The following is a 576,716-nucleotide window of genomic DNA, read 5'->3' on the forward strand; positions in this document are numbered from 1 at the left end:
CCGGTGAGTACCGTTGCTGGGGTAGTATCTAGACAGGGTCAATCTAATTGACTCTGGTCCGTGGGTTTGGTGGTACACAGACCCAACACGAAGTGTCCACTCCGGTGGATGCGGGTCCTGACGTGTCTCTTTATGAGACCGGTAAGTTTCGTACTGTTTCAGCAGTGCATCTAGTCTCTGTTCTAGTCAGTTCTGTTCTCGAGAAAATTCATGTATTCTGTTTTCAGTATTTCCAGGTAGTATTCTGTTCAGACTGTTATTTTTTAAATGTCACTTATGTATTTTAATGTCGTGGTATGAAAGTGGTGTAATTATCGTGTTTATTGTGTATTGTATTGTGTCTAGATTACAGTTCAGTCATGCCTTTGTTTTCCAAACTACGTCAGTTAAGAACTAGAAAAGGTCTGTTAGAAGAAGCAGTTCCTGTCCCGCCTAGGGACAGTCCAGGTCATTTTATGTATCAGAAGCATGGCATAAGTGCCATATTATATCTAGATTTATGGGTGGAGTACACCAAAGAGTTAGAAGAAAAGTATAGATGGCCCGTATCAGGTACGTGGGATGCCGAGTGCATCATGCGAGTAGAAGAAGCATTATGGAAAAAGAAAGCCAGACAGTCACAGAAAGATGCCATCGAGTTATGGCGCAAAGAATCTCATAAAAGAACCGAAAAAGAAATCAGAAAGTCAGAATTAAGTAGAGAATCTTTAGAAAGAGCGCAAGAAAGGGAATTAATCGAGATAGGTGAGCGAGTTAAAACCGAACAGTCAGACAGGCAGAGGAATGCCCTCATTAAGGGTATGTATCCTCTTCTTGCCGAGGGCTTGTTAAAAGCGACCCTGGAGGCATCCAGTAATTTTCCGCCACCATTAGTTCCGACCAAGCTACGTCACAAACCGACCGCAGCTGATATTTTTCTCTCGTCCTATTTGGACGACACAGTCCCAGAAAATGCAAATCCTGTTCCACCAGTTCCTGTAAATAATGCAATTCCTGCTCCTCCAGACACCGGGGCACCTTTTGCAGTACCTGCTACGGTACCCCCGGTCCAGCCCACATTACAATTTCCCGCCGCGCCAGCACGAAGAGTATCAGTCGACGATTCTAGTTTAGGGGCCGCAGGAGGAGGTCCTCCTGGTACCCCGCCACCACACCAACGTGTAACGTTAGTCGAGTTACATGAACGTGCGTTACAGTGTACGCCCAAATATAAGTCCGTTGCAGAAATCCGACGAGCTCTTACTGAATGCCGCTATGATCCAGTTGCAGGCGATGATAGTACAGTTATATATTCCATACGTGTAAGACGGGTGACCGGGTATTTGGACACCCTACCGGATATGAAAGAAGATCTAGACAGAATATATCGTTTCATCCGTACAGGGGATGATCCAGAATGTATTGGCGAAACCATGTCTCAAAGGAAAGCTGAGATCCAGCTCATGATATTAAAGTTTCTGATTAATTGTTTAATAAGGGAACAAGATTATCCGACCAAAGATCCGGCCGAAATGAGAACCCTGACAAGGTGGAGTGATAATATAGCCGAGGGTAAGCACAGAACCATCAGTAGTATAGAGAGTATGTACAAGAAAATTTGTAAGGAAATAATAAGGTTACATGAACAACGTAAAGCAGCACAAGTAAGCGAGAAAGAGAATGACTCTCCTACAGAAGAGGTAGAGGACGAGAATACCGCCAGAATAGCTTATGTAGGTAAATCTAGATTTCCAGACCGCCATTCACGTCTGGAACACAAGAAAATCTTTCATCATCCAGCACCAGAACAAGGTTCTCTAGAACAAGTATTTCAAGCCACCGATCACATTCTGAAATCACGAATCGGTTATAGTGAGTTAAGTACTATGCATGAACAAGAACTAGTCCGATCAGCAGTCCGATGGACTACTGACTCTACCACTTTTCCAGATGAAATAGTGGCACAAATGTTTCTGAAATTGCCCCCAGCCGAGCAACGACTGGTGGGTATGTATATGATTCAGCACCTCATTACGCTGTATGAGGGTCAACATTCTGATCCAGGTCCGTTACATGATGTCCTGAACGAGTTACTCCAGTATAGATGGAAAGGTTTAGGTACCGATTTAATTAGTGTCATTCTAGAACAGCGCCATAAATATAGAACGTTCCTGAACCCGCATTTTGTTCATGTCACACCTCCAGAAAGTAAACCGTTTTACATAGATAGACAGAACCCGCTACGAGAAGTACACCCAGTCAGGACAGCAGATGGTGAAATGCAACGAGTATTTGTTTACACCCCGATTACAAAGATGGAACTCTTAGAGATGAAGAAATTAATTCCTTGTCATGACAAAGATCCAGCAGGGTTCCACCGAGAATTAAAGGACATGCTCCGTATGGGAGAATATACGTATCCAGATATTATTAAAATGTTAAAGGTCCTGTTGCCCGCAGGGGTATACGAAAAACTCAAGGAAAAAGAATGGGAGGTGGGAGAGAAAAAGATCGATTGGGCAGTTCTAGAAGCTGAAGATAAGATACGAGTACCAGGTACCGGTCTTGGAGAGAAATGTAAAGAATTACCAGAACTGTTAATACAAGTTTTACCCAGATTGTTAGCCACTAAAAAGGAAGACTGGGATGCAATCTCAGCCTGTAAACAGAAACAAGACGAAGACACTAGTGATTTTTATTCTAGATTTGAAAAATGTTTCATTATAAACAGTGGATTGAAGACGAGTAGTGAGTCATACCCTCATCTTTTTGTTACTAAATTAGTCGAGAATTCAAGTCCACAAGTTAAGAATCGAGTTTTGAAAGTCGAAAGTACATGGCAAGCTAGTACCCCGTCCCAGATGTTACAGATGCTCCAGTATCACCAGAATAGAATCAGAGAAGAGCAAGAACACGAGAGAAAACGTATGAAAGACACGAAAATGAAAGTACTAGTTGCACAATCTGTTCCACAAGACAGTCAGAAGAGGGGTCCGAATCAAGCCAGTCATCCTGCAACTCCCGTTAAAGGGACATGCAATTATTGTAAACAGCCAGGTCATTTCATAAACGAGTGTGCAGTTCTGAAACATAATATAGCCACTGGTAAAACTGAAGAAAGACCACGTCCGCCTAGACAAGAACAAGTTTCACAGACTTCTCAGTCACAGAATGCACAACAGACAGTTCCAGCACCGCAGCCTATTGCTGCAACACAGCATGTTACACAGCAGATGTACCAGTATGCTCAGACAGAGTATCCAGAGTATCAACAGTATTCATGAAACAGCCTAGAGAGGGAGGTAGGCTTGCCTCTCATCGAGATTCCTGTAGATCAAGAAGGTCCCTATGTTCATAGTCAAGTATTAGGGAAAGACAGAAAGTTTCTGATTGATACAGGGGCAAGTAGGACGACTATTAGTCACGCCGAAGTTCCAGGGGCTCCGCTCTCAGGCTCTAGAAATGTTTCCCTTGGATTTTCAGGAAAGCCTATTGTAAACGAGATATCTAAGCCAGTTACTCTAGAAGTAGGTCCATTGTCCCGCACTACTGATTTATTACTTACTAAGTCATGTCCAGAAAATCTGTTAGGTATTAAGACACTGAAAGAATTAGGTGCAGTTATTTGCTGTTCCCCAGAGGGAATACGATTGTTTTTACGTGACTTCAAGGGTCACTATGTATTACGAGATTTTGATCCAAGATTGTCAAATGTCCCGCAGCATCTATGGGCGCAAGGTCCAACTGATGTTGGCTTCATGCAAATCACACCCCATCGTGTGACTCTCAAGCAAGGTGTAGTGTTACCACGAATCAGACAGTACAGATTACCACCTGAGGCTGTAACAGCCTTATCCAAAATTATTGACGAGCTCATGGCTCAAGGAGTAGTTGTAGAAACTGACTCCAATGTATGTAACTCTCCGATCATTCCAGTCATGAAACGTACTGATCCAAATGCACCCCCAGTATATCGATTAGTGATTGACCTTCGAGACCTCAATAAATGTATTATTCCCCAGTACCCAGTTGTCCCAGATATCTCTTCCCTATTGACAGCCATTGATTCCGAAGCCTCATTTTTCACAGTCATAGACCTCAAGAACGCGTTTTTCAGTGTCCCCATTCATCCAGACAGCCAGTTTCTTTTCGGTTTTTGTTTAAATGGAAGGAGCTATAAATTCACACGAGCTCCTCAAGATTTCACAGAAAGCCCTAGTATTTACAGTCAAGCACTTAAGAGACAACTGGACAACATTCACATGCCAACAGACACTGCCCTGCTCCAGTATGTCGATGACCTACTGATCACAGCCCGTTCTGAACGTGCTTGCGAGCAAGCATCGCTTACAGTTCTGTATTTCCTAGCCGAGATGGGGCACAAGGTGTCCCCTTCGAAGCTTCAATTCTGTGTCCAGCAAGTGATCTACTTAGGCCACTTACTGTCCAAGTAGGGTAGACAGTTGACACCAGACCGTATCCAGTTAATGGCGAGTCTTCCTCAGCCCAAGACCCAGAAGGAGGTACGTGCTTTTATCGGCCTTACTTCTTATTGCAGACAATGGATTCATCAGTATGCATTTCTAGCCAAACCACTGATACAGTTAACGACACAGGAGGCAGCCGTATCGACTGTCCTCCCTTGGACAACTGAACATACACTTAGTTTCAATGAGTTAAGGAAAGCTTTATGCCAAGCTCCTGTTCTAGCTACACCGAACTACAGTAAGCCTTTTACGCTTTTTGTCACAGAACGTGATGGTACAGCATTATCTGTTCTCACACAAGATCAAGCAGGACAATACAAGCCCTGTGCTTATTTTTCTAGCACATTAGATCCAGTAGCCCAGGCTCTGCCTGCGTGCCTCAAGTCAGTTGCAGCCACAGCACTAGCTATCAGACAAAGTGATTCCATAGTATTAGGACATTCCTTGACAGTACAAGTTCCACACTCCGTGGAAGTTCTTTTGAACCGAACACAGACTCAGCACTTGACAATTGCACGTTTGACAGGTTATGAACTGACACTGTTCCAGCCACACATAGAAATCAGACGCTGCAACGTTTTAAATCCTGCTACACTGTTACCGTCAGTTATTTCGAATCCTGCCACACACGACTGTGTGGAAGTAGTTAACACAATGACTAAGCCAAGACAAGATCTGACAGATATTCCATTACCAGATCCTGACCTGACACTTTATGTGGATGGTTCATGTATGAGAACAAGTACAGGAGAACTAGTAGCTGCGTATGCAGTGACTACTGACACCGAAGTTATAGAAACACATCGTATTGACACCCTGTCTGCTCAAGCAGCAGAGCTAGTTGCTCTGACACAAGCCTGCATACACGCCAAGAACCTGAAAGTGAATGTTTACACAGATTCACGCTACGCATTTGGAGTTGTACACGACTTCGGAGTGCTCTGGCAGGAGAGAGGTTTCATGACTTCTCATGGAACCAAGATTCAGCATGGTCTCCTTATTCAAGCTCTGTTAGATGCAATCCATTTACCGACATCTATTGCTATCATGAAATGCAAAGCACATACGAAAGTTACTGACATTATTTCTCAAGGTAATGATCTAGCAGATCGCACAGCCAAGCTTACAGCACAGACTCCAGACATGCCAGTTAACAAAACACCGACATCCACTCCAGATCCGACTACTTGTATGACAGTTAAGGACCCTACTCAAGATGTCATAGATATCCAGTTACATGCTACTCCCGATGAAATTAAGAAATGGTCCGAACAAGGAGGGGTCCAGACAGATCAGGGATGGGTGACGAAGGGAAAAGCCACATGGTTTCTCCCCGACTCTATGGTTCAAGTCATTATCAATACCGCACATAGTCCAGCACACTTAGGAGAAAAAGCTATGTTAGACAGTATCCAGAACATTTGGTTTAACAAGCATTTACGAGCTGCAGCCAAGCAGAAAGTCCGTACCTGTATGATATGTTGCCAGTTTAATCCAGGTAAAAGTGTCCCGGTGGAACAAGGTGGATTCCAGCCCCCTGACCACCCTTTTGAAGTCCTCCAGATGGATTATATTCAGATGGAGCGATGTCGAGGTTTCAAGTACGTCCTTGTAGTTGTATGCGCTTTGTCTAGATGGACAGAAGCATATCCAGTCCCTGATTACACAGCCGCGACCACTGCCAAGCAGTTGGTTCGTGAATTCTTCCCCCGCTATGGACTCCCTAGGGTCGTATATTCTGATAACGGCCAGCCATTTTCATCTGAATTGATGAAACACGTTTCCCTTTTGTTAGGGTACCAGTGGAAGTTCCATTGTGTACGCCATCCTGAAGCAGCCGGTCTCGTAGAGAGACATAATCAGACCCTGAAAATCCGCATTGCCAAAGTCTGTCAAGAAAAAGGTGTAGACTGGTTAGTTGCTCTGCCAGTCGCTCTGTTTTATATGCGCATGGTCGCACATTCCAGATCAGGTCTGTCCCCCTATGAGGTCGTATTTGGCCGCCCCCCTAATATGTGGGGTACACCTAGACCCCGAAGTATTACAGATGTTTCAAGTAATATGCTGACAGATTACCTAGCTTCCTTGATGTCTGCCCTACACTCTTGTCGTTCACAGGTTGCCGCCGCCTTTCCAGACAATACCGAGGTGGCACCGCATGAAATCGTTCCCGGAAGTCTGGTCCTCGTAAGGAACTTTGATCGTTCAAGTCCGCTGGAGCCCCGCTGGAAGGAGCCCAAGCAAGTCCTCCTGGCCACCCGTACTGCCGTCAAGCTGGAAGGCAGGAAGGGCTGGGTCCATTTGTCGCATGTAAAGAAGTTTTATGGACTAAAGACTGTTTCCAAGAAAATTTCCGAGGATTTTAAAGACTGCCAAAGTACTATTCTCAAGGACTGTCCCGCAAATGACATTGATACGAAACCCTCCCTGTTAGAGAAAACTCCGCAGCAGGAGTATAAGTTAAAATTAAGGTCTAGTAAAATAAGTCAGCCAGTTTGATTGTCTAAGTCCTCCCCTAGGTGAAACGGTTAGACCGGTTTCTGACATGTATAAAATAGACCCCCATAGAGAGAGAGTTAGTGAGAACTCTAAAAGTTGCATTATTATTTTATGTTTTCTGCTATATCTCAGCCTTATGATTGCCTGCACGAGTTATGCATTTTATTTATGTTTTCCACTTTCTCATGTAAATAAGTCTTCTAATACTACAGTAGAGCATACGTTTAGTGATCTGCCTCCTCATGAACTATCTTATCGTCTTGCTATGCGAAATAATTCCTTTATCCGCATGTTACATTATTCACACCAGACCAGCAATGCCACTAATTGTTGGGTGTGTGGTCGACTCCCCCCTTTCCAGACACCTAAGGGAGCTCTGCCACTCTTTCCTTATCCATTTTCACATAACGGTTCATGTGGAGCATGGTCCACGTTAACGTCATCCTCGACAGATATGTCTTTTCTGAACAGTACATGTTTTCCAGACAAGCAAGGTCTTCCCCATAGAACAGGGTTAGATCTAGAAAATGAAGTTTATAATTTGGGTAATTATTCTTCGAATTTCATGGTCCTGAATGTTCAGTCTGATCCTACTCCAGACTTACCTGCTATGTCAGTACTACCAGTCAAAGGTGAATTATGTGTCAGAAAGAATGGTTCCGTACATGTAGGACATAGTGATTGTACTACTATTGTCAAGTATAGTGACAGTGGGAAATCTATTTTCAAAGCTTCACGTCATTCTTATTTTGTTTGTGGTCAGACCGCATATGTTCGTCTGCCCCTCGATTGGGAGGGAACCTGTTACATTGCATTTCTACTGCCACCAGTTTTTCTAGCCCCACCTGACTATCATAGGAATTCCCACCTAGTACATACTAGACACAAGAGAGACCTCCCGATTGTTGATTATACTGAAACTGCTCTAGAACAATACATAGATATCAATAAAGGTGTCTTTCCCTACTTAGGTACTGTCGTAAATAGTAAACAGATACGTAGATTAACCAGAACACTTGAAGCAGTAGTGATTGAGACTACCTCTGCTCTAGGTAACTTAACCGAAGAACAATCCTTTATGAGAATTGTCGTGCTCCAGAATCGACTCGTCCTTGACGTCATACTGGCCGATAGGGGCGGGGCATGTAGAGTCATCGGATCTAGTTGCTGCATTTTCATTCCTAATAACGCGCCGTCTGTTTATTCAGCTATAACCAGACTCCATAAAATTGCCCATCTGTTACACCAAGATCCGGGCACCTGGACATGGTCCGGTTGGTTCTGGAATATAATTTCCGCCTGGGGATGGAAAGTGTTGTCCTTTCTAGGTATTGCAGTAGCGATCATATTCAGTTGCTGCCTCTGTATACAATGTGGCCCTGCGATTTGCGGCATTTGTGCTACCTCTTGTATTCCTAGTCCCAAGTCCCGTCCTAAAACCCGTTCCAAGAATATTCGAGACGAGCAAATGATACTGTATGAAATAATAGATGGTATCATGAGTATTGATGTTTCCTGATGGAAACGTAGTGACAAGGAGGGAATGTGGAAAAGTAAATTTTGCCATGTTCTGTGTCCCTACGTGTCCCCCATCTTATGTTATGTGTGCATGATTAATATGCATATGTATCCCCCATGTTCGATTAAAGACGCACTTACCGTTGTGTCCATTTCTAGTATGCCAGTTTCCAGTTCTCGTGAAAGCTACGAGTATTAGGCCTATGTAAGGTTACGTTGCCACGTTTCTCAGTGTGCACGTTATTTCATTGAAAAGTCCCCGTTTCTAGGCCTCAAAAGGGCCCGGACACCAGATTCAGCTCCTGTCTCCTGAGCCCTCGCTGAGGAGCGATACAGCCCCCACCTGTATTCCTGACCCTTCACTTACTTCCTGCCTCACAGTGCCCGGCTCGGCCTGGCTCTGCCTGCTAGTCTGCCAAAAGTATGTTATGATTCTAGTTATCAGTCCAGCCCTCCTTCTCTGCGTTCCTAAGCTACTGAATCGCATCAATAGTTTCCGTCATGGACTAGCCTTTACGTCTCCATGTAAGAGAAATACTGTATTAATGGTCATTTAATATTCTTCAACACGCACTACATGAAGAATAATGCATGCACCAGTCTTAGAGTCTGTTAGCCTTTACCCCGATAACTTTTAGTTTATATCAACATGTTCTCTAAACATCAGATACTAGATAGTGTTTAGGTACATGTCGCCCTGACTCTCCAGACTTCAGTCTCTGCTCCTAGCGCAGAAGTCATAGCCCCAGCTTCTCCTAGTAACACGTCATTGTCAGTTTGCGCGCACCATTAGGTTAGAGGTCCCGGCTCCTTAGGTAGCCCCCTCCATGTTTCCGCCCCATTTATGACATATTCTGTTACGTTTACATCACATGTCTATGTATACGCCTCCTGTTACACCCACTTTCACCCTTATCTGTCGCGACTGCTATGCACCACACCCCCTGCTCCGCCTATCGTATGTACTGTAATGCAATTGTTTTAGTATATATACTTGTGCACTGTTATTAAATGTTACGCCGATGCCGATCCCGCCCAGTGCTAGCTAGCCATCCCAGATCTTGCAGGTTGTCCTGTTCCTGTCCTTTATGCTGTATTAAACCTGCAAACTCCTACTACCTCGAATCATGACTCTTATTTATTGAGCTGTCTGTTATTACCATATCCAGTAAAAAATAGATCCGGTATTATTTATTTATATACCACAGTAGAAGCATATTTTACCCTGCATTGTGAATGATAAAATATATTGCTGTCTGACAAGAGGGCAGGAGAGGCAGGACAGGCAGGACAAAAGGGCAGTGGAGACTGTTAAACAGCTGCGGCATGTGGCACAGCCCAGTTAATGAAAACACATAGTTACATCCAAGAAAGTGTCCAGTTTAGATGCACAATCATTCAGACTCAGTGGTTAAATGTGTCATTTTAATGGGGGGGGACATCAGGCTACATAACCTGGTTGTCAATTTGCAGAATGACATGCTGTTATCTACACACCAATAAGTAATTTACTACAGATGTAATTGTACTGTTTTGCTGATATTGTTGTCAGTAAATTGTATTACCTTGGAGTTCTGTTCTGATTGAGGATATGGCTCTTCACTACCAATTCTACAAAGGGCTCTTCGCTAGTATTACTTATCCACACTTTTTACTTTGTGTCCTCTATTATTCCTTACTTTGCATTCATATATAAGAATTACCATTCAACAAACATGGCGTTTTTCCACAAAGTTGCTTTGCAGGGCCTCCTTGGCCCAGATTCACTAGTACTTTGTGCCAAGTTTACATCACTTCACAACCCTTCACAAAATTTATTTTCCAAAGCAAATAATAATTTGCATTGGAAAATCGACGAAAGTAACGCAAAGTAGAGTTATGTGCTTTGCATCAAGAGGGTGTGGGTGGCGCCTGAACATTCCCATGCAACCACCCAAGGGTTTTAACACAAATCCCTAACTACTTAAATTGGTTGAAAGGGATTTACACCAAAAGATCACACTACCTCCCAGCATGCTAACAGTGGATGAACTTTTGGAAGTCACCACATTTTTCCAACTGTGTAAGTTTCTGCAGTGGACAACAAACTAGAAAGTGGCAAATGTTTTAAAGCATAGTTTTTTTTCTAGAATGGTCCGCTGCCAGTATAAAAACTTTGCTTTACAAAACGCTGAATCCGCTAAACCCAAAAGTCCATAAGCCAGTGGGATTCAAAGTAACATCATGTAGTATGAATATACCCATTTGCAAGAATACAACCCAACCTTCTTCGTACACCAATGAATGTATATGCATAAGACATCTAAATTCAAAGAAGGTCAGTGGTTTTCAATGAAATGTTTACTTCTATCTACCAGATAGGAAATGTTTTAGGACAAAGAACCAACCATGGATTAAATGGACCAAGCCTTCATAATAACCTAAGCCATATGTCAAACAGTGTAAATGGTCCTTAGCAAGAACCTGCACAACATGGGAGTCCACAATGATGCCATCAATGATTTAATATAATGATGGACAGGCATCCCACCAAAGGAAAGAATCTCAGAGTCATGTTAATAACAAGCCCATGAAATACCCTATGGAGAATGCATGGATAGGTATTACCTTTCCAGTGAAGCATGTAATAGCTACTTCTTGGCCGGATTACATTTCATTTACATGTTAGTAGACACGCCATGAAGGACATATCCAATCCAATCCAATCCAAAAATTCTTTATTTCGGCCTCATGGGCCATAAAAGAAACAATAAAAATACATACAGATAAAAGACAATATATACAATAAAAACCAACTGGACCTGCAGTGTTTAGAGAAGCGTGGTAAAATAGATTAAACAGACATTTTCTTTCTTATTATCCATGCTGCCATTAGGAATTTGGAAACCGCAAAGACAATGTGGCCCAGGGTATTAGTTTTCAGCACCCTGTAGGCTTGTAAGTAGTTACTGAAGCCCAGATTCCGACAAAGAGGGGCTAACCAGCGCCTCCTCGGACTCCCGTAGGCATGGCAACAAAACATTATGTGCAAGTCATCTTCTTCCTTAACTTTACAGCATGGGCAGAGCTTGTCGCCCCCTAGCGACCACTTATGGGTAAAAACTTTAGTAGGGAGCGTACCAAACCTCCATTGCAGGAACAGTTTCCTCGCCAAAAGAGGGTAGATAAAATCCATAAAAGGTTCAAAAACATAAGAATTTTTGGAAACAATAAAACATCCTGTCAGGGTGCCACTATCATATGCACTGTCCATATCAGCAAGGGTTTTGTTCTTGTAAAGCTGTGCCAGGGTTTTGCGCGGAATCCTTCTACATCCCTGAGCTGGGTCATCCCATAGGTCTGGCAAGTTCAAGCTGGAACATTCCGATTTGATAAGTGCCAGCCAAGGGATCTTACCATTTACATCCAGCCTCAAGACATGTATGAGGTCCTGCCTATAGTGGTGCAGCTCCTCAGTGGACCATAGCCGATGCCAATACTTCACCGGTTTCGACCGCAAGTCCTCTGCGATTGACGGGAGACCCAGGTCAAGTCTTAGGGGGAGGAGTGGTGTACCCTGCGGAAGAGCAAGAAGACGTCTAAGGAAACAATTTTCCACCCCTGCCATGACCTTCCCAGCTTTATGGCCCCACAGCTCACTGCCATACAAGGCAGCCGCCTTCGCCTGAGTCCTGTACATTTCTAAGGCCGGGCTGACAGGCTTGAAGGTGGACTTATTAGATACCCTCAGGAGTGCGCCCGAAAGCTGGGAGAGTTTCAGCCTAGATCTCGCCACCTGGGAATCCCAAGTCAGATTTTCTTGAAGTGAGACCCCCAGGTATGTAAAGGTAGAAACCCTTTCCAGACTGATTCCCTCGAGTTTTGGGTTGGGTCTGGTCTTGGTCGGAGGGTTGAAGATCATGAACTTAGTTTTTTCCGTGTTCACCTCCAACCCGTGTTGTCTACAAAAGTGACCAAAACCATCCACGATCCTCTGAATCCCCATGGGGGATTTGGAAAGAAGGAGGGTATCATCGGCAAACATAATTGCCGGGACCCTCCTTCCTGCCAAAACCGGGGCATCATTGTCCCCGACAGCGTCAAGGTGTTGAATGACGCTGTTGATGTACAGACAGAACAGTGTCGGAGCCAGAACACAGCCCTGTCTGACACCTCGGCGGACCGGGAATTTGCCCGAGGGCTTGCCATCCCTCCCACACCTTACTACCGCAAAGTTGTTCTCATGCAGTCTAATGATGATTCTAAGGAGGTGGGGGGGGACTCCTAGCTTCTGCAGAACCTCCCATAACTTCCCCCTCGGGACGAGGTCAAAGGCTGACCTCAGATCCACGAAGACCATGTACAGTCGGCCTCCCTCTAACGTAACCGTCTTCCAGTACAGAAGAAGGAGGCGAAAGATTTGATCCATGGTCGACGTGTTCTTTCTGAAGCCAGCCTGTAAAGGGCTCAAGATGTCATTGGCCTCGACCCAGTCTAGGAGATGGTCCAAAATGAGGCGCGCAAAGATCTTTTGGGGCACATCTACGAGGCTTATAGGCCTGTAATTGGAAGGGAGCAGAGTAGAGCCCTTCTTGTGGATGGGCACAATCTCTGCCCCCAACCACGACCCAGGGATCGCCATACCTCCAAGAATGGCATTAAATAGAACAAGAAGGTATGGACCCCAGATATCCGGGTGATGCCTGAATAGATCCCCGGGTAGCCTATCCAGGCCTGGCGCCTTCCCCACTGCTAGACGTTCTATGGCAAGCTCCACATCCCCCAGGGATAATTCCATTCCGGACTCCTCAGTACCCAGTTGCATCTCCACGGCCGGGCAGGAACTGGTATCTAGGTAGAGAGCCCCAAAATGGGACTCCCATACCGCAGGGGCTATGTTAGGCTCAATCGCTTTACTAAGATTCCCTGACCCATTATTTACAAGTGCCCAAAACTGCCGGGGATCCCTGGATTTGAGGGCATCATAGAGGTCCTGCCAGTACTTCCAATCCCACTCGGTCCTTGCAGCCACCAGCACTGATTTATGGAGGTTCCTCAGGTCACGCACTTTGGCCTTATCTGACCCCTCTTTTATGGCAGCAATAAGGTCAGATTTTGCTGACCTGCAGTCTGGGGTATACCAAGTGGGAACAGGAGTCCTTTTCTTTCGAATTGGGACCTCCGGATGAAATACCTCGGCCAAGTCCCTCACTAAAGCCTGGTGAATGTTTCCCAGTTTCTCAGAGTACTCAGCGGTTCTTGGTTCATTCAGGAGGGTCTCAACCTCCATGAGGCTAGGGAGCGCCAGCTCGTATAGTTTCTTAATTGACTCCTCCGAATTTACAAGCTTCCCCCACTTAACTCGGCGCCTATTTGTGGTCAGGAGCAGATCCCCCGTATCAGCCCCTTGGCCAGCTGGGGATGAGTCCGTCAAGGGCGAAGGGCACAGAATATTTAAACAGAGAGCGTTATGGTCGCTGTCTGTCCTCTTGATAACCCTAAAGTCCCGCACTTTGGGCCAGAGTGAAATATCCACCATAATGTAATCTAGCCTTGACTCGTGGCCCCTCCTGTTGAATGTACACATCGAGGGGGTATCGGAAGGAGTACGACCGTTACACGCCCTCAGCGCGCCATTCAAAGTAAGGGACATGAGCTGTAAGGCTAGAGGGGACCAGGCTTTAGGGTGAGGGGAAGAAGAGGGTGGAACCCCCCAATGGTCGTCCTCGGCCGTAAGGGCACCATCCAGTAAACCTTCCAGGGGTTCAAAGTGGCAATTGAAGTCCCCTCCAAGTACCACCTTGTATTCACCCGGAAGTTGACCCAGGAAGGAAGCTAGATCATTTAAGGTAGGTGATTCACTTGGCGAGGCAACCGGGCGCGAGTAGACATTGACAATGACCCACGGAGTTTTACCAGGCCAAGTGAGCCGCACACACTGGATGTCCTGCGAACACGTATCTACCCGCTCCGCCTGACACCCAGTGTGACTCGCAATCCAGATTGCCAAGCCACCAGATGGCCTCCCCCTCCCAGCCCATGTGGCAGGGATTTCAAATACCTCAAACCCTCTCCTGCTCTGAGCGACCCTCGCCCAGGTCTCCTGAAGGAGAACAATGTCACATCCACCCACCAGGGAGTCCCATTCAGGAGAGCCCTCCTTGTTCGCTATTCCTGCCACATTCCAGGAGAGGATTCTCAATCCTGGGTCAAGTGGCAGGCTGCCCTTAGCTCCAGCATGAGGTTGCAGGATAGCCTTGGGTGAACCGACGTCAGAGGCGCCGGTTCCGCCGACAATGGTGACGGCGCAGCCATCCAGCTCTGCTGCCCCTGCTTGGTGAATGTGGACTAGCCCGGTGTTAGGTGGGGGACTCAGTCGGCACAGATTATCAATCATATCAGCCCCTCGCTCATTAGCATCCTGAAGCCGGGTTAGTTCCGACATGGGGATCACACCCAAACCCACGTGGCTTTGCGCCTCATCCACCCCATTTTCATGTCCAGACAAGATTGGCCTAGTTTGTGGTCAATCAACCTGGTCCAGACAGGAAAACCTGTTGTGATGGGTGAAGTTTGCCTGAGCAGTTGGCAAGGAGGGCCTTGGTCTGTAACGGGAACCATCTACGGCAAAGCCCACCCTGGTCCATCCTTTCTCACTCCCTCCCACCGTATTGCTACCACTAGGATAGAAATAAGAAAGGGGTACAAGATCTATTGTGGACTTATCTGGCCTTACAAGCCAGTTGCAGATGTAATTAGCAACATGCGGGCTCCTGAAACTTAAAACGATACAGTCCCCTGACCTGTTCTTTTTGGTAGGGCCAATCCACGGGATCCTCCTTACCATCAGAACCTCACCCTTCAAATTTGGGGGCAACGGCCTATTGATGCTGAGCCAGCTTATAACCTTATTACGTAGGGAGTCTTGGGACTCCCTAACACCACCAGCTAGCTCAGGAACTCCCAACATGATTGCCGTGTATGGGACAGCCTCTGGGGGCAGATTGACCTCCCTGCGTCTATCTAGGGGAGGGACACAACCATCACTTCGGGCGTTTGTAGGACCCACTGTCACCCTTATCTGCGGCACAGGGGGTGGCTTAGATCTCCTAGGTGCCGGAACAGGGGGCCCAGGCACTGAAGGTAGCAAAGTGCGCGTCTGGGAAGTAGACACACCATTTGCTCTAGGCAATGCCCTGCTTGAAGCCTGTAATGATGCAGAAGGAGGTAAACTGTCCCCAGATGGTTTCCCGGTGGCTACAGGGACATTTGAAGCTACGTCAGGGCTACACCTAATAGGAATATTTCCCCGGGACTGAAGTAAGTTCTCTATAGCCTCTAGTCTAGCTAAAATGGGGGTTAACAGGTTCTTGATAGTGGCTGTGAGGGAATTTATTACTGCATCTGAACTATTAGATGATAGCCCACCAAAGATAAATGGGCCCGCCACCACTGGTGATAACACAGGAGCTGGCGAGGCCCCAAGATCCGACCCAGAACCAGGTGAAATAAGCTCAGGGGAGACCGAAATGTCTGTACTGTCTTCGAGTGTTGATTCAGATGCAACAAATTTTGCCCTTTTTGCCCTCTTTAATTCGACTGGCCTTTTCCTTTTTAAGGGCTGGGTCACCCCACTGTCAACAGGGACAGTTGTCAAAACCACTTGGCCCGCTTCCAGCGTGGTTAAACCCATACTATCCAGGACAGCAGAGTGGTCGAAAGTCCCTGCTGGCCGTGGGGAATCTCGATCCCTCTGCGTAACCGGAGTTCTTAGCTGCCGGAGTACCGACTCGATAGTCTGGTCGATGCTGTCCAGCAGAGACATGTGGGTAACGTCCGTAGTGATGGGTGTGCTAGCATCATTTGAGGCAGATTCCTCAAGGTCCAAGAACACACTTTCGGGACCCGTCTCAAGGTGCGAGTCCGTGGATAGGTGACACTTGCTGATTTGGGAGGTCGCCTTGGGGAAAAAATTTTCCAAAGTGCTTGTGCCATGTTGTACCGACTTACTCCTTAGAGCTCTGGATGCCATAATGAAGTAATGAAGTAAATGGGGTGCAAATTAGCGGGGGCGTTAGAGGGGTGGCCCGGTCCGGTCTCTACCGGCCTGTAACGGCCTAAAACGGCCCGCTCTTTGCCCGGTCTTCGCCCCGGGCTGCGTCCCGCGCTGCGGGAGATCTGAGTCAATAAATAGGTGAACAGGTAGACGAGGGGGCGTGGCAGCGGGGAGAGCGGACCGGAAGTTGATGTGTGGTCTTGCAGGGACTCCTGGGCAATGGAGTCCCCTGCACGCTCGCAGCCCCGCTGACCGCACTCACCCGTTGGCTCCGCAGACCTTCCCCTGTGTCCCGAATGCAGATTGCACGCAGCGGCACCCGCGGAGCGGGTGCGGCAAGAAGTTGTGAAGATCCTTTAGTGAGGCGCTAAGGGCAGATCAGTCTGCCAGTAAAGTGCGTCCGTGCTCCTGGATAGTGACCCGCAGAAGGAGAAGAGGTGAGGGTCTTTATTCACAACAGCTGCAGAGGGCGGGGGGCGGCAGCGGGGAGAGCGGACCGGAAGTTGATGTGTGGTCTTGCAGGGACTCCTAGGCAATGGAGTCCCCTGCACGCTCGCAGCCCCGCTGACCGCACTCACCAGTTGGCTCCGCAGACCTTCCCCTGTGTCCCGAATGCAGATTGCACGCAGCGGCACCCGCGGAGCGGGTGCGGCAAGAAGTTGTGAAGATCCTTTAGTGAGGCGCTAAGGGCAGTTCAGTCTGCCAGTAAAGTGCGTCCGTGCTCCTGGATAGTGACCCGCAGAAGGAGAAGAGGTGAGGGTCTTTATTCACAACAGCTGCAGAGGGCGGGGGGCGGCAGCGGGGAGAGCGGACCGGAAGTTGATGTGTGGTCTTGCAGGGACTCCTGGGCAATGGAGTCCCCTGCACGCTCGCAGCCCCGCTGACCGCACTCACCCGTTGGCTCCGCAGACCTTCCCCTGTGTCCCGAATGCAGATTGCACGCAGCGGCACCCGCGGAGCGGGTGCGGCAAGAAGTTGTGAAGATCCTTTAGTGAGGCGCTAAGGGCAGTTCAGTCTGCCAGTAAAGTGCGTCCGTGCTCCTGGATAGTGACCCGCAGAAGGAGAAGAGGTGAGGGTCTTTATTCACAACAGCTGCAGAGGGCGGGGGGCGGCAGCGGGGAGAGCGGACCGGAAGTTGATGTGTGGTCTTGCAGGGACTCCTGGGCAATGGAGTCCCCTGCACGCTCGCAGCCCCGCTGACCGCACTCACCCGTTGGCTCCGCAGACCTTCCCCTGTGTCCCGAATGCAGATTGCACGCAGCGGCACCCGCGGAGCGGGTGCGGCAAGAAGTTGTGAAGATCCTTTAGTGAGGCGCTAAGGGCAGTTCAGTCTGCCAGTAAAGTGCGTCCGTGCTCCTGGATAGTGATAGATGAAGGACATATAGCAGACCACCGATGATTATGAAGGGTGATGTGATTCCAACAATGGTGTTACCCATTGGATAACAATGAACAGGGATGTAATACAATTAAAGTCTGACAGAGATTACTTGCAAAAGAGGGAATTTCAACTTGGTTAATAAAATATTGGAGGCCATTTGGCACAAATAGGTCTTGATTAATAGGCGTGATTTAAGTGTTTCTGTTGGTTTACAATCGCTGTGTAATACATTGATTAGAAACGTTTGAAAATAAAATTCTAGACAAAGATAAAGATTTGTCAGTTTGGAACAGCTGTTTGTGATTCGAGTCAGAGATTAGCATAAAATTATACTTAATGGCAACAGTGTCAAGGTAGCGTTAAGTGTAAGAAGAATGGAATAGTGTCAATGTAGCGCTAGCAGTAGCAAAGCAGTAAAAAATGAGGATCTACCAGACAAGCTCATATTAAAGAATGTTTCATTCATAACTTAACATCTTGCTTAGGGTTTATTACTCTAGGGCCATACTAATTAATGTGGGTCGAAGCACAAGCAACGGATACCTGAGAGCTCCTCCTTATATGGTTGTGTGATAAATTACAGGAATACTGGAGGAGGTCCTCGAGGCACACCCTGGGATTCTGGGATGGGAGATTAATTAGGACCCTGAAGCATCTCATCCTGGAAACATTGTCTAATAGAGAGGTGGGAGGCAGAGTAGGGTGTTCTGGGGCAACATTTATAGTTTGAAAAGAGTTATCACAGGTAATGGAAAGCAGACTCTGTGTCTGCGAGGAAACAGTGGGGAATTCTATTGAACAAAAAGTGTCCCACCGGGAGTGCGACCGGCTCTTTTGGAAAATTAATGTGGGGGGCCACTGGTACACCACATGATGCCACACCCACTATTATGGGCGAGCGGGGAAAGTGGCCCTTTTCTTTATATAACCCTCACCCACTCTAGTAGTGGCATGCTTCATCATCGGGTTCACCCTGACTCATAAAAGGCCGGGATGGGCTCATCCATATTCCAGGGAGCACTTATGAAGATAGAGTGTTTGAGGGAGTAACTTTAAAGATAACATTCCTCACTCACTCTAAAGGTATCCTTTATTAGTAGAGTGGGAGGGAGGTGTAAACATTTATATATATAAGGGTGTGAGGATGTGATGGTCCTATGACTCTAGAACACCAACATGTTTCAACCCGGTTGTACCGGCCTATATGACGTCCTGGGCTTTCGCCAGGGTGGGTAGCGAAGAGGTCATTCTCCCAATGATGTGACTAATGTGTGGTTATTATAGATAGCATGCAATTAGCATGCAAAATATATACAGATGACTTGCCGCTGTAACAGGGAGTCAGGGTGAACCCAATGGAGAAGTGTACCAGTGGTCCCCACCTCAATTTTCCAAAGGAGCCGGTCACGCTCCAGATGGTATACTTTTTGTTCAATAGTATACTACAGGGAGGACGTATCCCTCCACCCTCATATTAGAGGACCTCTCTACCCTCTAAGAACTGTTGGCTTTTTGTTGTATTCTTAATATTGTACAATATGTTAAATATAAGGTTCTGGTGCTTTAAACATATGGTTCTATTATAGTTCCCGTGTTGCTAGGTTCTATGACAGAGCTGTGTTCACCTACTGTCAGTTGTTTGCTGGCTGCAGTGGAAAAACCAACATTATCTCTGACGCTTCCAATAAAGAGCATAACTGAAGAACCTAAACTATTGATGAAGGACTGAACTTATTTACAACAGATGGCGACGATCAGCTAGCAAATAGAAGAGAAACTAGAAGAAGAAGGAAGCGCAGAGTGAGTTATCCACTCCATTGGTCATCAAGAACTCACAAGTGAGTGCAGGAATCGACCTGACACTTAAAGTAAGGAATTGACCTTATACATGAAAATAGACTTAGAACTTAAATCATGAATGAAGGATATTCACGCATCTTTCTGGCTGATTGAGAGAAAGTTTAATATATCAACATTGCTGTATATTTTACTGGATGTGTGCTGATCGACTGTAATTTCAAATTGAAAGACGTGAAATTGCAGAGTTTTCATCAGTATTTATAGAGCAACTTTGATGGTTTAAACGAAGCTTGTCGACATCTTCGTGTGATATCGATATTGTGTATGCGGATCGGTGCGAACTTTTAAAAAAAAAAGAGAGAAAGTGGAATTGCCCAGTATACACAATATTCAACATCCCGAGTTGTTTTAGTGAAATGGACATTGTCAATTTCATTGAAAGATTTGTTTAGGTTTTGGGCAGCACAACATTGCGTAAATAATGTCAGTTACCGTTTGGATGTAAACAGCATCACGTTTTCCCTCGAGACGGTGCCGGAGTCCAACTGTATTCTTTTGTCTTTGTGCATTCCACGTATGACAACAATCTTCAAGACGACGTATACGTGGTGATGTTTACGCATGACGATGATCTTCAAGACGACGTATACGTAGTCATGTAAAGACGTCACGATGTACTTGGTGGCCATATTGGATCCCTGTAGTGGTTGCTAGGGAACACTATACATGCTGTTTTGTGTCTTGTACGTGTATCGGCATTGGATATTGAAAACGAAAAAAAAGAGGAGGTATTATATATAAAAAATCAACAGGCAGCGTAAGTGGAATAGTAAGGATATCTGAAAACCAAAAAAAGAGGAGGTATTATATATAAAAAATCAACAAGCAACGTAAGTGGAATAGTAATCAACAACCAATGTTAGTAGACACATATTTGTGAATTTTCACTTCCGTGAACAAAACTTCAGTAATTGATATATGCTATACGTGTACTGTTTAAGATAGGTACTGTGGGAATTTTAATTTAAATGTTTATACATTTCACACATTGTTGGAACAGTCATGGAGGCTGCTACAGTAATATCACCACCTCTATTTTTACAACAACCTGGTGATCCCCCCATAGAATGGGATGAATGGGTAGACATTTTTGAAAATTACATTGAAGCTTTGGACGGTAAAGACTTTAGTGCGGCAAGGAAGAAGGCTTCATTATTGAACACTCTAGGAAAAGAGGGACAACATGCACTTAAATTTCTACCTGCTGGAACTGATGCTGAAGGAAGAGCTATTGCTAAGTTTTACGTTGAGGCAAAGGCTAGGTTGAAAAGACAATATGCTAAAGAAGTTAATATTGTTATGTGTAGACATACATTTTACACACAACCACAGAGAAGTGATTAAATTATAGACCAGTTAATGCCAGTTTGGTGGGATGAGAGATGAAATGATCAGACATCAACTCATTGTACAATGTTGTAATAAGAAAATGCAGGAAAGATTATAGGCTACGAAAAACCCTAAGTTAGAAAATGCAATTGATATAGCTAAAGTAGTTGAAGAGTCAGATGCGTGCATGAAAGAGATGGAAAAGAAAGATGGTACAACAGGTATAACGTGTGTGGCACAAGATGATGTTGCTGCCGTAAATTCGAACAAGAATGAAGAGATGAGTGGAGAAAAAAGGGCTATACATTAATAAGTATAACAACTCTGGTGTAAACTCAGAACAGAACAAGACGCATGAGAAAATATGCACTAGATGTGGCAGCACATACCACACTGCTGAATACAAAAAATGTTTTGCTATAGATAAAGAGTGTACGAAATGTGGACGTAAAGGACATTTCTACAAGATGTGCAAAACGTACAATAGACCTAAAGTAGCTGTAGTGCAAAACTACATAGGGGGTGTCACATCAATATGTGATGTAGAAGGTGCAAACAAAATGTTATGTGTAGACGAAGAGAATATAACTACTGCACCAGGAGGAAAAACGAGACCTAAAGCTGTTTTTGATACAAGGGAAGGAAACCGAATTAATGGTGGATTCAGGTTCATTTTGGACAATCGTTCCACAAAGGTTGTTTGAAAAAGAATTGGCCTAATGTAAATTTGTTACCCAAAGACATGAATCCAGGTGGATGCAAAGGGGAGAAAATTGATATTATAGGTTACATGTTAACGGATATAATTTTTCATGATAGATGTGTGCAAGGAAAAGTGTATGTAGCTCGGAGTGGACCACCAATACTAGGGTGGGCACATCAATATAATTTACACATAATCTTAAATCCCAGGGCAACCCACCAAGTAATGGTTGTTGATGAAGTTACGACAGAAGCCATTGTTGAAGGAATGAGTAGTCTATTTTCAGAAGAAATTGGTGAACTCAAAGGGTATGTACACAAGATAATGTTGAAGTCCGAAGTAGTTCCTATGCAACATAAAGTTCGTAAGGTCCCTATCATTCTAGGCAGGAGGTAAAACGTGTGCTGTGTGAGATGGTTGAACAGGGTATCATTGAACAAATCAAAACTTCTAGTTGGATTTCACCAGTGGTTATCATGGGTAAACCTGATGGAAGTTACAGGTTCTGTGTGGACTTGCGCACCCTTAATCAAAATATTGTTGTTGATAATTTCCCATTACCAAATATGAATGAATTAATTTTGTCTTTGAAAGGGGGATTTTTTTTCAAAATTGGACTTGCGCAGTGCATATCATCAGATTAAATTGCACAATGAGTCCAAACCATTAACAGCACTCATCACAACCAAAGGGATATTTCAATTTACTAGGATGCCATTTGGTCTGACGTCTGCTGCAGGAGTATTTAAACGAACGATGGGTTCAGTTTTGAAGGGAACAGAGAATGTTGTTTATTTTCAAGATGATGTATTGTTATTTGGTGACACTAAAGAACATCACAATGTGATTTTAAAAGAGGCGTTAAGCAGATTGGATAATGCAGGTTTAACCCTAAAAAAAAAAAAATGAAGAAGTCGAATATTTAGGTTATACCCTGTCCGCTGGTGGGATTAAACCAAAACGTGACCTTCAAGAGGCAATAAGGAAAGCTCTGGCACCGCTAGATAAAGATCAACTCAGATCATTTTTAGGTCTCATAGAGTATTATGACAAATGTGTACACTATTTTGCAGAGAAAACAGAATAAAAATACTTCTTAGGAAAGGGTAGAAATTTGTATGGTCTGACGAGCAACAAAATGCCTTTGATAAAATCAATAGTGAAATTTGTGAGGTAAAATGTTGAACTCCATTTGATACCAAGTTAAAATCAATTCTTACAGTGGATGCTGGTGCGGTGGTATTTGGAGCTGTTTTGGCACAAGTGCATACCTCTGGAGTAAGAACTGTTGCTTTTGCTTCTCTCACAAATTCTGAAAGAAATTATTCTGTAATAGAAAGGGAGGCCTTAGCAGCAGCATGGGGAACTGAGTATTTTCGTATGTACTTATGGGGTTTCCAATTTACATTAAAAACAGACCATAAGCCTCTTATCAAGATCTTATCACCTGGTGGTGCGGGTAAAGGGTCAGCAAAATTGGCCAGGTTGGCTGCCCGTTTGCAAGAATTTTTGTATAAAATTGAGTATATTGCAGGATGGAAAAATTGTCAAGCTGATGGATTATCTGGACTACCATTACCTTGGTTTGAGGTGGATAAGTTAAAGGTTGAGTCGTTCCAATGTGAAGGTGCAGTGGCAGCAATTGATGATTTAGTAGAATTGTGTTATGAAGCTATTGATAAAAGTATGTGGAATGCAAGTATGTCTAAGGATGAAACTCTATGCATGGTTAAAGATTTAATTATCAAAGGGGGCAGACGTGAAAGTACCCTTCCCATTGCTGTAAGGCCTTTTGTAAAGGTTTTAGAAGATTTGTCTATATTTGATAAGGATGTCAATGTTATAATGAAGGAGGATAAATGTGTTCCAGCACAAGATTTAAGATTGGTGTTGTTCAAACTGGCTCATGAAGGTCATTTGGGCCAATCTCTCACCAAGAAAAGATTTTGGGCTAGATGTAGGTAACTTGGAAATACCGATTCCTAAATACCGAATTTTATCGATTCGGTATTTAGGAATCTGTATTTCAGATGTATGTAAGAATTCTGTGAAAAATACCGATATCTAAATATTAATTATTCCCGAATCTGTAATTGATATTCGGTAATAACGAATACCTACCCATTCATGCCTATGGGTTGGAGGCCCATAGGAATGAATGTGAAGACATTCTGTATTACCAATTCGGTATTACCGAATCTGTAATACCGGGGGGTATTTCAAGGGTGCCAGGTTGCACCCCTGAAATGTGCATGTGTGCACATGTGGCACACATGCATGCCCTTAGGGCAATGATGTGTGCCACATGGCAAATAAAAAAAAGCAAGAAAGTGCTTTTTTTAAGGAATTTGATAATTACCACCAACTTAAAGTTGGTGGTAATTATCGATTCCTAAAGGCACAAAAGCACTCTTTTAAGTGCTACCTACATTCCATTTAAGGAATTAGTATTACCGATTTCTTAAATGCAAGGCCATAAGGAATCGGTATTAAGGAATCGGCATTTACTGATTCCTTAATTCCGAATCCTTCCTACATCTCAAATGCCTAAATACTAACCCTGGGCGGGCGGCTACGTTCCGTGCACGGAGTGTGCGTAGTGCCGGCTTCTACGCATTTTGCGTAGCAGGCGTAGAATCCGGCACTATGCACGCTCCGCAGACGGAGCGTAGCTGGCCGCCACCCGCCTCCCTCCCGCCCTCCCTAAATACTTTAAATTAAAAGTGTAAAAGAATTAAAAGGCACTTACCTTGCCCGCCGCTGCCCGCCGCGTCCCCGGGGCTCGCTATCTTCATGGCTTCCGTCTTGTGTATCTAATGCGCATGCGCGAGCGGCCGCGCATGCGCATTTCTCACGAGAAATGCGCATGCGCGGTCGCCCGCGCATGCGCATTAGATACACAAGACGGAAGCCATGAAGATAGCGAGCCCCGGGGACGCGGCGGGCAGCGGCGGGCAAGGTAAGTGCCTTTTAATTCTTTTACACTTTTAATTTAAAGTATTTAGGGAGGGCGGGAGGGAGGCCTGCGGTGCGTAGTGGGGCTACGCGGAGTGCGGAGGTGGGCGTAGTTTTTCGCCCACTTCACGTAGCTCCACGAAGCCCCACTACGCCCACTACGCCCAGGGTTACTAAATACCAGTCGGTAACGGTGAAATTGAACAAATTTCCCCGATACCGACCAGTATTAGGCCATCTTCATCTAGCCCTAAGAGAGCACTTTTGGTGGCCTGCGATGGATCAACAAATCTCGGATTGGGTGGAAAGGTGTGTTGAATGCAGGGAGAGTGAAAAGAGAATGAAGGTAGGCAACCAAGCAGAATTAGGAAAAATTGAGAATCCGGGTTTACCTTGGCATACAGTGTGTTGTGATTTTGTAGTTTGAAATTTGGGGTGGTGATGGTAGATGATATGTCAAAATGGTTAATTGTGAAATTTGTTAAAGAGATCACTACAAAGAACACAATTAATGTTTTGTCTGATATTTTCAAGGAAGAGGGTTATCCAGTTAAGTTAATTACTGACAATTGATTTCTACTGAAATGACAACGTTTTTGAAATCATGTGGGATTATTCATACTAGAACATCTTTATATAACCCACAGAGAAATGGTGCTGTGGAAAGGGCTAACCGCATGGTGAAGGGAGCAATTCAAATGGCAGTGGCAAGCAGAGGTGATGTTAAAGGTATGGTCAATTATTTGGTATGGGCCTATCGCACAACTGAGAATACAGTTTCTGGGGAAGTTCCTTTTCTTGTCATGACGGGACGTCCAGCAAGCACGAAACTTATTCCTGCATGGATGAAAGATTGAATTGGTTTGGCAAATCTAAAGTGTGATAATGTGAGAAACAATGAAGTTTCAATTCATAGTAGGAACATAAAACCGAATGACTTAGTAAAAGTTAAGCCTGGGCGTATTAGTGCTGGGTTTAGCAAATTTCGTGGCCTGTACAAAGTTAAAACAGTTCATGACAACCATGTGACTTTGTACAATGGGGAAAATTGAAATTTGAGAAGAGTGGCTCTTTACAAAAAGGGCAAAGGTGTGGCCGCACTGGGTGCTGAGCTGTGGAGGGGGGGTTGACCTCAGGGGGGCGCTATTTTTAGCAATAACTTATGTTTGGAGAGATGAGGGTACTTTTGCCTGGTGGCAGTGAGAGAAACCAAGGAGGCGGTAATGGGGTGTGGGGATGTGCCAAAAATGATTGTTTCACCAGGTGCCACCAGCACTAACGCCGACCCTGTGTACAGTGGCGTAACAAAGGTGGTGCGGGGCGCGAGCTCCAGAGGGCAGCCTCAGCACAGCAGCCTGGATTGAGAGATTCTGAGTGAGTCCAGAGGGGGGCCATCCATATACTTTACCCACAAGTTTCCTTACACCACTGTTTCATATATTAATGGTCCAATAGGCTGATTGCCTGAGCAATGAATGGTGCATCCTTCCCAAATCTTCTTCAGAAAGGGTCCTTTTTCCCTTTTTCCCCATTAAAAAGAAGCATGGGTGATACAAAATCTGCATATGTTACTCATTTGCACATTTTCTTCAATGGAAGTAGCTCTGCTCCTTCTTCCATTAAAATTTCTTTTTGACTTGATCTCATTTCTGTTGGATGACTTGCTTTTCTGAATGCTCATTCATTAGCAGTGGGTGTCTGTGATACACGTGACCCACTGCCTGCATTTTGTTGACTGATACAGTCCTTTTAGTGCTAGCAGAAGGAGGCTGATGCCTGACTCTAAAGTTGTAATTTACTGGAGGAGCATATTTTACCCTGCATTGTGAATGATAAAATATATTGCTGTCAGACAAGAGGGCAAGAGAGGCGGGACAAAAGGGCAGGGGAGACTATTAAACTGCTGCGGCATGTGGCACAGCCCAGTTAATGAGAACACATAGTTACGTCCAAGAAAGTGTCCAGTTTAGATGCACAATCATTCAGCCTCAGTGTTTAAATTGAGTCATTTTAATGTGGGAGAAACATCAGGCTACATAACCTGGTTGTCAAATTGCAGAATAACATGCTGTTATCTACACACCAATAAGTAATTTACTACAGACGTAATTGTACTGTTTTGCTGATATAGTTGTCAGTAAATTGTATTACCTTGGAGTTCTGTTCTGATTGAGGATATGGCTCATCACTACCAATTCTACAAACTGCTCTTCGCTAGTATTACTTATCCACACTTTTTACTTTGTGTCCTCTATTATTCCTTACTTTGCATTCATATATAAGGATTACCATTCAACAAACATGGCGTTTTTCCAAAAAGTTGCCTTGCAGAGCCTCCATGGCCCAGATTCACTATTACTTTGTGCCAAGTTTACATCACTTCACAATCCTTCACAAAATGTGCTGAGATTTATTTACCAAAGCAAATAATAATTTGCATTGGAAAATTGACGAAAGTAACACAAAGTAGAGTTATGTGCTACTTTACATAAAGAGGGTGTGGGTGGCACCTGAACATTCCCATGCAACCACCCAAGGGTTTTAACACAAATCCCTAACTACTTAAATTAGTTGAAAGGGATTTACACCAAACAAGCACACTACCTCCCATCATGCCAACAGTGGATGAACTACTGGAAATCACCACATTTTTCCAACTTTGAAAGTGTGCTGCAGTGGACAACAAACTAGAAAGTGTCAAATGTTTTATAGCATAGTTTTTTTTTCAAGAAGAGTCCACTGCCAGTATAAAAACTTTGCTTTACAAAACGCTGAATCCGCTAAACCCAAAAGTCCATAAGCCCAGTGGGGTTCAAAGTAACATCATGTAGTATGAATATACCCATTTGCAAGAATATAACCCAACCTTCTTCGTACACCAATGAATGTATATGCATAAGACATCTAAATTCAAAGAACGTCAGTGGTTTTCGATGAGAATGTTTACTTCTATCTACCAGAGAGGAAATGTTTTAGGCCAAAGAACCAACCATGGATTAAATGGACCAAGCCTCCATAATAACCTAAGCCATATGTCAAACAGTGTAAATGGTCCTTAGCAAGAACCTGCACAACATGGGAGTCCACAATGATTCCATCAATGATTTAATATAATGATGGACAGGCATCCCACCAAAGGAAAGAATCTCAGAGTCATTTTAATAACAAGCCCATGAAATACCCTATGGAGAACTGCATGGATAGGTATTACCTTTCCAGTGAAGCATGTAATAGCTACTTCTTGGCCGGATTACATTTCATTTACATGTTGGTAGACACACCATGAAGGACATATAGCAGACCACCGATGATTATGAAGGGTGATGTGATTCCAACAATGGGGTTACCCATTGGATAACAATGAACAGGGATGTAATACAATTAAAGTCTGACAGAGATTACTTACAAAAGAGGGAATTTCAACGTGGTTGATAAAATAATGGAGGCCATTTGGCACAAATAGGTCTAGATTAATAGGCGTGATTTAAGTGTTTCTGTTGGTTTACAATCGCTGTATAAAACGTTGATTAGAGACGTTTGAAAATAAAATTCTAGACAAAGATAAAGATTTGTGAGTTTGGAACAGCTGTTTGTGATTCGTGTCAGGGAATAGCATAAAATTATACTTAATGGCAACAGTGTCAAGGTAGCGTTAGGTGTAAGAAGAATGGAATAGTGTCAATGTAGCGCTAGCAGTAGCAAAGCAGTAAAAAGCGAGGATCTACCAGGCAAGCTCATATTAAAGAAAGTTTCATTCATAACTTAACATCTTGCATAGGGTTTATTACTCTAGGGCCATACTAATTAATGTGGGTCGAAGCACAAGCAACTGATGCCTGAGAGCTCCTCCTTATATGGTTGTGTGATAAATTACAGGAATTCTGGAGGAGGTCCTCGAGGCACACCCTGGGATTCTGGGATGGGATATTGATCAGGACCCGAACCATCTCCTCCTGGACACATTGTCTAAGAGAGAGATGGGGAGGCAGAGTAGGGTGCTTCTGGGGCAACATTTATAGTTTGAAAAGAGTTATCACAGGTAATAGAAAGCAGACTCTGTGTCTGCTAGGGAACAGTGGGGAATTCTATTGAACAAAAAGTATCCCACCCGGATTTCGACCGGCTCATTTGGAAAATGAATGTGGGGGGGCCACTGGTATACCACACGATTACACACCCACTATTATGGGTGAGCAGGGAAAGTGGTCCTTTTCTTTATATAACCCTCACCCACTCTAGTTGTGGCATGCTTCATCATCGGGTTCACCCTGACTCCTAAAGGCCAGGATGGGCTCAACCATATTCCAGGGAGCACTTATGAAGATAGGGTGTATGGGGGTGTAACTTTAAAGATAAAATTCCTCACCCACTCTAAAGGTATCCTTTATTAGCAGAGTGGAAGGAAGGAGTAAAAAAATATCTATAAGGGTGTGAGGATGTGATGGTCCTATGACTCTAGAACACCAACATGTTTCAGTCCTGTTCTACTGCCTATATGATGTCATGGGCTTTCGCCAGGGTGGGTAGCGAAGAGGTCACTCTCCCAATAACGTGACTAATGTGTGGTTATTATAGATAGCATGCAATTAGCATGCAAAATATATACAAATGTACTTGCTGCTGTAACAGGGAGTCAGGGTAAACCCGATGGAAAAGTGTACCAGTGGTCCCCCATCTCAATTTTTCATAGGAGCCGGTCGCGCTCCAGATCGTATATTTTTTGTTTAATAGAATACTACAGGGAGGATGTATCCCTCCACCCTCATATTAGAGGACCTCTCGACCCTCTAAGAACTGTTGGTTTTACCACCCCTTAACTTGTTTAGGAACAGTAGGGAATAGCTAGGGATGAGAGTATGAAACTGGAAAACCTGGTAAACAAAAACAGACGCTGTGCCAAGATAGGACATTTTACAAGGTATGGGGTATATGGCAGCTTCACGGTTGATTTTTGGAATGAATGGTCTAGGTTGATGTTAAAACTTAGTTGGCAAAAGTAAGAGTGAGGCATGTTCTAAATGGGTGACTGGTTTCTGAACTGAGATTGTAATGGTAAACAGTCAAATTAGGCTCACTATTTGGAATTATGCAATATATGGATTTAAAGTGTAGTTTTCTGATAACTCTGCTGTGTGGTCCTATCTTGCTTCCTGTTTGGTTGCTAATTTATGATGAAAAGGTAAATGATAATAACACATGAAAAGGAAGGTTTGAAAAGAAAGTCCTTGGATGCATAAGTGTGTACTAGGTGTGTACCCAACATCAAGTAAATCCTCTTAGATCCAGGACTTCATAACTTCTCAAGGACATAGGTGGCATAGCCGGCTTAATTGTTTTTGTGAGCAAGTGTGAAGTGTAATTGATAAGACACATTAGTAACTTGTAAATTCTTATAAAAGCTCCCAATTGGTGATGATCTAGGCTTATCTTTTGAATTTTCTTGCCTTAGAATGGCTCTGCTAAATGGGCTCTAGGGCCTTTTGAACTTACAGGCAGGTCATAAAAAGTGAGTACTGATTGTACATGGACTTTTTGCGACCCGTTTCTCATTTCACGATGAGACCAATGTACAAATAGGTCATATCACATAATATCCATTCTGAGAGAGTCTCAAAATGAGCTGTCTGGTGAACGTTAATTAGGTAGACCACTATTTGCAATCCCCTATTATTGGATATACAGGGATGGTGGGCTGCAAGGAACCACAGACTTCCATCCCTGTGTTCACATTCCCAAAAGGGAAACCATTTATGAAGCGGTCTGTGTCTCTTGAAGGAACAGGTACTGCTTTAAAAACAATATGTTTCCCATGAGAAAAGACAGTGGAGGAGTATGCAGTGGTCCCATGCACCACTGTCTGCTCCCTCTGAGCCCGCAATGATTCCCAAAGGACAAGGTGCTTCACAATGATAGCCTCTTTTTTTGTGAATCAAACAGCTCCCCACCTCAGGTGTCGTTAGCTGATCAACGGTTTGTAACCACAATTGCGATCACTAACTATTAATACATGTCACTGCGAAAGCGCAATTAAGAAGTACTGTCCTTTCACACCACATCCTAAGCGTTAATCAATATGACTCACAGAGCCCCTTTTCAAGTCGGAAAGTCTTTTCCATTTGCTAACGAGGTTTTATACACCAAACAAGATATTTTGTGTTGCAAAAACTGGAATTTTGTAAATCGCCTCATTCACAACCACAAAATTCTTTTATAATTGAGGCCCTTGGTTCTTGGTGGATGCCATTGGCCTGAATTCTACTATCTCACTATTCCAGTAAGCAAAGAGAACAGGAACACAAAGGGCCACCCATTTTCTGAATGGCACCCTACCTAATAGCAGGAACTTGGAGAAATATGCACATTTAAACACTTGCCGAAACTTTAGAAGCTATGTTAACAATCAAGTATGAGCAATAAAAAATCAGAGCAGAATTTGTGGAGTAGTAAGTCACTTGGTTAAAGAAGATGCTATAAGTCTGATGCTAAATGTGATCATTGTAATACGAGGAACACTTAGCCCAGAGAACAAATGAATATGTACAACCATGAGGAGGTGTCCAATTGGGAGGAACAGCTATTGGAGAGGTTGGACCCTTGGATGATCTCCCGCAACTCCTGATGGAGTAGCGACTGGCCCGATGGGCACACCATTCATTGCGGTGCAGTTGGCATCAATTTGGAATGGGCAGTGGCATATGTGGTAAGTGTGCCCCATATTTAAAGATGCTCTCTCTGTGGTGCCTTAAGTCCTTTGTGCACCTAAAACGCACTATGAACATATGACCCTGAATTAAAGGGAACTGCCGTACTGCAGGCGATTTATATCTAAATGACTTTGGCAGAAGTGGGCAAACTGCTCGGGATTGACCCTGGCCAATTCTTACAATATCCGCATCTGTCATGCTCAGCTTGTGACGTGTGGACCATATACCCCAATGAGCCAGTGGAGTCCCAGACATTAGGTGTCCTGTTGGAACTGGGGTTACAGAAGGTTCTAGTTTCCAGCCTGTATTCAGCTATGAAGGGGGATAGTACTGCTGCACTGACAAAATCACATCGTAACTGGGATATGGATCTGGAGGTTTCAATGACTGATGCAGAATGGCGTAGAGCTAGAGCACTAGTTTATGAGACTGCAAGTAATGCAAGATTTAAGCTCAGGAAATGTCATTATCTTCATAGAGCTTATTTAACTCCTCAGCAACTGAGTCGCATATACCCTGCTAGAGCGGCTGATTGTGGAAGATGTGGGGTGTCACCGGCCGGATTTACCCATGTTACATGGGATCGTACTGGGGGGAGGTCTGTTCCACGGTGGTTCAGGTAACAGGGGTTCATTTGGCCCTCACCATTAAAAATTGCCTGTTGGGTCTTCTACCCCTCCCTAGGGAAGGACTGATGATGGGTTGTAGATTTGCAATTTTGGCCCTAGTGCTTGCCAGGTGTGGGGTAGCTATTCATTGGGCTCGGATAGCTCCCCCAACACATAATAAGTGGAGATCTGACCTACTGGAATGAGCTATTGTAGAGGGGGTGCATCTCCATGGGGTCCATACTGATAAACATGCAGAGAGAGATCTTGAACTTTGGGACATGATGATTGATTGCGTGGGGGGCGACCACAGTGGGGAATCCGCTGACACAATGCGGACCACTCCCGCTCCTCTGTGGGATCGCAGCGCTCCACCGCTCCCTCCAGATTCTAATTAAAGATGTGGGAATCACATGGATGGTCCTTGCCTCTTTTGGGGCTAATGTATGTACTGCTGATATTGTGTAGTGTGTTGTGGTTTTTGGCGAGAAGGGGGCTGTGGCAGTGATATTGCATTGGCCGGTGGTCACATATTGGTGCGGGTGGCACTTGAACCCTCTTGTTTGCCTCGCTGAGTGTGCTTCTTATCCAGGCCACAAATTGGGTCCCTCCATTGTCCCCCCATGGTTGGTAGAAGTATAATGTGATTCTCTCTATTCATTCTGTAAACTTTCCTCCATCCCCTGACTCTCTCCTATGCTGATTTAATTTGAAATTCCTTGGAAGTAAAATATATTGTAATAGATCCTGATATAAGATTGAAGGAGAATATGCTGTCACCATCCTATGGCTGATTAATAATCTGAAATGTAATAAAGACACACTTAAAAAAGATATGGTAAGCTACTATACAAGTTAAATTACTATTCTTTCTGTACTACTAATTAATTATACTATTTCTGAGTGACTGTGAGACTGTCTGAATCTGTGTGCGATTAGCTGTATGAGTGGCTGTATGGGGGTGTGAGTAAGTGTGTGAGTGTGTGCATGGGTGAATAAGTGAGAGTGTGATTTGCTGTATGGGTGAGTGAGTGGATGTGTGAGTGGCTGTATTGGTGAGTGAGTGTGAGGGTCAGTGAGTTGCTGTGTGAGCGGTTGTATGGGTGGATGTGTGGGTGTGGAAGTAGTTCTATGGGTGAGTGAGTGGGTGTGTGAGTCGCTGTATGGGTAGGTTAAGTGACTATAAGGGTGGGTGAGTGGGTGTGTAAGTGGCTTAATCAGTGAGCGAGTGGCTGTGGGAGTGGCTGTATGGGTGGGTGAGTGGGTGTTTGAGTAGCTATATAGGTGGGTGGGTGGCAATACGAGGGGCTGTGTGGGTGAGTGTTTGGCTGTTTGAGAATGTGTTTGGTTAAGTAAGTTGGTGTGAGTGGCTGTATTGGAGAGTCAGTGTCTGTGTGAGTGTCTCCATGGTGAGTGTGAGGATGTGTAGGTGGTTGTATGGATGTGTGAATGGGTATTTAAGCAATTGTGTGGATGTTTGAGTAGTGTTATGTGTGCGTGCATGGCTGAGTTCAGAGTTTGTAGGGGTGAGTGGATAGCTGTGTGAGTGGTTGTATAGAGGAAGAAGTGGGTCTGTGAGTAGCTGTATGGGTGAGTGTGTGGTTGTATGAGTTGGTGTATGGTTGACAGACTGGTTGTTAGTGGCTGTGTAGGTGAATGAGTGGTTGAGTGAGTGAGTGTGTGAGTGGTTGTATGGGTCTGTCAATGGGTATGTGAGTGGTTCTGCTCATGGAGTCATCAGTGATGTCATTTGAGAAGTCATCAGTGATGTCATTAGAGATCTCATAAGTGATGGCATCAGTGAGGTCACTGACCCTGTCATGAGTGATATAATATGTGAGGTCATAAACAGTGCATTGCAAGGCCGTAGGTTATAGTTAGCTCAAGTAACTATAACTGCGGAATTTTATTGGATTTGTACAAGTGAAATGTGAGCCTTACTATAACGTCCCTGTAACCTTTGCTTTTTTCAGTGACTTTAAGGTTTTTTTCTATTTTCTAACTATAAAATCGCTGTAGCCTTTGTGTTTTTTCAGTGAATTTCAAAGGTTTTTCAAAAAATATTCTCTCAAGTTTATTAACTATTTTTCTTTTTGTTTTTTCAGAAAAATTCAAGGCTTTCTAAATAAATTTCTTTTAATTATGATCTTGCTTTTTTTATGTCAGCATTTTCAGAATATATTATAATATGTTTACATAGTTTCCTTTTTTATGGGTTTATTTTTAACTTTTTGGGTTATTTAAAACAGTTTATATTTTATACACTTTTTCTATATCAACGTATTCTTAATTGCCTTTTTTTAAAAAAAATATTTGAAATGTACATAGTTTTCTTTTTTTATGGATTTTGTTTTTTAAAACATTTTTGGGTTATTTAATAAAGTTTATTTTGTGCACTTTTTTATTTCAACATATTGCTTTAATGGCCTAGTTAAAAAAAAGATTTGAAAGCTTCTATATTTTTGGTTGAGAATTCGAGGGAGCAAGATGGAATCAGAGTGAAACTTACACCGCTTGGCCGCACACGCCAGCCACATCGATTATCGGCTAGGCGCCCTGCGATGCGAGGCAGATGCTGAAAGTGAGGAGACTGCAGATGATCAGCTTAAGCCCTCGGCCAGCCGTTATCAAATTGTTTATCGCGAATGCGGTAAATTCCAAAGAACACAAAAGTTGCCGAGTTGTGCCAGCGCCTGCACAAGTGTTTTCGGGGCTTCAGACGCTGCGCTGGCTCACTGGTACTTGCTCCAGCCCTCTCTAACCTTGAGATCTGTGTACATGAGAGAGCACAGCCGCATCGGCACCTTTCCAGGATCATGTCGATCAGAGAAGCCAAGACAGGGAAAAACAGCAAGGCAAGAGCAGCTACTGCCAACACTAAGACTGGAGACACAGGACTAGCAGAGAACCTGCCCAAAAGCAAGCGTGAGGTCAGTGCCAACAAAAAGCCGGCATGGAGGCACGGGGGAGGTGGTGTACATAAGAAGTTAGTAGGATCCCAGCTTTCAGTCGCTAAGCTATTACCTGGGGCCAAGGGGCCACTATCTACCACAGACTCTAAGACTAACCCTGTACTTCACACATCCCCCCCCCCGAGAGTGCCCCCATGGACTCGCTAACTGATGAGCCAACTACGCGGACCACTCAGCAAGGAATGTCCTCAGCCAAGGGAAACCCTGCAGGGGTACAACAACCTGAAATGGGGACAATGAGTGGACTGCAAGAAACAGTCGACAACTCAACCGCCCCTCCCTGTCTTTATGTGGTAGGGGATTTTGGGGGACCGACCGCTATGGGGAACTTGCTATCTTTAACTCCTGTAGCCCAAAAAACAGGAGGTGATCCCGACCCAACGACAAGTAACCTGGAGAATACTTCCAAAATTCCTGAAGTCGGTATTGATAATTATATCCAGGGCCTAGAAGCTGCCTCTGGCCCTCAAGTCCCTTTGACACCGGAGACAGGCACTGAAAACTTCTACTCAGTATCAGATGGCACTGGGACCTCCTCGGATGAGGGTGGGTTTAACACAAGCGAAGACAATAGTGAGGAGTCACTTAAGGACACAGGAACAGTATAACACCCTAGGAAGGCAAGAAGCAAGGCTAAAAGACGCAGCCAGCTCAAGTAGGACTACTCAGACTCACAGATGCCCTACCCTCTTGAAGAAGATGACTCTCACACAATGCTGTGAAAACACACAGAGCACTCCGAAAGACACTGCCGAATCCTCACTAGCTTCAATCCTAGCCTCTGTAAAAGAATTTCAAGAAGAGGCTCGGGCGGATAACAGTGCAGCAAAAGGGGCTGCTAAACAACTACAAAGGGGCATGAGAAGACTGAATAAAATCTGCACTGACATAAGTGACCGTGTCATCATGGTTGAAGGGCGCACCAAGTGCTTAGAAACAGAGGTCACCTCCTTAAAAAGTCAGAGCGACTCCAATACCGCCTGTCTGCTTGATCTAATGACAAAGCTGGAGGAGCAGTAAAATTGACAACGTAGAAACAACTTTCTCCTGCTTGGAATCCCAGAAGGGAAAGAGGGAGAAAATCCTAGATGCTACATAGTGAAACTTCTACAAGATTCCTTTCCTGATCAATCAAGCTAGGACAGGGACCATAAGGTACAAAGGTCACATTGTTTCCCTTTTAATCTGAGACGACAACGGGATGGCAGAAGCACATCTGGTGGACAACGAAGGGCGTTCCTCGTGTACTTTGGAAACTTTCTTCTTAGGCAACTTGTATACGACCAGGCCCGCTCAAACTCCATTAAGGGGTCCAATGGGGTAGCTTTTTTTGCGAAACCCGACTTTTGCCATCAGACGGCAGAACGAAGATGGCACTTGCGTCAGCTAATCTCCCCGTTTCAACAGATTGGAGCTCAAGTGTATTTAATGAACCCTGCCAGACTTAAAGTTATCTTTAATGGGGCTTCTAAAATCTTTTTGTCCGAGATTAAGTCTGGTGAATACCTGGGAGAAATCAAGTCTAAGAAGGGCTCAAGTTAACCTTAAGGAGATTATCTCCCTGTTTTTTGGTAGGGGGGGTAAAGTAGGGAGAGGTGGGGAATCTCTTTTTTCTTTCTCTTTATCACTATGTGCTCCCTTTTTGTTGATTAGTTATATCAAGAACCTAGGGAGCACCTATTTAAATATTTTTATATAAGGTGTGATTAGACGCAGCCGAAGGCTTACGTAAACTTTCTAAGGCGTGGTCTAGCGGCGGAGACTTACTCCTGACAACCATCCCTTAGGTTATTCCTGATTGCTCAACGAGAGCAGGGGAGGGTTGGGTGGGTAGGGGGAAATCGCAAAGAAATGGCTGAATTGAGGACACTTTTTTCTACACACAATCACTTGTTAAAACGTTTGCTTAAGTAAATAAGTTCACAAAGTCAAGCGTATTTAAGGGAACAAGAATTTATTGGTTTCATCTTTTTAAAATGCTCAATTGACTAAGATAAATACTTTTAGATTTGTTTCAGTGAACATATGTGGGTTGAATGATGCTACAAAGAGACAAAAAGTTACGATCACCGGGGGCCACTATTGTCAGCCTCCAGGAATCACACATAGAGGGTTCACAAAAGCACTTATTGAATTCACAGGGTTTAAAACTATAGGGGACACTACACAGGGTCCGAAGATAAAAGGCGTAGGGGTGATGGTTGAAAATAGACTACCTTTAAAATACCCTCACGTGAAATCTGACTCATTGGGCAGATGGGTAGTCATAGAGTGCCACCTGCCACCTAACCCCCCTTTTACCTTATGCTCAATCTATGGGAGCAACGCAGATGACCCAGGGATCATTAACTGGATTACAGGGGAGCTTGCTCATTGGCCTTCCCCAATTATTATCTGTGGTGACCTTAATATCAATCTGCCCTGTAACTGGAAAATGGACAATAAATGCACTTATGTGGGAAGGAAGTTCAGTGTATATCAAGCAATAGTTAACCTAGTTCAAACTCATGGGCTTAGTGATGTCTGGGCTAACCTAAACTCCACTCTGTTAGGCTATATCTACTTCTCTGCCCCACACTGGTCATTTCTAGAATAGATTATTTTCTGATCTCGTTCTCTCTACTCCGCGAATGCTCCATAGATATTGCTCCGCGTATTATGACAGACCACAATCCACTTATACTAAACATTGGGGGACCTATGGAACTGGAGAGAAACTCTGAAATGGAGCTTTGAGAAAGCACTATTACAAGATGCAGGTTATCGGACACATATGCAGGCTTGGGTTCGAGAAGTTCTTAAGATAAACATGGCATTGGCCCCAATTATGACTGTGTGGGACACACTAAAGGCAGGTATTCAAGGGGACACACTCAGGTTTTCAATTAGAATAAACAAGAAAGAAAAATTATTGATCTGCGAACTTCAGGAAAAGCTGAAAAAGGCAGAGGAGAAACTAATTTGAATTGTTCAAGAGGGGGGGGACACTGAGTCTACCCAAAACGAAGTGACACTCATTAAAGCTGAAATTGGGTCAGCATTTGCAGAGAAGGTTGCAGATAAGTGGGTCATGACGCAGGAACAAAACTACGAATGTAGTGATCTTATTGGCCATCACTTGGCTATAAAAACAAGGCAGCAGGGTACAGGCAGTGAAATACTGTCACTCCCACTTGCAACGGGAGAAGAGACTAATGACCCCAGTAAAATATAAGAGGGCTTCCAAGATTTCTATTCCAATTTATATGCAGAGAAGAATAGTAGTTCAGTAGATGTAAAAGAGGACGAGATCGCTAAATATATAGAAGAAGTTACTCAAACCCAACTTAGCCAGGAAAGTCGCGATCAGCTCGATGTTACTCCAAATTGTGAAGACATTGCCGAAGCTCTAGCCAGTTTACTGGACGCGAAAGCTGCAGGGGTTGATTGTATCCCTGTGGAATTTTATAACATTTTTGCTCCCCCAAATAAAGTCAATTTCCTCCGCTTTAGTAGCCTTTATCTTTAACGGGGCCTCTCCACCCGCTTCCTGGTCCAATGTTAAAATATCCATATTCCCTAAAAAAGATAAATCACGGTTAGAAATGGGATCATGCAGGCCAATCACGCTTATAAACTGTGACTCAAAAGTCTTCTCTAAAATCCTAGCAATGAAAATATCTTCAGTAATTGAACGCCTGGTCTCAGAATGGCAGCATGGATTCATCCCCAAGAATGGCACCACCGAACTCATTAGGTGGGCCATTACTTTGTTTGACGCAGCACAAGTAACAGGAGACCAGATGTAATTAATTCTATTAGATGCTGAAAAAGCATTCGACCGGGTCTCCTGGCAGTTACTCTGGGGCGTAATGAGAAGGATGGGATTCGGACCAAAGTTAACACAAGCTGTTCAAGCTCTCTATCTGAACCTGACAGCCAGTGTATCAATAAATGGGAGGCTAACTAAGCAATTCAAAATATCTCGGGCACCAGGCAAGGGTGTCCGTGCTCCCCCTTGCTTTTTGCCCTTTACATAGACTCCCTGATCAAGAAAATAGAGAAAAATCCGGCTATCCAAGCAGTAAGCAGATTTGGATGGAACACTGAAATTATGGCTTACGCTGATGATCTGGCCATAGCTACCCCAGAGCCTGAAAGTGCTATTTTGGCATTGGAATTGGAGGCCCAAGATTTTGGGAAAATTTTGTAGCATGCACTGAATAAAAATAAAACCCAAATTATTGTTAATAAAAAAATAAACTGGATAGACAGACGGGTTGTCACAAAAGCCAAATACTTGGGGGTGACTGTGACGGCAAACTTGGATGAAGTTATGGCAGATAATCTAATCCCATTGGCCCCTGAAACAAAGAGAGCGCTTAATCGAATGAACAATCTACATTTGACCTTAGTGGGTAGATGCAATGACTTACTTTCCAAAATTACTTGATTTTTTTATCTATCCCACTAGAATTTAACAAAACCATGTTACAAAATTTCCAGCAACACTTTTCACAATTTATATGGGTTTTCTCACATCCCAGACGGGCGCTAAAGCAATTGGCTCTTCCCAGAGAGAGGGGTGGATGGGTTTTCCCTAACATAGTGCTCTATTATTGGGCTTCAGTTTTCCAATATAGTGTGGAACTAGTGAAGGAACATTCCTTCCCTCCTTCTATCGGGCTACCCTCGCCTTTTCAATTACTACTAGGAGAAGAGGCCCATGGCTGCCTCATAAGACAAGTGTCCTTTGGATACTACAAGCGCGTCAGATTCAAGACACTGATGAGCACCTTTAAGGTCTTTCGTAATGTTCGTAGGATTTACGGGCTAGGGAGATTGAATTACTTCTCCCCTATCAACAAGAATTCTAATTTGCCTGCTATTTTTGGGAGGTCTTATTTGCAAGATTGGTATAAAGCCAGTATTCTAAAACTGGGAGACCTAATCTCTATTGAAGGAATTAAATCCTTTGCTGAGTTCCAAAGCAAATATGGATTGAAAAAACAAGACGCTTTCAAGCATATCGCCATATGCGATTATCTGTCCCGAAAAGCTGGAGGACCCGCCGGGTTTGTGAAAATAGAGTTTATCGAAAACTTAAGGGCCCCAGTTACTCCTCGGATTGGTTCTATCTACTCTGCACTAAACAGTCAAACTCCTGATGACCTACCCAGAATAGCAAATAAATGGCAAGCAAAGTTAGAGGTCCTGCACAGCACATTTTATAATGCGCTGAAACTTGCCCAGAGCGACCTGCTGTCGGCCAAATTACAAGTGCAATATTTTAAAACCATTTTCTTTTTATATATTACTCCTAACAGAGTTGACAAATGGGGAACAGGCAATGGAACGCTGTGCCCTAGGTGCTCGGAGTTTGGGGCAGACACAGTACACATGTTTGCCACCTGCCCGAAACTTACTCCACTTCTTTTTAAAATACAGGACTTCCTTGGGAGGGCTATCCCCCAGGTCTTAGAATTAACCCCTACAACTGTCTTATTAGGGACCCAAGAGGAGGTCAGTAGAAAGAGGGGCGGGCCCTCATATTTGGGGTAATGACGGTGTGGAGGATCTGCATAGCCTCAGCATGGGTGGGTGCAGATCCTCCTCCATCATCCCAATGGCTGGCTAGATTAGTCGTGACCTATCACCTTGAGAAGGCCATCTATGCCAAGAAAGGCTGTAGAGGGCGAAGGAAGGGACTAGACATCTGGCAACCCCTAACTAACTGGCTGGATCAGACTGGCCCATAGGGCTAACTAGTCTATTTGTCAACCTAAGGGCCTTTGTCCCTAATTGTCGCATACTAAAACCTTGATAGCTTAGGATTTTGCCATATTTTATCCCTGTTTCCTTTGGTTTTATGTGACTTTATTGGGTTTTTTTCTCATGTCTATCCATTGTATAATTTGCTTCATTACTTACTTCTATGTCCTTGATTCGTATTGTTGCCCAAAGGAGGGTGGGGGAACCTGGAGGTTTCTTTGACATTGTTTTACCTCTGTAATAATACTTTGGAAAACTAAAAATGGATTTTAAAAAAAAGCTTCTATATTTTTGGAGAGAAATATTAAGTTATTTTTATAATATTGTTAATTTTATATAATTTTGTAGGTCCGGGGCATATCCACAGTACTGATACAGAGACAGGATAGCAATAACTCTATGGTTCCCTATTCTGATCACATTATCGCAATATATCTGTGGTTTCTGAAACACAGATTCACCATAAATTTAAGGGATGGGAGTGTCAGAGTTTCTGAGTATATGAGTGGGTGTTAAAGTGTCTGTATCAGTATGTGAGTGTGTGTGAAAAGTGAAAAGTTGATAAATTAATAGGTTCTGCCACAGCACTATCTACCTTGAACAGCACTGTATTTTCAAGATATTGTTGTTTCTTATATTTATGCAAAATAACATCATGTATTATGTATGAGTACTATGTTTTTAATGAAATAAATTATTTAATGAATAACATATCTTTAAAGTCTTTAATATTATTTGCTTTTTACCTTTTCTAGTTATTTATATGTATAAGTTGCCTTACATTGACTCATTTGATATAATATTAATATAGATTTTATATGTAATTGATTGTCTAGGAATTTACTCCACACAGTGGGTGTGAGAGTGTCTGCATGGGTATGTGAGTGGCTGTGAGAGTGTCTGTGTGTGTGACTGAGTGTTAGAGGGTCTGTATTGGTGTAACACTGGGTTACACTGGGTATGGAAATGACTGTGAGCGTGTCTGTATGTGTATGTAAATGGGTGTGAGAGTGTCTGTATTGGTATGTGAGTGGGTGTGAGAGTGGCTCTATGGGTGTATGAATGTATGTGAGAATATCTGTATGGGTGTAATAGAAGATGTGAGAGTAAATACATATTTTTTGAGTCACACGAGATCCGTGGATCCATCGTAGATTTACACAGGGCCAGGCTGAGCCCCGCGATGGATCTGCAAAAATCATGTGTGGCCCAAATAAATAATTTGTGGACATTTTACTGACCATTAAACATGCTTTTACCCTCATGTATAATCTACACAAGGGGTCAGGAAATAATGTTGAAAATGTCACGAAGTATCATCAAATGACGTCAAAGTTATTGGCAAAACAAAAAACACTTTTCCTAAAACACTTTCCTATAAACCGCCAGTAGGATGTAGTATATCTATCTATCTATCTATCTATCTCTCTCTCGCTCTATATATATATATATATATATTACCTACTGGCGGTCGCCAGTAGGTATATATAGTTAGGATTTTTTCTCTATGGGTTTTTTGAAAATTCTATGTCTAATAACTTTGGCGTTTGTGGACGGAATTGGCTGAAATTATCAGGAAAATGGCACATTTTGTTTCTGAGCAGCCTTTGAAAATTTGGGGGGGGTTCGTCCAGTGGGGGCCGAGAAAAAAGGGGGTCCCAAAACGTGTTTTTAACATTGAGTTTTCCATAGGGCGGTTGGCCTCACTTTTAGCCCGAACGGCTGAATGGATTTGCACGAAACTTGGCAAAATTGTAGGGACTGGTAGCCCGATGTGCCTTTTGTAGGTCTCAATATATGTGCTCCAGTGGATTTTGAGAAATTAACGTTTAAAAAAAGATATATATCTGTAACAGCGGACCGGGCAGCGCTCTGGTTCGCGGACTTTTCGCGCAACGGAGCTTTGTGAAGCGAAGCTGATTGGTTCTCCGGCGTCTGTCAACATTCCAAACAGTCCGTAGCGGCCGCCATCTTGTCTCTCGGTAGGATCGAGAGACAAGAGGAGGCCGAAGCGAAGGGGCAAATGACCATAAGGGGGCATAGTACATTGTCGCTCACCCCCTAGGTTTGATGTGGAGGTTTTAAAAGGGCCCCGCGGGGCAAAAAAAAATAAAAATAATAATAATCGAACAGCTGAATGGATTTGCACGAAACTTGGCAAAATTGTAGGGACTGGTAGCCCGATGTGCCTTTGCTAGATCTCAATATATGTGCTCCAGTGGATTTTGAGAAATTAACGTTCAAAAAAAGGTATATATCTGTAACAGCGCACCGCTTCGCGTACTTTTCGCGTTACGGAGCTTTGCGAAGCGAAGCTGATTGGCTCTCCGGTGTCTGTAAACATTCCAAACAGTCCGTAGCGGCCGCCATCTTGTCTCTCGGTAGGATCGAACAGCTGAATGGATTTGCACGAAACTTGGCAAAATTGTAGGGACTGGTAGCCCGATGTGCCTTTGCTAGGTCTCAATAAATGTGCTTCAGTGCATTTTGAGAAATTAACGTTCAGAAACAAGATATATATCTGTAACAGCGCTCCGCTTCGCGGAGATAAAATTATCTCTGTATTACCTAGCTGTTGCTAACACCAGTTAGCGACGGCTAGTAGGAGATAGCGACCATCTTGGGCCCCACTTTGCATGTGAGTGATATTTATCACTAATGACATGCAAAGTGGGCATGCCAAGATGTTAGCGACTGGAAACAGTCGCTAACATCGCTATCTCCTATTATCAACTTTTGGAAATATTCGAGATAAGGGCGAATATCTCTAAAAGCTACCACCTGCCCTGAGCAGTTCTTAGCCATGTTATCCAATGGGAGGTGGATAACATGGCTAAGAGCATTAGCTCGGTAATGCATGAATATCGCTGAGTTTTCAGCGATATTAATGCATTGCGGTCGTTTTTTATCGTATTTCCGATAAACCTTGATAATAGCAAGGTTTATCTGCGATAATTTCTGACGGTAAAAAAATCGTTGCTAAGCATCGTTAGGGATAAATATCGCTTAACTTTGGTAATATGCCCTAACGTCTGTTAACGTTCGATTCGAAGGAAATCAGGAAGTGTTGAAAAACATTGTCTGCGCCATCTTGTCTTTTTTCAAATGCCACACTTTTGTCGTGCACGGCAGCCATTTTAGATGCCTTGACCAGACCCACTCTGTGCACGCTGTCGATCCTTAGCATGGCTCCCCACCCTCGCAAACATCTCCCCCAGGCAGTGGTCACCCCCGCTCTCTGTCTTATGCATGGGTAATAAACCTCCCCCATCTGCGCTGCTGTTCCCTGAGAATCACACCCTGTGCCCGCCCGACACCTCCCTTTCGCCCTATTCACTACCGCACCCTCTGACACTCCTTTTCCTCTGTGTCCGATTGTCCAGGCTGGTCCTAGGGTATCAGCTAGCCCTGCAGATGTAGTTTATGGCCACAGCTGTAAAGAATCACCCCTCTTCAAAGGAGTTATAGTAGATCAAGGCCCACACTCGATGAGATTCGTCACAGCAGAAGCGTTGCTATTATCTGAAAACCATCCTGTATTGTGATTGGGGAGGGGACCGAGCCTGAAGCGGAAGATTCCAGGGATGACTGTTTGTACATCAAAGTTTTTACAATTATGTGTCACATTAAAAATATATAGCACTCCGACAAAGTAGTAAGATTATAAAACTTTAATAATTTATGAATATATACAAGAAAACAAAAATAGTAATAACATATAAACATTTTTAGGGAAAAACAACGAAGTAGCGGTCGGCTGTGCGAATAGTCCCAACGCAGCACAACGTCCAGATTTCCGGCATGGGGCGTCGCGGGGGGTGGGTCATCAGTAGCAAACTGTTGTGCGAATAGTTCCAAGGCAGCAGAACGCGTTGAAATCTAGATGACACGAAAGTGATGTCTAGTAAGTTGCCACCCAGCAAATAACGGCATGGGGCGTCGCGGGGGGTGGGTCATCAGTAGCAAACTGTTGCGCGAATAGTTCCAAGGCAGCAGAACGATGGCACCAAGGTGATGTCCAGTAAGTTGCCGCACTGGTTTTGGTATCCTACAATGCTGCTCCGAATAACGGCGTGGAGCGCCCCGGGGGAGGCGGCGTGAACGGGCCTCTCCAGGTGGAGTGTCATCTGTTGTAGTGGGGCGCCCCTTTACCGTTTCAGTTGCCATTCCGTCTGTTTTTGGTCCACTGTGTCAAAAGCCGCAATTCAGCTGAGTTGCGCCCACTCTTGCGGTGCAGCGATAGGCGGCTGTCACAGGACTCTCAAAATGGCGGCAGGCTGTTTCCTTTTTGGGCCTGGTCCACTGAAATGGCCCTGGGACACCTTGGAAATCGGACGCTTGTCTGCTAGGTCTTGGACCTCATTCTCGAAAGCGTCCCCTCCGCCTTGAGAATTCATCAAAAGTTTTGGGGGCTCCGACTCCTGCAGGCTTCTGGTGGGGAGCGGCTGCCATGATTGCTCGCGGAATGACCACGACTGAGCTACGAGATGGTGGTGCTTTCATGCTGACGCCAGCTTCAGTCTGAAACATCCAGAAACAAGGTGGGGCTTTCATCGTTTGGGGAAAAAAAAAAGTTTTCATCCTATGAAAAGTGTTGTTTTTAGGTCACATGATCAAGCCTTCCATCATTAGGAAACCAAAAGTAAAATGAACCAATGAAAAGTTTTATAAACAAGTCACATGACCTGTTATGCGGCATAGGGTGTAAAATTAGGAGAAAATACGTTGGCACGTGAGGCGGCGTCAGTAGCGGACCGATGTGCGAATAGGCCGAAGGCAACACAACGCGCCAAGATCTGGATGGCACTGAGGTGGTGTCCAGCAAGTTGCAGCACTGGTGTGGCCATCCTACAATGCTGAAAGTCGGCGTGGGGCGCCCCGTTGGCCTGTGAGTTTGCGTCAGTAGCGGACCGATGTGCGAATAGGCCGAAGGCAGCACAACGCGCCAAGATCCGGATGGCACCGAGGTGGTGTCTAGTAAGTTGTCGCACTGGTGTGGCCATCCAACAATGCTTAAAGTCGGCGTGGGGCGCCCCGTTGGCCTGTGAGTTTGCGTCAGTAGCGGACCGATGTGCGAATAGGCCGAAGGCAGCACAACGCGCCAAGATCCGGATGGCACCGAGGTGGTGTCCAGCAAGTTGCAGCACTGGTGTGGCCATCCTACAATGCTGAAAGTCGGCGTGGGGCGCCCCGTTGGCCTGTGAGTTTGCGTCAGTAGCGGACCGATGTGCGAATAGGCCGAAGGCAGCACAACGCGCCAAGATCCGGATGGCACCGAGGTGGTGTCTAGTAAGGTGCCGCACTGGTGTGGCCATCCTACAATGTTGAAAGTCGGCGTGGGGCGCCCCGTTGGCCTGTGAGTTTGCGTCAGTAGCGGACCGATGTGCGAATAGGTCGAAGGCAGCACAACGCGCCAAGATCCGGATGGCACCGAGGTGGTGTCTAGTAAGTTGTCGCACTTCTGTGGCCATCCTACAATGTTGAAAGTCGGCGTGGGGCGCCCCGTTGGCCTGTGAGATGGCGTCAGTAGCGGACCGATGTGCGAATGGGGCCAAAGGCAGCGCAACAATATTTTCTGATTTGAAGACACCACAAGGCGCTGAGATGCCAAGATCCGGATGGCACCGAGGTGGTGTCTAGCAAGTTGTGGCACTGGTGTGGCCATCGTACAATGGTAAAAGTCGGCGTGGGGCGCCCTGTTGGCCTGTGAGATGGTGTCAGTAGCGGACTGATGTGTGAATGGGGCCAAAGGCAGCGCAACAATATTTTCTACTATATTTTCGGAGTAGAAGACACCACAAGGCGCTGAGATGCCAAGATCCGGATGGCACCGAGGTGATGTGTAAGTTGCGGACGGATGTGCGAATGGGGCCAAAGGCAGCTCAACAATATTTTCTGAAGAGAATACACCACAAGGCGCTGAGATGCCAAGATCCGGATGGCACCGAGGTGATGTCTAAGTTGCGGACCGATGTGCGAATGGGGCCAAAGGTAGCGTAACAAGATTTTCTGTATGGAAGATACCACTAGGCGTTGAGATGCCAAGATTCGGATGGCACCGAGGTGATGTCTAGCAAGTTGTGCCACTGGTGTGGCCATCGTACAATGGTAAAAGTCGGCGTGGGGCGCCCTATTGGCCTGTGAGATGGTGTCAGTAGCGGACTGATGTGCGAATGGGGCCAAAGGCAGCGCAACAATATTTTCTGACTGACACCACAAGGCGCTGAGATGCCAAGATCCGGATGGCATCGAGGTGATGTCTAAGTTGCGGACTGATGTGCGAATGGGGCCAAAGGCAGCGTAACAATATTTTCTGTATGGAAGATACCACTAGGCGTTGAGATGCCAAGATTCGGATGGCACCGAGGTGATGTCTAGCAAGTTGGTGTGGTCATCCTACAATGCTGAAACTCGGCGTGGGTCACCCCATTAGCCTGTGAGATGGCGTCAGTAGCGGACCGATGTGCGAATAGGCCGAAGGCAGCACAACGCGCCAAGATCCGGATGTCACCGTGGTGGTTTCATAGTTGAGAGGCACTTCATCTGCAGTGGGGCGCCGAGATCCGGATGGCACCGAGGTGATGTCTAGCAAGTTGCTGTACTTGTGTGGTCATCCTACAATGCTGAAACTCGGCGTGGGTCGCCCCATTAGCCTGTGAGATAGCTGTTCTTTGGATTTGGGCCTGGTCCACTAAAATGGCCCTGGGACACCTAAGAACTCGAACGCTCGATTTTTTTTTCCTTTCCTGTACATGCAAAAAAAGGTAAATGCCCGGTATGTTACACGCTTCATCTGCCACGATGAACTCTCCAGAGGAACCGAAAAAATATATAGTTGTGGTAACTATACCATGCATCGTCATATGGAGAGGTGGCACCAATTAATTATAGTGCTGCATAAAAGAGAGATTTGGAGGAGAACCCCTGACCTGCTAGTACATTCATCAAAGAAGTGGCACTGAGAGCTTCAGAGGCAAGGGAAACGGTCCCAAATATTTAGAAGAACTTTGGAAAGATTAAAATGACATGTTTAGATTGTGGTAAATTAATTTCATGTGGGCAGATGAGTGTTACTCTAATAAATACAGCATATGAACATCATCATAGTCGATGGTTGGTAGAGACATTTTGACTATATCCTGGACCTGCCCGTCCTCGCCCAAAATGGCGCCGGAATAAATGGGACTCGTAACTCCTTGTTGTGTACTGGTTGCAGAACCTTGAAATCACGAGATACGTATGCAGTTTTGAAGCACATGGCGGGCGGGGACGAGAATTGATTGAATATTTCGACATCCCTATTGATATTAAGTTCTGATGTGTTATTGATTACTGTACTGTTGAAAATTCGAATTAACGTCACCCATGGTACTTGCCCGCAAATGTATATCTAGATAATTTTATTGTAACTGGCCCTGTCGTATTTTAATTATAAAATGTACGTCCACCGATTCCGTAACTGTTAGACACCTTAGTTTTTGCAACCTAATGGCCCGCCCGTTACGTTCCTCTACAGTGTAAATGTCTATTCATCATATACGATTACAGTTTGCTCCGTGGCAGGCCCACGTGGTTATAGGCTCGTATTTGTATAATGAAATTTTCACAATAAAGGTTTTTAAAAGAAAACATGGTAGTAGTGTATACATTGGTAAAGTTTTTAATAATAGTCACTGTTTTAGAATCATTAAAAGGCAAGTGAAATAAAGCAGACCAATTACATGAAGGGTAAAAGGTATAATACGAAGGAACGCAGTAAAGATAAATGGTCAAGGGCTGTTGTGTTTTCTATTCCTGCAACATAAAGTGATCGATAAGAATCTCATATTCAGGCGTATCGGCGACTAAGACAGCAGGTCGACCCTCTTTTGCTCAACGGCTCCGTCATGGGACGAAGAAACGCTCTTTTTCTCGAAAAAAGAATATATTTTACTTGCAGGACAGTTGTAAAATTTCCGGGAAAGTACATTAGCCTGGAACATTATAACATATATTTAAGAGAAAATAATGTTCGGAAGTAATTAAAAGCGTAATTTTTAGGTGATATGACCAAGGCTTTCATCATTAGAATAAGAAAAGTAAAATGAACCAATGAAAAGTTTTATTAACAAGTCACATGACTTGTTATGCTTACGTTACGCGCTGCGCGCCCCGGATGACTTCCGGATGCGCTAACGCGGCGCGTCATATGACGCATTACGCGACAACGTAGGTCCAGAATATAGTCAAAATGTCTCCACCAACCAGCGGTCGAAACACAACCCCTTTCAGCAGGCTAAATAGTTCTGTTAAATGACAACAGAAAGGACAGGCAACAAGAACCATCAGTCAAAGAGGGGAGGGCTAGTTCTTCTCTACCGGGTTACATTGGGGCGCTACCGGAACTGATCGAATTGGTAGTCTACAGTGTTTCTGGATGTTTCAGACCGAAGCTGGGGTTAGCATGAGAGCAGCACCATTTCGTAGCTCCGTTGTGGCCATTCCGCAACCAATCATGGCAGCCGCTCTTTATCGTTATTTTGGGCGGGGTGGGTGGCGGAGCCGAGCTGTTTTGCAGCCATCATTGTGTGGAGTTCAGTTCATCTCACTAGTTTTGTATTTGTCATGAGGGGTTGTTCCTAATGTTTCTATTTTAGCGAGGTCAAAAAGAGATCCCATTAGTGGCCTACTGATTTTGCTCGATTCCTTTTCTTTTTTTTTTACACGATTTTTCGTTATCTGCAAAGACTAAACAGAGTATTGCGACTCTGTGTTTGTTTGTAAATAGAGAATGAACCAAAGAGAACTAATTCTAAAACAGTAAATACTTGGATAACAATCAATCAAATGGAGAGAGAAGCAGGCACGACGGATTACAACGGGGGCAAAGGCCTGCGTTAACTACCTTTCACTATCTGCAAAGAGAGAGTACTCCTAATAGAAATGAGGGGGGGGGGGCACCATTCAAAGCAGATCAGTGTGCATAAACGCGAAAATGTTTTCACTTACCACGTACTTGACATTCGACAGCTTATGATATTTGCTATTAAAAAACCATTGAAATTCACTGAAAAAACCATAGGTTATAGACCATATATAGTTAGGAATTAGCATTTACAAAACCTTGAAAATTCACTGAAAAAACCATAGGTTATAGACCATATATAGTTAGGAATTAGCATTTAAAAAACCTTATTTTACTCACACAAAACCATTGAAATTCCATATATAGTTAGTTGCACTAACTATATATTGCGCACCCGCAATCCACTGCTGATCATGTCACATATTACATCATTCATGACATGGTCAGTGACATCACTGATGACATCACTGATGACATCTCAAATGACATCACTGATGACATCTCACTTGACATCAATGATCACATCACTGATGATATCATTCATGTGATAATACAATGCATCTCCTCACACTCTAATATAACCTCCGTTACACCCAGTGTTAAATACAGAGTATAATTTTTGAAACCATTGACACACCAATACTAGTTACTACATACGCACTCACTGATTCCTATGTCTACACACACATTCACTCATACAATCATTCATACATACAATCACTCATCTTGACAACACTATCATATGCACTCATACACCTATACAGACAGTCACACTCTGCCACTCATCCATGGAGTTACTCACACACCTAGTCAGTCCTGAAAAGAATCAATCACACTTCCATTTTCTCATCTATACAGTTAAACACAGAACACCTTACATTTTTTAAACATATACTAACACATACTTACTCTCTTATAGAATCACTGATACAAGTACACATTGATCTGCACAGAGTCACACACCTCCCAGCCAGCCATACACACACTCAGTCTCCCATACAAATACTTGTGCAACCAATCAATAACCCATATAGCTACTTATATAGCTACTGATCAACACATGAAGCAGCTTGCACAACAACAGACATACTGATGCACACTTTCAGACAGTTTAGTCACTAACCCGTGCATTCAGTAAGACGCATTTAATCACTCACTCATACAGTCAATCACGCACCTACTAAAACCTTCATTCAGACACTTATACATCCACTCATTCTTCAATATGTAAAACATATTTAAACTTTACAGAAACACATAATCACTGGATGTTGTCATCAGTGATGTCATCAGTGATGTCACTGACCATGTCATGAATGATGTAATATGTGACATGATCAGCAGTGGATTGCGGGTGCGCAATATATAGTTAGTGCAACTAACTATATATGGAATTTCAATGGTTTTGTGTGAGTAAAATAAGGTTTTTTAAATGCTAATTCCTAACTATATATGGTCTATAACCTATGGTTTTTTCAGTGAATTTTCAAGGTTTTGTAAATGCTAATTCCTAACTATATATGGTCTATAACCTATGGTTTTTTCAGTGAATATATATATATATATATATATATATATTTATATATATATATATATATCTCCAAAAAGTGCCCAAAAGCTTGAGGACGCACACAGCAGCAGCGTTTCATACGAACGTTTTTATTGAGGGGAACCGCAAAGGTGTCCTGAACTCTCTCATGCCCGACCGGTTTCGGAGCCCCCTGCTCCTTAATCATGGGCGTGGCTTGACTGGCCTCTGCAGGTGAGTGTTTCCAGGCAGTTTTACAGGGTTGCATGCTGATCGATTTTAACCCCTTGGTGGGTTGCTTCAGTGCTGAGTTCCTGCAAGGCATGCTAGACCCTGTAGTCCGTCTAAGGAAGCACTGTTCCTTTCCCTCCGGTGGGTCCTGCAGAAATGCCTGTCTGTTTAACCAAATTATTTCCCTCTGGTGGGCTTCAGGGCAACAAAAGCACAGTTCGATTTTTAAAAGGGCTGCTTCTCCACGCTGAAACAGTGGAGAAGCAGCCCTTTTAAAAATCGAACTGTGCTTTTGTTGCCCTGAAGCCCACCAGAGGGAAATAATTTGGTTAAACAGACAGGCATTTCTGCAGCACCCACCGGAGGGAAAGAAATAGTGCTGTACAACTTGACAAAGCCCTACGGCGAAACGCGTTGTTGCTGTTTAGTTCCTCCACGAATAAACTGATTTGGAACTACCCCCTGCGAGTGCTGCTTTCCTTTTGGATTATTGTCCTTGGATTTGTGGAGCTGAGATATATATATATATATTCACTGAAAAAACCATAGGTTAGAGACCATATATAGTTAGCTGGACATTTTATTGACATAAAACCAATGAAATTCCATATATAGTTAGTTGCACTAACTATATATCGCGCACCCGCAATCCACTGCTGATGATGTCACATATTACATCATTCATGACATGGTCAGTGACATCACTGATGACATCACTGATGACATCTCAAATGACATCACTGATGACATCACTGATGACATCTCAAATGACATCACTGATGACATCATCTAGTGTCTGTGGGCCCGATGTAGGTCGGTCGGTAACGGCCGAAAATCGGTATTTTCGGCCGTTACCGACCGGTATTTACAAATCGGTATGTAGGGCCACATATTTTACAGATTCAGTAAATTTACCGATCGGTAAATTTACCGAATCTGTAAAATACAGAATCGGTATTATTACCTATTCGGTATTTTTGCTATGTAGGTGGGACTCTTCTGAGTCCCACAACCCTTACCGATTCGGTATTTTACCATCAAATATATTTGATGGTAAAATACAGATTCAGGTGTGCATGCACATGTGTGCATGCACACCTGTGCCATATGACAGGCAGACCTGCCCTTAGGGCAGGTATGCCTGCCACATGGCCCCCGAATCTTTTTTGGGGGTGCTAGAGGGTGTCAAAGTGACACCCCCTGCACCCTTGTCAAAATCTGTATTTACCGATTCGGTAAATACCGACCGGTAATGCCCCATTCATTCCTATGGGCTTCAAAGCCCATAGGAATGAATGGGGCATTACCGGTCGGTATTTACCGAATCGGTAAATACAGATTTTGACCGATTCGGTAAAAGGAACATCTGGATGTTCCTACATCTCCACCCCTTAGATTTACCGATTTTTAATTACCGAATCGGTATGATTCGGTAATTAAAAATCGGTAAATCTATTTTACCTACATCGGGCCCTGAGTGTTTTTGTAAAGTTTAAATATGTTTTACATATTGAAGAATGAGTGGATGTATGGAAGACTGTGTGTGTGGCTGGCTGGGAGGTGTGTGACTCTGTGCATATCAATGTGTACTTGTATCAGTGATTGTATAAGAGAGTAAGTATGTGTTAGTATATGTGTGAAAAAGTATGGTGTTCTGTGTTTAACTGTATAGATGAGGAAATCGAAGTGTGATTGATTCTTCACAGGACTGACTAGGTGTATGAGTGCATATGATAGTGTTGTAATAATGAGTGACTGTATGTATGAGTGATTGTATGGGTGAATGAGTGAATGTGTGTGTAGACGTAGGAATCAGTGAGTGCGTATGTAGTAACTGGTATTGGTGTGTCATGATGTCATCAGTGATGTCATTTGAGATGTCATCAGTGATGTCATTTGAGATGTCATCAGTGATGTCATCAGTGATGTCACTGAAGTATGGTGTTCTGTGTTTAACTGTATAGATGAGGAAATGGAAGTGTGATTGATTCTTTACAGGACTGACTAGGTGTGTGAGTAACTCCATGGATGAGTGGCAGTGTGTGAGTGTCTGCATAGGTGTATGAGTGCATATGATAGTGTTGTAATAATGAGTGACTGTATGTATGAGTGATTGTATGGGTGAATGAGTGAATGTGTGTGTAGACGTAGGAATCAGTGAGTGCGTATGTAGTAACTGGTATTGGTGTGTCATGATGTCATCAGTGATGTCATTTGAGATGTCATCAGTGATGTCATCAGTGATGTCACTGACCATGTCATGAATGATGTAATATGTGACATCATCAGCAGTGGATTGCGGGTGCGCGATATATAGTTAGTGCAACTAACTATATATGGAATTTCATTGGTTTTATGTCAATAAAATGTCCAGCTAACTATATATGGTCTCTAACCTATGGTTTTTTCAGTGAATTTTCAAGGTTTTGTAAATGCAAATTCCTAACTATATATGGTCTATAACCTATGGTTTTTTCAGTGAATTTCATTGGTTTTTTAAAAGCTAATATCTATAGCTGTAAAATATATTCTTTATTACGTGACGTATCACGTAGCCACGTGAGACGCCTCATGACGCGTCGCATAACCGTGACGTATCGGCTCTGCAGCGCAAACAAAACCCGTAACGTAAGCGTGCCGGAGCACGCTTACAGATACATATATTTTTTTTAACCTTAATTAGACAAAATCCACACGTGCACATATCTTGAGGCCTTGCAAAGGCACATCAAACAAACAGTCCCTACAATTTTGCCAAGTTTGCTGGAAATCTATTCCCTTAATTTTTTTTTTACTGTTTCTCTTGGTTTTCCCCTTGTTACGCTTACCGGGACGCTACCCGGTACACGAACCGGACGCTCCAAAAACACAAGATGGCGGACTCCCGTTACGCTGCCGGTTAGCTGCCCGGTTTGCGTACCGGGAAGCGCCTCTACCGCAAAAAATCGCGGGGGACTTTAATATCCCCCTCATCAATCCTAGGGGGTCAGGAGGGGTTTACCTTGCCCCCTTTCCTTCATTTCCCCCTTCTTTTTTCACCACATCTTGTCTCTCGAACCTACCGAGAGACAAGATGGCGGCCGCTCCGGACTGTTTACAATGTTGACAGCTACGCTGCCGGTTAGCTGCTCGGTTAGCTGCCCAGTGAGCTGCCCGGTTCACGTACCGGGACGCGCCTCTACGGCGTAAAATCGCAAAAAAAAATGTTTTTTTATTTTTTGCCCCGCGGGGCACTTTAATATCCCCCTCATCAATCCTAGGGGGTCAGGAGGGGTCTACCTTGCCCCCTTTCCTTCATTTCCCCCTTTGTTTTTCACCACATCTTGTCTCTCGATCCTACCGAGAGACAAGATGGCGGCCGCTCCGGACTGTTTAGAATGTTGACAGACACCGGAGAGCCAATTAGCTTCACTTCGCGAAGTTCCGTTACGCGTCAGGTACGCGAACCGGGGCGCTAACCGGAGCGCTGTCACAGATATATATTTTTTTTTAAACGTTCATTTCTCAAAATCCACTGGAGCACATATATTGAGATATAGCAAAGGCACATCGGGCTACCAGTCCCTACAATTTTGCCAAGTTTGGTGTAAATCCATTCAGCCGTTCGGGCTAAAAGTGAGTCCAACCGCCCTAAGGAAAATTGCATGGGAAAAACACGTTTTGGGACCCCCCTTTTTTCTCGGCCCCCCCTTGACGAAACCCCCCCAAATTTTTAGGGGCTGCTCAGAAACAAAATGTTCCATTTTCCTGAAAATGTCAGCCAATTCTGTCCTCAAACGCCAAAGTTATTCGACATAGAGTTTTCAAAAATCCCATAGGAAAAAAATCCTAACTATATATACCTACTGGCTATCGCCAGTAGGTAATATATATATATATATATATATATATATATATATATATATATATATTCACAGAAAAAACCATAGGTTATAGACCATATATAGTTAGGAATTAGCATTTACAAAACCTTGAAAATTCACTGAAAAAACCATAGGTTATAGACCATATATAGTTAGGAATTAGCATTTAAAAAACCTTATTTTACTCACACAAAACCATTGAAATTCCATATATAGTTAGTTGCACTAACTATATATCGCGCACCCGTAATCCACTGCTGATGATGTCACATATTACATCATTCATGACATGGTCAGTGACATCACTGATGACATCACTGATGACATCTCAAATGACATCACTGATGACAACATCCAGTGATTATGTGTTTCTGTAAAGTTTTAATATGTTTTACATATTGAAGAATGAGTGGATGTATAAGTGTCTGAATGAAGGTTTTAGTAGGTGCGTGATTGACTGTATGAGTGAGTGATTAAATGCGTCTTACTAAATGCACGGGTTAGTGACTAAACTGTCTGAAAGTGTGCATCAGCATGTCTGTTGTTGTGCAAGCTGCTGCATGTGTTGATCAGTAGCTATATAAGTAGCTATATGGGTTATTGATTGGTTGCACAAGTATTTGTATGGGAGACTGAGTGTGTGTATGACTGGCTGGGAGGTGTGTGACTCTGTGCAGATCAATGTGTACTTGTATCAGTGATTCTATAAGAGAGTAAGTATGTGTTAGTATATGTTTTAAAATGTAAGGTACTCTATGTTTAACTGTGTAGATTAGAAAATGGAACTGTGATTGATTCTTTACAGGACTGACTAGGTGTGTGAGTAACTCCATGGATGAGTGGCAGAGTGTGAGTGTCTGTATAGGTGTATGAGTGCATATGATAGTGTTGTAAAGATGAGTGATTGTATGTATGAATGATTGTATGGGTGAATGAGTGAATGTGTGTGTAGACGTAGGAATCAGTGAGTGGGTATGTAGTAACTAGTATTGGTGTGTCAATGGTTTCAAAAATTATACTCTGTATTTAACACTGGGTGTAACAGAGGTTATATTAAAGTGTGAGGAGATGCATTGTATTGTCACATTAATGATATCATCATTGATGTGACCATTGATGTCAAATGAGATATCATCAGTGATGTCATTTGAGATGTCATCAGTGATGTCATCAGTGATGTCACTGACCATGTCATGAATGATGTAATATGTGACATCATCAGCAGTGGATTACGGGTGCGCGATATATAGTTAGTGCAACTAACTATATATGGAATTTCAATGGTTTTGTGTGAGTAAAATAAGGTTTTTTAAATGCTAATTCCTAACTATATATGGTCTATAACCTATGGTTTTTTCAGTGAATTTTCAAGGTTTTGTAAATGCTAATTCCTAACTATATATGGTCTATAACCTATGGTTTTTTCTGTGAATTTCATTGGTTTTTTAACAGCTAATATCTGTAGCTGTAAAATGTATTCTTCTTTAAATCCAAAAATATATTTTATATGTTTATGAATAATTTTTTTTTTTAAATATTTTTTTTTCTTCGTTCCCGCTTCGCGAATCGGGAAGCTTCCCGTTAGCTGACCTTGATGCTGCGAAATAGACCGCGAGCCGGTAAACGTTTCTTTACCGCAACTGCCGCGTTAGAAAACAACATCGTGATGCCTCCCGTCCGCATGACGTTTCGCGTTGTCGCGTGATACGTCATATGACGTGCTACGTTAGCGAACTCGTACGCTTACCGAGTCGCAAAGCACAGGTTTCTGGAAGCAAACCGGGAGGCCCTGCAAAGCGCGTAACGTAAACACAGCAGGTCATGTGACTTGGTAATAACACTTTTCATTGGTTCATTTCACTTTCGGTTTCCTAATGATGTAAGACTAGGTCATATGATCTAAAATGAACACTTTTCATTGGTTGAGAACTATTTTTTTTCCCAAATGGTGAAAATCCCTCCTTCTTTCCTCACTCTGACTTTCATCATTGTGAGAGAAAGACCCTTTGTTACCAGTGAGCAATGGCTTCTTTACTAGCTTCAGCTGGTGCTTCCCCACCACCTCCACCACATCCAAGGAAGAGTGGACCACCTGCTAAAGTTATAATTCAGCAAGAAGAGGAAGAAGAGGAACAGGACGACCTAGATAATCTCCCTATTATGGCCAGAAGATCTGTTGTACCGGAAGTAACGGGACCAGAGGGCAGGGAGATGGTGCCAAATATACAAACGAGATTTCGTGAAGTAAAACAAGTCTGCGTACATTGCAGTGGAATCATTTGCTACGCAGAAAGTAGCATCACTCTGATCAACAGAGCTATTAACAATCATGCTCATGTTTGTCCGAAACTCCCCAAACAATAAATTCTTTTTTTTGTTTTCTTCCTCCTGTTGAGCCCTTTACAATGAATCGTTTTCGTTGCCCCCTCCGAAAAAAAAACAAAAAAAATATAAAACTGTTCAGAAAAATTCAAAAAAAGTAAAAAAATGTTCAGAAAAATAATAAAAAAAAATATAAAACAACAAAAACAATTTAAAAAAAAGTTCTTTTCAGAACTACCTCCCCGTTATAAAAAAATTGGTACAATATTTGCAACTGTGCCAACCTCTATTTCTCTTAGTTCGCTTCCCAGTTCGCTCCCCGGTACGCGAACCGGAAGCGAACCAAAAAAATTTTTTTATAAAAAAGAACAGTAAGTATAAGGGAAGGAAACAGACAGTTATGTTAAAAGAAAGACAGCTATAGGGGAGTAAACTAGAGATACTATTACCCGTAATCCACTGCTGATGATGTCACATATTACATCATTCATGACATGCTCAGTGACATCATCAGCAGAGGATTGCGGGTAACAGTATCCCTAGTTTATTCCCTATAGCTGTGTTTCTTTTAACATAACTGTCTGTTTCCTTCCCTTATACTTACTGTTCTTTTAAAAAAAAATTTTTTAGATCTGTCAGAAACAGTGAAAGTAATGAAATATAAAAGACTACGTAGAATATGAGCACTGTATGCAACAACTTTGACACTGACAGAAGCCTCACCTTCTCCATGCCTCCTACACAGTTCTACATGTACATCATAAATGCAAACAGAACAGAATTAATTATACATGTTAAATGGTTTATTTTTGCTGTTCTCAGAATGTATCAAATTTCACTAAAACAGTGACTTGAAGGTATTCATCATATAACAGCGGGGAAAAAAAACACAATCAAAATGATTGTGTTTAAAAAACCCATACATTACAAATCAGAATTCAGAACTCCTTAAAGTTAACTTACTTTCCATGACGGCCAAGGATGTCCTATGAACAGCTTACACTCTGTTGTGCTGTTATTACTTTCAACCCGCCACTTTCTGAAAGAAAACCTCCATCGTTTTCAAAAACATGTTACATACAATAAATGACTTCTCGCTCTCTACCACACGATTCCACAAGGCCAAATCGTGTCAGAGCCATGTATAACTCTTGGATTTCTTGTAAGTCAATCCCGTCTTTTCGCATTTCCGCAACTTTCAGAATTAAAATGTTGAAGATCATTTACACAATCCTGGACTAGTAATATCTTCCCCTTCTTGCTCAATCATGTTCTACATTTCCTATCACACTGATACTGCTTACTATGAAGCAGACTTACACTACCTTTATGACTAGTACAATTATTTAATTCTCTACATCACTTTTAATCACAAAGCAATGTAAAACAGTAGACAGCATTGCAGACTTACATTCCCTCTACTCCATGTTTTGATTCGCTGCTTCAATTAGCTTATAAAAAGAAATAGTTTTTCTGAACTCATTCAAAGTGCACGTATTTCTCAATAACGTCCAGTGTTATGGTAAAAAGTTATGTCTCTGTACTACACTTATCCTCAAGGCCAAATAGTGTAGGAGCCATGAGAACTTCTTGAAATTCCTCAGAGCACATCCCGAGATTCTTTCCCTAAAATTTTGGTTTTAAAAACACCAGGTAAGAGTTTTTAAGGTCATATGGCAATTTTTTTTTGAAAATTAAAACAGAATCATTGCAGAATGACCAGCCATTTCTACACTTTAAATAAGCTGTATAATGTCCTGATGTTATTGAAGGACCATCATGATATATAATTGCTACAGTTACAAAAGTCCTTCCTGATATTGACAACTGTGAAGCCACAACATTTTTAATTAAAGTTGTCAATTTTGTTCCATCAGGCCTACATCGTTGGAACATTAAAATGACATACTGGCCATATGTTCGTATAAATAAAGTGGACATCATTTCAGATTTACATTGGCTACACTCCATGTTGTGATCAGCTGCTTTTACTAGCTTATTAAAAGAGACTGATTTACTGTCTGGCAAAGTTAAATATATAAATCTTTCTGAGTCTACACTAGTAGTAGCTGATACCCTACAGTTCTCGCAGTCATGCTGCCATTGATAAGAAAGCCCAAACAGGTGATCTACATCTACACCTTCATCATGCAATACATCAAGCATATACATTAAAAACTCCTGACAATCTTGCTGACTATTTTGAGAGAATTGTGTTTGGCCTGAACATCTGTCTAACAGATTTCGAATTTCAGACACACTTTCTATGTTTGTTCTATCAGTGCTACATTTCTCTAACACAGAATTTAACAAACTGCAAAATCTTTGATCCGAATTGACCACAATCTGTTCTTTTAAAGTTTCTAGAGAAAAGACAACATTAACCACTACATTAGCATAGCAGTTGACACCAGAACTGTTTTCAAATTGAAAACCAACAACATCTTCAACAGAATCCTTTTTGTTTCTGCTTATAATTTCAGGTTCATCAACTTTTCGTCTTTTTGCTACAACCTCCCCAGTATTGGTCACATTTCTTCGTTTCCGGCCTACCACACGTTTCTCAAACAAAGGATACTGAGGCAAATGTGGCGCATACTCTCTTCTCAACCTATTGTATTCCTTAACACAATCTAGATCCGCACAAATGTTTGTGACATCACACTCAATCAAGTACAATCCCGATAAAGTCCTAACTCGTGACAATGCCACATATGCCATACCCTCCTTGAACACAGAACTGCCAATATTCACCAATGCACAGTCTACACTTAAACCTTGCGATTTATGGATTGTCACCGCATATGCCAAGCAAACAGGAAACTGCTTACGACGAACATATAAGTCTTTTACAAGCAAAAATCTAGCAGAACAACGAGCAATTAGCTGTACTTCCTCAATGCCATCAAATTTAATTTTTAAAAATTCAATTCCATCTCTATTTCTGTATTTCACAAAATCAACAACATTACCCATTGATCCATTTACCAGACCTCTTTCAACATGTAAATTCCTTCTTAAAATTATACGGCAGTTCAAGCACACATTCAGAGTCTTTTCAAAACCCGCAGTTTTAGATATACTCTTCTCTAATGAATCCAATTTTGTTTTCAGATTCTCAGACAAAATAATTGTTGATCCCATATGCTCTACTCTGTCAATAGCTTCCAATTTCACAATCTCTTGCTTTTCTAAATGCAACATTTTGTTGTTGAATTTGGCACATTCTGCAAGAGTTGGCATCAAACATATTCCAGATTTTTTCTCAGTAACTTTCTGAAAAATATTCTCAGGCACAACATCTTCGTCTGGATATAAATTTGTCAGTAATCGTGCATGTAAAGCTTCTTTCCCATGCTCGGTCACTTTTCCAATTCTAACATTTGTAGAATAGTCTTGTAAACTTCATCCTTTGCCTGACGCATATTTTCATGCAGTTCAGCATAATTGAAGTTTAACCATATATTGACGTTGCCAATACTCCCTAAGCACTTCCTGGTATCTTCATGCGTGAGCATTTTGAACACAGGTTGCCCTTTCACTGGTGTCAGCTGCAGAAGATCTCCAAAAACAATGATGTGTTTGCCACCAAATAACACATCATACTCTGTTTTGAGAACTTCTTGCATTCTCAAATGCACAAAGGCAAGCATAACATTGGAAACCATGCTTACTTCGTCAATGATAAGAAGTTTCATTTTCCTCAAGACTCTTGAAACTTCAAAACAAGCATCTCCAGATAGCTTGTGATATTCTAATTTGTTGTCATGCTCCACTGGCAGCATCAGTAAACGATGTAAAGTAATCCCTTTAATGTTATGTGCTGCCAGTCCAGTTGGAGCGGTGACAACACAAGACAGCGATGACTCTGTCCTTTCCTGCAAATAACATGAAATTGCTTTAATAAGGAAACTTTTTCCAGTTCCCGCTTCTCCACTCACGTACAGTCGGACAGGCTTCAACGACGTACATGAGCACTCTTTCTTATCATGACTTAATCCATGATCAATTTGCATGGTAAGTTCGTCATATATTTTCCTCTGCTCAACGTTGAGTTGTCTTTCCAACTCTTCTAAGTTAACCGCATCCTCCTGAGCATGTGCCATGGCTCTTTCCACTTCATTCATAGCAGTGGCAGCTTCATTTTCGATAAGAGGTCCTCCTAGTGGATCCTGACTCAATGAAGCAGAACTCTGACTGTCCTGAGAACTGTCTCTGGCAATCTCGGCTGCAATCGTTGCTTCCTGCTCAATTTCCACATTCAACATTTCTACATATTTGGGAAAAGCAGGACATTCTATGGTCTCCTTGGCAGCATTGAAAGAGTCTTCGTAACAGAGGAAATCTCCAAGCAGTTCCTCTTCTGCACGCCAAGGCTTAAAAAGTTGCAAAAGTGCTAAATAGAAAAACTCCTTTTTTTCAGGAGATTCGCCACTCAATTTTCGATGGTTTATCAAGTGGCATTTTCTTTGCTTGACCAGACATCCCTCACTTCCTATTACAGCATACACTCCTTTCTCAGTATCTTCTTTGATGTTCCTCTTGAATATGTAATTTTGCAGAACCTCATACAGACAAACATTCTCGAGGTGACTGCTTCGATTTGGATAATATGTATCCAACATGTTGCTCTTCAAAATGTCGGTACTGTTTGGCTCCTTTTCCGCCAAATACTCAATTTCCCGCACAGGTTTCAGAACTCGATTACGCGTTGCAGCAAGACCAACACTCGCCCAAACGATACTCCTGGACTTGGCATAGAGACTTGCTGAAGACAACCGGTCAGAACATTCGTAAGCTCCGATTTCTCGATGCGACAACATCTTCAGACTGAAACTGTACAACTTCTTGCTGAGGCTCTTTTCATGGGAAATGTCCTCCCACATATCCTTCAATTCTGTCTTCTCTTTTTTGGTGATGTAAGATGTCACATACCTAGCCACAGCCATACAGTTATCAGCCACAAACTGTATATCCATGTTAGCATTCCACATGGACAAAATCACCGGGTTGTAGTCGTTGATGTACTTAGACTCTTCGTTCCTCTTCAAATTGTATGTGTTTTTAGGTGATTTCTTCATCACATTATGTCGCAGCGAAGACATCAAACTGTTCACTCTTCCTTTAGAAATCACCGATCGTGGAAAGCCGAAACGACATTTGGTGTAGAACTTGTCTTTGTTCCGGAATTTACGACGACAGTACTTTCCACATCGATGGCTTTGGAAACGTAGAACTTTTTCTCTTAGGCTTTTTTTCTCCTTTGCGTTTGGAACAGCACACGTAGAATACTGTTCTATGAAACTCATCACTGAGTCGTCTGCATCCGTTCCAAATTTAGGTGCATCCTTGATCCACAGCAACATATGTATATGAGGAGCACCTCTTGCTTGGTACTCCTTCCTCCAGAAGAAATCCAACACCTCTCCAAGAGGTGGATTCTTCTTATTCATGATGAAAGACATCATACCTTCAAATCTATGATTGAAGTACCTACATACATTGACTGGATCCAAAGAGCACAGTTCTCCGGGTGTCTTGAATTCGATGTTTTCTACGTTAGCATTTGCCTCTCGTAGAAATTCAAGTAAGTCTTCCCAGCCATACTCAGCACAGCTCAAAGTGAGGAACCATGTGGGAGTTCCTAAGTTCCTCAGCATACATTTTAAATCACCATGACGACGGTACCAGTACTCATTAGTACCACGCTGACACGCCATGAGATTAATCAGGTGAGAATCCAAAATACTGTCTTGGACATTGACTTTATCCATAAAGTCACTTGCCGAGATGTTTTGCATGTGTATACCACTTTTCAAGATGTGGTTCACTGCATATGACAGTCCAGACAGGTCGCTTTCAAACAGGAGATGAAACAAATAAGGAATGCATTGTCGAAACCTAGGATCTCCTGCATACAATCGCAAAGTCCGGTATTCAGAAGCAGGAATTTGATGAGGTCGCTCATCATATCTTCCTCCCTGACCTGTTGGAAAAAGCTGTGGGAAACACCGAGCTTCCAAACTTTCCTCCCAAACACTAATGGGACTCCCTTTCGCTTGTTTCATTTGAAACAACTCAATAGCATTCCCCATGACTTCCTTGGAATGCAAAGGATGAACACTATAATGTTCATATATTTCTTCACTAGTACAGGGTTCTACTTTCTCAATTTGACCAGCACACAAATCGCTATCCTCTTCCTCACTTACTTCCTCTTCTGCAACATATACATTTTTATAGTATTTATTATATTTTTTCAAATACAATGTTGCCCTTTTGACTTTCCTAACATCTACTAAATCTTGCCATATTTTCTTATTCTTTGTCGGAACCCCATTAACTAAGATAACCAGAGGTTCCTCTTCCACTTTTTCTACTCCAATTGTGTTAATGTTTTTCTTCAAATCTAGAGGCAAATAAACAACTCTTCCCTTTAATCCTCTCTGTAAATCTGATGGAGGCAATTTCCCTGTCTTTGGCTCCATTCTTACAATAGCCTGAAAGGGATGGATACTTTGAATCAAAATAGATTCATAAGTATTTAAATCCTTCAATTCAGAAGGAATTTCAACCAATTCCAGATTATTATGAACTGCTCTAGCAGGCATCTGGTTTTGATTTAATTTGTTACAACAATAAGTACACACACGTTGATCCAATCCCAAATCAAAACAATTTTCTACCATCAAGTATGTTGTAAAATCCTTCCATTCACTATTATTTTCCCTTTCACTTTTTCCATATAAATCCACTAACTTAGTCTGATTCTTATAATAAGTGCGTCGACAACACACACAAGTGAAATTTGGCCTCTCACTTGATTTCACCTCAAACGTCGCAATTTCCCTCTGGAAATTATCTGTACTGGAAACCTGTACACTATCTTCCACATTACTCTCTTCTTCTTGGTCAATTTCAACATTCTCCTCTTTACTTCCAAAGTAACAAAACTCAATTTCTTCACATATATTCTTCACATCTATTTCAGAACCATGCAAAAGAGCAGCGCATAATTGTTTTAGCATAATTGCTGGACTCTTAGCATAATACAACATTCTAACTAATTTCCTCACTTTATTATGATGCACTGCTAGCATCCTGAAATGATGAAAAACACTCTGGCATACTCTCCTGGAAAGACAAGCCAGTGAATGACCATGCAAACCTATCACTTCTCTCACTCTGCAAGGATCTAAGTCTTGCAACAACTTCATTTTCTGCTTCAAACTTTTCTTACTAAATGACCGTATAAAATCACAAAGCAAATTGATGGAATCCTGTCGTACACTGCAAATACTACTACACTTCCAGGTGTACACAGGACCCTTAGGACGTCTCCCTAAAACCTCATTACCTAACACCTCTTCTATCTCTGTTCTCACAAGTTTTTCTTTTTCAACTGGACAACCATCTTTCACTTCATAAGCTCGACCACTGGTGTCAACTGCATGCACCAAATCATTATCCTGGAAATAACTCTCCTCATTAAAAAATGCCTCAGAGCTTGAACTATGCATCCATTCTCCAGAAAAAACTTCACAAAAATTACTACGATTAACTATTCTCTTCCATCTACTATTTCTTTTGAAATCATAAATTACCTTGTTTAGCTTCCTAATTCTATTGATTGTCAAAATAAATAACTTACGTTTAATTTCAAATGCCTGATCAATAACTTTCTCAACTATTTTTTTTCTCTTATAAAAAACCACTTTCTGCTGACCTTTCTTAATATTTTTTAACAAATTCCCAATTATCCTGTTGCGGAACATTCGTTTACGAATATCCCTAAACTGTTGTTTCCTTCTACTTTCATGCATAGAGTTATCTCTTACTCTAGCAGTAACATTTCTCATTGGCCTTTCCTTACCATTTGAATTCGGTCTCCTTTTCTGGAGTGAAACATTTTCTGTAGTAATATTTTTTTTACTACACATATTTCTTATGACTGTTTTTCGACTCTTACCCGGTGCTTTCTTGGTGACTTGACAAATCTTTTTGTTAGAGGACTGCTGCAATATTCCATGCTCCTGCTGTCTTTGACGTTTTCCAGCCTTTCTTACTCTTTCTTTGCTAGGCATCCTAAAATCTTGAAATAATGTGCAGTTGAATCTGTGGTAAAATATAATAAAAAATGTTATTAACCACTATTACCCAACAGTAAATTAATAACAGTCATCAAAAACTTAACACACTACTTAAGTATATAATATACTGAAGCCTATCTCCAATTTTTCACTGAACAGGACTCATCTCTTCTTAACCTTGGATAAACCTCACCTACTCTGTGTCCCCTGCACATAATTAAATGTAAAGGGGCAGATTTATATTAACTAGCACATCCCCAGGGATGCACCAGTTAACGTGCACCGCTGCTCTGCCACCCACGGTGTGCCGCATTTACAATCAGATAGGACAAAGCTACATCAAAACCCTGCGCCTGCTTGAAGCAGGCATAGATCTTAACGCAGGTAGGCTGAAAGCTAAAGCAACAACTAAGTGTCGTGTGCAGAAGTTACAAAAAAGGAAAAATGGCGTTTAAACCAGTAATGAGACCATGCTAACGTAATACAGAGTAAAAATATCCAGGATCTACATCAGTTTGGGGTTCACGAACCTGGCAGGTACAAGGCACTGAGGCTTTCCACCGTGCATGTCTCATCCCAAAACATATGTTGTTTGTGAATGAAACAATTTCCCAGACCAAATGCTTTGGATTGGCTACTTCTAAAAAATTAAACACCCCTACTATCCCGGAGTTAGAGGAATACGATGGTTGGAGTAATTTTACTCGTTGTCTATTAAAGATTTACAGGCCCTACTCCGTAATTCTTCCTTTAACATTTCCAGTATAAATCCAAAAGGTTGACTGCTTTGGCAACGTGCCTTATCCACGGTTTAATAACGCTGCCTTTTGCTTTATATAAGTTTTCAAATTGTATGAAATATATACCAATAGGTCGTTATTAACCTTTAGGTAGTGGTTTTCTTCATCAAGTCTGGTCGCTTCCATACACATACAGATTTTCAAAGATGATCAAGAACTTTATCTGAATGGAGAGGAATGCACTGAGACGCCAGATCATTCACTAATGTGTAGGCACAGACAGTTACACGGTTCATGCAACAAACACCGACCAAATATGGCTTGCGTGTTGCAAGGCACGCCAGTTCCTGCTATCATCCCCGCGTTCAAGTTCTTGGAAAATGGTAGTTATTTGATGCTCAATAATGAAGATTGTTCTGGGTTAATTAAAAGTATTCATTTTATCGTAACAGTAAATGAACGGGTTATTTGCTGCAGAAATGTTCTATTTCCTCCCACACATGAACATAGGGAGTTTTCAATCTGGCCACAAATACCAACCTTGGGAGCACATTTCAACAGCATGGCAAGAATAAGAGCTCTTTTGTCTCAGAGAGAGGTGGCCTTGAGTTCGGCCCGTGAAACTTTCGTGCTTCACATAGCGAACACCCGTACAGAGGTGCAGACCCTTTTAAATACAGATTCGACTTTGCATTTCAGCAAGATTACCCATTCATTTCCATGCAGCAGGAGGCCCATAGGAATGAAGGTGCAATTTGCGATTAGCAATTACCTCATCGCAAATTACGAATTTTTCCGACGGTGCAGGGGTATCTCAAGAACACCCTGCTGCACCCCTGAAAAAAAAATTTGGGGTCATATGGCGCACATAAATTTTGAAAACATTCCTTTACCTCAAAAACGATTTTCAACTCATAATTTGAAAACACTGCACATGGGGAAATGACTTAAAATGTCCTTAAGACACATAAAAGCATTTTTTGATTGCCTTTGCAGCATGTTTCAGTCACCTTTAACATGCCTATGTAACGGAAACATTCAAAATCTAAATTTGCCATGCACAGGTGGGAGCATATTTACAAGCAATTTGCTCCACAGACAAACTTCTTACATTGAAATGGGAAAGACTCTCAATTACCTTATAAAGAAGCAGACACCATTATATCCTTCTCATCAATATTAAAACCATTGCTTTTTCTCAAAAACGATTTACAAGTCATAATTTGAAAACACTCCACAGCTCCTATGCACATAAAAACCCTGTCAGTACTAATACTTCACATTTTCTCCAATTACAATTTCTCAAAGAAACAAAATCTATTTGTGAAACACTTGAGACAAAGCAACATTTGAAAAACACAACTTTCTTCATAATTTTCTCCTTAAAGCACACTATTTTCTATCTAAATTAAAGAAATTTTTTCTCACCTTAGCAAATACTTTGAGTTTCAAAACAGTCTCAGAAACACACCAATTTGTCTTCAGCAGAGCAAAAGGTATGCACTCCAGAGTCTGCAGCTATCAAAAGCACAGAAATGCTGTAATTCCTCACACAGATCTCTCATGTCACCCAATCAAAACTCTTCCCTCACTTTTTTTCAAAGCAAAACCCTTCCCCCCTCTGCCCCCTCTCTGCTTTTTCTGCATAGCAACCACCTCTTGCAAGACCTCTCACACAACAATGTTGCAATTGAACTCTGAACTCTCAGTGCACCTGCATATCCAAAGCATTCTTTCATTTAATGATTTTTTCTTCGCCACTCAAAATACATCTTTCAACGAACTCATCCATGCACACTAACTTTCTGTTTTCAGCAATCAAAATCCACCAATCACTCTTACTGCTTCATTAACACAGAAACTCCTCAGTTTTTTTCATTTTACACTCTCATTTTTTCAACTGCCATTTCATTGCCACACTTCATCTGACTGCAGGAGAACCTTCTCTCGCCATGTTTTCTGTCTGGATTGTTGGACATAGCTACATCTATTGGGCTCAAAGGTACGCTGAAAACAGGAATTTACCTAACCTCAATTTACAAGATGTGGAAATTAAGTGGTTTGGCCACAGAGGATTAAAATGTCACCAATTGATACCATTGGTGAAAACCTTTATGCATTTGCCAAAACCTGACCTGTTAATTGTGCACTGTGGAGGTAATGATTTGGGCACTTTGACTGGGGTAGGTCTGGAAATGCTTTTAAAGGACACCTTTGAGCAATTGATGGCACTTTTTCCTCAGACTGCCTTGGTATATTCAAATATATGCCAAAGACAGAAATGGAGGTGGTCGAACCAATTTTGTCCACAAATTGAGAAATCGAGGAAGCATGTAAACAAATCTGTTTCAGCTTACATGAGAGACCATGGAATGGGCTCCCTGTACAACAATAACTTGCGTTACTACATGCAAGATATCTACAGAGGAGATGGAGTTCACTTCTCAGATGAGGGCAACAGAGTTTTCACTCTGAATTTAAGAATGTGCATTGGTACCTACTTATAAGTACCTAAATGTACCATAAACCCAAAAGCTCTTCTCAGAGCTACCCTACATCTGATCACTCACAATTATTATTGTACTCTAACTTTTTTCACTAATTTTCAAGAAAGTACGCTCCCCAGAACGCTTCCCGGTTCGCGAACCGAGCGCACTCCACGCAAAAAAACTAAAAAAACGGTATATATTTTTTTGCCCTGCGAGAACCTTTCAAAGCCTCCACATCAAACCTAGGGGGTCAGGGACGATCTACTATGCCCCCTTATGGTCATTTGCCCCTTCGCTTTGGCCTCCTCTTGTCTCTCGATCCTACCGAGAGACAAGATGGCGGCCGCTACGGACTGTTTGGAATGTTTACAGACGCCGAAAAACCAATCAGCTTCGCAAACCTCCGTAACGCGAAAAGTACGCGAAGCGGAGCGCTGTTACAGATATATATCTTTTTTTGAACGTTAATTTCTCAAAATCCACTGGAGCACATATATTGAGACCTAGCAAAGGCACATCGGGCTACCAGTCCCTACAATTTTGCCAAGTTTCGTGCAAATCCATTCAGCCGTTCGATTATTATTATTATTTTTTTTTTTGCCCCGCGGGGCCCTTTTAAAACCTCCACATCAAACCTAGGGGGTCAGCGAGGATCTACTATGCCCCCCTATGGTCATTTGCCCCTTCGCTTTCGCCTCCTCTTGTCTCTCGATCCTACCGAGAGACAAGATGGCGGCCGCTACGGACTGTTTGGAATGTTGACAGACGCCGGAGAACCAATCAGCTTCGCTTCACAAAGCTCCGTTGCGCGAAAAGTCCGCGAACCAGACCGCTGCCTGGTCCGCGCTTACAGATATATATCTTTTTTTAAACGTTAATTTCTCAAAATCCACTGGAGCACATATATTGAGACCTACAAAAGGCACATCGGGCTACCAGTCCCTACAATTTTGCCAAGTTTCGTGCAAATCCATTCAGCCGTTCGGGCTAAAAGTGAGGCCAACCGCCCTATGGAAATTAACATGGGAAAAACGCGTTTTGGGACCCCCCTTTTTTCTCGGCCCCCCCTTGACGAACCCCCCCCAAATTTTCAAAGGCTGCTCAGAAACAAAATGTGCCATTTTCCTGAAAATTTCAGCCAATTCCGTCCACAAACGGCAAAGTTATTAGACATAGAATTTTCAAAAAACCCATAGAGAAAAAATCCTAACTATATATACCTACTGGCGACCGCCAGTAGGTAATATATATATATATATATATATATATATATATATATATATATATATATATATATCCAACACACCGCCTCTCCTCTCACGCTCTGGATCCACTCCAGCCAAGAAGGGAAATAACGGACACGGACCAAGTAACGTGCTTCAAGTTATTTAATAGAGGTGCAGGTTCAGTCTCATGACGTTTCGGCTTGCAAGAGCCTTGTTCACATGACAATGTCGTAATGAGTGATGCATCATTATATACAGCCAGTGATTGGATGAAAGTCGTCACATGAGAGGGTAGTGTAAAGACATAGTAGACATAGAAGAAATACTTGTAAGTCATACTTGATCAAATACAGACCCATCTTGTTAAAATCTCGGTAAAATACCAAAATGTTGTCTGATTCAAATCAAAATAATAACATGGAACAGATAAAGTCTAAATAATACATATCATATCAAAACATCAGGATGAATGCAATGGGAACCATGTTGTCTAATCCCGGTAAAATACAAAAATCATATTGCAATAATTACAGCTCACTGTTGATCAGTAAAGTGCAAATGCATGTTGAATTTTAAAGTGCAAAAGCTAATTCAGTGCAAAATTTGATATGCAACATGTCGCAATAGTGCAAAATTGGCAAGATATACAGAAAGTGCAAAATACCGCAAAAAAGTGCAAAAATTGCTGCTGTCAACAGAAGGGTGACAATATAATCAAATAATCACTACGACTGCAATGCTGTTTGTGTCATATACAATAATAAACACAATCAATTAGACAACTATCTATACTAAAAAGTATGATAAAAGCAATTATAGTATCAAATATTCGGTCCCATATAATAAACCCGATGTAAAACATAACCATAAAACATTATCCGTCCACAAGTCCATGTTTTCTAATGTCACTATGTAAAAAATCGATAATCACTGTGATTAAAATATATAGTAGGCTGAATTTAGTAGACTGTCAGGGAATAAGGACCCATCAAGTCTTCTTAAATTCAGTCTTACCCATCAAATGTTGAAATTTTTCTTAATCAAAATAGCAGCAGCAACTGATTCATGTTAGATACCAAAAAAACGTTACAGATTACATTTTGTATTTACTTCACCCAGTTGGGGAGATCCTATAAAGATACAAGTTTCTCATCTCTAATCCATTAATAGTATATTCATATGTTGATAATTAGGGTAAACATGTATAAAGGTCTTCTGTCACATTTAATCCCCCAGGACTCTTGGTGTTAAGCAAAAGGATATATTTAGTCTCCAGCCTCCTCAACTTGCCCTCTCTATCCCCACCTCTCCTACTGGCTAGTACAGAATCAATCACCCAGTATTTCAGTAAGGTATTATTGCTCTGGTGTGCCTCCCTGAAATGTCGGGCTACTGGGTATGTGTTGTCACCATTGGTGATTGCACGTAAGTGCTGTAGGATGCGCTTATGTACAGCATGTTTCGTACTACCTACATATCTAAGTAGACAGGGGCATTGGAGGACATATACCGCAAATTCGGTCTTACAGGTCAAAACCTGTGTGATGGTATGAGGATGGTCTGAAAAACCGTCCATAAAGGTTTTTGTGTTTTCCCCATGGACGCATGCCTTACACGTCTTGCAGCGAAAAAGTCCTTTGTTTTGTTGCCACCAAGACGTTTTATTGAAGGGTTCTGGACTGGTGTCAACTATTTTGTCACGTAATGAGGGAGCCTTACTGAAAGTGAGGGAAACTTTCTTAGGTAGGGAAGCACCAATTGTAGAGTCCCGGGTCACTAGAGGCCAGTGTCTATTCATGATTTTGTAAATTTCATGATGTTGTCTACTGAAACCTGTTATAATGCGGAAATTGGTCTTTTCCGCATCCTTCCTACTCTTAGTCTCCACTGCTCCAATTGTTGCCTGATCCACAGTTTTAACGAGGAGGTCCTCTCTAGTTCGTATCATGGATTTTTCTATGGCTTTCCGAACCGTATGTTCAGAGTAACCACGTTCCAGAAACCGTAACATACTCTCCTTCTGGGCCAACTCAAGATCTGAAGGGTTACTGCATACTCGGCGTAAACGAAGCATCTCCCCATAGGGGATGCTCGTTATTAAATGCGCCGGGTGTGCACTAGCAGCATGAAGAATACTGTTTCCTGCAGTTAATTTACGGTGAATTCTGCTTTCAAGGTGACCATTGTCGATATATATTTCTGTGTCAAGGAAAGTGATAGATTCCTGGCTAAGGGTTGCTGTAAACTTAAGATTGAGATTGTTCTCATATATATATATATATACTGTGTCACCTGATTGAGACTGATGACAGTTTTTGCATATTACCCACTCATATGCTCAATTCTATGAGTTGAGCTGTAGAGATCTGTGTGTAATTTAATTGCTGGTTCTTCCTCAGCTATACATGTCCCGTGAAATGTTTGCTTGCACTCCCACTGCCTGAGTTCTACCACTCCTTTGAAAGAGGGAAGCTTCAGCACTGCTGCTCTGCTGTACCTATTATTTGAAGAAACAAATATCTCCACTAGTACTGCACCATTATTACCTATTTTGTGAGGTAGAGAATGCACTGTTGCTGCTCTATAAAAAACTGAAATGATTGGCCTTGGTAATGCTTGTTTTATTCTTACTGACGCAAGTGACTACCCCCAAAATATGAGGGCAGGGTCTACTACTGTTTTTCATGTAAAACCAACACTTTTTTTTAACAGGACTAGATCTTATTGCAAACTGTTAGAACAGAGCTGCCAGTTGGCTTCTTTTCATTTGGGCCTCCTTCAGTCAAGTTACTTTTCAGTTTTGCTAAAAACCCTATAAAAAGCAGTCTGTCATTGTCTACCCTTTTCTGGGGGGAACTCTTAGTTTAAACAGTCCAGTGGGTGGAGGGGCAAAGGCAGCCTTTCAAGAGCAAATACAGTCATCCCATTATTAATAGGCCAAAACTTCCCTAAAACAAAGGAGAATGCTGGCCCTAGTCTATAAAATTATTCAAGGGTTTTTAATCAGGAACACCTGTTTACGTCCACCACTGATCTGGTATTGCTGTGGCAGCAGGTAATGTCATGATGAAATAAAAGAAATACAAAACAATGTTCGGGTACTCCACTTCCTGAGGCCATCCTCAGCCTTTTGTTAGGTATGTTTAATGGGCCACATTTGCAGCACCTCTGTTAAGTACCCTTCCTTGAATAGGTGCAGCACAGGCTGAGGGTGCTGCCCCACTATGGCCAACAGTGCTTATATGCATGCATTTATAATGGAGAAAGCAAAACATTAAGGGCCTTATTATGGACAACCCGGTACTCACGGTGGTGGTTGAACCACCACAACCCGTCTGCAACTATTAAAAGGGTGGAGGTGAGACCACTACACTGCCACAAGACTATCACCTCTGCTGGGATAAAGGATCCGGCAGTGGTGGCGGCATTTGAAGGGCCTTAATATGCTGGCAGTGCTGATGCCGGCATCGCTGAGCATATTACTACCTGCATTTTCACTGCCCATTTCATGGCAAGGAACTCGCCATGAAAAGGGTGGCCGATAAGGAGGCCCTAACAGGGCCCCTGGCCTAATCTGACCATAGAGGTGCGTGCAGGGGAGTTGCACCTTTGTTCCTGCACGGTGTGGCATGCACGACATGGTGCATACCACACCATGTAGGACTGTGCTGCAGGCTCTCTCACAGCGGCAGTATGCTTTGTAGGTTCTCCTATGAGCCTAACATACCGCTGCTGTGAGTCCACCACAGAACAGCCCGCCCGCCCTGGATTAAATTTGTAATCCGGCGGTTGGGTGCACCACCGGTTTGGAGGTCTTCCTGGGACTAGGTGGAGGTGTAAATTTCCACCAGTCCTGTTCATAATTTTATAAAGAGGGCCAAGTGTGATGTCAAAAAGGGATTTCACTGCCACTGGAAACCCTCCTACATAAACCCTTGGCTAGCCCATCAACACCATCTTTATCAACTGGCTCACCTCAAATTTCTATTTGAATAGGGTAAAATCAATATGATAATGGTTTGATTCAACTTATGTTGCATGCATGTATAGAGGATGCATGTGGAGAGTATATGAAACATATGGCCGAACTGAGTAACTAAGATGGAGTCTTGGAGAGAAAGCAAGACAGCAGATAAAGATTGCAGGGCTGCCTATAGAAAATTGCAGGAATCCTTCATAGTGGGTGTAGGAAATTGGACTATTAGTTGTGTGGCCTGTACAAGTAATAGGTCCACTATCTGCTTACTGGGAACCGAGCCCTCAATGTAGCACTTTACTCTCTCAGGATAGCGAGGCAGAGTAGTCCAAGGCTTACTAAGGAAAGGTGGTGTGGGCTAGCAATCACTGCTCACAGGCACACAATAAAAACACTGAATAAATGATTGTCCAGTCAGTACTATTTCTTTGGAAAAAGGAGAAGTACAATATTACACACACAACCAAATACTACGTAATAATTAACAAGTATGTACTTTGGAAGATGTAAAATACAATTTATGACTAAAGGGATCACACTAGCAATTGGTTTTGTCAAGGTTGGAGAGCAAAAACCATATGTTAAAATCACCATTTTGTACTTAAATGGAATTATCAAAAATAATAATCCTGTGTGAATGCACTTAATAATACTAATCAAATATATATATATATCGTGAGCAGTAGTCATTGTCATAATTATAAGAAACAAATAAAGCAGTTATAATAATTACAACCTGTGTCTGTGTATTTTTTATATACTTCCAACCATCAAACTATAATTATAAAAGCAGCCCCAGAGGGCATCACATTTGAATGACATTGCAATGCAGCCTTACACTTTGCCCTCAGAGGATGCTTCAAGATATGTATTTCCGGGGGGCGTGGGTTGAGCCGCTACAAGATGGCCACAACTCCTTAAAGTTCAGCACTTCGACCGGGACCGTTTTCTCCCCAGAGTGGCAGCATTCGTCTTTGGGCATCATGAGGTGAAGGCTCTGGAGGCGCGGAAGCGTGAGCGCAGGTAGCTGATATGTTTTTATTTTCATAAGCTGTTTTTCGACCCTGTTTCCCCCGCGTCGCATTGTCCTCAGGGATTCTGGTGCGGTCACCATTGTGACTACACCATGAGACAGTGGTGAATGGCTACTATATCTACAATTTTTCTGATACTGGCAATGCTCTAAATCCTACGGAAAGTAGGTCCTAATTGCCTACTGGAAATGCTCTGGCTACATTGACCCTCTTTCTGTCAAATTTAAAGCCTTCTATTATTAATGGGTCACTAGTGACTTTTCCTGGTAGTCTTTGTCTATTCTCCTCGGCCTATCTCTTATCTGCTTATGGGAGAGGGGATAGGAAAAGGAAAAGGTCAGTGTCTAATGTTTGGCTCCCAGTAATTTTTAACAAGTTTGTGATTTCACTATTGCTAACCAATTGCTAACCAAGTGACTTTTGAGGCAGCGTTGCATCAGTGATATATATTCTTTTGCCTATATATGGAGGCTCTTTCCGCTTTCAACCAAAAGGGTGCTTCTGCAACCATGTCTTTCCTCCGCAAGGATTCCACCACTGCTGCTCCATAACTCCAAAAGAAAGACCTTGGCTCTCCTACAAAATCTCCACTACCCATAACGCTGGATGATCTCATGGAGGAAATAAAGCTTATGAACCCCTTTGTTATTGACACTAATTATACTCTTCATAAACTAGAGGAGAAATGGTCTAATTTGAAGTCAAGGGTATCTGTGGTGGAGCAGAAGATCAGTGATGCTCAAGATGTGATCCCTAAACTTGAAGTTATGTCCAAAGAAATAGCTCTTCTTAAACAACAAACGAGGACTTGGAAAACCACAACAGGCGCAACAACCTTAGAATTGATGGTATTCCTGAAGGGGAAGACGGGCCTGACATGCTTGCCTTTGTTAAAATTCATATTCTTAAAATAGTTGGTCTCAGGATAGGTACCACACTTAACCTGCAAAAAGCGCATGGTATTGGACCCAAGCTTGGGGGGTCTCCCTCTACATCGTCAGTTAGTCACCCCAGAGGGATAATTGTCCTTTTTTGGGAATATACTGAGTTCTTAATGGTTCTGTCAGCTGCAAAGCAGAGAAAGCAGATGCTGTGGTCTGGCCAAAGAGTTTTTCTTTCTCAGGACATGACTCGTGCCACTGCTGCTCGTCAGAAGGAGTTTCTTTCCTATCGCCCTGCTCTTCGTTCCATGAATGCCAGATATGGTCTTGTCCATCCTTGTTTTTTTAAAGTCACCTACAAGGAAAGGACTCACTCATTTGACTGCCCTGAGGACTTATGACAGTTTATTTTTTGCCACAAAGGAGAAGAAATAGACTTTGGGAAAACATGAACACTGACTTTTCTATCATGTTTTTGCGTAATGTTCCCTAATTTATAGGCTCTAATGGTTTTTGTCCTTTTTTTCGCCCTTATCTGCTTGTTTCACTCATGGTTTTTGTATGTTTGTCTCTTCATGAGGTTATTCCCTATTAAACATGTGGTTTCTTTTTACAGACCTCTCTTGTCTAGCACAGACACTCCTCCTGGATGTTTCCTCCTTCCTGTTCCTCCCATCCCACTCCTAGTGTTTATAGTTCTTCCCCACATGTGGGTACATGTTACTCCCTCCACTAAGTATGCTCATATCCTATGGTTGTTCGTTATAGTATTTATCTCTCTAAGCTAATTCTGTCTCCCTTACTTTTCTAGCTGTTGCTCCTCACTTTGGGGCTCATTACGATGGTGTAATGATCGCCACCAGTGAGATGGCGGTGACGACCGTTACGCCATTGTAATGAGAAATACCCCCTGCCATATCCTGGTGGGCATCATGGCGGATGCAAAGTCTGTACCCCGCTTTTCAACCGGTCGGCAATCGTTCCGATTGCCAACTGGGCTGTGCTGGGCCAGTATTATGGTGGCGATGCCTAGCAGGCATCGCCAGCCATATTATGATGCGGGCCCCCCGGGGGTGGGGGTTGCCCCCCTTGCAGTTCCCTGCACCAAGTGGCAGGCACCGCGTGGTAACTGCCACGTGGTGCAGGGAAATGCTGTGCATGCCATTTTACCATTGCTGACAGTGCTGAAGCCAGTATCACCGTCCGCAATGATAAAAGGCCAGGATGCGCCTGCCAGTATGGCGGGCACATCCTAATTGGGCCGGTGGAACCGCTGCACGTCTGGTGGTGGGTCCCATCACCGTAATGGTGGTGGGCGGACTGATGTCCGCCCACCATCATAATGAACCCCTTTATTCTTTTTCATTAACCTCTTTAGCTGTCTTTGTTGTCTCTCTTTGACTTAGTTGAGTCTGTCATCTGTCTTCCTTTGGTGGCTCCCCGCTTCCTCATGCTGTTCTTTTCAGTCTGGAATTGTATTTTGCTCATCTTGACTGAAGTCTCTTGACTTCTTGTCAACTTCTCTTTTTCTATTATTCATATCCTCTTCTCATTTCTTTTTATTTTTCTACTCTATTCTGGTTTCTTCTTTCCGATTCTTTTTTTAAATTGTGGTTCTTTTCTCTTTTCTTTTTTCTCTAAATTACTATCTCAGATCATTTCTGTCTAAGTCTCTTACCTTGTTTTTTACTCTTTCAACATCCCTTTTTTCTATGTATTCTAATTGTATTATTTATTACTAGTAGGCTTAAGATGTTTGCACATCGAAATCACAATTTTACCAATTTTAGAATGCTCATGGTTGTGCTTACTGTTTTTCCCTACTCATTATGATTGACAATGTTCATCTTGTGTCCTGGAATGTGATGGGTCTGCGTAATCCAATCAAGAAACAAAAGGTACTTACCCATTTATCTAGATTACATTGTAAAATTGCAATGCTACAAGAAACTCACCTTACAGAAAATGATATTAGCTCTCTCAAAAAAGCACTGAGTGGGTCATGTTTATTTTTCTCCAGCTAGAGACAGAATAAATGGAGTGGAGACATTATTTCAAAAGTCCCGTTCCCTTAATATAGAAAAGGAAGAGAATGATGTTGATGGCAGATGGTTTCTTCTTCACCTTGTTATAAACTGTTCACCTATTTCTCTCCTTAACATTTATGGTCCCACTGGTATCGACATACAGTTTTGGCAGTCTATGTCGCATGGACTTCACTCCTGTCCTAATTCTAACCTCATGGCGGGCGGGGATTACAATCAGGTTATGAACTCCTTCATTAACAGGAAATCCACTTCTAGGTATATCCCTTATAAAATGCAAAAAACCTTTACGAGCACTATTCGCTCAAGATGTTTGGTGGATGCTTGGAGGATATACATTTCAGATAGTTTGGAATTTACCTTTTACTCACGTACACATAATTCTAAATCTAGAATTGACTACATTTTTTTGAATCCTCTTCTTCTCACTAACCTAACTCATGCCAAAATTGGATCCATACTTATTTCTGACCACGTTCCTGTTTTTATCGATTTAGATCTTCCCTCTGAATCCTCCAAACCCCGTAGATGGCGCTTTAATAATTATTTTCTCAAAGATCCTATTTTTATTGGGCACTTCAAAGATTTTCTATCAGAATATTTTCTCATTAATACCAATCCGGACATGCCTTTCCATACCATTTGACACGCTTTCAAAGCAACAGCCAGAGGATTTATCATAGATTATGTGACTATTAAGAAATAAAACTTCTTAAGGAATAAACTTCCCTATTAACTTCATTAAGAAACTTGAACATGCTTACTTCTCTTCTAATGATGATGTTATTCTTAAACAATTATTCCAACCTAAATTACATTTTAACAGAGAATCAATGTAAGCAGCTTCCGGGACGTTATTAAAAATCAACTCCAAATTCTACGGCAGATGCAAAGGAGCTGGAAAATTGCGAGCGAACTATTTGAAAGTCAAATCTCAAAAATCTAAAATAGTCAATATCAGTGATGATAAAGGCATCAATCACTTAAAAGATGAGGAGATATTAAATTGCTTAACGGTATTTTAGAGAAACCTATAAAGTCCTGAATCTTCTCCTTCTGACACTACTTTGGATTCATTTTTTGATTTGTTGCCTTCTACTTCTTCCCCTTCCCACAATTGCTCTTTCTTGAATAAAGACATGTCCCTCGCTGAGAACAAGTTGGCCATAGCTCAGTAACCTGAAGATAAGGATCATATTTTACCCCCCTCGTCAAGGCTGCCCTCTTTCTCCTTTGATTTTTATATTATCTCTTGAACCTTTTCTTTACTCTTTACGATATTCTTCCTTATTTTGGGGTTTCACTTACAAATCCACTGAAGTCAAGTTCACTGCTTATGCGGATGACATTTTGTTATATATCTCAGAGCCCATACCTCTTTACCCACCTTTACTGACATCCTTTCTTCATACGCCGTCTTGTCTGGTTATAAGTTAAACTTCTCTAAATCTGAATTGCCTCCACTAAATAGATATTGCTTAAAAAATGTGTTTGAAGGAGCAGGTTTCAAATGGAATACCAATTAAATTACTTGTTTGGGGGTCAAATACTCTTCTTCCATTGTTAAAATGGTTCTACCTATTTTCGAGGATGTTTTATTAAAGGTGACTCGTATGGCTGAGAAATCATCTCCCTTTGGTTTGTCTTGGTGGGGTAGATTAGACACAATCAACATAATGATGCTCCCTATTACTAACTTCTACCTATCCATGTTACCTGTGAGGCTTCCATTAAAGTTCTTTAAAACTCTTAATAGCACGTTAGGTAAATTGCTCTGGAATAACCAGAAACCTGCATCTCTTCATTTTCTTTGTGAGACCTATAGATCGGGCGGTGTCAGTTTCTCCAACTTCTGACAGTATCACTCTTCCTTTATAATTCGTCAGGTTTTACCATATTTATCCTCTTTCGAAACACCCTTCTTATTAGTCGCATAGACTGGAGGATTCCCTGATTCATCCCTTACCCTTTTCCTCGCTAGCCCATCCTCCTCACTCATTTAAGTCCCCAAACAACACACAATTCATGTTGACTTTTAATCCAGTTGTTAACAAATCTCATTCATATTTGTAAGTGTTTCTGGATTCCCCGATATGGCATAATAAGTCCATAAACTTTCCAACCATACTATTTTTTGGATAGACTGGGTGGCCAAAGGGATAATCCAAGTTAACCATTTACTCCAATGTACGCAACTATTATCCTCTTAGGTAGTACAATCCGCATTTTGCCTGTCCGCCTTCTCCCTTCTTAAGTATGATTCTTTAAGAAGGCTCTTAACCCAACACCTCTCTCTTCTCTCTAGATCTCCATCTTTTTCATTAGCCCCCCATTAGAGCCTTTATCTACCTCCCGTTCTGTTCGTACCTCCCATATCTAGTAATATCTTAATTTTTCACTTCCCAATCGTCCCAAGAGTAAAACTGAACTTTTATGGGAATCAGATTTGCAGCATACTCTCTCTGTACACACATGGAACTCTATCTGGACATGAATACAACACACCTCCTGTAATGCCAGCACCACTCAAACCCTTTATTACTTTTAGCAAAGGTTATATTTCACCCCATTTCTATCTCCAAATACAGCTCCGAAATATCCCCTAATTGTTGGTCTTGCACAAACAACCCTGGCACATGTTTACATTCCTTTTTTCTTTGTCCTAGCATTTCCTCTTTTGGGCAAAGGTATGTAAAGCAATTACCCCTATCTGCTCTATTAATTTTCCTTTTGACAGTTGCTCCATATTCTTGGGCAGTAATTCTGCAAATTGGTTTGGTGCTCACAAGATGGGGATGTTTGTGGATTTGTTGCTTGCCCTTGCCTTTCAGGTTATTACCTCTAACTGGAAGGACTCATATAGGTTACTTTTTCTAGCAGGTGGAATCTTCTCTGCTATCATCACCGGCTGGATAGAGCTTCTGCCACTACCTCTCAGTAACTTCTTCCAAAAGAAGCCTTCTGGTCTCCACTCACCAACTATTTATCCTCTTCTGTAATACACAACAAAGACAGTACTTTTGTATTCCAGTCGCCTTGAGTATTGTGCTGTATCCTTCTTTTATTGTTCATATTAAGATAATATATTACTATCACTTTGCTATCTGAAAGTTTTTTGGTGCCCGTAACGGTTATTCTTATTTAATATATTTTGTAAGGATGTTGACTTCATGTTGTTTTCTTTTTCTTTCTTTTCCTCTCTCTCTATTGTTTCTTTCTTTATCTACAAAATATAAAATGCTTCTTTCCTATGGTACATAATTCTTTATTATTGCTCATAGCTTTTAGTTTTACTTTTTGTCAACAGTAGTTATAGCTGGTTTTCATTTTATCATGTTTATTTATATTATATGTTATTGTTAGTAGTTTTTTATAATTGTTGTTGTAATGTTGTACCTTTGCTCTTATTTGCTTCAATAAAACTCTCTAAACTAAAAAGCTATGCTTTGTGCCTGCCCTGTCTTGTAAAATCCGTAAGGGCTGACTGAAACTTGGAGGACAGAGGACGCTTGATCACGCATCACTGCTGTATACAGCACTGCGTAAGACTAGAGCTTTTCCCGCAGGTGCCTTGTATCCCGCGGTAGCACCCCAGTTGGGGCTTAACCAGCTGGGGGATTTCCCTGCTCTTAATTATCATTGTGCTGCTACCGTGCCCACCCAGCCCGGTAGCTGGATTGAGTATTGGTGCACGGTGGAGCAAGCACTTGGCCCACAGATGGCATAAATAAGAAAAATATTATGCAAAGCGATGATCTGAAGACCCTCAAACACTGAAGTGTGAGCAAGTGTGGAGAGAGACATTAAGGCTTATTAAATTTAAACCCAGAGGAACTTTAAGGAGGCACATCTGTATCTAAGAAGTCCCAGGAAATTGGAAGGGTGGTGGTGGCTGCAGTTCCCCATAAAGCAAGTCAGTAGGAAGGAGGCAAGTGTAATCAGAAGTTACAGTTATATGAGCATGTACTGTGTCTGTGCTGTAATTGGGAAGCGCGAGGGGGGGCACAAAACTGATGGGCACTATGCCTGCCGAGCCCCCTCCTCTCTTTTTTTCACTCAGGTATCAAGAACAAACACTTTTAAGAGGCGGACCGGAAGTACAGAGTGAGTAAGAAGGGCACAGGTCATGCTAAGGACAAAATTTACAACGGAAGGGGGAAAGAATGCCACAGAAAATAATACTTGAGTAGGTGACCCTAGAGAGCAAAAAGCAGGGGCAAGGTACTACTCGCCAAGGGCTTCATTGAAAAAGAACAACCAAAAAAGCCTGTTACTGAGTGAGGCATGGGTCAATCAGTCTCCAAATCAATCAAATATTTTATGGACAAACTTTTTTTTAAAACGCAAGCACAAGCTGAAATATCACACTCAGGAAATAAGAAAGGGCCAAGGAAGCACTAATGCATCAGGTAAGAGAAGACAATCAGGAAAGGCCCCTAAAAATATCCTACAAAGAAGTATACATGGGGTTCTAAATAAGCGGCCCATGGAAAATATAATAATAAGTGGATGCCAGGGGCTGATAAATTGAAGAATCACTGCATGTTAAAGAGAAAGATGGCCTGCTATGTAACAAAGAAGGGGTCGGGTTAGTAAAGAAATGGACAGGTAAATCAGGGTGGACAAGCTTAAAAGAGATAATAGTAAAGGGGAAGGTAAATCAAGTAAAGAGGGGGGAGTCCAGTAGAACAATGATTAAGAACAGGATCGGTAAGAAAATAAGTTATGGGTATATGGGTATATTTAGAGCACATACAAATGGAGAGCAAAGGTAAAAGAACAAGGAAACTAGTCTCCCATGAATTATTCTCAGTTACTATTTTACCTCTCGGAATGCCCAATCTTGAAGGCTATAACATCAAAAGATCTAAGACAAGTAGGGTTTGTCAATGACATTAAGGGCAATAAGGTAACAAAGGTGTTATTCTATTCAGAAATAGCTACGGCAACACTTGAGAAAGCTGAAGCAGAGTTTCTAAAAGAAGATATTACATTTGTGATGGAAAATGAAATCCTAGAAATAGGAAACACAAACACCTTAATGAAACACCATGCAGGGCTAGGATCAGGGCAAGTCATCTATGACAAACAGGGCATCATGAATAGAATACACATAGAATGCAGTAAAAAAGGTGCACTAAAAGTAATGGTTCAACACCATGGCCCAGAAAAATATAGCAACAGTAGCTGCAGAGGGAATCGGTATCCAGCTCTGGCAATCTCTGCTACTAATGAGTCAGGATGGTTGAGTGATTTGGATTAGGAAGAAAAGGAGTCACATAGCTCAGGAATTCTTTTGTGGAACATCTGTGGGTTGTAAGAAAAGATAAGGCTAGTAGTGCTTAAGGAAATCATGGAATTATATGAGATTATATGTTTACAGGAGACTTGGCTGTGAGAGGAACCTCCAGCATTAGATGGGTTCTTGGAGGTTAATAGAACCACCAAAAAAGTGGGTCCGGAGTGCCCCTTCAGGTGCTGACAACACTTGTATCCACTAAGGAAGCTAAAAAGGTTGCATAAATAAAAGTAAAAAGCAACTGGACTGTGGCCTATAGAGTCCACCTATACGTTGAAGACCCTAGGTATGACGGGATGACAATAATTAATGTATATATCCAAGTGGGGGACGGGGAAGAGTATAGATTGGAGCTAAAAAGATTTAAGGTAGTTGTGGATGAAATCTGTTCAAACTATTTTAAGGACATATTCCTTTTGCTGGGAGACATTAATCACAGATTGGACACGAAAAAGTCTGATACCTGGTTCAAAGAAATACTGCCAGCATATTATTTCAGCACTGCTAGATTTACTGCAAGCACAATAGCAACATGTGATGCTGAATTTGTGAATTATCTAGGTTCACAGGAGATGTTTCATATAAACGGGGGTATGAACCCAGATTACCCAGCAAAACAGACCTTTCAAAATGAAATGCAAGTGTGCTGGATCAATTATATTTTCATGCATGCCTGTTTTTTTTATAGAATTGAAAATTTCATGCCTAAAGGTGGAGTTACGGGCAAATAAAAGGAAGCAGAAAAGGGACCCAGAAGACCTTAGAAAAGAAAATGCTTGGTTTGATAGAGAATGCACAAGTAAAGGGGAGAACAAACAAAAGATAAAATAAGAGTTTGAGATGTACTCCAGTCTTTTGAACACCACACAAAAATGATAAATAATTTTTTTTAAGCGCCAATTAGGAGAGCTGATAGAAAAACATGTTAGAAGCTATTGAAACACAAAATACAAAAGTTATGGCAGCTTGAGCAACAGGGGTCAGGGATGAAGACAGGGGCTATGAAATGTGTTATAGAACAAGAAGCATGGATAGCATACACAAAGGAAATGCATTGAGTTGGTGGTATAATAGAGAGGAAGAGTACAAAAGATTGGACCGGGATAGATGAGGATATTAAATCACAATTCTCCCTGCAATACATCAAAGACGCTATGGAAATTGACTACAGACGCAGACCCAGACAATCTACCAGCGGTCATAATCGAAACTAAGACAAATTTGTGGGTTACATTTTTCTTCCTATCATTCCAGGAAATTCTATCGGAAGGCCAAGTTTATGAAAATTGGAAGGGTGCAATCATAAGACCAATACATAAGAGAGGAGATACAAAAACCCACAAAAATATAGATTGATTAACCTCCTTGATGTAAATGAAAAATTGTTCACAAAGATCATTTTAGACAGGCTTTAGGAAAGGGCAGAACTATACCGAACTGCATAAATAGAATGGGAGGGGGGGTAAAAGAGATCACTCTACAAGAGACCATTGTTTTAGTCTGTGACTGCTTGCACGGAAGTCAATGTAACAAAGGAGCAGTCTATGTTGCTGCTTTGTAGACTTTTTTGCAGCCTTAGGTTAAATAGATAAGAAGTGTCTATGGGAAATGCTGGCTGACAAAGTTGAAAATCCCAAGGAGCCTCCTTAACATCATAATGGGTCTGTATTCACATAACCGTGCTCAGGTGATCCCCGATATAGAAGCAAGATTGACCCGTATAACCCCAATTAGGTACTCAGTCCGCCAGTGATGTATACTGGCTCCCCCGCCTTTTTTCTTTATTGATCGCAGATCACCATTAGTATTAACCGCATCAAAAGGCTTTAGCCCTAAAATGAATGGCACCCACGTACCTTGCTTGCTGTACGCAGATGACCTGGTCATAATTGATATGACTGAAATAGGTCTACAAAATAATTTGAATACATTCTTTTAGTAGGGCTAGTGGTAAATATGGATGAGACCAAGGTACTGGGATTCTGGGAAAAATCTGTAAAATGTGAATGGGTAGTTGGGGCCTAGTAAACAAGAAACAAAAAAAATCGAAGTACTTAGGGGTATGGTTTGAAAAGAGACTATTATGGAAAGATCGTATTAAAGCAATTAAAGTGTGAGCCTTGGTGTTAATAGGTGAGCTTAAAAAATGAAATAAATGTTATGAAGATATGTCCCTAAGACCTGTCCTGGCTGCCTATGAGGCTATGAGCTGCCCACAATTCCAGTATGGGGTTGAATTGTTAGGCCTAAGTGGCAAATTGAATTGGGAATATGAAAAGGGGAGATGCATGACAAGCCTGCCTTTACTAGCACTGTCACCAATGACCCAGGCAATAACAATGGAAACAGGAATAATATCCTGGCGTTACCAAGCTATGTTTAGTCTGTAAGATTCTGATGCGCTTGGGAGCAAGGGAAGTGCTTAAACTGTTGTCACTATGTAAAAATGAGATCATGGACTGTGAGTTGAATTGGACTAGGAGCGCTAAAAAGCTCCTGATGGGAATACGTAGGGTGCTGGAATTAAATATAAGCAACAATCTTCAAATAGGGACAACGAAGAGTGAACTCCGTATATGGATGATAAAATAAGACTATAGTACAGGACATGCAGTAATTAAAGGAGATGCCATCAATCCAATTTACGTTGAATTCATCACAGAATGAAGAGTGGTATCCTTATGTTGACGCTATACCGAACCCCACACTTAGATCAAAGATATTAAGATTTAATTAAATTAAGGTCTAAACCCCTGCTACAACAATATGAGGACAAAGTGGTTAGGATTGATTAAACACAGAAAATGCATTGGTGGAATAAACGTAAAGTGTGGCCACTTACACATTCTTTTAGACTGTCTAAAGTTCCAGACACCGCAGAAAGGAATTTTAAAATCTCTATTTCCTAAATATGGTATGCATTAACGGCGACAAGCAGTAGCCCTTTTTTCTGAGATGTAATGTTTGAATGTAACATGACTGCATCAGCTTGATGGATTTTAATACGCTTGCATGATGATTTTAAGACTAAGGTCAAAAATAAACATTTTCTGAATAAACCATCTTTACATCTTTCAGGCCATAATGACTGCAACTATAAGCTAGCCTGCCGACTAAAAAATCCAGGGGTGTTTAAAAATATAAGGAAAATTCTGGAGAGGTAAATGTTTTTAAGTCCCTCACCAACTTAAGGTGATGACTCCTCAAATGTGTCCTGGGAGATAGCTGCATCCTTCCTAATAGTGTTGGTGGTGACCCCGTCGTTCTGGGGTCACCGCAAAGAGAGAAACTTCCAAAATTGGGGCTAAATCGTGCACAATGCTCTGGCCCAGCAGGACATTATGGGGCGCTCTTTCTGGAGTGCTATATATTTTATTATTTCCTGAGCCAGGAGAGCCGCTATAATGGTTTTCCGCATTTTCTCCATGTTTTAGGGGTGCCTGGTCCCAAGTTTGATGATCTTGGGCTCGTTTTACTCCTGTTAGTGACCTTTCGAGCCACCAGGGGCAGTAGCAAAATACCTCCTCACCTTCAAAGTGGTGCAGTCCTCAGGGAGCTGGTTCTCCTGGCTCTCTGCACCAGCTCTCCTCCTGATCTTCGGGCTCAAAAAGTCCAGGGTTTTTCCCCAACTGGTTGTCAGGGGCTATAAGGGGGTGAGCCTCATTGGCCCTCGGGGAGACCCACTGGTCCTGGTGTCAACTAGGTAGAGTCCTTAGTCCTGTGTGGGTATCAGGGGGTTCCTCCTTCCAGTTCGGCATGGCGGTCCCAGGATCCAGCAGTGAAGTAATGAACAATCTACTGGAAAGAGAGTTTCCCCCTTGTGCAAGAGTTTTTAAAGGGGAGAAGAAGCATCAAGAAGTCAGGCTCCACTAGCCAATCTTAGGGTGTCACTTCACTTCTCCACCCCTGTACCATCACTCCTGCACAGCATGCTGGGACAGTTCAAAATGGCTTCATCCGGGAGTCACTGCTCACATCTGCTCCTGAGGTCTGAGCTCCTCTCTTTGCTGACATTACTGCCAGGGTCTTGCACACTAGAAATTCAAAGAGAGACCCCCTCCTTTGTTCAGTGGGTTGGGCAGGGGATTGATGCAGATCATTTCACCTCAACCCTTTCCTCCTCAGGAGCTGGGTGAAGTACTTTTAATTGCTCTCTTTGTTTGGGGAGGCCTTTGTTTCTGCTGATGGAGAGAAATGTAATTAACTGGGCACAGCATGTTGACAAACGGCCTGGGCTCTGCTGAGCCAGACAAACATTACAACTCTGGATGACCCATAAAGTGTACAATTATCATTTTAAAAAGTACAGGATGGATTTTTCTTCACAGGTTACGCCCCCATTCAAAACTTCAATGGTCTCTGTAGGCCAAAGGGAACTGAAAGTGCACTCTAAAGCAGTTCTCTCCCTATGTGTATAATAAAGCTTCACTAAAGACAGAACAGTAAATCACACTGACTTTCCTTAATAGAGTACACTCACATTATAAGGCCTATCCAGGTCAATATCTAATGCTGCAGAGTCCCCATTGCTACAGGCTACCTGTGCACAGTTACCAGACTGCACACAACAGTAGTCTCCCACGTGCAGCCCGCACGGGTGAGCACCCGTGTTCACATGTAACCAGCCAGGTGCTCCTTACCCTTGCTACGTGGCAGCACTGCTTGTCATAAAAAAAAGCTGTTGGTGAACACGAGTAGTACATTTGCTATTTTATTAACGTGGGTGAGACACATGTAGTGAGATTCACCAACAGTAAAAAGTCCAAAACCAGGTGATCCAAAAGCAAACTAATCCAGGCATACTGAATGGGCAGAACCCAATTGTAACAGTGGATCAGACTGAGGAGTGTTAAGGAGGGATACAGAGGGACTCTTTGAAACTATGCAGTGCCCTTCTGCCTTTTCCAGACCTAGTGTTCTCTTTGAAAAGTTACCCCACCCAGGTTAACAGGTAGTTAGGTGGAACAGCCTTCCTTGTCTTTGTGCTCACATTTATTTACTATTTATTTAATCATAGCATTTGTAATGCATGAAAATGCCCTTCAAGTAAGATGTCCTGGTGTTAAAAAGAAACTGGTTTTGATGCAAGGTTCCGGTGAGTGGAGCGGAGAAGTGTGGCTCTCTGGTTAGAGGAGGCAGACCCGGAAGCAGAGGTCAGCCCTGGACCAGGGTTCAATTCCCAGCTCGGCGGGGTCTTGAGTCCTAAAATGTCCATGGACTCGACAATTCTCGCTCCGGTGCCTACTCGATTCACGGGTTCACACTCTGCGACTCTGGGCAATAGCTTGCTTAATCTCCACAACGGCCCCTCGCGGCGGGATGCCTGGCTTTCACCTTGCGGATACCCTGCCGGGGTTATCTCACAGGGGATTACCAGGACGGGTTCCCTAAGCAAGCGCTTAGAAACCGCTTGGTGATTTGCGCTATATAAATTCCTGTACATTTACATTTATGAGTGGCACGTTTACTGATCTTATTGTCAAGAGAAGAAAAAAGACGGAATTTCAACTATTTCCTAAAACTGTTCAATTTAGAGTTGGATCTCAAATTAGGAGGGTGAATTTCTGGTGTTAGTTGTGAGTGTAGAGAGGGGTCTATTTCCCAGAAGAGCTTATGATAGTGAGGGGCAATAGCGAAGTTAGCATTAGCTTAGTTTAGCATTCTGCTAGGAATGGTTTATACAGGTAGGGTGGAGAGCTATAGAGTACTGTATGACAAATACAGAGATTACATTTTCAAAAGTCTACTAAATCAATCTTGTCAGTATACAACTTCAGCGATTTAGAATTAATTCAGTTGGCAATCCTTGAAATTTAGTTGAGGCACTTACTGTTACTGTCCAGACACAGAACAAGTTGGGAATCATCTGAGTAATAATACCAAATTGGGGTAATCGCCCACCTAAATGGCACTGAATACACTGACGCCCCAAGGTTGAACGGCAGCAGGGTGCCTGCAATCATGTTTGCAGATGCCACCCTGCTGCTGTCCAAAACCCCCATGGGGATACAGAGGATCCTTGACTCATTTGTGGCTTTTTGTACAGATAGGGGCTTAGAAATCAATGCTGCAAAAACTAAGTTTATGGTCCTGAACCCAACCCAAAAATTACGCCCGAATCCCCTATTGGGATCTTCACGGTTAGAGAGAGTCTCCACCTTTGAATATCTTGGTGTAACGTTGAATGAAACCATGTCCTGGGGATCACACCAGACTAGGGCTAATCTTAAATTTGTTCAGACCACTGGGGGCATTACCCGGATGATGAATAGTTCCACATATCGTCCGCTGGGGCCGCTCATCCAGATCTACAAGGCACAGGCCAGGGGTGCTAGTACGTATGGGGCGGAACTGTGGGGTCACACAACTTCCCGCAGTCTGTCTATAACCGAGAACAACTTTATTCGACAGATAGTTGCACTTCCGCCCAGCAGCCCGCCCCTTCCCCTGAGGATGGACCTGGGACTGAGACCAATAGCAGATGAATTAGGTCTCAGACCCATAGTCTTCTGGCGAAGGCTATGGAGTAGCGAAGAACTTTCTACTTACAGGGCGGAACTGAGGGAGCTTCTAACCCACCCCAAAGTTTTACAGATCCCTGGATAAAATATATACAAAAGTCTTGTGTGAAACTGGGGCTCCCTGACCTCTGGTCCGATCCAGCTAATGCCTCACTAAAGATCTCACGGAGAGCACTGGTCAATGTTTACCATGAGCAGAAATTAGCTATGGCTTTGGACTGTCAGGGTGAGGGGTCATTAACATCTGTATTTGTACAAAGCAAGGACTCATACAGGCTGGAGAGGGTTCTGGACGCCATGTCCCCCGTGCTGGCCAGGAAGCTATTTCTCCAATGGAGATATGGCACACTGCCTCTGCGATCCTATACTAGCTCCTGGTCAACACCGCCCTCTACCAAGCAATGCCCGGCATGTACTTGTGATGAGGAAAGCGATTTACATGTGGTCTTGTTTTGTCCAACTTACAAGGCAGCAAGGAAATACTGGCTCCTCCCACTTATTAGAAACCTTGGTTGTAGGGAGTATCTCCCGATGTACAGAATTTTAAAAACTGATGTTTCAAGTCCAATTGTGTTTGCACTAGCTAAATTTCTTACCAATGTCTGGCATACTCGCACTCGTATCCTAAAGTCGCAGGTTCCCACCTAATTTTAAGTCTAAGAAATTTTAAATGTACGGTCTTTTATCTGTTCTCAATCTAGTAGTATTCCATTTTTAGAATGGAACGATTTTATATTGTACAATATCTATTTGTTGTTTATTCTTGATGATTTATAACGTTTGAAATGTGTTCTTATTGTATATCTTTGATGGTCAAATCGGCCGAAATAAAGATTGAATGCAAAAATACTAAATTGAGGCTGTGCAAGTAAATACAGCTAATAAAGCCACACAGATATTAAACAAGGAAGGGATTAGGGCCAATTCCTGTGGCCACCCGCACAGTATATGTTTATATTTCAGTTGAAAAGATGTAATAAACACTACTTGAAAGCTGTCTTTTAATTATTGTCTTTTAGCTTCAGATACATCAAGAGTGCACCAGTCACAGAAGACTGACTGTTGTGAGAGACAGAGATTCTCACAGGCAAAGAGTCATCCAGAGCAGTAATATTTCAATTGCTAAAAGTGGCAGCAGCTTCATCGATTCCTTTGCTACTAGCCAGTTTGGCTTTCGATTGATCCCGAGAGGAGGCTCCCAAATCCACATTGCATCTTGCTCACACTTGCAATAGAGCTCATGGCTGGAGCAGTCTGTGTGAACACACAGATGATAAGTGCATAATTGCTCAGAAATGACCACAGAAGTGAACTGCTGGAATGCACAAGGACTGTCTGCAATTTGGGTAAATAAATGGAATAGCAACTACCAGTCAGATTTCTTGACCAGGGACCTCATTACACTTTAAAAAGGTGCACCTGGCGCTTTGAAGGAAAGTGCGACGCATTATGGGGAATGTGCTACCCCCAGGACAGCCGCAAACTTGTGCTGCCCTTGGGGCAGCGCATTCATATGAAATACAGAGCCGCTCAATGTTTCACTGTGCAGGCGGTAACCTGCTTGCACTTTTAAAGAGGAATAGAAATCCCCTTGCAGGCGGGTGCAGTCAGGATGTCTGGGTGGTCCATGGGACCCACTTTACCCCCTGCAGACAGCTGCTCTCAGGAGACGCACTGATGGTGCCCAAACCTTTTAGGTGGCACACTGTCAGTGCTGCTCCTGAGGGCTTCTTTGCCTCTGCGCCCACGTCGGTAATACAGCGGGGGTGCAGAGGCAAAGGGATTCCCTCATTTGCATGGGGTAAGCGGGCCCATGCAAATGAGGGAACGCCCCCCTGACGATAGCGCTGGAACTTTATGTGTCTAACCCAGGGTGGTGTGGAGTGAAAAAAACGATGGATTTAGGCCCAGATCCTTGTACTGGGGTGAATGTATGACATTGATCTACATTCTGTCCATCAACTGTGTTTTTTGTAATTTTCACCCCGAGTGGGCTGGGTATGCTCAGACGTGAGTCCCAGGCTCTCCACACCACTGGAGTCAAGCTATCTAGGCTGAATGAAGGCTGATAGCCAGAAACCGGTCCTTGGATGCTTGATTCCGGTCTGGGAAAGACAGGGCTTGGCAGTTCGGACTGGACTTTTCCCATGAGGCAAAGGGTCAGAGCTGATTTGCATATAGCCAGTGTCTAACCCAGGGTGGTGTGGAGTGAAAAAAACGATGGATTTAGGCCCAGATCCTTGTACTGGGGTGAATGTATGACATTGATCTACATTCTGTCCATCAACTGTGTTTTTTGTAATTTTCACCCCGAGTGGGCTGGGTATGCTCAGACGTGAGTCCCAGGCTCTCCACACCACTGGAGTCAAGCTATCTAGGCTGAATGAAGGCTGATAGCCAGAAACCGGTCCTTGGATGCTTGATTCCGGTCTGGGAAAGACAGGGCTTGGCAGTTCGGACTGGACTTTTCCCATGAGGCAAAGGGTCAGAGCTGATTTGCATATAGCCAGTGTCTAACCCAGGGTGGTGTGGAGTGAAAAAAACGATGGATTTAGGCCCAGATCCTTGTACTGGGGTGAATGTATGACATTGATCTACATTCTGTCCATCAACTGTGTTTTTTGTAATTTTCACCCCGAGTGGGCTGGGTATGCTCAGACGTGAGTCCCAGGCTCTCCACACCACTGGAGTCAAGCTATCTAGGCTGAATGAAGGCTGATAGCCAGAAACCGGTCCTTGGATGCTCGATTCCGGTCTGGGAAAGACAGGGCTTGGCAGTTCGGACTGGACTTTTCCCATGAGGCAAAGGGTCAGAGCTGATTTGCATATAGCCAGTGTCTAACCCAGGGTGGTGTGGAGTGAAAAAAACGATGGATTTAGGCCCAGATCCTTGTACTGGGGTGAATGTATGACATTGATCTACATTCTGTCCATCAACTGTGTTTTTTGTAATTTTCACCCCGAGTGGGCTGGGTATGCTCAGACGTGAGTCCCAGGCTCTCCACACCACTGGAGTCAAGCTATCTAGGCTGAATGAAGGCTGATAGCCAGAAACCGGTCCTTGGATGCTTGATTCCGGTCTGGGAAAGACAGGGCTTGGCAGTTCGGACTGGACTTTTCCCATGAGGCAAAGGGTCAGAGCTGATTTGCATATAGCCAGTGTCTAACCCAGGGTGGTGTGGAGTGAAAAAAACGATGGATTTAGGCCCAGATCCTTGTACTGGGGTGAATGTATGACATTGATCTACATTCTGTCCATCAACTGTGTTTTTTGTAATTTTCACCCCGAGTGGGCTGGGTATGCTCAGACGTGAGTCCCAGGCTCTCCACACCACTGGAGTCAAGCTATCTAGGCTGAATGAAGGCTGATAGCCAGAAACCGGTCCTTGGATGCTTGATTCCGGTCTGGGAAAGACAGGGCTTGGCAGTTCGGACTGGACTTTTCCCATGAGGCAAAGGGTCAGAGCTGATTTGCATATAGCCAGTGTCTAACCCAGGGTGGTGTGGAGTGAAAAAAACGATGGATTTAGGCCCAGATCCTTGTACTGGGGTGAATGTATGACATTGATCTACATTCTGTCCATCAACTGTGTTTTTTGTAATTTTCACCCCGAGTGGGCTGGGTATGCTCAGACGTGAGTCCCAGGCTCTCCACACCACTGGAGTCAAGCTATCTAGGCTGAATGAAGGCTGATAGCCAGAAACCGGTCCTTGGATGCTTGATTCCGGTCTGGGAAAGACAGGGCTTGGCAGTTCGGACTGGACTTTTCCCATGAGGCTAAGGGTCAGAGCTGATTTGCATATAGCCAGTGTCTAACCCAGGGTGGTGTGGAGTGAAAAAAACGATGGATTTAGGCCCAGATCCTTGTACTGGGGTGAATGTATGACATTGATCTACATTCTGTCCATCAACTGTGTTTTTTGGAACTTTATGTGCGCCAGCATTATTGGTCTTACAGAAGGGGCCACACAAGCGTCTGCAGCCTCTTCTGTGATACCAAAGTGCCCCGGGGGTGCGCAAAATGGGCACAAATGCCCATGGCGCCCCAGGTGCACTTTATGTAATACGGCCCCAGAAGTCACGGTTTCCACACTAGTGACGACTGTGAGATTTCTTTGAGAGCAAGGGTTGCGTGATGATGGTCAACGCCCCTTGCCAGATTCTGGTCCAGTAACCTGAGAACAACTTGACGAGTCTGCCAAGAGGGGCTACATAGCGCCTGCCTCAATTGAGGGAGCTAACTGCTCGAGGAAGGTGAGGCGTGGGAAGTGCCCTTGCATGGTATAGATGCTGGTCTGAAGTAGAGGGGACTGTGAAGGTGGGCCACTTGAGACAAACCGACACTGAGACTGTGACACAGGCCGAATCCTGCACAGCTGCATTATAGGTGAGGTGCTCCTGCCCCGAGGTGTCTCCACAGTATAGGTGAATGAGATTGATGGTGTCTCGGAGCTTGAGAGGGTGAGTTCCTGGGTCAACAAGCACTAAGAAGTGCTGGAGTACTATTGACTATAGTCTGAACTAACTGCAAAGAAACAAGTCTAGAGAGAAGACCAAGACTGTTGAAAGAAACTGCTGCTGCACAGTCTTTTCAATGTTGTGACCTCTTTTAGACGGTTACTGCCTTGACTTTACCAACAGGGGCTTTCTGACATGGGTTAAAATGTCCATTAACTGGAATACTGAATATCTAAAAAATAGAGTTGCTGGATGTGCTATGGCTGTCTGTAAAGGCTAGTAATGGTCCCTAAATCAATATCTACAACATTTACAATTGCAGCGTGGGTTTCAGCAGTCCCTCTCCTACACTAATTATTCTCAACAATCATCTACAGTTTTTGCCCTATAAACCCAAGCTATTTCTTGGGTGTCATTTTAATACCACCTTCGAGCTGCTGAATTACATTATGCTGGTAACCAAAGCAGAGGACGCAGCCTTGGCCATCCCTGAACTGAATGCGCCCCCCCTTAAAAATGTGCTCTGCAGTGGCAACGCAAATGGCCCTGTTTACTATTGCCTATAGGGTTTGGACATGTAACTGCTGGACATATTCTGACCAGACTAGAGCTTTTACGTTCTCCAGGGGCCCAGATAAATATAGGATTTATTACATATTGTTGTCTCTTGACCTATGGGATTGGTTGGTGGTCTTTTGTGTCACCGACAGGCCAGAGAGTGATCATAATCCTCTCCACCTAACCCTTAAAGAAGGGTTGTATGAGATTTTGGATCAGACAAGGCTACGGGGCATGTACAAGTTGGAAATTCTAGGAGGGCTGTTAAATGGCCAAAAATTAATTCCTGCGCTTGCGGCTTTGCCCTATTTACTAACTTTATGATACAGTTATTTCTCCTTACAAGGATGTCGACATAGAAGACATTCCCATCACTACCATCCATTGCCACTTCTTTGCCTCTTTGAAGTAAAGGGCCACAGCTGAATCTGCCCCCTGGTCTCCAAAGGCTGCAGACATGCTAAATCACGTTTGCGGATCACTATCAGTTCTCAATGCCTCTTGCAGATTTGTGAGGCAATGTATTCGTATAAGAAGGTGTTAGAGGCCATCAAAAAGAGTTGGGATGAGCAAAATTGGCAGGACTTGCTAGAAGCCTTAAAAAAAAAAGCATGTTTCCTCCTTTTGTCATAGGAGATTGGAAGCCCGAACTTCAACTGTCCACCCTATTCAACTGCAGACCCGGGTCAAACTCTTTCGCAAATTCCATGATTTCTATAGTCACAGGAGGCTGGAGATCAATGTTAAGAAAACTAAATTCATGAACCATTGGCCGTAGAAAACTAACATTGGAGACTGCCATACTTGAGGAAATCAAACACTACATTACCTTAGCTTAAGGTTCAGCAGCTCCATATCATGGTTATCTCACATTGAAAAGTCCAGGGCTATTTTATTACACAAATCAGCTGACAATGGAAAGATGCAAAGGGCCGTCTCTCCAGCAGTGGAGGTTTATAATGTCACAGTCCACTCGGCCGGACTCTATGGGGCTGAGGTTCGGGGTACAGGTCCCTTGTATACCCTCACAGCTAGAAAAAAACCCTTTTATAAGGTCCTTACTTCCCCCAATCCACGCCACTCATTCCACTGTATTTTGAACTTGCTCTAAAGCGGATTGGTGACTTAGCCGCTCTGAGACCCTTGGTATACTGGGTGAGGTTATGGTCATGTCCTGAGCTTGAATCATATAGGCAAGGCCTTCGTGAAATTCTCCTTTATGACAGGGACATTACTGTGCCTTGGCTAGCGCATATTAAAAAATGGCTCTTTACTCTGGGTCTGGAAGCCTTGTGGACAATCCCGCTGCCATTAATTCCTCAAAGAAGGTTCTTTTGTGAAAAAAGTATTTTGGGGAATACTAAAAGAGAATGCATATGGAAAGCTCATAGTGACAGCCTTACTGGAAGTTTTCTGTCTATAAAAGCCACTCCTCAGTTTTAACTCTTTCTTCATGAGGTCACTCCGCAGTGGGCCAAAACACTTTTTATTAAATGTAGGGTTGGCACGTTAGCAGTGAACAGTTCACATACAGATGGAACAATGCGAGCCCGAACTGAGCGACAAATGATCGTGTTCCATATGTCTGGATAGGGTGGAGACCATAGAACCCATTTTGCTTTGTTGTCCACTGTTTTCTTCAGCACGGGCAAAGTGGCCAAAACCCTGTTGTCAGAGCCTGGCGCTCCAGCATTATTTACCCGCTTTCCAAATCTTGAGCCCGTACACCAGCAGCCAAACTGTTTTCTGCATATGTAGATTCTTACTGGCAGTGGGTGTGATTAGAAAGCATATACACTAGAGCTTTGAATTTTAGTTAAATTGACAGTGGGACTGATTAGGATGCAACTCAGCCTTATGCCTTAGTAGCAGAGCGCTTGCACTTCATTTAACTAGGTTGACTCGGGGGATTATGTAGGGCGCATATAAGCACCTGTGTTGATATGAGAGCCACTGTCGTTACCTGCTAGCTTACATAATGCCTACGCAGTTATATTTTAGATATATGTTTTATCTTGTACCCTAAGGAGTCTATTAATGAATTTTACTTGTGAAATGCATGAACTTTACCTTTAGACATGGTGGTCCATCTTAGGTTTTTGTCTATGGTTTGCACTGTGTATTATCTTTTATGTAATCAGGCAAACAGTGAAGCACTTTATGCAAGTTTGTTGTATTGTTTTTATGAAGTTTATGTATTGTCTTTTAAATTGTCCTATTGTGATACTCTCATGACCTACGGATGAAATAACGTATTTTACTACTACTACTGCTATTACTAGTATACTAGTACTGCTACTACTACTACTAATACTACTACTTCACCAATACTCAATGTGTGAAGCACAGTGTAACCACTTTGTCTAGTTCAGAGCAAAACCATCAGCAACCCTGCCTGGTGAGCTATGCGGGGCACACACCAATGGAGTGGGTCTGCTCCCACTGACAGTAACACCGGCATTGTGCTCTGCCTGGGTGAACTTCACAAACTCTACACCAAGGAAATAGAAGTATAGAGGCATTGTAAATTGACAGGCAAGAATGAGTGTTCATCTATTTGAAAAGCTGAAAGCCTAATTTTGAGAGATAGAGAGAGATAGACCCTTACAAACCTACAATATAGAGCAAAGCCATTACCACAAGAGGCTGTCTCAATATTACTGTGGGTACTTTTCCCATTAGTACACTTAACCCTTTGCGTGCGCACGACGGCCGGGAGCCACAGTGCGTCACAGTGCTCGTGTGCGCAGGACGGCTCACGGCCGTCCTGGCACATGGCACCGGAAATCCCTTTGGTGCAGGCACCAGAGGGATTTCTTTTTCTTCTCAAAGCCTCAGGAGCTAAGGAAAATCTTCCTCAGCTCTCGAGCCCCCCTCCCGGTTTCTATGAAATGACGATCAGTGCGCACGTCGTGCTGACGTCATTTCATAGAATTCAAAACGGAAATGAGCCTTAGGGGTCATTTCAGTTTCACTTTCTATGTGCTCAGGCGGCTATCTCAGCACGTAGAAAAATGGGAGAGCTTTCCAATGGTACCCCTCCCCAGTGGATCCCTACTTGGGGATTGCTCCGGGAGAGCAATCGGCAAGGAGGGATCCACCCACTAGACACCAGGGAGGGGAGGAGTGCCCCTTGAGCATGGGCCTTTGCTCCCACCAAAAATAATTGGTTAAAGTCAGTCTTTTTGCCCCCGGGGGGGCAGATGGTGGTAGTAGCCCCTAATCTGCCCCTTGGGGGGGGGGAAAGCCCACTAGCTGCCAGGGATTCTTTTTGATCAATTTGAATTAGGGTGGGGGCTGCCCAAAATAGGCATGCCTGCCCCCCACCCCCTGCCAAAATTACAGTCTTTCTACCCTGCCCCTGGGGGGGGCAGAAAGCCCACTAGAGACCACGGATTTATTTGGGCAAGTACAATTAGGGGTGGGGGCTGCCCAGAACAGGACTAACAATGCCCACTCCACCTCTGAAAATTAAAGCCTGTCTGCCCCCTGGGAGGCTGATGGGGCAGTAGCACCAAAGCTGCCCCCCCCCGGGGTCAAAAAGCCCACTAGGGATTTTTTTTTGCCAATTTGTATTAGGGGTGGTGGCTACCCAAAAAGGGCAAGCCAATGCCCACCCCACAAAAATTACAGTCTTTCTGCCCCCGGGGGGGGAGGGGGCAAAATGTCCACTAGACGGCAGGGATTTTTTTCCAATTTGAATTAGCGGTGGGGGCTGCCCAAAATGGGCATGCCAATGCCCCCACCCCCTGGGGGGCAGATGTGGGCAGTATCCCCTAATCTGACCCCCCCCTGGGGGGCAGAAAGCCCACTAGAAACCATGGATTTTTTGTGTTCATGTAGGGGTGGGGGCAGCCCCAAAAGGGCATGACAATACCACCACCACCCCAGTGAAATTCGAGTCTTTCTGTCCTACAGGGGGCAGATGCGGGCAGTGGCCCATGATCTGCCCCCCAGGGGCCGAAAGTCCACTAGGTGCCAGCATTTACGCTGGCTTTATTTATGCGTGGGGGTGGGAGCAGGCCAGAATGGGCATACCAATGCCCCCACCCCCCAAAAAAATAGCCACAGTCTCTCTGAACCCCTTGGGGGCATATCTGGGCAAGCCCCCTCCCCCTCTGATTCCCCCGGGCGGCACAAAGCCTATTAGGCACAGGCTTGTTTTTAGCAATGTTCCTACCTGTGGATTTTGGGCCCTAGTGCAGCCAGCACATAGGGAAACCTAGCAAATCTGTACAATTTTGAGAACTAGACACCAAGGGGAATCTAGGAAGGGGTGACTGGTATGCCTCTCACCAGGTTCTGTTACCCAAAATACCTTGCACACCTCAAACTTAGTTAAAAAAAAACACATTTTCCTCACATTTCTGTGAAGGAAAGTTCTGGGATCTGGGTTGATTCACAAACTTCCACCCACCCGGCAGGCTCCAAAGTCTTCCAAGAAAAATGGTACCTCACTTGGGTGGGTAGGCCTTGTACCCGCGACAGGAAATGGCCCAAAACACAGCATGGACACACCACATTTTCACAGTGAAAACGGACCCTTTTTTGCAAAGTGCCTAGCTGTAGATTTTAAACCCTAGCTCTGCCGGCACCTAGGGAAACCCAGCAAACCTATATATGTTTTAGAACTAGACACAGAGGGGAATATAGGATGGGGTGGCTTGTCTGGCTCTCACCAGGTTCTGTTATCCAGACTCCCTTCCAAACCTCAACATTTGTAAAAGAAAACACTTTTTCCTCACATTTCTGTGGGGGAAAGTCCTGGACTCTGCATGGATTCCCAAAAATCCACCTGCCCTGCATTTCCCAAAGTCTTACGAGAAATATGGTACCTCACTTGTGTGTGTAGGCTAAGTGCCCGTGACAGGTAATGGCCCAAAACATAACTGGGGCACACCATATTTTCACAGTAAAAACTGACCCTTTTTAGCAAAATGCCTAGCTGAAGATTGTGAACCCTAGCTCTACCGGCACCAAGGGAAACCTAGAAAACCTATACATTTTTGGAAATTAGACACTCAGGGGAATCCAGGATGGGGTGACTTTTCTGGCTTTCGCCTGGTTCTGTTACCCAGAATCACTTGCAAACCTCAAAATGTGTCCAAAAAAACACATTTTCGTCATATTTCTGTGGTGGAAAGCTCTGGAATCTGCATAGATCCACAAAACTCTACCCACCCCGCATTCCCCTAAATCTTCTGAGAAAAATGGTACTTCACTTGTGTGGGTAGACCTAGTGCCCGCAACAGGAAACGGCACAAAACGCAATCTGAACACACCGCATTTTCACAGTGAAAACTGACCCTTTTATTGCAAAGTGCCTAGCTGTAAATTTTTAACCCTAGCTCTGTCAGCACCTAGGGAAACTTCGCAAACCTATACATTGTTAAAAACTAGACACCGAGGGGTATCTAGGGTGGGGTGACTTGTCTGGCTCTCACCAGGTTCTGTTATCCAGAATCCCTTGCAAATCTCCAACTTTGTAAAAAAAAATGCCTTTTCCTCACATTTCTGTGGTGGAAAGCTCTGAAATCTGCGTGGAGCTATAAAATTCCACCCACCCCGCATCCCCCAAAGTCTACTGAGAAAAATGGTACCTCACTTGTGTAGGCCTAGTGCTAACGACAGGAAATGGCCCAAAACGCAACGTGGACACACCACATATTCACTGTGAAACCTGACCCTTTTTTTGCAAAGTGCCTAGCTGTAGATTTTGAACCCTAGCTCTGTCAGCACCTAGGGAAACCTAGCAAACCTATACATATTTTTAAAAACTAGTCACCAAGGGTAATCCAGGATGGGATGACTTGTCTGGCTCTCACCAGGTTCTGTTATCCGACATCCCTTGCAAACCTCCAACTTAAAAAAAAAAACATATTTTCCTCACATTTCTGTGGGGGAATGTTCTGGAATATGTATGGATCCACAAATTTCTGACCACCCAGCATTCCCCCAGGTCTCCCGATGAAAATGGTACCTCACTCGTGTGGGTGGGTCAAGTACCCGTGACAGGCAAGGGCCCAAAACCTATTGAGGCCCAAACAAAATGACCTATCACAAAATAACTTGGTTTTGCAATTGGGGTTCCCTGGGCCTTTGGCTCCAGGCTCGGCGGCCATTTTGGGAAGCTACCAAACCCACACATTTCTGAAAATTAGACACCCGAGGAGTCCAGTGAGGTATGGTTTGCGTGGACCCCCAATGTTTTCCTACACAGAATCCCCTGCAAGCCTCAAATGTAGCTTGAAAAATCACTTTTTTCTCAAATTTCTGTGTGGGAAAGTTCTGAAATCTGCGTGGATCCACAAATTTCCTACCACCCAGTGTTCTCCAAGGTCTCCTGATAAAAATGGTACCTCAATCGCGTGGGTCAGTCAAGTACCTCGCTGGACTCTCGTGGGTGTCTAGTTTTCAGAAATGTATGGGTTTGGAAGTTTCTAAAGATGGCTGCAGAACCTGGGGCCAAAAACCCAGGGGCCCCTCCTTGCAAAACCAGGTTGTTTTGTGATAGGTAATTTTGATGTTGCCTCAATAGGTTTTTGGCCCTTGCCTGTCGCGGGTACTTGACCCACCCACGCGAATGAGGTACCATTTTTATCGAGAGACCTGGGGGAACACTGGGTGGTAGGAAATTTGTGATCCACGCAGATTCCAAAATTTTCCCATACAGAAATTTGAGAAAAATCTGATTTTTCCATCACAATATGAGGTTTGAAGGGGATTCTGGGTGAGAAAACGTAGGGGGATCCACACAAGCCATACCTCCGTGGACTCCCCTGGTTCTCTATTTTTCAGCAATCTGTGGGTTTGGTAGATTTCCCTAGATAGCTGCTGACCCCCGGGACCAAAAACGCAGATGCCCCTATGTATACAAACAGGGCCTGGTTCTGCAGGGAAGGTCACATGAGTTTTTGGTCCCGGGCTTGGCGGCCATCTAGGGAAACCTACCAAACCCAAACATTTCTGAAAACTAAAGACCCAGGGGAGTCCAGGAAGGTGTGGCTTGCATGAATTCCACAACGTTTCTCTACCCTGAATCCCCCGCAAACCTCAAATTTTGTTGACAAAAACAAGAATTCCTCAAATTTCTGTGTTGGAAAGTTGGAGGATCACTGGGCTGACACAAATTTCCTACCACCCAGCATTCCCACAGGTATCCCGATAAAAATTGTACCTCACTCTTGTGGGTGGGTCAAGTACCCGCGACAGGGAAGGTCCCAAAACATACTGTGGAGACATCAAAATTACCTATCACAAAACAACCTGGAACAAACTCAAGCTGGACGAGTTTTTCCATCTCCTATCGGTTGACCCATTTGACAACTCGGGACCACCTGATCAGGTTTATGACAGGTTTTGTAATTGGGTATCCAAGGCTTTGGACACCCTCATTCCCTTGGTGGGCTGCAAAACTGGAGCTGGCAAAGCCAGTCCCTGGTACGACGACTCACTGCGGGCACTGAAGGTCACTTGCAGACGTGCAGAGCGGGCCTGGCGAAAAGCCTATTGCACCATGAAGAAAGCTCTCTACCTGTCGACGGTGAAAGTGTATCATCGGGCGGTATGTAGAGCTCGTGCCGCTTTTTATGCTGCACAATTTAGGGCTAGTTCGAACCCGTCTAAAGCTATTTTTAAGGTATTGAAAGACCTTACTGCCAAAAAAGCAACAACTACGTACCAGAGCTCTGTTGAGCACTGTGAAGAATTGGCAGAGTTCTTTCTGGAAAAGGTGAATGCCATCTACCGGGCCTTTCCTTCGGTCATTCCCTTGGCTAATCCATCTCCTAAGCCATTACCATCTGTGGGATTGCACTGTTTACCTATGTTAACACCTGATAGCCTAGGCACTCTGGTCCGCCGAGTGAGGTCTGGGTCCCCAGAGGATCCACTCTGCCCAGAGGTGCTCAGGGACGTAGCGGTACATGATATCTCACCGCTATGTTCCTTGATCAACTCGTCGTTAACATCTGGCGAGGTTCCACTGAAGTGGAAGCGAGCCATGGTTCGGCCTATCCTGAAGAAACCCAGCCTGGACGGTAGCAAGCCAGAGAGCTATCGACCGATTTCTCTCTTGCCGTGGCCGGCCAAGGTTATGGAGGCGCATGTAAATGCTGTCCTCTCGGAACATCTTTGCCGCGCAGATATCCTCGACGCAACGCAGAATGGATTTAGGGCTGGTCATAGCACGGAGACGGCTCTGCTTTATGTGGTGGAGCATCTTCGCTCCGTGCTTGACGCGGGACAAACGGCAGCGCTTGTGCTATTAGATCTGAGCGCTGCCTTTGACACCGTCTCGCACCCAATCCTTCTGCAGCGCCTAGAGGAGGCTGGGGTCACGGGTACCGCGCTCCAGTGGTTCCGGTCGTTTTTAACCAACCGGGCCTTTAGCGTGACCGTCCCTCCTTACCAGTCCAAATTCCATCCGTTGAACCTGGGAGTTCCCCAAGGCTCCTCGCTGAGCCCTACGCTGTTCAATCTGTACGTGGGGCCGCTAGCTGAGGTTGTCAGGCAATGGGGCATGACGATGGTGTCATATGCCGATGACACACAGCTAGCGGTCACGATCAGCGGGGATGCCGAAGTCGATGCCCCCAGGTTTCAACAAGGACTGCGGGCGGTCGCCAACTGGATGACGTCCAACTGTCTCCAGTTGAACGCTAGTAAGACCGAGGTCATGGTTTTTGGTAGACAGCCGGAGCTGTGGGGAGAGAGGTGGTGGCCAGGGGATCTGGGTCCTGCTCCCATCCCAGTCGCCGAGCTTAAGAACCTCGGGGTCTGGCTGGACCCTGCCCTCACGTTTGTGTGCCATACTAAACGCACGGCCGCAAGCTGCTTTGGCATCCTGCGCGGACTCCGTCCTGTGCTTAAGTTCTTTGATGCCCCCACCAGGCAACTCATGGTCCAAGCCACTGTCATCTCCAGGCTGGACTATGCGAGTTCCTTGCTGGTTGGTCTGAATCAGGCAGAGATCGGGCGCTTGCAAAGGATTCAGAACGCCGCAGCTAGAGCGGTGGTAGGTCTTCCAAGATTCTGTCCTACCTCCAGCTCCCTGCGGTCATTGCACTGGCTTCCGGTGGCCCAGCGGATCCAGTTCAAGGTCCTTTGCATCGCCTATAAAATTCTGAAGGGGTTTCCAGCAACGATTCTTGTGGCCCTTCTTGCCAATTATACCCCAGCGAGACCCTTAAGATCGGCGGACCTAGAACTGGCTGTTGTGCCGCGCTTTAAGCGAGCTAGAGCCGGAGGACGCTCTTTCCGAGTGCGTGCAGCGGTTCTATGGAACTCCTTGCCCCCGGCAATTCGCGCTATATGAGACTTACTTTCTTTTCGTCGCGCGGTGAAAACCTTTTTATTCCCTTAGTCCGTAACACTTGTTTGTTTTAGTCTAGTTGTGTTGTGCAGCTGCCTTGTCGGGCGCCAGGACGCTCCTTGGCTGGAGCATCTGTGCGCCAAATAAAAACGCATAACATAACATAAGATAACATTTTGCAGGGGGGGTCACCTGGATTTTTGGTCCCGGGTTCAGTGGCCATCTTGGAAAACCTACCAAACCCACACATTTCTGAAAACAAGACACCCGGGGGAGTCCAGCGAGGAATGGCTTGTGTAGATCCCCCAAGATTTTCCTTACCCAGAATCCCCTGCAAACCTCAAATTTAGCTGAAAAAAGCACATTTTCCACATGTACTGTGGTGGAATCACCGTGCCGGCACAAATATTCTATCCCACAGCATTCCCATCAGTCTCCTGAGTAAAATTATACCTCACTTGTATTGGTGGGGCAAGGGCCTGTGACTGGGAAGAGCCTAAAACTTAGAGATCAAGGGTATAGCACCGAGAATTCTAAGTGCTAAATTTTTTTTTAAGTACGTTTTTAGCCAATTCTGCATTGGGCATCCACACAAGTGAGGTATCATTTTACTCAGGAGACTTAGGAGAACAGTGTGAGATAGAATATTTGTACCGGCGCGGTGATTCCACGTAAAGGTATATGGAAAATGTGGGGGTTTTCTGCTAAATTTGAGGTTTACAGGGGATTCTGGATAGAAAAACATTGTAGGATGCATGCAATCCAAACCTCGCTGGACTCCCCCGAGTGTCTAGTTTTCATAAATGTGTGGTGATGGTAGTTTGCCAAGGTGGCTGCCGAGCCCGGGGCCGAAAACCCAGGAGACCCCCTTGCAAAACCAGGTTGTTTTGTGATAGGTAATTTTGATGTCTCAATATGTTTTGGGTCCTTGCCTGTCGTGGGTACTTGACCCTGCCACGTGAGTGAGGTAACATTTTTCTCAGGAGCCCTAGGCAAACGCTGGGTGTTAGGAAATTTGTGGATCCATGCAGATTCCAGAACTTTCCCACACAGAAATTTGTAGGGGATTCTGGGTAGGAAAACATTGAAAGACACATGCAAGCCATACCTTGCTGGACTCCCCCGAGTGTCTAGTTTTCAGAAATGTGTGTGTTTGATAGATTTCCCAAGATGGCCGCCAGCCTGGGGCCAAAAACCAAGTTGACACACCTTGCAAAAACAGGTTGTTAATAAGATTAGTAATCTTGATGTCTCCTCAATACGTTTTGGGCCCTTGCCTATCGTGGGTATTTGGGGCACCCAAATGAGTGAGGTACAATTTTTAACAAGAGACCTGGGGTAAGGCTGGGTGGTGGGAAATTGGTCGATCTACGCAGATTCAAGAACTTTCCACTACAGAAATATGAGGAAAATGTGTTTATTTGTTTTACAAAGTTTGAGGTTTGCAAGGAATTTTGGGTAACCTGGTGCGAGCCACACAAGTCACCCCATCCTGGATTTCCCTGGGTGTCTAGTTTTCAAAAATGTATAGTTTTGCTCGGTTTCCCTAGGTGCCGGTAGAGCTAGGGCTCAAAATCAACAGCTAGGCACTTTGCAAAAAAAGGGTCTGTTTTCACTGTGAAACTGTGGTGCGTCCACGTTGCGTTATGGGCCATTTCCTGTCGCGCCACTACACCTACCCACACAAGTGAGGTCTCATTTTTATCAGGAGACTTAGGGGGATACAAAATTGTGGAGCAACTGTTATCATCTATTGACTTTCAATGCATTTCTGCCTTCCAAATGTAAGACAATGTATAAAAAAGAAGTCACTTAGAAAAATGACCTATAATTCACATGCTGGTATGTATACCCACAATTTCGGAGATGTGCAAATAGCTACTGTTTCTAAACTCTATATTTTTTCCCATTTCGGAAATACATAGGTGACTTTCAAACCGTTTTTTCCCTGGTTATATTTTTCCAAATTAATTGCTATGTACCCGGTACACAATAAACACCATTGCAAGACGCTGCTCAGTTATTGGCTCTGGGTACCTCGGGTTCTTGGTGAACCTACAAGTCCTATATATCCCTACAACCAGAAGGGTCCAGCAAATGTAACAGTATATTGTTGTCAAATATCTGTCATACTTAGTAGAAGTTACAGGTGAAAACGTTGGCACAAATGGCTGTTTTTTTAACTCATTTTCAATTCTTTCTATTTTTAACTGTTAGTTTCTATACAAAAACCTTGAAGGATCTATACAAATGACCCCTTGCTGAATTTAAAATGTTGTCTACTTTTCAGAAATATATACTTTCAAGGATCCATCATTGCTTTCATACCCATTTTTACCATTAACTGGAAGGAGGTTGAAAGCACAACAAAATAGGAACAATAGACTAACAGGCACATGCATCAAAGCTTTTTGCAATCGCAAACGGTGCGAATCGCAAAAATCGTCCGTTTGCGATCGCAAAGTCAGCTTTTGGGATGCATCAAGGGTGAAGGCCCTCGCAATTTGAGAATTCGCAAATATTTGCGAGTTCTCAAATTGAGACTGCATTTAAGGAATTGCATTTTGCGATTCCTTAAATGCAATGCATGAAAGTTTTAAAAATAGCGATTTCGCAATTAGGGGGAGCAAATTGCCATGAGGTTGAACCTCATGGTAATTTGTGAAAACTTTGAAAAATGCACAAAAGTGCATTTTTCAAAGTTTCATGTTGTGCACACACATGCCCTTAGGGCATGTGTGTGCACAACATATGTGCACAGATCAATTTTGGGGGTGCAACAGGGTGTCATTTGGACACCCCTGCACTCTTGAAATTGCATTTTCAATTTGAGATTCGCTAATTGCTAATCGCAAATTGAGAATGTCTTCCCATTCATTCCTATGGGCCTCTAGGCCCATAGGAATGAATGGGGAGGTATTCCTTAATTGCGAGTCGCAATTTGCGAGTCGCAATTAAGGAATGTTTAGAAATCGCACATTTTTCAGCGATTTCTTCATGCATAGGCTTTTGCGATTTCTTAATTGCGATTCCTTAAAAATTGCAATTAAGAAATCGCAAAAGCCAACAATGATGCATGTGCCTGTATGTCCCAGAAAAATGCCAAAAGTGTGTGGAAAAAGTTGGTTTTCTGACACAAGTTTACTTGTCCCTGAAACCTGGGAAGATGGTAATGTCAGCGCTACAACCCCTTTGTTGATACCATTTGCAGGGAAAAAAATAGATGCTTTCATCTGTAGCACTTTGTTCCCATTTTCCCAACAAAAACTAAAATTTTGCTGTATTTTGGCTAATTTATGGGTCCCCTCTAGGGAGATCCACAAATCCTGCGTGCCTTTAGAATCCCTGTGATGTTGGAAGAAAAGGAAGCAAATTTGTCTTGGATACCTTATGTGGTCAAAATGTTACAGGGGCCTAAGCGTCAACTACCCCAAATAGCCAAAAAAAGTCTTAGCACGGGGGGTGTAAAGGGCCTAGCAGCGAAGGGGTTAATGAAACCCTTCTATTCGTTATGTACAGCACCACTGTGTATGGTAGCATTAAAGTACTTTTCTCTCCAAAACGAAAGTACTGGCTGGACCTTACTTTATTGATTGTTAAATGATGCATAGGGAGTGCTGAGTTTCTGACCCCACGTCAACTTAAGGCTTGGACTGCTCGACTTCACCACCCAGAGAGCAAGGGCCAGTTGTAGGTAGGATTGATTTACCACTTCTTAAATACCGAATTTTACCGAATCGGTATTTAAGAAGTGGTAAATATGAAGGGGGGAGATGTAGGTATTTCCAGATGTGGAAATACCGAATCGTTAAGATTCGGTATTTACCGAATCTGGAAATACCGAATCGGTATTTCCTATTGATTCCTATGGGCTGTGAAGCCCATAGGAATCAATGGGCAATCGGTAAATACCGATTTTAGCAAGGGTGCAGGGGGTGTCACTTTGACACCCTCTTGCACCCCACAAATAGGCATGTGCGCCATGTGGCACACAGACATGCCCTAAGGGCATGTCTGTCTGTCACATGGCTAGGTGTGCATGCACACATGTGCATGCACACCTGAATTCGGTATTTTAACACCCAATTGGATTGGGTGTTAAAATACCGAATTTGTAGGGACTTTGGGACTCTGAAGAGTCCCACCTACATATGGATTTACAGAATCGGTATATTTACCGATTCGGTAAAATACCGAAGTAGTAAATTTACCGAATCGGTACATATACCGATTCTGTAAATTCTGAACCACCTACATCTCAAAATCCAATTACCGGTCGGTAACGGCCGAATTCGGCCGTTACCGACCGGTAATTGGCCACCTACATCTGGCCCCAAGTGCCACAGGGGTGCATTTGCTGCACGGTTCAGGGCTCAACAGTGGGAGTAATCCACAAACCCCAGTGGTATAATTCTGTGACTGTCCCAATCTGAACACAGTAACAAGGTAATCACCTTGAGACTTAAGGAAAAGTTCCCACAAGAAAGAAATGTTGTTCTGTGTACTTTATTTTAATTTGAGACTGTTTACCTTGTATGTCAATAACATACACATACATTTGTTGGTGTGATCTCTTAAGTAAATATCATATGTTCTAAAATGTGAACGTATAAAACGGAAACATTTTTTACACATAAATATTTTTACTATATACACATTACAATGTTAAAATAGATAAAACATTGAAAATCAATCGCATTAGGAACATAATGCGAAGTATGGGCCATCAAGCTTGGAATTCCTTTCAGAAAATATTAAACGTCCATTAATCATCTTTAGGCTGCAGGAATTTTCTCAGCAACAACTGAATCTCCCTAAAATAAAAATAAAAACAGTCTCGTATTAACATGCATTTTAGCACATTTTTTATGGAAAATAGGAGTATGGTAAGGGATGACATTGATGTACAATTGTATTTCTTACAAAGAGCTTCCACACTTGCCTCATCAGCACTATATCATCATCATTATCACCTTTCTTCTATTATTGATAAATAATCACATAAGTAAATAAACAATACAATTAAAAAGCAAATATGATCAACACTATTAACATTTTCACATACAAAAACAATCAATTTACATAAATCACGTGTATTGGGTCTCCATGGTTAAAATTTACAAGCATGCACACTGTGAGTCAAAAGAGCAAAGAATTTCAGTGCCGAAAAGCAGGTTTTAAGAAGTGACCACTGCTGCCCACACTTCAGGCCTGGCGAGCTTTTGCAAAAACACAGTGCTGCTTTGATTATATTGAAACCATATCTCATCTGTAAGAGGAACAAAAAACCTGCGCTATAAAGGTACGTAAAACGTACAAATGAAAGAACATTGTAACAGGATTTAAGGTGAGTATTCATCGCAACAGCAACTACAAATCAAAGCATTATTAAGGGCCACTGGAATTATGGGGCAGGAGAGGGCAAAATTATGAGAAATGACATCTTTTAATAGTATTACTTCCTTATTTTGTACTTTTTACACTTCTTAACACTGTGCATTGGCTCAACCTCATTAGTATAAGTTTAATACCCAAATATAGCAATAAGCAACAGAGAGGCGACAATTTGAAAGGCCCAAAACTGATCAGCAACGCGTTCCACTGCATTTTTAGTAACTTTTGAATCGTTTGAACTAAAAACTATTTGTTTGTGTTAAAATCTGCTGTATAATCTGCAGATTTTAACACAAAAAATAGTTCTCACCTCAAACGGTTCAAATGTTACTAAAATTGCAGTGGAACGTGTTGCTCATCAGTTTTGGGCCTTTTAAATTGTCGCCTCTCTGTTGTTTATTGCTATATTTGGGTATCAAACTTATACTAATGAGGTTGAGCCAATACAGTGTTAAAAAGTGTAAAAAGTACAAAACGAGGAAGTATGTATTATGTGGCAAATCTATACGAAAATTGCTGCGGCAGCACAATTCCATAATTCCAGTGGTCCTGGTCATATTGTATTGACCTAAAGTATAAGAAAGTCATACAGCGAATGATACATAATCTGAATCTGGTGAAGAGTAATCGTTTCGAGGGATATACCACAGGCTCTATGTCTGGATTCAAACCCATTGAGGTTTGGATAACTACACTGGTATGCATGACTTTAAAACGCGGTCTTTACACCGCGATATGTTTACAACACAGTCATTACAACGGAAGTCGTTACAACAACTTGCGCTTGAGGCGCTGGACTTAGAAATAGTATGATCTACTATTCCAACTCCAGCCTCCGTAACAGTAGGGAAGGTGTTGGAATAGTAAATCATACTATTCCTTAGTATATAGCGCCATCCAGCGCAAGTCGCTGTAACGACTTGTGTTGTAATGACCACGTTGTAAACGTATCGCGGTGTAAATGCCACGTTGTAATGGTTGTCTCCCCTACACTGCAGTTCCATCTCATCTCTGGTTGACTGCCTACCGCCCAAAACGACAGCTTCACCCAGGACTTGTCCTTAGCTCTTATTAAGGAGGGTGAAGTAAATAAGGACTGCCAGTCAAGCTCTACTGTTGCAGTTTTAATGGAGCAGAGTCAAGGAATATCAAGACCATAATCACAGGATAAGCAATCTTCTATTATTGTTCTATTTAGTGAGGCGTGGTCAATATTTCAAATATAAATCCATAATACTAACAAAGGTAATTTTATCTGGTCCCTACACAACCTAATCCTATCTCTTCATGTACAAAGTAGAGTGGACTGGTGTGCCAGAAGGCATTGACAAAAATAATTTTACTTCACTTGGAGGCTACCCTCATCACTGCACCCCCTAAAACCAGTAGCATACGTTAGGATGGGAAGGCATCTCCTTTTACAGTAGAGCAATGGGATTATTATAGATATTAGATCCCAAGTTAAACATCGTTGCTTCCTAGATATAAGCCAGGGTGTCCGGGAACTAAAAGTGTCAAACGTCACACGCCCAAGTATGGAAAGTGAATAACTTTCTCAATGGTCTTACCCTTTACTTTACTGAAAGACATCTTGACTTCTGGCTCTTGGGGCATCAAGGCAATCAATAAGTTTTTGCCATATTGGTCTCTACTACAAGTTCTCCATAAATAGAACAAAAGCATCTATCAGCTGTTGCAAACCATTGGGGATACAGGAAAGTAGTACTGCATCATCTGCATATAGCAAGGCTGGCAATGGCTTAGTTTTAACAACAGACATATCCTGCCCTTTTGCAATCAAAAAGGTAATACGATTAATAATGAACATAAAAAATAGGGTGGATGTTAAGACACAGTCCTGGCAGACACCACAAGCCAATTCAAAAGGATTTATATATTCAAGTGTTCCCAAATCTGACTGAAAGTGTTAAATCACTACACAGGCGATAAAGAAAATCCACTAAGGTGTCCAGTCACATATTTGTTATGAGCCCCCCACTGCTTGGACCTGTTCACTCAGTCAAAGAAGCTATTAAGGTCCATGAAGGGCAAGTCATTTGCACTAGTTTTGGCAACACTATGCCTGCTTATTATCAGTGGTAAATGTAAGCATTGTTTATGGATCCCAGACTCATCCAAAACCCATATTAGTCTTTAGATAATATCTTCGACTCATCTATCCATGTTAAATTATATCTAGGACAAGTCAGGCAACTATCTTTACTATCAGGTCCAGAAAAGATATGGGTCGGTAACAAAGTCGATCATGGCATTTGCCCTTTTATACACTAGCACAATTATAGCAGTATGCCAGGACTTGGGCAGTTCACTTTTGCAAGCAGAATTTAAAATGTTCGTGATAAGTGGGGCCCAGAATTCAGTGTTAACTTCATATATATCCATCAGCACCCTGTCCAGGCCTGGAGCTTCACTAGGTGGATATTTAAGTATAGCTAATTCCACTTTGCGCCGATGAAACTGAATAGATAAAGGGCAAGTTTGTATCCCTGAACTAGAGGTTATTTTCCCAGAGACAGTAGAGACCAGTCTATATTATTGAAAAGAGCAACACATTGGTCAGCCTTAATGTGTGATCCTAGTACATGTATTTGCGTTTTATTTTAATTGAATGCCTTCCACAATGCTCAGGTATGCTTACAGTCACTAACCAAACTCTCTCAAAATACTTTTCAGAAGTAATTTTTCTTCTTGTCCAGCGCAAGCTTGTAAGCAGTTTGGCAATCATACTTTTCTTCCGGATCCCTGGGTTGGCAATTCGGTGCCTTCCAAAGTCTTCTTTTGGTTGTACTAAAAGCTGTTTCATACCAGCCAGGATATTGGCGATTAGAAGTCCTGATTGGTTTCAGAAGCAACTTCCTTATATGGTTGCCCAGTTTTACCAAGGCGTTCATAACATAACTTGGCCTACACTCTAGAGATAAGCACTAGTACACACAATCCAAATTTTCCTTTAGTAATTTTGGTGACTAATTTAGGGAGGTAGGGTAGCTTCCACGCTAACCTCACCCCATTGTCCTTGGTGGTGAGATGATCAAACCCCTTAAAGGGTTACACATCTTGCCCCCAGGAAAGCTATTGACACCACCAAGGGATTATGGTCGCTACATATGCTCACTCTTGTGCTCCGTTCAGGATATAACTATACAAATTCCTATTACCAAAGAGGTAATCAATGATGAGCAGCTGTCCTGACCAACAAAAGTAAGTTGCTGTATATTATGAAAAATGCCTACAAGTTCTTTTATATTGCATGAATCATAATCTAAATCACGCAAGCAATTAAAAAGGATGTTCCCTTTCTGCTCAGAGGCATTTGCCAGTTCATTTTTTTTTCATAAGCAGGGAACGGGTTTGCATACAGAGATCTGTCCCCTATTTTGTTCTTTAAGTTCCTCTCACCAACCATCTAAAACCTGTAAGTCATTTTATACAGCTATTTCTTAGGTCATGAATTACATCCAAAAGGGTTTAATATTTACAATTATCAACATTAGAAAAATCATCATTATAAAAAATGAATTAAAAAAATTCAAACTGCCAGACCATTTTAGCTAAAAAAAACTTGAATACATGATTTGCTTGCAGGGATTGGTATTAAGGCACATTGGAAATCAACCTTAAATAAAGAAGATAAGCCAGCCCTGGCTCAATCCAAAGCAGAGGTAAGCAATAGCAAAACAAGCATTGGTAAATGCATTAGCTTTCACCTATGTGATTAATGATGAGCTGCTTTTGTTATAAGTTATAGCTTCCTGAGTAATTATACAATATAAGGTACAGAAAGTTTGTTAAAGTGTAATGACTTGTTTATGAACAAAAAGGCAATATTTTATGATATTACTAGTGGTATAGTGCAGGTAAGTAATAGCAACCATTTGAAAAATGTAATTAAAAGGGGAAATAATAGAATTAATTGATGGAACAGCAGTATTATGTGTTTAGAGGAGTTCTGACAAGTTTTGGGCCCAGTGCCGCTGCACCATTCAAATCATGCCTCTAATGTATATGAGTCTGCCTGTTTAGTAGTAAAAGTAGCAATATTTGGTGTTTAGAGGAGTTATGACAACTTCTGGTCCCAGTGCAATTGCACCTGCTGCACCATTCAAATCATATTTCCTATACAGTAACTGCTCTTGTAACTGCCTCTTTAGTAGTAAAATATTGCAATGTTGCAATAGTTGGTATTTACAGGGGTTCCTAGAGCTTTTGGCCCAGGTGTCACTGTACCTGCTGCCCCATTGACATCATGACCCTAGTGCCTGCAATATAACTGCAATTGTGTCTTCCTGTTTAGTAGTAAAATATATCAATATTGGGTGTTTAGAGGAGTTCTGGAAACTTTTGGGACCAGTGCCACTGCACCTGCTGCACCATTCAAATCATGACCCAGTTGTCTGCAAGGTAACTGCACTTGTTACTGCCTGTGTAGTAGTAAAATATAGCAATAGTAGGTATTTAGTGGAGTGCCTAGAGCTTTTGGTCCTGGTTCTACTGCACCTGCTGCACCATTCAAATCATGACCCTATTGCCCGATAGATAAATGCACTTGTGACTGTCTTGTTTAATCTTACATTTTAGCAATAATCTGGGTTTAGTGGGGTCCCTAGAGCACCTGCTGCACCATTCAAATCAAGTCCCTTCTAACTGCAAAGTAACTGCAATTGTAACTGCCTGTTTAGTAGTCAAATATAACAGTATTATGTGTTTAGAGGCGTTCTGACAACGTTTGGGCCCAGTGTACTGCACCTGATGCACCATTCAAATCATAACCCTGTTCTCTGCAGGGTAACTGCACCTGTGGCTGCCTGTTTAGTAGTAAAACAGAGCATACCTCTTGTGTGTTAACTACATTTTTAACGCGCTATGTATATCACAACATTTAGATTTTGATCATAATGACCAAATAGATTAAATTGAAAAAATCTATCTGATAATGCCTACAAAGTGCACAGAAAGGTACTGAGGCATGAATAAGAAATGTCACAAATGTTCTAGGACTAAAGCCTCTGCTTTACACAACTAAAAGAAAGCATTCCAGTATACTGTTAGAAGCTGTTTGCCTTTTCCTTGGGAACAGATCTTATCTTGACAGAAAATGGGGCTTAAACAGTGTGAACAGCTGTAGTAGAAGTATCGTAAATATGTGCAGCCAGAAGAAGTTAACAAAAAAAGTTCCACACAAAAACAAATGAATACAGTCATTTGCAATTTGGAACTGATAAGAGCCCCCCTTTAAGATATATTAAATAGAAGAGATTTCACAAGCACAGCGCAAGCACTGTGCAGGCGAAAAAACGTCATAACAACCAACATCATCTGTAACCCAAGTCTCCCGCAATATAACTATGTCATAAGGGCGTATATATTTTAGCCAGTTATCCACGATTACTTTAGATGAAATATTTACTATATTACCTTACCCTATAAAAGGGTTAGTTGAAGGTAGGCTGGCCTGTAAGGCTCTCCTCGCTACGCGCTGCGCTGTGGCAACTAGGCGCATTGTATTTTTAAAAATTCCCGTTTTGTGTACTTTTGTTTAATTTAATTTAAAAACACTTCGCCCTGTTTTTATCCCTTTTCCACTTACTTGCACCATAATTGTGCCTTCAACCGCGGCTTCAGCGGGTTTGTCCTGGTGATCTCGCACTCTCTATTAGTATAGGCGCCATCTTGGGGGAGGTAGGATCGCCAGTCCAAGGAGCGCTCTAGCGGTCAGGCTGACCGGGTGGAGGCCTATTTAGACGCGTCATGCAAGCGCGCGGCGTGTGCGCGCGGCGTGTGTGCCGCAGTAACGCCGGAGTCACGCCAGAGTCCAGCCCGTCTGCGCCCGTCCGCGCTGAGGACGAGCTGGACGGCTGGGAGACTGGACGCACTGATGCTGAGTGTTTGCACTTCAGCTATTCCCGGCAGGAAATGTTGACTCTTAAGCCACCCATACGGCCCTGTCATCATAGGTACGCCCCTGAGTCATTTCAGACACGTTTGGGCTGCCAATGCTTCCGGCATATTCATTTGGGGCCGGTTCCATAGACGGCTTACATACCGCTAGCACCGAATACTGAACCAGGAATCCTGATGAGGAACGATCAGGGGTTCCTCATAAATGCGAGGTCTTTGATTAAGAACAACCTTGCTTTTAAGGATTTCGTTCTGCTTAGACAACCCGCATGGGTATTTATCACAGAAACGTGGGCCAAGGACTCTTCGGGACCGGACCTGGTGGAGGCAGTACCTGATGGTTACTTATTGGTGAGAGAGGACAGAGTGGGACGTGTGGGGGGTGGGTTGGCCATCCTCTATAGAGATTGCTTCTCCTGCCACACTATCCCTCTCTCTACACCGTTAAGGTCCTCCCAGGCCCTCCAGTTCTCTATCAGTGGACCCTATGTAGCTCCGTTTACTGGCCTTCTCATTTATAGACCACCGGGTACCAGGACAGTTTTTAGCCAACATATGCTCAATTTGTTAGAGCCACATTTTGGCTGTGAGCATTTTACTGTCCTGGGGGATATGAATTTCCATCTGGAAAATTTGGAGTCAAAGGATACTTTGTCCCTATTGGACACCTTCTCCGGCTGTGGGATGAAACAACTAGTGAATGATCCCACCCATCAAGCAGGTCATGTGCTTGATGGGGTCTTCTCTAACGATCCCCGGCTTACTACCGGGACTCCCATCCCTCTTTCCTGGTTGGATCATTTTGCGATCCCTTTAGAACTAACATCCCCTACTGTCAGGATTAAGGGAAATCAGCCAAGTACAATGGAATTGAGACGTAATCTCAAAAACATTTCTAATGAAATGCTTGCCTTTAGACTGCCCAGTAGGCTGATCACCACAGAAGAGGATGTAGGGAAAGTAGTAGACAGATTTGACACTGCTATCAGAACTGCTATTGATGATCTGGCCCCTGCTTCACTCTGTTATTCCGCGAGGAAAAGTCCCTCGGCGCCATGGTTCTCCGAACCATTAAGACTCCTTAGACAGGGAGTTCGAAGACAGGAACGCCTGTGGAGGACTAGCTGGGATCCGCGAGAGAGGGATAATCATAAATCCCTCTTAAAAGAGTATAAATCTGAGGTTATAAGGACCAAACAAGAGTATTTTACCTCGTTGACCTCCTCGCTCTCCTCGCCTAAAGAGCTATTCAAGATCGTTGACACGCTCACCTCTTTGAAAATACTGGACCCCGTGGTCAGTTCTCAGCAGCTCTGTGATGATGTCGCACAGTTTTTTCAATCAAAAATTGTGGACATCTATTCGGCCTTAGAATTTCAGAGGTCAGCATTATCTCCTTCTCCGAGCGTCTTGGTCCCTCCACTAACACCTTTGGAGGTGATACCGGTAGGGTGTTTTTCTAGATTTCCCCCCCTTGCCCTGAAGGAACTTGAAGCTCTCCTTTTGAAGACTAGGTCGGGGTCGCCTTTAGACCCTTGCCCCTTAAAACTTCTCAAACAATGTAAGGAGACTCTCCTGCCCTGGCTGCTAGAGATTATGAATAGGGCAATGAGAGAGGGGATCTTCCCGCCACATTGGAAAAAAGCGGTGGTTAAACCACTGTTAAAAAAGCCTACCTTGGACCCGGGTGTTCTCAAAAACTTCCGCCCCATTTCACTGCTCCCAGCCCCAGCAAAGATGTTGGAAACCCATCTGAACCAGCATCTGGCTGCTTTCCTGGAAACCTCTGGCCTTCTAGATCACTCGCAGCATGGATTTCGGAGAGAGCACAGCACGGAGTCGGCCCTTACCACGGTACTTGATAACATCCGTACCAGGGTGGATAAGGGCATGACCACCCTTCTTATCCTTTTGGATCTTACGGCTGCGTTTGATACCCTGTCTCCCTCAGTGTTAACATCGCGGCTGAGGGAGATAGGGGTTGAGGGGCCAGCACTTAGTCTGCTATCCTCTTTTCTTGGCCAGAGGGAACAGAGAATCAAGCTGGGGGAGTTTCTATCTCCATCCCTCCCTGTGCGATGTGGGGTCCCACAGGGGTCGGCATTAAGCCCGACCCTTTTTAACATCTATGTGACCCCCCTCGCCAGGCTTATAAGATCTTACGGGATGGAGGTAGTCTCCTATGCCGACGACACACAGATAATGATGTCTCTCGCCCAGCCGGTCATCTCGGCTGCCTCCAACTTTAGACACTGTATGGAGGCAGTGGCTCAATGGATGATTTGCAATTCATTGAAGCTTAATGGCGAGAAGACCGAAATTCTGGTGTTCGGAGGCAAGGAGGATATTTGGTCAGCGGAATGGTGGCCCTCATCCCTGGGAGTGTGCCCCACACCCACGGCTCTGGCTAGGAACCTAGGAGTCATGATTGACCCTCATCTGGGGCTGGGTCAGCAAGTAAGCAGGACCATTTCTACTTGCTGGGGCATAATAAACATTCTGAGGAAAATAAAACATTACCCGTCCCCCCCAGCTAGAAAGCAAATAGTAGTTGCATTGATAGGCTCAAGACTTGATTACTGCAATGCCCTATATCTTGGCATTAACAAGAGTCATATAACGCGACTCCAAATGGTGCAAAATGCGGCGGCAAAGTTTGTACTAGATCTGCCTAGGCGGGCCTCTGCTACGGCTGCTAGGAAAGCACTGCACTGGCTTCCAATCGATGCCAGGATTATGTTCAAGTCTCTTTGCTTGATCTATGGGCCCCTGGCCACAAACAAGTCAGGAGGCATAAGGGATCTGCTAAAATCTTACACCCCTTCTAGATCTTTGCGCTCGGCCAATAAAGCCCTGCTCTCTATCCCCCGTGTTCGTAGAGCCAGGTGGGGTGGCAACCTTAGCTCCAAGGCTGTGGAACTCCCTGCCCTCTGACATTAAAACCCTCCCATCAAAGCAGGCCTTTAGAAAGGCCCTCAAAACATGGCTTTTTGCCAGGGCATATCCTTAGCTTGGTTTCAGCCTTTTGATCTTACTTTGTTAGGCGCCTTGATGCCTACGGGCTTAGTTGCGCGTTATAAATTTCATTTCATTTCATTCATTTCATTCCAAATAGTTAGATTGATAATAGTGGACTCTATCCTTTTGCCCTTCGTGTCTGGCCCCATAACAGTCAAAGGAGAAACAGAAGTGAAATGACCTTCATTTAGCATCAAAGACTCCTGGGAGGCGTTATTGAGCCCACCGGTTTCACGGTGAACTTGAGCAGTTGTTAGGACCAGTCTTTGTGGGGTCATACTAGGAGGCTCAATTGAAAGGGGCCTGTCAGCACGCTCAGTCTCTTTTGACACCCACTGCACATTCCAAGAAGCAGTGAATAGTCGATCCCTCATTTTCGATATTGGGATTTTTTCTCCTATTTTGCGCTAACTTATCTTGGCTGTGGAGTAGATAAATGGGGTGCTATATAGCGTAGTACCTTTCCACCGAAATACCAGGGTGTTGTTGAAGATGTAGCTAGTCCCTCAAAAGATGACCAAACAACCAAGCAGCCAGATTAAAATGAAGAATCGAATACCAGAGGTCAGAAGTCAAAACAAGGCCAAACCGGAAAAAAACAGTTCATACACAAACCACCATCCACCATCAAGAGAGCAGTAGCGGTGGCAGTGACCATGGCAAATACGGAGGCTAAAACAAAGATTGTTGTAGATGTTGCTTCTCAAAACCAGAATAATTAAATTATGTCAAAGTCTATAAAGCATTAATGGGCACATGCATCAATATTGCATTTTGCGATGCCTTAATTGCGAAAAATAAGGAATCGCAATTAAGGAATGGCAAACTGCAATGCATCAAGAAATCGCTATAAAAATATCGATTTTTTAAAATTCCATAATTGCGATTCTCTAATTGAGAATCGCAATTAAGGAATACCTCCCCATCCATTCCTATGGGCCTAGAGGCCCATAGGAAGGAATGGAAAGACATTCTTAATTTGCAATTCATCATTATAAATTCGCAAATTAAGAATGCAATTTCAAGGGTGCAGGGGTGTCCAAAGGACACCCTGTTGCACCCCTGAAATCTGCTTAGAAGTACATTTTGCACACTCACATGTGTGTAAAATGGAACTTTGAAAAATGCACTTTAGTGCATTTTTCAAAGTTTTCGCAAATTACCATGAAGGTCAACTTCATGGTAATTTGCTCCCCTTATTTGCGAATTCGCAAATTTTTAGAGTTTGATGCATAGCATTTAAGGAATCTCAATTTGAGATTCCTTAAATGCAATCGCAATTTAAGAAATCGCAATTTTGCGATTTCTTCAATTGCGAAAATTACAAAAATTTTAATGCATCCCAAAAATGGGAATTGCATTCGCAAACGGCCGAATTTTGCGATTCGCCCCATTTGCGAATGCAATTTACTTTGATTCATGTGCCCATAAAAGTTCCGATCATTAAGCCTGTCAGGGAGTTAGGTAAAACCTCTTCGACTCCTGTGGCCTCAGGTTAGTATCAATGGATGTATAATCAATGGATGTATAAAAAAAATACTAGGAGTTAAAATAAAAGAGCAGAAAAGTAAGACTCTTCTTCCCTGGGGCCTTCCTACACCCACAGGAAAGGACCCTGCACTTTCAAAAGAACAGAGGGCACACTTAGAAGTGCTTAGGTTGGCATTAAGCATTAAGACCGACTGTGTACAAGGCAAGTTTATGTCGGCAGGACAGCCCCTCAAGTGCTATGTAATCCACAAGTTGAAAATCCTGAGGTCTCAGGCCCCAGATCTCCAAGTGCCCTGTGCTCTCATGAACCAAGTCCAGGACGAGTGCCCAGCAGGATAGCTGCCAACTTCTTGGGAACCATGAGGGAGCCTGCCCCAAAGCCTGCGAGCCCAAATTTGGACTAACCACAGCATCTACAGCAAGTCACTGCTGACTGTCCTGCCAGTCCTCCTGTTAGTTTGACATCTGTGCTTCCAGTCACTCAGGTGTGATCTACCGGGAAGCTACCCATGGCGTAACATAGGTGTCATGTTGTTCTTACTTTTAAAATTGTTTTCTTTCAATCTTCTTTTCCTCGTTCATTCTAGCAAGGTTCCATATTCCTTGCTGGATGCCAGTTTGACTGGGAAGAAGACTTGTGTAGGCAGCGTCCTACCTTGCTCCTGTGTTCCTCTTAAATAAATACTACAACTTTAATTATCTGCCTCGTTTTGGACTTTACAAATTGGCGACGTTGTCAAGGAACACCAGGAACCCTGAACTCACTTTATGGATTATTTTCATGGATTTGACTTTCTTTAACCTCGTTGGATTTATTCTTCCGCGAGGATGTAGAGAACGAACTGGAAAAACTTGTCAATGAGGATATCATAGAACCAATTGAATCCTCTGAATAGATTTCTCCAGTGGTAGTGGCCAGATGCTCCAATGGTAAAAATGTGTCTTTGCATTAACCTCAGACATCAAAATGAAAATATTGTTATTGATACATTTCCTTTGCCAAAAATGTTTGAGATGTTATCCTTAGTGCATGGTGCCAAATTTTTTTCTACTATTGATTTGTCCTCGGCATATCATGAGATTGTTCTTGATGAGGATAGCAAACAGCTAACTGCGTTTATCACACCCATGGGCTGTTTTCAATTCAAGAGAATTCCTTTTCAATTGGCATCCGCCGCTGCCATTTTTCAACGCCTTATGCATCAATTATTTGGCAAACACCCCAAGGTAAGATTTTTTTCAGGACGACATCATTATTTTTGGAAAAGACAGAGATGAACATAATACTGTGCTAGAGGAAGTTTTAAGTACTTTGGAGGATAAACGTTTAACAATAGAACACTCAAAATGCAAATTTGGTGTAAAATCAGTTACTTATTTTGGTCATGTACTGTGTGCTGATGGTGTTGCAACTAAACCAAAATTGGTGGATGCCATAAAAGAAGCTCCTCCTCCTTCTAATAAAGAAAAAGTTAGATCATTTTTGGGAATGGTAGAATGTTATGCTAAGTTTGTAGAAAGGTTTTCAAGCAAAGTTTTTAACATCAGACTACTCCTTAAGAGTAATATCACGTTTTCATGGTCTGAAGCGTGTGAAAATGAATTCAACTTTATTAAGAAAGTAATTATCCATGCCCCTCTACTAAGTCCTTTTAACATGGACTATAATTCTATAATTACAGTTGATGCAAGCAATAAAGGGTTAGGAGGAGTACTTTCTCAAATTGATGAATCTGGCAAATAATGCATAATTGCATTCGCTTCAAGAGCTCTCTCCACTCCTGAGTGCAAATTCTCTATGATTGAGAAAGAAACTTTGGCTGTAGTTTGGGCTTTAGAACATTTTCGCTGTTTTATATGGGGCAAAGAATGTATTGTCAGATCTGACCACAAGCCACTGGTTAAACTTCTTACCACTGAGGGGCTATTTAAAGCTTCAGCCAGAATAACCAGAATGTCTATGCGCCTACAGGATTTTGCTTATAAGATTGAATATGTTCTTGGCAAAAGTAATTTACTTGCGGATTTTGCACTTGTTCATGATGAAAGTCATTTTTGTGTGGAGAAGAAAAATTGGAACGAAGAATATCTTAAAGATAATTTAGTTGGTATCTGCTACTTCTTTTATTCGCCAAGGTTGGCCAGAGAAATCTAAAGTATCTTTAAACTTAAGACCTTTCTGGGAGGTAAGAAATGAGTTATCCATTTTGGATAGTACTATTTTTCGTGGTGACAAAGCCATTCCTCCTATATAATTAAGAGAATCGGTTTTACAATTGTGTCATGAAGATCATTGTGGTATTGTAAAAACTAAACAAAATGTTAAAAAATCGTAATGGTGGCCTAGAATAGATATAAGTGCGGAAAGAATTGTGAGAGAATGTGCTGTGTGTTCCAATTCTGATAAAGCACTTAAAACGTTAAGGCCTGACATGTGTGAGCCAATTATTCTTGATGGTCCATGGCACACTGTGGCTGTTGACATTATGAGTCCCATTGGTGCCAATTCTAAATATATAATGTCCATTATTGATATCTTTTCAAGATGGCCAAGTATTACCACTGTAGACAAAATTGTCTCTATCACTATGTTAAAGTTTCTAGACAAGGTTTTTATTAAGGAGGGTCTTCCAGTTCAAATAATTAGCAATAAAGAAGTATAATTTGTGTCCAAATTAGCTAAATCCTATTTCGAGAGAATTGGTGTTACTCATAAAACCACATCTTTATATAACCCTAGTGGTAATGGTATGTGTGAAAGATTTAATAAAGTACTTAAAAATGCCATTCAAATTGCCGGTATGAAGGGGGTAGATTGGGAACTTCAAGTCCATAAAGCCATCTGGACGTATAGAACTAATATATATGATGCTTTAAAAATGTCTCCTTTCGAAATGATGAGAGGTCCCACTGCCAGAACTAAGTGTAATCCTGATTGGTTGCAAAATAATCTTAGTTTAGATAGCTGCATGAGCAAATTTAAAAATAATATTTTGGATAAACATTTACAATATAAGCGCATTTTTGACAATAAGTTTGGAGCTGGTTCTGTGGATATCAAGGCTGAAATGTGGGTCAAAGTTAAAAAACCTTTAGAAAAATCCGAAAGGGCGAATCTCAATATTCTGAACCCTTGATCAAAAAAGTTTTACGTAATGCTGTTCTTTTGAGTGATGGCAAGGTGTGGAATATTAGGAGGATTCCTGTTTACAGAGGGAAAAAATAGAATAATTTAAAGAAAGATTATCCCCCAGATGCATCAAGCACCCATTTTGCGGTTCCTTATTCGCGAAACATAAGGATTCGCTAATAAGGAATAGCAAAATGCTATGCTTGAAGATCTCGCTTAAAAAATAGCGATTTCTTAAAATTCCTTAATTGAGACTCACAAATTGTGAGTCGCAATTAAGGAATACCTCCCCATTCATTTCTATGGGCCTAGAGGCCTATAGGAATGAATGGGAAGACAATCTCAATTTGCGATTCTCAATTAGAGAATCGCAAATTGCGATTACCATTACAAGGGTGTCAAAAGGACACCCTGTTGCACCCCTGAAATCTGCATATGGGTACATCTTGCACACACACATGCCCTAAGGGCATGTTTGTTTGTAAAATGGAACTTTGAAAATTGCACTTTAGTGCATTTTTCAAAATTTTTGCAAATTACCATGAAGTTCAACTTCATGGTAATTTGCGCCCCCTATTAGCGAAATCGCACATTTTTTAACTTTAATGCATTGCATTTAAGGAATCTCAATTTGAGATTCCTTAACCGCATGCGTGCGGGCGGAATTCCGCTCGCACGCTGAGATTTTTCAAACCGCACTTTACATGACGAGCTGGGCTCGTCATGAGCGTGCGAGGAGGCTACCTCATGACGAGCCCAGCTCGTCATGAGCGTGGAAGGGGTTAAATGCAATAGCAATTTAAGTAATCACAATTTTGCGATTTATTAAATTGCGATTTTTGCATTTGGGATGATGCATCCCAAATGCAAAAATACTGGTCGCAAAGGGGCAGATTCTGAGAATCTGCCCCTTTGTGAGCGGATTTTAGCTTGATGCATCTGGGCCTTAGTTGTTTCATCTTCTTCTGGAATCACTTTTGATGTTGAGGAACAAGGTGATGTTGTTACACCTGAAATCAACACATCTGGAACCATCACCACTTCAGAATCAAGTAATGCTGATTCCTCTTCTGGAAATGTGACTCCTGTTGTTGCACCTTGTAACAGTATTGATCCAGAATCTGGAAATGTTCTTACTGCATAGCGAAGTGTTGTGACTTCTAATGTTATTGATTCAGCTGAGATAAATGTTAATAGTGATGGGTCTAAGAAACGCATATGTTCAAAACCCAAAAGGTTAAAAGATGTTGTATGTTAATTTGTTTTTGTTTTTGTTTTGTTTTCTTTCTGTGTTTTTTTTTTCATGAGGAGAAGGATGTGTCATGTTGTTCTTACTTTTAGAATTGTTTTCTTTCAATCTTGTTTCCCTTGTGCCTTCTAGCAAGGTTCCATATTCCTTGCTGGATGCCAGTTTGACTGGGAAGAAGACTTGTGTAGGCTGTGTTCTACCTCGCTCCTGTGTTCCTCTTAAATAAATACTACAACTTTAATTATCTGCCTCGTTTTGGACTTTACAATAGGTCCCCACAACCCCTGTGTTGCGGGGGCCCCCAAGCTCCAGGGGGCCACCTCAGCACAGTTCCCTGGCCTGAGAGCTCCTGATTGAGTCTGGAGGGGGCCCATCCTTGTAGCTTGCAAGGGGGCCCACTTGCGTTTTGTTAAGCCACTGGAAGCTAGGGTGTCCAAGGCTTCAGATGATTGCAAAACTGATTGAAAGAGTCAAACATCATGACTTTGGTGTTTATGTTACAGACATGAAAACGAATACCCCTACTACAACTTTCAAATTAATCAGCAGTCTTTCAGTGTGCCATACTGGGTAGAATTGCCATCCACTATGATGTATATTTGTGTGCTATAGAACTGGAATGTAAAGACGAAGAATGACACTATTGCCCTTGTTATACGTTTTGTAGGAAACTGAGGAGGTAGTACCACAGCCGAAATTACCAGCTGCGTGGGATATGTTTAATAACACCTGCAGTGTTACCACATCATCATCATCGCAGCCTTTCAGCTACAGACTGGGGAAAACTTATGAGAATTGTATTGAGTGCACTGATATATGGAGTTTTTTTATCACTTTCTGCGCACTTTTTCCCCAGATAAATTCTACCAGATTTTCACTGAAGAAATATCAGAATTGTAAATTGTTCCTGCACAATCAGCTTCTACCTAAATCGAATTAACAATTACATTGTATAGAGGGCCCATGTGATTTGTACAGGATAAGATTAAACCTAGAGCTGTGATTTGATAGACTAACTGGCAGGGGACTGCAGTTCATCCTGTAAAACGACATCCTCCACTGCATCAAAGAAGGTTGATTGATGTCTGATGCAGAAATTGACTTTTCTTTATTTGGATGAAGCTAATCATGACTAACAGTAAAACCTATGAGTTGCTACATCTCTCATGTTCATCTCAGTAGTAGGCGTTTAGCAAAATCACAATTGCCAAGTTAAGAGATCGCAAGTGGTGATGGGTTAAACGTTTTCAGAATTTATGCTAGGGGAGGACAGCCAAGGCACTTTGCCATGGGCTCTGCTTATTTTGTGGCACCGCTCTCCGCTTACACATTTTTGAGTAATAAAACAGAAAGCCTGACCTGTTCCTTCATAATGGAGCTAACCTGGTTGTTATGTTTAGTATTTATGTTACCTGGCAACTGGATGCTGTTCTCTAGCGACGTTATGCTCCACTTCTGGACTCCAGTGTGTGGATTCCGAGACGCTGTGTGGCAGATAGTGACTGAGATCAGGGACTGATCAGGGGCAGTTTCTTATAACTTAGTAAAGAAAACTCTTCATCAATTACCACAGCGTTCTATCTTCAAAAAAGTGGCAATGAGAATGGGATGCTGAACAGGAGTATGCTGGATGCTGTGCTTTGAAGCATAATTGTTGAGTTTTGGAAATATTAAAGTTTACTCCGGATTGGAGCATGTACGAATAGAAATTTGAAGAGAATTCAGCCTCTGGTCCAGCACAAGACCTATTGATATTTTGCAGACGTGCCAAGCAGGAGAAGGTCATTCCGAGTGCTTTTGGAGGATGAGAAGTGGTGCTACTGATAACTTTACCTTTGAAATGAGGAATCAACTGTATGTGCTGCATGAACTTTCTTTACTAGCTGCTAGTGCCTTTGTGGGGTGCTTGATCCTGCGATTATCTGCAAAACATGTGAGGGGCAAGGATTATTGGGGGTCATTTATTTGCCTCACCTTCTGTTAATGGTAGAAAATGAGTGGTGACATTTGAAAGTGCAAGGGAATGATCCCTGGCCATGCCGGAAGGTTGTCTTGCTGGAACGAGCTTGCCATTAGCATAATCCTGACGATGGATATGCTGATTGTGGAAGGGTTGCGCATGTGAGAGTGTACATCACACAGGACATTGTGATCCTTGGCAAAAAAAGAAGCCATTGCTGGATTAGCGACAGTGTAGTTTTGGCGTTACGTATCGTAGAGCTTGGTGGGTGTGGTGATGTCATTGAGACAGCCACGTTTTTCAACGCCATTTTGAATAAGGGAACAGTTGAGTGTACATCATGCACTTCATGTATAGCTTTGTTTGGAGCAGACCGGGATACATGTTGGGGGCACTGGTGCAAGTCACAAATTTGTTTTCCATGCAGGATGTCAGCGCAAAGCACATGTGTTTTGTGATTGCCAACGAGTGTGCTGCCTGTTGTTTTACCCAGTAATTTTACCAGCTGTGAAGCTTTTGACCTTTGTGTGCCGCATCAACGATAGGCATGCTGAAGGTGTTTTGTGCTTGGTGACAGGCACACCACCTATCGACCTGCCTTGCTGTGGAACCATTATTCCCTTTGGGCAGCACCAGCAATAGACATGTTGTATATTCAGTGATGGGCACACCTGTCATTTGCTGTGCAGTAATTCCAGGAATTTCTATGACTGATGTTACAAAGAAGAACGATGCGTAGACCATGTGATGTAGAACAGGATCACAGCTTTATTAGATGTTAGTCATATCCTATAAAGTGCCCCACCAGGAGCAGCCTCCTCACTGCTCAGCCCATCCACACCAACTGATTCTCCCTTCCAATCCAAACACACTCAACATTCCATCTGACCTCATCATAGGCTGAGCAGCCAGGGAGTGAACTTCTGTAGGGAGAGTGCATTGAGTAAAAGGTACATTACAACACATCTCCCCCCTTATAGTGATGGAAAACATTTAAAATGTGTGAAGGTGATAAAACACTCGTTTCAGCAAAGGAGGATGCATTAATAACAAAATTATACATCACCCCCTGCTATAAAGATCATAACAATCAAATAAATGAAAGTTATGAAATATACAAATGAGTGTAAAGGAGGATGCATGAAATAACTAAGATTACTACACCCATCTCCCATTAATAATGATCACAAACAACAAGAGTGCAAATTAAATAAATACATTCATATAAACTTAAAAACAGTGGATACCATCCACCATAACTCACACTCCAACTGCGGGTACAATACAAACTAAGGCACAAAACTGCGGCAGAACAGGGATCTACAACCCTCTACTGCACATACTAACGACAGATCTACCACAAAGAAGAGTAATAACACAAACCCCTCTTGAAACACTCTTGAAACATAATATGGGTATATATAAACCCAACATGCACAACCAAAATGCACATTCCAAACACCTCCATGAGGCAACAACCACATACAGGATATCACCAAAACCAATAGGAGAAGCTACAGGAGAGGTAAACTTCCCACGTGCGTACCCGTAACGCACAGTCCCCAAATGCACATTCCAAACACCTCCATGAGGCAACAACCACATACAGGGTTTCACCAAAACCAATAGGAGAAGCTACACGAGAGGTAAACTTCCCACGTGCGTACCCGTAATGCACAGTCCAGTACATACTCAAAAGGTAACCGTGCACAGCCAAAATGCACATTCCAAACACCTCCATGAGGCAACAACCACATACAGGGTATCACCAAAATGTTCGTCGCCAGTGTTACAAAGAAGAAAGATGCATAGACTATGTGATGTAGAACAGGATCACAGCTTTATTAGATGTTAGTCAGATCCTATAAAGTGCCCCACCAGGAGCAGCCTCCTCACTGCTCAGCCCATCCACACCAACTGACTCTCCCTTCCAATCCAAACACACTCAACATTCCATCTGACCTTATCATAGGCTGAGCAGCCAGGGAGAGAACTTCTGTAGGGAGAGTGCATTGAGTAAAAGGTACATTACAACACATCTCCCCCTTATAGTGATGGAAAACATTCAAAATGTGTTATGGTGATAAAACACACGTTTCAGCAACGGAGGATGCAATAATAACAAAATTATAATCACCCCCCTGCTATAATGATTATAACAATCAAATGCATGAAAGTTGTGAAACATACAAATGAGTGTAAAGGAGGATGCACGAAATAACTAAGATTACTACACACATCTCCCCTTAATAATGATCACAATCAACAAGAATGCAAGTTAAATAAATACATTCTTAAAAACTTAAACACAGTGGATACCATCCACCATAACTCACACCCTAACTGCGGGTACAATACAAACTAAGGCAAAAAACTGCGGCAGAACAGAGATCTACAACCTTCTACTGCACATAGTAACAACATATCTACCTCAAAGAAGAGGAATAACACAAAACCCTCTTGTCTTGAAAAACTCTTGAAACTTAATATGGGTATATATAAACCCAACATGCACAGCCAAAATGCACATTCCAAACACCTCCATGAGGCAACAACCACATACAGGGTATCACCAAAACCAATAGGAGAAGCTACACGAGAGGTAAACTTCCCACATGCATACCCGTAACGCACAGTCCCCAAATGCACATTCCAAACACCTCCATGAGGCAACAACCACATACAAGGTATCACCAAAACCAATGGGAGAAGCTACACAAGAGGTAAACTTCCCACATGCGTACCCATAACGCACAGTCCAGTAGATACTCTAAAGGTAACCGTGCACAGCCGAAATGCACATTCCAAAAACCTCCATGAGGCAACAACCACATACAGGGTATCACCAAAATGTTCGTCGCCAGTGTTACAAAGAAGAAAGATGCATAGACTATGTGATGTAGAACAGGATCACAGCTTTATTAGATGTTAGTCAGATCCTATAAAGTGCCCCACCAGGAGCAGCCTCCTCACTGCTCAGCCCATCCACACCAACTGATTCTCCCTTCCAATCCAAACACACTCAACATTCTATTTGACCTTATCATATGCTGAGCAGCCAGGGAGAGAACTTCTGTAGGGAGAGTGCATTGAGTAAAAGGTACATTACAACACATCCCCCCCTTATAGTGATGGAAAACATTCAAAATGTGTTATGGTGATAAAACACATGTTTCAGCAACGGAGGATGCAATAATAACAAAATTATAATCACCCCCCTGCTATAATGATCATAACAATTAAATGCATGAAAGTTGTGAAACATACAAATGAGTGTAAAGGAGGATGCACCAAATAACTAAGATTACTACACACATCTCCCCTTAATAATGATCACAAAAAACAAGAATGCAAGTTAAATAAATACATTCTTAAAAACTTAAACACAGTGGATACCATCCACCATAACTCACACCCTAACTGCAGTACAATACAAACTAAGGCACAAAACTGCGGCAGAACAGGGATCTACAACCTTCTACTGCACATAGTAACAACATATCTACCTCAAAGAAGAGGAATAACACAAAACCCTCTTGAAAAACTCTTGAAACTTAATATGGGTATATATAAACCCAACATGCACAGCCAAAATGCACATTCCAAACACCTCCATGAGGCAACAACCACATACAGGGTATCACCAAAACCAATAGGAGAAGCTACACGAGAGGTAAACTTCCCACATGCATACCCGTAACGCACAGTCCCCAAATGCACATTCCAAACACCTCCATGAGGCAACAACCACATACAAGGTATCACCAAAACCAATGGGAGAAGCTACACAAGAGGTAAACTTCCCACATGCGTACCCGTAACGCACAGTCCAGTAGATACTCAAAAGGTAACCATGCACAGCCGAAATGCACATTCCAAAAACCTCCATGAGGCAACAACCACATACAGGGTATCACCAAAATGTTCGTCGCCAGTGTTACAAAGAAGAAAGATGCGTAGACCATGTGATGTAGAACAGGATCACAGCTTTATTAGATGTTAGTCAGATCCTATAAAGTGCCCCACCAGGAGCAGCCTCCTCACTGCTCAGCCAATCCACACCAACTGATTCTCCCTTCCAATCCAAACACACTCAACATTCTATCTGACATCATCTTAGGCTGAGCAGCCAGGGAGAGAACTTCTGTAGGGAGAGTGCATTGAGTAAAAGGTACATTACAACAACTGACACAACTATTCACGGTATTTGACTAGATATATAATACATATGATGTTTTAATTTTGACATAAGGTGATTTGTGAAAGGGATTTATTGCGTTTTAGATTAACACATAACTCTAGGCTTTTCATTAGAATTGCTATGGTGCCATAAAATATACCTGCGCCTCCAACATTTTTAGTAAACCTGGTCTTTACTACATGGTATAGGAGTGAAATAAGCAAAGGAATACTGGTTTCAGAAGTTGTATTATTTAATTCAAAGTTTCCACCCACTACACGGTGCGACCTCCTGGCCCGGTGATCAAACGGCAACTGACAAGATGCTATTCGAACCCTGACCAGTGACCACTCCATGCGCGGGCCATATTCAAGATTATATACACATTTGGTTCTAGTGTATCTCGCGTGTGCCGCACGATACACTATTGATAACAATACTACAACACTTTCCCCCTTACAAAAATGAAAAAGAAAACGCCATACCAAAATGGCTACACATTATCTAAAACTCAACAATAGGAGTTAATTCTAACAACTAATAGAAACATCTATGTAATTATAATCCTAATATCTAACAAAGCCCTCAAACCTTTTTGGTGTCTTATTGACACAGCCCCTGGTTGAACTACTTGGGCACATGAAGGTGCCCTCTTGGTTCAGAGCAGACAATGATGTTCCCTCCATCTGTAACCAATGCCCCCAATCAAGATCGTCATCAACACACTTCTTTCTATGATGCATGATATCAGTGATGGAGCAGATTCCATCTGGAGTCAGGCATTGTTTATTTTTGTGCTTCAGATAGACTGCATTTAAATTGCCACGCACATTTTGGTGCAAGTTAAAAACATGGCACATGAAAAACATGAAAGTGAGGCCTAGTCAGCCTGAAATGCATTTGCTGAATTAACAAGTGTTTTTTTTGTAGTGTAGAGAAAAGTGGCCTTTTTACCTTTGAAGATTAATAGAATGTGTTTCTCTCTATTCACTATTCCTGTCTTAAGAGACTTTGGCTTGTTGCATATTTTGATAAACATTTTCAGTTAATAACACCTCTTTTTATAATGTGTGTGAATTAACAAATGCACCAAACACTACACATGGGGCTAAATGCTTGTTTGCATGAAAAGCTATCTAAAACACTAAAGCATGTTGCTGTGTGCGCTGTATTAACTGTATGCGCTGTATTAACTGTGTGCGCGTTTAAATTTTACACTAAATGCATAATAATGCTATGTTTCACATTGCACATTTTTGCATGTTGTCATAAATAATAAAAAAGCTGATTTACACTAATAGCTTGGCTAAGTAAACATTTATAAGGGGTATTACTATGAGGGAGGGAAACATAATGGCTGATTTACATGAAATTAATATTCTCTTTGAGTCTGTTTTGTTTTTGGGCCTACAATTAAATGGCTGCCTGTGAATCCAGCAAGGCTATGACTTGCATTTTCAGAGAAGAGTGCATGTGCAGACTGTGGCAGCTTTCCTCAAACCACGAAGGAGTCAAGGCCATTTTGAACTGTACATTCTTGTGATTGTGCCAATGTACCAGCTAACTAAAGTATCCGTCCTGCTGCGCTGTGACAGGAAGGGAGAATTAGAATGAAACATTTTTCCTAGTAAATGTTGCAAAAACAATATAAATGTATTTGCTCATGTATGCTTCTTTTGTTAAATTTGGTATAGTCAGGATTTTAGAATGAGTCAGGATTCTGAGACCTCTTGCCATCATGACTGACCAATCACGTACAAGTTTTCCTGAACAATGAAACATTTTTGTGTAGTCTGCCAAGAATTAGAGTATAAATAATGACCTCTCTGGAGGCGGGGTTGGCTTCTTGCTCATTTTGGCTACTAGGTTCATTAGGCTTCAGGGGGGCGTATGAGCTCTTGAGAGAAGGAACAGATTAGACCAGAGATTCTATGGGTTAGGTACGAGATCGTCACAGGTGCAGCCTTGGGCGTCTGAGGAGAGTCAGGTGGGGGGTTCCCTGGTGACTTTCTTTTTCCAAGTCCTTGCACGTCATATTTTGGCACTGCAGGCCACATTCCTTTTAGGTCTGGTGAAGGAGGGGGTGCTTTCAAGGAGCAGCTCCCATCAGACACACAGAGATGCAGAAGAGCAGCAACAGATAGAAAGGCTATTAAGATTTAGATGCTAAAACTTTAAGTTTATGCTTTGACTAATTAATTAGGTTTAAAAAGATTTATTTGACTTACGCATTTATTTCTCTTTATGGGAGATTTTTGCAAACTATTTAATTATTGATTAGCCTTGCAAGACTATTTTTCTTAGAAACTCTTTAAGAGTTTTTGACTGATATTTTGCGCCACATTTTCTTTCCTACATGTAATGCTTATATTCAGACTGTAATATGTTTTATATTAATGCTATTTTTCCTGTTTTCCAAATTCTGTAACCTGATTGATATTTTACTAATGAATAAAGGGTCAGAGAAAAACTTAACTTTTGACTAAACAATAAAACCCTTTAAAATACTCAACAACTGTCTTTATTGGCTTAAATAATAATTCAACTCAACTCAAACAATCTTTATTTCGATCGTTAAGATCATAAAAGATATACAAGCAAACAACATTACACCATTGACAATAAATTGTGTTTAAAAATTGATTCATCAGTTTTAGAGTCCATAAAATCATTTTCTAAGTTCCAAAAATGCATCTTTAAGCTAAAATCATTTTCTAGGTTTCGGAGTTGCATTTTTAAAATATATTAGGGACAAATTGATCGTGGGACAGTGGAATCACTTATAATTCTAGCGCGAGCTCTCCACATTGCCGTCAGGAACTTCGCCATTACAAACACTGTAGGAGATGCAAGGTCAGTTTTAAGGACTCTATAGGCTGGGGCATAAGTTCGAAAGCCCAAGTTCCTTAGGTACGGTATGAGCCAGTAGCTCCTAATTTTGCGGTAGGCTTTGCAGAATAAAACCACGTGTACATCATTTTCTAACTTATAGTTACACGCAGGACAGTTGGGTGAGGCCTGGTTACCATCCCAGTTTTTCGTAAGCGACCTCAAGGGAAGAGAACCATATCTCCATTGTAGGAAGATTTTCCTAACGTGCACAGGGGACATGGCATCGAGGACATATTCAAAGCTATAAATGTCTTTTATCTTGATGAATATATCAGTTAAGCAGCCCTCCCTGATTGAGCTAATAGAACTTTGCAGCATAAAATCATAAAAAAGTTTAGAAAGTGCTTTCCTGGGAAGCCTTAAAGATGTTAGTTCAGGATTATTCCATAACTCTGGGACTCCAAGGGTCATACACATGTCTCTTATATACTTGAGCCATTGAATTTTAGACACTTGTATTGTTCTGAGAAGCTCCTGTAATTCACTTCTATAGTGGCCCAAATCTTGGCTACTCCACAGGCGCTTCCAATAAGTCAACGGTTTGAGGCTCACTTCTTCGCTGATTGGGCACAACGCCAAGTCCATTCTTAACGGAAGTAGTGGAGTGCTCGAGGGAAGAGCCGTCAAGTGTCTGATGAAGTTGTTCTCGGCCACTTGTATGGAGTGAAGCGGTGTGTGTCCCCAAAGTTCAGCCCCATAGGTAATGCCTCCTCGTGCTTGGGCCTTGTAGATTTGTATTGCCGGTGCCAATGGACGAAAGGGGGATTTCTTTGCGATTCTTGTGATTGCACCCGCCCTCTGGATTAGTTTAGTGGTTGCTTTTGTTTTGTGTGGCAGCCAGGTTAAATTTTGATTGAGTGTTATGCCCAAATACTCAATCACTTTAACTCTCTCCAGAGGTGTTGACCCCAGACGAGGGTTAGGGCAACTTTTATGCTTGTGGCTCAGAATCATAAATTTGGTCTTCATTGGGTTTATTTCTAATCCCCTTTTATTACAGAAGTCCAAGAATCCATCCAGGATCCTTTGCAGCCCCATTGGTGTCTTTGACAGCAGCAGGGTGTCATCCGCGAACATAATCGCCGGCACCCTACTGCTGTTCAATTGCGGTGCGTCAATGTTGGGGATTCTACGCAGGTGCTCTATCACCCCGTTTGTGAATAGGCAAAACAGGGTCGGGGCCAACACACATCCCTGTCTTACCCTGCGTTGGACAGGGAACCTATCTGTAAGCCTACCTCCTTTTCCGTATCTTACCCGGGCGTAATTATCTGTGTGGAGCCTGATAAGAATCTGGAGGATGTCTCCAGGGACACCCATGTCCTCGAGTACCGCCCACAACCTGACCCGGGGGACCAGGTCGAAGGCGGCACGAAGGTCCACAAAAACTGCATACAGTGACCCCCCTTCTACATATGCAGTTTTCCAGAATAGAATATTTAATCTCAGTATTTGGTCCACTGTTGAGACACCCTTCCTGAAGCCCGCTTGAAGGGGACTCAAGATCTCTGTCTCTTCCATCCAACATTGCAACCTATCCAGGATCAGTCGTCCAAACAGCTTTTGACTAACATCAATGAGGCTAATCGGGCGATAGTTGGAGGGGAGCAGAGGCGAGCCCTTTTTGTATATCGGTACCACCTCTGCTCCCAGCCAAGTATCTGGTAGCCTCATTCCCCCCAGGACTGCATTGAATAAAATCATCAGATATGGAGCCCAGATCATAGGTCCCTGCCTAAAAAGGTCGCCTGGGATCCCATCTAATCCCGGGGCTTTTCCAGATGGCAGGCCCGATATGGCCACCTCAACATCTTTCAGGCTAAAAGGGGCTGATTTATATGTGGTGATAATACTAGGTACAGATAACTCTAACTCCTCTGTCTCGGGGGCGTATAGCCCCTGGAAGTGATCTTGCCAAACATTGGCTGCAATGTTTGGTTCAATTGCGGATGGAAGGTCTGCGCACCCATGGTTGATGATTCTCCAGAATCTACGGGAGTCCCTATCAGCTAGGGACTCTGCTAGATTCTCCCAATGTTGTATATCCCACTCCATTCTAGCGTTATTTAAAAGTGACTTATAGGCACGCCTTTTAGATCGAATCTCCACCATACTGCCTCCCTCTTTTATGGTGGAAATAAGGTCTTGTTTAGCCAAACGGCAAGAACGATTATACCAGGAATTGGTAAATTGCCCCTGTGCTTTCGAGCGGCCCTTAACAAAAAAATCTACTTCAAGCTTCTGGATTAAGTGAGTATGAATTTGAGCTAAGTCCTCATTTCTGCCTGTTGTGGAATGTGGATCCCATAAGTCAAAAGCCTCCTCAAGAATGGGAATAATCCCAGCATAGAGAGAGGTAAGCCTTTCTCCGCTGGAGGCGAGCCTATCCCATTTTATCCGCCTCCTGTTGTTCTCTAGAAGGATTCCTCCTATCTGTTTCTCTTCGCCAATCACTTTCTCCCAGGGGATCGTGTATTCTAGCTCCAGGGTATTATGGTCACTGTCATGTCTTGATGTTATTTTAAAATCAACCACCCTTTTCCATGCCTTTAACTGTACGAGGATGTAATCAGTTCTAGATTCCCTCCCTTGTTTATTGAAGGTACATTGGGAAGGAATATCGGACCGAGTGCGGCCGTTGCAGGCTCTCAACCCATGAATGAGATTTAGGGTGTTGATCTGCACAGCCAGAGTTGTCCATGCTCTGGGAGGAGGTGCTTCCGTCCGAGGAACCTGCCAACTCGAATCCTCCTCTAGGGAGGGTCCATCGAGTAGACCAGGTAGAGGCTCAAAATGTGAGTTGAGGTCACCTCCTATTAGATAAGACATGTTCTCGGGGATAGTTTCCAGTAGGCAAGAAAGAAGCTCTATAGTTTTGGAGGTAGACCCATTTTTAACTGGCCTTGAATAGATGTTAATAACCAACAGCTTCGAAAGCCCTGGCCATTCAAGGACAACAGCCAATATGTCTACAGAGTCTACTGGATATCTTGAGGCTCGGCATCCTATATCCGAGGCCACCCAAGTCGCTAAGCCTCCAGATGGTCTACCTTTCCCACCCCAAACCGCAGGGATTGAGAATATATCAAAGCTCCGAAAGGGGGTCTCGTCCCTTGACCAAGTCTCTTGAAAGAGACAGACACTATTTAATTGCGTTAGTTCAGCCCATGCATCTGTGTCTATTTTATTTGACAGGCCAGCTATGTTCCACGAAAGAATATTTAAGGTTTGTGGGGCTTTCTGGATGTCTGGTTGCTTTGGCATAGGGATTGTATTTTCTGGCGGATAAGGGCTTTCTATTTCCCCCTCGGCTATCAGCGCGACATCTCTAATGATATCCGCTTTGTATAGAGCGTCAGGTAGTTCAGTAATCCCAGAAGTATCCTTCTCCTGGGTACAGATTGGGGGGGAACAATTCGGACATTTGTTTCCTGCCAGTCGTACCTGCAGCCCAGATGTGGAGGCCAGCTGTCAATCAACCATTTCAAGACAATCATAGTGGTTGTACAAAGGTAGGGGTGGTGGCTGATAAACTCTCAGAGGCCATGGTTCCTCTCTAACAACTCCGCCCCCTCCCATCCTTCTTCTCTGGACAGTTTCCCATCCGTGGGAATCACTATATGTATTTGAGCGGAATGGGGGTATTTGTGGTTGAATGAAGGGTATCCTCCTCCTTCCTTGATTGCCCTGCCAGTTTCCCTTAAAATTCTGGTAGTGTCCTCTACTCTGGGCCTTGGTCGCATATTCGTTAGGTGGGTAAAAAAACGAGAGGGGGACTGGGTGAATGTTGCTACCTTCGTCTTCTAATGATGGATTGCAGACAAAAGTGACTGTTCTTGGGTCTCTAAAGCTCACCAATAGGCAATCACCGCTGATTGTTTTTGGACTCTTGCCTACCCAGGAGACCCTTCTGACCATGCGAATATCGCTGGTCATGCCTCCAGGGAGTGGTCTGTGCGTTGAAAGCCAGTTGATGGCCTTGTTTTTCAAAGATTCTTCAGTTTCATATGAATTTGATTTTAATTCTGGTACCCCAACTAAGATGACAGTATATGGAGCAACCTCGGGTGGTAAATTGACAGTAACCGTTCTCGGTGCATTTGCCTTTATGTGTTTGAGATCATCCATATCATGGTTAGTGTTTAGGGAAGGTGTAGAGGAATTCATTAATTGCGGGGTAGGGAGCACTTTGCCCTTATCTAAGGTTGATTGGTGTTTTGTTGCATATGGTTGTTTAGCTGAACCGGTAGTCAATGTTGTTACAGGTTTAGGGTTTGCTGTTGTATGTTGGTTAGTACATGCATTTGAATTATTTTTGCCTGTCGTGGATGCTATTACTGCCTCATTACTTGTTACAAGTTTTTGAGTGACCGGACTGCTATTATGTTGTATGTCTCTGTTGGAAGGCGTGGACCCTACAGCCCCAGGTTTCCAGCTGTCCATGATCTGCATGGCTGTTTTCTCTATTTTAATTATTCTCGCCTCCATTTTTATTAGGCGTGCTTCTAAAGGACCTATAATTGACTTCAAGAGGTGGCCTATATCAGCTAGGGTTATATCCTCTTCTGGTAACTCTAGGTTTTGGTCAACGGTAGATGGTGTATAGTCGGTGGGGATATTACTATGCAGCTGCTGCGAATGGTCAATTACTATCACTGTCGAAGCTTTTTCCTGGGTATTATGGTTTAGGGTGGCTAGGGTAGGGGTGTTCCCTATTTGTTCTTTAGGAATTTTGGTCTTTTTTTCCCTAGTTGTATTTTTCCCCTGTATCCTTTTTTGGATAGCTCCTTCCCTTGTCCCTCGGTTAGTACTTGGCGTCCCTAACAAAATTGGGTTAGTGCTTGTTACACTCAATTCCTCCCTGGTTAAAGTGGGGCATAGATTTGGTGTGGCAGTAACCTCTCCCAGGTTTTTGTCAGTAGGCAATTGGACAGTTTGTATTGTGGGCAATGGGAGAAGACTCATATCCTCTACATCATTTATTGTGTCCTCGGAAAGATCTATACCATCGGATTGCTGAGCCCCACCCTGAGCACCATCTTGTGATGTATTTCTAATCTGCCTATCTTCGGGGGTTTTCGCCATAGCTATAGCACCCATTGATGACCGCTTAACCCACTCTATCTCCTGGGAAATGCGTCTTTCCAGGAGATGGATGTCATCTATCAAAAGGGAGCCTGCTTTCAGGAAATAGTTATCAATTGTGCCTTGGGTTGGGGCCGTTGATGTATGGCCGGTGGCTGCCTGATTAGCTTTGCTCCTGGTCTCCATTTGGCTCATGATTGGAATTAGGCCTCAATAGGAAATGCAATGGGAAATAATACTTTAAACTGGAGGACGGATATAATGTCAATACCTGATGTAAATGGGGTGGGCCAGTCCAGTCACTCACAGTCTCGAACGGCCTCAAACGGCCCGCTCTTTGCCCGGTCTTCGCCCCATGCTGCGTCCCGCGCTGCGGGAGTATGGGACTCTAATATAGGCGGGGGCGGGGGCGGGCCAGCAGGGAGAGCGGACCGGAAGCTGGCACTCGGTCTCGCAGGGACTCCTGGTTGTTGGAGTCCCCGCTACGCTCGCAGCCCTGCTGAGCCTCCTGCACAGACCCGCCTTTCCTTTTCTCGCCTTTGCTGGTGCTGCCCCACTCACTGCAGGACGATGCGGCACCCGCGTAGCGGGTGCGGCGAGGCTTGTGCTGCCTGAATATGAAGGACGCTGCTGGGCTTAACTCCTTCCCGATTCTGCCTCCGTGAATAGCAAACAAACTGCTGGTGTCCCAGCGAGGGAAGGCGAGGGACGTTGTTTTAATCCTCAGGTGGGCGGGGCGGGCCAGCAGGGAGAGCGGACCGGAAGCTGGCACTCGGTCTCGCAGGGACTCCTGGTTGTTGGAGTCCCCGCTACGCTCGCAGCCCTGCTGAGCCTCCTGCACAGACCCGCCTTTCCTTTTCTCGCCTTTGCTGGTGCTGCCCCACTCACTGCAGGACGATGCGGCACCCGCGTAGCGGGTGCGGCGAGGCTTGGGCTGCCTGAATATGAAGGAGGCTGCTGGGCTTAACTCCTTCCCGATTCTGCCTCCGTGAATAGCAAACAAACTGCTGGTGTTGCATTGCATTTTTGACTGTTCAGGTTTATTTAAATCTCCTGAAGGTAATACATGGTGTGAAGGGCCCAACACCTTTTTCAACGGTAAATTAGAGGTAGCATGAGGGTTTTGCATTGAGAAATTACCAGAAGAACTTACCGCTCCATCATCAGCATGACATCAGCTTGCTCAGGGGACACTTTCACCAGTTGTCTCTTGTTCCACCATCCTTTACTTCCTACAAAAGCAGACCCCTTGCTGACCTCGGTCACCCGCTCAGGCATTGAACATTTAGACTCTCCTTTCCTTACCTTGATTGATTTCTTAATTAAAACCCTGTCCCCGACCAAAGTCTCCTCACTTTTTAAGCAACTTTTCCTGTCAAAACTTCCCTTCATAAGAGTATGTTTTGCAGATAACCTTTCGACACTTCATTCAAGTTGATGTTCCTGCCACAAGACATCTCACTCAACCATGTACAGAGGAGTATGTGCTTCTGTGCCTGTCAACAAGGTAAAATGAGATACTCCAGTAGTGCAGTGAGGGAAAGTATTGTAATTCCAAACTTTTTGTTCAACTAACTCACCTACATCAAAACCAGACACTAATGCTGACTGGATCCCTTCTGTCACAACTTTATTACCCCTGTCCACTAAACCAATGGATGTAGGAGCGTACAATGCAACTTTTAGATGCTTTATGTCCTTCTTGCTTATAAACCTACACATTTTCTCTGATATGAAATGTGTGCTGTGTCAGTCACAAGAACCTTGGGTGCCCCCTCTAACAAAAATATCTGATTTAAACATGTGATGGTAGCCTCAGTATCTGATGCCTCTACAAAACTGAAATACATCCATTTCAGAGAAATAATCAACAGCTAAAATGACATATTTCCTTTCATGATTGAGGACAGAATACAGTCCAGAAAAATTAAGACCTACTTTTTCCCATGGCGCATTAGGGAACTCTGTTGGATGTAAAGGGGTTTTCAATGTCTGCCAATGCTTGTCTGAAAGAAGGCACATTTTTAACCTGAATATCCAAATAGGGCCACTAAACATGTTGTTTTATTTTAATTCCGGTCTTAGTAGATCCAAATGCCCAAGGTGGGCTTTGTTTATAATAGTACAGTGTAACTCAGCAGGTGGAACAAATCTGTCCCCCTGACGTACTATACCATTTTTCACTGTCAATTCATCAGACACCTGAGTGAAAATCCTCAAATCACCACCCAAACATCTTGAAACAGGCCAGCTGTGAGTAGTGTATTCGATTACCTTATGCAACACCTGCTCACAGGCTACCTTCCAGCCATCCTCAGATATCACAGAATCATATTCACGCACAACATCCACTAAGGCAACACATTCAATGACCTCCACCAATGAATTATTCTTGTCATCTTTTTCCATAGTCATTCTGGATAAACATTCAGCACGGAAATTCCTCCCGTCTGGAATATGTTCAACTGTAAAATAATATTCTTGAAGTTTGGACACCACTCTCATAAGCCATGCTATTGTTGTTGACCTTATTGAAAATATAAACCAAAAGTTTATGATCTGTAAACAATTCAAAATTGTGTCCCCAAATATACATCTTAATCTTTTGAAAAGCCCACACGCACACCAAAGCCTCACACTCTATTGTGCTGTATTATTGTTCAAACTGTTTAAGTGACTTTGATGGAAACGCCACGGTCCGTTCACAACCTTCCACTCTCTGACTAAGCACAGCACCAAGCTCGTAAATGCCGGAGTCCCCAGTTATAAGGGAAACACAATCATCTGTGCTGTTACAATCAACGTTTTCACTTTTCCAAACACTACATTCAACTCCTTTGTCCACTTGAAACTCTGGCCTTTTCTAAGCAACACCCGCATCGGTTCTACAGTTTGTGCAGAACAAGGTATAAGTCTGGTGTAATATTCGGCCAGACCGAGGAACGAGGCTTCGGCCTCTTCAATCGCCCTCACTAATAAAAATGTAGGTTTAATTCTGTTATAAGACACCGTGTGGCCTAAGTACTCTAACACTTGTACGGCAAATTTACACTTATCAGCCCTCACTGTCATCTCTCTAGACCTCAGGATAGATAGTACACTTTTTAAAATGGCATTATGTTCTTCCAAAGATTTTGCATAGGTCAGTATATTATCCAAGTACGCTTGTACCCCTTTGATATTATGGAATAACGTGCCCATAAGTTTCTGGAACATGCTACCTACTGATGCTAGACCTAAAGGCAGTCGTAAAAAGTTGGACACACCAAAAGGGGTAACAAATGTGGTCAAGTCTTGAGACGCGACAGACAAAACCACTTGGTGGTAAGCTGGCATTAGATCAATCAAAGAAAACAACTTCTCGCCTCCAAGGGTTGCCAACAACTCTTGGATTCTGGGCAGTGGATGGCAATCCACGATTATGTTTTAATTCAGGGTGTGCAAGTCCACACAAAGTCTGATCCCACCGGACTTCTTGCCTGCTACCACAATGGGAGACACTCACTGAGACAAATACGTAGTTTGAATGATGCCCTGCAAACATGAGCTATGCAGTGCACTCTTTAGTTCCTCCCTGACATGATTAGGAATGGAATGCACTTCATGAGCCACGGGCTGGGCATTAGGTACTAACTTTATGTGGTGTTCCATGCCCTTCACTAGTCCAACATGATCACTAAACACAGATTTGAACTCAGAAAATACATCCTTCAACACACCACCTTCAACTTCCGCCCTAGTACACTCCACTTGACACACTGGTAACTCCCCCACTTTGATCGGGTTTTTATCCCCTGGGACTCTAAGTACAGTCCCATACGAGCCAAGTCTCTCCATCTGACAATGTTTTTCCCTTTTTCTGCCACATAAACCTTCGTTACAGTTCTCTTCCTAAGCATTGTACAACACCTATGAAATATCCAATCATGTTGATATCTTTCTCTCCGAATGCTTTAGGGTTAACATCAGATTGTAATAACAATTTTTTTTTCCAAAGATCATTAAACGTGGTATTCCTTAAAATAGTAATTGGAGAACAAGAGTCGGCCATCACTTGAGAGGAATTTCATCGATCGAGCTGAACATAAAGGAACCTTTATCGTTCTTGAATCCCCCACACAATCCAGTGTTACTATTATGTTACTAAGTGTATTCGTACATGAACCCACTTCTGTTGCTACACTGCTAACATTTACAGGTTTTCTATTGCCTCTACACCCCCCTAGAAATAGCCTACTTTCTTAGATAGAATACAATGCTTTTTAATAGCTGGACAACCTGCAAAATTACTAATATAGTTTTTTTAACTGCATCTGAAACAACGTTGACTGTCTCTTCTGAGTATCTTTTTGTGGTTTTCCTTTCACATTAACAGTACATAAAGAGCTCTCTAGTTTTAAATCAGAAGTAGACACCACATTAACCCCAGGGTTGGAGTCATCAGGCATGACTTTACTAAATATCGCAGAATGTTTGATGCTCAAGTCTAAGTCAATCACTTCAATCAATGGTGGATTCTTGCAACTCAGAATCCGTTCTTTGATCTTGCGAGAGGCACGGTTGAATACAAACTGGGCCCTAATATAATTGTCTGCTAAAAGTCCAAAACCGCATGTGGTTGCCAATACCATGAGAGCTGAAATATATTCTTCCACCTTCTCTTCCTCCATGTGCTTCCTTTTATAAATATTATGTCGCTCCTGCAGGATATAAGGCTGATCAGAAAACTGTTTCTTGAGCCTCGCAATAGCCTCCAAATAAACATTCCATTGTCAATCTTCAGAACGAGACCGTGGAGGGGGAATGGGTGCAATGCTATAAAAATCCTTTGTGCTGCTTGACCCAGACTCCCGAATAGCAAAGCAAATTTCCGTGCAGGACTGTAACCCACTGCATCTGGCCTCCCGGGCTTGCTTAAGAATGGAGGAGGTTGTGTAATCTAGTTAGCATAAGCCATGACAGAGGAGAATGTACTTTAAAGAAACAAATCCCAAAGAATGTAAAAATAGTAAGTTTAGAAAAAATCCAGGCCAGGCCACAGTTCTTAGTTAATAATGGCCTGGGGAGGGGTTAACTGTAGATAAAAACTAACCTCTTCCACCCAGACCACTCCTCACCTTCAAAGGTCACTCCTCGATAAAACATAATTATCGAAGAAATGCTTATGTCCCCCCAACTTATGGCATTCCGGTATCTTCAGCAGGAATAGAAGAGAAGGATTTATTCAGAATGTGGACGTCACATCAGCTGTTACAAGCTCCCTCGCTGTTATGTTGAATAGTGTACATACCCTGTAGCTAGCCCAAACCAAGATGGCTGCTACGTTGCATTATGACGTCAGCGCGCCTACTGACTTTGATGCAACCTCGGTGACTTTTGGGCGAGTGCTCGAGCTGAGACACACAAGAAGCTGACGGATGGCGTGGTGCTCTCGGCTTGTGCTCAAGCTGAGCACCACTCAGTCCACTCCGAAAACGACAACCACCAACCTTTAAGATGACAACAGGCAAAATATCCAGCAGAGCTTCCCTTGCATCTGATCACAGCGTGGAAATGTCCACCTGGAACACGGAGCTCCGATGATCTGTGTGTTCCCCAAAACAGAAGGCAGGTAGACCTTAGTGCTGCGTGGGTGAATTAGTGGGTGGAATACTTTTCCCATTCATCACCAGATGAAATAAGCGAAGGAATACTGGTTTCAGAAGTCGTAGTATTTATTTCAAGCTTTCCACCCATAAACGGAGCAACCTCCTGGCCCGGTGATTGAACAGCAACTGACAAGATGCCATTGAAGCCCTGACCAGTGACCATTCCATGCATGGGCCATATTCAAGAGCATACACACATTTGGTTCAAGTGTACCTTGCACTTGCTGCATGATGCACTATTAATGGCAATACTACAGGGAGGATTGAAAAGACGCTTTCGAGACATACGTGGAGGCCATGGGGGGGGGGGGGACAAATATGTAGCGAAGATGAAGTTGGCAATATTAAAACACTGCTTAGGGGTAGAAGTAAGGAAGGCTTTAAAAACTTTTCCCAGGCAGTCAGTAGAGGGTAGAAGTGAAGATACAGGGTCAGACACAGAATATGTGTATGCTATGGCTTGGAATGCATTAGAGAAGAACTATGGGAAAAATATAAGCATAGTGGTTGAGAGGCATATGTTTTTTCCCAAACTCAAGTACAAGGCAAATCCTTCGATCTATATGTGGCAGTGATGGAGCAAGAATTCGCACGTAAAGCGTCTTGCTTGTATTCAAGAACCTCGCATAACCCTAATAAAATATAACCAACATGTTTGTCTTACTAATTTCCCATTTATTCTGACATTTTGGGTATCCTAGTGATGCTTGCCTATGTGTTTATTAACCGTAATACATTTGCCACTAAATGGCCGCTGCTTGGCGGGGTTTTCTTCTGCGCATGCGTTGGTCACAATCACGTGACATGACGTATTCGCAGTTCTGGTGGGAATATTTGCGCTTGCGCACTCGACTTAAGATGGCCGCTATGTGTTCTCACATGCCGAAGCTTGCACTGTCGCTTTCCGCATCTCTGTTTGTTTGCACTAATATTAATGCTATAAGTTAGTAAAGTAAGGGGAGTCATATAGGGATTCCTGGTATACAGTGTATTCATTTATTTTCTGTGTTTTAATTTGTTTTCGCTTACTTTTCATGTATCGAAATCCGTGGACATGAGGGATGGGAATACTCCATATTGAACAGCCTTTCTGCGCATGACAGTTTTCCACCAGTGGATGAACTCTATGACATTGAACCCTTGCCAACCCGAGGTCCCAGCCAAGATGTGCCTGGAAAGATGCACCTTCGCCTAGCAGAAGAAGCTGACATGTACTAAATGTATCATAATTCATAGATGCGCTATTGTAATATTGAGACCTCAGTCATGGGAACCACAAATTCAATAGGCGGTCCCAAAAGATGTAAATTAGGACTTGTGAAAGTAAAATCTGGTTGGTGTGTTGACCTGTCCTACTTGAGGACCAATCGAAATTGGGGATTCTTACACTTGCAACATTTGGGGGGTGGTACACTGACCCAAAAACAGTATAACTAGCCTAGGTTTAGCTAGAGAAATTGTCCGACATGTCCGAATAGCTGACCTGTCACTGACCCAACGCACTCAATCGGTGACTGATACAGAGAGCTGCGGAGCACTCTGTCCGTAATTTCCACAGACCCAAGCGGGCTTTTAAACCTTAAGTGCTGGCGGAGCACTTTTCTGGAGAAGTTCGATAACCCAATCGGGGTTCTGACTGATAGCTGCAGAGAGGGTGTAGCGCAGGCGTTGCTACCGAACTGCGGGTGCTGGTCCTTTCCTTGGTGGTCCTGTCCTGATCCTAATCTGGTTTTCCTGTCCTGTCCTGGGGTGTCCATTCTGCACCTGCTGGCCTACTGGCGACTGTCCTTCCTTGGGGTTTCACCTGTCCTAACTGACCCGTGGCCAGGGTTGGTCTTCACACCGTTCTAGGTAAATATAGTGCTGGGAAATCTATTCTGCATCTTTCAATTTTCTTTTGCTTTAATAAAGACGTACTCTTGCATATTTGATTTTCCATGCTTTTCGCACTACTAAATGAAAAAGTCATACATTATCGTTGTTATCCTAGCACAGTCCAATTTTTCCCCCATCCCTTACGTACACTTTTCCATACAGTTCATGATATATAGATGTTCCTTTTTCTTTACCTTCCTTTAGCTAAATGAAGTGATTGCTCTGAAATATTAGCGTGTTCCACTTTTTACCCTCCCTATAGTCACATGTTACTTTTTGAGTCTCCATAGACTAACTAAATTCTCGTATCGTGTTCCCTTTTACCATAGTATACTTTCTAGCATGCTCCTTATTTTTCCCCGTCCTTTAGTCACTCCATGACTAGTCTAAACTCCTGAAAATTCTTACTAGCATGTTCCCTGTTCTTACCTTCCTTTAGAATTCTAGATGGTTGGCCTGATTTATTTCCTATATGGATATGTGCTCTTTGTAATCTTAGTTATTGACAGTTTATTGGTTGTAAACCTAATGCTTAATGAAACTGACGAATTTTAGATAAAGGTTTTCAAAACTTTCCGAGTTTGTGGTAATTACATGATTCAAATAGAATATAAAGCATATGTATTTTGGTGTCTGCCTTTCTTTTACAGCTAGCTCCCTGATCCATTGTGGTCATTAGGTACCCGTAGCAGTGGAATGGTAAGTCGGGTACACTGAAAAATAAAATAGGAAGGAACAAGGGTTACTGGTAGTAGAGTGCAAGGTTACCCGATTAATGAATATGGTGAATTGAAAATTCTTTGGGCCCAATGTGCATATGCTAAAATTATAGTCGGGTGACCTGCGCGCTCTATCAGTAATTTTCTGGTAGCAGAGCTATGGTTAGGGACTAGTTAAAGTTAGGTAGGACTAGTTAGGATAGGTAGGTAGGTTATTTGCTGTTAATTGTGAAAATAATATTTTCTGTTAAGATCGATCGAATATACAACTGATGTTTTATTGCTGTGAAAAATTATGAAATGTTTTAAATTGTTTTTTTGCTGCTATATTGATATATGTACTAATCCACTCGTTAGTGATTGTTATATGTTTGTTTGGAATCCCTGGGGAAAGATTAGCGGGTGGTGAGGAGAATCCATCGCGCAGTGAGGTCAGTGGCTTGAGGAAAATTGGTGCAGGTTAGGCAGAACTGGAAGCACTAATTAGGGTTTTCTGTATAAATGTATGAATAAATGGTAGCAAAGAGTTCGCTGGCAAAACTTCTATTGTGATATAACCTAGGAAGGGTCACACGGAAGGAGTAGCAGGTTCATCTAAGCTTGATTGGTAGCAAAAGGTGTTCACTAGTGAAACTTTTGGCTTAGTATATATCCCAAAGTGGATGAGTCGAAGGTGTAACAGGTTCACTGATGCTTGTGTGAAGAGTAGGCAGAAGGGATGTACTCGTAGTATTTGAAAAGTAAATAGAAAAGTTTACTTGCAGTGAAACAAATCTTTTCTTTCTAGACACTCGAGTACAGTGGCAAATGTGTTCACGTTGTGAATTAAATAAAGCACTTGCACTTTAAAGGGTAAAAATCGAAGCGTTTCTTACCTTGTGAAGGAGGGAGTCAGTTGCGGAGCTGCGCTGACGTCACTCAGTGCCGCGCTGGTATTGGTCGAGACAGTGGGCGTGTAGCTGAGTCAGAATTGTAAGGGAGGGGTGAGCACAGGAGCGTGAGAGCTCGTTTACGAGAAACGCCGCGCACCCATTGGTTGAATTATTTTGAAATCACGCAATTGATTGGTTTGAGAAAAATTGAAAGACTTGTTAGCATTGGAAGAAAATAGTAAACAGAAGAGCGCATTTGCGCACAATCTAGGATTGCAAAGTATATGTGGTATCCAGAATTTTTACCTGATCAGAAATACTTACGGTTCGCTAAAGAACAGATGCTAAAAGGCAGACCTTATAATATGTACGGAAGCAAGAGAAAAATGACTTTAGTAGACAAAGTTAAAAATTATTTCAAGAAGGATAAGCCCATCAAAACTAGAGAAAGAATTTTCCACCACCTAATACTCCCGCATCATTCATGTCATTTGACAAAGGGTATCACACCTGTGTATGGTTGGAAAATTGGGTGGAATATACTAAAAATGACGGAATTTTGGCATTTCCATTAGATGGTACTTTTAATAGCCGGATTCTGTTCAATTTGAGAACCCGCATGCATGATTTACATCCCAGACCCAGACTAACGCAATATGAGGCCTTAGAAGAATGGGAGATAGAGGCTTTTGAACGAGATAAACCTAGAATTGACAAAGGAATAAGTAAATGGTACCCGAAAATGCATGGAGAAGCCAAAGAGAAAAAGATGAAGCAGTGGAGAGAGAACATGATAACAGAAGGATTGTACCCTATTATGGCACTAGAAGAACCCATGGGAGGGGAAAAGACAGAAAAGACAAAGCATCTGATGGCTGGTGGGGATTTTAGATGATGATTATTTGGAGGAATTGTTAATGAAAAATCCGCCTCCTTATAATGAAGGACTAAGACCAGTAAGCGCAAGAGACGGCTGTCTAATACCTCCTTATTCGAAGGAGCCGAGATCTTTAAGCACAGGGAATCCATTCCTGAAACCTAATTATAGTGACGGACCAGGTATGACACATCCAACTGCCCCGACTTATGCCCCAACCCTGACTCCGCAAGTAGTGCATGAAACAAGCCTGGAAAGAGTACTGCAAGAAAGAGAGAGAAAGGCTATAGCTAAACAGAGAACTGAATTAATTCAGAAAATCTCCCAACTAAATACCAGTCCTGAAGCCTTGACAATCCCAGTAACTATTGGACCAGTTGTTCCTTTGTACGGGGATAAACAGGGGTGTCCAAAGACTCCAATTATTACCCCAGCTGTAGTGCAACCGAGAAAAGAGCCCTTAATTGTAGATGATCAGGCAAGTGAATGTGAATCTGAGGTTTCTTTGATGGATTTACCGATAAGGGAACCAGAAAGGGGTTCACGGAGGAAGAACACTCCTTTCAATTCAGGAGAAGTGCAGATTGAGTCAGCTTCTGGTACTAGAAGTGCCACCGTAGTGACTCCTGAAGAAATTGAAAGATGGAGTCGAGAATTAGAGAAACAGAATCCTCAGTCAAAACCATTAGATATTTACAAATTGAGAATAGAATTGGAAGAACTAATGGCTGGAAATGTGGGGTTAGACAGACTAGATACTTTTTCCGAGGAAGAATTACTGTTTATCTGTAAGAGTATCACCCGTAGTACCAGAGTGTTCCATGAGAAATTAATGGACACCGCGGCTAGTATGGGAATAGATATTGGGAAATCTAAAGTGTTGCAAAAACCCTACAGAGCAGAGTTCTCAGACAAGGATTTAGAAAACATGAATGTGTCAGGGAAAAAGGTACAGATCAGAGAATTATTAAACCTGCTGCAAAAATGGGGAGAATTAGAAAAATGGAAAGCCAGGTGGGCAAAGAAAAAGGAGGAGATTAGATCAAAACAGATGGCTTCCGAGTATGTCTTAAAAGAAGCAGACAAGGCAGAAAAGTAATATCCTATGCGAGAGGTGCCAGGTGGAAAATATGTGCATGTTCCATGGTCCCGACAGGATATTGTGTCCTTTACCAATGACTTCCCGAAATTACGAGAAAAGCCTGTAGATTGGCACAGACAGGTAGAAAGGTTTGCGAAGGTACAAAAATGCCTTTGGAAAGATTTGGATGGCTTCTTTGACATTGTAGTTCCTGTAGATTTGTGGACCGAATGCAAAATTGCTATTGATTAGCCTGGTGAGGAATTCCGGAGAGACCCCAACACAGGGGCTTCTTCCTCCGAGGTGATGAAAAAGTACAACCAGGTGATGTTGCATTTGAAGGGAAAAGTGCCTGCAAAGGAAACTGATTGGACCCGAATAGATAGAACTACCCAGAATAGAGATGAGACTGTGCATTCCTATTATGAACGACTGTTACAAGTGTTCAAAACGTACAGTGGCCTGGATAACATAGAAATGAAGGACATGACCCACTTTATCTATAGATTTGTGCTATGGTTAAGACCTGAGATTTCACAATGGATAAAAGACAATAAAATCTGTTGGCAGTCTAAACCAACTGATGAGGTCCTGAAGTATGCCAAATATTGTGAGGATGAGATGGCAGACAAACGAAAGGCATTAAAGGAAAAGGTTATGTGGGCACAGGTAAAGTTGGCGGAACAACAGGAACAGCAGCTAAATAAATTGACCAGTAATCAGAATTAAGGCCCCAGGGGTTGGAGTAAGCCCAGAGTAAAAATGAGCAGAGAAGAGGCCAAAAAGAAGTTCCCCTGTCACGGGGGCGGACAGATAGGGCACTGGAGAGTAGAGTGTCCACATGTACAGAATGGTAATGTCCAAATCACTGATTTAAATCCACAGACGCAGAATGAGAAACCACGAAAGACCCAGCAACAGGTAAAACAGAATCAGTTGCCTCGTGCACCTAGACAAAATTTTAGGAGCAAAGCACAACAGGGTGAAGACACCGAAGTGTGGGAAGTAAGGGAAAATAAGAATGCAGCAACCTCACAATTTCTGTTAAGTGACACGTTTCTCTGTGATGACACCTACTGACGGTGCCTGAGGGGGGAGGACGAGGAGTTCGTGCTTGGCGCCTCCTTGCCGGTGGACCAGTCAGGGCCAGACATTGAAGGAAAGGTTGAAGGAAATGACGTCACCTTTCTGTTGGACACTGGTGCTACCCGTTCTACTGTGAGAACAGCAGACGTTCCTAACCTACCCCTCTCGGGAGAAGCGATCCAAGTAGTGGGCGTTTCTAATCAGCTAATTAGTACCCCAGTTACAAAACCTATGAAAATTAAAATTGGAAATTTTAAAGAGATGCATAGATTTGTGGTCTGTGACTCCAGTCCTGTAAACCTATTGGGGCAAGATTTGCTGTGCAAAATGAATTGCACTATCTTTTGCACACCAAATGGCGTTGAAATTCAAACCCCTGACGAAGATGGAATTTACAAATTAATGTTAGCACGACCAGACTCTGAAATTAAAAGACTGACAATGCAAGACTTGCCTGAAGAACTTCAAGGAACAGTGAAACCAGAAGTATGGGATTTTACTGGAAAAGATGTAGGATTAATGGAAAATGTTGACCCAATTAAAATAGCCATAAAGGAAAATGCAGCATACCCAAATATTAAACAGTACAAAATGAGTGCAGAAGTTAAAGCAGGAGTTGCCATTGAAATAAAAAGATTGTTAGAAGCAAACATCATACAAGAAGTAATGAGCAGCCCATGTAATTCGCCAATAATTGGAATCAAGAAACCTAGTGGAAAGTACAGGGTAGTACAGGACCTGCGCAAGGTTAACAAAATTGTGGTTCCTTGTTGTCCTGTCGTGCCAAACCCTGCAGTGATTCTATACCAAATTCCATGGAATGCTGGATGGTTTACCGTCGGTGACCTATGTCATGCATTCTTTTCAATCCCATTGCATCCAGACAGCAAATTTCTTTTCTCATTTGAATTCGACAGTCACGTGTATGTCTGGAATCGCGTCCCTCAGGGGTATACAGAAAGCCCCTCAATCTTTAATAAGATTTTGAAAAAATGCCTTGAGACCCTAATTTTGCCCGGAAAATTAGTTTTGGTGCAATACATAGACGACCTCTTGGTGGCGTCTAAAAGTCGAAGAGACTGTGTAATCGACACCATTGCCTTGCTAAACCATCTAGGTGAGGGGGGCATAAAGTATCACCCGAAAAGTTGCAATTCTGTACCACATCAGTAAAATATCTGGGGCACCAGATAGAGAGAGGTATCCGGAAAGTCACCTCAGAAAGAATCAGGATAATCCGAAACATGGAATTACAAAATACCCAGAAGGAACTCAGAATGTTCCTTGGAGTTGTAGGGTACTGCAGGCAGTGGATTGTGGGATTTGCAGTCCAAGCAAAACCATTAATAAAAATGACAAAGAAAGGAGCAAGTGACCCTGTGGATTGGGATGACGAAAGCATAACAGCTTTCACAAAATTACGAGACTGTCTCTGTACTGCTCCTGCCTTAGGAATGCCCGATTATTCAAAAGATTTTGCACTGTTCTGTGACACACAAGGTAATTGTGCACTCTCAGTCTGACCCAAATTCATGGTTTGACTCGACGTCCAGTGGCATACTTTTCTTCCACATTGGACCCAGTAGCAGCTGGATTACCTGGATGTCTGAAAGCTGTAGCTGCAACCTGCATGAGTCTTGAACAGAGTGAGTCCATTGTTATGGGACATCCAGTAACTGTGTATGTTCCACATTCTGTTGTAATTTTATTGACAAGAACAAAAACTCAGTACCTCACACCTAGTTGGCTGACTAAGTACGAGAGGATCCTTGTAGGTGCAGGAAATGTAACCATCGAACGATGTAACATTTTGAATCCAGCTACCTTACTGCCCAGCTCATTTGCAGAGGAAGTGAGGGAGGAATTTGCACATAATTGCATTGACCTGACTGAGTTCAGTACCAAACCACGCCCAGACATCAAAGAAAACCCTCTGTATAGAGAAGATTGTGAACTGTTTGTAGATGGCTCATGCATGAGACATGAGGGAGGGGGCCTGAGCGCCGCCTACTCAGTATGCACTCTAGAACGACCAGTGGAAGCATCCTATTTACCTGGAGTTAAGTCTGCACAAGTAGCCGAATTAATTGCATTGACAAAAGCTTATAAAATTGGGAGAAATTTGAGAATAACCGTATATACTGATAGCCAGTACGGTTATGGGGTTGTGCATGACTTTGGCCAATTGTGATTACAGAGGGAGTTCCTGACTTCTTCAGGCACCCCTATCCGAAATGTGAAATTCGTGCAGGATTTACTGGAAGCAATCCAGTTACCAAAAGAATAGGCTGTGGTCAAGTGTGCTGCTCACAAATCTGGCAATGACGATGTGACAGCAGGTAATTGTTACGCTGACCAGTTAGCCAAACATTGTGCAAAATACAAAATGGCAATCAACATAAAGGTTGGGGGAAACGGAAGCAGCTGCCAACTTTTGATGCTAGAGGGAGTGAATACATGGGAGGAAGTGAGAGACTTACAGGAAGCAGCAGACCCACAGGAGAGGCAAAGATGGAGAAGCTTTGGTTGTCGTAGGAGGCATGAAGATGGTGTCATTGTTTACCTTGATGATATGCCTGTGTTGCCAGACTGTATGCTTGCTCCTATGGCTAGGCTGATCCATGGAGACACCCATGTAGGCAGAGATGCGATGATTCGCATGTTCCGCCAAACATGGTTCAATTCGAAATTCAGAAGCGTAGCAGAAGCACTCTGCCAGAGGTGTTTGACCTGCCAACAATTTAACCCTGGAAAGAAAACCATAGTATTGCCAGGGAAAATTGGAAAGGCAGAAGGCCCTTTTATTAGATTACAACTTGACTTCATTCAGTTGCCCCCTTGTCGAGGAATGAAATACCTACTTGTCATTGTCTGCCTGTTTTCAAAATGGGTGGAAGCTTTCCCTGCACGAAGAAATGACAGTATCACAGTGGCAAAATTGTTACTTAGGGAATTAATACCTCGTTACGGTTTCCCATTCTTAATTGAATCGGACAGAGGAAGTCATTTTCAGAATGAAATAATAAAACAGATCTGTGAAGCATTCAAAATCACGCAACATCTGCACTGTGCATATCGTCCAGAGGCTTCTGGAGTGGTAGAGCAGATAAATGGCACAATCAAATCGAGATTGGGAAAGATGTGTGAATACACTCAACTGGAATGGCCAGATGCTCTTCCTCTAGTGCTGATGGGACTCAGAAGTATTCCAGATCGGAACACGGGCTTGAGTCCCCATGAAATCCTGATGGGAAGAGCAATGCGGCAAGCATGGGTGCCAGGATACAAATTAATAAGCATATCTGATGATTTGGTACTGGAATACTGTAAGGAACTGGCTTACCAAGTGCATTCTATATCTCGCCAGGTTGGGGGAGAAGATGTCGCCAGACCAACGACTCCAGCACATAACCTGAATCCAGGTGACTGGGTCGCAATAAAGAAGCACACTCGGAAAAGTTGCCTTGAACCCAGGTGGGGAAAGCCACGACAGGTGATCCTGGTAACCACCACAGCTGTAAAGTGTGCAGGAGTACCTCGCTGGATCCATGCCAGCCACACGAAGAAAGTGACTGAACCAGACCTAACTGAAGCTGAAGGTTGCGCAGCTGAGGGATCCCAAGACATCGGTCCTGAAGTAGCTGAAGAACAACCGAGCTCCAGTCAAGAAGATTGGGTTCCAATTATCGATCTGACAATCGACCCTATACGAACTAGGAGTCAAGCTCAACTAGATAGACAGTGGGATAATAGTGAGGACGAGACAGGTGAAGAAGAAGCTACTCAGATCATCGAAATCCATGTAAAATCTGATTCTGAGGAGGAACAGGTAGGGAGAGAGCAGGTAATTGACACTCCTCCAAAAACACCTGCACCAGAAAAGGGACAGATAGAAATTAGGGCGGAAGTTCATGCGGAAGAAAATCAAGAGTTCGAAGAGCTTGAACAGGAACAGGTAGGGTTAGACAATTGTGTTCAGGAAGAAGAGACCGAAACAGGTCAAAGCCAAGCTCAGCAAACACCTGAACGAGGCCAGTTTAGGGACCAGGCAGAAGAAACAGATGAAAGACCTGGACCTAGTCAGTTAGGGAACAATACAGGAATAGAACTTGAATCCAATGTGCCACAGCTGAAGGAAAACAAAAGAGTGTTTGAAAAAGGCCAAGACACAGTACCAGTTAAAAGACTCCGAAAAGGTGACTCTGTTCCTCGATTTGTAAAAAGGCTAAGATTGCGTTTAAAAACAATAAACGAAGAACCTAACCAAATAAATGAGGTTTCGAGTCAAACAGACCCAGTGGTGACAAAGCAAAGGAGAAGAAGTGCTCGCATTAAAAAGCTGAATAACAAGTATTCGAGCCCTGAATGGACTTACTATGTACTGGAAGAATTTGAGAATCTGGAAATAAGTGACGCAAGTACTGAAAGTGACGGAGAATTGATTGCTGAACAGAGCAAAGACGAAGCAGAACCACCCTGAAAAAGTTACTCGAGTAAGCAAATTGTGCAGAGTTACAAAGAGGAGTTGAAGCTTCTTTTGAGACGAAATGTCTGATTCTTCTGAGAATGGGAGACCGAGACGAAGTTGTTGTAAAACATGCTGCCAAGTATGTTTATGTAGTGTAGCAATAGTACTGATCCTCTGGATAGGACTAACAATAACCCTTCCTTCTATGATGAGCAAAAACCCAAGTTTGTACCCAAATAATAATTTACCTGACGACACTGTAGAATCACATACTAGAAGGACACCACGAAGAGTAGATTCATTGGACAAATCACTTAGCCTGAAACGGAGACAATTAGACTTAGAAGCACCAGATGAGGAAGGATTACACTTTAACAAAATTAAGAACAAGACACATTTAAATGTTTTCGCAAACCTGTTATTGCATTATGTAGAAACTATGGAAATAGACGACTGTTATGTCTGCATGAAGCTACCTACTTCTGTAGCTGAAGGCGTGACTTATCATCACCTGCCCTTAACCTATGGAATTTCCTGTAGTATACTAACTAGCTTATTTTACAAAAGAGGACCTTTACAGTATTACTATTCAAACTCTGACGTGACGTTTTCTGAACTTCCTGTTCGAAGAAACCTGAATCCTGTACATACGACTAGAGATGTAGCTAAGTACATGAGTGATTATTTTCTAACAGTAGGGAAAATTAATATAGATGATGCACACATAAATAACCTGACCTGTTCCTTACATGAAAAGGAAAAAGAATTTCTGGACATGGTAGAGAAGAGAAGAGAGAGTTTCCAAAAGAAAGCCAAAGACAAGAACCATAAAGTTCCTAAATGGCCAGAGAGTATAGGGAGCACCCCAAATGGTGGAGCTAATGCTGCAATGCTTCTGGATTTTGAAAAGAAAGGGAAACTCTGTCTTACAAGAGAAATGACTAGTTATTATAACAAATATTTCATTGGTTCCAGTGAGTGCGAACATAATTACAAGGTAATTGGAGGTTGGGGTTTCAAAGATGGGACAGAGCCTGTGTTTCCTGGAATTTATTTTATTTGTGGGAACAAGGCTTACTTCAAATTGCCCGACCATTGGTACGGGAGTTGCTATTTTGGTATTGTCTTCCCAAAGATATACCATGTGGGGAAAATCACTGGAAGCAATGAAGAAACTAACCAATTAGTACGCACTAAAAGAGAAAGTGCTGGTGAAATTATAGGAGATATTTTAGTGCCTTGATACCTGCAGTGGGAGTGGTTCTGAACACACACAAAATGTGCAAATTATCAACAGTAGTAGATCGGTTATCTACCGACACTGCTGGAGGTTTCCTGATGGTCAATACCGAAATGGTTGCGGTCAGATCAATGGTTTTACAAAACAGACTTGCTCTTGACACCCTATTAGCAAAAGAGGGCGGAGTCTGCAGAATGTTGAAAGCGCAACATTGTTGCACTTACATACCTGATAAAAGTGTAGAAATCCAAAGGTATGTAAGGAACATTACTAATTTGGCAAAGGAACTCAAACCACTGGAGGTTGATAGTGCCTGGAAGAGACTCACTGATGGTCTTTCCGCCGTAGGTCATTGGTTTGCTAATTTAGGTAAAAGTTTTCTGATTAAAGTACTAATGCCAATTGCAGGAATAGGTTTAGTAGTATTCATCGTATTCATCTGTTGTAAATATCGAAAGCACCAGAAAAAGTATTCTGTGAACCAGAGAGGGGTAAAAAGAAATGTGGATGAACTTGAATTAGAAGAGATGAACAATCAGATTTATAAAAGGGTGAAGAATTCTCACCCTAATAAAGAGACAAAAGAGAAATTGAACCGAATGTTTGAAGAAATTGAATTGGACAAGCTGTGAAAAGTTGGCATCTGGTTCTACTGATTTGTGATGATATAAAATATCATCAGAGAGGGGATTGATGGAGCAAGAATTCGCACGTAAAGCGTCTTGCTTGTATTCAAGAACCTCGCATAACCCTAATAAAATATAACCAACATGTTTGTCTTACTAATTTCCCATTTATTCTGACATTTTGGGTATCCTAGTGTTGCTTGCCTATGTGTTTATTAACCGTAATACATTTGCCACTAAAATGGCCGCTGCTTGGCGGGGTTTTCTTCTGCGCATGCGTTGGTCACAATCACGTGACATGACGTACTCGCAGTTCTGGTGGGAATCTTTGCGCTTGCGCACTCGACTTAAGATGGCCGCTATGTGTTCTCACATGCCGAAGCTTGCACTGTCGCTTTCCGCATCTCTATTTGTTTGCACTAATATTAATGCTATAAGTTAGTAAAGTAAGGGGAGTCATATAGGGATTCCTGGTATGCAGTGTATTCATTTATTTTCTGTGTTTTAATTTGTTTTCGCTTACTTTTCATGTATCGAAATCCGTGGGCATGAGGGATGGGAATACTCCATATTGAACAGCCTTTCTGCGCATGACAGTTTTCCGCCAGTGGATGAACTCTATGGCATTGAACCCTTGCCAACCCGAGGTCCCAGCCAAGATGTGCCTGGGAAGATGCACCTTCACCTAGCAGAAGAAGCTGACATGTACTAAATGTATCATAATTCATAGATGCGCTATTGTAATATTGAGACCTCAGTCATGGGAACCCCAAATTCAATAGGCGGTCCCAAAAGATGTAAATTAGGACTTGTGAAAGTAAAATCTGGTTGGTGTGTTGACCTGTCCTACTTGAGGACCAAACGAAATTGGGGATTCTTACATTTGGGGGGTGGTACACTGATCTGAAAACAGTATAACTAGCCTAGGTTTAGCTAGAGAAATTGTCCGACTTGTCCGAATAGCTGACCTGTCACTGACCCAACGCACTCAATAGGTGACTGATACAGAGAGCTGCGGAGCACTCTGTCCATAATTTCCACAGACCCAAGCGGGGTTTTAAACCTTAAGTGCTGGCGGAGCACTTTTCTTGAGAAGTTTGATAACCCAATCGGGGTTCTGACTGATAGCTGCAGAGAGGGTGTAGCGCAGGCATTGCTACCGAACTGCGGGTGCTGGTCCTTTCCTTGGTGGTCCTGTCCTGATCCTAATCTGGTTTTCCTGTCCTGTCCTGGGGTGTCCATTCTGCACCTGCTGGCCTACTGGCGACTGTCCTTCCTTGGGGTTTCACCTGTCCTAACTGACCCGTGGCCAGGGTTGGTCTTCACACCGTTCTAGGTAAATATAGTGCTGGGAAATCTATTCTGCATCTTTCAATTTTCTTTTGCTTTAATAAAGACGTACTCTTGCATATTTGATTTTCCATGCTTTTTGCACTACTAAATGAAAAAGTCATACATTATCGTTGTTATCCTAGCACGTTCCAATTTTTCCCCCATCCCTTACGTACACTTTTCCATACAGTTCATGATATATAGATGTTCCTTTTTCTTTACCTTCCTTTAGCTAAATGAAGTGATTGCTCTGAAATATTAGCGTGTTCCACTTTTTACTCTCCCTATAGTCACATGTTACTTTTTGAGTCTCCATAGACTAACTAAATTCTCGTATCATGTTCCTTTTTACCATAGTATACTTTCTAGCATGCACCTTATTTTTCCCCGTCCTTTAGTCACTCCATGACTAGTCTAAACTCCTGAAAATTCTTACTAGCATGTTCCCTGTTCTTACCTTCCTTTAGAATTCTAGATGGTTGGCCTGATTTATTTCCTATATGGATACGTGCTCTTTGTAATCTTAGTTATTGACAGTTTATTGGTTGTAAACCTAATGCTTAATGAAACTGACGAATTTTAGATAAAGGTTTTCAAAACTTCCCGAGTTTGTGGTAATTACATGATTCAAATAGAATATAAAGCATATGTATTTTGGTGTCTGCCTTTCTTTTACAGCTAGCTCCCTGATCCATTGTGGTCATTAGGTACCCGTAGCAGTGGAATGGTAAGTCGGGTACACTGAAAAATAAAATAGGAAGGAACAAGGGTTACTGGTAGTAGAGTGCAAGGTTACCTGATTAATGAATATGGTGAATTGAAAATTCTTAGGGCCCAATGTGCATATGGTAAAATTATAGTCGTGACCTGCGCGCTCTATCAGCAGCAGTAAGGAGACTTGGCTGTCACTTGCAGATTTAAGGATCTCAGAGGTGAGATGATAGAGATCAAATGATCAATAGAACATGGAGCACAAATATTCAAATAAAATTGCTAGTCCTGAAGGACCCCACACTTGACAAAACTATAGAAGTGGCAAAACGTTTGGAAAATACCTCCTGGCATGTGAAAGAATTGGGAGGGGTCGCAGCCAAAGGTAATAATGATTCAGGAAAGGTTATTGAGGTATATGTTGTGAAAAAGTTCATGAAAAAGTCTCAAGAAGAAAGCATCAAGAGGGTAAAGGCTAAAGAGGGTGAAAAAGAAAAGACATGTTTTAGATGTTTCAGCTCAAGACACACTTCAGAAGCAAATAATTGTCCAGCTGCCAAATGTAAATGCTTTAGGTTTAAGAAGCTTGGGCATTTTTTGAGGGTTTGTAGAGTGACTGATGCACCTAGGTACAAGAGATTAGTTAATTGGGTGAACAATGATGGACAAGCACACCAACGGGAAGAATCAAGTGAAAATGAAGATGAAGATGTAGAGGTACTGTTGGTGAGTCTGAGCCTTTGGGTGAAATCTTATCACCCCCAAAAATGTGTAATTTACATTAATGGGAAAGAGGTGCAAGCGTGAGCAGATTCAGATTCCCCGTTGACATTGACTCACAAACCTACATGGGAGAATTGGTGTTTGGGGAATTGTCTCTTACAGATCTAGAACCTGGACTATACTGTGGGAGAAAATTACCAGTCGTAAGATACTTTGTAACTGGGTTCAGATTCCAACATAGAACTGCTCAAGGAAAAAGCATATGTGGTGGAGAAGGGGAGGTCCTGTTAGGATGGAAAGAGCAGTAGGCGTAGGTGTGATTGAAATCCTAATCATCCTAAACAGGTGTTGCTGGCAGACACACAAAGTGCAGGTAATTGGGTCAGAAAGTTTCCTAAGCTGTTGAGTAAAGGGTTAAGGTGTTTGAAGAGGTTTGAACACTGAATATATTAAAGTAAGGGGCAATATATGAGGCGAGAAACATCCTTCTGGCTCTAAGGGCTTTGCTGAAAGAAGAGTAGCCCATTGAGGCTTCAGAGTGGCTTTGCCCAATTGTAATCACAAGGAAGCCTAATGGAAAATGTGTGTGGACCTCAGAGACCTCAACAAATGCATTTGGGTAGATCATCATCCCCTTCCGAGCAGAAGTGAAATGCTTGCAAGTGTGAAAGGAGGTAGATTTTTCACCATGCTGGACCTGTCCAACACTTATCATCCGGTGCACTTACAGGAGAGTTCTAGACACTTACCGCCTTTTATAACACCTAAGGGAGCTTTACAGTCCGTCGCATGCCCTTCGGATTAGCTTCCACGTCAGTGGTTTTTCAAACGGTTATGCAAGATGTATTAAAATACATGTCAAAGGGGCTGGTATTCCATGACAATGTATTGGTTTGGGGCGACAGCAAAGAGCAACATGATGTGGTTTTGAATGAACTGTTCTGGAAGTGTGTGTGGACCTCAGAGACCTCAACAAATGCATTTGGGTAGATCATCATCCCCTTCCGAGCAGAAGTGAAATGCTTGCAAGTGTGATAGGGGGTAGATTTTTCACCATGCTAGACCTGTCCAACACTTATCATCCGGTGCACTTACAGGAGAGTTCTAGACACTTACCGCCTTTTATAACACCTAAGGGAGCTTTACAGTTCGTCCGCATGCCCTTCGGATTAGCTTCCACGTCAGTGGTTTTTCAAACGGTTATGCAAGATGTATTAAAATACATGTCAAAGGGGCTGGTATTCCATGACAATGTATTGGTTTGGGGCGACAGCAAAGAGCAACATGATGTGGTTTTGAATGAACTGTTCTGGAAGTGTGTGTGGACCTCAGAGACCTCAACAAATGCATTTGGGTAGATCATCATCCCCTTCCGAGCAGAAGTGAAATGCTTGCAAGTGTGATAGGGGGTAGATTTTTCACCATGCTAGACCTGTCCAACACTTATCATCCAGTGCACTTACAGGAGAGTTCTAGACACTTACCGCCTTTTATAACACCTAAGGGAGCTTTACAGTTTGTCCGCATGCCCTTCGGATTAACTTCCACGTCAGTGGTTTTCAAAGGGTTATGCAAGATGTATTAAAATACATGTCAAAGGGGCTGGTATTCCACGACAATGTATTGGTTTGGGGCGACAGCAAAGAGCAACATGATGTGGTTTTGAATGAACTGTTCTGGAAGTTGGAGGATGCAGGTCTCACATGAGGTCTGGATAAATGTAAGTTTAGCATACAGGAAGTTGAGTATTTAGGTCATTCCTTGACTTATGAGGGTGTGAAACCAAAATATACTTGGTAGAAGCGATTCAAAAGTGTGAAAGAATCTATTGTAAAAGCGAGTGCCCTTAAACCTTTTTACCTTTTTGCCCCAACGATAAGACTATTGTTGTTACTGATGCCAGAAATTGTGGATTGGAAGCTGTATTAATGCAGGTGCATGAAGGCAAAGAAAGAGTATTCGGTCGTGGAGGGCATTGTGAGGAGAAATGAGAAACTGGTGGTAGCTATTGATTTAAGAGAGAGACTGCTGACTTTGCTTCAGGAGGAACATGGAGGTATGTCAGCAATGAAGAGGAAAGCCAACATCTGCTTCTGGTGGCCAGGCATGGGTAAGCAAATTAAGAGGCATGTCTGAGATTATATTTCTAGTGCCTCCAGTGATAAATCACACGTGATGCAGAAGACACAGATTAGCCCAATGCATTTGCCTAAATGCCCATGGGAAAGAGTTGCAATAGACATCTATGGACCATTTGAGGGTTAGGGCGGGTTTGAGAAATAGGCTACTGTAATTATGGGCAGGTTTTTTAAATGGCCTGAAGTGGCATTCATATGTGAAGTGAAATCCAGTAATGTAATAGCCTTTTGTGAAGACATTTTCAGAAAGGATGGGTGCCCTGCGGACATTTTAACAGACAATGGTACCCAGTGTCTGTCCATAGAGTTTTGCTCCTTTCTCAAAAGATGAACACTGGATCAGGATGAGAGAGTAAAAATAATTGGGATATCGGTTTTGGATTCGATGGCGCTATAGAGGGATTTACCAACCATTGGATCTACCGGAGAGCCACTGGAGGTCTTAATAGTACACTAGAGGTTTTTGGAACTATAAAAATTGATTGTAGACAGGACGTCCCACAAGTTGGAGTGTTGCCCTGAAGAAGTCCCATGAGAACAGGGACGAAACACGTAGGCTGTTCCCAATGTGCATTTGTCTTTTTGTCTTATTGTAAGATTTGAGAAATTTAAGAATAAAGATGATGAAAAACAATCTGGCAATTTGAGTGTTGTGGAAATAGTACAACTTTTCCTGCTGTCATTTATGTAAGCTTAAGTGAGGTACTTGCTGTCAGTTGCTTGAACAAAAGTGGAAAACAAGCATTACGAAATATTTTGTATTAATTCTGGACTCTTTGTGTAAGAACTATATTGTGCTCCTCAAAACTGTGGAACTTCACGAAGAGATTTCGTTTTTTTCGGTTGACCCAAAAGAGTGAGCATTTTTTCGAAAAATATTAGGAACAAGCAGTGTGCAGGCAAAGTTTCAGCCAAAACTGTTTTTTTGTTGTACTAAAGTGCAGACTAAGACACAATGGAAAAATAATGAAGAGGTATAAGGTCTTTACCAAAGGGATGCTTGTCAGAGTAGATGTGGGCAACGTGAAAAGAAAGGGAAGTTTCAAACTATCTACCAGAAGACTGTGATAGAAGTGAGGAGAATACTGGCAAATTATCAGCTGTGAAGTGGTGGAATACAAGGACAGTGGCTGTGTGCAGTAATGTAGACGAAAAGGAATGGTCAAGAACATGTGATGATAATGGCAGAGAGGAGCGACAGTACAAAAGAGTACTGAGCTTCCTTACAAAAAGAAGACCAAGAGTGCTGGAGGATTATATTTGTACATACAAAGGTGGACTAAAGTAAAATAGCATGCCAATATATGTTTGTTAAGGAAAGATGTGTTATGTTTAGTATTTATGTGACCCTGCAACTGGATGCTGTTCTCTAGTGACAACATCCTTCCACTTCTGGAATCCTGTGTGTGGATTCTGAGAAGCTGTGAGGCAGAAAGTTACTGAGATCAGGGACTGACCAAGGGGTGTTTCTTGTAACTCAAAAAATAAGACTGTTTTCAATTACCACAGCATCCTGTCTTCATAAAACTGGTAACACCACTATGTGGTGCCAAATACTGTGTTTGTACTCTCCCTATATGCCTTACTATTCCCGAGCTGCTGCTCAGATCACACTCATAAGAGATACCCCACACAAGTTTGGCCCTGGCCCCACCAAAGTTTCTGTGTTGTCTGTAAAACGTCATACTCACTCCTGGTCTTCCAGGTTAATGGTCTGTTTATCCAGGGCCGTTTGTACATCGGATTCAACAATCTATTGGGAAAAAAGACATTGAAAAGAATGTATCATGAAATTTGCTTCTGTCATGCTCATAACAGTAGGTTCTCTTACTCATGCCCAAAATTCTTTTTCCATATTTTTATGCCGTTTTTACTTGTAAAACGATATTTCGCCCGCAATTGAATCAGAAATGCGTTGAGTTTTTTCAACATTTTAAAATTAGCATTCAATTTTACCTATTACATCCATAGTGATGAAAAAAGTTATGGCATGCTAACATATGGGTTTCAAGTATGTGATTAACTAAACCTTATTGCACCTGACAGAATTGCTGCGCTTGCCCGATGCTCTACAATTCTTTCAAAGCACCCTGAATTGTTCAAAAAGTGAAGGAAAACAACACAAAACGTGGATAAACTTTTTGCTTTGCCGTAGTAAATTTCTATGAATGCCAGCGGATCACGCACTTTATTGTGTTTAAGAACTGAAGGGATTTTGTATTTGAATCCATAAATGAAGGTCCATAGTATGTAACCTGTTCATCTAAATGAAAATTACAATGACCAGCCATTCATGAATCCCATTTAATGTGCTCTTTCATTAATGGAGCCTGACAGGTTTCATTTTATCTAATTTAAGTGGGAGGTTTAACCGCTCCCAGAACACAGAAATTGAAATTGCAACCAGCTGTACTACTGTCATTTCCCAAATGCAATTTAGGTCACAACTCACTGTTGTCCAGAGAGTCTAAGCAACCTTGTCTTAAAAGAGTAGAGGCTTGATCTCTCCTGATCTGAACATTCTGTATGGGTTCACTTACATCTGGATTTTTAAACCTGACTATGGTTGACAACAACAATTGAGGTAGTAGCCCCTCCTATCGGTCAATGCTTTACCAAAATGTATACAATCACAGTTGAGATACAACTGTCTCTACATCTGCCAGCAGACTGGTCTGGATACAGATGAGAGCTGGGAGTGAAACTTCAGGTGCCACCCTGCTAAACATCCAGCTTCCTCAGGGTAAGTAATGCCTCCCCTGAAAAAGCCACTAGTCAAAGACAGCTGTAGGCTACCGTGGAGCAATGGTCAGAAATAAGGTTTTGGAGGTTTGTGGGATTTGTGAATGATGGCTTTTACTGCATTCTCTTATTATAAATGGAAGATAAAGCTTCCAACTAAACATAGAGAAGGAAGTGCAAATGTCCTTAGTAACATTCTTGTGTTGTTTGTCAGGATACAGTTTTACCTTTGGTATTTGGTCATGCCTTTCTTTGTTTCACTCTTGACCAAGTTCGCTGAGTTCTTGCAACCAACGTCCGCCCGGAGAAAATCAGAACACCCAGGTAAGTATATCCAAAAGATTTGAAAACCAAAATATTCCTGTCTATTCCATCTATTGAGGTATGTTTCTCTCTTACATAGTCCTCCCCATGAACGTCAGGGTTCAATACCTACACCTTTCACCATAAAGTGGGCATACTTTTAAGTGATGTACTATTCAGCTTTGGGCAACCCATTGTTGGAAATTGGGTCATTAGTTGACTGGGGTATGAACTCTGGTCAAGCAGCAACCACAATCCTAGTCAGGATAAGAGGCATGCTAACCCTAAATTAACCTGTGCTCAACTTCTGGTAGCTTGGCACAGTGCAGTCAGGCTTAACTTTAGAGCTAGTGTGTAAAGTATTTGTGCAACACTTCAAACAGTAAAACAGATTCCACAGCAGCTTAGATTTTAATAAATAAAACAAGACCAGAGCGACAAAAATCCAATTATTAAAACTGGAGATATTGAATTTCAATGTTTTTAACTAAAATAGCGCCAACAAGCAAAAAGTGCTATCAAAAATATCTGGTCGCACCAGACTGGGATAAAGTCACAAGTTCAGGCCGACCATGATGGAGCGCAGGCTACAGGGACCCAGTTAGGCCTGCTAAAAAAAGTATCTTAAATCCTGGTTTTGGAGCATTGTGTGGGTCCGAGTCAAAGATACGTTGCGCAGCAGAGGCAATGCGTCGCTTACTAAGTGTGACAAAGCTGTGGTGCGGGATCCTGATGCATCGACATCGAGGATTCAGTTGATTGGAATCTTGATGTGAAGTCCGGTGTCAAGGCGATGCGTCGATTCCGTTGTGCAGTGTAGTTGCACTGCGGAGTTTAAGTGTCATCATCGAGCCTGCCGGCAAGGAAGGATGCAAGGAGCATGCGCCAGGTAAAGCGTTGCTCAGTGGAGGTTCTGAAGGTGATGCGCCAGCCCAAGATGCGGGAGGTGGTGGCAATGCGAGTCTGTTGCGACTGGTCTAATCCAAACAGCAGCAGCGAGGCGTCGGTCCTGTTCGAGGATGCGCCGCTCACCGCCGCAGCTGTTGCAGGTAAGAGCCATGGGGTGGTGGGGCCAGGTCAGGGAGGATTTGGAGAGACACCCATGAGAAAAAATTAATTCATTATTTAATTTTCCCTCAGGGTCGTCTCTAGAAATCTCCCCTCAACCAGCCCCACCGCTTTTACCTGCAGCAGCTGGCTGCTCAGCGAAGGAGATGCATAGGTTCTGCTCGGGATGTGTCACTTCCACTGGCAAGCACCTTACACCCTCTTCCAAGAGTCCAGGACTGGGGTAGCACCGCTTGGCAGGGTAGACTCACAGATGGCAGAGTCCAGGTGCAGGTGTTGGAAGCCTGTTATTTCCCTGAGACTTAAGAGCAGGAGGCGAGCCAGTTAGCCCTTGGAGTCACTCTGGGTTCTGGGGTTAATGGATGCAGATCCAATCCTTCTCACCCAGGCAAGAGGGCAGCAGATCAGCACAGCAAAGCAAGAGTCCAGCAGTGTTCAGTCCAGCAGAGTGGAAGTCCTTTCCAGCACAGCAATCCTTCTTCCTGGCAGAGTATCCACAGGTCCAGAAGTGTATTGAAGTGGTGGTGGCTGAGTTCTAGTACTTATATCCAGTAATGCCTTTGAATTGAGGGAGACATCGAAGACAGGACTTTAAAGAGCACAGAGGTTCTCCCTTCCTGCCATGGCTCCAAAATCAGTAAGGGGCTATGCAAACCTTTGTGTGTGGACAGGAATCAGCCTATTCATGTGCAAGGGAGGCCAGTCAGTCAGTCAAAAGAACTTTATTCGAATGTTCATAGTAACATCCATAAAAGCATATTTCAGTAAATACACAGTTAACACATAAAATTCATATATTACTAAGAGTCATATAAAGTAAAAGATCACACACAGAATATACAGTAAAAATTTATAAATATATACAGTTATATTAGTTAAAAATATTTCTCTCGGCACAACACAGTTATCCCTCCATACTTCCCCTAAATTTGATTGCAAGTTTTAAAAAGCTACATACAAATAAAGTGCAGTCACAGCTTAATAGTTGGAGGTAATAAAGTGCTGGTCGGATTTGTGCAAAATTCAATTGTTTGAGGATTGGTTTTAAATATAACTTCCTTGGTACGAGATAAAAAGGGCAGATGAATAAAAAGTGTGCCAGGTCTGGCCTCGATGGACCCCCCTCGGTACGGCCAAATAAAAGATGGAATAGATCTAGGCGGAACCTTGAAAGCAAAAAGCGATCATAACCTGACAGGGGCCATGACAGGTACGGTTCCATTTGCAGGCAGGTTTTTAGTAACACATGTTTCCGGACACTGTCTTTCTTTAATTCGGCCTCCTCCCGGGCTAAATAACTAGAAGCAATGAAGGTCTTCTTCACAAAAATAACGTCTGATTTAGTAACAAGCTCTGGGGTTGCAAAAAGGTCAGGACGCCCTAGTTCAGATAAGCATTTGCTTATATATTTGAGCCAGGGGACTTTGGATCCATTTTCCCACGTTAATGCTTCTTTCAGGATTTGTTGAGTGAGGGGTATTTCAGTATTTGTCCAACAGTTCAGCCAGCAAAGTATAGGATTTACGGCTATTCTGTCACTCAAATAGGGCATACCTAATTCTTCATGGACAGAAAAGTTGCCTGTGCCCCTTGGTACCCTCAAAACCCATTTTAAAAAGCTATTTTCTGCAACCTCCAGCCCTCTAGGAGAAGTAAACCCCCATAGCTCACTTCCATAACATGCAATAGATATGCTTTTTGCTTGATAGAGTTGGAGCAGTGCAGCCACCGGACTATTGCCCATTTTTCTTACAAAGTCAAGTATGGCTGCATTGGCCCTGGTTACCTCTCCCGTTTTCCTCTGTACTGTGGGTCCCCAGTTCAGCTGATGGTCAAAAAGGACACCCAAAAAAGAGAATGTCTTGGCCACGGGGATTTTTTCCCCGTTAACATTAAAGGAGTTTGGCTTTTTATTCCCCAAGCCTACCTTCATGACATAGGATTTTGAGTTGTTAATACTCAGGTCTCGTGACTTCATGAAGTCATGAAATGCTTTTAACAGGGTTTTTTAGGCCTATTGCAGTCCTGGATATCAGGACTGCATCGTCCGCGTAAAGCAGTACCGGCAGTCCTTTCCGGCCAACATAGGGGTAGTCAACTCCCGTGCCCAAGAGATACTCCTCTAGATCGTTAATGTACAGGTTGAAGAGGAATGGGGCTAGAATACACCCTTGGCGAACGCCCCGGTGTATTCCAAAGTCCCTTGTTACTTTTAAGTCTTGTGTATATCTGACATTTGCTCTTGTGTCAGAGTGCATGTCGACTAATAAGTTAATTAGGTTTTGCTCTATACCCATTTTTGCCATGACATCCCATAGTCTACCTCGATCTACACAGTCGAAAGCCGACGATAGGTCCATGAATGCCATATGAATTGTACCTTCCCTGGCCATGGTATATTTCCCCGTGACCGTCCTGAGCCTCGGCGAAGCGGTCGCTCCCCTCGCTACTCCCTGCACATCAGCCTGCTTCTGCTGGTATCGTTATAACCCTGCTGTGCACGCTCTGCTCTCTGTAGACTTGGTTATCACTGCTATTTATTTATTTACTATAGCGCCGTACCCCATCTCGTCCTGCGCTATTTGAACCTCTGCCATTTTGTGTGCTTAATTGTTGTTGTTGTTGTTGCTTAGCCTCGCCTACCAGCCCCGCACCTGCCTCCCGGCTGCTCGCCCCTCCCCCCTCCACTATCTATATATGACAGATGCTTTTACGCGCAGCGTCCACGCGCAGCGGTCGCGCCCCAGTTGCGCCGAAGGTGCGCCAAAGGTAAGCCCGTCTACGCCCGTCCGTGCCAAGCCCGTGCCCAGCGCCAGACCCCCTGGCCCCCATCCCACCCACCCCACCCGCATTACATACGACGCCTCCACCCTCGTAGCCCTAAATCCCGGCCGTCTCCCCAACTGCGCCCAAGCCGCTCCTGGACACACCCATGGACCCTTCACATGCAACTCATGCAAGTATGACGGCACCAAGTCCAACTCCACATCCACGAACACCAAACAGAGATCTGATACCAACCACCTAAAATGTATCCTGCTCAACACCCGCTCGGTCCACAGACACGCCATCGACCTTTGGAATCTACTAGACACCATCTCTCCGGACGTCGCCTTCCTAACAGAAACATGGATGAACGCCTCCTCAGCCCAAGACATCGCCATTGCCATACCGGAAGGATACAAGATCATCCGTAAGGACCGCATCAAGCAAACAGGAGGAGGCATCGCCATCGTCCATAAGAACTCCATCCGCATCTCAACCAGCTCAGACGCTAACCTCGCAGCCGCCGAACACCTTCACTTCCAGATCCACACCGACCCCAAGACCACACTCAGAGGCACACTCCTCTACAGGCCACCAGGACCCCGTGCACAATTCAGTGAAGACATCACTGACTTCATCACCCCACACGCCCTCCCCTCCGAGGACTACATCCTACTGGGAGACCTCAATTTTCATCTGGAAAAGAGCAATGACAGCAACGCCACCACCCTACTGGACAATCTCGCCAACCTCGGACTCAAACAACTTGTTAACACCCCCACTCACTACGCAGGTCACACACTCGACCCCATCTTCACCTCCAGCAAACATATCTCCTTCAGTCACACCACAGCTCTCCATTGGACGGACCACAGCTGCGTTCACTTTGTCTACAAAAAGACCACAACCCACAACCATCCTCAACCTACTCTGCGAAGAAACTGGAACAAAATCACCATCGACCAGATCTCCTCATCGCTTCTTCAAAACCCCCCTGCCCACTCTTCGAACCCCAACCAAGCAGCCACTAACTTCACTCAATGGCTAACCAACAGCGCCGACAACCTAGCACCTTTGAAAAAACGCCAAAACAAACTAGGCAGCAAAAACGCCCCCTGGTTTAACGATGATCTTAAGAAATCCAAGAAACTCTGTCGCTCCCTCGAGAAGGCCTGGAAAAAAGACCCAAACACCAGCACCAAGGACGCCTTCAAAAACGCCACCCGCACACACCACCAACTGATCCGGACTGCCAAGAAAGCTGCACTTAAAGACTGACTAGACAACAACGCCCACAACAGCAAGGAATTATTCAACATCGTCAAAGAATTTACCAACCCCTCAGCCAACTCCAACGACATCACTCCCTCTCAAACCCTTTGCGACACCCTAGCCTCGTTCTTCCATGACAAAATCGCAGACATCCACAACAGCTTCGACAACCAACCCGGAGACCAACCCTCCCAACCTTCTGCCGTACCCCCACACCCCCCCGAACATCCTCAACAACTGGAACCCTATCTCCACCGAGGACACCATTCGCCTGATGAATTCCATTCACTCTGGCTCCCCTACAGACCCATGCCCTCACCATATCTTCAACAAAGCAGACTCCATCATAGCACCACACCTCCGGGACGTCATCAACTGCTCCCTCAACTCCGCCACCTTCCCGGAAAGCTGGAAACACGCCGAACTCAGCGCCCTTCTGAAAAAACCCACAGCCGACCCTACCGAACTCAAAAACTACCGCCCCATCTTGCTCCTACCATTCCCGGCCAAAGTCATCGAGAAAGCGGTCAACAACCAGCTCGCCGCCTTCCTCGAAACCAACAAATCCCTCGACTCCTCACAGTCCGGCTTCCGAGCCAAACACAGCACTGAGACCGCCCTCATCGCAGCAACAGACGACATTCGAACTTTACTGGACAATGGAGACACAGTCGCCCTCATCCTCCTTGACCTCTCCGCAGCCTTCGACACAGTCTGTCATAGCACCCTCCTACAACGCCTCAGAAACATCGGAATCCAAGGAAAAGCACTGGAATGGATCACCTCGTTCCTTACCGGAAGAACTCAGAGAGTCCGCCTTCCACCATTCAAGTCAGAGGCCACTGAAGTCATTTGCGGCGTGCCACAAGGATCTTCACTCAGCCCCACCCTCTTCAACGTATACATGAGCCCCCTCGCGACCATCGCACGCCAACACAACCTCAACATCATCTCCTACGCTGATGACACTCAACTGATCCTCTCACTCACCAAAGACCCGAACACCGCCAAAACCAACCTACATGAAGGAATGAAAGAAGTAGCCGAGTGGATGAAGCACAGCCGTCTGAAACTGAACTCAGACAAAACAGAAGTCCTTATCTTAGGTACCTCCCCCTCCGCCTGGGATGACTCTTGGTGGCCTGAGGCTCTTGGAAAAGCACCCATCCCGACGGACCACGCACGGAACCTAGGCGTCATCCTGGACTCCTCACTCTCGATGAACAGACAAGTCAACGCCGTTTCATCATCCTGCTTCAACATTCTCCGCATGCTCAAAAAAACATTTCGCTGGATCCCCACCGAAACTAGAAAAACGGTCACCCACGCACTGGTCACGAGCCGCCTGGACTACGGTAACACCCTATACGCCGGTACCACCGCAAAACTTCAGAAAAAACTCCAACGCATCCAGAACGCATCAGCCAGACTCATACTAGACATCCCGCGTAAAGATCACATTTCTAGCCACCTGAAAAACCTCCACTGGCTCCCCGTCAATAAGAGGATAATATTCCGCCTCCTAACCCACGCACACAAAGCACTTTACGAACTTGGACCCAAATGCCTCAACACTCGACTTTCCTTCTACACCCCCTCCCGCCTGCTACGCTCCTCCAACCAAGCCCTTGCTATTGTACCTCGCATCAACAAAACAACCATGGGAGGAAGATCCTTCTCCTACCTGGCAGCTATAACCTGGAACTCACTTCCCACTCACCTTCGCCGCACTCAGAACCACCTTGCATTCAGAAAGCAACTTAAAACTTGGATATTCGACAAGTAACTCCCCACCCCTCTTCAAGCGCCTTGAGACCCTCTGGGTATGTAGCGCGCTATATAAATTATTTGACTTGACTTGACATGATCATGTACAGGTTCAGACACTGGGTAATCGTTGAATGACCAGGCCTGAATCCGTATTGAATTTGGGGAAATTACATTATTTTCATCTGCCCAGGCTGTTAATCTATTTAAAATTATACCCCCTACCACTTTTGCTACAGAATTAATTAGAAATATTGGTCTATAGCAGAGTGGGCTGCTACGATCTCCTTTTTTGAATACAGGTACTATAGTGGAAATCCCCCACGACTTGGGGCAACCAGAAGCTGCTGCCGCATTTACTACAGCGGTAAGGACTGGGGCCCATAGTGATGGACAGGATTTAAAGAGATCTGGGGGGAGGCCGTCAGGCCCAGGGGCCTTGTTACAGGTTAGGCCTTGAATTCCTTTTTCCACCTCATTTATTGAAAAATGCAAAAAATTCTCCATAGGAGTAGTAAATTCATGCTCTGCCTGTGGCTTATCACTTTTAAAAATGGTGCTGAAATGAGTGACCAATTCTTCCTCTGGAATATTTGTGCCATGGACCATATTACTTGGGTCATCAAACAAAGGTTTGTCGATAATTTCCCAGAACCTAGCGCTGTTACCCAAGATTTTGGGATCTAAGAGAGACTCCCAAGTGCTTACCTTTACCTCTTTTTTCCGTAATGCAATAATTTTTTTATATTGTACTCGCATAGCCTTAATGCATGCCGGGTCTCTGGGTCTGGCTTTTAGGGCCGTCATAAGGTCTCTATTAGCTTTGGAACAAGAATGATCAAACCATTTAGGGTTGTTTCCAGCATGCCCTTTTGCTGGCACCATCAGCAAAGACCCTACTGTTTCTACAACCCCCTCAAAGGCAGACAAAGTTTGACCGGGAGATGATGTGGGTGACACACAAATTGAAACATCAGAGCTACAAAGGTTATTTATTGAGGTGTACAGGTTATCACAGTCCACCATTGTCCATTTTAGGCGGCGTTTTCCATTTATGCACTTTATAGTTCCCCGGCCTTCGCTGCGCTTTCGCAAGTCAAGAATGCCTCCACCCAAATTGATGGAAATCGGATTATGATCACTGTGGGCATTCAATTGAATGCGAAAATCCGAGGCAAAGTTAGGGAGGTCCGTGGATAATAGGATATGGTCTATGTATGAACCGTTTGTATTACCTTTATAAGTGGGAACTTGAAAAAGTGTATGCTCCGCCATCTCAGACATAGCTGCAACTAAGTTGTTTTTGTCCATCAAGTTGTTAAGCTGAGTTCCGCACCAAGAGTGGTCAAAATGAAAACCTTTTATGCTGTTGCACCCTAGATGACCCATGGGCGTCTCTCCTGGGTTCCCACAGGGATGGGTATTGAAGTCACCAGCGATCAACAATTTACTCGACAAGTTCCTCCCATTTTCTCTCAAAAAGTCACACAACTGCAGTAAGTTGCATTCTCCATACTGATTTACTGCGTTGTAAAAATTGATCAAGGTCAAGGTATGTTTACCCCTTTTCAACTCAAGTACTTGAATGTTCCTATTGCCTGTTTGGCGGATGTTTTTATGGTAGATAAGAGCCAAACCTATGTAGATTGCCAAGCCCCCTTTTGCTCTTCCACTACTTGAGGGTTCTGCTGAGGTAAAAAAGCTTTGGTATCCCTCGATGTGGACAAATTTGTTATCTACCAGCCATGTTTCTTGCAGACATATCACTGCGTGTTGTTTAACAAAAGACAGCCAGGTAGGGTCACAAACTTTGTCGGCCAGGCCTGCCGTGTTCCAGGAAACCAAACTTGCGCTGCAGGACAGTCTAGTATCTATGTCTGTCTCTATATCTAGGTTTGCAGAATTAGTGGCTTTCGGATGGATAGGCTCTGTTCGTGTGACTACCTGTTCTTCAGTGATGTTGTAATTATATTCTATATTAGCTGGTTCATGGCTGAGAGCTTCTGGATGGTCTGTGGACGACTCTGGTCTATTTTGTAAGAGTGGGCTCTCTGATAAAGTTCTTATATCTGGGCCCATCTGCTCGGCCGATGATATACTCTTAATAGTGTTAGATTAATTTGGGCCCTTTATACCATCACTTTTGTCACATGTTATCTCATGGTTTGCATTGTCTTTATGTACAGAGGGGATCCGCTGTTCAGGTAGTCAATCAACCCCCTCCAGGTCTTACTGCTCATAAAAGGCATTAAATTCTTTTTGAAGTAGGAACATTGTACTGGTTGTTCATATGAGTTGAATAGGAGTATTCCTGTTGAGGTACCTGATATAATCCTTCCCTCCTATCTGGGTTCATTTCAAAATGATCTATATTTCTATGGTCCCTGGGTATAGCCCGACCTGGATATAATAGATCATCTGTATTGTAATGGCTATAGTTACCTGTAGTATCCCAATTTTGATGTTGATTAATGTGAGTGTAGGACCCTCTCTGTTCCCCTGGGGGATGTGAATACCTATTGTTTGACCCGGGACCATTTGAAGGATAAAAATAACTGAGGTCCATTATGCGGATCAGACTATTTGTAGAGCTATCCCTCCATCTGGTGATGTAACTTGCCACGCGAGTGCCTTTAAAGGTTACAATGATGCAATCTCCTTCAGTAGACTTAAATCTATGTCCCACCCAGTCTACCCTCCTGACATAGGCTATACGACCATCAAGATGTAGGGGAAGAGGTCTATGTGTAGTTAGCCAATGGCTCACCTTGTTTTTTGATTCCCCATATGTTTCTATTTTCCCCTCACCCAATTTTGGAACGCCTATCATAACTATTGTATATGGATGAGACTCGGGGGGAAGGTTGATGCAAATTGGCTTTTTGGCAGGTTTTCGATTTGATTTTTCAAGGAGGTCATTTGTGGGCATATTTTGTGACACTATGGGCCTTAAGGATCCGTGCTGATCAACTTGTTTGTCCAGAGATAGGCCCTCTGCCGCCCATTCACTCTCATCAATTTCAACTAAAGGAGACTCAGGAGCAGCATTAGGGTCTGAGACTGCTACAGGTACAGTATTATTGGGTGCATTGGAGTTTTTATTAGAGACATTTGAAGCTGGTCCTAATGATAGAGGGAGTGGTGACTGCTTAATGTTATCATTTAGAGATGAATTTTTTGGTCGTACGGTCTTTTTATTAGTCGATTTTAGTGGACATTTGGCTGACATCTCTTTTACTGGCACTGATCTAAGTGTTTCTAACACTAATGCTGTATTCTTATTTTGTGTGACTTCAGATTTCTCAATAATTTCTTCCAATTTGATAATTCTTTCTCGTATGGGCAACAAAAGGGACCTTATTAGATATTCTAATTGTATCAAAAGTGTATTATCACTTAAAGTTAGTGATTCAGTCTGACATGACCGGTCTGTGCTGCCTAATGTATTATCTAGCTGTTGGGATAACATCAGACTAGGTAGTGGTAAAGTCTGGTAAGTAGGTGTCTTACTTGTCTGTTTGGTCAATCTAAAAGTAGACCAGATGTCCTTAGCTAAAAGCTTATGTTTACAAATTGGTCGGGAAATTAGCCTCCTATTTGGTTTTAACTTTTTCCTGTGCCGCCTTTTTGATTTGGTTATCAAACTGTCTTTTTCTTTTTCGCCCACAGCAGTTTTTATCGGTAATAATCCCCCCAAGTGTGCCTCGCACGATGAAATAATGGGCATAACTTTAGGAGAGGAAGAAGTGCCTTGATGTGCCTGTAGGCTACAGGTCAGTGGCTGGCTACTTTCCCCACTGTTACAGATTATTGGTGTGCTTGTATCTGAAAATGAAGTTTCTCTGATTTGGGTATTTGGCAGACCTGTAAAGGATTGCATTAAGAGCGAATCCTGTGAATTTATTGTAATATCGAGGGTATTATTAGCAGCAGTAGTATGTGATGATAAGTTGGGGAAGCACAGGTTAGGGGATAAGGAAAGGCATCTCTCTGTGTTTTGAATTGCGTTTGCCACAACGCCTATAGTTTTCTGCAACATTATATCTATAGCAGTGAGGGTGGGAAGAGGTGTAGTAGGGGCCACTTTGTTCCTTGTAGAAGATCTGGTAGCGATGGGAGTTTTTTTGACTTTCATCATGTTATAATAAAATATCCTTAAATATTCAGTATATCTATGGCAAAACGGTTCAGTTACCTCTGCTCTGAATCGTAGATATCAATCAGTGGCAGAAAATGCACTGTACAAGAGGCCAGGAAATAAGATGAAAATTGTTTATAAGTCTGTCACCTTGCGCCGTAGTTCACGAAACAGGATCAAAGGGAGGTGGTCCGTCCCGTCCTCCTTGGGCCTCTGAGGGCCACAGAGGGCCCGCCCTTTGCCCGGGCTTAGCCCGGTGCCGCCCGCGCGCATCCCGCGACGCGGAAGCGCTAGTTCCCTTTGAAAGCGCCGCCGTGGGCGGGGTCGGCCGCGAGGAGCGCTAGATGTTGTGGTCTCCCCCCTCGGCGGCCGCGCACAGATGGCAGAGTGCAGCGGCGGCGGGGGAGACCAGCAGGAAAGTGCAAGGCGCACGGTGTACAGCGCCCGGTCCCGCTCCTCCTCACAGACCACAGCAACCCCGAAATGCTGTCAGCAGGAGCAGTGGGGCGAAATCACAGGTAGGGCTGAAGCAGCAAAACGGCACAGGTTTGTAGCAGTATTAGTAATGGGCAACCGCTCCTCAGTAGCGCTAGTTCCCTTTGAAAGCGCCGCCTGGCGTGAAATCCTGGCGTGGGCGGGGTCGGCCGCGGGGAGCGCTGGATGTTGTGGTCTCCCCCCTCGGTGGCCGCGCACAGATGGCAGAGTGCAGCGGCGGCGGGGGAGACCAGCAGGAAAGTGCAAGGCGCCCGGTGTACAGCGCCCGGTCCCGCTCCTCCTCACAGACCACAGCAACCCCGAAATGCTGTCAGCAGGAGCAGTGGGGCGAAATCACAGGTAGGGCTGAAGCAGCAAAACGGCACAGGTTTGTAGCAGTATTAGTAATGGGCAACCGCTCCTCAGTAGCGCTAGTTCCCTTTGAAAGCGCCACCTGGCGCGAAATCCTGGCGTGGGCGGGGTCGGCCGCGGGGAGCGCTGGATGTTGTGGTCTCCCCCCTCGGCGGCCGCGCACAGACGACAGAGTGCAGCGGCGGCGGGGAGACCAGCAGGAAAGTGCAAGGCGCCCGGTGTACAGCGCTCGGTCCCGCTCCTCCTCACAGACCACAGCAACCCCGAAATGCTGGCAGCAGGAGCAGTGGGGTGAAATCACAGGTAGGGCTGAAGCAGCAAAACGGCCTGGTTTGTAGCAGTATTAGTAATGGGCAACCGCTCCTCAGTAGCGCTAGTTCCCTTTGAAAGCGCCGCCTGGCGCGAAATCCTGGCGTGGGCGGGGTCGGCCGCGGGGAGTGCTGGATGTTGTGGTCTCCCCCCTCGGCGGCCGCGCACAGATGGCAGAGTGCAGCGGCGGCGGGGGAGACCAGCAGGAAAGTGCAAGGCACCCGGTGTACAGCGCCCGGTCCCGCTCCTCCTCACAGACCACAGCAACCCCGAAATGCTGTCAGCAGGAGCAGTGGGGCAAAATCACAGGTAGGGCTGAAGCAGCAAAACGGCACAGGTTTGTAGCAGTATTAGTAATGGGCAACCAAGGGAGGCTGTGCCCTGCTCTTCCCTCCCATCCTGCCAGGATGGCCCATCAAGTCACACTAAGCTCCCATTGTATGTGGCTGTCTAGGAGGAATACGCAAATCCCAACTGCCAACTACACCCAGTCATACGATCAGAGACAGGCTACAGATACCAAATGGCTAGAAAATGAGAACTTTCTAAAAGTGACATCTTCAAAATTGTAATTTAAAATCTGACATCATCACTAGGATTTTATATTAGGACTCCAGAGACACTAAACTTGAAGCAGTTATATCTTCCCATTTGGAAATTACAAATTAACTCAGTGAGGAGGTTGTAGCCCGTAGGCATTACAGTACAAGGAGGTACTCAGTGATGAAGCATGCCACCTATGGTGGGTGAGGGAAATCGTCCTTTTAAAGGGATATTCCACCATCACTAGATCACCAGCTACAATAGTAATCTGTTCATGTATTGCCTTGTCCCTGATACCAGAAACATCATTTAGTAAGAGTGAAAGAGATTCTTACATCAAGTTCAAGGACACTCTGATGGGGTACTTTCTGTCAGAAAATAAATTGTCAACCATTAAAGGTTCATTTTCCATTCTATCATCCACAATCCATGGGGGATTTACACAAATGTTTCCTGAACACTTCCAAGATATCGCCAAATTCAAACATCTCACTGTCATCGCCGACCTTTAGATATTCAGTAGCAGGTGGAAGATGAACTCTATAATCTGTTGAAGCAGGACATCATTGTGCATGTCAGTGGTCCCCACTCATAAGCTGTCACCCATAGCCCTGTGTCAAAAAGACACAGTGGAGATAAAATTTAATTTGTACAGCTCCAACCTTATAATTCAAAGAGAGAGGCATCTATCATCACACGTTCAAGTCTTGATGCACCACCTTAAAGTTGTCAAGTTATTTTCAAACCTAGACTTAAACAAAGAATGCCATCAGCTGGAGCCTGGGAAGAGATCCAGGTATATCACAATGTTTACAGCACACTGCAGTCTATACCAATACAATTGCCTCCGTTTTGGTATGTCAGTGATGGCTGAGGTATCTCAACAGGAAATCCATGAAGTTATTTGGGCATTCCCAACTGCTTGAATTGCAGTGACAACATACTTGTGTTCCGAACATCCAAAAGAGAGCATGATAAAAGCTCCGGGCACTAAAGGATGCCAATTTGACCTTAAACAAAGACAAGTGCATGTGTGCAAGGCTTGCCTAAAATGTTATGGCAATTTCTTTTAGCACGAGGGCCTGCACCTTGACTCTGAAAAGATCACAGCACTCACTTTAGCTACAGCGACCCCGAATGTGCTGCCCTTCACTCTTGCCTAGGTTTTTCCAGTTATTGTGCATGATGCATTCTGTAACTCGCCACTGTCAGCACCCCTTTAGGAAGTGCTTAAATTGTAGAAGAACAAGGGCTGGTGCCCAAAGCTCTGCTCAAAAGCCCGCAACCAGCACCAATGTGCCACTTACCCAGGATGCATAGTCTGGAATCCATCTCATGCCTCTTAATTCGATTACCAGATGCTCCCTGTTCATTTACCACACTCCTGCAGGTTTCTGATTTCTCACTTTGTGTATCTGTCTTTCTATTCTCCCTTTTCCCCTTTGTGTTATTCCCCCTCTTGCACTTAGGAAAGGTCCAATGAGGAAAAATTCATGCCGGTCCAAAAAAAAATGAGTGCCAGCTGAGCCTCACCAGTAACCATCGGCTCGAATTAACTACTGCTTTTAAGAGACTAGCTGAAAAAGGGCATCCATTTTGAATGATCTGAAGTATATCAAAATGCATTTGAATCAATTTGCAACAGGAGTGCATGTGCTAAGAACTTACTGTACACTGATCCTGGACTAGATCCATCAATTTTGATGGATGCAAGTCTTGTGGTTAAGGGAACCATACTGGCTCAGAGGGACAGTGACCCGACTGCCCGCTGTAGCATTGAGGTCTATGCCAGTATGAGTCAAACCAACCTAGAACACGACCACTTATAAGTGGAAAAGTAAGGGATGGCAATTATGTAGGCCTGTGAGAACTTTCATCTGTTTGTGAACGGTATGCAATTTTCCGTCATCACTGATCAACAGGCGCTGGTTTTCGTATTCAGCAACTCCACCGCAAAGATGACCACATGGATTGAGAAGTGGGGTCTTCGCCTACAGGATTGCAAATTTAACATTGTACACCATTAAGAGAAAGGCAAAAAATCTGCAGATTTTGTCTCCAATTATCCTATCACATCACCTTAAACAAGACTTTCAATTGCAGATGTATACCTAAGCTATGTTAGTAGGCAGACTCATTTGTGTATTCTCAAAAGAAAAGGGTCAATAGCACAAGTGACAGGAGAAGACCAATCTCTCCAAGCTGCAGTTGACCTCCTGAACACCCAATGGTCTCAAGCTATTAAGCGTACTTACAAACAACTGAAAAACAGCTGACCAACTGATCTTAGGGCTTTTTGGTACATTTGTAGTGAACTGGTCGTACACCAAATCAGACTGGTGCACAAAGGCGCTTATTTTGTGATACCTTGTTCATTGCAAAAACACGCAACTGTTTTGGTGCATGAGGGCCAGAAAGGTGTAGCTGCCACCTAACACTGTCTGAGACATCCCCATTTAGAGAAGATTTTAGGAGAATGTTGGGTCTGTCACACTCTCTGGAAAGAGCAGGCTCTGGAACCATGGTAAATGTCAACCTTGACCCTAAACATGTGGGTGGAAGTGGCAAGTGACTTCATTTTGATACATCACCATAGGGCAGTTTTCACTGGTGGTGATAGAAGAATGCTTTCAATTTCCAGAAAAAAATGGCCATTCGCAGTACAACCACTGGTACTGTCCTCCCAGCACCTAATAAAATGTTTGCCACTCTTATTGCCTGATTATGAGTTTGGTGGTCTTACCACCATCCTGCCACAGTGGCAGTCCCAAGTCCACCACTGAGTCAGCGGTCTCTTGCCCACCATTTTACTATGTTCCCACTGACTCAGCGGCGATGTTTCCGACACCAGGAAATATTTTTCCATATGTGTCAATGCAGGTGTGTCAATTGTTACTGCACAAGTGTTCAATGTACACATATGCATTACATGTGTAAAAATACTTCGTAGGAGTAGTTTGCCATTGCTGGGCTCCGGATCATATGTGCTCAGTCCAGTCAATGGGGGACAAGTGCAAAACTGACTTACCTAGATTTCGGTGCCGACAGGGTCGTTTTCTTTGGGGTCAAGTTGCTGCTGTGTAGGCGGGCCCTGTAGGAAGGGATCCAGGTGGAAGACTGAAGGGGAAAAAAGGACATAGGGGAGTTTGCACCACGTTTCCTTCAATTCCACTGACTCAAAGCAGACGGTCTCCCTACCATTGTTGGCTCAACAGAAATTCAACTCATAATCTGGATAGCGGTTACCTTGTCTGTACCGCCCCATGACAGCTGCTTTCCCCCTGCCACCGTTACAGCGATCTGCGAATGGCTGGCAGAGTCGGAGGTACTCCGGCAGTCTTTCCTTCAGTAACCCACCAACATTGTAATTCGGCAAGCAGGGAATCAGACACAACTGCGATGGCTGGACCATCACCACCAAGATCGTAATAAGGCCCATAGTATTACTTCCATGCTCGTATCCAACAATGGACCTCCGTTCAATAGAAGGGAGTTCAAAGAATTTGCAACTTGTGTGGGTGTCAGGCACCAGAAGATAACACCCCTGTGACCCCAGACAAATGCCATTGTTGAGAGATTTATGCCTACACTTATGAAGGCGCTGCAAGTGGCAAAAACCACCAACTTGTAAATATCCACTGTGCTATGTCAGACACTGAGAGATTAGAAAGACACCCCTTACAATACCATCGACGTATTGCCTGCAGAGCTGATGTTCAGGAGAAAACTAGGGGTCAAAATCCCACAACTTCCTATCAAATCTTCTTACAGTCTAGCTCATTAAGTGCAAGCCCAAGACATTGACGCGGCAGGCCAGACAGCACTGCCAAACAAAGTACTTATTCCGCTGGGATTATTATCTCTTAAATTGAATATCTGAATGTACGAAACGAAATACGTATGGCTTGTTCATCGCGCTGGACCTTCTAAAATATTGGGTGAAAACAAGCAGTGGGTACCGAAGGATTTGGAACTTTGGCAGGATTCTTGCTACCTGTTTACAGCTTTCCTAATAGAACAAGACTTCTGATGCCCTGAAGAAGCCCTTGTCTGGGGCGAAACACGTTGGCTGTGTCTGCTTGTAATAATTTCAAGATTGAAAAAGAAGAAATTTAAGAAAAACACTTTAACAATATTGGACTTCATCAATAATCTTGGAAATGTTTTTGACAGTGGGTTTGATGCTAAATATGTTGTGTTAACTTATCCGTTGCCTCTCATTCCCTGTGTTTTAGAATATTTGATTCATAACCATTTGGCAGCTGGCCATTTGAGGTGGGCAACAGTATTATTAAGAAATGTATCCGTGACCATATTGAGTGGTGCAGAGATCTAGCATTCCTAGCTGCCACTATTTCTTCAGTATGCCTTATTCAGCGTTGGGAGGGTTGATCAGTGGCACCAAAGGCCTAAACGAACCATGTCAGGCTGTGATGGGATCTCTCAGCTGGCACCTTTCATTCATTAAACATGAGCTTTGAAACATTCATTTAGCCCGCCTCACTGCCCTGACACCATTAGTGAAGTAAAAGGTGAGCATGTTGTCACGTGCATCCTATGTGTGACCTCTATTCTTATTATACATGGAGAAATAGTATAGTATATTAAATCAAAAACAATATGCTTATGTTCAGCGCAAACCCTAAAGTCACATATTTGACGTCGTCTCTCTAATGTGACCATGAAGTAAAAGGGGGGCTGGGTGACATAAAATGTTCACCTAGAATCGCACAAATGTGGTCGCACAGGGAAGCCAGGTTTGATCGAATGATTCTTGTTTCACGTTGTGCAGTTCAGCCACTAGATGGGCATTTATTTTTATTTCTCTGGCGAATGACATAATGGCATGGGTGGCTGGCAGAAGCCATATATAGGCTCGGCTGGGGGTCCAAGACTACGCAGCATTGGTATACGGCAAAACTTTGAGACAGCCCCTGGCACTTATTCTTTTACAAATTAAGCAACGGCTGCACTGAGTTATGGGCATTAATCAACACTATCTGTTCACATGGTTTATGCTGTGGGACCAGACTAGTCACATTAAGTAAACGGGAGACCGCAAATAGGTGCGCAACATAGACATAAATTACGACGCAGTGAAAGAAGTGATCAATCCCCAACAGCTGCGACTGACCCACTGTTGTCAGTCACATGCGAAAGAGCACACGATGATGGGGGAAATTGTGACCTGCAAGTGGGTTCTGCGCCTTTTCGTGTCGAATGCCATACATTCTTCGAACACATACAAGAAAGAAGCCATTCAGGCTGGAGACTCCCGACTTAGATACGAAAAAGGCTTTATGTTCTGTAACTCCTGACTAAAATTGTCACTGCTTCAGTAGGTCAGTGGGGAAAATAAATTCCACTGATTTATTTCAAAATCTACCACATGCCAGTTTTAAAATGGTGGCATGAACGGGAACATTAGAATTAAGAGCAGTTTATTCAATTCTCAACTCACTTGTCCAGGAAAATGAAACGAAAAAAGATACGTGATGGGGCACAGACTTAGGTGTATTTATTAGGAAACACCGCCACCTAAAGGACCAGCTCTTAACAGCAACGATTAGTTACAAATACATTCTACTGGTTTTGAAACAAAAAAACAACTTCGACGGTGTTTCTGGGATGGCAAAGGGGAAGCTGGACAATTCTATAAAGCACTAATGAAATACCATTTCCAATGTGAACCAGGTAATCTCTTTGCATGTAAACAGCTGTCCTACCAGAATTAATGCAACAAACATAAACAGTGTTGTGGGAGCTGCCGATCCCTCACTTGAATAAAACAAACCGTCTAGAAACCAATCCATATTTTTTTTTATGTAAAAGCACACATTGCACTGGTAATCCCTGACATTGACTTGAACGACTGATTTGCAAATGTGCACATTGCACAAGAGTGGAACGCAGCAACGCATAGTCGGGTAAACCAATGGCTAAAGTGAGTTGACCCTGAGCCCCAACCAAGCTGTAGGCTGGGGCGGCTGTAATTAAAATGTCAATGTGAATAACAGTACGACCGACCAATGGATGGAGCAGGCTGTGTGTGCGCGCGTGCCTGCATGTGTGTGTGTACAATATTTAAGTGATGTTGCATCTCCATAGGCCGTTCAACCGGCCTGACAGTGCCTGTGCCAGCGACGGTGGCAGCTACCGTCCAATTCAACATACAAATCCAATTCCAAGTTAAGAAATTAAAGATGTGGCACACCAGAGGATAGCACAATTATTTATTGTGCAAACAAACTATATGTATATATAAACGTCCCCTATTTGTTTCAGCTGCTGTGTAGAACGTTTCAGGGTGATCTATCAAGCGGGGGCCAAGGAAAAAATGTGGCTCAAAATACTTATTCTCCCCATGTTAAGTCGGTGGGGATTTCTCAGTTTCTTTTAACACGATTACAGCCGGAACTGCTGAACGGAATTACACCAAATTTGGCAGAAAGCTAGATGTTGGTCCAGAAAGCGTGCTATTTGTGATTTGGTGTAAATCCGTTCAGTAATTTTTTAAATACAGATATCTGGGGACGCGAGATTTTGCAGTGGGCTCGCGGACCCTGCTAAAATTTTAAGTGTTGGCAGCCATCTTGGAACTCGGCTTGAAGCCGAGATCCAGAAAAAAAGTAAAAAATACAGAAGAGGGGGCAGGGTCGAACTATCCTGACTCCCCAGATATGGTGGGGCGGGGCCCACCGGGGGTAAAAAGCATTTTTTTTAAATGTTGTCACAGATTCGCAGGTAGATCCACAAATCTGCGACTATTTTTTTGTAAAAATCAAGCACGGAATCCCGTTCTTGCTTTATAATAACCCCGGGTGGGCCAGGGGCATATGTTAAATGAAGGAGGGGGTGCATGGGTGCCCCTTCCAAGGGCTTATCAAAGCCCTGGGTTTACCTCCCTGGGGCGTTTTTAGTTATTAACAGGGGCTGGGCCAGCGGACCCACCCACAGCCCCAATGTTAGATCTGGGGGTCTCTAGTTGGTAGAGGTAGGTACCACTGTCCAAATAGGGACCCTTGTTCTAGTCAGGGTAAGGAGGAAACACTCTTTAGATAACCTCTGCTCACCCCCTTGGTAGCTTGGCACAAGCAGTCAGGCTTATCCAAAAGCACTGTGTAAAGTATTTGTACCAACACTCACAGAAACACAGTGAAAACACCACAAACTGACTCCACAACAGTTTAGAAAAATAAAGGTATTTAATCTAAACTACACAGGACCTAAACGACAAAAATACAACATACGCAGTTCAAGAATATGGTTGCAAAAGAGTTCTTAAGGTTGCGATAAAATAATCCACAGTTGCGGGAAAAGTTCACAGTTGCGTCACGTTTGGCCAACAGTATCTTTTAAAAGCAACCAAGTTCCAAAGCAGAAGCTGGTGCGGTGGAAAACAAGCGATGTGTTGCTCCTGAGACCCTGGGGAGGCGATGCGACAACCCCGCTGCAGCAGCGGGCGTGTTGCGACGAATCTGGTCTGTATGAGGAGGAAGACGGACTTGTATGGATTCGGTGCGTAGGTTCCGTAGGAAGTTTTTCTCTCACAAAGGCACGATGTGATGATCTTTGGGAATGCGACGATCTCCGGGGCGACGATGCGCGGACCAGCGGTGATCTCTCTCTCGCAGCTCCTCGATGCCATGGCTTCTGCGACGACACTCGCAGCGACGTGATGCGGTCCGCAAGCAAGCGGTGCGACAATCTCACCCAGTGACGACAGGCTCTGCGACGACACTCGCAGCGATGGTAATCTTCCCGCACCGGTCTGGTACGTCCCGCAAACGAAGGATACGACTGCTCTGGCAGCGGCAACAGGCGCTGTGACGATCTCGGCCTTCGTAGCGGCGGGAATTTCCTCGCACTGTCGGGGATGCGCTCCGCAAGCGAGCAATGTGATAAAACTTGCAGAAAGTCTTTAAAAGCTTAGTTTCCAGCTTCCCAACACAGGTACAACTTCCAGAGGCACCACAACTGGCCCAAGCACTCTAGGAAGGACAGATCTCTCTCAGCAGAGTTCAGGGAAGCTGGGACTTCAAAAACAAGGAGCCAGCTCTTCTCAGGCCCTTGGAGATTCCTTCAAGGCAGGGGACACAGCACAAAGCAAAGTCCTTCCCCTCTCCTTTGCAGCAAAGCAACAGCAGGTCAGTCCAGCAGAGGAACAGCAGGACAGTCTTGCTTCTTCAGTTTCAGCTTTCTCCTTGGCAGAGGTTCCTTCTTGATTCCAGGATGATCTAATTTTCTGTAGTCAGGGGTCCTGTATTTATACCCCTAAAAGTCTTTGATCCCTTTGTGGAGGAGGGTTCTGAGCCCGGTCTGAACCAGTTTTGGTTGTTGCTTGAGCACCTTGTTTTCCTGGCCTCTCCTTTACTTTCAGGGAGAGGGGCAGGGTCGTCAGCCACCCAGCAGGAGGTGGAGCCAGCATTGTGGAAGGCAGGCACAGCCCTATTCAGGCCCAGGTGCTATCCCCTCCCACTACTCTAGATGCAGATGGAGCTATTCAGCCCAGGGTGGCCCACTCAGACTCTGGGAGCCACCCAGCCCCTGTAACTCACAAACCAGACAGTCAATTCACAAACCGGCCAAGGCACACTGGAAGGTCAGACAAGAGAACAGCAACTTTCTAAAAGTGCTGTTCTCAAAGATGTGTTATTAAATTCTGAGTTCAGGGATACCAGACTTTTATGTCCTATCTTGCTCCTATGGGAAGATATGCTGGTAGCCACTGAGGCCAGCATTCCCCATGGTAGCCTATGGGGTAAGATAGCCTTGCAATAGTGAAAAACGAAAATGGCTGTATTTCACTACCAGAGCATGTTACCTGCACAAGTACATGCTCTACCTTTCACATACACTGCACCCTGCCCAAGGGGATACCTTGGGCCTTCCATAGGGGTGACCAATGAGTACAGAAAGGGAAGGGTTAGGCCTGGCCAGTGGTGACACTGACCAGGAGGACATGGCAGTTCACAGACTGCACACAGGCACTGCGGTGGCAGGCCTGAGACACCATTTTAGGGCTACTCCTGTGGGTGGCACAATCAGTGCTGCAGGCCCACTAGTAGCATTTGTTATCACCAGCCCTGGCACACTCAGTGCACTTTACTAGGGACTTCTTGGTGACACAATTTAACTATTTTTGTGTGTAATTTGTCTGTGTACCTGCTTTTAGACAGCGCCCCTTACTTGCACCATAATTGGCCCCGCACTGCCGTTTTGGCGGATTTGGCTCTGGGGTGGGTGACCTGTCCGTTTTGGCCGCCATTTTGGAGTGGGTGTGTGGATAGAGGTGTCTCTACCCTCCAGCGCTTCAGTGCGCAGGAGCAGCCTGGGAACACCTACTTAAGGCGAGTCCCTCCTGAAACCGCCCCTGACAAGGTAGCTGCGTGAGCGCTTAGCGCGCATTTGCTCTCACCTTCGTGATTTTTAACTATTTTTGTGTGTAATTTGTCTGTGTACCTGCTTTTAGACAGCGCCCCTTACTTGCACCATAATTGGCCCCGCACTGCCGTTTTGGCGGATTTGGCTCTGGGGTGGGTGACCTGTCCGTTTTGGCCGCCATTTTGGAGTGGGTGTGTGGATAGAGGTGTCTCTACCCTCCAGCGCTTCAGTGCGCAGGAGCAGCCTGGGAACACCTACTTAAAGCTCCTCCCTAGCGCAGCGGGATCGCGCAGCGGGCGCGTCCTCGCGTGGCCGGAGTCGTGCCAGAGTCCTGCCCGTCTGCGCCCGTCCGTGCTAAGGACGCGCTGGACGTCGCGGTACTCTGGTTAAGGACTATTATTCCATCCTGGGTCCACCATGCTGACGTACTCGCGGGATTGCCTGTTTGCCATCGGTCAGGTAAGCCGCTGTTGTACCCTTCCACCGGTACACCCATTGCGTGGCCCTTATCATTGCCCTTGTAATGGGTGGGCTCTTGACTCTCCGCGTCCTCTCCCAAGGACTATTTCCTCGGAGACCCGCCGTATTACAGACACTCCTACTACTTTGAAGATCCTGAATTTAAACGTTAGGTCTGCGCTGAAACACTATCAGCACATCTATGACCTCATTGAGGAGGAAGCTCCAGACGTATTTGCCATGACGGAAACATGGCTACAGGACGCTGATACCGCTATTACCAATCTAGCCTGCCCACCCGGCTATTCTATGTACATCTTGAATAGGTCGTCTAGGGGTGGGGGTATCGCGCTAGTGGTAAAATCTATCTACCCTTGCGTCTGGAGTGCCCTAAACATCTCCGGATGTGAAAGTGCCATGTTCAAGGTCTCTGTCAGCCCTGAGTTCACCCTGTCCGGGATGGTCGTCTATCGCCCACCCGGCAGCGATGTGGCGTTCAGAAATGCTTTCCCTGATATTGTTGGCCCTTTGGTCGCCGACTGTGCCAACTTTTCTATCATGGGTGATCTAAACCTGCATTTCGACACCCTCTCTGGCCTGACAGTGCGTTCCATCTCTTCTGACCTGGAGGCCTTTCAACTTCCCCAGATGGTTTCCCAGCCTACCCATCTGGGTGGGCATATTCTGGATCCCCTGTTTACCAATCTGTTGGGGATTCTAATTACCTCTGTCTCTCCGGTGGAATGGACAGACCACTTCTTGGTGTCCATCCTCTGCCCTGTTTCGGCCACTCCTTCCATCTCTACGGCTAGACGGGTCCAGAAGAGGGCTTGGAAAAAGCTTAGGTTAGAGGACTTTCATCGTCTTCTATTAGAGGAGCCGCTGGGTCCTTTGACGGATGTGGAAAGGGGGTATGACCTCTTCTGTTCATGGATAACTAGGGCCTTGGACTCTCTGATACCTATCGTTTCTACTAAAATCAATCCCAGAGAGTCGAGTCCCTGGTACGATGGCTCTCTCCGGGCCCTAAAGGGTGCCTGTAGATGAGCAGAGAGGGCTTGGAGGAAAACCTATGGGGCTGATCTAAAAGCTGCATATGCCAAGTCCGTTAAGCTCTACCATCGAGCTATCTGCCGAGCTCGTGCGGCTTTTATGCCACCGAATTCCGGAACAGTCCGAACCCGTCAAAGGCTATCTTCAAGGCCGTAAAAGATCTCACGGCGAAGCGGACTACCACTATGACCGTAAGTTCCCTTTCCCATTGTGAATCCCTTGCATCTTACTTTTTGGGGAAGGTCCAAGCTATATATAGGACATTCCCTAGCATAGGGTCCACTGTGGAAAGTATTAATGGTGTTCACCATCAGACTACACTGCTTGTTTTCCCCCCCCTTACCTTGGATGGTTTTGACAAACTTGCGCTGCAAGTCAAATCTGGGTCCCCATCTGATCCAGTAAGGCCTGCTCTCTTCCGAGACCAAGCTTTTATGGGGCGTACAGCTGTATGCTCCCTTGTCAACCTCTCCTTGGAAACGGGAACTGTACCATCTAAGTGGAAACAAGCTGTGGTGTCCCCGATTATTAAAAAGCCCACCCTGGACCCTTCTAAGCCTGAAAGCTATCGCCCCATCTCGCTGTTACCCTGGCCAGCCAAGATCACTGAGGCCCACGTCAACTTGGCCCTGTCTGAACATCTGACTCGGATCAATGCCCTTGATCCCACACAAAACGGATTCCGTGCTGGGCACAGTACGGAAACTGCGTTACTTGTGATGGTGGAACATCTCCGGGCAAGGTTGGATGCTGGTCAAACGGCGGCGCTTATTTTGTTAGATCTTAGCGCCGCCTTTGATACGGTAGACCACAGCATCCTCCTGCGTCGACTCGAGGAGACTGGTATTGGCGGTCAGGTGTTGCAATGGTTCCGCTCCTTTTTAGATGACCGCTCCTTCTGTGTTGCCATCCCTCCCTTCAAGTCCAACTACCAACCACTGGCCATGGGGGTTCCGCAAGGGTCCTCGCTGAGTCCCACGTTGTTCAATCTATACGTGAGACCGCTGGCTGATGTCGCTAGGCAGTGGGGCCTTACTTTGGTCTCATATGCCGACGACACTCAGCTGGCGGTTACTCTCAGCGGGGATGCGGAAATTGAGGCCCCCAGGTTTCAGTCCGGACTGAAGGCGGTGGCTAGCTGGCTGACAGGCAATTGCCTTCAGCTAAACGCCACTAAAACAGAGGTGATGGTCGTCGGGAAGGGAGTGGAGTTGTGGGGTGACCACTGGTGGCCCTCAGAGTTGGGACCTACTCCGATCCCGGTATCGGAAGTGAAAAATCTGGAGGTATGGCTGGATGCGGGCCTCTCCTTTATAGGCCATACTAAAAGAACCGCGGCCTGTTGTTTTGGTCTCCTGAGGGGCTTGAGACCTGTTCTCAAGTTCTTTGATGCCCCGACCAGGCAGCTGGTGATCCAGGCTACTATCATCTCCCGCCTGGATTACGCCAGCTCTCTCCTGGCTGGGGCTAACCAGGCTGAACTAACCCGTTTACAACGGGTTCAGAATGCTGCGGCGAGGGCGATTGTTGGTTTGCCCAGATTCTGCTCAGTGACAGGTGTCATTCGCTCCCTACACTGGCTTCCGGTTAGGAAGCGCATCCTCTTCAAGGTCTTGTGCCTTGCTTTTAAAATCTTGAGAGGTACAGGCCCGGAAATCCTGTCGAGTTGTCTGTCTTTTTATGTCCCTGCCCGTAGCCTCCGCTCTCAAGGTCTGGCCCTTGCGGTGGTTCCCAGATTCAGGCTTAGCCGTATGGGAGGCCGCTCGTTTAGGGTAATGGCTGCATCAGCATGGAACTCCCTGCCTGTTGAAATCCGCTTGCTGGAGGACCTTCTGACCTCTCGGAGGGCTATAAAAACCTTTTTGTTTTAGCTGTTTCTTAGTTTCTGTTCTTAGCCTCTCGTTGTGTTACGGGCTACCTTGTCTCTGCGCCAGGACGCTCCTTGGCTGGAGTATCTGTGCGCACAATAAATAGTCGTAACATAACATAACATAACATAACAAATATGCCAATCATGGATAACCAATCATAATAACAATTTACACAGGGACCACTTGCACTTTGACACTGAACAGCAGTGGCAAAGTGCCCAAAGCATCTAAAAACCAGCAAAAAACGAAATCCAGCACAGCATAAAAAATACAGGAGGTAGAGGCAAAAAAATAGGGGGAAACCACGCCAAAGATGCCAGGTCTAACACCCAGGGACCGCCACCTCCCTGGGGCACTTTTAATGTTCAATGCAGGTGGGCCCACTGGGCCCACCCAGCCCTGGGGACTGCCACCTCCACAGTGCTAATTAAAATTGTGTGGGGGCCTCATAGACATCCTGCCCTATAAACTGTCACCTCCCTGGGGCTAATTAAAATGATGTGGGGGGATTTGTGGACCTCCCCTGCCCCAGGAAACACCACCTCACCAGGCCACACAGTTGTTTTTTCATAAATTAATGTGGACTGCCACCTCCCGGGGAACATTCTTTATTTATTTTTTACAAATCGGGTAAGGCCCAATGGCCTCCCCCGCTGCCCTGGGGACCGCCACCTCCCCAAGCCCAAACGCAATAATTAATGGGGTCTGTTGCCGCACCCTGGAGACCACCACCTCCCCGTGCAAATAGGAACAAGGAGGGGGGCCGCACACCACCCCAGTAGCCCTACATGGCCCTTGGGACCCACCACCTGCAGGGCCGGCTCCTGCCATTCCAAAGCAAACAGTGTGCTCCGCTTTGAAGAAGCAAGAGCATTTTGCTCTTGCTTGCTCAAAGCGCCGCACTTTGCTTTTACGCACAGGGAGCTCCATGTCATGATATCCCTGTGTTTAAAAGCATTGCTGGCTTCCGCATGAGGCAAGGAGCCGGAAGGGACCGCAGGGGCTTTCAGGCTCTCCCCGCGGTCCTCAATGAGGTAGCCATCGCTTGGGGCGTGGGGTCCTTGGCGGCTGAAGTTTGCCCGGGTATGGTGGCCATGTGGGCCCTCTCCCCATTAAAAATATATATATTTAGGTCAGGCGCCCAGGGATGGGGTCCCCGGGGGGAAATATCGGCCTGGGGGAGGGGCCACACTGCCCCCTCACTTTTTAAATAAAAAAAGTATAAAGTCCTGGCCCCGGAGGATGGGGTCCCTGGGGATGAATCGCCCACTGGAGGGGGCCTACGCGGGTATGGGGTATGTGTCAATTTTTTTGACTCATGTTATTTATATACGCGTGGGTTTCTAGAGTAGTCTAGCACTCTGGCTTCTAGCATTCAAGAGCACTCTGGACTCTTTAACTGAGATCTCTTTAGGAGAGATTCCATATTTAGCCCCTTTCCTTTCAAAATATGTCTGCTGATTTATAGCTGAGAATATTTTCCAGCTTTAAAATTCCCTTGCTTAAAAGGGAAAGCTGTGTGCTTCTGCATCATATTGTCTTATCAGCACTCTTTATTTGGTTTCTCAACTGACACCTTTTACAACGTCTTAAAATAGAAATTGACATTCTTATGCTTAATGTATATTAGAGAAATTCCTTTATGGAACACCCTTGCTGTATTATCGCTATTTCATTTGTAATAGTTACTAATTTGGCATTTTATCTTGTTTTGAAATACCAACTAATGGATTATTTAAATTTGTAATAATGATGACTAAAGATCAATATTTACTGAATGAAACAATATAAACCTACTAGAATTGTTAAGAAAATCACACCAGCTCTCTTTATTGACTATCATAAAGACTAAATGGGTTTTATTGTTAATAAGGTTTGATGTAATAATTGTTCCTTTTAAATTCTCCTTGTCAACGAACAAAGGTCCATATGACTATTGGCAGGGGTTATGTAATGATTGAATGAAATACAAGGATTTTGGTGTTGTCAAGATGGTAAATATCATCTGACAGAAGCCTAGTGTCCTCTTTGCAATTAGGACACCAGGACATATGTGAGTTGTGGAGAAGTTTGGCTCAATGGTTAGAGCAGCAGACCATGATGCAGAAGTCTGGCCCGGGACCAGGGTTCAATTCCTGCCTCATCAGGTCTTGGGCTCAATTTCCTCGGACCTGATAGTTCTCGCCTCGGTGCCTATTCCAATCATGAGTCCCACTCTGCAACTCTGGGCAATAGCTTGCTTAATCTCCACAACGGCCCCAACAATGCTAGGATGCCTGGCTTCACCTTGGGGGTGCCCAGGAGTGGGCACTTCACAGGGAAAGGCCAGGAAGGGTTCCTCAGCGGTATTCGTACAAGTGCTGGGAGGCCTCTGGGTAGTCGTGCGCTATACAAGTACCTTTACATTTACATTTGTGGGTCAGGCAGCGATAAGAATGTAAACCACAACACTTGTAGCCCTTCAGCAAATGAGCAGGAGTTGTTATGACTATTTTTTAATTATACACAATCTTGTATTTTTGGTGTGCATTTCTTCCTTTGTTGCTGCATAATCTTCTCGATAAATATGAAAGTGGCTGGAGGCACAGCTTTTTAAGATGTGTATGTGCAGACTGAGGTACGTAGAAGCAGGTTACAAAGTGGGTGCATTACAAATAACTCACCATCATTAAAGTAAACATTCATGCATGCATGTTGCTATATATGTATGCATATGTTTCAGCAATATTATTTAATTGTCCTATTTTGACTGTTATGTGCATCATCACCAAATTATTATTATTATCACATTTGATGTTTTCTTGTTGTTGGTATTCTCATCTTTTATCATTGTTGTTGACGCTGTTTTTTTGTTGTTGTTGGTGCTGTTATCATAATTGTTCAGAAAAGGGGGTGGTGATGAACAGAGTGCCTGAATTAAGCAGACCACTCTTACCCAGTCCAAAGATCAGGGCTTGATCCATCACCGTTTTTTAGCTCACTGCACCATCCCAGCTCAGAACTTGGCTATATGCAAATTAGTCTGTTCCTGTCCCAGTGCATGATGGGAACAGGGCAAACCAAACAACCAAGCCAATTCTTATACTGGGAAGGAAACAAGCTTCCGGGGACCGGTTTCTGCCATTTCAGGCGTCGTCGGCCCGGCTTGCTTGAATCCTGATGGTGCAATGAGCAAGGGACTCACATCTGAGTATACCCTTCCACGCTTATGGTGGACAAAATGATTCAGAAAAGGGGGTGGTGATGAACAGAGTGCCTGAATTAAGCAGACCACTCTTACCCAGTCCAAAGATCAGGGCTTGATCCATCACCGTTTTTTAGCTCACTGCACCATCCCAGCTCAGAACTTGGCTATATGCAAATTAGTCTGTTCCTGTCCCAGTGCATGATGGGAACAGGGCAAACCAAACTACCAAGCCAATTCTTATACTGGGAAGGAAACAAGCTTCCGGGGACCGGTTTCTGCCATTTCAGGCGTCGTCGGCCCGGCTTGCTTGAATCCTGATGGTGCAATGAGCAAGGGACTCACATCTGAGTATACCCTTCCACGCTTATGGTGGACAAAATGATCCAGAAAAGGGGGTGGTGATGAACAGAGTGCCTGAATTAAGCAGACCACTCTTACCCAGTCCAAAGATCAGGGCTTGATCCATCACCGTTTTTTAGCTCACTGCACCATCCCAGCTCAGAACTTGGCTATATGCAAATTAGTCTGTTCCTGTCCCAGTGCATGATGGGAACAGGGCAAACCAAACTACCAAGCCAATTCTTATACTGGGAAGGAAACAAGCTTCCGGGGACCGGTTTCTGCCATTTCAGGCGTCGTCGGCCCGGCTTGCTTGAATCCTGATGGTGCAATGAGCAAGGGACTCACATCTGAGTATACCCTTCCACGCTTATGGTGGACAAAATGATCCAGAAAAGGGGGTGGTGATGAACAGAGTGCCTGAATTAAGCAGACCACTCTTACCCAGTCCAAAGATCAGGGCTTGATCCATCACCGTTTTTTAGCTCACTGCACCATCCCAGCTCAGAACTTGGCTATATGCAAATTAGTCTGTTCCTGTCCCAGTGCATGATGGGAACAGGGCAAACCAAACTACCAAGCCAATTCTTATACTGGGAAGGAAACAAGCTTCCGGGGACCGGTTTCTGCCATTTCAGGCGTCGTCGGCCCGGCTTGCTTGAATCCTGATGGTGCAATGAGCAAGGGACTCACATCTGAGTATACCCTTCCACGCTTATGGTGGACAAAATGATTCAGAAAAGGGGGTGGTGATGAACAGAGTGCCTGAATTAAGCAGACCACTCTTACCCAGTCCAAAGATCAGGGCTTGATCCATCACCGTTTTTTAGCTCACTGCACCATCCCAGCTCAGAACTTGGCTATATGCAAAATAGTCTGTTCCTGTCCCAGTGCATGATGGGAACAGGGCAAACCAAACTACCAAGCCAATTCTTATACTGGGAAGGAAACAAGCTTCCGGGGACCGGTTTCTGCCATTTCAGGCGTCGTCGGCCCGGCTTGCTTGAATCCTGATGGTGCAATGAGCAAGGGACTCACATCTGAGTATACCCTTCCACGCTTATGGTGGACAAAATGAAGCTTGTCTCCTTTCTGGTGAAGAATTGGCTTGGTAGTTTGGTCTGCCCTGTTCCCATGATGCACTGGGCCAGGGACAGACTAATTTGCATATAGCCAGGTTCTGAGCTGGGATGGGGCAGTGAGCTAAATAACGGTGATGGATCAAGCCCTGATCTTTGGACTGGGTAAGAGTGGTCTGCTTAATTCAGACACTCTGTTCATCACCACCCCCTTTTCTGAATCATTTTGTCCACCACAAGCGTGGAAGGGTATACTCAGACATGAGTCCCTTGCTCACTGCTCCATCAGGATTCAAGCAAGCCGGGCCGACGACGCCTGAAATGGCAGAAACCGGTCCCCGGAAGCTTGTCTCCTTTCTGGTGAAGAATTGGCTTGGTAGTTTGGTCTGCCCTGTTCCCATGATGCACTGGGCCAGGGACAGACTAATTTGCATATAGCCAGGTTCTGAGCTGGGATGGGGCCGTGAGCTAAATAACGGTGATGGATCAAGCCCTGATCTTTGGACTGGGTAAGAGTGGTCTGCTTAATTCAGACACTCTGTTCATCACCACCCCCTTTTCTGAATCAGTTATCATAATTGTTGGCAGATTTTGAACGACCTGTTTTGAATAAGAGTGTCTCACCTTAGAAAAGAAACATGGTAGAAACAGAGTACTGGTGAATGCAGAGCATGCTTACCTTGCATGCTCTTTCAAGGAAGACGTTGGATGTTTCAAGTTCTGTGGTTTCCGTCTGTGGAGGCACAAAATATGATTATATTATTAATCGTAACCTGACATCTTTAAATTGCACTCATTTTTATTTTATTTTGTCAAAGCTTGAAAATGTCAGTCTGTGTACAAGTTGGTAGGCATAATTGCTGCCGATATTAATTTCCAATACAATTAACAAGCAGTGTCTGGTGAAATTAAAACTGGTGGGTTGTAAATAGTTGTTCCAATTGCACTTAGCAAGCAACACAAGACCAGTTTCTCCTAGTGTGGATCAAGGATTCTGGCCCCACAAAATGTTTGTAAAAATAGTACCACATTGTTCAATTTACAGCACCCTGTTCATACAAACTGGTGAAGCCTCATAGAATGTACATGCATTTCATAAGAGGTACTCGTGAAATCCTTCAGTGGTTTGCCAAATAAGTTTGATTCTCCACAGGGGTGCTGTGGGGTTCGTCAATAACAAAAGTTAGTAAAATGTAGCAATATGAACCACAATGAGAACCACTTCCCCTTAAAAAATGGTTCTTCAGCCAGTCTTACTAAGGCCTGAGTACCCTAGCCATACTTAGCTGGTCCTGGATGCATTGCACGGTCTTTGGCCACACCATGCACTAAGGATCTTGCACATCCCTCCTCCCTATGTCCCCAGGGCCTGTTCTTGGGACAGACCCAATGTTCTTTGGTTGCAGGGCACTAGTCAATTCTTCCACCAAGTCCCACCAGCTGCCAGAGACAACTGGGCGCAACTTTGCCATGTCCAGCAGCCTTTGGGGAGCTCATACCTGAGATCTGCCATAGCCCTCATCACTATGTCCCCAGGATCTGGTCTTGGGCAAGACCCAGCGTTCTTTGGCTGCAAGGTACCGGCAATTCCTCTGCCAAGCCCCGCCACCTGTCATAAACCACTGAACACAACTTTATCCAGCAGCCTTTGAGAAGCTCATACCCCACACTGATTCCTACTGCCGCCAGACCACACTGGGCATGGCCTTGGGCCTAAGTTTATGTTTACAAATATTGAATTTTAGTGAATGTCACTCAGTGCAATTCAATCCGATGAACATGCAATCCATTGTGTTTAATTTAAACATATGCCAAATTATAATGTCTACCATACCACAGGGCATTAAGCGATATCCCTGTGGAGTAAGTGCAAGACTGCTGACGACACCAAAATATATAGTAGTAAAAGTGATACTGCCATCTTTGGCCACATCCCTTTAGTATTTTGCCACATGCCATTATCAGGCTTCCAGTGGAGGCAACATCAAGCTGCAGTACCATTGGCTATTTCTAGATGCCTATTTGCAGTCAGAAGCATTGTGTTGTCTCCAAATGGTCAACTTTAAAAGAGGGCCAGGGCCCACATAGCACTTTATTTTCCCCTGCTCGAAGGCACAGCTCTCCACAGATGCATCTGAATTCTTGCTTATTTAATTTTTGTTTGCTCTGTAGGGAGGGCAGGGATCACAGATCATATAGTTTCCACTGCACAATAGCTTTTGTTGTTCTTTCTACATACCTGTCTCTGAAGGAATGATAGACCCACCTGAGCATGTGGTTTTTCCTTGACAGAAAGCAAAAGTCCCCGCCCTTACATCTTATTGTTTTTTTCTCTGTTATAAGATCAAGTCCCATAGACCATACTGTTTTCTCCTGCAGTACAGGACATGTGCCCACAAAGCATTTTACCCTCCCGCATTGATCGAGATGTGGACATCTGTCGGCCGTTCCTTTCTGCTCGGACTATTTGGAACAGGGTGGAAGCGCTGCCAGCTGCTCCACTGGAAAAATTTGAATGCCTCACAGAAACACTTTAAACAGTATTTGCACCAATGGATTGGTCCACAAGTCCAAGCAACGTTGCACGCCACCAGCGCAGTCTATATTCTTCCGAACTGTTGATCCAAAATTGCACCACAAGGTTTGTCGCAGCTTTATTACAGAAAATAGTTGATTTGTAGATTGTGGATAAGTGAACCACAGAAGTAATTCCAGACTTGCTGCAAAAGAGGACAACTGGAAGGCAGTTTGATTGCCAGGAATTAGTTAACGTGATAGCCCTGTCCCTCTGAACTGACGTAGGCTATTGTGATTTCTGATCCTCTGAAACATGATCAAGCCCTGTGTTTTTTTCCATACTATATTATAGCCTTATAGCTCCCCGTAGCGGGATATACCGGCTATTAAAGGCCCGCTGCAGCGTTAAAGGCCCGCGCCAAAGACGAGGGACTTTAGCAAAGCAGCTGGACTTTAATTGCCGGTATAGCCCTGCTACGAAGGGCTATAAGGCTATTAGAACATTCTGCCACAAGAGTACAGAATGTTCTAACAAATAAAACAAAGCATTCAGGGAGCGCTAGGGGATTTAAATCCCCTCAGGCTCCCTGAAGCCTTTGTTCACAGCCAGAGCTGTGAACAAAGAAACATTGGAATGTTAGAGCTCCGGGCTTATACCAGCCATTACAAGCCTGGAGCACTCCATTGTTTTCAATGGAGCTACCAACATTCCAATGTTCTAATGTGAAATAATGCATTTACAATAAAAGTGTTTAAAAAACGAATGAAGGAATGAATGGTTGGTAGTCAAGTGTCGGCACAGAAAACTCCTTTAAAGTGATATTCATCGAGCCTATAGGAAACGCTGAAGGGAAGACGGATAGAGCAACTTGTGTTGGTTCTTTCTGTAAAGTGTAGGCTGACTTTATGCAAGCCATATGCACCTTTATGGCCAAATACTGTAAATGAAGTCACTTGCTTGGTATTGATTATCAAATATTTGGCACTGCTTTATTTTTTTCTAATCTTGGAAACTGAAGTGAAGGGGTGTGGTGTGTTGCAGCGCTTCGACGGATAAATCCCTGGCCTCTGCAGTGCAACTTAGAATTTCAGGGTTGATGGTTTTGTCTACTGCACCACGTAAAGGATTGTTGTGTAATACAAGGGCTATTTTTCTTAACAACCAGTGGCTGCGGGCGAGATAAGCCTCCCAGACTGACACAAGATCCAGTGTCTTCTCTGCAAACAATGCTGTGTGATATGTCCCTGCATGTGAATCCATTGGAATCTCAGGCATTTTTGCTAGAACCCATTGGGTCAGAGAATTAAAAGGTAACATTGTTAGCATAATTGTCAAAGGAAGTGAAGGAATGGAAAGAGATGAAGTAACAATACAGCACAGTAATGGATAAAAGTACAAATGTGACCATATTGGAGCACCTGGTCTTGAATCTTGTGTGTCTTCTGTTTACAGTAGGTATTTTTTGAAGGCCAGCCTAAAAGTGTAGGCCATGAGGTTGAGTGGCAGTGCAGTCCACCTTAGTGGAAAAAGATCAACTCACTGATATTGAGAGCTTCGGGATACTGATGGACTGGTGGGCTGCAGGACTTGCCTTACAAGAAGGAAGCAAGATACGGAGATAAAGTAAAAAGATGATGGAACCCCATGATGAGTTTCAGACCCGCAGGATTTTGGAGCAGGTGCTTTTTAGCTCTATCTTACCTATAGCACAGGCACTGGCTCTACAAAGAGTATTGTTTACATTAGAGGGCATGAAGCCTTCCTACTGCTTACCATTTGTTGGCATGTAAATTGTATTTAACAGTTTGTCCTTTGATGGCTTATTTGTGTAACTAAGATTATTTCAGTTCTTTTGAGTTTTGCACGTGGCTCTTTCTAGTGCGGGGTACTTTGTTATGTGCTGTGCCTGATAGCTGGTTCTTTTGGTTTGTCAAGTAACTTGGAGGAATGGGTAAATGGCTACAAGTTAAATAATTTCAAAGGAAATAAGCATGCTTGGTTCTCCTTTGATCTTAGAGGTTTCTGCAGAGGCACCTGTGTGTAGGCTGGGAGGCCACAATTTGTGGTGACACTCGTTTTAGTATATGAGGACATATGCAATCTATAATTTATCACTTTGGGAATCACCAGATCTTCAATTCTTTTGAATTCTGTGGTGCTCCGAGAATCTAATCTTTGCAGGGAGGAAATTCCATAGTTTGGCAACTTTAACATGGAGGGAGGAACACTCCTTGTTTATATGCATGACTGACACCGTACGCCGCAACACCTGCTTGTCCTTACTTTATTTGCATGAGTCTACGACCTTTGTTGAACTATGACTCAGAGTTGACTCACTAGCCACACTGGCTTTATACCTGAAAAGAAATCCCTACTTTTCATTTATCATGTGGCGGGCGGGCCTTGCTGTTAAAGGTTATTAATTAAATGTGTGGGAGACGGCAGCCAGAGACGCATGGGGCTTCATTTAGGAGGCCTTGCGTCATTTTTGCGCTTCCGATGCGTTATCTTTTGTGACGCATCGGGGGCGTAAAACATGCCTCCTGTTGCGCACTATTTACAAAGTGACACATATAAGCAGATGCGTCACTTTGTAAACCCCTACGCTACATTATACCTGCGTCAGGTATAATGTATGTGGGGGGTCGTTCCCCCACATACAGCCTCGTAAAAGTGACGCAGTGAAATCTATGAAATTTCACTGCGTCACTTCTAGGACGCCGTTGAGTCAAAATCTTGCGCCTGCCTCACAGCAGGCGTAAGACTGACGCAGGCCCTTTCACATGGGGCTTGCCCCATGGAAAGGACACATTGCTGGAGTTGCGTCACTTTTGTGACACACTCCAGCAATGCATCACTTTTCCGCTTACAGATACGTCAGAAATACTGACATATCTGTAACTCCTTGCGACATGATGCCTCATACATTAAATATGATGCAACAGGTATGTCGCAAGGAGTGCGCACTGAGAAGTGAATTATCGCTGCTTTCACGCAGCAATGTGTCATTTTTCAGCAATGAGGCCCATAGTTCTTTCCTAAATGTGTCTGTGGCATGACTTCCCATTTTTTCTGACAAATTTTCATGATATCCACATGAGATAAATGAACATAAAATGAATCCATATGGGTGTCATTTAGATAGTGCCATATTTTCAGTATATCCCCTTGAGATGAATTAACATACAATGGATATGTTTGGGTATCATTTGCATAGTGCTATATTTTCAGGATATCCACATGAGATAAATTTACACACACTTAATCTAATTCGGAATTATTGGTCGGAATCATGGTTAATTTGGCTCCTGACCCTGTGGGCCAGCATTGCTCATCCCTGGTCGAATTTTTCCTACAAAAAGCCGTGGTTTTGAAATATAAGCACTGGCACCGTCAGCTGTGCATAAACTAGCACAGGATTAGAATATTGATGAAAATATACAATTAAGAAAGTTCTAAAACAATGCACAAATAAATTAGCTTAAAGTACAGCGCACTTGAAAGTCTGAGTTTATAAAATGCAACTTTAAATATAAATATATAATCGTCCTTGTACATGTATACCCTCTCTATGTACTTATGTGTCTATATATTTATTACTTTACTCCTACTGTAGAAGAAGAAAAAAAAGATTTGACTCTCTTCAATGCACTACTCTCTGTCTCACCCTATAACTATCTGAATATGTCCTCTACCTCCACTCTGACTCGTCCCATACCTCATTCATTCTACAGCTATAATCTCCCAAACAACCCTTTCTAAATTTTTCCCTCGTGGATACCTTCTTTTACTTATCCCAAAACTCATTTAACAACTATGATCTCCCAAATAACACTTTCTAAACCTTCCCGCATCCCTCTTCCATCCCTCCATTATCCTATTCAATGAACACACTTGCATGTCGGCCACTCAAATTAACTTCTATTTCCCTATCCTAACCCACCACTATCATTTTTGGGCTCCGGAGTAGCGTGCTACTTGCCAAAAAGCGCTTTCACGCCTCGACAGGGGTAGTAAGCGCTATAAATACAAGTACAATTTCATGGCGGAACTCATCCAAAAGGAATGGATTGCGGTTTCAGACATTGTGTTTTTTAGGCATCTGGCGGAGCTTTGAGTCCAAAGGTTTTTTGTCCTTCCTGTGCACCTTTCATGCTGAGTTGCAACTCACCTTTCTAATTACTTCACTTATAAGTGTCTTTTTTGTCTTACTGAGGTTTGGTAAGGAGCGTTCTGATGCTGGGATGTGACCCACCCTGCAACCATAAATTCCCAGGTTATTTTACTGGAAACATCTACAAGCAAAACAAGTATTCAAACTTCGTATTGGCAAACATATTTAACTACTCTTAGGCTATTAGAATTATTCTCCTCTTGGTCCAAGAGGATTGCAGAGGATCAAGAACCAAGATCACAAGTTTGAGACATCCCAAGAATTTCTAAGGTTATACATATTTCGGCTACATTTAATTCAAATGGATCGAAAGATATCATTTGTGTGGGGGTGCTCCTTGTGAAAGAGCAAAATGCAGTCACTCAAAGTGCAGTTAGCCAGTGGCTGAAGTAGGCTAACCCACAGCCCCTTGCTGTATGTTGCAAAGAGTGTAAGCAAAATGTGAATGACGCAATGGCAGACCAAAGGACGAAGAGAGCTGGATGAAAGACCCTTTAAGTAAGTATATAATACATATCATTTTTTGTAAAATCAAAAGTTCTTGGCTGACTCCAACCTGAAAAATAGTAAAAAATAAGATTAGTAATAAAAAAATTCATGCCTTGGCATCTTGAATGTATCTTTCCACGGCCTGTGCATCTATGGCATGAATCAAGTGCACCTTGATAAATTGCTCCACCTCTTGAAGTTCCTGCCATGCGGCAAACACTTGGCGCCTCTTTGTTTCAAACTGTTCAATAAAAGTAGGGGTGTCGTGCTTCTCTTCAGCCTCCACAGTCACATTGGTCTGCTCACTTTCTAGAAAGAGAAATATCCAAGTTTAAAATTGCAGGCAATGAGGTATAAACCTGCTGGCACCTCCAAATAAATGATAAATATGTATCTATATGTGAGGATTTTGAACTAACCCTCAGCCATTTTACAGAATAGTGATAGTATATTTTAAGAGATGTTTAGTCTAAATATCCTCATGAACCAGAATTAGGGCAATTATGTCTGAGTAATGCAATATGCCTTTTAGAAGATGTTAGCAATATATTATTCCATATGACAAATCTATTGACATCTAAATACTATGCATTTGCAAGAGAACAGATAACTACACTGTTAGTTGGAACACATTTTATGATTTGGTCCAACAAAGCCCATTAAATCAGTCATTTGAGACCTCTGCTGTATCCACCTATTCTCTTTCGCCTTTCTTATTTCCTCATCTATTGAAAGTATTGTCAGAGTTGGCAGCAGGTGGATCACATTGCTCGTACTCCTCGTTAATTCTTTCGTTGCTTCGATGCTCCGCCTCTTAAAGAGGTCATAATACTCACTGGAGTGCTAGTCATGTAAACACTATGAGGGTAGAAATTAATACTTATCTTATCTGATTAACCATATCTTCTCATTCTGAACGTTAAAAGTGTTTATCATCTTACTATTTAAATACATGATATATATAGTATTGTTCATATTATTTAAAAAATAATGTTTTACATCTTAAAATTATCTGCTGCAGATTGACAGGGAACCATGCACAGTATGTTATACTGAAAAGATAGAACATTAATTGCTTGCCTGATGGATTTTTGTTTAAGGTCCAAGAACTCTACTTTAGCTCTTTTTGTCTATACAAATGTGGCCTTGTGAAACCCGGTATGAAGTAACATATGTATTGAATACCACTTGTTTAATTATGCCATTTTCTAATGGGACAAAGAAATTATCTCTGGAGCATGTCACAGTTAAATGGCAGCCCAACACTAAAACTGAAACCTGTCGACGAATAGTGGCCTCCTAATGGCAAATAACAATTAAATTAACCATGTTAACCATGTTAACCATTTGTGGTTTTCTTTTCTGTCTCATCACAAAAAAGATCTTTGATTATTTTTAGAATGCCTCTAGTTCCGACAGATTGAAACTTCCTACTGACAGGTGACTAGAAGAGAAATAGTAAAGATTGGCATCCCCTTGGTAGAAGTGTTGGGCACATTGACAAAGAAGCATGCAAGATTAGAAGTATAACGCCATTTTAGACCCGCCGGAAATCCTCCTGTCAGGCTGAAAGCGAGAAATTAGTTAAATAATTAGATATCTGCCACAGGTAGACATTCAGAACAACTTGGTCAGGTAGACCATGCAGTGGCAGAGCAAAGGATGTTTAAAACTCTTCTTAGTGCACTCTTAATGGTGTGGACCAAATTCAATACTTTAAAGTCTAACTGTCAATTACACCCAGTCATGTGAATTAAGACAGGCTGCAGGTACCAAAGGGCTGAGGGCAGATCAATGCCCAATTTCTAAAAGGGCAAGTTTCAAAATTGTAATTCAACATCTAACTTAACAGTTAAAGAGGATTTTTCATTACAATTTAATAGATTCAAACATGATATGCTTACCTAGTCCGAATCAAAAGTTAGCACTTATAAAATGTAATAACGCAACTCAATGTTATCCTACGGGACAGGTAGGCCTCACAGCAGTGCAAAAGCGAAGTTAAGAGTTTTTCACTACAAAGACATGTAAAACTTAAAAGTACATGTCCAACCTTTTCATTACAATGTACCCTGCCCTCTACGCTGCCCAGGGCCAACCTTAGGGTGACACATATGAAATAAAAGGAGAGTTTAAGGCTTGGCAAGGGGGTTATATTTTCAATTGTTTAAAACTGCATTCAGGCTGCAATGGTAGACCTGGGACATGTTTTAAGGGGTCACTTAAGTGGGTGGCACAATATGTGCTGCTGGCCCACTAGTAACATTTATTTTACAGGCCCTGGTATATGGTATACCACTATACTTATAAGTAAATTACATAGGCCAATCAGTTGTAAACCTTTTTAACCATGTTAAGAGAAGTGAGCACAAGCACTGGTAAGTAGTTCCAAATTACACAGAGTCCTAATGCCAATACAAACGAATTTCAGCAGGAAAATTGACGTGAGTAGGGAAAAGGTCTGGGGGAAGACAATCCTAGGGCTGACAGGTCTAACAAGAGTACAAAAATGATACAAGTATACCGTTAAAATGTGTCTCTACAACCCTGGAAAATTGTTTAAGATTGAGAACTGTAAAAAAAAAATTAGTGGGCACCAGAAGGGATTGGCAAGGAGTAAGATTGTGACCATGTGAATACTGCTGCCAAATAGCACTAAGTTACTTTCCTTTTATGAGCTTTTATATTTTTAATGAGGAACAACGGGGCAATAGGGTTTGAATGGTTTGAATAACTGATTACTGCAGATTTTGTCGAAGTCTGTCCATTTTTCCTTATTTATATTTAATCACTTTATCCTAGCAAACTGTGAACAAGGAGAAATAGCTGAGCGGTGGTTATTTGTGCACAACTTGTAATCCTGATAAAAGTGCAAACTCCCATTTGTGCCCAAGTGATAATTACACGGCACTCTGAATGGGGCTATGTGTAGGGATTAAAGTTGTTGCACTGTGCAGATAGCTGTGAACCGTGTCCTTTTCTATTTTTCTGACAGACCCAGCACACATTCTTAGAGTAGTATTGTAATGTATTCATGCAACTGCAGCAGTTCAACGATCATTTGGATTATTTCACAGTGGAGAACAGGGGTCTGCATCCTCCCACAGCACAGAGTGACTACTATCTCTTCAAGAGGCTTCTGGGAGTCAGATGGTTCAGGTCAGTTGATTTGCAGTACAGGAATACAAGCCATGTTACCTGTATCCCTGGAAGACACCATTCTGAGCCTTGAGTAAAATCCATTAATTCCCCTAATACCGATCATGCACATCCTCCTGAATTTTGTGATGTGTGTTGTGCATCCTTCTGGACCTGGCAATCACGCTGAATAGAAATGGTGCCCACTGTAGCAATGCATTTAATATTGCACAAGGTGGTGGTTCCTTTTGTCAGGAAAAGACTAATCTGGCTTTCCTATTCTTGGAGGAGCTCCTAAGGACTATGCCTTGTAGAAACTGCTAGGAGAGCAGTTTGAACAATATCCAGTTTCCGGCCTGTGTTGCATAATCTGACCAGAGATTTGTCCTGTGTCAGCACCTTGCTGTAACCGGTGTGGCTACATGAACAGGTGGTTAAAAGCTCTTCACGACGCAAGCTCAGCCACACTTAGAAAGTCCGGCTTGTGACTTATCAATAAAAATCCCACTGACATTCATTGCTTGGCCCTCTTCAATGCTTAATTTGAGCCGGTGGTTTCCGGTGCTTGGCCCTGGAACTTAATTGTCAACACAGGCACTTATGACAGTCTGCACTGTTTATCTAAATAGTAGATTAACACAACAACAGCTGTCAATTATTTCAATGAACATTAAAAATGACTAACAGCTGCTGTCCAAGCCATTGTTGTAGCTTTGGGGTCTAAAAGAATCTGAAATATCATACTTGTAGGGTGTGGGGCACGTATAGAGGTAATGAATAGTGCAAGCTGCACTGGCCTCTTGACGGGGGCGCCGGCACTTGCGTTTTTTTACCAACTAAGCACTGGCCCTCCATTTAATGTAGAAAGCTTCTGTAAAGCAATGGAGCAGAGTGGGAATAGATCATATAAAGAGACAAACCTAAAAGGGTACAAAACAGTGAAGCGCCTGAAAGTGAGCTAACATCGGGATCAACCTTTAGCCAGTAAGGCACTGTACAGCTGAAGCCCAAACTGCTGCACAGCAAATGTCTGCAACAAACCGCTCTGGAATTTCTCTGCAACAGCTGCTGTCAACGTTTACAGCGGTACAAAAGGGGGTGGTGATGGACGGAGCATCTGAACCAATCAAAGACTCACGCCCAGTCAACAGACCTGGGTTTCATCCATCACCGTTCTTTAGCCCACTCTGCCACCCCAGTTCAGACATGGCCACATGCAAATCAGTCTGACCCTGTCCCTCATGGGAACAGCCCAGCCCGAACTGCCAAGCCATGCCTTCCCTGGACCGGAATCAAGCTTCCTATGACCGGTTCGTGGAATTCCAGCCGTCTTCAGCCAGGCTTGCTTGAATCCAGTGGCAAAGTGAGCAAGGGACTCACGTCTGAGCATACCCTGCCAACTTATGGCGACAAAGCGGTACAAAAGGGGGTGGTGATGGACGGAGCATCTGAACCAATCAAACACTCACACCGAGTCAACAGATCTGGGTTTAATCTATCACCGTTCTTTAGCCCACTCTGCCACCCCAGTTCAGACATGGCCATATGCAAATCAGTCTGACCCTGAGCCTCATGGGAACAGTCCAGCCCGAACTGCCAAGCCATGCCTTCCCTGAACCGGAATCAAGCTTCCTAGGACCGGTTTCTGGCATTCCAGCCGTCTTCAGCCAGGCTTGCTTGAATCCAGTGGCAAAGTGAGCAAGGGACTCACGTCTGAGCATACCCTGCCAACTTATGGCGACAAAGCGGTACAAAAGGGGGTGGTGATGGACGGAGCATCTGAACCAATCAAACACTCACACCCAGTCAACAGATTTGGGTTTAATCCATCACCGTTCTTTAGCCCACTCTGCCACCCCAGTTCAGACATGGCCATATGCAAATCTGACTGACCCTGTGCCTCATGGGAACAGTCCAGCCCGAACTGCCAAGCCATGCCTTCCCTGGACTGGAATCAAGCTTCCTAGGACCGATTTCTGGCATTCCAGCCGTCTTCAGCCAGGCTTGCTTGAATCCAGTGGCAAAGTGAGCAAGGGACTCACGTCTGAGCATACCCTGCCAACTCATGGCGACAAAGCGGTACAAAAGGGGGTTGGTGATGGACGGAGCATCTGAACCAATCAAACACTCACACCCAGTCAACAGATTTGGGTTTAATCCATCACCGTTCTTTAGCCCACTCTGCCACCCCAGTTCAGACATGGCCATATGCAAATCAGTCTGACCCTGTGCCTCATGGGAACAGTCCAGCCCGAACTGCCAAGCCATGCCTTCCCTGGACCGGAATCAAGCTTCCTAGGACCGGTTTCTGGCATTCCAGCCGTCTTCTGCCAGGCTTGCTTGAATCCAGTGGCAAAGTGAGCAAGGGACTCACGTCTGAGCATACCCTGCCAACTTATGGCGACAAAGCGGTACAAAAGGAGGTGGTGATGGACGGAGCATCTGAACCAATCAAACACTCACACACAGTCAACAGATCTGGGTTTAATCCATCACCGTTCTTTAGCCCACTCTGCCACCCCAGTTCAGACATGGCCATATGCAAATCAGTCTGACCCTGTGCCTCATGGGAACAGTCCAGCCCAAACTGCCAAGCCATGCCTTCCCTAGACCGGAATCAAGCTTCCTAGGACCGGTTTCTGGCATTCCAGCCGTCTTCAGCCAGGCTTGCTTGAATCCAGTGGCAAAGTGAGCAAGGGACTCACGTCTGAGCATACCCTGCCAACTTATGGCGACAAAGTGGTACAAAAGGGGGTGGTGATGGACGGAGCATCTGAACCAATCAAACACTCACACCCAGTCAACAGATCTGGGTTTAATCCATCACCGTTCTTTAGCCCACTCTGCCACCCGAGTTCAGACATGGCCATATGCAAATCAGTTTGACCCGGTGCCTCATGGGAACAGTCCAGCCCGAACTGCCAAGCCATGCCTTCCCTGGACCGGAATCAAGCTTCCTAGGACCGGTTTCTGGCATTCTAGCCGTCTTCAGCCAGGCTTGCTTGAATCCGGTAGCAAAGTGAGCAAGGGACTCACGTCTAAACATACCCTGCCAACTCATGGCGACAAAGCGGTACAAAAGGGGGTGGTGATGGACGGAGCATCTGAACCAATCAAACACTCACACCCAGTCAACAGATTTGGGTTTAATCCATCACCGTTCTTTAGCCCACTCTGCTACCCCAGTTCAGACATGGCCATATGCAAATCAGTCTGACCCTGTGCCTCATGGGAATAGTCCGACCCGAACTGCCAAGCCATGCCTTCCCTGGACCGGAATCAAGCTTCCTAGGACCGGTTTTTGGCATTCCAGCCGTCTTCAGCCAGGCTTGCTTGAATCCAGTGGCAAAGTGAGCAAGGGACTCACGTCTGAGCATACCCTGCCAACTTATGGCGACAAAGCGGCACAAAAGGGGGTAGTAATGGACGGAGCATCTGAACCAATCAAACACTCACACCCAGTCAACAGATCTGGTTTTAATCCATCACCGTTCTTTAGCCCACTCTGCCACCCCAGTTCAGACATGGCCATATGCATGCAAATCAGTCTGATCCTGTGCCTCATGGGAACAGTCCAGCCCGAACTGCCAAGCCATGCCTTCCCTGGACCGGAATCAAGCTTCCTAGGACCGGTTTCTGGCATTCCAGCCGTCTTCAGCCAGGCTTGCTTGAATCCAGTGGCAAAGTGTGCAAGGGACTCACGTCTGAGCATACCCTGCCAACTTATGGTGAAAAAGCGGTACAAAAGGGGGTGGTGATGGACGGAGCATCTGAACCAATCAAACACTCACACACTGTCAATAGATCTGGGTTTAATCCATCACCATTCTTTAGCCCACTCTGCCACCCCAGTTCAGACATGGCCATATGCAAATCAGTCTGACCCTGTGCCTCATGGGAACAGTCCAGCCCGAACTGCCAAGCCATGCCTTCCCTGGACTGGAATCAAGCTTCCTAGGACCAGTTTCTGGCATTCCAGCCGTCTTCAGCCAGGCTTGCTTGAATCCAGTGGCAAAGTGAGCAAGGGACTCACGTCTGAGCATACCCTGCCAACTTATGGCGCCAAAGCAGTACAAAAGGGGGTGGTGATGGACGGAGCATCTGACCCAATCAAACACACACCCAGTCAACAGATCTGGGTTTAATCCATCACCGTTCTTTAGCCCACTCTGCAACCCCAGTTCAGACATGGCCATATGCAAATCAGTCTGACCATGTGCCTCATGGGAACAGTCTAGTCTGAACTGCAAAGCCATGCCTTCCCTGGACCGGAATAAAGGTTCCTAGGACCGGTTTATGGCATTCAAGCCGTCTTCAGTCAGGCTTGCTTGAATCCAGTGGCAAAGTGAGCAAGGGACTCACGTCTGAGCATACCCTGCAAACTTATGGTGACAAAGCGGTACAAAAGGGGGTGGTGATGGATGGAGCATCTGAACCAATCAAACACTCACACCCAGTCAACAGATCTGGGTTTAATCCATCACCGTTCTTTAGCCCACTCTGCCACCCCAGTTCAGACATGGCCATATGCAAATCAGTCTGACCCTGTGCCTCATGGGAACAGGACAGCCCGAACTGCCAAGCCATGCCTTCCCTGGACCGGAATCAAGCTTCCTAGGACCGGTTTCTGGCATTCCAGCCGTCTTCAGCCAGGCTTGCTTGAATCCAGTGGCAAAGTGAGCAAGGGACTCACGTCTGAGCATACCCTGCCAACTTATGGCGACAAAGCGGTACAAAAGGGGGTGGTGATGGACGGAGCATCTGAACCAATCAAACACTCACACCCAGTCAACAGATCTGGGTTTAATCCATCACCGTTCTTTCACCCACTCTGCCACCCCAGTTCAGACATGGCCATATGCAAATCAGTCTGACCCTGTGCCTCATGGGAACAGTCCAGCCCGAACTGCAAAGCCATGTCTTCCCTGGACCGGAATCAAGCTTCCAAGGACTGGTTTCTGGCATTCCAGCCGTCTTCAGCCAGGCTTGCTTGAATCCAGTGGCAAAGTGAGCAAGGGACTTACGTCTGAGCATACCCTGCCTACTTTTGGCGACAAAGCGGTACAAAAGGGGGTGGTGATGGACGGAGCATCTGAACCAATCAAACACTCACACCCAGTCAACAGATCTGGGTTTAATCCATCACCGTTCTTTAGCCCACTCTGCCACCCCAGTTCAGACATGGCCATATGCAAATCAGTCTGATCCTGTGCCTCATGGGAACAGTCCAGCTTGAACTGCCAAGCCATGCCTTCCCTGGACCGGAATCAAGCTTCCTAGGACCGGTTTCTGGCATTCCAGCCAAATATCAGCCAGGCTTGCTTGAATCTAGTGGCAAAGTGAGCAAGGGACTCACGTCTGAGCATACCCTGCCAACTTATGGCGACAAAGCGGTACAAAAGGGGGTGGTGATTCACTGAACCAATCAAACACTCACACCCAGTCAACAGATCTGGGTTTAATCCACCAACGTTTACAAGCACTCTTACCTTTAAGCTGAATACAAACCGAGATTCTCCAAAACAATGGCAACGACACACAAAGAGAACGCCATTTTGCTGACCAGTGTGCATTTGCCTACAGTGGCGTTTTCCCCACAGAGACGTTGCAAAGGATACAAGTCACTCTGCAAGCCCTCAGTCAGGGCCAGACTGGCCTTAGTGGGACTTGGCCGTTTGCCCGGGAGTTTGGAAGGGTGGGGAGCGGTTTTGGTGCGATGCTGCAATATCAGACCCCAGTAACAAACACAGCAGTGCTGGGGGTAGGTTTTGTAAGCAGCAGTGCTTCACGTTCCTCTCCCACACCCCCAGGGGTGGGTGGGGGAAGTCTGACAAAATTGCCAGGGCCGCTTTTGGTTTCCAGTCCGGCCCTGCCCTCAGCATGCATCCACATTATAGAATCACTCCAACTTCATGCAGATGCTTTTCAACAGTGATCCCGTGCCACAGTGTTCTGCAGCACCACTGTGCCTTGATGCTTTCTGACTTTAGCAGTTATTCCTGGTCTTTTACCAGTCTGCTTGGTGACAGATCTGTTTTTCTTTTTAGAGATTTGCTCTCTTGCGATTATTCTTTGCCTCAACATTGATGCTCCTGTTACTACCCTTAAGTCAGCTTTCCAGTGATTTCCTTTTCTACATTTAAGTCTGCCATTTCCTCCACCGTATTCCAGAGCTATCTACAATTCTAAACAAGTAAATACAAATGACAGCTCTGTAAACATAGCAACTTAGGTAAATATTTAATGGAACAGAAATAGTCCCTTGGATATAACTTAGAGCAACAATGAACATGAATAGGTACAATCAATGTAATTATGATCAGAAAAGTGAAACTAATTATTATGCTGCTTAGGTGAACCAATATATGAAATTCTAAAGGAACTCGTATAGGTTTAAGGCATTACGAAAATGAAATTCAAAGGCATGATTGATATTTTTATATGCTGCATGGAAAAAACCAGAACATACTGCATTAGCAACTAAAGGCGCAACAGTGATTTGGTAAAGTGGCGGCACAGCGCTTTGGTTAAGAAAGTGAAATAGTGAGTACAAATATGTTTAAATCTAACAACACAAAGGAGTTTCGGCAGCATATCACCAAGTCATTGGAACAATAAGGTGGGGGGCACGGAATTGAACTCAGAAGAGAAAAAAAAAACAAATATGAAGGGAAAAGAAGGCCACAGGCAAACTAAAGTAAAAGCAAAGTAGTCATAAAAACGGTGTTGCCAGGCAGCTTACTTGCTCATATTGTAGAAATGTATAGCATCTTTGCCTCTACCGAACCAGACTTACTACTACGTCGGGCTGGTCCTATTGTGACTGGTGCAGCACAACTTGTCAACCTGTATTTGCCCCTCTATGCATGTCTACATTTTCCAATGCTCTGTTTTCCACCTTCTCTAAGTTTGAAGTTTTTTTTTTGGGGGGGGGGGTCTTTTCTAGGCTCCCTTTTCTGGGAGCTGTCAATTATCCACAATCAGTATCTTGAGATCCAATATTGCCTTGGATTTGGGCAAACGTGTCCAGTCTCTGCCTTGGTCACAGGTTTAGACAAAGTAGGAAACTTAACTTAGTTAAGTTCTTGCAGCATGAATCTGTCCTACGCCTGAGGAGTTAAGATTGATAACGGGGAGAGGGGAAAGAAGGCTCACAGCTCCCATCTGGATAAGTTCAGTCACCAGGAAGTTGCATAGAGATGAGGAGTTGAAGGCTGTCCCTTGTTAACACATTGAACACACCCTTTTGTATTATTACCCAAAGAGGAGGAGTTTAAGATATTAAATGCAAGAAAAGGTCCAATAACAAACACATCCTTTATTCACTCCACTTGCTCACTTGAAAATTTCCATCAACTTCTATCAACTCGCCTCCTGGCCCATTGCTACAGTAGCACAAGGACTACGTGCTGTCAACGCCAATGCCTGTAATTAAGGGTTAATATATATTTCTGCCTTCATTTGTCAGAGTTTTCATCTGTTCACTTAATCAAAAGCCTTATTAAATTCCATAAAATCAACATAGATGGCCCCATTCTTTCCCTAACATGTTTGCAGTCAGGCACTGCATTGCCAATGATCGATGACTGCTGTCCTTCACAAAACACAACCTGGATGTCAACAAGAATAGACACTAAATGTTCGTGCCTGAAAGTGGTGCATTAAAGGTTTGCCAAAAACGTTTTCTCTGGCATTTATCAGGAAAAGGGATCTCTTACAGGCAGGGCTTTAAGTGGGATGATAAAACTAGGGGGGTCTCTCATAGGGGCATGACCGCTGTAATTAAGGGCATGGCTTAACACACTTAAGCTAAAAATCTGTTAGGCACAGTGTGCTGTCCCACTGATATTTTGCTGTTTCTGTCCATTCATCCAGATATATAACACAACAAGTAACATTACACCTACAACAAGCCAGGACTATTGGCTTTGTCAATGGTTGTAAGTTTCATAAGATAAATAAGCAACACCTATGACTTCGTAATATTGAAAATGCTCCTCCCTCTTGTGGGTGAAGTTGTGGCCTAAGGCTAGAACAACTGACCTTCGAGCTGAAAAAACAGGTTCGAGCCTGACGCCCTGTGATTCTCAAAATGAATATGCCCTGGTGTAATGTCACTGATGCGAATGTAAAGCGCTCCAAAGTTTCGCTAATAAAAACTGAAAAATGAGTGGGCCTTCAGAGAGAAACCACCCTTAAAAGCTACCCAGTGTAAACTAGTCTCATTATTGAACTCAATGGTGCCTCGTACGCTTCATACACCTAGTCAGCCTTTAGTAAATACTGCATTCATCCCCCTAGTTCGCCACAGAGGTTTCCTATGGCTTACCATACCTGAAATCAGACTTCGACAAATATTGTGCTGAATTATTGCACACTACCCCTCTAAACCCAGGGGCAGCCTTAGGCATGTGCAAGCTGTGCACCTGCACAGGGCCACCAAACCCCAGGGGCCACCACGCCAATATATATCCTTAATATAATAATCCTCTGAGGATGGATACATATTTGCGTGGCGACCCCTGGCAGGGAATTGGAAGCCTCCGGCTCTATTCCACTTCCAAACACCCTGACCCCCCCCCTTCTTTACTGGCCTCCGCGCTCCACCCCGCCCGGACCCCCTCTTCCAGGGCCCCCTATCTACGCTCCCTGCTCAGGGCCACCATGAGCCTAGAGCCGCCCCTGCTAAACCCCAGACCTTGAACTTTTAAAATCATTATAACCCAGCCCCCTTTTACCCTACCTCCATTCCCCCTCTTCCTTTTTCGAAATCACCAATAGGGGCCCAATTCACTCCTGATTTGTTTTTTAAATCATGTCCGGGCTGAGTGCTGCATCTTATTCAGATTTCTTTTTTGAGGGTTTAATGTCCATCTGGCCCACCAGATTCTGTTGATCAGCCAATGCTTTCATGCACCTTATGAAGCCGCCTGATGGCTGCCTTGATTAACCTCCTAGACAGCAAATGGTAGACCTCTTGCAGAATTAGATATTTAAAATGCTGAACATTGGTCATAACCAGAACTTCCTCAATGGTATTAGACTCTCTCGGGTGCAGATAACGTAAAGCAGACAAAGTGTCAGTTGATCTAAGGACCGTAGAAGAAGTGTACCAAAGAACAGTGTCCACTGTAGAACTATGAACCAGATAAAGGATCTTGAACACCATTCACACTTGAGCTGCAAGCCAATGCAATAACAGAAATGTAGCTTCTTATTTACATAATACTATTTTACATGCTATGCTACAGCCTATCTGTCATTTACTTTGATATAGGTTTTTAGACCAGACTTGACTACTACAAAATGTTCTACTGGACGGGTTAAGTCAGTAGCAGGAAAGAGAGGGATATTGCATCATATGTAGTATAGTTGGCCCAAGAAGTATTACATCACGGAAATTGGCTCAGACAATAAGAAAAGAATGGCGATAAACCAGAAGCCAAGACATGAAGTTTAAAACAATTGGAACTGAGGATCTAAGTAGTGACAGAAAATACTGAATGAGGGCATGGTTGGATCAAAAAGCCTCCGCCCTAAAATGCCAGTTTCTCACTCTATATTGCTTTAATTTCGAGATTGGAGAGAGTCATCCACTAGTTCAACGCAGTGGCACAAACGCTGCTGTAGGCGATGCGCGGGGGCTGCAGTGCATCCGGACTGTAGGCTTCAGGAGCTATCGGGTGTACAGTGTTAACATCCCACAAAAAATTAAAAGTCTTTGCTGCACTAATTGTGTGGGATGCATGTGGGTGAGGCATGGACCTGTCTTTGCCAGTCAGCGACTGGTAGAGGCTGGAATGGTCCCCACCTTGTGGCTCTTCGATTCAGAACTTGGCTGTGAGCAATGTACTTTTGCTCCGTTGATGGTTTCTCGTATCATTATTTTTAAACTGTCTTAAGTGCATGGGGCGCACTAACCATGGCTGAGCTTTTTCTGTATTGTGAACTTGTTGATTATGGTGTTATCAGGGAGAAATGCAAATCGCGTCATGTGAAAGTCAGTACTGCCCCCAAAAATTCTTCTTCGGACGCCTTCATCACTTGAGCTGTGGGGCTCATAGATGAGGAGATTCAATTAGCTGAAAGGCGTCTTTCAGTCTCTTACTCACCATGGATACATAAGAACTTCCTTCTGCTGCTATCGCTCAAACTGACCCTTTAGGGACTGTCTATGTCAGTGGCCCTGGGTCTGATATGGCTTGTGTTTCTGACACTCTTGTCTAATTGAAGAAACAGTCTTTGCTATCTCCCCCTCCACAGGACACTGGTCTGGTTGCAAAACTGAAAAAGCGGGGCTTAATCAAAGGAACCAGGAAAACGCTGAGGTACCAGTCCATCAATAGCCTTCTAATAATATCTTGCAGATTGATTTTAAGCAAGAACTTATCACAGAGATTAGTGATAAACCTAAATGTTTTTGGATATATGTCTCCAGCCACTATACGAGTGCCTTGAAAACATATATCATTGTTGGGCCCTATAATATCTCGATCTAACACCAAGCTTCCTCCCTAGCCAAGTACAATGTGTCTGACACAGCCAATTTATAATGAGGAAGGAAAGCAGGGGAATGAGGTTATGGTAGGGGATCCCTCTATCAAAAATGGGCAACTTGTCCCGGTGGCAAGTGTGCCTGTGGCAGTAGTGGGGGATTTGCAGCCATCCTCAAGCCAATATGAACCCAGCCATAATTTACTTATTGGAGCTATCAAGACCACAGTGTGCAGCTTACCACCGGAGGCCTGCCCATATGTTCTTCTTTTAGCTGAAGTGCCCTGTACAGACTAACAGGGTGTGGGAACCACAGAACAGTTAATTAATAAGATGACCCACTGGTTACATGGACACATTAAGTGGTGTTTAATGGGATTCTGTTTTCCAGGAGGATGGGTTGGTGAGTTCCATGAAGCAGGAATACACAGGTAACTATCGTTTTTAATTTCAGGAATCTGCTTGTCTTTAGTGATCTGATTCAGTCAGCATACTTTGTTGGAAAGTGCCATGGTTCAATGAAGGTTCTCTGCTGGGTTGCTTTTTTTATTTTTATAGAATCACCAGGAAGGGTAGTGGCACTTGATCAAAACTACATCCTTTGTATCTACATCTATTTCTTTTCACAATAGAAACTTTGGCTTAAATGCCTTGGCAGAGAATAACTGACATTGGAGTCTGCAGTGGATAGTACCTGTTCCAGCCCAGAGGATAAACAGACCTCTGCCCTACTTTGACCCTTCCTCTCTCACAGATGAGTTCAGTGGCGTCACTAGGGTTGGTGTCACCTGGTGCGGGTAACTCATGGTGTCACCCCCTCACAACTTACCGGATGGACCAACTCACCCTTTGCCTGCACCATGTCCCCTCTGCCTGCACCATCTCTCCCTCTGTCTGCACCATTTCGACCCCTGCCTGCACCATCTTTCCCTGAGCCTACACCATCTCACCCTCTGCCTGCACCATCTCCCCTCTGCCTGCACCATCTCCCCTCGGGTTGCACCATCCCTCCCTGTGTCCACACCATCTACCCTCCGCCTGCACCATCTCTCCCTCTGCCTGCACCATCCCTCCCTCTGCCTGCACCATCTCCCCTCTACCTGCACCCTCTCTCCCTCTGCCTCAACCATCTCCCCTCTTCCTGCACCATCTCTCCCTCTGCCTGCACCATCTCTCCCTCTGCCTGCACCATCTCTCCCTTTGTCCACAATATCTCCCCTCTGCCTGCACCATCTCTCCCTCTGCCTGCACCATCTCTCCCTCTGCCGGCACCATCTCCCCTCTGCCTGCACCATCTCCCTCTCTGCCTGCACCATCTCACCCTCTACCTGCACCATCTCCCTCTCTGCCTGCACCATCACACCATCTGCCTGCACCATCTCTCCATCTGCCTGCACAATTTCCGCTCTGCCTGCATCATCTCCCTCTCTGCCTGCACCATCTCACCCTCTACCTGCACCATCTCCCTCTCTGCCTGCACCATCACACCCTCTGCCTGCACCAACTCACCCTCCGCCTGCACCATGTCGACTCTGCCTGCACCATCTCTCCCTCTGTCCGCACCATCTCCCCTCCGCCTGCACCATTTCACCCCCTGCCTGCACCATCTTACCCTCAGCCTACACCATCACACCCTCTGCCTGCACCATCTCCCCTCTGCCTGCACCATCTCCCCTCTGGTTGCACCATCCCTCCCTGTGTCCACACCATCTCCCCTCCGCCTGCACCATCTCTCCCTCTGCCTGCACCATCCCTCCCTCTGCCTGCACCATATCCCCTCTGCCTGCACCCTCTCTCCCTCTGCCTCGACCATCTCCCCTCTGCCTGCACCATCTCTCCCTCTGCCTGCACCATCTCTCCCTTTGTCCACACTATCTCCCCTCTGCCTGCACCATCTCTCCCTCTGCCTGCACCATCTCTCCCTCTGCCTGCACCATCTCCCCTCTGCCTGCACCATCTCCCTCTCTGCCTGCACCATCTCACCCTCTACCTGCACCATCTCCCTCTCTGCCTGCCTAGTTTTGTAAATTTTATTAAGAAACCATGATCACGTTTAATAGCTAAAAATAGAGAATTATGCTGGACAAACACATGGGCTTTTATCGAGTATTAAATAAATTCATTATAGATTGTGCTCATAGGGACAGTGAATATGTTTAATTAAAAGTCTGTCCTCTATTTTGAATTATTAGAAAAAGACCCTCCAATAGTATTTCCCACGTTTTTGTCCAATGAGGGGTTCAAAAACAAAGCCACCATCCACATTATACAAATGTGGGACGTGCAGGCGGAGGGGAGATGGTGCAGGCGGAGGGGAGATGGTGCAGGCAGAGGGTGAGATGGTGCAGGCAGAGGGTGAGATGGTGCAGGCTGAGGGGGAGATGGTGCAGGCAGGGGGTGAGATGGTGCAGGCAGGGGGTGAGATGGTGCAGCGGAGGGGAGATGGTGCAGACAGAGAGTGAGATGCTGCAGGCAGAGGGGAGATGGTGCAGGCTGAGGGGGAGATGGTGCAGGCTGAGGGAGAGATGGTGCAGGCAGCTGCTCAGATGATGCAGCAGAGGGGAGATGGTGCAGACAGAGGGAGAGGTGGTGCAGGTAGAGGGGAGATGGTGCAGGCTGAGGGGGAGATGGTGCAGGCAGGGGGTGAGATGGTGCAGCGGAGGGGAGATGGTGCAGACAGATGGTGCAGGTGGAGGGGAGATGGTGCAGGCTGAGGGGGAGATGGTGCAGGCAGGGGGTGAGATGGTGCAGCGGAGGGGAGATGGTGCAGACAGAGGAAGAGATGGTGCAGGTGGAGGGGAGATGGTGCAGGCTGAGGGTGAGATGTTGCAGGCTGAGGGTGAGATGGTGCAGGCAGGGGGTGAGATGGTGCAGCGGAGGGGAGATGGTGCAGACAGAGGTAGAGATGGTGCAGGTGGAGGGGAGATGGTGCAGGCAGAGGGGGAGATGGTGCTGGCATAGAGGGAGATGCTGCAGGCAGAGAGGGAGATGGTGCATGCAGAGGGAGAGATGGTGCAGGCAGTGAGGGAGATGGTGCAGGCAGAGAGGGAGATGGTGCAGGCAGAGGGGGAGATTGTGCAGGCGGAGGGGAGATGGTGCAGGCGGAGGGGAGATGGTGCAGGCAGACGGTGAGGTGGTGCAGGCAGAGAGAGAGATGGTGCAGGCAGGGGGTCAGATGGTGCAGGCGGAGGGGAGATGGTGTCGACAGAGGGAGAGATGTTGCAGGCAGAGGGTGAGTTGGTCCATCCGGTAAGTTGTGAGGGGGTGACACCATGAGTTACCCGCACCGGGTGACACCAACCCTAGTGACGCCACTGCTCGGGCGTAGTACTTCCTGGCACAGCAAACAGTAATCTCATTCCTCCCTAAAAGCTCATATTTTCAATTAAGATTCTTCACCCGACACTAGTTTCTTCAAAGCTTCCAAACTCACTGCAAGTGTTTACTGAGAACCGGACGCCTGTTCCCGCTTCTATCTTTCAGAGGGGTGAGACAGAGTCATGCTCTCAGGCTCCCTTTGTACGCGCTGAAACTCAGAAGTGTATACTCACGTGTTCCGTAATTTGAATACAATTCAAACTTTATTCATACACGCCGAGTGGGCAGAAAAGGCCTCAACATAGTTTGAATTCATTTGAAACTTTATTTAAACATGTCGCATAAGCAGGGCAGGCGTGTCATGAATCCGTGCCCACATCTTTAAAACAACATTCACCTTGTCTGGTTTGTTCAGCCTCTAACGGGTCACTCTCGCTGTAACCCTAGAAGACCTAAAAATTAAAATGTGTTTACCTTTTCTGTCTGTAACAGCAGAGCAGTCCGCTACCTTCCCTCGGCTCGAGATATTACTGCCATAAAGCCTCACGTCTGCCGTGAACGCGAGCGTACGTACCGTCGTTGCTGCGTGACTGGGTCCCCGGAGAGTCCCCGCATCATTAAGCTCGTGCCAGCGGCCGCAGACTGAGCTGTGTTACATACACAGCATAACCAGGTGGATGGTGTCCCCCCATTTGAGGGTGTCACCCGGTGCGGTCCGCACTCCCTGCACCCCTCTAGTGACGCCACTGGATGAGTTTGAAGTCTGATTGTGGCATTGGGTTTGGATGTGTGAGTTGACTAAGTTAAAACCGTTTAACATTGCCTTGTTACAGGAAAGCTAGGATACCAATGATGGTTTCGATGACTGTTTTATTTGGTAGTCAGCCACCACTATTCCTTCAGCATCTGGGCAGTCAGGAGCTTGTTTAACTCTGTAGTTGAAGGCTACTCTGAACTGTGACAAAAGCCCCATCACCTCTAATTGTGATTTGTGTCAAGCTTTTCATTTGGCCTGCTATAACAACACACTTAACAAGATAATTATTCATTTTTATAATGACACCTTTGCCAGTAGTTTTAATCGAAATTTCTGTTTTCTTATTTTTTTTTAAGCCAGCCTTGATATTATGTATACTACAGCGGATAAGGGGTATAATCAGGGGGCATATTATCAAGAAACGGCGTTCAAATTATCGCTGCTTTAGCGGCACTGCCGCTAAAGCGGCTATAATGGGCTTGATAATATGCCGTTGTGAATTCCCATAGACGTCCATGTTCTGGTGTGAACATGGGCTTCAATTGGAATTCTCAAGGGCATATTGTCAAGCCCATTATTGCCGCTTCAGCAGCAGTTTCCCGCCGCTAAAGCGGCGGTAATTTTAACGCCCTTCTTGATAATATGCCCCTTAGTCCTTGCAGGGGACTTTAATGCCAAGGTTCGAAAATCATCAATAGCTAGAAATAGTTGTATATTTGAGGCTGGTGACAGTGCAGATAATCTTCTCATCTGTAAATCAGAGGGAGGACTTTGAGGCAGGCAGTGGATAGAATGACAGGTGGGCAGACACTCATTTTGTTGCAATGGTGAACCCTCTCCAAGAAACTCTAAATCAGCCCCATAGTGTAAAGTGTGGTTCTCTTCATAATGAGCCCCTTCCCTGAGATCATAAAAAGTACAAGATAGAACCAGCAATTGAACCCAAATTACCTAGCAAAATTTGAAAGGATTTCTATATTACGATTACCTCCTGTGACTAAATCAGTGGACACAGTTAGAGAGTACATGGGTCACCCCAGTGGCATTACATGCAATCAATTTGATTTCCGAATTGTATCACACAAATATGGCTTCTGATAAGCCGTTGAGAAGAATAAAGTATGGAATTTCCTGTTGATAAGCTTTAGGAACAATAAAGAACAATCAAATAAGGTTGTAATGCTATCATAGTCTTACCTTAATAGCAAAACATGTTGAATAGGTGTTGTTGGATGTCTTTTCAGATAGCAAATAATAAAATTGTTATTTTTTTAATGTGTTTTAAATGGTGTTTTGCTATACTTTTAATTGACTAAGAAAGCAAATATATTGCATGGTCCATATAACTAACCAATTCCTGTTCCATTGTCGCCTAGTACGGTGAATGGACCACTTAAAAATGCCCAAAGAGCAATACTTATTAGTACTGTTTAAATCTTCCTGCAGATATCACAGTCTACTTACCAAGTCCTGATACTTCTGAATAATGTTTGGCCACAAATTCCAATTCATTTCGAAATCTGGAAAGTAGAAAATACATTGTATTACTGCTAAATTGAAAATCACCAGCTTCATGGAACAATGGCCAAAAGCAACTATAACACATAAAATAACAAAAACAGAAAATCAACCTAGTCCTTAGTTCCTGAATTGTGCAAGTAACTGAAGACCTGGCTCTTCACCTAGCCCCGACCCTGACTCGGCCAATAGAGCTCCTGCTTCAGCGCCATGATACTATCCTGAGCGAGCTCTGCCCTATACACATACACATAACATAGCACAACACAACATAACAAAATAATATAATATTACATAACCTAGCTTAATTCAGGACAATCCTATTGTCACTTGGTTTTCCTAATGTCTAATTAAGATTTTTTTATAATATGTATTATCATTGGAACCAACCCTGCCTGCATCTATGGAATTTCATTAGCTGTAAACCACAGTTTAGAACTCATCAAAAGTAGATGAAACACATGATGGAGAAAAAATGGTGCAAAAACTTGGATACATGTGTTGTTAAATGAAATAAATTCATGGAATCTTCCTGATTGCTAATATTGCTAATTAGGAAATCACACATCATAGGTGAAGGTGTGTTTAGAAATATTTTTCCAATATACCCCCTTATACATTTTATTCCCTAATGGAAATTTAGGCTGACTAGTCACAACTGGTTTCAACAAGATCTGGATGTGACCATTTCAATAGATGTCAAAGACTATTTCTAGGCATGTAATATGATATAGACTTAATTCAAAGCAGAAGCATAGTAATTTAAATATATAGTTAGTTAGTTAGCAGTGATATCTTTAGCATGAGGTGAAAAATAAACTATATCATGGTGTGTGGAAAATACCTCTCCGATACCGTGAGGGTTATGTTCGTGCTTTATAAAACACAGTAAATAAAATAAATATTTATTAGGGCTGATTCATAAAAGATTTTATGATTGCCAGAAATAGTACTAGAGGAGTACTCTTTTATCTAATCTTATATGGGTTTGTGATTCAGCCCGCAATGTCCAAAGCCCTAATAAGAAAAGTGCAATTGCTTCACATGCTCACACACAACATCCATCCAAGAAAGCAAAGGCCCTTTTTAAGTTCATTTTAGTTATGAGTCATCATGTAGCATCCCAATACATAAAAGCACAATGAGCAGTGACTTCCCAAAATGCGTGCAAGCACTTCCATTCCATCCCTAAGTGTGAATCAAAACATGCTTGGGCCATTTTGCAAGTGCAGAATATAACTGTACGCATGCACACATGGAAAGAGACAACTAGCTATTTAATGTCTGAAATGTTTGAAGGGAAGAAGTACCCTCTCCATTCCTCTATCCCTCCACTATCTTTGTTAAAACCAAATAACAAACTCACTTATCCCCTGCACTAATTAATTTAATATCTCCTTGTACTAATTCACCACTAATCCTCTTTGGGTTCCAGAGTAGCATGCTACTCGGCGAAAAGCAATTTGAGTAGTCATGGGTAAGCACCATATAAATACAATTACGATAAAGCCTTGTACTTTTAACCCACCACCACTTCGGGGGGCTACTACTCTCCTTGATTTTAGAAGAGGTCTCAAAACTTGGCTGTTTACCCAGTAGGTTCCCTAGCAGTCCCTCTTTTTTGTCTGTTTGCTTTTTACTCTTTTTAACTGTGTTATGTTACTCTGAATTAATTCTCCTTACCTAAAGCGCCGGGACACTCTTTTTGAGTAACCGTTGCGCTATACAAAAGAATAAATAACATAACATAACATAACTGTAGCTTACAGGCTTACTATATACCACATGGAACCCAGACCTATTCGCTTTACCAAAGCTTGTTTAGAGTGAGAATTTAATAGCAACAGCAACATACATGTTCTCAATCGCCTTCTACCCAGAAATAGTACTCACTGTTCATTTTTGTCCAAAGCAGCAACTGCCTCTTCTTCCAGTCTCTTCACGAGGTGTTTGGCCCGCCTGACGTCATTAGAGTCCACAGCACGTATTCTCATGCTTCTGATATGCTCCGATAAAATCTGCCAAGAAATAAAAATAGCAAAACAGATAACATATTCAATCACTTTTTCAGGATCTACCACACTATAGGTCTTAGTCATCAAATATACTATATTAGCACTGTAAGCGTGTGCCTTCTATTAAAAATATGCATGGTAAAGGCATCTGAGTGGTAAAGGATGCCTGGCAAATGCATATGTTGTATCGTCATACAACTTGGCCGAAGCAGTCAGCAATAGCAGTGATTAATCCAAACATTACTTCCATTACCTTGTTGTTTGTTGCACTCCGAGGGGCTCCGCCCGCCATATCCCCGGGAAACGGGACCGCCCGCAATGCGTGCGGCAGTCCTGCACCTACAATTAGGATGCGCCCGCCAGACTGGCGGGCGCATCTCGCATTTGTAACATTGCGGCGGGTGGTGCTGAAAACACCGCCGGCCGCAATGCCACAAATGCAAGGTGTGCGTTTCAATGCACAAAGTGACAGGCACTACGCGGTGCATACCACGTTGTACTTTGAAATGCAGGGGGTACCATAGGTACCCCCCCATGTGCACCTTCCACCCCCCAGAATCCCTGGGGGCCCGCTACGGACCCCCACAGTTGAAGACCGCATTCCTTTCCATGGCGGCGTTGCTGCCACGGAAGGGCATGTCCCCGCAAGCATACTAATATGGATGGCGGTGTCTACCAGACACCGCCACCATATGAACAGCTTTTTTGCCCGGTAGGCAATCGGGCGGATTGCCTACCAGAGGAAAACTGGCAGACGGTCTTTCCTTCCACCGGGGTCCCCCCGCCATAGTAATATGGCGGAGGGAATTGGCATGCGGGCGGGCACAAATGTCGGGCGGATCGTCACCACCATGCGGGCGTTGGCGATCCGCCCGACATGCTAATGGGCCCCTTAGTTTGTAGATTTAAATAGCGCTGCTTATCACCCATGAGGGTATCCAGACATTGGTAGATTAAGTGACATGCCCGAAATCCCAAGACATTGCACCGACGCCACTGGCGTAACGAAAATTGAGGGGGCCTCCTTGCAAGGTATGTAGAGGGGCCCCCTCCGGGCTCAATTAGGAGCTCTCCGGACAGAGTGCAGTGCCGAGGGGGCCCCCTGGAGCTTTGGGCCCCACCGCACCACGTGGGCTGCCGGGGCCTGTGTTACGCCTCTGACCGACGCCGAGACTCAAACCCCGATCCCTAGCTCCTGAGTCGGCAGCTCTGGCCGCTGCGCAACTTCATCTTCTCCTCTTCCACTTCTAAGCATGCTGGGTATGCCAAGACTAAGCTCCAATGCTCACTGTGCCACAGGGCCGACGCCGCACCTCACTGATAAGGCGCAATTTGCTGAAAGCTGTGTAGGGCTGCTTGTGTTTCCATATTGGGGGGGGGCTGGCTTTGCAGTTTGGTCTACAGTGTTCCTATTGGAGCAGGACCAAAAATGATTTGCACAACTTCTGTCATTCAAGCACAGGTCTATCACTAAATGGGGGCGAGAGTCCAGGGCCTTCTTAATGGCATCAAACGGAGATTGTGGTGACTTTTGGCCCATCGCACAATTCAGTATCACTCATATGGCCACAATCTCGAGGACAGCTCCAATTCAAGCTGATAAAACCTCTTTGTAATCTCTGACCCAGACAAATTCTTTATCGCACAAATAAATACAATGTGGAAAGAGACCAACCTGTGACTTTCTTCATATTGGAAAATCCTGTTACTTTTTTAAACATGTGAAGTGTGGAATGATGTAAAGCTCATGGCCCTAGTAAATTAATACCGCGTGTTTTGATTTGATTAGGTGCCATGTATATATTCTCTATCAGTTAAACGAGGGCACGTGGTGTACATCCCATGTGAGGCTTTGTCTGAACCGACATCGCGTCTCTCTCTGAAATGTATCGGTTTCAAGGCAGCTTTCTAAAAGCATCATCAAACAAACAAATCTGGGGTGCTCCAGAAGCATTTCTCCACACAAAATGTGCACAGCAGACCAAGACAGAGAAATATAATCAACTTTAGAGCGTTTCTGGGAGCTGCCAGGCACAGCAACAAACAGGCTGCTGCACACAATATTACTAAGCAGCGCACTGCAGATAGCGCCGAAAGGCAAGAGAGATCTTAACACTACAGCGCGTAAGGTGGGTGTGAAGGGATCAGCTTCACCGTATGGAAAATAAAACTGATTTCAGAAAATGGCCAAGCACTGAGTTATAAAGACCATAGTAAATGTTATAGATGTGACAATCAAGATGCCTCCGACTGATTGAAGTGGTTTTGCTAATATCAGAATGCCAGTAAGAACACCCCAGAGACAATATTTTTTATTGATCCTTGGTATGAGAGAAATGGAAATGTGGAGACTTTCCTGGAGCAATGTATCAGGGGGCATACCTCCATTACACCCTTTGTCTGTTTTCCTGGTGAGAGAGAGCTCACAGGCCAGTGGCAACCCTCTACAACCCATACCTGTCGTGACTTTAAACGAGAAAAGAGGGTTTTAACTGCTGCAAAAGAAGTGGAGGATTTCACCTACCACAAATTATAAGTGGACTACTTAATAGCAAAGGCTTGGGATTTCCACCTTACAGTTAGGTACACTGGATGCTCCGGGTTACCATACAGCCGGCACATAAAGGGGTTTTCTGCATTACAGGGTGCAAATTAAAGGGGCATATGGAAGAGGGTGTTCTGCCCTACTGCTAGCTACTTAGGGGGAGCTCAAATGTATAGAGAGGCATGGGGCACGACCTGTGGCCCGCTCCACAAGTACCTTTACCTTATCCAGCCTTTCAGTCCTCCCCACAGTTTATGCCCCACTCCAGCCTCCTTGCCCCTTTTCTATGCCCCACTCTGCCTTATTTGCCTTGGTCCCCTTCATGACTCATTGTTGTTGCTTTGCCCCCTCCATATGATTCTGCCATCTAGCCTTTCTCATCTACAAGGCAATAAACCTCGGGTCCCTTGCCACAATCCCACCACTCTGCCCCCCTCTTGTCTTTGTGCAGCTCTGTACTCACCATGACCCAAACCTTTGACTCTAGTCAAGATCATTGCTCCCAGCTAACAGAAGTCCCAGTACCCAGAATTCTTGAGAAAGAAGTCATTGCATGCTGTACTGAGATATAACAAAAATCTAGCACCTTTTTTAGGATGAAATATCAAAGATATTATGACATGTTTTAGTGTCTTATCCATTTTTAACCACTTTATATTTATATGAATATTTTTATTCATGATGATTTTTAGATTTATTGTGTATCTTTCATGATCCATATTTGAGATAGCATAAAGATTGAATTGACTTAAGAAAGAAGTAAAATGGCAAATTGTGGTGCTAGCAGAATCCGCAATCTACTAGATGATTCCCAGGTCAGGTGTCAATCTTTACATTGTCCTCAAGTAGCACTGTTATTCATCAACTTATTTTTGTTAAAGGTGGCCATGCATCTGTCATTCCTTTGGATCTGAAAGCTGTAGTTGACACAGTTTCCCAGTAAGTACTTATCAGCAGACTGTGGTATGTTGGCTTCTGAAACACGGCATTATATTGGACTAGGTCATTCTTGACTAGCACATCGCAGACTGTTTTTCTTCCTAATTATTGTTCCACTTCTAAACTCTTTATGTGGGGTCCTGCACAGTTCTTACCTGCGTCCTAGTCTTACTTAATTTATATCTTTCACACAGTGCTGCCTCAAAATTGTTGTTCTGGTTTTTTCCAATAGTCTTATGGTGAGGGCAACCAGATGATTGGCTCTTCTAACAATGATCAGGAGATTCCTTAGGAAAAGTTCTGTCTGTGTTTTTGTGGGGTCTCCAGGATGAGATCCAACTGCCTCAAGCTAAATGAGTAAATAAGCAGTTTTGATATTTGGTTGTCCTGCAACCCTTTGGCCACTTGAACAGTGGCCCAGTGAATTAAGGGATCCACATTTGCCACATCCTCTGGCAAAATAACTAGGCTTAATTTGGTATTATACACTGTGTTTCCTTGACCACAGAAATACATTCTAAAGTCCCTGTGACTTGCTTTTTTTATCATATGAATGTTAGTCAATTTATTTGCCTTGGACTGTGAGAAAACTGAGATCAAGTGTCCAATTCTGTCATTAACACCATTAACTATACTCGTGTCATCGAGTTGATTGTCATAGTGTATGCTTGAGAGTGTCGTAGAGTGTCGTAGAGTGTATTTTCACAGAGTAGAGTGGAGGGCCGTGGAGTGGCATAGAGTGGAGTGCCTTAGAGTGTCGTAAAGTGTTGTGTCATATAGTGTCGAGTTCTGCAATTTCGTGGGGTAGAGTGTCGTGATGTAGAGTCTTGTGGTGTACAGTGGCATGGCGTAGAGTGGAGTGGTGTTGTTGAGCTTCTTCGAGTGAGGGGTCGTAAAGTGGAGTGCCATACAGGGAAGTGGAATGTTATAGAGTGGAGTGGCATGCCATAGAGTGGAGTGACGTGCCATAGAGTGGTATGTCATACAGTGTTGTAGGCTGGAGTAGAGAGGTGGGGCAAAGAGTGGACTAAAGTCAGAGTGATGTAGATTAGAGTGGCAGGTTGTAGTGTAGAGTGACGTGGCAAGTCATAGAGTGGCGTTATAGGAGTGTCTTAGAGTGGAGGGGCATAGAGTTGAATGGAACGGAGTGGCATGTTGTAGAGTGGAGTGGAATATAAAATAGTAGAGTGTCATGTTGTGGAGAGGTGTGTCATAGAGTGGAGTGCCATGTCATAGGGTGGAGTGGAGTGGCATGTCGTAGAGTGGTATGGAGTAGAGTGGAAGGACATAGAATGGAGTAGAGTGTTGTAAAGTAGAGTGGAATAGTGTGTCATACAGTGAAGTAGATTGTCAGACTGCGGCGTGCTGCAGAGTGTCTTAGAGTGAGGGTAGTGGAGTGGCGTGTCGTACAGTGTTAGTGGCAATGATTGTCAGAGTGGAATGGTGTGGCGGTTCAGAGTGGAATGTCGTAGAGTGAAGTGGTATGTCAAAGAGAGGCTGGCATGTTGTAGTGTGGAGTAATGTGAAGTAATGTGTCATAGAGTGTCTTTTGTCCTATATATCTATTTTTATCATTTCAACAGGTACCGTGGAGGGTAGCAGTGTGTTGTAGAGTGATGTAGCATGTCATACAGTGGTGTGTCGTACAGTGCAGTGGCATGTTGCATAGTGGAGTGGCATGTCATACAGTAGAGTGGTATGTTGTGGATTGGCAAGTCGCAGAGTGCAGTAACCTGTCGTAGAGTGGAGTGGCATGGAGTGAGGGGTAGAGTGGAGTGGCGTGCTGTAGAATGGAGTGGTGTGTTGTAGACTTTAGTGGCACGTCGTAAAGTGGAGTGTCATTGAGTGACTTTTGTCATAAATTCTTTTTTTTATTTCAATAGGTATTGTGGTATGTGTCCTAGGTAGTAATTTCTCCCTATAGCTTATGAAACAGTAATGAGCTATATCTCGGTCGGAAACCCACAATGCAGCCAAAGTGTGGTCTAAACAATATGGCTGCATTTTTATTTTGCAATGGCTTTCATTCTCCCAATAATATTGTGTTCTGACATTGCTATGTACCATGGTATACCGCAAAAGTACAGCAGCCCAAAATAATAAAGTTTTAAACCCTTATTACAGAAAAACTACTGAACTCATTTTGATCACATAAGAACAAGGTCCCATTGCATTCCATAATCTATTTTCCTGCCAATTTTCATAAAAATCAGTTTCACTATTTTGCTGCTACGTCTATCTAAAAAGCCATTGGGAAATGCATTGTTGGAAAGCGTGTTTTGGGACCCCGGTTTTTGTCTTTGCTCCCCCCCTTAACTAATCACCACTAAACTTTGCACTATCAGCTAACATAGAAAAAGGAAAAGGTCGTGAGATTTGTCAAACTGTGGCAAAGCTATTACCATTCAAAAATCTGAGAAATGTAAATTTCTCGAAATCTTAACCATAAGTATAGAATGGCTACTGCCACTCTATAATATATATGGTTCACTCAGGTATACCAAAAGGCGAACACAGCACATACTGTCAATGTCTTCTGGTATGGGTGTCTGTGCCAATCAGACAACTCTAAAGGTTATTCTTTGATCCATCTATATTTCACTCATCAGCACAGTTGTACATAACACATTACCTATACCCCCTAAGAAACTGTGTATTTAATGTGTGATGTGGGCTCTCATAGATGGGATGATTGGGACGGGCTGCGGACATACCCAAAACAATGTGAGCTCAGAGTCTACCAGGATAGAAACTGTGAAACGTGAGAAAAAAGGTGACCTTGAGGAAAATGCAAACTCCTCAGAATGGCCGACATGAGGGGTAAGTTTCATTCCATATCATTGTGTTTTCTATTTCACTTATATAGCACTTCTATCTATGAGCAAAGAATATATTTTTTATAAAAGTGTCATTCATTTGGGACATCATATGGAAAAGGCATGTCTCTATCTTCCAAAATTCCATGAGGCTATTTGAATAATAGTATGAGATTTCTCTTCTGAAAGCTATCCGAAAATACTTTAAAAATAAAGTGCTCGATTTCGAATGGGGAATGGTTTACACTGTCACAAACGTGACAAATATTCCGAAAGCCTTATTACAAGTGCATTGCTTCCCATGGAACTTGTAATAAAATGGCCGAGGTATCCGTCCCGTTTACGAAGGAGTATTCTGCCAACCTCTAAATTAGTGACTAGGGGGCATATTATCAAGCACGGAGTTAAAAATTATCGCCGCTTTAGCGGCAGAAAACTGCCGCTAAAGCGGCAATAATGGGCTTGATAATATGCCCGGGAGAATTCCAATAGAAGCCCATGTTGACACCAGAACATGGGCTTCTATTGGAATTCTCAAGGGCATATTATCAAGCCCATTATCGCCGCTTCAGCGGCAGTTTTCTGCCGCTAAAGCGGCGATCATTTTAACTCTGTCTCTTGATAATATGCCCTTTAATTTTTTTAATACAAACCAGGCAGTGTTGTATGACCTTTAACAATCAGCACTTGAGACACTGCAAACGTTTGCATAAAATACATGGTAACCCTAAGGAAAGTACATTTCAAACGTAATGCTTTGGTAAATGGTTCCAGGGAGATATGAATAAATGTGCATTGCAGAGGACAGGCAGTCACTTTACCTCTGGTGGTTCATGTGAGGTTGTACTTCATAATGCACAATACACAGATCTCTCACAGATACTTCTGGCGGTTTAGGATATAAGCAGTAGTTGGACTATACATGTAAAGTTCAATGAAAATGTATTGTAAGGTAGAGCATTTCTAATGCTACAAACGAAACGCTTAAAATAGGTTTTTAAAACAAAACAGAACAGGTTGTTGTAGTCACCAATACTATACCTCGTACTGTTCTTCTGGGTGAGAATCTAGAAGACAATTCAAGTATCCATCGTACACGTCCTAAAGAGAGAAAAAAAGGAGAGTTGCATAGTATGGTTTTCACTCACTTTATGGTAAATATAATCATACTAGCTGCTTTTCTCTTTGAATATTAAAATCTGTGTCCCATAGTCACACAGTTTATAAAGGATATCATAAAATAAGCCAGATATACAAATGAAGCTAACTTAAAAAAGAATTCAAAAGTGGTTTCAGACCCCTCCAAGCCTGTCTTCAGCAGGTTGAATCAAAGATTCCCAACCACAGACACTGCTTTAGGTTTATTTGAGCACCTCTGTAATAACCAAGGTCGTTCAGCGCCAAGTCCAAACAATGCATAGCAGCCCACTCACTCTCTGCCTGTCTGAGGCTAGACATTCATGTTTTTCCAAATATGCAGAGGTGCTGCAGAAACTGGTTCTTTGGATGATGAAGGTACTTTTAGACAGAACACTTTAAAAGGTAACAGGGAATCCCTGAAGTACATGAATGTCTGACTAATGGTGAATGATTAACTTGTTTTTTATAAGCAGGGATAGACGCTTTGGGGTTACTGACGTTATTATGATCCTACTCAATGGTACTAATTTCATCACCCTTGGAAAGGTAAAAGGCAAACTCACAGTAACCACTCAGCTTTATTAGTGTCTTTCATGCACCAAAAGTTGCACTGCAGACGTTTCTGCCACAATACCTTTATTTCCGAGAGACAGGATAAAGACAACCTAATATGTTGTCCCTAAAAAAGACAGCACATGCTGACTTGTTTCCCTAGCTCATGAACGAGCAGTGCTTTTTGTCTCTGGAGTGCTTATTCGGGATATTGCTGGTGCTCTAATCTGTAGACATGGCGGGTAAATTGCCCATCTTGTGCGTTCATGCTATTGCGGTTATTTCTAGAGCACAGACCAAGACCACGCTCCGCCATGATGGGTGTATATAGAGAGTGGTAGCAGCGGTAAAATAAGTCAGGTTTTGAGTGATAGAAGGAAGGTGCTCATGTGCACTTTTTGCCCCTTTCCTGAAGCAATGTAGAGTTGGACTAGAAATAATGGAATTGCCATAGTACAGTTTTGAGAGAACAAGAGACAGTAGCAAGATCTTGAGGGCCTTCTCTTCTAGGATGAGTTGTCTGGTCCTGCACAGTGATAGCAGTGGATGTGAGCAATAATGCTACAATGAGATTGGAAGTTGGGTCTTTTGTCTAGACTAATAACAAAGGATTTTGGGGCATATTACCAACAACTAGCGATATTTATCGCTAAATGCGCTTAGCGACTTTTTTTTATCGCTGCCTATAGCTGGATATTTTAGCGGAGAAAACATGCTATTAGCAACGTTTTTCTCCATATCTCTAAAATATCCAGCGATAGCGGCGTAATGCGAGAATATTGCTGAGAATATAGCGATATTCTCGCATTAGCGACGAAATGCTCTTAGCCATGTAATCCACCTCCCATTGGATAACATGGCTAAGAACCGGTCAGAGCAGGTGTTAGTTTTTGGCGATAGCGGGAATATTTCCATCGCTACGCCAGCCTTGTGAATAGGCGATAGCGAAGTTATCGACTGCTTTCAGTCGCTAACGTGTTGGGTATGCCCACTTTGCATGTCATTAGCGATAAATATTGCTGACATGCAAAGCGGGCCCCAAACCGCTCGCTATCGCCTTCAAGCTGTCGCTAACTGCTGTTAGCGACAGCTTGATAATAGGGCGATAGAATTTTCACCACTTAGCGGCCGAAAATGGCGGCTAAACCGGCGAAAAGTGCCTATCGCCCCCCTTAATAATATGCCCCTTTGAGCTTTCAATAACTATTGTAGTTCAGTCTACTGCATTACTAACATCAAACCACTATTGTAATGGCACTTTGGAGTGCTTTGGGAAAGTAGGAGAAACTCAGTTTAGAGAGGGTTTAATATCAAATGATTGTTTTTATCCATTCTTGATAATGTGAAAATGACAACCCAGGTGGAGGATCGCATCAGGTAAAGATATCTTAACGTAAACCTTAGTGGCTACAGAATACTGATTAGATCCCTGAACTCTAAAAGATGTTCTTAAGAGATTCAGTGTAAATTTTCCAGAGGATGGGAGCCAGAATATATCATTGTGGTACACCTTGTGCTAAGCTAACAGCGCTAGAAATAGAATTCCTGATTTTAATTTGCCGAAAGCCATTAGTCAGCCGTGACATAAAACAAGTAAGGACTACACTCTGAATGCCCACATGATCTCTGAAAGTATGGATGATGGTTGAACAGTGGTTGGTGTCTAAGGCAGCAGATTAGTCAAAGGGCTGCAGTAAGCAAGCATCACTAGTGTCACGAATCCGCACCATCATCAGTGTCAACAATCTGTAACATACCATCTGTAGCTACTCATCTAAGAGGCCACTACAGATATGTTGTTTTCACGTGAGACTACGCAGCTTTCAGTAAGCATAGCAAGAAAGGGAGTCCAGGTACTGGCCAGAAGTTACTGTAATGGTGAGAGTTGGCCAATTTTGAAGGAGTCTGGGAAGATAAATTGTGCAAATGACAAGTTAACTAGATGAGTCCAATATAAAAGAAGTTCGGAACAGAGGTGTTCAGCAATATCTGTCGCAACTGGTCACAGGGGCGTAACACAGGCCCCTGCAGCCCCCGCGGTGCGGGGGGGGCCCTCACGCTCCAGGCGGCCCCGTCAGCACTGCACTTCTGCTGGGGAACTCTAGATTGACTCCGGACGTGGCCCCTTCGCTTACCCTGCAGGGGGGCCCCCTCAAGGTTCGTTATGCCACTGACTGGTCAGTGAAATGCTTCGAGGGTTTAACCTTCCTTATTGTTTTCCTCAAGTCACACTGGGAGATTTTTTCGAAGGTCCACCAAGTGTCCCCATATTTGTTGTTGCCAGTCGAGATTTCCATTAGATTAGGAAATAGGTACCATGAGACGTCAAGGGATGTAACTGTTGGAAATATAGAAGTACTGAGACACAGGACACAGCTGAAGCAGTACAACTGGTTTAATGGTTATCCACTCTCCTCACTGGAGAACACTTGAACATTCTATAGTAAGCTTCACAGTGGGAGAACCCAACAGGGGTCAGGGGAAAGGGGTGGATGGGATGTACCAACCCAGGTTCTAACACATCTCCCTTCCTTACAAAGAGTTCCCACTAGACATGCCCCAAAAGGATGCTGATGCACATGAACAGGCTAACAGGCTTCCCAAGGGGAGTAACAGTGATTCCTGAAGGGAAGGGTTATGGCTGCACTTTCACAATGTTGTCGCAACTCCACCATTGACCATTTCAAACTGAACAACATTTTTTAACACTTTGACAATTCTGCTGGGAGAATAGAACTTGCTGACGTCAGTCCCCAATTTAACGTTCCTTCTGGCTTGCGCCATGTCCCCCACTTCCCACCTTTGAAACTTCACACCATGCTTCTTGTCATACCATTGTTTGTATACATTTTGGTGCTGTTTGACCTTCTCTCCTGCCTCCTCCCTGTCCACTTTCCTGACATCTCCTCCATTTAACCAACAGGGGTTGAACTTGGTACTAGGCTCCCTCCCGCGCAGGGACACAAAAGGAGAGACCCCAGTTATTCTATTGGGCGACGTGTGGTATGCCCACAAGCATTCCCTCAGACAATCCTCAACATCGTGTCCAGTTATGGTGGCCAGCTGGATATTCTCTTTGATTACTCTATTTGCCCTTTCTACCATTCCATTGGCTTTTGGGCAATAAAGCGCTGTGGTCTCATGTCTGATGCCCGACATTTCCAGAAAATTCTGCATTTCTTCGGAGGTGAATTGTACCCCATTGTCAGTAACTAGAATGGAGGGGATGCCCTCTTCACAAAACACCTCCTTTAGGAAATGGATCACTGCTCTGGTGTTGATGTTATGTACAAATTTTCTCTTCACCCAGTGGGAGGTGTAATCTATCAGAACTAACATGAATCTCTTTTGTACTCCAAGGTTTTGCATGGGTCCGATGATGTCTAACGCAAGCTTGTTCCATGGCTTGGTTGGGACTTCCACTGGGGACAAAGGTGACTTGTGTACTACTCTAGTCTTGTCGCTTTTAGCACATGCTCCACACTCTTTTACAGTTTCTTCCATCATGTTGTCCATCTTGGGAAACCAAAAGTTCGTTCTTATTCTTCCTTTTGTTGCGCTTCGCCCAAGGTGACCTTCGTGTGCCAGGTCTATCACTCTCTTCCGTAATCCCTTAGGTGGAATTACTCTGTTGTTACGGTAGACTTTCCCTTCAATGACACACAGTTCATTACGTACTTCCCAGAACCCTTCTAGTTCTGCTGCAACATCTCTTTTGTTTTTCGGCCATCCTTTCTTTATCTGCTCCACAAGTACCCTAAATTCACTGTCTTCCTTCGTACTCTCTTCCCACTCTTTCTCTGTGATGGCCGGGAAATCCATCATCATTATGGGACTGTCCAGTGCTTCCTCTGGTCCCTCTTCCTCCGGTAGCGGTGACCTCGACAGGAAATCGGCGATGATATTTTCCTTGCCCGGCACATGCTCGATCTTGAAATTATAATGTTCTAATCCCAGGATCCACCTGCTAATGCGCGGGGTGCAGTTCTCTAAACCTTTCACAGAGAACACATATATGAGGGGCTTGTGATCCGTCCGTATCGTGAACCCCACTCCCCATAGAAAAAACTTGAAGTGCCTGACCGCCCAAAAACACGCCAGGGCTTCTCGTTCTATTACAGAGTAGTTTTTCTCTGGTGGGGAAAGGCTCCTGGACGCATAGGCAATCACTTTTTCTTCACTTCCATCCTTCTGTACTAGGGTGGCCCCCAAACCGTAGTTCGATGCATCTGTTGCCAGGATGGTTCTTTTGGTAGGATCGAAAGTACCTAGAGCAGGTGAGTTGATTAGATCTTCCTTCAAGGTGTTGGCAACAGCTTCCTGCTCCTCACTCCACACAAATTCTTTGTCCTTCTTCAACATTTCTCTCATGGGCTCACACTTAGTTGCAAAATTTTCCACGTACTTAGACATGTACTCCATGAGTCCCAAAAAGGATTTAAGTTCTTCTTTGTTGCGCGGACTAGGCGCTTCCTTTACTGCGCGGATCAAACTACCTTTTGGTCTGAACCCTTGCTCTGTGATGGAATGGCCCAGGTACTCGACTTGCTTCACCTTAATTCTGCACTTTTCTTTTTTTACCGTCAGGCCTGCATCCATGAGTTTTTTTAAAACTTGCCTTAGTACCTTGTCGTGTTCCTCTGAGTCTTTACCGTACACCAAAATGTCGTCTTGGAAGCACAAGGTGTGTTCTACTCCCTCAAGGATCTTCTGCATGACTCTCTGAAAAATGGCTGCCGCAGAAGCAAGGCCAAACGGCATTCTTTTGAACATAAAGGCACCAAACGGCGTAATAAACGCTGTGAGGGGCCTCGAGTCTGGATGTAATTCGATCTGGTGGTACGCCATGGACAGGTCTACTACACTAAAATATTTTGCAGGGCCCATCGTGCTTAGCATCTCGTTTATGACTGGCAAAGGGTGTCTTTCTACCCAGATGCAGTCGTTCAAACTGCGCAAATCCACACAGAGGCGGATGCCATCACCACTGGCTTTTGCCGCGAGAACAATTGGGGCTAACCACTCAGAGCATTCAACTGGTTGGATAATGTCCAAGTCGCATAGCTTGCGCAGTTCATTTTCAAGGGGCTCCCTTAGTTTGAGGGGCACAGTGCGCAACCCGTGCACTACTGGTTTGGCATTTTGTCTTAGTTTGATCCTGTGTTGGAAATTGTGCAGGCACCCTAGTTCTTCTCTGAACAGCTGGTTGAATTCTTCGCAGATCTTATTACCTCCCAGGAACTTCTCCGTAAGCAGCACTTGTTCTGCACTATTGGGATCCAGAATAATCCCCAACTCCTTTTGATGGACCCATCCCAACAGGTTTGACCCAGACTTGACCACATATATAGTTCCATGAGTTTTCCTATCTTTAAATTGTAGCTGTACCTCCTTCATCCCTAGCAGGGGTATACTGCCCCTATTGTATCCTGAAGGCGAGATATCAGGGTTCTGTAGATCGCTAATTTTGTTTTCTCCCATGGACACATAGTCATCTTTATTTATCAAAGTGAACGGAGAACAAGAATCCGCAAACATTTCAATACGTTCATCATCAACTAATACTTCACATTTTGGATATATGGAATTAACCGTGTCATCAACATCTTTCACCTGTAAAATAAGCTTTTCCATTTTTTGTTCAATGCATTTCACTTCTCTATTAGCACCTCTTTCAGTACCTCTCTCATTCTCTCTAGGGTGTAATTCACCATCACGGCATACCCTGGCAAAATGCCCCCTTCTGTTGCACTTCTTGCAGGTGACATATCTTGCTGGGCATTGGAGAAAAGTGGCAAAATGGTTATTACTGCCGCACCGATAACACTTTGGACCTTTCTCCCTGTGCTCTGCTTTAGTACTAGTATTTTCCCTGAACTTCATCTTGTATACCTCTACTCTCTCCTCTGCATCATTTATAGTAGCTACTATCTCTCCCTCAGGTTTAATTTCCTTAACACATCTAGCTGTATGTTCCACTGACTTTGCTATCTCAATGGCTTCCTTTAGCCCTGGATTCTTGGCTAACAGTTTCTCCTGGATGCGTGGGTTATTGGTACACCTCACCAACTGGTCTCTTATTAAGGAGTCAGTGAGATCCCCAAATTCGCAAAGCTGAGACAATCCCCACAATACTGCGACATAATTTTGTACAGACTCCTGTTTCCCCTGACATTTTTTAAAGAACTTATGACGCTCCAAGACCACATTTATCCTGTCCCCAAAATGCTTCTCTAATTTCTCCATGGTCTGCACAAACACATCCACCTCCCCCACTGCATTCTCATCTCGCTCCGGTACAGGTAAGTTTTCATATACTTTTCGCCCTTGCACCCCCAAATTGTGTAACAGGATATGCTGTTTCCTTATAGAGTTAAACCTCTGTCCCCCAATCGCTATAAGGTAGGACTCAAAAAGCTTCACCCATTCTTTCCAGGTTATCTCGGGTTCCCCTATGTCATTTAAGAAGGGCGGGGGTTGGTTCATGCTTGCTGCTGCCATGGTGGACTGCGAAAATTGACAGACAGACCTTGCTACACAGGGGGGGAATAGAAACCTAAAGGAACTCTATGCCTTTCTCAACAGAACTCTCCGTTCCCAGGGAACTACAGGAAAGTTGACCACAGTTTGACCCTCTGAAGGCAGGGCGAAAAATTCAGTCAAAACAATATGCAGACAAGATAGATCACACTGGAATCCCTCTCCTCAGTCTTATCCAATGGAAATGTAGCAGGCCAAATAGCAGTCACAAAAGTTACCTCCGTTTGCACTGACAGGAGGTCACACAGGAGTGAGCGCTTCGCTTCCCTCACCTCAAAAACTCGGCCCTCTATGCAGGCTGCCTCGTCACGATACACTCGTGGACACTACCTCTGAAACGCTACCAGACAGGCAATGATGCTGGGCCTCGATCGTTGTTGCCTCAGAGACCTCTGGCAGGAAAGGCGGGCTGATTACCGCTGTGGCGTCGCAGACGTGAAACACTACTCACGATGCTTCGCGTTACACACACAGACGCAGGCGCTGGAAGGAACCACACTGGGCCCCGGATGACTGAGGTCGCTGACAGGAAAGGCGGGCTGCTGCGTACTGAGGCGTCGCTGACGTGAGATACTACACACGATGCTTCCCTTTTCCCCATGCAGGCGCAGGCACTGGGAAGAAACACTGCTGGGCCCCGGATGCACACAGTCACGATGACACTGAAGGTAGGCGGGCTAATTTCCTCAGAGGCGTCGCAGAGCTGAGACACTGCTCGCGGACCCTTCAACCAAAGTCTATCCTCGCAATGCTACAGGAGAGTACACTTCCAAAACGCCACCAAACTAGATGTGTACGTTGGCCAGGCTTTCTACTCACAGGCTCGCAGTGGGACGTCGAAACGCTAGATAGGGATCACCGCCTGAACACTGTAGCAGACCACAAGGAACTTCTCTTTCTCTCCGCATACAACTGCTGCGCTGCCCCCCTTCACGCAGGTACACTTTAACGATTGGGTGACCTCTTGGCATACGCATGGACGACACACATGCTCCTTCGCATTATCTTCTTTCTCAAATAGCGTTAAAACCCCAGAGAAAGTCAATCCTCCACAGCTTCTTCTCGATCCACACAGAGATAGACCGTTTCCGCGCTACAGAGCCTTACTTCAAACTCTTCCTGGTTCCGTGTGGAGAGAGCACACAAAGGGGAGATAACCACCACTGTCCCCTGCACAGTTTCCGTCGCCAGTGTTGGAAATATAGAAGTACTGAGACACAGGACACAGCTGAAGCAGTACGACTGGTTTAATGGTTATCCACTCTCCTCACTGGAGAACACTTGAACATTCTATAGTAAGCTTCACAGTGGGAGAACCCAACAGGGGTCAGGGGAAAGGGGTGGATGGGATGTACCAACCCAGGTTCTAACAGTAACCTTTCTATGGAAGAATTCAGCAAATTATTTACATTTTGTATCTCGATCTTTAGTGCTAAAGGAGGTGAGAAATTATTAGCAAATTTTACAACTTCAAAAGATTGTTTACGTTGTTGTGTGTGACATGTCCATTAAATATTTGGTGCATTAGGTATGCATCTTCTAAAGAGTTTTGTAGGAAAAAGCTTAGTGAATGAGGCCAAATATCTCCAATTCATGCTCTTACTGATAAGCTCATGTGGAAATGTAGTGAGAGCTGCAGTTAAACCGAGGCGTACAAGCATTCTAGTAATTTAATACTTGAGATCTTATGTTCGGGTCAACCTGATACATTGCTACTACTTTTATAAATGGTTGGTATATTGAATTCCGGATGAAGGCCCTGGACAGAAATGCAAAATGTGGGCTTTTCAAAGAACCCCGGTAGAAAAACAATTCACCCATTTACAAACGGATGTGTTTATTTCAAACCTAAAAATGATGTCGAAATGTATCCCCTAAAACATCTTGAACTACCATAGGAATTATTATAATGACCTTTTCGTCTTTAGGTGGAAATTTTTACCATAAGTGACAAATCAGAATTGGCGTTTTAGTTATCTGTTAATCAGACTTGGCATTTAGGAAACTATTAAATCGGTTCTGCCTTAGAGTTACATGTTTAGTAAGACCTTGGGCAGTTTAAGTTCTGCATTGTCTAATTTTATCTATGTCATCTTTACCACTGGGCCTGTTTCCGACAATTGGATAAAAACTTTAATCGCCACCTGATTACAGAATCTTGACACTGATCTGTCAATTCTTACTCATTTTCGCCCTAAAGTTCTCCTTCGGGAAATGGCCACTATAATGCGGCCATTTCCACAAAAGCCTTTACCACGCATGCATTAGAATGCATGCGTGGTTACCACGAAAACCTTTACCATGCATACATTTACTATGAGATGCGTAGTAAAGGCATGTGTGGTAAAGACAAAAAAAGGGGACTTGGGGGGTCTCCCCCCCCAAAAAGCGTGAGAATAAAAAGGGGGTCTCCTACCCCCCAAAAAAAACGAAAATGAAGTGACGAAGCGAAGTGGAGGCAATCGGCGTCGTTAGAGAGGAAACGGAAAGAAACTTCTGCTTCCTCTTTACGACGTAGGACGTCATCAAGGAAGATGAAGGAGAAGAGACGACGACGTGAAGAGGGAAGGGGAATTTTAATTAAAAAAAAAAGATTGAGGGTTAAGGGAAGGGGTAATTAGACAAAGGTTTGGGGGCTGTGGGAAAACGTAAGGGTACAGGGGAGGGGTATAACCTTTCCCAAGAGTATGCCCTTACCATGCATACATTTACAACGAAAATCGTTGTAATTCTATGCGTGGTAAAGGAATATTCGTGGAAAAGGTTATGCGTGAAAAAAGCATTCCGTTGTAACGCATGCGTGGTAAAGGCATGCGTTGCAACGGAATGGTTTGTAACGACATACAACCCTCTCCTTCCTCTGATGGCAAAAGTCGCTGGAGAAAAGGCAAAAAACTAGTCTCACTCTTCATTGAAAATCCAAATATTCTTTATCCTTCAAAGTCAGGATTTTATGCTGTATAGCACATTTCTGAGATAAACAAGCATTGACAATGCCAATAGGGCTTGCACTTTAACAAATGTGCCTCTTCAGTCATTGATGGGTTTCAGCACCAAACACTTTGTCATACATTCACTCTATCACTGATGTCCTCATGCATATGTTCATCCCCCTAATGACTCATTCTTACCCAACTACAGTAAAATACACACACACACCCACACACACACTCAATAACATATGCAAGCTAAACTAAAAGGATATAAGTATAAACAAAAAACATGATGCTGCCTAAACATGGCCGGTATATGGTTGCAATAACAAATAAATTTAAACATAATACTGTGTGGCTATTTTACAATGGTACTGTACGTAGTGTACATACAAAAGGCTCTGAATCTCTCCCTTCTAATTGGGAAGTATGTCCAGGCAAAGAAAGGGAACTTCCACTTGGTCTATGTGGATTTGACCGCAGCCTTTGACTGTGTTTCACATTCTAGGCTGTGGTCGATCCTAACTGAACTGGGAGTAGACCCCCCTATAATATCCTTCTTACGCGAGTTGTACTCGGGCGCATCGGCCAGAGTAAGATTTGGGGTGAACGGGGAACTTACTCCCCCCTTTGCAGTCACTAAGGGAGTCAGACAAGGGTGTGTCCTGGCTCCCTTCTTGTTCAACCTTTATACAAATGGCCTTGAGAAGGCCATGCTAGAGGGGAGTCAGGACTTGCCAGCAATCGCCCGCCGCCCTATTCCTGCGTTACGTTACGCGGACGACGCGGTGATTATGGCAAGAACTCCAGAATCAGTTAAATTCGTACTGTAAATTCATGGCTTCACTGGACTTAATGGTTAACATTAAGAAAACCTTAGTTATGCATTTTGGTAAAAAGAAATCTAAGAAAAAAACGATACTCATCGAAGAAGCCAAGTTGGATTGCACTAAGACATACCCTTATTTAGGTATTTTATTTGATAATACCTCTACTTGGAAAGCGGCCATTGTTAGTAGACACCTTTTATTTTTAAGAGCTACTTCTGCCCTAATTGCTTTTGCCCGTAAAATAGGAAAGCCTCCCCCAAAAGAACTTTTGCAAATATACCATGCTAAGTGCCACAGCGTAGCTGTCTATGGCGCTGGGGTGTGGGGCTATGTATCTGTAGAAATTCTGCAGACGGTAGAGAACAATTTTATCCGCTATCTTTTGGCTGTCCCGTAGTGCTCTCCGACGTTTGCTTGTCATATTGAATTGGGCATGGATTATATTGCTGACTATATAAAAATCCAGCCAATATTATTGTGGCATCATATTTGGACAACGGAGCAGTGTAGCTTGACTCGTGTCTTAATTACAGACTGCTTGGTTCTAGACAATTGGTCAGATGTTCCGTGGCTGTCTTTTGTTCATAATTTTTTTAGGGATTTGGGACTTTCTAAATATTTCAAAGATCCTGCAATATTAACCACCGTTACAAGAAAGGCCTTGAGATTGCTATGTCTATCTCACCTAAGGGAATTACGTATGGCCCAGGAAATTAATAAAGCCTCCAATCGCCATATTCTAACTATTCAATGTACTCAGGGCATCCAACCGTATCTCACCTTTTGTCTGACCAGCTATGAAAAATATTTGCTGACACGATTCAGGCTTAATTTGTTTTTCGTTTGGTCACATTCCCAAGGAGACAGGATTGGTCAACTGTTATTATCCGGTGTCCTTGCGATGGTATTTCAGAACAGTCCAATATTCATGTATTTCTGTTCTGTAAATTCTACGAACTACCACGCAAATGCTGGATTATTCCAATTCTGTTATCTCAAGGACTGAGAAGATGCCGCCCTGCTTTTATGGCTTTACAACATTTAGATACAGTATCAAATGCCAAATGTATAGCTATGTTTCTTAAAAACTGCCTGAAAATCCGGTCTACTCTCGTCTAATAACAACAACTGAAAATCAATCTATCCAGGGTACTCATGATCGATATTACATAATTCACCAGGCGGAATCCAAACATTTTATCTAAATTACTGTAGTTATCAATGGCTTTATCATTCAAATGCATATATAATGTTTAATACTATTTTTATTGTATTTTTATAACTGTATATGAAAATGCTTATTATGATTGTTGCTTTTATGATTTTATCTTGTTCTAAAATCGAATAAAGCTTTCTACTACTACTAGTGTGTCGAAGTTTTATATTTCCAGCAGGGCCGCCACATGTAGGTTCAATGGATTGTAATGGTAAATCAATGATACACTAAGACCGAAACCATTTCATGATTGTTGCCTGGTTTAGAGTCAGATGCCATGTGGTATGAAACACACTGTAGATGTAATGAACGACAAACAAGCAGCCCATTAGCATTATTCTATCACTCACAGGGCTAGGGAGCCAACGAGTGAAGTGGGCCGACCCATTAATCTGTGCTGTATGCACTCCAAGACCTGGCAGAAAACCAAGCCTGTCAGGCTTTCCGAATTAATATAAATAAATTATTAATAAAGTTACAAATATTTTCAAAATTACAGTTGTCAGGACAATTTACAATTCTTCTTAAGAGAGCCTTATAAGAATTATCATAGTGTAAATCTTCTATCTCCATGAATTCTTTGATGGTGTCACCAACACCAAAACCCATGCTTACTACTATTTCCAAATGATAAAATTCCTGCCTGCTGAAAATAGCAGTGTAATAGCAATCCTCCTAAAAGCAAGTTGCCATAGGACATGCTTTTCACAATAAACAAGTCAGGTCTAATGGTTTTGGCATACATTTACATCAAAAACAGATCACACCTATGGAGTTTGGTATAACTGTTCTCAATCAAGCTATAAAGCCTACAACGTTTGCCATTGGCTAGACACCATAACCATTACAGTCTATACTCTACAAGGAGTTATTGGGTGGCCCTTATCTATTTATTTGATCACATAACCACCAGAAGCCGACTCTAGTGCACATAAGCTCGCAACCATCAGAATTACACTCATAAAAATACAAACAATATTACAGTTGTCAAAATAATACACAACCCATCTCAAAAGGACTTAACTAAAGTTATCACAGAGAAAATCTTGCACTAAAAGGTTTGTCAGAGGGATGACCAACACCAAACCCAGCACCTACTGCAGTAATCTGTGAGATTTCATGTGATAAAATACATGTCTATGGCCTGTACCATCGTCTGATAAGAATCCACTGTTAAAAGTCTATCAGCTTTAACAAATACTGTTCAAAATAAATACGAAAGGTCTACTGCCTTTTTCATAAGTTCTCACAATAAATAGATTAGACCTATAGCATTGGAAATACCTTTTGCCACTGAACCATTTAGACCTAAAGTCTGTACCACTGACTTGTCACTATAGCTTCGCCCACTTTTTCCCCCCATTTTGACTACTAGATGCTGGTTTTCTCACTCTGAACGCGCCCTGGGGTCTGCTAACCATGGACAGGGTCAGTGCTCTGTTTAAAAGGTATATGGTACTTAGGTGTAATTACAATTGCTACTGACAGCTTACCTGTGAGTCCCTAGTATTTGGTAGGGTATGTAGGTTTAGAGTCCCAGTAGATTTAATGCACTTAAATGAGCTCTGTGGTGCCTGCTGTCATTTTAAAATAAAACTATTCTAAATTTGCTCTTTGGAATTTAAGGTGCTTCCAAAGACATAAATTACTTTACTTTTAATTATTAGACACCCCTAAGGTCTACCCTAGATGCCCTAAGCGTAGGGTGGCAGGTCAAAATGAACAAGTTACTTACCTTCATATACGCGTTATCTGGTAGAGAATCTATCTAGCTGCAGTTTCCTTACCTTTGAATTTCCCAGGCGTCAGGCTGCATCCGGAAGCTTTTGCTGGGCAATATCACTTGTGCGCGACGTCGGGTGGCTCCATTCCGTCCACGTGACATCGATGGCGTCGGTAGCATCGGTTATGATGTCGCAGTGCCTACATAGGGGCCACCCAGGTGCGCGGATGTCAGTACTTTTCGTTTTTCCACGCCAAAAGTGCAGAGCTACAAAGTGACTGACGTTAACATATGCAAAACTAGGGCCCTCAAAGGGGAGAAATCCTAGTCCTACATCATCAGTCCGCAAAGTGGAGAGGCATGGGTGGGGCTGTAAGGAATGTGCAGCTAGATAGAGTCTCTGCCAGATAATGCGTTACCGAAGGTAAGGAACTTGTTCATCTGATAGAGACTTCTAGGTGCAGATTTCTTACCTTTGAATCAGATACCCAAGCCATACCATCACAGCAGTGGATTGTGGGCTCATAGAATAGACTAAAAGGTCTTGCAGGACTGAGTGGGCAAAGTGCCTGTCCCTGCGTATTTGACCATCAAGGCAATAATGTTTTGCAAACCTATGCAATGATGCCCACGTCGCTGCCTGACAGATGTCTTGGACTGGGACACCCCGAGCCAATTCCGTAGTTTCAGTTTTTCCCCTGGTAGAATGGGCCCTTAATCCCTCAGGGGGCTGCTTCTTCGCAAAAGCATAACAGATTTAAATGCAGAGAACAACCCAGCAGGAGATGGTTCTTTTCTGCACTGCCTTCTTTGCTCCCACATACCCCACAAAGAGTTGGTCATCCACCCGGAACTCTCTTGTGCGGTCAAGGTAGAATGACAACACTCTTTTTGGGTCTAGTCGGTGGAGACGCTCCTCTTCCTTAGAGGGATGTGGGGGAGCAAAGAAGGTGGGCAAAGTTTATGGACTGACCCAGATGGAATGGGGTCACAATCTTTGGTAAAAATGATGCCCTGGTGCGAATCACCACTTTGTCCAGAAAGGACATAAGATAAGGATCCGAGCTGGATAACTCCTGCAACTCACTCACTCTCCGGGCCAATGTAATCGCCACTAAGAAGGTACTTTTAATGGTGAACAGCCAGAGGGGACAATTGTGCAAAGGCTCGAAAGGAGCGCACATCAGGTAAGTGAGGACCAAATTAATTTCCCGTTGTGGCATAATAAAGGGCGTGGGTGGAAACAAGTGAACCAGCTCTTTAAGGAATCTATTTATAATAGGAGATTTAAAGATAGAAGGTTGGTCTGGCAGTCGCAAAAAAGCAGACAGAGCAGAAAGGTAACCCTTGAGAGTTTCCAAAGCAGAGACCCGCTGGGCTAGGGTCAGAATGAACAAAAGGACAGTAGAAAGACGAGCAGAAAGAGGGTCAATAGACCTTTCTGTACAGTACAATACAAATTTCTGTCAACAGTAGGCGTATACCGACTTAGTGGTGGGCTGCCTGGCCGCCATAATAACATTATAGACTTTGGGAGGAGGGTTTAAAGCCATCAACTGCCGCCGCTCAATCTCCATGCATAGAGGCGCAGAGTTGACAGGTTCATGTGGAGAACCCTTCACTGCTGCTACGACAGAAGATCCTCCCGAAGGGCCAGCCTGATCGGAGGATCGACACTTATGCTCAGAAGCTCTGGATACCAGACTCCCCTTGCCCAGTCGGGGCCACAAGGATGACTGGGGGCCGGTCACTCCTGATCTTCTTAAAAACCCTGGGCAGGAGTGGTATGGGCGTAAAGGTGTATAACAGGCCTGAGCTCCACTCACGACAAAACACATCACTGAGCGATAGCCACCTTTTAAACTCCAGCGCACAGTACTGCTGACACTGCGCGTTCTCTTTGGAGGCGAACAAATCTAACCAAGGTTCTCCCCACTGCTGAAAGAGACCGTACACCACCTACGACTGGAGATGCCATGTGATGCGCTAGGCATCAACGGCTGAGATCGTCTGCCCTGGCGTTCAGAGAACCTGCCAGGTGATGAACCATCAGGGTTATGACCTAGTGTTCAAGCCATGCTCAGAGACGCAGGGCCTCTCGACAAAGGGTCTATGGCCCCACCTCGCCTTGCTTGTTGCAGTAACACATGGCAGTAGTGTTGTCCATGAACACCAGAACCAACTTCCCCTTGACAGCGGGAAGAAATGTTTCAATAACAAGCAAATCGCTCGGAGCTCCAACAAGTTTATGTGGAGCCCCGTCACCGCTGGGGACCAGTGACCCCTGATCTCCATCTCTCCCAAGTGACCACCCAATCCCAGAAGTGACGCATCCGTCACAATTATGAAATCCGGTTGGGGAAGGGAGAGAGGTCTGCCTTTTACCCAATCTCGGTTTGTTAACCACCACTACAGATCCTTTGCAGTTCCTTCCGAGATCTGAACCACGTCAGTGAGATTTCCCTGATGCTGTGCCCATTGAAACTTCAAGTCCCACTGCAGAGCCCGCATACGCCATCTCACGTGTCTTACCATGATGGAGGCCATGAGGACCAACACCCTCAGAGTTAACCTCACCGAAATACAAAATAGAGGCTGAAATATCATAATCATAACTTGAATATCCTGGCTTCACTGCTCGGGAGTGTAAGCCCAAAACTGCACTGTGTCCAGAACAGCTCAGATAAAAGGCAGCATCTGAGAAGGAGTCAGGTGTGACTTTGGCACATTTATAGAGAACCCCAGCGAATGCAGGCGGTCCGCCGTAGTCTGAAGGTGGGAGATGACTGCCTGGGGCAAGGACGCCTTCAACAACCAGTTGTCGAGGTAGGGGAAGACTGAAACCCCTAAACTGCGCAGATGAGCTGCAACAACCGCCATCACCTTGGTGAACACCCAAGGAGCACTGGTAAGGCCAAAGGGGAGCACAGTAAACTGAAAATGCTTGTGGCCTACCTTGAAACCGTAGGTAACGCCTGTGGCCCAGCAGGATGAGAATGTGAAAATACGCATCCTACAGGTCTAACGCCACCATCCTGTCTATTTGGTTTAAGGCAGACAAGACCTGAGCCAAAGTGAGCATCTTGAATTTCTCCTTTTTGAGGAAGAGATTATTGGTGCGAAGATCCAAAATGGGATGAAGCCCCTTGTTATTCTTCGGAATCAAAAAAGTAGCGGGAATAACAGCCATAGCCTACTTCTGAAACTGAAACCCTTTCTATAGTTCCTTTGGCCAAAAGAGCTGTAACTTCCTCTTAGAGCAGCTTTAAGTGATCCTCCGCCAGCCGTTCCTGACTCAGCAGAATAGTAGGAGGAAAAGAAAGGAAATGAAGAGAATAGCCCTCCTGGACGATCTGCAAGACCCACTGGTCTGATGTTATAGATCTCCAGCCGGGGAGATGGTGATGAATTCTCCCATCCACTGGAGTAGTGTGATCCTGCAGAATCAGCCTAAGGGTGCTTGGCACTGCGGCTCCTGGGGGCAGTGTGGTAGACGACTTCCGGCTTCCATTTTGAGGACAGAATGTAACGTGTCCACGAACAGCTTGGGCAGTCTGAGCGGGACGTAGGCTAGGATAGGGCTGACACGGCTGGAAACCCCTTCAGCTGCCCCTTCTGCTGCCATCAAAGGGGTGAAAGGAAGACTGGCCACGAGGAGTGGAGGAGAGGCCCAAGGATCTGGCCATAGCTCGAGAGTCCTTAAACTTGACCAGGGCCGAGTTTGCCTTTTCCCCAAAGAGGCAGGTCCCATCAAAGGGCATGTCCATCAAATTGGCCTGGACATTCCATGAGAAGCCAGTTGTGCGAAGCCAGGCGTGGCGCCTCAAAGCCACTGTCGTTGAACTAGATCAGCCCAGTGAAGCGGTCGTATCCAAACCACAACGTATGGTTCATTTTGCCGCATCTCTCCCGTCTTTGACAACTTGGGAGAGCATGTCCCGTGCCTCCTCCGGGACTTTAAGCAGCACCTGTGCAACCATTTCCAAAGGAGAATGGGAGGAATGGCCCAATAAGTATGCGGTATTCACAGACTGCAATGCAAGACTGGAGGAAGAAAGCATCTTCTTACAAAATGAGTCCAGTCTCTTGGATTCCCTATCCAGAGGGGTGGGAGGGAATGCAGCTAGGGAAGTAGAGGCCTGCACCACCAAACTTTCTGGGGTGGGGTGTTGGCTGAGGAACTGTGGGTCACCCGGTGCTGGGCGATGGCGGCATTCAAACGTCCTGTTCACAGGAGCCCCTGTGCTAGACTTGGACCAAGTTCCAAGAAGGACGTCCATAAGTGCCTCATTATAGGGGAAAAGAGGTTCAGAGGTGGAAGCACCAGGTTGGAGCACTTTGGTCAGGAGATTAGTCCTGACCTGCACTGAGGGCAGTTTCAATCCAAGGACCTCAGCTGCCCTCTTAACCACCATAGCATAGGACACCCCCGCCTCCGTAGCCACTGTAGGTGGAGGGAGCATGCCAGAGTCTGGGGAAGTATCCAGACCACTGGCATCCCTAAGTTCCCCATACAAGTCCATTGTCTCCTCAGAGACATCCTGGTTCTCTAGAGGATCTCCAGACTCCTCCTATTCCTCTCCTGAGCCTAGCACATCCCAAAAGTGCTCAAATAACAACATAGAACCCCTGAATTCTGTCTGAATCGGCGTTGTACAACGCCGTTCCGGCTCTGTGTCATCGGGGATGAGGATGGGGCTTACGCCACCAACAGCCACTGGCAACGTCGCTGGCACCGACTTCGGGTACGACACTGGGGAAGGTCGTGTTTGCACGATCGGCGTCGAACAGGATCGGAGATCGGATCCTTGAGGCCCCACCGGCGCCATGGCCATAGCCGACGGCATCGAACCCAAAAGGGCCCCATCTGATCCCGCAGGGCCGAGGTTTCACCAACGGGTTGGTCCGCTCAAATACGCGGCACATGGCCTCGTAAAAATCCTTAATTTGAGCAGGAGTCGCTCCGGCTCCCGGAACTGGAGGGAGGCGCGAAGTCGGCTCTGGCTCCACAGAACCGTGCTTAGAGCGTAGGTGCTCCTTACCTCTTTCGACGACGGACGCCAGTTGAGGTGAGTCCGCTTGGACTTCTTCTTCTTCTCCTTGTGCCTCTTCCCTGAGTGTCCAGATGATCTCGAATGGGAGGAAGAGGACTTAGGGCTCCATGAGCGATCCCACGACTTCCTCTTCCTCGAATGGAATCGTGACCTCCTCGGAGTCTCACTAGATGGTGTCGACTGCTGGACCGCGAGCAACTTCCTCGCCTGCTTCCTCAAGGTCTTCGGATCCATCGCCTAGCAGTCTGAACATGACTTCAGATTGTGGTTGCATTCAAGACACCACAGACATACGCAGTGGGGATCAGTATCCGACATTATGCAAGAACAAGTCCTGCACGTTTAAAACCTGTCTTCCTACCCGACATCCCTCGCACACAAAGTCATCAAAAATATCGACAAAAGCCTACCAAAAAGCGGCAGAGGGGTAGCTCTTCCTAGATGGGCGCTTAACTGGCATGGTAAGAAAAGAAGTGACGTCCGCATGCCTGGGTAGCACCCATGTATTCACAGCGACATCATAACCGACAATACCGATGCCATTAAGGTCACGTGGAACCGAATGGAGCCACCTGATGTCACGCACAAGTGGTTTTGCTCAGCAAAAGTTCCCGGATCCAGCCTGATGCCTGGGAAATTCAAAGGTAAGGAATCTGCAGCTTGAAGCCTCTATCAGATAATAAGGGACAACATAAAATATGTTTTACAAGTCCTGGTGAGGGAAACATTTGCAATTTCGTTTTTCCTCATTGTAGTGCATTAGCTCTATAGGCTTTATTTTACATTTTATAAAGTCTAACTATTGTCAGAAGTGAGCTAAAATAATTCAAAGTGTCAAAATAATAGAATGAATCCAACAACTCGCCAAGATGGGACTTATTATAACTATGACAGAAAATAAGTTATAGAGTTTTCTTTCTGAATGTGCCTGAATCCAGCTCTGTTTCAGCTTCTCCTGATTGACCAGCCTTTGACAGTCTGAGCCAAACTGCTCTGATGAGGTGCAAAGTGGCCTGTAAGGAAACAAAGAAACATCTGGTGATAGGAGAACTGCAGCTGCAAAGCAAACTGCAGGAAGTGGGCAGGGTAGCCAAACTGGTTTTCAATGAGAGAAAGACAGTAGGACATGAACCAGGCCCATCCCGACATCCTGCACCCCCAGCCAGATGGCTGCCCTTTTAACTGTATTAGCAGAGAGGCTGGAAGGAGAGTTAGCCACATCCATAGGTTGGGTTAGCCAGACCTGAAGCTCCAGGAAAGATTTTATCCAGTTTGATGTTTATGGACCAGGATTTACTGAGACAAGAAACAGCCACACTTCAGGGGAAGTAGTCATCTCAGAGGGTGGCACCCTGCACCCCATTCGTCAGGGATACCCTCCTTCTTGCCAGCCCATAAACCTGGATAAATATGGGAGAGCTGTCCAGCAACTCAGATCCTTGCGAGGAGCTATCAAGAGTTGAGGAACTGCCCTGCTGAACCCCTGATCTGCACCACAAGAGGACTGTACTCATAAGGGCTGCACCTGCTGTTCACTTTGGGCTTCACAAAAGAGGACTTTGCCTGGCTTTAAACGGATTAAGGAGTGGACTCCCTGAAAGCAAAAGGTACAAAAGAGCTTCAAGAAGTCACCTGCATCGACGTCATCAAGATAAGCCTAGTTGACCGGTTTCACCTTTAAAGGATTTCATAAGATGCATTGGGAATTTAAGTCCCAAACATCCATAGCCAAATCAGAGCTTCTGGACCCTTGGCTGGTGTTGTGGACACTCAAAAACCCAAAAGAAACATATGGAGAAGAAGGATTGCCCTGCTGGACCCTTGGACTGCCCTAGAGAAGACTGCACTCATAAGGACTGCACCTGCTGCACTCACAAGGCTTCACAACAACAGAACTTTGCCTGCCTTAAAGGCTAAGGAGTAGGCTCCTTGATTAGTAATAGGTAGAAAAGTGGTGGAAGAACTACCTGCAATATCAACAACAAGGACAACTCCAGCTAACAAGCTTCACCTGAATTTTATTTGGATTGATCAGGTGCATTGTGGGAGTTGTAGTCCCAGACCCTAAGAGGTACGTCAGAGCTTCTGAACACTTGGCTGGTACTGTGGACCACGTTCCTGCATCAAGAAACACTTCTGGAAGTAAGTGTAAAAGTGTTACATTGTTGGTGGTCTGAACTCTTGACATTGTCCGAATCCAGCATGACCTTATATAACTCCTGGAGCGCGATTTGCTTCTAATTGTTAATTATCTCTTTTTTACGCCACCATCCTGTCTATTTGGTCTAAGGCAGACAAGACCTGAGCCAAAGTGAGCATCTTGAATTTCTCCTTTTTGGGGAAGAGATTATTGGTGCGAAGATCCAAAATGGGATGAAGCTCCTTGTTATTCTTCGGAATCAAAAAAGTAGCGGGAATAACAGCCATAGCCTACTTCTGAAACTGAAACCCTTTCTATAGTTCCTTTGGCCAAAAGAGCTGTAACTTCCTCTTAGAGCAGCTTTAAGTGATCCTCCGCCAGCCGTTCCTGACTCAGCAGAATAGTAGGAGGAAAAGAAAGGAAAGGGAAACATCCGTTACAACGCGGATGTTTCCCCGCGGTGCTGTTACGACGCGTCCGTAACAACGCAAATCGTTACCACGACTTGCGCTGGAGGGCGCTAGAAGATTAAAAATAGTAAATTTACTATTCCAACACCTTCCCTAGTGTCCACGGGGACTGGTGTTAGAATAGTAAATTATACTATGCGACATCCGCGCCCCCAACGCAAGTCGTGGTAACGCCTTGCGTTGTAAGGGACGCGTTGTAACAGCACGCGTTGTGACGGTACGCGTTGTACCGTCATACATCCAAAGGAAATGAAGAGAATAGCCCTCCTGGAGGATCTGCAAGACCCACTGGTCTGATGTTATAGATCTCCAGCCGGGGAGATGGTGACGAATTCTCCCATCCACTGGAGTAGTGTGATCCTGCAGAATCAGCCTAAGGGTGCTTGGCACTGCGACTCCTGGGGGCAATGTGGTAGACGACTTCCGGCTTCCATTTCGAGGACAGAATGTAACGTGTCCACGAACAGCTTGGGCAGTCTGAGCGGGACGGAGGCTAGGATAGGGCTGACACGGCTGTAAACCCCTTCCGCTGCCCCTTCTGCTGCCATCAAAGGGGTGAAAGGAAGACTGGCCACGAGGAGTGGAGTAGAGGCCCAAGGATCTGACCATAGCTCGAGAGTCCTTGAACTTGACCAGGGCCGAGTTTGCCTTTTCCCCAAAGAGGCAGGTTCCATCAAAGGGCATGTCCATCAAATTGGCCTGGACATTCCATGAGAAGCCCGTTGTGCAAAGCCAGGCGTGGCGCCTCAAAGCCACTGTCGTTGAACTAGATCAGCCCAGTGAAGCGGTCATATCCAAACCACAACGTATGGTTCATTTTGCCGCATCTCTCCCGTCTTTGACAGCTTGGGAGAGCATGTCCCGTGCCTCCTCCGGGACTTTAAGCAGCACCTGTGCAACCATTTCCAAAGGAGAATGGGAGGAATGGCCCAATAAGTATGCGGTATTCACAGACTGCAATGCAAGACTGGAGGAAGAAAGCATCTTCTTACAAAATGAGTCCAGTCTCTTGGATTCCCTATCCAGAGAGGCGGGAGGGAATGCACCTAGGGAAGTAGAGGCCTGCACCACCAAACTTTCTGGGGTGGGGTGTTGGCTGAGGAACTGTGGGTCACCCGGTGCTGGGCGATGGTGGCATTCAAACGTCCTGTTCACAGGAGCACCTGTGCTAGACTTGGACCAAGTTCCTAGAAGGACGTCCGTAAGTGCCTCATTATAGGGGAAAAGAGGTTCAGAGGTGGAAGCCCCAGGTTGGAGCACTTTGGTCAGGAGATTAGTCCTGACCTGCACTGAGGGCAGTTTCAATCCAAGGACCTCAGCTGCCCTCTTAACCACCATAGCATAGGACGCCCCCTCCTCCGTAGCCACTGTAGGTGGAGGGAGCATGCCAGAGTCTGGGGAAGTATCCAGACCACTGACATCCCTAAGTTCACCATACAAGTCCATTGTCTCCTCAGAGACATCATGGTTCTCTAGAGGGTCTCCAGACTCCTCCTATTCCTCTCCTGAGCCTAGCACATCCCAAAAGTGCTCAACTGACAACATAGAACCCCTGAATTCTGTCTGAATCGGCGTTGTACAACGCCGTTCCGGCTCTGTGTCATCGGGGATGAGGATGGGGCTTACGCCACCAACAGCCACTGGCAACGTCGCTGGCACCGACTTCGGGTACGACACTGGGGAAGGTCGTGTTTGAACGACCGGCGTCGAAGAGGATCGGAGATCGGATCCTTGAGGCCCCACCGGCGCCATGGCCATAGCCGACGGCATCGAACCCAAAAGGGCCCCATCTGATCCCGCAGGGCCGAGGTTTCACCAACGGGTTGGTCCGCTCAAATACGCGGCACATGGCCTCGTAAAAATCCTTCATTTGAGCTGGAGTTGCTCCGGCTCCCGGAACTGGAGGGAGGCGTGAAGTCGGCGATCAGTAACCGACATTATGCAAGAACAAGTCCTGCACGTTTAAAACCTGTCTTCCTACCCGACATCCCTCGCACACAGTCATCAAAAATATCGACAAAAGCCTACCAAAAAGCGGCAGAGGGGTAGCTCTTCCCAGATGGGCGCTTAACTGGCATGGTAAGAAAAGAAGTGACGTTCGCATGCCTGGGTAGCACCCATGTATTCACAGCGACATCATAACCGACAATACCGACGCCATTAAGGTCACGTGGAACCGAATGGAGCCACCTGATGTCACGCACAAGTGGTTTTGCTCAGCAAAAGTTCCCGGATCCAGCCTGATGCCTGGGAAATTCAAAGGTAAGGAATCTGCAGCTTGAAGCCTCTATCAGATAATAAGGGACAACATAAAAGGTGTTTTATAAGTCCTGGTGAGGGAAACATTTGCAATTTCGTTTTTCCTCATTGTAGTGCATTAGCTCTATAGGCTTTATTTTACATTTTATAAAGTCTAACTATCGTCAGAAGTGAGCTAAAATAATAATCAAAGTGTCAAAATAATAGAATGAATCCAACAACTCGCCAAGGTGGGACTTATTATAACTATGACAGAAAATATGTTATAGAGTTTTCTTTCTGAATGTGCCTGAATCCAGCTCTGTTTCAGCTTCTCCTGATTGACCAGCCTTTGACAGTTTGAGCCAAACTGCTCTGATGAGGTGCAAAGTGGCCTGTAAGGAAACAAAGAAACATCTGGTGATAGGAGAACTGCAGCTGCAAAGCAAACTGCAGGAAGTGGGCAGGGTAGCCAAACGGGTTTTCAATGAGAGAAAGACAGTAAGGACATGAACCAGGCCCATCCCGACATCCTGCACCCCCAGCCAGATGGCAGCCCTTTTAACTGTATTAGCAGAGAGGCTGGAAGGAGAGTTAGCCACATCCATAGGTTGGGTTAGCCAGACCTGAAGCTCCAGGAAAGATTTTATCCAGTTTGATGTTTGTGGACCAGGATTTACTGAGACAAGAAACAGCCACACTTCAGGGGAAGTAGTCATCTCAGAGGGTGGCACCCTGCACCCCATTCGTCAGGGATACCCTCCTTCTTGCCAGCCCATAAACCTGGATAAATATGGGAGAGCTGTCCAGCAACTCAGATCCTTGCGAGGAGCTATCAAGAGTTGAGGAACTGCCCTGCTGAACCCCTGATCTGCACCACAAGAGGACTGTACTCATAAGGGCTGCACCTGCTGTTCACTTTGGGCTTCACAAAAGAGGACTTTGCCTGGCTTTAAACGGATTAAGGAGTGGGCTCCCTGAAAGCAAAAGGTACAAAAGAGCTTCAAGAAGTCACCTGCATCGACGTCATCAAGATAAGCCTAGTTGACCGGTTTCACCTTTAAAGGATTTCATAAGATGCATTGGGAATTTAAGTCCCAAACATCCATAGCCAAATCAGAGCTTCTGGACCCTTGGCTGGTGTTGTGGACACTCAAAAACCCAAAAGAAACATATGGAGAAGAAGGATTCCCCTGCTGGACCCTTGGACTGCCCAAGAGAAGACTGCACTCATAAGGACTGCACCTGCTGAACTCACAAGGCTTCACAACAACAGAACTTTGCCTGCCTTAAAGGCTAAGGAGTGGACTCCTTGATCAGTAATAGGTAGAAAAGTGGTGGAATAACTACCTGCAATATCAACAACAAGGACAACTCCAGCTAACAAGCTTCACCTGAATTTTATTTGGATTGATCAGGTGCATTGTGGGAGTTGTAGTCCCAGACCCTAAGAGGTACGTCAGAGCTTCTGAACCCTTGGCTGGTACTGTGGACCACGTTCCTGCATCAAGAAACACTTCTGGAAGTAAGTGTAAAAGTGTTACATTGTTGGTGGCCTGAACTCTTGACATTGTCCGAATCCAGCATGACCTTATATAACTCCTGGAGCGCGATTTGCTTCTAATTGTTAATTATCTCTTTTAATCTTTACAAATTCATATCTCCAGCTCCCTAATTTGGATTTTTGTCATTTTGGTGTCATTTTAAACATAAAAACATTTCCTATTGCTATAAAACTGGTGTTGGATTTTTATTGTGTGTTGTGTCTTACTTATTCACTTTTATTGGTGTTTTAAATGCTTTACACACCTGTCTATTAAGTTAAGTCGGTCTGCTCGCAGCCAAACTGCCAAGGGTTGAGCAAGGATTTATTTATTGAGAGGATTTATTTACTGGGGCTTGACTAATAAACCATCTTCCAACAGTAACTAACCCACCCTGCTTTTTGAGCGTAAGTTTTCCTACAAAGCAGTCATGAGCCACACAGCCATAAAAGTACAAATGTAGACAGAATTACAGGTGACAATACAAAAAAACGCAGTCCTAAGAGTGCCCAACAAGTATTATCACAGTGCAAATCTTCTATCCCCAAGGTTTGTCAATGGAAGTAACAATACCACAACTATTGCCTCCTAAGCTAATCTATACATTTCTATGTCACAATAGACTTCTCTGAAGGCTTTACTACAGAGTTTTAGCAATTCACCCTAAATGCCCATTGACTTTCACATATACTTTTCACAATAAATACATCAGGCCTACTGCCTTTATCAAAACATTTCAAAATTAATAGATCAGGTATATTGCCTTGATCATTAGCTTGATACTATTATCAATGGAGTCCTACTGAATTGAGAATGAGCTTTCCAGCAGAGCAAAAAGTTCAATAAAAGCTCTTGTTTTCAGTGGAATCACACAACTTCTACCCAATCAAATTCTGTGCTGAAAGTGTGGGAGAAGCCTAAGTTCCTCTCTGTAATACTTCTGAAAGCTCTTTTTCCGTTGATCACATAAGCTCTGACCACATCTGCACTGTAAAGCCAGACCTTAAAACAAGCATAAGTACAGCATCAGAATCCCAATTTGAACCCCCACTCCTATATAGTTAATGAGATCCTCCCTCTATAGATGAATGCAACATTGAACAGATTGAGTGGCTCATCATTCTCTGAGACTGAACAACTGGTTTCACACCACAGACAGTCTGCTATGGTTGGAAAAGATGTAACATTGTGACTTCCGGCTGGCCACCAAACACTGAACTGACCTAGAGATAGAGAGGCAAGATCAGACTAACGCAGACACTCCAGCTGAGTGGACAGAGCTCCAGATACCTACTCCACATTTGCCCTGTTGCATGTGGGAATCGAATGTTAATTGTTTATCTGTAGCTGAGGCCAGTGACAAAACAAAGGTTAGGTTTCACCTGTGCTGTTATGTAAAAAGTTATGGGTTTTGGGTAAAATGTGGTTGAGATGCTTCCAATTTAAAGTATTCATGAACACATTATACATTTTTCAGTTTTCTACATCAATACACAAAACACTGTATGCTAGTTTCATAAAAAACAATCCAAATCGTTCAGAAATAAATCACCTGCACCAGGTTTGTCTGCGCTTTAGGGCTGTAATTGAGGGTATACATGCTTATAGATAAAAAATAATTACTGGTGGTGTACGTGAGCCTGACTTCACTGTTATTGGTGCACGTGTTGATAAGTAGGATCTTAAATGCACATATGTGTTTCTGTGCTTTCACGTTTGCAGAATTTTGCAAACAGACTTTTACTTCTACACGTTTCTGGTACATATGATCCTGAGATAATAGTTTTGAAATAAGCACAAATAGTACCAAAAAACGTACAAAATACTGTGTTTCCGAAATTGGGAAATCAAGTGCTAAATGTGAATGAGGACAGTTTTTATTTATGGTTACAGCCAGGTTTAGCTGTCTGGAAGACATCATCTCATCAATTCCTACAAAAAGTCCAAAAGGAAATTCCGAGAGGCAGGGGGCATTTGGTGAGACATTTACAACTACTGGCTTTGGTGTGCTTTTTAGGTCTCGACCTCTGCCAATGCGTTTGCGCATTGCAGATGTCGAGAGTATAGAGTTGGATCCAGGAAAGCTAAACCAGGCGGATTGCGCCGAGTGCATGTGCCCATGCACGCGCTTGCCATTTGCTCCTCGAGCCGCCTGCCTCGCATCATTGCATCAGACCCGCCACAGCAATGCGGAGAGCTTCACTTCAAAGGGATCCGCTCCCCCGCCCCCTGCTTCACACTGCAAAGGAATGCACCCCCCGCCCCCGCAATGCCGAGAGCATTTCCCGGGCGCTTTTAATTTTTTTTAGTCACGGCAACCAGACGCGCCTCCACGTCAAACACAAGAGCTTTTGTAAATACCTCGTCCTAGCTATTGCGTAAGCAACACATGCCTCTCACCTATCTCTACTTTGCAGCTGGGAACATTTGGAAAGACATTGCAATATATACTTTTAGAAAACAATGGACTACACATGCTGTATCTGTCACACCGCGCCCACTTTGAAAACAAACCTTTTCATTTTAGCCAGCACCCATTCTGCGCTTTCAACCTTCAAATATGGAATACACATACACTTTTGATCCTTCTGAGGTCGATAACATGAGCCCCGTTGCATTGACACACACTGCTCTCACACACACAAGTTACTTTCACACACACACACGCTGCTCTCATACACACAGGCTGCTCACACACACAGGCTGGTCACACACACAGGCAATGATCACACACAGGCACTGTTCACACACAGCCACTGTTCACACACAGCCACTGTTCGCACACACAGGCACTGTTCGCACACACAGACACTGCTTGCACACACAGACACTGCTCGCACACACAGACACTGCTCACACACACAGACACTGCTCACACACACAGACTATGCCCACACACAGGCACTTCACACACACACCGGCACTGCTCACACACACACAGGCACTGCTCACACGCACCCCTGTGTCTCAAACAAAAAATGTCAGTTTACCCAGCACGCATTCTGCGCTTTCAAACTTAAAATATGCCACGCCCATTCCTTTTTCATCCTTCTAAGGTCGATAGCATGAGCCCCGTTGCATTGACACACACTGCTCTCACACACACAAGTTACTTTCACACACACACGCTGATCTCATACACACAGGCTGCTCACACACACAGGCAATGCGCACACACAGGCACTGCTCACTTACTGTTTGTGGCCAACACAATATACGCAAAATAATTACATTACTTTTTGGACACTTTGCTTACTGTATAGGCTCAACAAAAAAAAACACGTAGATTTTCACCCCAAATCAACCCCAAATACACCCCCACCCCAAATACACCCCCACACCCCACACCCCAAATCCACAACAAAACCACCACACACCCCAAAAAACACCCCAAATTCACCCTACACTCAATATCAACCCCACATCCACCCCACACCCCAAATGCACCCCACACCCCAAATCCACCACAAATCCACCCACACCCCAAATCCCCCCACACCACAACACCCCCCACACCCCAACTCCCCCCACACCCCAAGTCCCTCCAAAACCACCCCACACCTGAACACCCTCCCACAACCCCAACAACACCCTCCAACACCCCAACTCTCACACACCCCAAATCTCCCACACTCCAACTCTCCCAAACTCCAACTCTCCTATACTCTCAATAACACACTCTCCTACTGTCTAATTCACTCACAATCTCTAAATTACTCTCCCACTCACTCTCACTCCCAAACTCACTCACTCTCAACACAACACATATTACATTGCAAATACTATACATGGCACATTTCCAAACATTAAAACAGTTACCATTATATTTAACAATAACATTAATACACCATTTTCCAAAACCAACACATACCCAATACAATTCAGCATTTGCAATGCCAATAGCTCCCACTTTCCTAATGCGAGACCTATTGCATTGCAAATGCTTGGTATGTTTGCCTTTGTATAGATGGACTGTCCATCAGGGCTACAGCATTTAGTGGAATAATTCACTGTCCCATTATGTTCCCATTACGTTTTGGTAATAGCATCACACTGTTCTTTTGTTAAACTGCAGATGTGACATGCCATGTAGCTTGTAATTAGAGCAAATTTGTATTGGTGATGCATTCAATTTGCTGACAAGACATTTTATATTTATCTCTTTTGGTTTAGGAAGTGCTGATGACTAGATGTGTTAGCCTTTCATAAAGGTACAGTGCTATTCACTAATTGATATTGAGCGTTCGTTTGTTGCACTTTATTGTCATAACATGTTGTTGGATTTACAGACATATGAACATAGGGGTTCTTAAATATGCAATAATAATAGTGAGCATTTGTAAAAAGCATATACTTTGTAACCATATGCTGTGTATATTATTTAGGTTCACCACTTACAATGCAAAATCCATCTTCTAGCTTGCTTCAGAACACTCGATTTGAGGGTACAGCTTAACTCTAGTAGTGCTCTTTGTTCAGTTCACCATCACCATTACTTTGACCACAATTTCCACTAGCACCATTATCACCTTTTCCAACAACAACATTATCACCATTAAAAACATTCACCGCCATCGCTATTACCACCAGCAGTATCGGCATTCATTTCAGAGACCATCAGCACCACTGCTCCTATCACTGCCACTACCAAAACCACCACCATCACTGCTGCTACCCTCAAATTATCACGACTATCCCCATCATCAACTCCACCATTGCCGCCACTATAACCCCACCACTATCATCACTGCTACCACAATCTCTACCAATCTAACTACCATCACCATCCCATCATCAACATCGCCACTGCTGCCATCATTCTCACCATTACAATCAGCAATATACCACCAACACTATTATCATCATCACCAACACCAGTGCAGCTACATTCCTGTGCTCACTGTGCCGCTGGTACCAAGCTGAACCTGAATGAAGAGGCTGAACTATGCTGAAACCGGTCTTGGGTTGCTTGTGTTTCAGTAATGCCCAGACCTGGCTTGGCAGTGTGGATGGGAGGTTTTTATTAGATTGCTGATTTGCAGACAGCTCAGTCTAATCTGAGGTGGCATGATGGACAAAAAGTAATGATGGGTTGAAATCCTACCCCGAGGGATTGCCAGTGGTTAGACTACGTGCAAGCATTATTTCCATTACCTTTTGTGAGTTAGAGGTGTATGTGTGCAAGAGAAATGGTGATGCGGAAATCTGTATGAAAGACCATGAATTCTTGCTTTCCGCAATAAAAAAAGCAATCGCTATTGGCTTTGTGAACATCTATTCAGTTTTGGATATGCTTAGAAAATCTCTGAAAACTTCACTCTGAATGGAACCTCTCCTAACGACCACCCGGACCACGAGCCACCTTTACCAACCTTATCACCAACTTTGTCTCTCCACTCACCATCGATTCCAGAGCCTACATTCTCCTTGGTGAGCTCAACTTTCACCTGGTAGACCGAAAAAACCCTAGCTCCACAGAAGTCCTCGAAAGTTTGAGCAACATCGGACTCACTCAGCTCATCCCAGAACCAATACACACTGCAGGACACAGACTGGACCCCATCTTCACTACTATTCCACCGCACCACACACATGGACCAACAACACCATCATCCACTTCAACACACCTCAAGTCAACACCCCGCTCAAGTTCAGCATTCCAAGCCGCAGCTGGAGCAAAATTACAGAAGCAGACTGACTCAGTGGCATCAGCACGGATCAACCTAGCCCCACAGACAACCTCGACAAGGAAATCAACAACTTTAGCAATTTGATCAAGAACTACGCGCACTCCCTCACACCCATCTAGCAGAAACAGAAGACCTCCATGACACCAAGCGTCATTATAATAAGCTAGAAAGGAAATGGAGAGCCAGCCACAACACCACAGACAGAACTACCTACCAGGCTGCACTCTGACGCTATCACCAGCAATTAAGAGACACCAAGAAAAAAGCTCTGGTGGACTGCATCAAAGGAAGCTCCAATAGCTGCAAGTATATTTTCTTGATCTTTAAGGGTTTCAACTCACCCTTAGCCACTGTCAACATCGCTGTCTCCCAACAATTCTGCAACAACCTATTGAACTTCTTCCACAGCAAAATCATAAATATCTACAGCAACATCGTACACCAACCCAAACCCAGAGAACTCGTTTCTAGCCTACCCACGACCAACCATGACGGTCTCCTGATCGAATGGGCAACGCTCACCAGAACTGACACAGCGGCAATCATACAAACCATCCACTCAGGTGCTCCACCAGACCCATGTCACCACTACATCTATAATCTTTAAACATCACCAATCAGCACCACACTGAACCAAATCATCAATACCTCCATCACGTTCGCCACTTTTCTGGATGAATGGAAACTTTCAGAAATCAAAGCTCTCCTCAACACGCCCACAGACCACGTGAATTAACTGAGTAAATTCCGACATATCTCCCTGCTCCCCTATTCAGCCAAAGTGATTGAGAAGCCCATCAACAAGCAACTCATAACTCACCTCGAACTTTACCTTCTTCTAGACAACATTCAATCAGGATTCAGAAAGAACCACAGTCCTGAAACAGCACTCATAGTGGCCACCAACAACATTTTAATCATCCTGGACCAAGGACAAAGAGCAGCCTTAATACTGCTCAACCTCTTCGCAGCCTTCAACACTGTCTCCCACAACACCCTCATCAGAAGACTCCATGAAATTGGCATCCCAGGTTCTGCTCTCTAAAGGATCTGTTCCTTCCTCATGGGAAGAACCCAAAGGGTCAGGCTGCCACCCTTCTCATCAGAGACCAAGGTATTGATATGTGAAGCTCCACAGAGATCGTCCCTCAGCCTCACCCTTTTCAACTAATACATGTCACCGCTCCTCAACATAATTCTATCACAAAACATAACCGTCATCTCCTACGCCAATGACACCCAACTCATCCTCTCCATGATGAGCAAGACAGCCATGACCAGGACCAACTTCACGAACTGCATGGCCATGGTGGCAGACTGGATGCGAATCAACTGCCTGCAGCTCAGCTCCGACAAAATGGATGGAAGTACTGGTCTTTGGCAACAGGACCTCCCCCATGGAACCCACCTACTGGCCATCAGAGCTAGGATCAACATCCATAGACCATGCAAGAAATCTAGACAAGCTCTGGACAAGCTAGAAATCTAGACAAGCTCAACATGACAGCTCAAGTCAACAAAGTATGCACATCCTACTTCTACCTCCTACAGATGCTATAGAAGATCTTCAAATGGTTTCCTCAGAAACACCAAATGGACCATCACGCAAGCACACATCACCAGCAGGCTGGACTACGGCAACACTCTTTAAGCTGGGCTCTCCAAACAACACCCCCACATACTCCAAACCATCCAGAACACCACTACAAGACTCATACTCGACCTCCCACTCCACACCCATATCACACTGCACCTCGGGTAGCTTCATTGGCTTTCCATTCACAGGTGCAGTCAAGTGAAACTTCTTATGCACACAAACAAAGCCCTGCACATCACAGGACCAGAATACCTAAACAGTCGCGTACACTGGAGGTCACTCATTCTCCTACATCGCACCCAAGACATGTAACGACCTCCCACAACACATCAGAGTCTCCTCCTCACTTCGCTGACTTCAGCAAGAAGCTGGAGACCTGGCTTTTCGTATAAGCACCTTGGGAAGCACACACCTACACACCAGCACAAACATCTACATACGCTCTCAGGTGATTAGTGTGCTATACAAATCAATATGATATGACGTTAGTTTTTATCCTTTTCTAGCTGTCTTTCGCTCTAACGTTTGTGCCCCATTGACTAAAGAGCATGAAGAGTAGCCTATGAAGGATTTGTTTTTCTAAAGATAACAAAGATGAAAGTGGTGCTGTGAAAATGATAGGAAAATGAAACAAAACAATGTGTGGAAATCCTCGCTGCTTTTTGTGGGCTTTCTGAAAGTGATTATAAAAATATTGTCGGGCAGGTTTTGTATTTACCATGAGCGTGCAGAGGGCACCATATGATTTAATCAAATCCTGTTTTCCATTCCCTCCTAACATGAGAGACAAGAGAATGCTTTTTAGAGATGAGCCCTCTGAATCCTGTATAGACTGAAAAAGATGTTACTTTGCATTGAAACTCTCACTAAAGGGTGTCAAAGACCACCATATTGTTGCTAAATGATTTAAGCACCACGTTATTTTAGACAATTACCTTAATTTGACTGAGAAGATGGCCAAATATCACAGATTCGTTGCAAAGATCTTCGAAACAATCACTGATGACCTGCAACCGTTTGAAATGTGGTGGACATGAGTCTGATAAACTCTTGAGTTCCTGCAGGGCACAAGAATAAACAGAAATTAGTGAAAATCGTCCTTTGTCTAATGGGACTTGCTGCCATAAAGAGATATGTTTCAGAATTTGACAACTATAGGTTAAGGTAGACAGAAAGAGAGACAAGTATATCAGAAGCCTTGGTCTAGTACCTTCATACCATAAAAACTCTGCCCAACTACACAAGAGTACTATTTCACTCTACCCTATAGTTCATTGGGTGTCCCATTGATATCCCAGGGTTTTTTTATAGCCGTAATCTTCCTCCCACTTCATTCAGGACATAACCAACATTCTTCCCATTATTCTAATTCAATGCCAAACTTTCCTTTAAAGAAATGATTGTTTATAATAAAACATCTTTTACAGGATTATAAAACCCCCTAAAAAATATCATGTGTTTGTTTTCGTACTCTTAGCTGATGTTACATTCGCCAACTCCCCCAGTTCTTTCCAAGGGGTTAGACTTACATGATAATGTATTCAAAAACCCTTTTGCGTCATCATGATCGTCATAAATCCCTTCAGGGTTTATAGCAGTTTGGACCTTCATAAATAAGGTAAGAAATTCCACTCCAGGAAAACATCTCGCTGGCATAATGCCTTCTTGAGCTTCCTCAAAGTACATGAAACAAGGAACATCCCTCACGGAAAAAAACTCACAATCACTCCGTCTGCAAATCTACGTGCAGACCTTACCATCACCTTATACAATAGCGGCACCATCCTGATTCAAGGGCCTCCCAAAAACCTCATAAGATTTGCGGACCTCTTCTCCCTCCTTAAAAAACATGTTCACAACCCATCTCAGTTCACGCTCCCGCCGCTCCTCCACGTGCCCTCTCCGCCAAATATACCTGGCCCCTCACCAACCTCTCCTGCCAGCGACCTCGTCATTGGGCGACCTGGCCCTATCACCCACTCGCCCACACATGCCATCCACTGCGCGCGCTTACCACAGAACCTAGACCACCTCGGGATTCCCACTCTGTCTAACTCCAAAACTCCCCCTAGAACCCACCTCACATGTCCACCCAGCCCCGCCATCATGATTCCAGCACAGGCCATCAGAAGCATCCCCAAACTCATCACATCCTGCTACCGGCCTAATGTAACACCCGCTAGGGGTCACAACTCTGGCATGGAAACATCTAATTTGGCACAAAACTCTGGCCGAGCTAGCCCCTCCCATAGGGATGCAAATTGACCTAGCCCCCCTCACGCCATCCCAACAGCTTGCCTCCTACCAGCCCTCAGCCCACCTGAACCCACCTCTAGGCTACCTGCATTCACCATCAGAACCGCTCCCTGGCAACGGGACGCGGCCTACCAGCAAACACCTCTCTTAGAGATATTGATATTCTCCACTGCAGAACCTCCGAGTTAACACTGAGCATCCACAAATCAATTCTGGACCTGAAGAACCTCCTTCACATCACTGAACTCTCCTTTTCTAATCTACGGCTCACACAGAATGCGACCCACATCCCCCTCACGATGCCCCGCCTCCACCCTCTATCACTATTCCTGAGACACTTGCGCCCTCATAAGCAACCCTGCCACCTCTCTGAAGAAGAAATCCTTGCTCTCCTTCACACCTACAAACCCACCCCTGGCACGCTTAATCCCTCAGAACTCACGGAAGAAGAAGTGGCTAACCTCCTCAGTAGGTACGACTCGGCCCTGACTACCCCATGCCCCTTAAACCTGAGGGGAGAACGCCCTATCTGCACAGTTGCAACCAACCCAAACAGATCTGCTACCCTCCACATCAGAGGGGTGGTTAATAGTAACCTAGCTAAAGTTCCCACTTCAGCTTCTACATTCGACATCCAATCCTACCCCTCCCTAGCCGGCCTCCTAATTAACTGCCAGTCAGCTGTAAAGCATGCATCTGATGTCGCTGACCTAATCCTGAGCCATAAATTCGACCCAGCGGTCTTAACTGAATCTTGGCTCAAGGACTCCTCTTCGCCCTACCTCAACCTCTTAGTCCCGCCCAACTATAATATCGTTAGGCTAAACCGGCCCTCAAAGAAAAAAGAGGGTGGCATTGCCTGTATATACCATTCTAACCTCCTTATTACGGAACTGCCGGTGGTCCCCTCGGACTCCTGCGAATACCTCGCACTCGCCATTTCCAATAACACCTCACAGCTGTGCAAACTTCACATCTTTTACCACCTCCCTGGCAAGAAAGACACCTTCACGGAAATCATCACAGCCAAGGTGTCCCCAAACTCTAATGACATTTTCCTTGGCATTTTTTACTTACATTGGAACGATCCTAAGGACCCTCAGGTCAATGCAATCAGAGACTTCTTGGCCGACCAAGCCCTTACCCAAGCCTGCTCCCTCCCCACTCATTAGAAAGGTGCCACCCTAGACTGGATCATTGCTAAGTAATCAGTGGTCAAACTTATCTTCATTGATCCTTGTGATTGGTCTGATCACCACGCCATCACCTTCCTCCTGCCCAGCACCCATAAATCATGGACACCTCAACCTGTTATACCCAAACGATGGGTTAGGGACACCAAGAACCTCGACCAAGAGAAACTGACAGCGCATTGTGAGAATGATCTCCTCCCCAACAGTGCACATCGATCTCCAATCTAGCGGACCATTATTCCTCCTCCATAACCGACATTCTAGATGATCTCGCACCTCTAAAATTGAAAAGAACCCAGATCAAGGACGGAATTCCTGGTTCAACGGATCCCTTAACAAGGAGAGGAGATCCCTTCGACAGACGGAACGAATCTGGAAACAACACCCATCTGCAGCACATCTTAAACTCCTTCGACAGGCCAGAAATGCCTACAATAAGAAAATCCTTAACACTAAAAAATAATTTTTTAGAACTGAACTGGAGAACGCCAAAAATCGACCTCTCAAGCTGTTTGTCTTGGTCAAACACCAATCCAACAAACTAGTGAAAACCACCAAAAAACACCTAAACCTCTAATATCTAGCGAGAAATTCTCCACCTTCTTCTGTTAAAAAATCTCTGCTCTAGGAAATGAACTTAAATCCGCATCCTACCACCAAAATCAAAATCAGCCAGCTCCACCTCCTCTCTCCGCATTGTCCGCCCAAACCTCACCAAAAAACCGAGCACACTGGTCCAACTTTAAAGTCTATGACAATGACTCTATCTCGAGAATTCTTGCCTCCTTAAAACCGAACAATCACTTTAATGATCCTCTCCCCTGTAACTGCCTAGCTAGTGCCTCTCAGGCTATCATCCCTTCCTGGACCACAATAATCAACGCCTCCCTCCTACAGGGCTCAATCCCTGATTCGCTCAAGACTGGCCAAGTTGTCCCCATCCTAAAAAAGCCCGCGCTGGACCATGCTGCCGCCGAGAACTATAGAACCATATCTAACATCCCACTCCTTGCCACAGTTCTGGAAAAATGTGTGCAACAGCAACTAAGTCTACACATCAACAACTTTCACCTTCTAGATGACTTCCAATCAGGTTTCAGACCTAGGCACAGCATGGAAACCACCCTCCTCCACATTGTGGATGACGCCCTCCAAGCCCTAGACTAGAGCAAAACCTGTCTCCTAATCCTTCTAGACCTTTCCTCCGCCTTTGATACGGTGAACCACGAAATTCTCCTAGAACGCCTCAAATTAAGGATGGCATTGGATAGCACCGTCCTTGAATGGTTTAGATCCTTCGTCCGAAACTGCTCACAGAGAGTCCCCATCAACGGTGATCTATCTGCCCCCTCGCCAGTTTCTGTTGGAGTTCCACAAGGATCAACCCTCTCGCCCACCCTCTTCAACCTTTACCTTGAACCTCTCACCAAGGTGCTTCATGCCGCCAACATCTCCTACCTTATGTATGCCGATGATACACAGGTCTACATAAAAATCTCTTTCTCTGAGGACATTCTCTCCCTTAACGAGGCCCTGAAGCTGACAGTCCATTGGCTCACTGCCAACCAGCTGAAACTCAATGCAAATAAAACCGATTTTCTTCTGATCTCCCCACCCAAACCCAATCCAGACTTCCTGGAATGGATCAAGATAATCACGGCACTTAACTGCCCTCCTACCATTGTTGACTTGGTGAAATCCCTAGGAATAATCCTTGACAGCAGCTTGAATATGAAAGGCCATATAGATTATGTTATAGTCTCTCTAGACCTATGGCCTTTTACAGAAGACTTAAAAGTCAAAGAGAGATATGAAAGTGACCCCTTCCCTCTGGAAACGAGCTTCCAACATAGCATGTTAAAGGGGTTGGGAGCCACGGAGGGAGGCCATAGCCAAGCATCCTCATTTATAAAAGATAACATTGTTCTTAGTAACAATCGCAGGGCGGTTAAATGGGCCTATGTATTGGATAAAGAGGATTTATTGGCCAATATATACTGTACCTTTGCAGACACCCTAAACTCATACTGTCCCTATAGCTGCGACCCCAAAGAATTTATTAAATTGCATAAATCCCTTTTCAGCAAACTATTAGAACTCCTTACAAAAATTCCAAAAAAAGGTGCAGGTATGACTAAGGTAAAAGCTACAGGTAAACCTTGGTATAACAGGGAATGCCGTCTTGCCAAAACTGCCCTGATTAATGCTGTTAAAAGGGAAGGTCCACTAGAAATTAGAGTTAAAAGAAAGGCTTATAACAAAATAATAGTAAGAGCGAAATCCTCCTGGGATGAGGAAATATGGCTCAGTATGCTAACAGCCGCTAAAAACAAGGACCAGAGACAATTTTGGGAATTAGCAGCTAAGGAAAACAATCGTGAGACAGGTACTAGGGAGGTCTATTTAGATGAGGATACTTGGGTCAAACATTTCACATCACTATATGCAGCCAAAACACCAATTGATGTTGCTGCAACAGACGTACTCACTGTCACAATACCAGCTAACGCCCACCCGGTAGTGTTTAATATACATGAAACAGAGACAGCGATTGCCACGGTAAAGAAAGGGAAGGCGCCTGGCCTAGATAAAATTAAGGGGGACCTCTATTTGTCTAACGTTGATGTTTGGGCACCCTACCTGAACCACCTATTTAACATAGTTGCGGCTACCGACCATATTCCGGACACATGGAATGGCGCAGAAATTATGACTATTTTTAAAAAAGGGGATCGTGGCGACCCAGCCAATTACCGCCCCATTAGTCTTTTAGACATAACACAGAAGATCTATGCTAGACACATTTTAAATCGGATAAATTCATGGCTGGAGGACGAGTCAGTTTTATCCAAATACCAGGCGGGGTTTAGGAATAAAACAGGTACTATAGACCAGGTATTTAGGCTATGCTGCTTGTATTGGAAATACGTTATTATCCACAAAGGTCACTTGTATGTGACCTTCGTAGATCTGCGAGCAGCATTTGACCTAATTCCTCGCGATCTACTTTGGAAAACCCTGAATAGGCAAGGGCTACCAGGCGAATTGTTAAAACTTGTGATGGGCTTGCACCAGGAGAATTATGCCAAGGTTAGGTGGGGCCCAAATGGGGAATTTACAGACCCAATCCCCATAAAACGGGGAGTACGACAGGGATGCGTACTGGCCCCCACACTTTTCTCCCACTATGTAAACGATATTGCAGCCTATATGGAAAATTGTGATAATGATTCGCCCCGATTGGGAGGGGAACGTGTTGCGTCCCTCCTTTTCGCGGATGACACAATTTTAATCTCGCAAACACCACGCGGCCTACAGACCCTTTTAGACAGGTTCCAACAGTACTGCACCTTAAAAGGACTAGAAATTAATATTAAAAAAAACAAAACATATGGCACTAAACCCGCATAAAACTTTTAAAAGGAATCTAATGTTAAACTGACAAAAATTAGATTACGAACACAGTTTTACATATCTGGGAGTCCTGATAGATTCTTTAATGGGATGGGGCCCACAACTAGAGAAATCAAAACTGGTGTTCAAACAAAACTGTTTCCCAATATTGCAGAGACACAACAAAAGTGTGAATAAGGCGGTCACCCCAGCAGTAGAGCTTTTTAGATACAAGGTTCAATCAGCCTCACTGTATGGGGCAGAAATTTGGGGGCCAGTGTGTAAGAGAACCTTTGAAGCACTCGAGAACAAATTTATTAGGGGCCTTTTAAAAGTTCCCATCAATACCCCACTGATACCCTTATATCTTGATCTAAATATCAAACACACAGACCATCATGCAATATTGAGACCAGTATTGTTGTGGGTTAGACTATGGACAACCATTGAACTATCTGATTACAAAAACGGCTTGAAGGAAGTCCTTGAGCTCGATAGCGACAGGAAAATTTTTTGGTTTAAGCATGTTAAAACCTGGTTAATGAAGCTCGGATTAACACACTTTTGGAACGAGCCTGGATCTTTAAACTCAGTTTCTAAGAAAATACTCAAACTGTCTTTTTGGTCATATGTGAGCCACGATTCCGTGTATACAAGAACACACGGTCCTCTTACAGAAAAATTCCTTATGGTAAAAAATGAGGCATCTTTCGAACAATTTCTTGATGAAATCGAGCCACCATTGGCCAAATCTCTGTATATAAAATTCAGATATGGAACGTTGAGGTCCAAGGCAACAGAGAAAAGATGGGGGAAAACAGATAATGACTATTGCAGTTTATGCACCAATAATCAAAGGGAGGATATTCATCATATATTGTTTTTCTGCCCTAGCTATGTTAAGGCAAGGAAAAGATGGATAGTCCCCTTGTGCTGTAATATTGGTTCTATCTCCCACAGGGAAGCTGGTAGGATCCTAAGTACGGACACCAGCCAAGTATTTGTGTTCGGAATCAGTAAATTTTTATTGGCCGTTAATTATATTAGACGGAAACTAAACCTTTCATTTTAAATAAGGAAAAACTGCCATCCTGAAATCTTACAAATCGTGAAATGTGCCTAGTTATTTGTGTCTTCTCAAATTTCCGGTTGTTATAATTAATTTAACGTTTTTAATTTGATTTTCAAACATTTTAACATATTTATTCATTCTCTGTGTCAAACATAAACTTGTAATCTTGTGTGTCCAAATATGATGAAATGTAAATTTTATAATAGGGTGCTCATCCAAAATGAATTGTAAGTTCTATATGTGGTGATCTTATCATGTTTTGTCATATTTTATTGTATCTTTTATGTTGCAAGTCAACGAAATAAAGATTAAACTTGAACTTGAAAGGCCATATAACCTCTATGGCCAAACATCTAGATTCCACCTGTGCTACCTAAGAAACCTAAAACCCTTCCTCAATGCGTCCGACCTTAAAACGGCAACCCAGGCCCTAGTCATTTCCATACTTGAATATGGATGCTCTACTCCTGCAGGGCTACCCAAGAACTCTCTGGCCCCATTGAAAGCCTGCCTCAAACCCGCCGCCAGACTCCTAACAGGCTCGAAAAAATGTGACCACATCTCTCCCCACCTTAAAGCACTGAACTGGCTTCCCCTTGAGGCCAGAATACAATTTAAACTGGCCTGCATTACTCACAAAGCTCTGTACTCCAATTCCCCTTCATTTCTCGCACACAAACTAGTGTTATCCAGAGGAACCAGAAACTCCCAATCTGCCAAAGACCTGCTGCTGCAACCAGCACACTTCCGGAAGAAAAAAACCTACAATCAGGCCTTCTCTGGGGCCGCACCAAGAATCTGGAACTCTCTTCCTCCCTCCATCAGAAGACTTCCGTCCTTGGCACACTTTAAAAAGGAGACCAAAACGTTCTTAATGGGAAAATACCTCATCTAATGAATACCTTGCAATCACCTCATCAACATGTTGCACCCTCCACCTCGGCATCATCCAAGGCCTCCACGAATGAAACATTCTCCTGCACTCCGGGGCATTCCCTCTAAAGCTGAGACTGCGTGTATGTTTTACTTTCCTGCTTTAATTTTTTAACTACTTTAATATTAATCCCAAACGTAGCTTGGATCTTTGACGGCACGCACCTCATGTATAATGCAGCCCTTGTGTTGTATTCTTTTTTTTTTCTACTTGCTTTATTTTTCCCACATGTAGCTTGATCTATATATTGCGTGCTCCTCCCTTACAATGTATCCCAAACTTTTCCAATGTGATCCCTCCCATACGTATGCTTTGTATTCCTCCCCCCTTAATCCTGCAAAGAGCTCTGATACCCTAACGGGTCTGGTTCGCGCTCTATAAAACTGTAAAATAAAATAATAACATAAATAAATTTTTTAGGTGAAGGCTCACATCTATCCCCCCTTTCAGGGGTTTATGTGTATACCCATATGTCTCTACAAGTAACAATCTATACATATTTGCATATATATACCCATATATATATATGTGTATAAAGCTCTTAACATTTTTGTACACCCACATATATACTCTTTTCCTTCCTACCTTAGGTTTTCCCCCAATTTTTCTTTAATCTTAAGTTGTTCAGAGAAATATATGATTCAATTCCTTATGGTGTTGTTCTTTCAGATAATTTTACACCTCAGCACATTTTCCTAATTAAATTGGGCTCCTTATCACATATTTGTTCAGATTTCCCGACCCTGGTGATAAAAATAAGTGTAACATTATTGTAATGATTCAACTGACTCATGAAAGACCTGGTACTATTACTAATCGTGTACACTAAATTTATCCATGAGGTTCTGGTGTTACTATATAAATATTTCAGTTTATTTCATCTACCTCACTCCAAGTTATAAAACCTGGCCACTGCCTTTATTTATAAGTCGAAGCATTTCCTCTCACTCCCCTTATTGGTGAATTAATTAAGGGGTAAAGACATATAATTAAACCACCTTCATGGAAGGGCTCATTTAGGGGTGGAGAGGATCTATTGCTCATACTCCAGAGCTCTCTATAGCTCCTGAGTTGTCCCCCAACTATGGGATGGGTACCACCTACTGTTCTCCTTAATCATAGGTAAACTAGGAATGGGTTAAACATCAGAGAGGAATGGGATAAATTGATTAAATGAAGTAATAGTTATGAAAATAAGGTTAGATAGGCCATTTGAGGGAGAATAACTGATCCTAGTATCCCTGTTGTAACCTAGTTGGTACAATAAAAGCTTAGAATATACCCTTAGGAATGACAATATATAAGTAAGTAATGGACCTTTGGGCCCCAAAAGGTGGTTTCTCCTAAGAGCATCGGGTGGCCTCAAAATGGTCGAGTGGAGACATTAGAATAAGGATTAGGCCTGGGCGGTAAATTCCGTTCCGCTCGCGGAATTTGGGTAATTTTGCGTTCTGCGGAGAACGCAAAATTGCCCAAAATTCTGCGTGTTGCGACTTTGCGTGAAATTTTTGCTTGTTCGCGTTCTCAAAATGCGTGTTCGCAAGATATTTCCTCCGAGCACGCAAACAGCGATTGCGAACAGTAAAAAAGCATCGCAAACAAGCATTCCGTGTCTTTGCAGAATTTCTGCTTGTTCGCAGAGATTTTTGACCGTTTCGTGGAAATTTGAGTAACGCGATTACGCAAATTCCGCCCACCACTACTAAGGATAGCCCCTCCAATATGACCACCGATGAAATAGCGTTTGATATCAATGCGACCGTATGGGCACTTCCTCTTGATAAGTATGTTCTAGTATTGAATCAGGAAACGGGTACGCGTATGCAGGTGAGAACTAGTAGAAATTATCGTCACAAAACGATTGCTAGTATGAAGGAAACATTTTAAGCCCAAGTCAAAATGTAGAGTAGGATTGCCCCAGACTGTGGAACATAGAATTAGGAACCACTTCAAGATGGTGGCGCCATGACTTAATAATATCTGCCGACACAATCCCGTTATCGTCAGATATTGAAGTATTTAGGGGCATCATGGAGACCGATGAAGGACTTGAAAGCCGGTTCATGAAGAGAACAATGAACGCATCCCAGATTGAGAGAAGGTAAGGCGACACTAACTCTCAATTGTAGAGGTGTGAGGACTTTACCGGTAATAGTGACTAGGGGAGATTGCGGGTTCCACTGTCTGCCTGTCATGTGAATAGTGTAAGGAGGATTATAGTACCTCGTATAAGGGGTTGAAGAGCAGTAAAAGAGAAAGCCCCTGGGTATGAGTGAGGGGCCTGTGGAGATGCCTCTGTTCATTATAAGTCCATCAACATAGGGAGTACATCGATAAGGCCACACCTATAGGTGAGGGCAGTGGGCAAATCTTTATACCAAGATGAGACTAACATAGATAGTTTTGTTCCCGCTATGTCACCACGGATAGTAGCGAGGACCACCCGTTGTTACATACAGGTGGCAAAGAGGAGTTCTTTGGTTTCAGGGGGGCCTCATAGGAGTGATTTAGGGCTGATAGGGTCCCACCCATAAGTGAGGTCAGTGATCAGGTATTTAGACTGAGGCGAGGCTAATATAGATAATAGCTAAGCTAACTGTGCCAAAGCCCGTTGTGTACTGCGCGTGAGCCTACCTGCACGCCGCCTGGGGTCCAGACCTGTTTGAGCCTTGCCTGGGGACTCGAGTGTCTTCGTCTTTGCCGACCGGCGTTGCTGCCTGCTCGCAACTGTACCAGCTGTCTCCTCCCCCCGCCGCAACCCTCGAACACCGGGACTGCCGCAGAGCGAGGGAGTAGAGGCTACAGCCCCCAGAAGCCTCCACGACTGGCCCGGAAGTCGCGTTGAGGCTTAGCGCCCGGAGGCACCGTTAAAGGGGCTGGCCTTACCGCGTCGCGGGACAGCTCGCGGGGCCGTGCCCTGGGCTAAGCCCGGGCAAAGGGCGGGCCCTCTGTGGCCCTCAGAGGCCCAAGGAGCCTTGGCTGGGCCTCAAATCCTGGTCGATTTTACTACGTGCTAATATTCACTCTTGTAACCAACCGGAAACAACTCCCTGTCAACAGCGGGTATGGAGCCTAAACTTAAGGATAAGACTATGGTTAAAAAAACGCCAATTCACACACGCTCGGTTACAAGGAACACTGCTGCAGTAAAAACTCCACTACCATCTTTAACTGCAATTGACCGCATGCTACAACAGACAATTGTGGTAGTAGCTAACGCCATTCAAAATACTGAGAGACGTTTATCTTTACCACCCAGTGATTGCGTAATCTTACAGTCATCACAAACTGAAGATCTCACTGTAGATAACACAAATAATATAAATGTAACATCACTCTCAAATGATTCCATATTAATGCAATCTTATACAGGTCTCCCTGGGGCTGAGGTAATTCAAGTGGAAGGCCATCTCACAGACCCTGCGGTGTTTAAAGATAGGGAAAGTCGTCTGTCTCTAACTCCAAACTTGACACCCAACGATACATCGGTTGGGGCTTTGGGGCCGAGTAATGCGCTCAATGCCAGTGCGGTATTGATTCCTTGTGATATCGAAGATTTCATCCCTCCAGCCGACCAACTTAACAACAGCCACGCAGACAGCACGACCGACCATGGCTCTGTCCACTGTAGACCAAGACGCACGCGCAATAGGAAATTATTGGCCCCAAGTAGTGTGTATGTGAAACTAAGGGGCAGGAAAAAGAAGGTAACATCACCATCACTAGACCAGGCGAACGGTGGTGAGCCGTCACCACCACAGCCAAGATTAAATGTAGGACTAAGGGATAACTTTAACCCAACTGCTCTTAATGGGGAGTCCTTAATGTGTCACTTTAGGGATGCCATGAACCTCCTTATTGCCCCCCTAACTGACAAATTGGAGTTGATCTGTAAAAAAGTGGAAAACTTGGAGAAATTAGGCCTCGCTAAGTTAGAAATCCTCGAACATCTGGGTACAAAAGTTATACCAAGTTCTTTGCACGCACCCCCGAGGAACGAGGACAATTCGTCCACTAGTAACACAATAAAAACACCAGGTACACCCACTAGAAATGTGGCCTCCGTGGCAGTCACTGGCAAGCTCGGCCACCCTAAAACCAATAGTTCTGATAATGCTAAAAGAGGGCCTAATGGGGCAAGAGGAAGTGAGGCAATGGGCTATGTGTCAGCAAACGGGAATCCTACAGCAAGTAGGTACTATAACAATACTCTACCCGCTGTGATCAATCTCCCGCCAGAAAGCAGACCATTTGTGGCAATTCTTGCCAATGTCCCGAAACTTAAACCCTCTCAATTTGAAAATGCCGACACATTAAAAAACAAAGTTTTGTACTGGCTTGCTCACAACTGCGGATTCCCCCTAAGAGGGGCAAGTCAAATCCTCTCAACCCAAAGGGTAGGGTGGGTGGGACCTAGTAAAAAGGAAATAAGTGGGGATTGTATAATCATAAATTATAAGACCACTGAATGGGCAAGGGACTCTATCTTGAATGCACCGATCCCATCAGATAACGACTATAATACCACCTTGTTCCCCCTGGACTACTTTTATAGGAACCAGGTGGGATTTAAAATTCCTGTGCAGAACTTTAAACACCCCAGAGCAACACAAATGTCTCACCTGCCTGTACAGCAGGCACCAGTACAACTAGTTGAGCACCCAAGGATCACCTACGATTATGGCACCCATCATGTACCACAGCAATTACCGAATCTAATTAGAACACCAAACCCCAATTATTTTAACAACCCAAACGTATCTGGGCCAGGAATTGGCGTTTATGATCAATATGCAGTTCCAACAGCTAACAGATTCCAGATATTTAACTCTCTAGATGAGAACGATTGACTAGGGGGTACTCATGTTGTTAAGCCGCCTGACACTGAGGCCCCCGGGTCGATGGCCACTGCCTTAGCAAACTTAAATGACTCAACCCTGACAGATGTAATTATATGCACAGGCGATAACCAACTGGAAATCCCGTTAACACCTTTAACACCTTTAACCACAACTATTGTTGACCCATCACATGTAACCTTAGAAGAGAACCTAAGGGCCATTACCTGGAACATAGCAGGGATAGCTTCTAAGGTAACTACTCCCATCTGGGATGATTTCATTAAACAGGGCTTCGACATAATCTGTCTGCAAGAAACCTGGCACACGGATGATATACATGTCGAAGGATACACCTCTTTTAATGTAAAGGCGGTGGCATCCCAGGCTGGCAGAGCCAAGGGAGGACTAGTGACCTTGGTATCTACCGCATTGACGGAGTTTAGTGTCAGCCACCATGTAGTAGTTGAGGAGCATGCTTCCGTCTTGCGCATGGCCCATAGTAGATGTAGAGATTTAATAGTTGTAAATTTCTACAATAACATTGTGGGGCCCAAACGGGGAATGATTATTTTTGACATAGAGCGGGCCATTGATGTGACTTTATCAAGAACATCTAAATCAGCCGCAATCTTATGGGTAGGAGACTTCAATATTAAAACATGCAATTATGCTCTTAAGGGGGCCTGTGGCCACAGGGAGGAGTACTCAGGAAGGGATACTAGTGTACATAACCATTTCCCACATAACAACTATGGCAGCACATTAAACAACCTCTTAGCCAAATATGATCTGGATCTCTTAGAATGTAACAAGAACAAAAATAATGTTACGTGCCCAACATTTCATGGAAGAAACAGTCAATCATTTATTGACCACATTATGATATCTTGTTGCGTAGTTTACTCTAATGTGTGGGTAATCGAACAATCAGTAAGTGATCACAATAGCGTAACTTTGGATCTATTGGGATGGGGGCCCAAAAGGAATGTCTATAGTCAACCAATCCATGACATCGCGGCTGAAAGACCAAATGGGATGAGGGTGAAATGGATAAAAGTTGACCCAACTCATTTTGTAGCCAATGTAATCCGAAAATGTAGCAGTGAGGTTGAGTACTGTCTGTCTTCTAATACATGCCCGCGAACCCTGTTATCCAATTTCCTAAACATTACAAAAATGATTGAGAAATCTTTGTTACACAGTAATAGGAAACCAAAGAAGGTCAAGGCTGTGTGGTTTGATGAACATTGTGCCCAGTCACTAAAAAAGCTAAAAAAATCATTAGATGCCATACCAAGAGATGCTAGTAAAATCAGGGAAGAGCGACTCAACTATAAAACTGCACTTTCAACTAGGAAGAAGGAATTGCAGGACGAGGCATGGGCAAAACTAGACTTGGCTGCAGATACAAAAGATCATAAACTTTTTTGGGAGACTGTTAATAGCCCGTTTCTGAAGAACGATAACATTCCAGAACTAACTTCGCACGTCAGTTGCCGGGCCTGGATAGCACATTTTACTGGGATTTTTAACTCTGATTTTACTTCTGATTTTACTTCTGATTTTAACCCTGATGTTTTAATTATAACTACTGACATTGCTATTTGTTTTAAATGGGAGAAAATACTGTTTACTGTGACACTGAGTGAGGTGATTGAGGTGATTGAGAACAGCAAGGGGGAAAAGCCCCTGGGCCCGATGGGGTTCCCGTGGATTTTTATAAATCTGAGATCACCCTTTGGGCCCCCATTCTGACCCGTTATTTTAATGCTGCAATTGAAGATAGGTTACCGACCTCATGGGGACAATCAATCATAGTGCCACTATTTAAAAAGGGCTCCAGGGCAGAAGCACGAAATTATCGCCCAATTTCACTTTTGGACTCGTCGTTAAAGATTCTGAGTCGCGTTCTTCTGGTGAGATTAGAAACCTGGGTAGAAGACAACAATATCCTCTCACCTATCCAGTATGAGTTTCGAAGGGGCCTAGGAACTATGGAGCAGTGCGTGAACCTGGAACTTATTATCGGCAAGTACACGAAAGCAAAGGAAGGTAATCTGTTTATGTGCTTTGCCGATTTAAGTTCGCATTCGATCTGGTGGAACACGCACTGCTCTGGCCAATACTTCTTGCCATGGGTGCACCTGTAGAAATCATTCACCTCCTGGCCAGAATGTATAGTAATCTTTCAAGTAAGGTTAGATTTGGTACAGATGGCGAATGTACCCCCTTTTTTAAAATCGGAAGAGGAATCCGACAAGGGTGTGTGCTAGCCCCACTTTTATTCTCCCTTTTTATCAATCATGTTGATCAATTTTTACGTGAATCTAATGCCGATGCCCCGATAATTAATGGAAAGCAAATACCCGTCCTTTTATACGCGGATGACGCGGTCCTGATTTCCAGGACCGCGAAAGGACTGCAAAAGTTAATTGACAGGTTTTATACTTTTACTCAGGGTAGAAAGCTTAAAATTAACAAAGGTAAGACGATGACTATGACCTGTGGAAAGAAAATGAGGAAAAATAAGGCATTCTTTCTAGATGGGGAAAAACTTGAGGCCGTTCGGAATTTTTGTTATTTAGGCATCACCTTTTCAGGAGATGGGAGATGGGCCAATGAACAATCATGTGTGGATCTGAAAATGATCAGAAATGTAAATTGCATTTTCAGATTTGCATCAAAACTTGGGGGTCGCAGAATTCGTGAGATGATTTCCATCTACAATTCAAGGTGTATGGCCTCTGCCCTGTATGGAGCAGGGATATGGGGTCATAACCCCCAAATTGCACTGTCCATCCAGAGGGAGGAGAACAAGTACTTAAAACGATTATTATGCCTCCCTGCTGCGGCCTCTAGCGAGATTACACACAGAGAGCTTGGCCTAACATACGTTACAGATTTGATTGCACTGCGTCCCTTGTCCCTATGGCGATCTATATGGGCCAAAGATGAAACAAGGTTCACAAAGGAAGTAATTGTGGATTGTATTAAACTTGATCGTCACTCCAATATTCCCTGGCTCAAACCTATACAATTTTGGTACAAGACCCTCTTTTCCCAGGACATTTTTAAAGATACTTTAACAGAGTCAATTTTAACAAAGCGTGACCTCAAATCCACTTACCTGGTCCATGTAAAAGGGACTAGAATGAACAAGTATGCAATGCAAAGTATGTTTAATTTATATATGGAATATAATTTCAGTACAGGTCTACCCTCTTCTTTTATATTTGTTAGTATTAATTCCCACCGCTTTGTTCTTGCGCATCTGAGGCTTGGAATAGTTCACCACTTAGTGGCATTTCCTATTGCAAAAAGACCTGGGACATGTCCCTGTCCATGCGATGGAAAATCCAAACAGAGCACTTGCCACTTTTTACTATTCTGCAATTTGTATACTGGTTTTAGAAAGTTTTACTTGAAGCAACTGTTTCTTAATCATAATACGTGCAATACAAGAGCCGCGATGCAACTGATGTTTAATCTAGCTTCTCCAGACGTGTGTTATTATGTGGCCACCTACATTTTAAAATGTATGTCATCAAGGAAATCAATTATAATATGATTTTTATAATATCAACGTGTACTACTTTATGTGTAATTTACCGCCTGAGTTAAACTGTTTACATATGTATTTATTTGCTATGCACTTTATATTGCATATTTGCACATGCGGAAAGTACCATATGTATACGATAGGATTGGTATTTTGCACTTTACATTAGCATCTTTGCACAAACTTTTCTCCTTTTTTACTATAATAGTTGCTGTTACAATTTTTATAGTGACTATATGGCCTTTTTTTGGTACCCAAATGAGATATGTTTTGTATAACAATATAACGAAAATGGGTTTGGTGTATAGATATTGATATAATTTAAATTGTTTCATCATTTTTAAACCTACATAAATGTGAATCTGAAACTGTATTTATGTATGTTGCTATATGGTTGTACTTGTACAAACCGAATAAAGCATTTTGAAACGAAACGAGATAAGCTATCCTGTTTGAAATTTAAACCTATAATAACTGATAAAACCATACCAAAAGGGAAATAGCCATCACCAGTGTAAACATATAAACAATGAAAAAACACCTGCAGAACCACAAACTAAATGCCATTCAAAGAAAGGAAAAGGAGAGTTAAAGAGTAATTTGTATTTCTTCCTGAAGTGGCCAGTACAATGTAACTTTGTTATACAAACTAGCAGCAAGAAAGACTGGGCTAACATTATTCTGCTTGAGTTTTGCTTTTTGAGGAGGTCACATCTGCTTTTTCAGTTTTGTGGTCTTTGGTCTAAAGATGCAAGGATGAGAAGCATGTTTTAGGGCATATTTGATTATTGTATAAACTGTAGAGAATCAGGAAATATCAAAATCATATTTGATATTATGGCTGCATTTGATTCTTTCACTGATAGGTAAAATGGCTGGTTTCAGAAGAATATTCCCAGTACGTACCATCACATTTACGCACAGACAGAGAATGGGTGAACACCTTTGATACATGAGCCCCCTTTTCTAATGAGACCATATTGATAGGTGGATTGCCAAACACCCCAGGCTTTAAACATTCAATGCAGGGTGCAGTGACAGGTATGCTGTCATACAGCAACTGGGGGTAGAGGCCAAAACATGGCACCAGACTTTTGAAAAACATGGAACACAATATCACTTGGAATGCTGCTGCAAAAAGTTCTTACCAAAATTCAACAAAGATTGGAGCGATATTCTTTGTATTTTCAGTGATTCAGCTATGTACATGAAAATGTTGTGATGACCTGTCAAAATTTGTACCTGAGCTGAAATGCTTCCCTGCTAGGGATCCTTACAACTTGCTATATGGTATGCTGAAAGCATATTTACAATCTTCAGAGTTAATGAAGAATGCTATATATAGACTATGTAGTCCATTCTGGTACTCTGTTTCGTTATGTGCTGGAACGGAACTAAAATGCAAATATTTCTCATTTTGTGCTTTGTGTGGCATCAAAGAAAGATTAACTGTGTCATTTAGCCAGTGGTTCTCAGTCCTAGAGGCCATGTATGCTATTGTATCCATGTGGCAACCCTTTTACAGACTTTTTGCCTAGTTATAATGCCAAAGGCAAGAAATATGAGGATCTTTGGTTGCATATTGATAGTGATGTGAAAAAGTACACTCTACTGCATTCTTACAGGAAAACATGACATAATAAAATAAACTATGGTCTGAAAACACCCTTGTATACCAAGTGTTCAATGTAATTTGTGTAGATGAGAAACATCTACTTGAGAGTAGGCTGGGCGACACTTTTAGTGACTTTGGCACTGCTACATGTTCTATGTTAGAATGCTTGCCACTTGGTAAGCAAAGAAATGTTGAGGAGCAATTCAGGAAATTGTATTTTACAATGCATAAGAAATGGCTTGCAATACTGCATAGTAACGTCCCTTCACAAACCATGGCATTTGAAGTCACTGTGGTACACAGAACAAGTTCTATATCTCTTCCGCAATGGGGAATTTCCTACGGACTTTGAAAAGGGCTGCTTCATTTTTGACCTCTTCATAACTCTGAGGGCATATGCAGCTAGTTCAATGTACATGTTTCAGAACTTGTCCCAAAGAATCACAGTCTTCAGGTGTACCAGTAATGGCATGGAAAACTATATAGGTGGTAAAAGTTAGCAAATCGTGTACTGGCTGTTTTGGCGTTGCCCATCTCCAATGCAAATGTTGAGAGGTCCCTTTCCCAAATAAAAGTTTACATGAGAAGGAAAGAGAGATCAAGCATGACCATAACTCACTGAAGAAGTATTGTAAGGTGTAGTGATTTATAATAAGGTATTTCGACCTCACACACACTGTATATACGCTGTCTATATCCTATACATGATCAGTGCAGGAAGCAAGCAATAACAAAAATGAAATATTCCATAAACATTGGAAAAACACTGTTTCTCTTGTTGTTAATGGCATGGAACTACTGATAACCACTGTTTTTTCAAAGTATTGAAATCACTGAAAAAAAACACCAAAATTCACCAAAAATAGAAACTGAAAACAGGAAAGCCTAATATTAGCGTACCAGCAATATGATTACGGAGAACAGTAGGCATTACCCACCCCATATTTGGGGGACCCCACAGGAGTTACAGAGTGCTTCGGAGTATGAGCAATAGACCCTTTCTACCCCTAAATGAGTCCTTCAATGAAGGTGGTTTAATGACATGTTTAATGACATGTCTTTACCCCTTAAATAATTCACCTATAAGGGGAGTACGATGAAATGCTTGGACTTATAAATAATGGCAGTGACCAGGTTTTATATTTGGAGTGAGTAAGATAAAATAAACTGAAATATTTATATAGGAACACCAGAACCTCATAGATAAATTTAGTGTAAGTGGAAAGTAATAGTAAGTCATGAGTCAGGGAAATCATTATAATAATGGTACACTTATTTTTATCACCAGGTTTGGGAACTTTGAACAAATATGTGGTAAGGAGCCCCGTACTACACTGCAATTTAATAAAGAAAATTTGCTGAGGTGTAAAATTATCAGAAAGAACAACACCATAAGGAATTGAATCATATATTTCTCTGAACAACTTAAAATTAAAGAAAAAATTGTGAAAGACCTAAGGTAGGAAGAAAAAGAGTATATATGTTAGTGTGCAAAAATATTAAGAGCTTCACACACAAATATTTATATGGGTGCATCTATGCAAATGTGTATAGATGTTTACTTGTAAAGACATATGGGTATACAAATATATCCTACAAATAGGTGTAGAAATGGGGGATAGATGTGAGCCTTCGCCTAAAAGTCCTTTCTTACCTTACAGATAAAGGTTCATCCAGCTATAAAAACAGTTTTTTGAATGCATTATCATGCAGGTCTAACCCATTGGAAAGAACTGGGGGAGTTGCTGAACGTAACATCAGCTAAGAGTAGGAAAATAAACACATGATATTTAGGAGATTTTTTAATCCTGTAAAAGATTAGTTATTATAAACAATCATTTTTTAAATGAAAGTGTGGCATTGAATAAGACTAATGGGGAGAATGGTGGTTCAGTTGTAAATGAAGTGGGAGGATGAATAAGGCTATAAGAAAACCCTGGGACATCAATGGGACCCGCAATGAACTATAGGGTAGAGTGAAATAGTACTCCTGTGTAGTTGGGCAGAGTTTTTATGGTATAAAGTTAATTTTTTATGTTCTTTGTAGGTATCACGTAATTTGAAACTGTAGGAGAGAACTATTCCATCCTGATGAAGGTGGCTATAAACATTGAGAACCCACTGAAAAGCATCAATGCAATGTTTTAAACTAAATCTAAAAGGCACTGTGTGATACAATTGGTGTAATTGAATTACAAATACCCCACACCTTTCATCACGACAGAATAGATGAATGATTTTAAGACAAAAGTGTTTGTTGATTGTACATCCTCTCTGTTTTGTTTGTATATGTGGTCATGTTTTTATTTGGAGATATGTGATTGCCCACGGCATTTCTCTAAAATCTTTTTCCTAATTACTGTTTAATTTATTGTCTATGCACATACAGGACTAATTGCTGTTTTTTAACTACATATGAATGAAATTCCCAATCATTATCGTCTATTTTTAAATGAGTTTTATATTTGTTGCACAAAAAGTTCTTAAGTATAGATACTATTTTTTTATAAATAAAGAAGAGAATTGTAAAGTCATGGGGTCCTACTTTGATGTATCTAGGGAAACAAATGGTATGATGAATGCAATAAGCAAAGTATGATTTGGGTGTGAGGTTGAGTGAGATATACCCAAAGGGAGCTCTTTATACGACTAGATAGTCTATGTGCGGTACCCCGTCCCTTTGGATTGTGGGGTCCCTCTCTGTTTCTACAGAACCACCTCCTTAACACCTGCATCAAGAGGCTAAGGATCTTCTGACACCTTAGTGGAACCACGTGTCAATGGCCATAGCCTGCTTACCCCCCTGCGTCAGTTGGCCATGGGCTGACACAGGGGAGGAGTATAAAGGAGCCTCTTTCACCGGAGAGATTCCTTAATTTAATTTTTTTAGCTTGAGCTGCTCAAGAAGAGCTCATGTGCAGCCAGAGGTTTTATTTATGTTGTACTGATGATCAACGTGCAGGGCGCACTAACGTCCTTACTGGTAAACTGAAAGTAAAACGAGACAAGGAACTTGTTTTACTTCCACTGCATCAGTGCTGACTGGGCATTTCTCAGCCCCCCAGCACTGGCTGAGGCAGTAGGGGCATCAATGTAAAGGAGAGAAGCTCCCCTTTCCAATGATATCCATGCCAATTGGATCCCTGTTTGGAGATCGCTACAGGAGAGCAATCCCCAAGCATGGATCCACCCACTAGACACCTGAGATATGGCAGAGTGGTCCCTAGGCAAGAGCTTGTGCCCCACCAATATTAAGTTTTTTTGCCCCCACCCATCTGCATCCCATGGGGAAAGGAAAGTGTAAAAAGCCCACTAGACACAAGGGATAGTTAACATAAAAAAGGGGCAAAGAGTATTTCTGCCCCTGGTGGGCAGACTGGAGGTTTGCCCCTATCTGCCTCCCTCGGGTGGGGGGGAGGCGGAAATCCAAGGAGACACCAGGAAAAATGATTTTGGAAAAAGGGGGTGGTGATGGACAGAGTTTCTGAATGATGCAGAATACTCTTACCAAGTCAAGAGATCATGGTTTTAATCCATCACCTGTTTTTTAGCTCATTGCACCATCCCAGCTCAGAACCTGGCTATATGCAAATTAGTCTGTTCCTGTCCCAGTGCATGATGGGAACAGGGCAAACCAAACTACCAAGCCAATTCTTATACTGGGAAGGAGACAAGCTTCCGGGGACCGGTTTCTGGCATCACAGCCTTCGTCGGCCCGGTTTGCTTGAATCCTGATGGTGCAATGAGGAAGGGACTCACGTATGAGTATACCCTCCCACACATAGTGGAAAAGGTACAGAAAAAAATATGGGTTGGTCTGCCCACCAAAAAAGGTGCATTTTTCTTTCTACTTCGCTACCTCGGGAGCCAGATGTGGGCGATTACCCCAAATTGGGGCAGAAAGCCCACTAGACACCAACAACAATATGAAAAGATGAGGGAATGGGTCAGGGTGAGGCATAAGCCAATCCTAAATTAACTTGTGCTTGGCACACAAAAGTAAGGCTTAATATAGAGGTAATCTGTAAAGTATACATGCTACACATCAAACAGTAATACAGTGAAAACACCACACAAAAGGATACTACACCATGTTAGAAAAATAGAACTTTCTTTAATAAATAAAACAAGACCAAAACAACAAAAATCAGAGGAACCAGAGATGTGCTATTTTAAAGATTTGAGGGGGGAAAATGGCAGCACCAACTTTGGATATTTGATTGCGCTGGTCGAGGACAACGTCACCAGTTCGGGCCAACCACAATGGAGCATGGGCCAGCTAGAGGGACAAAGTTAGGCCCGCTGAACAGTGTACCTTAAATCCTGGTTTGATGGGTGTTGCAAGGTTCCGCATTGAATATGTGTTGCACAGTCGAGAGATGTGTTGGTTCCCACATGCGGTGAGGCTGCAATGCGAAGCCCTGCATCATCATTGAGTATCCCGTAGACGGGGCTTGCGATATAAAGTCCGGAGTCAAGGATGCAATGCACAGTCGGGAAGATGCGTTGGTTTTGAGAAGCTGCAACGCTACGCTGCAGGGTCCATCATTGAGGCTGCTGTTGATGAGAGATGTGAAGGACTGCGCTGAGGATCCGTCGTGCAGTGGCAGTTTCGATGTGCTGCAATGCAGGTCTTTACGATGGGTGCAATCTACGCACCAGCAGCGTTGAGTAGCTTCTGCTTGGGTGTGTACCGCACACCAGAGAGGATGCGTTAGTATCGCTGGTTCCAAAGAAGCTGGCAGTGCACCTTAAGCCCACTACCAATGGTCCAGGACTGGGGTAGACTCATATATGGCAGAGTCCAGGTGCAGATACAAGGTTGTTGGAAGCCTGTTGTGTACATAAGGCTTCAGATCAGGAGGCCACCAATAAAATTAGCCCTTGGAGTCACTCTAGGTTCAAGAGAAGCAGGTCCAGTCCTTCTCACCCAGGCAGCAGTTCAGGACAGCATTCGCAGCAATCCAGAAGAGTGGCAGTACTTTCAACAGCACAGGAGTCCTTCATCAGATCCAGAAGTGTACTAAAGTGGTGGTGTTCAATGTTTAGTGTGTATACCCAGTTGTGCCTTTGAAGTGGGGAGAAGATTCTAGAGGCATGCCATCCTGGCCTTGTCCCAAAAGACCAGGCCAAGAGTTGAACATTCTTCACCTGTCATCACCCAGAAGAGGCTGGGCTGGGCCACCCCTATTGGCTGCAGTTTGGACACAGAAGGTATGTGGCTTTGAGTATTAAAGGAACAATCCCACAATTGGAATAAGATCTGATTTACTGCGAGGGTTCAAGGACTAAAGTCTGACCATGTACTTTACAAGTGCACTTTTGATAAGTGTTAGATTTGGGAGCCTCTAGTTGGCATAGGTAGGTACTTGTGACAAATAGGGACCCTTGCCTCTAGTCAGGGTAAGGGGGTACACTCCTAAAATAACCCCTGCTTACCGCCTTGGTAGCTTGGCACGAGCAGACAGGCTTATGTCAGAGGCAGTGTGTAAAGCATTTGTGACCACATACAGTAATCTAGTGACAACACTACAGATGGACACCAAACAGTTGTATACTAAAAATAAGTATTCTTTATATAGATTTAACACAAGACCATAAATGACAAAAGTCCACAATATTATTAGCTTAGTTCTCTGACACTTTGAGTCAATGTACCTTATGATGCGTTACGCTTCCACGATAGTGTTGCAGCGATCGAAATGCGGCAACGTTCCGGTGCAAAGAAATAAAGACGTGAAGTTCTTCCAGATGTGGCATGCTTCTCCGATGATGCGAGAGGTCTCGATTCGATGCGTCAGCTGCAGCGGCGACACCCTTGTTCCGTGATGCGGTGACAGCAGCTTTGGCGGCAACTCTCTTCTCCGACGTTGCGAGATGCATCCCCGCAATGCGACAACTGCAGCGGCGACACCCTTGTTCTGTGATGCGATGACAGCAGCTCCGACGGCGACATTCTTCTCCGTGGATGCGAGGTGCTTCTCTTGATGCGGTGCAATATGACAGCTACAGCGGCGACATCCACAATGCGACGGCAGAAGCAGCAGCGATGGCGACACGTTTCTCCTGCGTTGCGAGATGCTTCTCTCGATGCAGTGCAATACGACAGCTACAGCGGCGACATCCAAGATGCGACGGCAGCAGCAGCGACGGCGACACGCTTCTTCCTCTTGAGTCACGCTTCCAGCTCCTTGCAACATGCAGTACCTGAGAAGGCCTCAAAACAGCAGCAGGCACTTCCCAAGGAACTCTGGGGAGCTGGGGGTTGAAGTCTGTTGTCCCTGAGACTTCAGCAGGAGGCAAGCTCTTTTCTCAAGCCCTTGGAGATCCTTACAAGTTGATGAAAGTACACAAAGTCCCTTTCTCCTCTCTTTGGCAGTCAGGCAACCACTGCAGGCCAATCCCCCAAGCAGCACTTCAGCTTAGGGATAGTCTTTCCTCAGTTTTTTTAGGTTCCTCTCCTCAGCAGAGGTTTCTTCTTGTTTGTCCAAAAGTGATCTAATTTCTTGGGTTCATCGTCCCAATATTTATACCCCAAAATCCTTTGTCCTCTGAGGGCAGAGGGGCCTTTGCCAAGTCCAAACCAGTTCTGGAGCACTTTGTTGACATGATTCCTTCGCTTCTTTCACAGTGCAGGTCAGAGACATCAGCTGCACAGGAGGTGGAGTCAGCATTGTGGAGGGAAGGCACAGCCCCATTCAGGTCCCAGGTGCAACTCCTCCCTCCCATCTAGATGCAGATCTCTCTATTCACCACTGGGCTCAGTCTTTCTGTCTCCTGGAATCCGCCAGCCCTTTCACTCAAATTCCAGACAAGGAATACACAACCTAGCAGAGGCAGGCTTGGATAGTTAGACAAGAAAATAGCTACTTTCTAAAAGTGGTATTTTCAAACACAGAATGTTAAAATCAACTTCACAAAAAGATGTCTTTTATCATTCTGAGTTCAGGCATACTAAACTCGAATTTCTACCATGTTCCCTGAGTTAGTTAGGATAATAAAATGTAATAATCTAACTGCCCATTCTGGCCTATGGAGAACAGGTAGCCTTGCAATAGTGAAAAACTAAAATGGCTGTAATTCACTATTAGGACATGCCACACACACCAGGGCATGTCCTACCTTATATTTACAATGCCCCTGCCCTTGTGCCTACCATAGGGGTGTCTGACATGAAGGATAGGGAAGGTTTTAGGTACTGGCAAGTGGGTGCACCTACTAAGTCACATGGCAGTACCAGACTGCACACAGGCTCTGCAATGGCAGACCTTAGACACATTTTTACAGGCTGCTTCTGTGGGTGGCACAATCAGTGCTGCAAGCCCACCAGCAGCACTTGATTTACAAACCCTGGGCACTCCTGGTGCACTGTACTAGGGTCTGACATGTAATCCAAACCAGCCAATCATGTAATCACAAATTCATATATTAATTTACAATAGGGAGCACTCGCACTGTGGCACTGGACAGCAGTGGCACAGTGCCCAAAGCATCTAACACCAGCAAAAACACATGAGGCAACAGCAAAAATGGAAGGGAGACCCACGCCAATGGTGCCAGGTCTAACAATAAGGTGTGTGAGTGTCGACTGATCTAGGGGAAGTCACAGATAAAATAGGGAAAAGAAAAGCAGCTTAGCCACTGCTGGAAAGCACAATACCAAATAACACACAATTAAACTGCCTTCAAAGGGTGTGCTCTGAATAGTGCTGATCAAGGGGAGTTAGAGAGAGGGTGATAAAACACTGTTTGCGCTGCTTTTAAACCAGATTATTTTTTTTAACTACTGAATTCTTGCACATTATGCTTTACACTAATTTGCACCTTTCTCTGCACTTGCACTTTCCCTCTGCCTTATTTAGAGCCGGGTACTGGGATGACCAACAACTAGACAGCATCTTGGTAGGCGGTCTAGTCTTTGATCCAGGCTCTGTATTTACCGAGCCGTCAGACGCATGCCACTAGCATGCATTAAGAGTGTCACTGGCCCGCCATAGGAAAGCCCATCCGCGCCAGGAATGCACCATGCGCCAGGACCTCTAGTCAATTTTCTCCCCTAAAGTGCACTAGGGAATGGTTGGTGTGGCTCAACACAGGTAGGCTCTTGTCCTGTAATATTTTAATTGCGGTGAGGGTCAAGACAATGTACATTTTAGCCACTGCGATTTTGCCTGCCAGGTGGAACCAATTTCACTAGCAGGCATGCCATGGCGTATTTCTTCCCCCAAGTTCCTAGACTCTGCTATTACCAGACTGAAACACACTTTGATCAATACTTGTTCTCTTATTAAACATAAATTGAATTTTTAATCACATTGATACCCAAATCCCCCGATATAGCCTTTTAACTGAAACCTGGGCAGACAAGACCACGAATCCACATCTAGTAGACGGAATACCAGCAGCATACCCTGTTAGTACGTTAGACCATGCTGGTAAGCGGGAGGCGACTTAGCAGTGGTCTAGCGTAACCACTTTAAGTCACTTTGTGAACCTGCTACATTAGTGGACTTTGAAGCTATGCTCTTGAAATGCCAGCTAACGAGTAACTTCACCTTTAATGTGCTACTGGTTGAAAGCCTACCAGCCCTAAAGCCAATTTTCTATATGCATTAGGTGACATCCTGGAGCCTAGCATGCAATACCCTAATTTCACAGTTTTAGGTGACTTTATTTTCCATCTGGAAAATCCCAACAATATAGAATTTGAACAGATAATTGTCATTCTGAGTGGTTTCAATCTTATTTATTCAGTTTGTGCATACCGCCACACATGTATGCTTGATGGCAATTTTTGAAACAATTCTGATAAACGGTTAGAAACTCTTTTACCCATCATCTGGTCAGATCGTAAGGCTGTTGATTTTAGCCTAAAACTTCGGCCTTTAGTTCCTGTCAACAAAATCAATAAAGCTGAATTGACCAATATTTTAGATATGTCTCAGCCCTTAGCCACGAAAGACACAGTCAGAGCAGCGGGGGCTATTCTGAATGGATAAGGATGGCAGTTACAAAGCTGGCTCCCCTCAAAACTATTCAAAGTCGCAGAAGTAGGCCCTTAGCACCCTTGTTTTCTTCTGAACTCAGGGACCTAAAACAGATATGCCGAAGACAGAAGAAAGTATGCAGAAGGAACTATCACACTGAAGAAAACATCAGATATAAACAATACATCCAAGATTACATTACACCCTCAGAAGTTTTCAAAAGGATCGATTCTCAAGTCCAGCAATTGCTGTGGAATGCAGGCTGCTCCTGCATAGCACTGTGTAAACTCCATAGAAGTGTTTATAGGGGAGATTGGCGGTACCGGACATTCTTACTAGGCTGCACAGCTCATTACAGTCAACCACTGGATGGAGCACTCCACATGAACCGAGAGCCCATGGGGAGGGGAGGTTTTGAAATGGTTCTGTACAACAAGACAGTCAAGGGGGTACTGCTGACACAGATCCAGACTTTGGTCCACCTGTGGAGGGAGGCGTCAAGGTATCTAGGTGGGGGGGGGGGAGGATTGGCGGCTTTGAACCTGCTTTGGAGTAGTGACATTCTGTGTTAATCTGATAAGCATTTCTTATCTGAGCGATATATGGTGAGGGCAGGTGATGGTGTAATTTGATACCTTACGACAAGAATATGACCTGGCAAAGACAGAACTATTCAAATACCTACAGCTAAGACTTGCCCTTCACAGGCACATAGCAGAGGGGGATCAAGTACTGGAGGCAGGTCCGCTGGAGGATCTCCTTAGTTTGTCACTGTTGAAGCACAGAGCACAGGGCAATCTCCATGACTTACAGGGGGATAATAAATAACTCTTCCCATCTCTTGGCTACCCTGAGAGCATCCTGGGAGAGACACGAGGTGATGATGAGGACTGGGCAGAAGCCATTCAAAGCCCCTGGGAGGAGGCCATATGAGCACAATATAGATTGGTCCAACTTAGGATACTCCATAGGGCATACTATTCCAGGACTCTTCTACATAAAATGAATAGTGGTGACATCTCTGTTTTGCCGATCTCACCAGTGCTTTCGACCTGGTTAATCACGAAAAATTGTGGCGAACACTGGTTGAGATAGGATCACCCAAAGATATTGTTGTTTACCGATCTCAAATTTATACTTTCCGTTTTGGGCCAAAGGGGGGGTGTACACCAAATTTTAGGGTAATACGAGGAATTAGGCAGGGGTGCGTTTTAGCACCCCTACTATTCTCATTGTATATAAATAACGTTGACCGTTGTTTGCAAAATATTAATTCTGATGTACCGAAAGTGGGATCCCGACCGACACCAGTGTTGCTCTATGCAGACGATGCCGTCCTTATTTCAAGGATGGCAAATGGTTTGCAACATCTGATTGGAAATGTTGCCCTTTTTATGACTAGAATGGATCTCAAATTAAACCTAACAAAAACCTTCGTTACGACCTGTGGAAGGAAAAATAGATTGATTAAACAACAACACGTGGAAGGTATCACGATTTAAAGGGTTTCGGGTTTTACCTATTTGGGTCTACTTTTTTTTTTTTTTTTTGAAAACCTTTATTGATAGCAAAAGAAGACAAATCGAGGCCCACAACCAAGCCGGCCGGCCGCAGTGTACAAAACAGTCAGGAGTCATCAGGCAAATAGTACATAATCAATCAATACAAAGCTGAGGCCGTACAATCGCAATAGGGGAAAAGAAATACAGAAACTAAAGGGCTAAAACACAGGAGTAAAGAAGGCTTAATTTTACAATAAGGGGAGAGGACATATGACAGGCACACTTGCAATACGGAGGCATCCGATATCCCGTAATCAAACTCAACATTAAGAAGGGGGCGTGGGGCAAAATATCAAGGGGACAACACAATGCAATCAAGAAATCAGGATATGTGAGATACAGTCAACCCCTGAGCGTTATCCTCGTAACACGCCCGCCACCCGGGACACTACCAAGCCAGAACAGTGGGATCGGAAGACAATGCATGAAAACCCGCCCGTCACAGTACCCTCTGGGACGCAGGAAGGAAAAAAGGGAAGGGGGACTAGGTAAGGGGGGGGAAGAGGAAGGGAAAGGAAAATGGAGGGAAGAAAAACCAAACAATAAAAAGGGAATAGGGAAATATGAAAAAAGAAAGGTAAAAGACACGCCGACACGGCACCCCGTGGTGAGAGGACAGGAGACAAAAGGATTAGCGGCCCAAGTGGGGCATGGCAATCGGATGAAAAGACAGTCAAAATGTAGCAGGAGGAGTAACGACGCCATACCCCCACCCGAAACACACCATAGGAGGTCGGGACAGACGCGGCCTCACGAAAAAGATATACAAAAGGGCCATAGAACCAGAAGACAAACAAAAAATAGGACCCAACCCACCCGTCCCACCCTGCACCCCTGTAGAAGGCTACGGCCTACCCTTCAAACAGCGTGCCTGTCGCCCTAAACCAGAACCCGAAATATAGCAAGAAGAAAGAATGAAAAATGAGACAAAAAGACCACAAAAGCGGAGAAAGAAAACAGGAGGGAGGAGCAGAAGAACTATAATACAAACGATAGGCCACAGCCCTCCGCCCAACCCGACAAGTACAATCAAAAAAACAGACCAGGATGACACCCCATCACGCGCCACAAAATATTAGGAGAAGGGGACCTCCCACCCCTCTACGATCAGAGACAATTGTGCAACGAAATCGCATACCGGGAATCAAGCAGAAGTCGTACATTTCACCCCCAACCCTTCCGAGCGACAAACCCCACCCACCATATGGCAATGTACAACCACATACTAAATACGAAAGCAGCATATAATCGAGTGGAATGGAGACTAGCATAGCTACGTGGGGAGTAGATAGATCGACAAGTGAGCAATAGTTCAAACTGAAAGTTTCGATGCATCAACAATCGAAGCACGAGCCATGAGAAACAGGAGTTCAGTTGCGCCACTGGAGCGGGCGAGGTGGTCCCAATTTTAAACACAGGCAAAGTCATCGAAGCAGGCACAGGAGGAAGTCCACCCATAATTCCAGGCAACAATGTCGAACAGGGTCGCAGTACAGCATCCGAGTCCCCGGGGTCCGAACCTTGAAAAGCAGGGCGCCCCAAAGTCACCAGCACATTACACGATCTTCGATCAGCGGTGGAGACACTCAGGTCAATCGAGGGGGGTGAGGCAATGGAGGCATCGAAACAAGAGGGCGACAAGAAGAAACGGCCGCCCAAAATGGCGGCGGATCGTGGCGGACCCACCGAGACGCCCAGGGCCAGGGAAGCGTGCAGGGATCTGAGGGCTTCCAGGATATCTCTGACTGTCGGCTCACGCCCACCAGATCCGATCCCCACACAATCAGGCAACTCGGGCCCGCCGCCACAAGGTGACTCTCGATCCAGAGGGTCGGCCGCCATTTCGTGAATCAGCCCAATCGCCGCCCACGAGGACCCCCAGAAATAACAGTTCTCAAATGTAGGACTTTACAAGCGCCGGGGGTCCCAGCAAGGGCGGCCTCGATGCCAAAAGGATGTCCGCCCAAAACGGGTCTCCGCCCGAACCAGCACCGGTGCCCCAAACAAGCGGAGTCCGGGCCTCGAGGACCAGGGCCGCCGGACAAAGCAGCGGTGGGGGGAGACCCCCTCTCAGAATCAGGTCCCGGGGCTTCTCACCCACGTCGGCCACGCGACCAGCAGGGCAGGTCCGGGTCAGGATCGCCGGGATCTTCGCACATCGGCTCCCAACACTGGTTCTCGCTCTCGGCCGGGGCCGAGAGCCGTCGTATCCCACCGGCCAGGTCCCGGTCCAAGTCTCGCAGATGCCCCGATCTCTCGGAGGCCGGAAGTCCGGAGCCACTGCACGTCAAGACCCCGGGGTCAGATGGTAAGTACAAACAAGCCGTAATGTTTCCAATTCCCCAAAAGTGTGCCGTCCCGGGACAGGATAAAAGACAGGATAGGCAGTCAGGATGGAGGGCTCCGGGAGCCGAGCTAAAAGGCGACCATCACGGCCGCGAGCTAGGCTCCTCTTGGGTCTACTTTTTAATGAAAACGGGACTTGGGGACAACATATTAATTTAGCAAAATTAAAATTTTCACAAAGTATGGAAGGGATCTTTAGATTTTCTGAAAAAATAGGGAATAAACCTGTGAAGGAAATTCTCTCTCTATATAGATCAAAAGCAGTTTCAACTGCTTGTTATGGTGCAGCACTATGGGGGAGAGCTAGTACAGTAACCCTCCAAAAACAGGAGAATACGATTTTAAAACGTTTGCTAGCGGTCCCAAGCTCAACACCTAACACTTTAGCTCATAGAGAACTGTCTTTCCCCTATATTAGCGACTTTATAAAAATAGCTGGTCAAACATTATGGCATGGGATTTGGTCACGCGAAGAAGCTAGGTTTACACAGAATATATTATTAGATTGCCTGGCCTTAGATAAGAGAAGAGAAATAGCATGGCTGGAATATATACAATCACTCTTAGAAAGTTGTAATATCAAGTTAGATTGTAAAGAACCAATGCTAATCACAGAGCACAGTAAGAAAGAACTGAAAAGAAGACTTACTGCTGCTATGGATTTAGCGAGGGAGGGAGATGAAACCAAAAAACATAGTGTTATATCTTACTATGAACGCCCCTTCATCATGTGTATACAACCCTACCTGGTTACTATAAGAAATGTCCAGCTAAGGTTCTATCTTACTAGATTGAGACTAGGCAGCCTACACTATGTAGTTGCATTCCCCGCTAAAAGGAAAATGTACCATTTACTACCGAACTGCCCATGCAACGGTAAATCCCCACAATCAACGTTGCACTTTATTTTATTTTGTGCTTTTTATAGGGACATTCGTAAGCTTATTCTGAAACCTCTTTTTAAAACAAATGTATATTATCATTATAAGCAAGCTTTTAGCATCATTTGTAGCTTGGAGAATGAGAGAATTATGAATGCTGCTTGCAAATTTGTCCAAATGGCAATTAAGAAAAGAAAGACTTATTCGTATTTAGAGATTTTAATGTATGACAATTATGAAAACTAATGATCCTTAGATACTTTATACAAATTGTGTATTAATGAGCTTTTAATAATATTTATTGAATCATGTTTTGGTTTTTATTAATATGGACTGTATTTGTATACTGATAACGATTGTTAATTATACTTTGGATACCTTGTTTTTATAGTATGCTTTTATGGTCATGGAAAATGTACAGAATAAAGCTTTTTGAATTTTGAATTTGAATTTGAATATGGGGTGACACCATTCTGTCTGCAAGGTTGTGGGCAGGTGGGCACCTTCTTTCACATACTGTTGAAGTGCCCATCGACTCAACTCCTCTGGGCAGTGGTATTGCAGGTCATGACCGAGGTCCTGGGTCAGGAGGTCCCTGTGGACACCAAACAACTCCTCTCAAATATGTCCAGGGTAGAGGTGTGGCCCAAGTACCAGAAGATCTGGCTGTCGACGGTGCAACATGGTGCAACATAGTGCACATGCCTGGGGGTCACTCCTCGGCTGGTGGAATGAAAGGTTGATTTAGAATGATGTCAGAGGGCTGAACGGGTAATCTACTAGAGTAGAGAATGCCCCAAAAAATTGGACACGGTGTGGGGCGAATGGTGTGCCTACTGGAGTGGATTGGGAGGGCGAAAGAGGGTGGTGGAGTTGTTTGGGATATATGCTTTGCACATTAGTAGTGTGCTGCTGCAATCAGATGTCTCTCAGATGTGTTTTCTTGACTGTGTATGCCATACCGCAGACTGTGTTGTTGTTTGTATTTTACCTGTTGAATGATGAGAGTTGCATTAAGTTCTGTACCCAATGTACTGTGCATTTTTGTTTTCTTGTATTTAAAATCAAAAGATTGAAAAAAACAGATGCCATTACTCTGTTTATTGTGTTAACAGTGAAACAAATATGTATATCTTGGTTTGGATGAATATTTATGGATATAGTGTTTTTCAATCTGTAAGGTGGAGAAATAGCCCATGTATTCTGTGTTGTCATAGTAACAGCTAGTCATGGCGGCAGTGCTTGTCAGCAACTGCACATTCTATCATGTAACATCAATGGTGTTAAATCACCACATAAGGGTAAACTCATATGGGAAGAAATGAACATGCTTAGGCCACAAATCGTATGTCTCCAGGAGACTCATCTGTCCCAGACTAAGGGTTCACTGTTAAAAGAACTTGTCTAACAGACCTTATCCCTTTTTTGTTTTAATTCTGCCCAGACGGATGTCGCACTCATGGCACAGGATAACAGGTGGGTGGTTTTGCAACAAAAGATGGATCCGGGGGCGCTGGTTGTTAGCGATGATTCAGAAGGACAGGGATTGCTTTATTATTTGTGTAGTATATGGGCAAGATATGGATGACCCGAAGGTTCTGCATTTTCTTTTATTTGAGTTGCATGTTTGGGTCCCACCTTATATTTTATGTGGTGACTTCAACGGAACGCTGTATCCTAAAACGTATTCGGCATCCCAGTCAGTGTCCTCAGACTAGCTTTCTAATGACCCGGCTCTATGAGGCAAGCATTGGCTCCGGGGGTGGTTCATCAGTTAATCTCCTCATATGCTCTAGTCCGTCTCTGGCATTTCAAGTATCCAAACGAACCGGGGTTTACGTTCTATTCTGAACCCCATAATGCTATGTCAAGGCTGGACATGTTCTTGTGCAATAGGAGGTGACCAGGTTATAAATTTAGGCGCACAGCATCAGTATGGCAAAAGTAAGTGATATACAGTAAAGGTGGGTGCTCAAAAAACAGGAAAGGGAAGGTCACCTTCCTTCCCTAAAAAACCCAAAACAGAAGTTCAAGGTAAAACAGTCTAAATAGTTCCTTGTTGAGCACTCCAAATTACGCAGTATATATATAGTACAATATATATCCAAATTTTAGATAGATGTCGAGATATTCCAAATCAAACGAGATATATCCAAATCATGTCTTTTTGGACACAACGTAGCTCCAACTGAGACACCACAATTCTTCGTTGGTCAAAAACGTAAATTCAAATTTATTATGCACTTCTCCAAATCAATATACGGTTGCAGCAGCCAACACGTGTTTCGTCTGGCATTAATATCATGCCATTTCGACTTCTTCAGGGCAATATAAGTTCTCTTCCTGATAACAGGTTGTATATTCTTCAATAGGAAAGATAGGATCGAGACTCTATGTATCTCGATAGTTCATGTATAAGTATCCACTCTGATTTGTCCACAAAAATGAATGAATGAAAGGCGTTTTATAACGCGCGAACTTAGCCCCAAGGGGCATCAAGGCACAAAACAGACACACAAAAGTCCAGAACTACCAACTGCAAAATCAAAATACCATTAGGAGCGGAGCCGCTAATAAGCCTGAGAGAAAAGCCAGGTCTTCAGGCGCTTCCTAAAAACCACCAAAGAAGACTGACTGGAGAGCTCCAGAGGGAGGGAGTTCCAAAGTTTTGGAGGCAGGGTGGAAAATGCTCTACCTCCCCATTTAGCCTTCAAAAATCTAGGAACCGAGAGCATGTTCTTAGATGCCGAGCGGAGAGTTCTCCGAGGGGTATAGACGCGTAAGAGGGACCTAATACCCTCTGAGCCTGAGCCATGAATTGCACCATGTGCCAGACAAAGAAGTTTGAAGGAAATCCGAGAGGAAATCGGAAGCCAATGTAGGTCCCTTCTGGCCATGGTTACAGAAGCAAGCCTAGGAACATTCAAGACCATCCTGGCCGCGGCATTCTGCACCATTTGGAGGCGGTGGATGGAGCTTTTGTTAATGCCACTATATAGGGCATTACAATAGTCTAGACTAGATGAAACTAAGGCAACAGTGGATTGTTTCCGGGCTGCCTGAGATAAATACGGGGCAATCTTCCTCAGTGTTCTAATGATGGCACAGCAAGTAGACACCGTTCTGTTTACCTGAGAATCGAATGAGAGAACGGGGTCAATTAGGACACCAAGGTTCCTGGCGGAAAGAGTAGGAAGAGGGCAGTCCCCCAGTGAAGAGGGCCACCAGTCTTTTGACCACAGATCTTGACTGCCTCCAAAGACCATAATTTCGGTCGTTTCACCGTTCAGTTTTAAAAAGTTACGCACCATCCACTGGGAGACTGCCTCCATACATGCTCTAAAATTGGACGCAGAGTCACTGGCCGACTGGGTAATAGATACCAGGATCTGGGTATCATCGGCGTAGATAGTACCTCAAGACCAAAGGATCTCACCACCTTGGCAAGTGGGGTAACATAGATGTTGAATAATAATGGGCTCAACGAGGAGCCCTGTGGTACCCCACATTGCACTTCTTGAGAGGCAGAGAGAAAATTGCCCATTTTAACTCTCTGCTCCCTGTGATGTAAGAAGGAGGAGAGTAAGCTGAGGGCAGTACCCTCTACTCCGATGTCCACAAGTCTGGAGATCAGGATTGACGGGGACAGAGTATCAAACGCTGCTGTGAGATCTAATAACACTAGCAGAGTAGGATGTCCCCTATCAACCTCCATACGGATGTTGTTAATCACAACCGTTAGGGCAGATTCGGTGCTATGAGCTGCCCGGAACCCATGTTGAGAGGTATCTAAGAGTTCAGAACTCTCAATAAAACTTGAGAGGTTTCGGTTTATATGAGACTCCAGTATCTTAGCTGGGGCTGGGAGCAGAGAAATGGGACGATAATTTTTAAGAACTCCAGGGTCCAAAGAGGGCTTCTTGAGCAGTGGTTTAACAATGGCGGTCTTCCAAGATGAGGGGAAGACTCCCTCACTGATGGCCATGTTCATAACCTCCAAAAGAGGAGGGAGGACCGACCCTCTGCAAGTCTTCAAGGTTCTTAGAGGGCAAGGGTCAAGAGGTGAACAAGACTTGGTGGCATCAAGAAGGAGGTTGAGCTCTTCTAGAGTCAAAAGAGGAAAACAAGTAAGCTGTAGTTTAGAAGAGGCATCAACATTCTCAGTAGAGGGAGAGGCAGGTAGAGAAAGGGAACCTACTGCGTTGACATCCAGCTCATGATTGCGAGTTTCAAGAGAAGTATAGATGTCAGCAATCTTGGAGTGGAAGAAACTCGTAATATTATTACAGAGTTCCTGTGTTTCGATGGTAGGGTCAGCTGTTTTAGGTGCCGAAAGTACATCAATTATATTAAAAAGGTCCCTTGATGATTTGAGGGAGGCCGTTAGATTGGTGAAATTGCTCCTTTTTTCCTCAATGATGGCTTTCTTATAGTCTCTAAGTAGAGCTTTATGAAGGGCTTTTCCCGGTGGATCAGGGTGTGCATGCCAGGACCGCTCCTGTTTCCTGCACTTCTGCCGCAGCAATCTTAAGCGATCAGAAAACCAGGGCTGAGAGGGACTCTTTCGGGCTGAGTAGTGCCGTTTAGCCGGAGCAAGGGTGTCTATAGCGCCGGCAAGGACGTTGGAGAGGTTGAGGGCAGCCACGTTGGGATCAGATGGAGAGAGGTAACTAAGAGCGTCCATGAAGGGTGCTAGAGTATCATCATTGATCTCTCTATAGTTCCTTCTGGTCTCCCACCCGTTACTCTTAGGATTTTTAGATAGAATAGGGTTCATTTTACAATAAAAGGGAACTGGCAGATGGTCGGACCAGGAAAGAGGGATGGGTACGGCGGTCATAATTCTGGCATCATTAGTAAAGATGCCGTCCAACGTATAGCCAGCAGAGTGCGTAGGGTCCATGACCAATTGGCCCAGCCCACATGCAGCTAAGCCATCTATTAGTGCCCTAGTGTCCTTGGTATCTGTAGACTCTAAATGAAAGTTAAAGTCGCCCAAGATACTAAAGTAGGGCGTGTCAACAAAAGGCTCTATGAGGCTCTAAAAGGCTTCAAGTATACCCCAGTTTACGTAAAAAACATCATATGTCTCCTCCAAGGCGGTGCATATACGACTCAGTGTCGGATTTCCAATTTTTCTAATCAATTTCTCTCATTTTCTAATAAATCCGTTTGGCGAACACGGGTACGCGTCCGTCGATCTCTAACAGCGTGTACGCTCATTCCGACATCAATACAGGCAGCATTGGCTCCGGGGGTGGTTCATCAGTTAATCTCCTCATATGCTCTAGTCCGTCTCTGGCATTTCAAGTAGCCAAACGAACCGGGGTTTACGTTCTATTCTGAACCCCATAAAGCTATGTCAAGGCTGGACATGTTCTTGGTTAGCAATACTCTGGCTTCCTCATCAAGGATTACATGTAACCCAAGGTTTCTGTCAGACCATATTACTTTGTCATTGTCTATCCAACTTGGGGACTCTACTCAGGCATCAGGTCTTTGGAGATGGACATTAAAACGTAGGTTACTGTTGGAAGACAGCTATGTTAGTTCTACCAATGAGCATTTAAGGGGATTTCTCAAATTTAACACCGGCTCAGCTCCACTCCCGATGGTCCAGGATACTCTCAAAGCTTTGTGTAGTAGGTTCTACTAGGACCTTTATAGAGAGAACTCCTTTTCTTCCACCAAGGACATCCCTTGATTCATTCAGCAACATCTCGATCATAAGGCAACCCTCATCCAGTGGTCTAAGTTGGAGGCACCTATTACTCTTTTCGAGATGCCATTAGTTCCCTGGCTAGTGGGAAGGCCTCTGGCCCTGAATAGATACCATTAGAGTTCTATGCCTTATTCTCGCAGACACTGGCTCCGATGTTAAGGGGCTTGTTTAACTCTTTTTGCTGGATAGAGCTCCTGAGTCTTGAAGGGAGACAAACATCATCATCTTTCTAAGAAGGGGATAATCCTACACTCTGTGGGTCTTATCACCGAATTTCCTACATTGACGCTAATTCTAAGATCTATACTCACCTTCTCGCTAATTGGCTGTCTGTAGTCATCTTGGAAGTGGTGGACTCAAACCAGCATGTGTTCATCCCTGGCCGGGACACAACACTGAATATCAATATGGCAATTACAACCTGTGAGGTAGCCTCTGTTGGAAGGAGTCATGTTGGCATGATCTGTCGGGATGCAAAAAAGTATGCACGTATCAAGAGAGAGAGAGAGGACTAGATAGCTAGTCCGCGTCCCCGTGGGTTTATATGTATTATCAAGGAAGACTAGCTTTATATGACTATTAATATATGGACTCTGACCAGTTTTGTCAGGGGGCACCTGGTAGGTGTTTTCATGAAGCCCTCACCCACCAACCTAGTTGGTGGCATGCTTCATCATCGGGCCCGCCCAGTGACACCTAATGTGTCCTGGGTGTGCTTCGACGCCTGATTACAGCGGAGCTGGTATTTTGCTGAGAGTGCAGTGTGGGGTGTTAGTGAAATGACAGTTAAAACGGCTTGGCGATGGTCCCAGTACCCGAGGGTAAATTAGAGTTTAATAACTGGGCTGCCGTCAGCGGTTAAAATAAGGCTAGAGGATGTTTCAGGTGGCAAGTTACTACCTCCTACATCCATATGTTAGTCGACATGTTTCAGCCAGTGCCTTAGAATAATCTGGCTTTCCTCAGGACCTGTTTAAAATAGTGTTGGTGCAAGCTAAAAAGGTGGGGAGTGTAATGCAGACTATGTGTTACACTCGCTATGGTGTTTCTCTAGGTGTGAGAGGGGGATTCCCTTCTCATGCATACCTATACAAACGGCATATACGACATAGACAAAACATGTAGGGAAAAAGAGAGTCATTTGGCATCTCGCCACACAGTCATATTCAAAACTGAATTGCCAAAGCTAAAGTGCATGGTGGATAGGCTATAGTCGGGTAAGTTGTAACGGTAATGGTGGTACCGTTATGGTGACAAATCGCATCTAATTAGGCGTGGTGTAGCTAAGACACGGGTATCACACAATTGGGGTACATAGTGTGATAAGGCGTAAGTAGCAGTTCTTACGCTGGGGATTTGCAGACAATGCTTCCAGGAGTGAAGCGACAAGGGGATGACCCTGTTGGGAGATAAGGATGGCCACTGGGGTTAGGAGACCTGTAGGGAAGAAAAAGCGCTTACCCAAATGGTTGCTTGGAGATCGTTATACTCACAGCCTTTCCGATCAGAGCCTGCCATGTACCTGTTGTGCCGTCTTCGCACTCCGGTGAACTGAGCTTTGGATCTCTGTGCGTATTTATCTGCCCGCTAATGAGTTGATGATCAGCACCTGTGGCGGGGAGTAAGGGTAGACAGACTTCCCCGGGTGTGTCGGTAGCAGAGTGCGCGTGCGCATTGGTGAGGCACTGTGCGGGGCAAATGGCGCATGCGCGGACGGGAGTTATGTCCGCGCATGCGCTGACGGATGTAAAGGCTGCGCATGCGCAGCGCTGTACAGTTGTGATTGGGGCATGCGCGGTAGCGTGTGCCCCGAGCATGTGTAAAGACCTCCGATTCTGGCAAAACTCACGAAAAGTGAGTTGACATCATTAAGTGAAAGAATACATGGCAATTCTGGAGGATCTCCAGATCTGGCAATGTTCCCGAGAAGTGAGTTAGCGTAATTAAATAAATAGGCGAATTACGAATACAGTTCTGGGGGCATGTTGTTGCTGGCTTTAGCCAGTGCGCAGCAGGTTTTATGTTAGTTTCATCTCATATGGTGTGATGGTGAAAGCATGTCACTAAGTTCCAAGGAATCGCATCGTTCAGGCCATTAGTTTGAGTAGAAAGGCGGTAGTTCCAGCGTTGTTCTTTGCTGAGAAGTCTTTTCTCGTTGTCTACTGCCAGTTCAGGCAGTTGCTCGATGATGGTCCATGTGAGGTCATTTGGAGTGTGGCAGTGGGTAATGAAATGGTGGTGAGTTTACTAATGTTTTTCTTCCACCTAATGGTGCTTCTGTGCTCTGGGATCCTGGTGCAAATTTTGCGGGTGGTCATGCCTATGTAGCAGAGGCCACAGGTAAGGAGGTATATCACATTGCGTGAATTGCAGTTTGTGTGGCTACGTTGTGTCCACACTTTGTTGGGTTCAAGTTCCAAGGTTTTTGAGTGTGTAGTCAGGTGACACACACTACAATCATTACAGGGGTAATGTCCAGTCACCTTTGGGAGTCCCCAGGCGTTCAGCACAGTGTTTGGTTGTTGTCTGCTCTGTGTTTTAGGGCGGATGTTCACCAATTGGTCCTTTAGGTTGTTGCTTCTTTTGTAAGCAAACCTTGGAGTGTCCCACTGTCTTTGGCCGGAGTTAAGGATCTTCCAGTTTTTTCTGATTAGTTTGGCTACCTCATTTGAGGCTGTATTATATGTGGTGACACAAGTGATGGGCTGTTCCTGCTGTTCTTTGGGTGTGGTTTCGAGGATGGGCTTCTCTATTTTGGTTCCTGGCCCTTTTCTTGGTTTTGGAGATTATGGCTTGTGGATAGCCACGTGCCTCTAGTTTCTTGGCTAGTTCAGAGGATTGTCTTTTGTAATCTGCAATGTCACTGCAATTTCTGCGTATACGTAGAAACTGCCCAAAGGGAAGGTTTTCCCTTAATGGGCGAGGGTGGAAGCTTGTGAAGTGGAGTAGGGAGTTTCTTGCCGTAGGTTTGTAGTATGTGGTGGAAACCAGTCTACCATTTTTAACTGTAATGTCTAGGTCTAGGAAGGCAAGTTGGTTGGCACTTGAGGTGCTTGTGAACTTTAAGTATGGCACATTGTAGGATGAATTCCCTGGGGGTGCGGTGTGGCCATGGTGACTCCATGAGGACGTCCCTGAGTACTTTTAGGGTTGCGTCCTGGGGTAGACTAGTATAAAGGCTCTCAATGTCCAGTCCTACCAGGAGTTTTGTCTCTGTGTTGAATTCTATGTTATTGATCACTTGTAGTACATGCTTGGTGTCCTTGATGTATCTAGGCGTTTGTTGCACTAGCGGATTAAGGAAAAAAACGCAGTAGCGTGAGAGAGGCTCAAGGAGGGAGTTAATGCCAGACGCAATGGGTCTGCCTGGTGGGGGGGTTGTGCTTTTGTGTACTTTAGGTACAGTGTAGAAGTACGGTATTTTGACTTTCTGAGGGCAGAGGTATTCTGCTTCCTGTTTGGAGATGTGTTCTGCATCGCTGGCACTCTTTATCAGTGTTTGAATGGTGGTTTGGAGTTTGTCGGTGGGGTCTTGTTCCAGTCTTTTACAATTTCTGGTGTCGCTGAGCAGTCTGCGGCATTCAGTGTCATAGTCTTTTTTGTCTAACATGACAATGCCTGCCCCCTTGTCGGCTGGTTTGATGATGATAGAGGGGTTGTTCTGGAGGCGTTGGATGGTGTTCCTGTCTTCATTAGATAGGTTGTGGAAGTGGTTGGTTGGGTTCAATTGGTCAACATCGTTGTACACTGCCAGTTCAAAAGTGGTGATCTCAGGGGGTACAATGGACGGTGGCGGGTTGAAGGTGGATTTTGTTCTCAGGCCCGTGATGTTTGGGTTATCATCGGTATGTTGGTCGTCCATTGTCGATTTCTCGAAGAAGGCCTTGAGTTTTAACTTTCTGAAGAATTCTGCCAGTTCCACGTGCAGCTTGAATTTGTCGAGTCTAGACGTCGGGACAAATGATAGTCCTTTTTCTAGTACTGTTTGTTCTTTGGATGTCAAGGGTGTGCTTGATAGGTTGAATACCATCGAAGTTTGTGGTTTGTCTGTCACTGTTTGCTTGTGCCCGGGTGGTCCTTCGCCTTCAAGAGAATTGGCCAATAACAAGGATGTGATAATAAAACCTGCCGACAAGGGGGGTGCCATTGTTTTGCAAACTGAGGATGCATACAACACGGAATGCATGAGACTACTGGCAGACAGACCGAATTACACCGTTCTACCTGATGAAACAACTGAATCACTCCGCATCAGGATAGGAGGCATGATAGAAGAGGGACTGGCACATGACTGGCTCAGTAAAAAAGAGGCAGAATTCCTGGTACAGACATCACCATGAATTCCCTACTTCTATTGTATCCCCAAGATACATAAGAACATTGAAAACCCGCCAGGAAGACCCATAGTCTCGGGTATTGGCTCTATCCTAGAGCCCCTATCAAAATTTGCTGATGCCTTCCTACGCCCCATAGTTCAGGCTACAGACACCTATCTGAAGGACACGAAAGCGGTCCTCCAACTCCTTAAAGACCTACCTTTTGATCCAACGACGCAACTCCTACTAAGTTTGGATGTGGAGAGGCTATACACTAGTTTGCCACATGACGAGACACTCTCAATCATTGAGGAGGTACTATTCACCACACCCTGGCAATACCAAACACCCAGGGGACTGGTCTTGCAATGCATCTCTCTGGCATTGCAGAAGAATTTCTTCCAGTATAAATCTACCATTTACTTACAAAGCCATGGTACCAGCATGGGCAGTACTTTCGCCCCAAGTCTTGCTGGACTCTACGTACATCACTTGGAAACAAACAAGATCCTAAACACACAAAATCCCTACAGACAGAACATTAATATCTGGAAAAGGTACATAGACGACGTCTTGGTCGTTTGGCAAGGCGATCTGCAGTCAGTAAATGATTTTATGACCTGGTTGAACAACCAGAATACCTTTTTGAAATTCACCAGCTCTGTCTCCAACCAATCCCTAGTATTTTTGGACTTGAATATTTACACTGAAGGAGGCAGGCTAAAAACAACCACTCCCTTCAAACCGACAGCAAGGAACTGTTTGCTAAGGTTCGACAGCTTCCATCCAAGGCACTTAAGAGAGAACCTACCGTATGGCCAATTTTTACGCCTATGACGCAACTGCACTGAGGTAGCGGAGTACAGAACACAGGCAAAGGACCTTAAAGAGAAACTAAAATTGAGACAATACCCTGACAGAATAATCAACAATGCCATGAAGAGGGCAAGAAACAATAACAGAGACGCCCTTCTGGAGGACAGGGAACGCCAAAACTCTGAAGAAAGACGGCCAATATGTGTCACAACATATAACACCCTATCTAACAAGGTTTCAAAAATAGTCAACAAACATTGGGGAATCCTCACATGTGGTACCTTAGAACTGGAAAAACCCATGTTCGCTCACCGACGGGGTAGAAACTTAAAGGACATACTGGTACACACACGCCCCCGAATAACACAAGATCCCAACCAATCCACCTTGGGAATCCAAGGACATTTCCCTTGTGGAAATTGCAGCAGTTGCCACTTGACACAGAAAAGCAAAAAACTCACATTCAGAAACGGGACCATTTGGGAACAGAGAAGGGTGACCAATTGTAACAGTAAGAATGTGGTCTACCTAATCACGTGCCCGTGTGGCCTTGAATACGTGGGCATGACCACCAGGGCCATCAAAACACGTATGAATGAACATAAGAGTAATGTGCGGTGTAAAAAGAGCACACCAAAGATGGCTACCCACTCCCTGAATGCCCAACACTGCGCCAATGACCTTAGATGGACGGTGATTGAGCAACTGCAATCGGAGTCAGGATTATTTCTAAAAGAACAGCGCTGGGTGCTCCGTTTGGGGACCCAAAGAAATGGGCTGAATGATGAAATACTGTGGGGCCAACTGTCTACCTGACATCGACCTATGCGGCCATTTGAGCATCCTGTGGTCCTACCAGTACCAACAACGATTCAATATCTAGGTCACATCTGCATTCTCTTATACATCTAAGGGGTGTTGATGAAACAGAGGAATAATCTGGTTACTCTCACAATCCCACAAACTTTCACTGTTAATTTCGTGTTCACCCCCTTGGGCTGCCGACCCGAGTAATTGACCATGACTGCTCTCCACCATCTTAACAACAGGGAGAGATCCAAATCCATTGAGTGCGTGTAACACTCGAAAATTTCCACGCGATCCACGCATGTGCGGATAACAATACCGAGTCACTACGCCTTCGCGCATGCTCAGAGCGGTCTGAAGCACCGCGCATGCGCATAAACATCACACAATCGACGGGGCTGAACTAGCACTTCCCTGTCTATCCGGATTACCTTCATTTGGGCATTTGTCTGTACCATACGAGGCTGCACCTAATTAGCACTTAATTAACGGTATTTCGGATTTCCTATATTTGGGCATCTCTCCGCATCCGCCGAGGCGGGGCTAACAGCCAATTAACTCCTAAACTAACTCGATCTTCGTAGTATAAATACCACATGCACTGGGCTAAATCACCAGTCCAGCAGAGCTGCGTATGGGGATACATCGAGGAGGACTCCTACCGAGTTCGTGAGTATGGTGTTGGTTGCTGTTTCTCTGTGAACCTACCCCAAAGTAAGTGGTTAACCATGCTCACCTAAACAAACATATCTTTTCTCCAGATTGCATATTGGCAATTAACCCCAGACGTTCCTGAAGGCTCATGAAGTCTGTATTTTCAAAAAGACAAGTATGACTAAAAAATCTTTTTCCCTTATTTATATCCTAAAACGACCTGATAAGAGTGTGTTTTCTGTTATATGTATGTATGTCTTGTATGTGTCACTTTTTTACAGGGCTAACCAGCATGTAGTTTTTCTAGGTGATTGCACCTGCTAAGACTGTCTAAAGTGAGGGTAACCAATGTTTTTCCTCATTTTCTTTTCTCAGGTTATGCAAATTGCATTTTATTTGAGCTATGCCGCTGTAGGTACATTATAGCCTATAAAGCCATACACATATTTATTTTCTGTCACTTTTTTGTAAAGAACCTAATGACAATTTTTTACAGAGTGAGACGTGAGTAAGGTGGGGAAGTTGTGACCCCGTCCTGAAGAAGGAGCTTGGTCTCCAAAACATGTTGACGCACACATGAGGTGATGTCCATAATCACGACCTCCCCACCTCGCACTTCACTTCTTTTAACAGTACCAGCCCGGGGACGTGAATACAAACTTTTTTCCCTAAACCCACGAGCCAGGTGCTTTTTAATTATTTCACTAATTCCACCACTCACATATAGAAATACCACACTCACATGCACCACATATAGTCATTTTCTAAAACTGCTCCCGTGTAGTCGTAGGTCGTAGCACGCCACATCCCGCTAGAGTGGTGCGAAGACCCCTATGATGAAGCATGACACCAAGGGTCCTTTTGGTGTGTGAGGGGTATTTTACGACTAAGTGCTCCCACACCACTGTGAGGAACACTTCCAGACATTATTAGGTGGATTCCTTTTGTTTATGTAAATCAGTTCAGGGAGTACGAATCCTTCCGTAATACTCTCCCTCTCTTCCTCTGTTTTTTTGTACACTCCAAATGACCTCACATGGACCATCATCGAGCAACTGCCTGAACTGGCAGTAGACAATGAGAAAAGACTTCTCAGCAAAGAACGCTGGATCTACCGCCTTTCTACTCAAACTAATGGCCTGAACGATGCGATTCCTTGGAACTCAGTGACATGCTGACACCATCACACCATATGAGACGAAACTAACATAAAAACTGTTGCGCACTGGCTAAAGCCAGCAACAACATGCCCCCAGAACTGTATTCGTAATTCGCCTATTTATTTAATAACGTTAACTCACTTCTCGTGAACATTGCCAGATCTGGAGATCCTCCAGAATTGCCATGTATTCTTTCACTTAATGATGTCAACTCACTTTTCGTGAGTTTTGCCAGAATCGGAGGTCTTTACACATGCTCGGGGCACACGCTACGGCGCATGCCCCAATCACAACTGTACAGCGCTGCGCATGCGCAGCCTTTCCATCTGTCAGCGCATGCGCGGACATAACTCCCGTCCGCGCATGCGCCATTTGCCCCGCACAGCGCCTCACCAATGCGCACGCGCTCTCTGCTACCACACACCCGGGGAAGTCTGTCTACCCTTACTCCCTGCCACAGGTGCTGATCATCAACTCATTAGCGGGCAGATAAATACGCACAGAGATCCAAAGCTCAGTTCACCGGAGTGCGAAGACGGTACACGGCAGGCTCTGATCGGAAAGGCTGTGAGTATAACGATCTCCAAGCAACCATTTGGGTAAGCGCTTTTTCTTCCCTACAGGTCTCCTAACCCCAGTGGCCATCCTTATCTCCCAACAGGGTCATCGCCTTGTCGCTTCACTCTTGGAAGCATTGGCTGCAAATCCCCAGCGTAAGAACTGCTACTTACGCCTTATCACACTATGCACCCTAATTGTGTGATACCCGTGTCTTAGCTACACCACGCCTAATTAGATGCGATTTGTCACCATAACGGTACCACCATTACCGTTACAGCTTAGCCGACTATAGCCTATCCACCATGCACTTTAGCTTCGGCAATTCAGATTTGAATATGACTGTGTGGCGAGATGCCAAATGACTCTCTTTTTCCCTACATGTTTTGTCTATGTCGTATATGTCATTTGTATAGGTATACATGAGAAGGGAATCCCCCTCTCACACCTAGAGAAACACCTTAGCGAGTGTAATACATAGTCTGCATTACACTCCCCACCTTTTTAACTTGCACCAACACTATTTTTAATAGGTCCTGAGGAAAGCCAGATTATTCTATGGCACTGGCTGAAACATGTCGACCAACATATGGATGTAGGAGGTAGTAACTCGCCACCTGAAACATCCTCTAGCCTTATTTTAACCGCTGACGGCGGCCCAGTTATTAAACTCTAATTTACCCTCGGGTACTGGGACCATCGCCAAGCCGTTTTAACTGTCATTTCACTAACACCCCACACTGCACTCTCAGCAAAATACCAGCTCCGCTGTAATCAGGCGTTGAAGCACACCCGGGACACATTAGGTGTCACTGGGTGGGCCCAATGATGAAGCATGCCACCAACTAGGTTGGTGGGTGAGGGCTTCATGAACACACCTACCAGGTGCCCCCTGACAAAACTGGTCAGAGTCCATATATTAATAGTCATATAAAGCTAGTCTTTCTTGATAATACACGGGATGCAAAAAAGGTCTTCAATAGGGTCTCCTGGCCCTTCCTCTTGGAGGGTCATGGAATCCACAAGTCTAGGTTCAGTCTTTATCTATAGAGTCAGGCACTTCTACTCTGACCTTAAGGCAAGGATATGCAGAGCAGGTCTACTATCAGATCCTAACTCTATTCTTCATAGTACCCAGCAGGGGTTCCCTCTCTCCCCTCTGCTATTCGTGCTCTATATTGAACTATTTATAAATCTCTTATTCATAGTGGATGGAAGTAATACAATCTTTGAGTCTACACCACTATGAAGTAAAAATCCATGCGTACGTGAATGACATCGCCGTTCTGACCCCTCCTCCAATCAGTGGTCTACATGCTGCATTGGCAGCAGCCCAATCATTTGGAAAAGTCGTGCCTACAAGTTAAATTTGGGTAAGACCCAAATCTTTGGCTCCTCCGGGCCAGGTTAAGGGATGGGTGGAGTCCTTGGTTTATCTTGGGGTCATTTTAACGATTAATATTCTTGAGATTTTGGAGAATAACTCAGTGGCGGCTGGCATCTACGGGGAAGGGACAGGCGTGCAAAATAAAAATTTTAAAAATTAAACTTACCTCAGCGCAACATCTTAAATTGCACCTGTGTGGCTTTACAGTGAGTGACAGCTGCTGCCCCGATCCTGACTCTCTGTGCGGGAGGTGGAAGGAAAATAAAATAGAGATAAATTACCATTTAATTTTTCTGGTGTTTGGGTTGATTTTAACTGGGGCAACAACGCTCCTCTGCTCCAACGGAGGAGCCGTCCCCTGTAATATTTATGGGAAGCTGTTTCAACATTCATCTGAACTTTCTCTCAAATAGAACCATTTGCATCTGGGCCTTATAGGTTGCTGCAATCTCATCAACATGATTATTCTCTCCCAGTATCTTTAACTTTTCCCTTGTATTCCACATTTTCTTCCTGTTGCCTTGACAAAAATTGAGGCATTATTGCAGAAGTTTATCTGGTCCTTTAGGAAGCCTCAGTGTTAGGTCCAGTTTCTACAGCAGTCTAAGGAAGAGGATGGCATTTTGCTACCAATTCTTAGGTTTTATTATCTGGCGTTATTCTTCTCACGACTCCGGTTGGTACTGAGGTGAGGGCAGTGGCCACTGGATCGCATGTTTAGTGTGTTTCTTCCGCTGCGCAGGACAATGGTCTATTATGGGTATGGTGGACACAATATACTTTAAGTAAACCAGTTTCAAAACTCTAAAAGTTTCTCTCCTTATTTGGGGATTTACCCCGTTCAATAAGCTTAAGTATTTGGGCTATAATCCAAACTTTCCTAACAGTATCCATGAAGGTTTCAGGGAGATTTGGGATAAAGTTAATCTCCTGATGCTGATTTGAGGGTGCAGTGTTTTCCTCATTTGGAAATTTAAAGCAGCAAGTTCCTCTTCTGTCTTCAGTTTTCTTTAGATATTTGCATTTGCAACATTTTATCTTAAGCCTTAAGGGCAGGACTTGTGCTTGTTCAATAAGAATCAATGGATGTGTAAGGTTCTGTGGTGGGACACTATTAAGCAGTAGTTTTTATTTGTGATTTTAGTCCTTTTATATTTCGATGCTGGCTGTGTTATGAATTTGGGTATTCATATTTATATTTGTATTCTCATGTATATGTGTACTGTGGTTGTCTTGTTTGTTTATCATTTTATGATCCACAGCGATCGAAATAAAATTCTATGATGATGATGATGATAATAAATGACTATAAATCTCTTGTGATCAAGGACAAATCTGCATACTTTACACAAAAAATCAACTTGGCCAAAAACTCTGCTAAAGAACTTTTTCAGGTAGTATCGAAACTCATTTCTGTCCCTTGTAAGAACTTGACTAACAATAGTAAAGCTTTCTGCAACTCTCCTGCCAACTTTTTCTTAGCGAAAGTTACATTAATATATAACAAATTTGATCAAACAAAAGATACGGCTCCTGAAGATAATACTCATGCACTATGGGTGTCAGTCAGGTCACTTTTAATGAATTCTCACCCATTAGCCCTGACAAGGTTACAAAGCAAATTCAGTCAGCTAAATCCGGGTCTCCTTTCGACCCTTGTCCTCCTGCACTGATTAAAATAGCGGCAGACACTATCACATTCATCTCTCAAACATTTTTAATGCAATGTTTAAATCAGATTACTTTCCTAATAAATGGAAGACAGCATCCATACTCCCTCTGATAAAAAATACCAATCTGAATCCAACTGACCCAAATAGCTATCGTCCTATTTCGCGCCTCCCCCTCCCTGCCAAACTGATAGAAAAGGCATGAACCAACAGCTGGCACTTTTTATACAGAATAACAATGTATTGGATCCAACTCGGTTCGGATTCAGAGGCAGTCATAGCACAGAAACGGCTTTGATAAAAGCCACAGAGGAAATTAGAGCCACCCTAGACCTGAGAGGAACTGCAGCCCTCATTTTACTCAACCTATCTGAAGCATTTGATACGGTCGACCACAAGCAGTTGGTCGACCATCTTCAAAATATTGGGATCAAAGGGGCTGCTCTTGCGATTCTTAGATAGATTCTTGCTGATCGAGAGCAATTGGTGGCTTTGGATCAATTTGTCTATGAACCTTTCAGGCTGTCTTGAGGGGTTCCGCAGGGATTGTCGTTGAGTCTAACGCTGTTCAACATCTATGTTACACCATTGGCTAACCTCAAAAAATCTTTTGGCTTTGCATTAACATCTTATGCTGACGACACACGGACAGTTGTGTCTTTTACTGCCAATAATAACATCCCAGCAGTGAAATCCCATGACTGTATGGGAGCTGTCAGCAATTGGATGAACAAAAACTACCTATTCCTTAACTCTGCGAAAACAGAGGTGATTAGTTTGGGAAATTACCCCTCGGTATGTTCACTGTTGTGCTGGCCAAAAGAACATGGAACTCTGCCTTCCCCGGTTGGGAAGGCAAAAAATCTAGAAGTGATTGCAGACAACAAACTTACATTTGCCCAACACATAAATGCAGTAACTTCAACTTCCTTCTACATCCTCAAGATGATAAAGAAAATCCTCCTCAATATACCAAGTGTTGCACATGAAACAGTGGTAACAGCCCTTGTCCTTTCTAAGATAGACTATTGCAGTGGTCTATATTTAAATATGCAAGAACAGAAGAAAACTTCAAACCTTACAAAATGCTGCAGCAAGACAGCTATCACGGATCCCAAATTTTAAATCAGCCTCTCAAGCCATTTATAATTTGCATTAGCTCCCTGTCATGTACCAACTCAGTTTATGGCTCCATGTATTGCTTATAGTGCGCTAAACGACGATGGTCCTGACTTCTTTAAACAAAACTTCAAATGGTATGAACTTAGCAGAAATCTTTACCTCCTCTAGAGCAGAAAAACTAGTTGTCCCCAGGTTCAGGCGGCCATAGGGGTGTAAAAGGTTTTGTATCCTGCACGGCTAAAATCTGGAATCTTCTCCCCTTCTATTTCATATTTTTGCCATACTTGCTGGCCCTTTAGGAAACAACTGAAAAGCTGGTTGTTTTGTGGAAAAGTAAATTTTGCCATGTTCTGTGTCCCTACGTGTCATCCATCATATGTTATGTGTGCATGATTAAATATGCATATGTACTCCCCATGTCCGATTAATGACGCAATTACAGTTGTGTCCACCTCTAGTATGCCAGTTTCCAGTCCTCGTGAATACTACGAATATCAGGCCTATGTAAAGCTACGTTGCCACGTTTCTCAGTGTGCACGTTATTCCATTATAAAGTCCCCGTTTCTAGGCCTCAAAAGGGCCTGGACATCAGATTCAGCTCCTGTCTCCTGAAGCCTCGCTGAGGAGCGATACAGCCCCCACCTGTATCCTCGACCTTTCACTTACTTCCTGCCTCGCAGTGCCCGGTGCAGCTTGGCTCTGCCTCTGAGTCTGCCAAGACTATGTTATGATTCCAGTTATCAGTTCAGTCCTCCTTCTCTGCATTCCTAAGCTACTGAACTGCATCAATAGTTTCCGTCATTGTCTAGCCTATTCGGCCCCATGTTAAGAGAAATACTGTATTTAATGGTCATTTAATATTCTTCATCACGCACTACATGTAGAATAAATGCATGCTCCAGTCTTAGAGTCTGTTAGCCTTTCCCCTCTTGACTTCTAGTTTATATCAACATGTTCCCTAAACATCAGATACTAGATAGGGTTTAGGTACATGTCGCTCCGACCCTCCAGACTTCAGTCTCTGCTCCTAGCACAGAGTTCATAGCCCCCAGCTTCTCCTAGTAACACGTCATTGCCAGTTTGCGCGCACCACCAGGTTAGAGGTCCCGGCTCCTTAGGTAGCCCCCTCCATGGTTTCCGCCCCATTCATGACATATTCTGTTACGTTTGCATCACATGTCTATGTATACGCCCTGTTACACCCTCTTTAGCCCTTATCTTTCGCGACTGTTTCGCGTCACGCCTTCTGTTCCACCCACTGCTACGCCTACTGCAATGTAATGCTATGTGTTTGCGTTATGTATATATGCTCATGTATTGTTATTAAAAGTCAGCGCGCTCATCCCAGATCCAGCCCCAGCAGCTGCTGGGCCCTGTCATCCTATTCTCATGCAGGTTGTCCTGTTCCTGTCCTTATGCTGTATTAAACCTGCAAAACTCCTACTACCTCGAATCTTGACTCTTATTTATTGAGCTATCTGTTATGATATATGTCTAGTCAAAAATAGGGTATTATTTATTTATTTACCACATAATGGCGCCCGAACAGGGACTTGCCCTTTCCCCACGCGTCGGTGAAGCCACGCCGACCCCCTGACCCTCTGCAGTCGTGACGGAACTCTTCTGCGCAGTGGCAGATATTTCTGCTCAAGTATCCCTCAGGCCCACGGAGGAGACGGAGGAGGCGGTCCAGCATCCAGACGAGACGGTGGAGGAACGCGGCGAGTCCCGACCAGAGCCCAAGCCAAGAGTCCAAGGTCCGAGGTATCCGGAGGTCCACCCGTAACTGAAGTCCGAAGTTCGAAGTTCGTCGTCATCGTCGTAGCTGTACAGTCCAGTCCGAGGCCTTCCGTTCTTGCTGCCCGGTGAGTACCGTTACTGGGGTGGTATCTAGACAGGGTCAATTTAATTGACTCTGGTCTGTGGGTTGGTGGTACACAGTCCCACAAACGAAGTGTTCACTTCGGTGGATACGGGTCCTGACGTGTCTCTTTAAGAGACCGGTAAGTTTCGTACTGTTTCAGCAGTGCATCTAGTTTCTGTTCTAGTCAGTTCTGTTCTCGAGAAATTTCAAGTGTTCTGTTCGCAATATTTCCAGGTAGTAATCTGTTCGAACTGTTATTTTAAATGTTTTTCATGTATTTTAATGTCGTGGTAAGAATGGGGAATAAGTATCGTGTTTATTGTGTATTGTATTGTGTCTAGATTACAGTCCAGTCATGCCCATATTTTCCAAGTTACGTCAGTTAAAAACTAGAAAGGGTCTGCTGGAAGCAGCAGTTCCCGTCCCGCCCAGGGACAGTCCAGGTCACTTTATGTATCAGAAACATGGCATAAGTGCCATATTGTATCTAGACTTATGGGTGGAGTACACCAAGCAGTTAGAAGAAAAGTATAGATGGCCCGTATCGGGTACATGGGATGCCGAGTGCATCATGAGAGTAGAGGAGGCATTATGGAAAAAGAAAGCCAGACAATCACAGAAAGATGCCATCGAGCTATGGCGCAAAGAAGCTCATAAAAGAACCGAAAAAGAAATCAGAAAGTCAGAACTAAGTAGAGAATCCCAAGAACGAGCCCAAGAAAGGGAATTAATCGAGATAGGTGAACAAGTCAAAGCCGAACAGTCAGACAGACAGAGGCATGCCCTTATTAAGGGTATGTATCCTCTTCTTGCCGAGGGCTTGCCAAAAGCGACCCCGGAGGCATCTAGTAATTTCCCGCCACCGTTAGTTCCGACCAAGCTACGTCACAAACCGACCGCAGCTGATATTTTCATCTCGTCCTATTTGGACGACACAATCCCTGAATATGTAAATCCTGTCCGCGCTCCGCCAGTCCCTGTAAATCAGGTAATTCCTACTCCCCCGGACACCGGGGTGCCCTTAACAGCCCCCCCGGGTCAGCCCGCCATACAAGTCCAGCCCACGTTACAATTACCCACCCTGCCAGGACGAAAAGCATCAGTTGATGATTCTAGTATAGGGGCTGCAGGAGGAGGTCTTCCTCAAACCCCGCCGCCATACAAGCGTTTATCAGCACTCGAATTACATGCTCAAGCATCACAGCGTACTCCTAAAAGTAATAAGTCTGTTGCAGAGATCAGGCAAACCCTTGGCGAATGTGTCTATGACCCAGTTCCAGGCGAGTTTAATATGGTTTTATATTCCGTACGCGTAAGGAGAGTGACCGAGTATCTAGTCACCCTACCGAATATGAAAGAAGATCTAGACAGGATATATCGTTTCATCCGTACAGGGGATGACCCACAAAGTATTAGTGATGCCATGTCTCAAAGGAAAGCCGAGATTCAGCGCATGATATTAAAGTTCTTAATTAACTGTCTAATAAGAGAACAGGATCATCCGTCTAAAGACCCGGAAGAAATGAAAACTCTAACAAAGTGGAGTGATAATATAGCCGAAGGAAAGCACAATACCATTGGTGCCATGGAGAGTATGTACAAGAAAATCCGTAGAGAGATAATAAAGATACACGAACAGCGTAAAGCAGCACAAGTAAGCGAGAAAGAAAGTACCTCTGATCCTGAAGAAGAAGACGATGAGAATACCGCCAGAATAGCGTATGTAGGAAAATCTAGATTTTCAGATCGCCATTTACGCCTAGAACACAAGCCAATTTCCCATCATTCAGCACCAGAACAAGGTTCCCTAGAACAAGTATTCCAAGCTACCGATCACATTCTGAAATCACGAATCGGTTATAGTGAGTTAAGTACTATGCATGAACAAGAAATAGTTCGGTCAGCAGTCCGATGGATTACTGATTCTACCACTTTTCCAGACGAAATAGTGGCACAAATGTTTCTGAAAATTCCCCCAGCCGAGCAGCGACTGGTGGGTATGTATATGATTCAGCACCTCATTACTCTGTATGAGGGTCAACATTCTGATCCAGGTCCGTTACATGATATCCTGAACGAGTTACTCCAGTACAGATGGAGAGGTCTAGGTACTGATTTAATTAGTGTCATTCTAGAACAACGCCATAAATATAGAATGTTCTTGAACCCGCATTTCGTTCATGTCTCACCCCCAGAAAGTAAATCATTCTACATAGACAGACAGAATCCGTTACGAGAAGTCCACCCAGTCAGAGGAGCGGGTGGCGAAATGCAGCGAGTGTTTGTATACACTCCAATCACAAAGATGGAACTTCTAGAGATGAAGAAATTAATTCCCTGTCATGACAAAGATCCAGCAGGGTACCATAGAGAATTAAAAGATATGCTCCGTATGGGAGAATACACATACCCGGATATAATTAAAATGTTAAAGGTTCTGTTGCCCGCAGGGGTGTATGAAAAGCTCAAAGAGAAAGAATGGGAGGTGGGAGAGAAAAAGATAGATTGGGCAGTCCTAGATGCAGAAGATAAGATACGTGTACCAGGTACTGGTCTAGGAGAGAAATGTAAAGAATTACCAGAATTATTGATTCAAGTTTTACCCAGACTATTAACAACGAAAAAGGAAGACTGGGATGCAATCTCAGCCTGTAAACAGAAACAAGATGAAGATATTAGTGATTTTTATTCTAGGTTTGAAAAGTGCTTTAGTATCAACAGTGGTCTCAAGACAAGTAGTGAGTCGTACCCTCACCTTTTCGTTACCAAATTAGTCGAGAATTCAAGTCCACCAATTAAAAACCGAGTTCTGAAAGTCGAAAGTACCTGGCAAGCTAATACTCCGTCCCAGATGCTCCAGATGCTCCAGTATCACCAGAATAGAATCAGAGAAGAACAAGAACACGAAAGAAAACGTATGAAAGACACGAAAATGAAAGTGCTAGTTGCACAATCTGTTCCTCACGACAGTCAGAAGAGGGGTCCGAATCAAGCCAGTCATCCTGCAGCACCCGTTAAAGGGAACTGCAATTATTGTAAACAGCCAGGTCATTTCATAAATGAGTGTGCAGTTCTGAAACATAACATAGCTACTGGTAAGACTAAAGAAAGACCACGTCCGCCTAGACAAGAACAAGTTTCACAGACTCCTCAGTCACAGAATGCACCACAGACAGTTACAGCACCGCAGCCTATTGCTGCAACACAGCATGTTACATCGCAGATGTACCAGTATGCACAGTCTGAGTATCCCGAGTATCAGCAGTATTCATGAAACAGCCTAGAGAGGGAGGTAGGCTTGCCTCTCATCGAGATACCTGTAGATCAAGAAGGTCCCTATGTTCACAGTCAAGTATTACGGAAAGACAGAAAGTTTTTGATTGATACAGGGGCAAGTAGGACCACAATTAGTCACGCCGAAGTTCCAGGGGCTCCGCTCTCAGGCTCTAGAAATGTTTCCCTTGGATTTTCAGGAAAGCCTATCGTAAATGAGATTTCAAAGCCAGTCACTCTAGAAGTAGGTCCATTGTCCCGCACTACTGATCTGTTACTTACTAAGTCATGTCCAGAAAACCTATTAGGCATTAAGACACTGAAAGAGTTAGGTGCAGTTATATGTTGTTCCCCCGAGGGAATACGATTGTTCCTACGTGACTTTAAGGGTCACTATGTATTACGAGATTTTGATCCGAGATTGTCTTATGTCCCGCAGCATTTATGGGCGCAAGGTCCAACTGATGTAGGTTACATGCAAATCACACCCCATCGTGTGACTCTCAAACCAGGTGTAGTGTTACCACGAATCAGACAGTACAGATTGCCACCTGAGGCTGTAGCAGCCTTATCCAAAATTATAGACGAGCTCATGGCTCAAGGAGTAGTTGTAGAAACTGACTCCAATGTATGTAACTCTCCGATCATTCCAGTCATGAAACGTACTGATCCAAATGCACCCCCAGTATATCGATTAGTGATTGATTTACGAGAACTTAACAAATGTATTATTCCTCAGTACCCAGTTGTCCCAGACATCTCTTCCCTATTGACAGCCATTGATTCCGAAGCCATGTTCTTTACAGTAATCGACCTCAAGAACGCATTTTTCAGTGTCCCTATTCATCCAGACAGCCAGTTCCTTTTCGGATTTTGTTTAAATGGAAGGAGCTATATGTTCACACGAGCTCCTCAAGGTTTCACAGAAAGTCCTAGTATTTACAGTCAAGCACTTAAGAGACAACTAGACAACATTCACATGCCAACTGACACTGCCCTGCTCCAGTATGTCGATGATCTACTGATCACAGCCCGTTCCGAACGTGCTTGCGAGCGGGCATCCCTTACAGTCTTGTATTTCCTTGCCGAGATGGGGCACAAGGTGTCCCCTTCGAAGCTTCAATTCTGTGTCCAGCAAGTGGTTTACTTAGGACACTTGCTGTCCAAGAGGGGTAGGCAGTTGACACCAGACTGTATACAGCTAATAGTGAGTCTTCCTCAGCCCAAGACCCAGAAGGAGGTACGTGCTTTTATTGGCCTCACTTCTTACTGCAGACAATGGATTTCTCAGTATGCATTTCTAGCTAAACCACTGATACAGTTAACGACACAGGAGGCAGCCGCACCGACTGTCCTCCCTTGGACATCTGAACATACACTTAGTTTCAATGAGTTAAAGAAAGCCCTATGCCAAGCTCCAGTTCTAGCGACACCGAACTACAGTAAGCCTTTTACACTTTTCGTTACTGAACGTGAAGGTACAGCATTATCTGTTCTCACACAAGATCAAGCAGGACAATACAAGCCCTGTGCTTATTTTTCTAGCACATTAGATCCAGTCGCCCAGGCTTTGCCCGCGTGCCTCAAGTCAGTTGCAGCCACAGCACTAGCTATCAGACAAAGTGATTCCATAGTTTTAGGACACTCCCTGACAGTACAAGTTCCACACTCCGTGGAAGTTCTTCTGAACCGAACACAAACTCAGCACTTGACAATTGCACGTTTAACAGGTTATGAATTGACACTGTTCCAGCCACACATAGAAATCAGACGCTGCAACATTTTAAATCCTGCTACACTGTTACCATCAGTTACTTCGAATCCTGACCCACATGACTGTGTGGAAGTAGTTAACATTACGACAAAGCCAAGACAAGATCTGACAGATACTCCGTTACCAGACCCCGACCTGACACTTTATGTGGATGGTTCATGTATGAGAACAAGTACAGGAGAACTAGTCGCCGCGTATGCAGTGACTACTGACACTGAAGTTATTGAAACACACCGTATTGATACTCTGTCCGCTCAAGCAGCAGAGCTAGTTGCTCTGACACAAGCTTGTATACACGCCAAGGAAAAGAAAGTTAATATTTACACAGATTCACGCTACGCATTTGGAGTCGTTCACGACTTCGGAGTGCTCTGGCAGGAGAGAGGTTTCATGACTTCTCATGGAACCAAAATTCAGCATGGTTTCCTTATCCAAGCTCTGTTAGATGCAATACATTTACCGACATCCATTGCTATTATGAAATGCAAAGCACATACGAAAGTCACTGATATTATTTCCCAAGGTAATGATCTAGCAGATCGCACAGCCAAGCTTACAGCACAGACTCCAGACATTCAAGTTAACATGACACATACTCCAGATCCGATTACATGTATGACAGTTAAGGACCCCACCCAGGATGTCATAGATATCCAGTTACATGCTACTCCCGATGAAATCAAGAAATGGTCTGAACAAGGAGGGGTCCAGACAGATCAAGGATGGGTGACGAAGGGAAGAACCACATGGTTTCTCCCCGACTCTATGGTTCAAGTCATCATTAATACCGCACATAGTCCAGCACATTTAGGAGAAAAAGCAATGTTAGACAGTATCCAGAACATTTGGTTCAACAAGCATTTACGAGCTGCAGCCAAGCAGAAAGTCCGTACCTGTATGATATGTTGTCAGTTTAATCCAGGAAAAAGTGTCCCGGTGGAACAAGGGGAATTCCAGCCTCCTGACCACCCTTTTGAGGTCCTCCAGATGGATTATATTCAGATGGAGCGATGTCGAGGTTTCAAGTATGTTCTTGTAGTTGTATGCGCTTTGTCCAGATGGACAGAAGCATATCCAGTCCCAGATTACACAGCCGCGACCACTGCCAAGCAGTTGGTTCGTGAGTTTTTCCCTCGATATGGACTCCCTAGAGTCGTATATTCTGATAACGGTCAGCCATTCTCATCTGAACTCATGAAGCACGTTTCCCTGTTGTTAGGGTACCAGTGGAAGTTTCATTGTGTACGCCATCCTGAAGCAGCTGGTCTAGTCGAGAGACATAATCAGACTCTGAAAATCCGAATTGCCAAAATATGTAAAGAGAAAGGTGTGGACTGGCTAGTAGCTCTGCCAGTTGCTTTGTTTTATATGCGCATGGTCGCACATTCCAGATCAGGTCTGTCCCCGTATGAGGTCGTTTTTGGCCGCCCCCCTAACATGTGGGGTACTCCTAGACCCCGAAGTATTACTGATGTTTCATGTAATATGCTGACAGATTACCTAGCTTCCTTGATGTCTGCCCTCAACTCATGTCGTTCACAGGTTGCCGCCGCATTTCCAGACAATACCGAGGTGGCACCGCATGAAATCGTTCCAGGATCCATGGTGATGGTCCGCAACTTTGACAGATCAAGTCCGCTGGAGCCACGTTGGAAGGAGCCCCGTCAGGTCCTCCTCACCACCCGTACAGCCGTGAAATTGGAAGGACGCCGCGGCTGGGTACACCTTTCGCACGTCAAGAAATTCTACGGATTAAAGCCGGTCTCCAAGAACATTTCCCAGGATTTAAAAACTTGTCAAAACATTGTTCCTAAGGACTGTCCCGCAAATGACATTGGCACAACCCCTCCCCTGTTAGAGAAAACTCCGCAGCAGGAGTATAAGCAAAAGCTACGGTCTAGTAAAATAAGTCAGCCAGTTTGATTGTCTAAGTCCTCCCCTAGGTGAAACGGTTAGACTGTTTCTGACATGTATAAAATAGACCCCCATAGTGAGAGAGTTAGTCAAAACTCAATCCGATGTATCGTTTTTCTAAGTTTCATATTATTTCTCAGCCTTTTGACTTCCTGCACTAGTTACGCATTTTATCTGTGTTTTCCAGTTCCTCATGTAAATAAGCATTCTAATGTTACAGTAGAGCACACGTTTAGTGATCTGCCTCCTCATGAATATTCATACCGCCTCGCTATGCGTAACAATACTTTTATCCGCATGTTGCATTATTCACACCAGACCAGCAATGCCACTAATTGTTGGGTGTGTGGTCGACTCCCCCCTTTTCAGACGTCAAAGGGAGTTCTGCCACTCTTTCCTTATCCTTTTTCCCATAATGGTTCGTGTGGAGCATGGTCCACGTTAACGTCATCCTCAACAGATATGTCTTTTCTTAACAGCACATGTTTCCCAGACAAGCATGGTCCCCCCCACAGAACAGGTTTAGATCTAGAAAATGAAGTGTACAATTTAGGTAACTATTCATCGAATTTTATGGTCCTGAATGTTCAGTCTGATACTACTCCAGACTCACCTGCTATTTCAGTGTTACCAGTCAAAGGCGAATTATGTGTTCATAATTATGGTTCTGTACATGTAGGACATAGTGATTGTACTACTATTGTCAAGTATAGTGACAGTGGGAAATCTATTTTTAAAACTTCACGTCATTCATATTTTATTTGTGGTCAAACTGCATATGTTCGTCTGCCCCTCGATTGGGAGGGAACCTGTTACATTGCCTTCCTACTGCCACCTGTTTTTCTAGCCCCACCTGATTATCATAGAAACACACACCTAGTACATACTAGACACAAGAGAAATCTCCCGATTGTCGACTATACTGAAACTGCTGCAGAGCAATTCATTGATATTGATAAAGGTGTTTTCCCTTATTTAGGTACAGTTGTAAATAGTAAGCTAATCCGTAGGTTAACAAGAACCCTTGAAGCTGTAGTAGATGAGACTGCCTCCGCTCTAGGTAACTTAACCGAAGAGCAATCCTTTATGAGAATTGTTGTGCTCCAGAATCGTCTCGTCCTTGACGTCATACTGGCCGATAGGGGCGGGGCCTGTAGACTCATCGGATCCAGTTGCTGCATTTTCATTCCAAATAACGCGCCGTCTGTTTATTCAGCTATAACCAGACTTCATAAAATTGCCCATCTGTTACACCAAGATCCAGGCACCTGGACATGGTCCGGTTGGTTCTGGAATATAATTTCCGCCTGGGGATGGAAAGTCCTGTCCTTTCTAGGTATCGCAGTAGCGATCATATTCAGCTGCTGCCTCTGTATACAATGTGGCCCTGCGATTTGCGGCATTTGTGCTACCTCTTGTATTCCTAGTCCCAAGCCCCGTTCTAAATCCCGTTCCAGGATAATTCGAGACGAGCAAATGATACTGTATGAAATGATAGATGGTATCATGAATATTGATGTTTCCTGATGGAAACGTAGTGACAAGGAGGGAATGTGGAAAAGTAAATTTTGCCATGTTCTGTGTCCCTACGTGTCATCCATCATATGTTATGTGTGCATGATTAAATATGCATATGTACTCCCCATGTCCGATTAATGACGCAATTACAGTTGTGTCCACCTCTAGTATGCCAGTTTCCAGTCCTCGTGAATACTACGAATATCAGGCCTATGTAAAGCTACGTTGCCACGTTTCTCAGTGTGCACGTTATTCCATTATAAAGTCCCCGTTTCTAGGCCTCAAAAGGGCCTGGACATCAGATTCAGCTCCTGTCTCCTGAAGCCTCGCTGAGGAGCGATACAGCCCCCACCTGTATCCTCGACCTTTCACTTACTTCCTGCCTCGCAGTGCCCGGTGCAGCTTGGCTCTGCCTCTGAGTCTGCCAAGACTATGTTATGATTCCAGTTATCAGTTCAGTCCTCCTTCTCTGCATTCCTAAGCTACTGAACTGCATCAATAGTTTCCGTCATTGTCTAGCCTATTCGGCCCCATGTTAAGAGAAATACTGTATTTAATGGTCATTTAATATTCTTCATCACGCACTACATGTAGAATAAATGCATGCTCCAGTCTTAGAGTCTGTTAGCCTTTCCCCTCTTGACTTCTAGTTTATATCAACATGTTCCCTAAACATCAGATACTAGATAGGGTTTAGGTACATGTCGCTCCGACCCTCCAGACTTCAGTCTCTGCTCCTAGCACAGAGTTCATAGCCCCCAGCTTCTCCTAGTAACACGTCATTGCCAGTTTGCGCGCACCACCAGGTTAGAGGTCCCGGCTCCTTAGGTAGCCCCCTCCATGGTTTCCGCCCCATTCATGACATATTCTGTTACGTTTGCATCACATGTCTATGTATACGCCCTGTTACACCCTCTTTAGCCCTTATCTTTCGCGACTGTTTCGCGTCACGCCTTCTGTTCCACCCACTGCTACGCCTACTGCAATGTAATGCTATGTGTTTGCGTTATGTATATATGCTCATGTATTGTTATTAAAAGTCAGCGCGCTCATCCCAGATCCAGCCCCAGCAGCTGCTGGGCCCTGTCATCCTATTCTCATGCAGGTTGTCCTGTTCCTGTCCTTATGCTGTATTAAACCTGCAAAACTCCTACTACCTCGAATCTTGACTCTTATTTATTGAGCTATCTGTTATGATATATGTCTAGTCAAAAATAGGGTATTATTTATTTATTTACCACAGTTTAGGAAATAATCCCTACTAGTTTCCCTGATCTTGTTTAGCAGAACCAGCGCCAAGACACCCCGGGTACATAACATAACAAAATATTTTTTAACATAACACCGCAAAAACGAACAGTAAGGCAAAACAGAGCCGAAGAGGGCAAAACATAGTGCAGAGAAACAAGCAGAAAAGGCCAAATAGAGGGCAAAAAAAGAGCAGCAAGACCGAACAGAGGACAGAAAAAGGCAAAACAGAGGGCAGAAAGACAGGCAGAAAAGGGCTAAACAGAGGGCAAAAAAGGCCAAACAGAGCAGAAGAGGGCAACACAAAGAGAAAAAAAACAGAATAGCAAAATGGAGGGCAGAAAAACTAGCAGAAAAGGCAAAATAGAGCAATAAAAGAGCAGCAGTGGCACAAACAGAGGGCAAACATTGTGTTGCACGTCACTCTTCTCAATCCGAGACCCATTTACCCCTTTGGGAAATTTAGAAACACCATTCCTCTCCGCCCCCCGGACTGCTGCTAAGGCATGACATTCCTCTCCGCCCCCACCCCTCATCCTACAGGAAGACCGAGGGTGGGGGCACCGCCGAGACCATTGATGGTCAGGATCCTCAATTATAAGGATCGTAATATTCTTCTACAGAAAGCGAGAGAGAGGCCACAGATTTAATTTGAGAACTGTTAAGTATCACTGTATCCCGACTACACGTTGCTGGTCCAAAGACGGCGCTCCTCCTATCAGGCAGTAAAGAAAAAGTTGTGCACATTGAACCTTAAATATTCATTGCTGTTCCCCGCTCGCTTGAAGATAATATACAACCAAAAAACATACTTTTTCGAATCCCCGGAGGACGTAGAGGAGTGGATCGAACCAACACAGCTGTCCAGTCAGACTCTCCAGAACCCTCCACATAGCCCTGGGGGCTCCCAGGGCGATGCTCATAACGGATTGCTAGGGCTACAGGCATGTCAATATTTCCAGGTCCAACACAGGAGCAGGTGCAGAAGGGCAGGGAGATGGCTCTAGCTACTGCAAACATTTTCAGGAACACAACTTCACCTCAAGACTCTGAATTGTCTGAACACAGCAGTGTCCACTCTGACTCGGAGAACAGTATGACACTCTTTCCCAGTGTGACGCCACAAACAGCTGACGGATTATAGGGCACACAGGTGTCTCGCACTCCTTTCAAAATAAGCAAGCTCCGTGGCCCGGTGTGGGGATGGCACGAGGACTCCAAAATGAATATATCCTTTTGCTCTGGTATCTTATATAGTTGATGGTGTGTCATAATTTTCATTTTTCTGCTTGGGCTCAGAGGAGCTCCTGAATGTATGGTTTTCTTACATGATGGTAATGGCTGCCGGTCCCCACTTTGTGAATGCTAATTTTTACTACGCAACAGTTAAATGTGTGTTATGTTTAGTTTGGTCTTGAATTTGATTAGTTCATTGACAAGGTCTTGTATTAAGGTCAATATGGGGGCTCAAGGGATCTGACATGATGCAATACTAAGTCCCATCAATGTAGATGGTCTCCCTTTAAGGTCATCTCAGATGCGCTTAGGAAATAATGCACAATTTGGAAACATATAATTTTATCGCATGGAACGTCCGTGGTCTCGGCTCAGTATATAAGCGACACAGGGTAGATGCACAATTGTTGCGACATGGGGCGCATGTAGTCTTCCTCCAGGAATCTCATCTGACGGAGGCTGAAGCTGCAAAGATGCGAAAGAAATGGAGAGGGCAGCTAATATCTACTAATTACTCTGCCTTCGCCAGGGGGGTGACAATCTGGATAAGGGGAGAGGTCTCGTTTGTCAAAGTAGATAAGCGGGTAGACACGCAGGGTAGATTCATATTCTTGCGGGGCACACTGTATGGAGTACCTGTCATCTTGGGGAATGTACATGCACCGAATTTTGATCAAAGCAAATATTTTCAGGGTCAAACTCGATATTGGCAGGTTGGGAGGCACTTGCATGGATAATAGGGGTTGATTGTAATGCTGTTATGGACATTGGGCTTGATCGATCACACCCTCCCCTACATGGTGCAGTAGCTAGCAAACACGATGCTGCATTGTGAAACTGGGTAGACAACTGGTCACTTAATGATGCATGGAGTCAAAGGAACTCCTTCTAGTCCCCGGTGCTTCAACTGCATACACAAATAGATAGGATTTTGTGTTCCTGCTCTATCGCTGACCAGGTCACACATACCACCTATCTGGCCAAGACATTTTCTGATCACAACCAATTAGAGGCTGCTTTTACCTGGGGTAGAATATCCAGCTCGGTTCCTACATGGAAACTCTGGACCTATTTGCTGGAGGACCCAGTGTTTCGTAACATGCTCTCCACAACACTCCAGAATTACTTATAAGATAACTAAAACACTGCATCCACAATCATAGTTGACTGGGACGTGCTGAAGACAGTCATTAGAGGGACAGCGATTAGTGCCACAGTAGGTGCGAGACAGGAGGTGCATAGGAACCTGAAAGTAACTGAGGATAAGATGACAGTGCTTGAACGAGAGGCAGTGCATGTCCCAGATAAGCCGACTCATTTACAGGAGGCACGCATACAACATGCAGAGTTGTTGGAAACACTCAGACTGATTGATTATAGCTCCTACACTCAAATAAAACATTCAGAGGCGGACAAATAAAACGAATTTCGTTGCGTGCACTGCATCACATTTGGTGATGCAGTGCGCGCAATTTTATTTATTTAAATGTTTACTTACCTGTAAAACTCCGTAATCCATACATTACTACCCCCCACCCTGCCCCTCCCCCTGCCCACGTCACCGCCCTACAGAAACACCTACTGCCGACCGCTACTGCCATAGAGGCACACGCCAGGGTTGCCCCCTGTCCCCAATACTGTTTGTCTTAGCGCTGGAGCCCTTGACTCTCAGATTACAAATGGAGGCTACCCAGTGTGGTATCCCGATAGATACCCCCACACATTTGGTATCAGTGTATGCAGACGACTTAATTATATAGGTGACGATCCTTCTGGGAGGATAAGATCCCATTCTGAGAATTTTTGCTGACTTTGAAAGGATCTCCGGTTAAGCAATTAATGAATCTAAACCAGCCGCTTTCTTCTTTCATGATCAGCCATACCTGGACGCTGTACAATTCGGCAGGTTAACATTACCGACTGCCACACACACCTTCAAATACCTGGGCATTAATATATATCGATCCCACGTTGACATGCTGTAAGGTAATCTAAGCAAAACCATCAGAGGAATATGATCTCAAGTGGCTTTCTGGATTACACTGGCTCTCTCGGCCATGGGCCGAGTAGCAATATTTAAGATGGTAGTGCTTCTGCGTCGTCTATATTATTTCATGAACCTACCGCTGATGGTACCTCCATCTATCTTTAGCACATTGGATACTATTCTGCTGCATCTTATATGCGGAATGGGACGCCGCAGAATAAGCCTTAAGAAATTGCAAATAGATACGCGAGGGGGTGGCCTGAGTGTACCGGATTTTAAGGCCTTTTATTATTCCTGCAGTGGCTATCCTTCTGGACGGCGGTACGTAACTTGCAGGAGATTGGCTACACTATGAAACACCTTGAGCAGGGTCTCCTACACACTCTAATGTTGCCACATAGCGAAATTCCCCCGGCTCTACCGCCATTGCTAATAACTGCGTAGAATGCTGGAAGAAGGCTCTGAAATACACAGCTGCTGTCCTTACACAGGCAAGATCCCGCTAATGGGGATTCCACTAGCGAGTGGCAGACTTATGCGCTCAGGCACTCAGGCAGTGGCTGGATGCAGGGGTGGACATGGTTGGGGCACTTTTCAGAAGTGAGACGCTCATGGATCATGACAATTTTGTACAGGAAACGGGGGATCCCAATACCTTATATATGACGCATGCTGCACTACTGCACTATGTTAAAAAGCAATGGTCATCCAACAGGGCAGAACCTCCAACACATGAACTAGTTAAAGCTCTATATTTTATGGGACAAGGGAGCCACCTCATTAAATGGCTGTTCTTGAGTATCCGCATGCATGTGAGGTTACCCCTTTACGCTCTCCAGGTGCAGTGGGAGGTGGATATGGGAAGGGAGTTAACGGACACAGAATGGGCAGATATCTTTGAATACCCAAGGAAGATACCGCAAAATGCAAAGTTCAAATTCATACAATGCATAATTATACACAGAGCCTATCTGACCCCACACAGACTACAGAGGATGTATCCGTCCACTGCCCATCACTGCCCCATACGTAAGTTACTAGAGGCTGACCTGCTCCATATGCTCTGGGCATGCCCAGGACTAAGAGAGTTCTAGGGAAGGGTGACACAACTAATTGAGGAAGTTACCCATCTTACCATAGGGGGTGCAGCGTTGGAGTGTTTGCTGGGTCTCCGTAAACACAGATCAGCGCAAAAGGTCTAGTTGCGTTTCCTAGATTTGGCGTTATTTGTAGTAAAAAAGGCCCATCGCCATGCACTGGAAATCAGACAAAGCTCCTTCACTATATACCTGGCACAGTGAACTGGACAGGTGGGCGGGGGCAGACAGCGCAGCCTTGTGTAGGGAGGAGGCCAGGGGACTCCGCAAAAATCCAATATCATTAGAGTGGGACACAACACTGGAGGCCCTTAAAGGAAGAAACCCGGATGACATCAGCAATAAGCGGAAATTTGGTATAAGTGAGTAGGAATGACGTACTGTAATGGGGGTAGGACCCTTACACGACCTCAGGCTCTGTCTCAATCAGGATGTTAAAAAGGGATAGAAATGTGACTTTAGAGCTTACATAATCAGAGCCCAGGGTGTGGATGGGAACGGGGGGTGGGGGGGTGATGGGTCCAACCTTAAACTATTGTAATACATGTTGCTGATATAATTTCTTGGAATGAGTGGTTCCCAATCTGTGCGCTTCGGCGCCCTGGTGCGCTCCCAAAAATAACCAGGGGCGCCGTGACACAATACTTCAATATCCCCGGCTTGTGCAATTCCTTGCATTTTGGAAGCTCGCTATCTAAAATATGTTTTAGTAAAGGTAGATGAAACTCCCTCTTGTACCACTAGATGGCAGTGCAACATGTAAAATAGCACATTAACTTCTCCAGTTTGTCAGATATTAACCAGTTCACACAAACTATGAGCAATAAGGAAATATAAACATTTGCACAAAGGGAAGGCTGTTTAAATCATGTAACAAGTAACTGAGCCATTAGGTGAGTTTATTGGTTACCAATGTATGAAACTGATGAGGAAATATCTTATTCTTAGTTAGGAGGGGGGTCGGCGCACACTGCCTCACACACCAGCACTCAGTTTGCCACGATAGTTGTCTCCTCTTCATGAATGACTCGTGAGATCATTAGCTACGTGTGCATTTGGGAACCCTGTTGCTTTGAGAATTAATTTACAAGACTGGATTGCATCCTGGTCTGTGGTTTAAAGGGATTCACGTGAGACAATATCCTCAGCAGGAGTTCACTTGAAACTTGGCCTCCAAGTGCTTCCTGAAAACCTTCAAAAATAGCAGCAACTAGAAATATTTGCCCTTTGCTTTGTCAGAGTTTCTGACATTACTGCACTTTAAGGACACGCACACTTCTAATTATTCCTTCATATAGTAACCCACACTTTTTTTTAAAAGAAAGTGTGACCTGCAACAAGCAGCCCAGGCCATATATAGTGGGTCTTCTTACTAGTCCCACTTTTTCTTCTGTATGAAGATCGCTCAGTAACACAATTCCCAACTACCTGGCTCGTACATAGAATTAAATAGACATGGTAAAAGGCACTCCAGTGGAGATTCAAGGCGGGTGTTGCAGTGGTACCTGCCTCTCAAGCGGTACTTCAGGTGAAACTAAACAGGGTGCAGATCCTGTTAAGTCTCTAGTTTTAGCTTGTTAGCTGTCTTGCTTGGGTTCTGATGTAATTCCTGATCAGCCTCAGTCTACCTGCTGCTGACCTGGTCTAAAAGACTGTCTTCAAGCTTGCAGTCACCACAGGCTCACAGGTGAGTTTAAAACTACTAAAGCTATCAGTAGCTGGCAGCGCCATTTTGGGATAGCCGACTTGCTTCATTATATATTTTAATGTTGCTTGTATGATTTGTTTTACCATCACCAACTCGTACAAAGATTGGGACTTAAGCATTGTACAGATTCCTCTGTATGTACTTCCACTTGTCATGCTCCAGCAATCTACACCTCCATTCTTGAAACCTGGAAGTTGGTAAAAGTGTATGCTTTCTGATTGTTCTCCCAAAAACAATCTTATTTCTCCCCAACCTCTAAAGTCTGTAGTTTAGGTTTTACTTTAACAGCAGTCTTGTGCATTTCCTGTGTATATTCTCAATCTCAAGTGCTGCTGCTTATGACGTAAACTGCATAACTGTAGCCTTCTTTTTTTCACTAAATCCACCACTCCTTGTCACTCTGTCTAGTTTAACCCTTGGGTGGATTTATAGATCCAGTCTGTCATATTTTTCAATACCAAATCAACCGTTGCAGAGTTCTCAAATTATAAGACACATTAAAAGTGAGAACTATTTAACATACTTGACATCAACACAAGTGATATGAGAGAAATTATAAATATATGTAGAACACCAAAACTTTACTAATGTGGACAAATGGCTAATAGGATTAGTGGAGCAGCATTTATATATATCAAAAGTGACTCATTAACAACTAAAATGATTTGTAGGAGAGCACCCAATCATAGTGCCAAATTAAAAAAAAACACTTATAAAAAATATATATATTCTACATGCAAACACAGTGCTGGAGAGAATTCTTTCTGACTTTACCAAATCATTTTTTTTTAATTAAACAACTGTTACACTTTTGTTTTGTCACATCTATGATTATAATACTGTTTGATTTGGGGGTCTCTGGTTGGCACAGGTATGCACTTGTGACAGACAGGGACCCTCTCCTCTAGTCAGGGCAAGGGACTCACTCACTCCTTGGAATAACCCCTGCTCACTCTCTAGGTAGTGTGGCGCAAGCAGACAAGGCTAATCTTCAGGGCATTAGTTAGTTAATCATTTATGATCAGACACAGTAATCAAATGACCCACCACAAATGGACACCAGGCGTAGTTATGTATAAAAATACGTAGGCTTTATGTAAAAATATGTTTCTATGCAGGGTTAAATTACAAGACCATAATAACGATTTTAAAATGAGGTCACAGTACTTTTGTAGGCAAGAGTTCTTGAAAAATGCTTAGCTTTGAGTCCTGTGCGCTTCACGCTTGCTGTGTGACTCGTTCGTGGAAGTTCGTACTCTCAAAGTGAATTAATCAAATGTTGCGGACCCTGCGGTCCGATGCACAAAACAGACTCAGTTTGAGTCGCACAGTACCTTTGTTGGTGGTGTTCGTGATGCCCACATGCGGTTGTAGGCATAGGCGGGCCCGGGACGGGGTCGGCGGCTTTACAAAGGGAGTCCGGCTCGAGCGGGACTGCGGGGAGAGCAGGAGGGACGATCCGGGGCTTAGGCGTTCACAGTGCGAGGCGCACTTCTGTGGTGTGCGAGGCGTACTCCTTCAGTACGCGGTTGTAGATCGAGGCGTACCTTCGGCTGGGATGCTGGGATCCAAATGCAGGCAGGCGCAGCACAGGGCTCTCAGTACGCAGTGTACACAGAGGCTTACAGCGTGCGGCGCGGCACAGTGGGTGTCAAGGGTGTGGAGCGGGGTGATGGGTACGTCTTGAACGTACGCACCGTACGAGGCTCGAGGCAGCACTTGAAGTGAATTCCTGCGGGAGGAGTGAGATGCGCACAGCGCGCTCCAAGCGGGCGAGGTGAAAGGAGTGTGGGCGGCCCAGTGAAACGTGGAGAGAGCGGCTCGAACTCGAGCAGGGCTCTCAAAAGGCAGGGGTGGCGAGGCACCAGATGTCACGGCCCAAAGAGGGGGCGAGGCGCATTAAAGGTCACAGCTCCGGCGAGGGGGGAACACAGTAGACCAGCAGCAGACGGGCGAAAGCAGGATGAGCCCAATGGTCCCGGGACTCAGTTCAGGGGGCAAGCTCGCTTCCAAGCCCTTGGAGATCGTTTTGAAGCACAAGTTCTTTTGAGCAGAAATAAAGCAAGTCTTTTGTAGGTTCCTTCTCTCCTTTGGCAGCAAGGCAACCACTGCATGCCAGTCCCCAGGATAAGGACAGTCTTCCTCCTTCAGCTTTCCCGGTTCCTCCTCCTCAGGCAGAGATTTCTTCTTGGTTCAAAAGCAGGATCTGATTCCTTAGGAGCAGGGCTCTTACCTTTATACTCACAACCCTTTGCTCTTGCAGGCCAGGGGGGTCTTTGCCTAATCCAGTCCAGGCCCTGAGCACTTTGTTTTGCAGACTCTGGCTTCTCCTTTCAGTGAGCAGGGGAGGGACATCAGACGCTCCGTAGGAGGTGGAGCCAGCATTGTGATGACAAGTACAGTCCAGGAGTACTCTGTTGACAGTCTTCCCCTCTCTCTTTACAAGGTGCAGGGCAGAGACATCAGACGCTCCCCAGGGGGCGGAGCCAGCATTGAGGTGGCAGAGCACAGCCCTATTCAGAGTCGAGGGGCACTCCCCCATCCATCCTGGGGTAATACCTCTATTCACCACCTGTCATCCCCGGCCTTGTCACTCACAGAAACCAGACAGCAGATACACATCCTATCAGAGGCGGGCTGAAATGGTTAGGCAAGCAAATACTGACTTCCTAAAAGTAGTATTTGCAAACACAGGATATTAAAATAAACTTTACTAAAAGATGTATTTTATTATTCTGAGTTCAGGCATACTAAACTTGACTTTCTACCATGCTCTCTGAGTCTGTCAGGATTATAGAGTGTAATAATTCCAGCAGCCCATTCTGTCCTATGGAGAGCAGGTAGCCTTACAATTGTGAAAAACTAAAATGGCTGTAATTCACTATTAGGACATGCCGCCCACATCAGGGCTTGTCCTACCTTATACTTACAACGCACCCTGCCCTTGGGCCTACCATAGGGGTGACTCACATGAAGTAAAGGGAAGGTTTAGGGGCTGGCAAGTGGGTGCACTTGCCCAGCCAGCATGACAGTACCAGACTGCACGCAGGTTCTGCAATGGCAGACCTTAGACACATTTTACTAGGCCGCTTCTGTGAGTGGCACAACCGGTGCTGCAGGCCCACCAGCAGCATTTGTATTTACAAGCCCTTGCACTCCTGGTGCACTTTATTGGGGACTGACAGTAAACCAAATAAGCCAATCATGGAAACCAATCAATGTACATACTTTTCATAGGGAGCACTTGCACTGTGGCACTGATTGGCAGTGGCACAGTGCCCTGAGCAGCTAACACCAGCAAAACAAATGAGGCACATCAGCAAAAAAGTGGAAGGGAGACTCACCCCAAGGTGCCAGGTCTAACACGTGTCCCCTCCAGCTGAAATGTGGGGAGAACTACCCTAACCCAGGGAGTTCCACATCACTAAGGCGGAAAAATCTGGACAGACCGTCAGCATTGGCGTGATCTGTGCCAGGGCGATGTTCCACCGTGAAGTCCATACCCTGTAGGGAAATGGACCACCTCAACAGCTTTGGGTTCTCACCCCTCATTTGAATCAACCATCTGAGGGGTCTGTGGTCTGTCTGAACCCGGAAGTGAGACCCAAACAAGTAGGGTCTTAGCTTCTTCAGTGCCCAGACCACAGCAAATGCTTCTCGCTCAATTGCACTCCACCTCTGTTCCCGTGGGACTAACCTCCTACTGTTGAAGGCTACAGGTTGGTCCCAGCACTCCTCAGTCATCTGTGAGAGAACAGCCCCTACACCATGCTCTGAAGCGTCTGTTTGCACTAGGAATTCTTTGGAGAAGTCAGGGGCCAGGAGCACGGGCGCCGTGCACATGGCAGTCTTCAGGGGGTCAAAAGCTTTCTGACAGGTGTCAGTCCAGATCACTTTCCTGGGCTGCTTCTTAGAAGTCAGCTCTGTCAAGGGTGCAACAATGTTGCCATACCCCTTGACAAACCTCCTGTAGTACCCAGTGAGTCCTAGAAAGGCCCTCACCTCTGTCTGAGTCTTTGGGGGCTCCCAAGCCAGGATGGTTTCAATCTTGGGTTGGGGAGGCGCCACCTGGCCACTCCCCACTTGGTGTCCCAAGTACACCACGGAACCCTGCCCGATCTGGCACTTACTCGCCTTGATCGTGAGGCCTGCCTTGCGCAGGGCCATCAACACTTCCCAGAGGTGGCGCAGATGTTCTTCCCATGTGACACTGAACACTGCTATGTCATCCAGGTAGGCGGCACTGAATTCCTCCAGCCCAACCAACACCTGGTTGACCAACCTCTGGAAGGTGGCAGGGGCATTCTTTATCCCAATTGGCGTAACCCGGAACTGGAAATGCCCATCTGGTGTGGAGAATGCTGACCTCTCCTTGGCCCCATCAGTCAAGGCGATCTGTCAGTACCCAGACGTTAAGTCAAATGTGCTGAGGTACCGTGCAGCCCCTAACCGATCAATGAGCTCATCAGCTCTGGGGATGGGGTGTGCGTCAGTTTTAGTGACTGAATTGAGTCCTCTGTAGTCCACACAAAACCGGAGTTCGGGTGTGGCACCTGGCGCTGTAGCCTTCGGGACCAAGACCGCTGGGCTGGCCCAAGGACTGCTGGAGGACTCAATCACCCCAAGAGCAAGCATCTTTGAGACCTCCTCTTTGCTGCAGGCTCTGATCCTATCAGTCACCCTGTAAGCCTTGTGCTTCACAGGTGAACTATCCCCTGTATCCACATCATGGACGCACCAATCAGTGATACTAGGGACCAGGGAAAACAGGTCAGAGAACTGTCCCAGCAACTGGTGGCAGTCATTCTGTTGTTCAGGGGTCAGGGTGGGTGAGAGGTTAACTCCATCCACTAACCCATCTTGCTCTGTGGCTACCAGGAGGTCAGGAAGAGGCTCTGTCTCCTCCTCCATTCCATCATCTGTTGCCAAGAGCATGCCCACTTCGGACCTTTCCAAGTGGGGCTTAAGGTGGTTGACATGTAGGACCCTCAAGGGGTTCCTGGGAGACTGCAAGTCCACCAAGTAGGTGACAGGACTCTTGCGCGCCACAACCTCAAGGGGGCCTATCCACTTATCCTGAAGTGCACAAGGCTCCACTGGGGTCAAGACCCACACCTTCTGACCAGGCTGAAGATCAACCAGAGTGGCATTCTGGTCGTACTACCGCTTCATTTCCTCCTGGCTGGCTTCCAGGTTTGCCTCAGCAAGTTTCCTGAAATGCCTAGTCTGGTTCCTAAAGGCCAGCATGTAACTGTATACATTCTGGGGAGGTTTCCTGGGAGATTGCTCCCAGCCTTCTTTGACCAGACTTAGAGGGCCTCTCACTGGGTGGCCATACAGGAGCTCAGAGGGACTGAACCCTAGAGACTTCTGTGGCACCTCACGGTATGCAAAGAGAAGGCATGGTAAGAAGACGTCCCACTTGTGCCTCATGGGTTCCTCAAGACCCATAATCATGCCTTACAGGGTTCGGTTGAATCTCTCAACCAACCCATTTCCTTGGGGGTGGTAAGGTGTGGTGAATTTGTAGGTTACACCACTCTCTTGCCAAAGGGATTTCATATATTTGGATCTGAAATTGGTGCCCCTGTCAGACACCACCTCTAGAGGGAATCCCACTCTGGAGAAAATTCCCATCAGTGCCCGTCCCACCACGGGTCCGTCACTGTCCTGAGAGGGATGGCTTTACGGTACCGGGTGGCATGATCCACCAGGACAAGTATAAACCTGTTGCCCATGGCTGTCCTGGGGTCCAGTGGCCCCACAATGTCAATACCAACTCGCTGGAATGGGGTACTGACTACAGGGACTGGCTGGAGAGGAGCCTTTTGCTTCCTCCCACTCTTACCACTTGCCTGGCAAGTCTGGCAGGACCTACAGTGAGCATCTGAGTTCCTGTGCATTTGGGGCCAATAAAAGTGGGTGACAAGCCTTTCATAGGTCTTGTCCTGCCCCAAATGCCCTGGTAATGGCACATCGTAAGCCAGCCCCAGTAGGGAGGCTCTGCACTTCTGGGGTACCACCAGCGCACGGGCTGACCCAGGTTCAGCAACCTTAGGCTCTGAATACAGGAGGTCATTCTCCCAATAAATGAAATGTGATCCAGACTGATCACCATTGGCCTGGTCTGCAGCCTGCTGCCGCACACCCACGAGAGAAGGGCATTCTTTCTGCTCCCTGCAGAATTCCTCCCTGGAGGGACCTCCTTCCTGCTGCCAATGGCTCAGCTTAACTTACAAAATGATGCCTATGGTAATGCTTTTTGAAATATCTAATGTAGGACCGATACCATGAATTATCTATCCTTGTATTCATTCATCTAGTCACCATCTAAACAATTCAATAAATCCAACAAACAAAAGCTGGTTTGTATAACTTATTTTAGTAAACCATATCTTTTTTCATAAGGAAAATTAATTTTATCTTTTTCTGATTCTTTTTTACTTTTTTTTCATACATATATATACACATTTAACACATTTAACATGTATATTTGTACAATATCTACAATATCTACATACATAAAGACTGCTTCTATATATATCAATATGTGGACGTATTTCTACTTCCGCTGGTTAAAGAAATACCAGCTTACATTCGTGATACCATGGATTTGATATAGAAGGTAGAGGGATTAAACTTTAACCCGTGTGAACAGTTTCTCTCTACCTTTGATATCGAATCCCTTTACACTAACATACCCCAAGATGAGGCATTAAGTGAGATGGAGTTTGTCCTTGAATTACGAGATCGCCCCCATCAAGTACCAACTGAATTCATTATAACTTTGGCTCAATTGTGTTTGAAAAATAATTTCTTTAATTTCAAGGATAATCTGTTTCTTCAAATCTCTGGAGTTGCTATGGGGTGCAGTTTTTCACCTGAAATAGCTAATCTAGTGATGGCCCAGTTCGAACATAAATGGATATATAGCGACACCAACCCTTATAAATATCAATTGGAGTTTTGGTGTCGCTATATTGACGACATTTTTATGATTTGGAATGGTGATGCTGTACCGTTAACTGAGTTCCACAATTGGTTGAACTGCAGAACAAGCAAATTCAACTTTATAGTTTTAAGTGATCCAAATAAAATTAATTTTCTGGATGTGTATATCGAACACGAGGATGGTAAATTGATTGTAAGTCTGTATACGAAGCCTACAGACCGCAATAATTTATTACATTTTACAAGTAACCACCCACGTACACTTAAAGAAAATTTACCTTACGGTCAATTTCTCAGAGTAAGGAGGAATTGCAGTAATAAAGAAGACTACTTTCTCCATGCGAATAAACTAAAAGAAAAACGTATAAAGCGAGGCTATCCGAAAAGATTAGTCAAAGTAGCTCTCAAGAGAGCATGGCACACCCCTAGATAAACACTTTTAGTACCTAAAAATAAGGACAGAAATACTCCACTCACATGCGTGCTAACTTTTGACCCGCGGGCCAATAAGGTTAAGAAAATAATTCAAAAAAACAGGAAATTGTTAGAAGAGCTGGACATACCGAAACCACTCTTTGCATTTAAGAAAGGCCAGAATATTCGTAACCAACTAGTAAGAGCCAGAACTACTAAAAATGTGTCTCCCTCAGGGGACACTAGAGATCTTCTTGGATTACCTCCGGTGATTGGACATTTTAGATGTCACAACTGTGCGGCATGTGGCTCAACTAAAGATTCTAAAGAAATTGTGATAAATGGAACTATTCACACTCAAAGAGCATTTACTAACTGTAATTCTAAAAATACAATATACTGCATAAAGTGTCCATGTGACAAGTTTTTTTATTGGACAAACAATCCAGGCAGGTAAAACCCGTATTTTGCAACGCAAGTCAAGAATAAAATGCAAAACATCAGGGGCCCCTTTGGTAAGCCACTATCAAACACACAATCATTCAGAAAGAGATAGACAGTGGTCGGTTTTATGCATTATTACGAATGTGAGTAAAGGCGAGGCAGAACTCAAATTAAACCATCTAGAAGCTAGAATGATTGAGAAATATCAAAAATCTAAATTGGGCCTGAATGATAGAGATGAGATCTGGGCATTATTATCATGAAAATGTTTGTACCTGTTTCATTGATTACTGTGTTCCTAAAATTAGCTTGTGGATTGTTCTTGCATGAATCAATGGATATTTGAATATCAACTTGCCAGAATGTACGAGGTTGAGGCAACGCACTAGGTTATAAGGTTTATTATTATTTACACTCCTTTTCTTACTTTGTCTAGTCATATTATATCAATTTGCTTTTTGGCGCGCTTGATGTGCCCCCTTTTTATTTATAAACATAATGGAACTGCATGTCTTCCCATTCGTTTTTAATTGTGGAATGTTTAGGATAGTCCTTCCTTTGTAGTCCTTCTAGAACCTTTGGTTCCAGCGTAGGCCTAGTCCGCTCTCGCTGTTTTTTAATTATCCCCCGTTTATATTTAAGATCCAATATGACACCATGGGTAAACGCTGCGGTGTGTGTTTACATTACTCACGTAGGAAATAGTTTGCTTTGTAGTCCTTCTATATCTTTTGGTTCCAGCGTAGGCGTAGTCCGCTCTCGTTGTTGGTGAAATCAGTCCCCCTTCTATATCTATGATCCAAATTGGAGCCGTGGATAAACGCCGCGGTGTGTGTTTAATTTACATTGCACACGAATGAAGTTCACTTGAATACACGGATTTGGGAGCCGGTTGAGAAGTACGAGCAGCGCCGTGCACGGTTGCGGTGCGCTACTAGACCCTCCAGTAATTGGGGCCGGTTTGGGAAGGAATTCAGATACACGCGATATCTTCAAGGTGGGTTTTTCGCGTTTTATTTTGCATATGAGACACTGACTTAGTATCAGAGTTTACAGAGAGTGCTCTCTACTTTTTTCCAGATACTCCATGTTGGGGCCAATTATAAGCCCCCGTAATCGGGTAGGCTCAGGACCTACCAGCAGAATTTTGTAACTATCTGGACTGCATATATTTGCAGGTATTTACCGCTTGGGAATTGGTTGTCTGAACACGATAATAGAATAGAATTAAAGGTAGTTTCCTTTGATCTTTTCTTCACAAGGCATGTATCTGACCCTTTTTTGGTTTGTGAATAAGTATAATCTTCTTTTTCGGTTTCATTTTTTTCCCTTTCACTTGGGATCTTTTTCTGCACTCTGTGTGGTGGTACCCATATAGTTACGTTGCCAATATACCTTCAGGGATCTTTCACGTCTATATTAGGATGGTCATTTGAAAATTTGGTGTACTATATCGTGACAATGAAGTCTTAACAGTGTATATATGTCAATATGATTTATTTGTATTTTTTAGGAAAATATTTTGTTGCCCAAAGTCCTGAAGAGGCCTGAATCTATTATAGGCTGAAACGCATCGACTGTTTTCTATACAGGCACCACCATAAAATGTTGAATTGAATTAAAAAGACTTGATGAGAGCCTTAAGTAAAAAGGAAGTATAAAGGATTTTACCTTCCCAGTCTCAATTAGAATTGGATGTGGTGACCAAGATAAAGGAATAAGGTCTTATAATTAAGTGCCATAAATTTCCTTGTTTGAATAATTGGGCATTAGAACCACGAAAACGGTTCAGGAGAAAGTTTCTTTGCTCCTTTGTGTTTGTCTTTATGTATGTAGATATTGTAGATATTGTACAAATATACATGTTAAATGTGTTAAATGTGTATATATATGTATGAAAAAAAGTAAAAAAAGAATCAGAAAAAGAGAAAATTAATTTTCCCTATGAAAAAAGATATGGTTTACTAAAATAAGTTATACAAACCAGCTTTTGTTTGTTGGATTTATTGAATTGTTTAGATGGTGACTAGATGAATGGATACAAAGTATGCTTTGAGATTAATTCAAGGAGTAATTTAAAAAACCGAGCATATATAATTCATGGTATCGATCCTACATTAGATATTTCAGAGAGCATTACCATAGGCATCATTTTGTAAGTTTAGTTTAATTTCCCAGATGCCTTCGTGGTTTAATGGGTCCCTCCTGTGATAATTGGTCATGGGTCAGCTCAGGCAGGTCCCCCAGTTCAGCTATCTGTTCCCCGGTAGGCTCCAGGGCATCCCCCTCAAGGTCTGCTTCCTCCTGGGCCGTGGGAACTTCAGGGTCCGGTTTCCCGCGCCTCCTGCGCCCTCCCTCTAAGGCCGGTTCCTGGGCCTCTCCCTCAGGCTCCAGGACCTCTTGAACACCCCTACTGACTGCCATTGACCTGGTGGTCACGCACGCCCAGTCAGGTAAACCCACCATCCTCCGGTGAGTTGTCTTCTCCACCTTTTCCCAAGGGGAGCTCTCCAAATCATTCCCTAGCAAACGGTCTACAGGCATGGAAGTTCTCACAGCAACCTGAAGAGTACCAGAGACCCCCCCACTCAAAGGGAACCTGAGCCATTGGACACTGGCTCTCAGAGTTGTCAGCGTTGACAACCCGGCAGTATGCATGGGGTACAACTTGCTCTTGAGACACCAGGTGCTGCAGGACGGCAGTCACACTGGCTCCTGTGTCTCTAAGAGCCTCTGCCTTTTTTCCATTGATGGTCACCACCTGACCATATTTCTTAGTGTTGGAAAGCAGGTAGTTCTCCGGGACCATCTCACTGTCTCCTAAAGAGACTAGGGTCATCTAAACAGGGTCCAGACCCACCTTGGACTTCTACCTCCTCCCCAAAGGTCACACTAGCCATCTGCCGGGGTGTAGCACCAGTGGGTGCTGGTTTACCAAACAGGCGACACTTGAGATCATTGGCAAAATTACCCAGTTCACCACAATTGTAACACTTTATGGGCCCTCTATGAACAGGGGTACCTGTCGGGCCCCCGGTCTGTTTCTGGGGTGGGGAAGGCTGAGAACCTTTCCCTTGGTTCCCTTGGGGACTACTTTGGGGCCTCTTCTGAAACTCCCTCTGTTTACCCTTATCCCCCCCACTCTTCTGCTGGGGACCCTGCCCACCCTTGGCTGAGTCTCCCACTTGACCCTTGTGGACCCTGGTGCTGAGCCAGCGGTCCGCCTCCTCAGCAAGCTTCCTAGGGTTAGTCAGCCTGCTATCAATCAGGTGCTGGCGTAGCTCAGGAAAACAATTACTAGACAAGGGCTCCCATGCCATTAAATCAAGAAGCCCTTGAAAATCATTCACTTTGCTACCCTTCACCCAACCATCCAGTGCTCTGCAAAAAAAAGTTACATACTTAACATAGGTACCCCCAGGAATCTTTGTGCACCCCCTGAACCTCTGTCTATATAACTCAGGAGTTAACCCATACCTGGTCATCAAAGCTTCCTTCATGTGGGGAAAGGAGTTATAAACTTCAGAGGGTAAATCTAGCAGTATGTCCCGCCCCTCACTAAGGAACCTCCCCCCACAACCCCGCTCCCCAATGTCTCTCAGGGACCCGGTGGGAGGACATGGCTACCTCATAGGCCTTGAACCACTGCCCTATGTCATCATTTTTAAAATACTCCTTCACCACATCTTTTGGCATGTACACCCTTGACTCTACCTGCACTGGCTTTGTACTGCCACCAGAGGGATTAGGTACTCTCAGATCCATCTCCCTCATTTTCATCTCATGCTCCATCTGAATTTTCCTTTCTTCCAGTGCCATCTTTGTACTCTCCAGCTCCAGTTGCCCATTGATTTTCAATCTTGCCAACTCCATTTCGTGTGCCCTGGCTTCCTTCCTGTCTGCCAGCTCCTCTGGTGACAAGACTCTGCCAAGATCAACAATGCTTTCCGGTGGTTCTACTTCCACCGCATTCTCTGGTGCCCTTGATTCCTTCCAGGCCCTCAGCGCCTTTATGAGCTGGGCCTTAACTTTACATCCTGATTGGGAGATTCTGAACTTTGCGCAGAAGCCTTTGAACTGCTCCATCTTGTAACTCTCAAGTCCTTCTTCTCCCCAATCTATGTCATCTACTCCTGGGATCACAGAGGCTGCCCTATCCGCAGGGAGTGAACCAGGCATGATTTCTTAAAAACTAAAGTGGAGCTTTCTCAGCAAAATAAAATACTAAAATCCATAAGTCTGTGGCTGCGTTATAGGTCTGCACTCATTACGTGGTGATCAATAATTACTGTATATGTATCATAAATGCAAATTCGCAATCCTCACCGCTGCCTCCAATGTTAGATTTGGGGGTCTCTGGTTGGCATAGGTATGCACTTGTGACAAACAGGGACCCTCTCCTCTAGTCAGGGCAAGGGACTCACTCCTTGTAATAACCCCTGCTCACCCTCAAGGTAGTGTGGCACGAGCAGACAAGGCTAATCTTCAGGGCGTTAGTTAGTTAAGCATTTATGATCAGACACAGTAATCAAATGACCCACCACAAATGGACACCAGGCGTAGTTATGTATACAAATACGTAGGCTTTATGTAAAAATATGTTTCTATGCAGGGTAAAATTACAAGACCATAATAACGATTTTAAAATGAGGTCACAGTACTTTTGTAGGCAAGAGTTCTTGAAGAATGCTTAGCTTCGAGTCCTGTGCGCTTCGCGCTTGCTGTATGACTCGTTCGTGGAAGTTCGTACTCTCAAAGTGAATTAATCAAACGTTGCGGACCCTGCGGTCCGATGCGCTAAACAGGCTAAGTTTGAGTCGCACAGCACCTTGGTTGGTGGTGTTCGTGACGCCCAGATGTGGTTGTAGGCGAAGGTGGGCCCGGGACGTGGTCGGCGGCTTTCCACAGGGAGTCCGGCTCGAGCGGGACTGCGGGGAGAGTGGGGCGGACGATCCGGGGCTTAGGCGTTCGCAGTGCGGGGCGCACTTCTGTGGCATGCGAGGCGTACTCCTTCAGTACGCGGTTGTAGATCAAGGCGTACCTTCGGGTCGGCTGGGGTGCTGTGATCCAAATGTGGGCAGGCGCGGCACAGGGCTCTCAGTACGTGGCGTACAGAGAGGCTTACAGCGTGCGGGAGGAGTGCGATGCACACAGCGCGCTCCAAGCGGGCGAGGTGAACGGAGTGCGGGCGGCCCAGTGAAGCGTGGAGAGAGCGGCTCGGACTCGAGCGGGGCTCTCACAAGGCAGGGGCAGCCAGGCACCAGACGTCACGGCCCAAGGAGGAGGCGAGGCGCATTAAAGGTCACAGCTCAGGCGAGGGGGGAACACAATAGACCAGCAGCAGACGGGCGAAGGCAGGATGAGCCCAATGGTCCCGGGGCTCAGTTCAGGGGGCAAGCTCGCTTCCAAGCCCTTGGAGATCGTTTTGAAGCACAAGTTCTTTTGAGCAGAAATAAAGCAAGTCTTTTGTAGGTTCCTTCTCTCCTTTGGCAGCAAGGCAACCACTGCAGGCCAGTCCCCAGGATAAGGACAGTCTTCCTCCTTCAGCTTTCCCGGTTCCTCCTCCTCAGGCAGAGATTTCATCTTGGTTCAAAAGCAGGATATGATTTCTTAGGAGCAGGGCTCCTACCTTTATACTCAAAATCCTTTGTTCTTGCAGGCCAGGGGGGCCTTTGCCTAATCCAGTCCAGGCCCTGAGCACTTTGTTTTGCACACACTGGCTTCTCCTTTCAGTGAGCAGGGCAGGGACATCAGATGCTCCGCAGGAGGTGGAGCCAGCATTGTGGTGACAAGTACAGTCCAGGAGTACTCTGTTGACAGTCTTCCCCTCTCTCTTTACAAGGTGCAGGGCAGAGACATCAGACGCTCCCCAGGGGGCGGAGCCAGCATTGAGGTGGCAGAGCACAGCCCTATTCAGAGTCAAGGGGCACTCCCCCACCCATCCTGGTGTAATCCCTCTATTCACCACCTGTCATCCCCAGCCTTGTCACTCACAGAAACCAGACAGCAGATACACATCCTAGCAGAGGTGGGCTGAAATGGTTAGGCAAGCAAATACTAACTTTCTAAAAGTAGTATTTGCAAACACAGGATATTAAAATAAACTTTACTAAAAGATGTCTTTTATTATTCTGAGTTCAGGCATACTGAACTTGACTTTCTAGCATGCTCTCTGAGTCTGTTAGGATTATAGAGTGTAATAATTCCAGCAGCCCATTCTGTCCTATGGAGAGCAGGTAGCCTTACAATAGTGGAAAACGAAAATGGCTGTAGTTCACTATTAGGACATGCCACACACATCAGGCCTTGTCCTACCTTATACTTACAATGCACCCTGCCCTTGGGCCTACCATAGGGGTGACTCACATGAAGTAAAGGGAAGGTTTAGGGGCTGGCAAGTGGGTGCACTTGCCCAGCCAGCATGACAGTACCAGACTGCACGCAGGTTCTGCAATGGCAGACCTTAGACACATTTTACTAGGCCGCTTCTGTGGGTGGCACAACCGGTGCTGCAGGCCCACCAGCAGCATTTGTATTTACAAGCCCTTGCACTCCTGGTGCACTTTACTAGGGACTGACAGTGAACCAAATAAGCCACTCATGGAAACCAATCAATGTACATACTTTTCATAGGGAGCACTTGCACTGTGGCACTGATTGGCAGTGGCACAGTGCCCTGAGCAGCTAACACCAGCAAAACACATGAGGCACATCAGCAAAAAAGTGGAAGGGAGACTCACGCCAAAGTGCCAGGTCTAACAAATACCTCCATCAGCTTCATGCCAATTATTTTCAGGGAATAAAATGGAAAAACTCCAGAGGCCAGGCTTACATTCCCCCATCCGGGCAAAAACGTAACATAATGGGGAGCCGCGGTCAACGGGCAATAGTTCAAGGGAGTCGCAGGTGGAAAAAGTTTGGGAACCACTGATGTATACTATATTTGGGGTCTCGACTTGGGATTGACCGAAAAAGTGATCCTGTCATATGTATGTAGAACCCAGATGTATAATGTTGGAGAGTATTGAAAATAGAAAAACCCAATACAGTATGGTTTATTTTTTTTTAAACGATGAGGACTTGGTCTGCATCTTCAGGGAAAATACTGGAAGAATTGAAAGTCACCTGCAGACAGTTAAGGAGCACCTTCCTCTCACACCTCATATTAGCATCCCCTCCCCGGTTCATGATTGCTTGACCCTCATTTCTCTCAGCCACACCCCCCAAAAAAATGCATCATAGAGCACATTCAAAAATTTGGATGAAAGCACCATTCTCAAAATATTAGCAGCATTAAAATCGTCAAATCCCACTAGCAACCCCCCTACCAGTGTCTGTCTTCAAGGAGGTCAAATTGTCCCTACTCCCTCTCTGGACCAAGATAGTGAAAGCTTCACTTCTCCAAGGATCGATCCCTGACTGCCTTAAAGTTGGGCAGGTTATCCCTAATTTGAAAAAAAACAAAAGCAGATCACGCAGATACAAACAATTTCCAGCCAGTATCTAATAAGACAACACTGGTGAATCACCTTGAGAAATGTGCCCATCTTCAATTATGCAACCACATCGAACAATTCAGCCTCCTAGATCAATTTCAATCCAGTGTCCGTCAAGGCCGCAGTACCGAATCAGAGCTCACTCATATAGTTGATGATACCCTAAAAAGTATGGATCAGAGCGAATCCTGCCTCCTCATCCTCTCATCAGTCATTGATACAGTCAAACATGACGCCCTCTTAGACCTACTCGAATGTAGGATGGTTTTACCAGGTTCTATTTTAAACTGGTTCACTCCCTTTCTCCACAACATAAGCCAAAGAATAAAGACAGTACGTCCCTATACAACTCTACACTGGTAACTCTAGGGGTTCCACAGGGGTCTTCACTCTCAATCACTCTCTTTATCTTGTTCATGGAACCCTTAACTGACCTGTTTAATTAATCTAATGTCCACTATCACATGCACGCTGACAAAAGAAAAGGGCAAGAATGTGCTGTATCTACACATTCCTGTCCTTTCTTCTGGAACACAAACTGCAGCCAAGCGCCAACGCAGGCACCATGGTGCAAGGGTGTCTGTGTTGTTGGCATGGTTGTTTTTGTGCAAGAAGGGGCACCTTCCTGCACAAAAACAATCATAGGGAGTGTTGTCCTTGTTCTATGTGTGCTGCAGAATGCAGCACAAGTTCAAAGAGGTAATAAATGAGGAGAAATGTAGGCATTTCTTCAAATTATGCCTGCTTTGGGAAGGCATTAGTTTTGGCGCTGCCCCAGATTTACGCTATGTGGCAAATCTGGGGCAGTGTCAAAAACCATGGGTGTTGCACGGGAACACCCGCAACAACACCCATTAAATGGCCCTTACACACAGACTAAGGTATTGCCTTACTCCATATTTACAAGGCCATGAACAGCCATGCAGGGTGGCTTTACATGGCCTTGTAAATATGGGCCGGCACACTGCCACTCTGGGCATCACAAAAGTGAAGCTCCAGTGGCATAAATGTGCCACAGGGGCATTGTAAATATGCCCCTAGGTATAAAAAATAACCTCACCACCTCAAATTAAATACTTTCAAAACAGAATTCCTCCTCTTTGCTCAAACCATATACCCCTGGACTTTGAAGAATCTAACAAACAGCTTTTAACTGCTTTCCACACATCATAGATTCAACAAGACCTCTGGGAATAACAAGAACCTGAACACACAGGAGCACATCAGCTTTATTACCAAAGAAGTGTACTTCCACATGAATATCTTAAGAAAAAACCAACATGTCCTTTCCCTATAAGGACTTTAAGAGAGCTGTAAAAACACTAGTGATTACCAGGTTGGACTATGGAAGTACAACCCTCTGCGGTCTTCCCAGTTGTAAGCTAATGCCTTGAAGGGGCCCTCCTAACTCTGCTGCCAGACTCATCACAGGCTCTAAAAAACAATCACATCACTTCTGATCTAAAATGTTTAAACTGGTTCCTATATAAGGCAAGGATTCACTTACAAATTACTTGCATGACCCACAAAGCCATACACTTCAACACCCCGAGATACCTTGCACAAAAATTGGAACTATCGGTAGTAGTAGAGCTTCCAAGGGCACTAGCACCCTAATGCTGAAATCACCGAATTCCATAAAAAGAAAGCATATAACTGAGCCTTCTCAGGCATTGATGCAAAGATATGGAATGCCCTACCTCCTGAAATCAGACAGAAGCCCTCAACTGGGTCATTCAAAACAAAAGTTAAAGTGATACTGATGAACACATTTCTGCCATAGAATCACCGATCTCCACTCCTGTACGCTATGGGCCTGTTTACAACTTCGGCTGAGTTGTGCTGGCTCTCCACCAGCTTGGCTGCACCAAAGCAGTGCAGAGACCGCCTGCATAATTGCATTTTCTTTTTGCCTTTCCCAAGGCGGTGCCCTGAAAAAGGTCACCACAATAGGAATGGCAAAAATGTTCCAGCACAGCATGGACTGTTAAGTCCATGCCATGCTGGAACTGGGGGTGCAAGTAGACAGGGGGGCACATGTTGTGCCCCCCTGAATGCATTCCCATGTTGGGGGAATGGGGGCCCTGTAGGGCCCCCTTTGTTCTCCACCTCTAGCCTTTTCATGGCAGGCACACCGCCATGAAAAGGCTGGTGGTGGAGGAACTCGTAATATGCTTGGCGGGACTGCGCCCGTCCCACTCACCATTTTACGTTGCTCCTCCACCATGGCACTGCCATAGAACTGCAGTTCCCTGGCACAGGTGGCAGTCCACCGTCGGTATGACGGTGAAAGTCGTAATACGGCAGACGATGGACCGCACTACTGTGCCACCGTGAGTGCAGTGGTCTGTAGACGGCCACACTTGTAATCAGGTCCTATGTGTCCCCTTATTCCTGCACGCATGCTTATACCTTGATTCTGGATTTTTGTTGGTCTCTTTTGAGTCTTCTATCATAATGCGTTTTGTCCTTGATAAGGATTTTGTTCTTTATGCTCCCTATCTCATAAAACACTGTCAAGCATTCTGATACCCGCAAGGGTCATGTTTGCACTATATAAAACTTTATAAATAAAAAATATTGGCTTGTTGGAAGACAACTGGGCCTGAGCTGATCAATGGTCATCAGAAACTACAGATGCTCCAGGTGAAAATTTGCATTGTTCAATATGTGGGGAGCCAGTGTAGAGTCATGAGGGCTGTGGTAATGTGGTCTCAGGGTTTGCAGTATAGTTGCAGTCAGGCCACTAAGTTTGGATCCCACTATAATTTACATAGGAGAGATTTGGCATTCCTGCATAGTGTCTGTTGGGATAATCTTGGCATGAGAGAACAAGAGCTGCTGTGGCTTGGATCGAGGTGGGAATTCTGGGAAAGGCAATAATTGTTTTAGGATTTTCGTACAAGATTGCACATAGGCATTAATTTAGAGGTTGCAGAGTAAGGTGAGGTGTAAGGCTCATAGAAGTAGGTTCTGCACCTAAATATGATGGCCAGTCTGGGATATTTTTTAGAAGTGGCAGTTTCCACATGTAGAAACTACTGTGTTATTCGGGTTGCATTTAATATATTTACTGTAACAGGTGAGCAAAAGCCCTGTTGTTTTGAATAGGGTTGTGCATGAAATGAGAAAGGCTAACATTTTCTAGGGTACAAGCTAGAATTTGCATCATCCACGAGTGAGATAGGGCTTGGGGGGGCAAAGGGTGGGCCAGGTTTCCTCTAGTATGGGAGCAGAGGGTGAAGGGGGACGAGTGGCCAGTGCTACATGGAATCCCAAGCAGAGAGTCCCCCCTGCACGATAAGCAGGCAAGAGGCGGCTAGGCACACGTATGTGGAGCCTATACAATCTTTTTTTTTCTTTTTTTTATTGTTCAAATCATAGCATATAGATCAAATTTAATCACTTAAACAAAAAAATCACTAAAACAATCAAATACAAAATTAAATTCCACAATATAGAAATGAATTATATTCAAACAGTTATCACCATATGATCGAGCATGGGACCCCAAATCTGAATCCCCAATTTTTTCCACTTCCATGATTTTAAACAGTACAGACTATATTCCAAATTAAAAATATTGTAGAACTTCGCTCGCCACATCTCAAACGATGGGATAACAGGTTGGAGACATACTGAAGCAACACATAATCGTGCTACTGCAACTGCTATAAATACTGAGGGCATCATTAGGATGGCAGGAGGACTTTGTCCGCCCGCCATCCTGACTTGAAAAGGGACCGCCTGCCGTATGTGTCCCGTGGCAGGCGCATCCTGCATTGTTAACATTGCGGCGGGCAGTGCTCTCAGCAGCACCCAGCTCAATGCCAAAAATGGATGTTGTGGATATGCATACACAACGTGGCAGGCACCAATCGGTGCCTGCCATGTTGTGCATGCACATGCAGGGGGGTACCATAGGTACCCCCCATGTGCCCCTCCCACCCCCCAACATCCTGGGGGACCGCAGCAGGCCCCCAACCTCGAAATCCACATGCCTTTCCCTGGCTGGTCGCCACCACAGAAAGGCTGCCCCCGCCTGCATCCTGATATGGATGGTGGTGTCTAGCAAACAATGCCACCATATTAAACCCTTTTCAACCCCCTCAACTTGTTGACCGGGCGGAAAAGCGGCAGACAGTCTTCCCGTCCGCCGCGGTACCCCCACCATACTAATATGGCGGGGGAAATGGGTGGCGGGCGGGCTAGGATGTAGGGCAGATCGCCACCGCCATGCAGGCGGTGGTGATCCGGCGTATATATCCTAATGGGCCCCTAAGTATCTAAATGGATAACAAACTTGGCCTGTTTTAATAGCCTATACAATCTAAATCTAAAATAAATCCCCCATCTTCGCCTAAAAGCTGACACAAATGCGGGAAAAGAGCTTGCCAAGAAAATTTCCTTAGAGAATTGTGGTTCAAAAAAATATGCCCAAACTTGTTTGGGACTGGACAACCTGGGAAGTCAGCTTAAAATCATATCACAATCCTGTGCTGCAGCCATTGAGAAAATCACCTTTTTGGAGAGGAAAATTTACAGCATTTCCATAACCAAGGAGGAGCTTATGGAAAAATGGTCTCCCTGTATAAACAAGGGAGGCTTAAAGCGAACAGAAAGCAAGTGAGGGAGCAACAGATCAAATACAGCAACACCTACAAGATGTGTAAATGAGATGACTGCAAGCCCCCAGATGCAGCATGTGCTCCACGGCCTATATTGCGGCAGATGAACCAGGCATCTGCAGGTCCATGGCTTACTCCTAATAGGAATCTGAAGGCTAAAAGCAGCCCCACCCGAAATGAGGTGAAGGGTATTCAACCACATAATTCCCCAGAGTGTACACCCTATATAATTGTTTTAGAGAACGTACCCAAGCTATATCAAGTGCAAAACGAGTCACATCCATCTTTTATGTAAGGAAAGATTCTGATTTGTCTAGTAACTTGTCTAACGAAATCATCACTACAAGAAGAGTCTCATGGTTTGGTCCATTCCCAAAGACATCACAAGGAGTCTGCATAGTTATTAACTTTAGAAACGCAGGTTCAGTTGATGCTTTATTGAGATGTCTTCATAACATATCTTCCCCCCTCAGAGGGTATTAGAGCTCAACCCTTAGGGTCTTCTACCATCCAAGATTGCTTATGCCACCAGCTTTCCAAGCAGGAAACATGCAATCAGGCCACAGGTTGGATAAAGGAATATCCCAATACCAACCAAACCACCCCTATTCTTCCAACATATTTGAGATACTGTCTGCACTGGGAAACCAAGACTGACATCTAAAAGTACAATCAGAAGAAGTTACACCTACCCTAAAACTCAAAACTATATCCACACCCATCCAAGATGCAATGAATCCCGGGGTTATTCAGGCAAAGACTTTAAGTATTATCTCATGGAATGTGACAGGTTTGCGTACCAAGTTAGAAAATCCAAATTGGAGAACACTGGTGGAAGAATATACTATAATCCGTTGTCAAGAGACCTGGCTCAAGGATCCACCTTACACTGATGGGTATGCCTCTTATTTGGTTCCAGCCACCCCTTCTATGTCAGGCTGGGTAAAAGGAGGTCTTAACACCTTTATTTCTGTATCACTAGAATACATAAGGACACAAGAACTTATCTCAACAGCCTATTATCATTTGATGTTAATAACTCTCCCAAAGCCCTTTGATCTATTGCTGATTCATGTTTATTATGATATAATTGATGACACAGTAACTAAGGTCATCGATGGGCTGGAGGATGCTATAAATGAAATACAGCATGGTCATGGGAAAGTACTCCAAATTATCTGGGCAGGAGATTTACAAGATGTACACCTCTGTGTGCTCAATGTGTCGGCGGTATGTGGTATATGTCATGAAGCTGATCAGTCCCTTACACATTTTAAGTATACTCCTTATGGGGAGTCCTTAAATAGAGTAGTTATAGCCAGAGAGCTGATATTTGTACAGGAGTGCGACCCAACTAGGGATCTGCACATCCCAACTTATGTGGGGCAACGTTCATATTCGAAATTAGACAATATATTAATTACTGAAGATCTTTTACCGCTCTCTAAAGGGTGTAAAGTGCTGATTAGATGTTTAAGTGATCATAACCCTATATCATTATCCCTAGATATAATTCTGGGGAAACAGCCAAGAACAAAGCAACAATATAAGGTCCACACCAGAAATAGGTGTATAATCATCAAATTGGTTAATATTGGTAAGGAGGGCTTTATGAGAGAGCTCATGATAAATAAGCGTGAGCAAATCAAGGTAGCCCTAAAATATTATGCTGATCCGGAGGAGATTATACATGATTTCACCTCTTCAAATAAACTAGATTAACAAAATGCCCCAGGAAAACAACCGAAACCCCGAGATGGTTTATCAGTGCCTGTTCCGCGGCTCATAGATCATTAAAGTACACTCTAAGTTTATGCCCGAGGAATGGAGAGGGAGTAGTCAAGGTTAGAAAATCCTAGAAAAAAAATTAACGCAAAAAGGAAGCTGGAGAGGGAGGAGCTACGCTAGCAACCAAGATGGCCGCTTAGGCTCCCGGCTCCGCCGACCTCCGTATCCTGCCAGAAGATCCTGTCAATAATCCTGATTTAACGCCCGACCCCCGTGTAGATGAACCGCTGCTGACTCCGACGGTACAATTCCAAAGATTTTATTCGTTTGGGTGACGGAGCTGCGTCGTGTGGAAGTTTGCGGCCTAATCCAGCAGGAGAGCCGGGGCCTCGAGTTTTGCTCTGCCCGTGTCGTAGTTGAACAACATCGGCCTTGGTAGCCAGTCAGGGTCCGGTCTACCGTAGTGGAGGATTTTTCTTTGCCCGATCTCGACGGTGCTCATTTTGCCTGATCCACATCGAGGGAGGAGTGACGTGGCACGCCAGTAACCGGGGGTGGAGGTCCCTGACCCCCGGACCCGGTGTGACTCGGCCGGGTTTCGGTGTGTCGGGGTCTACGCTCGAGCTGCATATTGTTGCCGCAGGATCCCGTCAGCCCCCTCCGATGCCGTCCGTTCCCCCGGGGAAGCCGGCTCCTCGGGGGCAGTGCACATGATCGTTGCTGAGCGTGGAGAGATGGATCGGATGGAGAGTGAGCCGTCGCTGAAGACCATAATGGCAGCCATCGGGGCATTTCATATCTATGTGAATGCCCTGCTTCACAATGTGATGACGGGCTTATCGGCTATGGAATACGTGGAACCGGACCCTGCTACATCACAGGTGTTATCACAAGCTGCGATTTCGACTGCGACCATCTTGATTCTGGACGAGGACCCCGTGGGACAAGACGAGCAGCAACCCATGGTCGGTCTCTTGGAAAATCCCGAACCCAGTGTTTTGCACGTATCGACCTGCTTACCATCATTGCTAACTTTGGGAAAACCGATTTGCGCACCCTCCCTGGAGAATTCTTTGGGTGACTGTCCCTGGACTTCTGTTTCATCCTCTCCCTCTTTAGTGATTTTACGATCTTGGACACAACCATATTGGGACTGTCCATCCGTGAGGGAATGTTCCTACGCTGCTGAAGTTCTTGGCCATTTGCTGACTCTGAATTGTATTGGATTGCATTTATTCAGACTATTTTTTCACCTTGATTCTCCTGCTGAAGTGATGGGAGGGGTTCGCACAAAGGTTCGGAAGGGCCAGGGTTGAAAATGATCGACTGTTGTTGGTATTACGGCCCTAATGGATGTGGAATTCGTGGCTGTTTGTTTCGCGGAAGGTTGGGCGGTGTGTCATGGCTCCCCCTAATTTCAATTTCTTTGGGACTATAGATATTCTTGACTTGTTTCATAGGGGCCGATGGTTTCTGGCAGGGGGAAAGGGGACCGGGAGCCTATAGGGAAATGCCCTCCCCCACAGTCTCTCTCTTTTCTTCTTTTAGAACTTAGGGGCTCATTAGGATCGCGGATTTCCCGCATCCTCCGGGCCGGCGGAAGCCTCCGCCGGCCCGAAGAATGCGGGAAAACCGCCGCCAATGCTTTAAAGACCCACCGCCAAATTAGGATGGCTGGTGGGTCTTTGAATCTGTCCACCGCTTTTCCGCCGCGGTCGCCTTCCGACCGCGGCGGAAAAGCATTAACATGGCTGGCGGTGTCTATCAGACACCGCCAGCCATATTATGATGGAGTAGAAAGTATGCTTTTCCACGGCGGCTTTTCTGCCGTGGAAAAGCATACGGACCTTCACTTCGGGGGCCTGTTGCGGGTGCCTGGGTGAAGGGGGGGTGGGGGGTGCACATATGGTACCCCCCTGCATTTGCGTGAACAAAGCGGCAGGCACCGCACGATGCCTGCCGCTTTGTGCACGCAAATGCCGTGCATGCATTTTTACCATTGCGGCGGGTGCAGCTTGAAGCTGCACCCGCCGCAATGTTAAAAATAGAGGATGTGACCGCCACCCTGGCGGTCACATCCTAATCTGCATGGAGGGACCGCCGCTGCACCTGCGGACGGTCCCTCCTACTCTATGGTGGCGGACGGACTAAGGTCCGTCCGCCATCATAATCGGCCCCTTAGTTAGTTGGGGCGACAGGCACAATGCTTGGGGGGTTAGGCGATAGCCGTTGCAGGGGTGCAGGGTGGGGGGATGGGTTTATTGTTTTCTTTTTGTTATCGCTCATATGGTTTTTCCTTTTTTTCGATCTCCTTTTTTTAGTTTTTCTTTACACTAAATATTGTCGAAATATCCTGATTTTGTGTTTTTACATTCTAATATCTGACTGTCATGAATCTTTGCATTTATGGTTTTATGGGTGGGAAGGTCTTGAGAGTCTGCATTTAAACTGTTTATCGATTGTACTGTTGCAAGTCGTATTTCGAATTCATTAGCGCAGGCATCTCAGGGATTCCTTTGTTGCTCCACGTCTATCCTGTTATTATTCCCTGTTCACCCATCTATTCTGCATGTATCCATGGCACCGGATATGTCTATTTCTTTTTTCTTCTCTTAAAATAATAAAAAGATTAATAAAAAAAAAGGAAGCTGGAATTAAGAGAAAAGGCTTGGGAAGATTTAAAAATTGCATGTAAGGCAAGAGATCCCGGAACATTCTGGCATGTTTTAAATTCCGCAACTTTTTGGGGGATGAATCGACTAAGCTAGAGACAATTATACCAGCCGCAGATTGGGTAAATAATTTTTAGAAAATATTCTGTCACACCCCTCAGATTTCTAACTTGGACTCAGTCGCCCCTCTTGATACGAGTACAGCCCTGGCTCAGAGCCACTCAATCCAGGTAGAAGACGTTGCTTTAGCTATAGCGAGAATTCACTCTGCGAAAGCTCGGGCCCCATTAGGTACTACTGGACCTCTAAAAGCATTTTTAACAATTCTGTGCCTGGATAATAACTAATGTCATAAGAAGTGGAATAGTAGGACCCCTAGTCAACGACTGGCAGGAAGCTATTATCGTGCCGATTTTCAAAAAGGGGGATAAGAGCCAACCACACTGTTACTGCCCCATCTCCCTCCTTGACAGTACAGTGAAGATTCTGGGTAGGGTCATTCTGGCCAAACTGGAATAAGGGGCTACAGAGTCCCAAGCATTGTCATTTTGTCAGATTTCAGCTTGGGTCTGTCCAGGTTTAGAACAGCAAAACAGACCCTAAACTCTCTTCAATAATCCAAAAATATACAAAGATGAAAAAAAGACTGTGTTTAACTAGCCTTTATGGATTTAACATGCGCCTTTAACACAGTGGTTTACAACAAGGGCTGGTGATGGACAGAGTCTCTGAATTAAGCAGAGTACTCTCACCCAGTCAAGAGATCAGGGCTAGATCCAACACCGTTTTTTAGCTCATTGCACCATCCCAGTTTCAGAACCTGGCTGTATGCAAATTAGTCTGTCCCTGGCCCAGTGCATCATGGGAACAGGGCAGACCAGACTACAAAAGCCAATTCTTACACTGGGAAGGAAACAAGCTTCCGGGGACCGGTTTCTGCCATTTCAGGCGTCTTCGGCCCGGCTTGCTTGAATCCTGATGGTGCAATGAGCAAGGGACTCACATCTGAGTATACCCTTCCACGCTTAGGGTGGACAAAATAATTTACAACAAGGGGTGGTGATGGACCGGTCCCCGGTAGCTTGTCTCCTTTCTGGTGAAGAATTGGCTTGGTAGTTTGGTCTGCCCTGTTCCCATGATGCACTGGGCCAGGGACAGACTAATTTGCATATAGCCAGGTTCTGAGCTGGGATGGGGCTGTGAGCTAAATAACGGTGATGGATCAAGCCCTGATCTTTGGACTGGGTAAGAGTGGTCTGCTTAATTCAGACACTCTGTTCATCACCACCCCCTTTTCTGAATCGGTTTTGGCCACTATAGGTGTGGCAGGGTATACTCAGACATGAGTCCCTTGCTCACTGCTCCATCAGGATTCAAGCAAGCCGGGCCGAAGAGGCTGAAATGCCAGAAACCGGTCCCCGGTAGCTTGTCTCCTTTCTGGTGAAGAATTGGCTTGGTAGTTTGGTCTGCCCTGTTCCCATGATGCACTGGGCCAGGGACAGACTAATTTGCATATAGCCAGGTTCTGAGCTGGGATGGGGCTGTGAGCTAAATAACGGTGATGGATCAAGCCCTGATCTTTGGACTGGGTAAGAGTGGTCTGCTTAATTCAGACACTCTGTTCATCACCACCCCTTTTCTGAATCGTTTTTGGCCACTATAGGTGTGGCAGGGTATACTCAGACATGAGTCCCTTGCTCACTGCTCCATCAGGATTCAAGCAAGCCGGGCCGAAGAGGCTGAAATGCCAGAAACCGGTCCCCGGTAGCTTGTCTCCTTTCTGGTGAAGAATTGGCTTGGTAGTTTGGTCTGCCCTGTTCCCATGATGCACTGGGCCAGGGACAGACTAATTTGCATATAGCCAGGTTCTGAGCTGGGATGGGGCTGTGAGCTAAATAACGGTGATGGATCAAGCCCTGATCTTTGGACTGGGTAAGAGTGGTCTGCTTAATTCAGACACTCTGTTCATCACCACCCCCTTTTCTGAATCGTTTTTGGCCACTATAGGTGTGGCAGGGTATACTCAGACATGAGTCCCTTGCTCACTGCTCCATCAGGATTCAAGCAAGCCGGGCCGAAGAGGCTGAAATGCCAGAAACCGGTCCCCGGTAGCTTGTCTCCTTTCTGGTGAAGAATTGGCTTGGTAGTTTGGTCTGCCCTGTTCCCATGATGCACTGGGCCAGGGACAGACTAATTTGCATATAGCCAGGTTCTGAGCTGGGATGGGGCTGTGAGCTAAATAACGGTGATGGATCAAGCCCTGATCTTTGGACTGGGTAAGAGTGGTCTGCTTAATTCAGACACTCTGTTCATCACCACCCCCTTTTCTGAATCGTTTTTGGCCACTATAGGTGTGGCAGGGTATACTCAGACATGAGTCCCTTGCTCACTGCTCCATCAGGATTCAAGCAAGCCGGGCCGAAGAGGCTGAAATGCCAGAAACCGGTCCCCGGTAGCTTGTCTCCTCTCTGGTGAAGAATTGGCTTGGTAGTTTGGTCTGCCCTGTTCCCATGATGCACTGGGCCAGGGACAGACTAATTTGCATATAGCCAGGTTCTGAGCTGGGATGGGGCTGTGAGCTAAATAACGGTGATGGATCAAGCCCTGATCTTTGGACTGGGTAAGAGTGGTCTGCTTAATTCAGACACTCTGTTCATCACCACCCCCTTTTCTGAATCGTTTTTGGCCACTATAGGTGTGGCAGGGTATACTCAGACATGAGTCCCTTGCTCACTGCTCCATCAGGATTCAAGCAAGCCGGGCCGAAGAGGCTGAAATGCCAGAAACCGGTCCCCGGTAGCTTGTCTCCTTTCTGGTGAAGAATTGGCTTGGTAGTTTGGTCTGCCCTGTTCCCATGATGCACTGGGCCAGGGACAGACTAATTTGCATATAGCCAGGTTCTGAGCTGGGATGGGGCTGTGAGCTAAATAACGGTGATGGATCAAGCCCTGATCTTTGGACTGGGTAAGAGTGGTCTGCTTAATTCAGACACTCTGTTCATCACCACCCCCTTTTCTGAATCGTTTTTGGCCACTATAGGTGTGGCAGGGTATACTCAGACATGAGTCCCTTGCTCACTGCTCCATCAGGATTCAAGCAAGCCGGGCCGAAGAGGCTGAAATGCCAGAAACCGGTCCCCGGTAGCTTGTCTCCTTTCTGGTGAAGAATTGGCTTGGTAGTTTGGTCTGCCCTGTTCCCATGATGCACTGGGCCAGGGACAGACTAATTTGCATATAGCCAGGTTCTGAGCTGGGATGGGGCTGTGAGCTAAATAACGGTGATGGATCAAGCCCTGATCTTTGGACTGGGTAAGAGTGGTCTGCTTAATTCAGACACTCTGTTCATCACCACCCCCTTTTCTGAATCGTTTTTGGCCACTATAGGTGTGGCAGGGTATACTCAGACATGAGTCCCTTGCTCACTGCTCCATCAGGATTCAAGCAAGCCGGGCCGAAGAGGCTGAAATGCCAGAAACCGGTCCCCGGTAGCTTGTCTCCTTTCTGGTGAAGAATTGGCTTGGTAGTTTGGTCTGCCCTGTTCCCATGATGCACTGGGCCATGGACAGACTAATTTGCATATAGCCAGGTTCTGAGCTGGGATGGGGCTGTGAGCTAAATAACGGTGATGGATCAAGCCCTGATCTTTGGACTGGGTAAGAGTGGTCTGCTTAATTCAGACACTCTGTTCATCACCACCCCCTTTTCTGAATCGTTTTTGGCCACTATAGGTGTGGCAGGGTATACTCAGACATGAGTCCCTTGCTCACTGCTCCATCAGGATTCAAGCAAGCCGGGCCGAAGAGGCTGAAATGCCAGAAACCGGTCCCCGGTAGCTTGTCTCCTTTCTGGTGAAGAATTGGCTTGGTAGTTTGGTCTGCCCTGTTCCCATGACGCACTGGGCCAGGGACAGACTAATTTGCATATAGCCAGGTTCTGAGCTGGGATGGGGCTGTGAGCTAAATAACGGTGATGGATCAAGCCCTGATCTTTGGACTGGGTAAGAGTGGTCTGTTTAATTCAGACACTCTGTTCATCACCACCCCCTTTTCTGAATCGTTTAACACAGTGGATCGCTCCAAATTATGGGCACTCATGCCAAAATGGAGATTGGAAGAACCATTATTATGCTCCTCACTAGGCTCCCCAGCTAGACACAAGTGAGAGTCTGTTATAATAGGAATGGTGAACTAACAGAAGAATTTCCCTCCACTGTTGGGGTAAGACAGGGGTGTACGTTGGCACCATTCCTCTTCTTACTTAATATTAATGGGTTGGGTGAGTATTTGTGTAAGAAGGGGGAGGATATTCTGAGGGCCAACTCAAGTCAAATGCCAGTTCTCCTATATGCGGACGATGCTGTTCTCATAGTGAGAACAGCAAATGGACTCCAGTCTCTCCTTGATGCTTTTAATTCATTTATGACTGATCTAGGACTCAAAACCAATCACAGCAAATAATTTGTTATGAATTGTGGCACAAAAAAGCTAAGACAAGGAAGTTTATGTTAGGAGGGGAAGAAATTAGGGGAAAAATCCACTTTTAGTACTTGGGTGTGCCTTTTGATATGGATTTTATTTGAAGGTTTTTACTGAGTATTAGAGCAACACAATTTCAAGGGTCTACAGAAGCTGTTTTTAGATTCTCTAAAAGAATAGGGCATGAGTCAACTAAGGAATTGCTTCATGTGTTTAGAAGTAAATGTATGTCTGTTGTTTCTTTTGGTGCTGGTGTCTGGGGATATATAAACTGCAAAATGATGCAAAAAGTAGAAAACAAATTTATTAGGAGATTGTTGGCAGTGCCGCAATGTACCTCTGTATCATTCTGTCATAAGGAAGTTGGGCTGGGTTACTTAGAAATATATTTATATAATTACAACCTTTACTGTTGTGGGCAAGAATCAGAAAAAACCCAGAAGCCCAATTTTGCAGAGAAGTACTGAGAGACTGCATACATCCAGATAACTGCCTAGAAATTCCCTGGCTCAAGCATATAAAATCTACCTTTTTAAAGATGGGCACTCCTGAGTATTTCTCTAACCCAGATACCCTTATTAATGTTTCACACAAAGAATCAATACACTTTTTAATCATTATTCTCAGACACACATTCCTGGTGATATATCCCTCTTGAACAGGTAGAGTTATACCACCAACCCCAAGCACAGCCTGCACTTTATTTACAGTTAAGTCTATATGAGAGGCAAACATTTTTGCTGCCCAGGGTACGTCTTTTTTTTATTTATTTTTTTTGTTCAATATTTTATTAGTTTCCAAAAAGGCATATAAATATTAAATACAATAAAAAAGTGATGAAAAGAAATGCAAAAGCATGGATGTAACTATGTCATGTACAGTTCTAATGAATAATTTCATAAATGTGTTACAAAAGAGAAACAATATTCGAGGAACCATAATAAAAAATCAGATGTATCACTTTGATAAGAATTGATTAAGGAAAAAGAGAAAAGAAGAAAGAAGAATAAGAAAAGTAGGAATAAGGAAGGCAAAAAAAGGAGAGTGAGGGGGAAGGGGAGGCAAGGGGGAGGGAGGAGGGATCTTCTGCAGCACTACAAAAAGAAAGAAAAAAAGAAATCAAAGAGACGACACAAAGGGAAATTGTTTAACCAACCCCTTTGATGCCAAGTCCATGTATTCATCCAAAGTTCTCCAAACACCACTAGAGATAGAAGGGGTGAGATGACCCTGTTCTACAGAGGTATGTGCTCCTCGTAAAAAAGATACCCAAGCCCACCATGTATGATAAGAAATGGAACTAAATGATTTCCATTCCGTAAGGACAATCTTCACTGCAATTGTTAATAACAGATCTAATAACTGCATGTCCACAGATTCCAATGGTAATGGAATGGGTGATGCCCATGGATCGAACAGAATTATGATAAAAGAGAGCTGAAATTGAATCTTAAATATTAACATAAGATGTTTATGAACCAAATCCCAAAAAGGCTGGAGTGGGGAACACTCAAAAAACATATGAGGATAGGTACCCACAGCTAAGCCACAACTCCAACAAAGATCATCATCTTTAAGATTAAGCGAATGTAAGCGCACTGGAGTCCAGTGTAGTAAATTGAGAGAAAAAATGTAGATTGAATTAAAGAAGGGGCAATCTTATGGTGAAGAGAAAGTCTCCCAATCAACTGGCAAGTGTCTGAGGAGATATGATTAGTAAGATCATGGTCAAAATGATGTGACCATTTCTGTTGAGTAACGGTAGTTAGCACAGGTGGATTGGAAGATAAAAATGTATAGATCTTAGAAGCCACATGCCCAGATCTGAGCCACATTAGCAAAAGAGAAACAGTAGGAGAAACTGGATCAAGGCGTACCTTAGTGAGAGCAACTTAGATTTTTAAAATAGTATAAAAGTCTAAATTAGTAAGAGAAAACCGCTGAGCTAAGAAATAAAAAGATAATGGATCATTATTAGAGTCATAAAGATGATGAACCAATGTAATTCCTTTATTAGCCCAATATGTAAATACATTGGAATCAATATCAATTTTAATTTTGGAGTTGCGCCAAAGAGAGGACCACCTAGATTTATGTATAGGAGTAGACACTTTCCTATCAATAGTTTTAACCTCTGCAATGGTGTCCAAAATAATAGCTCGAGAAACAGGAATAGACAAAGTAGACGTAGTCAAGAAAGAGGAGGGGGGCAAAGGAAAAGATAGTTCTTGCTCAATCAAGACCCAGGACAGTGTATGACGAGGATCTGAAGAGAACCACAAAGCCCCTTGTGAGGCTAGGAAAGCAACCTGATATCTATCCCAAACAGGAAAATTACATCCACCCATATCATAGGGTTTCCTCAGAGATTTATAAGTTATTCTGGCCCTCTTATCACTCCAGAGGAACTTAGAAGTGAGGGTATCTAAGTCGTGAAAAAAAGAGGAAGATAGCCGAATAGGAAGCATAGATGACACAAAATTGATAATAGGCGTTATCATCATTTTTAAGGTTTGAAGACATCCCCACCATGAAATATATTTAGGAGACCACGCATCCAAAAGTTGACGAATCTTGAGCAAGGTTTGAGCTTCATTAAAAGCAACTGTGTCATATAAAGTACTGCGAAACCATATTCCTAAATATTTAATCTGCTTTGATTGCCATTTAAAGCCAGCATTCCCCATATGGGCTGGAAAACAATAAGCATTAAGAGGGGACATCTCTGTTTTGTCTATATTAAGAGTATACCCCAAGGCACTAGAAAAACGATTAATAGTATCAGAAATAGCTGGAATAGCTGTAGCTATGTCATCAGAAAAAATAAGAACATCATCTGCATAGGCAGCTGTTTTGATACAATGTGAGCCAAATTGACAACCTTTAATATCTGGATTAAGAAAAATTAGCCGAAGAAGCAGGTCAATAGATAATTAAAACAAAAGAGGGGACAGAGGGCACCCTTGTCTAGTGCCTTGACAAAGATTAAAGTAAGAGGATGTAGCACCATCAACTCTAATATTTGCCTTAGGATGTGCATATAAAGACATTACCATTTTAATAAAGGAATCACCAGGATTGTGCGCACAAAGAACAGCATGTAAAAAAGGCCAGGAGACCTTATCAAAAGCCTTCTCGGTATCGAGGGCAAGAGCTGCCGCCGGAAGAGTTGATAGTTTTGCTTTCCCTATGATATGACAAAAGGTGCGGATATTATCTCTAGCCAAACAACCTTTAACAAAACCAGTCTGTGATGGATGAATAAGGAGCGGAATATAAGATTCCAAACATTTGGCCAAAATCTTGGTAAAAATTTTCGCTTCCATGTTAAGAAGAGATATCGGACGGAAATTCTTAGGGTCCGAATGATCCTTACCTTCTTTCGGAATTACCACAATTGTGGCTTCCGCTGCTGAGCCCGAAACCGCACCCGATGAGATAAAAGTATCAAAGGCGAGGAACCACAGAAGGGAGAAAAGTCTTGTAGAACATGATGGGAAACCCATCAGGCCCCGGAGCCTTCCCACGAGTGGATTTAATAGCATGGGTGATCTCCCAGATGTAATCAGACTACCCAATTTTACACAATCAGCATCTGAAACAGTCTGAATAGGGATTGTTTTTAAAAATTTCTGACAGTGGTCAAACGAAGATTGGTTATGAGGAGTATATAATTTACTATAATAGTCACGAAAGACCTTAATAATGTCCTTAGTATGACATTGTTTGGTACCAGAACTATCAGTAATACAAGATATCTAAGATGATTTAATATTGGACTCCTGAAACTTTAATGTTGCTGCCAAAATCTTACCTGCCCGGTTTTTTAAAAGTAACCGTTTAGACTTCTGAGCTTGGACCCGAACGTGAGCTCTTTTAGTGACAATAGTATTGTAGGAATGTTTCAAGTTCTTAATAGTTTGTAATAGTTGTGTATCCTTAGATTGTCGATAGAGAGATTCTTGTGTTTTAATATTATCTGCTAAATCAGCAAGATCCTTCCTAATATCAGCATTCCTCTTCTCCATTCGCTTAATAATTTGTCCTCTAAGCCTACACTTAAAGGCATCCCATAAGGTCACCGGGGAGCCAACCGAGTTCTCATTCTCAGAGAAAAAAGTATCAATTTCCTCATTTAGTGCCTCAACTTGAGTATGATCATGCAAAATTTCCGAATTTAACCTCCAAGTACGAGGTTCTTTCTTATCCGCAAGATTGAGGAGAGAAAAAGAGACCGCAGCATGATCAGAGACAAGAATCGGATGAATGAGTGGAGACGACGAAAACTGTAACAGGGCTGAGTGGACTAAAAGATAATCAATACGGGAGAAACTAGAATAAGGAGAAGAAAAAAAAGTAAAATCACTACCAGTAGGGTTATGCAGTCGCCACAAATCATGGAGATTAGCGGAGGAACACATATTAGTCATCTGTTTGTGAGCTCTAGGAGGACGGAATTTAAACGCTGAGTTTCTATCTAAAATAGGATCCATTGGGAGATTAAAGTCCCCCCCGACAATCAAATTACCTCTATGAGGAACATCTGATAGTTTCTTAGTAATAGAACGCCAAAAAGATGGGTCATCACTAGTGGGTACATAGATATTCAAAACATAAAGATCAAGAGAACCATTAGACAGTCGGGTCAGCAACCACCTACCTTCTGAATCATGTTCCGCAGTAACCACAGACAACCCTGAATTTTTAGAAATCAATGTTACCACTCCATTCTTCTTACCAAAAGCATCAGAGCACGCAACATCAAGGACCCACTCTTTCCTCAAAAGTAAGGCTTCTTTGTATGAGATTTTCGTTTCTTGCAATAGCAATATGTCAGCAGAGAGATGTTTACCATAATCTAAATTTTTTGCCCTTTTCACCGGATGATTCAAACCACGCACATTAAGTGATAAAACATTCAAAACCAGCATAAAAAAAGACAAAATACGCACAAGTAACTGATAATAGAAAAGACATTCCCAAAAAAGTAATTACAAAACAGTAAAAATGAAACAAAATCAAGGACACCACAAAAGTTAAGCACCAGCAGGAGATCCAAGGAAAGAAAGGAGAAGGGAGAAGAGGAAAAAGAGAAATAGAAAAAAAGAGAAAAGAAACCCACCAGGGGAGGTCTATTGGAGACCAAATCCATACGAGGGGGGAACATGGAGAGGCAAACAAAAAGGCCAACAAGGGAAATAGATAGAGAAAGCCATTACCCCATATGCTAAAGAAAATACCGGGGAAGAGCTAAAAGAGTTGATAAGAGCGAATTGCGAATACAATGCAGAAACACATTATATGAACTGTAATAATAAAAAGAGAAAAGAGAAGAACAAATCTGATGAATTCAGGAGGTATCAAGCAATGGGAAAAACCACAGGATAAATGCGTAAAACAAACATTAGCAGATTCATAATGTAGAACATCAAAGATGGTGTCATAAATCAATTATAGCATGGAAAGTCAGTAAATATAAACTTTTCAAAACATCATGAAAACCTTAAACTTATTAATTCATTTCTCACAGATCTAACACAATTAACAAGACATAAAAAGTTTATTTTATCAATATAGTAAACCAAAACAACCAACGAATAAAAACAATAAACGCAGAACCAAAGCAACAAAGTAAAATAGACGGAAAAAAGAAACAGATATTATATGTACGAAATAGTTAAAAGAGAAGACCAATAATGTAAAAAACACTATACGCACGTAAATACATTAACAAGCAGGAACAACAAAATGAAAGAACTAACTCAAAAGCATCGAGCCACAGTGAAGATACCACAACAGACTACAGACAACAAGTATGTCAAAAAGGAAAAGCCGAAGAAACTCTATACAGAACCTACAAAAATAGCAATAATACACAACCATCACATTATAATACATTCACAGGAACAGAAAAAGGAATGAAACACCAAAAGTAGAAAACATATTGACAGGGTCTCAGAGGGAGAAAAAAGAGATAATAAACAAAGCGGAAAACGAAACACAACTTAGCAGGAGAAAACAAATAAAAAACAGAACCTGGAGGTAAAAAAAGGTTAGAACATGACAGCCAAAAAGCCCATCATATAACAGCATCATAGGAAGAAGAATAAAGACCGTAGTAGTGGCAAACTTCAAATCTTACGAAATAAGCAGGTTACAAAAAATAAACCTGTCAGAGAAAATTTAAGAACCAGAGGGTCCAGGAGAAGGTGAAGAATCCATCTGGGACTCCATCTGATTATCTAGGGAGGTCGAAAGATCGGAGGGCTCATAGAAGATCTGAGTACGACCTCTAAAAGTTATGCGGAATCTTGAAGGACCCGCAAAGGAGAACGGATTGTTGATGTCAAGTACTCTTCGTCGTAGATTAAGAAAACCTTTCCCTCTGATAACAGTGTCTCCAGCAAAGTCCTGGGAAATAGCAATCTTGTGACCCTCCCAAGTGACCGACTTGATCTTCCTCATCTGAGCTAGAATTTGCTCAGAGTGCTGATGACGCAAAGGTTTAAAAATCACAGTTCTAGGATGAGGTGAAGATTTAGGCCGGAATGTAGGAACACGTTGCGCACGTTCAATTTCAAAATCTTTCTGAAAGGAAATCTGTAGGACAGAAGGAATCCATTGGTATAAAAAGTCAATCAGTGATGGAGCCGACTTTTCCGCGTCCTCGGGCAGACCAAAAATACGTAAATTGCTCCTGCGATTTTGATCTTCCTGTTCCGTAAGATCTCTCCTCAACGCAGATATGGAGCGTTCCAATTGTTGCATTGATTTAGAGTGCTGTTGCGCAGTATCCTCCACACCACTTATCCGTGATTCCGCAGCAGAAACACGAAGAGATAAGGCCATAAAGTCATTTCTGATTGCTGCCACTTCAACTTGGAGTAAGTCAGTGTTAGTTTTGGTCAATTGCGCAATATCATGAACAGCGTTTAGACGAGATAAAATAGTGTCCAGAGTAACGCCTGTATCTTTCGGAGTTAACTCCGGAGTAGGAGACCTTTGCTTGGATCTCTTAAGGTTACCTTTCGAGTCCTTGAGCTTGGGAGAAAGGCCCATGTTATCAGCCATTGAAGAAAACCAGGTAAAAATTCAATAGACCACACACTTTGAATAAAAGTCGTTGAAAGAAGGCCAGACACTTCGTACGATCAGAAAAGCACCCTGGAATACAATATTGAGTACAGTATAGGGTCAAGCACTCATTGAGCTACAAAACCGAACTCAATATACTAAGATGACACCATTTTGAGGAGCAGGTTGTGCATAAAAGACATCTCAGTGACACAGTATCACATCCTCAGGTAAAGGATCAGATGCGCAAAACATTCTCAGTAACCAGGCAACCATTAAGTGAATGTGCAAGGAAAATGCAGCTGAAGAAGAGATAAACTGCACCAAGAAGCGTTGAAAATGCACATATATACATTACTTGGCTGTAGGTTCCATTTTACTCGTAGTTAGGCGTCTGAAATGAAAAAAATCTCCTTTAAGTAGCCATTGGCGCAAATTGTAGCATATACAGCCTCTTCAATGACTGTCCTCCACAGAAATATCATGTGAGGCACTGCAAGGGGTGAGAGAACGCGAGCGCCGCCACCGGGAAACAAAATGGCAGCCACTCACGAAGATGCTGAGGAGAAGGACGTCGCGAGTAAAATATCCTTAACCGGAGCCGCGGGAGCAGCGACAATGCAACAGGCTGCTCACCGCATGTTCCGACGTCTGTAGCGCCGGCTTCAGAGATGCTCCCTCGCCTATGGGGGTTGGAAACTTCCTTGTCAGCCTCCGAAGCCCCGGAGCTCAAGTGCGATCCGCCATTCCTTAGCGGCGCGCAAGCCACGCCCCTGTGCCCAGGTTACGTCTTAAAACAACACATTTCCTGCCAGCTTTTCTTACCCAAGGCACGTGGTTCTCCTTACATGCCCCGTCCTTGCGCTGGTTCTACCTATCAAAGTGCTTGGCACTTTATTTTATTTTGCACATTTTATACTCCTCATAGAAGGCAATTCCTCCGTCCGATATTGTTAGCACTGAAAATCAGGAATCACGAGATAGATCTGGCTTATTCACCATCCCTAGACAATGGGGATATGATATATGATGTTTTCAAATTATATTTTAACAGCATATAGAATACGTAGTAAATACAAAATCTGTATTGGACGTAATAAATTGTATTTTATGCACACTTTTATGGCTCAAATAGAGCCGAATAAAGTAATTTGACTGACTGACTGACTGACTGGGTTGGGACAATTAAGGCAATGGGTGTCAGAAAATCCACCATATAACCAGTGAATTTGCCATTTGTGCCTTTTTAAGCAGAGAGGCACTTTTTACACTCTGATAAATGGTGCAGATGTCCGGATTGGTGTCACTACAACGCGGTTTTTTACAACGCATTCCGTTACATCGGAATTTTTACAACGCAGGATCCATTACATCGGATGCCATTACAACGCATGGCATTACATAGCAGATGCTATTACAACGCATGGCATTACATCGTAAGTATAGGTAAGTATATCTTTTTTAAAAAAAATGTAATTAAGTTAATTTAATTAATTTAATTTAATTAATTTAATTAAAATACATTTTAAAATAGTAATTAATTTAATTTAATAAATTTAAATCTATTTATTTAATTTAATTTTAATAAAAATTGTAATTAATTTTAATTAATTAATATAATGAAATTAATTTAATTTAAATATTTTTAAACATTATAATTAAAATAAATTAATTAAAATATTTAATTTAATTTAATTAATTTAATTAAAAAATGTAATTAATATAATATAATTAATTTAATTTAATAAATATATTTTAATTAATTTATAAATGGTAAATATAATTTAATTAGCCCTAAGCACAAACCCAACCCTGAACCCTAAAACACCCCTGTACCCCAAAACCCAAACCCTACCCTGAAACCTAAAAACACCCCTGTACCCCAAAACCCAAACCCTACCCTGAAACCTAAAAACACCCCTGTACCCCAAAACCCAAACCCTACCCTGAAACCTAAAAACACCCCTGTACACCTGTACTTATTTTAAAAATTATTTTATTTAATATAATAAATAATAATTTAATAATATTAAAAAACATAAATAAATATATTTAATTATAATTAATATTAATAAAATTAAAAAAATTAAATACTTACCTATACTTACGATGTAATGCCATGCGTTGTAATAGCATCTGCTATGTAATGCCATGCGTTGTAATGGCATCCGATGTAATGGATCCTGCGTTGTAAAAGTTCCGTTGTAAAAGCCTCCCGTTGTAAAAGTTGCGATGTAACGGTGCATCACCCAGATGTCCTGCTGTTAGCAACTGCCCCAGCTTTTCACACCCCTCCACCAAGATGCAGAGGTAACTCCGGCAAATATTGTGAAAGGTAAACCATCCTAACTGGAAGGGATAATCCACCGCAGAAATGGTGCCAGACATTCATGAAAAGGTATGTATAGTGTCCTTTACATACAGAAAAGTGGCTGTATTTGCTTGTGTCAACCTTGGTGTAGTGGGTCTGTAAGTATTTGTGGACCTGGGAATGAATCTATGTGTATGGAGTTCTTTGTGTTCATTGTGTAGAGGATGTGTAGATTGCATGTATGTGCATGCATGTTTTCCCTTGGTTTCTTTTCATTTTGGGCGCACATGTGTGTATGAGGAGGATTTGTCTGTCTGCGGATCTGCTTGAGGAGTCTGACGATAGCATTTGGTCCGTATAGAAAGTTACATAGAACATATATATGCATTTATTTGATAGCATAAGCAACATTTCAACCGGAAAATTGTTCATAGCAGTTTTACATAGCAACGAAGATGGTACATATATCTATAAGGATGGGTCATTGACAGAGTTTAGATAAAATACGCTATTGTATGGGTGGAATGTACCAGTCAATGAAATGGGGTGGGTTCTGTGTGAATTTACAGGGGCCAGCGTTTTGGAGAAAGTTGGTTTACTTAAACATTTCAGTTATTCTATCTCAAATGTGAAATGCTGGACAGGGGTGTAACAAATGCAATATTATCTCTAAAATATATACAACTCTTTTCACTGCATATGATGTTACATTCTCTCTTGAAACTTTTCTTACCTGTGTCATTTTATGTTCCAGAATCTGCGTCGTCGTATTTCTAGTGACATCACTTTTTTCTAACAAAACCTGTGTTTTCAGAAAGTCTCTGTCAAACTGCCGTAACATGTTCATTTGATCTCTTTTTGTCAAACCGGCCAAGTACAGGGGAACAAAAGTGTACTCCCCTTGGTCATCCTGAAGGCAGGTTCTTCTATTCTTGACAGGCTTGAATTTGATCAGCTTGACTTCCGGTGGCTCCAGTTCTTCCATGTTGCATAATGAGGGGACTACAGCTGGGCCACTTTCTGTGATAGTTTTGGATTCCTGTCTCTTGTATGATGACCTGTTAAAAGGTGTGCTTATTGGGGTGTTAGGGCCAACAGTTGGCCATTTGGGGCCAAAGGAGCTGGCGTTAGATGACTTAGCTCTGGAGCTTCCAGGAATTATGCTTGTCTTGATGGTGAAGTCAGACCAAGCATCCTTCATCCTTTGGATTTGACCATCTGTAAAATTCTGACTATCTAGTGTTGGGTATGGTTTTGACTTATGAGGTGTTTTCCAGCTTTCCCAGTAAGACTTCCGTGCGAATGCTTCAGGTTTATAAAGATGATTATGGTTCAAGTGCCCAAGTGTATAATCTTTTGCGTCAGCCTTATTAGCATTTTCCATGCCATCCAAAATTAGCTTCAAGGGTACTTGCTTCCTGTACTTGTGCTCTTGCATGTTAAAATGTATTGACTTTGGCGAGTATTACCTTAAGTTGAGAAACAACGTGTTCGAATTGACACTTGATTCACATCAGAATCTATAAAGACAAGAGATATACAGATCAATCTTAATTCAACAATAGACATCGATGACTATCATACAATATTTAAGGTAAAATCAAGATTTCATCGAGGTGTGTGTGCATACATGTTTGCGTTCATGGTGATCACACAAAGAGAAGGCATCAAAGTGAAGACCTAAAACATGAAACCGCAAAGGTGAGATTTGGCTGGTTCAAATTTACCTTGTGTAAATAGAAACTATTTGTACTTGGCCCAAAGGGGGGTCAGGTAAAAGTGGAGCAGGAAATTAGATCTATTATGGTACTGTGAAACTCCAATCAGCACGGTGTAGAATTGTACAGAAGTAAACAACTCTAAAATAAATGGAACCGTGAAAAATAATGATCTTTTATCCTAATGCCATACTTAGGGATTCAATTGTACACTCAAGAGGAGTTGTATGTGGATTGCTTTTGAGCTGTTGCCTTCACACATTTGAGGTGGTCAGAAATCAACATCCATTGTGCATCAAATCATTCCAACTCAGATGAAAAAAGTAACAGCCAGAAGAGAAGGATGAAAACTTACATGGCGGCGGCTAGGGAAAATATACATCACCTCCAGGAGAAACAAGCATTTTATTCAGAAAGCTGGAGTGCTGGTGACAAAATATAGTGTATCACTCTAAAATAAGACACAGATGGGAATTCTGATCTTCATAGATTCAATGATCACAAGTACTAAACCAGTGTATAAACTTTAAAGTGGGTGGATTTGCATCAGTTAGAGGAGACACGATGTTCAGTAACCCCACATCATCAGAAGCAGTACAACAAAGAAAGGCTCTGTCAACCCTAAGGGATGACTTTGTTTTTTTCATCTGATCTAGATTTCCTGATCACCAATAGAGGTATCAACATCAGCAGCCTCTCAATAAAGTCAGAGTTTATGTGTCACTCATTAACATGTCCCTATCTAGTGGCATAACTGTGGGGTGGACTTGGCCAGTAAGAGGCAGGAGGAGCAGTAACACACCAACTGGGATACAAGCAGCCACTCCTGCAGTCTTAGAACCGAAAAATACTCATTTTTGTGCCTGGGTATCCACCTTCTCTGAAGTACCCACCCTGAAGTAAAAATTGTGATTTGTGAAACAATTTCACAGACTTCTCCTCCAGTAGATGTTACAGTCTTGATCATGCCTCCTATTTATTGGTAAGAAATTACACAAACTGTTGTCTTGATTCACCTAAAAACAGTTCTACTTTAGGCATTTGTTTGCTGTGGAAAAAAGTGTCCTTCAAACACGGTTGGCTATAAAATCCTCAGAGGTTAGATATGGATGAGAGATCTCTCGGACACTGAGAGAAGAATGGTTTTTACACACAACAGCTACAGCAACACACCTTTGGAGTACACATAATGCTTCAAATGTGCATTAAAAATGTTGTGTCATGAGAGTTATAAGGCTACAGATAAACACCTATCCATGTCACAAGTAGCCATGACCCACTCTATCATGCAGTACACACATAAGGAACACATTTACCCAAGTTATTAGGCCTTACTCCACAGTATATCTAGACACACTTAAATGCCAGGACAAAAGAGTGCATTATGTACCAAAAATGCAGGAAACCGCAGGAAATGATGCAAGCTAGGCACAGCCACTGCACTGCAACTGCACTACAACTAGATCTACCATTGTACATGCCACAGGGAGGACACAACTGACAACTGCAGCAATGTCAATACACCTCACCTGCAAAGCACCAATGGTAGCTAAGCCAGTGTCTTCATCGTTCATAACACCAGCCAGTTTCCATATTCCTCACTGTATGAGTTGGTATGTTCAGTGTGATTTATGTTATGAGTGTTTGATTGCTTGAGTGTATGTCCTAATGCGCACTCTGGTCGTAAAGGAAGGTTACCTAGAAAGAGGTTTGTTTTGAAATCTTTTTTTATATAGATAGAAACTTTATTCAGTTATTGCAACCATCAAAGTATACATTTACAATAGACATGAAAAAACAGATCATAGTTTTAAAATTATTATAAAACACATTCCAATTAATTGACTACATAATATGTCACAACCCTCATGTAATTAAAACATGTCGGAATATAAAGTGGCCTGTGCTTTGGAAACAGTGCATTTGTATTCAACACCTATGAACCCATAGCAAAAATACAAAAAGTACACTGACTATCTCATCACTAAAGACAGTGAAAAGGGAATGTAAAGTGCATATTTTAAAATGTGAAGGCTTCTTATGTTATGTTATGAAGTTCCAAAATTATGAACCCAAAACTGAAAAGACCCTTTCAACTTTTGATTTGTTTAGTGCTAAGTTAAGTAATTTGAAGCTTAAGGGTGAATAGGTGTTGCCTGGAATCTGCCACATAAAACTGAAACATCTATTTCTATGTCTTCTTTAACAAATGTATTCTACTTGCAATATATTCTTAAATTCCAGTCTGCCAGCTACTGCTCACCAGGCCAGTTTCCTAAGGGCAGAGTACATGGTACTCATGCTTTCTTAACAGTCGTCACTCTAAAGGCATCATTCTGAATTTTTTGCACCTTTCCAATCAGAGTCTTTATAAATATGCCTTAATACATTACATTATATACTGGATAAAGCTATAGCTTTAATCATAGGTTAACGAGTGCTCTGATATGGAAAAGAAAGTTCTGAGACACATGATTTAGTTGCCGTTTTGTAATGTGAATGAACAACATTGCTCAAAGCCTTAACTTACTTTCTGAAATTAATGAATAGGCTATTGATGGTAACTTATTTGTTGTACTGCCTGTTTTACAGGATTCAATCATGGCTGCTGTCAACACGCATGCATTTTATATTTTTCAGTGTCTGTAGCCAACCACATTGAGACATCGATGGACTCATTCTGAGCTCCATTTTAATCCCATTATGGGCAGAAACTTGATTGTGTGCCCACATTGGGATTACGAATTGAAGTTTAGAACCATACAAAGGTTATGTTTCCCCCTTGCACATCTCACTAGGAAAAACCTGGAGAATACGACTACAAAAAAGGACTTGGAAAGGCAAAACATGTGCAAATTAGTGGACAAACACCTAATTCGTATTCTATCAACCACTATGTCCTTCAAAACATTTGGCTAGGCACGTCCACCACATTTGGTAAACACCACACCACATGGTTTTGGTAATTTCCTGTGCAGTAACAATGCAATATGTTTGATGCCGTGCTGTTAAAAAACCCTAGTGATTAATGCCCCTTCCATGGGCATTTGAGATTTCAGAAACATGTTAATATAGCATGTATTGCCAATTTCTTGTGCCATAAACTGTTCAACACGAATAAAGATGCCCTTCCAGTTAGAAATTAATGGAGCCAATTTATGAGTGAGTGACATATTTATAAAGTGCAAGATTGTTGAGGTATCTTGGCACTAGGAGTGACTTGTTGCAGTTGCCCAGGCTCGACCAAAATTTATTGCTGGTGGAAAAGCCAGGTCTCAACCAGTTTCCAAAAGAGAAGCTTGTTGGACTGTAGCCTAATAGTAGTTGGTAGCTTGTTCCACAATTTGGCTGCTCGGTGAGAACGGCTGTTGCCTCCCCATCTGGCTTTTTGAATCTTGGTAACCTGTACAAGCCCTGTGTTGGCTGATCTAAGATTCCACCGCGGGAAGTACCAGGAAAATAGTTTCTGAATATCCGTGGCTCCCGCACCTTACAGCGCCTTTAGCACTAGAGAGCTTTGAATTCTACTCACTGTTGGATTGGGAGCCAATGAAGCTGCCTAATGCTAGCGGAAATAGAGTGATATTTGGGAATATCAAGTAGTACTCGCACTGCAGCATTTTGCAAGGACTGTAGTTTGGCAGTCTGGCACTTGTCAATTCCCAAAAATAAAGCATTGCCATAATCAATTTATGAGAGGACAAGAGCTCCTATTACCGTTTACCTGAGGCCCAATGGAATAAAAGGCAAGATTTTCCAAGAAATGTTCATTATAAAGAAGCAGGAGGAGGTCAGATGATTAATCTGTTTTGCAAAACGTAGTTTGTTGTCAAATGTTATTCTAAGATTTCTTGCCTTAGTAGTTGGGACGGGGCAGTTACCTGCCTCAGATGGCCACCACAATTGGGTCCAGACCCTGCCGAAACTCCATGACCTCTGTTTTCTCTGTAATATTTAAATTTAAATTCATCCAGTCCATAATGGATTTTTTTCACAAAGAACCTGCTCTATATTTTCAGGATAAAACATCTTGAACATCCCCTGCATCCATCAGTGGTGAAAATGTTTTAAAGTACTAACAACACTCTGCTGTACTTATAGGGTGTTCCTATCCCTTTCCTTTAAAAACACTGTGGTCTGCATCTATCTCACCAGAACATAACCTGTTTATGTTTAATGGCCCCAATTTCCTAACACTCAACCACCAAAAAAAGTGTGTGGAAAGAGGGAAGGCACTTCATGGAAACAACCGCCAGGGAACTGCTGATAGGTACTCATCAGTGTGTTCCACTTATCATCATCGGTAACCTTCCCACTAGAAAACAATGTGAACCAAATGTGCCCAACTAAATTGGTGAACAAAATAATGGAATTTAGACAATTGTGAAAGCTGACTGCTGTGGCATCCACCCTCTGCATGACAGATACAACTATTTGGGTGTCGTCCGCGTATGAGATCAGAGTAAGACCCTGATCTTTGATTAGTTTAGCCAGAGGGTGACATAGATATTGAACAAGGTTGGTGATAGAGCTGAGCCTTGTGGTACTCCACAAGGGAGGCAGACATTTTCTGATTTGAGATTATCCCAATAGATCATCTGCTCCCTAGATGCCATGAAAGAGGAGAGTAAGTAGAGTTAAGGTTGTCTCTTTAATACCGGTTGTCTTCAGCTGCCACATCAGTACCGCATGGTTAACGGTATCAAATGCTGCTGATATGTTAAGTAGGTTAAGGACGGCTCTTCCACCTCGCCCCCCCCTCCCCATCCAGCTGTCTGAGAATCTCCTCTGTGGCCATAATCAGGGCTCACTTTGTGCAACGGCGAGATCTGAAGCCATGTTGGGTGGAATCTAAGAGATTGTTGCAATCTAAGTAGTCGGTGAGTTCCATGTTAATTGATTTGTCTAGGATTTTAGCCGGTATTGGTAGACACGATATTGGGCGATAGTGTTTCACCTCAGTGGGATCCAAGGCGGGTTTCTTTAGGATAGGCCTAATACATGCCTTTGTCCATGACCGATGGAAACTCCCAGAACTGATAACCTCGTTTAAGAGAGGGTCCAAATTTGCACTGAGTTTTCTAGAGACCAGATGCAAGATGGCAGGAGGACATGGATCAGTAGGAGAACCTGACTTGGTCAATAATAAAAGATCAATAACTTTCTCTATCGTTACAGTAGAGAACCTAGGCAAGCTACTGCTGGTTGGGTTATCCTCTGTGGTATTTTCACTGATTTCAGTGGAATTGGGTAACGTCTTTATCAATATTTTGCATATTTCTTCTAATCCCTGCTTATCAATTATACAATGCAGTCAATGTCAGCAAAAGAAGCTTCAAGGCCCTCCACATAGTATACACATAGTTCATAACAGGGCTAACTTAAAACCAATCAATACTGTTATCATCTGCTCTGTATAGCTTGTACAGATTCTCATCACACCAAGCACACCTTATCCTTCTTCTAGGGCCCTAAGACCCTGACAGGTTGTATCTGATTTCCAACTGTTATTTACTACTTTCCTTATGTGAGTATTAATTTATGACAATATATATACATTCATCATGAGTTTTGATAGGGTGCTTTTTGTTTGCATATTCACATACTAGCATATTCAATGGGGTTTAATCCCAGTATACAGAAACCCTACATGTGAAAATTCTTAAATAGTTCTAATGAGATTTGTCTCACATAGCATTTCAGATAAAATTTAGTTTTTCTCATAACGGTTTTGAAGATCAATATATAAGCAGTATATTTTGTTAAAGATAGATATCAACTACTAAGGAATTTGTTGTCTTTGTATCAAGGCTGCACAATATACAAACTCAGCATTCAGGTATGTGTCTTGTATTCTGCACCCCTCATGATGGCAGATCTTTTCAGTGTTAATTATCACCAGCCAGGAATCAATACAAAGGGAACTCACTGAACGTAGTATGTTTTCTGTGTTCGTAATATGTTCTCTTTGCTCGTTCATAATCGCTACATTTGTTGTATTATCTACTATAATAATTTTACATATACTTTACTTTAGATTAGCTCCTAATAAATCCTTAGAAAATAATGCTTCATATATCTTGTAGGCAATCTCTTGGGGATACCTGTCTCTGACAGGCATTATTTGATCACTGTTACATTACAAGTGCAAACTCTCTCTTGGCATGTTCAGCAGAGATTCTTTGGACACCACCTGCCTTTTTCCCCCTCAAGCTGGTGAGTTAGTATACCTGTGCTCCGGTCAGGGCCCCAGGAAATATACTAGGTGTGGTGTGGGTTGACACTTGATCCACATCTTGTAGATGCAGAATAAAATACATGATTGAGGTTAAAACAGACAATTTGTAAATGATTATGCCAGACATATTGAGACATTAGTCTTGGTTCAGAGAATATATTTAAAATAAAATATTCTAAGGTTATCAATCCATGTTAAGTGCAAAGTGTCAATCGATTTAGTCCCATGGCTGGTAGCTGAAATGCAAGCATATTACAGACTTATGGAGATCTAAATTAATAGAGAAGTAAACGTTTTTGCTTACCATGGAGCAATTGTTAAATCCCCCTGATACTCAGCAGCAGTCCATCATAGTCTAGCACCAAACACTCTAAGGGATCGACCTCCAGCTCTACTGAGATTTCACTTGGGCATGACCCCTGGACACAAGATCATACAGTGTTTCCCAATTAGGACCAAATCAAACACATATTTTGGTGCTTTTATGCATGGATTTCTACAAGAAGTTGATGATTCAAATATGTATCCACAGGTGTACCACAAGACAACCCAGCTGGGCCTGCAGAGCACTTGAATTTAATTAGGCCAAAAGAAATACTGATAATCTCTAGTAATAGTTTAATAGGTCTCTTTTGCACTATTTGAAGCTTCAATGCTAGGTACCCTGACACATTTAAATTATTCCCACACAATAGTACATTTTGACAGCACAAAAGCTTGAATTCTATGTCAGGACCGGATGCGAGGATTATGCTATTCTATCTTCACTTTTTTAAATAGCAGCCATTTACCGAACTTTAACAACTACCATTCCCATGAGGCCTTGAGAATGCCATAAAAAACAGCAGTGTCCAGTGGTAGAACAGTCCCCAAACTCCATCTAGTCAGATGTTCTCAGAACAGCACATAGTCCATCATCCTTGTGCACTCGCCCTCTTTCTTCGCTTCTCGCCGCCGAGATAAGTGGTGTTTCCTTCCCTTTTTTTATAGTGTTGACAACGTTATTTCTTGATATTTTCCTGATTATTGCTTAAATCATGCAGAGTATGTCCGTTCAGTGCTTATGACCCCAGCTTATCAAGCGGTAACTTGGTTTGACTACAGGAACACTTGACGCTCCTTCGCAGTTGCTTGCTTGTGGTGTGGCTCCGCAGTGCAGTCCTCCCACACCTAGGTGGTGCTTGACAGCACTACACTCTACCATGATGCGATCTTCGCATTCCGATCATTCCAGAGGGATCAGAGCTGCGTGCCATGGTTTGGGAGCCTTGCTGCCTAGAGAGTTACGCCCCGCAGCGGGTCAGTATAGCCCTATAGGGCTGTTGCACTTGCCGTACGCCATGCTCAGGGCCCGTATTTGCACCTGAATGCTTGACGCTCCCCAACGGGGAGTCTGTATTGTTTGGCAGGTCTTTGGCCTGTGGGAACACTCTACCACGCAAAAAAAAACATTTTGAAGTACAGCCCTAGGGTTGTAGTGTCCCTGGGCTTGGACCCAACAGCAGTAAAGCTTGGCCCACACCTAATCTGATGCTGACACCCAGCCTCCCATAACTGCAGCACTCACGTTGCCTGTGCAATTCCCCAGTGCCTAGTAGTAACTACTCTCTGCACTTAGCCTTAAGGGGTTTGTGAGGATTTCTCCCAGGGGATGGAACCTTTTGAGGATACCCAGGGGGAAGAGGGCCCCCTGGTGGGGGGGGGGGGGCTCCCTTGGGATGATAACCTCTATGATGCAAGTTGATGCATTGATCTATAGGGCAGTTTCTGAGACCACGGCCCCCCTGAAGGAGCGACTTTCAGGCCAGATAGCACAAGCTTGCTAAAAGGTTGCAGGAGCTGCATCATCTCCGTTGGCACCCGGTGGGCCCGGATGTATGACGTTTCAACGCTGGTTTTACCATGCATGCCTTTACAACGCAGGTATTACAACGCAAGTCGTTACAACGACTTGCGTTGGGGGGCGCTGGATAGTGGAATAGTTTAATTTTCTATACCAACTCTAGTCCCCGTGGATAGTAGGGAAGGTGTTGGATAGAAAATTAAACTATTCCCTATCCAACAGCGCCCTCCAGCGAAAGTCTTTGTAACGACTTTCGTTGTAATTCCTGCGTTGTAATGGTAGTGCGTGGTAAAAGTTTTGTTGTAAACGATGTTCCCCGGTGGGCCCTCCCACCCCTCTGATTCAGACCCACCCGCAGCAGCGCATACCAAAAGGCTGGAGTGGACGTTGATGTCTTTATAGGCTAAAGCAAGTCTTCTTGGCCAGTAATGCACCAGCCCCCATCTGCCTTCTTGAAACCCTGAGGGAATGTTTACTGACACCCTTGCCCCGGTGTCCCCTGCCACTCCGGTGCACATGAGCCACAGGGACACGGATGATGATGCTGGCCCTTCCCACCTCTGGCTCCCCTCCTTCAACCCACCCCCCCCAACCAGCTCCCTGCCACCGGCAACCAATCGCTCTACTGTGACATGCTGGACCTGGATGAGATCCTTCACCGAGGTCTTCAGAATGGTCCCTGACTGAGAAAGTGTCACACACTATGTGTCGGGCTGCATTCCTAAGCCTCTTGAGAAGGAATCTAGTAACGGCCTTACGGTGGAATGCCCCCGTCCCTCCCTAGAAGGGAGGATGGCACTGACACCCAACATAGATCTCTGGATGGCCACTTTCCTGCAGAGAAGGGAATAGACAGGTCCTGGTGGGATTGTCAGGACAAACTTTTGGATACCCTGGGACCCTTGACATAGCCGAACAGGCCTAGACATCAGGCTCCCTGATCTCCCCAGATACCCTCTCGGCTTGGGCACAGCATGACGACATTTTATTGGAGAACTCCAACTGCGTTATATACCGCAAGGCGTTGCTCCTTGTTAATTAAGGTCAACCCTAAGCCCAGAAATTCTGAGCCAGGCCCCATTGCACAAGTGGGACTGTTTAGGGAACATTTTATCAAAGAGTTAGGGAAGTTTGTTAATACTTTCACCTCTCTTGACAAAGCACAATCCTCAATCGAAAAAGTTTTTCCCTCCCGGGTTTTCCAGGGGCCGGTCAAGTTAGGGGTGGCTTGACCGGCCGCCCCAGTAACCAATACCCTCCCAGAGGGCAAGGGCAGGATCAGGCCAGATTTGAAAACTTGTAACCACCAGACGAAGGCAGGGCAGAGCCAGAGGTGCAGGTGCCTCCAACAATTACAGTGAGGGTTCTCCCTTTTAGAAGTAGGGCGCTGTCTGGTGAATTTTTCCAGGTTTGGACTGCCATCACGGGAGACGCGTGGGTCCTGCTGACGTGAGAGAGTTTCAGATAGAGTTCTACAGGTCCCCCACTCAATCCGAGATTCCACAACCCATCCATTTTTCAGCTGCCGAGTCTGCTCTGGTAGACAAGGAGGTAAACTTACTCCTGGCCAAAAGCGCTAGCTCGCCAATGACTCACCATCCCAGGGGTTTTATCAGCAATATCTTCCTGATAGACAAAGCAGGACGGGGTCTGCATCAGATCATCAACCTACGCGAGTTCAACTAGTGGCCCGTTTATCACCATTTCAAGATGTGGGGATCCACATCCTGTAAGATATTCTCAGACCTTTGGATAGGATGGTGCGTCTGGATCTCAAGGACACCTATCTTTCTATTCCCATTTTACCTCCTCACTGGAGAATTCTCCAGTTTTTCTGGCACAACAGACCCTACGATTTTACCATCCTACCTTTTGGCCTCTTTTCTGCCCTGTGGTGCTTCACATAGGTTCCCAAACTGGTCATGGAACAACTGAGGGCACAGGAGATCCGGCTTATAGTCTACCATAGACGACATCTTGATAATTGGCCATTGCCCAGACAATTTGGTACTGCAACTACAAACAGCAGCTAATATTTTACAGAGTCTGGGTTTTGTGATCAAGGACACCAAATCCCTGGGGGCGTGGCTTCGCTGTGCTGCCAAATGGCCGCAAGATAGAGCGGCTCCGCTGGCCGAGCCTTAATAATCCGGCATAAATCCCCAAATATTGCCCGAATCGTGTGCCTGCTGTACGGATATATCCTGCTTAAATAGCTGCAGCAAGAGGGAGCAACCAGCGGCGGAAATGGAGCAAAGGGAGGCGGGTGTCTGCTGTTGGCCTTCATAGAGCGCCTCCAGAATAAGCGGGGGACTCTGGTTACTGCCTCCCCGCTACGCGGGGTGAGGTAGTGAGAAGTGCAGTGGCGGAAGCGGCGGAAGCGGCGGGGCCAACTGATTGGAGCGAGCGCCAGCGCGGCAAAAACTCATATCATCGGCACAAGTAAGCTACTGATGTATGGGGAGTGAGACGGACTGAATTCTAGCGGGATTGCCCGCACTGCGACCTCGGGGGCTGGAGTGAGGTCGGGGGCGTGGTGCGCCGCACACCGGGAGACAGAGGGAGGCCCATAAGTGGAAATCGGTAAAACCCTACTAATATAAGAGACGTGTTGCAGTGCCATAGGGACGCTGGATGGCTGGCAAAATAGAATATATTGCCTTGTGGTGCTGGTGGTGTACCGCGAAGGGTAGTCAACAGACAGAGCCGCCATTTTGTGGGTACTGTGGTTTGGGACCGCAAATGCGCTAGTGCCCGTGCTGAACGCCACAACGGCTGCAGAGGCTGTGTGCCGCAAATTTGGTTAGTTTGGATCAAGCAGCATGTACGATGGGACCCCCCTCAAAAGAGCAAATTGTGGCCAAGGAACAGAGGGGAACAGAAGCACATCATAATGTAAGGGGTTGTTCCTTCAGTGGCCATACATTTCAAATATCGATATACATCCTCATATTCCAAAGTTGGTGACAGAAATAATTTTTTCTAAACAAAAATTATTCAAAAATTACTTTATTCTCTTTTTTCATTTCATATAATTACTATTTTTTAGAATTTAAATAAAAAGTGCATTTATTTTTTTGGGAGAAAATGATTTTTACTTCATACATATAAACAATAATAACACAGTTAGATTTTAAATATACACAATATAAAAAAAAACACAATATCATCAAAAAGATACCCCTTGATATCAGACATACCAATCAAAATACTCACATACTAACACTCATACCACAATCAGATCACATCCCAGAATGAAGAAAAGGAACTGGGTTAAAGTTGGCAAGATCGCAATGCCAATACTAGGGCCCCAAGATGTAATTTTCGGCCCTTGCACCAGGTCAACGCACGTTTCGGCGGCTCTAGGCCACCTTCATCAGGACCATTTTCATCACGCTTAATTTGTACAGATATCAGGGGATAATGAAACACAAATATGTCCTATCGCCTAAGATCATGTAGGTGGGTTCATCCGTAGGGATAAAAGGCTCTCAGTATCGATAACACCGTGCAGGGTGGTGTCCGTAATCATAAATGGTTCAGAGCTTCATACCAATTAGTGATAGATTCTTCCTCTAATCCAGGTAAATCTTTAATAAGTTCGAAGATGTCGATATTTAAGAGCCCAGATGTTTGAGGCCGGTGAGGGGGTTGGGTTTGATTTTTAATAGTTTATATCAGCGATTTAAGTCCATTCCATAGTATGCAGATGCTCCAAAGTTCTAAGTCCCTTGCATCTCGCAGAAACACACCAACGCCCCTCCCCACTGCCGGAAAACTCGACGAGTTTTCCGGCAGTGGGGAGGGGCGTTGGCGTGTTTCTGCGAGATGCAAGGGACTTAGAACTTTGGAGCATCTGCATACTATGGAATGGACTTAAATCGCTGATATAAACTATTAAAAATCAAACCCAACCCCCTCTCCGGCCTCACACATCTGGGCTCTTAAATATCGACATCTTCGAACTTATTAAAGAGTTACCTGGATTAGAGGAAGAATCTATCACTAATTGGTATGAAGCTCTGAACCATTTATGATTACGGACACCACCCTGCACGGTGTTATCGATACTGAGAGCCTTCTATCCCTACGGATGAACCCACCTACATGATCTTAGGCGATAGGACATATTTGTGTTTCATTATCCCCTGATATCTGTACAAATTAAGCGTGATGAAAATGGTCCTGATGAAGGTGGCCTAGAGCCGCCGAAACGTGAGTTGACCTGGTGCAAGGGCCGAAAATTACATCTTGGGGCCCTAGTATTGGCATTGCGATCTTGCCAACTTTAACCCAGTTCCTTTTCTTCATTATGGGATGTGATCTGATTGTGGTATGAGTGTTAGTATGTGAGTATTTTGATTGGTATGTCTGATATCAAGGGGTATCTTTTTGATGATATTGTGTTTTTTTTTATATTGTGTATATTTAAAATCTAACTGTGTTATTATTGTTTATATGTATCAAGTAAAAATAATTTTCTCCCAAAAAAATAAATGCACTTTTTATGTAAATTCTAAAAAATAGTAATTATATGAAATGAAAAAAGAGAATAAAGTAATTTTTGAATAATTTTTGTTTAGAAAAAATTATTTCTGTCACCAACTTTGGAATATGAGGATGTATATCGATATTTGAAATGTATAGTTTGGATCAAGCCCCATGACCGACAACTATTGCCTGTCTGCATGCATCGGGAACTGGTGGTACAAGTCAGTGCACATCGTGGCGGCGCTCTGTTTCCGGGAGCCGGTCAGAAGTTACGTATGGGAGCGTACTGGAAGTAGCTGCTCCGATTGATGGTAACAGGGATCCTAAGCCTGTTTTTGTCTGAGGAGCATGGATGTACTATTAAACCGGGAGCCAATATACAGCGCCTGACTGTGCTGGGGAGGGCGGCTGAAGCTGCGCGCTGATGAGGATGCGGTAAAGCTGCTGAGGCGCTGTTATACAGAGAAAAGAGAAAATAAAGTAGACACGCTGCTGACGCCACCACCTGTACAGTACAATACTACTCAATAGGGCCAGGCTGACACTAGGTGCCGAAAGAAACAGACCACCCAGAGACATAACAGTCGGGGAACTCTAGCGATGGCAACCTAGACTATGGCGGATTGAGCACATTGTGAAAATAAGGAGTTGGTCAAGGTAGCCTGGGTGCGGGTACGGTGATACCAATGGCTGCAAAAGGCTGCTCTGCATGTCTTACGGAGGCGCGGCAGGGTAAGATGTGTCTTTGAGGTCGCTGTATGGGAGAGATTTGCTGGAACTGGATTATCGCTGCACACCCTGCCCCGAATGCACCAATTTGTCAAATAAGTATTATAGAGCGGAAAAGAGTGGTGGGGGAAGCGAATAGATCCAAGTAGAAGTACGTGGATAATAGGTAGCCCGTACTACGCAACTGGACAAGGAGCTCTAAATAAAGAGCACAACAATTGTTAGCGAAGACCACCACACAGTACCCTGAGCAAGTAAAAATGGGTAAACCAGACACAAGACAACCCCGGATCACATTCGATAGGAAGTCCAGCAAGACGGCGGAGGGCGAGTCAAACCTACAGAGTCAGACGGAGGACAATGTAGCTTCCCCCCCACCAGAAGAGGACATCCGGTCGATGTTTAAGGAATTGAAAACAAGTCTCCAGGGCATAGACTCCAAAATGGATTCCCTAGCGGAAAGAATGGACAGGATAACACAAAGGGTGGAAAAACAGGAAGGCCGTATGAGTGTCTTGGAAACAAGGGTAACTGAGACAGAAGAAGGACAAACGGATATGGACAAGAAACTGCGTGAACTGGATGGAGTTTTGTATGCCACAAAGCAGAAGAACGAGGATTTGGAAGCCAGATCAAGGAGGAATAACGTAAGAATCACAGGCATTTCTGAAACAACAGATATACAAAACATGGAGAAATACATCGAGACAATGATGACGGATCTTTTCGGTGCAGACTTGTCCGCCATGTTTTTAATAGGACGTGCGCACAGATCGCTGGGCCCCAGGCCACGTCCGGGGGTGCTGCCGAAACCTATTTTGGCAAGAGGGCTCAACTACAGGGACCGTGACATGATCCTCAGACCGGCACATGAGAAAGGGGCCATACAGTACAAAGGAAATGACATTGCAATGTACCCAGAATTCACCCTACAAGTCCAAGCAGCCCGGAGGGAGTTCTTGCCTGCTAAGAAGATTTTCCAACAACTGGGAACAAATAATTCTTTGATATATCCTGCTAAGTTGCGGATTCAAGGTCATGGTATGCCCACCTTCTTGACTGATGCCAAAGCGGCTTTAGCATACGTGAAGCAAATGTCAACTCCCAAGCTGAAAACAATCTGAGCGACAATGACTAAGGTTTAAGTTGCTTTACGTTGGATATGCAGATAAGTTTTTCAGTATAATACATTGGGGTACTGGATTCGGGTTGGCTGCAACGGCAGTTAATCCACGAATTTGTAAGAATGTGATCGATGTTATGTACATTGGCTGCCCATTGCACGACCGCTAAAACAACAGTGGACTCCAAAAGGTACTATGATTTGTGGTAGCAAGGAAGGTGCTCGGCCACCCTGCCATAAGCGCAGGCGAGTAATGCCGGCGGACCCATGTTCCCCCATGGGATGAATCCCTTAGGGTCACTTCTGTGGAATCTTATGTTTGCAGTTGTGGGGAGTTGGTGTGGGTTATTCACAACCTGTTTGGGGGGTTGGTGTGGGAGGGAAAGGGGGGAGGGACAGCTCAGTTTCAGGGACCTGCCAGATTATGCACGGAACGGTTACCGGCAAATGTGGTTGTCGCCCACCAGAATGTTCGAACATACTTGTCGCCATAAGGGCATTATAAATCTAGATTATACTAAGATTGCACTATTTTGTGCCTTTGCTCTACTTGGATTTGGATCACCAGGGAGTCACAGATATATGTGCCACTTCTTTCCACTATGACACACTTGACATGTCTAACATGGAATGTTAGGGGATTGAATGACCATAGAAAGGCGAGATTGGTCCACTCTTATCTCTCTAGGCATGGGGTTGACCTCTGCCTCTTACAAGAAACTCACCTGACGAAGACTACTGCGGGCTTGCTTAGGAATAACAGATGGGGGGAGGTGGTGGAAGCTGGCTACTCTACTTATTCCAGGGAAGTGTCAAAACTGATACGGAAAGGTATACAATGGCGCTCACATCATACAACAGTGGATAGGGAAGGAAGGTATATCTTGCTACAAGGTAGACTGTACAACACACCCACGGTGATAATAAACACATATGGCCTGAATACGGACTCCCCGGAATTCTTTCAATATATAGGGCTGAAGGTACAAGAAATGATTAACAATACAGTCATATGGGGAGGTGATTTCAATGTAGTCCTATCGGATGCGGCTGACAGGCAAGGGGCACAGCGTGAACATCACCCAAGAGCAGCAGCACTGCTGCATGAAAGTATTACTGATCTCCGCTTGGTGGACTTCTGGAGAGCGCTGCACCCGACACTTAGAGAGGGCACGTGTGCGACACATCATCGCAATGCGTGGTCGAGGCTAGACTTCTGGCTAGTTTCAAAGGACACACACACTTGGGTAACACATGCTATACATCACCGTCAAGATGTATTACCAGGACCTATAACACGCCCTCTGGGTGTAAGGTTGAATATCCGAATTGGATTGCTCGTCCACAAGACTGATTATTACTTGAACTTTGGCCATACACCCAACTAGTGGAGGTCAGGTGCCCCCTGCTTTTATGGGACTGTGACGTTTTAAACAGTAAAAAGAGGACATAGGATTCATCCCTGCGCCACAAGCCTCCCTGCTTGTGATAGTGTATGGCCTTTCATCCAGGTCAATTCATCATATTCAACTGGGACGAATACAAGATATAGCAGAGTCAACCACAGTGAAAGAGTCCTGATGAAGGCATTGTCGAAACGTGTTGTTTCCAACATGTGTCACCAGTCTCTGCACCTTGTATTGGAGTAAATAATTTGTATTTTGGCATTGAATTGAATATGTATGTTCTATCATTTTTTAGGCCAGCTAAAAAGTAAAACTAATAAAGTTCATTGTATTTATTGTCTAATGTTATATCCTTGATTAGGCAATTGCATGTATGTGGTTCTATACAAATCAAAGGGAATGTGTATCAATGGTATGTGTATATGAAAATTGGTATATGTGAAAAACAAAATTCTATGAAATAACAAAAATATATTTTTTTTTTAAAAGAATAAAATGAAAAATTCAAGAATATAACAATTGGTCTTATGTGATATTCACAATTGTTTTAAATATATAGATATTTAGAGTTCATGTGCCCTTCTTAGCACTCAGCACTATCTCCGGTGCTTTCCTTTTCCAAACCATACTTAACACCATTCAGCTGGAGGTTTCCATCAGATGCCCTGCTAGACCAAGTATTTCGAGAAGAGCGGAGAGGGAAAATAGATGAATATTTTACACTAAATGAGGGAATGGTAGAGTCACCTGGCACACTGTGGGAAGCGTTTAAGGCTGTGATAAGGGGCAATTGCTTAGCTCTTAAAACAGGAATCCTCAGGGATATACGTAACACATTACAGAGGCTTGAGAGCGAACTTAGAGTTTTGGAAAGATCGCAACTTCAGTCCCTTTCCCATGCTACCATGGGACAGATCAGGGCCAAATTGACGGAATTTCAGGCAGAGGCAGAGAGAGAAACGACATACCTACACAAATATGCATGGTGAGGGAGAGAGAGCCGGGAAAACGCTAGCAGGCCTCCTTAGACAACCTAGGGGAGAAGACTACATCACCGAAATACAAACTAAGGATGGTGAGATGGTCAGAACGCCACCAGAAATTTTAAGTACAATGTCCCGATTTTATGAAACACTATATACTTCCAAATCCAAGCCTTCACAGGCGGACATTATTGACTATTTGGATACTTTGGCCCTAGCTTGGTTTAACGATGGGGCAAGACAATATTAGAAGCTTCCTATAATGGTGGAAGACATCAGGCAAGTTATAAGCAGCATGCCAGCGGGTAAGGCGCCGGGAGCAGATGGGCTGACAGCAGCCTTCTACAAAAAATATGCAGATATCCTTGCCCCCCTCTATTACAGATGTATTTATGGTGGGTTAACTGGCATACAAATAAATTGGTTGAAATCCATAATAGTACCGCTCACAGATACCACTACTCCGTTTGACACGGAATTCCCTATTCAGTGGGCCAGTGGGGAGGTGAAGTATTTGGGGATCTGGGTAAGTAGATCTGTGCAAGAAATATGGCTAGCTAATTACGGTAGAGTGGTGGATTGGATTGAGTGTAAAGTGCAGAGATGGAAATTGCTGCCACTATCATTGATCAGAAGCATAGCCATTGTAAAAATGGTGATTCTGCCCAAACTGTTGTACCTAGTTGTAAATATACCAATGCCGCTAAACCCCCATTTTTTCAGGAAACTTCGATCTCATATTCTAGATGCGGGCTAAGGCTCATGCGTTGGAGAAAGGCAGTGATTTATACCCAGTTGGAACATTCCTGACACTACGACAGATGTGCAACTCACTAGTGCCTACAGAATCAGATTTGCTCTCATACTATCAGATTAGGGCCGCATGCCAAGCTAGATATGAGTCTTTTCCTCAGGAACCTCAGCGTTAGAAAATGTACTGTCCAACCTTTCTCCTCGCAAACTAATTAAGCGCATTTACAGTATTACGCAAGGTGAGTCGCCTATTATTGCTCCCACGGCTAAGGAGGAATGGGAAAGAGAAACTACCCTTGTCATAACAGACAAACAATGGCAGTACTGTAGTTCACAGCTAGAAAATCTTTCACCAAATTATAGACTGAGGCTAATCCACTTTAACTTCTTACATAGACTATACCGCACACCTTCTCAGCTACACTGCATGGGCATAAATCCAGACACAAAATGTTGGAGATGTGGGGCGCAGAACGCCATGTTTACACATCTCTCATGGGTATGCGGACCGATAGGGAAATTCTGGACTGAAGTTTTTGGACACATTCAACAAATCACTGGTAATCAGTTACAGATCACACCCTCAACAGCGCTCTTAGGTTTTGTATTAGACGTCCCAAAGATTTCTTGCAAGCTAACAGCCATGTTGCTACTACTGACTAAGCGGCAAGTGGCAATGCCCTCGAAAAAGCAGCAGCCTCCTACGGTGGCTGTGTAGCGGAATACTGCAGTTTACTGTAAGGACCAGCTATCCCATTACTGGGAACTAATGCCTAGTAGATCCAGACCAGTTGACATTTGGGAACCATTGTGATCTGGTTGGGATTGGGTGGCTCTGACCTTCAAGGTGACCAGGACACATGACAAATTTGATGTCACTATGGAATGATTACTTTAATTGACTCATGATATCAGTTTCCAAACAAACTTGAGGAAGGGGGCAAAGACAAATAAGTTATAACAATGTGGGTTGGGATATGACACAACCACGACAATAGTAACAGCTAAATAGCATGTTGAACAGCTTAAAGGCACTTTGGAAATGGCAGATGGGGAGGGAGGGGGGAGGTTGTTTTCTAGTTAAGGTTAACCAAGTAGCACTGCTCCGATATAAGTTTTACCTGGATCGTTGGCTGACATAATGGAATGGATGACACAAGAATTATTCATCGCTGCCGGCCCGCTGGGTTGTAGGCGTGAGAGCTGTGTAAAGGTCACTAAGGATGCATATGTTGTTTTATGCTGCCAGTCTCAGGGATGTGGGTGAATAGCTGTGTCAACTTTGATCCACGCAATAATGATTGTTTAAACCCCCCAAAAAAAACTTCAAACAGAGGAGGGAGTAAAGTGTTCGAATAAACAGCATATTATCTCTTTACAAATCAAACAAAAAAAAGGACACCAAATCCCTTCTAGTTCCCTGGGTTTCTTGATCGAATCTGTCAAGGCCTCTCCCTGTCTTCCATCTCAGAAGGCAGCGAAGATTTGTCATGAGTTGCGACGTGATCTGACCAAACATCAAGTCTCACTGAGACAAGTAGCACGCCTAATAGGTCTTCTCTCTTCCTCCATCGGGGAGTCTTTCCAGGCCCGTTCCATTATCGTGACTTGCAGTGGTTGAAGGCCGCTCACCTGCGAAAAGGTCTCTAATACTCTCAGCAGGTGGAACTCTCTGTGGAAGCGTAGGAGATCACCTGGTGGTTAGCCAATATGGAGGCATGAAACAGAGGAGCAATTGGCGGCTCCGCTACGGACATCGTCATTAAGAGTCATCTGCCAGTAGGTACAGCTGGGGTGTCAAAAGAGAAGAAGAAAGTATGGTAAACATTGCTGACAAAATTGGATGAATGATGAACAAGTTCAAATGGTGGATTACTGGTTGGATCTGGTATCCATAACATGCAGTGCATCTGGGAGTGGAGCGTTAACCAGGCACTCCCCACATGATTGTTCTATTAAAGGTAGGACATGTACTGGTGCGTGTTACATGTCCTAGTAGTGAATTACAGTGCATTTTGTTTTTCACTATGGAACGGCTATCTGTCCAATAGGAAAGCAAGGGAGTTAATTTATAACAACTTATAAATATATCTTCCCATTGGGACCAGATAGGAAAATCAAGTTTAGTATGCCTGAACTCAAAATCTAAAGATGCAAATTTTATTAAAGGTGATTTTTATATTGTGTGTTTGAAAATACCACTTTTAGAAAGCAGGTATTTTCTCACTTAGCCATCCTGTGTGCCTCTGATAGGATTTGTATTGACTGTCTGTCTTTGGAGTGACAGGGGCTAAGGAGGAGCAGCAGCTCCAGAGAGTCTAGATGGTCAGAGCAGGGCTGAATAGATATGGGCTGCATTCAGAGTAGTGGGAAGAGTTGTCACTAGCACCTGAATAGGCACGTCTGCATTTAGAGTGATGGGAGGAGATTTCCCTAGCACCTGAATAGGCCCTGTCTGCCTTGGACAATGCAGTCTCTGCCTCCTACTGGGAAGCTGGGCCGGAGAGGACAGAACTGGTTTGGACTAAGCACAGACACTCTCTGCCTCAAGGAACAAATGATTTGGTGCTATAAATATTGAGGTCCAGACCCCAGAACTTTAAAACTATCTGGAACCAAGAAACCTGCCAAGAAGAAGAGCTAGAAGAGCTGTCAGGAGGAGTACTTGCCCCTTTGCTGTGTTGTTGCTTTGCTGGGTTGGCCTGCAGTTGCTTCTTCTGCCTTGGGCAGTGAAAGGACTGGACTGAACTTTCTTTACTTGTGGTGAGTATCTCCAAGTGCTTGAAATCAAGCTGGCCTCCGGTTCTGAAGTCTCAGGGACTGGAAAGACTTCACCAACCTCTGGGTACTGCTTCTGGAACTGCTGTTTCCGTTGCCACAGAGAAGGTAACCGCAACCGACTCTGTTGCTGGCTCTGTGTCCTGACAGCACCGCAGATCACATTGTCCGCATCTCGCACCACAACCCTGGTCTCACCAACAACAACAAACAACATCATCTCCACCGAGCCGCTGCTTGCACCGTGACCTGTGGGCACCGCAGTCCACACCGCCTCACTTTACTTTGCCATCCTGGTCTCACTGACACTGTTGCTGCTGCTGACTTGACACGTGACCGCATCGTGGTTGGGGGCACTGCTAATGAAGTTTCACAATGCACCGCCACTTCCCACACAGCTGTCTGGGCAGACTGACACCAGCACCCGCAATCTGGCTCTGTTACCTGCACCCCAGCCTGCCAGCACCATATCGAGCACCGTCTCGCCCTGCACTGTAAGCCTTGGTCTCACCAACGCCGCCTCAACGATCGTCGCCGAGAGGACACTGCTTCCATTTTGCAACGCAACCGCGACGGTTGCCATAACCGGCTCGCACCTCCGTATGAGCCGCAATGAGAAAGGTACTGTTACCGAGTCTGTTCACGCTTTTCCTGACCCATATCGACGCGGTCGGCTGGAACTGTTAGACACTGTTGTTTTCAGCATCATGGTAGCCCCGGAAGGAGCTACCAAGTTGTACGAACAGTGTTTTTGAGGTATTTCTGCAGTTTAGAAGACATCTTGCATAGTATCTATTTTTCACGTACTGGATTATGGATTCTTTATCATTTTTGGTCTTGTTTTGAGTATATAAAAATATTGGGTATTTTTCTAAACTGGTGTGGTGTCCTTTTGTAGTGTTTTCACTGTGTTACCGTTGGTTATGAGCAAATGCATTACACAATGCCTCTAAGATATGCCTGACTGCTCATGCCAGGCTACCAAGGGGGTGAGTAGGGGCTATTTTAGGAGTGTAACTCCCTTATCCTGACTAGAAGGAGGGGTCCCTACTTGGACAACGGTGCAAACCCTTGCCAACTAGAGACCCCCATTTTTACCACGCACCCTTGGCCAAAGGCATCAAAACTACGTGGTTTTATCTACTTGGATATGTTGGCCTACCTCCTTGAGGACTGACTGAGCACAGTTTAATACCGTGCCTATTTATCCCCATCAACAACCAAAACAGATAAGTAGTAGTTTTGGTCTATTGAATCAAAGCATATGGCCTACTGAATATCTCAAATCCAACAACTTCTCTCTAATGTCTATCATTGCTGTTATAATGCTTATTTGTGGGTATGTGCCAGAGTACCAGACAGCAAACACTGGTTCCAGCATGCTCTTGTAGTTGTAACAGCTACTAACCTTCAATTAATTTGACCAGTGTATAGTGAGTTGATATAGCCTTGCAATCTACTAGACTCAAATGTCCTCATGTAGTTTTCTTTAATCAAGGAAGCATAACTGCATTCTTCAATTCCTTGCGTGGTAACCCTTCTGTAATGAAGCAACAAGTAGGATGGCAATATCATCTACTAAGACATCAGTATGTTGCTTCTCTACATCAGCTGAACAAACATCCTTTTGAGCTAAAGAGTTAGAATGTGTCATGATCATGTTGTTTATGTTCTGTGCTTAGAGGGAATCTGTTTAAATCACATGAGGAGGGCATGATTTTTCAACAGCGTCTTGATTCATGGGTGATTTGCATAGCAGTTTTAAGTTTTATTCTACAGGCCTTGAGTTTACGAAAAATATATATCTCTTGACTTTCTTTTTAAATTGATAACCCGTTTTTACATAAGGTCTCTGAATAACCAACAATGTATACGATTAACCTAAGAGAACTATTGTCATGGAAATTAATTATGGATTAGTGAGGATTGGGTTTTATTCCTTTTAGCATGATCAGATTGTTATATGGTGGATTTATTGTCTTTTTATGTGCTTTTATGATTTGTTATAAAATCGAATAAAGATGATACGATGATGATGGTGTCATGATATGTTCAGTCTATTAAATTAGAACTAGAAAGCATGTTGAAGGGGGAAAATCCGTCATGTGAGCTGGTGATTTTGCAGAGATTGTATGCAATTAATCCTAATGTCTTCTGCTATTTTAGTCCAAATATTCTTAACGAGCGCTCCCAAACTCTTCCCAAACAATATTTCATGTAAAAGTCTTGCCCCGAGTGATGAGTTTTCACTGCTTTTCTTCTCGGTGCCTGGTGACTATTTTGTCACGGTCCTACCCTGCCCTTCTGGGCAAGTGTGCACGGTTTTTCATTCATGCAGAAATTAAAATGCAGTAATTTCTATGTTTTCAGGCACTAGAGACCACAAGGATGCTCAACAAGCATTTCTTGTAAAAACACTTAAATAAGCCCCATAGTGCACTTCCAACCTATCAAGTGTAACGAGTGAGACTATTTCCAGTGGGTCTGGGTGGAGGTGCCTCACGTAAAATATAATTTTAAGAACACAGGCGGTGGAAATTAAAGCACACATGTGCAAATAAACTGCTGTCATGAAAGACATCGAGCCCTAAGTATAACTTTCTGCGGCTCGCAATCCTCAAGGAAAAAGTTAGGACGCCAGTGGCACACTAAAGCGCTTCACTGACTTGGGGAAAAATACATTTGGGCATTTCCCTAAACCGGAACACTGCGTCTGGAAAAAAAATAGAATATATCATCACCGCTGAAAGGGGGGGATGTACTGAAAATGGTGGCGGGCTAAGTGGGGGGGGGGAGGGGAGGGCAATTTACATTTTAAACCCTCCCATCCTGTCTAACAGTTGTCACGTTTAGAACGGGAGTGTACACATAGAAGAGAAATCGGATTACCTTTAAAGCTGGAAAAGTAAGGCACTGGGCTCGTTCATGGTACGAGTGATCCCGATTACAAGCCCCATCGTTCCAATCATTCTGTGGTTTCCATCGCTGTCAATGACAGCCTTTATGACGGACAAGGTTACCAGGGAAACCATGTACACACAAACAAGTCCCTCCTTCTTTCCTTCGACTACAGTGCTGAGAACTTGAAGCCATTGAGAGCAATAGAAGACTCCGAGCAGAGACTGTTTCAGACACACGCATACCTGCCAACTTTGAAGAACAATCTCACCGTGTGAGGTGGGGGCGGGGCCTTGAAAGGGGCGCGGCCTCGCGCGGAGAAGCACCTACAGTACAGACACTTTTATCAAGTGTTTCTGCCTTCACAGGAGGTTCCTGTAAATTCTTCCTTCTCTTTCGAGGGTTGTCGGCTTGAAGTGGCACTTAAAAGGCACAGAAAGAGGTGAAAAGTACAAAGACACACAGGAGGAACGAGAGAGAAACAAGCACACAGAGACTAAGCACAAACATAGGGCACAGTTGTCTACAGGAGACAAAGAAAAACGTGGTACTAACAGCAGGGCTTTAAGTGGGATGAAAAACCTGGGGGCTCTCTCAAAGAGGCACGACCAATGTAATTAATGGTGTGGCTTAATGATACTGATAGAGCGCGCGGGTCACCCGACCAATAATTTCGCCACTTCTGGCTTTGGGCCCATATATTTCAAATCACCATATACATTGATCAGATGACCTCACGCTCTGCTATCAGGTATTTGTGAGTTCCCTTCGTTATTCTTCAGCGTACCCGACTTACCATCCACCGACACGGGTACCTATGACTACCATGGATCAGGGAGCTAGCTGTAAAAGGAAAGGCAGCAAAATACAAACCCAACAAAATAATATTGAATTTGAATTTGAATTTAAAATTATTTATAAGAGCGCACATACACCAGCGGCTTCTTGGCGCTATCACTAACATACTACTGAGAGAAGAAAGAAACAGGGGGCCAGAAGGAGCTATTCAAAGGATTTCTTAAATATTCAATACCTTTTGTAAAATGACCACGGACAACTGAAAGTTTTAAAGTCTTTATCTAATTTAGTAAAATTCAGAAATCATCAAATTCACAGTAAATAAGCAATCGATAATCAGAAGAACAGAAAGTACATAGCTGAATAGCAAACAAGTCAGTGTAACCATTTATAGACTAATGGAATCAGGACACACTTAAATGAAGGATCGGGAATTAGAACGTTTAAGATGACTCACTAAAGATGGGATAGGTTTTGATTAGGACTAGTATTCTAGAATTATCTCAAGGAATAAGACAGGAGTTCGGGACTTTTACATCTATAGGAGAGTCTATGGAGAGAGACACGCTATGCTTTAAGGCAAAAGTTCTTTAGACAGTTTAAGTAAGGAGGTTCTAGACCATAACAGGAAATGACAAACTGCAATGCAAAATATAATTTCTAACAGATAGGATAACATAGGAACACGTTATGGAACAAATGCAAATGACTTTATGATTAAATGGTTGCAGAAAAAAGCATGGAAAGTTAACATATGCAAAGGTATGTCTTTATTAAAGCAAAGACAGAAAAATAGAAAGGTGCAGTTTAAGAACTCAGAGCAATATTTACCTAGACTGGTGTGAAAACCAAACCCTGGCCACGGGTCAGTTAAGGACGGGAAACCCTCAAGGAAGGATACCCCTCAAAGGACAGCAGGTGCAGAATGGACACCCAGGACAGGACAGGAAACCCTCAGATTAGGAATCAGGACAGGACCTCTCGGACAGGACCCTCAGGGTAGGACCAGCACCCGCAGTTCGGAAGCAACGCCTGCGCTCCACCCTCTCTGCAGCTATCGATCAAGACCCCGATTGGGTCAGCGAACTCCCAGCAAAGTGCTCCGCCAGCACTTTAAGGTTTAGTAAAACCTTAGTCTATGGTCAATTTCGGACAGAGTGCTCCGCAGTACTCTGTATCTTCAGTCACCTATTGAGTGCGTTGGGTCAGTGACAGGTCAGCTAAACCAGACAAGTCGGACGACTTCCCTAGGTGAACCCAGGGTAGTTATACTGTTTGGGGACGGTGTACCTCCCCCCAATGTTGCAAAGTGGCAGAATCCCTCAATTTGGATTGGTCCTAAGGTAGGCTTTGGGTAACACACCAATCAGAATAGACTATTTGGAGGCCTAATTTACATCTCTGGGTACCGCCTAGCAAGATTGGGGTTCCCATGAGAAACTGCACGGCAAATAGTAGCGCAACATACAATGTATCATATAAGGAGCAACTTTCTCCGTTCTTGTAGGGCAGAGGTGGCTTTCCCATGAGCATCTTGACGGTGGCTGCCAGCTGGCTGAGTGCCACTGTCCATTGTTGCCACCTTTCAGTGCACCACGAGTCTGCGCAGAAGAGACCCTCAATATGGCTCCCAACCGGTTCGGACCCCCATTTCCCACAGTACATGAAAAGTAAGCGAGAACAAATTAATACATAGAAATAAATGTATGTAAACACATCATTGGTCTTGTACTTCAACTTATCACTATAAAAATATACTATGCAGTTTAAATGTTAGCAACATATACACGCTCACAAGAGCATTACCACGTTATTCACGAAAGCTGTGTATTACGCATGCGCACCCTTTCCCTCCAAAACTTATAACTACGTCAGGTCACGTGAGTGTGACTGACGCATGCGCAGAAGCACTTTTCAAGCGGCGGCCAGGTTTTAGAGACATTGTTTAGTTGTATTAGAAATACACGTACGCAAGCTTCCTCTACCTTGTTCGAATATGAAAATAAAAGATTAGTAAGACGAACAATTTATTAATTTATTACACACGGGCGAGGTTCTTGACTCGAGCAAGTCGCGATGCGATGCTTGCTCTATCAATCCCCTCTTTGATGATATTTACTATCATCACAAAAATAATGGAACCAGATGCCAACTTCTCACACCTTATACATTTCTATTTCTTCCAACAAGCGATTTAACTTCTCTTTTTCATTTTTGGTAGGGTGAGAATTTTTCACCTTTTTGTATATCTGATTATTCATTTCCTCTAATTCAAGCTCATCCACACTTCGTTTCACTCCTCTTGCATTCACTTGATGCTTTCCGGTGTGTTTACGACACTTGCAACAGACAAATATGAAAAATAGGATAAGACCTATAATTCCAATTGGCATCAGTACCTTAAACAATAAGCTTTTACCTAAGCTAGCAAACCAATGACCTACATTTGAGAGACCATCTACCAGTCTCTTCCAGGCACTGTCAACCTCGAGTGGTTTGAGTTCCCTTTCCAAATTAGTAATGTTTTTCACATATCTTTTGAGCTGCACACTTTTGTCCGGAATATAAGTGCAACAATGTTGCGCCTTCAACATCCGGCAGACTCCGCCCTCTTTTGCTAATAAGGTGTCAAGAGCAAGTCTGTTCTGCAAAACCATTGATCTGATCGCAACCATTTCGGTATTGACCAGCAGAAATCCATGAGCTGTGTCAGTAGACAACACATCCACTATAGTGGACAATTTGCAAATTCTGTGAGTGTTCAGAACCACTCCCACTCCAGGTATCAGTGCACTGAAAATACTACCCATTATTTCACCTACGCTTTCTCTTTTACTACGCACTAAGCCATTAGTATTTTCACTGCTTCCAGCAACTTTGTTCACATGGTATATTTTCGGGAAGACAATGCCAAAGTAGCAGCTTCCATACCAGTGATCCGGCAATTTGAAATAAGCCTTGTCCCCACATATATAATAAATTCCAGGAAACACAGGCTCTGACCCATTTTTGAAACCCCAACCTCCAATTACCTTGTAATTATGTTCACATTCACTGGAACCAATGAAAATGTTATTATAATAGCTAGTCTTCTCGCGGTGAAGACATAGCTTTCCTTTCTTTTCAAAATCCAGCAACAGAGCAGGACCCGCCCCACCATTTGAGGTGACTTCCATGTTCTCAGCCCATTTTGGCGTTTTCTGTTTCTCGTCATCTGCCTTTCTTTTTATTTTTATTCTCCTCTTCTCTGCCATGTTCAGGAACATCTTTTCCTGCTCACGCAAAGAACAGGTCAAGTTATCTCTGTGTGCGTCACCTATGTCTATATTACCTATAGTCAGGAAGTATTCGCCCATATAGCGAGTAACGTCACTTTTGGTATGTACAGGATTCAAGTTCCCACGTATAGGGAGTTCAGAAAAGATCACGTCATTGTTAGAGTAATAGTACTGTAACGGTCCTCTTTTGTAAAATAAGCTTGCTAAAATGCTACAGGAAATTCCATATGTTAGGGGCAGGTGATGGTATGTCACACCTTCAGCTACAGAGGTAGGTAGCTTCATGCAGACATAGCAATCTTCAATTTCCATAGTCTCTACATAGTGTATTAACAAGTTTGCGAAAACATTTAAATGCGTTTTATTCTTTACTCCATGATAATGTAGTCCTCCCTCATCTGATGCTTCTAGGTCTTGTTTTGTTTGTCTGAGTGCTCTCTCATGTTTTGCTACACTTTGTGTTGTTAATTCTTCAGTCTCAGTAGGGTCAATATTAGTATTTTTGCTCACCGCAAAAGGAATGAAAACTGTTAGTCCTATCCAAATTAATATCACTATAACTATACTACATACACATACCTTGCAGCATGTTTTGCAACGACTGCAACTAGGTCTACCATTCACGGTTGAATCAGACATTTTGGCTCAGAAGAAGTTTCTCGACCCCTCTTTGTGTCTTTACACCAGTAGCTTACTTTGTGCAAATTCACGGTGGCTCGTCTTCTTCTTCGGCAGAGTACTCAGCGACTGGTTCTCCGTCGCTCTCGTCAGTTATATCAAGGTCCTCAAATTCCTCCAAAACAAGCGTCCATTCAGGAGACTTGTACTTTTTGTTTTGTCTTTTTATTCGATCACTCCTTCTTTTGGAAGTGTCTTCTGGTTGTTCTGCTATGCGAGCACTTCTCCTCTCTTCTGCACGTTTTTCTTCTACTGTTTTTATTCTCAGTCTCAATTTCTTTATGTATCCAGGCTCAATGTGCTTTCTTTTCTTAAGTCTTTTAGTTGGCACTGAGACCTCGTTCTCTTCTCTTGCCCTTTTATTTTCATTAGTTTGTGGCAATTCTGCTTCTTCTATTTCCCTTCCTGTCTCACTAGTTCCAGGACTTGCATCTATTTCTTCTGCCTGGTTACTAATCTGGCCTTGTTCAGGAGAATTTTGTTTTTGCTTTTCGAATGTCTCTGTTTCTGTTTCCTGAACACTTTCTCCTAATCCTATCTGATCCTGTTCGAGCACTTCGTTCTCTTGAGTTTCTTCCGCTCGAATCTCTTTACTAGGTCTGATCTGTCCCTTTTCGATATCAGGAGTTAGTGGAGGAGTATCGATCACTTGTTCTGTCCCTGTCTGACCTTCTCCTTCCTCAGTTTTGATGTGAATCTCAATACCCTGAGGTTCTTCGCCTGTGCCTTGCTTTTCCTCTCTATTCCACTCTCTACCTTTCAAAATTCGTTCGCTTGTTCTGATGGGGTCTTCGGTAAGGTCAATCAATGGTATCCACTCATCTGGCCATATGCTTGTCAGCTCGTCATCAGCTACTTCTGGACCAACCTTTGGGAACCCTTCAGCAGGCTGGACTCTTGGTAGCTCGTCATCAACTACTCCTGGACCAACGTTTGCGGACCCCTCAGCTTGACTAGTACTGGGCTGTACGTCGTCAGTTACTTCTGGTCTTGCTTCTGCAGGCCCCTCTGCTGGACCGTCTTCTTCTCCTGGCTCTTTGTCGGGTTGTACCTTCTGAGTGTGGCTGGCGTGGATCCAATGGGGAACACCGGCACACTTTACGGCTGTGGTCGTTACCAGGATCACTTGTCGCTTCTCTCCCCACCTCGGTTCCAGGCAGCTCGACCGAGTATGCTTCTTTATTTTGACCCAGTCTCCGGGAACCAGTTTGTGGAGAGGAGTCGTTGGATTGGCGACGGCGTCTACTCCGATCTGGCGAGAGATATAACGCACTTGGTCACCTAATCTCTTGCAGTATTCAAGCACCAAATCATCAGTAATACTCAACAATTTGCTTCCTGGTACCCATGCTTGTCTCATTACTCTTCCCATCAAGATTTCATGAGGGCTCAGGCCTGTCTTTCGGTCTGGAATACTTCGGAGTCCCATCAGAACCAGAAGCAGGGCCTTCACCCAGGTCATGCCAGATGCATCACACAATTTCGCTAATCTTGTTTTGATAGTCCCGTTTATTTGTTCCACTACTCCAGATGCCTCTGGACGATATGCACAGTGGAGTTTTTGTGAGATCCCAAATGCCTTACAGAGTTGGTCGATTACCTCATTCTGAAAATGTCGGCCTTTATCTGATTCAATAGTGACTGGAACCCCGAATCTAGGGATCAGTTCTTTCAGTAAACACTTGGCTACTGTCAGTGCGTCACTTTGGGGAGTAGGGTAAGCTTCCACCCACTTTGAGAATAGGCAGACAATGACAAGGACATAACGCTTCCCTTCACAACGTGGCATGGTGATGAAATCAACTTGTACTCTCACAAAGGGACCCGCTGACCTCCCAATTTTCCCTAGTTCCACTATTGTTCTCTTGCCTGGGTTCATCTTTTGACATGACAGGCACCTCTGGCAGAGGGACTCTGCTACCTTCCTGAACTTTTTACTATACCAAGTCTGTTGGAATACCAGAATCATGGCGTCCCTACCAATGTGTGATCCCTCATGTATCAATCTCGCCATCGTGCCAAGCAAGTGTCTGGGTAACACAGGCATACCATTTGGGCCCAAGATGACACCATCCTCACGTCTTGGTCTACACCCGTCTTCCTTCCACTTCTCTCTCTCCTGCCAGGGTGCCGCCTGCTGCCATTCTCTCACTTCATCCCAGGTAGGCACTTCTTCAAACACTCGAAGTTGGCAGCTGGTTCGAGCCCCCCCCCCATTTTGGATTTATGATATATCGATCCCTGGCGCATAATTTTGCCACTCGATCGGCAAAATCATTTCCCAAAGATACAGGGTCACAGTCCTTCTTATGGGCAACACACTTGACCACTGCCAGTTCCTTTGGTAACTGGATTGCCTCTAAAAGGTCTTGAACAACTTTTCCATTTCGAATAGGGGTACCTGATGAAGTCAGGAACTCCCTCTGTAGCCATAATTGGCCAAAGTCATGCACAACCCCAAAACAGTACTGACTGTCAGTATACACTGTTAGGCGTACGTTTTTCCCCAATTTGCAAGCTTTTATCATAGCGATCAATTCGGCTACTTGTGCAGACTTTACTTCAAATAAATAACCTGCTTCTTCAATTTTGGTTAAGGAGACTACCGCATAGGCAGCACTCAGGCCTCCTTGTTCATGTCTTAGGCATGAACCATCCACAAACAATTCCAGGTCATGTTTAGGCAAAGGTGTTTCTTTAATGTCTGGGCGTGGCTTTGTGCAAAATTCTGTTAAATCAATGCAGTTGTGCTCCTCTTCCTCCCCATTTTCCATATTCATTGAGTCAGGAAGCAGAGTAGCGGGGTTCAGAATGTTGCACCTGACAATGTTTATATTCGCCGCACCCACGAGAATCCTCTCGTATTTAGTCAGCCGACTAGGTGTGAGATACTGAGTTTTCGTTCTTGTTAACAAAATTACCACTCCATGTGGAACATACACAGTTACAGGATGTCCCATGACAATGGATTCACTCTGCTCTAAACTTGTGCAAGTAGCAGCTACTGCTTTCAGACATCCTGGTAATCCAGCAGCCACTGGATCCAGGGTGGCAGAGAAATATGCCACAGGCCTTCTGGTTGTGCCATGTTCTTGGGTTAGAACTGCCAACGCGCAATTATCGCGAGTGTCACAGAACAGGGCAAATTCCTTGGAATAGTCTGGGATTCCCAACGCAGGGGCTGTACACAGACAATCTCGCAATTTTGTGAAGGCTGTTAAGCTTTCATCATCCCATTCTACAATATCCGGTGTTCCTCTCTTGGTCATTTTTATCAAAGGCCTAGCTAGGACTGCAAATCCCACAATCCATTGCCTGCAGTATCCTATCACTCCAAGGAACATTCTGATTTCTTTCTGAGTACGGGGTAACTGTATCTTTTGAATTATTCTTACTCTTTCTGACGTTACTTTCCTGATGCCTTTCTCTATCTGGTGCCCCAGATATTTCACTGATTTTGCACAGAACTGTAATTTTTTAGGGGCCACTTTATGTCCCTTTTCACTCAGGTGATTCAGTAGGGCAATGGTGTCAATCACACAGTCCCTATGACTTTTGGACGCCACCAAGAGGTCGTCAATGTATTGCACCAAGACAGAATTTCCAGGTAAGACCAAAGTTTCCAAGCATTTTTTCAAGATCTGATTAAAGATAGAGGGGCTCTCTGTGTACCCCTGGGGGACCCTGTTCCAGACATACACGTGACTGTTGAAGGCAAATGAGAAAAGAAATTTGCTGTCTGGATGCAAGGGAATGGAAAAGAATGCATGACATAGGTCTATCACAGTGAACCACTCAGCATCCCAGGGAATCTGATACAGAATCACTGCTGGGTTCGGGACAATAGGGCAGCAAGGAATCACTATCTTGTTTACCTTTCTTAGGTCCTGCACTACTCTGTACTTGCCACTAGGCTTTTTGATGCCCATAATCGGTGAGTTGCATGGGCTACTCATTACTTCCTGTATGATGTTTCCTTCTAATAATTTCTGTATTTCCAGGGCAACCCCTGCTCTCACTTCAGCATTCATTCTGTAGGGTTTAGTATTAGGATAGACTGCGTTGTCCTTGATGGCTATCTGTATGGGGTCTATGTTTTTCATTAATCCTACATCTTTTCCGGTAAAGTCCCATACCTCTGTCTTCACTGTTTCTTGGAGTTCTTTGGGCAAATCCTGCATAGTCATTCGTTTAATTTCTGAGTCCGGTCTGATTAACATTAATTTATAAATGCCATCTTCATCTGGGGTCTGAATTTCAACACCCTTTGGTGTGCAAAAGATGGTACAGTTCATTTTGCACAGCAAATCACGTCCCAGTAAATTCACTGGACTGGTGTCACAAACGACAAATCTATGCATTTCTTTAAAGTTTCCAATTGAGATCTCCATGGGCTCGGTAACAGGAGTACTAATCAATTGATTAGATACACCCACTACTTGGATGGCTTCTCCCGAGAGGGGTAGGTTTGGAACGTCCACTGTTCTCACAGTAGAACGGTAGCGCCAGTGTCCAACAGAAAAGTGACATCATTTCCGTCAACCTTTCCTTCAATGTATGGTCCGGACTGGTCTACCGGCAAGGAGGCGCCAAGTACGCACTCCTCGTCCTCCCCTCTCAGGCCCCGTCAGTACTGGTCATCACAAAGGAAGGTATCGTTTAGTAAATACTGCGAAGTTGCTGTATTTCTGTTCTCATTGCTTTCCCAGACCTCTACGTCATCACCCTGCGTGGACTTTCCCTTAAATACTTGCTTTGGTGCTCGAGGCAACTGAATCGTTTTTACCTGTGGTTGGGTCTTTCTTGGCCTTTCTTTCTGCGTCTGTGGAGTTAAATCAGGTGTTTGGGCGTTATCATCCTGCAGATAAGGACACTCGTTTCGCCAGTGTCCAATTTCCCCGCACTGGTGGCAGGGAAATTTCTTCTTTGCCTCCTCCCTGCTCATTTTGGGCCGGGGCTTTCCTCCACCCCCTTCCCCAAGACTTTTGTTCTCATTAGATTTAACCATTTTACTCAATTGTTTTTCCTGCTGTTCTGCGAGTTTCACTTGAGCCCACATAACCTTCTCCTTAAGAGCCTTTTTCTTTTCTGCCATCTCGTCCTCACAGTACTTTGCGTACCGTAGGACCTCATCCATCTTTTTAGTATGCCAACAGATTTTGTTATCTTTTATCCACTGACAAATTTCGGGTCTCAAACCATTTACAAACCTGTAAATAAAATGTGTCATATCCTTCATCTCGATGTTGTCTATACCGCTGTATGTTTTGAACACCTGCAACAGCCTTTCATAAAAGGAGTGCACTGTCTCGTCTCTTTCCTGTGTTGTTCTATCTATCTTGGTCCAATCAGTTTCCTTTGCTGGCACTTTTATTTTCAAATGCTGAATTACTTGTTCATATTTTTTCATCACTTCTTTCGATGGTTCCCCTGTGTTGCCATCTCTCGGGTATTCTTCACTAGGCCAAGCTATGGCTATTTTACACTCGGTCCACAGATCTACCGGGACCACAATGTCGAAAAACCCATCCAGGTCTTTCCACAGGCATTTTTGCACTTTTACGAACCTTTCCACCTGCCGGTACCAGTCTACTGTTTTTTTGCGCAATTTGGGGAAATCGTTAGTAAAGGACACAATCCCCCACATGCATCATTGTGTCTTTTTGCATTTCTTAATTTGCGAAAAATAAGGAATCGCAAATTAAGAAATGCAAAATGATATGCATCAATATTTTCGGTATTCTTTTGGGATTCGGTAAAAATCGCAATTTTTACCGAATCCCAAAGAAATACCGATTTCTTAACTTAATTTTCGCAATTCCCATTGATTCCTATGGGCCAAAAGGCCCATAGGAGTCAATGGAAATTGCGAGTGGCACTTAGAAAATTTCATGGGTGCAGGGGGGGGTCCAAAGGACCCCCCCATGCACCCCTGAAATGTATTTTTCGCATCATGTTGCACACACACATGTCCTAAGGACATGTGTGTCCGTAACATGAATGTTGAAAAAAAAACATTTTACACATTTTACACACTTTTTCCAAATTTACCGAGTGGTTCAACCACTCGGTAAATTTGGCACCCTATTTGCGAATTTTCACTTTTTAAAAAAATGATGCATTGCTTTTAAGAAATCGCACATCTGCGACTTCTTAAAAGCACCCGCAATTTTAGAATTCGCACACATGTTACGAATTCGAAAATTGCTTCATGCATCCCAAAAAGCACTTTTGCATTCGCAAACGGCCGATTTTAAGGAATCGCACCGTTTGCGAATACAAAAATGCTTGATGCATGTGGGGGAATATCCTGTCTGGACCATGGAACGTGCACATATTTCCCACCTGGTACTTCGCGCATAGGGCATAACTGCTCTGGTTTTTCAGCTTCTTTTAGCAAAAATTCTGGAGTTGCCTGCCTAGACCTGGCCTCATCCTTTTTCTTGACCCATCTAGCTTTCCACCTTTCCACATCTCCCCATTTTTGCAATACTGACAATAGTTCCTTGACCTGTGCTTTCTTTCCTGAAGCATTCAAGTTTTCCAAATCTTTGTCTGAGAAATCTGCTCTATATGGTTTTTGCAGCGGTTTTGATCTTGAAATATCTATACCCATGCTAGCAGCAGTGTCTGTCAGTTTTTCATGAAGTACTCGGGTATTTCGGGTGAGACTTTTGCAGATAAACAGCATTTCGTCTTCGGAGTAGGTATTTAATCTGTCTAATCCTACGTTTCCTGCCATCAATTCCTCTATTTCTATTCTCAGCTTGTAGAGATCTAAAGGTTTCGTTGGGGACGTTTGCTTTTCCAATTCCTGACTCCATCTTTCGATTTCTTCAGGAGTCACCAATGTGACACTCCTAGTACCCGAGGTCGATTCCATCTGAATTGCCCTCGTACTAAACGTGTGCGGCTTCGGGATCCTTTTCCCAGTCTTTCTAATGGGCAGATCTAGCAGAGAGACCTCCGACTCGCACTCACTGGTCTGATCATCTATAATTAAGGGTTCTGGTCTGGTCGGTGCAATGACAGGGGTAATTACGGGAGTTTTTGGAGTCCCTTGATGGTCCCCGTACAGCGGAACCACCGGTCCGATTGTTACTGGGATCGTCAAGGCTTCAGGACTTGCATTTAGCTGTGACATTTTCCGTATTATTTCAGCTCGCTGATTCCCCAGCGCTTCTCGCTCTTTCTCTTCTAATAACCTGTCCAAGGAGTTTCCATGTAACACCTGCGGGGTCAGAATGGGAGCATAACTCGGGGCAGTGAGATGAGTCTCACTCGGCCCTCCGCCATAATTAGGTTTCTTAAACAGACTTCCTGTGCCTAAAATTCTCTGATCTTCCTCATCCCGGGACTGTAATCGTGGCATTCCTGAACTCAAGGACCTCACCTCACCTCTGTAGGGGGGGTGAGAGCAAAAATCTCCTACACGTGAATATCTTGTCTCCTCCCTCACGGGTCTCCTGGGGTATATACTCCTGGTTTCTATGGGTCCCAGATTCTCAGTATAAGGAGGAACTATATAATCCCCTCCTACACTTGCGGATCTGACCTCTTCCCTTTGTAGGGGTCTCCGGGGAATATCTCCTGCACTCGAAGGTCGGTGTCCCTCATTATAAGGAGGCGGACTTCTCATGCACATGTCATCTAACAATTCGTCATCTGACTCTCCCAGGGGCCCCCAATGTTTAGTCTTTTCTGTTCTTTTTCCCCCCCAGGAGGATCTTCTGCTGGCATCATGGGAAACAGTCCCTCAACAATCATGCTCTGTCTCCATTGTTTCATCTTTTTATCTCGGGATTCTTGTCTCAGTTTTGGGTAATACTTTGTCAGCCCTTTGTCCATTCGGGGCTTCTCTCTTTGGAAAGCCTCAATCTCCCATTCCTCTAATGCCTCATACTGCGTTAGTCTCGGTCTGGGATGTAATTCATTCATTCGGGTTCTTAAGTTGAACAAGATCCTACCATTAAAGGTACCTTCTAACGGAAAGGCCATTATTCCGTCGTCTTTTGTGTACTTCACCCAATTTTCTAACCACACACACGTATTGTACCCTCTGTCAAACACCATGAAAGAGGCGGGAGTATTTGGTGGTGGAATAACAATGCCCTCTCTAGTTTGAATCGGCTTGTCCTTTTTGAAGTCATTCTTTACCTTTTTTACAAGGGACATTTTTCTCTTAGTTCCGTACATAATATTGTATCTATTAGCTTTCCACTGATCCCTTTCAAACCCTTGGTTTCTTGGATCGGGTCTAGTCTCTGGAGAATACGAGTGCCACATACGATTTATACGCTTAACTTTGTTTACAAATTACCTCCAATCAGAATGCGTCTTGTAATTCCGTGCGACCAATGGGTGCACGTGTTCCCAGCGCGGCACGGAGTGACGTCAGAGACGCTTCGCGACTGACTCCCTCCCTTCACAAGGTAACGGAAACTTTCTTTCTTTCTAAAGTGCTTAGTGCTTGGTTATTTTACAACGAATACACATTCGCCACAGTGCTCAAGTGTCTAGACAGGAAAGATTTCTTTTTACTGCAAGTAAACTACTTCCATTTACTTTTCACACGCTGCGGGTAGATCTCTTCCGCCCACCCTTCACTCTAGCATCAGTGACCCTGTTACTTCCCTAGACCCATCCACTCTTTCCGGGATATATCCGAGTCTAAGGTTTCCCAGCGGACCCCTTTGCTTTCACTCAAGCTCCGATGAACCTGCTACTCTTCCGATGTGACCCTTATTAGGTTACGCCACTATTGGAATTTTGCCAATGAACCTCGTTACTAACATTTATTCACATATGTATTCAGAAAAACCCTAGTTAGTGCTTCCTGGTTTTACCTAACCTGCACCTAACTTTCCTTGAGCCTGCGACCTCAAGGCAATGGATTCTATTCACCACTTGCCTATTCAATTCCCCGGGGAGTTCAGACAACACTTAACGATACGTTTTACATACGCTTGGATTAGTACATATAACAATATAAGAACAAAAATAACAATTTTAAAACAATTCATAAATTTCAAAAGCAGCGCATTCTCAAGAGAGTGATCAGGCCCCTCGAAATGGCCGCTCTTATAGCAGCATCAATATACTAGCAGCTACCGACTTGACTTAGCTTAACTAGTCCTACCTAACCTTTAACTATTCCCTAACCATCCTCTGCTTACCAGAAAATACTGATAGAGCGCGCGGGTCACCCGACCAATAATTTCGCCACTTCTGGCTTCGGGCCCATATATTTCAAATCACCATATACATTGATCAGATGACCTCACGCTCTGCTATCAGGTATTTGTGAGTTCCCTTCGTTATTCTTCAGCGTACCCGACTTACCATCCACCGACACGGGTACCTATGACTACCATGGATCAGGGAGCTAGCTGTAAAAGGAAAGGCAGCAAAATACAAACCCAACAAAATAATATTCAATACCTTTTGTAAAATGACCACGGACAACTGGAAGTTTTAAAGTCTTTATCTAATTTAGTAAAATTCAGAAATCATCAAATTCACAGTAAATAAGCAATCGATAATCAGAAGAACAGAAAGTACATAGCTGAATAGCAAACAAGTCAGTGTAACCATTTATAGACTAATGGAATCAGGACACACTTAAATGAAGGATCGGGAATTAGAACGTTTAAGATGACTCACTAAAGATGGGATAGGTTTTGATTAGGACTAGTATTCTAGAATTATCTCAAGGAATAAGACAGGAGTTCGGGACTTTTACATCTATAGGAGAGTCTATGGAGAGAGACACGCTATGCTTTAAGGCAAAAGTTCTTTAGACAGTTTAAGTAAGGAGGTTCTAGACCATAACAGGAAATGACAAACTGCAATGCAAAATATAATTTCTAACAGATAGGATAACATAGGAACACGTTATGGAACAAATGCAAATGACTTTATCATTAAATGGTTGCAGAAAAAAGCATGGAAAGTTAACATATGCAAAGGTATGTCTTTATTAAAGCAAAGACAGAAAAATAGAAAGGTGCAGTTTAAGAACTCAGAGCGATATTTACCTAGACTGGTGTGAAAACCAAACCCTGGCCACGGGTCAGTTAAGGACAGGAAACCCTCAAGGAAGGATACCCCTCAAAGGACAGCAGGTGCAGAATGGACACCCAGGACAGGACAGGAAACCCTCAGATTAGGAATCAGGACAGGACCTCTCGGACAGGACCCTCAGGGTAGGACCAGCACCCGCAGTTCGGAAGCAACGCCTGCGCTCCACCCTCTCTGCAGCTATCGATCAAGACCCCGATTGGGTCAGCGAACTCCCAGCAAAGTGCTCCGCCAGCACTTTAAGGTTTAGTAAAACCTTAGTCTATGGTCAATTTCGGACAGAGTGCTCCGCAGTACTCTGTATCTTCAGTCACCTATTGAGTGCGTTGGGTCAGTGACAGGTCAGCTAAACCAGACAAGTCGGACGACTTCCCTAGGTGAACCCAGGGTAGTTATACTGTTTGGGGACGGTGTACCACCGTCCAATGTTGCAAAGTGGCAGAATCCCTCAATTTGGATTGGTCCTAAGGTAGGCTTTGGGTAACACACCAATCAGAATAGACTATTTGGAGGCCTAATTTACATCTCTGGGTACCGCCTAGCAAGATTGGGGTTCCCATGAGAAACTGCACGGCAAATAGTAGCGCAACACACAATGTATCATATAAGGAGCAACTTTCTCCGTTCTTGTAGGGCAGAGGTGGCTTTCCCATGAGCATCTTGACGGTGGCTGCCAGCTGGCTGAGTTCCACTGTCCATTGTTGCCACCTTTCAGTGCACCACGAGTCTGCGCAGAAGAGACCCTCAATATGGCTCCCAACCGGTTCGGACCCCCATTTCCCGCAGTACATGAAAAGTAAGCGAGAACAAATTAATACATAGAAATAAATGTATGTAAACACATCATTGGTCTTGTACTTCAACTTATCACTATAAAAATATACTATGCAGTTTAAATGTTAGCAACATATACACGCTCACAAGAGCATTACCACGTTATTCACGAAAGCTGTGTATTACGCATGCGCACCCTTTCCCTCCAAAACTTATAACTACGTCAGGTCACGTGAGTGTGACTGACGCATGCGCAGAAGCACTTTTCAAGCGGCGGCCAGGTTTTAGAGACATTGTTTAGTTGTATTAGAAATACACGTACGCAAGCTTCCTCTACCTTGTTCGAATATGAAAATAAAAGATTAGTAAGACGAACAATTTATTAATTTATTACACACGGGCGAGGTTCTTGACTCGAGCAAGTCGCGATGCGATGCTTGCTCTATCAATACCTAAGCTAAAAATCTGGTCATAGCATAGTGTGCCGCCTGACTGGTATTTTGCTGTTTCTGTCATTGCATCCAGATATATCATACAACAAGTAACATCATACCTACAAGAAGTAAGGACTTTTGGCTTTGTCAATGGTTGTTAGTTGCATAAGATAAATAAGCAGCAGCTATGCCTTGTATATAATATTGAAAAAGCTTCCAATTAACCCCTCCGACGCTCATGGCGAGCTCAGCTCGTCATGAGCCACGGTTCTCGTGTGCTCATTACGAGCTGAGCTCGTCATGACCGTTAGAACGCTCAGGTGTGGGGCTAAATCCCATGGGCGTAGGAAGTGTGGGGGACGTGTGGGATATGCCCCCCCCAGATTTTGGAGTGGGGGGACACGGGGGACAAGGGTGGGGGGGACGAGGGGACTAAATAATTTCCCCTCTCCCTTCTGTTATTCAGCAGGGCCATTAGCACGCGAAAGCGCTACCTAATGGCCCTGCACTTGACCTGCCTGGAGACCAAGAGGCCACCCGCCCTCTGCCCTTTGTTTTGCTGCAGGAAGGCTCAGAGGCCTGGGAAGGGCAGAGAAGGGGAAAAAAACTGTCTCTTTTCCTTCATACCCATTTCTGTCTTTGTCTCGCTCCTCCTTAAGTTCTGATTTAAGAGCTCTTATTGCTCTCTCTTGCATCTCCTTTTCTTCATTTGTTTCTCTGTGAAATCAATCCAAAATAGGCGGACACTGGCTGGATATTTCCTCATTTACTGACCGTTTTATAATTCCAAAGAAAAACCTCGGGAAGGAGAGAAAAAAAAATGAAATACCTAAATTAAGCAATACAGAGTGGTCAGCAGACAGGCCAGATTGTTATTTACACCCACACACATTAGAACCACTTTCCAGAGTTTGGCAGTGAAAGCGCTACTTTCTTTTTTTTCTTCTTTCTTTGAACAACATTGTTTTCCCACGGGAAGTGCACCATTTCTAAAGGGACTGCAATACCTGGTTGATGAGTGGAGTGGAAATGTGAAATGTGAAAATGTTTAATATGATCGTTTTCAACTGTTTTAATTATTTTAGCTTATAAAATGTGTACTGCGGCTCTGTGTTCGGGGATGTGATTTTTTTTTAACCAAACTGCTTACATTTTGAAAGGATATAAGCAATGGACATTGATTCGGGTCCCTTCCTGGTCCTGTAGCCATGTCCTGAATTTTTCAGGCAAAATCACTTACTGATTTCTGAATAATGAGTTTAAAACTGTTACGGTAACCATGTTGTTTCTGAATACATTTCACATGATTTGCTTATTCTTGCATTCCTTATGAGTGTTTGCTTTTTTCAGGGTATTATTCATTTTTTTTCAGGCAGCATTTTACTGTTGTCTAGTGTATAATTTGAATTTAGTTGCAGCACAATTCAGTTGTAGCTGAAGGCAGTGCAAGTTTCTCTAAGTGGGGCACTATGGTGTTCAGTGTGGGAGAGGATGTGGCACTCTGGCCAGAGCTGCTGAATTCGGAGCTGGAGCACCATTTTCAGCCTTCATGACCAGTCCACCAGACCGCACACCTGACAGAGCTCATTCCGATGCTACACCTTAGAAGGCCCGATAGACCTTAGAAGCCCTGGTGTCTTAGCACCCGCAGGTGGACCCTAACGGTGGCAAGTGTGGATTAACCTGGAAGGCCTGTCCACCACAATCCATACTGCAGTTCACCTCCAGTCTTTCAAGCAGGCATACAAAGAAGCACACCCTAGATCGACAGTGACTGTCACTGAGGTCACAAGGTCCTTGAGGCCAGTCCACCGCACCCATTGGTACCTCCATTGGCCTTTTTCAGCAGTAGTGGTGCAACTTACCAGGGGTTGGCAATGTAGGATTTGCATGCACACCAAACTTAGGGGGTGATTATAATGAAGGTGGAACCGCCACGTCACCCCATCATTGGCGGTTCCACTGCCATTGGCGACTGCATCAACGCCAACCATATTACAATGGCGGGTGCTTTCCTGGCGGTCGGAAAGACCAACCGCCACGCACCCGACTGGCTACTTGAGCCCGCCAGTGCGGCGGAGGGGCTCTTGGTTCCTACAATGTTGGTGGTGCCTACCAGGCACCACAGTAGGGCTTACGAAACCCCTTACCCGCCAGCCTATCCATGGCAGTTCACCCGCCATGGAAAAGTTGGCGGAAAGGGACATTGGAGGCCCATAGCGGGCCCCTTTCCCCACAGCCCCCAGAGATGGGACCTGACAGAGCGTCCACCTCCCCCCTTCCGCTCCAAAACCACCAAGATAATCTGCGGTGTACCCCAAGGCTCATCCCTCAGCCCAACGCTGTTCAACGTCTACATGGCACCACTCGCCCACGTCGCCTGACAGCACGACCTAAACTTCATCTCCTACGCCGACGACACCCAGCTAATCCTCTCGCTGACCAAGGACCCCAACACTGCCAAACCTAACCTCCACGAAGGAATGAAGGCTGTTGCCGACTGGATGAGGGACAGCCGACTGAAGCTGAACTCGGACAAGACAGGGATCCTCATCTTCGGCTCAACCCCATCGGCCTTGGACGACTCCTGGTGGCCAACCGCAGTAGGAGCACCCACCAACCATGCACGAAACCTAGAGTTCATCCTCGACCCCAGCCTCTCCATGACAAAGCAGGTCAACGCCATCTCCTCCACCTGCTTTAACACACTCCGCATGCTTCGCAGGATCTTCAAGTGGATCCCCACCGAAACTAGAAGGATGGTCACCCAAGCCCTCGTCAGCAGTAGACTGGACTACGGCAACGCACTCTTCGCAGGAGCCCCGGCCAAACTCCTGTCACGACTGCAACGCATCCAGAATGCCTCCGCATGACTGATCCTCAACATACCCTGCCACAGCCACATCACACCCCACCTGAAAGACCTGCACTGGCTCCCCATCAACAAGAAGATAACCTTCAAGCCCCTCACCCATGCACACAAGGCACTCCACGACACTGGACCGGCGTACCTCAACAGATGACTCGGCTTCTACACCCCCGCCCGCCAGCTCCGCTCCGCAGACCACGCCCTCGCCATCGTCCCCCGCACCCGAAGAGTGACCACCGGTGGCAGATCATTCTCCCACCTCGCCACATGGACATGGAACACCCTCCCCATCCGCCTACGACAAACCGAAGACCTTCTAACCTTCAAGAGACTCCTCAAGACCTGGCTCTTCGAACAGTAGCAGTTTCCACCCCCCCTAGCGCCTTGAGACCCTCACAGGTATGTAGTGCGCTTTACAAATGCTATGATTGATTGATTGACACGTCAGTTTTTACATTGTGGCAGATGATGCAGCCAGCAGCACCTGCTGTAATGTAAAAGATAGGCACTGCGAACGCCATAGTGGTGTCATGATTTCCCAGACACTGCTCCCTTCTTAAATGTATAATCCTGAGGTACACCTTTAAAAGGTATAATTCAAGACATTCTTCTAAATTGAAACGCACCCCTGTCCCGTGCACCCAGCACTCCAGTTATTCATGTATGTAGTTATTGGGTAAATATGTTTGGTATCAATGCTTGTTGTTTCTTTTAAATCATGTCAATGCCTGAAAAGGTGCAGGTTTTATATCAAAGTATTCGTGCCAGTGATTGATCTTTGCATATGATAATTGTGAGCTATGTTCTGGGCATAAAGATCTGTTTAAGGTCGAAATTGGCAAAAAACAGCAAATAGAAAAAAAGATGCACGTTTAAATTCTGCACGCTTTCATGAGAAAGGCTCTCGCGTTGTGTGATGTGCAACACAGCAATCAATCAATCAATCAATCACCGCATTTGTATAGCGCACTACTCACCCGGAGGGTCTCAAGGCGCTGGGGGGAGGGGGGTCCGCTACTGCTCGAACAGCCAGGTCTTGAGCTGTTTCCTGAAGGCGAGGTGGTCCTGGGTCAGGCGGAGGTGGATCGGAAGGGAGTTCCAAGTCTTGGCGGCCAGGTAGGAGAAGGACCTTCCTCCAGTGGTGGCTCTTCGGATGCGGGGGATGGTGGCGAGGGCGTGGCTGGTCGATCGAAGCTGGCGTTTGGGAGCGTAGAAGTTGAGGCGGCTGTTGAGGTATCCTGGTCCTTGGTTGTGTAGGGCTTTGTGTGCGTGGGTGAGGAGGCGGAAGGTGATTCTCTTGTTGACCGGGAGCCAGTGCAGGTCTCTCAGGTGTCCGGAGATGTGGCTGCGGCGGGGGATGTCCAGGATGAGTCGTGCTGATGTGTTCTGGATCCGCTGGAGTCTTTTCTGGAGTTTGGCGGTGGTTCCGGCGTAGAGGGAGTTGCCGTAGTCCAGTCGGCTGGTGACGAGGGCCTGGGTGACCGTCTTCCTGGTCTCGGTGGGGATCCATCGGAAGATCTTGCGTAGCATGCGCAGGATGTTGAAGCACGACGAGGAGACGGCGTTGACTTGTCTGGTCATGGAGAGGGAGGAGTCCAGGATGAAGCCCAGGTTGCGTGCGTGGTCAGTTGGTTTGGGTGCGCTGCCCAGGGCGGGGGGCCACCAGGAGTCGTCCCAGGCGGAGGGTGAGGATCCCAGGATGAGGACTTCCGTCTTGTCTGAGTTCACTTTCAGGCGGCTGTTCGACATCCATTTGGCTACGTCTGTCATCCCTTCGTGCAGGTTGGCTCTGGCGGTGGCGGGGTCGTTAGTGAGGGAGAGGATCAGCTGGGTGTCGTCGGCGTAGGAGATGATGTTCAGGTTGTGCTGGCGTGCGATGGCTGCGAGGGGGCTCATGTAGACGTTGAAGAGTGTTGGGCTGAGCGAGGAGCCTTGAGGGACGCCGCAGATGACTTCGGTGGCTTCCGATCTGAACGGAGGGAGGCGGACTCTCTGTGTCCTTCCGGCGAGGAAGGAGGTGATCCACTCCAGTGCCTTCTCCTGGATTCCGACGTTGCTGAGGCGCTGTACTAGGGTACGGTGGCAGACAGTGTCGAAGGCCGCGGAGAGGTCCAGGAGGATGAGGGCCGCTGTTTCTCCGTTGTCAAGCAGGGCTCGGATGTCATCTGTAGCTGCGATCAAGGCGGTCTCGGTGCTGTGGTTGGCCCGGAAGCCAGACTGCGAGAGGTCGAGGGAGCAGTTCGTCTCGAGGAAGGCGGCCAGTTGCTTGTTGACGGTCTTCTCGATGACTTTAGCCGGGAACGGGAGCAGCGAGATGGGGCGGTAGTTCTTGAGGTCGGTGGGGTCGGCTGATGGTTTCTTGAGTAGAGCGCTGAGTTCGGCATGCTTCCAGCTCTCCGGGAAGGTAGCGGTGTCGAAGGAGGTGTTGATGATGTCCCGCAGGTGGGGTGCGATGACAGCGTCGGCCTTGTTGAAGACGTGGTGGGGGCAGGGGTCGGTCGGAGATCCGGAGTGGATGGAGTTCATCGTGCGGATGGTGTCTTCGGTGCTGATCGGGGTCCAGGCGCGGAGGGTGGTGGTGGGGGGCGGTGGTTCCGTCGTGGCGTGCGTCGGGTGAGTGCTGAAGCTGTTGTGTATGTCTGCGATCTTGTTGTGGAAGTAGGAGGCGAGGGAGTTGCAGAGGTCTTGCGAAGTTGTGATGTCGTTGTTTCCAGCGTTGGGGTTGGAGAGCTCTTTCACGATGTTGAAGAGTTCCTTGCTGTTGTGTGCGTTGTTGTCCAGTCGTTCCTTGAATGCGGTTTTCTTGGTGGCGTGGATCATCTGGTGGTGTTTGCGGGTGGCGAGCTTGAGGGCAGTCATGTTGTCCGGTGTTGGGTCTCTGCGCCAGGTTTTCTCGAGTGCTCTGCAGTTCTTTTTGGAGCTCTTGAGTTCGTCGTTGAACCATGGGGCTTTCTTGCTTCCGGGTCTACTCGGCGGGGTCTTCAGCGGGGCGAGGTTGTCTGCGCAGTCGCTGGTCCATTTCGTGAGGTTGGTGGCCGCTTGGCTGGGGTTCGTTGTGCTGGTGGGAGGGTTTTTGTTCAGGGAAGTGGCGAGCTGGTCTGCAGTGATCTTGTTCCAGCTTCTGCGGGGAGCCTGTTGCTGGTGATGGTGGAGCGTGGTTTTTCTGTAGCTGAAGTGGACGCAGCTGTGGTCCGTCCAGTTGAGTTCCGTGGCGTGGCTGAAGGCGATGTCTTTGCTGGAAGAGAAGATCGGGTCGAGTGTGTGTCCGGCGTAGTGGGTGGGGGTGGTCACCAGTTGCTTGAGTCCGAGGTTGGCGAGGTTGTCCAGCAGGGTGGTGGTGTTGCGGTCGTTGTTGTTCTCCAGGTGGAAGTTGAGGTCCCCGAGGAGGATGTAGTCAGCGGAGGGGAGGGCGTGCGGGCTGATGAAGTCGGCGATGTCTTCGCTGAATTGTGTGCGGGGTCCCGGGGGACGGTAGATCAGGGTGCCTCTGAGGGTGGTCTTGGGGTTGACGTGGATCTGGAAGTGCAGGTGTTCGGCGGGTGCGAGGGTGTCGTCGGTGTCGGTCGTGATGCGGATGGTGTTCCTGTGGATGATGGCGATGCCTCCTCCTGTCTGGTTGACGCGGTCCTTCCGGATGATCTTGTAGCCGTCCGGGATGGCGATGGCGATGTCGGGCTCTGAGGAGGCGTTCATCCAGGTTTCCGTGAGGAAGGCGACGTCTGGGTCTGTGGTGTCAAGCAGGTTCCAGAGCTCGACGGCGTGTCTGTGGACGGAGCGGGTGTTGAGCAGGATGCCCTTCAGGTGGTTGCTGTTGCTGCTCGTCGAGGTCTTGAGCGCTGGCGGAGTGGAGCCGGTCCGGTTGCAGGTGAACTTGCAGGCGTTGCAGATGAAAGGTCCGTGGGTGCGTCTCGGTGTGGCTCGGTAGCAACCCGGGGTTCGGCCGGTGTTGAGAGCGATGAGTTCGGTGGCGTCGTAGGTCCGTCTGGTCGGCTTCCGGTGGTGGGGGCCAGGGGTTCTGGCGCTGGGCGCGGTCCAGGCGCGGACGGGCGCAGACGGGCTTACCTTTGGCGCACCTTCGGCGCTCAATCGGTGCTCCCGCTGCGCGCGTCCGCTGCGCGGTCGCTGAGGGGGCGACATAAGAGGGGAGCCGGGAGGGCGGGTCAGCTGGGAGGCGGGGTCGCGTCCACCAATCGTGTGGCGAGGGGGCGAGGGCGCCGGCAGGAAGTGGCGGGAAAAACGGGATCGGTTGGAGCGGGCGGCCCTGCGGCGGCTGGGGCGCTGCTCTCGGCGTAGGAAGGTCTGGCACTGCAGGGGTCTCTGAAGCAGGAGCGCGGAGGAGCGAGGGGGCAACCAGGCCGGAGGCGCGGTGGTCACAGCGTAAGGGCAAAAGTCATGCGTGCATCTTCTAGAATAACCTGGGGTGTGGCAGGGCTATAAAAGCCACACCCAGGAGTCCAGAAGGTGCTTAGTCTTCCAGCTTCAGCCTCGGAGGAACATCGCACTTGAAGACTTCTCCAGCCCAGCAGAAACCCACGAACCGGAATTCAGGCCTGAGACTTCAATAATTCATCTGGAAATAGCCTCGCAGTAATTCTTCCTCTGACAAGAAGAAAAGCTAAGTAGCAATTATTCTTTTTTTGAGAAAATAAGAAAAGGCGCCCAACGCTAGCAAAAGAACACTAGTTGGACATTCTAATTGAAGAAAGAAAGCTTCGACATGGATATTTTTTGAGACTTTATTTCCTAAGATTCAAGTTCAACGTTGTTAAAGGATAATATGTTTAGAAGCCATGATGTTGATTTCGATTAAGCACTAAGAGAAAACTTGTGTAGGCATGGTGTATTAGAATTTGTATAATTTCTTTATTCCTAAAGAGAGAAGTCGTGAGAACATCAACAGGGGATTGTTAAGTGAGTAGATTTAAAGGAAGCTTTGATTTTTAGGTAAAAACTATTCTAAGGGAAAGTGCAAATTATTTCTTTTGTTATTTTATGCAGAATATTTAACATTCAGTCTAAAGATCAGGGGCGGACAGTTCAACCACCTTCGGACTTAAGAGAACAGCATCTCTTCAAAGCAGACTTCACCAAAAGACGACTTCCAGGACGCGAAGCCAAGTCTAGTAGATCGCAGGTAGGAATTTACAACTTGACGTAGAACTATTTAGAAGAGAGCTAAAAGAAGTAGGAAAGAGAACAAAGGAGGAACTAAGTCTAAGGAATTTCTTGTTGCTTCGCAGGTCGACTACAAGAACATAATAGCGTCAGATTCCGGCCTCTCTCCCTGATTTCTATCCATCACCCTGCTGTACTAAGAAAGATCACAGGTTGTAAGGTAGGGTTTCTGGGAGTTTGGCCCATAGCGTCTCTGCAAAACCGATCAAAGCACCTTACAGGTAAGAGATCGTGGGAACACAGGTAAGAGTGCTTTGATCCGCCTGACAGAAGACTAAGCCCACGGAAAAGTTTTGCCCAGACGCTATGGACGAAAATCCACAGATATCTCTGCAGGATATAGCTGCAGTGTTATTAGAAATAAGATCTGAAAATGCTGAATTGAGAAGAGATTTAACTGCAATTCAGAGTAGGTTACAGCCCCCTAGTCCTTCAACTTGGACCTTCACCTCAGACAAAAAATCCAACATAAAACCTCCAGTTTTTAAACCAACCATGCAAACCCTGTATGGTGGGAATGCCACATCTGAGCCTTCGGCTAGTACTCAGATTCAGGTAGTAACCCCAATTTCTGTACCTTTAGCACCCCCAGAGAGATTCTATGGAGATTGCAATACATTTACGATATTTTTGAATCAATGTCAGTTACATTTTGTGGCAAAACCTACTGCATTTCCCGATGACTCTTCCAAGGTAGCCTTCATATTATCTTATTTAGGAGATGATGCCGCCTTGTGGTCAGTACCATATGTGGAGAGAAATGACCCGCTTCTAAATGATTTTAGACGTTTTAAAAGAGCCATGAAAAAATTATTCGCTAAACATGTCTTTGTACAGTCAGCTGATCATGAACTACTTAATTTGAAACAAGGCTCTTCTGATCTTTTACATTATATTTCAACTTTTAATAGACTAGTCATAGAAGCTGAATGGCCAGAAGAAAAAAGAATATCTCTGTTCTATCGTGGTTTACGTGATGATTTAAAAGACATGATAACACAAATCTTAGATCCACCAACCGATTGTGAGGACTTTATTGATCTCGTTGTAAAACTCAATCATAGAATCTCCGAAAGAAAGGGTGAAAGAGGAAAATCAGATTTCAGGATGATGGTCTTTAAAGAAAGGGGGACCTCGAAACCAGAACCTTCCTCTGCTAAATTGGACCCAGTAGAACCAATGCAAATAGGGACAATTAGAGGACCACTTTCCAAAGATGAGAGGGAAAAGCGTAGGAAATTAAACCAGTGCATGTACTGTGGGAAAGCTGGACATTTCATAAAGGACTGTCCCACTCGACCCGTAAGACCAAAGCTAAAAACTTCCGAGATAGCAGCAATTCAGCAGTCGGGAAACTAGGAAACTCGGTAGACAATTAGGTCAATCTATTGAGTGCACATACCAGTTTGGCCTCTCTAACCCCAACAGCCACTCATTGTCACCTTAGTATGCGAGTTCTTCTTCAATCACTAGAGGATAAAAATCGATCTTGGTCTATTGACGCTTTAATAGATTCTGGAGCTACAGGCAATTTTATTGACACTCAATTATTCAACAAATTAGATCTACAAAAGGTAGTAAAAGACTCTCCAGAAATCATTAGAGCGGTAGACGGAAAAGAACTCACTTCAGGACCAACCCAACATCATACTGAGAAATTAACGATGACTTGTGCTGAGAAACATAAAGAGGAAATAACTTTCGACATAATTGATGCTCCTCAATTTGGTTTAATACTGGGCATTCCTTGGTTAGTGCTTCATAACCCGTACATTGATTGGACTAACAGAAGTATATTATTTAAATCTGATTATTGTCATGCCAAGTGTTTTCAACCGTACCCAGGTTCTGAGTTATTAATACAAGGTTACGATTTTCCCAAAAATTCTAAAAGTGTTATGGTTGTTGCTGGAGTACCTGATGAGTATCAAGACTTGGTGGAAGTGTTTGATAAAAAAAAAAGCTAATACCTTGCCACCTCATAGGGACTTTGATTGTCAGATAGATTTAGTTCCCGGTGCAACCTTACCTTGTAGCCGCATTTATGCGTTAACAGAAAAAGAAAATGAGCATTTACGTAACTACCTTGATGAATATCTGGAAAATGGATTTATTAGACACTCTAAGTCTCCGGTCTCTTCTCCTCTCTTTTTTTTTCCAAAAAAGGGAGGAGAATTGCGCTCGTGCATTGACTATAGAGCGATTAACAACGTGACAGTGAAAAATCGATATCCATTACCATTAATACCCACACTATTAGATCAAATCAAAGACGCCACTATTTATACAAAATTAGATTTGCGGAGTGCATATCATTTGGTGCTAGTCTGAGAGGGAGACAAATGGAAGACAGCTTTCCGTACAAAATTTGGATTGTATGAATATCAGGTTATGCCTTTTGGACTCTGCAATGCTCCAGCCGCATTTCAGTTTTTCATAAATGAAGTGTTAAGAGATTTCTTGGATATCTGTTGTATCGTCTATATTGATGATATACTCATTTATTCAAAAGAGAGATCTGAGCATGTAAAGCAAGTACGAGCCATCCTTCAACAGCTTTTACAAAATTATTTATTTGTAAAACTGGAAAAGAGTCTATTTCATGTTAACACTGTGGACTTTCTGGGATACATCCTTAGTCCTGCAGGTATAGAAATGGACCCAAAAAAGGTTCAAGCAATCATAGATTTGCCACGTCCTACGACAGTGAAACAAGTCCAAAGTTTTCTGGGGTTTGCAAATTTTTATAGAAGTTCATAAACAATTTCTCACAAAAAGTAACTCCTATCACTAAATTGCTAAGAAAAAATATGAAATTCGAATGGACCTCAGAAACTGATTTGGCCTTTCAGGATTTAAAAAAACAATTCATGACAGCTCCTATATTAAAACATCCTGATCCCTCTCAGCCTTTCATAGTGGAAGCGGATGCCTCCCAATTTGCTATAGGAGGCATTCTGTCTCAAAGGTGTAAAAATACCGGACAGATGCATCCAATCGCATACTATTCCAAAAAATTGTCTCCCACAGAACAAAATTATGCCATTGCTGATAGAGAATTATTGGCCATAAAAGCTGTGTTCAAAGAATGGCGACACTACTTGCTAGGGGCTCATTATCCTGTCACCATTTATACTGATCATAGGAACTTGCAGTCTCTTAGATCTGCTAAAGCTCTGTCTCCTCGTCAATTGCGTTGGACTCTGTTCTTTAATGATTATGACTTTATCATCACTTATCGCCCTGGTAAAGATAATAACAAGGCTGATGCATTATCCAGAATAGGTATAAGCGATGATTTGAGCGCTAAAAAAGAAACTGTACATCCAATTATTCCTGCAGAGCGTTTTCAAATAGGAGTTATTGACTCTGAAGTTTTATCAGACATAGAAAAAGCTCTACAAAATCAGACAAAGGAAGAATGGAATAAGAGTTACCCATTATTGCAATGGAAAGAAAATGTTTTATGCATAAATGATCAGGTGTTCGTCCCTAATGAATCTGTACAGGAAAAGGTGTTACAAATCTATCATGATTCAATTCTGTCTATTCACCCAGGTGTAACGAAAATGTACCAATTCATTAAAAGGCAATTTTGGTGGCCAACTATGCTCAAAGATATCCAAAAATATGTAGAAACTTGTGCAATTTGCAGTCAAAATAAACCAACTCATCAATCCCCGCATGGTTTACTTTTGCCTCTGCCAATACCACCACAGCCATGGCACACTGTATCCCTTGACTTCATTGTAGAATTGCCTCGTACTAGGTCTGGTTTTACCATCATTTTAACTGTTGTAGATCATTTTTCTAGATACGCTCATTTTATTCCCCTGAAAAAACTCCCTTCGGCTGTTGAATTAGCGCACATTTTTGTAACACAAATTGTTAAGCATCATGGAATTCCTTCGGTAGTGCTCTCGGACAGGGGATCTCAGTTCATATCACATTTTTGGCAGAATCTAGGAAAGTCTCTGAACATGGAAGTGCGTTTATCATCTAGCTATCATCCACAAACTGATGGTTTAACAGAACGCACAAATCAAACAATTGAACAATTCTTGCGATGTTTGCTGGCCACCTGTGATCAGGAATGGTCTGAAGTTTTATGGGCTACAGAATTTGCTTACAACAATTCTGATCATTCCTCAATTGGTATGTCTCCTTTTTTCTGTGTTCATGGTTTTCATCCTAAAGACATGTTAGGTGTAGGGAAAAAAGTAACAGCTACTCCAGCAGTCACGGATTATGTAAACCATTTGGTTTCAGTTCAACAAAAAGCTCAATAACATTTGATTCAGGCAAAAGAGACTCAAAAGAAATTCGCAGACAAACATCGCTCTAAACCACCACTTTATTCAGAAGGTGACAAGGTTTGGTTGTCTACAAAAAATTTAAAATTAAAATGTCATAAAGCCTTCCGTCCACGATTCATAGGTCCTTTCATTATACAGAAAGTTATAAATCCTGTAAGCATGAAATTGAAGTTGCCAATTACTTATCGAGTCCATCCAGTATTTCATGTCTCTCTACTTAAACCATGCAATCCAGAAACCAGATTGTTGAGTCGTCCTCCAGCAGTGGAAGTGGACGGTATACCGGAATATGAAGTAAAGGCAGTACTAGATTCCAAAAGAATTAAAGGCAAGTTGTACTATCTTATAGATTGGAAAGGTTACGGTCCTGAAGACCGCTCTTGGGAACCCCCCTGCTAATTTGAGAAATTCTCCCCAGTGCTTAAAAACCTTTCATAACAGATACCCAGAAAGACCAAAACCAGTTCCCACGGTATTAGGGGGGATTCTACGGGGAGGGTACTGTCATGATTTCCCAGACACTGCTCCCTTCTTAAATGTATAATCCTGAGGTACACCTTTAAAAGGTATAATTCAAGACATTCTTCTATATTGAAAGCCACCCCTGTCCCGTGCACCCAGCACTCCAGTTATTCATGTATGTAGTTATTGGGTAAATATGTTTGGTATCAATGCTTGTTGTTTCTTTTAAATCATGTCAATGCCTGAAAAGGTGCAGGTTTTATATCAAAGTATTCGTGCCAGTGATTGATCTTTGCATATGATAATTGTGAGCTATGTTCTGGGCATAACGATCTGTTTAAGGTCGAAATTGGCAAAAAACGGCAAATAGAAAAAAAGATGCACGTTTAAATTCTGCACGCTTTCATGAAAAAGGCTCTCACGTTGTGTGATGTGCAACACAGCGTAAGGGCAAAAGTCATGCGTGCATCTTCTACAATAACCTGGGGTGTGGCAGGGCTATAAAAGCCACACCCAGGAGTCCAGAAGGTGCTTAGTTTTCCAGCTTCAGCCTCGGAGGAACATCGCGCTTGAAGACTTCTCCAACCCAGCAGAAACCCACGAACCGGAATTCAGGCCTGAGACTTCAATAATTCATCTGGAAATAGCCTCGCAGTAATTCTTCCTCTGACAAGAAGAAAAGCTAAGTAGCAATTATTCTTTTTTTGAGAAAATAAGAAAAGGCGCCCAACGCTAGCAAAAGAACACTAGTTGGACATTCTAATTGAAGAAAGAAAGCTTCGACATGGATATTTTTTGAGACTTTATTTCCTAAGATTCAAGTTCAACGTTGTTAAAGGATAATATGTTTAGAAGCCATGATGTTGATTTCGATTAAGCACTAAGAGAAAACTTGTGTAGGCATGGTGTATTAGAATTTGTATAATTTCTTTATTCCTAAAGAGAGAAGTCGTGGGAACATCAACAGGGGATTGTTAAGTGAGTAGATTTAAAGGAAGCTTTGATTTTTAGGTAAAAACTATTCTAAGGGAAAGTGCAAATTATTTCTTTTGTTATTTTATGCAGAATATTTAACATTCAGTCTAAAGATCGGGGGCGGACAGTTCAACCACCTTCGGACTTAAGAGAACAGCATCTGTTCAAAGCAGACTTCACCAAAAGACGACTCCCAGGACGCGAAGCCAAGTCTAGTAGATCGCAGGTAGGAATTTACAACTTGACGTAGAACTATTTAGAAGAGAGCTAAAAGAAGTAGGAAAGAGAACAAAGGAGGAACTAAGTCTAAGGAATTTCTTGTTGCTTCGCAGGTCGACTACAAGAACATAATAGCGTCAGATTCCGGCCTCTCTCCCTGATTTCTATCCATCACCCTGCTGTACTAAGAAAGATCACAGGTTGTAAGGTAGGGTTTCTGGGAGTTTGGCCCATAGCGTCTCTGCAAAACCCATCAAAGCACCTTACAGGTAAGAGATCGTGGGAACACAGGTAAGAGTGCTTTGATCCGCCTGACAAGTGGCGGTTGCATTGTAATGCCTATCGTCGGGCCGCCACCTTGAAGGCCAGCGGTCCCATTCCCCGATTCGATGGCAGATGGACTGAAGTCTGCCTGCCTTCGTAATCAGCCCCTAAGCTTGCAAACTTCATGGTCTCTGCTTCATGCACAAACACTTTTAACATGTGCAGCCTTCTTTCGGGCCACTGGAGTTATGCAGCAATGGAGGCCAAAATTATGTTGCAGTGTTGACTAAATGATGCAACAATAAAAAGGCTGCAGCGTAATGCGGTGCATTTTATGATACTTTATTATTTTAACATATTTATACATACTAACAGCCTCTGCAAAGCTTTTGCCTCATTAGTACCTGTGTAACATACAAATGCAGCACAGGAAAAGGTGACCAGTCAACCTTTGCAAAGGGCCCTACATTTCACAGCAACATAAGTCACATTTCTTTTAGTAATATTTGAACCATTTGAGCTACAAAATTGTTTTGGGTCAAATCGTTAGGTTATGCAGCAGATGATGTATTATGTGGCAAATATGACACAGCCATAGTTTAGTGGAATTTTATTTTCCACTTAACTTAATTTTGCCCCAGCATTGCAGTTGATCAAGTTATAAGTTCCCCAAACCCAAAAGTCGAGTTTGTGCACAATTTGCATTTTAGAAGCAGTCCTACAACACAAGGCTACTTTTAAACTGACCTCAGGCTTCAGCAGTGCACACATGCAAAGGCAGAAAGGGCTGCTGGCCTCTAAACTTCCATGCCCTAATATATTCTAGGGACTTAAAGGTAGTTCTAATCTCCCTGCCCTATTATGAACTAAGGCCTTATAGGAGAGGTCATGCCAATCATAGGGGTACCCTAACCCATAGTGCACCCTAGTGTATGTAGGTGTTTTCACAGTATTTTTAAGTGTCTCTTTCAGAATAGCACTGGCCCTGTGCCTGTTCAGGCAGAGGCCAGGGTCAGTCAAAGTCAGGTACCACCAGTACCAGCCAGCAAAACGTTGGGGAGTGCCCAGGGCACAGGATGGCTTTGCAACACTAAAGAAGCACACACTCAGAATTTAAAACATAACACCATGGTTGGGGGATTCTCTTTAATAATCAGAATTGATTTCTATCCTAATGAACCCATTTTCCAACATTAGGATAAGGAAATACTGGGGAAAAATCATAATGTTCTAAGCTATACCTTGAAGTTTTCATGCAGCTCTTTGATGACGGTTAATAGCTCACTGTTCAATGTTAGTATTTTAACTTATAAAATGCAAATACCAACAGAATCTCTCAGATAAAAGCAGTAACTCACTGACCAATTTACATGATATGCATTTTGTGATCTGCGTGGTACACATTCTTTGCAGCATGCATATTAACCCACTGTGTCTACCTTACCAAGAGTCAAAACTTCCACTAGACAAACCTTCGATCTCTATCAATAAAGAACATTAATCACCAAAGTTATCCTCACATTTTTATTGTTGCCTGAAAATTGCTGGAGACCAGGAATGCAGCAGCAGGTACTTTTCAAATCATAATGCACTTGCAAACACGACACCCCCACCCTAAGTCAGCCACCTATGTTTGCTTGGTGCATCAAGATGATTCATATACATGTTTTTTTTTACATTTGGTCTGATTACTATATGAATGCAAATAACAATAAAGCATAAATTAAAAGTGTGACAACATGGCCGCTTTTCTTAATATTTCACTTCGAATGTATGCGATTGTATTTGTTTAACGGGCGGTGATTTGTATAGGGTCACTGGAAAGTCCACAAGGTTGTCCCTGTTCCCCCCAGAATTTTTGTGTCTCCTACGCCCCTGCTAATTCCCCTGCTGTGCTGGGCGTTCTAAGGAACGGGCGTGGTCATGACGAGCTCAGCTCGTCATGAGCACACAAGAAACGTGGCTCATGACGAGCTGAGCTCGTTATGAGCACCGGGGCGCTGGGTGCGCCCCCCCCTCCCCCCAGCACAGCCAGGGAATCGGCCCTGCAGCCAAGGGGTTAAAGCCCTGGTGACACCATGACAACGTTGCTGCTCCTGAGTTTCAAAAAGAGAAGGGAAATCCAGTGAGAAAATAACTCTCTTTAAAGGATTTCCCTTCCCCTACAACGCTCACATGTTATAACAGACGTCATACCCTAACTTCTCCACTAGTGAAGAAGTGAGCAGTGTGAGAGCGCGCACATCAATTTGCCTTCTGTCACTGCAGTTTGGAAAAAAATGGTCCGCCTGTGCCAGGGCACAAAACAGAGCCCGAAAGAGAACTGTTTCGAGCTCCCTTTTAAAAAACTGATGGTGCTCAGCACCGGTGAGACCCGGCCTACTTAATGTCCTCACTAACAGTGAGATAGATGAGAATGTTATTTGCGCCATACAATCAGCACAATCTCGGAACTCCAGAATGTCCACTAGGATGAAGCTTTTTCTCAAACTGAGCCTATCACATTTTCAAAAACATTACATTGACAGTGAACCAGATTTTGCCTCACAGTAATGACAGAGAGGATTACATTTGCAAACAGTAAAGGTTTATTAACAAATTAGTAAAATTTCAATTTCAAATCAATAAGGCATAAATCAAAATTCACCTGGATAGCATACATGAATATGAGCCAAGCAAATCAATTTAATAAATGTGACTATTTCTTTATTAAAGACCACATATGCAAATAAAAGCAAAGTCCTGTTTCCGTAAAGGAAACTCCCAAATGCTAAGCTAAGGTCATATTCTGGTCGGGGAAGTTCAGAAGCAGCAGGTGTCAGCAAATTTAGCATTGAAAGAAGAACCACATGAAGCCTCCAATTAGACTGAGAAGTAATCTGCCTGCTCTCAGGAGTAATTCTAAGAGCAGAAAAATAAGGTGCATTGGTCTCGAGAGAGAGAGGGAAAGAATGCCCACCTGCAAAGGTGGACAGTAGCAAGTGATCTAACTAATAAGTTTCTCTCAGTTAAAACATGAAATATCATCAAAAATAATACATTGCACAGGTTCCTACCAGGTAGGTGCCAATCAAATAACAGTGTTGTCACTGTACTCGGTGTCAGCCTCATCACAGTTAATACAACGTCAACTTATTCGGTCGTCAAGGCTCCACAATATCTTGCAAAGGAGTTTTCACCTCCTCTCCTCCCATCTTGCAGTTGCTGTGAATCATCATCCAAACTTGTTAATGGCTACACTACGACCTTCAAAATGTAAGCTAATAAAAAAAAAATTCTACATGAGAACATGGTGGATCTTGTGCTTGAAACAGAAAATGTGTTTTACACAACAATCAGAAATACCATATTTATTTCAATATGGAAGGAGGCGCCCACATCCACTCATGTCAACTTTAAAATGCATATCTCCTAACTATAATTAATCATAACATATGAATCACTTGTTTACCTAAATGTAAGTGTGCAATACCACGTGCACACACTTAAGTAATTGCTTAAAAATGTACTAAATTAACATCATAGATTATGATATTTGGGCACCAGTATTGAGTCACAGGACACAAAAAAACAGGCTCATTGTAGTATTGTGGTTTCGTTTACATCCTTATATTGTTTACTCTATTGGCATCATTACTAGATTTGTTCTGATTCTTAGGAATTAAGAATCAGAACAATTCCTAGGTATTTATTGATGCATGCTAGAATGTTGGTGATTCCTTCACTGCTTCTCGGTCTGGTTGGTACTCGTAGTGGGGTTATTTTTTACTCTATTGGAATCATTACTAGATTTGTTTTGATTCTTAGGTCAGGTGCTCAGGTTTGTCAGGTGCTCAGAATGTGATCTAATAGGTCATTTTACTAAAGCTTGCATGCGCAAAGGTAAGAAGATGGGTAAAGGTAACATTTCTTTACAAGTCACTGCCGATTCTGGGTCTCCATACACAATCATTGCAGAAAATATCTGGTCTAGTCAATTTATTGACGTTATTGGTAATCATCTGGAGCCTTCTGACATTTCCCCTGAAAGTTATACTGGTGAAAAGATAGGTGTTTTAGGTTTTAGAGAATTCATTTTCAGATTTAAGGGTAGACATGCCCTCTGCAAATTGTATGTGGCTAAGAAGGGATATTTTTAAGATGGAAGGATCAGAACAAACTCAATATTATTATTGATCCAAATAGCCCAGAACAAGTTCTTGTAGCATGTGATGGTGAGGACACTAAAAATTGGGTTCTCCTGAGTTTCCTGATGTGTTTAATGGCAGTGTTGGCAAGTTAAAATGTTTTACACACATGATCAGATTAAAACACGATGCTACACCTAAAATCCACAAATCTCGCAACATCCCATTCATTGTCAGAGCTGATTTAAGGCTGAGTTACAAAAATTACTTGATGCACGCATTATTGAACCCATTGAAGCCTCTGAGTGGATTTCACCTTCAGTCGTTGCCTGACGTGCCAACGGTAAAGTTTGTCTATGTGTTGATTTAAGAGGTTTGAATGATAATATTGTAGTAGACCAGTTCCCCTTACCCCACATTGATAAAATGTTAATGTTAACCAGAGATGCTAAGTGGTTTTCCACCTTAGACCTGTCGTGGGCTTACCACCAAATAGTCCTGAACAAAAAATCCAAACATTTGACAGCGTTTTGCACACCATTCGGCTGTTACCAATTTAAGCGCAGGCCTTTTGGGCTTGCGTTAGCAGCAGCCGTATTTCAGAGGCTCATGTTTGAACTCTTTGGTAACATAAAAGAAGTCTTATTTTTTCAAGATGACATAATAATTATGGGTAAATCTAAACAACATCATGATGAGGTATTAAGAAAGATTTTATCTATTTTATCAAAAAAAGTTTAACTGCAGAAATAAGTAAATGTAAGTTTGCAGAAAAAAAGTCACTTTCTTAGGACATGAGATTACTGACGAAGGTATTAAACCGAAAGAAAAATTAGTTGAAGCCATCAAACATGCCCCTGCACCCCCCAACAAAGGTGAATTAAGTTAATTTTTAGGGTTAGCTGAGTTCTACACAAAGTTTGTTAAAAAAAATTCTGAGTGTACGCACAAAATGCCAATTTTGCTGAAAAACAAAAGCAAATTTGAATGGACAACAGATTGTCAAAACTCATTCATTGACATTAAATGTGCCATCAGTAAAGCCACTAAATTACAAGCCTTTGATCCCACTGCTCCTACTTTTGCTACCACAGATGCTAGTGGGAAGGGTCTAGGCAGTGTTCTGACTCAAAAAGATGACAGGGGTTCAGACATTGTGTGGTGATGTGTATTGTGCAACATGGAACTACATTATGTCACTGAGAATGTTCCTCTGTGAGTGTTCTCGTGTAGACAGTTATTATCCTTGCCTTCGCCTGTCTGCTGGGACGGCTCTCCTTATCTCTAAATAAACTAACTACAAAGAATAACTTCCCTGTGTTGAGCATACATCATTTCACTGGCGACTGAGGACGGGATATCCTGCTGCACAGCACCTTCACATCACTGAGAAGAATTATTTCTGCACTAAAGTACCGACCTTCGCTCTTCTACAATTACTCAGCCAAATTTTTTCACTGCGCACAACTGTGAGTACATCTTCAGTATTTCTACTATAATTCAACTGGAGAGCCGTGCCCATTCTTAAACTGTCATCAACCATCTGCTTGACACAGTAAAGCGAGCTGAGCAGTTATTGGAATTTAACTTATACTCGACTTTCAAACAGAAAGCTAAGCGAGAAAGAAATGTCCTGAACTGCTCTACTAATTCAAAGCTAATATATTAACTGTATCAGCATGGTGAAAAGCGTGAAGAGAAACAAGAAAGCAATTGACTTTTGAAAATAACGCTACGATCTCTCACCTTGTCACTCGATACTCAAGAGACCCTTCCCCGGCGCTGCATCCATACAAATGATGACGTGGTCGAACCACAACTAAATGACGTAACCGTCATCTACACATCATTAACCTATCACAATCTAGATTCACGTCTTGACGCATTGACGTACCCTCTGAGAAGCCATTTTCTAACCTTCTAGCTTTGTTGATGTCTCCATAGCAACTGACATCGACCGAAGATGCCGTTTTAACCTCCCTGAAACAACCATTTCAAGCTACCACTTCAAGAAAAAGTGATGTCGAGTCCCACAGACATCACCAGTAATCTGTAGTAAGTGACAAATTACTTTTCAACAATACAAGTTACCGCGCTAAGGACATAAGCGCATTATTTCCCACCACTTCCTATCTACTTTGTGATACACTTGGCAACTACTGCTCATTTTCATTTGGCATTTCACTGATACGCACGGTTGTTTTTGCATATCATATTTCCTACTTATTACATTTATTATTGACTTCAGATCGACGAATTTCTACTTCGTGGAATTTATGGGATTTTCATCACTTTACAATATCCTATTCTGTCATCTAGTGGCCATTTTAAATAAAGAAAAAATGATTTTCCTTATAACCAACACTATTCCTTATCATATAAAGACTACATATAGAGAAAGCAGAGAACTACACTATATCCGTATCTCCTGAATTTTTCTTCAGACTTGTTTTTTTTTCTCGTGACATTTTCTCAACAATTTGTACTGTGTGTCTCTACTGTGATTCACACACAAGATCTTCAAGCAAATTTTACCATCACATCACTATCACATAAGACACTTCTGGTTACAACATGCAAAGGGTCACTCCACCTGCACCATTTTTGCAAGTACCTGGTGATCCTCCATTAGAATGGAAATTATGGATTAGGTCTTTCATGGCGTACTTAGGTGCAATTGATGGCCAAAGGTATAGACCAGAAAGAAAAAAGAACCTTATGTATTACCATTTGGGAGTGGAAGGCCAAAATGTTTTTGACCATCTACCGCAATATGATCCCCCTGAAGGTCAAGATCCAGATGATTTTGAAATAGCCATAGCAAAATTAGAAAAGTATTTTACCAAAACTAAGAATTTAGTCGTGCATAGGTATACATTTTTCACAAGAATGCAAAAGAGTGATGAAAACATTGATACTTTTATAACTGCTTTAAAGATGTTAGCCGCAAATTGTGAGTTTGACAGTTTCACGTCATAACTCATCAGATCAGCTTGTTGCACGATGTTTTTGCAAAGAGATTCAAAAGAAATTACTTACATGCAAAGATCCCACTTTGGATAAAGCAATTGATATCGCTAAAAGTATAGAAACTTCCATGGAAGATGTAAAGCAACTAGAAACAGCTATATCTAACACCACAGTCTCTGGTGCTGTTTCTAGTACTTCTGCAACTAGAACTCCTTTTGTCCCACGTAGCAATTTCAGAAGGCCTAATATATCTAGAGGTGGTAGATTCTCTGCACAGAATAGACAATTTGATTCTAGGATGTTCTGTTATAGATGCGGTTCATCTTTTCATGTCTCTTCTTTTAAGAATTGTCCTGCCATTAATCAGCAATGTGGTCAATGCGGTAAGATGGGACATTTTGCCAAAATTTGTATGAGAGGTAGAAGAGGAAATGTAAGAGGAAATGTTAGATGTGTTATTAATGACAATGATGTTAATGACAATGGTGACAATTTTTCCAACTAAGGTGATCTTTCACATGAGGACATCTTGCATCAGGAATATGTTGTTGTAGTCAAAGATTCTGATGAAAAAGGAGATTTTCAACATTTTTCTGATCCTGAAGTTGATGTTGTCATTGAGAAAGATCATGTTCAACTGCTTGTAGACACAGGTGCACGCATCACCATTGTATCACAAGATAAATATACCAACTATTGGCCTGATAAAAGTTTATTTCCTCCGGATATCCTTACTGTAGCTTTTGAAGGAAGTAGGATTGATTTACTCGGATATTTCTGGGCTAACATTAATGTCTTAGGAGTGACCATCAAAGGTAAAGTGTATGTGGCCAAGCGAGGTATTAATGTTCTTGGTCTTATCCACCAAGCTGAAATTGGCTTGACTATTAAGCCTGGGTTAGCCAATCCAGTCTTCATTGACAAACAGTTTAAACAAGATGCATCTGTTACTTCGGTAACTGATTCTACATCCAACACTCATATCGATAGTTTTAATTGGGAACAAAAATTTAGTAAAATTTTTGAAAACCGTCTTGGTAAGATCACCAACTTTCAACACTCTATCAGAGTTAAAGACAATGTTGTTCCTATCAAGCATAAGTTACGCAATGTTCCTTTGAGCATCAGAAGTGACCTTTCTAAGCATTCACAAACTCTATGTGATCAAGGCATTATTGAAAAAGTTGAGTCCACCCTCTGGCTTTCTCCCATTGTTTTAGCCAAGAAGAGGTCAGGCGATTTGAGAATGTGTGTGGATTTACGCACTCTCAATGAAGCCATTTGGGTTGATGGGTTTCCTCTGCCACGAATTGAGGATCTTATTGCCAAGGTGGGATCATCTTCGTGGTTTACGAAACTTGATCTTAAAGCTGCCTATCACCAAGTAGAATTACACCCTCAATCCAGATAGCTCACTGCCTTTGTCACCCTCGATGGTGTTTTTCAATTTTGTCGTCTTCCTTTTGGACTAGCATCGGCTGCAGCAGTCTTTCAAAGACTCATGTCGGAAATGTTTGCCCACAATCCTAACGTTGTTGTCTTTCAAGATGACATTCTCATTTTCACGAAAACAGAGAGTGAACATAACTAGGCAATTAGTGAAGTTTTTAATGTACTCGAGAATAGAGGTTTAACACTGCAGAAGAGTAAATGCATTTTCAAAGCCAAGATTGAATATCTTGGACATATCATTTCAGAAAATGGTATTATACCTAGACCAGGTTTAGTTAAAAGTATTATTGAAGCACCTGCTCCCCAAAATAGAGAGCAATTCATGTCTTTCCTTAGTTTATGTAAGTTTTATGCTAAATATATGAAAGATTTTGCAAAAACCACTGAGTGTTTCAGGTCCTTGTTAAAAAAAGGGGCTGTTTTTGATTGGTCAGAAGAATGTAAGAAAGGTTTTCAAATTATTAAAGAACATATACTTTCGGCTCCGGCCTTACAAGCGTTTGTTGAAGGTAGACAAACTTTTGTCACAGTTGATGCTTGTGAGTACGGACTGGGTGTAGTTCTCTCTCAAAGTTTTGGAGGGAAAGAATACACAGTAGGGTTCGCCTCTCGCACCCTCCGTCCTGTTGAACGGAAGTATTCCGTCATTGAAAAAGAACTCTTAGCTTGTACGTGGAGCGTAGAGAAGTTCAAGTCATATCTGTGGGGTAGGTCATTTATTCTCAAAACAGACCATCGACCATTAGTCGATATCCTAAATGGTAAAAATGTTAAACGCACAACAGCTCGTTTGGCAAGGTTATCCACAAAGTTACTGGAATACACTTTTAGTGTGGAATACATACCAGGGGGAAGAAATAGTAGGGCAGACTGCCTTTCTAGACTTCCTATTTCTGATAATGATGAACAAGATTGGGAGACAGAAGTGGAGGAGCGTTTTGTAGCTAACGTCTGTCAAGAATCCATATCGTTTCTAGAAGATGATTGGATTAGAGAACTAGGTAATGATGTTGTTCTTAAAGAAGTTTCCTCTCTTATAAAAAGAGGTTGGCCGAAAGAGAAGTGTCTTTCTCCTGATCTTCAAATGTTTTGGAAAATTAATACTGAACTCTCAATGGAAAATGATATAATTGTCCGAGGTGATAAACTAGTCCCTCCATCATGTTACAGAGAAAAAATCATCCTAGCAGCACCGTCGGGTCATCTTGGTGCCACCATTACCAAAAGAAAAGTGAGATCTGATTTTTGGTGGCCCAAAATGGATTCCCAAGTAGATGAAATTGTCAAACAATGTCCACGTTGCAATGCCAGCGACAAGGTACTAGTTTTAGAAGGCCTTGTGGAGTCTAAGGTATCTATTCCTAGTAGAGCTTGGCAAAAGTTGGGAATGGACTTTCTGGGACCGTTTCATGTTCTCCCCAATAACTCAAAATATTTTTTAGTTCTTATTGATCATTTGTCAAGGTGGGTAGAAGTTGAACCAATTAGCATACCGAATTCTAAAAGTGTTATTGACTGCTTGAACAGAATATTTCTGAGAGAAGGTCATTCAGAAGAGATTTTGACCGATAATGGAGTTCAATTCATTTCACATGAAATGAATTCCTTTTTGAAATCACGTGGTATCAAACACACTAGAACTCCCTTATATCATCCACAAAGCAATGGCAAAACAGAAAGATTTAACAGAGTCGTTGTAGAGTGTGTTCAAGCAGCTTTCAAATCTAGGAATTGTGTATTTAAAGCAGTCAAGGATCTTGTGTGGTCATATCGCACTTCTCCTCATTCTGCTACCAATTACACATCTTTTGAGCTCATGAGAGGGAGGAAAGCTTGTTCGCAGGTATATCCTTTTTGGATGGTTAAAAGTTTTCATCAAGGTGTTGACATGAGCAATATGTGGAATGCTGCTTACAAAAAAACATCTGATGTTTGTGCTAAATGTGTTAAACCTGGAAAGAAAGTTTCTCACAATATTCAAATAGGGGATTGGATCAAAGTTAAGAATCCTGTTATAGTCAGAAGAGTTTATTCAAAGTTTTTAGATTCCCAACAAGTAGTGGATACTCGTAGAAATGCTGTTAAATTGTCTAATGGCAATTGGTGGTGTACTTCTCAAATTGCCAAAGATCCTTCTAGATCTGGACCTCCAAAAAATGCAATCTTCAAAAATGTTTCAGAAGGGAATGAGGTTAGGAAAAGTACCAGAGTGTCAGTCAGACCTAGCAAATTACGAGATTATATCTAACTCTTATGTATTCATTATTTGTCTCTCCCAGTTACAATTTCTATTTATTTATTTTGCTATTTATTGTTCTTCTCATTAAAAGAAGGGAGGTGTGGTGATGTGTATTGTGCAACATGGAACTACATTATGTCACTGAGAATGTTCCTCTGTGAGTGTTCTCGTGTAGACAGTTATTATCCTTGCCTTCGCCTGTCTGCTGGGACGGCTCTCCTTATCTCTAAATAAACTAACTACAAAGAATAACTTCCCTGTGTTGAGCATACATCATTTCACATTGTCATTGCATTTGCCTCCAGGACTCTATCTCCCACTGAACAGAAGTATTCTGTGATAGGGAGAGAAACTTTAGCCTTTGTCTGGGCCTTAGAGCATTTCCGTAAATTTTTGTGTGGAAGGAGGTTTACGGTTTGCACAGACCATAAACCTTTAACAAAATTACTCACTTCTGATGGTGTAGTTAGGGCTTCAGCAAGAATTGCTAGGCTTTCCATGCGCTTTCAAGATTTCATGTATGATTTACAATATGTTCCAGGGAAACTTAATGTTACCGTTGATTTTTTAAGCAGGTTATCTTTACCTCTCAGAGAAATTAATTTGAATCCTTGGAACGATATTTGTGTTGCAAGCATTTTCTCAGCTAATGAAAGAAAAGGGTTACACAGAATAGAATGGGAACAAGCTGAAGAGGAAAATATTATTCTAAAGCTTATCAGAATCAAAATCCAACATGGTTGGGGCACTGTTAAATCTGAACTTCTTGGTGAAATGAAAGCTTTTTGGGAGGTAAGAAACGAATTGGGCATTGATGGTATGTTTCTTGTCAGAGGAGATAAAATCATTCCTCCGTCTACTTTAAGGACCAAAATTATTTCTCTTTGTCATGAAGGCCACAGTGGCATTACACGCGCTAAGAAGAACATCAAATCGTTGTATTGGTGGCCCAAAATTGATTTGGAAACTGAAAGATTTGTGAGATCATGTAATGAATGTGAGAGTGCTAACAAATCACAAAAAACGCGAAACCCTCCTTTAAGTTCATTAGGGTGTCTTTCTCTTCCTTGGGATTAGTCAGCATGTGACATTATGGGTCCTATCAGTTGGAGTGATGGTTCAACCAAATTCATTCTTGAACTTGTAGATCTATTTCCGAAATGGTTTGAACTCAAAATAGTTGAAAAAGCTGATACTAAGAATGTCATTGACTTTTTGGGCAGTGTTTTTATTCGGGAGGGTTTTCCAAAAAACATCCTCACCGACAATAGTGTCCAATTTAAGTCATGTGAAATGAAAGATTTTATTGATGTTGCTGGAATTTCACACACATTTTCTGCTCTCTATCATCCAAGGGGCAATGATGCTGTGGAGAGGGCCAATAGAATTATCAAAAGTGTTCTTCAAATGGCCATCCATAGTAAAAAACAATGTGGAGCATGAATTGATGAAGATGCTATGGACATATAGAGTTACTAGTCATGTTTCTATTGGTGAGACCCCTTTTGGAGTCATGAGAGGTCGTATTCCATATTCCAAGGTCAATCCTGGGTGGACGGACATGAGCAAACAGGTAATGTGGGCTGCACATTAAAAAAAAATTGCATGTTAGCCTCTCAACGTAAAAATAAAGAATATTTTGATAAGAGGCATGGTACAAGTTATGACAAATTGGCTGTCGGACAATGGGTCCGGGTCAAGTCTAACAGAATGGTCACTAAAGGTCAAAGCAAGTTTAGCTCTCCTGTGCAAATTGTGAAAGTTATGAAAAATACTGTCAAATTAATGTATGTCATATGAGTCATTTGTCTTTGGTCAAAAGTGATTCCACTCTCAGTGATCCTAAACAGTTTGTGTCTGGCGCGCAACTATTGGCGGATCGATATTCATCCTGAGTGTCCTTCCTCAAATTACATGGCAGATGTATGTGTTCCCTCAGTTGTAGATCTTTCTCCTTCTGAGGTCTCTTCTGAGGATCTTCCCACTACTGAGGTATCTTCTGAGGATCTTCTTCAGTCTGATGTTATTTCAGAATTAGGTCCTTGTCATCCTCAGAAGGTTAACACTTTTGGAAGGAATATTTTGAAACCAAAACGTTTTGAAGATTATATTTGTGAGTCTTAATTCATTTATTTTTTTTGAAAGAAAGAGGATGTGTTGTATTGTGGTTTCGTTTACATCCTTATATTGTTTACTCTGTTGTCATCATTACTAGATTTGTTCTGATTCTTAGGAATTAAGAATCAGAACAATGTGTGTGATCCTAAGTATTGATTGTTGCATGCTAGAATGTTGGTGATTCCTTCACTGTTTCTCGGTCTGGTTGGTACTCGTAGTGGGGTTGCCGAATAAAGAAGAAGATTACCTTCACAACTGTTTCCAGTGTATTTACTTTACTTATCAAATAGGCGTAGGTGGCACAGAAACAGAGGGCCTGAAAAAATGGGGCAAAAAGTAATATGGTGTAGAGATTGGGGACAGTTCCAGTGGAAATAAAATGCAATGCCGATACTGAAACGGGATTAAAGAAAGTAGCCACAGGCTTGGTGCATAAAGAGACAAGGGCAGTAGGAAACTGGGAAACTGTAAAGTGAAGAAGAATCAGGTAGCCGATGTTTGTATATTAAAAGATGGTATTTATTCCGGTTTAAGTAAACAAATAGAGAACCCCCACCAGGAGCAGTCTGTATGCCACCAGCCCATAGACCAACTGACTCCAGCTTACTAACATTTTAATTCCCAACATTCCAACACACACATAAGCAGGCTGAGCATCACATTACATCATCTCTCTTTTTTTAATAATGAAAAGGAGAAACTGAAAAGGAGAAACTGAGATGACAAGATAAAGTAGTGATGAGGATCACATTACATCATCTCTCTTTTTTAATAATGAAAAGGAGAAACTGAGATGACAAGATAAAGTAGTGAGTGAAGGAAACAATGAGGAAGACTGGAGAAACAAATAAGAAAGACAGAAGGCACTAAAAACAACTCAATCACCCATCTCCCTTTTCCCGAAAACAAACAACCAAAGCACTCCCACAACACGAACAAGAAACGACTCAGGTACAAAGATCATGAAAGCTGGCCGGGCCGACATGAAATGATACAAGAGTACAATCTCAAAAGAAAACATGACACCATGTAACATGTGGCAAAGTACAAATGCGTGTAAAAGATATTAAATGGGGACACACCACATAAGTAGATGTGAGGACACACCATAAAACAATATACACACAAAGAAACGTATAAAAAAGTACAAATGTGAGTTGAACACATTAAATAGATGGGACACAACACATAAGTAGATGTGGGGACGCACCATAAACCAGTATAAGACACAAAGAAATGTGTACAAAAGTACAAATGTGTTAAACACATTAAATAGATGGGGACACACCACATAAGTATAGTCAAATAGTCAAAACAAACTTTATTTCGATTGAATTTACAATCATAAAAGTTCATTATAAAAAATTTTGCAACAGTTAAAAGGACAATATTGATTAATATATACAAAGACATAAATTGAATATTACTAACAAGTCAACTGTACAATGATATCCTATGTGGCGAAAGACTGAGAGTTATACGCACAATAAACATAATATTTTAAGATGCAGAAACAGCAAATTGAGAGCGAATTTTCAAGCAAGCCTTTAAAAAGCAAGCTATAGATTTGGCAACATATGGAGTATCTAAGTACTGTAATGCCAAAAGAGCAGGTCTGCATCTTCTCAGCCCAAATTGTCGAAGTAGTGGGACCAACCAGCGTTTACGCGGGGTCTCGTACAAGCTACAGAATAATATTACATGCAAAGTGGACTGGATAGAACAATCGTCACAGGGGCATCTGCTTAGTTCGCGGGACCAATCTAAAGGCTCCGGGAACGAGACAAGACAATTAAAACAGTCAAACCGAAATCTGGTTAAAACATATCTATCGTAGTTTGATAAATAAAAAGACAGATATGGTTGGATACCGTAGGAGGATTGTGCCGTCAATAAATGGATATTTGTTTGTTTGCCAATTTCAGAACACAAGCGTAATTCTCTTAAGTGGGTGACACATAGGTTCTTCAGAGTCTTTCTTGGTATAGACATTAGTGAGACAGGATTTGTAAAAAAAGCTAGGCAATTCAGATCATTCAAAAAATTAAAAACATACAAAAGCCAGGGGATCCTTTTCCAGTGAACCAATGACAAGCAGTCGGTAATTAACAGCCGAGTAAGGAGACATTGCTCCTTAGTCCAAATACGATACCAGAGGAGGATCGGTTGGTATCTAATGGTGTCAGAGAGATAATCCCAACCGAGCTCAACATGGCTACCGTAATTAGGGGCACTGCGAGGAAGAGCTAATACATATTTCAGGAAATCGTTTTCAATTACTTGGAGCTTATTAACAGGAGTGTAGCCCCATACGCCCGCTCCGTAGGTGGCCACACTCACGCATTTTGCTTGGTATATTCTCATTAGTACAGCAGGAGCGGGTTTACCCAATTTCCTTGAAAAAAAGGACAGAGCACCACATAAGTAGAAGTGGGGACGCACCATAAAACTTGTACAAAAGTACGAATGTGTGTTAAACACATTAAATAGATGGGGACACACCACATGAGTAGATGTGGGGACACACCATAAAACGTGTACAAAAGTACAAATGTGTGTTAAACACATTAAATAGATGGGGACACACCACATAAGTGGATGTGGGGACGCACCATAAAACAGTACAACAGTACGAATGTGTGTTAAACACATTAAATAGATGGGGACACACCACATAAGTAGATGTGGGGACGCACCATAAAACAGTACAACAGTACGAATGTGTGTTAAGCACATTAAATAGATGGGGACACACCACATAAGTAGATTGCAAGCAGCCCTGTGGCAGGGGGCTGACGCGCAATAGCTGGAGCGCTGCCTTACTTGCCTTGACCCTATCTCTGCTGATCACGAGCAATTTCATTTTACCTCGGTCCTGCTGATTACGAGCAGCGATCTTAATTTTTAAAACATTTTTAAAATATCCTCACCTCTTTCCCGCTGATTACTAGCGGGGACACACTCATTCCCCGACTGGACCGCCACCCGCGTGGAGGCCAGGCCGCCTGCTGCGGGCTGACCGACTAACGGGCTCCCCAGCGGCCGCGGGCGCCATCTTTGAACGGGTTGGCTGCGAGCTAGAGCCTCGCCACACCCCCCTCGCCATCCTCCTATTTTAGGACTTCCTGCCTTTCTCCCAGTGATTGCAAGCAGCCCTGTGGCAGGGGGCTGACGCGCAATAGCTGGAGCGCTGCCTTACTTGCCTTGACCCTATCTCTGCTGATCACGAGCAATTTCATTTTACCTCGGTCCTGCTGATTACGAGCAGCGATCTTAATTTTTAAAACATTTTTTAAATATCCTCACCTCTTTCCCGCTGATTACTAGCGGGGACACACTCATTCCCCGACTGGATCGCCACCCGCGTGGAGGCCAGGCCGCCTGCTGCGGGCTGACCGACTAACGGGCTCCCCAGCGGCCGCGGGCACCATCTTTGAACGGGTTGGCTGCGAGCTAGAGCCTCGCCACACCCCCCTCGCCATCCTTCTATTTTAGGACTTCCTGCCTTTCTCCCAGTGATTGCAAGCAGCCCTGTGGCAGGGGGCTGACGCGCAATAGCTGGAGCGCTGCCTTACTTGCCTTGACCCTATCTCTGCTGATCACGAGCAATTTCATTTTACCTCGGTCCTGCTGATTACGAGCAGCGATCTTAAGTTTTTAAAACATTTTTAAAATATCCTCACCTCTTTCCCGCTGATTACTAGCGGGGACACACTCATTCCCCGACTGGACCGCCACCCGCGTGGAGGCCAGGCCGCCTGCTGCGGGCTGACCGACTAACGGGCTCCCCAGCGGCCGCGGGCGCCATCTTTGAACGGGTTGGCTGCGAGCTAGAGCCTCGCCACACCCCCCTCGCCATCCTCCTATTTCAACGGCCCCCATGGGTCAGCGCAGCGGACAAGCGCAGCGGGCGCGTCGTAGGTGCGCCGGAGTCACGCCAGAGTCCAGCCCGTCTGCGCCCGTCCGCGGCAGGCCGGGGCAGGGGGCATCTCACTATGCTCCCCTGCTCACCTATTCTCCTTCCCATCTCCTGTCATATTGGACTCCTGGATCCATTGGTTCGTCTGTCACCGCCCTCCTGACTCACCTTGGGCTACTCTCCCTCCCACTCCGCTCCCCCCCCGTTATCATATCACGTTTGACCCCTGTGCCTCCCATCGCCCCGCCCATCCCCCCCGCCCCTTATATCCCTGTATTCAACAACGCGGCCACGCTTCTAAACACTAGATCGGCGGTTCTCCATCAGCACGAGATATTCGACTATATCGACACTTACAGGCCAGACCTCCTGTTTTTAACGGAGACCTGGCTCAAAGCCGACTCCCTGCCCAACGTTTTAGCCGCACTGCCCCCCTCATACTCTATCATCCGAGCGGACCGTCCGGAGGGCAGAAGAGGCGGCGGAGTGGCTTTGATAGCCCGCACGGACCTTCATTTCCAGACCCTCCCCTCCCCCCCCATTCCTGAAGTAGATTGTCTGATAATCCGATCGAACTCTCATCTGGTCCCCCTGACCTCTGTTCTCATCTATCGTCCCCCGCACCCCACTCCTTCTTTTATTTCCAGTCTTCAAGATCTCCTTGCCACACTGGTAGTAAACAACTCGTCAGTGCTAGTCCTAGGCGACCTTAACTACTGGCCTAATGACCCCGCTGAAAGCTCCCTTTCTAAAGACTTCACCGACCTTATGACCAGTCTCAACTTCACCGACCTTATGACCAGTCTCAACTTCACCCCCCATATACACAGCCCCACTCACTCACAGGGTCATTCACTCGACCAGGTCTGGACCTTGAACATCCCCGTCACACCCCCCCTTATTTCTCCCTGCTCTTGGTCCGACCATTTTTTAATTTCCTTCTCCCTTGCCTTAGCCCCAGTGATCAAGCCTCCGCTCCCTAGGAACACCTGGGTCAGAAAATGGGGCAAAGCCGACATGCCATCTCTATGCTCGTCTTTGGCCAACTCCAGCCCTGATCTTTCCGGCCTCGCCGCCCCTGCCCAGTTGGCCACCATTAACGATTGGTTGACCCAAGCGGGCGTCGAATTTGCTCCCCTGAGGCGGATCACGGTTAAGCGAGTCCACGCTGCTAACCGCTGGTTCACCATAGATCTCAAGGAGAAGAAGCTGGCCGCACGGAGAGCCGAGCGAGCCTGGAGAAGAGCTTACTGCCCTGCCCTAAAAACCATCTATCTATCTGTCCTTAAGACATACAAGCAAGGCATTCTTGATGCAAAGACCACATTCTACTCTAACAGGATATTGGCAGCGGAGTCTCAATCAAAAGAAATCTTTGCCACGGTGCATGAACTGGCCTCATCTGATAGAGCTACGGCCACGATCCCTTCTTCCCAATCTCTTTGCGATTCGCTCAACGATTTTTTCGTTGAAAAGATCGCAAAGATCAAGATCAATATCCCTCTTCCATCCGCCACTTTCACTAATCCTTCCCCCCCCCACCATTTCTAAATTAACTTCCATCCCTCTTCTGACCATAGCCACACTTCTCCCTCTGCTCCAAAGAGTGAAGTCGGGTTCTCCCCTGGACTTTGCCCCTGCTCACATCCTGAGAGAAATCTTCCTAACTTGCCCCACTCCGCCCCTCACACTTCTTAACGACTCACTCAGTAAGGGGGTGGTCCCCATCCCCCATAAATCTGCAGTCGTCATTCCTATCTTAAAAAAAGCTGGCATCGACCCTTCATCCCTTTCTAACTATCGTCCCATCTCCCTTTTGCCTTACCTGGGCAAGGTCTTAGAAACTCACGTGACCAGCACCCTGAGCACCCACGTGGAGACTAATCACTGCCTCTCCCCCTGCCAGGCGGGCTTTCGGCCCCTCCATTCTACGGAGAAGGTGGTGATCTCAGTGATGGACAGCCTACGCGAGGGCGTTGACACCAACCGTCCGCAGGTCCTCATCCTTCTAGATCTGTCCGCCGCTTTTGACACGGTGGACCACTCCATCCTCCTCACCCGTGTCAGGGCGGCGGGCATTGAGGGCCTAGCCCTCGCGTGGCTTGAGTCCTTCCTGAGCGAGAGGGCTCAGGCGGTCCATCTTGCCGGTTTCGCCGCCGCCTCTCGCAGGGTAGTGTGTGGTGTTCCCCAGGGCTCTTCACTTTCCCCCCTTTTGTTTAATTTATACATCTACCCCCTCATCTTTATGTTGCAGCAGCTGGAGGTCACGGTGTTCAACTACGCCGATGACCTCCAGCTAATCTTTAACCTTTCCCACTCCCCCTCATCCACCCAGAATGTCCAATCAGTTATGTTGTTCATTCGGGATTGGATGAACTGCAACCACCTCAAACTCAATCCGGACAAGACGGAGCTAGTCCTGCCCGGAGGTGGTTGCAGTCCCTGGTCCCCATCCCACTGGCCCCTCCCACTTGGTGCACCCCCACTCCCTGTTTCCAAAGTTAAAACCCTTGGTATCTTTCTTAATCCCCAACTCTCCGTTCACCCCCAGGTCAGTTCTGTTGTGTCTTCCTGCTTTCTCTCCCTTAGAACAATTAGGAAGATCTCCCGTTTCTTCTCTCTTCCGGCTCTAAAAATCATAGTGATGGCAATGGTGCTCTCTCGCCTAGATTATGGCAACATAATCTATAATGGCGCGCCGGCCTATGCGATTCACCGTCTGCAACTAGTGCAGAACCAGGCTGCCCGCCTGATCCACGGCCTGCCTAAATTCCACCGTGCCACCCCTTTGTTGCAGGCTCTACACTGGTTGCCTGTGAAAGAGCGAGCCCTATTCAAGCTCGGCTGCCTCACCTTCCAGGCCAAAATGGGCACCGCTCCAGAGTTCATATGCTCTGCCATCAAGCCTTACATACCGGGCAGAGAGCTCCGCTCCACCCACATGGCACTCCTGACCACCCCCCGATTCAAAAAGAAGAAGGCTGGTGGAACAAAATTTGCGGTCCTTGCCCCTGCATTCTGGAACTCCCTCCCTGTGGAACTCCGTACTTCACCATCTTACACACAGTTCCGGAAAAGTCTCAAAACCCTGCTTTTCTCCCGTGCCTTTGCTGCTTAAACACCCTTTGCTTCTGCTGCTGCTTCGCAATCTGAAAGCGCCATGAAACCGCGTGGTATAAGTGCGCTTAATAAGTGTTTTTTAAATTCAAATGTGGGGACACACCATAAAACAGTACAACATGTGCATTAGGTTGCAAGACATGAAATGTACATGAGAAGCTTAAAAGCTTGGTGTGGTTAACAGTACACAATCGAATGCATTTGCATTTCTAAAGGATCCACACGTAAAAACATACCATAAATTTAAAGAAAACAGTGCAGTCTAATGCATTTTCATTTTTCAGGAAACACACGTAATAAATACCATAAGTTAAAAGAACAGTGCACAGTTGAATGCATTTGCATTTTTAAGGAACCACACGTAATTACATACCATAAATTTAAAGAACAGTGCACAGTCGAATGCCTTGCATTGGTGTGGTTAAAATCGCAGAAGAGAATGCATTTGCATTTTTTAAGGAACCACTCGTAATAACATACCATAAATTTAAAGAACAGTGCACAGTCGAATGCATTTGCATTGGTGTGGTTAAAATCGCAGAAGAGAATGCATTTGCATTTTTAAGGAACCACACGTAGTAACATACCATAAATTTAAAAAAAACAGCGCAGAGTCGAATGCATTTGCATTGGTGTGGTTAAAATTGCAGAAGAGAATGCATTTGCGTTTTCCCTTTTTTCTTTTTTAAACAGTAGAATTATCAATGTAACTGTAAATATATAATGTAACTGTAAAAATATAATAGCAGAGGAAGGTGCTAGGATCTTTATAAAACAAAACTTCTGCTGATGGAGACATCGGAGCTGAGTTTCATGTAGAGCAGTAAATTTAATGGGTAGAAAATCTGCATTATGAGTCCCTAATTCGCATAAGCATATGAATTCATTATTGAAGTGCAACGATGGAAAATAACCATTAGGTGGCAGTGTTGTGACAGAGTACTGTACTTTGAAAAACAGCAGATCGACATGACGAGTTTCCACAGAAAACGAACTCAGTACCTGTGGAAGATCTGCGCTCCAATGCTCTTGAGAAAAACAATGGATAGAAAGCATGCCGGGAATCTGTGGAATGCAAGACTGGAGAAACTGTGACATCGTGCCTATCGCTGCGATGAAAATGCTGAAATGCACTTGAAAAGACTAAAACAAAGCGTGCCTATCGCCGTAGAGAATGCTGACATGCAATAGGCAAATTAATAACAAAGCGTGCCCATCGCAGTAAAGAAAACTGAAATGGCAGATAGATTGTAGAATGCACATGAGATGATGAAAAGTGTCGATCAAAATCGCGGCACGTCGACGTCAACGTGGGAGATACCGGAAGGCTCCCGTCAACAGCGTGCTCCCCAATGACACTGACAGCAGACTCACGTCATAGAGGAGGATGACGGTGGAACGGTGGCATGCGCTGAGTGCGTGCGCTCGATGAGAAGCTCGAGCGCGTTTTGAATGTGGCAACGGCATTAAACTGCCAAGTGGTAGGCCATTATGAAAACTTGTCAAAAATGGTTAAAAATAAACTAAAATGTCACCGTAATATGCCGTGCCACCGTTGATGCGAAAATACACAAAAGAAAGCACTCAGATAAACGCTGCTAATAAGAGGGGCTCGCCTGAGGTGCGATTCATCGCGGAACTGAACCCTACCTTTAAGTCCGATACAAGACTTATGAATTGTTGGCTGTCAGCAAAAACTAAAATGTTCTTAGGCTGCCGGCAATTGAAAATGAAGCCTTGAGTATTTTGAATAGCAGGCAAGGCGGTTGAAACGCGATGCAGCTGACAGATCTGTAGTTCAGAGCGATCTGTGTCACAGGAACACGAATTCACCGTTGTCCGTGAATTGAGTAATCAGCTGATGGCACAATTGATGTTGAGGGCGACCGATGACAGGTCACTGGTGGGGTTCTAGGTGCCAGTATGCTTGAGCTGCTTAGTTTAAGCTTCCTCTTCGGTTTAGATCCTTATCTTAAGTTTCTCTTTTCATTCTGTTTCTTTTTTTAAAAGTCTCTTGAAAATTGACACGGAGGTCTGTTTTGTAAATCGACGCTAAATGTAAAGTTAAGAAGAATCAGGTAGCCGATGTTTGTATATTGAAAGATGGTATTTATTCCGGTTTAAGTAAACAAATAGAGAACCCCACCAGGAGCAGTCTGTATGCCGCTCAGCCCATAGACCAACTGACTCCAAGCTTACTAACATTCTCATTCCCAACATTCCAGCACACACATAAGCAGGCTGAGCATCACATTACAGAAACTAGGATGCACTTTATGAGGCAAGGCAAATGGAGATGGAGTGCACAGAGACAGTGGGCACAGAAACAGCACATGACATATATATTGAGACAGAGAGGCTGGATACACAGATAAATAAAAAGACATGGGAGACGGATGGCTCAGAGATGCAACATGCTAAGAGACAGAAAAAGACTTGCACAGTTATGAGAGCCAGGCAGAGTGCACCGTATGAGAAGGATTAAACATGGAGAGCCGACTGTGAATGGAGAGAAAGCAGCAGAAAAGAGTCAGAGCGCATGAAAAAAGACAGGTGTCCAGAGATGTGAGATAAGGTTAGAGAGAGGAAGCGGTAGACATGGCTCTCAGAGACTGATAGAGGGAAAGGCACAGGCATAAAGAAAGATAGATTTAGGGCGAGATGGATTGAGAGAGTGATGGTGAGAGAGAGGTGGGGCACAGAAAATCACAGGCACATAAAAGATTTTAAGAGAAAGATGGGGACATAGGCAGTGGCACAAAAATAAACGGGGGGAAAGGCAGGGCCAGAGAGATTTGGGTTACCACAGTGACTAAGTTAGGCAAACCAGAGGCATGTGAGCATTTCCTTTTTTTATTAGGAGAAGAAAAACACAATTCCTTTTACATCTTGCCTCAAGTATACACAGTAAATGGGATAAAGTGTGCCCTACCTTACAATATAAAGATACTGCAAGTCTCCAAGGAGTTCCAAGACCATATAGAGGAACAAAGAAGAATGGTCATGGAACTCTGAGATTGTCAACCCCCAAGAGCGATGTTCACCCAGATTGTCAACGCCCACAAATGTCTACCTCTGATACTCCTTACTTCGGCGATACGGAATCCAATGTATATTGTATGTAAACCAGATCCGTTGCCCAAGTTTCGACAAAATCGCACCAGTCAGGGAATCTGAGTACCTGTGCTACGCCGGCTACATTTCAGCATACGTTTTTTAGGGGCTGCTGACGAATTCATACGCTCTCCTAGTGATGGAGCGAGATAGAAAACAAAATTTTGTTTAAACTCGCAAAGTCACATTTCCATAACATGAATAAAATTATTAATGATTTGTGATATGTCGTGCTAATACAACCTAGATTAAACTTTACACGTGGGGGGACTAACATGTGTGCTCATAAACGTGCATAATTGTTGCATCTTTTTGTTCGTGCAAAATAATAAAATAATTTATTGTTTTCGTTTTTGTCATTACTAACTGCTGCAAACTTAAAATAAGCATGTGCTTGTTTTGCTTTTCCTTGTCTGTGTGATGTCATTTCTACTATTCTAGGTGCATATGGGTCTCATTGAAAAACGGAGACTGGTAAATATAAACGCTGCTTTATTTGTTTGCAATGGCTAGGTAACATTTTGATTAATCGGGTGGGCTAATTATTTAGTAAACCATGGGGTGGATACAGAATATACTTTATTTCTTACATTAATACTTTTCTTGTGTTTGTTTTATACTAGAGATCATAAGTTGCCTGCTTTTGAGGCCTAGCTATTTGAGCCGCAAAATGAGAGTTGAACTATAATTCTGCAGAAAGTCACGAGACGCCCATTCTGAATTAAAACGTTTATTGAAGCTGCATTCACAAAGCAAAAACTGATGAGCTGACATCATTCTGTCGGACATGGCCAAGGTCGAAAGTGAACTTTTTGTCAGTCCTTAACTTGGCATCCGCGGAAGTTGCACTGTAAGACTATGGAAGCTGCGAGGATGACTTAAAACAAAGTTGCAATCGCAGGAAGCCTCTGGCTTCACGTGGAAGAGACAATGGTCTTTGTAAGACATGATTTTGTGGAACTTTTTAAGAATCGGGTGACATGTCACTTGTCACTCTCAGCCAATGGGACGTCGAGTATTTCTGAAAACTTTCCTTTGCTAGTTTAGTTAGCGTAGAAAGGTATAAAAAGTCATGCCCTTAGGGTTGGGCTGGCTGCTGCTTTCTGACTTTCCGATGAGGGTGATGTGCTGCTGGACTTTGCGTGGAGCACGTAAGAATCCTCAAAGAACTTTACTTTAATTTCTGTCTATTTAGCTCAGTTAGGGAAATAGGTTTTAGAAATGCTAAACTTTATATAATTTCTTTAAATTAATTCAATTGCTTAATTTGTATTTTTCTTATTTCCTACCATCATGCTTGCTTTATTGCTAATAAATTTCATTTATAAAACTTTCAACATATATACCATAATTTAGAAAATAAAATCTTACTTTTGACAAACAAGCTGGTCTTGGTTATTTAGAAGTATAGGTTACCATTAGCTAGATCACGTCGCCTATGGTGGTCGTTTAAATGGTTGAGTTTTATTCTAATGACAATATTCTTTCTGCAAATGTATAAAAATGTATATTTTGTGTAGATAATGTGTATATAGATTTATTCTGACCACCTGATTCAGTAGGCCCAAAATATATCAGGTTCATAAATGGGTCCATGTTTAGTATAGAATTTTGTTTATAGGTTATGAAGTTGGGTAGCGTAGTTTATGATATATTTTCTATAGCCCGCTGGATCAATTATCTGGTAGCAGAAATTGATGGTTGCTAAGCGGTAACCAAGGTAACATGTTGGTTGCTAAGGATTGCGTTATGGTATGAAAATAGGATCAATGTTTTAACACTCGTTAAGTTCGTTTTTCGTGCCTATCTGTAAGCTATACCGGTATAGATTGTGTGGCGAGAAATTAGTCACGCAAGCCATCTGTTCGTTTGTAGTGATATCGCCGAGTATCACAAGAGGTATCGCCGTGTACCATAGTGTTGTCGCCGAGCAGCACAGTTTTAGGGCTAGGTCTGAATCTTGTATAGTGAGGATTTTCTAAGAAATCAAAGCAGCATGAGAATAGGGACAAAGCGCCTTCCATAAAACTCACTGTGATGAGAGTATTAGTTATATCCAAGCTTGAGTGAAGGGTAAAATTAGCGTCGGTGCATGATTATCTATAAACAGGTTAGAGTCCTGTACGGGTACATGTTTCATATCTATAAACAGGTGAGAGCCCTGTACGGATAACGTCGTTATTTTGCTAACGGTGCATGATTTCTATAAACAGGTGAGAGTCCTGTACGGATTTCGTGTATGTTTGAATTTAGGGAATTTTCCGTGTAAAAGTGCGAGTTTGAGTTGTATTTTATGTTCAAGTGGAACTCTTAGAACTTTCACTTCGCGGTGGGTTCAGAGCAAAGCGAGTTCATAATTATACGTGTTAGAAGGGTGGGGTAAGGTTACTCTACTGACAATTGAATATTATCCTTAGTGTGAATAGCGCCGTCTATTCCGAAGTGTGGATACTTGAATGTATGTAAACTATCCTAATTAGTGAAACGAACAGATGTTGTCTTTATAAGTCATTGTTAAGAATTAATTTACACTGAAAAGTGTTCTTAAAATGGCGCTGTGAAAAGATTTTGTGAAGGAGGGGTAAGCGCCAGGAGTGAGAAGCGAGAAACCGCAGCTGCTGTGTACGTCACAGAGCCGCGCTGGGATTGGGTGACCTACGTCACAAGCTGTATTCTGATTGGCTCCTGAGTCTCTGACGGCCTGTGAGCTGATTGGTCCTTAGGAAAATCTCCAAAATTATTGGTTGAGCAGGAAACTGACGTAGCTCAACTGCCATTGGCTTGTTGGTGTGTTTCGCGCACGGATTGGTTGTTTTGCGGAACATCCCGGAAATATTTTACGAACGATTTTGTGAAATAAATTTTACTTTTGAAAATGAGTTATCATTTTAAACATGTTGAGAAGAAGACAACATTATTTCAGAAATTTAAGAATTTATTTTCACCTGACAAGAAAATCGAAACGCGAGGTGGTAAACTACTTCATAAGTATAAAACACCTGCAGCGTACATGGAAGGTGAATACGGATATCATACTGTCTTATGGTTCGACAGTTGGAAACGTTATACTAAAAACGATGGTGTTTTGGCTTGGCCTGATGATGGTTCATTTAATGTAAGAGTTTTAAGAAACTTACGAGAGAAAATGAATGCTCTTGTTCCAAAACCGAGACCAACTCAATTTGAAGCTTTAGTTGAGTGGGAAGATGAGATGTATCAGTTACAAAGAGAAGCTAGTGGAATTAAAAGACCTTCTAAAAATCCATCATGGAAAAGAGAAACTCATGAAGATAGATTACGAATGTGGAGACAGGGAAACATGAGTGAAGGATTGTATTTAATTCATGAAATGGTAATGGGTTCTCCTACAGGAAAATCTATGGAAAGTGAATCTGAGGATGCAATTATGGAAGAAATATATACAACTGCTAGAAATAAACAGCCTAATCAGCCTTCGAGACCTCCTAGATCATGGTCTACTCCGGTGGTTTCTACTGAAACTTCACCGAGTGCACCTCCAATTAGTGAAGCTCCTAAACTTTATCCAAATAATTGTGAAATCACTGAAACTCCTAGAAGACCAGAATTTGAGAATGCTCGAAATGAGGGTAGACATTTTTCAATGACACCAAGAGCAAGGGAACCTCCAAAAGATTATACAAGAGAGACAAGAAATGTTGAGGATGATGATTATAATGAATACTTAAGGTCTAAAGAAGAATTAATCAAAAGAATGACAAAAGGCATGGAAGCTGTCACAGTTCCAGTAACAATAGGTCCTGTTCAGCCTGTATTTGATCAAAGAAATACAAACAAAACTGGATTAACTATTCCTTTAAATACAGAAATTCAAAAGCCTGCTGAAAAATTTTATTCAGATTTGACAGAATTAAACACTTCTAGATCGAGAATGCCTGATTTAACCTTTAATGAGGATTTATCTCCAAAAACACCAATGGGTGCTATGTCAGATGTAGGAAGTCCTGAAGTCAGGGTAACTACACCAAAGCTTGATGTGGCCAAATTAAAAGCAAATATTGAAGAATTAATAATTGGAACAATTGGCCCAGATAGTTTAAATTACTATCGGGATGATGAACTATTATTCATTTGCAAAAGTATTCAATGGAAAACGAAAAATAAATATGATCAATTAGAGGATCTAGCTGCAGAACTTGAAATCGATGTGAGTAAACAAAAGAATTTTGCAAAACATTACAGATTAGATTTTTCAGAAAGCGACATTGAGAGTTTGAACTCAATGGGAAGAATAGTTCACATTAAAGATTTAATTGTCTATATCAAAAAGCTAGGAGAACTGAACAAATGGAGAGTGAAATGGACTAAAAGGAAGGAAGATGAAAGATTAGAAAGAATGTCAAAACAATTTCCAATGAGAGAAGTTGCAGGTGGAGGATATGTTCATGTCCCATGGTCGAGACAGGACATTCTGTTATTCACAAATGATTTTCCTAAATTAAGAGAGAAACCTGTTGAGTGGTACAGACAAGTCGATAGATTTATCAAAGTATCAAAAGTTCTGTGGATTGATTTGGATGGATTTTTTGACATTGTTGTTCCATCCGATCTTTGGACAGAATGCAAAATATCTATTAGTTGGCCAAAAACAGAACCTGAGCGAATCAAAGAAACAGGTGCCCCAAATCCACTTGTAATGGATTTTTACGAGAAAGTAATTGTTTGGATGAAAAACAAAATTCCACCCAAAGAAGTTGATTGGGTTAAAATAGAAAGAACAGAGCAGGAAACAAAAGAATCAGTTCATTCTTTTTATGAAAGACTACTGTTAATCTTTAAACAATACAGTGGTTATGAAAAATTAGATGAGAAAGACATGAGTCATTTTATCTATAGATTTGTTTATGGTCTAAAACCTGAAATTGGAGAAATGATCAGAACTAGTATTGTCGGATGGCAAGCACTATCTATTGATGATATTCTGAGAAAGGCAAAATATTGTAGCGATGAATTAGAAGTAAAACAGAAGAAGCTGAAGGAGAAAGCCATGTGGGCACAGGTAAAAGTGGCTGAGCAACAGATTGCCAGCATGGGAAATAAGAACACTAATTTTGTTCAAACTGGAAATACGAACCAGATACAAGGAAAGTTTAAAGGTAATAATTTCCAAAAGAAATTTAGCCCAAAGATAGAAGAGCTGAAACAAAGATTACCTTGTTTTAATTGTGGCGAAATTGGACATTGGAGGGACGAGTGTCCTCATCCTCCTAGAAACTTAAAGAATCCCTTATTGAATCCACAGATGCAGAATGGTGTTAACGTGCAGCAACAGCTACAGATGCAACAGGGGTTAAATGAATTTAATATTCAGCGACAATTACAACAACAGCAACAACAACAGGTGAATAATCGTCAAGACCAATTGCCACAACCACCTTTTCCGAATTGTGGGGGAGTTCAAAAATATAATCCAAACGTGGGATTTCAGGGATGTGAACAGGTAATAAAACCACAAAAACAGCAAAAGCAGCAAAAGGTTCAAATGCAAAATGCTTCACAACAGTTTTTATTGACAGAAAGCCAAGACAGTGATTCTGATGATTATTGCTGACGGTGCCCGAGAGAGGAGGAAGAGTGTGTTGTTGGAGCCACTCTTGAGGTTGACCAGTCTGGTCCTTATGTAAACGGGAAAGTTAATGATGTAGACATCACTTTTCTAGTGGACACTGGTGCTACCCGTTCTACTGTTAGATCAGTGGAAATTGAAAACCTACCTCTCTCTGGGGATACCATCCAAGTTGTCGGAGTAAGTAATCAGCAAATTAAAACAGATTTAACTGATCCAGTACCAGTTGAAATTGGAAATTACAGAGACAAACACAGATTTGTGGTTTGTAATAGTAGTCCAGTAAATCTATTAGGTAGAGACATACTATGTAAAAAAAATTGCAGAATATATTGTTCTCCTGAAGGAGTTGAATTACAAACAATGGAGGAAGATGGTTTGTACAAAATGACAATGATGATGATGGAAGCAGAAGAAACAAAATTGTTTCCTGCATTTGAAGAAAAAGATTTACCTGAAGAGCTAAAAGAAACAGTGAAATCTGAAATATGGGATTTTACTGGGAATGAGATGGGTCTGATGAAAAACGTAGATCCTGTTAAAATTGCATTGAAGCAGGGAATAGAATTTCCAAACACTCCACAATATAAAATGAAAACAGAGACAATTGAAGGTATTACACCTGTAATTGAAAAATTAATCAAGCAAGGTGTATTGGAAGAAATGAAGAGTAGCTCTTGTAATTCACCAATTATGGGAGTTAAAAAGGCTAACGGAACATTTAGGATCGTACAAGATTTGAGAAAGGTTAATCAAATTGTTATTCCATGTTGTCCTGTGGTTCCAAATCCAGCAGTGATTCTATTTCAGATTCCATATGATGCTGAATGGTACACAGTCATTGACCTTTGCAATGCATTCTTTACTGTTCCTCTACACCCAGACAGTTATGAAATCTTTGCTTTCAGATTCCAAGGTAAGACCCTTGGATGGACAAGAATCCCTCAGGGCTATACAGAAAGTCCTTCAATCTTTAACGAACTGTTAAAAAGATCATTAGAAGATTTAGACTTACCAGGTAGGTCTACGCTGGTGCAGTATATTGATGATTTGTTAATAGCTGCTAAGACAAGAGAAAATTGTGTAACAGACACAATAATTCTGTTAAATCGCCTTGCAGAAGAAGGACATAAAGTGTCCCCAGCAAAACTACAGTTTTGCAAACAGGAAGTGAAATATCTTGGTCACAGAATTGCAAAGGGAAAAAGACAAGTAACAATAGAGAGAATAAAAATGATTCAAGCAATGTTACCGCCAAGAACACAAAGACAGGTCAGAATGTTCCTGGGAATGGTAGGTTACTGTCGACAATGGATAAGTGGATTTTCAGTAATTGCGAAACCACTACAAAAACTGACCAAATCAGATGTAAAAGATCCAATTATTCTCAATGATGTTGAGATGGAATCTTTTGAAAACTTGAAAAAGAGCTTATGCCAAGCTCCTGCTTTGGGTATGCCAAATTATGAGAAAGATTTTGAACTGTATTGCAGTGAGAGAGAAGGATGTGCATTATCTGTGTTAATTCAGAGACATGGAAACCTAAAGAAACCTATTGCATATTTCTCTGCAGTTCTTGATCCAATTGCAAAAGCATTACCAGGTTGTTTAAAAGCAGTTGCAGCTACAAGTATCAGTCTTGAACAAAGTGAAGGAATCATTATGGGATTTCCTGTGAAAGTTTTTGTGCCTCATTCAGTTGAAATATTACTGACAAGAGGTAAGACTCAACATTTAACAAGTAGCAGATTGACAAAGTATGAGAAAATCATACTAGGAGCAGATAATGTTTCGATTTCAAGATGTTTGAATCTGAATCCTTCTACATTACTGCCTGATTCTGAAATTGTTGATGACATCGAGACAGAACATGAATGTTTAGATGTCATGGAATTCTGCACAAAACCAAGAAAAGACATCAAAGACAGACCTTTGCCTGAATCGGATTTTGTCTACTTTGTAGATGGCTCGTGCTTAAGATCCGAAGGTGGTGTCTTGAAAGCTTCATACTCAGTTTGTACAGTCGAAAACATTAAAGAAGCATCATGTCTTGAAGGAGTTCGTTCAGCTCAAGTAGCTGAATTGATTGCTTTAATTCGTGCATGTGAAATATCAAAAGATATAAGAGTTACCATCATTACTGATAGTCAGTATGGGTACGGAGTTGTGCATGATTATGGACAACTCTGGTCACAGAGAGGATACATGACATCAACAGGATCACCAATTAAAAATGCAGTTTTCATTAGAAGATTAATTGAAGCAATACAATTGCCAAAAGAAATTGCCATAGTCAAGTGTGCAGCACACACTAGAGGAACTGATTATATTTCCAAAGGAAATGCCTTCGCAGATGAAACAGCAAAGTACTGCGCAAGGAAAAATTATTCTTACAATCGGAATAGAAGTACAGAAACTGATTCAAATTCATTAATGCTAACAACTATTGTAGAAACATGGAATGAGATTAGAGATTTACAAAACGAAGCAGATGATGAAGAAAAAGACCAGTGGTTAAGATCAGATTGTAGACAACGTGATGAAGATGGAGTGTGGGTTTACAAAGATGGCAGAGTAGTTTTACCAAATTGCATGATTTCTGACATGGCCAGATTATATCATGGTCCTGCACATTTAGGAAGAGATTCTATGGTCAGACTGTTTAAAGAAACATGGTTCAATACCAAATTTAGAACCATTGCAGAATCTTTTTGTCAAAGGTGTTTGTCATGCCAACAAATGAATCCAAACAGAAAATCAGTGGTGGGGACAGGAATAATTGGTCGAGAGGGTGGTCCTTTTACCAGGTTACAAATAGATTTCATTGAAATGCCCTTACACAACTGTTTGAAATATGTACTTGTAATTGTATGCTTGTTCTCAAGGTGGGTAGAGGCTTTTCCTACACGACATTGTGATTCAATTACAGTAGCAAAACTAATGCTCAGAGAAATCATCCCAAGGTACGGTTTTCCAGTCACTATTGAGAGTGATGGAGGAAGCCATTTTGATAATAAACTGTTGAAGTTAATTTGTGAAGCTATGAGTATTGAGCAGAAAATACACTGTGCATACAGACCAGAGGCATCAGGTGTAGTTGAACAAATAAATGGAACTATCAAAAACAGAATTGGAAAAATGTGTCTAGAGACAGGAGTTAAGTGGACTGATGCTCTTCCACTTGTTTTGATGTCAATAAGAAGTACACCAGATAAAAAGACAGGTTTGAGTCCTCATGAAATTTTGATGGGAAGAGTTATGAGGCAAGCTTTTGTACCTGTAGGTAAACTGTTGAGCATAAATGACAGTGCAATTTTGGATTACTGTAAAAGGTTATCTGATATGGTAACTTCTGTGTCTAATCAGGTGGGAACTGAAGCACAATCAAATGACAAAGTTTTGACACATGATCTGAGACCTGGAGACTGGGTCAGAACGAAAGTACATCGGAGGAGGAATTGTCTATCTCCTAGATGGCAGAAACCTAGGCAGGTAATCTTGATCACTACTAATGCTGTAAAGTGCAGAGGATTGAAGCGCTGGATTCATCCAAGTCATACTATTCCAATACCAACTCCTGAGAATTCTGATGTTGAAAGTGATACCACAGATGACTCTGATTCTGAAGTAGAAGACAGAACAGAAGGTGAAGTAATTCCAGATTCTGAAGATCGACAAGAAAGTCGACATCTGGAAAATGTGCCAGTGAATGGAAATCTGACAAGAAAGGACTTAGAAATAATTGAAATAGATTCTGAAGGTGAAGAGAATCTGCTAAAAGGAAAGATAACTGAGGATTCGGTTGTCTATGTTGAAGACAGAGAAGCTGAACCAAAAGAAGTTTCAGACCAGGAGAGTATCGAAAGGCAGAGAACAAACTCTGAAGTAAGGAACAAAATTCCGAAATCTGGGAAGCTAGAGGTAATTGAGGAAGAGGAAGAGAACGAATTACCGAGTACCAGTGATGGAAGACAAAGTGAAGTTCCTGAAGGAGTGAAATTGCCGTATAGAGAAGTTCCTGAGTCAATTGAAATTTCAGACTACGAAACTGAGGAAAGTGACGTGGAAGGTGGAAGTGAAAGCAGAAAGAAAAGGACTTGGAAATCTGAATCGAATAATTCTGAACCAAAGAAAAAGTATGTGAGAAAAGCAGACTACTGGCCTGGTGGAAGATTGAGAGTCAGATTGATTAAAAAGCCAATAGAACAAGTTGAAGAAATCAGTAGTCAAAAGAGTCCTGGAAAAGAGGTTGGAGTTGGAAGGAAAATAGAAGTGATATCAAGAAAAGGGAAGAGAATAATTAGACCAAACCAGAAATACAAGTCTCCTGAGTGGACTTACTTAGTAATTCCACCTGTTATTGACATATATGATAGTAGTGAAGAAGAAAACGAAATCCAAGAAATTAGTGACAATGATTGAAGTACAAATTTATTAAATTGGCATAAGGCTGAAGAAATCCTGTTAGTTGACACAAGGTCGAAGAAAACTGTCTAATAGAAGAAAACTTATGTATGACATAAGGTCGAAGAAATCTTGTTTAGGGTTATAAAAGAAAAATATATTTTAAAAGGGGGGTGTATATAAATTTTAAAATTTATTTTTTATTTTTATTTTTTTGAAGCTAAAACTAACCTAAAAATGCCTTACATTAAGGAGAGCACTTCAAAATGCTCTGTTTTTAAAAGATGCTGTAAGATGACTCTGGTGTGTCTGCTCATTTTAGTTCTGCTCTGGTTGATACTAGCTGTGATTATACCTTTAGAAATGAATAGAGAATTACACAAAGTTAACTTAACAAGCAAAGCTCTGGTTAGCCAAACTAAACATAGTGCATCTGCAAAAGTAATTGATCATCAGCCTAACATTCATCAAGATAAATCAATAGGTGATTTTTCAAGCAATACTTTCACAAAGCTTTTGAGTGAATATGTAAAGGTAATGGATGCAAAGGATTGTTATGTATGCGTTAAGTTACCCGCTTCTGTTTCTGAGGGAGTAACATATAATATGCTTCCTCTCACTTATGCTGTTACATGTAGTGTATTAACTAGTTTATTTTATCAAACTGGTCGTTTAGAATATTACTATTCAAATTATGATGAGATTTTTGCTAATGTCAAGATTGATAATGCTTTAAATAAGCATAAGAAAGCTAAACAATTGAGAGAATATTTCCTTGTTACTAATGAACTCACTTATGAGTATGCTTACAAGAATAATCTAACATGTAAATTAAGTGCTGAAGGGAAGAAATTTCTAAATATGGTTGAGGAGAGAAGAGCAATTTATAAGAGAAATGAATTAGTCAAGCAGACTAAGTCATCATTCTGGCAAAAAGAGGATGAGAAACTAAATGGCAAAATGCTCGAAAATATTGCAATTCACATAGACAAACCTGTTAGTGGAAAGCTTTGCATTAGAAGAGATAACACACTTTTTGATAATTATTTTGTAGGTGCAAGCAACTGTGAAGATACTTATCAGATTATGGGAGGTTGGGGATTTAAAGGTGGAAAAGATCCTATCTTTCCTGGAATTTATTTTGTTTGTGGTGACAAAGCCTACTACAACCTTCCAGACCATTGGTATGGAACTTGTTATGTGGGAATTGTTTTTCCTAAAGTGTTTCATGTTGACAGAGATTCAGAAGGATTATTTAAAATTCATAATTATGTAAATAGAGCTAAAAGAGAAACTTTTACTGAAGTTCTGGGAGATATTTTTCAAGCTGTAATACCTTTTGTTGGTATAACCCTAAATGCAGGGAGAATCAGAAAATTGTCCACTATAGTTGATAGATTATCAACTGACACTGCTGATGGGTTTCAATTAGTGAATGTTGAAGTTATTGCAATTAGATCCATGGTAATTCAAGACCGTCTTGCTTTAGACATACTCCTAGCAAAAGAGGGAGGAGTCTGTGGCATTTTACATGTCCAACATTGCTGTACATATATACCAGATGAAAGTAAAAATATTGAAATGTATATTAAGAATATTACACAAATGCATTCTGAAATAATTCCTTTAGAAGAAGAAGATTTTACTGGGAAACTTTCAAATAGGTTTCAAGCAATTAAAAACTGGTTTCATAATATCGGAAGTTCAATTCTTGGCAAGATTCTGGCACCTTTGATTATAATAGTATTCATTTTTATTTTGACTAAAGTAGGTTGTTTGTTGCATAAAAGAAAGAAGCATATGAGAGAAAAGAAGAGAATCTATAAACTCAGAAAAGAAGAGGAAAGGGAGATTGAGTTGCAGGAGTTACATAGAGAGCGTCATGTTAATTGCAAGGATTATGCTGAAACAGACTTTTAGGTTTACTAATACAATGAATTTGAATCGATTTCTTATAAATTAAATTTACCAAAATTTTGAGTGCTGGTGTGGTGATTTGTTAATCACCAGATGAGGGAGTTGATGGAGCGAGATAGAAAACAAAATTTTGTTTAAACTCGCAAAGTCACATTTCCATAACATGAATAAAATTATTAATGATTTGTGATATGTCGTGCTAATACAACCTAGATTAAACTTTACACGTGGGGGGACTAACATGTGTGCTCATAAACGTGCATAATTGTTGCATCTTTTTGTTCGTGCAAAATAATAAAATAATTTATTGTTTTCGTTTTTGTCATTACTAACTGCTGCAAACTTAAAATAAGCATGTGCTTGTTTTGCTTTTCCTTGTCTGTGTGATGTCATTTCTACTATTCTAGGTGCATATGGGTCTCATTGAAAAACGGAGACTGGTAAATATAAACGCTGCTTTATTTGTTTGCAATGGCTAGGTAACATTTTGATTAATCGGGTGGGCTAATTATTTAGTAAACCATGGGGTGGATACAGAATATACTTTATTTCTTACATTAATACTTTTCTTGTGTTTGTTTTATACTAGAGATCATAAGTTGCCTGCTTTTGAGGCCTAGCTATTTGAGCCGCAAAATGAGAGTTGAACTATAATTCTGCAGAAAGTCACGAGACGCCCATTCTGAATTAAAACGTTTATTGAAGCTGCATTCACAAAGCAAAAACTGATGAGCTGACATCATTCTGTCGGACATGGCCAAGGTCGAAAGTGAACTTTTTGTCAGTCCTTAACTTGGCATCCGCGGAAGTTGCACTGTAAGACTATGGAAGCTGCGAGGATGACTTAAAACAAAGTTGCAATCGCAGGAAGCCTCTGGCTTCACGTGGAAGAGACAATGGTCTTTGTAAGACATGATTTTGTGGAACTTTTTAAGAATCGGGTGACATGTCACTTGTCACTCTCAGCCAATGGGACGTCGAGTATTTCTGAAAACTTTCCTTTGCTAGTTTAGTTAGCGTAGAAAGGTATAAAAAGTCATGCCCTTAGGGTTGGGCTGGCTGCTGCTTTCTGACTTTCCGATGAGGGTGATGTGCTGCTGGACTTTGCGTGGAGCACGTAAGAATCCTCAAAGAACTTTACTTTAATTTCTGTCTATTTAGCTCAGTTAGGGAAATAGGTTTTAGAAATGCTAAACTTTATATAATTTCTTTAAATTAATTCAATTGCTTAATTTGTATTTTTCTTATTTCCTACCATCATGCTTGCTTTATTGCTAATAAATTTCATTTATAAAACTTTCAACATATATACCATAATTTAGAAAATAAAATCTTACTTTTGACAAACAAGCTGGTCTTGGTTATTTAGAAGTATAGGTTACCATTAGCTAGATCACGTCGCCTATGGTGGTCGTTTAAATGGTTGAGTTTTATTCTAATGACAATATTCTTTCTGCAAATGTATAAAAATGTATATTTTGTGTAGATAATGTGTATATAGATTTATTCTGACCACCTGATTCAGTAGGCCCAAAATATATCAGGTTCATAAATGGGTCCATGTTTAGTATAGAATTTTGTTTATAGGTTATGAAGTTGGGTAGCGTAGTTTATGATATATTTTCTATAGCCCGCTGGATCACTAGCCAAGGGTAATCTAAGAACAGCTGCCGCTAAGGATAATGTAGTCATGTGAGGTGCACTATATTTCAGCAAATGTGTTGAGGACTCCATGCAGTGTTGAGTATACAGGGTATACTAGAGTATATAGGGGGTTTGCCTGCGCATTTGTTTGTGAGGACATGGGGATCTTCCTGGAAGGAATGTACAGACTAGTCCCCTCCTTTATGGGCGTCATGGTCTGTTATCCTTCTGATGACCTTGTGTTGACTGAGACTAGTTTGCAGCCTTGTACCCACACTAGTCAGTTCATCCTTGGGACCCCTTAGATTGAGGAATGATGCAGCTGACCTGACTTCAATTTCTGGCATTAGAATTAAAGTAATAGTTCCTCAGTAAAAAGAGGGGCACCTTGTTAACCTCAAAGCTTAGGTTTCGCAACTTCCCTGTGTGATCTCAAAAGATTTTATATTATTCCCAGGATACCCAGCACATCCTGATTTTCTCTTTGTCGCCTTCTTTGTCACACGTCAGAATTCCAGGATAGGAAATATTGTTTGAGGTCACATCATGGAGGCCCTCCAATGATTTAAACAGACAAACTGAATTGCCCCTGTTCAAGATGTCACATGGCCCTTTTAAGATATACTTTAGCATCAGATCATGTTTGAGGGTCCTGGAAAACCCATGGGTCACAAATTTCCCCAAAAGATGGACCTGTATTTTTTCAAATATATCTGGACAGAAACACAACAATTTAGCCTGTAATGAATTTGTAAAATAATAACAAAAAATAACTGTAAACAAATTGTTTGCACAAATGAAAAAAAAACTGTGTTATGTGTTGCATACAATTTGGGTTCGGCATTGCATTGCTTGTTGTATGACAATAAGTTATTGTAGACCTATGAGTAATTTTGAAATTGGATGGGGAAGGCAGAATTAATTTTGTCTGTATAGCTTTGTGAATCCTGCATTGGTGGGATTTGCCGGATTGCCCTTAGCGTAAGGGCTAAAGATGTTATCTCTGATATTGAGCGCTGACTTGTTGACCAGCCCGTTGTGGAGATTTGGGTGAGACAAGTTCTGATGAATATATCCTTGGAGCACCTCCTTCATATATTCTGAAGATACTACTATGGTTATTGCAAACCTGGCTGATGGAAACTAGGCGAATCGTGATGAGTATTACCCTGGTTCTTGATGCTGTTCGCATTTCTCTGTTGTTATAGGGAGTTGTGATGGAAAATGGGATACAACGGCAGCAGTGGAAAATTTGCCTAACAGTTTGAAACAAGCGCTCTCTAGGCGTGGCATATACAACCAAGTTTCTTCAATTTACAAAGCTTCCTCAACTTACTTTTATTACAGATATGTATAAACTCATCATTTGTTGGTAAAACATTGTCACCTACCACCACGTCTAGTCTTGATCTTTATCTTTTTTACTCAGTGGATTTATTGCAGCTTGACTCTCCTCTTTTCTTAGATTTTAAGGTTATGAATTCTGGTTCTAATGGGGTGCTGTGATGTCCCTCTGTTTCTGCAGAGTCCTGGCACCTATTATTCTACATTTAGCTAGGTTGATTTCCTATACATGGACAACATAGAGGCACTCTTTCATCTCATGGTCTTGAGGTCTGTCATCTGGCATTTGGCTGTTTTTGTTCGCGTAGCTTAGATCATGAGCAGGCGAGGGCTGGGCGCGTTGCATGAAAGACTCCCTCTTGCCCAGCCATGGTGTAAGATACATATTTTCCAGCAGAGTGGGCAGGAGTCTAATCTCTTTGTTGACGTTGTTGGACTAAAATGATTAGGATACACCTGGTCAAGTTTGGCACATTTGTTTAGTTGACTCCATAGTTCAGTTGAGTTTATCCAGAGAATTAGCAAGTCGTATTAGCTTAGCAGCTGTAATTCGATTTTCCGACTCTCAATATAGACAGGGAAACGGAGTCAAGAATCTTTGCAATTTCATTCATGGCTGCAAGAACTGGGTAGCCTGATGGACCATCATCCATCACTGGTACTATCTGGGGCATATAATGGCTCCCCTGCCTATGCAACGTTCATGAGTCCAAGTTACCATTGCAGCTTCAGAACCTCCAGGCTTGGCTACATCTTCAGTCATGTCTTCTTCAGCATGTAGTATTCAACATTTGGTGATGTATACAAAACAGCAAATTTACTGTTCGCTGTATGACTTTAATGGACTACATATTGTGCAGTTGTTTGTATACCAACATACCGGAGCAATATTTGATTTACTGTTCTTTGTTTCTGGTTTAGTACATGGGTGTCACTTTTTCACTTATCTCAGTGTGATTTCCACCTAGTTATAGTTTATGCTGTAAATACACCAGTTCTTGTAACTGGAACGTATATAATACTCCCTTTGCTAGGCATACTATTTACAGTAAACTTGCTGGGCTGTATACATCACCACATTTTGAATGAGGTTGGTGTGACCCACTGTCTCTTTGTATATTTAACTGTCCTTAGCTTGTACACAATATGCTTGTTGGAGAAGTGTGGCTCAATGGTTAGAGCAGGCAGACCTTGATGCAGAGCTCTGGCCAGGGACCAGGGTTCGATTCCCGCCTCGGCGGGTCTCTGGCTCATTAATTCCCCTGACTGGATATTCTCGCCTCAGTGCCTGTTCTGATCATGGGTCCCACGCTGCAACTCTGGGCAATATCTTGCTTAGTCTCCACAATGGCCCCAAAAGCGCTGGGATGCCTGGCTGCACCTGGGGGGTGCCCAGGAGTGGACATTTCCCAGGAAAACCAGGAAGGGTTCCTAAGCGGTATACGGACAGCGCCGGGACAACTCCGGTGGAGGTAGCTGTGCGCTTTACAAATTCCGACATTTACATTTACATTTGTTCCCGCCTCTCATCATGCTCCGTCTCCATTCTTATGGCATGTTCCTCTGCTTGATCATGTATCCGGGTCATCTCTTCAATCTCATCAAGGTTGTGACTTTTCCGTAGTAGCCGCCTTCTGAGGGTTTCTGATTGGCAAGCTTCAATTATTCGCAATCTTATGGCATCTTCTGTGGAGAATGTATCAAACTCACAATACCGAGACAGTCGTCGTAGTCTCATTATAAACGTACTCATCAATTCCTCTTTTTCTTGACGGGCTTGGTGAAACATGTACCTTTCATAGTCCACATTTCTCTTATGTAAAAATCTTTTGTTCAAAGCATCTCGCACCTTGACATATGATCCAGTTTCGGCAGGCGGCAATTCCTTGATTAACTTACTGACTTCTTTCCCAACCAGATTGTGTAATGCAATTAACTTTTCTTCTTCATCCGTGACTTTTGATCCTTTCATATAGTCCTCAAAGTCCTCCAACCACTCCTCCCATCTGGGTCCCATGCCCCCTCCAGCTATTAGGGCCAGTGGTTCTGGAATACGCAGATATGAGACACCGGTCGTGAGTGGCGTGGTTGCTGCCGCGTCCCCCGCGTTCCGTTGTGGTGACGTCGCCATCTTTGATTTCTGACTTGGTCCGTTTGCCTTTGCTCTTGCTTGTATGTCACTCTTGCGTTTGCTTGTGCTTGTTTCCTGATCTTGCCTCTTGTGTTTGCCTGTGTTTGTCTTCTATTTTCCTTTGCATTTGCTTATGCTTATTGTCTGATCTTCTCTTGCAGTTGCTGGTGTTTGCCATTCAATTGCTTGCTGCCTGACTTTAAGACGGCCACCCTATGCTTTTAATAAGGACTGGGACCACTGCCTGACTTCAAGATGGCCGCCGGTGTGGAAATCTCGTTTTCCACGAGATTTCAGGCTCAGTCACTCCCTCGAGTTCACTCTTCAACTGGCACTCACCGGCAGTCGGCTCCACAGCAAGCAATTCCTCCACACGCTCCTTGGACTTCGGAGCAGCAGGTAAGATCGGGGTGGGCTCCCGATCTTCGTTTCCTCGACCACCCTCCGGGACCTCACGCATCCAGGGTGGGCACCCGGTTCCAGCGCTCGACTGCGCTGTTCCAACGGGCAATTTCAGCGCTCAACAGCGCTGTGCTAATTAGACTTCCCCCGCCTGGGCTCCACGCGAACATCTGATCGCGGAGCAGCGGGGCTTACCGCTGGCCGTACACTCTCGGCGGCGGTCTTCTGCACAGCACACGTGTCGCGACGGCGACTTCCACGGTGTGCTGTCTGGGACGGTTAGCTCGTCGTCAGGGTTTCGGGGATGGTAGACTGCACCATCCCACCCTCGTCGCCAGCTGTAGCGTTGTGCTACTGAATAATGACGCTACACAATGGTTCTTATTCACAAGCTCTTTATTCTACCTCTTTACTATTTCTCATCCCTACTCTATCTGACCCTTTCCTGTCGCCACTCCTCCTCTTCCTGTGTCCCCCTAACTCCACCCACCAACAACTAGACTGCACACAACCTTACAATCCCCTCTGGCACTATGGGTATGCTAAGCGTGGCTTGTTTGACATAGACAATGTGTGGGCACCAGGATTCTTCCTAACCAGAACCTTTAGGAGAGGGGGAATGTCAGCATGGACTGATATACGAAAGGAGTACACGATTGTCTGAGTGAAATTCCCATTCCGCCTGCCTTCTTTGAGCTTAGGTCTTCAAACTGTGCGTGACTGCACTCCAGAGGGTAGAGGGAGGGGGGGGGGAGCAGTGGTGGGCGGTGACCCTCAAAAGTTGAGGGGGGACCGAGAGACAAATCCAGTGGGGGGGATAATTAATGGGGGAAAAAAGTACTTACCCGTGTTTCGCTCTCTATGTTTTCTTCATTCTTCTGGCATCAGAGCAAGCTAGGGTTCCTCGCGGAGCCTCAAGCAATCCCTTTCTGCAAATCTCGACGCTGTTCTAATACTGCAGATGAGACAGCTGGGTGGAGAGGTTTACACGACGCATGTCCGGCTTGCCGTTACAAGACAGCCGGCCAAAGGGACTTGCGCAGTGTAAACTGGTGGTGTGAGCACCTGTCCCCTGCTGCCAGTCAGCAGAAATGCCCCGACCACAGACACTGCTCAGACTGGGAGCAGTGGAAAAGAAAATGGTAATTCATTTCATTATAGTTTTGTTTTTTAATTTTGCTGCACTGGCAACAGGGGAGTGACACTCTAATATAATGAAGAAATATCATCTGATTTCTTTTCTATATCTTTAGTCTGACACCCACCAAGACTTATGGCTGCGGCTGCATCAACTGACATTTCTTGTGTGACCCAGTTCAAGCACACGCTCTCAGTGATGTCAAATCATTCTCTAGAAAGAATGTCAGTATTAAAGAGAAACTACAGCACATCTTCCTTATATAATAATAATAATAATAAATAAATAAATAAAAATAAAAGAATAAACAATAAAAATATCCAACACAAAATATACAATGCTATAAGCAGTGCAATAAAAGTCATTATTCAAGACAATAATCTTGAAGATCCACAGGTGACTTCTTAACTCTGATACTACGAGAAAAAGAAGAACCAGGAACATCTTTGTGATTGCAACTCTGCGGCACATCAATGCGTGGCAGACTCTTCTGAAACTCATAACGAGATTGAGACTTGACATATCTATCCTCCTTCGTACACTTTGCCAAACGAGACATGCTCCAAACATCTCCCCCAGCAAGCATAACAACATTTTTCATAACTTTAGGAATGCGCTTTGGTCCAAAATATTTAGACTCACCTTTAGGTGACCAGACTGCTTTCTTCACATAAACAAAATCACCCACATTCCAAAAACATTTCTTCGCCCCCATTCTGACATCAAATCTTTGCTTATATTTGTTCTGATCTCTTTTAATCCTCCAGTTGGCTGAAAAACAACCCCTGTCCTTTATACTCAACCATAAAGGATTAAGTTTAGAACCAGCAATTCTACCTTTTAGTTTCTTAAAAGGCGAACAACCAGTCACACTATTAGGAGTATTCCTGTGTGCCCAAAGTTTTTCTCTAAGTACCGGTCTAAGCGGAACTTTCCTCTCCAAAGCAGACTGCGCAGAAGCTCTGATTAACCTGTTCATGCTCTCGACTAAACCATTTGCCTGAGGAGCATAAAGCGCGGTCTTATGATGTTTAATGGACAGGTCTTTAAGAAAATCCGACATTTCCTGAGAAGTAAACTGAACACCGTTGTCAGATACAAGGATATCAGAAACACCCTCGCAAGTAAAGGAGTCTTTTAAAAATTCAATTATATTTATTGTCACAACTGAACTCATGCAAGCAGCAGAAACCCACTTAGACTTATAATCCACAAGGACAACAACAAATCTTTCAGAAGGAGTTACATTCTCAAATGGACCCACTATATCAATTGCAAGTTTAGACCAAGGACGTTCAGGTATAGCAACAGGACAAAGAGGAACAATTCTTGCTTTCCTGGATTTGTCATTCCCAGCACATATAATGCAGTCCTTGACTATTTCTTCAACATGACGGTCAACCTCAGGCCGCCAATAAGACTCTCTGATCCTAGCCTTAGTAAGACTATGGCCAAGATGCCCTTCATGTGCAAGATTAATGGCCTTCTCACGTAACTGACATGGTGGTATTAACCTATCACCTCGCAAAAGCTCACCTTTCACAATATTCAATTCCTCACAAACATGCCAATAACCCTTGGCACACTCAGGAACATCTTTCAAACAAGGCCAACCATTGACAGTAAAATCCATAACTATTTTCCTTGCCTCATCACTAATTAAACCATTCTGCCATTCTTCCTGGTTAATGGCTGATTCCTTGACCCAAGAAACATTTACACAATCAGCACTTGAAACAGAGTATTTTTCCAAAGGCATTCTTGCAAAAAGTCAGCCGTAACATTCTTAAGTCCAGGTAAATATTCAACACGGAAATTAAATTCCCAAAGGCCTTCGATCCATCTTTTAATTCTCGGTGTGGTGCTCTCCACATTCCTACAGGAAAACATCTGTACCAATGGCTTGTGGTCTGACCTGACTAAAAAAGGTAAACCCCACAAATAGAATCTGAAATGATTAATAGCCCATGAGCATGCAAGAGCCTCACGTTCAATTACAGAATAACGCTCCTCTCCTTCTTTTAATGACCGTAACGCAAAACCAATGACTCTTTCTTTTCCATCAAAGATCTGGGGCAAAACTGCCGCCAACCCACGCACACTTGCATCAGTGGTCAAAATCGTTTTTTTATGCACATCAAAATGTCCCAGTGTTGGCATCTTCGCAATCTCTCTCTTTACTTTGTCAAAAGCATCCACACACTCATCATTCCAACAAAAAACACTCCCTTTCTTTAAAAGGATTCTAATAGTTTGCATTACACTAGCAAAATTACATACAAACTTTGAATAGTATTCTGCTAAACCCAAAAAAGATTAAACTTGGTCCTTATTTGTCAGAGGATGTGCTTGGAATATCGCCCCCGCAAGATCAGCTTTTGGACTAATACCCTCTCCAGAAATAGAGTGCCCAAGATAAGACACTGAGTTGACTCTGAATTTACACTTTTCTCTTTTTAAAGTGAGACCATACTCTTCCAGTCTAGACAAAACTTTAAATAGGGTTTCATCATGCTTAAAAGTATCTTGACCATGGACAAGGACCACGGTGGTTAAGGCTCTTTTGAAAAAGCCTAACCTCGACCCCGCCGATCTCGCCAACTTTCGGCCAATCTCCTTGCTGCCGGGTATCAGTAAGGTGGCGGAGAAGCTGGTGAACAGCCGCCTTTCGAACTTCTTGGAAGCCAATTCCCTCCTGAGCGATTCCCAAACGGGTTTTCGCCCCGGTCAGGGGACTGACACCGCCCTACTGGCGGTCGTGGAGAATGCGAGGAGCATGCTGGATTCGGGGGGATCAGTGGCAGTGATCCTCCTGGACCTCAGCGCTGCTTTTGATACCGTGGACCATCTGGTGCTTCTCCAACGGCTGTCGGGGGTGGGGGTCACGGGTCTGGCCCTCAAATGGTTCGCTTCCTTCTTGGAAGGTCGTACATTTGAGGTGTGGGAAGGCCAGGAAAAATCATCGTCAACCCCTCTCCAGTGCGGTGTGCCACAGGGCTCTTCATTGAGCCCTACTTTATTCAACGTTTACATGGCCCCCCTGGAGAGTGTGGTTCGGCCGCTGGGTATTAAAATCATCAGTTATGCTGATGATACTCAGCTGGTGGTTGGCCTTTCCCAGTCGGCGCACCATCCCGACCGGCTGCACTCATGTCTTCAAAAGATCTATACGTGGATGTGCAGCTCAGCCCTAAAGTTAAATGGCTCCAAGACGGAACTGATGCTGCTGGGGAACTCTTCTCCATCTTTGTCCCCCAGCAGCTGGCCAGACTGTCTGGGTCCGATGCCTCCCCCCAAGCAGGAGATCAAGAGCTTGGGGGTATGGCTGGAGCAGGACCTATCGTTTAAAACCCACGCCAAAAAGACTGCTGGCGTGTGCTTTGGCCTGCTCCGCTCAGCCCAGAAGATCTTGCCCTTGCTCCCAGTGGCCACTCGAAGGCTCCTCATCCAGGGACTTATCATCTCGCGGCTGGATTTCAGCAATGCGCTATTCCTGGGCGCACCCGAATCTACCCTGAACAGACTGCAGCATGTGCAGAACGCGGCTGCTAGGCTTTTGACGGGTCTCCCTAGGCGTCAATCTGCCCGTCCAGCGTTGAGGGCATTGCACTGGCTCCCTGTGAGGGACAGGGTGAAATTCAAGTCACTCTGCATTGCCCACAAAGTTCTGCACGGAGTCGGTCCACCCATCCTGGATGAGATGGTCCAGCCCTACAAGGCCTCTCGTTCACTTCGCTCTGACCACCAACATCTCCTTCAGGTTGGCAGGGTGAAAAAGGCAAGAACTGGTGGCAGAAGGTTCTCAATAAATGTGGCTTCCCTGTGGAACTCATTGCCCTTACATCTGCGCTCGGAGGCTAGTCTTCTTCGCTTCCGTAAGCTTTTAAAAACTTTTCTGTTTTCCGTTTAATCTTTGCATCTTTTTAGTAGTGTTATGTTCTGGTAAGCGCTGGGATGCCTATTGGTAACCAGGCGCTATACAAAACTCAGAATAATAATAATAATAATAATAATCTTGAAAAAATATGACAGAATCGATTCCAGACAAAACATTCTTCATAACTCTCTGAAAGCAGGCTGCAGCACTTGCCAGCCCAGAAGGCATCCTTATAAATCTGTAAGCCCCCAGAGGAGTTACAAAAGATGTTAAGTGTCTTGAATCTTCATGTAGTAAAATCTGATGGTAAGCTGCTGATAAATCCATAACACTAAACACCGTAGCACCCCCAAGTTTTTATAATGTCTCAGCAACATCGGTATCCAAGAGAAGGCACTGGAGTGGATCATCTCGTTCCTCGCCGGAAGAACACAAAGAGTCCGCCTCCCCCCGTTTCGCTCCGAGGCCACCGAAGTCATCTGCGGCGTCCCGCAAGGATCTTCACTCAGCCCCACCCTCTTCAACATCTACATGAAACCTCTCGCAGCCATCGCACGCCAGCACAACCTCAACATCATCTCTTACGCCGACGACACCCAGCTGATCCTCTCCCTTACCAGAGACCCCGACACCGCCAGAACCTGCCTACACGAAGGGATGAAAGACGTTGCCGAGTGGATGAAGGACAGCCGCCTGAAACTGAACTCGGACAAGACGGAAGTCCTCATCCTGGGATCTTCGCACTCCGCCTGGGACGACTCCTGGTGGCCCCCAGCCCTGGGCACCGCACCCAAGCCAACCGACCACGCACGCAACCTGGGCTTCATCCTGGACCCCTCCCTCTCGATGACCAGACAAGTCAACGCCGTCTCCTCATCATGCTTCAACACCCTGCGTATGCTTCGCAAGATCTTCCGCTGGATCCCGACCGAGACCAGGAAGACTGTCACCCAGGCACTCGTCACCAGCCGACTGGACTACGGAAACGCCCTCTACGCCGGAACCACAGCCAAGCTACAGAAAAGACTCCAGCGCATCCAGAACGCCTCCGCCCGACTCATCCTGGATGTCCCCCGACGCAGCCACATCTCCAGCCACCTGAGGAACCTGCACTGGCTCCCCGTCGACAAGAGGATCACGTTCCGGCTCCTCACCCACGCACACAAGTCTCTCCACGACCTGGGCCCCAAGTACCTCAACGACCGCCTGACCTTCTACACGCCCACCCGCCAGCTACGGTCCACCAGCCTCGCCCTCGCAGCCGTACCACGCATCCGAAGAGCCACCGCCGGAGGAAGATCCTTCTCTTACCTGGCTGCCAAGACTTGGAACTCCCTCCCCATCCACCTTCGGCTGACCCAGGACCATCTCGCCTTCTGGAAACAACTCAAGACCTGGCTGTTCGAGCAGTAGCATACCCCTCCCCCCAAGCGCCTTGAGACCCTCCCGGGTGAGTAGTGCGCTATACAAATGGCATGATTGATTGATTGATTGATGTTGGGAAGAGATTGTCTGTCAACCCAAATGGAATTGTTGAGGCTTCTCAAATCCACACACATTCAAATTTTTGTTCCTTTATCCTTGGAGGCCAAAACAATTGGTGCGAGCCATTCAGAGGACTCACTTTCCTTAATCACTCCTAAGTCGAGTAGTCTTTCAATCTCTTCACGAAGTGGTTCCATCATAAGATTAGCTACTTTCCTAACTTTATGCACAGATGGTTTTGCACTGTCCTTTAATATTATTTTGTGTTTGACACCCTTCAAAAGACCAAGTTTTCCACTGAAAACTGCAGGATACTTGTCAATAATATCTTGGACATCATTCTGCAAGGAAATTAACATGATTTGTTCTGGTGAATTTGGATTTAAAATAATGCCAAGATTTCTTTGGTGACGCCAACCCAAAAGACTATCTCCACGCTTGGCAACATAAACCTTACCTACTGTTTCCCTATCTTTGAACAAAATAGTTTGAATCGAATAGCCAATTAAATCAATTTTTTGTCCTCCATAACCCACAGGATTAATGTCAGGTGCCAAAAGTTAAATTTTCTTGTTCCCAAAAGTTTTAAAACAAAATTTGTCGCTTATCAATGTATATGGGGAACCAGAATCTGCTAAGACTGGAACAATTTCATCCCCAATACATACATCACACTCCTGTGGCCTAATAAGGGTGCAGCGGCTGGCAGGTAGGTCAATGCGTCTACATGGACTTGTAAATTACGATGGCCTGGAAGCAGTGAGCTTTATCTGGCTCGTTTCCTGGCTGCCTTCATTTAAATGCAGAGCTTAAAGTGCATACAATCCACGCAGTTGAAATCCTGAGTGTCCTAGGGCACAGTCAGTGAGTAGGGTGACGTGGTCAGATCAGATATGTGGCTAAAAATATTGAGTAACTATTTTATCTTTTACCGCCAGGTAACTGCATATAAACAGAAACACACACACATTAAATGAACAAATCATTGCAGGTTAACCTAATCTGTGGAAAATGTACCCTTGTACATTATAAACCTCAGTTAGCTAATGCAATCACTGAAGAGGTCTGTGTGTGACCAGAGAGTCACCGAATAGAATCCTGGTTTTCACAGTGGGAATAGTAACTTGTGTACTTATAGCGCTGCAAGGTCCTAGCCTGCGGTAAAAAGCACTGTAACTCCTTCAGTTAAAGAATATACTAGCTCCTATGCAGCTTTCATATTTGGTGCTTAATCAGTTGCACAGGGTCCAGCGGTATGAGGGACCAACTAAACCCAGGGTCACTCAATTATGCGACGGGGGGGACCAATGGGAACGCCAAATCATGTGACAGAGTTGGCTAAATTATGTGGCAAGAAAAAACACATTATGCGGCGTAAAGCAGCACATTTTGTGATAGCATTACTTCGTCATTTTGAAATGTTTACATTTGGTAACACTGTCTGTGCATAAGGTTCACCTCATTAAGACCGGTTTAATACTCAAATATAGCAATAAGCAACAGAATGGAGACCAGTCATCCTTTGCGAAGGGTATTTCACTATGTGGCAAGATGTCACCATGTTTTCAGTACATTTTGATCCGTTTGAGATAGAATTTCTTTTGTACTAACATCTACAAATTATGCAGCAGGTGATGAATTATGTGGCAAATAGGGTGAATCCATAATTATGCAGAAGTGGTCGGAGAATCTAATAATTCCAGTGGCCCTGGCTAATCTAAAAATGTATCTGTTTTAGTATCTTTCCTTGCTTGCAGGAGGGGTCAGTACACACTTGCTGTGGCAGTCTTTGATTGGGCATCAGAATAATGACCTACAGGAGGGACAAACTGAAGGAGAGGAGACACCTTAGTTTGAGCGCCAGAGAGATAGCAGCAAAGGGATGGGGCAAGATGGGGGTCCATGTTTTTAACAAATGGCAGAGGAAACAGCCCAAGTCACAAGGCAGTAGCTATCATTAGTGAAGCAGGTCTGTGAGACCCACTGGGTTAAGTAGTCTGAGGGATCCACTGAATCACACTTCTGTCTTTCTCCAAAGAAAAAACAATTGGGGGGTTAATTCTCTTTAATAGCATAGAGCTGAAAGCACCTTTGCTCCAAAAGGTGGGGGAAACACGTTGGAGCTCATTTTGTTTCTAAAAGGGAGGAGATGTGGCATCAGCTCACCTTTGTGTGATTCTGGGCAAATCCTTTAATCGGCCAGTGCAAACAAAAAGGATCTGACCTTGTGTAATGTAACCAGTGCTCATGTAAAGTGGCTCAGTGCCTTGGGCCTAGGCCACGCTACTTAAAACTACCCCCCCCCCCCCCCCCCAAAAAAATGATAGAGAGCATGTTTTAAGATTGGAGTGATGGCCGGGAAGGGGCGAAAGAGGCAAATAAGATATACTGCTTCTTAGGGCAGTATATCTTGCCAAATTGATTAGGAGGGGAAGCCCTGACTTCAAAGCATTTTGCTTTGGCGGGCTCATAGCAAAAACATATGAAGACCTCTGTGTTAGAGCCTAACACTAATGAATTCTCAACAACTTCAGTGTTGGTCCATACATGAGGGCCTGAAATCATCTGTGTAGGGGTTAGAATACCGAGATCGAGGGATGGTGTCAAGAATGTTGAAGGTGACAATGGAATCAACAGAAACAGTATTAAGGATAGCCGGATTTCTTATCAGTCAACATGGTATGGTGTTTACCCCAGAGACAGTGGGGACATGTAGGTGTTCTGTATGGAGATCTGAATGAACTGGAGCTGCGAGATTCTCCTTCTTTATGTTTTGACTTAAATCAACCTGGGCTATGTACTTCTTAGAACAAGTAAACATGATGGCTGAATTTGGCCAATCTTTACAGTGGCATACTGGAATGGCTAATAAGCTTTTAGAAGTGAGATCCAGTGTGCTCACAGTCAAAGACAGAAACTTAATATGATTAATCTAGAAGGTAGACTGGATCTGGTGGGGACTGCATAGTGTGTGGTGAGATGTGCGGAAATGTCAGGACTGCTGCAACCAAATTTGTAGATTTTGTAAAAGAGAAGAAGATTAAAATTAAAAGGGAACAGTGCGTTCGCTTACCTCTGTCTATAAGAACATATATTCATGGGGTTTGTTTTTCCTTTTCTTCTGAAGGCAGTTGAAATTAGCCTTGACTATTTTTATGTGTAATTAAGAGGCGCAAAAGGCTGTCGCTCACAAAACCCTGAAATTTGATGTTCAAAACTAGCATTGAGGAGATCCCCTCAGCCCTAAAAACTGCCACCCAAGTTCAAATAAAAATCTTTAAAGTAAATTTGGATAAACCCTGTAAGGCCATTTGCTGTGGTGCTCGGCGGTCAGAGATTACTGGCTAGAATTGTGATAGGGACTGTTGTTTACTAATTTCAAAGCCACTAATACTATTGTGCTTCAATTGAATGAGTAAGTTAGTCCCTTTCGTCACTTGACTTTCTCTTTATGTAAGGAGGCAAAAAGTCAAGATCAAGCCTTACTCCAAGACTCCAAGTAGTGGCATGGATGAGAAACCCAGATGCAGCTTGACAGTACATACTGCTTAATAGCTATAAAGAGTAGAAAAGCTTTTATTTAGTTTGAAAAACAGAAGTTACTAGGATCTGCAAAGAAAGTTGTAGCTCCTTCAAGAGCTAAGATAGGGCTCCAAACATTGTATATGTCCTACACAATGGTCTTTCTAGAACATCAACCCTAGCCCTATTGGGGTCCAATCAGGTCAGGTCTGTAAACCCTGCAAGAGTTTGAGACTGAGTGTAAGAGAAAGAGATACTCACTTTGGGCTAATTTTATACACTTGCTCAATCTTTGAGACTGAGATGGGCTACCTAGGGGATGAGACCTCAGATGCTGTCTTTCCAGTACCAAAATAAGTGTCTCACAAAATTCCCAAAGCCCGAAAACCCATAACTCAAACAAGGACTCACACCCAATGAACTCAGGCATACAGTTCTGTAATCCTTTATTGAAGTCATGGTGACATGTTTTCCTGACACTGGTATGCACTGGTTTGTACAAAGTCCTAGTCACTGAAGTTTCAAAAAGAAGCTTAGTATGCAACATGTTTCTATTTTAATCAATGGCATATATATATTGTACTGGGCTACCACTATGGAGTCTCATAAGGGGTCCGGCACAACCAGATAGCCCCAGTTTCTGCTTTGTGCTTTTAGGAGCTATATTTACCTAAATCTTGGAAGTTGCATATCTCCGATTCTACTGATTTTTGGCATTTTGGTGTCAAACAATGTATTACATTTTACTCTACTTTTCTAAATTAGTGTGGATTTTTTCTTGTGTTGTTTTTTAAATTATTACTAGTTAAGTGCTGCATAAATACATAACACATTGCCTTTAAGTTAAGCAAGACTGATTTTGTGCTAATCTACTTGAGGATTAAGCACAGGTTGATTTAATGACTCTTTGTGGTTCACCCTGGTAATGATTGTAGCAGTTGCTTGTGAAGGGCTTACACCCCCCTCAGCCAAAAATCTATTTTCTTACAGTGGGGGGGATCTAGTACTTGTGTTTGTGCTGTACCATACAGTCATAAGTGCAACAATACAAATCCCACATAAATAATGTGACACCAGATTTGATTTCTTTTTAAATTCCACTTAGTTTTTGATTTGGCTATTTTATTCAGTTTTCCTAATTTAAGTTACCCTACCATCTTTGCTACAATGGAGATGAAGGTCATCAAGATAGATGACCTCAGCTTGGCTGAACTTCAAAGACTCTGCAAGTAGAGGGGGTTGAATGCAGGAAAGGAGACCACAAAGGTGGACCTCTAGATGGCCCTCCATGCTTATAAGAGGATGCAGTCCACCAGAGAGGAGCCAGAGGATAATAAACCTGAGGAGGGTGAGGAGTGCTCGGATGAGGGTTCGACCACAGTCCCTGAGCTGCAGTTCCCTGGGGATGACATCTTGCCTACAGGAGACAAACCCTCTGCCAGGGCAGGGAGCAATGTGTCCGCCCTCAACCTGTTCCAGGAACAGGTGGATAGGAAGGCTGAGAGGGCTCTCTGGCTGCAGATGGCCAAACTGAAACTGCAGGCAGTCAAAGAGGAGGCTGCCGGCAAAATGGCCCTAGGGGAGCAGAAGTTGACCCTGGCGAAGGAGCATGGGCTGAGAGGGCCTTGGGGGAGAGAAGTTGGTTCTGTCGCATGAGGTGAGCCTGAAGGAGCTGGACCTTAAAACTAAACAAGCAGCAGAATCCAGTCACAATGGTTGCAGCATTCACCCAATGGAGAGGTGAGAGTTTGCATACCTCCAGACCTGGTGCCCAGCTATGTGGTGACAAATGGTTTCATGCCTATGATGTAGCCCTTAGAACGCACAGGGTCCCAGATGATTGGGGAGCAAGCTTATTGAAAGACATCCCCACAGAACAGAGAGACAACTTTCTGACACTAGAGGAGGGGTTTCAGATGGTTTATGCTTCTATCAAAGCCATTTTTACTTTCCAGGACTGTGTTGGCCCCCTAGAGGATCACCTCAGGTTTAGGGATATCCATAAACTCCCAAACTTTGTAGATTTCTTGGACCACTCCAGCAAGGCACTGAGTGGTTGAGTGAGGGGCAGCAAGGTTGATGATTTTACAGGGCTATGCAATCTGATTTTGAGAGAGCACATGCTCAACACCTGTTTTACAAAGCTGCACCAACACCTAGTTTATTGTAAGCTCACTGACCCCCACTGGAGCTTGCGAAGGAGGTGGACCTCTGAGTCGGCACCAGCGTGTTAAAAAATGCACCCGGGGGAATCCCAAAATGGTCTCCACCAGAAGGAAGAGTGGGGAAAAATAAAAACAAGAAATTATCTTAAGGCCTCCAAAATAATTTACAGTGGAAAGGAGCCCAGCCCCATTCTGACCAAAATAACAACATCTTATTTGATAAGAAGACAGGTAAGTTTGTCCCCAAGTGCCGGGCATGATACACCTATGGGCAAGTTAAAGGGCACGCCAAGTGTCCCAAGAGGGCACACCCCCCACTGGTGGGCAGACCCAGAGTTGGCCTGTGTAGCACTTGAGCAGGAGATTGCTTCAGTTAATGTGTGGGAGAGAGTAGATGTTACCCTAGTGTCCCTGGCTGTCAAGGGGATTGTGCCCAAAGCCTACATGCCTTACAATACTTCCAAGTACAGGCAGTGGGTCACCATCAATAGGCAGAGGTTGGAGGCTCTGAGGGACACAGAAGCCAATATGTCTATTGTAAGGTGCCATCTTGTGTCAAAGCAGGTAATACCCAATACATTCCACCAGGTTGTAATGGCAGGTCACCCGGGAGAGTCATTACCCAGTGGCTCTGGTTCCCTATGAGTGGGTGGGTGGGGGGGGTCCTTATGTGTTCTAAACATAGCTTTGAGCCCTGCCATGCCTGTGTCTATTAGTTAATGGTCTGGAGCACACTACTTGGAAAGAAGTGGAGCTCAGGTCACATCACTCGTTGCATGCTTGTCCATTAAGGTAGTCGAGGTAGTCTGGGAAAATGGCCAAGGCAGCTGCCAAGAAAGGGAAGGGCAGGGGTGTGTAAACCAGCCCCTACATCTTCTATGTTCCAGGTCAAAAGGGTACCCGAGGCTGCCACACAGCCTACCGGGGAGGACATTTCTTTTCCTAGGAGACCTGCCTGAACTTGCGGGGTTGCAAGTTGAGGGTGGACCCACTAGGAAGGAAATCGTTAAAGCACAGAAGGAGTGCCCAACTCTAGAGTGCTTGAGGGGGCAAGCTGAGGTCCAGGAAGCTGGTGACACCTCTGGAGATCACCGGACCTATTAGAAGAATAACCTTCTACATAGTGAACCTAAGGTTCCTTAGCCTGGGGCAGCCTATGTGTTGGTGGCACCCCCAGTGTTACAGAGCCTTCCTACTGGGGCTGGCTCATGACATACCCCTTGTAAGACATATGGGGCAGGACAAGACATTTGCCAGGCATGTCACCCACTCCTAGTGGCCCGGGATGAAGACAGCCTCAGATGCATTCTGTAGGTCATGTCCCAGCTGACAGGCCAGTGGAAAAACAGGGAAACAACTCAAGGCTCCTCTGGTTCTCTTTGCTGTTGTTGGCACCCCCTTTGAAAGCACGGGAATCAACACTGGTGAGCCCCTGTACCCCAAAACTGCCTTAGGCAACAGGTTTGTCCTAGCTTTACTCAACTTTTATAAATTAGAGTGGAACTTTTCTTGTGTGGTGTTCTCACTTTATTACTTTTCAAGTGCTGCATTAACACCTTACACAATGCTTGTAAATTAAGCCTGAAAGTTTTGTGCCAAACTATCAGAGGGGTAAATACTGGTTAATGTTGGGACTCCTTGTGGTTCACCCTGACAATTATTGTGGCTGTTGCTTAAGTAGCGCTCCTCCCCCTCCCAACCAATAACCCAATTTCTCAGATAGCGCCTATTTCAAAATATATGGGAAACAGAGGTGGGGATTAGGCTTTTATAGGACTGAACTATTTTGTCTGATGCCCGATGGAGCTACCGGCTTTAGCTATAGGGGATATGGGCCGTGGATTCCCTCCTTGGTCGTCACCTACCTAGTTGGTCTTTAGACAGACTTCATTTCGTCTCTCCTTGTTGTCTCTTCCCTTATCCCCCCTTTCTCACCTCCCGTGCCCCCTCCACTACTTTTCTCTCTCCTTTCTCTCCTCTCCTAATTGTATTGCTGTCACAAATGAAGGTTCACTAACCTCTATGCCGGGTACAACAGGAGCGACGCTGAATTACCAGTCCCCCTACTCTGGCAACACCTGTGAGTCAAGTCATAGAACTCAACAGATAGATACCACAGCCGGGGAAAGGGTAAAAAATGGACAAAGGAAACAAAAACGTGGTGCAATAAATCAAGAAGATTCGAAGGAAGGGAGGATAGCAGTCTTCACTTGCCTTGGTACCCCTGAATACCTGCAGGTGAATAAACAAACAACCAGTAAGTGAACCCCTCCCTACTCTAATAAAGTAGGTATCAATAAAAGAGGACACACCCAACTGCACACTTACATATAATACTGCGCCACTAGCTCCAAGCAAAACAGTTCAAAAATAAAAATAATAAAGAAAACAAATGAAAGGGTTTTTTACAAGTTCTTCAGTCCATAAATCATCCAGGTATTTAACAGCTTGACCTTTCCGAAATAGTTTCCACTTTAGTAAGGTCAAATAAAAGTACTTAGCTGCCCATATGAATGATCACGTTTACAGGTGACTCCAAAGTTCCACACATGCAACCCTGCGCCGCTTCTTTCTTCAGGAACAGCAAGTTCAAAGGGAACGTTTTTTCAACTCCAATTAACGTGTCTAAATTATAAAAATAAATCAAGTCCTTTCCAATCGTAAATGCTCCAAGGCAGACAAAAAAATAATGTTCTGTGTAATCCGTGTTTATCTTCGCAAAGCACAGCCTCAAAAGCGCACCAGCGCTACATCCATTCTCGAGACTCCAAGAAAAATGCTTTTCTGCACAAAAGCGCTCCAGCGCAGCTCAAATAGTCCCGAACAAACAACCCTTAAACCCTGGAGATGTACAAACAAGAACTCAGCGAGGGAAAATCCAGGAAGTCTTCAGGTGACAAGCACCAGTGAAAGGGAGGAGCAGGTTTAGATAGGCAAAAGAGAGTTGAAAGGAAAGTAGGACAAGACTTCAGGCATTCTGGGAGATGTAGTCCATTACTTTCTCACTACTCCCTGGCTTAATCGTGACAGAACCCCCTCACTACGTCCGACGTCTCGGCGGACCACCGGGCTTACGAGGATACAAGGTGTGAAATCGTCATAGGAGACGCGGACAATGTAAGTTACACTTGGGTTCCCATGTGCGTTCCTCGGGGCCATACCCCTTCCACCCCACGAGATACTGCACTCCACCTCTCGTTCTCCTAGAATCCAGTATAGCCTCAACTTCATACTCATCCTCACCATCCACATCTATAGAGACCGGTCTCACAGGCACTCTAGACCCAGGGAGGCATGGTTTGAGAAGGGAAACATGGAACACTGGATGTATACGCCATAGGGAGGGAACTTTCAACTCCATAGCTACAGGGTTGATGATCCGAACAATGGGATAGGGACCTACGAATTTGGGCTGAAGACGTGTATTACCCTTAATCCTCAAATGTTTAGTACACAACCAAACCCTGTCTCCCAACTGGTAAAGAGGCTCTTGAATCCTCTTCCTATCAGTATTAGCTTTATCCCTTGCCCTGGCTGCTTCCAAGTGTCCTTTGGCTTCCACAAAGACTTGTTTCAAGTGTACATGATGTTCTTGCATCATAGGATTAACCGATGTACCTGGCAGTTCTAATGGCAACATGTTGGGATGGTAACCGTTGATGCAGAAAAATGGGGAACAACCTAAGGACGAATGCTCAGCGTTGTTATATGCGAACTCTGCAGTCCATAGTAATGTTCTCCATTCCTCACCATGTTGAAGTGTGAAGCATCTCAGGTATTGCTCTAAGGTTTGGTTTAACCTCTCTGTCTTCCCATCTGTCTGTGGATGGTAGCTGGTAGAGAGTCTAGCGTCTATTTTCAAGATGGCACACAAGGCCTTCCAAAATCTAGACGTAAATTGAGACCCTCTATCTGTGATAACGATAGAAGGGAGGCCATGTAATCTCACTATATTTTGTAACACCACCCTAGCCAATTCACAAGAGGAGGGGAGTTTAGGTAAAGCTATAAAATGACCCATCTTAGTTAGATGGTCCACCACCACTAGAATGGTTGTATTACCAAGGCTGAGAGGCATTTCGACTATGAAGTCCATAGAGATGGTATGCCAAGGAGCAGGAGGAGTAGGTATAGGCCTGAGTAACCCACTTGGCCTTTGATGTGAAGTCTTGGCTTGAGTACAAACGGAACATTCTGATACATACTGTTCAGTGTCTTTTCTCATAGAGTCCCACCAAAAATATCTAGATGCAGTTTGTAAAGTCTTCTGCTGTCCCAAATGCCCACCTTGGACAGAATCATGAGTCCATTCAAGAACCTGCTGTTGTAAAGGCCCTTTTGGCACATAAAGTCGTTTATCATAAAACAATAGTTTGTCCTTGCTTGAATGATGAGTGGGATTCAAAGCGATCCAAGCATTGGTGTCCTGCGTTTCCAGTTGTGTCTGCACTGCTTCCAGAAAATCGGTACTCGAAATAACTGCCACCTGATCTTTCTGAAATGATGACTCTTGCAGTATAGGGGGAGGCTCTTGAAGACTAGTGGGTTCCTTCACGGTATAGGAAGGATTCTGAGATAGGGCGTCAGCCTTGCCATTTTGAGGCCCTGGTCGATATTTAATCAGGAAATCATAGTCTGCAAAAAACAGAGACCACCTTAATTGTCGTGGTGTCAATGCTCTGGTGCTTTTCAGGAAGAGAAGATTTCTGTGATCTGTATAAATCTCCACGGTATGTCGAGCCCACAGTAAATGATGTCTCCATTCCTCACATCCTTTTTTATTGCCAATAGCTCCTTGTCTGTTATGCTATAATTGGCTTCGCTGGTGGTCAGTTTCCGAGAAAAGAAGGCTACCGGGTGGAATTGTCCCGTGTCAGGATGTCTTTGAGACAGAATCCCACCCACAGCATGATATGAGGCATCAGTTTCCATCAAAAACGGTTGACTTGCATCCGGATGACGTAAGATAGGAGCACTCATAAATTTTGCTTTCAACGTTTGGAACGCTTGTTCTGCTAGTTCATTCCATCGGAAAGTAACACCTTTTCTCAGCAAAAGTGTCAATGGCTGGATGATGTTGGAGAAACCCTGGATGAATCTCCTATAGAAATTTGCGAATCCAAGGAAACTCTGAAGAGCCTTTACACATAAAGGTGATTCCCATTCCACAATAGCTTGAACTTTCTTCTGATCCATACACAATCCAAGGGGACCGATGACATACCCTAGGAATTCAACCTCGGGGGTATGGAACAGGCATTTCTCCATCTTGGCATATAATGCATGTTGTTGTAACCGTTCCAGTACCGCCCGTACATGGACATGATGTTCACTCAAGGATTTGGAATATATAAGGATGTCGTCTATATAGACTATACAGGAGACATCCAATAGCCCACGCAATACATCATCCATAAAATATTGGAAGGCGGCAGGGGCGTTACAGAGACCGAATGGCATTACAAGATACTCGAATAGCCCAAATTTTGTGCGGAACGCAGTCTTCCATTCGTCCCCTTTTCTTACCCGAACGAGATGGTATGCACCTCTAAGATCCAACTTGGTGAATATCGTAGCTCCTTTTAACTGGTCTAATAAGACCGGGATCAAAGGTAAAGGGTACCTGTTCTTCCTGGTCACCCTATTTATGGCTCGATAATCGATGCACGTTCTCAATCCACCCTCACGTTTCGGAATGAAAAACAAAGGCGAGGAAGCAGGGGAGGATGAAGGTCGAATAAACCCTGTCTTTAACATCTTCTCCAGATATTGCTGTAGATAGGTGTTCTCAGTCTCTGTCAGTGCGTATATCCTACTGCAAGGGATGCTGGAACCAGGTTCAATCTCTATCACGCAATCATAATCCCGATGCGGCGGTAGCCGACTGGCTTCTTGTTCACAAAACACAGTCCGGTACTGTTGATATTCCTCAGGCACGGTGGAAGTAACACAAACACTGGGAGTACAACAAGCACTGGCCAGTATTTTTGCCGGACTATCTTCCTGGTCCTTTTTCTTCAGTAGGGCTTGGGTACAATGTTCCACACAAAACGTTGAATTCAGATCGATGGTACGAGCTGCCCATTTGACTAATGGGTCATGCAGCGTAAGCCATGGCATACCCAAGATAAGCTGGAAAGTAGGAGCATCTATGAGATCGAATTGAATATATTCGCAATGAGTTGATCCTGTTCTCATCAATATTTGCAGGGTATGAAAAGTCACAGGGCCCGACGTCAAATCGGTTCCGTCTACAGCCTTCACAGGTTCAGGTACAGCCTTCTGAATACATAGTACCCCGATGCTTTGGGCATATTTACGATCCATAAAATTACCAGTAGCTCCCGAATCCAATAATGCGTGAACAAGCACAGGATCAACAACTGCCCATTCCAAAGTTACACAAACGTTCATGTGGGGTGCAGTGTTTTGAATCGCATTCGCCAAAGCAGGAAAGACTTCTTTATCATAAACACTCAAACAAGGGGTCTCCATTTTGTCTGAGCTTCCTCGTTTCCCGACAACTCCAGCTGACTTTCCACCACCAACACCTTACTTAAGTCCTTCCCATCTTTATACCTAGCATTGGTCTTGGTCTAACAATCCCTAATAAAGTGGCCTGACTTCCCACAGTACATGCACAACTGTTGTAAACGCCATCTGTTTCGTTCTTCCATACTTAACGGTCCACGTACCCCACTTATCTGCATGGGTTCACTTCCATCACTAGATTGAGGCGACTCTAAGACCACAGGTTTCGGTTTAGGAAAAAAGAATTTGCCATCATAACGCTGTTTAGCTCCTCTCCATTCTTGTAGGCGATGATCCAGCTGAACAGTAAGGTCTATTAACTCCTCGCAGGTTGTAGGCATATGAACCACTTGAGCCAGGACGTCTTTCAATTCGCCTCTCAACCCTTGGTAATACAAGGAGACTCTCTTCTCAATAGGCCAGTCTGTTTCAACTACCAACCTATTAAAGTTGGTAATATACGTTAACAAATCCAGGGAGCCTTGTCGTAAGGTAATTAGTTCTCTGTCTAAAGAGAGTAAATGGGCTTTCCTATCAAACAGTTTGCTCATTTCAACGCAAAACGCTGTGAAATCACTTAGAACAGGATCATTTCTCTCTATCAACATAAATGACCAACTAGCCGCATTCCCCCCTAGGTACGACATCATAAATGCCGTTTTTGTGTGATCATCGGGGAAGACAGCAGGTTTACACATAAAGTGTAATTTACACTGTCCTACAAAAATACCGAATTTCTTAGGATCCCCTAGAAATCTCTCAGGAGGTGCTAATGGCAGAGTATGAGGCTGTATTAATTGGACCAGGGATGTACCCACTGCTGCTTCTGGTGCAGTAGAACCAACAGAAGAAGAGGGAGGAGGTAGGGTCCAACTCCTGATATATGGTTGCCCTCTAGTACTAGTGGGACCCGTGCGTAACAAGCCAGCAATCTCATTCCGCATGACCCCCATCTCATTCCTCATCTCATGGTTCTCCTCTCTGACTGCGTCTACTTCTAGTTTCAGGGCTGTCATGGTTTCCAGTAATGAAGTAAGTACTGCGTTTGTATCCATCGCTCAGGTTGTAAATCAGCGTGGGCTTGTCACTCTGTCACAAATGAAGGTTCACTAACCTCTATGCCAGGTACAACAGGAGCGATGCTGAACTACCAGTCCCCCTACTCTGGCAACACCTGTGAGTCAAGTCATAGAACTCCACAGATAGATACCACAGCCGGGGAAAGGGTAAAAAATGGACAAAGGAAACAAAAACGTGGTGCAATAAATCAAGAAGATTCAAAGGAAGGGAGGATAGCAGTCTTCACTCGCCTTGGTACCCCTGAATACCTGCAGGTGAATAAACAAACAACCAGTAAGTGAACCCCTCCCTACTCTAATAAAGTAGGTATCAATAAAAGAGGACACACCCAACTGCACACTTACATATAATACTGCGCCACTAGCTCCAAGCAAAACAGTTCAAAAATAAAAATAATAAAGAAAACAAATGAAAGGGTTTTTTACAAGTTCTTCAGTCCATAAATCATCCAGGTATTTAACAGCTTGACCTTTCCGAAATAGTTTCCACTTTAGTAAGGTCAAATAAAAGTACTTAGCTGCCCATATGAATGATCACGTTTACAGGTGACTCCAAAGTTCCACACATGCAACCCTGCGCCGCTTCTTTCTTCAGGAACAGCAAGTTCAAAGGGAACGTTTTTTCAACTCCAATTAACGTGTCTAAATTATAAAAATAAATCAAGTCCTTTCCAATCGTAAATGCTCAAAGGCAGACAAAAAATAATGTTCTGTGTAATCCGTGTTTATCTTCGCAAAGCACAGCCTCAAAAGCGCACCAGCGCTACATCCATTCTCGAGACTCCAAGAAAAATGCTTTTCTGCACAAAAGTGCTCCAGCGCAGCTCAAATAGTCCCGAACAAACAACCCTTAAACCCTGGAGATGTACAAACAAGAACTCAGCAAGGGAAAATCCAGGAAGTCTTCAGGTGACAAGCACCAGTGAAAGGGAGGAGCAGGTTTAGATAGGCAAAAGAGAGTTGAAAGGAAAGTAGGACAAGACTTCAGGCATTCTGGGAGATGTAGTCCATTACTTTCTCACTACTCCCTGGCTTAATCGTGACAATTGCCTATTTGTTGATGTATTGTGTAATTGTTGATCTTTTTCTGTAACATTGTTGATTCTCATGTAAAGCGCTCTGATACCTTCGGGTCTAGCCAGCGCTATATAAAACTCTTAAAATTAAATAAATAAATCAATAGGAGAATATATTAACAAGGGTGAACAAAGTTACTACCGCCCAGGGCAGGGGAAATCATGTACAAAATCTTCTACATCTCAGGATGACTTCACATCACAGACGAAACCGAAAGTAGTGATGACAGGAAACAGCAATTGGTGGAATGGATGCTTTTAGGGATGGATAAGCTATTTAGATAAGGCCCACATATATTATGGGCCTGGCCTAGGCTAGCCGATTTCTTGTGGGAAGCTTTAGTGGCTACTGAGAAGATCACGGGGTCACAGCTGACATCATGTCTCAATACTATTCTGTTAGATTCAACCTCTGAGAATTCCTACCCTTTATATTACAAAAAGGCCAAAACAATATTTAAACCTCTTCCTTGGTGCGTAACAAGACATACTAGTGAAAAGAGGGTCTAAAGACCCCCTCTCGGGGGGAGGGGATCGTTGCTGCAAAAATTATGGGGAGCCTCAAAATCGACTAAATGACGAGGGTGCTTCAAAGGGGGCAGCACAATTTCTAAAAACAATGGAGTATTCTTGGAGAGTACCTGGTGACAGACTGTGGAGAACTTCACTGCCCGGTTTGTTTTCGAGTCCTATATACTGTGGAAGTCTTAACGTGGTGCTGGGAAGCCTGGACTACTGGGGAGTGAGAAAGAAGATGACGTAGCGCTATGAATTTGGACAAATTGGGGTGAAATGCAACCAAGAATCTATATGGAAACTTGGTTAAGCTAAGCTTTGAAGCAGACTAAACTGGGGAATGGTGAGTGAGGTGGGAGAGGACAAGTCCATTGAAACTTATTTGGTATGTAATACATTGTTTCTTACAAGATTTGAATAACAATATTGAAATGTAAAAGTTCAAACATTCCTCCAATCCAGCTGATCTTAAAAAGTTTCACTGAGCTGAAGTTATCAAAACTCAGACTAGTTTGGACTTTCTAAAGTGGGCTGTTGGCCATATTGAGCTTCTGTTAGCTAAGAGACCAGAAACAACACAGACTGATATAGGCAGGCAAAAACCAGCTCTAAATAAATGATTGAATTGGTAAATACCCCCACCCACCTCGTAGAAGAGGTTTGGGGGAATGCAACATGGAAATAATTACATGCAGGCTAGCGTGTTCAACATGTACATAGCAAGTTTTTCCAAAGGAAAGTCATTCCACTCTGCAGTTTCACATGGTATTGATAGAGATCGCAGGTCACCCGGCCACATAATTTTACCATTAACGTACCAGGCCCATAATATTTTCCTAGTTTATCATATACCTTGATCGGGTGACCTAACACTCTACTACCAGTAATCCTAGTTTTCCTTTCCTATTTATTTCTAGTGTAACCGACTTACCAATCCACCCTTACGGGTACCTATGACCACAATGGATCAGGGAGCTAGCTGTAAAAAAAGGCAGGCAAAAACAAATACCAACTTTACGACTCAATATTTCATTAAATGAACACAGACTACTGAGAAGTTTTAAAAGTTTATCTTAGAATTCAGAATTTGATAAAATACAATTTACCGCAAGAAGACAATCTACTATCAAAATGACGAAAATCACATAACCATACAGGAAAAATATAAGGGCAATCATTTATGAGTCTATAATGAGGAGAAAACAAGGAAAAATGCTAAACAGCTTTTTGGAAATGGAATCCAAGAATGTACATCTACGAATGAGCAAGCTCTTGCACGTACTAGAATTTCACTATTGGGATGTACTTTATGAGTGAGAATTTAGGAATCCTATCCAGCTATAGGAAGGGTAAAAAATGGAACCCGCTATAATTCTGGCATCATTACCTTAATCAGATTGCAAGAAACAGTACAAACCATATCTATAGTTCATAAACAGGATGGAGAGAATGTGCTCTAAAAGGTAGGGGAACATAGGAACATGCTATGGTAAAATATTCATTTGATTCGTCATATAGTAGATTGCGAAAAGCATGGAAATTTTAACGTATGCAAAGATATGTCTTTATTGAAGAAAAGACACAAAAATAGAAGGTGCAGTATAGACTATTCGCACTATAATTACCTAGACTGGTGTGAAAACCAACCCTGGCCACGGGTCAGTTAAGGACAAGATAAACCCCAAGGAAGGACAGTCATCAATGGGACAGCAGGTGCAGAATGGACACCCCAGGACAGGACCGGAAAACCAGATTAGGATCAGGACAGGACCACCAAGGCACGACCAGCACCCGCAGTTTGGAAGCAACGCCTGCGCTCCACCCTCTCTGCAGCTATCAGTCAGAACCCCGATTGGGTTAGCGAACTCCCCAGCAAAGTGCTCCGCCAGCACTTAAGGTTTAGTAAAACCTTTGAGTCTATGGTCAAATTCGGACAGAGTGCTCCGCAGCACCTCTGTATCAGTCACCTATTGAGTGCGTTGGGTCAGTGACAGGTCAGCTATTCAGACAAGTCGGACAATTTCTCTAGCTAAACCTAGGCTAGTTATACTGTTTTCGGGTCAGTGTACCACCCCCCAAATGTTGCAAGTGTCAGAATCCCCAATTTCGATTGGTCCCCAGGTAGGATAGGCTAACACACCAATCAGAACAAACTTCTACAAGCTCGTATTAGCATTTTATGGAACCGCCTAGCAGGTTTGGGGTTCCCATGACTTATTCTACAGAATACAATAGAGAAATATACAATTGTATCGAGTTAGGAACAGTTCAGCTCCATCTTGCTGGGTCAGAGGTTGCGTTCACAGGAGCATCTTGACTGTGACTGCCAGCTGGCTGAGTTCCACTGCTTAAGGTTGCCTTCTCTCTGCCTGCGCGACATGCGCAGTAGAGACTTTCAAGATGGTTCGCGTCTCCCTCAGACCCCCAATATCGCGGTACATGAAAAGTAAGCGAAAACGAATTAAAACATAGAAATAAATGAATTCGTTGTATACCAAGAATAGTTACTTTATACTTCTTACTATAAAATATACTATGCCATTATGAATTAGTGCAACACACAATAACACAAGAGCATCTGTGCAAGCTTCACCACGTTTAGGACACCAAGCAGCCATTTCGAGGCTAGTACGCATGCGCACATTTTCCCACCAGAACTGCAACTACGTCACATCACGTGAGTGTGACTAACGCATGCGCAGAAGCAAATCCCCAAGCGGCGGCCATATTAGGAACCTGGGTTATTCGTATTAGTAAAACACATAGGCAAGCGTCTCTAAGATACACATACATCCAAAAACAAAAGAATTAGTAAAACGTACAGGTTGAATTATAAGATTAAAATGTTATTCGAGGTTCTTGATTCAAGCAAGTCGCGTAATATGCGAAATCTTGCTCCATCAATCCCCTCTTTGATGATATTTACTATCATCACAAACTAATGGAACCAGATGCCAACTTTTTCTCACACTTTGTGCATTTCCATTACTTCCAACATTCGATTCAATTTCTCTTTCACATCTTTGTCGGGGTGAGAATTTTTGACCTTTTAGTAAATCTGATTATTCATTTCTTCCAATTCAAGCTCATCCACACTCCGTTTCACACCTCTTCTATTCACAGTGTATTTCTTTGTGTGTTTGCAACATTTGCAGCAGACAAATATGAGGAATATGACGAAACCTATTACTCCAATTGGCACCAGTACCTTAAACAATAAACTTTTACCTAAATTAGCAAACCAATGACCTACATTGGAGAGACCATCAATAAGTCTCTTCCAGGCACTATCAACCTCCAGTGGTTTGAGTTCCTTTTCCAAATTTGTAATATTTTTCACATACCTTTTTAGTTGTACACTTTTGTCAGGTATGTAAGTGCAACAATGTTGCGCTTTCAACATTCTACAGACTCCGCCCTCTTTTGCCAATAAGGTGTCCAGCGCAAGTCTGTTCTGCAAAACCATTGATCTGATCGCAACCATTTCGGTATTGACCAACAGAAATCCATGGGCTGTATCAGTAGACAGCACATCCACTATTGTGGATAATTTGCAAATTCTGTGTGTGTTCAGAACCACTCCCACTCCAGGTATCAGTGCACTAAAAATACTACCCATTATTTCACCTACGCTTTCTCTTTTACTACGCACTAAGCCATTAGTGTTTTCATTGCTTCCAGCAATTTCCTTCACGTGGTATATTTTCGGGAAGACAATGCCAAAATAGCAGCTTCCATACCAGTGATCCGGCAATTTGAAATAAGCCTTGTTTCCACATATATAATAGATTCCGGGAAACACAGGTTCTGACCCATTTTTGAAACCCCAACCTCCAATTACCTTGTAATTGTGTTCACATTGACTGGAACCAATGAAAATGTTATTATAATAACTAGTCTTTTCTCGGTGAAGACAGAGTTTCCCTTTCTTTTCGAAATCCAGCAACAAAGCAGCACCCGCCCCACCATTTGAGGTGCTTTCCATGTTTTCAGCCCATTTAGGAGTTCTCTGTCTTTTATCATTTGCCTTTCTCTGGAAACTCTCCCTTCTTTTCTCTGCCATGTTTAAAAACATTTTTTCTTGTTCATGTAATGAACAGGTCAAGTTGTCTCTGTGTGCTTCATTTAAATCTATTGTACCTATAGTCAGAAAGTATTCTCCCATATAACGTGTTACGTCACTTTTGGTATGTACAGGATTCAGATTTCCACGTATAGGAAGTTCAGAAAATATCACGTCAGAGTTAGAGTAGTAGTACTGTAACGGTCCTCTTTTGTAGAATAAGCTAGCTAAAATACTACAGGAAATTCCATAAGTCAAAGGTAGGTGATGATAAGTCACACCTTCAGCTACAGAAGTAGGTAGCTTCATGCAGACATAGCAATCTTCTATTTCCATAGTTTCTACATAATGTACAAAAAGGTTTGCGAAAACATTTAAATGTGTTTGGTTCTTCACTCCGTGATAATGTAGTCCTTCCTCATCTGATGCTTCTAAATCTTGTTTTGTTTGTCTGAGTGCCTTTTCACGTCTTTCTACACTTCGTGTTGTCAGTTCTTCAGGGTCAGTGGTCACAGTCTGTGTAGGATCAATATTAGTATTTTTGCTCACCATATAAGGAATGAAAACTGTTAGTCCTATCCAAATTATTAACACTATAGCTATACTACATATACATACTTTACAGCCTGTTTTGCAACAATTGCGTCTAGGCCTTCCATTCACATTTGAATCAGACATTTTCTTTCAGAAGAAGCTTTCAACCCCTCTTCGTAACTTTGCACAGGTAGCTTACACTGAGCAACTTCAGGTTGGTTCGTCTTCTTCGGCAGAATAATCAGCTGTCTGTTCTTCGTCACTTTCGTCAGTTATATCAAGATCCTCAAACTCCTCCAAAATTAGATAAGTCCACTCAGGATCCTGGTATTTCTCGTTCAGTCTTTTTATTCGATCACTTCTTCTTTTGGAGCTTTCTCCAGCTTGTTCTGTAAGACGAGGACTTTTGCTTTTTTCTGCAAGTTTCTCTTCTACTGTTTTTATTCTCAGTCTCAGTCTCTTGATATATCTGGGTTCGATATTTTTCTTTTTCCTGAGTCTTTTAGCTGGCACTGTGATTTGGCCTTCTTCTAATGCTCTTTTATTTTCGTTTGTTTGTGGCACTTCTTTTTCTGCTCCTTCCCTTCCTGTCTGACTAATCCCAGGTCTTGTATCTGTTTCTTCTGCCTGGTTGCTAAGCTGGCCTTCTTCAGGTGTATTCTGAGTTTGGTTTTCAGGTGTTTCTATTTCTGTGTCCTGAACACGTTCTTCTAGTTCTATCCGATCCTGTTCAAGCACTTCGATCTCTTGATTTTCTTCTGCTCGAACTTTTGCACTAGTACTAGTCTGTCCCTTTTCGATTTCAGGAGTTTGTGGAGGTGTGTCGATCACTTGCTCTGTCCCTGTCTGACCTTCATGTATGCGAAAAACTCCTAGGCAGTCCAGGACTTTCAATAAAATAAACAAGTAAGAGAACCCAAGTCAAGGACAATTGAAAAGCTGTAGGGGTGATCTAAATTCATCAATTTTTAATGAAAACACATATATATTTAATATAAACAATAACACAAACACAATTCAATAATAAAATGACTAAATGACACAGTGCTAAAAATTCACAACCAAGGAATTACGTTAAAAACAATTACAAATTAAATTTATAAAAGGAACACCAATGCTGAAGGTGTCCAGCTGAAAGGACAAAACAGTACTCGACGCGCGTTTCGGCGACTTAACGCCTTCTTCAGGAGCCACAAGGCATTCTGAAATAATAATACAGAAACATGACATAAGACACAATGGATGTCATTTTGAGGCCAGAGACATGTGGAATTGTAAGACGGCCAATTGCATTTATTTTATCATATGTCCTTGCCAACTCGGTTATGTTGGCGAAACATCAAGACCGATTCAGGTAAGACTGACCGAACATCGTTCAGCGATTCGAACGCATAAACTCACAGCACCCCTGGTCAAACATTTCGAAGAAAAAAATCATACCCCGAATGACTTCAAATGGTGCATCATCGAAAAAATCAGACTTGCAGACAACTTAGGTGGCACCAAAGCACGTAAGAAACGTGAAGTCTTTTGGATTTTCTCTCTGGGCACCTTTAAAAAGGGATTGAACTCTGAAATCCCATGGGAGAATGCCATCATTTGACTTAGGTGCTATATGAAATTATGTGATTCCATTTTAGCCCTTACATTACTGTGTAATTGTAAGCATTGGATTCTACTGTAAATATGGTTCACATCATTATGATAAATTTTTGGTCCACGATTTTGGTGACTTCCTATTGAGACCCCCTTTTGATATTAACAACTTTGGGTCATTATACTCATTGAGTAACCAATCGGCATACTCCCTGTTTATTATTTTTCTTTTAGTAATTGCGTGGTATAGTCTCTATGACACTTACTCCATGGGCTCACTCTTATTATAAGTAACAGTAATGGAAGTGTATATTTAAGTAGACTATTCACCCCGTTTAACATTTTCAGTAACGCTTCATTCGAGTCATTTCTTCCTTTCCTTCATTTTGCCCACAGTGAAGCCAGCGCCTCCCCTCGAGAGATCCTCCCCATAATTACTCTTGAAAAAATGAAACTATCGGATCGATCCATACACGATCCCTTGCATCTACTGGGGCACACGATATTTTACACAGGCTCCTTCTTAAAATGCAAATCGTGAAGTGAATGCATTTTTCGTTTTCTGTTCCAACTCGATCACGGGTAAACAACTACAGGGTGGACGGAGTCTTTCATCTATGTCCGTCAGCTTTCTTCCCAACCTTTCTTGCTGTAAGCTCCACCTACCATTTAGTCTCCAGGTGAGGCAAGATATTTAAACAAACTGCCATCCGAGTGTCGGTTGATCATTACCCGACACCCGGACATCCGCACTACCGATTCTCGGAGTGCGCATACATTGGGCATATCCTGCCGTCACCAGGTGAGAACTGCTCCCCTTTCCGCTACCACTAATCGAGAGAGTTTGTTTATAGCCTTGCATTGCCGAGGCTCCATTGGATAGTATACATCTACAGCCAATGGTGCACTTAATGGTGCACATATTGATAGTTCATTTGTATTTTGTAGGTCCGACATCCCGCAACGGCTCCTGGCATTTTTAAAAGCTCATCCTCCTTGTGTATCCCCCCCTATTGGATCTCACCCCACACCTGGACAGTCGCATTAATAGCGTTACTGAGTGGGCAGCTATTGGGCATATCCTGCCTGTGCTAGGTGAGAATTGCCCGCCTTTTCGCCACCTCCATTTTTGAGACGTTCCTTGTAGATTTGCACTAGTCTAGACGATGTTAGCCAGCAGACCCTATCAGCAAAGGGTGCATTTACTGATAGTTCAATTATTATCTTTTGCAGGTCCGACACCCCGTCGCCGATCCCGACCATTTTTAATTGATTTTACCTTACTGGAACAGCGCAATTCCATTGCTGAGGTATTGATGATTAACATTTTCTACAAATATCGTCTTCATAAATATTGCATTAACAGAGAGACATTATGCATGCTTGCACACCGTGTACGCTTGCACCTAGGCGCCCACTGCCTCTCTTTTCTTAAGTTTTAGCTCTATGTGTCTCAGATTCGTTTGTTATCAGTTATTATCTGTTTTTCCCCCTTTTACGTTATTCGCAATTTTGCATTACCAGACGCACTGAATCTTTGCCTTTTTACAATTGAACTATGCTTAATTGTGACACTGAGATAGACATTCCGTAATGTATCTATACCTGATTTCAGGTTCTTTTTCGCCTTGGGCAGCACGTCGTGATTACTGCCTTCGGCAGCACCCTATAAGAAATATCCAGGCACTAAGATATCACTTTGCAGGTATATGGAATTACCTTGTAACCCTCCCCCTTATATTTCATTTTATCTTTTTGTGTGTCCTACTAATCCCGACACGTCTATAGGATAGAGAATAAAATGGACTTTTTTCACCTTTCACAGATTCGTGGTTCTAATTGGATATTTATATGAACCTCTACCTGACAGCATACCCCATTTAGGATTGTAATCTTTGCATACTTACATCAGGTATTAACATGCAATGTAAATTACTGTCTTTCAGTCCTTGTATTCCCTACAGATGCAGATCCCTGTTATTTTATAGATCGATCCTTGGCAACTGTAATTATGTGTTTAAAATCCAATAAATGCATTTGGCCGCCTATATCGATGCCATCACTTGTGCTCAATTCATTCACTGTTCTCCTATCCTCGGGAACACTAGGATTATAACAAATCTCCCCCCCCCCCACCCCTCTTATTTTCTCACCCCATCTAGATTCAAATTGGTCCTCATAGAATTTTACGGTTGAGCATTGACCGAGCAAATCCCTGGTCTGCATGAAGTAAGTTGTTGAATGTTTCATTATTATAGTTAATTGCTTGAACTTATCGAACATGTGTTAGGCAAATATGTGCCCTGTATTTTTTGCCTAATTAACAATACATGTGTTGTACTCTCGCACTATTAGCCGATATGCACCAATCAGTGAACAGAAAATAAACAAAGTTCCTTTGAGATCACCTTCGCCCCAAGGCAATTGTATTAGCTGGTATGATAGAATGGTCTTTTTTAAGTTAATTGAAATATGCAACTGTGGATTTTATTATTGATACTTGTAAGAATGTAAATTGTACCGTGTCTTATGTCATGTTTCTGTATTATTATTTCAGAATGCCTTGTGGCTCCTGAAGAAGGCGTTAAGTCGCCGAAACGCGCGTCGAGTACTGTTTTGTCCTTTCAGCTGGACACCTTCAGCATTGGTGTTCCTTTTATAAATTTAATTTGTAATTGTTTTTAACGTAATTCCTTGGTTGTGAATTTTTAGCACTGTGTCATTTAGTCATTTTATTATTGAATTGTGTTTGTGTTATTGTTTATATTAAATATATATGTGTTTTCATTAAAAATTGATGAATTTAGATCACCCCTACAGCTTTTCAATTGTCCTTGACTTGGGTTCTCTTACTTGTTTATTTTATTGAAAGTCCTGGACTGCCTAGGAGTTTTTCGCATACAGGTTGTTTACCCTGCCCTAGGAGTCTAATAGAGCATTACCCAGGGGGTCCTTGTTAATCACAACGCCTGTCTGACCTTCTCCTTCCTCAGACTTGATGTGAATCTCAATAATCTGAGGATCTTCGCCTGTGCCTATCTCTTCCTCTCTATTCCACTCTCTATCTTCGTAGGTTTGACTTCTTGTTCTGATTGGGTCTTCAGTCAGGTCGATTATGGGTATCCAATCATCTTGACTGGTGCTCGGTTGTTCGTCATCAGCTACTTCAGGACCAACGTCTGCAGACCCCTTAGCTGGACAACCTTCAGCTTAATTTTCTCGCCTGGAATCACCTTCTGTGTATGGCTGGCATGGATCCACTTTGGAACGCCCGGCACACTTCACCGCTGTCGTGGTCACCAGTATCACTTGGCGTTGTTTTCCCCACCTTGGTGCCAGGCAACTTGAACGAGTATGTTTCTTAAATACAACCCAGTCACCAGGAACCAATTTGTGGACTGGAGTTGTGGGATTGGCGACGGCGTCTTCCCCAATCTGGCGAGAGATAGAACGCACTTGGTCACCCAGTTGCTTGCAGTACTCAAGTACTAAATCATCAGAAATGCTTAGCAATTTATGTCCTGGTACCCATGCTTGTCTCATCACTCTTCCCATCAGAATTTCATGAGGGCTCAGGCCTGTTTTTCGGTCTGGAATACTTCTGAGTCCCATCAGAACAAGAGGTAAAGCATTTATCCAGTACATGCCAGTAGAATCACACATCTTTCCTAATCTTGATTTTATAGTGCCATTTATCTGTTCCACCACTCCAGAAGCCTCTGGACGATATGCACAGTGCAGCTTTTGTGTGATCTTGAATGCTTTACAGAGCTGATCGATTACCTCATTCTGAAAATGTTTTCCACTATCTGATTCAATAGTGACTGGAACCCCGAACCTAGGTATTAATTCTCGTAGCAAAAATTTGGCTACAGTTATGGCGTCATTCTTTTTGGCAGGGTAGGCTTCCACCCATTTTGAAAACAGGCAGACAATGACAAGGACATATCTTTTTCCCTCACAACGAGGCATGGTAATGAAGTCAATTTGTACTCTCACAAAGGGACCCCCTGATTTCCCAATTTTTCCTAATTCAACCGCTGTTCTTTTCCCAGCGTTGAATTGCTGACATGTCAAGCACCTCTGGCAGAGCGACTCTGCTACCTTCCTGAACTTCGGATTGTACCATGTTTGTTGGAAAACCAGAACCATGGCGTCCCTACCAGTGTGTGAATCTCCATGTATCAGTCGGGCCATAGAAGCAAGCAGATGTCTAGGCAACACAGGCATACCATTTGGGCCCACAATGACACCATCCTCACTTCTCGGTCGACAACCAAGTTTCTTCCATTTTTCCTTCTCTGTTGAAGGCACAGCATGCTGCCAATCTCTCAACTCTTCCCAGGTAGGCACCTCTTCAAACACCATAAGTTGGCAGCTGTTTCCAGGTCCCCCCAGTTTGACATTTACAGACATGCGATTTTTGGCACAATGTTTGGCCACTTCATCAGCAAAGTTATTTCCCAAAGTTATAGGGTCAATGCCAGATTTATGAGCAGCACATTTGACCACTGCCAATTCTTTTGGTAATTGGATTGCCTCCAGTAAATCTTGTACAATTTTCCCATTTCTGATGGGAGTACCTGAAGAAGTCAGAAACTCCCTCTGTAGCCACAATTGGCCGAAGTCATGCACAACCCCATAACAGTACTGACTGTCAGTATATACTGTTATTCTTTTGTTTTTCCCAATGTTGCAGGCTCTTATTAATGCAATCAATTCGGCTACTTGTGCAGACTTCACTCCAAATAAACAGGAAGCTTCTTTAATTTCGTTTATAGAGACTACAGCATAAGCAGCACTTAGGCCTACAAGTTCGTGTCTCATACATGAGCCATCCACGAACAGCTCCTCATCTTCCACCGGCAAAGGCATTTCCTTAATGTCTGGGCGGGGTTTAGTACTGAATTCTGTCAGGTCAATGCAGTCATGCTCGTCCTCTCCCTCGGCTTCTACAATCATTGAGTCAGGGAGTAGGGTGGCTGGATTCAGAATATTACACCGAGTAATGACTACATTTGCAGCACCCACGAGAACCCTCTCGTATTTAGTCAGCCGACTAGGGGTGAGATACTGGGTCTTAGTTCGGGTTAGTAAAATTACAACTGCATGTGGAACATACACAGTTACAGGATGTCCCATAACAATGGATTCACTCTGTTCTAAACTCGTGCACGTTGCAGCTACTGCTTTCAGACATCCAGGTAATCCAGCAGCCACTGGATGCAAAGTGGCAGAAAAATATGCCACTGGACGTCTAGTCAAATCATGCTCCTGAGTTAAGACTGACAGTGCACAATTGTCTCGTGTGTCACAGAATAGTGCAAAGTCCTTAGAATAGTCAGGCATCCCTAAAGCAGGGGCTGTACATAGACATTCTCATAATTTAGTAAATGCTGTTAAGCTTTCATCATCCCATTCCACTGGGTCCTTTGCTCCTTTCTTTGTCATTTTTATCAAAGGCTTTGCCAAGACTGCAAATCCTACAATCCATTGCCTGCAGTAACCTACCCCCCAAGGAACATTCTGACTTATTTCTGAGTACGGGGTAACTGCATGTTTCGAATTATTTTGACTCTCTCTGAGGTAACTTTTCTGATGCCTTTTTCTATCTGGTGCCCCAGATATTTCACTGATTTTGTACATAACTGCAATTTATCAGGGGACACTTTATGTCCTTTTTCACCTAGGTGATTAAGTAAAGCAATGGTGTCGACAACACAATCTCTATGACTTTTAGATGCCACCAAAAGGTCGTCTATATATTGCACCAGAACAGAATTTCCAGGTAAGACTAAGGATTCAAGAAATTTTTTCAGAATCTGATTAAAGATCGAGGGGCTCTCTGTGCACCCTTGGGGGACACGATTCCAAACGTACACGTGACTGTCGAAAGCAAATGAGAAAAGAAATGTGCTGTCTGGATGCAATGGGATTAAAAAGAATGCATGACATAGGTCTATCACGGTAAACTATTCAGCATCCCAGGGAATCTGATACAAGATCACTGCTGGGTTTGGAACAATGGGACAACAAGGAACAACGATCTTGTTTACTTTTCTCAGGTCCTGCACTACCCTATACTTGCCACTAGGTTTCTTGATTCCAATTATTGGAGAGTTACATGGGCTACTCATCACTTCTTGTATGATGTTTGCTTCTAGCAGTCTTTTTAGTTCAATGGCAACTCCTGCTCTCACTTCGACACTCATTTTATATGGCTTGGTATTGGGGTAAACTGCATTTTCTTTCATGGCTATTTTTATTGGGTCTACACTTGCCATTAATCCTACATCCTTTCCAGTAAAGTCCCATACTTCTGGTTTCACTGTCTTTTGGAGTTCTTCGGGTAAGTCTTGTATAGTCATTTGTTTAATTTCTGAGTCTGGTCTGATTAACATTAGTTTATATATGCCATCCTCGTCTGGGGTTTGTATTTCGACGCCCTTTGGTGTGCAAAAGATGGTGCAGTTCATTTTGCACAACAAATCACGTCCCAGTAAGTTTACTGGACTGGTATCACAAACTACAAATCTATGCATTTCTTTGAAATTCCCTATTGTGATCTCCATGGGCTCAGTTACTGGGTTACTAATCAATTGATTAGACACGCCCACTACTTGGATTGCTTCTCCCGAGAGGGGTAGGTTTGGAACGTCCACTGTTCTCACAGTAGAACGGGTAGCACCAGTGTCCAATAGGAAGGTGACATCATTTCCATCAACCTTTCCTTCAATGTATGGCCCTGACTGGTCTACCGGCAAGGAGGCGCCAAGTACACACTCCTCGTCCTCCCCTCTCAGGCCCCGTCAGTATTGGTCGTCACAGAGAAAAGTATCATTCAACAGAAACTGCGAAGTTGCTGCATTTCTATTCTCATTACCTCCCCAAATCTCTATGTCATCACCCTGTGGTGATTTTCCCTTATAACTTGGTTTTGGCGCTCGGGGCAATTGACTTGCCTTTACCTGATGCTGGGTTTTTCTTGGTCTTTCATTCTGCGTCTGTGGAGTTAGATCAGGGGTTTGGGTATTATCATGCTGCAAATATGGACACTCGTCTCTCCAGTGCCCGATTTCTCCGCACTGGTGGCAGGGGAACTTCTTTTTAGCCTCTTCTCTGCTCATTTTTACCTTTGGCTTCCCACCACCCCCAGAGCCTTGAATTTGGGTATTCTTATTCATCTTATTCAATTGTTTTTCCTGCTGTTCTGCTAGCTTTACCTGTGCCCACATAACTTTCTCTTTCAGAGCCTTTTGCTTGTCTGCCATCTCGTCCTCACAGTACTTGTACCGTAAGACCTCATCCATTTTCTTAGACTGCCAACAAATCTTATTGTCTTTAATCCACTGGCAAATTTCAGGTCTTAAACCATTTACAAACCTGTAAATGAAGTGGGTCATGTCCTTCATCTCGATGTTGTCTATACCACTGTATGTTTTAAACACCTGTAACAGTCTTTCATACAAAGAGTGCACAGTCTCATCCCTTTCCTGCGTGGTTCTATCTATCTTAGTCCAATCAGTTTCCTTTGCAGGCACCTTTTGCCTCAGGTGCAGAACTACCTGATCATATTTTTTCATCACTTCGTCAGATGGGGCTCCTGTGTTAGTGTCCCTCGGGTATTCCTCACTAGGCCACCCAATGGCAATCTTACATTCGGTCCATAGATCCACAGGGACCACTATATCAAAGAACCCATCCAGGTCTTTCCATAGGCACTTTTGCACCTTTACAAACCTCTCCACCTGCCTGTACCAGTCCACAGGTTTCTCTCGTAATTTTGGAAAGTCATTTGTAAAGGACACAATATCCTGTCTGGACCATGGAACGTGCACATATTTTCCACCTGGCACTTCACGCATAGGATATAACTGCTCTGGCTTGTCAGCTTCCTTTAGAACGAATTCAGGAGTCGCCTGTTTGGATCTAGCCTCATCTTTCTTCTTGGCCCATCTGGCTTTCCATCTTTCTACATCTCCCCAATTTTGTAATACTGTCAACAATTCTTTGACCTGTGCCTTTTTCCCTGACACATTTAGGTTTTCCAAATCTTTGTCTGAGAAATCTGCTCTGTACAGTTTTTGCAATGGTTTTGATTTTGAAATATCTATTCCCATACTAGCTGCAGTGTCGGTTAGTTTCTCATGGAGTACTCTGGCATTTCGGGTGAGACTCTTGCAGATAAACAGCAGCTCTTCTTCAGAGTAGGTATTTAATCGGTCTAATCCTACATTTCCTGCCATCAGTTCTTCTATTTCTACTCTCAGTTTATATAGATCTAAAGGTTTCGACTGAGGGACTTGTTTCTCTAATTCTCGACTCCATCTCTCGATTTCTTCAGGCGTCACTAACGTGACACTCTTAGTACCCGAGGTTGATTCCATTTGAATCTCCCTCGTGTTGAAAGGATTATGTCTTTTCTGCATCCTTTTTCCCGTATCCCTATTAGGCAAGTCCATTAGCGAGACCTCAGATTCGCATTCACTTGTCTGGTCATCCACGATTAAGGGCTCTGGTCTCGGCTGTGCTATAATTGGGGTAATAACTGGAGTTTTTGGACTTCCCTGTCTGTCCCCATACAGAGGAACCACTGGCCCAATAGTTACGGGGATTGTCAAGGCTTCATGATTTGTATTTAACTGGGAAATTTTCTGAATTATCTCTGCTCTCTGCTTAGCTAGAGCCTCTCGTTCCCTGTCCTCCAATATCCTTTCTTCTGAATTGCCATGTAATACCTGTGGGGTCAAAGTTGGGGCATAACTCGGGCAGTGGGATGTGTCTCACTGGGTCCTTCACCATAATTAGGTTTTGGGAACAAACTTCCTGGGTTTAGATCTCTCAGTCCTTCCTCATACGGAGGTTTTAAGAACGGAATTCCTGAACTGGATGGTCTTTCCTCACCTTCGTAGGGAAGTCTAGAGCAAAAGTCCTTTTCTCGCGAGTATCTTGCCTCCCCACTAACGGGTATTCTTGGATAAATATCTCTTGTACCTATGGATCCCAAACCCTCGTTATATGGAGGTCTTTGACACCCCCCCTCCTACACTTGCAGGTGTGGCCTCATCCTGGGGAGGAGGTCTTCGAGAATCATCCCCTTCATTAGATGGTCTGTGTCCTTCATTATAAGGTGGTGGACTTCTTGTAAACATGTCATCTAATAATTCATCATCCGACTCCCCAATGGGCACCCAATGTTTGCATTTTTCTGTTCTCTTCTCCCCCCAGGAGGACCACCCATTGGCATCATTGGAAACAGTCCTTCTACATTCATATTCTGTCTCCACTGTTTCATTTTTTTGTCTCGGGTCTCCTGTTTCAATTTCGGATAAAATTTTGTTAACCCTTTATCCATTCGGGGCTTATCCCTTTCAAAAGCCTCGATTTCCCATTCCTCTAAAGCTTCATACTGCGTCAATCTAGGTCTGGGATGTAAGTCATTCATTCGGGTTCTCAGATTAAATAGAATCCTGCCATTAAATGTACCTTCTAACGGAAAAGCCAAAATTCCGTCGTCCTTTGTGTATTCCGCCCAGTTTTCCAACCATACACACGAGTGGTACCCTTTATCAAACATCATGAACGATGCAGGAGTATTAGGTGGCGGAATGACAACATCTTCTCTGGTTCTAATCGGTTTGTCCTTTTTGAAATAATTCTTTACCTTATTTACAAGGGATAATTTTCTCTTGTTTCCGTACATAATGCTAGTGTTATGCCCTTTCCACTGATCGTTCTCAAACCCCAAATAACGTGGATCAGGTCTGGTATGCGGTCTATACAAATGCCACATATAATTTTCTGCGAGTGACTTTTGTTTACAAAATCATTCCCAATCCAAATGTGTCTCTTACTTTCGTGCGACCAATGAACTGCACGAATTTAAATAATCTCGACCAATGAGTGCGAGGCCTTTTCGCGAGACAGGTTCTCACGTTTCGGCACTCACCCCTCCTTTACAATTCCAGCTCCGCTACACGCCCGCTGTGTCTACCAATCCCAGCGCAGCATGGAGTGACGTCAGAGCAGCTCCGCAACTGACTCCCTCCCTTACAAGGTAACGGAAACTTAATTTCTCTCTAAAAGTGCAAGTGCTTTTGTTATTTAACAACGAATACACATTCGCCACTGTACCCAAGTGTCTAGACAGCAAAGATTTGTTTTACTGCGAGTAAACTACTTCCATTTACTTTTCACGCGCTATGGATAGATCGCTTCTGCCTACCCTTCACTCAAGCATTAGAGTACCTGCTACTTCTTCGACTCATCCACTTCTTTCCGGGATATTTACAGAGCCTAAAGTTTCACCAGCGAACCCTTTTGCGATCACCCAAGCTCCGATGAACCTGCTACTACTTCCGGTGTGACCCTTACTAGGCTTTATCACAATAGAAGTTTTTGCCAGCGAACTCGTTGCTATCATTTATTCAAACATGCATTTAGAAAACCCTAGTTAGTGCTTCTAGTTCTGCCTAACCTGCACCAACTTTCCTTAGGCCAGTGACCTCGAAGCGAAGTGGATTCTCTTCACCACTCGCTATTCAATTCCCCAGGGATTCCCAACAACATAGAACACTTTAATAACAAATGGATTAGTACATTTATCAATATAACAGTAAGAAAAGTAATTTAAAACATTTCATAATTTTTCAAAGCAAACATTTCACGTGATTGATCAAGTCATAAAAATTGTTTACCCTTGTAGCAGCAATAAACTCTCCAGCAGCATCCAACTTATCTAGCTTAACTAGTCCTACCTAACTGTAACTAGTCCCTAACCATAACTTTGCTACCAGAAAATTACTGATAGAGATCGCAGGTCACCCGGCCACATAATTTTACCATTAACGTACCAGGCCCATAATATTTTCCTAGTTTATCATATACCTTGATCGGGTGACCTAACACTCTACTACCAGTAATCCTGGTTTTCCTTTCCTATTTATTTCTAGTGTACCCGACTTACCAATCCACCCTTACGGGTACCTATGACCACAATGGATCAGGGAGCTAGCTGTAAAAAAAGGCAGGCAAAAACAATACCAACTTTACGACTCAATATTTCATTAAATGAACACAGACTACTGAGAAGTTTTAAAAGTTTATCTTAGAATTCAGAATTTGATAAAATACAATTTACCGCAAGAAGACAATCTACTATCAAAATGACGAAAATCACATAACCATACAGGAAAAATATAAGGGCAATCATTTATGAGTCTATAATGAGGAGAAAACAAGGAAAAATGCTAAACAGCTTTTTGGAAATGGAATCCAAGAATGTACATCTACGAAAGAGCAAGCTCATGCACGTACTAGAATTTCACTATTGGGACGTACTTTATGAGTGAGAATTTAGGAATCCTATCCAGCTATAGGAAGGGTAAAAAATGGAACACGCTATAATTCTGGCATCATTACCTTAATCAGATTGCAAGAAACAGTACAAACCATATCTATAGTTCATAAACAGGATGGAGAGAATGTGCTCTAAAAGGTAGGGGAACATAGGAACATGCTATGGTAAAATATTCATTTGATTCGTCATATAGTAGATTGCGAAAAGCATTGAAATTTTAACGTATGCAAAGATATGTCTTTATTGAAGCAAAGACAGAAAAATAGAAGGTGCAGTATAGAGTATTCGCACTATAATTACCTAGACTGGTGTGAAAACCAACCCTGGCCACGGGTCAGTTAAGGACAGGATAAACCCCAAGGAAGGACAGTCATCAATGGGACAGCAGGTGCAGAATGGACACCCCAGGATAGTGTGATGTATTCCTATAGGTACTGTATCGATTCCCCTATTCCTGACCCTGGTTTGGTTAATAATTAACTAGCAGCCATCCAACGGTGCAAAAACCGTTATCTGATTAAGCCACACCACGGCACAGAAGCGCGTTATCTGATTAGGTCATAACGCATGCCATCTAATTAGACAAGCGATATTCCTCCAGCCCCTGATAAGGCATACGGAGTTCTCAAAACAAATCAAACCTACAGCGACCTGGGAAATTCCCATAGCCATTGTTTTGATTTCACCGAGAACTTCAGCAAAAGAATGTGCGAACGAGCCCGTTCATATGACATCCTTATTGACGTATATATGTCCATCCTTACGTCAATCTCGGCACCTTTCAGGTATAAATATTACCGACATTGCCTTAAGCAAACACATGCGGTGGTGACGAGATTGGAGCAGCGAGACGTGCCGAGGAGCCCAGCAGAGAGCGAAGCCCACAGGCGCTGCCCCGCCTTCCTGACGCGCTGAGAACGAGACGCTGCCTTTCTCCTGCTGAGAAATCCAGCTCCGGCGCTTCCAAGCAGCCCTCGCAGGCAGCTGGAATATCAAGACCTGGGATAAGAGATACCAGCCCTCCACCATTCTAGATCTCAGGTACAGAACTGAATAAACCCTTTGCAGAGAATTCTCGAGTCAGTCCCTTGGCAAAACAAACTTAACTTAAACTGCTACTTATCTACTCCCGCCCACGTATTAGGCTTAGGTCAGGTACACTGGGGTAGGCGTGGTTAGAAGCACCAGTTGAGTATGATTAGTCAAATGTATATATGTATGTATCTATTTTATCCATTTTAAAGTATCATATGGCTCAGAAACCACATCAATGCTTTTACAGTATTATTTTATAATTCTGTCTTTACTGTATGCACTTTACTTAACTATAAGTATTACAATAATAGCGATTCATTTCTCTTGTATGAGAAAGGAGACTGATCAATAAATAACATATTTTATTGAACACGCCCGTCTCTTCCTTTTCTCTACAATCTGGTGAAACTAAGAATGCACTGAACTGACTGAGTAAAATAAGTTGTCTTTTGTTTTCACACGACTCTAGAGATACACTCTTGATTAGGGGAGAGCAAAGTTGTCATGTTCTATGGTTGTCAGAAACTAAATCCCTTCTTGTCTATCCAGGGAGGTTGAAATCCTCCTTGCCTATTCGAGAAAGTTTCTAGTGAACTCTGAGCTAGCTGGCAAACACAAAACTTTAAGTCTAATATCGTCGGTAGAAGACCTAGTTAACCTCTGCCCTAGGTCTATACTATTGAAGATATTATTCCAATGCGCAGAGCCTATTGGGATAATAGGAACTACACTACATGGCGCCCAACGTTTGGATAGGCGATAAAACTAACGCAAGACATTAGAGTAACTCAGTCGTGCTTTTTCACACAGACCCCTTTTTTCCCATAATACTCCAAAGACGTCTGGAGTGGGTGAAAGGTCATAATCCGCCAAACCTCGCAGGAGGAGACTCCTATGTATGGTTCTTGGTTTATTCAACGTTGAAGGATACACTGTTCCAAAATATTGTGCATCTAATCTTTGTTTCCATAAGAAACCTGATCTGCAAACAAACAGAATAACCTTCCTGTCAGTAAAATGACAGAAAGTGAAGAAGAAAGGGAGACAGTTAGAATAGCAGCTGAACTCCTAGTAGCAGACAATACTCTGCTGCAAAATGACCCGGAGGCAATACTCATCCCGGTCAACATAAGGAAATCTATAACTTTAAAACTTATAGAAAATGGGCTGACACCGAGAGGTGGGACAGTCATATTCGTAATCGAGGCACACGAATATCGGCAGACAGAGGTATTCTATTCATGGATAAACTTTCCAGCAGCAAACGCTGTAACAAAGGACTTCCACTATTACAAAATAGAGGAACCTCCTAATGAGTACATTCCTTTCGAGGAGGTGGAAATACCACTCAAATTCCAAGAGCACCTGCTCTTGTTTCATGGCGCCCTAAAACATAATAATCACATCACCAGGCTCGGTCCACTAGGTAGACCAGGAGCAACGTGGCCGGTCCTAGCCGGATACACACCACATCCAGACATTGAAGAAATGCCTGCACCAGAGCTTTTAGCACAGCTAAAACAATTAATAAAAATACATAGACAATTAGTCCAATATGTAATGCGGACTTCAACAATCCAACCAGCAATTAAAATTCCACAGCTGATCACTCATCAGGGGAACACAAATAAAATTACACCACAGAACATACAGTCCTGTCTAGGTAAAGTACCCACAAAACGGGAACAAATTCCTTTCTGGCTAGCACAAAAAATCACTCAAATAGAGGCGGTGTTTCCAGATACCACCCCTGCTGAGAAACATAGGATTCTGACTATCTGTCTTCCAATGGGAATCGCACCACATGTGGAGGACTGTGACACTTGGGGAACAGTCTTTGCTTCCATTTACACAAAAACACATGGTGTACCATCCATGTCAGTAATACCAGATGTGCTAAAACAGATTCAAGATGAATACGGTCCAGAACCCGCTTTAACTCTCGGTATGAAATTACTGAAAGACTTCAAGCAGGTCTCTGCAATATTATTAGCCAACATAAAGGGAGAAGCAGCAAATGTGGCGATTCGCCAGAGGTTGAAAGAGACAAATATAGCAGACCAACCATCTGAAATTGCCAGAATCATAGAAAAATCCTATGAAGAACTAGGAAGAGATAGTTTGGGTGGAATACCAGTGAAACCCCAACTAGTTGAAAGTCCTGAAAAGGTATTTATTAAAAATAATTTAAACACTCAAAAAAAGAGCTGGGATGGAAATAAACAATCCAATCCTAAAGAAAAAAGATTCCAGTCCAGAGGAAGGTCTCCTCGGCGGAGAGAAAGATCTCCTGACCAAGGACGCAAGTCTCCCCAAAGGGAGCCCTCTGTGAAAAAATACAACCTTAGAAATAGGGATAATATAAAAAAACCTGATAGATATCAAGATATTGATACACGTCCCTCTCAATCTTTTCAGACTTCCTCGCAGAAATCGGAAAGAAGAGGACGATCAGAACACAGGGAAGAGCACGTCAAGTCCAAAGACAAAGAACCTGCTCATCTGAATAAAAAATTACAATTTCCAAAAAAGAAGGTAGCCAGTATTAAAGTAATTAACAATGCCGAGAATACTGAGGACACAGCTGAAAAACGGAGAATGGGCTCAGACAATGCTAGACAGCGCAGCAGAAGTGAGCATAGCTCGCAAAGTCCTTATGAATCATCTGGAGACAGTGGACACGAATGAATACATTTAGGTGGAAACTGCAGATACCAGAGTTAGCAAACCTCATAAAATATATGAAATAACATTGCGTATAGAGGGGGATAAGACTAGAAAAATAAGGGGTCTATTTTGGGATAATCTCTCCAAGGGCTATGACATCCTTCTAGCTGAACGAGACTGGCCTCCAGAGTTTGTCAGGGAGTGCCCACATGGCGAAGAAATAATTATGCCTGCCTTCTCAAACCATATTCCAATTCATAAAAAATATACACTTGCAAGAAAGTGGGCAGTAGCTCAAGCCCCTGCCTTATATAAAAATCATGTGGGATTGGATGAGGACTCTCCTCCTCACAAAATCCAGCTAAAATCACAACCTACTGCACAGAGGCAGTACCCGATTAAGCAAGAAGCTAAAAAACAGGTAAAAGAGATCCTAGATCAACTTGAATACCAGGGGGTGATTGAAACTTGCACCTCACAAATGAACAACCCTTTGTTTCCTGTCTCCAAGCCAGACAATTCATATTGTCTTGTTTTGGACTACAGACACCTTAACTCATGTTGCAAAACATTTGCAGTACAAAACTCGCATAGTGCTGCACTAATGAATAACATAGTGCGCAAAAAATACAAAACCACATTAGACATTTATAATGGATTCTTTTGTCAAAATATAGCACCAGAGAGCAGATATTTGACGGCGTTCTCAATAAATGGCACGCAAAAAAAATTCTGTCGTTTGCCCCAGGGGTTCAAGAACAGCCCAGGATTATTCTCAGCGAGAGTAACAGAATTACTACAAACATATGATGACGAGGCATTATCTTATGTCGACGACATCTATCTAACAGATGATGACTTGGATACTCACTTGAAAAGAGTGAACACCATAATACTTGGGTTCGCAGCAGAGGGTTACAAATTTAACTTTAAAAAGTCAAGGATTGCCCATCTAACAGTCCTGTTTTTAGGATATGAACTATCAAGTGAAGGCAAAAGCCTAGCTGACAATTTCCTAGAGAAATATGCTGTAATCCAAGCACCTAGAACACTGAAAAACGTACAATCAATTCTAGGCTTCCTAAATTTCGGAAGAACTTACATTATAAATTATGCAGAGAGAATTAAACCTCTCTATGATCTTATAAAACCAGATTTTAAAAGAATCAATTGGACTCAAAAACACACAGAAATTTTGAGATCTTTACAAACAGATATGTTAATTAAAACAAAATTACAAACACGTGACAATACACGCAACCTTGTGATTCGAGTCATCCCAGGAAGATGCGGATTCACATACCTGTCCTCTAATGAGGGAGAGAAGGTACCAATAGCATACAAATCACATTTGTACACAGAAGCTGAAAAAAGGTTCAGCATTAAGGAAAACATTGTTCATGCGGTTCAAGAAAAATGCCAAGCAGACGGTAGACAGGTTACAGTCAGAACAGCAGAATCAGCTTTTGAGGCATTAACAACACCATGTAATTTACCGACAACTGCACTAAATCCAGAATGGATACAATGGGTAAATTCTGTTGCTACAGACAAAGTAAAATACTATTTTGACCCGGAAATGAAAGAATTAAAATATCTAGAATATGAAAGAGAATACCCTCTGCCAATCGACATTCTGCCTTTAAGACAGTACGCCTGTGTAATATATACAGACGGACATGCTCAACCCTCAGTTTGGGGAGAGCTGGCTTACAACGCCACGTGCGAAATTGTAAAAGAAGTGTGGCGCGGAGGTAAATTAAGACCTCTACTTACAAAAACACACTCAGTGGAAAATAATTCAGAACAACAAACTGAAATAATAGCACTGAAAATGGCGCTAGATAATGCCGATCGCGAATTCCCGACACTTATAGTGTGCGATTCGTATTACTGCGTAAAATCATACAATAACGACTTACAGAAATGGATTAAAAACGGTTACAAAGATGACACAGGTGCAACAATAAAGCAAAAAGTGCTCTGGGAACAAGTAGTTCTTTTACAGAAAGAACTACCAAAAACTCACGTGATACATTCACTGAGTCATCAGCGTGATGGCGTTCACGTTGCAGGGAATTCATTGGCTGAGACAGCCACAGCGGTAGCAAGTAAATCGGCTTCCGTAGCTACAAAAAAGCGTGCAGTAAAACACATTGACGGTGAAACTGTGCTGGCGGTGAAAACGTCATCAAAAGGCGACTGCTCAGCGCTACCGATCAATTATCCACTCAATTATACATACATAATCGATGCAAACTCAGTCCCTTTTGCTCGAATCCCTGGAGTGGGGGATAGAGTAATTCCAAACACGGACAGGAGAGGCTTGTTAATAGCAGACGCACATATGGGTGAGGGTCTCAGACACCTTAAGCTAAAAGATTCTCTGGAAGAATTACAATCAGTGTACTGGTGGCCAGGCATGAGCCTGCATCATCACATTTTTGTAAAAAACTGCCCAGACTGCAATAGAGATCGCAGTGGCGAGCGAGGAGGACTATTGCCATGGCATTTCGCTCCAGATAAACAACAACAATAAGAAAGTACCCATCATGAAAAAGCGTCATATTAACATAAAAAGACTAATTTTCACTTATAATGTAGACCCCAGCGCTCGGCTGACGTCTGGACTGTTATACAAAGATTTGCGAGTCTATAATGGCATATACGCTAGGAGCATGCTACGTTTTGAATAATGTATTCCCTTTAGCCCCCAAGCTTATAGGGAAGCATGGCCAAATGAGCATTGCATAGCGGGACTCTTCTCACTTCCTTCCTGAGGGATACGGGATGGTGTAAAGAAAAAACCAAAGACATAAAGCAATCTATAACGGAAAAGGTATTAGGTTCAGTAGCTGGGTGGGTCAAACATTTAATAAGTGTCCAACGTAGTCTAAATAACCTGCCAAGGAATTCTCTGAAAGGGTTCAGTCCGTACGAACTATTGTTCGGGACTAGAATGATGATCCAAGATCTTGATAGTCAGACTTCAGTGGTTAAAGACAAAATCTTTGATATCAAAGATCGTTTGGCTATTTTGCAGGACTTAAATGAAACAAGAAAAGACCTGAGCAACATAAAGTTGAAACAACAACCAACAACCACTGAAGAGAAACCACCTGTCCCAGCAAGGCCTGTCTGGATTCCAAAAGTCGGGGATCTAGTCAGAGAAAAGATCGCGGTAAAGAAGGAATTTGGGCCTTCTTACAGAAAAGCAGTTCCTGTCTTGTCTATCAACGGGACAAGATCAGTAGTACTACCGCCCCTTGCTGGTAAAAAGGAGAACCGAGTCATATCCATCGACCTGGTTAAACCACAATCATGTGGCCGATAACAAATAGTAGGCCAAGTGGACTCCCAAGAAGTAGCAGAACACCAATGTTTGCTACGAATACAGAGGCTCAAACTGGAAGACTGATCACATTTGGAAAATCTACAGTGAATTAACAAAACGATGCAACAAAGCAATGGAACTTGAACCTCTTAAAACCCAAATCAAAGCTTTTCATCAAGAAACAACAACCTATGATGATGTAACTGCAGACTTTGCTAATGAAACAAAGCAAAATCCAAAAGCAATTGGAACAATTGACAGAACAGCATCCGGCTACTTCATCAACTTCGATGATTCATCTGAAGACCTGAGTGAAGCAAAGAAACAGCCATCAACAAAAACTTTTAAAGATAAAGCTAAGGAACTTCTTCAACAGCTGAAAGAAACCTATCTGATTTCTCCATGGATTGAATTTTGGGTGGCCTTAGGTGCATTTATCCTCATTCTTTGGCTCATCATGGTACTATGCTTGGGACATTTCATTGAAGGAAAATATGCTAAAATGGACACAGCAAGCCAGAAAATCAACTTGGTCCTTAAACCCCACACATCTTCACACATCGAGAAAAGAGAACTTTCTTCAGTGAACTTCACAGCCAATCCTATACCAGGCGGTGTAGCATGGGACAAAACTGATTATGAAATCTATGGTCCGGTTGAAATCCTGAAGTATCCACACCAATTCAAGATCTCATTGAGTGACTTTGTAAAACCAAGCACATTTGCTGATGATTGGGACTTTGAAAGTATTAATGATATGATGTCTGATCTTGTGATGTCTGCTAAATTTACAGAACATGATTATTTGCAGGGTTCGTCTAATTATGATCAAATGTTCTGCTATAACCACTATGGTAACCATTATCTCCATAAATCTGCACAGCCTAGAAATGTTTTAAATTATAACCAATGGGAACATTGTGCTACTCCTCCAAAAGATAGCTCGAAAACATTTTATGATAAATATTCATACTTTTCAGGGTTTAACACAAGTAATGCAGAAACATTTTATTTCAAATTGTCAAATAAGACAGGTATGAAGACCATGCTTACCAACACAAAATTGATATATTCAGATTCATTTTTTGAGCAAATGAATACATTTGGTTTTGATTTCTGGAACAGTAACATTGAAACAAAAACTATTTGGGGTACAAAAGATTGGCAAGTACAAGGTATAGAATCATTGTTCAGAGCCTGCATGATCCCAGAACAAATTATATTTTTGAATGACACTATTCAACAAACTACCTGTCTTGGCTTAGCCAAAATCAAAGATTTGAACAAACCGTCTATTCCAAAACCAACAGTCAGCAGTAATAGCTCTATACATGATGAGATAGACGTAAACCATATATTAAACCAAAACAGAACACATCCTGAATGGAAACAATGGTTGATCTGGCCCACAGACACAAATAACTGTCAAGACAGATTCCTGAACAAAATACAGGGGTTCAAATTGACCAGGCCAGACCCTAGATATTCCCAAAGACAACATCCAGGGATAGTAACCACCTACAGCGTGGGCAAGCTCTGCCTTCAATGGCTACAAACGTCCACACTGGCTGAAATTAAGCAACACCTAACTTCACTTACAGAAGGTGCTGACTTGCGTGATTTCATATTGGGACCACGCAAACAGCGTCAAAAACGTTTCATAGCGGCCTCTATATATGCAGCTTATAACGAAGTTTGGAAAGTAACTCAAATTGAGACAGCAGAAAAAATACGGGAAATTGACCGTATTAATTTGGAAAAATCACTTTCTGTGGTGGACAATGGGTTAATGACTCTGTCCTCCAGAATATATTCTCTGGACAGCATTGTGTCTTCAGCAATCGATATAATATCGCAAGACTTACTGATGTTACAACACGGTCAGTCCCAATTGCGTTCTATTGTACAGCTTGGCTGGACGTTACAAAATCTGCGTTCTGGCTATGTGCCTTGGCGTTTAATCAACACGACGTCATTATTTAATATCTTTAACCTTACTGATAAACAAATCAGTTTGGCACAGAAGGGTGCTGACTATACAATTATGAGCATTGAAAGACTTGGGAGATTACCATTGACAATGTCAGAACGACCTGTCATTGAATGGATAATACATGGAATAATAAATATTCCGATAACTACTTTCCAGTTTCAATTCTGCCAAAAATATATACAGGCAGGCCAGTATGAAAGGTTGGGTAAAGGATACATTAAGTCAATATGGAATTTGCCCTATACACACGAATGTGTCAATAATAAAGGCCAGAAAGTGTTTCTCAGTGGCAATAATTGTGCAAAATCACTAAGCGGTACACTTCTGTGTCAGGGTATTAGCTTGCATGGAGCCTGTGAAGGGACTTCAAATAACCTTTCATGTTACCAGCTAGGCACACCTGCAACATGAATAGAACCATTCTTTAGGAGACTCTCGAACGGGAGTTACATTCTAATAGTAGATCGCAGATGTTGTAGTTTGCTGCCCGGAAAACCTTATCTCATAACCGTGACTAGGAAGGTCATGTGCTGTGAACGAGTATTGTTCCCGAACGATTCTCCAGACAGGGAGGCAAGGTTATGGCCCGATTTGAAAATTGATTCTATTCGAATAGATACTTTAAGCAGAATTAAGACTGTGCTCCTACAGACGCCGACCAGGCTCACGTCATCAAAACAAAAATATGATCTCCAAGTTGCAAGGACAACAGAAGAGATTCATTCATTATTATCAACTAATTCCCCCATACATTTCGCAGAAATACTGAACGAAATCTTAAATATTTCTGATACCACTGGTGTCTCCAGTGTATTTAAAGCAGTGTTTTCGGGTGCTTTAACTCCATTCAAAGCCATCCTGGGTATTTTTTCGGACTTTGTCCATTCAATTTTTGGCGGACTTCCTCTCCTTTTGGGACTAGTGGCAGGCTTCCTATTTTTGATCCTGTTATTTCGCTATGGCAAACCATGTCACAGACAAAACACCTGCGACAAGGGAAGAAATGATCCTAGCCATTGGCTACCGGGACCGCATAACTAAAGTCCTTGGACTAGCACGGCTTCGGGACCTGAACATGACTTGGTCTCTCTCATTTAGACCAATGTGGCAAAGTTGTGTTATGCCTGTATTAAGGTGCTTGCTATGCGGCGAAGAATGCGTGTTGGACACCTGTCTGGCACTACAATCGGATGTGCCAATGGACGCAGATACCTTGTTGGGTCCGGTAACGGCTCATGCATTGTGCTGTCCCCAGCGGCTACCAATCCTGATGACGGCATTCGTGGAGACTTCACCACTACGATTGAGGGGTAGTGAAGTACAAGATGAAAGCAGCATCGATCAGGTACGACCTTCAGTCAGCTATGCTGATCAAAACATCAATGGAGGCAATCATGCTCAGGCTCATGAATGCATGGTAATAACTTTTTCAGAATTAGTGGAACTTACGCAAAAAGCTGTTGACAGTTTTTTCAACAGTCTGAATGATATGATGTTTTCACCAGAGCAGCAGGAATAACTTTAAGCAAATTAGCACTTGGAGTTCCCTACATCCTGAATTTGGCCTTCAACAAAAAAAAAAAAAAAGCGATATGAAAATTTTTCTCATCAGTTTGTTCAGACTGCAAGAACCTTTTTCCCCAATTCCAAAATATTTATGATTTTTTGGGACACTTATCTTCTGCTTAAAGTAGACATTATTCTTAGAGAACTGAATTTCTATTTTTAGGTAGTCACGAGACATTAGCTATCCTCTAGCGCTCTCATACAAAACTTTATGATTGTGATGAAATGGTCTCGCACTTTTTTTTCTGTATTAAGAGCCATTTCATGTGTGGTTTTCGCATTTATTCATGCTGAATTTAAAAATATGCGTTATGTGTTTAGCATTATTAGACTGCTTGTGCATATAGTACACGTGATAGTACATGTGATTGTGTTTCGTATATTTCATAATCCCAATTTTCAGAATACATATGAATGTATTTTGGGGTGGTACGGTATACACAAACGCTACTGGTTTCACTATGCCTAGATTTGTAAATATGGACATAGTCTACGTGGAGTGGGTGTGATGTATTCCTATAGGTACTGTATCGATTCCCCTATTCCTGACCCTGGATTAGTTAATAATTAACTAGCAGCCATCCAACGGTGCAAAAACCGTTATCTGATTAAGCCACACCACGGCACAGAAGCGCGTTATCTGATTAGGTCATAACGCATGCCATCTAATTAGACAAGCGATATTCCTCCAGCCCCTGATAAGGCATACGGAGGTCTCAAAACAAATCAAACCTACAGCGACCTGGGAAATTCCCATAGCCATTGTTTTGATTTCACCGAGAACTTCAGCAAAAGAATGTGCGAACGAGCCCGTTCATATGACATCCTTATTGACGTATATATGTCCATCCTTACGTCAATCTCGGCACCTTTCAGGTATAAATATTACCGACATTGCCTTAAGCAAACACATGCGGTGGTGACGAGATTGGAGCAGCGAGACGTGCCGAGGAGCCCAGCAGAGAGCGAAGCCCACAGGCGCTGCCCCGCCTTCCTGACGCGCTGAGAACGAGACGCTGCCTTTCTCCTGCTGAGAAATCCAGCTCCGGCGCTTCCAAGCAGCCCTCGCAGGCAGCTGGAATATCAAGACCTGGGATAAGAGATACCAGCCCTCCACCATTCTAGATCTCAGGTACAGAACTGAATAAACCCTTTGCAGAGAATTCTCGAGTCAGTCCCTTGGCAAAACAAACTTAACTTAAACTGCTACTTATCTACTCCCGCCCACGTATTAGGCTTAGGTCAGGTACACTGGGGTAGGCGTGGTTAGAAGCACCAGTTGAGTATGATTAGTCAAATGTATATATGTATGTATCTATTTTATCCATTTTAAAGTATCATATGGCTCAGAAACCATATCAATGCTTTTACAGTATTATTTTATAATTCTGTCTTTACTGTATGCACTTTACTTAACTATAAGTATTACAATAATAGCGATTCATTTCTCTTGTATGAGAAAGGAGACTGATCAATGAATAACATATTTTATTGAACACGCCCGTCTCTTCCTTTTCTCTACAATCTGGTGAAACTAAGAATGCACTGAACTGACTGAGTAAAATAAGTTGTCTTTTGTTTTCACACGACTCTAGAGATACACTCTTGATTAGGGGAGAGCAAAGTTGTCATGTTCTATGGTTGTCAGAAACTAAATCCCTTCTTGTCTATCCAGGGAGGTTGAAATCCTCCTTGCCTATTCGAGAAAGTTTCTAGTGAACTCTGAGCTAGCTGGCAAACACAAAACTTTAAGTCTAATATCGTCGGTAGAAGACCTAGTTAACCTCTGCCCTAGGTCTATACTATTGAAGATATTATTCCAATGCGCAGAGCCTATTGGGATAATAGGAACTACACTACATGGCGCCCAACATTTGGATAGGCGATAAAACTAACGCAAGACATTAGAGTAAGACCCCTTCTCGACGAGGGCAACGCGGCAGGAAGCAGTAGTTCCGGTTTCGGAACTCCATTACGCTCTCCGGCGTGGAGAAAGCAGCAACGCCCCTGCTTGGCCGTAAATGTGTTTCAGTGGGCGGTCGGCCAGAACCTGTGTTCCTACCTGCTACGGGACCGGAGCTGAGCCACGGCAACCCCCGGAAAACACTCAGGAGTAAGCAGTGAGAAGGTGCGCGGCAACGGGCAGGACATTGATTCCCAGGTACCCGTTTGTCGTTTTTGGTGCTGTTTAATACACTAGCCAAAGCATATAGCGCTTTACGAAATGGCCGCCGACAGACTACGCAATCGTGCACAGGCTGCAGAATCCATGTTTCGTGATTCCCCGGCTGGGGGGTCAACTAGTGCCACACCACCAATACAGGACACGGGAACCCCTACAATTAAAGACCTCTTTAAACAACTTGAGCGATTAATGCGAGCAGAGCAATCCAAGTGGTGGGAGCATCGTTCTCTCTCCCGCTATTTGGAGGTGGGGCGGGTACCGAGGGGTTTGCGTAGCACCATTGCCCCCAGCTACGACGACCCAGACCCGGCTATGCTAGCTGAATGGGCAGAAGCCAACCTTGACTGCTCAAAAGTATACTTGCGCATTTTGGTAAAATATGCCGAAAGCGACCGCATAAAGCTACAGTTGAAAATAGATGCATTGGAAGATGAGATTTCCAAACATGAAACCAATGATGCCATTGCCAAGATACGGGCAGATATGATGAATCGCTTGGCTAAGGAGGAAGAAACAATCAAAAGAAGGAAAACATTTAAGTTCGAAAGAGATAGAGCTGACTATGCGAATGGCCAGGTCTTTACTTTTGCCAAAAAGTATGACGCTGTTAAAGCCAAAGCACGCTCCAATTTGACGAATCAACAAGCAAGGGAAGAAACCTTGCTCCCAGCAACTTCTTTTTCAAGTTTAAGTTCGGCGGTGGAAAGTGACCCGGAAATGGACCCCAGCCGTGATGCAGGTTTGGGGTTTACCAAACTATCCTTGGCGCAGGAGGTGGATTGCCTGTGTCAGGATCGACGGGAGACTCTCCGTTCACACAAAGCCCGCGCTCCAAAAAACAGCGGGCAAACCGCAAACGCTGGGAACGCCGGAAACGCTGCTCCAGGAACATCAAAAGACAGCAATCAGGGCAAGTCAACCTATTGGAAGCGCAATCAGAAAAGAAGTCGCAAACCCAAACAAAATCAGTGATTAATCTCACAAACTTGGTACTCACACCAGCAGAAACAGCGGTACTAAGTTTAGGACTTTCATACTGTCCGCCTTGTAACATGAACTATGCGGACACACGAATGGATCTTTATAAATTCACGAGGAAATTGAAACTTAAAAAATTCTTCGAGTTACATCCAAAAGATCCTTTGCCACCAACTATAACATCGAGTCCTACCTTCCAGAGTACCCAAAGCCAAGCCACCTTCAATACCATATGGGATTTACAGCAACAATCTTCAGCGGGCAACTTGAGGGAAGTCCCACTTGTACCTGTTGGGAGTTTAACGACATCTTTTAAGCCCAAATCTACTTTCCAGCCAATTATGGCCCATGATAATTTGGATTCTTTTCAAGAGATTGTAGTGAGTGATATCAAACAACTATACACCGCTATCAACAAAAAGAAATTTCAAATTTCCAAACAAAACCAATGTTACTACCAATTGACCAAGAAATTAAGATCCAATAATGACATCATTGTAAAAGAGGCAGATAAGGGCGGGAATGTCGTCCTTTGGCCGAGAAAGATGTATCTTGATCAAGCGGAACTGCAACTAAACGATATTTCATGCTACCGCAGGAGTAACATTCAAATTGTGAAGAACTCATGGACTGAACAAATTAACAAGCTTCAGATTTGGCGAAGTGCAGGGCTTTTATCGCATGAGGAGTTTAGATACCTCAAAAAAGAACATCCGGTAATTCCCTCCTTCTATTTACTCCCCAAAGTGCATAAGGACAGTTTGACACCGCCCGGACGCCCTATCATTTCGGCAATAGATAGTTCCCTGGAACATGTATCTAAATACATTGATTTTTTTCTTCAGTCCCATGTCAGGAACCTGGGTTCTTTTGTAAAGGACTCTTTTGATTTCCTGGCAAAACTTGCAGATTTCGCATGGGATGATGATATGGTGCTCATGACTTTGGATGTTTCATCCCTCTATACGTCTATCAGGCATGTGGATGGTCTCAAGGCCTTGGACCATTACCTCAACAAAGATCTACCTCATCCAACTGCACATAACAAAATGTTGATCGAAATGACCAAAATGTGCTTGGAACAGAACTTTTTCATTTTCCATGGCGTAATTTACCATCAGATAAGGGGTGTGGCAATGGGGGCCTGCTTCTCTCCCAGCTACGCGTGTTTACACGTGGGGCTGTGGGAGGAGCAGGTCTTGGCTACTCAATACCATGAGATTTTGTGTAACAACATTGCCCTTTATCTTCGCTATATTGATGATGTCTTTATTATTTGGAGAGGTAGTCAGGAAAATGCCAGGGCTTTTGTTAATTTGATCAATGTGAATAATGTTAACCTCAACTTTACTGCAACTTTAAGTTCTGACGTGATTTGCTTTTTGGATGTGGAGGTTTTTGTGAGGGATTCTACCCTTAATACTAGGCTCTACCGGAAACCGAGTGCTGGCAATACCATACTACATTCGAATAGCCAACATCCCGCCCATTTGATTCGAAGCATTCCTTTCGGGGAAATGCTCCGAATCCGGCGGATTTGCAGCACGGATGCCGAATGTGCTATTGCACAAGAGGCATGCAAAGGACGTTTCCTTGAAAGGGGCTATTCCTTAGATGTTATTACGAAAGCTATTCGTCGTTCTAACTCTACAAGCAGGCAAGAGGCTCTTATTCCCAAATCTATGAGAGATAACATGGTGAATTCCATTTCAGAAGAGGGACAAATGAGTGCTCCACGACTTATTCTAGCTTTTAATCGTCAGCATGGAGCTTTACGTAAAATCGTAAATAAAAACTGGAACTTGGTCCGTAGTGACCCTGTAATCGGTCCTAATATTGGTACCAAACCCATCCTGACCTTCAGGAAGTCCCCTTCCATGTCCAAAATCTTGGTGAGTAACACCTTAGAGCCCAAGATCTCTACTACTTGGGGGGCATTAAGGAAAGGCTTTAAAACATGCCCTCAATGTAAAGCCTGCCGTCAGGGTACCAACAGAACCCATTTCCAAAGCCCCTTCCAACAACATCCAACCCCCATTACTAAATGGCTGAATTGCAAAACTGAGTTTGCTATTTATGTGTTGGAATGCCCTTGTGGGCTTCAATATGTGGGCAGCACTAAGCTGCCCGCCCACAAGCGCATTCTTCAGCACATACGAGCAATAACGGGGCACGACCAGAACTACCCGGTTGCCAGGCACTTTCAGGAGAAACACTTCGGTGTCCCTGATAAACTCCAATATTTCCTAATTGACTGTGTTGAACCCTCAAGGAGAGGAGGAGACCGTGAGGCCAAACTCCGTCTTCTCGAGACAAGATACATCTTGGAGCTTAATACCAAGCACCCAAACGGTCTCAACGATAGAGAAGATCTTTATACTTGTTTATAGGATTTTGGAATTTCTTATTAAGACCTGTCCGGGTGCAATTTACTCATTGATCTGTGTACATATTTCCCTTTTTCTGTATCATATAACTGTATTCAATGATGAATTGATTCTTTTAGAATGGTTTAGATTGTTGGCACATGTTTTTAATATTGGATAATTTTAAATAACTATCAGCACTTTAATGATCTTTGCACTATCTCCTTCTTGCACTTTTTTGACTATTCCAGTCTTTCAAATGTGACATGCCCACTTGGGCTTCATTTCAGAGAATTAATTATCAAAGGCATTTGACTAACGCTGCTGCATTCGATTGAAGAGCGATTGTTTTTAAAGAGGGTTCTTTTCTATGTAAGCGAACATTAGTTGTACATAGATAATGTTGATTATCATGTAAATATATCAATTTGTTTGCTTTTTTCTTTCATATGAATTTTCCCCTATTAACATGCTCTTCTTTCTAAAAAGTCGGGTTACATGATTTTTCAGAATGTGCATATGGTCATTTATATTTGTGGTTTATTGTAAGCACTTTTTGACTATTTTTTGCACTGCAGCGGCGTTTCTATTGTATAGTATTTTGTCTATGCCTATGATTTCATTAATTGCACTGTCACTTTAAATAGCTTCATCAAGCTTGTGTAGTTTGTCATGTGATCAAGCCTCCCTGGAGGCGAAACGCGTCATGGCGGCAGCGCTGGCTTTATTGGAATAAACTTTCTTTGCACCAGCAATCTTTGGGTCGGCTCTTTGTTGTGGAATACAGAAGGTGAGCTTTCGGCCCACCAGAAGCAACAACTTGTGAAATGTATATATGTATGTATCTATTTTATCCATTTTAAAGTATCATATGGCTCAGAAACCATATCAATGCTTTTACAGTATTATTTTATAATTCTGTCTTTACTGTATGCACTTTACTTAACTATAAGTATTACAATAATAGCGATTCATTTCTCTTGTATGAGAAATGAGACTGATCAATAAATAACATCTTTTATTGAACACGCCCGTCTCTTCCTTTTCTCTACAATCTGGTGAAACTAAGAATGCACTGAACTGACTGAGTAAAATAAGTTGTCTTTTGTTTTCACACGACTCTAGAGATACACTCTTGATTAGGGGAGAGCAAAGTTGTCATGTTCTATGGTTGTCAGAAACTAAATCCCTTCTTGTCTATCCAGGGAGGTTGAAATCCTCCTTGCCTATTCGAGAAAGTTTCTAGTGAACTCTGAGCTAGCTGGCAAACACAAAACTTTAAGTCTAATATCGTCGGTAGAAGACCTAGTTAACCTCTGCCCTAGGTCTATACTATTGAAGATATTATTCCAATGCGCAGAGCCTATTGGGATAATAGGAACTACACTACAGGACAGGACCACCAAGGCATGACCAGCACCCGCAGTTTGGAAGCAACGCCTGCGCTCCACCCTCTCTGCAGCTATCAGTCAGAACCCCGATTGGGTTAGCGAACTCCCCAGCAAAGTGCTCCGCCAGCACTTAAGGTTTAGTAAAACCTTTGAGTCTATGGTCAAATTCGGACAGATTGCTCCGCAGCACCTCTGTATCAGTCACCTATTGAGTGCGTTGGGTCAGTGACAGGTCAGCTATTCAGACAAGTCGGACAATTTCTCTAGCTAAACCTAGGCTAGTTATACTGTTTTCGGGTCAGTGTACCACCCCCCAAATGTTGCAAGTGTCAGAATCCCCAATTTCGATTGGTCCCCAGGTAGGATAGGCTAACACACCAATCAGAACAAACTTCTACAAGCTCGTATTAGCATTATTGGAACCGCCTAGCAGGTTTGGGGTTCCCATGACTTATTCTACAGAATACAATAGAGAAATATACAATTGTATCGAGTTAGGAACAGTTCAGCTCCATCTTGCTGGGTCAGAGGTTGCGTTCACAGAAGCATCTTGACTGTGACTGCCAGCTGGCTGAGTTCCACTGCTCAAGGTTGCCTTCTCTCTGCCTGCGCGACATGCGCAGTAGAGACTTTCAAGATGGTTCGCGTCTCCCTCAGACCCCCAATATCGCGTTACATGAAAAGTAAGCGAAAACGAATTAAAACATAGAAATAAATGAATTTGTTGTATACCAAGAATAGTTACTTTATACTTCTTACTATAAAATATACTATGCCATTATGAATTAGTGCAACACACAATAACACGAGAGCATCTGTGCAAGCTTCACCACGTTTAGGACACCAAGCAGCCATTTCGAGGCTAGTACGCATGCGCACATTTTCCCACCAGAACTGCAACTACGTCACATCACGTGAGTGTGACTAACGCATGTGCAGAAGCAAATCCCCAAGCGGCGGCCATATTAGGAACCTGGGTTATTCGTATTAGTAAAACACATAGGCAAGCGTCTCTAAGATACACATACATCCAAAAATAAAAGAATTAGTAAGACGTACAGGTTGAATTATAAGATTAAAATGTTATTCGAGGTTCTTGATTCAAGCAAGTCGCGTAATATGCGAAATCTTGCTCCATCAGTATCAAAATATACCCTAACATTCAGCCCACAGCTGAATGACCAACAATACACATATTCATAAGCATCCATGCTTGTCCCATGCAATATAAAGGCAATTGACTCTAAAATGGGGATCATAAACCTTTATTAGGGAAGAACAAATAGGCAGTCTCATTAGAATGGTACTGATGAACATAGCTGCCAAGTTTTCACATTGCTTATAAGTGACATTTCTATGGTTTCAGTATACTTGAGTGACATTGTACAGAAACTGTGTGTCACTTCGAGTGACATTTTATTTTATGAGTAGTACAATTTCCAAATATTGACTTGCATAGTCACAAGGTTTTCTCAGTTGCAGTCTGGGACTTTGTTGCACTATAAATACCAAGTCACTATTACCCAATGCACCAAACAGGATGCCATTCTGTTTTTTTCTTAATACACCCAAGAAAGACCAGTGTTTCTGAACTGAGGTGCCACCACAAACAGTCACCATACAAAATTGGTTAAATGACCAATGGCCAGCTTCAACACATCTCTATAGTTCTGTCATCCCAGTAATTAAGGATAACACACCAGTGAGAGGAAAGGATGGGGAGTTTAGGAGCACTAGGAGAAAGAGGAAATAAATATGTCCAGTAATTAATGTGAGTAATAACTTCCCATACCCCTAGCTCGTCCCATTCCTTACTTTGGAAGACATACACAAGAATCGTTCTATGTCCAGACCTCTAACTTTGCATAAGAAATATAATTGCCACAACACGGTTAAGCAAACACAGCAATGTTTAATGCACACAACTAAAAAATTGAACACCTCTGACCTGTTGAAGAAGAGAACTCTAACAAGAGGAGCAATATGCAAATAATGTAAGTGTATGTCTTGGTCTTGCTAGGCTTGAAAATCCTAGAAATACAGAAAAAGGTGGACAACAAGTCATCGTCTCTCTAAGTGTTAATAAAATGTTCATGACCAAAGGTACGTCAATTAATTTGTTGGAACAATCATTAAAGATGCAGGGGGTATTGGCCGCACACTCCCATTTGTCCCTCTGCTTATACATTTGTATGAACATGCCTTGGAGGAGTGCACATTTTTAATTCCTGGGTGGTTTGAAGTTAGCAGGAAAGTTAGAATATATAAATCAGTTTGCAAGAGTGGTTGCTGATGATTTATTCTCGGGCTTCGCAGACAGCATCACTCACTTTGAAAGGACAGGTTCCGGAAGTTCATCTCACTACTATGTTGACCCTCTAAACCGGAGGGGAGACTGCAGAGGTGAATGATGTTGTCTGATGACCAGGCTCACTCTTTCCTTCTGTCCTAAAAGGGGGCATAGGACTGATCAAAAAGAGGTAATGCTATGCTATAAGACTTCTGAGGTCTGGCAACAAAGAGGGACACATGAGTGTCCGACACTGCTTTGCAGAAAATCAACAGGACCACATAAACAGCACTTTTAGGAACAACTGGCAATTGGGAGAGTATCCATGAACAGGGTATATTTTTTTGTTTGTTAAATTTAGAAATGCGTTGACTTACAGAGAATGGGGCAAAGGTGCCAATGCATCTTAAAAATGATGGGTTCTCAGCAGTCACGTTTTAAGAGTTGTCCCGATTGGTCGATTTTAGCTCGAACTTCAAGACTACCACATGACCATGAAAACAAAGTACTCAACCAACAGCATCCAGCCTTACTCCACATTAGGATTTTGCACTGCAGAGAAGAGTAAAGGGAAAACTATTGACTGGGGCAAACCACTCTCTATTAGCTGTTCCTCACTTCAGCACCTGTTGTCGGCTAAGCTTCTCTAAGGGTCAGGCCTTAATAGTATTTGACCAGGAAAAACCTGCAACCTCCATCCATCCTCACTCCGTCGTTTGTCAACCGCAGATGGTTCCAGTGTACCACATATTTTAACTGACATTTGATTTTGACCCTAACAGATTTGCATAGATGATTTTTACATGTTCTTAAAAATAAAAAACGCACCTGATACCCTTAATTGTTTTTTGTCAATTTTCTTTGTTTTGTTCATTATATTTTCTTTTTAATTCATTGGTTTGGGAAGTTTCACTGTTTGATTTCTTTTCAGTAATGTTTTTGGGTGGTAATAAAGTAATTTACCTGCATTTTGTCCGATAAAATCATCTGGCAGAAGCCACAACCACCAAGAGTAGGACTAAGGTTTGTCACAGACACCTGGTTTAACTTTGTAGGTGATCTGCCTTTGCTCACACCAAACACACAAAGAAGATAAGAGGAATGCTTGCAATAAGTCTAACCACTGGTAATCGCTTGAGGGTAGCATTCCAACCCTTCCTTCCTTTGCCCACCATGCCATCTAAATTTGGGCCCAGCCATATGCAAATCAGTGCTGAACCTGCACCAATAGGAACAGTTGAACCCAAACTGCCAGACTAGGTCCCGCTGACCTGGAACACAAGCAACACAAGACCATTTTCTGACTGACTGGAGATTGTCAGTTGGGTGTTGATTGGTTCTAATAGCACAGTGAGCACGAGACCACGCCTGGGCATAACTTCGCAACTTAGAGCAGTACGTCAAACACAGGAAAGGTGACGGAAGGATTGCTTGCCATAAGCCTAAACATTGGAAATTGCTCAGGTACCATTCCAAACCATCATTGTTTCTGCCAACCATGCCACCTCGGTTTGGGCCCATACATATGCAAATCAATCTTGGCCCTGTTCCAAAAGGAAATGTACAACCCGAACTGCCAGGTCAGGTCCTCTACGAATCGAAACCCAAGCAACTCAAGACCAGTTTTTCCGTAGGGCTTTTCAGTTAGGTGTTTGGTTCCAGTGGCACAATGAGCACAGGACCCCTTGTACTCAGTTCCAGCTGAACTGCTCCTTTTGGACCAGGACCAAGGCTGATTTGCATATTGCTGGCTCTAATCAGAGGTAACATGGTGACAAAAATAATGATGGACTGGGATGCGGCCCTGAGTAATTACCAGTGGCATTCCATCCATCGCTGTTTTACTTTAGTTTGATACTCTAATTGTGACAGGTATGCCCAGACGTCAGTCCCAAGCTAACTGTGCCACTGGAATCAAACTGCACCTGACTGATGAGATCCTATCAGGTGCAAACTGGTCTTGAACTCTTTGTGTTCAGGTTCAGAGAGGATCTGGATTGGCAGGTGAGAGCTGGACTGTTCTTATTAGAGGAGGACCAATGCTGATTTGCTTATAGCTGGGTTGAATCTGAGGTCGCATTGGGGGTAAAATATTGATGGAATGGGATGTAGGCCTGGGTAATTGCTAGTCTCTGAGATTAATTCAAGCATTCCATCCATTGCTGTTTTGTTTACTTCAAATAGACACCTTAAGTGTGACTGGTATGGCCAGATATGTGCCCTTTGCTCACTGTGCAACTAAAATCAAGCTGCATCCGACTGACAAGCCCCCATCTGGGCAAAACCAGTCTTTGGCTGATTGTTTCTAGTGCGGAGAGGACCTGGCTTGGCAGTTCAGGCCGGACTGTTCTATTGGAGCAGGATCAAAGCTGATTTGTATATAGCTGGGTCTAATCTGAGGTGGCATGGTGAGCAAAATATTGATGGACTGTGATACAGCCTGAGTAAGGGGCTGCAATTGCACAACTCTTCCTACAAATTGTGGGGAGACTTCCCTCAGAAATGTAAGCCCTTTCACCCACAGTTTGTGGCAAGATTTTTCCCCATTGTTCCCACACCCAGATCGAGGTTCATGATCTCATGGACTCGACCACCTGATGTGGGAGCTAGGTTGTTTTTAGGAGGTCCAGAGACGGTAGAAGGTAAAAAAGTATAGGGTTATCCACTGTACTTACTTTATACGGGGGTGCCCTAGATGAATTAAAACACAGTTAGTGTATAGACGGACTTGTTATAATCACCCTACCGTCTCTAGTATGTCAACCTTTTCAGACGATTTTTGGTTGTGGTTCAGCGGCCTTCATCAGGATGTCAAGTCTCTGGCTATATATGAGATGTTAGTAAGACATTCCAACATGTAGCATGTATATGGACACTGCCACGTGTACAACAAGAGTACAAACGGGTAATAAGAGTATTACTCATATTTTGTTATGTGCTCTTGATCTTGTTATGCGCAGTGCCTTTCATTTCCCATAGAAAAGTGTCTCTGAAATTTGTAGGTAGACATGAGCAATTGTAACCCCACTCTTTTACTTTAATGATGTGAATAGCTTTGGAGGGTGCAAGTACATCTCTCCCTTTTCTTTACAAGTTTAACTGATACATACTCCTATACAAAGGCTTGTTTGTGTTCAAACATATTCATGCTCTGACACTCTCCGGCTCAAGCACAGAAACGTACAAAGGGACAGTCACACATCATATTCGCAATATGGCCTTTCTCGTGGATCACTATAATGTGCACTGACCAATCTATTTATGTAAAACAGACACTGCATTTTTTCAGTAGTTTCCTTCTTTTAAAAAATAAATCACCAAACAAGTGTTTCAATATGCGTGGCAGAGGTATTGCCTTGCAGATGGATTTTTTTACTGTGCTTAGTGATGAACCTTTTCCTTACCAATAATGTTCATTGCTCTGATTCAGGACATTCTCGTTCCCGCCATCGCCTTCGCAATTAAATAATTATTTAGGCTTCAAATAGCGAGCTTCGCTTTGGAGAGCCTCTTGTTTAGAACTGGTTCTCTTACTGAATTGAAATGCTACTTTGTAGTAAATACATTCATAGTTATTGGTCCCAAGTATGGTCTGGAAACCAAACGAATACAGCTCACGCACTACACAGAGCCCACCCGTTTCCTAATTCCTCACCCCAGCCCAATGCATGAGGGGGTGCCCAATTGGGCTCCACCGTGCTGAGGACACCACAAGCCTAGCTGGCCACAATAATCAAACCAACACAATTTAATGCAATTCAATTCAATTCAATAGAGACTTTATTTCGGTTTTGATTCAAACCATAAAAGTACATATACGACATAACATTTTTAAAAATGCATTGTAAAAACAGTGGTAAAGTGCTGATAGTGCAAGGGTCAAATATATTCATACAGTAAAAAAAAGAGAATTCATGAGAGATATAAATCATCATGGGAGCATCACTGATCCAAACAATTTCGCAGCTTTATACAAAGTTTTAAAAATTCAGTAACTTGAAGGATACTGTCCTTATGCAAAAGTTGTAAGTACATAAGGGCTGGTCTGATCTGATTAAAATTGAGTGTTTTTAAAAGAGCAACCAGATAGCGTTTGCGAGGGTATTCATAAAAACTACATAAAAATATAAAATGCAGCAAATCCTGTGGAGACTTTCCGTCGCAGCCACAGGGCGCTGCAGATTTGTTAAAAATGTCACTTTTTGGTCTAATAAGCAGATGATGGAACAGATTCAACCTAAATCTGGTTAACAAAAATTTCTCGTGAGAGGACAATGAGCCAGACAAATATGGCTCCATTGATTCACATGTTTTAAGCATAACAGATTTTCTTACAGTTGGTTTTTGAAGCTCCTCACATTCCCTTTGCGTACTCCTGTCCATAAGGAAAGCCCGTTTAATCATCTCCACATCCCCTTTAACAATCCTGCTCGGATAATCGAACAATTCCAGACGACCGAGCCGGGAGAAACTAGATTTCAGATACTTTAACCAGGGAGTGTCCAGTGCCTTATCCTGAGATAAAAAATCTTTCATAATCAGATGAGTCAGTGGAATTTCCTCGTTTAGCCACAGGTTTAGCCAACATGTCAGAGGTCGTAAGGAAAAAATGGCATTTCCCCACAGTTCACTGCCATAAACAGCAGTAGCCACTGATTTTGCGTTATATAATTTCATCATGGCACTAGTAGGTTTTTTTCCTAATTTGGCCGCAAAGTTAAAAATGGAGGCATTCACCCTAGCCAGTTCACCTTTCTCCTTGGCAAGATGAGGACCCCAGCTAAGTTTATTATCGAAAGTAACCCCAAGATACGAGAATGATTTTGATACAGGGATCACTACATCATCTAATTTAAACAGGAAGTTTCTGCTTGGCTTTTGACCAACTTGCATTATGAATGATTTAGAATTGTTAATCAATAAATCTCTGTCAGACATAAACAATTTAAAAGCGTTAAGTAGAGTTTGCAGACCCCTCTCAGTTCTAGAGATTAAAACTGCGTCATCTGCGTATAAAAGGACAGGAATACCCCGCCTACCAACTCTAGGACAGTCAGCATGTATATTCTGCAGATCGCTCTCTAAATCATTAATATAAAAATTAAAAAGAAAGGGGGCAAGGATACAGCCTTGACGCACACCCTTTCTAATATCGAAGTTACTAGTTACGCCCAGATCCTGAGAATACCTTACATTGGCACTAGTATTACTATGTAAGTCTTCAAGGAAGTTAACAATCCCGATATCAAGACCCTTTTCCCTCATGGACTGCCAGAGCCTTCCCCTGTTGACACAGTCGAAGGCAGATGACAAATCCATGAAGGCGTGGTGAATTGTACCCCTCCTTGCTATAGTATGCTTACTTAAAATTAAGAAGAGATTAAGGCACTGTGTTATAGTCGACCGCCCACCGCAGAAGCCATACTGAGCAATAGATATGATGTTATTTGTCATTGCCCAGTCTGACAGTCTCTGCAGTATAATTCTTCCTGCTATTTTGACCATAGAATCTATTAATGAAATTGGCCTATAGCAGAGTGGGCTGCCCCTATCCCCTTTCTTAAAGACCGGGACAATTGTGGAGACCCCCCATGAATATGGGAAGACAGCTGACGCAGCCGCATTAAAGACCGCCTCCAAGATGGGTGCCCAAAAGTTAGGATCCGATCTATACAAATCAGGGGGAATCCCGTCCGGACCCAGCGCTTTCCCAGCTGTCAATCCTATTATTCCGTCCAGAATCTCGCCTCTTTCAAACTTGATAATGCTATCCCTATCACAGGATGGATAATTGGGGATTTCTGTCGACGTGCAACTGTATAAACTTTTAAAGTGGTTTACCCACTCATCCTCAGTTATGCAACATTCCAAGCCATCCCCAGGAACCTGTACCAGAAAAGGTTTCTTTACCAGTGCCCAAAACCTGGAACTACACTTCAAGGTATCAGGGTCAAGGATCTCAGACCAAGCTTCTTGTCTTGAGGTATCCTTACGTGTGGTAATAACAGATTTATCATTTTTCCTACATTCTTGTACAGTCGATTTAACTCTGGGATTAGCTCCCAGAGCCAGCCTTAAATTGTGCGCTGCTTTAGAGCAGTCCTGGTTAAACCATCTAGGACCCCTGTCGGCTACGTTATTAGCAGGGGCCGTCAACAGCTGATAAACTTTGTGCGACAAGTTATGAAATGCACCCAGGACTCTAGTTGGTTCATTCCCAGCTATGGTACAGTGCAGGATTTCATCTGTGCAAGTATCTGTTATATTTTTGTACAGCCGCTCGGCGTCGATCATAGACCATCTAAGACGACGTCTTCCGTCAGTTGTGCTAAGCCTTCCAGGGACACCCTTCCTTGTTTCCTTAACTACCCAAGGACCATTCAACCGGATGGTAAGGGGGTTATGATCACTATGTTCATTGTTTCTAATAGAAAACGAATCCACAAAGGACTGCATTGACAATGTAAGTAGCATATAGTCAATAAAGGTTCCTCGACCATGCCCTTTAAAAGTAGGGGTATCAAAACACTTGGTAGGGTCCCTCAGTTCCATAGCTACTATTAGATTTAGATCATTCAAAAGGTCATTAAGTAAATCCCCTTCAGTAGTATGTTCCATATGCAAACCCTGTGAACGTACACATTGCACATCCGAGATACATTTCAGCAAAAGATCACCGCATGGGTGAACATTAAAGTCACCCATAATCAAAAGGTTGTGAATACATTCATTCATAGAAGCTGAGATAAAAGCATTTAGTGCCACTACTTGGCTCAGAGCTGAGCATAAGTGTATACCATTATAAAAATTGACCAAAGCTGCCGAACAATTATCTTTAGTTAGCATCAAGCCAATAATGCCTGGATTATCCGTTTGAACTCTACGTATGTTACAAGGTAAATCAACAGAGATAAATGTAACTAATCCCCCCTTTGGCCTACCCCTGCTAGATGGAGACGCAGGAACATAGAATGATTTATAGCCTTCAAGGAAGAAGTCACATTCAATTAACCAGGTCTCTTGAAGACAAATGATCTGATATTGCTTGATAAAGCTGATCCAGTTACAATCTCCCATCTTTGAGGCTAAGCCCGCAATGTTCCAGCAAATTACATTACTACCTTTCCTTATGTCCGCAAAAGTCCCTACATGTCCTTCATCTGCCACATGTTCATTTTCCTGCCCCACACACCCCTTACGTCAGTCACACGCCTCCAGACCAGAAAGCAGATCAAATCTGTTCCGAATGTCCACATTGAAACCATTCCCACAATGAGTACCAGGATTATGACCAATAAATGATTCCACATTAGGGACATTCCTGCAATGTGCATTAACATTATACAGATAGGAAGTCTTAGCTGCCGGTGTCAGGGAGTGAGACTGTGGTCTAAATTTCCTAGGAGCTGAGTGGGCTACATTCAGATGGGCATAAAAATGACCAAGTGGGCGGACACAAACACTGTTCTTATTATATACTAGAGAGGCCGCCCTTAATAGTACTGTTGCCACATGTTGGGGGTGCCTAAAATTTACAACAATACAGTCCCCACTAGTGGTCTTACCGGACGGTCTAATCCAATTCACCCTACGCGTTGAAAGGACTTGATCAGAGAATTTAGATGGAAAGCCACAATTTTTACTCAACCACGCAACTGTTTTATTTTTTAAAGAATCATGAGACTCCCCATAAGTCTGAGCAGAGAAGTCATCAATAGGCGGAACATTCGTTAGAACCACCACATAGGGAGCACAGTCAGGTGGCAAGTTAATGTGGTTGTCTAAGCTGTTCAGTTACTAAAGGATGAGCAGAAGAAGCAGTTTCAGTAGCAGATGTTTGATGACTGATCTGCTGCACGGATGTATGACATTACAACGCATGCTTTTACATCGCATGCCTTTACAACGCGGTATTTACAACGAATACCTTTACAACGCATAGTGCTTTTAGGCGCTGGATAGTGAATTGTTTAATTTAGTATTCCAACTCCAGTCCCCGTGGATAGTAGGGAAGGTGTTGTATAGTACATTAAACCTATTCTCTATCCTAGAGCGCCCCACAGCGCAATGCGTTGTAATGGTTTGCGTTGTAAAAGTTGCGTTGTAAAGGCACTGCGTGGTAAAAGTTGCGTTGTAAATGTTGTTTACCCTGCTGCACTTTCTCACTCATAACACTCTGGCCCTTGTCAGCTACCTTGGGTGGAACAGCTGTAGCAGTAGCCAGAAATGCTGACACTAATCCACCCAATCTATCCACTTCTAGCGACACAGTGTCCAACTTGGTGGTCAGCGGTCTCAGCATCTCTTCTATTTTAGCCTCTATTTTTGCTACTGTTAAGCTTATAAGTAGGGTAAATTGTTCCAAATCTATAAGCGTACCCCCCTCTTTATATCCATTCTCAGGGCAAGAACCAGAAATAGGGCCATTACAGGCAGATCGTGGAGGTTCCGCTCTTTTTTTACTATTCTTCCCCCCACGTTTAGATTGCTGTTTTCTGCATAGTCTCACAGGTCTAGTAGCTGGTAATGTCTGCTCTGATTCTTCCAAGGAGGTATCAGGCAAGACGTCCAGAGTCTCCCTGTGTACCTGTGCTACTGTAGATATAGTAGCCCGGTCGCTTGTGACATCACTGTTACCCAGTAAAGAAACCCCAGATGGGGGCAAAACCTCGTCAAGTAACCGAGGTGGACTTACTAGGCCCAAAGAGGCCCTTCTTTCATTATTGATTTGGTTTACTTTTTTAACCAAAAAGTTATCCATAGTGCCCAGACCAGAGGCAGGCTTATCTGATTTAGATTTAGACATTACACACCCTTATCATAGCACAATTAAAAATATATGTAATGATAAAATAAACAGAAAATCGAGGCACCTTTCACGTTTTTAAAAAAAACATTAAACACCTAACACCAAAGGCTCACAGGAATCAAAGAAATATTATTCAAATCCAGACCAGGGTCTATGGCCCAGCCCAGTCTCTTCAGGCCTCTGAAGGCCACAGAGGGCCCGACCTTTGCCCGGGCTTAGCCCGGTGCCGCCCGCGCTCGTCCCGCGATGCGGGAGAGAATTAGTATCTATAAGGAAATGACGATAAGGGGGCGGAGCCTCGGTCACGGTGTTGGCCCTGCGCTCTCCTGGGCCTCAGTGCACCAACAAGGTCAGTTTATGCGTCCCCCAACGTTGCGCCTTACTTCTCAGGCGAAGCGTCTCCCGCGGAGCGGGAGGCGCGAGCAGTTTTCGAATGCCCCGGTGAAAAGGGGGCGGAGCCTCGGTCGCGGTGTTGGCCCTGCGCTCTCCTGGGCCTCAGTGCACCAACAAGGTCAGTTTATGCGTCCCCCAGCGTTCCGCCTTACCTCTCAGGCGAAGCGTCTCCCGCGGAGCGGGAGGCGCAAGCAGTTTTCGAATGCCCCGGTGAAAAGGGGGCGGAACCTCGGTCGCGGTGTTGGCCCTGCGCTCTCCTGGGCCTCAGTGCACCAACAAGGTCAGTTTATGCGTCCCCCAGTGTTGCGCCTTACTTCTCAGGTGAAGCGTCTCCCGCGGAGCGGGAGGCGCGAGAAGTTTTTAAATGCCCAGGTGAAAAGGGGGCGGAGCCTCGGTCGCGGTGTTGGCCCTGCGCTCTCCTGGGCCTCAGTGCACCAACAAGGTCAGTTTATGCGTCCCCCAGCGATGCGCCTTACTTCTCAGGCGAAGCGTCTCCCGCGGAGCGAGAGGCGCGAGCAGTTTTTGAATGCCCCGGTGAAAAGGGGGCGGAGCCTCGGTCACGGTGTTGGCCCTGCGCTCTCCTGGGCCTCAGTGCACCAACAAGGTCAGTTTATGCGTCCCCCAGCGTTGCGCCTTACTTGTCAGGCGAAGCGTTTCCCCAATTTAATGCAATAATGTACTCACTTTCAGGGACGTGCGAGATAGCTCGGAAAACAAGAGGCAACTAAGCTTGCAGAGAGGAGGAGCCTCATGGAACAGCCCTTAAAGTTGAAGAAGGACTATTTTGTTTTAAAAAATGACATAGGAAGGCGCTGACAAGGGTCCAGACCCTTAAGTGATAACTGGGACGAGGACCGAAGATGAGGAGGTAATGTGCCATGCTACCAGCCTCTAACAACCAGGCCACTTGTTTCTTCCTTCTGTTCTATTTGAAAGTGACACCAGACTACCAAAAATGTTGCACTAAATAAATGCCCCTGTCACATAGGAGGTGATGCCATAGGCTGTGGAAGCAATCCTTTTTGCTATAATGCGCAAGCAGATAAACAAAGTGGTTGCCACCTGCTTTGGTACACTTAAACGGCTAAGGAAAATTCTGACATGCCTTCCAGTCTCTGCCCAACGAACTGTAGTCCAGATGTTGGTGATTTCCAGACTGAACTACATCAATGTTCTGGGTGTAGAAAAATCTTTGCTAAAAAGGCTCAAAATCGTCAAAAATGCGGAGGCTCTACTTCTTTATCCACCCAGGTTCACCTCTTCAGGCAGTCTGCTACATACCCTGCACTGTTCGCCCATTGAGCGACAATGTCATTTTAATTCCTTGTGCTACATGCCCAAGTGTCTTGCTAAAACAGGGCTTTTGTATCTGAGACGTTGGTGTCTGGTTATCTTCCAAATCACAGACTCCGATCCAGCCATCAATATCTAGCAATGGTTCCAAGGATTAAGAAGTTTTTCCAGGGTCGTCGTTTCTCAGCCCTAAACTCCGGATTGATCTACCACATTCACTTAGAACCTGTAAATCACTCAAAGTTTTTCGGAAGCAGTTAAAAACCTGACTGTTTCCTCCTCTATAACTTGTAATGTGACTGCTGACCATCCTTGGTTTGGTGAGGAGACTAGTGCTGGGAAACTTTTTCGGTAGCCATATGCTTTATAAATCACCATAACATAACTACTGTCCAAACAGCAACCTAATCATGGTGAAGAGCTCCTGGCTTATATTGTTGCCTGTGCTACCTTCATCCCCTCAGTGACAGCATTGAGTGTGCTAGTGCCAGACACACTAAGCAGCAGCTCCTTGTCAGTCATGGTAGACACAGTGCACTTATTATCAACCTGTCATCTCAAGCCCTTGTATTTTTATATCAATGTATTTGGTAAAGTGTACAGTAAAGTGTATTCACTTCCCAAGCAATTTAAATTTACTGGGGCAGATCTCTCTCTCCACCCCTCGAGAGGGCTGAGGATGCTTGTGAGTAACCCTTGAGGTCTAGTTGAAATATGGGGAGTGTTACCCCAGTTCTGTCCTGAAAGAAGTTAAGTTCTAGAGAGACATAATAAACGTTGTTTGAATGGTTTTAGTTTGTGACACTGGAGTTCTGTGCTAAGTTCTAACTGCAATAGGCCATTTGATGTTACCGATGCTAAACAAATTCTGGGAGTTTCAGCACTTTTTAAAACAATGACTAATTCAATTTCACACAGAGTTCCTAATAAGTGGTGCTGGTTATCCTTGGCAAGGTGGGGAATCCAGAATGACAACATTCACACACATCAGAGTGCAAGACAATATAGCGCAAGCCATAACTTCCACTGGATCAAGACCTTTAGCTTACCTTTATAAATCTGCATAGAGATTACTTTCTGACACTGATAGAAGGTAACAGAAATTATCCAGGACATTTTTATGATTGACAGGATAACTGGGGGCACTAAGAGGGTCTATGGATGTAATCCCCCATGATTTATGGCCAGCATCAAAATAAAACCAAAATGACCCACTTTTGGACAGCCTTCTACTAATCACTACACGAAACTGTCCCTGCTATTGCAGCAGAAGTGACTACCACGGAAACCACTGCATAGCTGCATATAAGCAGGTGCTCCATGCTGTGTGGGCTGAGTCTCTGCGTGCTGCTGTACCCACAGCTGTCTGTGGTGAAGGGATGTGTGGAATGATTGGCACTGTGGGGAGAACCAGCCTCTGGCACAGCAGAGACAACAGAAAGTCAATGCTAGGATGCATGCCTTGGCGACAGGTGTGCAACAGCACCAGAATGTTCATCGTAAGGCCAGCAGCCATGCTCATAAGTGTCCAACTGTAGTAAGGCCTTTCTCGAGACTGCCACCCATTCGCTGGGGCTGGACAGAACCACTGAGACGTTCAGAAACTACTGAAGCCACAGTGTCCCAAGGACTTGATAAGTTAAAAGTGCAAAAGGGACATACTACATCTCATGCAGATCTCCTTTCCACATGTTTGTTCCGCAGGTAAAACAGTAGAGGAACTGGCTGTTCAAGTGGGTGAGCATAAGGAATAATATTTTTCTAAAACTACAGAGCAAATAGCAATTTTACAGCAAATTACAAAAAGCAGGCTTTCTGCATCAAGATGTAACTTTCTGCCAAATTTAGTGTAATTCCTGTTAGAAATTGGATTTCTGGTTGGCTAGGGCTTGCGCCTAAGCCAGGCAGAAACCACCATTCTAGTCAGGGCAAGGGAGTTACACGCCAAAAATAACCCATGCTCACCCCCTTGGTAGCTTGGCACGAGCAGTCAGGCTTATCCCGGAGGCCATGTGTAAAGCATTTGCGCAACCCACACAGCAACAACAACCTAGGCACACCACAAAAGGAACTCCACACAAGGTTATATCAAAAATAGCCTTTGTATTATCATTAAAACACATTAGAATAGTAATCATACATTATACACTGTGCCAACTGGCACTGGGCAGTATTTACAGGGGATTATATACACATGACAGGGCCACTTGGACCACTGTCAAAACCATCACTTAGTAAAGATAGTAAAGGGAGAACATATAATAAGATTAGAACACAACCCGTAATTACTGGCAAACACTGGACTCAGCGTCATCCGGTAACATAAATCATATTATGCACAATATCACATTAGGGGTGAAATATATCCTGCGCCAACCTCATAAGCCTAAACATATTAGACCATAACCTCCTAAACATTAATTCACATTAGGAAATAATCTCACTAGCATAAACCACAGTAGAGGATAACTCAAAAATAAATACAGTATGCAAAACCTCGTAATCATAAAACCACATTTAGAGGCATAAAACAGGGTGCGTAAATCATACTTCATAAATCACATTTCCTAGCACCACATCAATCACATAAGGGCCTGGCACCCGACAAACCTAGCAGTCCCCCTGGCCTTCTCAAGGGGCTCAAAATGCCCTATGTCCAAAATGTCAGGGCGGCTGTCAATGCAGCAGAATCCATGTGCGCAATTGCGCAGACCTAAACGGTGCAGCTGGCACTAAGTGCTGCACAGCTGTGAAAGTACAGGGCTTAAAGGCAGGAACTCAGCGGCACAGCTCCTCAGCTGCAGCGGCCCACGGCAGCGATGATTTTCGTAGTACAGCAAATGTGGGCACTCAGCAGCACAGCTCCTCAGCTGCAGCTGCCCACAATAGTGGTAGCAATGATTCTCGTAGGACGACAAATGCGGGCACTCACGGCAACAGCTCCTCAGCTGCAGCGACCCACAATATCATTAGCGATTATTCTCGCAGGACGGCAATGCGGGCCCTCAGTGGCCACATCTCCTCAGCTGCCGCGGCCCACAACAGCGATAGCGATGATTCTCGTAGGACGGTAAATGCGGGCACTTAGCGGCAACAGCTCCTCAGCTGCGGCAGCCCACAATATCGATAACGATGACTTTAGTAACACAGGCAAATGCGGACTCTCAGGGGCAACAGCTCCTCAGCTGCGGTGGCCCACAACAGCGATAACGATGACTTTGGTAACACAGGCAAATGCGGGCTCTCAGCGGAAACAGCTCCTCAGCTGTGGCGGCCCACAATAGCGATAAGGATGACTATGGTAACACAGGCAAATGCGGGCTCTCAGCGGCAACAGCTCCTCAGCTGCGGGGGCCCACAATAGCGAAAGCGATGACTTTCAGCCCGCGTTCCCCGCAGTAGAACCAGAGGCTCTGGAATTCTCAACAGAGGCCTCACCTGCAAGTAGAATTCCCCTCAAATAGGAATCCGGGCGGCTGATGGGTTAAGTCGAATGTCCCTGAGACTTCGACAGGAGGCAAGCTCAAATCAGGCCCTTGGGTAGTTGCTTCAGCAAGATAGATGAATGTTTCAAAGTTCTTTCCCTCTCGTTACACGGACAGAGGTTCGTCTTGACATCCAGAAGTAACACGTTCTTCCTCCAGGAAAAAAATTAAATATAGCGCTCACCGTGCGCAGGGAGCCATAGCTCCAAAAGCAAAAGTCCTCAGTAATCAAGGGGGCAATGCAGGGCCCAGGGAGGCAAGCCCTCATGGCAGTTCCTCCTGGGCCCCAGCAGCAGCATGCCCCAGCAGGATCAGGAACAGCACATCATCCTAGAAGAGTACCATGGAACTGAACAATTTCAATGGGGTCACAGCCTGTTAGACCTGTCAGCCTTTTGGTGGTCCCTCCTAATTATTTATTTATTTTGTCCCCTTTTTGCCCCTCAATCTTTTTATTTTTTATGTCCACTGAATTTTTCAAGTGTTGACCTAGGGGTTAGGTGCTCTTTGCCCTCATAGTTTTTCCCTACGGCCTAGATGCCTTTCTGACTGGATTTACTAGACCCACAAAATGGTGGCCAGTAACTGCCACAACTGCCACCTCAGAGACTGGACCCATAGGGTAGAATAGGAACATTCCAGAACCTTCTGGTCCCTTTAGGACCTTCTGAGGTCAGCCTATATAAGGCGGAATGTGGGGCGGCCATTTTAGAAGGTGACAGGTAGAGAAGCATTTTTCAGGGAGCTGACTGGAGCGCAGACTGCTATGAATTGGGAAGGGGGATCCTGTCTGGGTTGATGGTTCTGTAGGACTGCTGCCAGAGCGGTGAATCTGCCTCCCTTCCTGCTGATCTGGCCCAGCGGAGATAGTGGCTGAGGGGAAGGAAATTGACCTCTTTCAGGAGCCGGCGGCTAATTTCCCCTTCCCTAACTCTAGTTCTGGCCCCGCATAGATAAGCTCTCTTGAGACTGACTTCAGAGTCACAAACCGAAGAGAGAACTGTAGCGGTGAGTGTGGCCTGGGAACACTGTCTGGTTGCGTCTGAGGAGTAGGGGCTGAGGTGATTCCCCGCCCTCACTATCCAGCAATAACGGGACTGATAGGGTTTCTATCCAGTTGTAACCCCATTCACTTACCCAGGATCCCGGGTGTCGGGGAGCGCTGGGAGGTCGTCCTGTTGCCGAGCCTAGGAACACCTCCGTAGGGGCCTTGCTGAGGAGTAAGGATTGGCAGTGTCAGCAGGCCGGGGCATCTCCCTTCGGAAGTCCGTGGCTTCGCCTGGCGTACGGGGAGATTGGCTCTTCTGCTGAAGCCCGGTGGAGGAGGGTCTTGTGGCGGAGGAGAGGGCGTTGCCGTGAGTAGCATTCTGACGGCTGCGCAAGACAGGAAGCTGGGAAGGCCTCTCTCCCGGAGTAGGCAGTATTGCACCGCAGTGACCCCTCTCCCACGCACTCTCAGTGAGGCAGCGCTGTTCTGTAGTGTCTTCCCTACTGCGCAGGACCAGCGAGGGGAAAGGTTTGACTTCACCCAGCAGGCGCCGTTCAAAGACAAGACATCGACTGGCGAGCTGAGGGAGGCCCCCGCCTCAGCTGACGCACCAGGTGAACAACGGAGGCGGCTCGCTGTTGTGAGGAGCTAGTTAGAAGGCCTGTATTCCCACTGGGAGTCTGTGGTGAGAACGGAGACTCCCGGCGGCGGTGAAAGAACAAAGATCAATACTTCAAGCCACAAGTAAGCTGGGGGATTGGGGCTCTGGCGGGACCCAAATGTGGTAAAATTGTTAACGGATCGGCTGACGATCCCTGGTGCAGAGGGAACAGGTGCCAAGGGTTTGTGAATAATAAAAGGAACCATACCTCAGTGGCAAGAGACTGGCCAAGCATAAAACGATCCTGGGAACCACAGAACAGAAACCAGGGAATCGTGGGTTATCTGCTCAAGGTCAGAGTTCTGGCAATGACTGATTCATATTCTGTTCCACTGGGATTAATTGTAATTCATTACGACAGTATTATTGCCTGTACCGAATCTACAGAAAAGAGCATGTGAGAGTATTGTATTGCTAAGTAGAGGCACTAACCTGGTTCACTAGACAGGAAGAGGCTAGAGAATATTGTAGAAAATTACAAGGTGTCTTCCTAGGAACCTTAGCATTATGTGAGATTTGCTAGGTTCATTTACTGGAGGGAGAAAGTGTAACACTAAATGTAATGTAATGTTAAGTTTTCTTGTTATTGATGTAATTGAACAAATGGAGAAATATGTGATTTAAAAAAAAAATAACAAAGCGGATTGATGAGATAAATAAGAGTAAACAGAGTATTTTTATAAAACAGCTCTTATTTTCCTAAAAAGAATTGGTGTAGTGTCCTTTTTGAGTGGATGGACGTTATGTTGCTGAAGGGTGTGACGCAAGCTTAACATTGTTGCCTCTAGGTTAGACCTTCCTACTCTGTGTCAGGCTACCCTATGTGACTTGGAGACCCCAGGTCCAACACAGCCCCTTTACTTATACCACCAAAAGACTTTGTTCTCAAAAGTCACAAGTCACTGAACCCAGCCAGAACCAGTTCAGTGTGGTCCTGAATGATTTGGTTTACAAGGCTGCATCCAGCCTTTGAGGAAGAGGGGTCTGCCATCAGCCAAACAATGGGAGGTGGAGCCATCATTCACCTTGCCAGGCACAGCCCAGCTCAGATCAAAGGGTCACCCCTCCCCACACTCCAACTGCAGATCTCTCTATTCAACCCACGTCTGGCTCAGCCTGCCCTGTCCCTCCAAAACCAGACATGCAATTCACATCAGGCAGGCAGATACATAGCACACAGAAATGCCAACTTCTAAAAGTGGCATTTCTCACATAGTCATAATAAATCTGCGCACACCATTGCGCAGCATTTATTCTCACAATTTCATACATACCAGACTTGACCATACTGCTACTCTCATAACAGGAATTACCACTGACACACACTGAGCAGGGAATCCCCCAAGCATTCCTATGGGAAGGCAGGCCCCTCTCAATCCCACCAAATGTAACAGAGAGCGCACGCACTTTACACTGGACCACAGGGCTAAAGTGCCCAGTGGCCTAAACCCACTAACACTACACAGAGAAAAAGGCTGGGAGAAATGCAAAAAGTTTAGGGGTGAACCTGCAAAAAGGGCCTAGTCCAACAATTCTGTTCAGCCATTTGGGCTGTAGCGCTGTTCAAAAATCCCTATTAAAATTGTATGGAAAAATTGTTATGTGATCCTTTTTTCTCAACCCCCGCTTGATGGATCACCTCAACCACTACTGTGATCCAGGGGCGTAACACAGGCCCCGCAGCCCCCACAGTGTGGGGAGGCCCCAAAGCTGCAGGGGGCCCCCTCAGAACTGTACTGACGCCGGAGAGGTCTGGATTAAATCCAGAGTGGGGGGGGGGCATCTGCGTACCTTGCAGGGGAACCCCTTCAACTTTCATTACGCCACTCCTGTGATCAAGACACACTCCAAGATCAGTGTTGCCAGCCTGTGGAAAATACAGCAGCATGAGGGCTCAACGCATTTCGACTCGACCAGCAAGTCTTGTTCACCACAACCTCACATCTTGATTTTCCATCTTTAGATCTACAACTTCAGTGCAGGTGAACAAATACTTTTTCTTAGTTTCTATAGAATCTTATTTCAAGGATTATTGTATTTATTTATCAACTAATTACAAAAGTAAGTTTATAATATGAATCATACTGTTCAATTCCAGAATTCAGAAAGGGGTAAAAATAATGAGTCATAGCGATTTCTGTCGACATATATGGATTATGAAGATATTAGTTCACAGCCAAAGTGGGAATAAAAATCGCAAGCTATATATATATTTTTTTTAATCAAATGCATAAATCTGCCAACAGCATGGAGATTCATTTTTACAATATTCTACTACAAAGTTGTTCACCACAGAAAAAGGGAGAGACAAAAGCTGGAGGAGACATATCTGGTCCACATTCTGTATTCTTCACATTAAATTAACATTCTGGTGATGCCGCTTTTTCTAATGTCTCATATTTTTTAACTGCCTATGACAGACTGGAGCAGTGTTAATCCCCTAAGAAATGTTTTCTCCACAGCTGGATCTGTCTAACAAATTTTAATGCAAATTGCAACGTGAACAGTAAAGAACATTCAGCTTTACAATGAGCCTGTTACTGGAGGATAAAAGTGGTGCGGGGGCCTGAGGCGGACAACACAACCCACTGGGGTATTCATTTTACAAAGAGGTCTGAGCACGCCAGCTCACTGCAGCAATAGAACGCAATACATTGCCCAGCAGGCCACAGCAGTGGCCGCGCCCACATGGGCGGTACCAACAACGTTCATAAGGTGCAAAGATGAGCGTGTCGAGATCGTGAAGCCTGTGTCTCTGATGAAGTGGTTTACACGAAACGCGTTAGGCGGAGGCTTGAGATTTTCAGTGAAGTCTTTTCCATGTCCTCGCAGCAGCCACCAATAAAGATCGTTGGCATGATACTCACCTGTGATGTGGCTTTCTCTATCAGCAGGCAAACTTTATTTGGGGATATATATATATATATATATATATATATATATATATATATTCACTGAAAAAACCATAGGTTATAGACCATATATAGTTAGGAATTAGCATTTAAAAAACCTTATTTTACTCACACAAAACCATTGAAATTCCATATATAGTTAGTTGCACTAACTATATATCGCGCACCCGCAATCCACTGCTGATCATGTCACATATTACATCATTCATGACATGGTCAGTGACATCACTGATGACATCACTGATGACATCTCAAATGACATCACTGATGACATCTCAAATGACATCACTGATGACATCATCTAGTGTCTGTGTGGTTTTTGTAAAGTTTAAATATGTTTTACATATTGAAGAATGAGTGGATGTATAAGTGTCTGGATGAAGGATTTAGTAGGTGCGTGACTGACTGTATGAGTGAGTGATTAAATGTGTCTCACTGAATGCATGGGTTAGTGACTAAACTGTCTTAATTTGTGCATCATTATGTCTGTTGTTCTGTAAACTGCTGCATGTGTTGATCATTAGCTATACGAGAGGCTATATGTGTTATTAATTGGTTGCCCAAGTATTTCTATGGGAGATTGAGTTTGTGTAGGGGTGGCTGGAAGGTGTGTGACTCTATGCATAGATGTGTGAGCAGTTTATTCACTAGGTGTATGAGTTCAAGAGTGCATGTGGAAACAGCTACATGGGCAGTTGACTGTGTGCATGAGTGTATTGATGAGTGAATGGATATCTCAATGCTACATGTCATAGTAAGTACATATGTAAAACACAGTACATGTGAGAGTTGGCATATATAAATAACTGTGCATGAGAGCCACTGAATGAGTGAGTAGTTGTATCGATCATTGTGAACTTGTATCAGGGATTGTATAAGAGAATAAATATGTGTTAGTATATGTTTCAATAAGTAAGGTGTGTTTAACTGTATAGTTGAAGAAATGGAGGTGAGATTGTTTCTTTGCGTGACTGACTGGGTGTGTGAGTAACTCCATGGATGAGTGGCAGTGTGTGAGTGTCTGTATACACTGAGTGTATCTAAGGTTATATTAGAGTCTGAAGAGGTTTATCGTATTAGCACAAGAATGATGTCAAATGAGATGTCATCAGTGATGTCATCAGTGATGTCATTTGAGATGTCATCAGTGATGTCATCAGTGATGTCACTGACCATGTCATGAATGATGTAATATGTGACATGATCAGCAGTGGATTGCGGGTGCGCGATATATAGTTAGTGCAACTAACTATATATGGAATTTCAATGGTTTTGTGTGAGTAAAATAAGGTTTTTTAAATGCTAATTCCTAACTATATATGGTCTATAACCTATGGTTTTTTCAGTGAATTTTCAAGGTTTTGTAAATGCTAATTCCTAACTATATATGGTCTATAACCTATGGTTTTTTCAGTGAATTTCAATGGTTTTTTAATAGCAAATATCATAAGCTGTCGAATGTCAAGTACGTGGTAAGTGAAAACATTTTCGTGTTTATGCACACTGATCTGCTTTGAATGGTGCCCCCCCTCCCCTCATTTCTATTAGGAGTACTCTCTCTTTGCAGATAGTGAAAGGTAGTTAACGCAGGCCTTTGCCCCCATTGTAATCCGTCGTGCCTGCTTCTCTCTCCATTTGATTGATTGTTATCCAAGTATTTACTGTTTTAGAATTAGTTCTCTTTGGTTCATTCTCTATTTACAAACAAACACAGAGTCGCAATACTCTGTTTAGTCTTTGCAGATAACGAAAAATCGTGTAAAAAAAAGAAAAGGAATCGAGCAAAATCAGTAGGCCACTAAGGGGATCTCTTTTTGACCTCGCTAAAATAGAAACATTAGGAACAACCCCTCATGACAAATACAAAACTAGTGAGATGAACTGAACTCCACACAATGATGGCTGCAAAACAGCTCGGCTCCGCCACCCACCCCGCCCAAAATAACGATAAAGAACGGCTGCCATGATTGGTTGCGGAATGACCACGACGGAGCTACGAAATGGTGCTGCTCTCATGCTAACCCCAGCTTCAGTCTGAAACATCCAGAAACACTGTAGACTACCAATTCGATCAGTTCCGGTAGCGCCCCAATGTAACCCGGTAGAGAAGAACTAGCCCTCCCCTCTTTGACTGATGGTTCTTGTTGCCTGTCCCTTCTGTTGTCATTTAACAGAACTATTTAGCCTGCTGAAAGGGGTTGTGTTCCGACCGCTGGTTGGTGGAGACATTTTGACTATATTCTGTACCTGCGTTGTCGCGTAATGCGTCATATGACGCGCCGCGTTAGCGCATCCGGAAGTCATCCGGGGCGCGCAGCGCGTAACGTAAGCATAACAAGTCATGTGACTTGTTAATAAAACTTTTCATTGGTTCATTTTACTTTTCTTATTGTAATGATGAAAGGCTTGGTCATATGACCTAAAAATTACGCTTTTCATTACTTCCGAACATTATTTTTTCTTAAATATATGTTATAATGTTCCAGGCTAATGTACTTTCCCGGAAATTTTACAACTGTCCTGCAAGTAAAATATATTCTTTTTTCGAGAAAAAGAGCGTTTCTTCGTCCCATGACGGAGCCGTTGAGCAAAAGAGGGTCGACCTGCTGTCTTAGTCGCCGATACGCCTGAATATGAGATTCTTATCGATCACTTTATGTTGCAGGAATAGAAAACACAACAGCCCTTGACCATTTATCTTTACTGCGTTCCTTCGTATTATACCTTTTACCCTTCATGTAATTGGTCTGCTTTATTTCACTTGCCTTTTAATGATTCTAAAACAGTCACTATTATTAAAAACTTTACCAATGTATATACTACTACCATGTTTTCTTTTAAAAACCTTTATTGTGAAAATTTCATTATACAAATAGGAGCCTATAACCACGTGGGCCTGCCACAGAGCAAACTGTAATCGTATATGATGAATAGACATTTACACTGTAGAGGAACGTAACGGGCGGGCCATTAGGTTGCAAGAACTAAGGTGTCTAACAGTTACGGAATCGGTGGACGTACATTTTATAATTAAAATACGACAGGGCCAGTTACAGTAAAATTATCTAGATATACATTTGCGGGCAAGTACCATGGGTGACGTTAATTCGAACTTTCAACAGTACAGTAATCAATAACACATCAGAACTTAATATCAATAGGGATGTCGAAATATTCAATCAATTCTCGTCCCCGCCCGCCATGTGCTTCAAAACTGCATACGTATCTCGTGATTTCAAGGTTCTGCAACCAGTACACAACAAGGAGTTACGAGTCCCATTTATTCCGGCGCCATTTTGGGCGAGGACGGGCAGGTCCAGGATATAGTCAAAATGTCTCTACTAACCATCGACTATGATGATGTTCATATGCTGTATTTATTAGAGTAACACTCATCTGTCCACATGAAATTAATTTGCCACAATCTAAACATGTCATTTTAATCTTTCCAAAGTTCTTCTAAATATTTGGGACCGTTTCCCTTGCCTCTGAAGCTCTCAGTGCCACTTCTTTGATGAAGGTACTAGCAGGTCAGGGGTTCTCCTCCAAATCTCTCTTTTATGCAGCACTATAATTAATTGGTGCCACCTCTCCATATGACGATGCATGGTATAGTTACCACAACTATATTTTTTTTCGGTTCCTCTGGAGAGTTCATCGTGGCAGATGAAGCGTGTAACGTACCGGGCATTTACCTTTTTTTGCATGTACAGGAAAGGAAAAAAAAATCGAGCGTCCGAGTTCTAAGGTGTCCCAGGGCCATTTTAGTGGACCAGGCCCAAATCCAAAGAACAGGCCGCCATTTTGAGAGTCCTCTTGCAGCCGCCTGTCGCTGTAGCATCAAGAGCAGCCGAAACTCAGCTGAATGGCAACTGAAACGGTAAAGGGGCGCCCCACTACAGCAGACGAGCCTCCACCTAGGAAGGCCCATTCACGCCGGCTCCCCCCCCCTTCGGGCACCCCACGCCGTTATTCGGAGCAGTATTGTAGGATGGCCACACCAGTGCGGCAACTTGCTAGACATCACCTCGGTGGTAACCGAATCTCAACGCCTTGTGGTGTCTCCTATTCAGAAAACATTGTTATGCTGCCTTCGACCTATTCGCCGCAAGTGCGCACACAACTCAACTGCATAGCTTGCTAGACACCACCTCGGTGCCATCCGGATCTTGGAATGTCAGCACCTTTTGGTGTCTTCTCTTCAGAAAATATTGTTGCGCTGCCTTTGGCCCCATTCGCACATCGGTCCGCTACTGACGCCATCTCACAGGCTAATGGGGCGCCCCACGCCGAGTTTCAGCATTGTAGAATAACCACACCAGTACAGCAACTTGCTAGACATCACCTCGGTGCCATCCGGATCTCGGCGCCCCACTGCAGATGAAGTGCCTCTCAACTATGAAACCACCACGGTGACATCCGGATCTTGGCGCATTGTGCTGCCTTCGGCCTATTCGCACATCGGTCCGCTACTGACGCCATCTCACAGGCTAATGGGGCGACCCACGCCGAGTTTCAGCATTGTAGGATGACCACACCAGTACAGCAACTTGCTAGACATCACCTCGGTGCCATCCGGATCTCGGCGCCCCACTGCAGATGAAGTGCCTCTCAACTATGAAACCACCACGGTGACATCCGGATCTTGGCGCGTTGTGCTGCCTTCGGCCTATTCGCACATCGGTCCGCTACTGACGCCATCTCACAGGCTAATGGGGCGACCCACGCCGAGTTTCAGCATTGTAGGATGACCACACCAGTACAGCAACTTGCTAGACATCACCTCAGTGCCATCCGAATCTTGGCATCTCAACGCCTAGTGGTATCTTCCATACAAAAAATATTGTTACGCTGCCTTTGGCCCCATTCGCACATCAGTCCGCAACTTAGACATCACCTCGGTGCCATCCGGATCTTGGCATCTCAGCGCCTTGTGGTGTCAGTCAGAAAATATTGTTGCGCTGCCTTTGGCCCCATTCGCACATCGGTCCGCTACTGACGCCATCTCACAGGCCAACGGGGCGCCCCACGCCGACTTTCAACATTGTAGGATGGCCACAGAAGTGCGACAACTTACTAGACACCACCTCGGTGCCATCCGGATCTTGGCGCGTTGTGCTGCCTTCGGCCTATTCGCACATCGGTCCGCTACTGACGCAAACTCACAGGCCAACGGGGCGCCCCACGCCGACTTTCAGCATTGTAGGATGGCCACACCAGTGCTGCAACTTGCTGGACACCACCTAGGTGCCATCCGGATCTTGGCGCGTTGTATTGCCTTCGGCCTATTCGCACATCGGTCCGCTACTGACGCCGCCTCACGTGCCAACGTATTTTCTCCGCATTTTATACCCTATGCCGCATAACAGGTCATGTGACTTGTTTATAAAACTTTTCATTGGTTCATTTTACTTTTGGTTTCCTAATGATGGAAGGCTTGATCATATGACCTAAAAACAACACTTTTCATTGGATGAAAACTTTTTTTTTCCCCCAAACGATGAAAGCCCCACCTTGTTTCTGGATGTTTCAGACTAAACTGGCGTCAGCATGAGAGCACCACCATCTCGTAGCTCCGTCGTGGTCATTCCGCGAGCAATCATGGCAGCCGCTCCCCACCAGAAGCCTGCAGGAGTCGGGGCCCCCAAAACTTTTGATGAATTCTCAAGGCGGAGGGGACGCTTTCGAGAATGGGGTCCAAGACCTAGCAGACAAGCGTCCGATTTCCAAGGTGTCCCAGGGCCATTTCAGTGGACCACGCCCAAAAAGGAAAGAGCCTGCCGCCATTTTGAGAGTCCTGTGGCAGCCGCCTATCGCTGCACCGCAAGAGTGGGCGCAACTCAGCTGAATGGCGGATTTTGACACAGTGGACCAAAAGCGGACGGAATGGCAACTGAAACGGTAAAGGGGCGCCCCACTAAAACAGATGAGACTCCACCTGGAGAGGCCCGTTCACGCCGCCTCCCCCGGGGCGCCCCACGCCGTTATTCGGAGCAGCATTGTAGGATACCAAAACCAGTGCGGCAACTTACTGGACATCACCTTGGTGCCATCGTTCTGCTGCCTTGGAACTATTCGCACAACAGTTTGCTACTGATGACCCACCCCCCGCGACGCCCCACGCCGTTATTTGCTGGGTGGCAACTTACTAGACATCACTTTCGTGTCATCTAGATTTCGGCGCGTTCTGCTGCCTTGGAACTATTCGCACAACAGTTTGCTACTGATGACCCACCCCCCGCGACGCCCCACGCCGGAAATCTGGACGTTGTGCTGCGTTGGGACTATTCGCACAGCCGACCGCTACTTCGTTGTTTTTCCCTAAAAATGTTTATATGTTATTACTATTTTTGTTTTCTTGTATATATTTATAAATTATTAAAGTTTTATAATCTTACTACTTTGTCGGAGTGCTATATATTTTTAATGTGACACATAATTGTAAAAACTTTGATGTACATAGAGTCATCCCTGGAATCTTCCGCTTCACGCTCGGTCCCCTCCCCAATCACAATACAGGATGGTTTTCAGATAATAGCAACGCTTCTGCTGTGACGGATCTCATCGAGTGTGGGCCTTGATCTACTATAACTCCTTTGAAGAGGGGTGATTCTTTACAGCTGTGGCCATAAACTACATCTGCAGGGCTAGCTGATAGCCTAGGACCGGCCTGGACAATCGGACACAGAGGAAAAGGAGTGTCAGAGGGTGCGGTAGTGAATAGGGCGAAAGGGAGGTGTCGGGCGGGCACAGGGTGTGATTCTCAGGGAAGAGCAGCGCAGATGGGGGGAGGTTTATTACCCATGCATAAGACAGAGAGCGGGGGTGACCACTGCCTGGGTGAGATGCTTGCGAGGGTGGGGAGCCATGCTAAGGATCGACAGCGTGCACAGAGTGGGTCTGGTCAAGGCATCTAAAATGGCTGCCGTGCACGACAAAAGTGTGGCATTTGAAAAAAGACAAGATGGCGCACACAATGTTTTTCAACAATTCCTGATTTCCTTCGAATCGAACGTTAACAGACGTTGGGGCATATTACCAAAGTTAAGCGATATTTATCCCTAACGATGCATTGCAAAGATTTTTTTACCGTCAGAAATTATCGCAGATAAACCTTGCTATTATCAAGGTTTATCGCAAATACGATAAAAAACGACCGCAATGCATTAATATCGCTGAAAACTCAGCGATATTCATGCATTACCGAGCTAATGCTCTTAGCCATGTTATCCACCTCCCATTGGATAACATGGCTAAGAACTGCTCAGGGCAGCTGTTACTTTTTGGAGATATTCGCGCTTATCTCGAATATTTCCAAAAGTTGATAATAGGAGATAGCGATGTTAGCGACTGTTTCCAGTCGCTAACATCTTGGCATGCCCACTTTGCATGTCATTAGTGATAAATATCACTCACATGCAAAGTGGGACCCAAGATGGTCGCTATCTCCTACTAGCCGTCGCTAACTGGTGATAGCAACAGCTAGGTAATACAGATATAATTTTATCTCCGCGAAGCGGAGCGCTGTTACAGATATATATCTTGTTTTTGAATGTTAATTTCTCAAAATGCACTGAAGCACATATATTGAGACATAGCAAAGGCACATCGGGCTACCAGTCCCTAGGAGATAGCGATGTTAGCGACTGTTTCCAGTCGCTAACATCTTGGCATGCCCACTTTGCATGTCATTAGTGATAAATATCACTCACATGCAAAGTGGGACCCAAGATGGTCGCTATCTCCTACTAGCCGTCGCTAACTGGTGTTAGCAACAGCTAGGTAATACAGATATAATTTTATCTCCGCGAAGCGGAGCGCTGTTACAGATATATATCTTGTTTTTGAACGTTAATTTCTCAAAATGCACTGAAGCACATATATTGAGACATAGCAAAGGCACATCGGGCTACCAGTCCCTAATATTTTACCAAGTTTCGTGCAAATCCATTCAGCCGTTCGATTATTATTATTATTTTTTTTTTTGCCCCGCGGGGCCCTTTTAAAACCTCCACATCAAACCTAGGGGGTCAGCGAGGATCTACTATGCCCCCTTATGGTCATTTGCCCCTTCGCTTTGGCCTCCTCTTGTCTCTCGATCCTACCGAGAGACAAGATGGCGGCCGCTACGTACTGTTTGGAATGTTTACAGACACCGGAGAGCCAATCAGCTTCGCTTCGCAAAGCTCCGTAACGCGAAAAGTACGCGAAGCGGTGCGCTGTTACAGATATATATCTTTTTTTGAACGTTAATTTCTCAAAATCCACTGAAGCACATATATTGAGACCTAGCAAAGGCACATCGGGCTACCAGTCCCTACAATTTTGCCAAGTTTCGTGCAAATCCATTCAGCCGTTCGATTATTATTATTATTATTTTTTTTTGCCCCGCGGGGCCCTTTTAAAACCTCCACATCAAACCTAGGGGGTCAGCGAGGATCTACTATTCCCCCTTATGGTCATTTGCCCCTTCGCTTTGGCCTCCTCTTGTCTCTCGATCCTACCGAGAGACAAGATGGCGGCCGCTACGGACTGTTTGGAATGTTGACAGACGCCAGAGAACCAATCAGCTTCGCTTCACAAAGCTCCGTTGCGCGAAAAGTCCGCGTCCTGGGCCGCTGCCCAGTCCGCTGTTACAGATATATATCTTTTTTTAAACGTTAATTTCTCAAAATCCACTGCAGCACATATATTGAGACCTACAAAAGGCACATCGGGCTACCAGTCCCTACAATTTTGCCAAGTTTCGTGCAAATCCATTCAGCCGTTCGGGCTAAAAGTGAGGCCAACCGCCCTATGGAAATTAACATGGGAAAAACACGTTTTGGGACCCCCCTTTTTTCTCGGCCCCCCCTTGACGAACCCCCCCAAAATTTTCAGGGGCTGCTCAGAAACAAAATGTGCCATTTTCCTGAAAATTTCAGCCAATTCCGTCCACAAACGCCAAAGTTATTAGACATAGAATTTTCAAAAAACCCATAGAGAAAAAATCCTAACTATATATACCTACTGGCGACCGCCAGTAGGTAATATATATATATATATATATATATTCACTGAAAAAACCATAGGTTATAGACCATATATAGTTAGGAATTAGCATTTAGAAAACCTTATTTTACTCACACAAAACCATTGAAATTCCATATATAGTTAGTTGCACTAACTATATATCGCGCACCCGCAATCCACTGCTGATGATGTCACATATTACATCATTCATGACATGGTCAGTGACATCACTGATGACATCACTGATGACATCACTGATGACATCTCAAATGACATCACTGATGACAACATCCAGTGATTATGTGTTTCTGTAAAGTTTAAATATGTTTTACATATTGAAGAATGAGTGGATGTATAAGTGTCTGAATGAAGGTTTTAGTAGGTGCGTGATTGACTGTATGAGTGAGTGATTAAATGCGTCTTACTAAATGCACGGGTTAGTGACTAAACTGTCTGAAAGTGTGCATCAGCATGTCTGTTGTTGTGCAAGCTGCTGCATGTGTTGATCAGTAGCTATATAAGTAGCTATATGGGTTATTGATTGGTTGCACAAGTATTTGTATGGGAGACTGAGTGTGTGTATGGCTGGCTGGGAGGTGTGTGACTCTGTGCAGATCAATGTGTACTTGTATCAGTGATTCTATAAGAGAGTAAGTATGTGTTAGTATATGTTTGAAAATGTAAGGTACTCTATGTTTAACTGTGTAGATTAGAAAATGGAACTGTGATTGATTCTTTACAGGACTGACTAGGTGTGTGAGTAACTCCATGGATGAGTGGCAGAGTGTGAGTGTCTGTATAGGTGTATGAGTGCATATGATAGTGTTGTAAAGATGAGTGATTGTATGTACGAATGATTGTATGGGTGAATGAGTGAATGTGTGTGTAGACGTAGGAATCAGTGAGTGCGTATGTAGTAACTAGTATTGGTGTGTCAATGGTTTCAAAAATTATACTCTGTATTTAACACTGGGTGTAACAGAGGTTATATTAAAGTGTGAGGAGATGCATTGTATTGTCACATTAATGATATCATCATTGATGTGACCATTGATGTCAAATGAGATATCATCAGTGATGTCATTTGAGATGTCATCAGTGATGTCATCAGTGATGTCACTGACCATGTCATGAATGATGTAATATGTGACATCATCAGCAGTGGATTGCGGGTGCGCGATATATAGTTAGTGCAACTAACTATATATGGAATTTCAATGGTTTTGTGTGAGTAAAATAAGGTTTTCTAAATGCTAATTCCTAACTATATATGGTCTATAACCTATGGTTTTTTCAGTGAATTTTCAAGGTTTTGTAAATGCTAATTCCTAACTATATATGGTCTATAACCTATGTTTTTTTCTGTGAATTTCATTGGTTTTTTAACAGCTAATATCTGTAGCTGTAAAATGTATTCTTCTTTAAATCCAAAAATATATTTTATATGTTTATGAATAATTTTTTTTTTTAATATTTTTTTTTCTACGTTCCCGCTTCGCGAATCGGGAAGCTTCCCGTTAGCTGACCTTGATGCCGCGAAATAGACCGCGAGCCGGTAAACGTTTCTTTACCGCAAGTGCCGCGTTAGAAAACAACATCGTGACGCCTCCCGTCCGCATGACGTTCCACGTTGTCGCGTGATACGTCATATGACGTGCTACGTTAGCGAACTGGTACGCGAAGCGAGTCGCAAAGCGCAGGTTTCTGGAAGCAAACCGTGAGGCCCTGCAAAGCGCTTAACGTAAACACAGCAAGTCATGTGACTTGGTAATAACACTTTTCATTGGTTCATTTCACTTTTGGTTTCCTAATGATGTAAGACTAGGTCATATAATCTAAAATGAACACTTTTGATTGGTTGAGAACTCTTGTTTTTCCCAAATGATGAAAATCCCTCCTTCTTTCCTCACTCTGACTTTCATCATTGTGAGAGAAAGACCCTTTGTGATCACTGAGCAATGGCTTCTTTAGTAGCTTCAGCTGGTGCTTCCCCACCACCTCCACCACATCCAAGGAAGAGTGGACCACCTGCTCAAGTTATAATTCAACAAGAAGAGGAAGAAGAGGAACAGGACGACGAGCACGAAGAGAGGCAGTTTTTGCCTGAGCAGTCCAAGACGTCTCACCGGAAAGAAAACTTCATTTGGCAATTTTTTAAAATTCCCAAAGGTCAGAAAAAAGTAAATGCAAGATACGTAACTTGCCTTATATGTCAAGATAGACTGTCCAGAGGAACCGAGAAAAAATACAGTTTCGGAAACTACACAATGCATCGCCATATGACTAGGTGGCATCCTAACAACTACAGTGCTGCACAGTTTCGGAACGACCTAGATAATCTCCCTATTATGGCCAGAAGATCAGTTGTACCGGAAGTAACGGGACCAGAGGGCAGGGAGATGGTGCCAAATATACAAATGAAATTTGGTGAAGTAAAACACACCTGCGTATTTTGCGATGGATTCATTTCCTACGGAGAAAAAAGCATCACTCTGATCAACAGAGCTATTGACTATCATATGCAAGTTTGTACGAAACGCCCAAAATAATAAATACTTCTTTTTTTGTTTTGTTGCTCCTGTTGAGCCCTTTACAATGAATCGTTTTCATTGCCCCCTCCAAGAAAAACCCAAAAAAATATAAAACCTCAGAAAAATTCAAAAAAAGTAAAAAAATGTTCCGAAAAATAATAAAAAAAATATAAAACAACAAAAACAATAAAAAAAAAAGTTCTTTTCAGAACTACCTCCCCGTTATTAAAAAATTGGTACAATATTTGGAACTGTGCCAACCTCTATTTCTCTTAGTTCGCTTCCCAGTTCGCTCGCCGGTACGCGAACTAGAAGCGAACCAAAAACAGTAAGTATAAGGGAAGGAAACAGACACTTATGTTAAAAGAAAGACAGCTATAGGGGAGTAAACTAGAGATACTATTACCCGTAATCCACTGCTGATGATGTCACATATTACATCATTCATGACATGCTCAGTGACATCATCAGCAGAGGATTGCGGGTTTTTTGGCAACGTGCCTTATCCACGGTTTAATAACGCTGCCTTTTGCTTTATATAAGTTTTCAAATTGTATGAAATATATACCAATAGGTCGTTATGAACCTTTAGGTAGTGCTTTTCTTCATGAGGTCTGGTCGCTTCCATACACATACAGATGTTTCAAAGATGATCAAGAAGTTTATCTGAATGGAGAGGAATGCACTGAGACGCCAGATCATTCACTAATGTGTAGGCACATACAGTTACACGGTTCATGCAACAAACACCGACCAAATATGGCTTGCGTGTTGCAAGGCACGCCAGTTCCTGCTATCATCCCCACGTTCAAGTTGTTGGAAAATGGTAGTTATTTGATGCTCAATAATGAAGATTGTTCTGAGTTAATTGAAAAGGGTCTGCACCTCTGTACGGGTGTTCGCTATGTGAAGCACGAAAGTTTCACGGGCCGAACTCAAGGCCACCTCTCTCTGAGACAAAAGAGCTCTTATTCTTGCCATGCCGTTGAAATCTGTCCCAAGGTTGGTATTTGTGGCCAGATTGAAAACTCCCTATGTTCATGTGTGGGAGGAAATAGAACATTTCTGCAGCAAATAACCCGTTCACTTACTGTTACGATAAAAGGAATACTTTTAATTCAGATTTGCCTTTCAATTTCAGCAAGATGGTTCCGACTATCTTTAACGCATCCTCCACAAAGACCCTGGCGCACTTTTTTAAAGTTGTTACCAGTGGTCTCGTGACTTCATTTGAGAAAATCTTTGGAGTCATCCCTGCTTCCTTTCATTCTATTTTCTCCACTCTGGTTCGTGGATTGGCATTTTTACTTGCATTACCAGCGGACGCTCTTGTGCTTTTTTACATTTTTAAATATGGATGTCCCTCCTATGCAACCTCCCACCCTGCAGCTGCTGACACTGTTCCGCAATCGCATGCTAGAATATTATGGCACAATGCCGTTGGCGATATTAAGCACGGCATATGGATTATCTTTTCGATTCTCCTACTTCACCTGTGTCCAGCCTGTATTTCACTGCCTGACCTGTGATTTCGATTGGGCCATTGATTTGTGTCTCTGCGGACTGGTTTCTCCTGACGTCGACTTTAATCAGCTGATGACTCCTATCATTACTCACGAGTTGGTTTGTCCTGGCGAAAGGATTATGGCTGTGGCATTGATGCATGGACTACTTGGTCCCTGGAATTTACTGGCGGCAGCACAGTCTTTCTTGGAACAGAGCTTTCTTGAAAACCCACCGAGCTGTCCTCTGATGGTGATAGAGGATCCGGTGCTGGGAGAGCACGTATGTTCTTTTCCGCTTTTAAATTGGATGGCTGAACTGTTTTCGGATGAAGACGGTGACTTCCTATTGGAGGCTGTTGCAGCTTATTTTGCATACACAGTTATGTCATAGACCTTTTTCATGTTTGATATGCTGAGTACTAGCATTTCATTGACAATTCATTGACTTATTTGTCAAGTTTTTATTATTTACCTTGCCTATTGGCTTAAGACTCGATAAAGTACTTGGCTGTTTTATTTTTCTTTAGCATTAAATTTTCCTAGTTTTTAATGCTTTACCTTGCGGACCGTCCACATATAAACTTGCAATCTACTCTCATGAGATGGCACTTCTATTATCTTATTCAGTTCGTTTCCGGATCATGGGGAGGTGTCATCTAGGTCCTGGATATCTTTACACCGTGTTAAGTTAGCATGGGCTCATTACCGGTTTAAACGCCATTTTTCCTTTTTTGCAACTTCTGCACACGACACTTAGTTGTTGCTTTAGCTTTCCACCTAGTAGTTCATCGTGGTTTACATGAGAATAATATGTTATTGCTCTACTATCTGCTTTGCTTGTTAAACTATATCTGTACAGCGAGTGCTAAAGTTTCAAGAACAACACGATACAGAATTGTTATGAGGTCTGATCTCCACGACTTCATACTCATAACATAAGTGCAACTTCTGCCAATTCTGGGCATGAGGCGGGTTTTATATTGCTTTGCCGAACACACATACACAACAGTTGATGCGGTTCACATGAAGAGAGAGCTGGTGTATGCTGATGTGATTCCTTCAAATCTAAGACACTAAAGTATGGGCACGCCCTAAACCAACACAAAGAGACCTTCTTAGCAAATAATATAATATGTGTATTAGGGAGGGTGAGATATAAGCAGCCGCGGGCCGTGGAGGGAGTTACGGTGAGGCAGGGAGGCGGGGAGGGGGAGAAGCAGGGTGGAGCCCTCTCTACCCTGCCCCTCCCCCTCCCCGCCTCCCTGCCCCACCGTAACTCCCTCCACGGCCCGCGGCTGCTTATAAGTGTTGCTAACTCTTATTCATTTACAGCATGTTAACATACTGTCACCATTCGCTTTTTATGTACTAGTAACTATGCTGGTAATTTTGCTACTGATAATATGTGTACTTGTATTCTCCACCCTGCTTCTCCCCCTCCCCGCCTCCCTGCCTCACCGTAACTCCCTCCACGGCCCGCGGCTGCTTATAAGTGTTGCTAACTCTTATTCATTTACAGCATGTTAACATACTGTCACCATTCGCTTTTTATGTACTACTGACTATGCTGGTAATTTTGCTACTGATAATATGTGTACTTGTATAATCTAAGATACTACGCCTCAGAAGACGGCATTAGTAAATAAACATTTCAAATACACATGTGTTCTTCTTAACTCCATGTTCTGGTTTCTAAGAAATATATAACGACCGACTGTTCATGAGTTCCACGTATCCTGAGGTACTATAAGTTCATATTCTGGATTGTCTAAACATTGAGAGTTTGTTATATCCAATGTGACACTGTACCTAGCTTGCTAAGGAGTTTTTGATTACTAACATGAGTTTTGGGACACCCTAATTCGCCGAGGTTCCAATCCTCTGTCCACAGTTCTGTGTGAGAACAGAAACCCTGCGACAGGGGCACCCCCGACCCTTGCTGGAGCTTCATCACACTTGCGATACAACTCCAGCAATGCGCCACCTTTACGGCACAGATACATCACGCATCTGTGCTGTTTTTGCCCCATGATGCGCCGCATTGTAAATGCAGCACACCATAGGTGACGGAACAGCGGCACAGAATGACTAACACATCCCTGGTGATGCGCCAGTCATCATAAATGTATCCCTATGCTTCTTATCTTGTTAGAGATGAACCGCCATATGTATCATCAAAGTTTTTTGCATTTCCTAAATAGCGAACTTTAAGGAATAAATAGCGATTCTTTACCATTCCTAGTTTGCGATTAGCTATTTGCTAATTACAAATTACCCATTCATTTCCTTCATTTCCATAGGGCGGTTGGACTCACTTTTAGCTCGAACGGCTGAATGGATTTGCACGAAACTTGGCAAAATTGTAGGGACTGGTAGCCCGATGTGCCTTTGCTATGTCTCAAGATATATGCTCCAGTGGTTTTTACGAAAATTAACTTTGAAAAATATATATTGGGCTACATTGGCCTATATATATGTTGGAGCCCAAATGTAGCCCAATGTAGCCCAATGAAGCCCAATGTAGCCCAATGTAGCCCAAAGATGGCCGCCAGACACACAAAAAAACAAATGTAGCCCAAATATCAGCCAGATGTAGCCCAACTATAGCCCAGTGACAGAATGACCAATCCGCTTCGCAAACCTCCGTTACGCGAGGCGGAGCGCTGTTACAGATATATATCTTTTTTTGAACGTTAATTTCTCAAAATCCACTGGAGCACATATATTGAGACCTAGCAAAGGCACATCGGGCTACCAGTCCCTACAATTTTGCCAAGTTTCGTGCAAATCCATTCAGCCGTTCGATTATTATTATTATTTTTTTTTTTTATGCCCGCGGGGCCCTTTTAAAACCTCCACATCAAACCTAGGGGGTCAGCGAGGATCTACTATTCCCCCTTATGGTCATTTGCCCCTTCGCTTTGGCCTCCTCTTGTCTCTCGATCCTACCGAGAGACAAGATGGCGGCCGCTACGGACTGTTTGGAATGTTGACAGACGCCAGAGAACCAATCAGCTTCGCTTCACAAAGCTCCGTTGCGCGAAAAGTACGCGTCCTGGGCCGCTGCCCGGTCCGCTGTTACAGATATATATCTTTTTTTAAACGTTAATTTCTCAAAATCCACTGGAGCACATATATTGAGACCTACAAAAGGCACATCGGGCTACCAGTCCCTACAATTTTGCCAAGTTTCGTGCAAATCCATTCAGCCGTTCGGGCTAAAAGTGAGGCCAACCGCCCTATGGAAAACTCAATGTTAAAAACACGTTTTGGGACCCCCCTTTTTTCTCGGCCCCCACTGGACGAACCCCCCCCCCCAATTTTCAAGGGCTGCTCAGAAACAAAATGTGCCATTTTCCTGAAAATTTCAGCCAATTCCGTCCACAAACGCCAAAGTTATTAGACATAGAATTTTCAAAAAACCCATAGAGAAAAAATCCTAACTATATATACCTACTGGCGACCGCCAGTAGGTAATATATATATATGTATATGTATATATATTACCTACTGGCAGTCGCCAGTAGGTAGTTATAGTTAGGACCTAGTTTCCATAGGAAATCCTCAACATTCTATTTGGATTAACTTTGGCTCTGGTGGATGAATCTTTGCGAATTTCTCAAAGAAGATGGCTCGGTCCGCTGCGCTCCTTCCCGGAAAGTTTGGGGGGGATTGGTGAAGCGGGGGGCTGAGATAAAAGGGGGGTCCCAAAACGTGTTTTCTCCATGTTATTTTCCATAGGACGTTTAGACACGGCTACAGGTCGAACGGCTGAATGGGTTTATAAGAAATTTGGCAAAACTGTAGAGTCCGGCTCGCAGATTACGCTTTTTTTGGAATGGTGTAAATCCGTTCAGTAGTTGCTGAGAAAATTTAAGTTAAAGTCAATTATATTTTTTTTTGCTGCGTGACATGTGTTAACGTTTGATTCGAAGGAAATCAGGAAGTGTTGACCACCATTTTGTCACTGCGAGTAAATATATTGTTCATTTGAAAGCGTTGGAACATGGAAAGGGGAGAAGGTAGAGATTGTTTTGCTGCGTAGGTTTTCTCAGGGTGTGCAGTAAGGTCCTTAAAGGCGAAAATATATATATATATTTTTTTTTTTAAAGTTGCGGGGTGCGCGCACTCGGGCGCGCACACTTATTTAGAAGAGAGTGAAAATGGAGATAAATCAGAAGTTTGAGTGCTTTGATATAAGGTGGCTCTGAAAAGAGCCCTTGTGTTAATTGAGTTTTTTCTGCATTTATAAGTAAGTAGCGATGCAGAGCCGGATGTTGCAGAGGAAGATTCTGTTTCTGTCTTCTTTCTTACTTAGTTATGGTTTTTTCACTCTCACTCCAGGCTTTTAGTCTGTGGATGGAAATCCATGAACCTAGACTCACCTATGAAAATCATACTATTGATGCTTGACTGAGGCCAAGGAGATCAGAGTGCATGTGTGTGTAAGGTGATGTACCTTTGGGGAGATGATGTTACGTTTAAACGTAGCCTCTGAGTGCTTAGTTCGGTTCTGTTCTCTCACTGTTGTTGATTTAGAGCCCCAAATACAAAGGCTTGTTGTTGCTTGTGAATCCCCAAGTGTATATTTGCTCATACTGATCCATAACGCCCCGGCGTATCCATGTCGTAGGCTGCACGAGTGGGCGAAACTCAGCTGGCCGAGCAAGACTTGGGGAGGGGGCAGGAGCCAAGAGGAAACAAGGAGGGGTTTTCATCATTTGGGACAAAAAATATTTCTAAACCAATGAAAAGTTTTATTAACAAGTCACATGACCTGTTATGCTTACGTTACGTGCTCCGCGCCGCGCCCCGGATTGCTTCCGGGAAGCTGCGCTTCGCGCCTCGCGCACCGGAGCACTTCCGGGTGCGCTAACGCAGCGTGTCATATGACGCATTATGCAACAACGCGATACGTCGTTGGGGCTGCACCGGAACTGATTGAATTGGTAGTCTACAGTGTTTCTGGAAGTTTCAGACTGAAGCTGGCGTCAGCATGAGAGCACCCCGTGGCTACGTCGTGGCCATTCTGCGAGCAATCATGGCAGAAGCTCCCCACCGGAACTCTGCGGGAGTCGGGGGCCCCGGTGACTCTTGTAGAATCTTCAAGGCTGATGGGACGCTTTTGGGAATGGGGCCCATGCCGTAGCAGTCAAGCGTCCGAGTTCCAGGGTTGTCCAGAGCCATCCTTGCAGGCCAGGCCCAAGTCTGTGGAGCCGACCGCCATTTCCTGAGCTCCGTGGCAGCCGCCTGTCGCTGTACCGGAAGAGTGGGTGCAATTCAGCCGGATGGCGGGTGAGACGCTGTAATAGCAAGAGCAGGCGTAATTCAGCTGGCCGAGCGAGGCACTGTGCCGCAGGAGCGGGCGCAACTCAGCTTGTCGAGTGAAGCGCTGGGGTGTAGCTGAGAAACCTCCACCTGGGGAGGTGGGGGAGGCTCGTTTGCGCCGCCTCTCCCTTCCAGTGCACCCCACGCCGTCTCCTGGCGCAGGTATATGTGATGGTTGGACCAGGGCACCGCAGGACGTGTCTTTAGGTCAAACCCTCAACTATGGCACCCAACATCCAGGACTTATGACATTTGTGGAAGGCAGTGACATCGAAGAATCTCAGGGACCAAGCATATCCACAGTCCTCCCCGGGGTATTTGCACAACAGTCCTCCACCCCTAGGCCGCCAGCTATGCTACCTTGACAGGAACAGTGTCATGCATTTGGATCGTTGTTGCAGCAGGCTGCCATGTAAATAGTTATTTAATTAAACGTTTTACCCTGTTACTTTGTTGGTGTGTTGTATATATTTATAATATTTGCATAGGGTTTCTCGTTATTTTGGGCGGGGTGGGCGGCGGAGGAATTTCACTGAAAAAACCATGCATTTGGATCGATGTTGCAGCAGGCTGCCATGTAAATAGTTATTTAATTAAACGTTTTACCCTGTTACTTTGTTGGTGTGTTGTATATATTTATAATATTTGCATAGGGTTTCTCGTTATTTTGGGCGGGGTGGGCGGCGGAGCAAATTCACTGAAAAAACCATAGGTTATAGACCATATATAGTTAAATATCTCAAGTCCATCTCTGCACTCGATGGAGATACAGGTCGTCGATCAAAAAATGTGCTGGCCACCTCTAATGGTAATAGCGTGGCCAGGGCTTTTGTCAATCCCTCTGCAAATGGCACAGGGTGCTCTTGTTTGACATGCCGCACCATGGTATGTATGGAAAAGGAATATTTTTTTGTTGGATTTCCTCTTGAGAGAAACGAGTCACATATCGTGCAGGTTACTTTTGGTGCATTTACTTTCTTTTGATCTTCAGGATAAGTGAAAAATTGCCAGATGAAAGATTCTTTTTTTCTTCTTAAAGGTAGTCGATCATTTTGTTCAGATTCGGAAGATGAATGAGATACGGTAGCCATTTCACCAAAGTCTTCCGAAAAATGTAGGACGTTGTTCTCTCTTGAGAGTAGAAAAGATAGTGAGAGAAGTGGGTGGAGTGCTGCGTGTAAATTCCAGAATAGAAACTAGTAAGAACCAATTGGAAGTGTTGTTTTCATGTTGCAGCAGGCTGCCATGTAAATAGTCATTTAATAAAACGTTTTACCCTGTTACTTTGCTCGTGTGTTGTATTTATTTATAATATTTGTATAGGGTTTGTCGTTATTTTGGGCAGGGTGGGCGGCGGAGCCGAGCTATCTTGCAGCCATCATGGCGTCGAGCTCGGTTTCTCTCACTAGTTTCATATTTCTCATGAGGGGTTGTTCCAAATGCTTCTATTTTAGCGAGGTGAAAAAGAGATCCTATCAGTGGCCTACTGATTTTGCTCGATTCCTTTTGTTTTTTCTAACGATTTTTAAGTTAAAGTTTGCTAGCACGATACAGCGGCTAGTCCGCATTTTATATATGTCTTTTTTATTAAGGGTCTCCTCCGGTGGAGTCGGACGATCTACCTCTAATAACCGGTAAGTGTTCCTCTGAAGGAATGCGTCTTGAAAGTGGCTGACTGTAATGTATGATATTTCACTCAGTGACTTTCAGGCCCATGCTGTTTCAAAACTGTGCATGTGCTTGAAGCAGGCGTAGGTATTGACGCAGCATTGTGAATATAGTGCATTGGTGAGCCTTGCTGGAGCTGCATCACAGTTGCGATGCAACTCTAGCAATGTATTAGTTTTTCAGCACAGATGTGTTACGCATGTATGGTGTTTTTGTACCATGGTGCGCCACATTTCAAATGTGGCACACCATGGGTAACGGAGCACTACCATACTGTGGTGCACATTAACTGGTGCATATCTGGGTATGAAGTAGTTAACATGAATCTGCCCCATAGGTTACAAATCCGCGTTTAGTAGACTGTTTGGCCTTTGTAGTTTTATGTTTTTTCTGTTATTCTATGTAGGTATGCAATATTGCAAGATTTTTGTCACGAAAAAGAAGCCATGAGTATTGGGTTTGTGAAAGATTGCAAGATTTTTAAAATTAAAAAGGAAAAATCATGGCATTGTTTAATATAGTATTGTAAATACTTATCTTTAACAATGATGAGAGAGTAAAAAAAGGTTAACCTGATGTTCGAAAGTTATTCACAGGCTTCTTTAGAGGAAGTATTCTATTTGATTGTAGCGTGGGTGTTTCACTTTTTTTATAGGTAATAGAATGCATTCTGCAAGCATGTAGTACTCCTCCTGCTACAGCATAAATATTCTTCAGTGCTTATTTTCATTTCGTAAGTGGTATTGAGACCGACACAGAACTTCAATGGATCGGAGGGGCAGTTCCTGTGCATCTGGAGGACTGCCAAGCCGTTGCAGCAGTGGGAGTGAGGCCTCTCACGACAGAGAACTTCAATGGATCGGAGGGGCTGTTCCTGTGCATCTGGAGGACTGCCAAGCCGTTGCAGCAGTGGGAGTGAGGCCTCTTACAGGGGCGTAGCGCAGCTCCTTTTGATGTTCACAATTGCAGATAACAGGGTAGAGATGTGAGAGAAGTGGGTGGAGTGCTTCGTGTAAATTGCAGAATAGAAACTACTAAGAACCAATTGGAAGTGTTGTTGTGAAGTCACATGACTTCACATGCGCGTCTCAGGACGTGTACGCGGTGATAGTATCTGGTCACGTACGCCATTTGGAAGTAGCGGTCTAATTCAGCGAAGTTTCAAAACGTGAAAAGGAGTAAATCCAAATATATCCGGATTTAATATATCTTCTGAGCTGAAATCAAGCATACAATTGTTAAAGTATAAAACCTTTTATATTTTTTTTTAAAATACCAAGGTGTGTACATTCGGTCACACACGAAAGTTTAAGAAGACATTCGGCTCCATTTAATGAAAATTTTCATAATAATAAAAAAGAAGCCTAGGTTTACTGTCTTTGACGTAGTATAAGTTCTTTGATGGGTCTATGAAGAAATTTAATAAGTTGCAATCGCAAAGTTTTCCCGAAATATATAGGCGGGTGCGCGCACCCGGTCGCGCACGAACGAAAGCCAAAAAAGGGGAGATAAACCCCCTTTATAATATGCTCCTGGAGCTGTTTTTGGTACAATGAGTTAGTTCTGAAAATAACTTTTTTTTTTTTTTTTTTTTTTAAACAAGTGTTATGATGTTTGATTTTGGACCAGGGCACCGCAGGACGTGTCTTTAGGTCAAACCCTCAAGTATGGTACCGAACATCCAGGACTTATGCCATTTGTGGAAGGCAGTGACATCTAAGAATCTCAGGGACCAAGCATATCCAGAGTCCTCCCCGGGGTATTTGCACAACGGTCCTCCACCCCTAGGCCGTCAGCTATGCTACCTTGACAGGAACAGTGTCATGCAGTTTTTGATTTTTTTAACTTGCAACAACATTTTCATGTGTGACACAGGATCAAAATGAAATGAAGAAATTTATCTTTTCTCGGGGCATTTATGACTCTCAATTTTTAGTTTAGTAAGAATGAGGCTCTGCTCTCCGTACAGAAGAATTTCTCCACACTCGTTGCATTTCATGTGCACCTTTGCAAGATATGGTCTCAAGTCCATCACAGCACTCGATGGAGATACAGGTCGTCCACCAGAAGATGTGCTGGCCACCTCTGATGGTAATAGCGTGGCCAGGGCTCTTGTCGATGCCTGTGCAAATTCCACAGGGTGCACTTGTTTGACATGCCGCACCATGGTATATATGGAAAAGGAATATTTTTTTCTTGGATTTCCTCTTGAGAGAACCGAATTGCATATCGTGCAGGTAACTTTTGGCGCATTCACTTTCTTTTGTTCTTCAGGATAAGTGAAAAATTGCCAAATAAAAGATTCCTTTTTTCTTTTTAAAGGTAGTCGTTCATTTCCTTCAGATTCGGAAGATGAATGCGGGGCGGCAGCCATTTCAGCAAAGTCTTCTGAAGGGTGTTGAACGTTGTTCTCTTTTGAGAGTAGAAAAGATAGTGAGAGAAGTGGGTGGAGTGCTCCGTGTAAATTGCAGAATAGAAACTACTAAGAACCAATTGGAAGTGTTGTTTTCAAGTCACATGACTTCACATGCGCGTCTCAGGACGTGTACGCGGTGATAGTATCTGGTCACGTACGCCATTTGGAAGTAGCGGTCTAATTCAGCGAAGTTTCAAAACGTGAAAAGGAGTAAATCCAAACATATCCGGATTTAATATATCTTCTGAGTTCGATTCAAGCATACAATTGTTAAAGTATAAAACCTTTTATATTTTTTTTTAAAATACCAAGGTGTGTACATTCGGTCACACACGAAAGTTGAAAAAGACATTCGGCTCCATTTAATGAAAATTTTCATAATATTAAAAAAGAAGCCTAGGTTTAGTCTCTTTGACGTATTATAAGTTCTTTGGTGGGTCTATGAAGAAATTCAATAAGTTCAGATTGCAAAGTTTTCACGAAATATATAGGCGGGTGCGCGCAGTTGGTCGCGCACGAAAGCCTGGAAATGCGCTATCCATTTTATTGAGAACTGTTGCCGAGAGTGCGCACACCGGGTCGTGCACGAAAGTTTAGAAAGGCTATTTTTATTTACAGGCAAATTTTAATGCATTGAAAAAAAGGCAAGGTACAGACTTTCTAATTCTGTATCGCTTTACAAGGAGTCTCTATGCAACTTGAACAGTGAAGAAAACGGCTTGTTTCTGAAAAAAATATTGCCAGAACTTTATTGACAAAAGTATAGGTTGTATACACGAGATATTTCTGAATTAGCATTTTAAAAACCAATGAAATTCACTGAAAAAACCATAGGTTTTACACACGTTATAGTTAGGAAGTAGCATTTACAAAACCTATGAAATTCACTGAAAAAACCATAGGTTTGACACCAGTTATAGTTAGCTGGAAATTTTACTGATATAAAACCAATGAAATTCCACGTTATAGTTAGTTGGACTCACTATAACTTCCGCGTGTAATGCACTGCTGATGACGTCACATATTACATCACTCATGACATCACTGATGACACCATCCTTGTGACACAGTGACAGACCTCCTTTCACTGTAATCTAACCCTTGAAACGCATATTCAAAAATAGAAACTAAAATGTTCAAAAAAATGGAGATACCCATACCAGTTACAACAACCAATTCAATAATTCCACCATCTATATACACATGCACTAATTCACCAACAGTTCTATATAGTCAGTCATACATATATTCACTAATCATATGTAGTGATACACGTACACATCCTGTTACACACCGACAGTCATCCAAAAGTTATTCACACACATACTCACACATGCAAATAAACTATTGAACATCCATTTATTTGCATAAACAGCTATACACACACTACCACTTTACTTCTAAGGAAACTTACACATACTTACTCTCTTAAAAAATCACTTATAGAAACACATACTAATTTAAACAGGAACTCTTACAATCCCTCACTCTCACATATAGTCACTTATATACATCAATATTCACATATACTACATTAAAACATATGTAGTTACTGATAAAGACACTAATAAGACAGTCATTCACTCACTAACACAGACATATGCACACTAATCCACCCATACAGTCGTGCACATATGCTGTCTTCAAAACACATACAAACAGAGACTCAGTCATTCTTGCATCTATGTAGTAAGTAATACCCCCACCAAACCATGCAAACACTCATACTGATACTAAGAAAAACATCTAATAACCTATATACATACACATGTACCTACTCATCAGTCATTATGAAAACATGGTACAAAAATATTACGGCATGAATGCCTGGTCTCACAAGAACTATACATTAAATCAATAACCAATGAATAGTTGGGCCTTGATAATTTGTGTTTACAGGAAAAAATATATATAAATATATAATTTGACTGAGAATAGTAAAAAAATGATATATACAAATACATATATATATACAATTATATATACTATCTACAAAACAATTCATCTATGTACACAATACTATACACCTTCTTTATTGTATTAGATCCTATTACAGTACAAATATTTGTCAGTATTTTCAGGGTTTGATGAAACATTCCCTGTTCCTGTACTCAGACCTTAGTTCTCTAATCGGTGGGATAACTAGAAAAAGGGCCCCTTGTGAGTTACCTCATAATATTGTACCGAAAACACATTTCAATATAGAACATGTCTGATGATTGTATTCCAAATCAAACGTGACCAGTGCAGAAAATAATGGTGATTTTTATCTGAAAGGATATCATATTCCAAAAAACACAGATACTCTTAAAGCACAAAAAAAATCAATGAATATCATTGAATTGATCAGTTACACCCTGTGCAGTACTACTAACCCAACTGATTAATCATTAAATAACAGTACTTATATATCCGTATAAAAAGTGTATAGATACAATATACAAAAGTGAGGAAAAGAAATACTAATCAAATATAAACAGTATTTACATTATACAGTTTGGTTTGTGATAATGACGGGTAAATCAATTCAGCTCTATTTTCTTTTTTTCTGGTCGTATCGAATCCGACCTATTCGCCAGTGATGCATTAGATCGTCAAACTGTATTCCTATAGATACCCATAGATATTGTTGGATTGGTGATCCCTAAAGTTGGAAACATAAATTGAATACTGGGTTCAGAGGAAGATATGTAACTCATATGTATTTAATGTAACAGCTATATATTTTACAGAAAGTGATGTAGGTCCTCTGTGGTGTTGAGCCCGTTAGGATATTTGCTGTCTAGCTCTACAATATACTGCGTCTCCTTCTTTCTTAGTAGTTTTTCTCTATCACCCCCTCGTTTGAGGGGGGCCACTACATCAATGACAAAATATGTCAAGTCGCTCAGATCATTATTGTGAGTGGATCGAAAATGGCGAGCTACTGGGTATGTTCTGTCATTATTGACTATTGCGCGGAGATGCTGTAAAATTCTGACGGGCACCTGTAATTTTGTGCTGCCTACATATCGTAGGCCACAGGTGCACGTCAGAACATATATGGCAAAGTCGCTATTACAATTATAGTTACCTCTAATAGCTTGCCTGACTTGACTGAAGGGGGTGTTATAATGCGTGGTATTTATACCAAATTTGCAGGCTCGACAGGATGAGCACTTGAAGAAACCATTTTTCTGTTTGAGCCAGATACTGCCACTACCTAGCTCAGGACTTGTTTTAACTAGGCTGTTATGCATACTTCTTGCTCTTCTGTATGTTATTGATGGTGTTTCTGGAAGAATGTCACTCAGAAACCCATCGGTCATGAGAATTGGCCAGTGTCTCTTGACAATTGTTTTGATTTGTCTTTTTTGTTTGTTATAAGCAAGAATTAAGCGAGGAATAGCATTGTCATTTGTGTTATCTTGACTTCCCGGTTGTAATAGGGACTCTCTAGGTCTCTCTCTACTTTTAGCCATGTTGTATTGCTATATCCTCTAGCACTGAGTCTGGTTAACATAACTTTGGCTTCCTCTTCAAATATTTCGGGAGTGCTGCTGATTCTTTTTAAACGCAACAGCTCTCCATACGGAATATTTTCAATAACATACCTGGGATGTTTGCTGCTGGCATGCAGTATGCTGTTGCCAGCTGTGGGTTTGCGAAAGAGTGATGTCTCTATACTATTGTTATTTATTGTAACATGAACATCCAAAAAGTCAGCCTGCTCTTTGCTGATGTTCGAAGTGAAGAAAAGATTTTCTTCGTTACAATTTAAGGCTTTGACGAATTCTAGAGCACTTTGTTCGTCACCCTCCCAAATGCAGAAAACATCATCTATGAATCGCATCCAGTATTTAACTTCACAAAAGCCAGGTGTGGCGATGAAACCACGCCCCTCCCACCAGCCCACGTGTAAACATGCGTAGCTGGGAGAAAAGCATGATCCCATCGCCACACCTCTGACCTGTCTCCAAACTTCTTTCCCAAACATGAAGTAATTGTTGTGAAGGCACCAATGTACAAGTTCACACAGCATCTTGTTGTGACTATAATACTCACATGTTTTTAAACCCAAATAGTGTTTGACTGCTTCTACACCTTTGGAGTGATCAATGCAAGTATATAATGACTCGATGTCAAGAGTCACTAAACACCAATTCTCCTGCCATTGAATCAGATTCAATTTATTCAAAAAGTCACCAGTGTCTTTCAGATAGCTCGGTAAGCTTTTGACAATGTCTTGAAGAAAAAAGTAAATATATCGGGAAATATTTTCTCCAATGCTATTGATGGCCGATATAATTGGTCGGCCTGGTGTTGGAACTTTCATCTTATGCACCTTAGGAATAAGATACAGTATCGGTATAACCGGATGCTCAACGTGCAGAAAATCAAATTCTGTTGATGAGATGAGGTTCAGTCTCTTGTAAGATAATAACATTTTTTTCAGTTCCTCCTTAGCTTTTTTATAGGCCAGGCCATTAGATCTTACAAAGCAATTGGTATCGTTTAATTGTCTCATGGCTTCTGTAACATAATCCTTCTTTTGCCACAAGACAATATTTCCGCCTTTATCAGACTTGTTGATTACCACTTCCTGATTTAGGCTGAGTTTCTTCATTAGCATATTATATTGATTACCTTTGGCATTGTGCTTACAATCTTGTCCCTGAACCTTGCGGTGAAGTTTTTTTAGATCTTCTACTACACATTCATGATAAATGTCTACCGCATCTTTAGGCATAACAGGCAGAAAAGTGCTTACCGGCTTGAATGGACTGTCGCCGGCTCCCTTTTGTCGAACATCTACATCCTGCAATTCACGCTGAGTATTGGGAATTTCAGTAGTCGTTACATTTCTTGTGGGGTTTCCAGATTCCCCTAGGTCACAGAGTGTTAATAATAGCCTTGCATCCCGTGCAGCTGGGATAGTGGTAGTACAGCTTTTAGATGGCTCAAGACTGCTACTGCGCTCAGTTGCTTTGGGTAGTGGCTTGGAAGAGAAAAACTTCTTGAGTTTTAATTTACGAATAAAGCAAAATACATCCGCTCTTGTAGTGGTATAGTTGAAAGTGCTCTCGGGGCAATAGTTCAATCCAAGAGATAACAATTGCTCCTCCGCCACAGTCAGTGTAACGTCAGAAAAATTGGTAATGGTGCAATCCTGCATTACTTTCTCTTGTTGAACCATTGTTTTTTCCGTTTTTGCGTTTGCTGTTGCTGTGGCTTTGCGCTTTTTTCCTCTGGCATGGCGTTTTGCATTGCGCCTTTTGCGTTGTAATTTTTCCGTAATCTTGGGCGCAGAGTTTGCAAACGATCCTCCACTAAAAAAATCCATCTCTTCGCCGAGATCAAGTATCTTACCTCCCGATCTTCCATCGGTACTGCTTGTTTCTTTTTTTAATTTTTTTATACCTACTGGCAGTCACCAGTAGGTAGTTATAGTTAGGACCTAGTTTCCATAGGCGCCATTTGACGAATCTTAAGATTATTTCAAAACAAATGGTTCACTCAGGTCAGCTCCTGTCTTCAAAGTTTGGGGGCGATTCATCAAGCGGGCCGAGAAAAAAGGGGGGTCCCAAAACGCGTTTTCTCCATGTTCATTTCCATGTGAATTTTGAAACAGGCTACAGCTCGAACTGCTGAACGGAATTATACCAAATTTGGCAAAAAGGTAGGTCTTGGTTCAGAAAGCATGCTTTTCTAAAAAATTGTATATCCGTTTAGTAGTTGCCCGATAAAAGTAAAAAAATAAAAATATCGATATCTGAGCACCGTGGAGGAGTCACAAACCCTCCCGGGCACGAGCTTCACTCTGATTTGCTGTCAATACTTCAAAAAACGAAGTGTTGGCAGCCATCTTGTGACTCTGTACAACCGAGTTACAAGAAAAAGGGTGAAAAAATGATAAAAAACAAGAAAAGGGGGCAGGGAAGAAAGACCCTAACCCCCTAGGCCGGCTCAGGGTGTCCCCCAGGAACAAAAAAGCATTTATTATTTTTTTTTAATCGGCAGATTTCGCACTGGGTGCGCAAATCCTGAAGATAATTTTTTTTTAATGAAGCGTGGTCTCCCGCGCTTTGTTATCTGTAAGCCCCCGTTTGGGCCAGGTCCTGGGGGCAATGTCCGGTTAATTAGCGGGCGCCTGTGGGGCCCCCTGCAGCCACAAGACTGCCACCTCCCCGGGCCCATGCTAATTATATGCCGGGGTCACACAGCCCCCCGCAGCCCCAGGGAACGCCACCTCCCCAGGGTTTGTTTAATAAGATGTAGGGGGACCCTCCCAGGGCCCCCCAAGCCCGGAGACTGCCACCTCACCGGGGCTTTATTTAATAATGCGCAGTGGGCACGTGGAGCCCCCCACTGCCCTGGGGACTGCCTCCTCCCCGGGCTCAAAATACATTGAAGTGTGGGGGGGCTCCTGCCCCCCCATACTGTCCCGGGGACCATCAACTCCCCGGGTCACACATTTTATTTAAGGGCACGTGGCCTCTTGAGCACCCCACAGCCCAGGGACCGTCACTTCCCAGGGGCTTCAATAATAAAAATGTGTGTGGGGGGCTCCTGCCCCTCCCCACACTGCCCACCACCACCCAGCCCTGGGCACCATCACCTCCCTGGGGGTATGCAAATGAAGGGAGGGAGGCCGCGCGACCCCCCTCCTGGAGCCCTTGATGGCGCTGGGGCCTGCCACTCCCCAGGGCCGGTTCCTGCAATGTCCTGGGGTGCCCACTCCCGGGACATTGCTTTTTGTATTGGCAGGGCGGGAGCAGGCTCCCATCCTGCCATAACAAACTCTGCTTTGCTACGTTGAAGCGAGAGCAGGAATCCTGCTCTCGCTTCAACGAAGCAAAGCAGGATTGCTTTTGAACAAGGGGAGCAGCATGTTAGCAGCTCCCCTTGCTTAAAAGCAATCCCGGCACCCGCAGGAGGCGGGGATCCAACTGGGACCATGGGGGTATTGGGGCTCCCCCCACGGTCCCCAACGCTAAGGGCCAGCCCTGGAGGATAGGGTTCCCGGGGCCGAAATCAGCCTGGGGAGGAGGGCCGCGCGGCCCCCACTTTACTCCTGCGGGACTTTGGGTCAAAGAAGCCCTCCTGGTACCTCCTGTAAGATCTATGCAGAGTAATTCCTGAGCGCTGGTCAGAGGCCCAGCACCCTTTCTCCATCACTCTGCAAACACGTCTACTAGTTAAAGAAGTGTTTGCAATGCAATAGATTTCGCATTTGCGAGAGTTAGAGCTAATGGCGTTTTAAATTTAAGAGTTTTTTACTCTTTTTTTTCGAGTGGAGTGGATGTACGTTGTGTTTAGTGGAATTATGTTTTAAGTTGTGCAGTGAAATTATGTGGATAGAAAGTATGTGGTATTTAGTGTGTAGGAATTATGTAGATTGGGATTATGTGTTATGGAGAGTAATTATGTGGTATAGTAGTCTTTGTTGTGGAGTGGTAACCTCAGGTTTAGTCTTCCTCATTTCCATTGAAGCTCAACTCTGAACTCAGTGAGACAAAAAAGAAGGAATCACTGAGGAGCACTTGCGGACCTAGTCAGAGGAATGAGTAGGGCCATTTGGAATTATGCGAATGTTTGGCTGCACCGACTTTCGCACAATTATGCATTTTCCGCATTCGCCACATAATCCATCATCTGCTCTCTAATCTGCAGGTTTGAACAAAAAAAGCCTTTTTTCTAGCTCAAACCTTGCCAAAAATGCAGCGACAAGTGTTACAGAGTGGTGGAAGGCCCTTTGCAAACCTAGAATTTATTGCTAAATGTGGGTGTTAAATTGGTGCTAATGGTGTGCAAGCCGCTCTTGCTTCCTTCTGCACCTCTCTTGCCTCTTTCTGCATTTCTGTTGCTTCTTTCTATAAATTTCTTTCTTTTTCTGCACTTCTCTTACCTCTTTCTGCAAATCTCTTCTTTTTTCTGCACATCTCTTGACTCTTTCTGTACCTTTGTTGCCTCTGTGTGCACCTCTCCTACCTCTTTGTGCACCCCTCTTGTCTCTTTCAGCATATCTGTTGCTTCTTTTTGGACTTCTCTTCCTTCTTTCTGCACCCCTCTTGCCTCTTTCTTTACCACTCTAGCCCCTTTGTGCACCTCTCCTACCTCTTTGTGCACCCTTCTTGTCTCTTTCAACACCTCTGTTGCTTCTTTCTGTACTTCTCTTCCTTCTTTCTACACCCCTCTTGCCTCTTCCTGTACCCCTCTTGCCTCCATGTGTACCTCTCCTACCTCTTTGCCCACCCCTCTTGTCTCTTTCAGCACATCTGTTGCTTCTTTTTGCACTTCTCTTCCTTCTTTCTGCACCCCTCTTTTTTTTGTCAAATCTGTTTATTGGCATTTCAAACAGAGGTTCACAGTACATTAGACATTTCAAGAGTGTCAGCTCAGTGATTTGGCATGTTCAATACACAGTCAGCAACATCTTAACATACAAAGAAGGGATGTTGTGTTGCGTGCGTGGTAGGTAGAGTAGATAACCGCCCAACACTGGCACAGGCGCAGATTGCCGGGGCAGCCGCCCCAGAGTAGGTCCATGACTGTCCACGCGCCAAGCTCGTTGACCTTGGCTAAATTGGGGATGGATCATCCCATCACCCGACATATGCATAAACATGACTTTACTACAACAACAGTAAATAAGCAAGAAAATGGAAAAAGGAAGAAAACAATGGCGACACAATCAATGATCTTGACGCATGATGATCCTCTAACACACCCCCCTTGACCCCACCCCGGCACATGCACACATTCCATTTGCACTTGGGCCTACATCTGAAACCAACATAACCTCAGAAGAGAAAGACAGCAGCAACCGCTTACTAGACCAGGAGAAGAGCCCACGGTGCACTACAATTATAGAGGATGTCACCTAGCTCTCCGCCGCGCTCATGTCCCCAACCTCTCCAGGTGACTGCAAGACGCTTAGCATGCGCTCCCATCGCTCCACCATTGGTTCTTTTCGGAGCCCCACCGTCTCCTCCCTCCGTATGGCCGTCCACTCCGCCCAAGCCCACGCCTGTAAGGAGGAGGTCCACGCCTGTATACTCGGGGGGTCACTCGCCTTCCAATGCCTTGTAATGAGGCGGGAGGCCATTACCATCCCCAGGTCTAAAAAACGGGAAGTCGCCCTGTCTTTAGGCGGCCTCTTAAATTAGTGCAGGACGTACTCCGGCCAGTCAAAGGGTATAATGCGTCCAGTGCACCTGCGAAGCAACTCGCCTATTGCACTCCAGTAGGAACCCAGCCTAGGGCAATGCCATAGAACGTGAAGAATCTCTGCGTCTATCTCCCCGCATCTAGGGCAAGACACATCTGTATGGTGGAAGTATCAATTAATGAGTGCAGGCGTGAGGTAGGCCCTGTGAACAACATAAAGTTGTATCTGGCGGAAGCGTAGATTTCTGGGGATGCGCACCGGGCTCGTAAGAAGTCTCTCCCATTCCTTATCGTATAGTTGCCGGCCCAAATCTCGCTCCCATTTGCCCCTAAGCGGAGCCAAGCTAACCCCCGTGTGTGTCCTTAACGAACCGGCAAACCAACGGACCAGGTGTTTGCCCCTCCCTATGATATGTAGGTATTGCATGGTTAAGTGTTGTTTAGGCTCTGAGGTCACGGATCCCCACCGGGCAGTCATTTTCGCCACTATGGAGCGATGCAACAGGAACCCCCCAGGAGGAAGCCCATCTTCGAGGACCAGCGTCTCATACGCCACCAATGCACCATCTCGGAAGAGGTCAACCAACGTCTGGATGTCTGCTTCTCATCAGTGTGCCAACATAGGGCGCGTGAGGACTCCCTCGCCCACGAGAAAGCCCTCCGAAGGGACCGCCGGTGCGTAGGGATGCACCTGTCGGGTAAGAAAGAGGACTCTGCGGAATCACTTATACGCCACGGCCAGCAGCAGCGGGGTGGGCCTCGCAGGGGCCGTCAGAGGGTGAAAAAGCCTGACTACCCGTTCCAGGGAGTACGGGGACTCAGCTGTGGCCATATCATCTCTACCTCTATCTGCCAGCTAACGGGTAATCCATTGGAGCTGTGCGGCCAGATAGTAATGTTCAAAGCAGGGAGCAGCTAGCCCACCCTCATCTGTCGGCAGGAACAACTTTGTCAGTGCCAACCAGTGCCGGGACGTGCCCCAGATCAAGTCCCGCATCGTCTTGTGGAGCGACGAAAAGAAGGAGGCTGGGACATAGAGGGGCAAATTGGCAAAATAGTACAGGAGTCGGAGAAGCATGATCATTTTGGTGAGAGCCACCCTGCCCGTTGTGGTTAGCGGAAGGGAGGACCAGAAGCGGATCTGAGACTGGAGCGCTGCCCCCGCTCTCCCTAAAATACCGTCGAAAAAGTTCAGCCGACTGCCTATAGACCTGGATCCCGAGATATTTGAAGGTGTCGGCCTGCCATTGGACCCTCGTGTCGCCTAGGCAGTACCCCGGATCCTCTATCGCAGCATTAAACGCATAAAGGGACGACTTTCCCACATTGACCCGGAGGCCAGAGACAACCGCAAACTGTTCCAGCAAGGAGGCCAGGCCCTCTGGTATGCGCGTCACATCTTTAACAAACACCAGCAGGTAGTCAGCATAGAGTGAGACCTGGTGGACCGCGTCTCCCAAGGGGATTCCTGCTCCCAGACCCTGCCGCGGTGCCACCGCCAAGGGTTCCACGGCCAGCGCGAACAATAGTGGGGACAGAGGGCACCCCTGCCGGGTGCCCCGACTCACCGCCACTGCATCCGAAATATATGGGCCCAGCTGCACCCGAACCACAGGGTTAGTGTAGAGGAGCTGAACCATCTGTAGGAAACCCACACCGAGGTCATAGCGCGAGAGCACCTCAGCCAGATGCCCCCACTCCAGGCAGTCAAAGGCCTTTTCCAGGTCTATTAGCAGACATCCCGCTCGAGGCCACTCCTTGGTTGCCTCAGACGCCACCCTAAAGAACCTCCTGAGGTTCAGGGATGTGGTCCTTGCCGGCACAAACCCATTTTAGTCCGAGTGCACTAGATGGGGGACCACTTCCGCAAGCCGCTCTGCCAGAATTTTGGCGAAGACCTTGTAGTCTACATTAAGCATTGCCAGCGGCCTGTACCAACC

General features: G+C 43.8%; 1 protein-coding gene across 3 annotated transcripts; it reads right to left on the bottom strand.

Moving 5' to 3' along the window:
- Positions 1–108,701: 108,701 nt before the first annotated feature.
- Positions 108,702–446,824, bottom strand: C6H6orf118 (chromosome 6 C6orf118 homolog). Of its 3 annotated transcripts, XM_078648655.1 has the most exons (11): positions 446,321–446,824; positions 428,430–428,633; positions 370,825–371,611; positions 264,365–264,487; positions 230,804–230,863; positions 223,341–223,465; positions 221,394–221,449; positions 202,335–202,531; positions 195,721–195,774; positions 163,607–163,668; positions 108,702–109,015 (listed from the first exon to the last, which is right to left on the bottom strand). In XM_078648655.1, exons 3-11 carry the CDS (start codon positions 371,527–371,529, stop codon positions 108,967–108,969), a joined length of 1,431 nt encoding a protein of 476 aa, XP_078504781.1. In that variant the 5' UTR covers positions 371,530–371,611; positions 428,430–428,633; positions 446,321–446,824; the 3' UTR covers positions 108,702–108,966. The 3 variants fall into 3 exon arrangements, with proteins under 3 accessions (XP_078504781.1, XP_078504782.1, XP_078504780.1); XM_078648656.1 differs by lacking the exon at positions 428,430–428,633; XM_078648654.1 differs by lacking the exons at positions 428,430–428,633; positions 446,321–446,824 and adding an exon at positions 395,043–395,157.
- Between the last annotated feature and the right edge of the window lie 129,892 nt (positions 446,825–576,716).

This window comes from Lissotriton helveticus, chromosome 6 (genome assembly GCF_964261635.1).
Source record: "Lissotriton helveticus chromosome 6, aLisHel1.1, whole genome shotgun sequence".
NCBI lineage: Eukaryota > Metazoa > Chordata > Amphibia > Caudata > Salamandridae > Lissotriton > Lissotriton helveticus.

What these genes read in the sequence shown, in the direction of transcription:
- C6H6orf118 (XM_078648656.1), bottom strand. Translation starts at nt 371,529, where the DNA reads ATGCAAGAGCACAAGTACAGGAAGCAAGTACCCTTGAAGCTAATTTTG. An exon ending in GATACATTCAAGATGCCAAG is followed by an intron (nt 195,775 to 202,334) that starts GCATGAATTTTT and finishes GTGCCTCCACAG; the next exon opens with ACGGAAACCACAGAACTTGA. An exon ending in TCCTTGAAAGAGCATGCAAG is followed by an intron (nt 163,669 to 195,720) that starts GTAAGCATGCTC and finishes TTTTCCCAATAG; the next exon opens with ATTGTTGAATCCGATGTACA.